General features: G+C 43.6%; 2 protein-coding genes across 5 annotated transcripts; both read left to right on the forward strand.

Moving 5' to 3' along the window:
* The first annotated feature begins 57,778 nt into the window (after positions 1-57,778).
* ETV6 (ETS variant transcription factor 6) lies at positions 57,779-296,912 on the forward strand. 4 transcript variants are annotated; one of them, XM_068560970.1, is made up of 8 exons: positions 57,779-57,970; positions 157,737-157,866; positions 249,250-249,414; positions 261,758-261,892; positions 277,717-278,262; positions 290,020-290,162; positions 292,073-292,173; positions 296,204-296,912. In XM_068560970.1, exons 1-8 carry the CDS (start codon positions 57,938-57,940, stop codon positions 296,307-296,309), a joined length of 1,359 nt encoding a protein of 452 aa, XP_068417071.1. In that variant the 5' UTR covers positions 57,779-57,937; the 3' UTR covers positions 296,310-296,912. The 4 variants fall into 4 exon arrangements, with proteins under 4 accessions (XP_068417071.1, XP_068417072.1, XP_068417075.1 ...); XM_068560971.1 differs by having other exon boundaries at positions 157,740-157,866; XM_068560973.1 differs by lacking the exon at positions 57,779-57,970 and adding an exon at positions 157,034-157,190.
* A 162,014-nt stretch (positions 296,913-458,926) lies between these two features.
* Positions 458,927-484,562, forward strand: BCL2L14 (BCL2 like 14). Its single transcript, XM_068561179.1, has 6 exons — positions 458,927-459,072; positions 469,412-469,857; positions 474,322-474,492; positions 476,495-476,565; positions 479,496-479,762; positions 483,849-484,562. Exons 2-6 carry the CDS (start codon positions 469,419-469,421, stop codon positions 483,885-483,887), a joined length of 987 nt encoding a protein of 328 aa, XP_068417280.1. The 5' UTR covers positions 458,927-459,072; positions 469,412-469,418; the 3' UTR covers positions 483,888-484,562.
* Positions 484,563-495,789: the final 11,227 nt, after the last annotated feature.

Genomic DNA, 495,789 nt, shown 5'->3' on the forward strand with positions numbered 1-495,789 from the left:
CTTAGGCTTATCCTTTGCAGCCTTGCTACTCTGCCATTCTCTGTGACGTTGGGGCTTTTTGCTGATACCTGGTTAAGTTGGCTTAACTTCCCTGTGCCTCAGTTGTTGTTTTTTTTTTTTAAACTTGATCTTGATTATTATTATTATTTTAATTAATAGCTACTTTATTTATTTATTTATTTTTGGCTGTGTTGGGTCTTCGTTTCGTGCGAGGGCTTTCTCTAGTTGCGGCAAGCGGGGGCCACTCTTCATCGCGGTGCCGGGGCCGCTCTTCATTGCGGTGCGCGGGCCTTTCACCACTGCGGCCCCTCCCGCTGCGGGGCACAGGCTCCAGGCGCGCAGGCTCAGTAGTTGTGGCTCACGGGCCCAGTTGCTCCGCGGCATGTGGGATCTTCCCGGACCAGGGCTCGAACCCGTGTCCCCTCCATTAGCAGGCGGATTCTCAAATACTGCGCCACCAGGGAAGCCCTGTGCCTCAGTTTTTACATTCAAAAATGGGGAAAATAATAATAATAGTACTTAACTCTTGAATAAACAACAAGGTCCTACTGTACAGCACAGGGAACCATATATAAGAAAAAAAAAACAGTACTTAACTCTTAGTGTTGTAAGGAATGAATCAGCTAATATAAGTTAAACATTTATTTATTTATTTTATAAATTTATTTATTTTATTTTTGGCTGCGTTGGGTCTTCATTGCTACATGCGGGCTTTCTCTAGCTGCGGCAAGCGGGGGCTACTCTTCGTTGTGGTGGCTTCTCTTGTTGCGGAGCACGGGCTCTAGGCGCCCAGGCTTCAGCAGCTGTGGCGCACGGGCTTAGTTGCTCCGTGGCATGTGGGATCTTCCCGGACCAGGGCTTGAACCCGTGTCCCCTGAGTTGGCAGGCGGATTCTTAACCACTGTACCACCAGAGAAGTCCCAAGTTAAACATTTAGAACAGGGCCTGGCACATAATTATGCCCAGACTAATGCCATGATGCTGAGTTTGATTTTCTCCTCCCTGTTCCCAACTTCTTGGATTGTCTTCTAAAACTCAAAATTCTGCCTTTCTTTTGCAATGGAATTTGCTAGTCTTTGTCCCACTGCTAGTTAATTGGGGCCATGCCTTGTGGGCTTACTTTTTTTTTTTTAATATTTTAATTTTATTGGAGTATAGTTGATTTATAATATTGTGTTAGTTTCAGGTGTACAGCAAATCTGTGGGCTCACTTTTCCCAACCAAAATGCTTAATAAAGACAGTTCTCTTCCCTAATCAGAATTTCTTCCAAAGCTCTTAAATTAAAGATTGTTTGTTCCCTCCCTGTTACAACAGAGGTGGTATTCAAATCATGTAACAGCCACTCATGCAAGGGCACTGACCCATCAGAGCTCTCTAGAAGATAAGTAATACAGCAGAAGATCAAGCTTAGCTGTAGCGATCTATGTATTTTTTTAATATAAAAATTTTAGATATTTTTCCCTTTCCTGCCTCTAAGAGGCTGACTGGCTACTAGCTAGGGAAACTTGTTGACCTCATTTGAGAGGAGGGGTATAGACAGAGAATTAAAGAAGCTTTGAGAAGGAGTGGGTCTATCTACATAAAATAGGAGCTATGTGCAGGGCTGGGGGGTGGTGCGAAAGATCCTGGAAGCAAAAGGAGGCAGATGAGAAGGAGAAGGAGGTCTGCAGGGGAAAGCAGGGAGGAGACTAGAGTTCCTGGAGGGAAGGGGCCGAGAACTTCCAGCTGCTCACAAGATGAATGAAACTTGGGGAACAGGCGGTGCCTAAAGAGGATTTTTTAAAGTTTTGACATGTGTTATGTATGCATTTCTCCGGTTCTTGTCTCTGAGAAACATTTAAATAGAAACACTATTTTTTATGTAAATTTATTTATTTATTTATTTATATTTATTTTTGGCTGCATTGGGTCTTCGTTGCTGCATGCGGGCTTTCTCTAGTTGCAGTCTTCGTTGCTGCACGCGGGCTTTCTCTAGTTGCAGAGAGCGGGGGCTCTAGGTGCGTGGGCTTCAGTACTCGTGGCTCACGGGCTCTAGAGCACAGGCTCAGTAGTTGTGGCACACGAGCTTAATTGCTCCGTGGCATGTGGGATCTTCCCGGACCAGGGCTCGAACCCATGTCCCCTGCATTGGCAGGCGGAATCTTAACCACTGCGCCACCAGGGAAGTCCCACTATGTGGGTTTTTTAAAAACTTCCCTTTACTTGTCTTTTTTCCCCACCATTCAAGGAGTGTTAGGATTTTTAAAGATGTAGATACAGAGACGATACAGAGAGAACAATTAAATCCTGAACAGTTAAGCTCTTGAAGATAATTTTGTAAAGTCTGTAGCAGACAAAAAGTTCTTAAAAGCCATGTTTTCAATTACAAGAGCTGTAATTGAGAGGGAAATGTAGTTTTTTTAATTCGCAAAGTCTGGCTTTAAATATCCAGAGCCAACGCCTGGAGGACCAAGAACATAATATTTACACCATAACCGCAGAGAGGAGTATGGGATGTCAGAGAGCCTAGAGGATTTAAGAGCTTGACCAGCAGGCAGGAAAGTGAGGATGGTAGGGGGTGTGCTGAGGGCTCACTTGTGGGGCCTAGGGCTGCTAGGCCCTCCTCCAAGGTCAAGTCTTTGCAGAAAAGCAAAATAAGCTTAGGTAGGTTTGAGGCATTCCAGAGCAAATAGAACCGTTGCCTGGCTTCACAGACAACCTAAGTGACTGTAAACCTCAGAGAGCAGCCTGAGTTTTCCTGAGCAGAAAGATCAGCAGTGATCAGGGCTGGGGCATCAGGGCCCGAGGGGTTCTCCCAGAGTCTCCTATGCCCGCTGGGCACGGTGCAGGCGCAGGAGCTGGAATCGCCAGGCTCCCTGAGAGGGCGTGGGACAGGCTGCGTGCACCAGGTGCGTCTTTGTGGTTAGGACGAGGAAGACACAGAATTTAGATGTGGTAACTGGGGGCCATGGCAGGACTCAGCAGGAAGAGAAAGCAATGCTCAAAGCCCGAAGGATGAGTTACAGATGTCAGCATGGACAGAGATACCCATGGTTCAAACTCACATGCCCACCCCTGATGCCACAATTTCACAAGCATCTCCCAAACTCAGAGGCCAGCCAGGAACAAAAGAACTAGAACAGTAGGGTTGGAGGGGTAATTTGAGTTACTCATAAGAAACTGAGTTTTAAACTGAGAGTAAATTAAGTTATCAGGATACAAGTGAAAGTAGAAGCTAAGCTGGGTTCAATTATAGAGAAATCATTAAATTTTTAATATAAGCCATCTTGTGATAATGCAAAGTTTGCACTGCCAAATTATTTGGGAAAGTTACCTGGCAGTAGCCACTAAAACTAAAAATGCACAGACCCTTTTACCCAACAATCCCAGTTTTAAGAATCTATCCTTTAAAAGCAAAAGAGCAAGGATACAAAGATATGTGTATAAAGATTTTTATTTTGACAATATTTGTAGTGCCAAAACACCGGAAATAGCTTGAATATCTATCAGTAGAGGATGGGGTGAATAAAGAACCGTATATCCATTGTCTGAAATATTATACTGAAATATTGAAATATACGCTGAAATATTAATATGTTGATATGTTATTAAATGAAAAAAGTTACAGTGTGAGTGTATATATTACCTCATCTTTTGTTAAAAAAAAGAGAGAAAGGTCCTTATATATATTATTATAAGAATGTAAAAATACATCAAACTGTTACCATTAGCTCTTTAATGGGTGGTATTGGAGGGAGGAAAGAGCACTCATCTTTTATATACTTCAGTATTGTTTGACTTGAAACAAAAAGCATGTTCTAATTTTGTAATATATTTCAAGCAGTAAAATTAAAATGTGAAAAAGATGGATATGAGGAGGGGAAAAAAATCCCTCAGTTTAGCAATGTTTCAAATGATCCTCTCGAAAACTTCTATTAAAAAATGAATATGATTTTGAAAGATTAGATTTTCACTTCTCTCTTGCCTGGAGCCAGAGAGAAGTCTTCCTGTCTTCTCTTAACTCTGCAATAAACTAAGTGAAATGACGGGGGTCAGAAGGGTGTCTGAAAATAAATCATTTACATTGTGGAATATACTGAAAATTAAGGTTTGATCTTGACCGCTTCTGAGTCCTAATTTTTAAGGACTGTTTTTTAGGGGGAGTTGATTCTCCCTTTGCCTGCTAACACCCCCTCACCTGTGAGATTCTCTCCTCCTCCACTCTATCTGGGCCCTATGCTCCATGTCTTCCTGGTTCCCATACTACCCACCTTCCATCCCCAGCTCTCCTTGCCTCTGACCAAACTTCTTTTTTTTTTTTTTTTTTAATTTTTATTGGAGTATAGTTGATTTACAATGTTGTGTTAGTTTCAGGTGTACAGAAAAACAAATCAGTTATACATATACATATATCCACTCCTTTAGATTCTTTTCCCATATAGGTTATTACAGAGTATTGAGTAGAGTTCCCTGTGCTATACAGCAGGTCCTTATTAGCTATCTATTTTATATATTGTAGTGTGTATATGTCAGTCCCAATCTCCCAGTTTATCCCTCCCCCACCATCCCCTGGTAACCATAAGTTTGTTTTCTACATCTGTAACTCTACTTCTGTTTTGTAAATAAGTTCATTTGTACCCTTTTTTAAGATTCCACATATAAGCAATATCATATGATATTTGTCTTTCTCTGTCTGACTTACTTCACTCAGTATGACAATCTCTAGGTCCATCCATGTTGCTGCAAATATCATTATTTTGTTCTTTCTTATGGCTGAGTAATAGTCCATTGTATATATGTGCCACATCTTCTTTATCTATTCCTCTGTTGATGGACATTTTGGTTACTTTCCATGTCCTGGCTACTGTAAATAGTCCTGCAATGAACATCGGGGTGCATGTATTTTTTCGAATTATGGTTTTATCCAGATATATGCCCAGTAGTGGGATTGCTGGGTCGTATGGTAGTTCTATTTTTAGTTTTTTTTTTTTTTTTTTTTTTTAGAAAGTACTTGAACTGCGCTTTTTTATTTTTTTAATTAATTTTTATTTATTTATTTATGGCTGTGTTGGGTCTTCGTTTCTGTGCGAGGGCTTTCTCTAGTTGTGGCAAGTGGGGGCCACTCTTCATTGCGGTGCGCGGGCCTCTCACTATCGTGGCCTCTACTTCTTGCGGAGCACAGGCTCCAGACGCGCAGGCTCAGTAGTTGTGGCTCACGGGCCTAGTTGCTCCGCGGCATGTGGGATCTTCCCAGACCAGGGCTCGAACCCGTGTCCCCTGCATTAGCAGGCAGATTCTCAACCACTGCGCCACCAGGGAAGCCCTATTTTTAGTTTTTTAAGGAACCTCCATACTGTTCTCCATAGTGGCTGTATCAATTTACATTCCCACCAACAGTGCAAGAGGGTTCCCTTTTCTCCACACCCTCTCCAGCATTTATTGTTTGTAGATTTTTTGATGATGGCCATTCTGACCGGTGTGAGGTGATACCTCATTGTAGTTTTGATTTGCATTTCTCTACTAATTAGCGATGTTTTCCTACCTTCTTATTGCCGCCCCCCTCCAGGCTTCCTCATCCCCCTCACTTGTGGGACACCTTGGACATCGTAACTTGGTCGTGAGAAGCACTAGTCTATTGAATGAGCACCAGTGGGGACACCTGGAATCCATGCCAAGCACCACACAAACATTTTTCATGAAAATCACTTCATCCTCAGAAATGGGATGAAGGAAGGGTCAGGGTTGGCTGGGCTGCATCCAACAACAATTCAGGTAGGAGGGTTCCAGGCTGTGTTGAAGGCAGTCCATAGCTGCCAGTAATTTTAGCAAAGGAGAGAAAGGAAAGGAGAGCATGAATTACAGCCTGAGAAAGGATCAGAACTGGGAGAAGACGTGACAGAATGGTCTGTCAAGCTAAAAGGAGGAAGAAAAAGAACCAAGAAGCAGAGTATCAGAAAAGAGATTTGGTGATTAATTTGTTCAACACTGTGTCTGCCTCTGACCCTCTTTCTCGTGGTGCAGGTCACTGAGCTCAGGAAATGTTCTTCAGTTTCAGAGTCATGAAGAATAAACTCGGGTTCCTAAATTGGAGCTTTTGGGGGCTGGGGGTCCACCAGATAGAAAAACATTTTTCACTTCATGATTTAATTTAGGATTAAAGACATAAAGTAAGCAGTGCATTTCTCAGAAAACCATATTTTATATTCCAACAGTCATTTTTACCTACTAAACCCAGAATAATTTTTGATGTGTTGACAAGTAATGGAAGAAGGGGGGTCTCCATGATTCTGTACCTAACCGAGTAGTCTAATAACCAAGTAGGTAAATATATTCTGGGTGAAATATTAGCAATTCATGGGAAGCCCTTGACTTGAAGCAGGACCAAATGAGGCAGGAGGCCTTGCAATCAATGGTGGACTCAGTATTACTACTGGGCTCCTTTTTCATGATGAAACCATCCCTGAAAGTGTTCAACTCCCTTCAAGGACTGATGATGCAAAGCCAATGACCTATTTAACACTTCATCCTTGCACCCTGACTTCTGCTCAGCAGTCTGAAGCAGCCCAGAGGACCTGAACCAGACGACTCGTTGAGGAAGTAAGTAAACTATCCCTACCCACGACACGGCCCCCCTGTACAGAAGTGAGAGTAACTTCAAAATTGGGTGGAAGGGTTTGCTGCAAAGGCCTTTGGCCTATTCCTGCCATGTTAAGCAACTCAGGCACACACTACTAGTGTCCTGGCAAGAAACTCTCTCACAAGAGCGGGAAGAAGACCAAAGAAGGCCAAAGCCTCCAAACAGAAGCTCAGTAGCAAAAGTGTTGGAGGGAGAGAAATGAGGCAATTACCCTGGGCTTACGGGCAGGTGACTCAGCACGCCTGCAAGAGAGGAGCTGGTGATTCTGGAGGAGCTGGGGTTCGTGCTACCATGGGGCTGGTGGAGAGGAAGAGGGAGGTTTACTCCTCAAGAAAAAGGGCATGGTCCGGAGTGCAAAAAAGGAAATGGCCTTCTCCACCAAGGGATTTCTGGTTTCTCCATCCACGCCTAGGGTTAAACCCTGTGAAAAAGAAAATGCCCAGCAGGTGGCAGCACCAGATAACTGGAGTAAAACAAGGCTGTAAGGCAAAGCCTTTCTCTGGCGTACGCTGCACTGTGCCTTTCTCGGTGGGATTTCATTTAGCCATCAGTGAGTAGCTCCCTACAAAGAAGTGAGCATTGAGTTCATTTTTGTGTTTCCAGCACCTAGCACCGTGCCTGGCACATTCTGCATGTATCTGTTGATTGAGTGGATCAAGTAATCAATTATTTCTTTTTCAATAAATAAAATTTTAAAATTCCCCTAAACTAGAAAAAAGTCATCATTTGAAGTGGCCCTATTTCTTTCTTCTTATCCCATCACTACTACTGTCATGTTAATTACAAATTTAATTAGTTTTAGCAATAATAATAATAAAGCCCCATACTAGATTAATTCTCTACTCACCCTTGGGCCAACCTACATCCTTATTCCCTACTTAATTAAATTTTCCCTGTCTCCAAGAGGGAGGAGAGAGGGGGATATATGTATATGTATAGCTGATTCACTTTATTATAAAGCAGAAACTAACACACCATTGTAAAGCAATTATACTCCAATAAAGACATTAAAAAAATTTTTTTTTCCTTGTCTCTTTCAGAGACTTTAAAAAAATCATGGGGTTTTAAAAAAAAACCTGAGATTTATGAGGAAGGCAATAAACAATCATTCTTTGATTAGTTGTTTTTATAAGCTATTTTTGTTGTTTTGTTTTTGTATTTATTTTTGGCTGTGTTGGGTCTTTGTTGCTGCACACAGGCTTTCTCTAGTTGCAACAAGCGGGGGCTACTCTTCATTGTGGTGCGCGGGCTTCTCATTGCCGTGGCTTCTCTTGCTGTGGAGCACGGGCTGTAGGCACGCGGGCTTCAGTAGTTGTGGCACACGGGCTCAGTAGTTGTGGCTTGCAGGCTCTAGAGCACAGGCTCAGTAGTTGTGGCACACAGGCTTAATTGCTCCACGGCACGTGGGATCCTCCCAGACCAGGGCTTAAACCCGTGTCCCCTGCATTGGCAGGCGGGTTCTTAACCACTACGCCACCAGGGAAGTCCAGTTGAATTTTTTTTTTAACCAACGACTTGTTTGCCAACTATACTTACTTTAAGTTTTACTCTTAAAAAAACTTTTCTGGGGACTTGCCTGGTGGTCCAGGGACAAACCACACTGAACAGTGATACTTGAATCAGAGCCATGTTCTCAGCTGAAGAAAAAAATACTAGAGCAGATCATGGGAGCCATCATTCAGCTGACTCGTAAGAATGGGCCCAGAACCAAAAAATTTAGATAGCATCATCTGGAAACAATGGCACCCTTGATTATCTCTCCCATCTTAGGAACTCCTATCCTCACCCTGTTCAACTTTGTTATACCTAATCATTTTGCTATTGCTTTTACACCTTTGTTATATATTAAATGCAACTTTCCTGAACTCAGAGAGCCCATTTTGAGTCCTTTCTATCCATAGGATGAAGTTCTAAGTTATCATTACTCTCCCTAATTCTAGAGGAATATTGTATCCTAAAAACAATTATCTTAAATAGTGATGGTCCCCAGTGTCAAGCTAATTCCTATTCTCTTCCCATGCTGCATGCTTTCCCTAGGCAATCTCATCCCCACCCATCATTTCTATACCAGTAACTCCTGATCTTTACCTGTAATTTAGGTTTGTCTCCTGAATTCCAAGTTCATACATACAGCTGATGGCCTACTATAAATCTCTACCTAGACATACCATAGCTACCTCAAACACATCATATCAAAGATCAAATTCAGGAGATTCTGGTTTAAGATGGTAGATTGAGCATATCCATTTATCTTTTTTTTCTTTTCCCCAAAAACTATGTTAAAATCATAGTAAAGAAATAAAAAAGATGTGGACACCCCCGACCCCATCCAACAAAGAGAATGGGAGAGAAGCAGAGGAGTAGAGATTCCAACAAAGCTCTGGAAGTCAGGAGGTGGATGAAGAGGGGTAAGTGATGCCCGGAGCAGAGTGAGCTGCAGCCTAGGACACCTGAGGATGAGACCACAGCCAATGAGGTCGTCAGTCTGCCTGCAATAAACCCGGAACCACCCTCAACTTGCAGACTCCAAACCCTACAGAAGGCAAGAGAATGAGAAACAAGCAGAAAGCAAAGAAAAGTACTTCGGTAAATTCAGAAATACTAGGAATGATGTTGCATCCATAAAACAAAGGCAGGATAAAAGATATGAGTGTCAAAACTTGACGTTTCTCCACCAACCTCCCACCTCAGTGAACGCCATCATCATCCACCCAATTTCCCAAAGCCAGAAAGTTGAAAGTGATCCTTTATTCTTCTCTTCTCCTTATGCCTCATTCCATAAACTAAGGGTTGATCCTAATGCCTAAATATCTCTCTTTCCCCACAACCATCGTCTTTAATAGACTTTTATTATGTCTTCCCTGGATTCTCTCAGTAGCTTTATTACTGGTCTTTCTAACTCTGGTTTGAAGCCTTCTCAAGTAAGTCCTTAGAATCTTGTAATTCCTAATCAGCCAGCATCTAGCATACACTGCCCTTCCACCAATGAGTGCTCAATAATTATCTTGAGTAATATCTGACCACCTGTCCAGCCCCAGATTTTCACTACTTCATGCCCTGTTCGCTATATCCCATTCATATCAACTTTTAGTTCTTCCTCAAGACTTGTCTCCTTTTCTTTTTTTAATTGATTTTTATTGGAGTATAGTTGCTTTACAATGTTGCGTTAGTTTCTGCTGTACAGCAAAGTGAATCAGCTATATGTATACATATATCCCCTCTCTTTTGGTTTTCCTTCCCCTTTAGGTCACCACAGAGCACTGAGTAGAGTTCCCTGTGCTGTACAGTAGGTTCTCATTAGTTATCTGTTTTATACATAGTAGTGTACATATGTCAATCCCAGTCTCCCAATTCATCCCACCCTTCCTCCCCCCGCCCACCGGTATCCATAAGGACATATCTCCTTTTTAAAACATGTGCAGTTCTCCCTGCCTGGAACCCCTGTTCTCTTTGCTGGCATGGGAACTCCCTTCAGGCTCAGCTCAAGTGTTACTTCCCCTAAGGAAGTTCCCTAACTTCCCTGGACTGATGTGGGACTCCTGGTCCTTCTGTGTCCTCTGTGTGTATCATCTGCCTCCACTACAGCATTTTTATGTTAAATTGTAACTGTATGTTTCCTGTTTCCCCAGACCAGACAGTAGGCACTTTGGAGGCAGCAACCTATCCTTTTAGCTTTGTATTCCTTGCACATGTGTCCCATGAATGAATGATCATAATCACAGCAGAAGGAAACTCAAGAAATCTTCCATATAGTCCCTTCCCTTGGGGTCAATGAGGTATTGTCATTTTCATTTTATTAGAGATTAAGTGACTGATGTAAGGTTGCAAACCTGGAGCATAGGGGTTTGTATGTGTGATGGAGTAGAGGTGGGGAGAGGAGAGAGTGGTAGTCATAACTAAAATCCTGGTTTCCTACTTTTTTTAAAAAATTTTATTGAAGTATAGTTGATTTACAATGTTGTGTTTAATTTCTGCTGTACATCAAAGTGACTCAGTTATACATATGTATATTCTTTTTCATATTCTTTTCCATTATGGTTTATCACAGGATATTGAATATAGTTCCCTGTGCCATACAGTAGGACCTTGCTGTTTATCCATCCTCTGTATAATAGTTTGCATCTGCTAATCCCAAACTCCCAGTCATTCCCTCCCCCCACGCCTTGGTAACCGCAAGTCTGTTCTATATATCTGTGAGTCTGTTTTTGTTTCGTAGATACATTCATTTGTGTCGTATTTTAGATTCCACATACGTGATATCATATGGTATTTGTCTTTCCTCTTTCTGACTTATTTCGCTTAATATGACAATCTCTAGGTCCATCCATGTTGCTGCAAATGGCATTATTTCATTCCTTTTAAGGGCTGAGTAATATTCCATTGTATATATGTACCACATCTTCTTTATTCTTCATCTGTTGATGGGCATTTAGGTTGTCTTACCTTCTTATACAGTGATTCTTCCACCATGTTATGACACCTCTTACTAATCTGTTACCATTTACTAAAGAAGCTCAACTGGGAAAAAGAAAATATAAAAAAAAAATGTTGCCCAAACTAAAGAGATTATTTTCTTTAAAATAATGACAATTATTATATGATATTTTTAAGCCTAGCCTTGTTTGATCCAGGAAGGTAATCACCCTTTGAAATCACACATTTATTCATTAGGTACTATGTCCCATACACAATGTTCTATTACAACCAACTAACAAGCAATGCTGCCACAGGTTATCACATTCAGTTCTTCCCCTAATTCTCTTATTGCAATGTCTGGCACATATGCCAAAGGTGGCAGATGGGCCAGATATTATCGGCATGCTGGCCAGCCAAAGCCATTCTGGTCCCTACCTGAGCACATGCTCAAAAGCCCGCCACTACCTTACCCCGTTCTTGAGAGTTTGCAAGTTTTCTTCGCTTCAGGGAAAGATCTGTCTTCTACTCTTTTCTGTCTCCCTTGGTGCCCTATCAAAGTGCAACGATCCTAATACCTACTCCAGAGAGAATTGTTGATTTGATGAAGAAGATAAAAAGGAATCTGCAACACTCTCAGTGAGTTTTGGACGCTTTCTTACGCATTTCCGTCTCTTGGATATAGTTATTTGGTAGCTCCTTCTCAGTCTACATTGTTTTATCCTTTTAGGCCTCCATTCAAATGATGGAAATTTCCTAGATTCTGCCCTCCATCCTCCTCTCTGAGTACTTCCTCCCTGAGCAATCTTCTCCATTAATTTCATGATGATCTATATGGTAATGACTCCCAAATCTATAGTTTTTAAACCTACTTCTCCCAAGAACTAAAGACCCCAATTACTTAGGGCCTCCCATTGCAATGCCACACAGATGGCCTGATACGCCTTCAAAAGTAAGATGTCTAAAATAAAATTCATCACTTTACCCAAACCCATTTCTCCATCTCTTAAAGGCGTCACCATCCTCCCAAACATAGTGGCCCAGAACTCCAGTCACAACTGATATTCTTCTGTCCTCTTTACTATGCCCCCGTTGGGAAGGCTGAGATGGCACCACAGCTCACAAAGGGTTCCCCCATGGCCATGCCTATAATACCTTCCCTTACCCCCAACCATGATTTTCTAGTGGGATGTGCCAAAAACAGGACCTCATATGTCAGGTCCAGTGACTGGCCCAAGAGATGGATGTGTGACCCAAGTTCACCCATCAGTGTCCATCTCCGGAAAAGTTCAAGGTGGCCCAGAGAGACATCCCATTCTTCTTCAGTCCCTTAGCTAGAAGAACCAGGTATGGTGATGATCCTCAAGCATGGAAGTGCTTCTCATAGTAGAAGAGAATAAAGGCTATCTTCAAAGAGAGGATGTGGATGAAGAATGACAGCCGAGACCTTGAATCAGTTGTCCCTACCTGGCTCTATGGCTGTCCTTCCTAAAGTTAGGTTAGTAATCAAGTATTGAATTTTACAAATAAATTCCCCTTTTTTACTTTTTAGGTGAATCAAGTTGGGCTTTCGTCATTTACAAAATCCCAACTTAAATCTTTGCTTTTCACCCCATGCCTCTCCTTCCCCTGAACACATAGGAAAGCATTTAATCAGTTGCCAAATCATGTGGGTTCCACCTCTTAACCATCCTTGATACGTATCCCATTTCCTTCACCTAACTCAGGTCCTAGGTTACATAATGGTTTCCTTACTACATTCCCAGACTCCAGTCTAAACATCCTCCAATTGCTGTCAAAGAACTGTCTAAAAAAAAGTTCTTGTCTTCCATAACCTTCAGTGGCTCCCTAGAACTCACAGAATAAAAACGAAACTGCTCAAACAGCCTTAAACACCCTATAATTTGTCACTTGCTTTCTTTTTTGCTTTATCTCTCCTAACATATCCTTCAACTAAACATGACCACTCACCTACCGCTAAACTTTTTCTGAACTTGCCTGCCTCTATTCTTGTCATTTTCTCTCCACTTATCACAGATACAAATCCTACCCATTCTTCAAATGTCACCTTCTTCATAAAACCTAAAACCTCTCACACAGCAGAAAACTACCTTTTCTTGGCTTCCACGGCACTTTATACCTCTACCAAAGCACGTTTGCTTTGTGCTATAGTATTTTCATACATATTCTTTTCCTTTTTAGGCAATAAAGTTCCTTGAGGACAGGAATTCTTCTGTGTTAACCATTAGTACTAAAGGGTTCCAGAAGGTGCCATTCCCAAATGTGCCTCTTTGGCATATGGATTATTTTGAGCTAAAGGCAATGGAAAATCAGCACATGCAGGAAAAGCCCTTTACTTCCTCCAACCTCCAAATTTTCCAAATTTCCATTTGTAAAAATGTCTTATACCAGGAAGAGAGTTACTCCCAGGGACAACTTATCACCCGAGAGACTCTGATCTGCTCAACATGATAACCTGTGTTTACCAGGCATTTCCTCCCCTCCCCTTTCTACAACTTGCCTCCTCCATCCAGAAGCTCAAACCCCTTTTCCTTTGTTTAGCCTAAGATGGTATATAAGCCTCAGTCATCCGGCCACTTCCTTGAGCTTTCATTTCTTTGGAAACTCTTGTGCATACATACGTAATGAAATCTGGTTTTTGTGGTTCTCTTGTTAATCTGTTTCTTATCAATTTGATTGGAGGAATGGGCAGCCAGCAAACCTAGGAGGGTAGAGAAAAAAAGTTTTTCCTCCCTTGCATTACTCAACATAGTATTTTGTATTACATACAAACACCTGTGATGCTCTAGATATGACCTGTAGATGTGGCCAGAGGGATTGTTTCTCCTCTAATTATTTAAAATTTTCATTCAGTGTTGGAATTAATGCTTCCTATGGCATCTGTGAGACAATTATTATGAAAGTCTAGATAATGACACCATTTTCTATTCTACCATTCTCATGGATGTTCTCTGCAAAAGAAGACCCAATTTAAAATAAATTTCAGGACTTCCCTGGTGGCGCAGCAGATAAGAATCCACCTGCCAATCTTCCCAGATCAATCCCTGGTCCGGGAAGATCCCACATGCCATGGAGCAACTAAGCCTGTGTGCCACAACTACTGAGCCCTCATGCCGCAACTGCTGAAGCCCGCACGCCTAGAGCCCATGCTCCACAACAAGAGAAGCCACCGCAATGAAATGCCCGCACACTACAACGAAGAGTAGTCCCCACTCACCGCAACTAGAGGAAGCCCGTGTGCAGCAACAAAGACCCAACACAGCCAAAAATTAAAATTAAATTGTCTTTAAATAAATAAATAAATAAACATAAAATAAATTCCATAAGGAAACTGAATCTCTGAGTCTATCCTATTACGAAAAAACAAAATTCATCTTCCTGGCTCCTTCCTTCTTCCTTCCTTCCTTCCTTTCTTTCTTTCTTTCTTTCTTTCTTTCTTTCTTTCTTTCTTTCTTTTCCTCTTCTTTCTTTCTAAGAGACAATCAAACTGCAAGCTATGGCTTGGGTGTAATTATAGGTGCCAAACCAAAGTCAGCTTTTATTTACAACTCCTTCGCCAAGTCAGCACTCCATCTCCCCCTCTGATGTACGCAGACTGCACCCGAACCAGTCTGAGTCATGTTATTTGTATGCCATTAAAATGGGGCATCTGATAGCATCTGCTCCCTTTCTCTGGTTCAAATCATGAATGGGGCTCCTCTCCCTTCCCTAAGCCACCAGGTTTTGAATATTTACAATCTGTGATAGTACAAAGAAATGGATTTTGAACTCTATAAACAGTCCATAGTTGAAGTAGCGAAGCCACAAGGGAAGAAAAACCAGAGTGGACCCATAATAATAATGAATTTTCTGTGAGTGGGAATGAGCTATGAAAGGTGTCGGGGAAGAAGAATGGTGATGAATGACTAAAGGCAAAGAAAGTTTACAAAGAAAGGGAAACATGTGCTTATGGATGAACAGGAAGGAAAGAGCACCGTGCCTTTCACTTATTAGGTACTCAACAGTCATTTATAGCAGGATCTGCACGGGGCTTAAAAAGAGGGCTTTCTTTCTTCAAGTTGAGAAGAAATAAGAAAATTACTCTTTTGAAAAGGCCGTGGTAATTTTAAAACTATGGAATGACATATTTAAATGGTTTGACCGGAACTTGGCTAAGCCCCTACCTGCATGCAATTCTATGTAAACTAAGTTTTACAGAGTCTTTGTTTCTGGGTGTTTAGAGCCTGAATCTTGATCTACGTTTTTGCAGATGAGCTGTATTGAGAACATTGGTTTTCAGAATCCCTAATCCTGATTGTTCAACCAGGCAGAGCCAATCAGCCATCCCTAGTTTTGCTGGGTTAGCACAGTTAGTAAAAACCGAAGCAAACCTGATTAGCTGGACTGGGAGTCCTGAGCCTGGTTTGCTGAGGAGAGTGGGCAGATGTTGCTGATACAGAGTCGAAGAATGTGCAGGCAACTGATCCAACACAGAATCAAAGAACTGAGATACTGGAGTGAAAATTGCATCTGATTTGTGGTCAAGACAACAGGAGGCCGAATCTCCATTCTCTAGTGTGGACTTGGAGCAAATCACTCAATCTCTCTATGATTCAGTTTCCTGTGACCTTGAACAAAACACTCTTTCTCAGGGTCGGCTTCCTGTGAAATAGCAGAATATAAAGTTGTTGTGAGGATTAAATGAGATCAAGTATGTGAACGTATTTTACGGTCTGCAAAGTGCTATATAAATGTAAGGTATCATGAATTTTAGGTTATGGTCTTGTAAACATTATGATTAAGCAATGGTTTCTATTAGCTTCTGAAAGCAGGTGAGTCATGTACAGCATATGTGTGGATAGGATGAGCCATTCACTAACTCAACACTAATTCAAATGTTTATTAATGGCATACTAGGTGCCAAGAGTGTTTTAAGTGCTGGAGATACACTGTGAAAAGAACAGGTAAAAACCCCTGTCCTCACAAGCAGGATAGATGATAAGCAAACTAGTGAAAACAAAGGAGGGCTGCAAAAATTCCCTTGTGTAAAATGTGGGGTCCCATTATTGTGACATTAATGTAGAATAATACTTTTCAGTTGATAATATGAAGATAATGAAACAAACTGTATACACAATTGATAGACAATGAACTGAGGAAAACCCCAATTATAAGGAGGAGGTCACTTCCAAACTCCTCCCACCTCCACTCTGCCCCTGCACACAAGAACTTTAGCTGATTAAGAACTGAGAACAGAGGCTGGGAGCCAAGTGCTTTATAGCTGGGGTTAACATACATAGTATGATAGGGTGTGTCTTAGAGAAAAGTAACACAGGGAAGGGAAATAGTGAGGGCCATGGTTGGTGGGGAGGGAGGATGGTCGGGAAGACTCACTGAGAAGGTAGCATCTGAGCAGAGGCCTGCAGGAGGGGAGGGAACCATCCATGTGGAGATCTGGGGGAATCACATGCTCATGAGACGGAACAATGAATGGAAGATCCTGAGTTGGGAGCAGGCCTGGTGTGCTTGAGAGATGGCAAGGTGGTCAGCGAGGTTGTAGTGGAGCGAATGGGGGGAGGGGAAGAGTGAGTAAAAGGGCGGATCAGAGGGAAGTGGGCCACATATTGGGGGCTGTGAAAGACACTGGATTTTACTTTGTGTGGAACGATAAGCCACTGAAAGATGCTGAGCAGAAGAGTAACATGATCTGAATGTTCTAACAGGATCACCCAGGCCACTCTATTGAGAATAGATTACAGGAAAACAAAGGCAGGAGCAGAGGGGCCCGTGGAAAACTACTGAAATAATCAAGAGGAGAGATGCGGTGACTTGGATCAGGGTGGAACCAGTGTTGGTCAGAAGTGGTTGAACTTGGAATACGTTTTGAAGGTAAGGCCAACAGGATTTGCTGACAAATTGGATGTGGTGTAAGAGGAAGGCAAGCATACAGAAAGACTCTAAAGGTTTCAGCCTGGACAGCTGGAAGGGCCAACTGACTTTCACTGCGACGAGGGTGAGTAGGGGTGAGTGGTGTTGGTTTGAGAAGTCAAGGATCATTTTTCTGCTTCTGTTCTGATTCTGTTAAGTGAGGGAGTTAGGATTTAATGAGTAAAGATGGAGAAAGAAAACAGCCAATTAAAATGAAAATGGCATTCCAAGAGTAAATTGAAGCTATAGGTAAATTGAAGCTATAGCTATAGCTATATTCAAGCTTGCTAGAAGGGGACAAAGGGGATGAATGTTGAGGAGTTGGGAGGAGTCAAGGAGTTGCAGTAGCACAAGACGGGGACTTGCATTTTGCTGTTGTAAGTTTCCATCACTGGGGCCACAGGAGGGAGTGGCAGGTGAAAACTGGGTGGTGGACAGTAACATTTTGTTAAGTCATAGATGTGTGACTGAAGAGCAAGCAAGAACTTCAGCAAAGACAGTCTAGGTAAAAAGAGAATGTTAAATCCGTGGTCTAGGGATGGGGGAGGAATTGACTTCATATCTTGAGAAAAAGGGCTGGATTTATCATGCACATGCCATGAAAAGCAATATATATTTTAGTTGATCTTCTTTTTTGCTCACTGCCCCATCCAATCTATTTTTTGAGTTCTGTAGCTATTGTTTCCAAGGCGTTTCCTGGCTCTGTCCACTTCTACTGGTTTCCACTGCTAATACTCTATTCTCTTGAATAGTTTACTAAAATCTCTCTGCATTACCATTTCAACAGCCTCCTAAATGTTTCTCCACTTTTATCTCTGTCTCTCTCTAATCTATTTCCCACATAGGTACAAGAGGGAACTTAATACTAAAATGTCAATCAGACCATGATAGTCTCCTTAAACTTCCTCAGTGACACCCCGTTGCACTTAGAATAAATTATAATAATAAAGCTAGCACATCTGTGACACATACTGGCCCTCCACTAAGAGCATTACATATAGTAATTTGCTTTATATTCAACCCTATGAGGCAGGTACTATTATTATAATTTATATTTATCAAATGAGGAAACTGAGGCACTGAGAGGTAATTTTTTCAAAAGGCCTTTCTGTTTTCCCAGAAAGCAGAGGCTGCAGTAAATGCGTATGTACCATGACTTAATTAGGGAGGGCGATCTCAGGAAGTAGGAGTGAGTCAGGTCAGGAGGGATAGTCAGTACAAAGTGACGGGGCCACTGCGTGCTATCAAGTCCAACTGATGGCTTGATCTTGCCTAACCAACTCTGAGAAGCTGTATGAATAAATGTATGTCTGGACTCCAAGCCGGTGGAAGCGGGGAAGAACACGTTCACCGGCACCTCTATCTCTTTGGTCAGAGGTTTACAATATGGAGCATTAATTAGCTCAGTTGCACTCGTGCCCACAAACTAGTCTTAGCACCAACAGGAAAGCACCTGGTCCCAAGATGACTGGTGCCTGGGGCGGGCAGAGGAAAGATGCTATCAGATTGGTCTACCTGGAGTCTTATCAATGGCCCAGGCAGAGCTGCCTGCCACATGGGTGGCTAGAGCAAAACAAGTACTTGACGGGTACCAGAATATTGCACCCCAAAATACACCTCTTTGGCAAAGGAAATTTCCACATGTAAAGGAAATTTTCATTTCTAAAGGTGTCTCTTATCAGGAAGAGAGTTACTTCCAGGGAAAACTCATCTACATAACAAGACAACCCTTATTTACCAGACATTTCTTCCCCTCATCTTCCCAGCACTTGTCTCCCCTGCCCAGAAGCCTCACACCCCTTTTCCTTTGCTTAGCCGAAGATGGTATAAAAGCCTCAGTCATAGGGCCCTCTCCTTGAGTTTTCAGTTCTTTCTGAACTCTCCTGCATATGTATGTATGTATTTAAATCTGTTTTTTTTTTTCCTTGCTAATCTATTTCTTATCAGTTTGATTCAGAGGTCCACCCGTGAACCTAGGAGAATAGAAGGAAGAACGCTTTTCCTCCTCTACAGTTTTCCTCCCTCTACCACAGAGGGATGCCTGGGAAACCCCACTTGCACGGAGGCTGCAGCTGAGGTCTGGGCCCTCTGATAAAGCTGGCAAAAGGTCAAATTTCTTACCAAAGTCACCCTCCCTGATTTCTGTCTGCACGGTCTAATTGAATGAGGGTGGTAAAGTGTCTTTGTTTTCTCTTTCCCAATCTAGAAGAAAAGCAGTTGTAAGAATTAGTTCTTTGGATTACGACTCTTATAAATTTGGTTTGGAGTACTCATTGTTTATTGATCCTTAGCCTCCCAGGAAGAGTCATTGTTTTCCTCTGTTTCTGTCTTTTGCATTGTTTGTCATGAGGAGGAAAATCATAAAAGATTGTCTTTCCATTTCGTTTTGGGTCTTGAGAGCTTGGCTTGCAACCAGTGAGGGGATACTCTTCTTGGTCTCAACAGCTTGCAGGGAGGGGGTGTGCAGGTTGTCAGATCTGCATCTGGTGGCACCTGTCAGGCTAGGAAACCCGACACACAAAAGCACATAAGTAACATTGTCCATCTGCCCATACCAGCTCTCATGGGAGTTTTTGTCAATGAGAGGTCTCAGTCCATAATTTCATTTCCTTGTTCATTCAGGGAAAAGTCTCATCCCAGTATAGCCTATTCAGTGGGACAGGTTAGCAGGTCTGTGACTGAAGGTGTCACACTTTTGTGGGGGACCAGAGTTTCCTTACTGCTTGTGACAGTGAAGGTCTTTGATTTCTTAAGCTGTCTTTGGGAGGAACTCTTGATCCTGGGGGCAGAGGGAAGGGGGCTTGTCGCTGCATCTTTTTCAGCCTCTTTGGGGATGCTTCTTGTGTTCATGTTTAAGTCATAAAAAGGAATACTGGTTTCGAGTCACATTGGAATAGGGATACCTTTGGAAATTTGGACTTTATATCTAAAAGGATTTTCTTCATTGAAATACAATTGACATATAACACTGTATTATTTTTTGTTGTAAAACATAGTAATTTGATATATGTATATAAGGCAAAGTGATTACAACAAAAAGTTTAGTTAAAATCCATTACCACACATAGTTAGAATTTTTCTTTCTTGTGATGAGAACTTTTAAGATCTATTCTTTTAGCAAGTTTCAAATATGCAATAAAGTATTGTTAACTTAGTCCCCATGCTGTACATTACATCCCAGGACTTATGTATCTTATAACTGGAAGTCTGTACCTTTTAACCACCTACACCCATTTTACCCACCCCTCCCACCTCCCACCTCTGGCAGCCACCAATCTGTTCTGTGTATCTATGAGGTCTTTTAAATATTTATAATTTTTTTTAAGATTTCCCATTTCAGTAAAATTATACAATATTTTAGTTGGCTAAAAGTCAAAAAGTCTTAGTACAGTAGGTAACCTTAACTTGTTATACCTGGCAGAAACACAATTTGGATCCAAATATTTTATATAAACTAGTAAGTTTTATATTATTTGTATCTAATTCACAGATAACATTTTTTTTTTTAAATAAATTTATTTATTTATTTTTGGCTGTGTTGGGTCTTCGTTTCTGTGCGAGGGCTTTCTCCAGTTGCGGCAAGCGGGGCCCATTCTTCATCGCGGTGCGCGGGCCTCTCACTATCGCGGCCTCTCTTGTGGCACAGCACAGGCTCCAGACGTGCAGGCTCAGTAATTGTGGCTCACGGGCCTAGTTGCTCCGCGGCATGTGGGATCTTCCCAGACCAGGGCTCGAACCCGTGTCCCCTGCATTGGCAGGCGGATTCTCAACCACTGCACCACCAGGGAAGCCCACAGATAACATTTTTAAATGAATGCTGTGTGATTTCTATTTGTGACTGTCTGAATGTTTATGTCTACATATGTATGTTTTGTATATGTGATATTTTTCTACCTCTGGAAGGTATTGCCAAAATTCATAAAAGAGCTCTGCTTTAATTGGTTTAGAAAGAAATAAACACTTATATAAGTTAAGTATTCCTAAAACTGTCAGAAAAATAGAAACTAACCCAAATTAGATTTTTTTTTAAGTCCATGTGATCTCAGATAATGTTTGGTAAATAAAACTAGTTTAATATTTTTGGTTAAAAAAGAAAGGTATGTCCTGAAAGTTGTTGGCATTAAATATAATGCAGACATACAATTTTATTCTACCTGGGTTTACTGTTCAAATGAGATTATGTTATCTCTACTTGTTATTATGTTATCTCTAGTTGTTTAGTTATAAAATTACAAATTTATTATAAGGCACATGGTGACATGTTGGTTTCTTTACTTCTGTGACTTTTAATATTTTCCTAGCATGCATGTTACAAAATTTGTTAACAAGAAAACAGCTTTAGATGATGGCTAGTTTTGTTTAATGTCTCATGAAATTTTCATGAACAATTCAAGCATAACTGTTAAGAATATGTAGGTTAAATGGAAGTGGGTAACAGTTTCTGCTTAAGAATAGTTTCCAAAATCTTTTTGGTATCTTAAAACTTTAAAGCTATACTAAGTTAAGTTAAATGATGGACATTCTTTGAATATCTAGATCATTTCCAAATAAGATAAAATACCATTAATTGCTAAACATAAGTTTAATTATATCTACTTTGGCTTCTTATTACAGACAGACTGAAGATATTCAGGTCTGTTAATAAACATATTTTATCATATTGAAAAATTTTACTGTGAAGAAAAGATGCCTCTAAAAATTATAAAATTGGTATATTCATAAATTTTCTAATTTATTACAGAATGCTGATATATATAACACACAGTTCACAATTGCTTACTTCCTCGTTTTCACTGGAAATTAAGGTTACCAAGGGTTAAGAATTCTAATCAACATATGTAAATTAGCTATTAGGAATAATAAAAATGAAGGAAAAAATTGTCTGCAAAGTATGCAAGAAAAGTAAGGCAGGATGTGAGAGATGAAGGATGCTTTTTTTTAAGAAAAAGGAGAGTAATTTTGTCCTAAAGTAGTTTAAGGTTATTTAAAAGTTGTTTCAGATGAGGAAGAGGAAAATAAAGGACAAAAACCTAGATAGATATAGGGAGTTGTAAAAGGAAAGAGAGAGAAAACCTTTTCTCCTGTGGTCAAGCTGGCTAAATGAAATGTATTCATCATCAGGTTTTAAAATGAATTTTGATATAAATAGTGTACTGATACAGAACTGGAGTTTGGATTAATGGTCTGTTCTTAATATGATATTGTAAAAAGTTTTTCTTTACCTGTTGAGTAATCTGCCTAGAAAACAAAGATTCTGTGTCTTAGAATAACTTCCTGTGCTTTGTGTTGTCTTTATTATGTTTTTGATTACTTAAGAAAACAAACTTCTTAATATTGAAAGTGCTAAGTTTCGGGGGTTTTTTATAGTCATGTGACCTTCTGTATTTGCCTTTGAAATCTTTTATTGTCACTTTGGTTAAATAGATAACCAAGTATTGTTTCATAGTGACCTGTGATCCTATTTAATTAGGTGTTCAAACCTTCTGATATTTTCGACTAATTTCCCCAAATAAAATTCTAAATGGAGTCTTCTTTTACCTCAAGATAACTTTGAGATTCCCAGAGGGCACCTGAAAAATCTCACAGAATTTGTTCTCTCACTTGGTAAAATAGAGATGTTAAACTAATTAGGTTTATTGGAAATGTTAAATTACATGGGAAACATTGTCAGATGAGAAGTGATTCTGAACCTTCTTTAGGTTATATTTGTAGGGATACATGTTCTTCATATAAATGTTTCAGAAATTGTATAAAGTTCCTAGAAATTTGTCAAGTGTGCCATAATGAACTTTCATCAGAGTTTTAACCAGGGCCATTTTGAAGTCTGTCATTCACACACAGTTAATATTTTACACTTATTCTTCCTGAAATGTTGTAGCAATCAACTACAGGGGAAAATGCTTCACATCAAGGAGATTCACAGAAAAGACTCTAACAAGTACTCTGGAGTACAGGTTTCTGACAACATAAAAATCATGCCACTGGGCTGGGAAAAAATTCCAAAAACTCAAATGGAGAATGTATGGTCAGGCCACTCAAGATGGCTGTTCTCTTGCTCTCTGTACATCCCCTGCCCGACCAGTGCCTGCTTCACTTACACCCTACACACATAACTGACCTTCCTACGTAATTGTCCCAGGCCCCAGCTAGCACTGTCCTTATCAAAGGGGCAGTGAGGGGCATGCCCCTCGGCTGGTAACTAATGAGCCAACCTGAAGTCAGTTCCTCCTATAAGTGGCAATCATTCCTTCCCCGCCAGGAGCGAAGATTGCTGCCATGTCCTGCCCGCCTTCCACCGCACACGGTAGGATGTCGCCCCAGGACCTTGCTTCAGACGTGTAAGCTCCCCCATCCATTCAACCACTGATGTCTCTGTCGCTGATGCTGGGCTCTTTCTTCGGTCTTTTATTTATTTATTTATTTATTCATTTATTTTATTCATTTATTTTTGGCTGCGTTGGGTCTTTGTTGCTGTGCATAGGCTTTCTCTAGTTGCGTCGAGCAGGGGCTACTCTTCGTTGAGGTGCCCCAGCTTCTCATTGTGGTGGCTTCTCTTGTTGTGGAGCTCAGGCTCTAGGCACGCGGGCTTCAGTAGTTGTGGCACTCGGGCTCAGTTCTTGTGGCTCGCGGGCTCTAGAGCACAGGCTCAGTAGTTGTGGTACACGGGCTTAGTTGCTCCACGACATGTGGGATCTTCCCGGACCAGGGCTCAAACCCATGTCCCCTGAATTGGCAGGCGGATTCTTAACCACTGCGCCACGAGGGAAGTCCTCTTTCTTTGGTCTTAAAGCTGGGCAAGTGCAGTTCTTGTAGGCCTGGGGGGTGCAGTCCAACAAAAAACCTGATGAATTTATAAAATTGCTAACCCTAAATCAAGCAAAACAAGAATTAATTTCCTGGGACTGAATGAACTGATAAGGATGATTATAATTTTTCTGGCCTTTTTGTTTGAAACATCACTGGTTCTTTAATGTTTCGTTTTTCAGATTTAAGGAATCCTTTTTCTCTTTTCTTTTAAGCTATCTATAACTTACAGAAATACATTAAAGTATACTTTTGTGAATAAAGATGAAATATTTACTTATTTTCCCTACCTGATCCCTCTAGAATTTGGAAGTTTTTATTGAATATTCTTGTTTTCATGGTAATATAATTATTTGCATATGTTCAATAAGAATCTGTTGTCCTGGGAATTCCCTGGCTGTCCAGTGGTTAGGACTTTGTGCTTCCACTGCGGGGGGCACAGATTTGTTCCCTGGTTGGGGCAAAAAAAAAAAAAGAATCTGTTGTCCTTGTTAACAGGACACAGTTTGAAACATTGGTTATATTACCAAGGCTTTGACTGGAATGGCGTATTTGAGAAGTAAGGTTCACTGTATAGAGCCAATGCTTATAAAGCCCTCTTGGAATACCCATCTGATACCTGCCTTACAGGCTTCCTGGTCTTACAGGTAAGAAAAATTTCTTCGTGGAAGGCCCAGGAGCCTTAAAATATATTGGGAAACTTGAGAAAGGAGGAATTCACCCAAATCTACAGGTACTGCAGATGAAGACTGATGGTAAGTTCTTGGCTTGGCTTCCTACCCTCAAGAGGCTTTTAAAGATCTAATCTGAGTTCCCTTATTTAAAATTCCAGCAAAGCAGACTTAAATGAGCCTAAATGGTCAGTTACTTACTCTTGCTGCACTTATGTAAATAATCAGGCCAAGTTCAATGAGACTCGATTTTTTTGCAAATTAGTCTTACTTTGATTATCTTTGATAGAAATTGGAGTGACTATAGAGAGAGAAGTTCTGTTTCAGTGAAAAAATACAGCACATCCTTGTGGGTTGTTTTGTACATTTTGTCAGTAATTAACATTTCTAGTTTTTCTCTCACCTTTCTGACTTGGCACCACTGAGAACTAAAACCTGACTGCCCTATCCTCATTAGGACTATCTAAAAGGGCTCTACAAACTAATGCCAGATGCTTCCTTGCTTTGCTCTGAAGAATAACCATGACTGTGACACTGATATACATGCCATCACCAAAGACATTCAAACTGCAAATCAGGAAATTGGAAGTTAGATTGTCACAGCCATCCTCTCTCCACCATCTAAAGATGCTTTGAGTCCAACATCTAGAAACCTTTTTGACTGACTTTTCCTCTGGTCCTCAAAACTGGGTTTATAATTTGCTCCACCCATGAACCTTTGGGTTTTTGTTTGTTTTGTTTTGTTTTAACAGAAATGCCTTTTCCCAGGGTGGGGGAAGAATTTTCAAAGGGCAGAATGAAGGGTACCAAAATATGCCTCTTTGGCATATGAATTATTTTGAGCTAAAGGCGATTGAGAACCAGCAGTTGCAGGAAAAGCTCTTTACTTCCCCCTAACTGCCTGAAAATAGAGTAAAATTTCCTCTTTTGTGCAGGAAATTTACATTTAAAAAGGCAATTTCTACTTGTGTCTCTTACCAGAGAAAGAGCTACACCAGAGACAACTCTTATCACCCAACAGACTTATCTGCATACTGAGACAACCCTTATTTACCTATGGTTCCTCCCTCCCCTTTCCTTAACCCACCTCCTCCACCCAGAAGCCCGAACTCTTGTCTTTTGTTTAGCCCAAGATGGTATATAAGCCTCAATCTGGCTGTCTCCTTGAGTTTTCTTTTCCTTGTAAATCTCTATGTCTATGTATATAACCATATCTGTTTGTTTGGTTCTTTTTTTCTTCTCTCTTTCTAAACTGTTTATTAGTTTAATTGGAGAGCCCAGCCAGTGAACCTAGGAAGGTAAAGGGGGAAAAAAGGGTTTTCCCCTCATAACCAAAGACCCTGGAGATGAGTGAGGCCAGGGTATCTGAAGTAGTTCACAGGAAGTGGCTGATGCATACAGATAGTAAGTAATAAACATGGGATTCAAGCTCTGGCAGCCTGGCCTCAAAATCCATCCATTTCATTGAGCTTGAAGTAATTAAACTCTTCGGTAACTTCTTTTTTGTCAGTCTCTCCAGTAAGCCTCTTGAGGAAAGGGCAGTGTCTGTCTTATCCACCATTATATCCTCAACATGGAACACAGTGCCTGACCCAAGGAGATGCTCAGTAAATATTGTAGAATGAATGAATAAAGGGTCCCTACATGAGAAATGGATTTTAAGGGGCTATTGTCCATGTCATTATTCAAAGTAAAAACACTATTGAGGTACTAAATGGACAAATGAGAAGTACTGATAAGTGAAGGTAATAGACAGGAAGGAAATGAGATGGATGATCTAGCTTGCTCAAATTTTTTTCCAGCTCTAGGAGTCTTTGAACTATGGAGAACATCATTAAGGAAACAGGAAGGAAACAAAATCAGGAATTCCTTAGGAAGTTCAAGAAAGGAAATGTAGAGAATCTGGTACATTGTATGACATAGAAGAAGTTATGTAAAGAAGGTTTTTGAAACTGTGAACCTATAAATGGGTTACAAAAATCCAGGAATCCTACACAATTTTACACAAAAACACGTTTCTCTATATTCAAGTGCAAATTTCTAGGCAATGGTTTCTCTCATATTTGGAAATGAATCTGTAACCTCCACGTGGTTAGGAAACACTAATTGATTACAGCAACTATAGATAATCTAGACACACTTCCTATTTTTCAAATGAAGAAATAAAAGCCCCCAAATGTTATGGGACCTGATGAAGTTCAAACAATCAGTTAGGTGACAAAAAGGAGTGGGCCTCGGGTCTCTCAATTCCCTACCCTGTATTCTTTGCTGTGCCTCAATGCCTCCCTGAAATTAAGTCAAATACTGTGCAAAGAAAAAAGAAAAGTTTAATTTCTTGGAAAAAAGAAGAGGAAATCCATAAAGATTGATCACAAAGGTAAAAGCAATAGAACAATAAGGCTGGAGGAGTCCCGAGGTGCACCTAATATTTCCCTGATTTCAGAAGAAACACCTCTAAATATTCTGGAATGTTTGTTTTTCAAGATGGTTAAGGACTATGAAAGAAAATACCAAAATAATCATTCGGCCATTCGCTGAAAAACAAAAAGAACTAGATTATCTTTATTCAAAACATAAGTATGAATATGTATCAAAGTCATCCACAAAAAAAATTTTTTTAAGAATAATAAAGGCACAAACTGACAGTCTGTCAAAGTCGAGTGCGCAATCTATGATGCAAAGTAAAAGAGCAACATGATGTGTTTTCTCATAAATACTAAGATAACGAAGCATTATGACATTTGATCATATCACAATGTGGTCTCAAGGATAAATCAAGTAAATGAAATCCATGCTCTCCAGTCCTTATGTTAGGCAGTTAATCAACTTTTGTTCAAAGAACATCTGACTGTTAGGAGACCTGAGTTCAGATTTCGCATTTGCCACTGATTCTTGGACTTGGACCAGTCACCTTCTATGGTTCTCAATTTTTTTGATCTTCAGAGTGGAAAAAAAAAAGTTGACCTTGGGCAGTGTTTTTCAAACTTTTTTTATGGTTTTTTATTTTTAAAATTTAATCTTTTTTGATTACCACCCATAGTAAGACATATTTTATACTATCTATATGAATAAACATGTATGCCTATAAGTGAAACAAAAGTTTCATAAAACAGTATTGACCCTTAGTATATTCAAGGCACTCTGATATTTTCTATTCTGTTAGATTAGGTCCTGTTTCTTTTTTTAAAATGCAGGTTATGACCCATTAAATTGATTTCATGACCTACACATGGGTCACAACCTACAGTTTAAAAAATATTATGAAAAACATTAAAGTCACCAGAAGCTTTCATATTCTACTAATAAACTCTCTACAAGAACCACAAGTCAATAGTAAAATCAATTTCCTTGAATTTCTGTTTCCCCTCCCCACCACCACATTGAAGGTGATGATGGATAGTGATAAAGAATTATAGGTAGCAAAGGGAAAGCAGGAGATCTGAGCATCCATGAAAGGAAATTCGGCCAGTAAGTAATTTAACATTGACCACAGAGAAAAAGACAGAAGACATTTACAACTAAATTGGAAAGTTTTCACTGATATTTTTTAAAGATGTCCCATGAACTGTTTAAGTTTTAAGAGCTTCTTAAGAGAATGTTTGAGAGAAGGAGGAGGCTGAAGGGTTAGGAAAAAGGAGAGAGAAGAGGAAGAAAAAGAAGGAAAGGAGAAAAAGGGGTAAATGTTCTGGTGTTGGTTGATAGTCCCAACCCCTCTGACCTTCACAGACGCTCGGCTCAGCTCTTGAGAGAAACACTCTCTGTACATGTGAAAGAGGATCTTCTGAGCCATGTCAGTGGCCCCCACTGCTAGAGCACTCCTTTTATTTATTTATTTTTATTTTTTTAACATCTTTATTGGAGTATAATTGCTTTACAGTGTTGTGTTAGTTTCTGCTTTGTAACAAAGTGAATCAGCTATACATATATCCCCATATCTCCTCCCTCTTGCGTCTCCCTCCCACCCTCCCTATCCCACCCCTCTAGGTGGTCACAAAGCACCGAGCTGATCTCCCTGTGCTATGCGGTAGAGCACTCCTTTTAAATTACAATTCTGATCATTGTATGTCTGTTTAAAATTTTTCAGGGACTCAGCTTCTCCAGGCTAACATGTACCCTTCAGCATGGCACACAAGCCATTCATAATCTGATCACATCTTCCCCCCCTTTCCCAATACCATCCACACCCCCAAGGCACACACACCATCACCAGTTACATCAAGTTCTTGGAGTTCCCCAGTGTCCCTTCTCATGCCTCTAAGTTTTTTTTCAGTCTTCTGAAACAGTCTTTCCCTCTGCTCACCTCTCCTCGTCCTTCAAGTCTCAGCTCACGTGTCCTCTCTGTCATTGCCCACCTGGTCTGTTCTCTAACACTGTGCTTACCCCAGTCACAGGTGCTAACACCATGTATTGCAATACGTGTTTATCTTCCCTCCTAGACCATGATGTCCTTGAGAGCAGGGGTCACGTCCATCCTATTCATGGGTGAACAGTGCCCGGCACATAGTACAAATTCCATAAATATTTGTTAACTTAATGAATATGAATATTGAAGGACTTTTGTATATTCCACCTTTTCCAGATGCTGAGAATAACTGAAAGTTCTGAAATTCAGTGATGATACTTGCCGTTCAAGGGTAATCAGATTAAGTAGATAATCCTCCAGTCCCCCCCAAAAAACTTTAGCTAAATCTTCACATAACAAGTAAAGTATGAGTGTTCTCTGGTTAAAAAAGATGATAATGATTAAGCAGAATGGGAACACAAGCCCTTGGCGGTGAATCAAGAGAATGGTATCCTCCTAAAATGGCCCCTCCAAAAAAGTTTGGAATTAAAAAAGTGGAAAGAACTCAAAACCATAGTGGAGAGTTACCAGATTTTAGAAAATTTAGCATTTCAACAATATCTCCTTTATTAGTGGAAAATAGAGATAAATTTGGCTACTGGCAAAAATCATATGTGTGAAAGAAAGCAAAACACCTCTAAAACTCTTAGCTATATTCCTACTCTGATTATTAAAAGACTAGGGTTTTACTAAGATGATAAATCCTTGGTGTGAGAAATAAGTAACATGGGATCAGGATAATTCATTTTTAAATATGGTAAATAAAACGAGAGGGTCAATTAAATCTAACAAGGGAAAACAAGAGGAGCAAAGATAATGAATGTTAGCCCAAGGAGGGAATAAAATAAAATATCTGATATTAGAAAATGAACAGAGGTGAGCCCAATGAAACCCCAAAATAAGGAGAAAAAGACAGATCATGATTCTAGAGCTGCCAGGCAGACCCTTCTGGAATTGAAGTCATTTTAGATTTGGTGTTTTAACAGGAAACACAAGTGGACAGCTAGGAAGTAAAAAACACGCTTCCATTAAATTGTTGATAAAAAGCAGGTGAAGGGCTATAAAGGCCTAGGGACATGGTTTAAATCTCCTTGCCTCTATGACACACAGGATTTCTCAATTAGATGATGATTTCTTTTCATTTCCTAAAGAACAAAGGAACTGAATAAAGTAAATGCATTTATTGTTCATCAGAAAAAATAAAGAAGTCTGATGCCAAAAGTACTTCTCAGTGATTCAAATTCTGATCCTTGGGGAACTCTGGAAAAAAAGTCTATGAACACATGAAAAAATATAACCAGTAAAATTACATGAATTCTTGAGGATAATTCAAGATACTGATATGATTACATTTTCATTTTTGTTGGGATTTCATCCTAAAAATTACTGATGGTTGTCTATTAATGGTAAAACTGTGATTTTTAGAATTTTTTGACCTATTTACAGTATCAAAAGCTTCTACAATGAAAATGTACTATTATTGTTAAGAAGAAAAATCCCCTGCCTTCCAAACATTCTGAGTAGATTAACATCTAAAAATTTGGTTTATTTGATCTGTTGTGGTAGAAATATGAAAATTTTGATCCCATCAACTCAAATCATTAGTAAGATGATCTCTAGGAAATTAGACTATTCAGAAGAGCATCAAATCTAGACCCTTAGAAGTAGAACTTGGAGGACACAGTTGTTGTAGTAGCAGTGGCTTTTATAACCCTTCCTTCTGGGCAGTGGTGAACTTTTATTGTTGTTACTTGACAATAAGTAATCAAGTATGGTTAGGAGGTTTTTAATTGATTTAGTTATTGACTGTGTTATTACCGATTTCCTTGACTGAAAGAACAGAAACCAACTCAGCTCAGATTTCTTTTAAGTGGGTTTATTTTTAAGGACAGAGAGAATTCATGTAAACACCACTCATTCCAGCTCATGGGAGCTGAGGATGAGAACTGGTAAACTGTCGGCCTGGGAGTCATGCTCTGTAAATCCTGGAGCCCCACGGCTGCTCTTCTTTGCTTTTTTCTGAATATCTGCCCCCATTCTTATCTTTGCAGACCAGATCCCTTCACTTACTCAATATTTCTGCTTTTCTGTGATATTCGCCTGCACATGGCTTTTTGTAGGTCATAAAACTAACCCCAAGCATGATGCTACATAACAGATGGGCTCCCCTCAGCTAACACAGACTCTCAGAGAGCCAATCCCACATTGGTTCCAGAGAAGCTGCTGATTGTCTCAGCTTGGGTGAGGTGTACATACAGCCCTGTTCCAATCTGCCATGGAAGAAGAGGAACCAGGACACGTTGCATCAACATGGCCACCTAGGCGCCACCTCTTCCACAGAGGCTTTTCTGGGGGGTCATTTCCAAAGAAAGGGACTTTGTGCTAAAATGTATCCAAAATATATTTATTATGTTTTACTAAGCAACTTTGGATGAATCATTATATTTAGTAATGAGATGAAAAATGTTACTGTGTAGATCTTCCTTGACTCTTCCAACCTGGTCACCAAGTAGCCCATTATTCCTTGCTTTGGCTGCCAAGAGCCTCAATCCCAGGCTTTTCCTCACAAGTAATAACCCAACTCCAAAAGCATCTGCACTCTTATTCCCCATCCACCGTCTCATTCCAATTTCAGCCTGCTCTTTCTTGGCTGAAACACAACTAATTCATACAAAAATACTTATGACTAATAAAATAACTTCAGAGCAAGCCATTCATCTTCATTTAAGAAGATCATCTTCAGTGACTTCATTTACTTATCTCTAAATTGACAGAGCTTGGATTAATTGACTCAAGTAGTTTTCTAGTACAACTTTCTAACTTCCAAAGATAAAAGTTGATCACCCCTCCAAGGCTACTTGCATTTTTAAAGAGCATTCTAAATAATAATAATAGTTGACATCCATTTAGCGCTTTTTATATGCCAGACACTCTTCTAAGAGCTTTACATATAATAATTTCTTTAATCCTTACAACAACCCAGGTAAAAGAGTGTGTTAATTAGGAGTATATTAATGGCAGTAACAAATAAAAGCAGAAAATACATACCTTAAACAAAATTGAAGCCTATTTCTCTCTCACAGCCCAAGCCGGTATGGGTGTTCCTGATCGGTGGTGGCTTTCTCCCATTTGATTCAGGAAACCAGTCTCCCCCACCCCGCCACCCACCTTTTGACTTTGCCTTCTCCTAGATCCCACTGTCATCTGCTTTCAGCTATGGAAGGGAAAAGGGTACAGATGAGGTACCTACATCTTAAAGAGTCTGGCCCTAAGTGACATACCTCACTCCCACTCATACTTTATTGGTGAGAACTAGTCTCAAGGCAACAGCAGGATGCAAAGAAGATTAGGAAATATTGTCTCAAATAAGACAGTCAGTTCTCAAAAATATTATTTTTCATCACTCCTAATCTACACATTTTTTTTCACACTTGAACATCTCTTTGATAGGAGTGCAGTGTTCAATCAAGAACAAGTATTCAGTGTAAATTCATATTTAGTTGGAAGCGTTTTTTATATCTTAGCAGTACATAAAATTGGGTATTTGACGACCAGTGAAACCTTAGGTTAGATGAGATTCGGTGTAGAATATGGAAGAGGGAGCGGATATTTTGGTCCTTCCTTGGTCTGCCATTTCCACCAAGTATTCATGCACACCCATCGTTTCTTACTCCAAGAACAAGTACAGTCCAATCCAGTCCCAGTAAACCACTCGAAGTCCAGCATCTTTGGGTGGCATGAAATCTTCCCATCTAAAGCTCTTCTCACATGGTAATAAACCTATAGAGAAGTTATCTGTACTTCTCATTATATGATGGTAAAACAGAAACAAGATAATCATAATAAAAACTCCTATTAAGAAAGAGAAGTTAACTGATTCACTTTGTTATAAAGCAGAAACTAACTCACCATTGTAAAGCAATTATATTCCAATAAAGGTGTTAAAAAAAAAAAAGAAGAATCAGCAATGTATAGCAGTCATGGGTGCCTGGCAGTAATGGATTCTGCTTTGGAAGTTATCATAGACATAGTTTTAAAAATGCTTGGCCAATGCATAACATGGGTCTCCATCTTTCCAGTACTGAACATCTGTTTCTTTGCTATCTGCTGCCCACATGTTCAGCCAAATATACTTACTTTAGGTTTTTGTTATAACACCTCCTTTAAAGTGCCAATTCCTATGTTAATTAGGGTAATGTTAGGGGCAATAAATAATAGACCCCAGAATATGTGGCATAAACATAATCGAGGTTTATTTCTCATTCATTTGACCACCTACAGTAAGTGTTCCCAGTTGGTGGGTCCCTTTCCTCCATGCTGTAATTCAAGGATCCAGTCTCCTTCAATCTTGTGGTTCAGTCTTCTCCTAAGGCCTCATCTTCAAATGAATTCATCTGGTAGAAAGAGAAAGATGATAAAGTGCACCTACTTCTTAAATCATGACCTGAAAATGCCACACATCACTTCTGCTCACATTCCACCAGTTAACATGAGAAGGAAGGCCATGCCAGGTGCAGGAGGAAAGGGGAAATACAGTCCTTGTCTGGGTAGCTGCTTCCAGTGACAACTCAAATTCTCTGAAGGGCAAGCACAAATATTGACAAACAGCTAGTTTTTTTTCTGATACAAGAAGATGAAGATTCAATTTTGAATAATAGAAGTTTGTTAGCAGGGCAGAGCTTTAAAATACTAATACTAAGGTGTTCCTCACAGGGTGCCTCAGATCATAACATATCACTAACCACCAACTCTGTCTTCTAAGTCTGTACCTGTGTGTTATTTTGAAATATTAGATAAATTAACTATGGGCACACACAGACTGAAAATGAAGAGATGGAAAAAGATATTCCATGAAAAAGGAAACCAAAAGAAAGCTGGAGTAGTGATACTTATATCAGACAAAATAGACTTTAAAACAAAGACTGTAATAAGAGACAAGTGCATTACATAATGATAAAGGGATTAATCCAACAAGAAGATATAACATTTGTAAATATTTATGCTCCCAGCATGGGAGCACCTAAATATATAAAGCAAATATTAACAGACCTAAAGGGAGAAATAGATAGTAACACAATAATAGTAGGGGACGTTAATACCCTACTTGACATCAATGGACAGATCATCCAGGAAGAAAATCAACCTGGAAATATTGGCCTTAAAGAACACATTAGACCAGATGGACTTAACAGATATTTACAGAACATTCCACCCAAAAGCAACATAATACACATTCTTCTCAAGTGTACATGAAACATTTTCCAAGATAGACCATATGTTAGGCCATGTAACAAGTCTTAATAAATTTAAGAGGATCAAGACCACATCAAGCATCTTTTCCAAACAACAGTTGTATGAAACTAGAAATCAGTTACACAATAAAAACTGGAAAATTCACAAATATGTGAAGATTAAACAACATGCTGTTGAGCAACCAATGAGTCAGAGAAAAAAATCAAAAGAAAAATCAAAATATACCTTGAGACATATGAAAATTGAAATGTAATGTACCAAAATGTATGGGCTGCAGCAAAGGCAGTTCTAAGAGGAAAGTATAGCGAAAAAATGCCTACCTCAAGAAACAAAAAAGTCTCAAATAAATAGCTGTACACCTCAAGGAACTAGAAAAAGAACAAATGAAACGTGAAGTTAATAAAGGAAGGAAATAACAAAGATTAGAGCTGAAATAAAGAAAATAGAGACTAAAAAGACAACAGAAAAGATCAGTGAAACTAAGAACTGGTTCTTTGTAAAGATAAACAAAATTAACCTTTATCTAGACCCACCAAGAAGAAAAGAGAGAGAGGATTCAAATACAATCAGAAATGAAAGAGGTGATTGCAACTAATACCACAGAAATACAAAGGATGATAAGAGACTACTATCAACAGTTATATGCCAACAAATTGGACAACCTAGAAGAAATGGATAAATTCCTGGTAGCATACAACCTACCAAGACTGAATCATGATGAAATAGAAAATCTGAACAGACTGATTATTAGTAAGGAGATTGAATCAGTAACCTAAAACCTTCCAAGAAACGAAAGTCCAGGACCAGATGGCTTCACTGTAAATTCTACCAAACATTTGAAGAAGAATTAATATCATAATTCTTCCCCAAAATAAAAGACGATGGAACTCTTCAAAACTCATTTGATGAGGCCAGCATTACCCTGATACCAAAATCAAACAAGGATGCCACCAAAAAAAAAAAAAAAAAATTACAGTCCAAAATCCCCAATGAACATAAATGCAAAAATCCTCAACAAAATATTAGCACACCAAATTCTGAATTCAACAATACATTAAAAGGATCATACACCATAATCAAGTGGGATTTATTCCAGGGATGAAAGGATGGTTCAACATCCAAAAATCAGTCAATGTGATACACCACATTAACAAAAAGAAGAATAAAAATCATACGATCATCTCAATAAATGCAGAAAAATTTGCAGAATTTGACAAAATTCAACAACCGCTTATAAAACCTCTCAGCAAAGTAGGTATAGAGGGAACATATCTCAGCATAATAAGGCCATATATAACAGACCCACAGCTAACATCATACTCAATGGTGAAAAGCTGAAAAGCTTTTCCTCTAAGATCAGGAACAAGACAAGGATGCCCACTCACCCTTTTTATTCAGCATAGTATTGGAATTCCTAGCCACAGCAATTAGGCAAGAAAAAGAAATAAAAGGCATCTAACTGGAAAGGGAGAAATAAAACTGTCATTATTTGCAGGTGACATATTGTATATAGAAAACCCTAAAGACTCCGTTAAAAGACTGTTAGAAATAATAAACAAATTCAGTAAAGTTGCAGGATACAAAAATCAATACACAAAAATCTGTTGCATTTCTATACACTAATAACAAACTATCAGAAAGAGAAATTAAGAAAAAAAATCCCATTTACAATTGCATCAAAAAGAATAAAATACTTAGGAATAAAGTTACCAAGGAGGTGAAAGACCTTATATTGAAAACTACAAGACATTAATAAAAGACTTTGAAGGAGATAAAAATTAATGAAATCTGTGTTCATGGATTGGAAGAATTAATCTTAAAATGTCCATACTACCCAAAGCAATATACAGACTCAGTGCAATCCCTATCAAAATTCCAATGGTATTTTTCACAGAAATAGATTAAATAATCCTAAAATTTGTATGGAACCAGAAAAGACCCCAAATACCCAAACAATCTTGAGAAAGAAGAACAAAGCTGGAGGCATCACATGCCCTGATTTCAAACTATATTACAAAGCTATAGTAATTCAAACAGTATGGTATTGGTATAAAAACAGACACATAGATCAATGGACCAAAATAGAGAGCCCATAAATAAACCCACACATATATGGTTAATTAATTTGAAATGAAGGAACTAAGAATATACAATGGGGAAAGGACAGTCTCTTCAATAAATATTATTGGGAAAACTGGACAGTCATATGCAAAAAATGAAACTGGACTACTATCTTAAACTATACACAAAAATTAGCTCAAAATGGATTAAAGGCTTGAATGTAAGACCTGAAACCATAAAACTCCTAGAAGAAAACATAGGTTGTAATCTCCTTAGCATAGGTGTTGGTGATAATTTTTTGACTCTGACAACAAAAGCAAAGGCAATAAAGACAAAAATGAATAAGTTGGGCTACATCAAACTAAAAATCTTCTGCACAGCAAAGGAAACCATCAACAAAATGAAAAGGCAACCTACTGAGTGGGAGAAAATATTTGCAAATCATATATTTAATAAGGGATTACTATCCAAAATATATAAAGAATTCATACAACTCAATAGCTAAAAAATAAACAATTTGATTAAAACGTGGGCAGAGGACCTGCGTAGACATTTTTCCAAAGAAGACATAGAAACAGCCAATAGGTACATGAAAAGATGCTCAACATCATTAATCTTCAGGGAAATGCAAATCAAAACCACAGTGAGATATCACCTCACACCTGTTAGAATGGCTACTATCAAAAAGACAAGAAATAACAAGTGTTGGTGAGGATCTGGACAAAAGGAACCCCTTGTGCAGTGTTGGTGGGACTGTAAATTGGTGCAGCCACTATGGAAAACAGTATGGAGGTTCCTCAAAAAATTAAAAATGGAACTGCCATATGATCCTTCTGGGTATTTATTTGAAGAAAACAAAACACTAACTCGAAAAGATATATGCACCCCCATGTTCTTTGCAGCATTATTTGTAATAGCCAAGATATGGAAATAACCTAAGGGTCCACTGATGGATAAAGAAGGTGTGGTATATGTACAATGGAATATTTTTCAGCCATAAAAAATGGAATTTTGCTATTTGCGACAATATGGATGAACCTCAAGGGCATTATGCTAAGTGAAATAAGTCAGATAGAGAAAGACAAATACCATTTGATATCTCTTACATGTGGAATATAAAAACAGAAGCAGGGACTTCCGTGGCATTCCAGTGGTTAAGACTCTGTGCTTCTACCGCAAGGGGCATGAGTTCAATCCCTGGTCGGGGAACTAAGATCCCTGCATGCTGTGTGACGCAGCCAAAAAAAAATAAAATAAATAAAAACAAACAAAGAAACCACACTAAACACATAGATCCAGATCAGTGGTTGCCAGAGGCTTGGGAGAAATGAATGAACTGTTTGGTTTGTTTGTTTCTTTAGTGTAGCTTAAATAATTGAATTTAAAAATTTAAAATTTTAAAAAGCTAGACTTTGTGGGAGGAGAGAATTGATGGAAGATTTTTTTTCACCCAGAATGAGATAGATAGATAGATAGATAGATAGATAGGTAGAAGATAATATAATTAAGGAGTTCATCAGAGGGTTCCTCAGATCATAACATATCACTATCCACAACCCTGTTTTCTAAGTCTGTGCCTGTGTGTTATTTTGAAATATTAGACGAAACATCTATGATGAAAATAAAATCAAGAGCAAGAATAGATGGTAAAAATTTTTTTAAGTAGCTAGCAATGGTAATAATAACCATATAGTAGTAGTCAGCTTTTTTTTTTTTTAATTGGTTCTATAGGCCAGGCACTGTGTTGAGTACTTTTCAAGCATATTTTAACTCAGCAGGTGTTTAACCTCCCTAAGCTTCTACACACAACATGGTAAACACCTGCTGAGTTACATAACACCTAGACGTGCCTCATTCCAAGGCCTACTTCTTACCCATACACCAATTTTTTTCCATCTTATAATTCACAAAGCCTTAAGATTTCTTGAAGAAATACCTGAGAAATACTGAATTAGAAGTTACTGATGATAGTTGGTAACAATACAATCATAAACATAAATATAAATGAATTACCTGAATCTACATGCCAGTCCTTGGTTAAAAGGTTATCAAATGATTCAAAACATACTTTTTAAACCATATTACATATGGTTTATATAATCAAAAATTTAAAAATTAAAGATACTTAGAACTTGCAGTTTGAGAAATATTTCCCTATTGTATAATGCGTGGATTCCTAACTTAAGCTGTAATACTTTCTGCTGCTGTTTCACAGAAACTCTTAACTTGCTAAGAAGGGTTTTCCTCCTTGTTAATGTCATTGGCCCTTGAGCCTTATTTTCTTTCTAATCTTGTGGGCATCTTAAAGCATCGTAGTTTGTTCCACTGAAACACCAAAAAGTGAAGATTCTCAAGGGCCAGCTACAGGGAAGGTATAATGGGTCCTACTCTTGAATGACCAAGGGTGACTAGAGAAGTAACGCCAGCCAGCCAGGATTTCACTAGAAAAAACGTGCCAGTTTTTGGATGTAAGACGGAGAGGAACTCTGACAGACGAGTCCCAGTCCAGGGAAGGCTGGCCTGCAGGGACCCACCAAAGGCTCTCCTTGCAGGAAATCTCTAAAGAAGATGTGAAATAGGATAAGGCAGGATCTCGTGAATATTCCTCAGCTTTGCCATCTTGAGGCAATGTCTCCATTTTTTACTGTTAGCTTCCATTCATTTCCTGGGCTTCTGAACCTCAAGTCTTTGATTGTTCAGCTTCCTCCTAGTCACACTGATCTGTAATAGTACGTTACATAGGATATACGGAAGGACTAAAATCTTGCCTCCAGACAAAGGGACAGAGGCACAAGCTCTGCTTCACAGAGGCCGCCTACCCCAGGACCACCCTGCGCACCATAGTCAGGCATTGTAGGAGAGCACGCGCGCTCAGCTGATTCTGATGCTAAGCATCTGGGAGCAAAACATGTGGTTACCTTAAGCTAGAGGCAGGGGAAGAAGTTGTATCTTCCTCTTACAGCGAACTCCAGAGTGTTCACTTTGGAGACTAATAGTCTTATAACCAAACACAAACGGCAAGGAAACAGTTTAGGGATCTCCCAGGGAGATCTAGTTTGTTTTAAAATGTATTACTGAAGAGTCATGAAATTTTAGACTTGCAAGGAACTTAAAGATCCCATCTCATCTGAAGGTCACAAACGGACAGCCTGGGGCCAAATCTGGCCCACAAATCGAATGTGTTTTATTTGGCTCATAGTTAGAATTAGTTGTCAACATTTAAACATTTAAAACATTTAAAATAAGGAGAGTTCACATTATTTCTTTAAAAATCTAGATTTGAAAAATCGGAAGATCTGGCAACCCTGACTAGCCAGCATTTCTCCACGGCTGTGACTAGAGCTCGCGGCCATTATGCCCTTGGGACACTGTACATACTCCCCAGCTTCCGGCAGCCCTGCTTCAATTCATCTACACATCCTGCCTGGACTCAGCTGGCAGTTTTGCATTTGCAGCCCTTGTTAGACCGACCTGTTCGTTTTTTACAGCTGAGGAAGTGAGGCCAGAGAAGCCAAGTGACTCGTCCATCCACACCACACATACGTTGGTGATTTTTTTTCTAATATAACACATATGTTGGTGATGTTTCCGTGCACTCCTTTCTCCATCCCCATGGTTTTTCCCAAAGAGATTTGGCAAGAAAGCACGCAGTCTGAGGAAGGGACAAAGATGATGTCAGCCAGAGGATAAGTTAGGAGCTCACTAACTGGAACTCAAGAGACATCGAAAGGAAATGATGGGAGGAAGTGAAGGAACAGAGGCATTCTATGTGGAATAAGAACAAACGAGAGAAGTATACCTGAAGAGGTAAGGTAATGTGGAGAGAAAGACCAAAGAAGGCAACGAATTGATCTGCGCCTTTAGAGATGTTCACGTTCCCGGAAAGCAGCAGCTGACAGAACGGAGGAGGCTGCCAAAAGCAGACTCCAAAATCCAAATGATCAGAAAAAAATCATTAGAATTTATAAGAGGTTTCTTCTTCGGATTTATTTATTTGAAAAAAAAATGTGTGACGAAAAACAGAGGTGGCTTCTCAGGGTTTCCTGAGAAATTATTAACAGAAGGAGATCAAAACAATTATCTGAAAGAATAAAGCTTTGCAAGAAAAAAAAGAAGTTGATGTTTAAGGGTTCAGCAAAAGTTTTTCTTGAAAGAAAAATGAACCAAGATTTAAAAAGAAACAATAGCATACGTGTGTAATTAGCACGCGAATTCGGTGCTGGTCCTGGCTCTGCCACTAATGGGCTGGGTCACTTTGGGCCAAACGCTGCAGTTGTCTAAGGCTCAACTCCCCCTGCTGTGAAGTGAGGGCCTTGGGCTGATTCTCAAAGTGCTCTGCCTAGATCAGCAGCAGCAGAAGCAGCAGCGTGGGAGAACTTGTTAGAAATACAAATTCTCAGGGCTCATCCCAGACTTACTGAAGCTCTGCCGTCTGTGTTGTAACAAGCCCTCTGGCTGAGAAACCTGTAAAGTTTGAGAACCACTGAGAAAGCCACCAGCCAGATGATCTCTACGTCCCTTATAGCTATAAATGCTCTAATTCTAAGCAAAAGAGGAAAAAGAGCTGGGTTACCCTAGTAGCTGGCATGAAAGGTCTTTTAAAAGATATTCAGTAGGACAGGACATGATTATTTGTTTCGAATGCTGCAAGTATTAGGTTGACCATTCAGTTTTATGAGATGTGAGAACTCGTGCACAGGCAAGGAGCTTTCCAACAATGAAATGAAGTGAGTTGAAGCAAAGTTAGAGACCACAGGTGGCAAGACGAGGACAGACACATGTGCGTCAGCAGTATTCTCCCTACGAGGGTACATACATATGCACACGCAGGCTTAGTGTTCAGACAAGGGAAGAAGGGTTCCTCCCTTTCAGTGTTGAAGTTCTACATTAAAAAAAAAAAAATTTAATGAACTACCGCATAATGAGCTTCTTTATATTAGTGGTGGTTGTGTTTACAAAAATAAAATCTTTAAGGCTCATTGGAAGTTTTAGAGGTGTCATAGGGCTTAAAGGTTTTGAGTTATAATACCAAAAAGCAAAGCAAAACAAAAGAAAACACACAAGCAAAGAAGCAAAATGAACAAGAAAAACCAACCCCATAATCAGCTTCTCTCTGTCCAGCATAGTTGAAGATGAACAAGACTGCAGAACCGGGAGAATGCAGCTCGCTTTCCGTATTTTCCTCTTTCGGTCTCTTCCCCCTTTGCCTGCAGGGACCTGCTCTTTAATTGCTTTTCCTTATCAGTCATTTATGTTGGTTCATTCACTGACTTTTTTTTTCCCCCCAACTTTTTAAAAATTTATTTATTTATTTATGGCTGTGTTGGGCCTTCGTTTCTGTGCGAGGGCTTTTCTCTAGTTGCGGCGAGTGGGGGCCACTCTTCATCGCGGTGCGCGGGCCTCCACTATCGCGGCCTCTCTTGATGCGGAGCACAGGCTCCAGACGCGCAGGCTCAGTAATTGTGGCTCACAGGCCTAGTTGCTCCGCGGCATGTGGGATCTTCCCAGACCAGGGCTCGAACCCGTGTCCCCTGCATTGGCAGGCAGATTCTCAACCACTGCGCCACCAGGGAAGCCCCATTCACTGACTCTTAACACTGAAGTATGAATAAACTTCATGATGTGCTATGTCAACCAGGCATTTCCATTGTGTTTTTCATAATGAATTCTAGAATAAAAGGTTCTGTCATCTGTGAAAGAAGCTACAGGTGTCACCTAATAGGTAGGGAAATTTTTGAATGGAGCAGAAAAGCCTCCAAGGTCAGTAAAGAGATCTCTGAAAGTCGATCTGATTTAGTGATCATCTTAGTGTAATTGGGAGTAGTGTTAGCAGGGAAGGTGGAGTAGCAGGGGAGGTGGAGTAGCAGGGGAGGTGGAGTAGCAGGGGAGGTGGAGAAGCAGGGGAGGTGGAGTAGCAGGGGAGGTGGAGAAGCAGGGGAGGTGGAGTAGCAGGGGAGGTGGAGTAGCAGGGGAGGTGGAGTAGCAGGGGAGGTGGAGAAGCAGGGGAGGTGGAGTAGCAGGGGAGGTGGAGTAGCAGGGGAGGTGGAGAAGCAGGGGAGGTGGAGTAGCAGGGGAGGTGGAGTAGCAGGGGAGGTGGAGTAGCAGGGGAGGTGGAGAAGCAGGGGAGGTGGAGTAGCAGGGGAGATTGAGTAGCAGGGGAGGTGGAGTAGCAGGAGAGGTGGAGTAGCAGGGGAGGTGGAGAAGCAGGGGAGGTGGAGTAGCAGGGGAGGTGGAGAAGCAGGGGAGGTGGAGTAGCAGGGGAGGTTGAGTAGCAGGGGAGGTGGAGTAGCAGGAGAGGTGGAGTAGCAGGGGAGGTGGAGTAGCAGGAGAGGTGGAGTAGCAGGGGAGGTGGAGAAGCAGAGGAGGCGGAGTAGCAGGAGAGGTTGAGTGGGGGAGCAGCCCAGGATCCTGTGGTAAAATGAATAGAGACTATACTGGCCTCTTTGCTAAAGAATGTTCTCCCACAGGAAGGAAATTCTGCAGGTTGGCTAGGCAAGACCGTCTGTATCAGTAATTACAAAATCTGTATGGAGTCTCTTCCAGGACTGAAGACTTCTTTCCCCACAGGTGAGACCTTTTCCATCCTACCTGCTTCTCTGCCCCATCTTTTTGTGCATGAGTAGAGATTAGCTCCTCTCCCATCCCCCTAATCATAATCCATTTTCTGTCCCAGGAGCCAGGTCCACTGTGTTGATTGTGTAGGCTGTACCCTACACAGAAGGGCTCACTTATGTGGCACCATGCAGAGGGAGTGGATGGAGGCTGAAATCTATTCCATGCTTCCCTCACCAAACGCTGTGTTAGAGGAGGCGGTGCCTTTTTGTAACTCACACGAAGGTACCCTATGAGCTAGCCACAACCATGCCAGTAACCCCTGCATCACCATCACCACCATCCATCTCTAGAACTCTTTTCATCTCATAAAATTGAAACTCTATACCTGTTAAACAGTAAGTCCCCATTCCCCCTCCCCCAGCCTCTAGCAACCACCATTCTACTTTCTGTCTCTCTGATTTTTACTGCTCTAAGTACCTCACATAAGCGGAATCCTTTTGTGATGGGCTTATTTCTCTGAGCGTAATGTCATCAAGGTTCACCCATGTTGTAGACTGTGTCATAATTTCTTCCTCCTTTAAGGCTGAATGATATTCCACTGTATGTATAGACCACTTTTTTGTTTGTTTGTTTGTTTTTGCCCATGCTGCACGGCATGTAGGATCTTAGTTCCCCCACCAGGAGTGGAACCCATGCCCTCTGCAGTGGAAGCAAGGAGTCTTACCCACTGGACCACCAGGGAAGTCCCTAAACCACATTTTTTTGGGGGGATGGGCTGTGTTGGGTCTCTGGCGCGTGGGCTTTCTCTAGTTGCAGTGAGCGGGGGCTACTCTTCATTGCGGTGTGTGGGTTTCTCATTGCGGTAGCTTCTCCTGTCGTGGAGTCTAGGCGCATAGGCTTCAGTAGTTCCTGCACGCAGGCTCAGTAGTTGTGGCTCACAGGCTCTAGAGCACAGGCTCAGTAGCTGTGGCACATGGGCTTAGTTGCTCCACGGCATGTGGGATCTTCCCATACCAGGGATTGAACCCGTGTCCCCTGCATTGGCAGGCGGATTCTTAACCACTGCGCCACCAGGGAAGCCCCCCTTCCATGAAACTTTAAGTATACTGGACTATATCTGTTTTTGCTGACAGAATTTTAAATCTTTTTTAAAAAATTTAAATTTGCTAAGTGTTTTTTGCTTCTCTCTAGTTGTGGCATGCAAGCTCCAGAGTGTGCGAGCTCAGTAGTCACCGCACACAGGCTCTCTAGTTGTGGCGCGTGGGCTCTAGAGCGTGCAGGCTTAGTTGCCCTGTGGCATGTGGGATCTTAGTTCCCTGAGCAGGGATCGAACCCGTGTCCCCTGCATTGGAAGGCGGATTCTTAACCACTGGACCACCAGGGAAGTCCCATAAATTTGCTAAGTGTTTCTGACAACACAGCAATAATGTATCACAGGAGAAAATAGTCATCCTTGGGACTTCCCTGGCGGTCCAGTGGTTAAGACTCTGCGTTCCCATTGCAGGGGGCATGGGTTCGACCCCTGGTTGGGGAACTAAGATCCCACATGCCGCATGGCACGGCCAAAAAGCAAACAAACAAAAATACGAAATGCATTGTTGCCAAAGAGCCTTGGAAAACAGTAATTGTACCTAAAATGGCCAGAATTTATCCTTAGAACTATTTAGAATGCCACTAACAAAACGATAAGTTAATTACTTTGTAACCTATTTAAAGAAATATGAATCAAGAATCTCTTATTTGTGATTCCAGAAAACCATGAAAAACAAATTTTTTAATAACTAATTTGGTGGAAGAATCTGATGTGAACTACTGGAGGCTACTTGATTATCTGGATTTATTTTATTTATTCTGAATATTCACATGTTTGGCAGCTGAATTCTTTAAATGTTTGATTCAGAGGTATACTACATTACCTTTCTAAATCCAAAAGATCTGAATTCAGAAACACATCTGGCCAAAGCATTTTGGCTTAGGGCCTATGAGCCTGTCATATGTGACAGGAGACTGGTGGTGAGCGTCTGTGTATTTGCAAGAAGGATGTGATTCCACTTGCAGGAGTGTGGTGTCCCAGACATTCTGAAGGACCCATCAATACAAATAAAAACAATTATATCCTGAATAAAACCTACTTTTACTGCCATGCTGGGCTACCAAGCAGTAATGGAAATCTCCAGCACTGCCCACCCCCATATACACACACAAATACAAAATAAATAGAAAGAGACCAAATACATTCCAAACCAAGGGGAAAAAAATTGAAAAAGGAAAAAATAAATAAACACAATCGTTGCAAAGATTTTACAATGACATATTAGCCACAATAGGCTACTTTATGCTATGATGATAAATCAACTTCACCATCTCACTGACAAAACACAAATGAAACTGACTTCTCTCTCCTACTTCCCAGCAACGCAGGTTGGTAGGAGACCCTGCTCTGCAGCTACTGAAGGGCTTGATGGATGAAGGCTTTGCCATCTGGCATGTTGTAAGTTGTTGCAACAACATAAAAGAATACATGGAAAACTCTGACCGTTTCCAGCTTTGACAAAGGGTGATACGTCACTTTCATTCCTATTGCTCAGGATTACTCACGTTGCCTCCCCTAAACTTATAGGGCATATAGGGCAGTGTTCATATAGGGCAGTGCAAGGAATGTTTGCCAATCATGACCATAAAAGGAGAAAAAAGAAACAGAGAAATAAATGGGACAAATAGGAATGTAAAATAACATGGTATAAACAAGTCCAGAGAAATCTATAAATTACAATACACAAACGAAGTATACTCACAAGTAAAAAAGCAGGTAATGTCAGAAGGGATTTTTAAAATCTACTTATATGATGTTCAGAAGAGAGCCATCAAAAATGTTGGAACAAATAAAGCTTAAAAATAAAAAGGCAAAAAAGGATAAAGAGGCAAATATCAAACAAAAGATAGCTGATATGGCTATATTTGTATTAGAAATAATAGACGTTAAGATTAAAAAAATAAGTATAAAGGAGGACACTCATAATAGTTTTTTAAAAGCCCAGTTCACCAGGAAGAGATAAAAATTCTAAACTTATGTGCACCTAATAAAATAGCATCAAATTACATACAGTAAAAATTGATAAGGTGAAGAGAGAATATGGCTCACAAAGCTTAAAGTATTTACTATCTGGCTTTTTATAGAAAAAGTTTGTGCCACTGTACATGGACATAAAGCATCTCAACAAATTTCAAAATAGCAGTATCAAGCGACAACCATCTTTGAACTGAAATGCAATTAAGTTATCAATGAAAGTAAATTAAGACAAGTTTAAAAATTCCATGCTTTTGAAAATTTGAAAGGAAACCACACTTTTAAATAATGCATGTGTGAAAGGAGAAATAATAATGGAAATTTTAGAATACTATGTAATAAATGATAATGAAACTGTTATATATTAGAACTTGATAGATGATCAAGGATGAACAATTAGGACCTCACTAAAGGCACTAATTGCAGTGCATTAAAACAGGCCAAATAAGTTTAAATCTATGAATTTAGACACTTGGGGAAAAAGCTAGTAGGCCACCTTAGGAAGATGATAGAGAACCATTCATCATTTTGAGAACAGGTAAATAAAGAGAAAAAAAATTAAATTAAGCATTTACCACGTCTTTCCTACGTGGACTATCCCGGTAGGCAGTCAATAATCAGTCAGCTGGAAACACTGGCACAGGTGGACAAGTTGAAGCTTGCAGGGAAACCCAAGAGGCCAATCATATCCAGATGACCAAATGAGCCTCTAAAAGGGAGCTAGTGGAGAAATCTGTGGGAAGCTGTTGCCTCTGTGGGCAAATCATGGAATTTAAGAGCAAGGACAAGCTGGAATCCAGTGGTGACCTCTGTATCCAGCCATCGCCATATCTGACTGCAACAAACTTTTGAAAGCAGTGGCCACTTCTTCAGTTCTGCCTTCCAGATTTCACGCAGGCTTTCCTATAGCCGACTGTAACTCAGAACCATAAGGAAAAGGGAATTCTGGAAAAGAGCAGCACAATTTAGAGTAGTCCGCTGTTTCCCAATTTGGCAGCTATACATCTTCTTTTAACCACTTCTAAATACAGATAATAGCAAAATCATGTTTCCACTTAAGATGTAACTACCCCTCATACAACTGAAAAGGCACTGATCGTCTACCCAAAACAATCCACACGTGAGATCTGTTTTTCAGTGACGTCTATTTGTCCTACAGCTGGATCTCACTCATCTTTTAATATCCTGTAACTTAAATACTAATGTATACAGTTAATGTTTTATGTTAGATGGGAGAGGAATGGGAGAGGAAAAAAAGAAAAAATGGTGTGTGTGTGTGTGTGTGTGTTGCAGACAGAGGCAGCAGCTCCCCACCTCACCCCACACACACATTCATACCAAGAAGAAAATACACTCAAAACTACTACCACCCTCGTTTCTGCAATTGGTCATCTGATCATGGTTGGTGTTTATTAACCTCCTTTTCCCATTATCCAGTTAGTATTCTCTGCTCTCAGGAAGCACCTCAGCTTTCCTGGTGGGTTACCCAAACCTTCACTCCCAAAGGATCTGTAGCATTTGCAGTCCTGCTATATTGGGGTGTTGTAGTTTTCTGTCAACTTTTTTTCATAGTACATAGGAATATGAAGAGGTGTCCCCAGAGGATCTGTTGAATTCCAGATTTACTCCACCCGGCTCCCATTGTGTAGTAGCGACCCAATTTCCCCTTGAGCATTGGGATCAGTCACACTAGCTAATATATTAAGCTGCCTTTTTTTTTTTTTTTTGGCTGGTTGGTTCAGTGGCACGAGAAGCTCAAAATGTCCAGGTTACAGTTTCAGCTTCCACTTTGGTAGAAACACTGCTGTGTCCCCAGTGAAAACACTCTTCCTTTGGGAATTAAGATCTCTAAACCAACAGAGCACACAGTTCAGAGGACAGGAAGTACCGTTTTTACTAGTGGACCATTGGAGTTCAGAATCAGAGGCGCCAATCCCATTTCCACCCCCTGATTCTTGGAAATGAGACAAGAAGCACCATATGGTGGTTGCTTGCTCAGTGCATTTATTGCATCCTGGAAGAAGTTACTCCAGCCTTGCAAAGTGTTGCCACCCATCTGGTACCACAATTGAGTCTTCAAAGGGCTATCCCACTACCCTATCAAGCCAGCTGCTTCAAAACGATGGGGAACATAATAAGCTCAGTGAATTCCATAAGCACGAGCCCATTGCTGTCTTTTACTTGGTATAAAATCAGTTTCCTGTTCACAAGTGACGCTGTATGGACTACTCTGAGGATGAATAGGGCATTTTGTAAGTCCACAAATGGTGGTCTTTCCAGAAGCATTGCACACAAAAAAGGCAAATCCATAACCAGTTCTGACTGCTAGAGGGATTTTTCGTAACCACCGTCTTTTAGAGCCACGCCCAAGTGGGGCGGTATTGCCACAGCTGTCCACTTTCAGATGGTGCCAGCGTGGTGCCTGAGAAACCATCTGCAATCAGGCCTGAACTTTTTCGTCCTTAGCATAACTTTTTCGACATAGAGAACTTCCCATGAGGCCGTAGGTGTGGGTTGAGAGAGAGGAGGCGATTTAACAGGAGTAAGAGCCGTAGGAATCTGAGCCAGTGGCTCAGGCAACTTCCTCGTGCCTTCAGTACCTGCTTGTGCCCAAACTCGTGTATATTACTTCCACTCAAGTCGGAGCGCTGCCGTGTGTGCCCAGCATAGTGGCTTCCCAGGTCAAACAACACCGCATTCAAAATGGGCAGATCGGGTTCCATGACAACGTGGCAGTCCAAAGTCTAGCATTCAGTCTCTTCTAGGGTTCAGTAGCAAACCAGAAGCTGTTTCTTAAAAGGAGAATGTTTATCTTTAGAAGATGGCATAGCTTTGCTCCAGGATCCGAAAGGTCTGCAGTGTAATTCACATAATCCTGCCAAGGGCCCCTACAACATCCCTATCTGTCCTGGGCATTTCAAATCTCAGTGGGTCTTCTGGATCAAAGGGCTCAATGGGCAGAGGAGCGGTCACACAGCTTGGGCCTGTTGCAGAGTCTTCTCCTACGTGAGGTCCCATTGAAAACTGGAGGCGCTCTAGAAATCGTGCTTCTTTCTCTGGAGTGGGAAGGCCTAGATCCAGCAACTTGTTCACCTTACTAGAGATATCTTGACCATGCACCAGATCAGAGGAGGCAGTAACTAAGGTGGAAAGCCCCTAAGCTTTTGTGAAATTTATTCTCACCCTCTGGATAGTTGCTACTTCCTGCTCATCAGGTCCAGTCAACATGCTCTCATTACTGTAATGGACCAAAACAATATTTTGTGTAATGGAGAGGCAATCAAGGTCTTTTCAGACTAGATGATGATAGAAGGCTGTCGAGTTGATATAGGCTTGAGATAGGGCAGTGAAGGGTATTGCCAGCCCTACCAGTTGAAAGCTAACTGCTTTTTGTAGTCTTTACTATGGGAATTAAGAGAAAAAGTATTCACTAGATCAAGCGCTGCATACTAGGTACCAAGGATTGTATTGATGTGCTCCAATAAGGAAATCTCATTTGGAGTAGCAGATGCATTTGGAATTATGACCCAATTAAGTTCACCATAACCCACCATCATTCTTCAAGACCTATCTCTTTTTCTTTTTTCTTAATTAATTAATTTATTTTTGGCTGCGTTGGGTCTCCGTTGCTGCGCGCAGGCTTTACCTAGTTGCAGCGAGCGAGGGCTACTCTTTGTTGCGGTGCGCAGGCTTCTCATTGCGGTGGCTTCTCCTGTTGCGAAGCACAGGCTCTAGGCGCGTGAGCTTCAATAGTTGTGGCACATGGGTTTAGTAGCTGTGGCTCGTTGGCTCTAGAGTGCAGGCTCAGTAGTTGTGGCACACAGGCTTAGTTGCTCTGCGGCATGTGGGATCTTGCTGGACCAGGGCTTGAACCTGTGTCCCCTGCATTGGCAGGCGGATTCTTAACCACTGTGCCACCAGGGAAGTCCAAGACCTATCTCTCGTTCACAGGCCAAAAGGTGAAATGAATGGGAATGTAGTAGAAATCACCACTTCTCCATCCTTTAAGAACTTTATGGTGGCACTAATCTCTGTAATTCCTCCAAGAATGCTATATCCTTTGGTTTACTATTTTAGCAAGTAAAAGCCATTCTAGGAACTTCTTTCTGGCCTTCTATCATAAACCCCTCACTTCATAATTTGGGGAACATTGTGGGGATTCTGCCATTTGATATGTAAATTCCAACTCTGCATTTCAGAACTGGGAAAATAATCATGGGGTGGGTTTGGGTATCCAGCAAGCCCACTATGAATTGGGCTCAAGTCAAAACTCCACCTATTGGGTTTCTAGGAATCAGTGTTAATTCAGAGCCAGTGTGCAGTAACTGCCCCCAATTCTCATTGTTCCCCCTGTTCCCTGATGCAAAACCATACTGGTAGGTGGCCACATGTGCCTTTGGGGAAGGGTAGGTAGAAGATTTACAGCATACATTTTTGGCAGTGTAGCAGGTTTCTTCCTCAAGGAGACCTGCCTCCCCTTAATTTAAGGGGCTCTGCATCTACATCTGGACTGAATCAAGTCTGGGATTCAGATGAGGATCCAGCACTGTCTGTTATTGGGACTCAGGTCAGAATTTTTGACTCTAGACCTAGAGCTTTTCTGTGTATACAAGTCAAGTAAGACTTTAATAGGATGTCTATTTATTTCAGTCCTAGGGAGATGCCAATAAATTAGCCAATACCAAAGATCAAACCACGGTGATTAATTATCACTTTAGCTTTGCTATCCATTATGATAACCATGTTTTCTTATCTCTGGTAGTTAAAATAGTTAAGCAATGTCACTTGACACCTGTCACTCCAGTATCCCACCATCCCCAGTGAATTCAGGGAGCCCAGTCTAATGGCAGCATTAATGGCTTAGAGAATGGCTGCTACAGAACCCTGCAAGGGTGCTGGTGTTTGCTTCAACAATGCACTACTTAAAGCCTTGTTGAAGGGAGTGTCTTCTGAACCCTCCCAGGTCATAATTAGGGGAGAGCGGTAGTTCTTACGTAATAAATCCACCCCAGCATTCCAACTCCTTATCTTTTGGATACCTTCCATTTATACAGTGTGAGATGTATTTATGAAAGTGGTGATTTTCAGGTACTACTTGACAGAAAACAAATAGTTTCATAGTTTGTGTGTGTGGGTAGAGTTTTGAGTAATATGGGACAAGGCCTGAGGATAGCAATGGGAGTAATGAAGTAAGAGATTTGAGCAGAGATAAAAGATTCAGTAGTGATTATAGATGAACTATACAAGTTCTGTGGAAAAAGGAAGTGGCCAATAATCCAAACTGGAGTTGCCACTTCTGGAAAGATAAAGGAGAATCTGTGAATGAAACAGAAAGATTTGGGAAGAGACGATATTTATGGCATAAAAGAGAGCAGCATGTCAAAAATTATTTTGAGGTTCATTAACTTGGAGGTTGATAATATGATGGCATTAGTAAGAGAGATGGGGATGCCATAGGGAGAAGGCATATGGACTACAATAGTTTGAAGGTCAGATGGGGAATGATGTGACAGAGAACTGAAAAATTCTAAAAATATAACAGCAGGAGAGGGCTATGGGAAGCTGATCATTTTGCGTAGTGACTTTGTAACGTGACAACTTAGCTAGATTGAAATACATTCTCAGAATTCCCTTCTCTGTATGTTTCCAGTTAGCGTGGGACACAGGAGAGAGTCTGGAGTGATTTGGAAGGTAGAAATGAAGCAGCAGACATTTTGTAGCTTGCACATGTTGTCACTCATCTGTTGCCTCCCTCACCGGTGTGTGGCAGTGGCTGAGCCACTGACTGCTCCGCCTTCACCATGATCCTCCTTCACCTTCTGCACCTCCTCAGCCAGGCGTGTGTGTGCGTGTGCGTGTGCGTGTGTGTGTGTGTGTGTGCGCCTGCCTTTAGTTCCATGACAAAGGGCCATGGCATGACACCCAGGGCATCAAGTTCAGAGGCAATGAGACTGACATGGGTTTCAGTCCATTCTCATGGGCTCCAGCTCATGCTTTTGAGTTCTAGCTTTTTCTTGATTTCACCCATAGTTGAGCATAGATTTCAGCCATTTCTTGATTTCTTGATTTCACCCAGTTGGAAGATCTGCTCTTCCCAACTGCCTGCTGTATATATGTATATTTCCTTTACTATATCAGTCAGCATGCCATCAGAAATACACAATCACTCTCTCTCTCTCTCTCTATATATATATATGTATATATATACACTATACACTCCCACAACACACACACGGAGGTAATTCTGCCTGAATGCACCCTGACTGATATAGTAAAGAAAATATATAGTTCAAGGCAGTGACTCTTAAGATTTAAAAACCCATGTCTTCTTTGGATAAGCAGAAACATTTCTCCTCTTCTTTCCCACCCCACCAGTTATGACAGATCCTTTTTACAGAAGCATGCGCATTAGGTTAAGGAATTCTGATTGGGCAGAGATATGTGGATGGTGTTTTTTTGTGGGTTTTTTTGCAGTTTATATTTTTTAAATGTTATTATTTTCATTGTAAAAACATAACATTATACTACAATAATGGCTATGTTTTTTAATTAAGCACATCCACTTCCACATGGTTCTTAACTTCATTCTTCCCCACTTCTCGCCACTCCTCATCACTCTTTTGGAAGATAAAGACTAGACATTCAGGTTCCTCTTCCAGTTTGTATGTAGAAAGTCACAAGAGACCATAATTCTTTCCCTAACACCTAAAACAAACCAGATAATCTACATAATTATAATTTAAAAAACCATCAGAGAGATGAGAGCACAAAGAAACCTAAGTGAATTAAGTTTCAGAAAATGACAATCCTTCAAATGAAAAAAAAGATCCACGGTGGTTCTCACCCCTGACTGAAGTATAGGACTCCACCATAGATGATGGCAAGGAGAAATCAGCCTAACTTTTAACAAATTTTAATGGCCGTGTGTGGGCTTATATGACAGATTAGAATCCAGAGGAATCACAGGCACAGAGTGAAACTATACTACCTCACTATTCTTTCCCATTGATATTCACTAACTACTGGGATAGGGCCATAAACAGAAGGGCAGTGAAGAAGAGCTGAGAGACACTCTCAGAGACACATTGGGTCTTTAGTTAAGAAAGACTTGTAGAGGGTGGGAGAGCTGAGAGAAAACCCATGGCACTCCAGGCCTTCAGCTAAGAAAAATTGAGGGTCAGGGCAGGAGAGAAGGGAGAGCCTACCTGAAGGCTTGATAGCTAATGAAGACATCAAGCAAGGCAGAACAGCTGAGATAACAGCTCTAAGACAGTATTTGCTTATAGGAAAAGTTCTGATCTTGCCTTCAAAATATTTGAAGCCCGTGGTGAATTGAATCAAACTGAAAAATTACAACAAAGCCCACATCTAGCTCAACTATAGATTATATCAACTCAGCTCCAATTCTAGTGGTTTTATAGGAGAATGTGTGTGGCCCTTTTTGGAGGAAAATATCATTTAATTCATTGTCTACTGTATTTTTACAGAAAATGTATGTAGTTTTACATAAAATGTCCAGCATACAGTAAAAAATATCAAGACACACACACAAAAGAGCAAGAAAATGTAACTCATGGTCAAGTAAGGAAACCAACTGAAGTTAACCAAGAAAACCTCATATTTGAGAATTATCACATTATAACAAAAATGCTAAAGGACTTAAAAAAAAAAGTAGAACCCATAAATAAAGGTATGAGCAACTTCAGAAAAGTGATGGTGAATATTAAAAAATGGAAATGCTAAAAATAAATACAGTATCAGAAGTAAAGAACTTGATAGGCTTAACAGTAAGTTGGACAATAACGGAGGAAAAAAACTTGGAAAAGAGATAAATAGAAAGCATCCAAATTGAAAGTCAAAGAGAAAAAAAGATAAATACAATAGAGTACTTGGGTGTATTGAACAATGTCAGTTGGTCTAACACTTGTATCTTTGGAGAAAAAAAAAAAAGGAGAGTAGAAAGAATGGGCAGAAACAATATTCAAAGAGATAACAGATCAGAATTTTCCAAAACTGACGAAAGATACCAACTTATAGGTCCAAGAACTGTAGCCAACATCAAGAAAAATAAATACAAACAAACAAACCAAAAAAACCCCACATGTAGGCACATCCTAGTCACAATTCTGAAAACCAAATTTAGAGACCAGATCTTAATGACAGCCAGAGAAAAAAAGACATCACACACAGGGAGCTAAAATATGAACTACAAATGACTCTTAAAAATAATGGAGACAGATATGGAATGAAATGTTTAAAGTGCCGAAAGGAAAAAAAGAAAATCTGTCAACCTAAAATTTTATACATAGTTGAAAATTATCCTTGAAAAATGAATGTGAAATAAAGACATTCTGACACAAAGAAAGCTGAGAGACTTTATCTCCAACAAGAGAATGCCAACAAGAAATGCCAAAGAAGTTCTTGAGGCCAAAGATAAATGATACTAGATCTGCAAAAAGGAATAAGAAAGTACCAGAAAGGATAAAAAGACAGATTAAAAAGAGACTATATTTTAGTACCTTCATTATACACACATATTTACAATATTAAAAAAAAATCAAAACTCCCTACAATGTATGGTGGGTTTCGTAACACAGGTAGAAATAAAATATAGGACAATATCATAAAGGATGGGAGAGGGATAAATGAAATTATGCTGTTGTTAGTTTCTTATATGAGATAGAATAATATTATTTGAAGATAGACTGTGGTAATTAAAGATGCAAATTGTAATTTCTAGAGCAACCACTATATTTAATGTAAAAAAGAAACACTAGAAAGACCACCTAGGAATTTAAATGGAATATGAAAAAAATACCGAATTACCCCAAAGAAGTCAGGAAACAAGGAATAGAGAAACAACTGACAAATGGGAATGAGTGAATGAAAACAACTTCCCTTAACTATTACTGAGCGGTTTTGGAAATTAGTTTTGCTACAGACTTTATCAAGTCTGTTTTTCATGAATTAAACCTAAAACTACAAGGCAAAATATAGCTATATGTGAAGCTTATACAGCAGTTAAATCATTTCGACACAATTAACATTGTTTGAATCACAAATGATATAAAGCTGCTTTATACATTTCCTATGCTGTCAAAAGTTAAAACAAGAAGCAAGATGTCCATTCTAACACAAATTTGAAGCAGTTCTATTTTTCTGAACTCAAACTACAGTTCCAACAGTGGTTTTTGGATTTTGATGCAAGTGAAAAGGATATTTTCATATTTAAAATCCACTTCACTGTGCAGTTGAGGCACTTCCACCTAACTTTCAATTGGAAGTGATTAATCTGCAATGTAATGACACGCTAAAGGGGAAATATCAAGAGAATTTATAGAATTCCAATAAAATTGTATAAATGCCTTATAAGCAATAAATATGCTCAAGTAAAACCATATGCTCATGGATTGATATATTTGGCAGTATCCTATCTGGATGAAAAGATATTTCCAAATGAAATATGTAAAATCCCATGACAGATCACCATTAACAGATAAACATTTGCAGTCAATTTTGATGATAGATAACATTTAGTTTAAACTGGGGTTTAACTAAGTGAAATGTTATCCCCCTTAAAAAAAAAAAAGAGTTCCATTCCTCTCGTTGTTAGACCTGTATTACAACTCTTATTATTACACCTTATATTTTGTCAATAAAAAAAAAAACTGTGGATATTTGTTTTCTCTATTGCTATATAAGTATCTACATATTCTCCATTTTGTCTCTTGGGGCACAAAGCCTAAAATATTTACTATTGGGCCCTTTACAGAAAGAAAGCACCAACCCCCGGCTAAATGCAATGTTTTCCACAGCTGCTACTGCGTATTTTGCTTTGGAACCACACACAGTCTCCTTTACACGCCACTTTTGTTGAGTCACCTGGAGAGGGTAACGAGGAGATAGAACGAAGTTGAGAGTTAATTCAGTCCTGAGGTTAAATAATTGTAGCTAACGTTCATTGAGCAGATAAAGTATGTAGTAAGAACTCAGATAATTCATCACTTTGTATATATTTGCTCATTTAATACTCACAGGAATCTTATGAGATAGGTAATGTTCCCCACCCCATTTTACCCAAGCTGAAAGAGTGAGTTGCCAAAGATCATGCTGATAAGTAAGGGATTTAGGGGTTTACAGGACTTAACCCAGCAATGGGACACCAGAACCAACGCCTCCAACACCAGCCGAGGGAGCAAAGACAGACATGTGTGTGTGGGTTGAGGTGGGGAGCAGCAGGTGGTCCAGGGCAGAAGAGTTGGTGTGGACATGAGCGCTCTCGGGAAGGACAGGACTAGCAGGTGACATGGACTGCTGAGGTCCTCGGAGACTCACAAAATCCCATTATTCCCACCATCCCAGCAACAGGACTCTTTTCCCATTCCAACCCCTTTAATAAATTCTGGTTCAGAGTGTTCTTCGAATGAGCGTGTGAAGAAGTCTGAACACAATTTATTATGTGGAGAGATGAAGGCAAGTGGGTAGGAAAAATCCGTAGGATGGGGAGGATCTGGGAAATCTGTCCTGGTTTATCTGTATATACTATAGACACACATTATACATATGTATTTATATATTTGTAATTTAATACACATCCATACATTAAAGCCGTACGTATTAGCAGGGTTTAGAATTTAAACATAATTCTAATGTTCTCACCCTTCTGCAGTGGACACTTCAGAGCATTTTCAGGGACTATAAATAACAATAAAAATAATAAGAGTGATCAGACTACACGTACTCAAGGCTAGAACCTTCAGCCCGACAGGCTTTAACCTTCTCTCAATTGTTTTTCCAACCAAATATTCCTCCCCCGGCAGGATCCCGGGGTCGTCCCATCCGCCAATGACGGTTTCAGAGAAGCGGTCCTGGGGAGGGGTATTATGTCCAGGAACACGTCCTGTCAACTTTGCAGTCGAGTCACCTATTTCGGTTGGTAGCGGCCGCTATTGCTTTAAAAAGACAGAGGATTTCGAAACAGGGAGGAAGGGGGGGTCAGGAAAAGGAACTCAACTGCCTTTGATAACCGCCCAACAGCCTTTCCTTTTCCAGGACGCGTGCTCGGCTGGGGCAGCGCCCGCATCGCCGGCCTGGCGGGCGTGCGCGCCTCCTCTTTTCCGGGCGCCCACCTTCGCGGGGAATCCCCCGCGGCCAGGCTGGGCTTCTGCGGGCGGCCGCTCCGCTTTGTCTCCGACGTCGCGCTCCGCGGCTCGCTCGCTCGCTCGCCCCTTTACCCCGGTGCGGGCTGTAACCCGATCTCCCATTTCCTGGTGGATTCTCTTAAAGAGGCCGCGGTCGAGAAGCAGAACAAAGGCTATTGTTTTACTTCCTCCTTTGGATTCCGCGTCCTTACCGGAATGTCCCTTCCTATATAATTATTTTCATTGCGTCTGCGCTCGGCGGGGGGTGGGGAAACCCTGTGCCTTTCAATGTATCCAAGAGACGGAGCTAGGGGAGGGGGAGGCGTTTAATAAAACCTGTTCTGAGGTTTCTGGGGCCCCGATGGAACGTTTCTCGGCGTGTCTTCCGCGAGCCAGGCGGCGGCCCAGCGGAGCCTAGGACGCCCCGCGCCAGGCCGGCGGGGGCCGCGCCGCCTGCCTAGTTAGCAGCCGCGGCCTCGCGCGGCCCCGCTCCCCGGGATCCTCCGCCCGCGCCCCCGCCGCCGCCCCTCCCCCCCACTCCCGGCCCGGCTTTTATTTCTCCGATGCGGGGCTGTAACCCGATCTTTTATTTCCTGGTGGCTCCTTTAAGAGGCAGAGCTCAGTGCTGGGAATTCACGTCAGTTTCTGCACTGAAACTCAAGATCAATGAGCAAAGAGCTTTCTCAGTTCTGCCTTTCAGTTTCTCTCTTCCAGGAAGGAAAACATTCGAGAGAGAGAGCGAGGGAGAGCGGCGGGAGGGTGGGGGGCGGGGGCGCCGGCCCGGGTGGGAGGAGAGAGCGGGAGGCCGGCCGCGCTGCGCCCCGGGTCGCCGCGCCGCGCCGCGACCTGCAGACCCCGCCGCCGCGCCGCCCGGCTCCCACGCCCCCGCCGCCCCGCGCGGCGACTCCGCCGGCGCCCGCCCCGCCCCGCGCGCTCGCGGCCCCCCGGGGCGGCCGCCGGGAGAGATGCTGCAAGAAACTTCTTAAATGACCGCGTCCGGCCGGCCGTGGAGCGTTTCTGGGTTGGGGAGAGGAAAGGAAAGTGGAAAAAAACTGAGAACTTCCTGATCTCTCTCGCTGTGAGACATGTCTGAGACTCCTGCTCAGTGTAGCATTAAGGTAAAGATCTTCTCCCCCTCCCTCTCCGGGGTGGAAAACCTTGAGCTGCACCGGCCCGGCCAGTCGTACTGGGCTCTTCAGTTGCGAGGGGACTGTTGCAGTGGCTCTGTTCGCAGGAAATTATTTGGGGCGCCGGGGAAGGAGACGCGGCTCGCGGCGGCAGCGTACCCTTTAGTGTAACCTTGCTGCTCCCCCCCTCTCGCCGAGCGCCCTGTCGGCTCCTGCGCCCTCACCTCACCCCCTTGCTTTTTGACAATGAAATGCCAGTCACCGTCGGTCTGGAGGAGCCCGAGTGGTCTCCAGGACTGTAAAACACCCCCGTAATTAGTGCGCTTTTAAAAAAACCTGGTCCCTACTCCTACTCCCAACATGTGACCGAAATGGAACTTTTGTTCCCGAGGGGTGGTCTCCTTAGAAAAAAAAGTTCTCCGGCTCCATTGGGACTGGAATCATTTCTTTTTTTTAAGGGCTCACAGAGTCGGATCAGACAGATTCCCCCCACCCCCGCATTGTAATTGCAAGCGCTTGTCGGAGAGACAGTCGTGGTGTCAGCTTTTCCTGGGCATTGCACAATGAATTTCTTTCTTTTCTTTCTTTCTTTTTTTCCCTTTAAACCAAGGTGAATAAAGTCGCTGAATGGTTATTTTACTCTGATGCATATGAACGCTGAGCAATCCCAAAGTAGAAAACTCCCGTGTTGCAGAGAGGGAGAATTATCTAAGTGACCATACAAAATGACCTTCTCAGTTTGACAGTGCAGAGAGGAGAGCTAAGAGTAGAAATCTCCCAGCTTTCTGGCCATGGTTTTCAGTATTGTAAATGCAGGATGGTGAAGGATGTTTGCAGACACAGCATTTACCTTCCAAGTAGTTGTGGGTTACATTTATATATTTGTGTGTGTCTCTAAAGGCTAGTGGTGCTGCGGTTTGTTGCTTCTAGAAAGTTGTCGTAAAGTTTGCCACCGTGAGGAGGCAGACTGATTTGTCCATCTCCCCCAATTATTTTGCCCGTCGTTGCATTTGGTGTGCACTTCCATTTCACTGTTCCATCAGTACCCAGATGGAAAAGCCTTTTGCTTCCGTGAGAGGCTGAAGCTCCTGAAGTTTGTTTGTGGCTTGGCCCATTAAATATGTTCATTGAGGGGACCCTGCAGAGACAGTGAACAAGTAACCAGTTTTCTTCATCTATGGCGAATTCGAGAAACCTTTCCAGTTTTAACACCGCTTTTCCATAGGATCTGTTTGGAGGAAACAGTATTTTATCATGTTTGCTTATTAGGGCTCATAATTATACTCAGGTGTTAGTGTTTCTTATCAGGAAAGATTCTCATGGGGTTTGAATTAGGGCTAATGTGAACTGAAAAGGTGGGTTGGGTTTCTTTGTTTTTGCCTAGCAAAAAAACGCCCAGTGGAACTTTCGGGTTTCTGTGTTTGCACATATCTGGGGATAGCAGTATGTCTGCGGTGGCAGGGAGGTGTCAGAGTAAAGATGTTAGGTAGGCTGATACTTCAAAACCAATTTCTTTTGCTGTATAAATTCGATTCCACGAGTTCAGGAAAATCCTACAGTATGCCTGATCTAATTTATCTGATACTTCATAACACAAACAGAGGTAACTAAATACTAGGGTATGAAATCAGTAAATTGTATTTAGCTCGATGGCAATAAATCTGACCTGGGGAGAACCTGGACCAACTATGAGATAGTGGTTTTAGGGTGAAAACAACAAAAAACAAGCCTTTCTGTGACTTCTTATTGTCTCTTCTAAAGAGACTGCATATGCCCGCTGTTCTGAGGGCCTTATGTTTGGGTGCTGCAGGTGTTCATCTTATTGTACCCCCGTGGGAGGCTACAGCAGCCCTTTCCTTACACACACGGATGGAATCATTCCCAAACCCAGACAGCACACTCTCTTACATGTGACATAAAAATTGCAGCCATAGTTTGTATATCATTTTTTTCCTTATCATTTACCCCTCAGTTCTTTTCGGGAGCCTCTTTTCCTCACTCTGTATTTCTCTGTAATTAGAATAGATTTAATGGTCTTCACTAGTAATGAAAGTATCACTTTTATTTTGGATTGTTGTTTATGGAACCAGAATATGACTGTTTGCTTGGACGGTGCATATGTTCAAATGCACATGTGTGAAGTGCGTTTTTCCGCGGAGTTTGTTTAGTTTGCAACGTTCCAGTAAGAAGCGCCGGAGATCAAGGTCTGGGATTATTCTAGCTTGTCTGAAAATGCTCTGGTGTTGTGTGCGGTGTTTCCCTTAGTCCTTGGGATGTGGTACAGTGACTGCATAATACAAAATGTTTGCTGGGAACCCACAAGAACTGGGATTTTTTTTCTACAGTCCTGTAAACAATAAAGTTTTCTGTGGAGCAGGGAATGAATGTCAGGAGCTTTCAAGGATGACCTGATGGCTCTGATATCCTGAGGACATGTGACACGGAAGGCTCTCTGTGTGGAGAGATTTCCTTCACTCCTCCTGTCTACTCCTGAAACCTTCCTCCCTGGCTCTCATTCCTTACAAGCAGCTGGTCAGCAGGCAGTAAATTCCTCAGCAGCTGGTGTGATGGAGCACAGAGGAGCCTGACCAGAGGCAGTCACAGAGGGAAGTACTCTGTTTACTTCTGAGCAGTGTTAGTTCTGCTAGAAAAGAGTAGTGTACGATTTCGGTGGAATTTCCAGGGTGAAAGTTTCTGAATCAGTCAGTGGCATCTTTGTATGTATCACTTTCATGGTGGTGGTTGCCAGATGAATGCCTGATAATTGGCTTTTATATTTCTTTTGCACTTTATAAGCACGTTCCCGGCACCGCAGGGAAGTTAATATCAGACGCATGTTTATAGCAGAAGACAGGTTGACCAGCCCAAGGTCACCCAAACTATGGCTGCGCCCCACTGTTTGTCTGCACTGGGCGCTCTCATCGTGAGAGATTAAATGCTTCCATTCCTGACCATTTGGGGCTGTTTAAATGTAAGGACAGGGTCACCTAACTCTGTAAAAAGTCAAATTATTTTTTTCGGAGGATCATATGGCTGACTGCTGGGTACGGGAGAAAGGAAGAGGCTATCTTTTCCATCATCAGCCTTCACCTTCAAGTCACCTGTTCAGTTTTAACTTCAGCCAAGTTGCAGCGGAAAGTAACTATGGCCCAGCAGACACAGCCCTTCGTAAGGCTCGGCCGGGCGGCCGGCGAGAACTATCCAGGATAGTACAGAAAATAGTTGCCTAACATCCCTGGCCCCTCCTTTCTCTGCCCTCCGTACTGGTTGGCTTTTTTAGCGGAATGAAATCTCTATTTTGCTGCTTTCTGGGAGTCTCTGGGTTTCCCCTCCTCGACTCTGAGCTCCTTGGGTTTAGTGGCGATTATCTTTGCGTCCTGGTGCCCACCTTGGCACCTGGCTCAGAAATGTGTGTCAGTAATGTTTGCTGATTTGCAGTGAAGCATGGAAGGAGGTCAGTACCCTTTCCGCTCTCTGTCCTGTGTGCCCGGAGTGACTTAACACTTCACCCACAGGCTTGCATAAAGTGGTTACTAGGGCCATTCTGCTGTCACAGGGAGGCCTAGAGCACTCCCTTGGGTGTCTGCCTAAAAATTATTACTGGTAGAATTTTGGCCTAATAATAATGTTTCCTTATTTTGATAACATTTTCAAAAACTGCTTTTGTGTCTCAACAAACAACAACATGGAACTGAGTAAAAGATACAAGACAGGGCCTTGAGGAATCACTGGAGAAGGTTCAGATTAGCAGGCTTCTAAGTTTTCCCCAGGGTCTTTAGTAAGTGAATCAGGGAACTTTGAGAATCTCAGAGCTGAGAGACTATAAAGATCACCTGGGCCAACGTCTGATTTTATTTTCTTTTTTTGCTGTGTTGGGTCTTTGTTGCTGCGCACGGGCTTCTCTAGTTGCGGCGAGCGGGGGCTACTCTTCCTTGTGGGGCGCGGGCTTCTTACTGCAGTGGCTTCTCTTGTTATGGAGCATGGGCTCTAGGGGCGCGGGCTTAGTTGCTTCGCGGCATGTGGGATCTTCCCGGACCAGGGCTTGAACCCATATCCCCTGTATTGGCAGGCGGATTCTTATTTATTTATTTTTGGCTGCGTTGGGTCTTTGTTGCTGCGCATGGTCTTTCTCTAGTTGCGGTGAGCGGGGGCTACTCTTCGTTGCAGTGCACGGGCTTCTCATTGCAGTGGCTTCTCTTGTGGCAGAGCACAGGCTCTAGGCGCGCAGGCTTCAGTAGTTGTGGCACGTGGGCTCCAGTAGCTGTGGCTCGGAGGCTCTAGAGCGCGGGCTCAGTAGTTGTGGCGCACGGGCTTAGTTGCTCCGTAGCATGTGGGATCTTCCCAGACCAGGGATCGAACCCGTGTCCCCTGCATTGGCAGGCGGATTCTTAACCACTGCGCCACCAGGGAAGCCCGGCAGGAGGATTCTTAACCACTGCGCCACTAGGGAAGTCCCTACAACGTCTGATTTTTATGGAGAGGAGGTCCACACAGCTAAATTGTTTGCTTCAGCTGATCGGTGACTGAGCCAGGTTTAGAGCAACGCAGACCCCCTGGTTCTCAGGCCCCTGTCCCGCACTGGCTGGGTTCACGGTGCATCCCTATAAGAGGCCAAGGAAATTTGATACAATAGGCTGCACACTCTGGCACTTCCCAGCTTGGTCCATTTTAATCGCAAGCCAGCTGGTATGAGGGCACAGAGGTACGTGCCAAGGAAGATGGTGTGTGTGGGAGCCCTGGGTCCAGAGGGTATATTGTTAGATGTGAGAAGAGGAAGGAGTAGGAGTGGGGGATGAGGGAAGAAGGGCTTCATGGACTTGTATTTGCACCACCATCTACAGCAATAAATTTTTGTATTCTTGTAAAAAGCATATAACATTAAATTTACCATCTTAACCATTTTTAAGGGTACAGTTCAGTCGTGTTAAGTCTGTTCACGTTGTTGTGCAACTGATCTCTAGAACTTTTTCATCTTGCAACACTGAAACTCTATACCCACTAAACACCCATTTCCCCTCTCCCCTTCTCCCAGCACTCCATAACCACGTTCCTATTTTCTTTCTATGATTTTTGACTACTTTAAATAGTTCATATGAGTGCAATCATACTTTCTTTATTTCACTTAGCATAATGGCCTGGAGGCTCATACATGTTACAGCATGTGACAGGATTTCCTTTTTTTCAAGGCTGCATAATATTCCATTTTATGTATATGCCATATTTTCTTTATCCATTCATCTGTTGATGGACATCTGGGTTACTCTCATCTCACAGGTGTTGTGAATAATGCTGCGGTGAACATGGGTGTACAAATGCCTCTTTGAGATCCTGCTTTGAGTTCTTTGGATTTATACCCAAAGATGGGATGTTGGGGTGCAGTGGTACCTTTTTATACCATGTGAGGGGCCGGTACTTCTGTTTTGGGCTGAGGGTGCTGGACCTGTTAGCAGGGCCTTTTCTGAGGAATCCTTGAGGGGGCCCTAGGCTCAAATATACGCCTTAATTTATACATAATAGGCTCTGCATCAGCTAAAAACATGGCAGCTGGTCCTAGGGAAGTAGCTTACCTCTTTAGCATAGGTAAGTGAAGGGAAAAAACACCCCAAATATGGGCACCAGAGGAAGGTAGAACTAAAACAAATTCTGTGCATCTGAGTTGAGCACACTGAGGCAGGTGGAGGGCAGGTGGGGAGGGGGTGTGAGGACCAACTTGAAGAGCAGGTGCGTTCTGTTACGGATGCTGAAAAGTTGCCCTGTGGTGTGGATCTCCCGGCCGAGTGAATCGGTGCCAAACGAAGCCCCCTAGGGTGTGGGGTATATAAACGACGTATTTGTCTCTGTGAAGGCTACTTTAGGAGAAGCAGTGGCGTTGGTTTTCTGGCAGAGTCCTTCACTGCCGTATTTGTTGTAGAAACCAATCTCTGTGTGGATTTGTTGAATAGCATGAGTGTAAGTTGACGCAGGGTTCCCACGCCAGAAGGGACCCAGCTTAAAGACCATTCGCTGCCAAGCCTAGTATTTGGAGAGAGAAAGAGTAAAGTTAGTGAGAAGTTAGAATAATAGCCTATTAAAAAACAAACACATTTTCATTGATTTTTGAACATACAGGAACCAGCCTAATAGAGTGTGGCTTTCCAGGGCGTCTCAGGCTAAGCCTCTGTGTGAACAGGCAGAAATGACTTGTGTCCACACCATCAGCTGGTGAGAAATGAGGGCTGCTGTGTGCCGGAGACTGTACCTTCCGCATCGAAATAGTACCATCAGTATATTACTTGCTCTGTTAATTTGCTTGATCACCATTTCTTCTTAGATAGTGAAAGTATACAGTTCAGCCTGGTCTTTGGCTAAATGACCTTGAATTTGGGGAGTATGTGGGGTGGTGACAAGGAAGGTATTAGCCTGTGTTTGTTAGGTGTGGAGCCCCAGATGAGCTAACTGCTTACTCAGGCCTGTGGACTAAGCGTATGGGAAACTGTGGAACACCTGCGTTTTGGGAGCTTTGTAAAGTCTAGGTAATTAAAGGGGTTTGTGTGCTTCCTTGGTGGTCATCCTCCTCCATCATCACCATCATCGTTTATTAGATACTGCTGTGTGCTGGTCCTTGGGCTAAGCGTTTTATCTACATTGTCTCATTTGCTCTTTACGACTCCCTCCGGGATGCAGGTTTTCCCCCTGTTTTGCAAAGGAGGAGCCTGAAGCCCATAGCTGTGAAGCGCTGTATTGGTCTAAGGTCTTCCAGGCTGTACTCTGGCCCGAGCTTCACCGAGTCTACATCTCGGGACTACAGTTCCAAAGCACTTTCTCTCCTGACCCAAGACTCAAGGACAGCCACCTTTATGAAGAAAGTTAGGAAACCAAGAGTAATGGGGCTGTGGAGGAGCTTGCCACAGGCCAAGATGAGAGGTGGGAAGAGAGCCGGCAGACATGCTCCTTCCCTCTCCGGGTGGGTGCTCCCTAACCGGCCCTCTCGTGGCAGGGTAGCCAGATGGTCACGTCGCACCACCCACCTTGGAATGGACGTCCAGATCTCCCATTTGTACACCAATCCCTGATGTTCTCTAGTGATAACTTTGTCTTTGGGTGGGTTCATTTGTGCCCTTTTCATGTTTTTCTCAGGAATCTTTTCCCTCTCTGCCTCGCTCTGCTTTCCCCCAGTGTCTCCTTACCCCGTCATCAGGTGATCAGGTGGGTGGCAGGCTGGGGCCGTGTCCTCTCATACTGCCCACCCTCGGAGCTAGACACCTTGGTCACACCCTGGTCACTCTCTCTCCTTCCACTGCTTTTTTTTTTTTTTTCAATTTCAAACTTTTTACACAATCCACGAATGCAATGCTTTTTAAAAACCATCCCTCATGTCCATCTGAAGATACTGTGTGATTTCTAGGAATCTATTTGATGTCTCTTCAGGTGTTCCCTGATTTCCCCCACCACCAAAGGAATCATCTTTTTTCTTTTTTTTTTAATAAATTTATTTATTTATTTTTGGCTGCCTTGGGTCTTTGCTGCTGCACGTGGGCTTTCTCTAGTTGCGGCGAGCAGGGGCTACTCTTCCTTGTGGTGCGCAGGCTTCTCATTGCGGTGGCTTCTCTTTGTTTCGGAGCACGGTCTCTAGGTGCGTGGGCTTCAGTAGTTGTGGCACATGGGCTCAGTAGTTGTGGCTCGCGGGCTTAGTTGCTCCGCGGCGTGTGGGATCTTCCCGGACCAGGGCTCGAACCCATGTCCCCCTCATTGGCAGGCGGATTCTTAACCCCTGCGCCACCAGGGAAGCCCTGTCTTCTTTCTTGATAGCTTGATATCTGACCCTACTGGCCTTGTTCTAATTTCCCGGAATGAAGGGAGAATTTGGGCCCTCTGACTTTATCCACTTCTGGATTTGAACAGCTTTAATGAAGCCTGTCTTCAGAGCAGACATAGGGAAGGAAGCACACAGAGACATGGCGTGGAGGGAGTTCAGAAGGGACTAAGAAAGCCTAAGCCCTAATTCTCATGAAACAGATGAGGAAACTGACTCGAGCAGCATTTAAATCGCCTGCTTGAGATCACAGTGCTCTTCGTAGCTGCGCTGGAGTCAGGATCCAGGTGTTCTGTCCCAGGACCATGTTCCACGAACACCAGGAAAGTTGGCAAAAAGCAGACAAGACCTCAGAAAGCATAGCTTCATCGTGAGGACTCATATCTAGAGAGTGAAACCCCTTTGTCTGGCACCACACAATGACCGACAGTATTAATGATCGTCATTATGACCTTGTCCAAGTTAAAGACAAACTGTAAATTATGAGATTTAGGAAGTTAGGAAATAGTGTCATGCATTTTGGAAAGCTATCCAACGAAAATGGTTGGCATAGAAATAATGTTACGTTTTTAGAAGGCCATGCTTCAGTTATCTGGATGAATGACTTATGAAAATAATTCCTTACTCCCCAGTGAAGACAGGAGAGAGCTACCCAATAAATCTGCATGCTCACTAGAGCTCGTGTGTTCCTCGGGGGTATTTTCCCTTTGTATGTGGGAGTCAGACACACGGAAAACGACCTCATTTCCTGAATGACCTGAAAAGGGCGTGCGGCCCCGCTGGTGTGAGCACCATGGGTGCGTACGCTCAGTGATCTAAGTGTTGTTCCCATGTAGTTCCAATCAGCGCTGCTTCAGAGTTTGATTTGCACTTTATTCTGCCTGATGCTACTCATTGGTTCTTCTCTGTAACACTGATTTCCCTTAAGGGGATGGTAAGTTCCCGAGAAGGGGAGACCAGTCATTGCCATACCATGAAGAGCTTCTAGGGGAAGGACGGACCCTGTAGTAGACAGACCTGAGTGTGAATCCTGCTTCTTGAACTTGTTCATCTTAAGCTTGAACCTGTTAAGTCGTCTGAAGTGGTAATAAAAATACCTGTCTTTGGGGGCTGTTGGCACTGCCTTACGTTGTTTTAAAAACACCCAAACTTAGTTCTTCTCCCTCTTTATATATCCTCCCATCACAGGGATCTAGAAGGGGCGAGAGATTTTCTAGTCCTGTGCCTGCATTATACCGTTGAGAAAATGGAGCTCAGAGATGTGATGGTCTTGCTCGAGCTCCCGTGGCTGGTTTGTGACACTGCCTGAACTAAACTCCAGGTCTTGCAGGTGGGCCAACTCCCAGGCTGGGCTCTTATCACCGCCGCCATGAGTTTCTCCCAGGGTTGGGGTCACTCAGTCAGCGCTCAGCAAAGCCTCGCTTTTGACTTTCATTGAATACAGACCCCAATAACAGGAGCGAGGAGCCAACTGCAATTACATGGTAGAAACAGATGCCCTCTTGCATCTTTAAATTGGGAGGGCAGAGCTAGTAGGGTTCTGAATAAGTTTCCAGAGATGAAAGGAAAGGAAAAAACCCGAAGAAGCCTGGAAGTACTGTACAGTGCCTCTGATGGGCATTATTACTCAGCCCTCAAGTATTCGAACCTATTCAGGGATCTGCTTGTTCATACAGTTGCTTATTATCTGCGACCGGGCTGAGGCTCGAGAGGGAGCATCTATTCTTCAGCCCGCTTTCGTGTGGCACGCAGCCCCGTGTCTGTCTGACCACAGAGCAGACACTGTTTGCCGTGGGTGGTGAATTTCCAGTTCCAAGCGTCAGGAGTGGATGGCTTTTCGTGGAGGTTTAGACGGAAGAGTTTGAAGAAGCCAAATTTGTAACTTTGGGGCATGAGGGAACCTTTGTTTTTAGTAAATGTTAAGAGGGGGGGCTGAGGTATTTGTTAGCAGTATTTTGCTGTGGACTTACAGTGCGTTCCTGCATTTTCCATTGATATCCATGTTAAATGAGAAGATGAAATGGGGCCTGGAAAATAGCCCTTTTTGAGGAATAGTGGAGAGAATGTTCGCGGCCTCCGCCGCCATCCCCAGAAGCAGGTGTGGGCACTTTTAGGACGTTGAGGAAAGAGCTTAGATCTGGAGGGCAACCGTTCCTCTCCCTTCGCCCTGGAAAACACAAGCGAACTTTGGTGATTTTTCTGCTCAGCTGTCTTGCAGCCCTCTCTGGTGGGTTATGAGGAGGCCAGGTGACTTCATCTTTCTGAAGATTTCTCTGTATCATGAGGTCACTAATCCCCGATTCTGTCACATCCCCTATACATGAGGAAGCAGCAACCAAAGATGAGATGCTGGCCCTCAAGTACCTCCTGGAAGAAATGAGCTACAGATAGAAATCAGCATTGTAATTACAAAAAAAAAAAAAAATCAACCCCCAAAGAACAGCCTTTCTGTCTCTGAAGTCACCCGTGTCCCTAACACTTCCCTGGGTCTCTGGGGAAAGTGTGGGTCTAGGTGTGCGGCGGTGGCCTCGCGTGTGCCAGCCCGGCTGTGGTGTGGCCAGGACAGTGCTGGCATCCCTGACGAAGACTCCAGGTCAAGAGACAGTTTGGGACCAGTATTGTCTGAAGCCTAATAATTAGTACTCGGATAAATAGATCTGCCACTGGTGGTATAGCCAAGAGGAACCGTACCTGAGACTTTATAAAAGGGTAGCACTTTTCTGGACTGCTTTGGGGAAGCTCAGACAAGGGAAGGCAACTTTTTTCCATGTTACTTCCTTCCTTCATTGTTCTAGACCATATATCTTTCCCAGACACTCTTCTTTGACCGTCACGTCGGCCTCCTGCCAGAGCAGACCACATGGTGGTGTCTCCTGACTCAGCCATCTGGTCCAGCGCTGTCTTTTCGTGTGTAGATTTGTGATCACGGGCCGGGCACCCAAAGGGACAGAAGTGAGTTCTCATTTCTTTGGGCCTCTGTGTGTGCTCTCGTGTCCAAATTCCTGCCCTGGAGTTGGCACGTCTGGTTTTGGGAACTGGGCAATCTGAAAGATTGGACCCCTCGTGCATTTGGTAGCTGCCGTGTCCTTTTGACCTGAGATCTGGGAGATCTGAAAAATCCGGGTCATGAGTTCACTTGACTGGTGCCTTGCTCTGTCGAGACCGTGGCTCTCCTAATGGTCTTGACAGTCGTGGCCAGTGATGGGTGAGGACAGCAGGTCAGGGTCACTGTCACTCTGCACCTCTTGATCTGGCCTGTCTCCGAAGTGAGGTGAGGTGGGTGGGAGAACTGTCATTTAAGGGGTCCCCAGTCTGGGTAAGTCTCCTCTCCTCCCGGATGTGGAGACCTGAGTGACCCAATTTGGCTGACGACATCTCAAGTCCCCTGGAAGGCTGCCAGCTCCGTGTTTGACTCTGTGCCCCCGAGTCCTGCCCTGGGTCTGCTGACTTGAACACTTTAGGGTGAGGTGGAATGGGAGACCGTACTCGTTGGGAAGGCAGGAGTCTTTGCCCTCAGACCCAGAGAAACAAAGGCTCTCTCTCTGAAGTTGGCATTCTGCTCTTTTGCGTCTCTGAGGCTCTGTGCTCCTGGCGGGGCCATGCATGAGTGGTGAGGGCACGCTTCTCGGAAGCAGAAGTCAGCTGCAGGTCAGAAGCAGTTTTTGGATACGATGGAATCCTGGGGGAATGCTGGCGAGCACAGGAAGGCTGCAGTGATGATCCTCTAATCTCTCAGCATGCTGTAAGGGGATCTTTAACTTTCACCCAGACGGGAGGGAGATGGGCACAGGGACCTAGGTGTTGGGTTACATCTCAAGTAGGGCACCTATTAGTATACCCGTCTTACATGCTCCCGCCCCTCCCTGGCACCTTGGCTCTCCTAAGCTTCCTACCCTAGAAAATGAATAAAGAACCACTGACATCAACAGCAGGAGATTTATTTCTCATTTTCTGGGTGCAAGGTCGTGGGCTCTGCTTGGAGATGTGTGGGACGAGGCCTCGGAGGGAAGAGAACCTTAAAAATGCAAGAAAAGGCAGAAAGCCACACACGCCCCACCGAAAGCCCCTGTTATTCCAGCAGAGGGACGAGCTGGGCCCCGGGGTGCAAGTCACTGTTAACCTTAGCCTGCTTTTCTGAGAATTTGTCTGTCTCGAAAAATTTGGTGAAATGGCCAAATGGAGCTTCTGTAAGGTAGGGGGAATGCCTGCGCGTGCTTTTGTGGTTAGCCGTGGTGTTGAACAGTCCCATTTAAGGGAACGATGGTTCTGGGTACGTTTCCATTTCAACTGTGGTATTTAAAGGTTTGCCATGGCGGGGGTGTGGGTGGACGGAGTATAGTCCTTTTGCCTCTTGGTTAATTTTATCTAGGTTATAGGCGAAAATGAGTTCGCAACACCTCCTGTTTCTTATTTGGGTCCATTTTAGGATGACCTGCAGAGCCTAGTTTGGGCAAATCTCGTTATCCTACCTGATGCACATGTTTGTGGACTGCCAGGCTACATGCCAAAAGGATTATTAGGAAGAATCCACTTCATAGCTCTGGCCCCCATATTGGTGCTTGTGATTCTTCTTGGGGTCTTGTATATACTTGGGGTGCTTTTCTCTCTTAATCCTTCTGGGACTCCGCGTGGGGCTGTGTTGACAAGGTTGCGCCACTTTGGGGAAGTTTTGGCCTCACGCTTCCCCAGGCGGGGTGAGGCAAACATTGGTCCAGCTGGCTGCACTTTGGGCAGTTGATGGTACTTAGAGCTTCAGGGGTTTCCATTTGCCAGAAAGGTAATCTCTCAGCTGGCCCTAGTGTCCCTAGGGCACACGTTAGGCTTTGGAGGAAATTCACAATTTCAGCTTTGCTCTTTGTTTGCATCTTGTGTACATTAATGGCCTCATAATTGAAGTGCATTGAACTATTGCTCCACAATCCAAAGCCTGGAAAGTAGCTTCTTTGGGTCAGGGAAAGGTTTCTAAGTAAAGTTATTGAAGGCTCAAGCTTAAAAACCAACACTGGAGGTTAGAAGTAGCGTGTTCTAGAGGGAACAGTGCGAGGGTAGCTGACACCAGGCCTTTTTGCACTATTTTTAGTTCTAGTCGGGACTGTATGGGGTGGCTTGTGCTTCCTTGGACATCATTCTGCTTTTATTCCAAGGGTTTGCTCTTGTGACTCTGTTTGTATATATGCAGATGTGTTGCATGCTCATAGGATTATATGTCCCAGCAATTATGGCATAATCTGTTTTCCAGCGTATAGAGTGAAAGATTGCATGAAACCCAGCCTTGTGGCAAAGAAACCCTACATGTAGATGTAAAATGTGTCTCCTTGGAGGGCTGGCTTCCTGATGGGCTATAAACGGATTGTTAAACAGCAATGCGAGGGGCTGTTAACAAGCTGTTTCTAAGAGCATCTCCCTGGTCTGGTCTGAAAAGGTAATGTGTACATATTGCAGCTATGAAACAGTTTGCCTGTGGTGCTTATATGTTGGTAGATTGTGTGTGTGTGTGTGTGTGTGTGTGTGTGTGTGTGTGTGTGTGTATTTTCAGTGGTGAATGAACTGAAAAGATAATTTTTTAAATTGAAGTATAGTTGATTTACAATATTGTGTTAGTTTCAGGTGTATAGCAAAGTGATTTAGTTATACATGTATGTGTGTATATCTATATTCTTTTTTCCAGTTCTTTTCCATTACAGTTTATTACAAGGTATTGAATATAGTTCCCTGTGCTGTACAGTAGAACCTTATTGTTTATCTATTTATATCTAGTAGTGTGTATCTATTAAATCTGTACTCCCAATTTATTCCTCACCCCCCTTCCCCTTTGGTAACCAGACGTTTGTTTTATATGTCTGTGCATCTGTTTCTGTTCTGTAAATTTTTTAGGAATTTGTATTATTTTTTAGATTCCACATATAAGTAATATCGTATAATATTTGTCTTTATCTTTCTGACTGACTTCACTTAGTAAGATAATCTCTAGGTCTGTCCATGTTGCTGCAAATGGTATTATTTCATTCTTTTTTATGGCTGAGTAATATTCCATTGTATATATGTACCACATCTTCTTTATCCATTCACCTGCCGATGGACACTTAGGTTGCTTCCATGTCTTGGCTATTGTAAATAGTGCTGCTGTGAACGCTGGGGTGCATGTATCTTGAAAAGATAATTTTAAATGTTGTCTCTTTGCTCCTATGTCAGTGTCCACTTTCTCCATTGGGCTGTGTTCTGGTTTAAATGAAGAGGTGTTTGGTCAGCACGGGGTATGGATCAACCAAACTTCGAAAAGCTTTCGTATGTTTATGATAACACCCTAAGTGCGTAATAGCTGCTTTAAGGATTTAGAATACTTGGATGAATAGGTAAATCACCTCCCCATAAGCAAACTAACATTCAGATTCCAAGTTCAGTGAAGCAGAGCTCCTCTTATGTGTCTAGTCTTATTTGAACTTCTTTTCACATTCAGGTGACATAGCTGAAAATTGGTCCATGGCAGTTTCTGCTACTCTTGGATTTTAATGAGAATGCTTTCTTGTTTCCAGGATGCCACGCTTCTACTGTGTTCGCAGCTGCTGTGTTGAAAAACAGGTGTCTCTTATAATCCCCTGCCTGGATCAGTTTGCTAGCCTGGCAAAGCCTTCTTATTATTGTTTACTTATTTATTTATTTTGTCCCATGTAGGTTAGATAACTGCCAAGAGGTGCTGATGAGCACCTTGATTAATGGGAGAGAAGATGGCAGCTTTTCTAGGTGGAGGTTTCTATTAAAAGAATCTAAGAGTCTCAGGGCATAAAGATAGAGCTAAAGAAAACTGTTCAGGATACGAATCACCAGAGAGAAGAGCCAAAAGGAGGGTAGTAATAATAGTTCTGCCAAGTCATCTCTCTCTCCTTCAAAGGCCAGTGTGGCCACAAAAGCCATCCAAGACGAGGGTGGTGAGTGAGGACCGTTCTCTGGTCCACGGGGCACTAAGGGACTCATCCATGGTTGCTTCTCCAGGCTTCTGGATCCTGTGCGGTCCACACCCCATGTCTCTCACGCTGTTCTTTCTTCTCCATCCTGACTAACACTGTCTCCCTCTGGCCCCAGACTCTTCAGCTGTCTTCCTTCCTCCACTCCCTGCTCCTTCCCAACCAACCCAGAATGATTCTTGGCAAACAAGCAATTGATCACACCAGGCCCTTTCTGACAGTGCAGTTCAGGATGAAACCCAGCTGTTGATCAGGGCATCGAGGCCCTGGACAGGCTGCCTTTCTGTCAATAGAAGCATCTCCACCCTCCTGCCCCACGTTGTCATCCAACCAATACCTGTCGTTCTCCCAAACCACATTATGAACTTTTATGCCTGGAATCTTGCCCCGATCCTTCTTCTGCCTGGTAGCCAACTTGTCATCTGAATCCCGTTTCTGAAGCCTTCCCTGGTGCTGTCAGGCACAGCATCCTACAACCTCACTGAACTTGTCTCCGTTACTGGCAGTGATCCTGTTATAGTTTACTTGTGCCTCATCCTCTAGCTAGAGTCAGAATGCACTGGGAGCAGGAGGTTGATGGATGGATTCGTTTTATATTTCCAATGTCCAGCTCAGTGCCTGGCACAGAGAAGGTCCAGTGTCCTTTAGTTGAATTGAATTTTTTAAATCAGCAATTATTTATTAATCTTCTGTTATGGGCTCGGTGGGCGCTAGGCTCTGTGCTACATAAGAGAAGTGTAAGTTGAAAACCTTGCACAGTTGAAGTCCTGAGTAAATACCCCTTGAAGGTAGAGGGAGGAAGAAAGGGAGAGACCTCATTTCTGTTGCAGTGTCAGGACCGCGTGGCAGGGCCACACCAATACCTAAGTCCCTCCATGAGACTCAATCCCTGAACTGACACATACACACACGGCACCTGCTAGATCTTTCCATCCTGATTGCCATATTCCAGAGAGGAACGTAGGCAGCTGGAGACGAAGCTTGAGAACCTTTAGGCTGGTTGTGCAGGATGAAGCACGGACAGCCCCAAATGAGTGAACGTATCCGTAATCCGTCCTCTTTCCTTGGCTCAGGATGCCCCTCGGGCCTGGGAGAGAGAGCTGGGGGCTGTTAGTTGCAGCGCGTGCGGTCCTGACACTCCGGGAACGAGGGGCCGCTGGTTGCTCTCTACCGCACCGTTCTGCTCACTGGGTGGCGGAGGTGACCCGGGAGCAGGGCAGCAGCTGAGCTTTCTGCGAAGTCTGGGATTGCCCTTCCAGGAAAAGGGAGGGATCTGACCCTTCCGTCCGTCAACTCCTCAGCCTTCTCCTCCAGATCCCTGCTCTCTTCCACACTTATCTGGGGGATGATCGCTCTGGAGCTCTAGTTCACTCCCAGTGGGTTGCCCTGGGGGCTAAAGCAGCGAGAAAACTGAAGGTACCACAGGACTAGAAAACCAGCCCCGGGCCCTGTCGTATGGATGGTATGACAGCCTCAACATTTCCATTTACAGTGGAGAACTCAGTGCTGTGTCCTTAAAGACGAGACTGTCAGGGGAGTATGTTAGAGTTAGGAACAGTCTGACGCATGTGAGATGGGCCAGTCTGGAGAAGCCAGGTATTTTCAGGTACAAGCAGACACACCTGGGCCTTCCATAGGGGCCCAGGTGGCTCCTTTTCTCCCTACGCTTGTTGCCATTGACGGACAGGTGGGATTTGGGGCATCAGGGTAGGTGAAAGCTTGCAACTTCCTGAACCCAGCCAGGGTTCTTTTACAGTTCCCCTCAAACTGTCATCTGCCAGCACATCTCTTTCCCCGAGCTGCCCTGCAGCTGCCCGCCAGCCCTCCTGGCCTCGGGCTCTTCCTGGCTGTAGGTGGGGCCATCTCCACGGTGCTTGACCCCAGGCCTTTCTGTCCTCGTAGGGTGTCCTAGGTTTCCCTTGCCTTCCAGACGGGCTCTGCAAGGGGTTGTGTGGCAGGCAGGTCGGGCGCTGTTGCCGGGACGCTCCTCTGAGCCGCGTTGGGGAGCAGCAAAGCCTAGCGCCGTGTGTGCCCAGTGAAAAGTCACATTCATGGAGCTGCTGCGGTGCGGGGAGCCACGAAGCGCGTGCCTTCCTCAGAGCCCTCAACTCATACACCTCATGCCCGGACGACGCGGTGCCGCCAGGGCTCCTCCCACTGCCACTCCCCTGGCCCAGCCTCTCCACTGCCAAGGCTGTTGATGGAGGGGCCATTTCCTCCTCGTCCCCCTCCTCTCTCTCCCTTCCGGCCTTACCAGAGCCGAGGGTAGGCTTACTCTTCCTGCAGCAGGGGAGCCTGGGCCTAGCCCTGCTGGGAGCTGGGTTCCTGAGCGTCAGGACAAACAGTCTGATCTTGGGACTCCCTCCCTCCCTTTTGGTCCTGCGAGGCAGTACAGTCCTAGTTCTAGCACCTTCCTTATGGACACATTTTCCAACCTCTGTGACTACATTAGGGCCGTCAGTCATTGGTTTCACTTGCGTTGCTTAAAAGTTGACCTGCCTACGAGGAAAGTTTCAGGACACATTCCTTAAGGAGCTGTTGAAATAGAAATAGGAATGAAGTAACAAGTGCCCATGAAATTGTGTGTAGGGGGCCATCCCCCATCCCCCAGCAGGAGTTACCGTGTTTTCCAAACCCTAAATTGTGACATGTCATCTGATAAAGGACTTCTCAGTGTTTTTCGTTTATGTGGCAAGGCTTACAAAAGGGCGCGCTGTTATATTTTAACCACTTAGCTCTTGTCAAAAATAAAATTGCGTGAGATCAGGCCTGTTGCAGAATAGCTTTCCTGCCAGGCAGCCTTCCAGCGTGGCCAAGGTGACACTCAGTGACCAAAGACACCACACTGTGGGTCTCCTCTGTACTTCCTTTTTTATGACCCTTGGCTGCTGTTGAGAAGGACGAGTGGGTCTGTTTGTCTTTCTTCTGGACAAAAGTTGCAAGGACACTTAAGCCTTCTGCTTCAGGGCAGAAGCTGATCACGCGCTGAGATCAGGAAGAAGTTTCCCCCCTGTGGTATCAGATTGCACAGTTGCCCAGCCAGGTGTGCTCCCTCTGTTAAACACACCCAGGAGCGCACGCCTCCTTACTGGCCATCTTCAGAGCAGGATGTTGGACTCCTTGGCCAGCAGCCTGATTCCTTTGGCACGTCCTGCACTCTAAGATGGCAGGCAGCTGCCCCGGGTGCTCTTGGACTTGGCTTTCCTCCAGCTGTACTGGACTGACCTCAGGGCCGTGTCTTCAGACCCCCAAAACTCTTTGCAACTCTCACTTTGCAATTGGGTCTAAGTATATACACACCCACTCACGTGTGCACGTGGACGCATGTGCGCGCGCACACACGCACATACTCCTCTTTAAAGAGTTTTGCAAAAAAATGAATTTTGCATAAATTCACTTCCCCTTTCCTGAGCTTTACTTCGGTTCCGACACCACATCAAACCCACACGCATTCCCAGAACTTCAAAATGCTGTTCACAGTTAATAGTCGAATTCTTTAAGGCTTGCAGGGGCCAATCTCAAGCTTGTGCTGTAAGTGACTTCGAAGTCTGATCTAAAAGAAGTTGGGGGGTGGGGAGAGATGGACTTTTTCTTTTTTTTTGGTCAGGCCCCGGCCGTACAGCCTCTTGTGCAATAGGGTAATTACCCGCGATTCCCAGGCTGGCCGGCCTGCGTTTTCTTCCTTTGCGTCTCTATCTCCTGGGGCGCAGTACTTCCTTCTGTCTCTATTATTAGCCGACTTAGCTTTCCCGTTCAGTTCCCGGGTCCCTCCTCATCCTCCCCCAGTCTTTCTTTTCCCTGTAAAGTTATTTTGGGGAGCACTTCCCATGTTCGGTTCAGATGCGAGCCTTCTTTTTCTCTATTTTAAGATAACATTTTCTCCTTCATTTCATCATGCATTCATTCATATTCCCAGAGTAGAAACCCTCACCCTCCAGCACATAATGTGTGGTTTGTGAACCTTTAAAACAGTGTGTGCTGACGTGAGTTCTCCAAAAACAGGTTTGCTCCATCCCAGAACTGGGCACTCTGGTACCCCTGGTGGCCTCTGGCTTATCTTCACTCTCTCTTGCCGTTCTCTTTGTTCTTTGATGATTCTGCCCGAATCATGTTCCTTCCCCAAATTACTGTTTTATTTATTTTATTATTTTTTAAAGCTGAGATACAGTTGCTATACAGTATTGTTACACGTGTACAATATAGTGATTCACAATTTTTAAAGGCTTATATTTCATTTATAGTTATTGTAAAATATTTGCTATATTCCCCATGCTGTACAATATATCCTTGTAACTTACTTTATACATAATAGGTTGTACCTCTGAGTCCCCTACCCCTATCGTGCCCCTCCCCCTTCCCTCTCCCCACTGGTCACCACTAGTTTGTTCTCTAAATTAATCTGTGAGTCTGTTGCTTTTTTGTTATATTCACTAGTTTGTTGTATTTTTTTAGATTCCATATACAAGTGATATCGTACAGTATTTATCGTTCTCTGTCTGACTTATTTCACTTAGCACGATGCCGTCTAAGTCCATCCATGTTGCTGCAAATGGCAAAATTTTACTCTTTATGACTGAGTAGTATTCCATTGTGTGTATGTGTGTGTGTGTGTATATATATACACACCACATCTTCTTTATCCATTCATCTGTTGATGGACACTTAGGCTGCTTCCATGTCTTGTCTTGGCAATTGTAAATAATGCTGCTGGGAACATTGGGGTGCACGTATCTTTACGAGTTAGTATTTCCATTTTTTTCGCATGTATATCCAGGAGCGGAATTGCTGGGTCATATGGTAGTTCTATTTTTAGTTTTTTGAGAAACCTCCATACTGTTTTCCATAGTGGCTGCATCAATTTACATTCCCACCAACAGTGTACAAGGGTTCCCTTTTCTCCACATCCTGCCAACATTTGTTATTTGTGTTCTTTTTGATGATAGGCACTTTGACAGCTGTGAGGTGATAGTCCATTGTCCCAAATTACTATTTTAGTACTTGTTCATCTTGGTTTGTTCATTTTGTAGTTTATTGTTTCCTTTTTCCCTTTAAGCTTGTCTTATTCTTTGGGGTACGCTGGTATTCCTTCCTATTAGAGATTATTATACCAGTTTTCATTACCTAAATTTGCTAAATGGACATAATAGTGAGTGTTTGGTACTTATATCAAGCAAGCCCTTTGGAAATAGGGGAAGAAAAATAGGTTTTGGGCAGCTTTTGGTATAGTGATAATTCCAAATTTATAATAATTGAGAAGTAGTTCATGTGATTCTTACAGAGGAGAAGCTTGAAAGTTACTCTTTTTGTAATTTATGTGGATCTCATTCAGTTTGGGTAAGAAACCCAGTTTAAATGTATGAGTTTTTCAATTAATGGCCTTAGAAATTATTATAATTATTGCTTTAATTTCAGCAGCTAATAATTTTTGTATGTTAAGAGTTTTAATGTTGGCGATATATTACTGTAGGGTGTTAGCCTATTGGGAATTATAATTTTCTCATTTTATAGTAGAGTTTATAGTGCACAATGTACTGCATATAAGTAGTAAAACTGCATTTCCTTAAATGGGCTTTCCTCGTCAGACTTTTACTGAAGTAGCCATATTCTTTGATGTTTTATTACTGCCCATTTGTAAGATTTTTCGGTATAAGCGTAGTTTCAACATACCGTGTTCTGGGAATAGAGGGAAAGAGTTGAGGGAATTCTGTTTGAGTCATACCCCACCAAAGAGCAACCTCATTTTAGTAATGAAAGCAGAGAAGTTCTCACTCTTCTAAAAACAGTGGGGAGAAGATTTAGGGAGGTGGCCTATAGGCTCAGTTTTAAGACCAGGCCAGCTATACATACTAATTCCCTCTTTATAAATGAGAAGTAAAGCTTGAATATGGTTTGGTGGTAGGTGAAATTTCCTTCCACTTCAAGTATGACACTGCCATAAGTATTAACGCCTTGAAACTTGCCTTGTAGGGTTTAAAAATGTTCTGACTGCTGAGCACTTGTCATTCAGAAGAGTCAGTAGAATTAGGGTTTAGACACTTAAAGCTACAGCTTTGAGGAGTTTCAGACAAGACTCAGACTAGAACCCAGGTCTTCTGACTCCCTGCCATCTTACTGATTTCTAACTCAGTAGGTGGTTTTATTTTAGGAGTATTTTCTAAATAACAGATCAGTTCAAGTCAAATCACTCTACTTAGTGGGAACACTTTTTAAAATCCACCAGGTGAACAGAGTGAATATGTCTCCTTTTCAGTTGGGTGTTTTTGGTCATGTGAAGAAAACCACAAACTCAGAAGGTCTTCATGTATGGATTAAAAAACAAAAAACAAAAAAAAGTCAAAGCGATTAAGGACGGTGGAGTGGGAAATAGACCTTACACTTAACACTCTACCTGCTCCCCTGTCCGGCTGCCTGCACTCCCGCTGGGTGTTTCCGGGCTCATTTTAAGGTGAGAGGTTGGTTCCAGCCCCCTGACCACTCTGTTTCCTTCCACTAAAAAAAACTGTGATCACGAGTTTTTAATTTTACAATGTGCTTCGACTGTGAAAAGAAACCAATTCCCGGCCCAAACTGAATGGCCTCCGAGATCCTATTAAGCACCCAATGCTCTGAACACCACTATGTGAAAATGCTTTTCTAGGATGAGCTCAAAGCATTGCATCCTCCAAATAAAATCTATCTGCTCGCACTTAGATTGTTCAAAGGCAGATGGTAGGCAATTGAAACAGAGAGGCAAGCTGGCAGAAGGAAAAATGAAACCACACATATCTGTACGTGAAGGTGATCTACGTGCTTGCCAGCCCTCCTCCTAACTTCGTTAACACAGCAGTGTAGCAATTAAATAACACGGGAACTCAGACTCATATGGCTAATACAATTGTCCTCCGTTAATGGGGTGAAACAAAGCTTGCATGTGATAGACAGTGCTACTCACCGAAAGGCAGAGCTAAAGGAGAGTTTAAGAGGGAATCAGCAGAAGAGCCCACCAACCATGCCACCCGTGGCAGACGGCCACCTTACTGAGACCTCGGCGACCCTCACCACGTGTAATTGGGGTCCCCGGTATGAAATGTTTGCTCTTCAGAGTTGCCACGTCTTCAGGAAAGGAACCAGCAGTACTGAGCTCCAGATTGGAGTGAGGGAAGGAAGGTGCTGAGCCGAGTCCCCCGGAACATCAGAAGCCCCCACTGCAGTTGCTTTGTGGGAAGCCCCAGATTCTCCCGGGATGAATGCTGTTGCCATCTCACTGCCTGGGAAGACCGCGTGGTGATGAGAAAGCCCTTTGCGAATCCCTCAGCCTTTTCCCTGTTTGGAGGGTGCTCCAGGCTCTAAAACCCGGCCTTCCTCTCTCACCTGGAACTTGAACATTCAGTGACAGACGGGAAGGGAGAGCATCTCAGCCGCTGGAGCTGGTACTTGTGAGCGGCTCCCCTGCAGCCCATTCGTGGCCCAGGCCCGAGTGTTCTGAGGGCGTGGGCCGGGCTGCGAGGGGGCAGCGCTCTGAGGCGGCGGGAGGGCTGAGCGAGGAGGGGGGTGTGTGGCTTTCTTCTGCGAGAAACGGTCTGGGGACGTCTGTGAGAACTAGATGGCTCTGGAGGGGGGGCTGAGGCCGGAGGGGAGAGGTCATAGGGCAAGCAGAATGAAAGAAGGGCTCTCGTAGCATCCCGAGGATGCAGTCAGGGCATTACACCTTTTGCTGCCTGAGGAACTGAGGGACAACTCAGAAGAGTTCTACGTGTGAAAAGGCAGCAAAGCCAGGTCTAAACCTTGAACTTCTTAGTCATACAGAGTTCGCATAGGAGGTGTCTGAGGAGCATTCCTTCACAAATCAGTCTTCTGTCCTCCCAAGCCCTCCACATTTTATAGTTGTAGTTGTTCCAAATACATCGGGTTTTTTTTTTTTTTTAACTAATTAATTAATTAATTTTTTGGCTGTGTTGGGTCTTCGTTTCTGTGCGAGGGCTTTCTCTAGTTGCGGCAAGTGGGGGCCACTCTTCATTGCGGTGCACGGGCCTCTCACTGTCGCGGCCTCTCTTGTTGCGGAGCACAGGCTCCAGACGCGCAGGCTCAGTAGTTGTGGCTCACGGGCTTAGCTGCTCCGCAGCATGTGGGATCTTCCCAGACCAGGGCTCGAACCCGTGTCCCCTGCATTAGCAGGCGGATTCCCAACCACTGAGCCACCAGGGAAGCCCCAAATACATCGGTTTTATCTCTTACATAAGAGGGCCGGTCTCATTTTTATTGCCGGATTCCATTTTCAGTTGTTTTCGTGCCTAATGGTCCCGCATTCGATCCCGACCCGAAATCGCCAGTGACTGTTGTTACAGTGATCTTTCCTCTCCCCCGACCAGCCCGGTCAGACTCTGGCCCGTGGTCTCCAAACCGGGGTTTGGCAGTGATTCACGACTGTTGTGAGTGCCGTTCAGTAATAAAGCTCAGGAATGGAGCGCTGGCTCATGGAATTTGGTTGGAGCAGGTGTCATTTTTATTCCTCTGCCAATGCAAATGTATCCCAGAGACTTTTCCTTTACTCAGAAAGAATGACCTCCGTACCCGCTTCCTCTGAAAGGTACAAGGTAACGGTAACGCACATGCGACGCGTTGGCTGGCGTTTACCTTGGGGACAGCAGACGTCCCCACCGCCCCCCAGGCAGAACAATGTGCGGAATCCAGCAAACAATAAAGGGCTTGAGCTCGCGTGGCCAGATCGTTAGCTTCCTTCCTTTTTTGCCTAGATTTTTGGGAAGTCCTTGCTTGCGAGTTGCACAGGCCCTGGGACATAGCGATGTAAAATGCCAGAGGATGTGCAAATGGGCGTGTGGAGGAAGAGGGAAAGCAGGAATTCTGGGCCAGAGAGCAGATGGCCGGCCGGTGACCCAAGAAGGGAAGCTCAGGCTTTTAAAGTGGGGGAAAAAAAAAAAAAAGTAATACTTTGTTTCACGAGTGATTTTCATTAAGTAGCACCATAGCTCCATGTTGGAAAATTCCAAAAGCTGTTGATCATAGCGTGCCTGTCCTCAAGGGTTTACCATCCGAAGAGGTGACAGTCTCTTTCGTGTCATGAAGATGTGCAGAAAACAGAAAATGGAAACACCCTTGGCTCGGCACCATCTGGGGCCCTGCTAAAATGTGTCCTGTGGCTCAGGACTTAGGGGATTTTGGGGGGTTTGTTTCTGGTGTTTTCCCCACGGTGACCGGGTTGTGCAACACTGCACTTGGGAGGCAGCTGCTTCCTGCTCCTCTTTTCCAGGAGAGCGTGAATGGCCATCTCCCGGCCTGATGATGGAGGCGAGGGGTGGGGAGGGAGACAGCTCAGCCTCTGCTCTCTCACTGCTCCCCTGTGAGCTGGGAACGGGGTGCTGGGGCTCAGGAGGCCGGGGGCTGTGTCCTTGCCTTGCCGAGGGCCATACAGAGCCTGGCGGTGGTGTGATGGAGGCCACGGCCCGACTGATGTTGGAGGGAAGCTGCAGCCCCTCGGTCAACACTCATTGAAGGAATCAAATGCATCCTGGGCTGTGTAGGCCCACCCAGTGCCCCCTCTAGCTCCTGGGGCAGGACTTGCCTCTCTGTGGGCACATATTTATTTACAGTTACAGACCTAGCAGTAGCCACAGAGGTGAGCTTAGTTCTCCAACCCGCACAAGTTTATTGCTATAAGGAACAAGAACACAGGAATGTTTTCTTAAGGTATCCCGTTGCCCCAAAGCACCTGTAGCTCCTGGGTATTTTTGGCTTGATCTCAGAAATACCCAGAAAGCATTCAGCAAGGACCTCGTAGAGATTGCCATTTGTACTTCTGCTACAAAGGGCAAAAATGAAGCAAGCGATCCAACAAAAAAAGCCCTTGGAAGTCCTTTAGTGATGCTAATATGTATTTGAAAACTATTATATGTCACCAAGCAGGGGCATCTCTACAGTCAGTCCTTTGGAAAATGCACTCTCCCAAACTTCATGATACGGCCCTTAAAGTCGGTGCATAGTGTACATTCAGAGGAAATGTCAGTTTGAAGCTCAGACATGGGCTTTCCCCTCCCCTTCCCAGAAAAACATACTTAAGGAGGAGTTAAGTGTACCTAGAAATTGGTAAATGAAACAATACTGTAAAGAAAAAGACATTGAAGGCGAGTTGAATGTTCCTATCTTGTTCCTTGCGCTGTGTTTCTGGCCACAGTCTATGGCCACTACTTGCTTGTTCATGTCACTGACTTTCCTCGTTAGTTTGGAAGGGACCCAGGCTGGGCGATGGCTCTGGAGATGATGGCAAACAGTCACTGGGACTGGGAGCTGCCAAGTGAGGCAAAGTGATGGGGCATGCAAGCTTTATGCCTTTTTCTTGGTCTACGACGCCCACCTGTGTGGTCTGTCCCCGCCCCTCACCTCTTTTCTGAGACTTGCTTTACCCACACCAGCTCCTGAGGATTCTACACAGATACCATCCTCTCCTCTCCTGGCCTTTGCACATGCCATTCATCTTCCGGAAACACTCCTCCCATCTTTCTTCTCCCAACTGACTACTCATCCTCAGGTCTCACCTCCAGGAGACTCTTCCTGGCCCCTGGAGTCTGGATGAGATGACCGGCTCAGTGCACCCATTTTGAAATTTCTATCACCTGGTCTTGGAATTGCCTGTTTATATCCATCACTTGACAATAAGCCCGTTAAGTCGGGGCCCACCCTGGTTTTGTGTCTGTGACCACAGTGTGGGACACTGAGTTGGCCCCCATAAATACTTGTCGACTGAAGGGACGTGTAGAAAACAGAATATGATCTTTGATTAGTTCTATGTGTAGCTCAGTGTCTGATGCTCTTCAGATCCAGATCCTTCCTTTCATCAGCCTCTGCAGGACTGTTCACTGAGCGGATCTGCAGTATTGTCAGATGTAGTCAGGTCGTTACACGTTTGTTTATGCAGAGGACAACATGGAGTTTTTTATTTTTAGCTGTGAATTCAGAATCTTGAGTTATACATGAGCTGTGGTGGTTTTTTTTTAAATGGACTCTCTGCTTACCGTTAAATCCAAACCAAATCATCTAAAGGAAGGTCTCCCTTATCATTTGCTCCTTCCTGCAAAGACACTGCGGTTCTCTGGATGTTCCTGTAAGACAGGAAAAGCCTTCACAGATCAATTCTAGTTGCTGCCTCTGGAAAAGGTGAGGAAGATAGATGGGTCTGGCTTTTGAGGAACCTTTCCTCTCTCTCTCTTCCCTCCTCCTCCTCCTCCTTTCCTCTCTCTCTCTCTCTCTCCCCCTCTCCCTCCCTCCCTCTCTCTCTCTCTCTCTCTCTCTCTCTCTCTCTCTCTCCCTTTCTCTCTCTCTCTCTGCCACTAATTACAAAGCTGAACTGAACTCCTGCTGAGAATCCAAGTTCTTTTCTGACTCTGAATAAGACAATATAGATAGTACATGCATATCAGGACTCTTTGGAAATATACTTACATACACACACGCATACATGCATACATGCACACACACACGCATACATGCACACACACATACATACATGCACACACACGCACAGCCTTTGGCCTGACATGATGGCCCTACGTGAAGACCTGTCCTTGTTTCCTAAGCAGTTGGCCTGCTATGTTGTGTTTATGTGAATCTTTCTTGGTTGGTTTATTGGGATATAGCTAAAATAACATGAGAGATAGGGTCCAATGACATGGATTAACTGGACAAATACGAACTGAGCACCTGTGATAGCCAGGATACTATTGGAATTGCCATGGTGAAGAAGACAGGCCTCCGATTCAACAGCCTGGGTGTGTAATGGGGTCAAGCTAGTGCCACTTTGTAACTTTAGGGGACAAATCATTTATCCTCTTTAAACTTCCCATTTCTTCACTGTAAAATGAGGGTAGTAGCACCTACCTAGGGGTGCTGTGAGGAGAGTAGCACCTGCTTTATAAGGCCGCTAAGAGCATCTGCTGTGTTAACGTGGGTCACATCCCACCTGACAAGCCCCTGTTCATCCTCGATGTCTCTCAGGCCCTCCGACCCCCCGTGGCAGAGCTTTGTGCTCCAGCTCTCCCTGGTCCCTCGAGCAGGCAGCTGTGGCACTTGACCCCTCACCGTGGCATCCTTTGCTGTGGTGCCTGCACCTGGGCCAGACTCTTCTGGAGGAAGGGCTGCATTGTACCCATCTCTATAATCCAGGGCCCTCGGGGTGTCTAGCACATGGCACTTTAAACATTTTTTTATTTTATTGATATATAGTTGATTTACAATGTCATGTTAGTTTCTGGTGTACAGCAAAGTGACTCAGTTACACATGTACATATATTCATTCTTTTTTAGATTCTTTTCTTATATAGGTTATCCCAGAATATTGAGTTGAGCTTCCTGTGCTATACAGTAGGTCCTTGTTGGTTTTCTATCTTATATATAGTGTGTGTGTATGTTTTACATATATATATATATTCTTTTTCATATTCTATTCCATTATGGTTTATCACAGGATATTGAATATAGTTCCCTGTGCTATACAGTAGGTCCTTGTTGGTTATCTATCTTATATATAGTGTGTGTGTGTATGTTTTATATATATATAAATATATATATATTCTTTTTCATATTCTTTTCCATTATGGTTTATCACAGGATATTGAATATAGTTCCCTGTGCTATACAGTAGGGCCTTGTTGTTTATCTGTTCTATATATACTAGTTTGCATCTGCTAACCCCAAACTCCCAACCATCCCTCCCTCCCCCTTGGCAACCACTGGTCTGTTTTCTATGTCTGTGAGTCTGTTTCTGTTTTGTAGGTAAGTTCATTTGTGTCCTGTTTTAGATTCCACATATAAGTGATATCATATGGTATTTGTCTTTCGCTTTCTGACTTACTTCACTTAGTATGATAATCTCTAGGTCCATCCATGTCACTGCAAATGGCAGTATTTCATTCTTTTTTTATGGCTGAGTAATATTCCATTGTATGTATATGTGTGTGTGTATATATATATATATATATATATATATATATACCACATCTTTATCTATTCACCTGTCGATGGACATTTAGGTTGTTGCCATGTCTTGACTATTGTAAATGGTAGCACATGGTACTTGATGCGTGTTTGCTGCTGAATAAATTCAAGCACAAAGCTTATGAATGACCAAGTACCACACATATCATATTATGATTATAAGAACTTTGGGCAAGAAAACAGAACAAAAAGGGAGAGTGCTTTGAGGCCCTGGAGAATTGAAAGGAGAGCCTGGCCTACCCACTGTTATTACAAGGTTGTAAATGTGTGATGCTTTCTACCATGGCTGCCGATGTTTGATCAGACATCAAGGTAAAGAAACGCCCTGAGGTCAGAGCGGAAGTGTACTGAGCGCTTAACCTGCGGGTTAGCCACATGGCTTCACTAGCTCACGAGACTCGCAGGTCTAGGTGGTTGACAAGGAGAGGCTCGTTTTGGGCTTTTTATGCCCTGTTCTCCACAGCTCACATGCCGGCACCTTCTTCCTCCAGTTTCCTCTCATCTCGCAGAAGGCAGTGTGTTTCTCTTCTCCGAGTCGCCTTTTTTCCGCTCTGACCGTACGTCTCTTTTGTTGTTGTCCATATAAGCTGGAGCATTAATATGATTATTAATAACATTTGAGTTGAAAAGAAAATGTTCTTCTCCATTGTGGGATATGTGTGTAAAATCTGCAACATAGTCTGAACGTGCGGGAAATTAAGGGGTAAGAACATTTGGGAAAAGATCGTGTCTTGAAGGATTTTTTTTTCTCTCTACCCATCTCTTCGCCTCTCAGCATTGAAATCATGGTAAGGTCAGATGGTTGTGTGAAAAGAAGAGCCAATCAGCAGTGTGTACAGTGTTCTAGGTAGAATAAGCTCTTAGCGACTGATGGATGGATGGACGGATGGACATGTTTTTAAGAACATTCCTTCCTGAGTAAAGCTTGGTAATTCTCCCCAGAGCCTCCTTCCGTCCCTTCCCTGGTTTCTGCAAACTGGGGCCATAGAGTGATCTCCTTTTACTCTTTGCAGGGCTGCTGCAGAATTCACTTAGGGGATGTTAAATGATCTTGATGTCTCTCCAGTCTATAAATAAACCTTTTTTTAAATGGGGCCATCACGGGATTTGACTGTATTTATTTTTGTCTCTCTCTCTCATTCTTCTCTCCACTCACAGGGAACTGGTACATTTAGGAAGAATTTCCCTCATTGGTAACATTCAGTGATTTGTATCTTTCATAGACCATTGTCTCTCTCCGGATATCAGAGCCAGAGGAACAGGCAGTTCCATACTCTCAAGCCTGCTAGTTCTAGGGTCTGTGAGCGGTCTAGGGGAGGAATCACGCTCCGACTGGCATCCATCATTGTGACATCCTCTGGGTCTCACCCAGCTTCTCATCATATTACTCTTCTTGAGTTTACAAATCTCTTGATTTCATTTTCATTTGCCATCACGATGTAGTGGGACTAGCACTTGGCTGGGAATTAGGACGAGCTGTGTCTTTGGATCAGACACTCAACGTTTCTGGTTGGTAGTTTCTTCCTCTGTAGAAGTTGAGACATCCAGCTTGATAGCTTCTGAACGCTGAAAGGATGCAGGCGGGACTTCAATCTTTCATATCTTATACTTTCTGGGAGCATTTTGCTCAGCCATGTGAGTGATTCAAAAAATCTGTGTTCCCATGAGAAACAAAGGGAACTATGCTGGCCCCTTCAGGTGGTAGCTGCTAAAAATAAAAACCCTACAGTTGTTGGGGGCAATCAGTGTATTCCAGCTCTATTGATAAAAAATCTAGAAACCAAATTGCAAAGTTGACCCATGCCTATTATTTAACATCCTCAATGTTTACGTTTCCCTTATTTCTAAGTGACTTCTGATGGTGGAGTATTCTGCGTCCTTTGTTTCTGATTGCAGACCCCTCTCCCCCTTAGTGCTGATGCTAAAGCTAAAGCTGACCTCATCCCAGAAGTCGTCGACCATGTCCAGCTGAGCCAGGGACTGCATCAGGGCAAGCACCTCGCATATAATTTGACTCAGCTGAACACGTTGATTTTCTTGCAGCCAGGGATTAACTCCCTCCATGGAAGACTCACATGAGGGGAAGAACAGAGAGCAAAGGATCTGTTCAAATGATGGACTGTCCTTATTTCGCCTTCCAGCAGCAAAGCAATCTACTTGGAAACTAATTAGAGCATTTCCCCAACCGTGTTGATGATCCACTTCTCCTCCTGGCTGTAATTTGAACACTTCCCGGGGTCTAATATCCTATATAGAGAGTTAGGAGATTGCGAGGTCCTCTGGTTCTGGTCCACACTTCCTGGAGGCACAGGAGCGAGCTGACCTTTCCTCTGGAAGCCCACTGGGCCAGCCTCTCTTCTCTGCATCCCACTGAGTCTAGACTTCATTGCTTTGTAATGTGGCCGGCGTGCTTTCCACATGGAAGGAGGATAAGGGTGATCTTCGTCATGCTGAGGCAGCTCTAAGTCACGTGCACCTGGGTTCATAGTAGCTGAAGCACCACCAAGTCCATTGGGTTTCTTTGTTTCTCAGGATAATTTTTGTTTGGCTCATGTATTGAGGAGCAGACACAGTCCCCCCTTTTCTTTCTGTTACAGTGTGCTAAAGATTTGGGTTCTGGGCCTTAGATAGTCATTTACATAGTTAAAGTTAGCTGTTAACACTTTTTAGCCAACTTTATGCCCCTTTCTGGGTGGGTTTCTGGTATTTTTTTGTTTTCACACATCATAAATCACAAAGTCCAGTGACTTGCATGGGATGATGCCGAAAATCAAGAGGTGAGACTGAAGTTAGGAAGGAAGTTCCTGACTATAAGTGTGGCGTTCATTCTCACCACTGGCTAAAGGCTTCAGACCATAGTTCAGTGAGCAAATCTATGCAGCATATATATGTACATTTTTTGCATTGATCGTCAAGGCTAGCACTTTTAATTTAAAGATTCTGCCTTGATTAGGTTCAGTTTACTAGACATAAGCTCGTGAAATTTGTTTGACTTTCTACCAGACCGCTCTCACTTCACATTTCACAGATAACACACAGACTTAGCCACACTTTTCGTACTAATGCCTACATTATAAATAAGATATTTAAATTATAATGCAACTAAAGTAAAATAAAAATGTAAAACGAGCACTAATAAATGAATTTACTCATCCTTTCTCGAGAAATTATTCATTTATTAATTCATTTATTGATCTATTTTTAGCCATGATGCATATACCAGTAGACTATCACTGGCTAATTTATATGTAGGTTCAGAATACTAGGAATGGAAAGAGGAAAGGGGGATCAGCTTTCCCTTCAGACTTCTTTTTAAGTCTGGCTGTTCCTTTCTGTAACTCTCATGTCTCAAAGAACTGAGGGCAAACCATGAACCTGAGTTTAAAGTTTGTTTTCCTAGAAATGTCATCAGAATGTAAACTCAGAAACAGACTGCCCACAGAGAATTCCCTCAGGAACTGTTGTTACTTTTTCCCTGATGTTACCGGTTTTCTTGTAGGATTCCATATAATAGTATGCACTTCATAAAGTTGCCTCCCAGACTTCCGTGTTTAGTTCCTCTTTTGGAAGAGGCGTTTGATTCATTACTGTGCAAACGTGGGCATAAAGAAAGCCTGACCTTCCTAAACACTGTGTTGCAAAATTAACTGATAATTAATTCCTCAGATGCATATTGCCACATGGACAGAGAATAAGGATGGTCATTTGTCACGGACATTGACAGTGGAGTCAGAGTGATTCAAGGGAGTTGGCCCTGCATGTAAGAAGTTTTAGGGACAGCATGACCAGTTAATTTCACTTACTTTCCTATTAGTATTTGCCCAAGATGAATGTAAACCTCATGTGTATATCTAAGAGTTCTTTCAATAAGTACAAAATAATTGTGATACATTCTTTTTTTCTTAGTGGTAGATAAATCAGTGCGTCATAGATGGATTCTCATCTGTGGTTTGCTTTGACTCATTGCTAATTTGATAAACTAAATGAGCATCTGATTTTATTTAGCTTTAAAAAAATTCTTTGTGTGTTTTTTTTTTCCTTTGATATTTTACTTAGGCTTTCTGTACCCTAAGATCAAATAAATGTTCAGTTAGATATACGGAAGACGACCTGTTTCGTTTTTCCATTAAACTTTAAGATTTTATTAATGAAATTTTCACACATGTTCCAAAGTTAAGAGAACAGGCTAATGAACTGTATGTGTTCATCACTCAGTTTCAACACTGATCAATGCATGACTAATCTTGTTCTTTCTGTATCCTATGGCCACCCTTCTCACCTCTTTCCCACCCTATTGTTTTGAAGTATAAATCCTCCCGTAACGTCACCTATAAATACTTAAGTGTGGGTCTTTAACAGGCTTTTTTTTTTAATAAACAAAATGTCATCATCACACCTAACAAAGCTAACGGTAATTCCTTCAAGTTGTCTAATATCTGGAGTTCAAATGTGATACCTAGTGTTCTAGGCACTGAGCATACAGCCTGTGAAGGTAAGGGCTAGAAGGTTTTAATATCCGTGAGGCAATATTCTAGTGTGAGGAAACAGACACAAAATGAGTAAAATAAAAAGATCCTTTCTGTGAATGCTGAGTGCTGGGTAATAGGACAGAAGATGGCCCAGGTGGAGGGCGGGGGGCTTCAGGTACGGTGGTCAGGGGAGCCCTGGGGAGGCGTCCTGGGAGCCAAGACCGATGGGGTGCAGGAGCTGGGAACAGCTTCCAGGGCGGAGGGCTGTGTCAGTCAGTGCGCTAAGAGTTTGGTGGGGCCTGTGGAAGCTCATCCAACCAAGCAGACTTTTTCCACCATTAATGCTGGCTTTAGTTGTCATCATCTGTAATATGTAACTTTTCAGTGTTTCCCTTCTTGGCAAGATAAATAGAAAGAACCACCCAGACTGCACTGATATTGAACTTCGTGATAATTTTTGGCTGATTTGTTTGTCAGTTATGCTTAATTGCCTCTTGACCTTCCAGAAAAAAAAAAAAGAAACTGAAAATTCAGGCTACTTAAAGACCCTTTGAAATACATAAACTCCTAAGGGCTCAAATTCTTATCTCTCTATAATAGTAGAGCTCTAATTTCTGCAGGGCAGGTTCCCTCTTGAGATTTGGGGCGCTTCCTGATTCTGGGTAAAATAAAAGTGACAACTTTTTTTTTTTTCTTGTGACTTTTTAATACTTCTCCTTCTTATCTGGGTAAAAACCAGGAAGTGGGAAATGAATGTATAGAAACCAACAATACACACACACACACACACACGTGTGTATTTTCATGTGCACGTGAATATATATGTGGGTAATACGGAGGAGGGAAAGGATGCAGAGGGAAGATGGTCTTTGTCAAATTTGGTTTAAATGTAATAGCAAATTAGGGTACCTTCTTGTCTTAATCGTTTCTGTAACAAAGATAAAATGGGGTATTATGTTCATATGATTGAACAAAAGTGGATGATTCTAGCATTTTTCTTCTCAGCCATTAAAAGAAGAGTTTGAAAGAAACATTCTTTACACACAAAGAGTTTGTCAGCCTTTCTTCAAACACAGCTAGCCACAGTCAGACTAAACATTGGTAGACCTTTCATTTAGTCCACAGAGGAGATATTTGTTGATTCACATATTTTCTTTGTACAAGTAAAGCTTCAAGGTTAGTATTCATCACTGAATGTAACCCAAAGTAAAATTCCATTGTGTTGTAAAACAACTTAAAATGTTATTTTTGATTTAATCTAGAAAATTCTATCGCCTTCACTCCTGAAAAAGGTTCTGGTTATCTTAGGTTTAACCATCAGCTACATTCACGTCTGTGGGTAGTTTTGCAATATATGAACTTGTTACTTATCCTAATTTATCTTCTGCCAAACACCAGTGCCCTTGTATTCCCTGGGGACTAACTATTGGATTTTTCTGCCCAGGACGTGGGGTACCCGTAGTGAGTTAGAGAGTTTATGGTAGATTCAGTCTGTCTTTATTTACTCAACCACTCTTGCAGGGCCTGGAGCTGTCAAAGGCAAACCAGGAAATTATTGTTTACATCTGTCAGGAATTCCTCATTCTCTCTTGTATGAGCTTTCATGCCCTTCAGAGACCATTCTGCACACCTTGATCGTCAAGAGGGGTCCAGGATGTATTGATATTTGGAGTGGTACCTAGATTGTATATCAACTTCGTCTGCTGTGATTCTCAATGCTCTGTAGTATCTGTTTTCTTAAAATTTAAGTTTGCTTGGCAGTTTTTTTTTTAAATAAGAAATTGGGTAGACACGTCTCTGGGAGTTCAACACTCAGTCAAGTTCATGGAGTATGAGAAATCAGCAAATTAAGTGAGCTGATGCATGTGAAGAACTTAGTACAGTTATAGCCAAAGTAGGGCTTAATCAGTTTGAGTGTGTTGTTGTTAAATAGCCAGCATTTATTGTGTTCCTGCATTTAAGACACTTTCAAACATTGTAGGGAAAGAAAAGCACATGAGCTTCAAGAAACTTGTAGCCTAATGGAGATAAGACATATGTATAAGAAGATAAGTAGCATCAAAAAGCAGTATGTCATCAATGCCAATTGCGAATGTGTGCTAAAGGGGTTTAAAAGAGGGAGAGAGTTCATTGCAGTAGAACTAGAATAATGATAATAATGACAGCAGGCAACATTTATTGAGTGCTTACCGTGTACTCAGTACTGTTTGAGGATTTTACAGGCATTCACTCACTTAGTCTTCATGTCAGCCATGTGAGATGGGCATTTCTATTCTCATTCCTGTTCTACAGATCAGGAAACTGAGGCACGTTTGCCAACTGGCCAGGCTCACAGGCCAAGGGGATGGTGGGACCCCCATTAAGATTCTGGGCTGCTTCACTCCACAGCTACAGTCTTATCCATACCGGGGTGGTCTAGGGATACCTGATGCAGGGGGCACCTTTTAGGCAAAGGAAGCAGACCACCTCACGGAAGCAGCCAGTGTAGGCAGGGAAAGAGTGAAAGATGAGGTTTCAGAGGCGTATTTAAAAGGCCTTCAATGCAAGTAAAAAGCATTTGGACTTGATGGGAAAAGCAGTTAGAGAACCAATGAACGAACTTATCAAGAAAATAACATGATCACCCAGCACCCTGGGAGGATGGCTCTCTCAGTGAACACTGGGTGTGTCACAGGGCAACTATTATGGTTTGAGTCTGGCTTTCTGATCATTTCTGCTCCAGTCTTGTGACTGTCCAGTAGTTTATTTGATTTTCCATGAGGCCTTTCTCCCTTGGCCTTGAGGGATCAATAACTACCAGATCTTGGTCATCAGGCGCTCTGAGCTCCGTGTCCCACTCGTCTTCCCAGCAGCTCGCACAAGGGCTAAGTGCTGGAGGGTAACCTGCCTACTTACCTGGACGAAAGGAAAGCCCCAGGTGGTGTCACTCCCCCTCTGGGATCCCTTGACTCTTTTGTGGATTTCGGGCCAAAGAATGCAAAACCACATTTCAGAGCAGCCTTAGAAACTCAGGAGGACGGTGCGGGCACACGGAGGACCTTCTGGAATAACTGCAGCCCCAGCTGCCCCTCCAAGCCTGGCTCTGGGTCCCCAAGGGCTAATTAGAGGAATCCTTTGTGATCACCTGCTCAGGACTGTGTACATTTACAGAGCAAGGTTACAGGGAGTAGCCACAATTTTCTCCGCCATGCTGATGAATCTAGGATTTAAACACAGGCTCCAAGCAAACCAGGCTCCCGTTAGATGACGTGGGGCCCCTGGAAATGTGGGAAGGATGGGGAACAAAGGTTACTTTCTCCATCTGTCATTCTTTTTAGATAAAGAAAATATGTGATTAAGAAATGTTTTGGTGGGACTTCCCTGGTGGCGCAGTGGTTAAGAATCCGCCTGCCAATGCAGGGGACACGGGTTCGAGCCCTGGGCCGGGAAGATCCCATGTACTGCAGAGCAAGTAAGCCCGTGCACCACAACTACTGAGCCTGTGCTGTAGAGCCCGAGCCACAACTACTGAGCCCGCGTGCCACAACTACTGAGCCCGCGTGCCTAGAGCCCGTACTCCGCAACAAGAGAAGCCACCGCAATGAGAAGCCTGGGCACCGCAACGAAGAGTAGCCCCCGTCGCCGCAACTAGAGAAAGCCTGCACGCAGCAACGAAGACCCAACGCAGCCAAAAATAAATGAATAAATTAATTAATTAATTTAAAAAAAATGTTTTGGCAGGATATCACTGAGATTACTTACTGGGAAGGAGGCCCAGGACTCAGGGAAATGTGGGGTGTTTGCTGGGGGTGTGGAAGAACATTCTAAAGTGTGGAAGTAGCGTGAACATCTGTGTCTGGAGGGTGAGGAGTACCCTAGTATGGTTTCGTGCTAGTGAAGGATCCCCCCCCAAAAGCCAGAATAAATAGAGGAAGGGACCTGCTTGGAATTTAGGGAATGGACTGCCGTGGTGGGGAGCGGGGGATGGTTAGCCATGCTTTGAATATTTAGAGGCACAGCACAGTACATTTACTTTCCTGGTTTATTTTTTTTTTAAACCATGGCTAGCTCTTCTCCAGTCTCCTCCAGGAAGAAAACTTTGATTGTTTGCTGTCATCCTGGCATAGAAATGTCCACAGTTATGCTAATGGGCAGGCTTAGGTGAGCAGAGAAGATTTGCCTTTCTGGTTTCAATGTTTCACAGCCTAGCTTTTTATAAAAGAACAAAATAAACTGCCAGCAACTGAAATTTCAGGTTAGGGGCGTGGTTGGAGGGAGTTCAGAGCAGCAGGCGTTCTTTGCCGTGTTTTTTTGTGGACATTGGATGCGTATCAGTGTCCTGGCTGACCACGTTTTCCCCTGGGGCGCGTCCTCCCCAGAATCATTTGTCTCCCACTGGGAGACTCTTCCCTTCCTCCTTGGTTTGTTTCTCAGACTCTGCTGCACCCTTTCTCCAGGGCATGCGGTCCAAACCATCCGAGAGCTTTGTCTGCTTAGTATAAACTTCTGGAAGAAGACAGAACTGATTGATTTTCATGCACAAATACAGTGATGTTCTCGCCAGAAGTTCCACGTACTCAGTGTCACAAACATGAATTTATGATGCAATGGGGGAAGGGTCAGAATATTCAAAGAAGAGGTTAATGCTGGTCCATGAGTGCTGTGTGGTGCCGAGGTAACCCAAGTGTATCTGGTGTTCTCCAGAGCTTGAGTTCCTCCTGCAAATGCCCAGAGGAAACAGAGGGCTCCGAGGACTGACAGTGGGACGTTTAGATGCAGATTTCTTGCCTCTTTTCAATTGATAACCTAGGCTGGGGAACACAGACTGGCTCCGGGAAGTCAGCTCGTGCAGAATGGGGCGTGAGCTGGCCTCTCTCTGCTCTCCTCACCCCCTTAACAGGACACCTGTGCATTTTGCATAGATTCAGGCACCGTGCTACGATGTTCCTGTAAATTCATTTTTTGTTCTGTTAATGGGCTTTATATGCAAAGAATTGGATTAATCATAATCCTTACTTCATGACACATTATCTTTATATTTTAACTTCTTTAAATTAAACTAATAAGTAACCATAAACCCATCTCCTGAAACAAAAGCTAAGCTCTTGAAAATAACCTACATGTGACTGGATGATGGTCCTCCCCACATCTTAGTCCCCCTTCTTTCCCTCCCCCAGGTAACCCATCACCTGAATTCTGTGTGTGTCATTTCCTTACTTTCCTTTCTGTATAGTCTCTTTCAACTGTATGAGTCCTGAAAAGGACTACATGGAACATATAAAAAGTATGTGTCGATATAGATGTGTATTTTATTTTAGTTGTCTGTTAACTTGATAAAAAGGGTACCAGATTATATATAATCTTTGGGGACTTTTTGACTTAATGTTTTTACTGCTGTTGTTCATCTGCATTGCTCCATGACAGTGTAGGTCATTGCCTTGTCTGCTCTAGAATGTTCCGTCGTGTGATGATACACCATTTAGTCATTCAGTCTCCCGTTGATGGACACACAGGTTGGTGCTGGGATTTTGGCTACCTCGAACATGTTTGCTGTAAATATTCTTATGCATGTAATCAGTTGGCCCTGTGCAAGGGATTACTTTGTATATCTGACTTCATTTTTTTGAAACCAGCAGTACTGTGAGCTGGAGGAACATTTGTGGGAAGAGAAATCCCCTGTGCTTTTTATTTCAGTTTGGCGTGAAGAAGTAGCACATAAACTTAGAGACAAGACACCGTCTTATTTCTACATTGTTCCTCCGACCATCTTCCCGGTCCCACCCCGATGCTTGGAACGACTCAGGGCACTCAGCAGGCGCTTTCTTTATACGTGGCTTCGATGCAGTCAGTGCTTGCTGACTTTGTCTTATTTTAAACTCTTTGGAGGTAAAACCGTATCCCTCTGAGACCAGTCTTTTTTGGTGCTTCCATGTGTCTACTCAGGTCAGTTCTTTGCATTGTTTTATTTAGCACCTGCCACCAAGCAGGCAGCCTCCATCTTAATAAGGCATGGTTCTTGCCCTTAAAGAACTTCTTATCTAGTGGGGAGAGGATGTTTCCAAACTGAGCATTTTAATGCATCATGACATGTGCTGTAACACTTAGGTCATAGAGGAAGGGCGCTCACCTCTCCCTGGGAGAGAAGGCTTCCGGGGGCGGGAGAGAGAGAGAGTGTTGGATCTGATATTTGGAAAATGAGCAAGAGTTCACAAGATAGACTGGGGAGGAGGGTGGGGTGGACTATTTCAGGGAAGTTAGAGGCCTGGAGGACATGGCACACTCGGGCCCTGGCAAGCGGTTGGCTTTGACTAGAACACGCCCCTCGCAGTTAAGCAGAGGCATGTGAGAAATCAAGCGTGCTTGTGTTTGGGGAGTGTCTTCAGCTTCGAGAACTGTAGATAGACCCAGGTCGTTTCCACTCACACCCAAGCTCCACCCCACCCCCGTGCCGGTCAGCTGGGTCTTTGGTACTTAGTGGTGTCCATCACCCTTCCCCTCATGGCGTATCCAGTTGGCTAAGAGGGCAGGCCTGGGCACGTGCCCAGGGGAGGGGGAAGATCCCGCTGACCTCTGGTCCCGCTCAGCCTGTTTGCTTGGACAGCAGAGTTCACCTGCGGTAGCATTCAGCACCAGTCTGGGGTTATGGAGTAGTGGTTTTCTCTCCAGGGATTAGCCCAAGATAACTCCATTGCAGGGGTAACAAAAGCACATGCCGGGGAGTCTGTCAACGACTTCCGGTATCTTTTAGCCCCAGGACTGTCTCTCTCTGCCCTATCTCTGCCCCCAGCTGCTTTCACATACTTGCTTTCTAGTGATGAAGCACTGGGCTTACTTGCGGCCATCACTGACCACCTGTTCTCGGAGACTTTGGCGAGCCAGGGGGAGCGGTGATCTGGGGGGAAGAAAGAGTCCCAGAGGGGACTGACGGACAGCAGGCGTCTCGGAGAAAACAGCTAGTCCTCTATGACCAGGTCTCCCTCTAACGAGAGATTATCCAGCCACAGTGCGCGCGCGCGCGTGCACACACACGCGCACACGCACGCGCACACGCACACGCACACACACACACACGCGCACACGCGCACACACACACTGGGGGAGGGTGGATGGAGTTGTACCAAATAAAATTTTTATTTGAATGCATGGTGCTAGAGAAACACCTTTTATTATGCCACGGCATAATGTTGTGTCATATTTTGGATGCTTTGGGGGAAGTCTTTATTTTAGGTTCGCCTTATTAGAGCTGTAATTTCTTTGTGTTTGTGTACTTACCTAGCACAGTGGTTAAGAACACAGCTTTTAAAGTTTGATGGACCTGCCTGTGTTTGAACTCCATCTCTGCCACTTTTTAGCTCTGTGACCTTTGGCGTATTATTTAACCTCCGAGGCTCAGTTTCCTCAGCTGAAAAATGGGCCACTAATACTTGGCTCCTACACTGGGTTATTGTGAGGGTTATATGAGAGGTAATGCACACAAAATATGTTACAGTGGTTTCTTTATGGAACGATTTGAATTTTGGACCCATATGTTGCTTTGGAAGCCAGCTACGCTAACCACTGTTCCACCAACGCCTCGGCCCATATGTTGCTTTAATAAGAAGATTCAGTCCATCCTTTAAGCTGTGCCGGTCAGATGCCCATCTTGAAACCAAGTGGACTGTTTTCTGTAATGTTTAATACATTTTTAATATTATTCGGTGCCGAGGTTAAAAAGGAGGTTGATTATATACAGACAGAGAGGGCACATCTACCTAAATGTGGCTCTCCCTCAATTTCAAAACAGTGCCTGAAAAATCTCCTCCCCTGAGGAACTTTTCCCAGTGAAAACTCTTTTTCCGCCTGGTCATTGCCTCTGTGTTTGTTACAGCCTTCTCTCTGCTCTCATATATTTAGCTCTTCAAAGTCATAACAATTTATCCACATGTACTTTGGTGTGTGTTTGTCCCATCTCTCTCTTTAGAAGATATATTCCTGCTGGTGCATGGAATAAAATATTCTTTTCCTTCCCCACGGAAATGCTATTTTCCCTCTCCTCAAGGAGCTAGGAGACAGTTCCGCTCGACATTCATTTTGTGTCCGTGTATCACTGTGTTTTTCTTCCCTTAGATCACCATGTGATTAAAAAAATAAAATGGGGGAACGGTCGGGTAAGGATGGTGTACCGCCCATAGCGTACGGCATGTATAACTTCTGTATACTGGATATTACTGGAATCTGCCAAAAGATGTGGAAGACAGGCCCATTTGAGACATTTTGTTTTCTGGCATTTTCCTACTTGTCAAACTGATCTGTCGTGAACTGAAGGTACACTGTCCTTTCTTTTCAGGACGTTACCAAATCTAACCCCAATTCAAAGGAAATCATTGTGATTCAAACAGATTCTAATAAATGGAAGTACGGATTTCTCGACCGTATGGGAGTTAAATATTGAAGTGGGGGATATGGACCAACAGGGCTAGAACAGGATGGAGAAAGGAGGCTGAGGAATAGTGATGAAGGGAGGGAGGGACCAGCAGTCACAGGGGCCATGCTTTTAAGCGAATGGGTCTCTTTCACGGGATGTCTTTCGCGGGATGTTAGAATTCTCCCGGCTGGATGCTGGAGTTGCCCTGGGTTCTCTCTGGTTTCAGAAGCACGTGTTGGTTAGAGGCAGAGCTAGGACCGGATCTGGGCTTTTGGAATCCTCGTCCAGGGTTGCTTCCATTAAATGATGCCCTCTCTCCCTTCCCCTTTGCATTGGCAGATGTGGAGAGCCCCTCTAAGGATTTCAGCCAAGCCTCCATGGGATAGAAGTTTCTGTGACAAGCCACTTTTTTTTAAAAAAATTGATTACAATGTTGATTTACAATGTTGATTTACAAGTTGTTTTACAATGTTGTGTTAGTTTCAGGTGTAGAGCAAAGTGATTCAGTCATATATATAATATATATAATGTATATATGCATATATATGTACATATATATTATTTTTCAGGTTCTTTTCCTTTATAGGTTATTACAAAATATAGAGTAGACTTCCCTGTGCTATATAGTAGGTTCTTGTTGGTTATCTGTTTTATATATAGTAGTGCGTATATGTTCATCCCAACCTCCTGATTTATCCTCGCCCACTTCCCCTTCGGTAACCATAAGTTTGTTTTCTATGTCTGTGGGTCTATTTCTATTTTGTATAGAAGTTCATTTGTATCAATTTTTTTTTAGATTCTACATGAAAACCCACTTTTAAATCAATTTTTTTTTTCAGTAAGGGCACATTACTTTTATAATCAGAAGAGAAAAAAAAGCTCTTTTAAGGAGATGAATAGAGGGGAAGTCAGAGCTTCTCTCCCTGGCCCTTTTCACCCTGTATATGGTGGCAGGGCTGTGAGTGTCAGGGTGCAGCACGGCCGCCTGCCCGAGTCCTCACTGCTGCTTCGGGACCCCCTCAGGTCTCTGCTGAAACCCTTCTGGGCCACCTTTTTAAAATAGCAGCTGCCCGACCCCCTCCACACACCCTTTAGTTCCCCTTCCCTGCTTTGTTTTCTCTTTAGCACCTGTCACTCTCTGACATTGATGCTACTTATTTTTTACTTAATATTTTTCTCCTTCCACTAATACGGAAACTCCACGAGAACAGGGGTTTTCATCTCTCTTGTTCGCTGCTGTCGCCCCTGCACCCAGAGCAGTGTGTATAACACAGCAGGCAAATATTTGTTAAAACAATGAGTGTGTGAACTTTGGGCAGGTAACGCAACCTTCGGTGCCTTTTTTTGTGTGTGTGTGTATGTGAGTCAATTAGGGATTAAAAATAAAGGCTACCTCGTCGAGTTGCAGTGAACATTGAGGGAGTTCATCCACCTAAAACGCTTAGAACCACCCTGGCATATAGTAAATGCTCAATAAAGGGTCTCTGTTGTTATAATAATTGCTAAATATTTGACTTCTTTGCGAGACTGCAAACTCCTTGAAGGCAGAGACTGTTTCTTACGTCATCTTTTCATTTCTGGTAGTGATGTGGTGAAACACATGATTGATATTCAGTGTTTGTTAGATAGATAAATAAATTATAGAGGAATTGTAGGCAGTACCTCTGTAAATGTTAATTTGAATGAATAAGTTTTTTTTTTGTTTTTGGGGTTTTTTTTTGCTGTCTTTTCCCCCAAGCTGCAGTGGGTGAATCTGTGTGGAAGGAGTATGATTATGACCTACCTTAGCTCCTCACTTAAGCAGTGGAGCCAGTAATTTATTTTTGTTGCTGTGACTTGGCTGGAATTTCTCAGGGATTGACAGCAATGGCAGAAACTTGGTGGGTGATGGATATCACCCCAGCCTGTTTGATCCCCAGCAGTTACTTGAGATCTCCTTTCATTCATAGTTGGTACTTCACAGAAATGCTTCCCTGGCAAGGGGGGTTGCCTAGCAGAGGCTGCAGGCATCTGAACAGACAGATGCAGGAAAGACGAAAGGGAACGTTAAGAGAGAAACTCCTCCTCTCTGTTTTCAAGAAAGAGTTTAAAGTTTGTATTGATACCAAGATTCTGCTTTTAAACTTGAGCCAGTCATTTGAATTCCATGGGCTTCACAGTTTTTCCAGTAAAATTAGAGAATAGGACTAGGTGATCTCCAGTGAACCATCTTACCTGTTGAATTTCCTGATTCTGTGCAGAATATTTCAGAAGGCTCCAGACTGGTTATGAATTTAAGGTCAGAGGCTTTAATTAATAATGATGTATCATTATTGGCTCATTAATCATAACAAATGTACCATAACAAGGTAATATGTTAACAGAAGGGGAAACTGTGCAAGAGGGTATATGGAAACTCTGTACTATCTTCTCAATTTTTCTGAAAATCTAAAACTGTTCCAAAAATAAAGTTAATTAACAAATTAAACAAAGGTCAGAGGTTTAAATGGAGATACTGATAAAATGGAAGGGGTTGTTACTGTAGGAGCATTGGGCAAGTAGCAAGTGGCAGATTGTGTCCTTTTGCGAGAGGAACTGGGAAATTTTAGTGTTTAACTAGAAAATGAATCAGAACCCACATCTTAACAGAAGGCTTTTCTGATTTCCTGGTTTGGGTCCATTTATTCAATGTGAACTAAGTTGCGTGTTGGCTGTCGGATCTGGGCATCTGACTTGTGGGCCTTTCCCATAACTAAGTCCCCAGAGATTCCAATCATGCCCATAAGGTAATGCAATTTGGCAAGAGGATTTGGACCTTGACAAAATCTCTTGCCCAATTTGGTTTCCAGAAAGGCTGACTTACCTAATTTGAAAATAAATTGAAAACAAAACCTTTTGGTTGTTACTCGTTTGGTGAAATGCCACAGAAAAGTGTAATTTTTTTTTCCATACCCCATCACTGTGGAGAAGATTGTTCCCATTCGCTCCTAAATACCTTGGTTTACTGTCCTTTCCTACCATAGTGTTCCAATAGGCTAAATCCCTGCAGCAGTGACATTAAATCATAGGAATCCTTGTGTGTGTGTGTGTGTGTGTGTGTGTGTGTGTGTGTATTTTTGTGTGTGTATGTGTTTTGTACTGTGTGTATCTGCTGGCATTCCCAATCTCCACATTAATATTAGTTTTCTATTGTTGCATAATACATCACCACAGACTTAGTGGTTTAAAACAACACACATTTACTGTCTCACAGTTTCTGTGGGGCAGGAATCTGGACACAGCTTATCTGGATTGTCTGCTTAGGGTCTCACAAGGCCACAATTCATGTGTCAACCAGGGCTGTGGTCTCATCTGAGGCTTGACTAGGGAAGAATCTGCCTCTGTTTGCAGGTTAGTACCTTGCGGTTATAGGACAGAGGGTGTCAGTTTCTTGTTGGCTGTTGGCTGGAGGTTGCCCTCAGCTCCTTACCTTGTGGGCCTCCCAACACAGGCACCCCACACATGGCAACTTGTACCTTCAAAACTAGCAAGGGAGTTACTACAGTTTTCCTACAGTTCAAATTTCATTATGGATGTAACCTCAGTTTCCCCCCTGTTTTCCTTGTAAGGGAAGGTAGGAGCAGGGAGAACTAAGAAGCTCCAAAAATTTGCAGAGCAGCCAGTGGTTGCATTAGAGTAAGAATACAATGTGATTAATAACCCAAACTAACATTTTCTATACAATTACTGCACACCAGATATGTGCTCAGAGCTTACCCCACCACAGGCTCGTTCAGTTCTCAGCATAACCTTCTGAGTTAGGTTAACTAACTATTACTAAACTATTTAACAGGTAGGGGAGTTGAGGATTAGGGGTTGTATAACCTGCCTAAGGTTTGCAGACAGAAAATACCTAGGTGGGAACATAGGCAGGAAGATTCCTGCCATAGTCCTGTGGTGGTGGTAGAAGCCACCACCATACTACTCTGAAGATCTTTCCGTTAGAACATAATGCTACTCATGTTCAGAATTCTCCCTCTCCTTTATCAGATACTTAAATCACTGCAGTATTGCAAAGGGATACTTGGAATAGGGTGTTTCTTTAAGAATGCATTAATAAAATGGAGGGACAATGTTCTTTCTTTGCTACTTGAACCAGGCTTTCTCATTTTCCTGAAGACATATGGGACAAATTGAAGGAAACCAGAATGTAGTGGGATTTGTGTGTACTAATAACACTTTTGCTGCATCATACACATCCAAAAAACCAAACTTACAAACTCCTCAAAGCTGATAGACTACAGCTTGTTCATATTAATTCATTTAAAACATTCATTTTAGTTCAGCATTTTGCATTTTATTATTCCATAAAACACCAATAATCTAGAAAAGGCAGAATAGGTCTGTTTCTTCACCCTATAAAACCATTTATGTAGATGGATCTTGTTGGGAGATGGGCAAGGTTTGCTTGGAGTATTAGAAACTGAAATGTAGGGTAAAAATATCTAGTTGTGTGTGTATTTCTTCTGTATTTCTGGAAACTAGAGAGTTATCCTGCAAGATACTGTAAAATCTATAAATACCAAGGGGAAATAAAATACAGAGAAGGTTTGTTGATTATTGAGCTTTTTTCATGAGTGGCAGAATGGAGCAGCTGCTGATAGAGGTCAAGAGGAGGGAAAAATGTCACACTGGGTCAGATCTAGCCAAACATCCAAAGTGTTGTGGCCACCCTCGTGTCATATAGCATGCATTATATATTGTTTTATATATATATATAAAACATACGTATGCTATAGAATATATATATGTTCTATATTCTATGCTATAGAATATATATATATATATATTCTACAGCATGGAGGATGGCAGAGTCCTTCAGCTGGAAGAACTGGGAGCATACCAAGTGCCCCCTCTTCACTTCCTGGTAGGGGTGCAAAGGTGTAAATGGACCAGGGTCAGCATCCAACTTCCTTCATTAAATGCTTATGAAGTTGCCTTCCCTGAACCCTTGTTGGAAACCTTCCGTGAACTGACTTTCTCCTAGACTACATTTGTATTTCTTTTTATAAACCTCAATCCAAGTCCGCCCAGTGCTGTAGTTATTTGGGTAGATGTCTCATTCTTCCTAGGATGCCCTAGGCTCTTTTTAATCAACTTGGCTATCTTTCAGCACCTACTAGCATGAGGCCTGGAACACTGGAGGTGCTCAAAATATATTGATTGAATTGAGTGAAAGGGATAAAGTACATTCCATATACTCTTACTGTGGAACTCAGGGCTTCCAATCATTATTTCTAAAACTTAACATTTTAAGGCTCTGAGGGGGATGCCCCTCATTCCTGGAATCTCAGAGTTGGTGAACAGATTCAAATCTACTGTATCTACTATCCTTCATGTGCCTGTGTTTTTTACATTTTAATTATCTTGGCTCTCAGCCATTGTCTCTGCCCACCCCCCTTAAAAGTGTGGTAAAATATACATAACATAAAATTTACCATTTTAACCATTTTTATGTGTACAATTCAGTGTCACTAGCTACATTCACATTGTTATGCAACAGTCTCCACTATCCATCTCCAGAATTTTTTCATCTTCTCCGACTGAAACTCGGTACCAGTTAAACAAGAATGCCCCTTCCTTATACACATACAATGGAATACTACACAGCCATGAAAAAGAATGAAATAATGCCATTTGCAGCAACATGGATGGACCTGGAGATTAGCATACTAAGTGAAGTAAGTCAGAGAAAGACAAAAACCATATGATATCACTTAAATGTGGAATCTAAAATATGACACAAATGAACTTATCTACGAAACAGAAACAGACTCACAGACACAGAAAACAGACTTACGGTAACCAAAGAGGAAAGGGGGTCAGGAAGGGATAAATCAAGAGTTTGGGATTAGCAGATACAAGCTACTATGTATAAAATAGATAAACAACAAGGTCCGACTCTATGGCATAAGGAACTGTATTCAATATCCTGAAATAAACCATAATGGAAAAGAATATGCAAAAGGATATATATAAATATATACATATATATATATATCACTGACTCACTTTGCTGTACAGCAGAAACTAACACAGCATTGTAAATCAACTATATTCCAATAAAAAATTTAAAAAATTAAAATAAAAAGAATGTCCCCTTCCTCCCTCCCGCGTGTCCCTGGTAACCACCATTCTACCTTCCATCTCTATGGATTTGACTATTCTAGGTGCCTCATATAAGTGGAATCGTACTGTGACTGAGTTATTTCACTTAGCGTCGTTTCAAGGTTCATCATGTTGTAGCATGTGTCAGAATTTCATTCCGTTAAGTCAGCCGTTATCTTTTTAAGACTTGAGAGTTTCAGTGTTTTTAGTTTTTGCAGCCAGAAGCGGATTTTTCTCCCAGATCTATCCTTGGCGTTTTCCTAGAATGACATTCCTAAGGGCATGCCCTGTTCTTCCTGAATGGTATTCTTCTGGGGAGCTGAGTAGCAAAACTGAGGCAGTTAATGTCAGAGCAACAAATGAGCACCTACTAGGTGTCAGAGGCTCTACTTCTGACCAGAGTTTTGTTTTTGTTTTTTTAATATATATATATTTTTGATGTGAACCGTTTTTAAAGTCTTTTATTGAATTTGATACAATCTTGCTTCTGTTTTATGTTTTGGTTTTTTGGCTGCGCATGGCATGTGGGATCCTAGCTCCCTGACCAGGGATCGAACCCGTACCCCCTGCATTGGAAGGTGAAGTCTTAACCACTGGACCACCAAGGAAGTCCCCTGACCAGAGATGGATTGCACCGTCTTTTGGAGGAGACAACTCTATACTCTGCTAACTATAGTATCATGTGCTAAGTGCTAGAAAAGGTACCACAAGGGATCTGCTGAGGGCTGTGAGTGAAATTTAAGAAAAGTTCAAAGAAGGGTGATATTCCACATGGGCCTTGAAGGATGAATAGGTGTTCAAGACAGAGAAATAAGGGATGGCATTCCACGAATAGCCTGAACCAAGGCAAGTGAAAACATGTGGTTTGTTGGAAGAATAGCAAAGGGCTGTGGATGTAGAGAGCAGAGGGGGGTGGGAGGATGGTGGGGGACTTAGAGGAGCTTGAACGCCATGCTGAGGAGTTTGGTTCGGGGGAACAGTTGGCCGCTTCATGTAGTTAGACTGACCCGATTGGATCCGTGGGTTGACAGAGTGGTAGATGGATCTGAGTAGGAGAGATGGGGATTGGAGAGCAGTGTGTGTGTTATGGGCATGGGGAGTGGGGTAGCAAGGTGGTTGCAACGTTTTAGGCAAGGGATGCTGAAGGCCTGGACCAAGGCAGCCACAGACAAGAGTTTGCTCATGGTCAATAGCGTCGGGTTTGTTGACATCAGAGTTCGTAGGACCAGCCCCACCTAGCTAGCCATTTTTAATATTCTGAAATTCTTAATCGTTTCAACGCCAATTTGGAGTTTTGTTTTTGTCAAATTTCCATTAGAGCTCTTATTGTAACCAGAGTGGCAAGAAGAGATTGATTTATAAAGGACAACTGGACAGGTTCCTACCTCCAGGCTTACTACTCAGTAATGCACTTTTGGCCTAGTTTTAATAGTTTTCCATGTGCTAAGTGATGTGGGCTCCAACGCCTAGAAAGATACAATTGTTAAGATTGTATGTAATACACGTAGAATAGTTGGAATGTAACCGTATTAGAACAGATGGGCCAAGCTACATGGGGAGTGCTCTCTGCTCACCCTGTGATCTCTTGGTAACTGAAGAACTCAAGCTTTCTTATGAGTGAATAAACTGAAACTTTGAAGAACAAAGCTCAAAAATCAGTGGCAGGGCCATCAGAGCTTCTCTAATAGTCCGCAAAAAACTCAGCTCTTCACAAAGTGCTTTGAAAGCCAGCGTAACAGGAAAAGACATAGTCCCTGCCCATATGCAGTTTATATTCTAAGTCGTAAAATGGTAGCAGTTACTCTGGAAAATTAAAGAAAATGGAATTCAGCAGTCAGTACTCTTAAAGAGTGATATGTCAGGAGGGCCCCAAACATTCACATACAGAAAGGGAAAATACCTCTTGGTACAAGTATTGAAAGAAAATACCCAGAGTCATTAGTTGACTAAAAGCTGATTGAGGAAAAAGTGCTGAAATATACTAAAAATAAAATGAGTTTCAAGGAAAATAACCCTTTTGCTAACCTTTGCATTAGTCAGTTCCTTATTAGAATATTTTTTCCTGTTTTAGTCACTGCTTTAGAAGTGTGTATAAATATAGAGGATCAAGAGGAGTGAGATTAAAACAACTTAAGATGTAGGACACGGGCTTCCCTGGTAGCACAGTGGTTGGGAATCCACCTGCCAATGCAGGGGACACAGGTTCAAGCCCTGGTCCGGGAAGATCCCACATGCCGCAGAGCAACTAAGCCCGTGCGCCACAACTACTGAGACTGCGCTCTAGGACCCGCGAGCCACAACGATTGAAGCCCACGTGCCTAGAGCCCGTGCTCCACAACAAGAGAAGCCACCGCAGTGAGAAGCCCGCGCACCGCAACGAAGAGTAGCCCCAGCTCGCCACAACTAGAGAGAGCCCGCGTGCAGCAACGAAGACCCAACGCAGACAAAAATAAAGAAATTTATAAAAATTAAAAAAAAGAGATGTAGGAGATGGATTTTAAGAGATAAGGTTAGAGAAATTTGGGGGATTAAAACGGGTTGACTTAGTTATCTTCAATGTAAAAAAAAGTGAAAGACTATTTACAGGCAAACCTGTGTGAATGATACCCAGACGTTTAAAGCACACACTCTGCCCTCCGGAGGGTTTAATCCAGTGGCCAGATTTTCACTGTGCAGTTGACTAATCAAAGAAAAATTTTTTAAGTTCCGAAGAAGCACTAAATGAAAGGAAATGCATGTTAAGTTGTGGGAGTTATGTTGAATGATCTACAGAGCCTAGCAGAATGCCTTGCAACCACCCACTGGGAGGTGAGGAGTTTCCTTCCTGGAGGCTAGGAGGGCCGAGCTGGAGAGCTTCCTGGGGGATCTGGACTGAAGGATCTCAATTATGTAATTCCTTTCCATTTTAAGATTAGAGGGAAAGTTTACGACTGCCCTGTGAGTATAAGTGTCAACACCCAAAATAAATGTGTATTTCTAAGGTTTTGAACATTAAAAAAAGAAAAGCTGTCTTGGTCATCCCAAAGGATATTCAGGTTCTCCTTCTGTAGTTTTTTTCTTTTTTTTTAATTTATTTTTTATTTTCTATTGGAAGATTTACAATGCTGTGTTAGTTTCAGGTATACAGCGAAGTGATTCAATTATGCATATACATGTATCTGTTCTTTTTCAGAGTCTTTTCCCATTTAGGTTACTACAGAATACTGAGTAGAGTTCCCTGTGCTATACAATAGGTCCTTGTTGATTATCTATTTTATATACAGTAGTGTGTATATGTCAATCCCAAACTCCTAATTTATCCTTTCCCCCCACCACCTTTCCCCTTTGGTAACCATAAATTTGTTTTCGAGGTCTAACTCTGTTTCTGTTTTGTAAGTAAGTTCATTTGTATCCTTCTGTAGTTTTTAATCTCACTCTTGTTTGTGTCCTTCTTAACAATGATTACAACTTGCAAATATTCCTTTTTTTTCCCCCCTCATTCCTTTGCCTGTCTCACCCTTACAAGGTAAGCACCAGGAGGACAGGGACCGTGTCTGTTTTGTTTTTTACTGTTTTTCTAGCATCAGGCACAGTGTTGACACATGGTAGGTACTGAAGAATAGTGGTTGACTAAATGGGAAAAGAATTTGAAAAAGAGTAGATACATGTATATGTATAACTGAATCACTTTGCTGTACACCTGAAACTAGCACAACATTGTTAATCAACTCTACTCCAATATAAAATAAAAATTAAAAAAAAAAGAATAGTGGTTGAATGAATGAACGAGTTGAGGGTGTGCCCCAGGGAGAAGAGGGGTGACAAGGGCAGAAAAGTGCTACAAAGACGGGTCAGTGGGTAATGGTCTCCTGGAAGGGTTGCTCGCCTGGGGTTAAAGAGAAGGGAGAGGGGGGTGAGAGTGGAAGGAAGGAGGAAGGAGAGTGAATTCACAAGGCCTTTTCTCCTGTTGTTGCATCTGCATTAGGTAAGAATGTGCTTAAAACTGGGAGACATATAGTGACATAAAAAAACAGGAGACAACATGGGCTGGTGCCCGGACACTAACTCTGGGAAGCAATTCACAATGACATGCCACTGATAAAAGTCTGTAAATTTTTTCTAAAACAGCCAAAGGCTCTCTAAAAACCTAGTTTTCCTGGTTTGTAAGTCATCTGGGAGTGTGTGTGTGTGTGTGTGTGTGTGTGTGTGTGTGTGTGTGTGTGTGTTTCAGGCATCTGACTCCTGTATCTATATTCTCTGCCCCTGGCCTTCAGATGTTTTCTGAGCCACTCACTCTAGATTAGATTATCTGCATTGAGCTAGTGGAGCAATTTTGTGGCAAACTGCCTCTGTGCTTTGGACTGTTCAACTCTTCTTGTCCTGAGTAGCCAAAAAAAATCTTGATTTAGTCTGGTCTGGTCTGTTGTAGTCTAACTTAAGGACACGAAGTCCCAGATCTTGGGATGCTTCACTTAAACCATTCACATATTAACAAAAGGGCAAAACAAAATAAAATTAAAACAAGGGGAAAAAAATCACCTCTTCCCAAACAAACAAATAGTCCCACCCGCATCCAAATAATTCACCTTACAAACTGTCCCGTGCTGATGGAGCTTTCCAGGGGAATTATTTTGAACCACTGGGGTTCCCTCCTAGCCAGAAGAATATTCCAAGGGGAAGAGTGGAAGGCCACAAGAGACAGTTCTAACCCCCGTCAGCCCACCACACTCTTGCTACCTCTGTACTCTCTTCACCATGAGAAGGCAGGCTGGGAATCTGTTCAGCTGCCTGCATTTCAATGCTTTAAAAAAAAATTTTTTTTTTTTAAATTTAACTATACTTGATTTACAATATTGCATTAGTTTCAGGTATACAGCTTCAAATTTCGTTATAGGTTATTAGAAGATATTGAATAGAGTTTCCTGTGCTTTACAGTAAATTCTTCTTGTTTATCTAGTTTATATATGGTGATGTGTATTTGTTAATCCCATACTCCTAATTTATCCCTCCCCCCCTTCCACTTTGGAAACCATAAGTTTGTTTTCTGTCTGTGAGTCTATTTCTGTTTCGTAAATAAGTTGATTTGTGTTCTTTTTTAAATTCCACATATCAGTGATATCATATAATATGTGTCTTTCTCTGACTTACTTCACTTAGTATGATAATCTCTAGGTCTATCCATGTTGCTGCAAATGGTAATATTTCATTCTTTTTTATGGCTGAGTAATATTCCATTGTATATATGTGCCACATCTTCTTTATCCATTCATCTGTGGATGGACACTTAGGATGCTTCCGTGTCTTGGCTATTGTGAATAGTGCTGCTGTGAACATTGGGGGTGCATGTATCTTTTTGAATTACAGTTTTGGCTAGGTATAAGCCCAGGAGTGGGATTGCTGGATCATATGGTAGCTCTCTTTTTAGTTTTTTTAAATAAATGTATTTATTTATTTATTTATTTTTGGCTGCATTGGGTCTTTGTTGCTGCGCGCAGGCTTTCTCTAGTTGTGGCGAGCGGGGGCTGCTCTTCATTGTGGTGCACGGGCTTCTCATTGCGGTGGCTTCTCATTGCGGAGCACAAGCTCTAGGTGCGCAGGCTTCAGTAGTTGTGGCATGCGGGCTCAGAGTTGTGGCTCGTGGGCTCTAGAGCACAGGCTCAGTAGTTGTGGCGCATGGGCTTAGTTGCTCTGTGGCATGTGGGATCTTCCCGGACCAGGGCTCAAACCCGTGTCCCCTGCATTGGCAGACGGATTCTTAACCACTGCGCCACCAGGGAAGTCCCTATTTTTAGTTTTTTACGGAACCTCCATACTGTTCTCCATAGTGACTGCACCAATTTACATTCCCACCAACACTGTAGGAGGGTTCCCTTTTCTCCACACCCTCTCCAGCATTTATTATTTGTAGGCTTTTGGATGATGGCCATTCTGACCAGTGTTAAGTGCTTTTAATAACCATAGAAGCACAGAGAAATGCAATGAGAGCCGTGAGCCTGTGGGTTTTTCCAGAATCATTTTGAGAGACTTATTGTAGCAGTGGGGCTCCAATGTTTTGAAGCCATCCCTGATCTCCTGTGGTTTCACACATCCTTGGACGGCCTTGGGCTGCAGTGGCTCTGAGGTCCCCTGCCAAGACCTCTTTAGAACAGGGACGGTAAGGAGCAAGTGTTCCTTCTGCCGAAGCGCCTGTGTCTGAGCCCTTGGAATGAGAATAACAGCGCCTTTCATTTGTCAAGCTGCTTCTAAAATATTTGCTCTTGTTATCTGGTTCCATCCTGATAGTAACCGTGTGAGAAAACCAGGGTGGCGTTCTTCTTGTCCTTGTGCACACGCGGGGAAGCCGACGCACAAAGAGGTGAAGTCGCCCGGTTTGGTAAAGGGCAGAGCAGGGACCAGACGCCACGTTTTTTTCACTGCAAAGGCAGACGCAGTGCAAGATGGGCTCTTGTGAAGCGGTCCCAAAGACAAATAAAAAAGCGTAGAGAACCTGATGCTGTGAACTTTATTAGCTTTTAGAGGCGAATGAGTATTCATTCTTCCTTATTAGTAACATAGGGAATCCGTGTCCTCTGGGTCTCGGTGGTAGACAGGCCTCTGTACCTTCTAGGCTGCCCAGGCCTCACCTAGACGGGCTCTGTTTTCTATTGACCTAAAGTTTAAGTGCTAGAGAAACAGCAGGGTCTTTTGAGAGCAGGCCAGACGAGAGAGTGAGTCTGAGGCGGACTGAGCCCAGAGGAGTTCTTACATTGACAGGGGGTGAAGGTGGCAGAGTGCCTGTCGGGCTTGCTTCCTGCAGCCCAGCTGCCCTTCCAGGCCCACACTGCTAGGAGCCAGGTGCTTCCAGGACGACGGCGTCCGGGGCTGTACCTCTTTGCTTTCTGATGGGGCACATGTTTTACCTTTCGAGTTCTATAGATGGAATCGGGGTGACACCTTGACCCCGTTGGACTCGGGGTCTGCAAGTTGGTTGCTCTTGTTTGGGGAGCCCTCCGCTCTCCAGCGAACACTTTGCACAGTCCGGGAGGCCTGTCCGCCAAGGGACCAACTCCTGTGTGTCTGAAAAGGAAGACAAACCTGTATTTTGTAGAAAGGGCCTATTGTTCCCAGGGAGCGCTTGTGGCTAACTTCTCGGGCTCCTTTGGCTGACTCTGAAGAGGGAACTGAGGTCAGAATGCTAATCAGCAGCTTGCGAGACATCAACAATCAAACCTCAGGGAACTAGTAAGAAAGTAAACAAGAGGGCTCAATTTCAGATTCCAGAAGAAGAGCCATGGTGTCCAAGAGGCTGGAGATGAAAAAAAAAATGTGCTGCTGAGGAAGAACAAGAATTCTCATCCCCTGCTTCTCGAAAGGGTTAGTCTTCAGCAAAAGAAAGAAATCCTGCAGTGGGGCTTAGTTCTCCATTAGGGGGTTTGCCAGCGGGCAGCTCACCCTTGAGAAGTGGCCTCCTGAGCCCAGAGCTCTGCGTCCCTGTGGGACTCACGCCGTCTCTGAACTGCAGGATTTCCCCACGGGAGCTGGACACAGACGTTTGATTCCAGTTGTGCCCTGCATTTCCAACACTCCCTTTCATGCCCTCGTTTGTTCCCTCTGGTTCCAGGCAGCAGGCTGACGTTGAGAATTCTGTCATCTTGAAGGAGGGTTTTCTTCTCCATGTCAGAAGTTCGGGGATCTTTGGAACCAATGCGTAGGTCCCAGGGGTGGGTCCACGAAATGGTCTCGGTTTGGGTTAGCCCTGATGATGTTCCTTCTCTGAGTGTCAGGCAAGAGTTCTTTTCCCCGCAATTACTGCCCTTCAGCCTCCTTCATATAGATTTGTGCGTTCTAATCTGGACCTTTTTTTGGTTCGGTGCCGGCTTACACAAACTCCAAGTCCTACTTGTGGCAGGTGGCCAAGATGATCTATCCTAGAGTCCAGCATGGTGGAAAGAGAATTGGTCATGGAGGGGAGGGACTTGGATCTAGTTCTTACCCTGCCAGTGAGCTGATGTGTCACATAGCTGGTGTGTCACCTCACAGGGCCATATTCGCCTGTTAATTGATGAGACTGGGCTAGACCACGGCTACGGGAATTTTCATCTCAGCCTTCTCGCCTTCTAAATTATAGCGTATTAAGTGACCTTTGATCAGGATCCATTTATAAGCTACTTGAAGTCTATCCATTCCTCTCTCAGCAGCTGTATTTATGGTTCTCCCCGCCTGATGCCCTAGAGTTCGGTGAGTAGAGAAGCCATCCCCATCCAGCTCTGTGGCGAGCACACACTGAAAGCTATACTTCTTCTCCAGGCTAACATTTGGTTCCCACACGGGGGAGCACTCACCACCACACGCAGCCTTGATCTCCTTTAACCCAAACTGGAATAAGCCAGAGCTGGGGTTCCTGGGACAAATGGGAGCAGCTGAAGTTCAGGGTTGCGGAGTCCTGACGAGAAAAATTAAGTGTGTGGACTAGGGATTGAAGAAAGCACTCCTGCTGCTGGCTCTCTGGGGAGTCCCGTTGCCTCCTAGCTGGACCAGGCAGGAAGCTTGCTGAAAGATCGGAAATTTGCTTGGGCACTTGGCTCTGGTGCCATAGTATGTTTCTTTTTTTTTTTTAAATTAATTAATTAATTTATTTATTTTTGGCTGTGTTGGGCCTTTGTTTCCATGCGAGGGCTTTCTCTAGTTGCGGCGAGCGGGGGCCACTCTTCATCGCGGTGCGCGGGCCTCTCACTATCGCGGCCTCTCTTGTTGCGGAGCACAGGCTCCAGACGCGCAGGCTCAGTAGTTGTGGCTCACGGGCCCAGTTGCTCCGCGGCATGTGGGATCTTCCCAGACCGGGGCTCGAACCCGTGTCCCCTGCATCGGCAGGCAGATTCTCAACCACTGCGCCACCAAGGAAGCCCCCATAGTATGTTTCTTAAGGACACTTGGAGCTGAGGTTCCACATCCCTGGGAGGTGTTTCCCACTGGCTGCTCACAATCTGGACATCTCAGAGGCCCCACCTGTCTTGTGTGTGTCCCCATCTACAAGCCTTGCTGGGTTATCCTGATTAACACAGGGACCATTTGTAGAACACCACGTGGGATGGGCATTTTACATACCTTCTAGGCATGTAAAAATCATGCATGTGACCCTGCCTGGCTTCTGGTGCCTCCAGCCAACTTCTGGAGCTGTTAACGCCTTCCACACAGCTGAAGACAAGCACCCTTCAAGCAGCTCTGCTCTTCCACTGGTTTATTTTTGTTACGCTTGCCCCACCCGCCTTGTTTTGCAGCCTTCAGTGAGTTTTTATTGAGTTACTCAGACATTTGGCTAGACTCTCTGGGGGAATAACAAGATGTTGTGAGAAACTGCCCCAGAACTTCAGGGACTTAAAATCCATTTGAGACGGAAAGGGCTAAGCACATGAAGAGTCATCTAGAATATCAGCCCATGGATGGAGGAGACAAAATGATCAGAGAAGGCGAGAGTGCTGTTCAGGAGGGGTCAGGAGGCTGGATTGAGGTGGGGTCTCACTACATGGCCTGAAGGCTTGGTTCTTCTCCCTTTCTCTTCTATGTACTATTTGATATATACACAAGAAGATATGTGAGTTACAAAGCATAGTGATAAAATGAACTCGCCTGCCTTCCCACCCGAGTTAGCCACCGTCTTTAATTTGGTCGGTTTTATTCCTGCCCTTCTTTTGAAAAAAACTTTTTTGAAAGTCTTTGTAGAACTCATATGTTTTCATTGGAGATCTCATAATTTTCTGTGAAACGGAATCTCTGAAGGCAACAAGGGCATACGTGATGGTTAATATGATGTTTCAACTTGGCTGGGCCACACTGCTCAGATATGTGGTCAAATGTTATTCTGGATGTTTTTTGTGATGGTGTTAATGGATGAGATTAACATTTAAACTGGTAGACTCAGTAAAGTAGGTTGCCCTTCATAATGTGGGTGGGCCTCATCCAATCAGTTGAAGGCCTGAACAGAACAAAAGACTAACCTCCCCCAAGGAGGAAGGGATGCAGCAGACAGCCTGTGAACTTGAACTCTAGCATAGGCTCCTGCCTGGGTCTCCAGCACCCCGCTGCAGATTTTGGACTTGCCAGCCTCTGAACATATGAACCAATTCCTTAAAATAAATCTCTTCCTATGTATATACACACATGCCATTGGTTTTGTTTCTCTGGAAAGCCCTGACTAATACAGCACATCACACTTCTCCACATGCCACGTCGGTAGCCTTACAGAATTGATGAGCAGAGTATTCTTACGTCAGGGGAGCCACAGTAGATTAGTCACGTGCTGGGAAAGCATTTGTCTGATTCCGACCTAGGCCATGGAAGAGAAACCTTGAGTTTGGAGTACTCTTTTCTCCTCTTTAGCTTTTTTTTTTTTTTTTTTTTTTGGCCATGCTGTGTGGCATGTGGGATCTTAGTTCCCAGACCAGGGATCGAACCTGTGGCCCCTGCAGTGGAAGCGTGGAGTCTTAACCACTGGAGTGCCAGGGAAGTCCCTTTTCTCCTCTTTAGTGCTCTGTCCCCTTCTGAAGTCCTCTGGCTTTCTCTGGTCACTCAGATACTCTCTTCTACCTCCCTCCCCCCAACCCCAAGTACATCCATCCCTTCCCAGCACACGTGCAAACCGTACCTGCATGTTTCCGTACCTTCTATCTTGAACAGAATCTTGTTCTGCTTGTCACCAGAAAAGACACTTAGGGTCTCTGAGCCCACCTTTTCACCTCTCCGAGGGTTGAGGGCAGTGGTCAGTCTGTATTTATGATGTGTCACCATGTACCAGATACTGAGCGAGGCGCCTGTCGACCTGTTTAACCCATGTTATCCTCCCAACAGCAATCCCAGGGGGTAGGTGCTGTCATTGTGCTCACTCTGCAGTGGGAAAATGGCAGGAAGGTCGTAGAAGTGAGATTTAGGTCCAGGCAGTCTGACCTCAGAGGTCCCGCTCCTACCACCTTTTAAACACATTATAATTGGTAAGTACTCTGAAAATATAAAATAGAGCTATTGTCAAAATACGCCCACTGCCTTGGGGCCCTGTGCTCTGCGAGTTGATAGCTTGGGCATTTGAGGAACCGATCCGCGCTAATGAGGTCATTGGTAGGGATATATTGCCCTTCCCGGAAAGCTCTGGTCCTTTGACAGCAATCTTCTTGTGGCCACAATTCCTGAGCCCCTAGGAGAAGTTCTGTAGGGGCCTTTAGGGTGATTAGAGGCGGGTGGGGTCTTGAGCCTCCCCTGTGGTCACACCAAGAAAGCCACCCCTACTTTGTGTTTAAACAGGTCCCAAGACTGTAGTGCGGCCCCTTGAAAGTAGGCAACCCCTCACTTGACTCAGGTGAGGACCCCTTAGCTTGGAGGGTCCGAGGCCGCAGCCAGGCCTAGCAAATAACTTGGCACTTCCTCTCCCTCCCAGGACCATGGCAAATGTTGCTAATGACCACAGTGCTCTTCAGGATAACCACTGCTAACTGATTGAGTTGGGCAAGTCGTATGAAAGGTTTGCCCATCCTACCGGGGATCTGGGTGTCCCTGGAGAATGGAGCCTGGCCTTGGTCTTGCCTCTCCTTTCTCTTTTTTGTTCCGAACTGTATTCCCCAGCTTTCCCGCACTGGCTCCACCTATTATTCTTGTTTCTTCAGTGTTTTTAACTCTCTTTCCTCTCTGGTAAGAAGTGAAATGGTCCAACACAACTCAGTTTCCAAAACTGGTTCTCAAAGAGTGAGTTCCACCCTTTCGTGGAGACTCATTCAGTTTTTCAGCGATAGCAGTGCCTTGAGAGAAGGACATCACCCACCAGGAGTCCTAGGGGTCTCTCTACCTGCGAGGTTCATTTCTCCATCCGAAATTGCAGAAGGAGCAGAAGTTACTCCATTTAAGGGTAGAAATATTCTTTTTATTTTTTTAACTGTATAAAATATTGTTTTATTTGGGAACTTTATTTTTTTTGCTATATATTTGCACAACTTTATTTTTTTAATTAATTTTTATTGGAGTATAATTGATTTACAATGTTGTGTTAGTTTCTGCTGTACAGCAAAGTGATTCAGTTATACACATACATATATCCACTCTTTTTTAGATTCCTTTCCCATATAGGTCATTACAGAGTATTGAGTAGACTTCCCTGTGCTATATAGTAGATCCTTATTAGTCATCTATTTTATATCTAGTAGTGTGTATATGTCAGAAATACTGTTTTTAAAATACATCCCTTCTTTTTTCTTCATATATCCTGGTTCCCTCTGTCCTGGACTCTCACCGAGACACTGGTATGTAGGGATACTGTTTCTGATCCCAAATTCCTTTTTCATAGGAGAGAGAATGTTTGTGGATGCCATTGTTTTCTGTGGGACATCCTTGCTGCACCCTTGACTTTCCAAACATTTCTCCCTAAAGTATTTTCAAAACACCGGTCATACAAGGTTAACAATGGTTTCTGGGTCCTTTTAGGGGCATGCTCATAAGTACTCAAAAATGAGTAAAAAATAGAGGAATACTCATCTGAAGTCATGATTTATATGTCATTTCCTTGTTTTCTTCAACATCATTATTTTTGAACAAGTATTTTGATCAACATTTTTTGAGGAAGAATTGTGCGGTATTTCCCAACCTTGCCCGCCGTGGGTGGAATTGCATCACTGAATCACTTTTCTCTGTTTTTTTCCGCTTTCTGTCTCCTGCTTTGTCAAGGCTCCAGCAAACCCCAGCCCCTTTTGGGTGTTTTTCAGTCCTGAAATTTTAGTGTGGCATCTGTGATTGTGTTAATTTCCCATCATTATTTTCCAGCCCATCAAGGAAGCCTCCTAAAAACAAAGCACTTTGGTTAATCCTCAGGTGAAGGTTTAAACTGTGGTAAACAGGGACCCTCCTGTCTCACTTTTTAGCAATCCCAGGAGTCAGGACAGTGATCTTACCAGCTGTAGGCAAAGTGAAGTGCTTTCCTTTCATTTGCCTTTGCCTTATTCCCTGTTTCATCTACCCAATCAGTTTTAAGGGATAAAAATGCTATTAAAAACATTCCATGTATGGTCAGAGTGGTAGCATTTTAATCTGGTCTGAGACTTAAGATGAAATGCCAGCTATACAAGTGGTCTGTGAGGGGTGTAAAGGACCTGGACCCCAGTCTCCGTCCTTCACTTCCTAGAAGTGTGACCTCGGGAAGCCTCTCAGAGATGCATCCTTTCATCCTAAATGGGAATGATGTTACTGGCTGTGCCATCTGTATCAATCAGGGTTCTCCAGAGAAACAGAACCAGTAGGGTGTGTGTGTGTAAGTATAGAGAGACAGACAGACAGACTTGAGTTATTTTAGGGAATGGGCCCACGCACTTGTGGAGGCTGCCAAGTCCAAAATCTCTATGGTCAGACCCAGGGAAGGGTTGATGTTGCAGCTCCGAAGACAGTAAGGAGGCTGAATTCCCTCCTCCTGGAGGACCTCAGTCTGTTTTTTGTTTTTTGTAGTAAGATTCTTTTTTTTTTAAAGAAATTCACGTTCTTTTTAATTAATTAATTAATTTATTTATTTATGACTGTGTTGAGTCTTCGTTTCTGTGCGAGGGCTTTCTCTAGTTGCGGCAAGTGGGGACCACCCTTCATCGCGGTGCGCGGGCCTCTCACCATCGCGGCCTCTCTTGTTGCGGAGCACAGGCTCCAGACGCGCAGGCTCAGTAGCTGTGGCTCACGGGCCCAGTTGCTCCGCGGCAAGTGGGATCTTCCCGGACCAGGGCTCGAACCCGTGTCCCCTGCATTGGCAGGCAGACTCTCAACCACTGCACCACCAGGGAAGCCCCCCTCAGTCTGTTTTTAATTAAGGGCTTCCACTGATTGGATGAGACCCACCCACATGAAAGAGGATAATCTGCCTCACTCATGGTCCACTGATTTAAATTTCATCTCATCTAAAATATTGTCTTCACAGCAACATGTAGACTGCTATTCGACCACATATCTGGGTGCCGTGGCCCAGCCATATCAACCTGTAAAATCCACCCTCACGAGCTCCCAGGGCTTTTACGAGCATCCGCTGTGAATAGTCAGGAGCTGAAGGTGTGTGGGGGGAGGCAGCTGTCCTTCCAGCTTCTCTCTCTGTGCCTCCTTTACCTCCTGAATTTTTCTCCCCTTCCCTCCTGCTTCCCCCACCCCACCCCCAACTCCCAGTCTGCCCAAGGTGGGAGCACACGTGAAGTGAGAGTAAAGGCGAGCAACCCAGTGTGGGATGAATTTATCATGGAAAGAGAGCAGACCTTGAGGTCGTTCAGACTGGAGTTAATCTCGCCCTTTTACGATCATGGGCACGTGAGCATGCCTCTCTGAGCCTCTGGTCACTTATCTCTAAAATGGGGATAATAATATTTATTGGATACAATTCTTGGGGATGAGTAAATGACCTAACAGATCCATGTGCATTTCCCTTGCTTTCAAATATTTGCCCATCTCAGAGTGTTTTTTAGCTTTAAAGCATTACTCATTTTGCACTCCTTCAGGTCTTGTGTGCCTAGGCTTCCCGTTAAGATTGACTATTTTACAATGATTGTAAATCATTGTTTCAGTGAAGCCTCCTAGTGCCTGTATTTGTATGTTAGTCTCCTTTGCTGTTTCTCAAACTCGCCAACCACACTGACCTCAGGGCCTTTACACATGCTGTCTCCTCTACCTGTAGCCCTTCCCTTAGACAATGGCATGGCTTGTTCTTGCACATTTTTCAGGTATCTGCTCAGATGTCACCTCCCCAGAAAGGTGTTTCCTGATCACCTCATATACTAATATAATCTCTCACTTTCAGTTGTGTTTACCTTACTTTTTTTTTCCATCACAGTACTGTCTGAAATAAATATTTATTTTCTATCTATACCTCTCACTAGTGGTTCTCAACCTTGGATGTTCATTATAATCACCATGGGAGGTTTTTTTTTTACAATCCTAATGCACTCCAGAACAATTAAATCAGAACTCTGGGGAAGAAGCCCAGGCGTCGGTATTTTATAAAACTTTCCAGGTGATTTCTGTGTGCAGCCAAGGTTGAGAGCCACTGCTCTAGTCTAGAACCTTTCTACAGAGAATATGAACTGGTGGCGTCAGCATCACCCAGAAGCTTATTAGGAATGCAGGTGCTTGGGCCCACCCCAGACTCCCTGAGTGCAGTTCTGCTGTTTGGCAAGATCCTCAGATAATTCAGATGACGCAAGTTGGAGATGCATTGCCCTGGAATGTAAGCTAGTGGCCTCATTTTGTGGCATTCCTAGTGCCAGAACAATGCCTTGCACATAGTAAGCACTCACTAAATACTTATTGAGTGAACAATGGATTAGAGATCAGAGGGAGATGGAGGTGATAAGGGAGAGAGGACAGAGGAAGAGAAGGAAGGGAAGGCAGAGGAGAAAGCTCTGCCTGCCCATGTTCCCTGGGCACAGGTATCAGCAGGGCTGCTCTTCCCTGCTCTCTGCTCCCAATGAAAACTTAACCAGCCTCCCGCTTACTGTCTCATGGGCTTGCCTCCAGCTTGCTGTGCTTTCCAAGGTGATGGAAAAGATGTTGTGATAATGAATTGCCTAACTACCCAGCCCTGCTGCTTCTCTTCAAGCATAGATTTGATTAGGAGCCTGCTGAAACCAATTAACCAATTAAGTAATAATTCTGTAAGACTTTATGGACTACCTATTACATGCGTGGCTTGACACGGCTCAGGAGGCTAAGAACCAAAGATGGAAAAGACACGACTTCCACTCCAGCAGTAGAGATAGGCACTGAGGTGAGTAATTATAACTTGAGGCAAAAAATGGTCAGTGCGTAAGACACATGTAGACATGTAGACAGAATGTTGTGGAAGGTCAGGAGGAAGTGATTATTTCAGATTAGGGGATCGGAGCAGACTTCCTGGTAGAGGGGAGAGGGGACATTTGCGTTGGGAAAGTGAGTGGTTGGAACACAGGGTAAGGGAGCCGTGCTCCTGAGGTTGGGCTACAGCGAAGGCATCTGGAAGGCAGTGAAGGTGTTGGAACACTGATGGCTGTGGATTTGATTGGAGGAGGGGGACCATGGCGGCATCAGAACCAATGCAGAGATGATTACAGATACGCTCCAGGTTACGTGCCAAGGCCCTGATCTTGGGCAGTGGCAGGTGGACATAAAATGTAGAGATAGTTTTGAGAGGCTTCTCAAAGGTGGAAGATGATGTCTGTCTTTGTTATTTAATGCAAGCCAGTAGGAATTCTTGGGGTGACAAAATTTGATAATTTTCTGAGCATGTACTTTGAAGACTGTACAATGTTAGATAATTATTGTAAGTCATTTCTTTCACTGGCCAAGATAGACTGGATCAGATAGAGTTGAGCATCCTTGTCTTAGAGCTTCCAGTCAAGATAGAGCCTAATGATTATTTATTTTGAAGATAAAGAGGAAGAGACCGAGCTGTCAGGTGACCATCAGAGCCAGGACCGGAGCTCAGCTCCCCATTCGTGGACATACTTTGAGTCCCAGGGGGTCTGTAGACACACTGTCTGCGTTTCCTCCTTCCATCCTCACAACAATCCTATGAAGTACGTGATGCTATTTTCATTCTATTTACGTTTTTATTTCTCAATTGAGATGAAATTGACATATCACATTGTATTGGTTCTAGGTGTACAACATAATGATTTGGTATATGTAGATACCGCAAAATGATCACCACCATAAGTTAACAGCCCTTGCCACACACAATTACAAACTTTTCTTTTTTTCTTGGCATGAGAACTTTTAGGATCTATTCTCTTAGCAACTTTCAGGACAATACGGTACTGTGAACTATAGTTACCGTGCTGTGCATTATAGCCCCAGGACTTACTTATCTCATGACAGGACATTTGTTTTTCTTACCACCTTCACGCATTTCTCCCCCTATCCTCACCCTCCCTCCCCTGCCTCTGGCAGCCATCAGTTTGTTCTCCGTACCTACGAGTTATGGTTTTTTTTTAGAGTCCACATACACGTGAGACCGTACAGTATTTGTCTTTCTCTGACTTATTTCACTTAGGTATTTTCATTTTAAAAATGAGAAAGCGGGGCTTCCCTGGTGGCGCAGTGGTTAAGAATCTGCCTGCCAACGTAGGGGACGTGGGTTCGAGCCCTGGTCCGGGAAGATCCCACATGCCGCGGAGCAACTAAGCCCGTGCGCCACAGCTACTGAGCCTGCGCTCTAGAGCCGGCAAGCCACAACTACTGAGCCCGCGTGCCTAGAGCCCGTGCTCCGCAACAAGAGAAGCCACCGCAATGAGAAGCCCGTGCACTGCAACGAAGAGTAGCCCCTGCTCGCCGCAACTAGAGAAAGCCTGCGTGCAGCAACGAAGACCCAATGCAGCCAAAAATAAATTAATTAATTAAAAAAATATATTAAAGATGAGAAAGCCAAGACTCAGAGATTACGTAACTCACCCCAGCGAGTTAAGTGACCCCGTGGTTAACTCACAGCTCATAAGAGGCACACCTGGGATTTGGAGGTCGGTCTGTCCCATCTGAGCTGTGTTCTTCACTGCTGTGCCCCGCCGGCTCCTGAGTCAGCACTCTCTCCCACTCCTGAGGATGAGTTGATCTTTTAAAGGAAGGTCAGCCATTGTTCTTATTTTTGGACAAGGGTTTGTTCTCTCTGATTATCATGAATTGGGGATTTGTGACAGCTGATTCTCTAACTTTGGTCACAGTCACACAACATGACTTTTGGAAGTAGTAAAGGCTTTGATTTCCTTAAAAAAGTTGAAGTGTAAGAGGGGAAAACGAACCTAGATCAGAGAATTTTTATCGGGTTTCTTTATTAGGTTTCTTCTAATAATAAATATTCAGCAGTTCTTTCTTCACATAAATAGGAGAGCCCAGGGAAGAACAGTGACCCTTGACCTAGCTGTATTAAGCCTGCAATCTTGGTAAAAGAGAACTTGCTGAGCACTCTGGGTCTGATACTGAAAAGTTGAAGAAAGCAACAGCTTGCTTATTACCCTTGTGTTTAAGACCATTTGGACCCGATTAGGTGGAGATCAGGGAGCTCAGGGCCGTGATCTGGTGACTGGTACTGATTTATGCCACCCAGATGAGTTGCCCTGAACAAGTAGTCTCCATCCAGACAGACTGCCTCAGTTTCTGCACTGGCATTTATATTAGTGTTGGGTGGAAGTTGGTCCATTTGGGGCTGAAATTGGTAGACGTGGGCAGAGCAGAACTGGTTTCTCTCTTTTGTGCTCTGTTCTGGGCCTGCTCTGAGGGGGCTCAGGAAGACTCATCGTGCCAGCTCACCTGCCTTCCACATCCCCTTTCTCTACCTGTGAAATAATGGACCCGGTCAGGAGGATCACTCTTCCCTTCCAGCTCTAAAGTTCTTGGATTTTCCTTTTACGCAGTTGAGTGGAAGAGCCATCAGAGCGGAATAGCCATCAGAGCGGCTGTGTTAGGTTTTGCTTATTTCTTCCTGTTGAGTAATTCAACACCTGTCCGTGCCATCCAGTTTCGAGAACACCTTGGTGGCTTTCAAGCAGTGTGGTACAAAGTCCATAAAGGGCTCAGCCCCTGAGCCCCATCTTATGTGTAGGTGCAGATTCCTTATCTCTTATATCTAGAATAATTCTGTGGGTTTTGATGAAAGGGCCGGCGTGGCCCGCAGCAGGCTCTCATCTGAGCAGGTGTTTCAGAAGGTGGTGCGGGCGCTTCCGGCCTTCAGGGTACACAGGTAAGGGCTTCCCCGGGGCCTCAGGGAAAAACCTTTATTTTGCCTGTCACTGCTCTTCCCGTCTCCTGCACGTTCACATTCTCCTGGTCCAAATACAGGAGCATCTGCTCAACGTCATTTTCTTCCTTTTGCCAAGACGCAGGCACCCAGCTCTGCTTTCCCGAAAAAGGACAGACCTGGAGCCCAGGGTACCCCATTTCCAGCCTTGATGGCGATTGCTTGGGGTCCCTTATGTCATCACCGGTTAGGACGAGTCGGCAGCGCTGAGTGACACACAGCCCGTAAAACATCTCTGCTTCCTGCTGACCTCATGGTTCAGGAGGAGAGGCCGTGTGTGAGGATTAAGACAGACTGGAGTGATAGGCAGGGGTACTCTGGAATATTTCCTTCTACTAAAGAGAGCGACTGCCCTTTTGAAAAGGACGTAGCTGCTTTCCCCTGTAGTGTAATGCTGTGATGCTCTGGGGGCGGGGGGGCAGGGCGGGTGTTGAACAAGGACCATCCATCCGTCTCCTGCTGTCGTGTCTGAGAACATTAATAAAAGGCTTAACCGCATATGGCTGCAGGTGATCACAAGACAGCTGTGGGAGCATTCAGAGAAGCAGTGTCTTTGTTTTCTGGCTCCTTTTGGAAAAACTTGGGAAAGCTTGCCCAAGGCCACTTCTTAGAGGAGACACTTGGGGACGGCTCTCCCCCTGTACTTTGATGTCGCTGATGATCATCGGGGAGTTTGCGCCCAGCCAGACCCTAGACTGTGGGTGACAGAGTCTGGACTTGCAGCGAGGATTAACAGCCTGGAAGTGGAGTTCTCTCCATCCCAGCAGCCCTCATCTCCTGCACATTTCTCTCCAGGTGAGGAGAAAAGAACAAACCAATGGAAAGCCAACTTTTAAAATGAGCTGCTTCTTTAAAACACCAGGGAGAAGTCAGACTTTGTAGAAATCAGAGAGTGAGAAGGTGAGGCCCATAATCAAAGATTTGAGGCGGATTGGGAGAGTTTCCAAAAAACAGTGCTCCAAAGGGAGCAGTACTTAGTATGTGTATTTGAGAAGCTCTTTCTGGTGCCACCGCTGCAGGTGGCGTTGTCTCCTCCCGGGCACCCTGTGCTCCCTCCTCTCTACAGGGCGGTCATCCTTCATAGCTCATCCCTGCCAGCCCGAAGCCTCACTCACACCCTGCTTGGTCGCACCCTAGTTCTACTGGCACGGCTTCTCAGACTTACTAGGGGTTTTGCAGTGCATCTTTGACTGAAGTTGAAGTGCTTGGCGGGACTGGCTACTTATCCTGTGAGGCCCAGGGCAAAAGGAACACGCAGGGTCCCTTGCTTGAAAGTTATGAAGGATTTCAGGATGGCGCGGGCAGGCCCAGACAAGCCCAGGTCCTCTGGAACTGCACATGGGAAGCCAGCCTGGTGCTCAGGATTGTAGTTTGGAATTAGGAGGCGTCGCTTTGGGGGCTACCTGACTCTCCAGCCCCGTCATGTGAGGGCCCTCGGCCGATCCCTGCCCTGTGATTCAGAAAGAGTCATTCAGACAGGAACTGCCCAGGGTCTGCGCTCCCCTCTCTTTGCTGCAGCGGTTGATGCCAGGCAGGGTGCATTTGTTCAGTGTTTCATCCAGTCTGGTAGGGCAGTCACTGTGGTTTCTCTGGCAACTCCAGACCTGGCAGCAGACCAGATGAACTCAAGGATGTTGAAGCTTCCCAAGGGCTGGCCACGCTGCTGCCCTGTAGGTGAGCCCACGGGGAGAGGAAGCTGAGCTGGGGCCACGGGGACCTACTTCCCTGGAGTCTGGGATCCATTTGCTCCAGGCAGGAGGCCTGCATCTCAAATTAGGAGGCCCTGCCTGGGTGTCCAGCGTCCTATGGATGTTCTTTGGTGAAGAAAAGAGGGTCCTTGCCCCAAATTATTTTACAACCTCTTTGGGCAATGTAATGCATATAAAAATCCAAACAAACTTGCGACCCATGGAAGATACTGATCTTCTCGGACTAGAATGTGCTGGAGACAGTGAGTGCTGTGGACAGGGGAGGGAAGAGATTTTCCTTCCTGAAGGACCAGCTTTTGTCGTATTTCCTGCGCTGAGAGTAGGTCACTCACCAGGGAAGGCCACGAAGGACCAGACGCCCAGTGATGAAGCAAGCGAGTTTACAGGATGCTGAATAAAGGTGAATTTATCTCTGGCCAACACGCAGAGGCCTCGGAGCTTCTCCCAGAGTGAGAGACTTGAGGTGCCGTGGCTCTTTGTGGGCGCTGGGGCAGAGTTGCAGGGGGCAGCCTGGCCGGCGAGGCTTGGGGAGGAGAAAGGCAAGTTCAGGCGCTAAAACCTGGGCATTGGGTTGGGAGCAGACACTGGGGCGTGGAAGGTAGGGATTGAGACTGTGAGCAGAGCCTCTTCCCCCTTTCGCCCTTCTGCCTTCACGCTGGACGGTTCCAGTCCTTCCCTCCCTGCAGTGGGAAGCGGCCAGGTGGTGACACCGAGGGCATGGCTTTGGCTGCATGGGTATCCTGGCACACTTGCCGGCCCTGAGTCATCCGGGAAGTGGAGGCGTCTTTTCCGACCTCCTCTCCCACTGTGGCCTCAGGCCTCTGCTGTGCAGGAAATGCCTGCTCTGCCACCAGCCTGAAGCTGTGAACGAGATCAGTGACTGTCTGATTCACTGATCAGTGACAGATTGGGGAAAGGGGTAGAAGTGGATTTGTTAGAGCTGATGGAAGGGGAAAGGTAGATATCTGAAGATACCGTGAGGGGCTTCTGAGGATGCTATTAGGGCATTCAGGTACGGGCTTCATCTTTTATAAATTTATTTACTTATTTATTTTTGGCTGTGTTGGGTCTTCGTTTCTGTGCGAGGGCTTTCTCCAGTTGTGGCAAGTGGGGGCCTCTCTTCATCGCGGTGCGCGGGCCTCTCACTGTCGTGGCCTCTCTTGTTGCGGAGCACAGGCTCCAGACGCGCAGGCTCAGTAATTGTGGCTCACGGGCCTAGTTGCTCCGCGGCATGTGGGATCTTCCCAGACCAGGGCTCGAACCCGTGTCCCCTGCATTGGCAGGCGGATTCTTAACCACTGCGCCACCAGGGGAGCCCCAGGGCTTCATCTTTTAAAGTCACAAAGAGCACTTGTCACAAGCATCCCTCAAATGAGCATTGAGAGCACTGTCCCAGACAGAGTTCTGTGTGGATGTAAAAAATCGTATCCGTGAGCCTGACTTGGTTTTTTTTTTTAATTGAGGTATACTTGATTTACAATGTTGTGTTAATTTCAGGTGTACAGCAAGGTGATTCAGCTACATTATATATATATATATATATATATATATATATATATATATATATATATATATATATATATATATATATATATATATATATATATATATATATATATATATATATATATATATAATTTTTCAGATTCTTTTCCATTATAGGTTATTACAAGATATTGCATAGAGTTCCCTGTGCTGTACAGTAGGTGTTTGCGATTAACAGAGGCTGACTTACGTAGTGGAAAGAGCATAGGTTTTGGGGGCGGGGAAGACAGCTCTGTGTTCAGATTTTAGCTCTGGCACTTACTGGAGCTTAAATTCTCTGGTTTTCCCTATAAAATCAGGATAAAAATTTCTTGCCAAGTCGTTTTAGAATTAAGTGATAATGTTTCTAAGGTAGCCAGCAGAAGGTCTGGCACCCTAGAATATAGTAGGTGCCTAATTCATGTTAGGTTTCTTTTTCTTATGAACATGAAGATGCATGTATTCAGTTAGGTCAGGGAAAGTTAGAAAGGTGGGAAAAGTCGACTGTTGAAAATGGCATCTATAGAGACGTGACCATGTCTCTGAACTTTTCCAGCTGTCATCAAAATTGTCCATGACCTTGGCATTTTTAAGAGCTATAATTTAAAGCAAGAAGATATCACAGGCTACCTTTGTAGAAATTCTAGAATTTGAGCGTTATGCTTCTGTTTAGTTGTCGATGGGGCTACACTATAAAGTTAGGCTAGCCTGACCGTGTCGGGGGGCGGGCCTGGAAATTCAGAGCCTGTAGATCATCCCTGTGTCTCATTTTAGCCAATAACAATTCTCCTCCCACCAAGTCTTCACCAGAACTGCTAACAAGGAGAAAAATTGACCAGCTGGAGTTTCCTCACCTTTCATTTTTCCCTGCTTATCCTCAGCAGAGGTGCTAATGAACAGTGAAATGGCCAAAAGGTGGGCTGCTCCCCGGAACGGGTGGAGAAGCTTCGCTAATCCACCCACTGGATGGTCCGTGTGAGTCACTGAATTAACTCTCAGAGAAAAGAACAGACAACTCCACCTGCAGTGCATTGTCAGAAGCTAAATTAACACATTAGAGGCAAAGCTTGCAAGTTCCCTTTTTAATCCAGTGGTAGATATTTCGGGACACCACGCTGTGAAGGAGTTAAACCATCCTAAGAATATCCAGGGATCCTCACCCCCTCCTTGCCTCTCCTCTTTATATCACAGGATGGAATCAGAGAAACCAAATCGACTTCTCTGAAAATAAGGACCACTGAGATTGTTCTCCTAAGCCCCGACCCCAGGGTACTCCCTAACCGGAGAGAAATGGATGACCCAAGTATTTTGACCTTTGCCCATTGCCAGGCGAGGCCAGTCCCAGTGAGGGAGAGGTGTTTTATTATCCGCCTTAAATTAGCCACTATACGGAGAAGCACTATACCGTAATGAGTGGCGTGGTGCTCAAACTTTGCTGTTCAGCACAGTCACCTAGAGGCCTCTTAAAAACAGTCTGCTGGGCCCTTCCCCTAGAGTTTCTGGCTTACTGGGTCTGCTTGGGACCAAGAATTTGCAAATCTGAAGAGTTCCCAGGTTCCAGGGACCACACCTTGAGAACCACAGGTGTCATGGATGAGAAGATGAACTCGGGAATCAGACACCTGGGTCTGACCCCCCCACCAACTCTCACCTGATGGTTGTGTGACTGGGTAGTTGGAGCTGACATAATCGCTTTATCTACGTTTCCTCGTGTATAAAATGGGAATACTGTTATCTCATAGGCTGGAGCATTAAATGAATTAACACAAGGTAAGCCCTTACTTAGATTATTGCCTGCCGTATCGTAGGTGTTCAGTGTAGCCTAGCACGACGCAGTTACAGGTCCCTATAACAATGAATACAATGGCCAACATTTATTGAGCACTTACTGTATGCCAGAGACTGACTAAGCACTGTAGAAGGATTATCCCATTTAATATGCACAAGCCTCTCCTTTTCTCACTTCCTGCTTCCCGCTTCCCTTCTTTCTATTATCCCTTCCCCTCTTACCTGCCTCCCATTCTCTCGTGCTCTCCATAATCAGTATGGTAACAACGTTAATAATATTCTCAAGAAAAAAAAATACACATTTGTTGTCATCAAGTGTGACCTCCAAGAGTCTGGATCTTTGAGGACCACCCCCTTCTTTGTCTCGGTGTCCCAGGGTGGTACCAGACGCACAGTAGGAGTTTGGTGAGCGTTTATTACACGAATCCTGTCATCCTTACAGATCCATCAGGGTTCCCTTCTGGTCCTTCCTCCTGTACTGCTTCTCCTTGACCAACACATTGGTGAGTTTAGCCTCTGCCCTTTCTTCCCCCAAATGCAGACCCCCATACGCCCAGGCAAGGTGGTATCACCAACCGTCTACAAAGCTCTCCTTTTACTTGGCTGCTACCTGGAGTGAAATGAAAATTTTTCAAGCAGGTCCTCCCTGGGATAAGGCAAGATGTCCTTGAGAGCCTCCAGGAAGCCTGTGGGACCCCTGGTTGGGGAAGGGGGAACCCACACTCCCGAGGGTCCCTGGAGTGAGAGCTGGCCATCTGAAGGCACCCTGAGCTCCCTGACCCAGCAGAGCCGGTGCTTCCCCACAGCAGCTCCCCGCGCCCCGCGCCCCACGCCCCGCTGCCGGTCAGCCTGACTCTTGGTCTTGTAGGGAAGTGGGTTGCCAGGTATCGCCCAGTTACAGTTGGTTTAAACTTGCCACTGCACTGGGACCGCTTCCAGATCGCAAGCAGGTCAGCCGCCCAGGTCTCCGGTTACTCATGCAGCTTGGGTTTCCCTCAGATGGGTCCTGATGGGGGCTAGTTTTGCACAGTCGACGTGGCCAGGGCTTACGGCAGGGTTTAAGGTTTCCTCATACAGCCTTCCACGCAAGGCATGTTCACGGATGTTCAGTATTTGGAGCCGATCAAGTGGGTGGATCTGTGCCAGTCAGCGCTGGGGGAAGTTACCCCCGGGGGAGAGTCGTAAACTATGCGACGTTTCAGGGGTCCATCTTCTCATTGTTTCCCTTTGCTTGACCCGTGACCGGGTGTTCCAGAAACATTGATCGAGAAGCTACTGTGTGCCGGGCCCTCTGCTACGTCCTAGTGGGGGTGGGGAGGAGGATACAGAGATAGACAAGGCCTGCCCTTCAGGACGCCTTTATTTCTGCTCTGTGTATCAGCAGAGGGTCGAGTTGGTACAAGAACAAGGAGTTGGCGGGTTCGGGGGGGGACCTGAGAAATAATGATAAGCCTTAGAGAAGTAGGAAGAAAGTCTCAACTGTTTAGACAGTTCATTAAGGCATTTGTAGTAGTTGCGTAGCTAGAAGTGGGACCTGTCTGGCTGTGTGGTCCATGCACGAGACCTTCACAGCCTTCCCACACTGCTTTTCACCAGGCACTTTGCGTTAGCATGAATCTGGGTCGGGGAGACCCTCCTTATTGTATGACACCAAGGTTTCAGGTGGGGCTACTCCAGTGTCCACACAGGTGGGCCTTGTCCTCCTGCCCTTGGGTTCTCCGACTTTCCATCTGGGAAGACTGGAGTCTTATGGCCATGCATTTCTTCCATCATAAACTGGCTGCCGTCTGCTTCCTGCCCATTTTCCCCATCAGGTTCACCTACTGTCAGGGCACATCTTTTCTCCAGGATCCATTTGCTGCCGGGAATCGGCAGAGAGTTTTTAAGACTTATGTTTCTTTTCTTTTCTTTACTCAGTACCTAGTCTGGTGCTAAATACTTAACATTCCATCCTGTGAATATGGGTGGAATGGATTGGACAGAATTCCAACTTTGAGTTGTAGGAAAATTCTTTTGTTTTGCATTGCACGTTGCCTAACATGAGAGAAGGTACTGACAAGGACCTGGCAATCCTGAGAGCTTCTCTGGAGTGACATTTGCCTTAAGTGTTGATCTGTTTTGTAATAGACCACGATGGGTTTTCCTTTTGACCTCCTATTTCAACAAGGTTACGTGTGTGAAAGGTCCATCTCAAAGGCAGTATATATTTTTAAAATTTCAGAAAAATGTTTGCAGGCTGAATTATGGCTTCCTCTTCTTTGTCCCACAAGACTCACATATACACTCTTCTCTTAGTGTCTGGTTTGCTGTGTTATTTTGAGTGTGTATTATCTATCCGTATGAGTCCCTTCGGTGGCCTCAAGGGTAGGCGGGAATCATGTCTTAACCATTTCCGAGTACCAGTGTGGATCCACAGTGCCTCTCGTTGGCACATGGTGTGTACCCAGGAAATGGTTATGGGCTCACCAAGTGTACTCGAGAGAGATGCACTCAAGAAGTGATCAAATGAATGGATAACTTGGCTTCTGAGAGTTCTTAAGGGCATTCCAGGTGGCCAAGGAGTGTGTTAGAAGAAGGGGCATGAGGTACTGATGGGTCAGAGGGGAGATCAGCTGTATCCAGCGCTCACAGTAGTTTCCTCAGGAAACATTACCAGCTATTACGAGAAGTGGGGGAAATGGTCCACGTGTTCAGTACCCTGGGCCGCAGTTGTCAGGTTGGGCACCCACTGTGCACACGGCTCGGGCAGTGGGTAGGAAAGATGGAAACGACATGATTCTTCACAATCTAAGTGGGGAGATAATGTAGGAACACAAAGTAATTGAAAAGTACGAATCAGTTCAGGCTACAGAGAGGAAGGCAAATGCCTCCTGTGTGCCAGACATTGTGTAATTCTGAGGTGGAAGCCTTTGACACACACACACACACACACACACACGCACACACACGACTTCATTTAATCTGCACAGCCTTCCAAGATCGGCATCTTTATCTCCAGTTTACAGACGAGGAAACTGAGATTCAGGGGCCGGGTCTCTTGTGCCAGGTCACACAGCTCATAATTGTCAGTGCCAAGATTTGAACTTGTTGTCGAGGAAGAGACAGACTCTGACGTGTGGAGGGTAGGCAGACCGTGCGTGGGCAGGGGGAGAAGGACACCAAGCAGAGCCCTGAGGAGGTGGCCTTCCCTGGAGAATAAATAAACACCACTGGCATGACAAGCTGTTGAACGTGGAGTTTGTCTGACTCTTCCAACAGGGAGCCTGGTACGGAAGGAACGTCGTATGACACAAACGAGCCCGCATCCCGTACACCCATCCTTTAGGGCCCTCTCCCCTTAGGGGCAGTGTAGCTGGGGGCTTCCTCTTCTATTTGTGGTGTCCGAGTTCCCTTCGATCATTTTACGTCGCTGTGTTCCTCATCCCCCTCATCCATGTCACGCATGAAGTCACTTGAAAGGAATAATAATTGTAAAGACTCAGAATAAACAAGGAATAAAAAGAGCTGAGAAAATACAGCCTCCAGCGTATGTGGAGCTGGCTTTCCAGTTACGAGACATGTTTAAAAGTGTGGGGAATACACCTGATTTACATCGTTATAAAAAGTGACGGAATCAGTGTCTTGAATGTTCTGTAGAGGCTGCATCGCACATGTGGGGGAGAAGCCCACGGGCCTGGTGGTCACAGCCGTGTGCAGGCTGCTCTGCCCAGGTGGCCCTCGATGCTCCACGGGAGCTGACCTTGGCAGGAGAAAGTGGCTCTACTTCCAGTTACGAGACGTGGTGAGCTGTAATTCAGTAAATGGGGCTTGTGTAAAGGCTTCTGTTGCCTGTTGATTCCTCCTTACTGCTGGATGTTCATGCAGGATGGATTGTACACTAGCAAGAACTGGTACGTCTCACAAGAGAACAGTCTACACCTTACAAAATCGGATTCCTATACTTTGTGGTGATAAAGGAGATGGGGCTAGTGTTGAGGCCACCTGGAGATGCCCCCAAGTTACGATTATGACACTGATTTTACTGTTGAATTGGACCATAGACATTTACAATGAAAGGAAATCATTTACACTTATTTATTGTTTATTAAACGTTTGGCCCACTTTAAAAGGTTTTTGAAATGGAGGCTTTTTACGTAGCAACCAATACCTGTACCTGACCTCTTCATCCTCAGCCCCACGCTCACCATTTGTTCCGTAGCTGTTATCGATGTTTATTTACAATTGAATATTCTACTTTTAGCATTGTTTAATATCAAAATAATTATATGTACTATTGTTATGTAGGGCTTTATAGTTTACAAAACACTGTGTGTACATTATCTCTGTGAATTTTTTGACTCTCTGACCTTCCGTGGAACTGATGGGCAGCAGTTTAAGGTTCTGTTTCTAGACTGAGTTCTGCTCAAGTGTGAGAAACCATAGCAATCAACGTGAACTAGCTTTAGCCTTATCACTGCTTCCTGCTCAGGCAGGTTAAGATCTGCTGAAGGAACAGTTGCCAGATGGCCAGGTGTGCCAGTTCGTGGCCTAGAAGGGGCAGCTGTCGGTTGAACTTTGCCCGTGTTTTCCGGATTTTATCTGATCCCTGGGTGTACTCCTGTGGGTGGGAGCATTAGGATCAAAGACCTGTTCAAAGGCTTTGTGCCTTGAACCGCAGACTCTTTCTGCCATCTTGGAACAGATGGGGGTGGGATTGCAGAGTGGTAGGTTTGGGTTCATGCCTAATAAATGGACTCACCCAGCGTCTAAGCTGGTTGCTCCATGGCAGCCTTTACTATGAATGAAAAGGAGGTTGACAGGAATAGCTAGTGTCCCATTCCTATTTGGTGAGATTGCTTGCAGTTTGAGGATTCTCTCCTTAACCTTGAGGCAATCTCAATAGGACTGACTCATACCATGGCTTAGCTAGTGGCCTCTGACCTCTGGTTCCTACAGTCTTGACCTTGGTCAGATACCATCTTGACCTCTGGAAAGAACTGTGCCCTGGGCTACTGTTTTATTGATTCTCCTCTCCACAAAATAACTGGTGTCTTTCAAGATTTTTTTTGTACCTTACACGCCTGAAGTTGAAGGTCATCTCTTTTGTAGTGAAAAAATAACCATTTTCCCTGTGGTGTGCCGGATGTGAGGGTCCAGGCTGGAAGACTAGCTGTCCTAGGTTCTATCCCTAGGTGGTTGTTTTGTTTTTTTTTTGCTGATTCACAAAGGCATTTAATTTCTCTCTCCCACCTTTTCTAGATCTGCAAAATAAAGAGGGGATTTCATGAACATATTATGTGCTGTGGGGCAGGGGGATTTTTCTGTGCAAGTGAAAATGAGTATTGATGCAAGCACAGGACTTGCTGCCAGCTTCAAGGGGTGCATCTTACTCTCTCTGGAAAGAGACCAGCAGTAACGACAGAAACGGTACATTTGACTCTGACCGTACTTGACAGCCCTTCCCTTACCATCCTGAAAAACACGCTCCACCATTTAAGGGGTCAGCAGCAGGCTTTCCGCAAAGCCTGTGGCTTACACATGCCTTTGTAGGCCTTTGGGATTGCAGTGAGAAAACCCTACCCCTCTCTTGCTTCCTGATACCTTGGCATTTGGGAGGTGTCTGGAAGGAAAAGTGGCAGAAAAGCAGCATAACCTGCTTGATGAGTCTTATATAAACAGAGGAAGTCCAATAAGGCTCCTGGTCTGGAATTGCTAAACTCAAAGAGGCCAACGTACTGTGTACAAAAGTACAAGTCACTAAGGCTCCCAGGAAGCCCACATGCAGGCAGGACCCAGGGTTCTAGGGACTGAAGGTCCGTCGCAGCACAGGGGGAGAGCTGAGTTCAATGACCGTGGACTCTTTGGTGAGGTGGCATTATTACCTGGACGGGCCGTATTGCTGGGTGGACGTCTGACAGTGTTCGGGCTCTGCTTCCCATGACCCTTCATGTCAAGTCCTCTAGACTTCATCCTACGGGTGCAGATACTGGTGTCGGCAGTTCTCTCTACTCAAGAACGTGGCGGGATTTGTGTGCTTGGTTCCATTTCCCCCTTTTGTTTTGGAGGGTATGGCAATCAGCGCATTAGAGTGGAAGTGGACGGAGAGAAAGCCTCTCCCAAGGGTCCTCTGTGGGCTACCATTTGGCCTTCCCTAGAAAATTACTTTATATTCAAATCGTGCTTCTAGGAGATTAGAGGAGGTGGAAGAGTGCCTTTCTCAAATGTGAGTAGAGGGCAGCTTTAAGCTATCCTTGTGAGTAGGGGGAACCATTGACATGCTCCCTGGTGTAACCCCTTCCTTGACTTACACCCTTTCATTCTAGGCTGAGTGCCTCCTGTGTATTGGGTGACGCAGAAAAGGAGAAAGTGAGGCTGCCTTTGGGGCACTGCTGCTCTTTGTGATTGGGAAGGACTGCCCTGGAGAAATGATTTAAATGTGAGGTTTTATGTTAGGGTGGCTTGCTTTCTCCATTACAATAAGAAGAATCAGGATTAAGTCCAAAGCCCAGCTTTTGATCTTCGGGTGACTGTGAAAACTAAAATGAAAATGTATTCTCCTTATTCAGCGTTGTATTCTCGGCACCTGTCAGAGTGTTTAATGACAACAGAAACTTTTTTATTGAAAATACAACTAGATGGCTGAGTGCGTGGGTGCTACTTAAGTGTAAGTATTTGTTTTTTCTAATCACATGGTTTTCTACTTGCCCAAAATTATATGTACAAAGAATTTAGGATGCTTATGGAGAAAAAATGAGGGCTATTTGTTTCTCCACAATATTTCTATCTGACAGCAAGAGCTGGCTAAACTTTCGAAGTCTTTGGAGGTTTAGAAATTCCCCACTGTTATTCTTATGAGAAGAAAGAACGGTTTTGTTTTTTTTTCTATCTTCTTGGCCAATAAGGAAAAGCAAATTTCAGAAAAACATGGGACGGAACAGGAAGTGTTTAGAGATTTAGTCATACTTGTTAGGTATGAAAAAGCCCCACTGCATTCTCATATTGTTTCTTTTATGGACTTAACACTTCCTACTTTGAGAATACCTTCCTCCCCCAGGGCTCAAGGCTGTTTACAGTCATTAATCTTCCTTTCGCCTCTTTTTGTAAAAATCTGAAATGTTAACTACCGCTTAGCTGGTGTCAATACCAGCTAAAACATCCAGCTAAATGCATTTTATCTACATGGGTCCATTAGCTCGGTTGAGAACGTGGCCCTACTTAAGGCAATAGGGAGACCAATTTGTCCTGGTTTCTCTGGGACTTTCCTGGTTTTAGCCTTGAAATCCCACATCCCAGGGATCACCTCCACCCCAAGGCACCCAGGACGGTGTGTCATCCAAGAGAGCAACCATGAGGGTCACCGTGCGTAAAGAGACATCCTTCGGCCTTGCAGTCCTAACCTTCAGCCTGGCCTGGGGCCTTAGAAATGACCTAGAAGGTACTGTGTGAGAAGTGCAGTGCACACCTTTAATGCCACTTGGTAGAAGATTCAAGGCACACGGCCATGGCATCAGGGAAAGTCGCGATAAGTAGGGACATCTTTGTGTCTACAAGTTAAAAATTCTGGTTTCTTGGTTGTGGTTTGTTTTTTGTTTTGTTTTTTTCCTCCCGTCTACCCTTTTTCTCTTTACAACAGAATATGGTGAAAAACGAAAACAAGAACTGATCACTACCTGATTTCTGAAACAAGAAGTGTGATTGCAGATACTTCTGTTGGTCTCAGATTTTCCATCTGAAAAATGAGGTTGCTGGTCTCGATTTCTAGGGTCCCTTTCTGCTCAAACTTGCTGTGAGGAAAGAAGCAGGAAGTAGGGAGCCAGAGAGGCCAGAAAGAAAATGGACTCCATGTCCTTCACTAAGCTCTACTCACAAGGAGGACAGTTTCCTTGCAGTATAAATCTCTCCACCCCTTCTTCTTCTTCATCTGTTGTTTGAATGTGCTGCTTTTTCAGGCATGGGCAGCTGCCCTGGTTCTCTGGCTGTACCTGACACACAGACATCCCTTCCCCTTCCTGCCTCTGGGCAATCTAAAGCAACTCTTGTTCTCCCAACACCCCGACACTGGGCCTAAATACATGATCCCAGATGTCAGCATATGCTCTCTTTTCTATTTGAATTGCTCGACTACAGGTTTGCAATCGCCTTGTGAACCACTAGGACTTTCAAAAACTTTCTAATCTATTTCTTACCATCTTATCTTCCCTGAGTCCATGGTACCACTTTTAATTTTGCCAAAGATCCTTACTCCTCATTTTGGGGGAGAAAATGTAGAATCATGGCTTTGGAATTTGACCTACCTTGATTCGGATTCTAGCCCCACTTTGTCGTGTGACATTGGAAAAACCAGGTTCTTTTAGCTCGCTGAGACTTGGTGTCTTCATTTATGAAACAGAAAGGTATCATATCTTATGTATCTGGCACATAGAAGGTGCTGAATATATTTGATTGACCTCTTCATTTTCCCTTAGCCCATGCTCCCTGACACCTCACCTTGTTTCCATTCTTTCCCTTCTGTTTAATTTCAGAGGTTACAGAACAGGTGTGTGTTACAGGTAGCGTGAGTGCGTGCTGATTGAGTAAGCACACCAGGCCCGCCTCCTGACAACTCATACTGGGCTACACTGCCCCTGAATGTTTATGCAACCAGCTGCGTAGGAGGTGGCATTAGCAAGAGCCAGTACCTCCATGCAAGGAACGAAACGTGCTCGTTATTAGAGCAACACCGGCGCTTCCCACACCACCCGCCCTGTGCTCCGTGATACTGAAGAGTTGATCCGCGAATCCAGGTGCAGCTGATGCTGAGAGGCGGCCGCCTGCCCCGACCCTCATGGCAGACGGCTGGGAAAGCTCTGCTCAGCAGACAGCTCGGCTTGACGCTCCAGCTGTAGCCACTCACATGCTCCGCCAAAGAAGCAAAGGCACGTTTTCTCTTTGGGCAGAGCGTGGGTAACAGTGTCACAGAAAGTACATTGAGTTCTCTCTCCTCGAGCATCTACCCAATCCAGAGACAGGGATTGTCTGATCGTCCTAGGACACGCAGACCTAGCAGTGGCCACTTCCACTTATTGCAGCATCTTTATTGGAATTGAGTCTTTTTTTTTTTTTTTTTTTATTTGTGGCTGTGTTGGGTCTTCGTTTCTGTGCGAGGGCTTTCTCCAGTTGTGGCGAGTGGGGGCCCCTCTTCATCGCGGTGCGCAGGCATCTCACTATCGTGGCCTCTCTTGTTGTGGAGCACAGGCTCCAGACGCGCAGGCTCAGTAGTTGTGGCTCACGGGCCCAGTTGCTCCGCGGTATGTGGGATCCTCCCAGACCAGGGCTCGAACCCGTGTCCCCTGCATTAGCAGGCGGATTCTCAACCACTGCGCCACCAGGGAAGCCCTGGAATTGAGTCTTTTGATTTCCTTTTTCCCTGTTTTTTTCCTGCTTGAAAACAGATGGTTTGCAAAGGCGCTTGATAGTGACTTAAGCTCTCTAATGGACAGTAGTTTTACATGACCATTTGTGTCTTTCATCACACAGTCCTCTGTGTAATTATGTGATATCTTGAGCCTACCGCAGATGGAGCCCCTAAGCCACCTCAAAAATGACCATCTTTGTATGTGTGCGTATCTGTATGTCCTAAAGATTTACCACCACGCTGGCACGTGTTCTTGTCATTGATGCTTGTTAAGCTTTTTATGTGCTAGGCCCTGTGCTGAGTTCTAATGTGTTTTCTCCTTTACAACCTTTTGAGATAGATGGAACCAGTGTTATCATTATCCCATTTTATAGATGAAGAAACTGAGGTTTGGGGAGCTTAAGTCACTTGTCCAGAGTCATGCAGTAAGTGCAGGAGCCAAGATTCAAAACAAGCCTGAGTATCTCCAAGCTATAGCTCTTCACCACCACCGTCTATGCTCAAAAATATTTTTAGAACTGAATGGAGAAATCTAAGGGAAAGGAAAGCACGGTCCCTAGATTTTAATGTCTTTTGTGATAACCATACGAAATCTTTCGTCTCTTTCAAATGTCGTTGAAATGAAACTTGAAAGGCTCCATTTTTCATCTTCTACTTAGTAAGAATGGGCAGGTGTCTTGGTAGTTTGTGATGTGTGTCCCGAAGCTGGCCCCTTGTAGTGACGCTGACGCTAGTTTCTGCTTCCAAGCCTCCTCCTTCCTTCCAGCTCCTTGTGTACCAGTGTTTGTCTGCTGCCTACGCCACCTGCCCCTCCGTGGGTGTTTGTAGGCCCCCCTATATTCACACGGCAACTTCTACTAAAAGAACCTTCACCCCAACATTGGCACAGATCGGGGGTCGTGGACCTCTGATTGAATAAGCCTCAGGCTTCTTGATGCCTGTGTGAGCTAGGGCTAAGGGAGATGGTCTTTGGAGTATTTCTTCTTCTTCTTTTTTTTTTTTTTAATATTTATTTATTTATTTATTTATTTGGTTGCACCAGGTCTTAGTTGTAGTAGGTGGGCTCTTTCATTGTGGCAGGTGGGCTCCTTTGTTGCAGCTCTCGGGATCCTTAGTTGTGGTTCCTGGGCTCCTTAGTTGCGGCTCTACAGCTCCTTAGTTGCGGCATGCAGACTCTTAGTTGAGGCATGTACGTGGGATCTAGTTCCCTGACCAGGGATCAAACCCGGGCCCCCTGCACTGGGAGTGTGGAGTCTCATCCAGTGCGCCACCAGGGAAGTCCCTGGCGTACTTCTTAGGGAGATCAGAGTTGCTGGGTCACCTAACGTGATTTCTAGAATAGTATGGATGGGGTAAGGCTAAAAAAGGGTAGACCCATACCAGTACCCAGATATCCATGTAAATGTGTCTCCTTCAGAGTTTCAAAAGTAGTCACTTAAAAGACAAAACATTTCCTTGAATTGTACACCCCTTGCTTGGTGCCAAGGAAGAAAGGACCTAGGTTTTGCTGTCCGTAGGCTCTGGGTTCAAAGACTGGCTTGTAACTTATTACCATTATGTAAGCTATGCAGCGTTGCTGAATCCCAATTTTTTTAAGTCTTTTTAAAATGGGGATTTAAATGTCATGCTTATTTGATTGCTGGGAAATTTCAGTGAAATGTGATACGTGTCTGTTACATAAGGGTTGACAGTAAATAATACTTTCTTTTCCTTTCCCCTTAAGTCATCTTTTCCCCTTTAGACATTAAGTTCCTTAAAGAAGACAGAGTTTTTTTTTTTCTTACTCATCTCCATATTCTCAGCATCTAGCAGTATCAGACATGTATTTGCTGAATCAAAGAAAAATCTTTCAGAAAGGTCTTCAGACCATTTGTTCATTCACCTACCAATCGTTAGTCGTGTATGTACAGTGTATCAGGCACCGTGCATGGAGGAATTCAGTCAACAGCACAGATACAGTCTGTGTCCCCACTCTTTTCTAGTCTAGCTGGGAGAGAAACATTTCACAGATAATTAGAGCAATGAACAACTTAGGGCCTTGAGGTGGGAGTTAAATTTTGGACATAGCTGTAATCATTTGGCATCAAGTCCAATGAGTAAGGCTTCCCAGCAATACTTGAAACTGTTCTTGGTCAGATCCAAGAAATAGCAATAAACTGGTACCTGTAGTTGCTTCTGAACGTCCCGAAAGAGGTGTCTTTAAAGTATTTTTGAGGAATGATGGCAGCATTGGGATGAGTATAAGCACATTATTAAGTCTCTCTCTCTCTCTCTCTCTCTCGAGGCAGCAGAGTTGATGAGATGGGATCCTTGGAGGGAAGGTGTTCCAGGAACATGGACCGACCTGGAATAAGGCCTAAGAACAAGTCACGTTAACTGGGTAATAGGGCAGTGAGCATGTCTCCTGGAGAGGAGAAGAAAAGGAGAAGGGCAGTGCTGGCAGCTTGTAGCAAGATTTTTATGTAGACAGTTGGACTTAAAACTGTGTCCAAAAGTCACTAGATGGCCCTAGGGGAAAACACGGGACAAGAGGTGAGTTTGTGTTGGCATCGAGAAATGCACTGAGTGAGATTGTCTAATAAGGCTTATTCATTCATTCAGTAAATATGTAACGAGGGCTGCTATGAGCCAACAGGCACTGCCCTGGGTGTGAGGGACATGGTGGTGAGCAGGACGGGCAAGGCCCCCTGCTCAGGCCAAGTTTTCTCTCAACGACAACCTTCCCGTCTGGGTGAGAGGGAGGGCCTGGGGCTCCAGTGTGGTTTGGGGGTCTGAGAAGCACGTGAAGGTGAGATAGACCCCCAGCCGTGGACATGGACACAGGAGAATGAAAGTCCAAGCTGCAGCAAATCATCGACCTCAAAACAAGGAACTGTGAAGGAGGAGACCTAGATCCAAAGTCAAGGGCAAGGTCTGCTGAGGACGTCAGGCAAACATGGGCTGGAGAGACTTGACCTGGCACAAGGCAGGATGGGAAGTCCCAAAGGGGGACCCACAGCTGAGTCTCTGGATGGGGAGGAAATGCTAAAAGCTCTGGGTAGGGACGGTAGAGTAAAAAACCTACAGTCAGCTATAAAAAGTTTTCTAAACACCCTTATTGAACTAGAAAGCGCGTATTGACAGTAGTTTGAACTGAGTGGGGTTTCTGTTTAGGTCTTAGGATACTCAGGACCATTCAGAGATTCCCAACTTACCAGTGTTTGTCCTGTGATCTGGATGTAACGCACTCGAGGCCAGCCTCTGGAAATTAGACTGATGTAGTTTTCTAGTCTGAACTGAGGAAAATTGTACCAGTTCTTCTCTTCCCAATGATCTAATGTCTAATGTTCGTACATAAAAGGGTATAATGTAGTGAGACAGTGCATATTAATTTTTTTCTTTTTTTTTGCTCTGGATGAAAGGAATGGGCAAGTGAATCAGCACGAGTCTTTGGACCTCGGTCTGAAAGCTCTGGAAACCATGGCATAAGAATAATAACATCATGGTTGCCATGGCCTTTTTACCTATTTTAACTGAATCAATTTACTCAGAACCTTATCAATCAGTGAGAACAATTGTCTCCATTTTGTAGCTGAGAAGACTGAGGTTCAAGTCTGCACCTCCCCCCTTTTTGTAGTTTTTGTAGTTTTAGAGGGAAGAATCAGTGTGGAGGATATGGAGGAGCGTTTGTTCAGGGTTCTAACTTATGTTGTTTTCTAGTCTTGCCAGTGGGGGAAAGCAGATATGGATGGTTAGCATTGGTGAAAGGATACGTACAAGTTTCGTTAAAACTGTAAGGTTAGTTTTAGTAAGAGGCTGAGTATTTGGGGGAAGGGGATGTGCCTTGTCAAAGGTCCTTATGGAACATTCTTCCTTTCAAGAAGGTCCTTCAGGTGCAACATCAGTCACAGCCTAGGGAGCCTGTGTTCCTTTTCAACACCTGCTGTACCTACTGCGAGGAGTCACGTCAGGCAGGTGAGGGCGGGTCTGAACCAGACTTGCTCTCAAGGGATGTTGAATCATGTCTTTTACTCCTTATGGAGCTTTCCTTCTGCTTTAATTCTGTTTTCGCCTAATTAGATACACATTTCCTATGATGAGGGCAAACTATCTTTTGAGAAGTCTAAACCTCGATTTTATGGTTCAGATTTCTAGATGGTAGAAATAATTAGTATTCAACCACGTGCCCCAGAGCTTTAGGAGTGACAGCTGGCTTATATTTCTGGGCATCTCCTAAGGATTGTGGCCGAGTTCAGGAATGACCCAAATGAGGACAGGTTGCAATGCACAGTGACTGTTCGTACTGGGGAGGAGAGCTGAAACTCTGCAGAGTGACGTCCTGCACGAACTCGTTTTTCAGCTCCCAGGGAAATTGGTTGGGTAGTTAAAGGGAGAAAGAGAGAGAGACATATTGAGAGAGAAGAAGAAAGGAAAAGACTTGACCTGATGGAGCCTAAACTCCTGTGTATTTTTGCTGAGTGCTCAGAGCTCATTGTCTCTGAGTACAGGGGCAGGAAGGACATCTAGCCCCTTCGTCCTTCTCTATAAATGGCTGTCAGTCTGGATGACTCTAATGACTGATTACTGCAATTGGAGAAATGAAGGACGAGGAACATGGGTCACCTGTAGCCCGTGTCCATCCAGAGTTTAGGATGTTCCTGAAAGGATGTGCGATCGCGTCCCACCTCATCCTCCATTCACCCCCGTGCGGTGCTCGCTGCCCCAGGATCTAACCTGCTGTGTACGATATGGTCACTAGCAGCTCCATGAGGCTGTGAGCACTAGAAGTGGCTAGTGCTGTAGAGAAACTGAATTCTTGACCTATTTAGTTTTTTTTTTTTTTAGTTAATTAATTTATTTTTTTTGGCTGTGTTGGGTCTTCGTTTCTGTGCGAGGGCTTTCTCTAGTTGCGGCAAGAGGGGGCCCCTCTTCATCGCAGTGCGCGGGCCTCTCACTATCGCGGCCTCTCTTGTTCCGGAGCACAGGCTCCAGACGCGCAGGCTCAGTAGTTGTGGCTCACGGGCCCAGCTGCTCTGCGGCACGTGGGATCTTCCCAGACCAGGGCTCGAACCCGTGTCCCCTGCACTGGCAGGCAGATTCTCAACCACTGCGCCACCAGGGAAGCCCTATTTAGTTTTAATCAATTTGAATTTTAAAATGTACTTGAGTCAGTTATTAAAAATCTTTAAAAATTTATTTGGAACAGCGTTGGGTGTGCGAATTTACCTTTTCGGCTGTAAATTCTGTGAACTATAAAGACAGATCAAGTATTTGCAGTGAAAATTTAGTGTCTGATTTGAACGGTCATGTAAACTAGACAGTAAATTTCAAGGACTTAGTATAAAAAAAGTAATACATCTCAATAGCTTTATATCTTGATTATACGTTGAAAGAATACTTTGGATATGTTGGGTTAAATGTAATATATTATTTAAACTAATTTCATCTGTCTCTTCTGCATCAACTAGAAAATGTTAAATTACACATATGGCTTGCATTATATTTCGGTCAAACGTGCTTGTCTAGATAATGCCTTAGGGCATCCATTGGAAGTGTGATTAGGACTTCCTATGGGAAGTTGCTAGACTTCAAAAGTTAGAGATACATTTTCCCCATTGTGTTACTGTGGTCTTATATATGGATGGGTTTATGACAGTTGAGGGTTGGAAAATGGGTTTTAATAGGAATAAGTTCATTGAGAAGATAGTTTTCTCTTCATCAGAATGATTTTCAAATGCTTTTCACCCACTCAGAAACCATGGATTCTCTTGAGAACAAAGAACTATATACTACATCAGTGCTTTGTCATTTGTGTCTGCCTGGTTCATTCACCTTTTCTTCAGGCAGAAGTCTTGGTGATTGTCAGCATAGATTTGATTGGCTTGTGGCAAGGAATATAAAGTAATACAACTAGAGAGGAATTCCATAGCAATAAAGGAAATATTAGCCTTTTTCTAAGCTCCTGTTTCAACCCTACAAGCTCCAAGTGATTTGTAGAGTCCGTATTTCAACTTTTGGTTAAACTTCCCAGATCTTCCTATTGATAGGTTTCAGTTGTTGGCAGCTCCGTGTCGGAACTGTTGACACCACTGGTGAGGCTTGGCTAGCGATGCTGTAGCAGGCTTTCACAGGGTAGCTTGCAAGTTGCTTCTGAAAGACGCAAAGAGAATTACAGCCCACTCGAGGACTTTCAACACCTGAGTGAATTTCAGATGATAAAGCCATCTTCATGCCACAGTTCTATCACTGTTTTAGAATTGTATTTTGCTTAAAGGAAGAAGAGATAAAATACTAATAACATCAAGATGCTTGGAAACTGTTGAAATTTTTGTTTTATTGGAAGGACTTCGGTTTCCAGTGGCTTCTTTGGAGAATGTTTTTTATCAAGGAATGAATAAATAAATCAGCTAGGTTCTTAAGTGAGCTACCCTTCCCCTTAAGGGCCACTTTTTACACAGACTTTATCATGCTGACCAAGAGTTTAAACAACACTAGAGACAGAAGGTAACTCCAGAGAAAGATGACATCTTTGGGTTTAGGACTCTGCTCCCTCCAGAGCAGTTATGGGATTCGTTCAAGAATCTTGTCAATCCTTCCACCTCAGTTCCTACATCTGTCAAGTAGGTTTTGTGCTGGTTTTGGTGACATGACTCCTAGGGGTGTTAGGAGGACATAGCAGCATGTCATGGAAGGACTTTCAACTATCTTGGTGAAGACCTTAGTGGGCTGGAGATTTCTACTCGTTTAGGGTTCCAAGATTTTATTAAGAAGTCAGCTGCTTGGAGGTCAAGGCCTTCCTCCAGGCTATAGTCAGTTGACAGTTCATGTGCAAAAATAAAGACCTAATCACTAGTAGCAAGGTTACTTTGGGGAAAAGACGCATCCCACTCGCCATTTTCGAGTGGCACACAGGCAGCCCTGACAGCCATCATGGGGATCATGCATCTCACCTGGGGAAAAGAGGCTCCCCGAACTCCAAGCTGCTGGATGCTTGAGCCAGAAAAAGGGGGTCTGGGGCCTGAACACATGAAGACAGACAGACCCTTCTGGGTGTGGGGAGGGGGAGGGAGGGCAATCCGGAAGTGGAATGGGTTTTCGTTCCCTCTAGCTTCTCCATCGTTACCCTTGTCTTGGCCCTGCTACACACGTCAAGTTCTTAGCCGGTGCTAAGAACATGAGCTCCAGGTGGAGCTCTGGAAAGTGAAGCTGAGCAGCCTCTCTGGGGGTGGGGCTGGGGGAACTCCAGAGGCAGTTGGGAGGGAAGAGGAACCACTGCAGACACACCTGTCTGGGGCACTTGTTCCTCTGTGGGTCAGGTAGTCATCAGGCAGAAACTTCCTGTATTACACCAATAATCTCTATTTTATGGTTAAAGGCAGAACAACAGCAATTTATTCAGGAGGGAAGGACAATTAGCAAATGGGTTAATAAGGTTTCTTAAAAACTACTGTGAAAGATAATCATTTAGCATGTGTCTGGATTTACTCTATTTATGTCTTGATTGAAGATACTGATTCTCAGCCTTACCTCTCTGCATATTGGAATCCGATGAAGAGCTTTAAAAATAATGATACCTGGCTGGTTGACTTGGGTACTGGGATTTTTTTTTTTTTTTTTTTTTGCAATTAAAGACAATCTTTTAATTTTTTTATATTCTTTTTCATATTCTTTTCCACTATGGTTTGTTACAGGATATTGAATATAGTTCCCTGTGCTATACAATAGGACCTTGTTGTTTATCCATCCTATATATAATATCAATAGTTTGCCTCTGCTAATTGATAACTGGGATTTTTTTTTTAAAGCTTCTCCAGATGATTCTGACGTGCAGCCAAGATTCAGAATACCTGATTTAAAAAATGTATATTTCCCAAATGATTAGATGATCCTGAGTCCCTGAAGTATGTGGAAACTCAAGCATATTTTTCATGTACTGTCAAGCACAATAGTTGTAATGAAGGCACAGGATCTTATGTAAAATAAATGATTAGTCTTAACAACAGGGCTACAAGAGTGCAGCGCGTGAGTTTCTTTATTATTTCAAGCCGCTTCATATTCTGTTAATGACTGTTGTCATCACATATACACACACGCTTCTATATTTCATTCTCATTCCTGTCATTAAGTTTTTAGAATGCTACTAATGCTGGTAGCATTTCTCATAATAATATTCACCTTGTCAGCAGAACTTGTTTTCAATCATCAGTTGTCAAAAAAAAACCCCAAACTCCCAGGTCTTTCTAACCACGACCACAGTGGAGGGAAGGATGCCTTTTCTGAGTTCCTGTAAGGAGTCATGTGTCTAAAGATCAGGGAACGTCTATGGTTTCTGACAAAGTATATAAGAAATTACTTGCCAGGATGGTTATTACTTCTGGAAAAGTTTTTCTAAAAGAGGAGATGCAGGTGCGTGACCCTCTTAATCCATGTTCAAGATTGCGTATTGGTTACTTCTGAGTTCCAGAGGCTGCAGGTTGGGCAGGCAGATAAGTTCTGCCTTGATTCTTCAGTCAGTCATATGTGAGGTCACGGTCCATCTTCAGTTGAGGTTTCAGTTAATTTCCCACTCTACACCATGAAGACGGGTTTAATTCTTACGGCACGCGTAAAAAGTAGTGCTTTATTTGGGACTTTACAAATTTCTCATTGTAATGATGCGTTGCATTTATAGAGAGCCTTTGTTTCAAGAAACGCGTAATATTTCACAAGCTTCATGTGACTTATATTTAAAATAACTTTATGTGATGGTAAAGGCTGGGTATTTTAATGCCAGTTCCTCAGACGGCATACGCTGAGGAGACGTTGACATTTGTTTTATGGTGCTTTTCAAGTATAGTGTTTTTAATAAGGTTTTGTTGAAAATTATATTGGTAGGAAACATTTTCCCAGAGACATGAATCTGTACCAGACCTCGTTTGCACTTGTTACTCTAGGTATTGTTTACAGGGCTTTTTCTATTTCTATTTCTTCGTCAGCCTGAAGCGACCCAGGGATTTTCTGATACATGTAGAGCAAGGGAATTCGTTCAACTTGACCCTGGCAGTGGTTGTCACCCAGCCTTCTCCTTTCCTGATTGAGGTGTGTCGGGGGGCCGGGTTGTCTCCTGGTTCATTGGAAATGGGCAGCATCTAGTTAGGACCTTGCGGGACTTCACGCAGACTTCAGTGGGGCTGTTATTTTAGAGACTCTCTTCAGCATTTCTCTGGATTGCCCTCATTTGAACTAGAATGCAAATCTTGCTCTGGTAGCCTGTTTTTAAAGCCTCACGTTTCTCATTCGGTGTGTGGTCCATTTCAGCTGTCGACATTTTGTAAAGATACATCACAGGACAAAAAGTCTTTTCAATTGTAAAGGGGGTCTGAGTTGCCTCCCTTCCAATCACCTCCAGCAATCAGCTGAGGGTGTGAGTTTAAAAGCTTCTCTTTCTCTCTCTTCCTTTTATAAGACTTTCATGTGCAGTCACTCACGAAAAAAATGAAGATGGACTTAAGCCCAGAGTGATGCTGTAACAGAAAGAGGAAAGCTGCTTGGGGATGGGGAGAACGTTTATGAGGCACGAGAAGACAGGTGGAGAGGGAGGGAGGAATGTACAGGTTCAAAGCATCCCTTTGGGGCTCTTCTGCTGCTTCCACCTCTGGTCTCCACAGAAGCCTGGCCCTCATCCTTTCCTCTGTCCCAATCTTAAGGTCCCGTGAGTCCCCCGGGAGCTCGTACCCAGGGGCACAGGCAGGTAGAACATGCCTGGAAGGTATCTCTCCTTTGCCGGGAGAAATTGAGAAGCTCTCTCTAATGGCGCCCTTGATACAACTAAATAGTAACACTCGCAGTTGATTACTCGTTAGCCCCAGGCAGGGACACTGCAGATTGGCTAATTGTAATAGCCAGACCATTAGAGCGAACAGCATTAATGGAGGAGAAAGCAGCTAATCAGGAGCCGAACTTGGCCTCGCTTTGTTGTGGCCAGGATATAAGCTGCTGTTCATTTGAGTACGTGTTTCTTCTGCTGTTAGAATTAGTTAGGAAGAAAGGATTCTGTGACCCTTTTTCAAAAGGTGGATCAAAACTTAGGGGCATTTGTGGATAAATCCCACAGCAAGACGGTATTTTTCCCAGAGGTGACACCAGCTGGTTCTGTATGAAGTCACACCACCTTTCTTATACTGAAGCGACCCCACTGTCAGTAGGACATGCGCTTCTGGGGTTTCCAGTAGCGGTGATGTTTGTTGCCGAGCTCACCTAATCTCCACCTTAAAAGAAGTCATCTGTATCCTGGCAGGGATTAGGGGTGTAATCTGGGCCATGGGGTGGCGTGCGTTTCATTTTCCCATCCAGGTCTGAAGCCTGTGACCTTGCCTCCGTCAGCACTGGGTTCCAGCCAAATGAGCTAAGCATCCTTCAAGCACAGACCTCCCTGTGAAACCACAACCTGGCATGAAAAGGAATCACAGCTTGAGATTCTGCTTACTACTACTCATGTCAGAAATATTTAAGAAATTCAGAAGAGAAAAAAAAAAAAAAAGATTCATAGCATCTCAGGGTTGGAAAGGATCTTAATTAAAATGTTTTAAAATTAGGACAATAAAGAAATCTATTTGAGTTTTTGTCTTTGGTGCTTGTCTTCGAAAGGGTTACTCCAAGTTGTAGATACTAGTAATTTTTCTAATTATATTGGGTAGACCCCTCGGATCGTGTGAGGGGCCTCTGGGGACCAGTTGATGGAGAAGGGGGAGAGTGGTCTTCCTGTTTTGTTTGGCTCTGTTCTGCCCACAATGTAATTAATAAGCATTGACTCGCCAGGAGATAGAAGATCACGCAGAAGCAGCATCTTGGACTTAGTTATAAGGCACCTTCAAGTTCTACTTGAGTTAATTCCCAGCGCAGGAACACCTTTAAGAGTCACCTTTCAGCCTCATCTTAAATTGGCTTTAAAGGGAGCAGTAATCAGACACAGATTCCTAGGGCACAGGTGTGTGTGGCCGGCCCTGCCCTCTGGGGGGCTAAGGGGAAGCCTTCGCTCTGCCTTATACTAGCCCTTCTGAATTTGAAGACCTCTATTTGGATCCTTTCAGTCTTTCCCCGCCGCAAGCCCCCTGAGTGCCTCCATCACCCCTTCCTCATTTGCGAGAAGGGGAGGGTGCATCTTCAGAGCCCTGGACCAGCGTCGTTGGATGGCAGCCACTGTGATTCCCAGAGGCAGACTCGCTCCTCCCGGGTTCGGAGCTCTGCCCACGAACAGGCCCCGAATAAACGTTGACGGGGCCTTTCCTCCTCACTGCTGCTGTTCGTCTCACCTGTACGTTCAGATCTGCTGCTCTTGGGTAAATGGGAAGGTGTTGAGTAAGGGAAATGGTTTTTGTGGTTGTCGAAGAAAATGTTGGAGAGAAAAGGAACATGGTTTTATTTAAAAATCCCCTAAGATGAGCTTTCAGTACGAGGTAGAGTCCTGAGAGGCGCCAGCAATCTGTAAATGCCCTGACGGCTCTGCTGACGGAGCCCTACAGGTAACACGCATCCCTGGATGGATTCTAGTGTCTACCCCCGCTCAGGGGCCACGCCAGGAGAACTCCCCTCGCGCGTTGCATTTAGTCCCCTTCCTTCAGGTGAAGGCACTGACGCCCTCCGTCTTTGTTCCCAGTAGCAGAAGCAACAGGCTTAAGACAGTCAGCACCCTGGCTCAGGGGCCTCCGTGGAGCGACCCTCGGGGACCCCACTGGAGTTCTGTGAGGAGTGAGAGCACAAAGCAATGAAATATTCCAAAGCTGCAGCTGTTCTTACAAGCTTGAACTTACCTCGTGGGAGTCACCATTAGTTGTGAAGCCATTGTTGACGGGCTGGCCCTACTTCAATGTAATTTCTTATGTCTCCTCTTTTTACCAGCCGTACCATCTCCCGAGCTGGTGACTTGAACAGATTGCTACCCCCCTGCCATCTTCAGATCAGGTTCATCATGTGGAATGGGGGTCATGATGCCTTCCTTGCAGGGTTATTGTGAGTCTGAAATAAAATAAAGGCGTTGTGGGAAGTATATTCCAAGCGCTCCCTTAATGCTAGCTTCCCTCCCTGGTTGTCGCAATGACTGTGTTTTCCAACCAAGATTGGGACATATGTTCTGAGGAGTGTATGTATTTATGTATGAGTACCCATATGTATTTATGGGTAAAGTGATGCAGAATTTTTTAAATTAATTTTTATTGGAGTATAGTTGACTTACAATGTTGTGTTAGTTTCTGCTCTACAGCAAAGTGATTCAGTTATACATATACACATATCCACTCTTTTTTAGATTCTGTTCCCATATAGGTCATTACAGAGTATTGAGTAGAGTTCCCTGTGCTATACAGTAGGTTCTTATTAGTTATCTCTTTTACATGTAGTAGTGAGTATATGTCAATCCCAGTCTCCCAATTTATCCCTCCCCCGCCCTTTCCCCCTTGGTAACCATAAGTTTGTTTTCTACATCTCTGACACTATTTCTGTTTTGTTTTCAAATAGGTTCATTTGTACCATTTTTTAAGATTCCACATGTAAGTGATATCGTATGATATTTGTCCTTCTCCGTCTCACCTAGTATGATAAGCTCTAGGTCCATCTGTGTTGCTGCAGATGGCAGTATTCCATTCTTTTTTATGGCTGAGTAATATTCCATTGTATATATGTACCACATCTTCTTTATCCATTCTTCTGTCAATGGACATTTAGGTTGCTTCCATGTCCTGGCCAGAATTTTTAATATTGGGGCCATCTTAGAAATTCTAGGACTTAATGGTGGTAGAATTCGTAATGCCTGGTACAGGCCTTGGCTCCTAGTGGATGCTTGATGAATGCTGAAAGATTTCATAACAATCATAGGGAGAACAAAACCTTAATGACCTTTTACAGCAGTGCTTGATTGCACGGCCTATTGCTAATGCTTCTTTTTATTCATCCAATTGTGCATCGATAACTTAGTTCTGGGCAAAAGAAAGACTTAAGGTGCTTTGACTTAATTATATCTGTTTGATAGACACAATACACTGTCTTCTGATTTAGGGTAGAGTAGCCTTAAGAAGGGGAGGAAAAGGACTGTCTATTTCAGTTCTAAGCATGTAGGAATCTACATAGTTCAGGTCCCAAACCATCTTCTTCAGTGCCCAAAAGCAAGAGCACTCCTTGGACAGGTGAAGCCGGGCTCGTCAGAAGATCCCCACGTCAGTGTGAAGGTAGATTGTGGGGCGTACCCTCCCCCCCAAGGGCTGAATGGGCGTCTGGGTGACCGAGGGGGATAGCTCCAGAGACCAGGAGTGTAGCTCCTGCCCATCCTATTTTCATGGGGTACTCCCATTTTTCTTGCTGGAAATGACTGCAAGCATGTTAAAAGCCAAAGACCAATTGGGGGTGTAAAAATCGGATGACTCAGCACCAACAGGGATGTTTCTCTCAGGAGAGGAGCTGGGCACTAAGAGGGGAACCGGCTCGGGTCACTTGTTTAGACATCTCCTGGAGCCTCTGTGGGAGGGAAAGACAGCATCACAACTTCACTGCTGTGATTTGATGGACCTGGTTTTCTACTTCGCAATTCTTATTTGAATCCCTCACATCCTAAGCTATACTGTTCTCACCCCAGATCCTAAAGTGTACCCTGTTTCTTTCTCGAAAGCTGCGAAAGATATCGTGGACTGTGGCTGTGTGTAAATTCAGCAAAGAAGAGTGACGTTTGCATCTTTCCGCAAGTCCTTTAAGTTGATCTTGCTAAATTTGGGGGTGAACAAAATATTCAGTGTAGTTTTTCAAGTGAAAGAACTTGGCAATCAAGAGTGTGTTAGTTTAGGTTGTTGTGTATTCTGTTTGCACCCCTGGCACCAAAAACCTAGAAAACTGTGCAGCTCAGAATTCAGTCTTGTTCAGTTTTTTGGTGATGCGTTGCTTTTGCTTATTAATGAAAGCTTATTTAATGAAAGCCAAAGCCACCGCTTTGAATTATTCTGCAGCCAGAAAGGTGTAGTTAAATAATTGTGTATTCAGACTTCAGTTGAGTGAATCTCAATAGATAGTTTCCCATAGGAGAGATTTCTTCTTTTAGTCTATAGAAGATGACTGTAGTAGAAGCATCAGCTTTCCCAGGCAGCTTTCCTAAAAATCTGCAGGGTGGAAAAGAGAAGGAAATCCTTCCCTCAAAATACTGAATATTACTAGCATGACCACTGTACCTGTGGTGCCTACTGTTTCCCATTTTGTCTGGGTTGCTGGTTTTCAGTGCAGTGAAGGGACACCTAAGTGTAGCAGGATGAAAAGTGCACCTGCAGCATTTTTACTGTATTTCCTTGGGAAATGGTCCATGGGCACCACTGTTTCCATGACACTCTTTGTCCTCAAGACTTTACACAGGCTTCAGAAACCATCACTGGGGTAATCCTGGCATTCATAACGGGGATGGGGGCTATTTCTGGAAAAAGTTCCTAAATCATGGGCATCTCAGCTCTACAGTCAAGAAATCTTTGAAATTACCTCTAAACCGTCTTTTTGCAAGTACTGTTGTCCCTCGGTATCTGCAGGGGGGTTTGGTTCCAGGACCCCGAGGATACCAAAATCCACGGATGCTTAAGTCCCTTATATAAAATAAAATGGTGTAGTATTTGCATATAATCTGTACACATCCTCCCACATACTTTAAATCATCTCTTTATTACTTATACAATGTAAATGCTCTGTAAATAGTTGCCAGCACATGGCAAATTCAAGTTTTGCATTCTGGAACTTTCTGAAGTTTGTTTTCCCCTGCATGTTTTCAATCCGTAGTTGGTGAATCCCCAGATTTGGGGTGGTGGACTGTACAACCAGACTTTATTTCTGTTTTTCTCTATTACAGAAATGCCTTATCTTTATTTCCAGAAGGTTAGTATTTAATGGTCAGTAAGCTCTAAATTTCTCAGCCTTTCAGCTTTTTCAAAGAGTTAGTGACGTAAAAACAAACGTGTAAATGCGCTGGGGGATCCCCATGATTTATAGAAGCGCTATATTAAATAATTTTGAAAAGGAAAGCCTTTTTTGGTGATAATAATATTCAGTTTTTATCTCTTGTCCGTAAAAGGCAGCCATGGGGTGGGCGTGGAGGAAGGAGAAACGCCACTCTCCTACTGAACACAAGACATATAAGCTTGGTTTACGTAGTAGTCACAGGTTCTAAGCAGTTGGTTTAAAAATGAGCAGAATTATTAAGTCTTATTAGAGAAATGCAAATCAAAACTACGGTGAGGTACCGCCTCACACCGGTCAGAATGGCCATCATTAAAAAATCTACAAATAACAAATGCTAGAGAGGGCATGGAGAAAAGGGAACCCTGCTACACTGTTGGTGGGAATGTAAATTGGTGCAGCCACTATGGAGAACAGTATGGAGGTTCCTCAGAAAACTAAAAATACAGTTGCCATATGATCCAGCAGTGCCACTCCTGGGCATATACTCCTGGACAAAACTATAATTCAAAAAGATACATGCACCCCTACGTTCATAGCAGCACTATTCGCAATAGCCAAGACATGGAAGCAACCTAAATGTCCATTGACAGATGAATGGATAAAGAAGATGTGGTACATATATACAATGGAGTATTACTCAGCCATAAAAAAGAATGAAATAATGTCATTTGCAGCAACATGGATGGATCTAGTGATTATCATACTAAGTGAAGTAAGTCAGAAAGAGAAAGACAAATACCGTATGATATCACTTATATGTGGGATCTAAAATATGACACAGATGAACTTATCTACGAAACAGAAACAGAGTCACAGACACAGAGAACAGACTTCTGGTTGCCAAGGGGAGTCGGGGAAGGATGGATTGGGAGTTTGGGGTTAGCAGTTGCAAAAACTATTATATACAGAATAGATAAACAACAGGGTCCTACTGTATAGCACAGGGAACTATATTCAATATCCTGTGATAAACCATCATGGAAAAGAATATGAACAAGAATGTATATATATGTATAACTGAATCACTTTGCTGTACAGCAGAAATTAACACTGTAAGTCAACTATACTTTAATAAAATAAATTTTTTAAAAAATGAGCAGCCTTAGATGGGCACCTTGTGACCCTTCATGGTCGGGGATAGAGCTCACTTTCAACAGTGTGCTTGTAGCAACCCTAACTCCGCATTCCATTTAACGTTTTGAAAGCTTTTCTATAATGGTTAGTAACATTTACATTTCATCCTTTGCCTAAAACTATTTTTAGCCTTATTTTCTCCTTCCAGAGCTTTGTGCTGCTCTTCCAACCCCCCCTTCTCAGAGGTATTACAATTGGCCTTAGAAATGGCAGTGTTCCCTTTTCTTCCGCCCGTTGGTTTGATAGGTTGCGTCTGCACGTTTGAGAGCAGCATGTCTCCTTTTTCATCATCTAAACAATAATGTAACCACATCACGGCATTTTTAGTCACATCATTGACCTCTGCCGGCAGTGTATCCCCCTCCAACGCTTGAATGCATTAATGTCACTGTCGGCAGCATTTTAATTTAATTAGAGCAGTGGTTATAATCCTCTTGGGGAAATCGTTATTCCCCTCTGTAATGTTGAAATAAAACACCTTTGGTTTTCATCCGACTGACAGTTTGCTCTCGAGGTGAATGCGCTGTAAGCGGGTACTCCCCTTCCCTTCCTTGGGGTTGGACCAGAGGGGCAGTTCTGAGAATAAAGAGGTTTCCGTTACTGGGGGGAATCGGATGTTAGTCTCTTTAAGCCCCTCTGCCTGGACGTCTCCATCGGAGACAGCGGTGTTTTTTTCATATTTCTAACTGCTGATAGTCTGATGATTGTGCCACGGTAGATGTTAAGTGCATGGTTAGAATAACAGATTTTAAAATGAGGACCACATGAGTCACCCCAGAGATTGACAGAGAGACAAGGGACATAAGTCTGGTGGGGGATGCCCAGGTGTGTGCTTGCTTCTCCTCGGAAAGGAGCCCACACACCGGACGGCATCCTTTCCGGGGTCCCCTGAGTGCTGTGCTGGCTGCTAAACCCAGGGTCACGGTAGTGTAACAGCCGCTAGCAAATTGCTCAAGACCCTAGAAGCACATTTTGCTTTTCCCCCTCTTGGTCAAGATACCCACCCTTTCTTTTGTTACTGACAAATCTCTTCATGGAAACCTTTGAAAAGCGCTTCCCATCCCAGGCTTAAGGTGTCGCAATGTTGCTGAGTGGAATCCATCATCAGGAGCGAGAGGCATTCAAGTTCCACAGTCACTCGGTGTCTGGCCTTCTCTTTACAGGTTTCATCGTGAAATAGCGAGGTTGTCTTCATGGGGAATTGTTTGCACGTGGGGGGGTGTGGCATAAAAATCCGAGGGCAAGCCCTGAAGTGTGGCGTTCAGTGTAGCAGGAAGGACTGGGAACCACACACAAATGTAAACACACAGGGGGCTGCCTGCAAAGAAAGCACAGTGAAAAGAAGGTGCAACACAACGATGATTTAGCAAGTCAGAATATATACATTTTAAAGGTGATACCTAGCTTGACTCTTTTTTTTGAAGTATTTACTTATTTATTTTTGGCTGTGTTGGGTCTTCGTTACTGTGCGAGGGCTTTCTCTAGTTGCGGCGAGCGGGGGCCACTCTTCATCGCGGTGCGCGGGCCTCTCACTGTCGCGGTCTCTTGTTGCGGAGCACAGGCTCCAGACGCGCAGGCTCAGTAGTTGTGGCTCACGGGCCCAGTCGCTCCGCGGCATGTGGGATCTTCCCAGACCAGGGCTCGAACCCGTGTCCTCTGCATTGGCAGGCAGATTCTCAACCACTGCGCCACCAGGGAAGCCCTAGCTTGACTCTTTTATCAGCAGGCTGGAGGTCTATTTCCCCACGAAATAAAGTAAAATCTGCCTTGAGGGCTCCATCCTTGATGGAGTTGGTGAGGGTGAGGGAGCGGGGAGAGGTGGCCTCACTCCTGTGGACTAGTTATAGGATCTTGTAAGTTTCTCCTTGCTTTAAGAGAAGGTCACCGTCTTAGGAAATGCCATCTTCTTTTTTTCTCACACTCGTGGCATGCCATTTGAAAGCTCTCTGGCTGCACCGTGTTTTCTTCATCAACAGTTTCAGTTCTGCAAAAACCCTTACAAAACAGAAAGCTATTTCTGGGAATAAAGTAACGGTAGATAAAGATATCGAGATGTATATTGGGACTTGGGTGGCAGTGGGGTGTTATTCAGGGGTTGAAGTGTATGGAGAATTTGTTAAACTAGAAAAAGACTACGTTTAAAATGTTTAAAAAAGCCTATCTCACCTTGAAAAACCCCTAAACAGATTTCATATGTTTCCCATATGTGTGTTTATGTCTTTGACTTTTTCACCTCAAAAACCCCAAGCCGAACACCAAAAATATAACTCCTCCTTAAGTTAGAGTTACTCAGAATATGTGTGATGTTTGGTAAAGTTCAAGAAAAGTGAAGTTGAAGGTTTTGCCTCTGGGTGACCTTTCACAGGACGTCTCCATTGATCCAGAAATGAAATCTAGGGTGTATGTGTCTGCCCTTAATTAAGAAATTCACCAGGAAACTTTAGGATGTGTGTTTAAACAGAAATATTCCAAAGGCCCTAGTTGCCGGTAGAGGATGCCTCAGGGAAGGTATTGTGATTCCATTCGGAAATTACAAAAATATGTATATATTCATTTAAAATCGAAACTTCCTGCCACAGCTGCCAAACTTTCCAGGTTATGAGCAGAAGAGAAGCTTCAGTTTGGTTACAGGGCTGGGGGACTCCCCTGCTTCCCTTTGCATATTTGATGGAGTATAAAATGTTAGAGAACTCCTTCCAAAATGTAAACACCCCTTTCGTTTTATTTGAATCTGTGATTTTTCTTTTGCTCGATTTTTGTTTTCACAACGGCATGTTACCGATCTCCTCCCGCCCCATCTTATTTTTGGACCATGTGTGTCCCACTTTACTTTGCCCTGTTAAACCACAGAAACTAACAGAAGTTGTGTTTATGTGTGGACTGCAAGTCAAACTAGTTGGTATTCGTCGATCTAAGATGCAAATTGCGCTCCTCTCCCCGCTGTACACCATAGTTGGTTTCTTGCCATTAGTTGCCACGTTTTTAACTTAAAACTAATCCTTCCCATCCCATCCAGTTGTTTTAATTGATCTAACAAACGCCACCTGTTTGAATTTAAACAGTGTATGTGCTGGGTCTCCCCTCCCCCTTTCCTTGTCAGTTGAGTAAGAATCTTCTATTAAACCATACTTCCTTAAATGCAGGTTATTCTTTGCATGAGCCCTGAAATGCTTCAGAAGGAAAGGAATTATTGATTCTCAGATGGAGCATGAGGGGACAAGGAGATAACTGTTGATGTGGCAGATAATTCCCTGCGATGAAGGGAAAAATGAAACACTGGAGATTTTTGGTGGTGGTAGCTGTGTCATGAGATAGGTAGGTGATAGACAAATCTTGCTCGCAGATTTATTAACTAAAATCTCGAACTTATAAGCCATCACTTTGGGCTCACCTCTCACTGGATCTGAGTGTGGAATCCTACTTTGATTAGAAGATGGGGATATTGCCAGAGAAGAGGGAAGGTGGTTTTAATGTATTGGTGACATTAATTATGTGACCGGAAGAGTAATGTTTGAGAGAAGGAGTCTTTAACGCCATTCTCTTAGACATATTGTTTCATTCCCTTGGTCTTGCCTCCCCTCTTGTTACTGGAACAAACAACTAGTACAGAGAGAAAAAAAAAAAAAAAAAAAAATGGACACCTATTTAGCCGAGTGCAAAGGAAAAGCCCGATTTTAAACCTTTCCCGCGTTTTGTTACAAATCCCTGATGCTGGCGATCTGAAAGACAGCTGCACAGTGTCTAGAGAGGGGACCAGCGCCCAGACGCCCCGAACCCGCCCCCTCGCGGATGTCAGCCCTCAGTTCCAGGCTTTCATTGTCTTTTCCCCCCCTCCCCTCTTGCTGCCCTTCTTTTTAACAGCAGGAACGGATTTCATATACACCCCCCGAGAGCCCGGTGCCCAGTTACACTTCCTCGACGCCGCTTCATGTGCCAGTGCCCCGAGCGCTCAGGATGGAGGAAGACTCGATCCGCCTGCCCGCGCACCTGCGTGAGTGTTCGCGCGCCCGGGGATGGACGGGGCGGGGTGGGGGGGGGATTGGACGGGACGGACGGACCGACAGCCGGACAGAAGGATCGACCGCTGTTGGGGGGGGGGCCGGGGAGGCGGGGCTGCAAGCCGGGCAGGGGCGTGCTCTGAGATGGTTTTCCCACGACCTCCCGAAGCTGCTTTGGCATCGTTCGCCCCCTCCCACCTGCAAATGGCTTTGAAAAGCTTGAGCTTCCTGGCTGTCATTTCTCTGCCTGTTCATTTCGTCTCTGACTATGACATACTACCCGCTGCAGCTCAGCAGGGCGTCGGGGCCTCCACACTTCTTGTGCTGCGGGGGCCAGGCTCCAAAGCACCCAGCGCCTGTCCTTTCCTTTCTGTCTTTCTTTCTTGAGCTGCCACCCAGCCCCGATGATCCGGCATGCCGAGCGCAGCCGGGGAGAATGCGTCACCTGATTGCCACCCTGGTCGTGGTGTCCAAGAAAATGCCAGGTTCTCTGGCTTGACTGCTAGCCTCAGGGCACGAGTCCAGGTTATGGAGGACATGACATGGCAGGGCGGGGGTGGGGGGGGTCACCTTGGCCCTTCCCTAGTTGATTCCTCATGACTTGAATGGTGGCCCAGTTGTACTTGCCGTCTTTTCCGGGCGTGCTTGTGCTTCCCAGGTTATTCTGCCCCTCCTGGTCCATCCCTTCTCAGAAAGCAGGAGGTTGCCTGCTGAGAGTGGGGAGAGGATGCAGGCTTCTCTTTCCTCTCTCTGTGCTAATTCGGCGGATCACATGACTGTGATGCTGGGAGGTACTCGGGGTGCATTGCTGGCGTACCCCTTCTCCCCGACAGTGAGGATGGTGGCTGGGATCCTTGCGGGGAGTTGGGGGCCATGAGAACCCTTCCCCTCCTCCAGCTTGCTGCATCCATCAGTGTTTACAAAGACCCTATATACTAGGGTCAGCACACTCCAGCTTCAGTCTACCCTCTTCTCCACACTGAACTTTTAAAGAAGAGATTGGGACTGTGAAGGTGCCATGGTCATGATCGAGGGCACAGTTGTACTCAGCAAAATGGAGTTCTGTGGCACCAGTGAGTGTTGTGAGCAGACAGCCTGGGAAAGAGACCACTAATAGCCTTTTTTACCTCCCCAAGCTGTTCTATGACCAAGCTGTTCACTTCAGGACCGTTCACTTTGGGGTGGAACATACTCAGGCCATGCAGAGAAAGCACTCCTGCTACCTAATCTCCTTCATTTATTCGTTCGAAAAATAGTTACTGATTACCTGCGCTGTGCCAGGCACTCTTCTGGATGCCAGGATACAGAAATGAACAAAGCAGACCCAACTCCTTGCCCTTATGGAGCCTGAAGTCTCCATAAAGAGAGAAAAAGAAATAATGAACTCCTGTCCCAAATAGGCTGAGGTTTCATGGCTTTTCCTTCCTGTACGTTGACACAACCCATCCCCCAGCCCCCAAAAAGACCCTAACTCTTGGTTTGTCTCTGGATGACTTCACATATGTAAGCTCTTTTACCATAGAACTGCCTCTCCATAAAAAGTTACCATGGTAAAACGAACTAACAAACACAACGAACTGACCATCAGGAGATTGTAATTCTTAACTAGTTCTGCTGTTAGACTAGCTGTTTGACTGTGAGTCAGTCCTCCTAACACTCAGTTTTCCTACCATACAAAATTGTGATTGGACAGGAGAATGTTCAACAGCCCTCTTAACTTGAAAATATTATGATCTCACCTAAGATATCATTTTCCCTACTTGGAACTGTTTCTTCCATACCAACACTTTAATTTTTTTCTTGGGTAGACAGTTTCCTCATTGAGTCACAGCGGTGCTGCTTACCACTGTTTTGTCAGGCCCTGCCATGTGCCTAGCACACAGTCAGAGTAGCTAATAGCTATTGTGGGATGCCTCTGTACCAGACACTATGTGAAGTCCTTTATGGAAATTATTTTATTTAATTCTCACAGCGATCCTTGTAGGTATTTTTGTTATATCCATGTCACACATAAGGAATTTAGGGCTTAGAGAATTTAAGTAACCTGCCAAGGTCACACAGTCAGTAGGAGATAGAGTCAGGGTTCAAACTCAGTTCTGTCTGACTCCAGAGCCTGGGCTTTTATCTATTAGGCCATGATGTAAGTGTGTTTAATGGGTACCTCTTGGATGGATGAATGAATTCAGGGTTGACAGTTAGCCGCTATTCACTGATGTGGCCAGAGGGTTGGTTTCTGGCTGGAATCTGTTCTAACTGGTGGATCGGTTGTTGAATAGTTTGCATATCTCCCTTGGATGGATGGATGGGTGGATGGATGCCCACGTAGAGAATTATCAGATATAGAACTATAGCACATTACTGCCGGCCTTAGAACATAATCAGTTGTTAGGTTAGGGATTCAGGTCATGGTGATGATTTTGCCTGAATGCTCCTGTCTGGCAGCCTGACTTTAGAGCCTTCCTTGGAATCTGCATCAGCCCTATTGTATCACCATTTGTTCCCACATCTGGAATGAATCCTCTGAAAGTGGAGGTTCCCAGGCTCTGTTTGTCCTCGGCTGGGACTTTCCACAGGAGGCTGAGCTGCCCGCCTCGCTGTCCTGTTCCAGCACTCGGCTGCCCATCGTGCTGTTTGAGAAACATCTCCTGGAGTGCCTAGGATGGTTGAGGCCGTGTCGTATACTTGAGGATGCATCCCAGCTGGGTTTCCAAACCGAAAAGAAAATAAATATTCTAACAAGGGAATTGGGTTATTGCTGTTTGAATCTGGGATTCCAGACAATTCCCGGTGGAATGCTCATGGAAAGTACGGGGAAGAATCCGAAAGCCAAGACAGCAGCAGGACATTTATGGTATTGCTGGGTTGAAAGCATTTTTAGCTGCTTGTTTTAAAGAGATACTCACCAGACTGGTATGCCTCCAAGTGGCTTCTTTTCGCCCTCTGTCCTCATTGATCTCCAGATAAACCCTTTCTCTCTTAACCCTTTCTTTTTCTCCTTTCATTCTTAAATCAACAGATAGCCTTTCCTGGTTAGGGCAGAAGGCAGGGATCATAATATTTAAGGTTCTCATACTGCAGGTTTCTCACCATTTTGTTCTGCAAACACAGGGCAAGCTGAAGACACAGTGTGACAACTTAGGAAGCTGTTGAGAAGTAGAAAGTAATGGCTTTTCTACTTGCCTCTGATAAAAAAAACAAAAACAAAAGTGATAACTGGGGCAAGCACGAAGTGGTGATTCTAGAGGACTTGAAAGGGACAGGCAGGGGCAGTCTGGGCCAAGGAGAGGAGGGGGAGCCAATGGGAGAAGGGCCAGCCCCGTACCATCCTGGTCTGGCCTCCTCCCTGCCCTCCGCACCCCCAGGAGTCCTGCGGCAGCTTCCTGGAACTTCCTTGTTGCACCAGGAGAGCAGACACAAGTTTGTTTATTGAGAAGATAGAAAGGTGTTTTTTCCCTCTTCCTTCCATGTAGGGTACTAAATTTTTTTTTTAAAGCTTGACGCTAGAAGAGCTGAAGTGTGACAATTACAGCAGGTAGGTAAAAATGAAAAGTTCCATTCTTTTAATTTATTAATTAATTTATTTTTTGGCTGCGCGCGGCATGTGGGATCTTATTTCCCCCCCACCAGTGATCGAACCTGCACTGCCTGCTTTGGAAGCATGGAGTCCTAGCTACTGGACCGCCAGGGAAGTCCAGAAAAGTTCCATTCTTTAAAGGGAACGTAAACCTTTCATAGTACCTTGAGAACATTTACAGGACCGTGGCGCCCAGAGAGTGCCTGGAGAAGATCACTCTTGATTCCCTGAACGGTGAAGGGCCTCCCTGGGCCCTCCTAGTGTGAAGGAGAGACTCCCTCTGGTTTGTCTGCCCAGGGACCACTTTTTCTAAACTCATGGCCGGTGGGTGCCGAGGGGGCAGCAAAAGGTGCCTTATGAGCTGATGCCAGCCCTGTGAAATACTCAGCCTCAAATCGCGCTGCCCCGGGCCGCCCACGTGACCACAATGCGTGTATTTCAGATGCATGGGGCAGAATTTAAATCGCTAAACGCCTCTTCCTTATTAAATTCCTTTTAACAAAATCGTCTCGCATTTAGTCGACAAAATTGCTTCTAATCACAGGCTGACGTGATGCCGCCTGCCTAAAGCCTTTGCCGTTTGCGGTGCCAGTTCGCTCTTCTAAAATTCCTGTGAATTGGTATTTAAAAATCGGAACCCAGGACTCATTCATCACATTTAATAGGGTTACGGTTTATGACGTTGCGGGTTCATAAATAGCCGTAATAGCTACTCAGAGTTTTCTAGAGTTGGAACACCAGAAATAGTCCCTTGGCTCTCCTTCCTTTCCTTGTGAATCTTTCAGAATTCTTACATTACTGCTCCTGCGCGAGTGTTTAATAATTTAATTTAATGCCTTCCTTTGGAAACGTTACCTCGTGGCTCACCCCCTTGGGCGGTTTTGCAGTCTCAGCAGAGTGACCGAGTGTAAGACAGTCACGAGACAAGCAAAGCTCGGTTAGAGCCAGGAGAGTGAAAAGAGATGCAGTGCCTCTCTTTGCTGTTGAGCGGAGCAGCCAACAATTTTATATACGTTCAAGTTCTTTCCGTTCCCAAAGAAGAGGCAAAAAAAATGGGAATTAAGTATAATCTTAGTTAGTATTCTATATTATTATAAGTAACAAAATGTGTTCATATATGTGGTTTCATTTAATCATGCAGCAGTCCTAGGTGTTACTAATCCTCTTTTATGGATGAGATGACCATGGCTCAGATAGTTGCACTGAATTGTTCACATTCACATGGCATGTGAAGAATCTAACGTGATTTCTATTGCAGAAGTCACCATTTAGCCTTCTTAGGAGAAAACGTAATGGCGGAGTCTCCCGGACTTGAAAGCAGAGGCAGTGCTGACTGTTGGCGTCTGGGTAGCCGTGGATGCGGGGAGTGGGAGCAGCTAGGGCTCCAGTAATGCGCTTGACCGTTCATTTGTGCTGAACCTCCCAACAGGCTGGCCTGTCTCCATGGATAATTATTTCAGTTTTGCTCACGCATTCCTCCTGCACCTCCCTCTTTACGCTAGTGAGCTGAGATTGAAAATCCAGTATCTCTCTGCCACCAGCAGGACAGCGCTGGCTTCGAAGGGCCCACCCAAGTCCCCACATTCCCTGGCATTTCATCAGGAATGACCTCTTGGGAACAGGGCCCACTGCTGTTTCGGAGTTTCTGGTTGAAAAAGCACAGCAATATAAAGGACTTGAGTTCCGACAGACCTGAGCGGGCTGGCATCCCAGGGCTGCCTCTCTCTATTAGAGAGATGAGTTCACCTCTCCAAGGCTCAAATTTCATAAAACACCTACTGATGATGGTTTCTTTTCTTTTCTTTTTTTTTTTTTTTACCTTTACCCATAAATATGTCTGTGTATTTTTTCTAAGAACAAGGACATTCTCTTACATAATCACAATGATTATCAAAATACGGAAAATATTTTTGAAATCTAACATATTAATTTCAGATGCACAACATAACGATTCAGTATATGTATGTATTGTGAAATGAGCCTGGAGATCATCATAGTTAAGATCTATCATCACACATAGTTACACTTCTTGCTCTTGTGATAAGAACTTTTAAGATCTACTCTCTTAGCAACTTTATTTTGGTCTGTTTTGGGTTTTTTTGTGGGTTTTTAAAAAAAATTTTATTGAAATATAGTTGATGAGGGTTTCTTATAAGTATCAGAGCTAATTTGCATGTGGCGTCTTGCACACTGGCGAACAGTGGCCAGGAACTCATGAGGGCTCTATTTCAGTTTCCACAACTGGTAAATCGTGTGTTGAGGAGGGGCGTCTTCCCTTTCAAGGGCCAAGAGAAGCATGGACGTGCTTGCTTGTTTCATTAAAGAAAGGGCCTGGAGTTCTGTCTGCACGCATTGAGACTGATTTCCCTAGGTCACAACGAAGGAAGCTTTATTTTCTGATTCTGTGATTTCTGAGAGCTTGGCTCTGCCCTGGGGCACTCCATCCCAGGGCCTTTACCTCCCTCACCGTACCTGTACCTCTGTCTGAACCTGCCACCTCCTTTTTCAACCTTCCCTGCCCACCTCCTCAGACCTGACGGATGCTCCCCATCCTCAGCCATGATCAGGGCTCCCCAAACGGCCCCCACACAGCTGCCTGTGACATGCGGTGACATCACCAGCAGGGTTGAGGCAGGGACATGGGGAAGGAGACTTCCTTCTCAGTATCTTAAATTTATTTATTTTATTTTTGGCTGTGTTGGGTCTTCGTTTCTGTGTGAGGGCTTTCTCTAGTTGCGGCAAGCGGGGGCCACTCTTCATCGCGGTGCGAGGGCCTCTCACTATCGCGGCCTCTCTTGTTGCGGAGCACAGGCTCCAGACGCGCAGGCTCAGTAGTTGTGGCTCACGGGCTTAGTTGCTCCGCGGCATGTGGGATCCTCCCAGGCCAGGGCTCGAACCCACGTCCCCTGCATTGGCAGGCAGATTCTCAACCACTGCGCCACCAGGGAAGCCCCCTTCTCAGTATCTTGACAGAGCAGTCATGACTTCTAACAACGACGGCCAGCCGCCAGCATTTTCTCTTTTGTGCCCCTCAAGCCTTCCTTAGGGGTCCTTCACTTTTTACTTTCAAGTGCTCTAAGGCTTTCTGCTTTTCCAGCCACACAGGGCCCTGGGTAGCTGCTTCAAAGAGCTCGAAGAGAAAAAACAGGCCACAACAGAACAGCCAGGATGCTTTGGAAGGGAAATTTCCTTTTTGGGTTTGCTGTCTGCAAGAATTTCCGATGCAGGCAGACGTTAATTCCTAGCTGCATGCTTCCTGATAAGGAAGCAGCTTCAATAAATGCAGCTATTTATAGATGTCTTTTTTTTTTTTTTTTTTAAGAAAAAAAAGATATAACCAGAGGTCAATCGACCTTTTCCTTCACTTCACATTTAGTGCCGTGCGCTCCGTGTACATTTAAGGCAGTTCCTCTGACAAAGTGGCTTCGGTCCTGCAGGGAGTTGGGGGGAAGGCCCTCGCTTTCCTTGGAATTCCGAAGTAGACATTCGGAAGTCACTGGCTATTGGTTGTCCCTACCTGGTGCTGTGGGATATTTACATGAGCCTGGAGATATCTGGCTCCATTCTACACCCAGTGTTGAAGTTTTATGACAGATGAAGCGAAAGATCCATTTAAGAAGAAAAGTCGATGGGGACCAGCTCATTCTATGAATAGACTTGAACAACAGGAAATAAGAAATGATATTTCCATTTCTTCCTAGTCCTCTCTCCTATCTCCCCGTGGATTTTCCCCCACCATCAGTACCCCTGTGGTCTTTCTCTTGGCATATTAGGGTTCTGCAGATTGGGGACTCCCCGTCCATCAGTTAAGCGGCCAGCCTCACGCGTATCTCTATAACACTCGCTGGCTGGTGTGATAAAGATTCAACACGATGTTGACTTGGAACTGTGCTTCCCTAGGTTCCTCCCCACGACCTCCTTATTATCACAAAGCATATTGATTGGGCTGAGTCTATACAAATGTGAGCAAGTTTCCATCTTCAAATAACAGATAGTTTCTCCCATTTTGCTTCATGCCTGAGTTCAAAGTAGCTCAGACTCCTGGAGTTTCTGACAGGCATGACTTTGCCTGCTTCATCTTTATGCGTTTCCAGAGGTCAGTGTTACCAAGGACCTTCGGGTGTTGCTGATTTCACTGTTGCCATCAGAAGATTCTGATTCAGTCGCCTGAACCATCTATGTGTGTTTTGGGGGTAGGGTGGCTGTTTTTCCTGGTCTCTTCAGAAGCGAGGTGGGGCAGGATTTGAGAGACTTAAATGGTCCCTGTCTCTGACCACACGCTGAGTGTAGATTCCTAAGAATAATTAGTCACCCCGCCCTGATATTTACTGCCTCCATCTTTGGTAGGTGGACCAAACCCCATTCTTCTGAAATTACTCTCTATTTCTGTTTCCTCTAGATCTTGGATAGAAATAGCCTCAAATGGGGTGCTAAGATTTCAGTAATAGAAATGCAGACTGCAGATGTAGACCCTAGATAAAGAGCTCTGTGTGTGGGGTGGGTGCAGATAGGATACCTGGGAGGAAAATTCTCATCCGTGCAGGGCTGTGCAGGGAACACGTTGTTTCACCAGTTCGGCTAGGGCTGAATTCTCTGTTCTGGGCTGGGGGCTTTCACTAAAGTGGTTCGCTTTAAAGAGGTGGGGGGAAGGTTTGCAAGGAGAGAGGTAACAATCACTTTTTTTAAAAAAGGTACCTAGGTGAGTGTTGAGAGGTCTATCTTAAGAAATATTACAGGGCTATTGGGCATTTATGTAGCTCCACTTTAGAAGTAGCAGTGAGTGTTAGGGTTTAATTATCCATTTGTTTTCCAAGAGTGGCTTACCTTTGCAAATCAGTTTCCTTTTTTTGTCATTATACCCCGCCTTCCAGTTTACAGAAGCTTTGCTTCTCCTAAGAGCCATCCTGAGGTCCATTGTATGTAAGGTACCACTCTAGAGAATCTCTGTTGCAATAGGGTGTGGAATAAGAAATCATTGCCATCACTGATTATTGAGCACTTTCTTGATGCCATATATGTATATGTATGTATTATGCTGAATGATCACTAACGCTACACGGTAGATATTCTATCTTGTTTATATCTGAGGCTCCGAGTGGTAAATCACATGCCAGAGGTCATACAGAGAGCAAGCGGAGGAGCCACAATTTGAATCCAGATCTAATTCCAAAACCCAGACTTGTATGCACTCCACCATGTTGCTTCTTAAAAGTATTAGGAACTGTTGAAAGCCATGTCCCTCTAGCTGTTGGTTAGAAGGAGAAAATCCAAGCTAATGTACACTAAATTATCTTTTGAACTTAGAGGAAGATACATTTTCAAATTCAGTCCTCTTTGGAGACTGATGTCTGCAACTTATTTTCAGGTATCTATAAATGCTGGTGTGTTAGGAACAAAATCAAATGAAGTGAAAAGAGGTGCCTGTTCACGATTTTCCATCTTTTTAAAGAGACAATCTACCTCCCAGGTTATTATTAAACAGTAGGAAAGGTGATGTGTTCGGATGATGGTTGTATTATTGGGTTCACAAATTAAACCGTTTCACTGCCTAATGCTTTTTGTTCATCTGACACGCTTCTTCGGAAAAATTGTCGGATGTGTTGCTGCCTTGGTTTACCCACCTGACCTGTGTCCTGGGAAACTCTACTGCAGGGTCATAGAGCAGGGGACGCTCTTGTCTGGGGTCATTCCTCGGAGAGTTGGCCCAGCGTGGTCCATGGTGGGTGGGGTAGTCTCAGACACCTCGTTCTTCCTCCCAGGGTTGTGGTTTCCTCGCCTGTGAAGCGAAGTGGCCTGAGTGTGTAAAATCACTGGCTCTTTCCCGCTCAGACATTTTCTTGTTCTCTAATTCCAGAAGAGAAATACAAGGCACAGCAGCAGTGCAGCATTATCTATAAATGCTGAGGATGGTGATCATTCACTTGATTTCGAGCACTCAGCATCACATTTTAGTGCAGATCGTGGTATTTTAATGACGCAGGCAATCGTCCCCGACTTTAGCTGTGATTGTTTTGTGAGGATGCCCTCCTGCAAGGAAATACGGCAATTCAACGCCCCGCCGCCGCCGTTGGGTGCTTCCCTACGCTGCCCGTGATGGAGATCGGTTAATGCCTTTGTGGGCTGGGAACCCGAGCCAGCTCCTCCGCCTGGCAGGTCTCCTGAAGGCTGCCTCAGCCGCTCGCATCTTCCCCTGGGTCCCAGGACCTCACAGCAGAACCGCAGGCCTGCTCCCCCGTTCTCCAAGCCCCCCTTCTGGCCTGAGAATCGTCTGTGAGTTGGGCTCTTTGCCTAGTGCATTATGCGCAGGTGTGACTTCTGGTAACTACCTCCTTGACCCCAACTGCGTGATTTGTGGGAATCCCCTCGGCAGCTGGGGGCTTGTCTGCCTTTCCTGTAACCTGGAAAAAATGACAGTCTGCATTTTGCTCCCTCTGTAGGTGGTGTCCACTGGGTTTCGGGCTTTACAGAGCCAGCTGATCTGCATGGATGGGCCACACGCCGCTCATTCCGCCAGCCCCATCGCACATGCACAATTAATACTGCATTAATTAATGACGGGGGGAGAAAAGCCCAGTTGGCAAGGGAATGAAGGCTTTCAGCTTCTAAAGTGAAAGCTTTGATGCTGCGCTTTAAAGTACATTTCCATCCGCGCAGCCAGCAGAGAGAATCCGTGACACTTATACCACCCCCTGGGCATGAAAGCTCACACCCAAGGAACGATTTCTGAATAGAGGCCCTGAGCTAGTTACTCGAATCATCCACTTATTGCCAAAAGCTGCGAAAAGGGGGTGTAGGATTAGGGAGAAAAGAATCGCCCAAAGCAGCAGTGATCTGTGAACCAAGCTGATGAGGGGTTTTATTTTACCTCCGTAAGTAGCTCTTGGGTCACCAATATCAGGAGCTCTTTGCAGGGAAACAAATATGAGCCAGTGATTTGGTGCCAAGCCTCTTGGGGAAATGAAATGACTCTTTCTCCTCAGGAGCCTGAATTCAGGAAGCAGCCCTACGGCCAGGCAGGTTCACAAACCTGTTGTTCTGATGTGTTGGAGGGTTTCTCTGTCTTGGGCATATTTTCCTATTAGATGTCAACAGAGCGGGGGAGACACTTCTTCCCTTTCTTTTTCACTCTGATTCCTTCCACACCGCTGTTCTCACAGCACTGTACTCTCACACTTACTCTTTTGATTCCTGAGCAAAGAAAAATTCTACTTCAGATAAATCCAAATGAGTGTGCATGTATGTTTGGGTGTGTGGAGGGTGGGGAATTTGGCTGGGACTGTCTCAGAGCTATTACTCCAGACATCTGCTTCATGGAGCTTCTGTGATGACTCCTGCCACCCAGAGTGATGCAGGGAACGAAGCTGAAGAAGTACAACCGGGTACCGTAGGGTTGGCATTGTACACTCAGCTATGTAGCCATCTCTCGTCTGGTGCTTCTTTGTTTGCTGAAGGAGTATTGAGGTTCAGGAAGTGGCTAGCTTCTCCGCTTGTATTGTCCAGACGTTGCTACTCTGGGTCCAGGACAGAGGGTTTATCCTTGTCCGTGAACAGGGCCCATGTTACGCTTCAGCAGAGTGTGTGGTCACTCAGCTGCGGTGATACAAGAGCGCCCTGCGCGTGAATATTTCCCATGGTGAACTACCGTGGTACCTGAAATTCTCCTCAGGTACATTCCATTTGGATCAGGCGTTGTTTCCACCTAGCTCCTCTTTTAAAAGGAAAATAGTCATGATAGCAGAGGATACCTTGGGTAGAGATAATAAATACCTTATGTCCCTAAATGTCTTAATGAAAATTAGTTTATCACATCGAATCTTCTGAAACAGAAGATCCGTGGTCAGCATGGAAGGTCAAGGGAGGGGGCTGAGTTGGAAATAAACTCCATGATTTTGCTGGGGGCTGGCTTCCCCTTGGAGGAGACAGACATAAGATTAGATGGAAAATCCAGACCCCTTGATGTAGACAAAACATTGTGAACCTGGACCTGTGAGACCAAGATGAATAATCTGATACTCACTCTGCCTGGCTGTTGGTCTCAAGACGTTGCCAGAATCCTTATTGGCCAAACAACGTTGGACCTCTCTAGCTTACTGTCAACGTGAGAATGTATAAGCCATCTGCATTTTCTTGAGAGGAGTAGTGAACTTGGGGGTGTAAATCTGAATCCTTAAGCTTTTCAACCATTCTTACCAAAATGTCTCTACCTCGGGGATGACTAGTTGTTTGATTGCACAGGTATAAGGGAGCTGTTAATCCAAGTGTCAAGTTGAAGTGGCCAGGAACATCTTGGCTTGTGTGGAAATTGAAGGGGCTGGCTGGGGTGGGTGGCTTGTATGAGGAGTTGGGTTTGTGGTCTTGGGAGAAAGATTCCTCAGAGCTCTCTGTATGGAGCAATAACTTCCATTTGTTCGGTGCTTATGGTAGGGACTTTTCACACGGATTATATCATTTAATCCTCACAACAGAGCTATGAACTGAGTTTTATTATCCTCACTTTACTGATGAAAGGTCAGGTTTAAAGAGGTTAAGGAACTTGGCCAAAGTCCCAGAGCTAGTAGGTGGCCGAGCAGGTCAGACCCTCCACTCTACACCTTTCTTCCCAGGCTGAGCCGAAGACCTAGTCCCTAGACCATTCTCTTTAAGAACCTGAAAAATAGTGTTGGATCCCCCTCTGCGATCCAACTGTGGTTAAAACCTCATAAATTTTAGAAAAACAGAATAATTCACTAAACTAAAATAATAAATCCACTCCACAAAAAAGCATCCACCACAACCCCAAACCTCAGTGTTAATATATTCAGATTTCAGTGGGCTATAGGAGTCTTGCTAGTCCCTTAAATATCTCTCTGCTTCCTGGTAAATAATATCCCTACTGAGTTCTGGCACACGAATAGTGTAATGAGATCAGACCCTATCGCTCTGCCATTCAAGTTCAGTCTTCAGTACAGGGTGAAAAATCCAGGGCTGCCTTAGTTCCTCATCTGTCTGTGTCTCTCTTTGTCTCATCGCTTGTGATACAGTTTGTGAAGTTCAGTGTCACTCCTTCGTTTTGTGCTTTAGGTTTCTGCGTCGTTTCCTTTTCACAACTTTTTTTTTTTTAATGAAGTGATTTGAAATGGATAATTAAAAACTTAACTGTGAGTCTGGCAGTTTTCTGCTAATGCCTCTGTACTAATAAGAAGCTTCATAAAATATTATATATTATTCTTCACTTCAGCACAGCTGCTCTGTGCTCTCACCCACTTAGTCATTCACAGTATGTCTGAGAGATTAATTTTTATAAGGCTGTGGTTGGGGATATTTTCTCCCTGTCCATGTTTTACTTCAAATCCTCACCAGGAAAGTTTGTGTAGAAAAAACCCACCACCCTTGATAAAAGGTCATTTGGCCATATAAGTGCTTTAGGAACTAAAACTGGCTGTTTTATTTTTGTGCACCCTCTTCGTTTGAAATTCTGCAGTCTTTCTACCAGAAATCTTAAGTGTGTGTGGGCTTGAGGACAAGAATGGGTGCTTTGTGTTGAAGTGCCCGTGTGTGATGTAGGTATGTCTTCGGAGATGCCTGTTTCTTTTTCTTCTTCTTTTTTTTTTTTTTGGAGTCTGCGCCTTTTGGAAGAAGCGGATTAATACACACAATTACCTCAAATTCTACTTTAAATAATCCTGTGCAAACAGTGCAAGCTCTGTTCCCTCTTCAGATTAGCCCCCTAACACTAATTTTAAAATTTTAAATCAAAGTTATGCATGTATAGAGCTTAAAAAGTTAAATAATTCTGCAAAACTTAACAGTTAAAAATAATCAGGGATGCCTATTTCTTGATGAAAGTGACAGGTACGGATTCCCTCTTGGAGAGTTAAAGCTCTGGGTGTGACTTGGAGAATTAAAGCTCAGGATGGTGGGAGCTGGCGGGCACAAGGGCTCAGGAGAATGAAGGAGAGGGAGGAAGAGGGGGTCAGGGACCATTTCAGTGGGGTCCCCATCCCCTGGGGGGAGAGAGCCACACTGTTTATCCCAGCCTCCCAGTCGGAGCCAGCAAGCCAGGGGTGTTTTCAGGACTCAGCTGCCAAAGTTTCTTGAAACAGCTCTGCTCAAAGGCATATGCTGGGCTCACTTCTGAGGGAAATTTCCTTTTTGGGGAAGTTGAAGCAAAGGAATTTCCTGTGTGGGCAGACAGAGCTTCCTGACTTGAAGGCTTCTTGGAAGGGAAACAGTTTCATAATGAAATGACAAATTAAAGACATACCAGCCGGGTTCACTTCAAAACAGCTATTGAGAGTGCAGGCAAAGCCCTATTATGCTCCCTCACAGAACAAAAATAAATCCCATCCTGACAGGTTTCTGAATGCTGGATTATATCCGTCCCCCCACACCTTCCCTCGCAGCCCTCCGCACCCCCTTCCTCCCACCCCTGCCATTAGAAGCCACCATCTCTATCTTTATCAGCTCTCGAAGCAGCCGGCAGGGAGGCTGGGAGCATCTCTCTCTCGCTGCCTTTCTTTGTGGCTTCACCCAATCCTGACCTACACGGAGGCCTTATAGGTTCTGTGAGAGCCCCATGCTGCCAAGACCCACAGAAATGACCTCTTTCTTTCCCCCTTTGACACAAAGCAATGATTGAAGATGTTTTCAGCAATGGGGTTAAAAAAAAAAAAATGCAGCCATTTCCTCAGGCTGGCCTTTAAAATCTTGTAGGCAGTAAATGTAAGTGCTCTTCTGGTCTTGGGAGCTGGGTCTGAAGTCCAGTTTGTCGAAGAAAATGAGGGTCTGCGCTGGGCGGATGATGTCCTTATACCTGAGCTTATAATTTTATGTAGTTTAGTCAGCCTGAATTTTTTTAACTTGACATGAAGATGCCTTATGAATTAAGTTCCTTTTTTTATGGAGCAGACCGGGAGAGGGAACGATGGAAGTGTTATTTGGGGTCAGTGTTAATTAGGCTTAAGCTAATGAAGTAGAAGAGGCACAGGTTTTGGAATCAGAGTCTCAATTCAAGTGCCAGCTCTAACAATATAAAACAAGCAGTGTCACCTTGGGCGAGTCACTTAACTTCTTGGTCTCGGTTTCCTTATCTCTAAAATGGGTGCAGCAACACCTGTTTCACATTGTCGTGAGGAAATTAGATTATGATTTCAAAAACACTTCATGCGCTCCTCTAAAGCCTTGGCCGAATAGCACTGTTTCTGTAGTCACTATTGGGATCTTTGGGGATTGAAATACCATATTAGGTTGAAACAGCAGAATTGTAGAATTTGTAGGTCAGTTTGGCAGATGTTTATTAGAGATTTTATATGTGTGCGGCATGCTTGGGTTCTGCGGGGGAACATAACAAAGTGTGAAGTTTAGAAGGGGTCACGTGGTGTGGCAGAAAGAATCTTGGACTTGGGGTCAGGAGGGCAGGGTTCAATCCTGGCTGTCATTCAAGAGCTCTGTAGATCAGGGCGAGCTATTTAACCTTTCTGAGCCTCAGTTGTTCATCTGTAAAATTGGGGGAAGTCCAACTCTTTGACTAGAATAAGTTCTGTTCAACTCTGACATTGTATAATCAGTTTTAAGAGGTCCCTGCCTTTTGCTTACAGGATTTATTCTGAAGAGTGAGGAAGAAATATTCCCTGTATAACAGCTTGTCTGATGAAGAAACTTGCATCAGAAAGCTAGATACTTTTAATTAATATATCTGACGTAAACAGGAAAATAATTGAGGCTTGCCAGATATGTCAGCAATAGCAATTTGTTTTGGGGTGTTTCTGAGTGAATGCTGACTTGAAAATTACTAGGGTCATGGGTTGAACGTGGCAGTTTCCTTAAGAGAACTTGTCCCAGGATTTTGGTTTACCTTCTTCCAGCTGCTCCAGGGGATACTCAGTTTGTTTCCAAGTGGTTGTTTATTTCAGCCGTTCCCATCGCGGGTATCCTTGTCCAAATAGGCTTCCAAGATAGAGGGCACGATGCTGACTGGTCCTGCCAGTTAGGTTTTATTACGTGCTGATATGTAATTTTAGGACTGCCACATTATTCTTCGCCTCATCTCCCTTTTGTATGAGTGAAGGACTATTACTAATTTTGCCTCAAAACAGTCTTGTCAGCACCCATTTTTGATTTGACGAAACCAAAGAGCTAGAAAAGTTAGATACCGTTTAGAAGATCACAGATGCAAAATGGTGACAAGTCTAGCCTTGAGTCAAAACAGCCGATGCTTTGTTTTCTTTTGTTTTTGATGTGGACCATTTTCAAAGTCTTTATTGAATTTGTTGCAATATTGCTTCTGTTTTATGTTTTGGTTTTTTGGCTGCGAGCCACGTGGGTGGGATCTTAGCTCCCCGACCCGTACCCCCTGCATTGGAAGGCGAAGTCTTAACCACTGGACCGCCAGGGAAGTCCCCAAACAAAACAGCTGATGTTTTTGGGGTGTGTACTGTGTGTTACTGGTGCTTTAATAAATCGTCTCATTCATGTTTTTCTCCCGACGAGTCTGAGAGGTAGGTGATACTATCTTCACTTCACACATACAGAAACTAGGGCTTTGAAACGTTAAGTAATTGGCTCCAGGACACAGAACTGGTCAGTGGTAGAGTCAGAATTTGAGCGCAGGTCTGTCTGCTCCCAAACCTGTGTTCTTCCGGGCATCTCGTCTGTGTTGTCCATTGTTATGAACTTGACCTCAGTGCGTAGAAGTGGAGTTAGACCTATACCGCGTCCCTGAAAAGAAACAAAACTAACCTCATAGTCGTCATGCTCTTGTAATGGCAGAAAAGCCTGCAGCTTTCCAGTGTGGAAAATCATATACCTGGGCATAAACTGAGCAAATATAGCCCTGCCCTTTGCCTCTGGAAGAGAACCTGTTTGGGTTCATCCTGGGGCCAAATTGGCCTAGAACCTCACTGGCCAGCTCTGGCCACACCTTGCAAAATAGGACAGAAGTCTGCTGGCCGTGTTTCAGGTGGGTAAGAACAGTGCCCGGTGCCAGACTGCATCCTTTCCTTGTGAAATTTCTTGGAAATATTGTTTGTGGCTATCTGGGCTTGGTCGGAAGAAAATTCAAATCTGGTTCTATTCGAGAAGCATTGATTTGAAGGGACACTATGCTCAGGGCTAGGAATACAAAGATGAGCAAGGTAGGAAATCAGTCTCAGAAAGAAAAAACCTGGATAATCATTCAACAAAACCAGTAATTACTGAGCTCCTACTGTGCCAGTAAATGGTAATTATAAGAGATAAATAAATATCTAAAAAACTTCCATCCAAAGCCATGTTTTAAGTCTCTACAGAAGGAACATTTTTTGTCTTGATTCTGCTTGATTTTATTAAATTTCCTCTGTACAAGTAAGCTTTCAGTGTGTGCCCTATTGTTTAAAGCCCGATGTTGTTTTATTATTTTTTACTTGTCTGACTATCATGAAAATAGCTCTGGAATTTCTCCTCCTCATTCCCATTCTTAATCTCACTTTTCTTCCCCAAAGAATATAGACTTTCAAAATTATTTTTCAATAAAGGCCACAATATTTTAAAAAATTCATTTATATATATATATATATATATATATATATATATATATATATTTTAAACATCTTTATTGGTAAAAATTCATTTATATTTAAAACACAGATAACATCCTGGAGAAAATCTGAGAGAAACGTACGATTTTGATGGTGTCTAATTATAAAAGACTCAGAGTACATTGGCAAATGTAGCAAAATACTAAGTAGGTGTCGTTTGGAGTTCACAGTAAGGGGAGAAACGGTGTCACTTCTCCTGCAGAGAAATGCAGTCTCTCACATTAATCTTTCGTTGGGCTCTTTCAAAAAAAATTCCTTTTCTTCATTACACTGTATTCCCCATTTGGGCTTAAGGTGGAAGAAAAGAAAGTACTGTTGAAATGCTGTGACCGAATCTACACTATGCTGCTTTGCTCCTCTGGTGAGGAAGTTGGGGGACGTGGAAGAGACTGATTGATTGATTATTTATTGTGTTGATTATTTATTTTGTTTGGACATGAGAAGCAGGGAGGCGGGGCAGGTTTCGAGTAAGAGCTGGTGTGCACTCTCCTGCATCCCAGTCCCTTGGATGGGATGATTCCTTGGATGTTTTTCTTACCTGGCAGCATCGCAAGGGGGCGAATCCACTGGGCTTCAGATCCCTCAGTGGACCGCCAGGCCTTGGATGTTGGGAGTTGACAGCCTCTAACCACGTGCTTAACAGTTTCACTGACCATCAAGTCCCCAGGGGACCGAGGCAGTGGCCCGGGTTCAACGTTACTTGTGCAGAGCAAGGAAGCTTCACCTCCTTTGTTCACCTCACACTGGAGCTGGAGTTGCCTCTGCCCATCATAAGTGAAACCAGAGAACTTCATGTCTGCATGTGGTCCAGGCCCAGCTTGAAGCCTGAGCTTCTGAACATGAGTCTGGCAGTCCCAGCCTCCCTTTCCCTTCTGTAACTCCTGGGAATCCTAACAGGGAGGTCGTATCTATCCACTGTCAACCTGATGCACCACAGCCCCTGCTCCCTCTGCCTGCCCGCCAATAACCTTAAGATTTAGGGGAAATTAAAATAGACCTTCTTCTGGAAAGGTACCGAGGTCTCAGGCACAAATGTAGCTTTTTTTTTTTTTTTTTTCGCTTTTTTCTACACTAGAGAAAGCAAGCCTTTTTGACTTCTGTGAATAAAGAATAAGCAATGGCTCTGTTCCACCCTCCTCGTTGGTCCAGGCCACTTGCACAAGACTCAGAGCGATTCTGACAGGCTTTAACTGATGACAGACATCAAGTCTATTTGTCTTTGCGTTAGAGACTGATGGTGACAACATTGCCATCAACCTGCACCATCTAGGAAAGAACTCCAGTTTCTGAAAAGGTAGGGATTAACTCCCAGTAATGCTTTAATAGTTCACAGCTCACAGTAATGAGTAGATACTGTATAAACAGTGCATTGCTGATGATCAATGAGTGTTAGGTGGGAATTCCAATGGTGTCCTCCCCTGACATTTTACTTCTGGTTCCTTGTCAAGTACTGTAATAACTGAGTTCATAACTGCAGCCTAGGGAGCAGTTGCTATGTGTGAACTTTGTTGTGTTAAAGTCTTGAGACATCCTTGCCTTACTTCTAGTCCCTGAGTATTTATACTTTTAATAACATTTAAAAGTCAATCTCCAAAAGTTTAGAGCTAAATCCTAGCAGAGATGAACTTTAAACTGGGGAAAGTTGGGGGTAGAATAATCCTTCTGGGAGTCAGAATGAGACACTTGTGTGTCTGGACAGTGGCAGGTTTGTTTGTTACCAGAGTGATCTCCATGGTAACAGATCAACATGGCGTCAGTGACAGCTCTACACTCAGAGCTTAAAGTTCCCATGAGAAAGTGGATCCTCACAGGAAATAGAGGGGAAGAAATCAAGAAATATGGATGTACGATCCCCTTCCTTACAGAGCTCTGATCATGCAGTTTCAATTCAAATAACCAGTGACATGTCCTATTTAACCACTTGGGTTCCTCTGAGTAAAGCAAGACTCTTCATAGAATGCATGGTGTTCTCCTGAATTTCAACTAAACTTACACAAGGTTTAAACAGGCTTTCACAGCAAAGAACTATGTTGCAGTGGAATGAGAGTATGACCTAGAGTCAGGAAGCCTGGCCTCCGGACCCAGCTCTGACTTTACCTGCAGGTCCTTACTTTCTAGATTCTTGAGTTCCCACCAGTTCTAATAGTCAATCATCCAACTATACTGAAAGCCCCTAGTATGATACATTGGCAGTCAAAAAAGATAGCCGATTAGTGTAATACAGTGTGCCATCCCCATCACCGTCAAAGCTGTGATGATGTTGGGATGATATGCATGGAAACTTTCAAACACCTGAAAGGTGGAAGGTGGGATTCATCTCTATTAAACATTCATCTCTGAAACGAACAACCAAAATCTGGAGGCTGGGCAGCCAACAGAAGAGTTTGTTTTTCTGGAGCCTTGGTTACAAAAGGTTATTAGTTTGAAGAAAGAATCAGCAATCAGTCACTTCTCTTAAACCACAAGAGAACCCTTGTGAATTTGGAAGAACAATCATATAATTCAATAATTTCTTCCCTGTGGAATCTTATGACTCAGTGATCAAAGGTGTCAGAGCAGTGAAGATAGTTCTCTATGATCAGGTCTGTGCCCATCGCTGGGCTTGGGCCTACTCTGAAGTGAGATCCTTTGTGGCCAAGACCACAGAGCAGTTGGGTGATGGGTGATTTGGGGGGATGGTTTCTGTCATACGCATTTAAAGGGGACCAATTTTTCCCCCAAAGGGAAATTTCTAAGAAATTTATTCCTAGGTCTGTGGGGGAATTAAACCCACTGTGAGTCAAGGAAGCAAGTGCATATTTCCTTTATAAGGCAACTAATGAACTTGATATTAACCAAAGCAAGCTGGCAGCTCCCTTCTACCACCAAGTCAGAATGGTTCTTTACCACACTTTGCAAGGTTAAAAAGAACAACTAATAATGGTAGTGCTCGGTTTAAACTTGTCTTGTGATTCTCTCTGGTCTATCTTTAACCAAAAAAAATCTAAAATTTTTATTTTGGATTCATCATGTTGGAAGAACTGTAGATGGTCCACATTGTAATGCTACTTCCAAGACTGGTTTTAGGAAGTGCCATGATCAGGATTTAAGTATAAAAAAATCTTGATCTTACCATTTTCCTTGTCACTTCTTTGTCTTAAGTTTACTTCGTTGACATAAAAACAATTTTTATTTAGTTCAGCAAGAGCTAAAACAGCCATATATATGTGTGTGTGTGTGTGTGTGTGTGTGTGTGTATGTATATGCATGCATGTATATATGTCTATATATATGTATATTAGTAAAGATCTTTTTGCCTGAGAATCAACTGTGCTGAGTCTGATCCGTTGAAAATGGAAAAAAAAATTTTTTACGCATATATACATTTTTTTTAATATTCTTTTCCATTATGGTTTATCCCAGGAGATTGGATATCATTCCTTGCGCCGTACAGTAGGACCTTGTTGTTTATCCATTCTAAACATAATGGTGTGCACCTACCAACCCCGAATTCCCAGTCCATCCCTCTCCATCCACCCCACCTTGGCAACCACAAGTCTGTTCTCTATGTCCATGAGTCTGTTTCTGTTTCATAGGTAGGTTCATTTGTGCCATATTTTAGATCCACATATAAGTGATATCAGATGGTATTTGTCTTTCTCTTTCTGACTCACTTCGCTTAGTATGATAATCTCCAGTTGCATCCATATTGCTGCAAATGGCATTATTTTGTTCTTTTTTATGGCTGAGTAGCATTCGAAAATGGAAAAATTCTTGAAGTGACATCAGAATGAACAGGATGGAGAGTTAGGGTTTTAGAGCACGGTTTCTTTATCATACAGTTCCTATTCTAGAACATCAGCTGTCCCTGTGCAAATGTAAATCTGCATTATTTTATTGATATGTTAGTTCATGTTTTTGATTCTGCTTAGAGATAATTGAGAGTCATGACCCCTTTTGAAGGAGACTTTCTATATGGATCCATCCCGCTAAGCCTATACTCAAAGCACCTTTCCATAAGCTCTGGCTACGTAGGGCTTTCAGAAGAAAAGGCTCTACTAGAAACAGAATGGCAGTTGAGGAGAACAGAGCATGTATTTAGAAGGAGAGCATACTTCATTCTCTCAAAAGAACAAATAAACCAACCCCCGCATCTCAAGCCCAGGTGTGGGAAGGAAATCCTATCAGGCAAGGTTTCTCTGGAGCACCCGCCCCCGTGGCTTACGGTGCAAACACCCCTGTTTCTGGGGGTGCGGTAGGATGTATTTGACCTGAAAGCTGGGAAAGGGAGCGGCCTGCTGCTGTGTTGACGTGTGTCCTCCTTCGTCTTCTGGTGCTGCCACCGAGAACGAGAGAGAAAGTGAAGAAAGCAGGGTTGGACGGCTGCCATCACGGGAAGGAGGGCAGGTCTGGAGCCCTGACAGCAGCGGGGAAGGGCTTTGGGAGCAGGACCCAACTGCATGGCCGATGGAAGGAGGATGGGAAGGATAAAGGAGAGGTGTTTTGGTTGGTTGTTTTGGTTTTGCTTTTGATGAAAGAGGGAGAGTTAAATGAGGAAGGAGGGTGAGTTGGAAAGTGCTGGGCAGGTTCGTGTCCAGGGTTGAGTGATGTTCTTCCTAGTCAGCAAACTACCTTGTTTCGTCTGGGCCTGAAGTAGAGCCCACCACCTGGGAAACTGCATGGAGAGCTTGCCTTTTAACCACCCAAGAGAGTTTACAATCAGAACACGGGGGCTCGTGCAGATGGAACTCCGAAAGTCAAGGGCTGGACTTGGGTGAAGAGATTACGGACCTGCCGAGGCCCTGTGCTGTCACCTCTCAGGCCTGGTCGCCTCTGCTCCCTGTTCTGAGCTACACACGCGGGGCCCCCTTGCTCCCCGGCCTGTCGCACTGGCTGTTCCTCTGGCTCCAACGCCACACAGCTGATTCCTCTCCCTTTAGCCTTCCCTCGGTGTCACTTCTTGAGGAGGTGACAGCACAGGGCCTCGGCAGGTCCCCCTCTTCTGAGGCTGTATCATCAGAGTGTCCTGCACACCTGTCCTAGCACTTCGGAGATAGGAAATCACAGGGTCGATCTGCATCTCAGGATGGGCGTCCCAGAACTTTATTGGTACTTGGAGCATGTCCCCTCCCCACCCCACGACAAATAAACAAATGTAAATAAATGCGGTTCAGATGTCCATTTATCTCACAAAAGCCCATATAACTCTAACCGATCTGAAATATAGTACTGGTAAGACCTGTTTCAACTAACCACCTTTTCTAGCATAATTTATCTGGCGAAATACATGCCCAGATGCCAACCACAGTACAGTGAAGATCACACCATAACCACCACCCTGCCCCTCGAAGGAACTTGGCGGGGGGGAATGAACAACTGGTAACGTGTTAAGTAGCCTCTGACTGAGGGAAGGTGCTGCTTTAGACAGCCCCTGGGAATTCTGGACTATGCATTAGAGGACAGAGGCCCCACGGGGCAGGCTAGGGACTTAGTTCTCCCTCTTCCTACGTGTAGGTCTCTACTGAGTGTCTCTGATCAGCAACTCCACGTATAAGGACATGATCTCTGCAGATTTGGGCATGGTTAGGTGCCTTCACTGTGTGCTGTGTCCCTAATTCTCTACCCATGTATGGTCGTGTCACCTTGCACCTGAGGGTCATTTGTTTCCTCGAGTCAAAACGGTGGTTTTAGAGCTCAGCTGTTACTGATTGAGAGTCAAGGAAGATGCTGGGATCTGGAAGGGTAAGGCCGATGTTCCCGGGACTATGAACCTTGGAAGGTGGTGACAGAAACGATGGCAGAGGCAGGGAGACTGGCAGTGTGCGACGGTCTCCCTCGCGCCAGTTCTAATCCCCCCGCAACGTGATTGTAGAAGAAAGCTTAGCCGTTCACAGCAAACGTTTACCAGACGTTTTTTTGCGGCAGGCCCCATGGTGAGGGCCGAGGTTATCCTGTGAATAAAACATAGACACCCCTCTCTTTATTACTTGTTAAAATGTCTTCCCGAAAGTTTGTGTTCACAAATATTAACTGAGCACCTCACGTGCCAGGCAGACGTTAGGCACTGTGGAAAACCGTGATGAACCGGATTTCCCTGTTAATTCGTGGAATTTACAGCCCAAGAGGGGAGACACCCACCCACCAGATGCGAACGGAAGACACCCTCACCGCCCTAGTTATGAGTCCTCATCAGGTCACTCCCCGTGTTGATTCTGTCTACATTTATAAACATTCCTGCTGTGGCACCTGACAAACCACCACACGAGCGTCACATCCAAGAAATGGTCAGTGAGCCGCTAGTGGAGCAGCTCCGTGCCCCAAGCGTTGTGGTCGTGTCGTGTCCACGTCGATGTGCCATCGACTGCTTGATTGTACTGATCTGTTTCTGTTTCTTGTAGTTCTTCAGGTCTGTCCCAAGCTACTATGATCTGTTTTTGACCAGAGTTTTCTGGAGTGTGGGGAACTGTTTAATCCACTTTCTGCCCCATCTGCTGCAGCGCAGGGCACCACGCCTGCTGACTGTGTTTGATGGTGATGCTGAAGGGGCTAATTATCACCAGTACTGGCTGTGCAAACCGATTTACCAGGGATGGAGTTGTCAGAGCTCAGCCTGGGAGCTCAGAGTGGTGTGAAAGAAGGAGCTTAGGACCACGCCCAGGGAGTTATGGGGTGATGGAAATTGATTTCTTATTTCAAAGTGAACCTCCAATGAGGTGGAGACGGGCATGCCAGGACTAAGTCCTTGCATCATAGTGGCATTAAAAAGTCCCAGTCAGTGGGGTCCTGACTTCTACCGTCGATTGAGCATTAAAAGAATTTTAACTGATTAAGCCCATTTTTATAAAACTTTTTTATTTAGGTATAGTTGACGTACAGTAAGTTTCAGGTTTACGACATAGTGATTCATGATTTTTAAAGGTTATACTCCATTTATAGCTATTATAAAATACTGGCTATGTTCCCTGTGCTGTGCAATATATCCTTGTAGCTTATTTATTTTATACATAGTAGTTTGTACCTCTTAATCCCCTACCCCTATCTTGCCCCTCCTCCTTCCCTCTCCCCACTGGTAACCATTAATTTGTTCTCTATATCTGTGAGTCTATTTCTTTTTTGTTACATTCACTAGTTTTGCTTTTTAGATTCCACATATAAGTGTTATCATGCAGTATTTGTCTTTGACTTATTTCACTTAGCATAATACCATCCAAGTCCATCTATGTCATTGCAAAGAGCAAAATTTCATTCTTTTTTATGGTTGAGTAGTATTCCATTGTGTGTGTGTGTGTATCACATCTTCTTAATCCGTTCATGTGTTGATGGACGCTTAGGTTACTTTCATACCTTGGCAATTGTAAATAATGCTGCTGGCAACATTGGAGTGCATGTATCTTTTCATATTAGTGTTTTCTTTTTTTTTTAATATATACCCAGGAGCAGAATTTCTGGATCATATGGTAGTTCTACTTTTAGTTTTTTTTAGAAACCTCCATACTGTTTTCCACAGTGGCTGCACCAATTTACATTCCCAACAAGAGTGCACAAGGGGAAAAAAAAAAAAACAGAGTGCAAGGGTTCCCTTTTTTCCACATCCTCACCAACATTTGTTATTCGTGTTCTTTTTGATAATAGCTATTCTGACAGGTGTGAGGTGATATCTCATTATGGTTTTAATTTGTGTTTCTCTGATGATTAACAATATTGAGCATCTTTTTATGCGATTGAGCACTAAGCTTAAATAAGTCACCAAAAAATAAATAAATACACACACACACACGCGCACACACACACACACACGCACGAAATAATAAAATACCAATTTGTATTTTTTTTAACTGGCAGCGTTTTTTTTTTTTTTTTTTTAATGTTAATTCTCAATTTAGATGGAGTTGTGGGGAGACAGAGATGTTTATTTGTACCTGACACAGCTGGTTACCCCAGACTTTCAGCAACTCACACAAGAGGCCTCCGTATACAAGTGAAACGAACAAACAAAAAACAATAGCAGCGGCATGAGAACAAAAATATAATACAGGGAGCATGACCTTTGTAGAGACACTTTGACCACATGGATAAAGAACCTTTAAACAGCTTTATACTCATTGGCTCAGTAATTCTTTTCTAAAAACCCATCACTAGGAAGCAAACTCAGATGCCGACAAAGATTCGTACGTGTGGATGAGTAGAGCAGCAGGAGCCAACAACAAGGAATCGCTTCAGTAAATTAGGCCAGGCCCTCAGGCTGGAATATTATACAGCAGTTAAAAATCAGGTTTTTGAAAAGGCAGGATACAAATCTCTCTCCCGAAAATAATCCCCCCTCCCTTTTTTAATCTATAAAAATAGACCAGAAGGAAACGCAGGGAAATAGTTACTGTGGTTACTCTAGGTGAAAGGATTGTGGGAAGAATTTTTTTCTCCTTCTTTACTATCATTTTTTCTAGCATTGTCTGGCATTATTGTCCACGGAGGCCTATGAAATAGCGGTCACTTCTGTCTCCAGCTGGCCGCTTTGCCCCTAGATTAATTGTGTTAAAATGCAAATCTGGGCTTGTGTTCTTCAGCATCCCTCTCAGGAGCTTCCTGCTACACGTGGCATGGATGCAGCAGCCCGCAAGGCCCTGCGGGCTCTGGGTCCCACTTGCCTCCTGGCTCTCTCCCCAGCCATACCAGGCCTTTTCCCGTTTCCTGTACAGATCACATTCTCCCTCCTCTTCATTCTGGTTGCCGCTCTCTTCTCTACGCTGAGCCCTTCCCCTGCACCACCACCTACCTCTAACTTAGCAAGATAAATTCAGTATCATTCTAGTAGGTCTTTAGGCCTCAGCTTAGGTCACTTACTCAGGCTGGGCTTCCCTGAGGACTTGCCAGCACCCTGACTGTGCTTCCAACACGCTCTCAGCTTCCCTGCTTAGATAGAACACGGGTGCCCGGTCTATCCTCCCCCCGAACCAGAGGGTCCATGAGGGCTGGGACTGTGCCGCCTGGGTCACCCCTTCTTTCCCCAGAATGCAGCAAGGGCTCAGCCCCCCGTAGATGCTTCTTAAGTATCAATGAGTGGCTGGATCTCCTCTGGTCGGACTGGAACTTCTGTTCTCAGGACGAGCCATGCCCAGTAGAGGCATAGGCTTTGGAGCCCTATAGACTGAATGTCACAGGGTCGTGTTTTCCTCACCACTGGGAGGATGATCTCAGCGCCTGTTGGACGCAAGGGTTGTGAGCTTCTGGGAGTCATCGTGTGGTGTGTGGCAGGTGCTCGGTAAATGAAACTGTCATCCTAGGCAGCAGGCCTGGTGCACGCCTGGTTTTGACATGACCTTGTCTCTTGTAAGTCATTTGAGGAGAGGTTTCCCCCGGAGAAACCTTTTTTTTCCCCCAGAAAATGAGGTCTGGTCAGTGCTCCTCCTGAACCCTAGGGCCGTGTTAGATTTCTGGGGTGCAGCACAGTGCCCCGTGTGTATTTGGGCTGAATTGACGGAACCGGACGTGTCCACCTTTCACCCTCTCGAGGGGGCAAATCACCCTGTCCTCAGCCTGCAGCTGCTTGATGCCTGCCTGGAAGAAGAGAGAGAGCTCCCCTCAGGGCCCCAAGAGCGCTTATTGTTTCCTTTCTGAAAATCACTCTTCTTTCAAACACCTTTCAACCAGCCGCGTTGTGTCCACTGGGTTTGAATTGCACGGTATAAAAGCCAAGTTCTTTCTCTGAGGTTGGAGCCCTATATGTGGGTCATTTCGGGTAAAAGGTCTCAGAGGCTCGGACACATCGTTCTTTTATAAAACTGACTGTTCAAGCCATACAGCCCTAGGCCTGTCGCTTATTGTAGCTTCTTGAACGTCGCCAAACTGTCAGACTGGCGCTGGTAGTTTATCTCCCAAACACCCAGAACCAGATTTACGTCGGAAGTAGATATTAGTGTGTTTTTTTTGTCCTTCCTGTAGCTGGGCCCCAAATAGTTCAGAACTAGATCCAGTACTTTGCTGTGTATTTTCACAGATTTAGGCTTCAAGCAAACCTGGAAACCGGCCTGTCGACTCCCCTCTGTGTATCTGCACACACGCGTCACTGCGTTGGTCCGTGCGCGCTTTCCTGAATAGGTCCTTCTTCAAAATTCAACTTTTTATCACTTGAGAAATGACTTGCTGTTTCGCAGCTTGTACTTTTTCTGGTTCTTGGAGGATCACTGCAACAGAAAGCTAGCACACAAACCCTTCTCCAGAACTCGGGGCCAAATCTGCTGAGTTCCCATCTTAAAACCTCAAAATTCCTTTGACCTTTCCCGTGATGTGCTCGTTTCTGATCTAAAACTGTACTTGAAAGCTAGTCTTGTTAATCATTCACGTTAAGAAAGGAACAAATTTCTCAAAAAAGAAATCAGGTGCTAAAAACAGCTCCCACAAGAAGGCCCACTTTCTTTTCTACCTAGGGAACCAAGACAGAAACATTTCCAGGATGGAAGTGGCATAGTTCAAGTGATGCAACCATTTGGCTCTCTGCTATTTTTCTCTTTTCTGCCAAAAGGAAAATATATAGTATCGTGTTGAAGAATTTCCCCAGAGCTGGTAAAATAATCATTGAGGTAACCTTGGGTGCTTACTAGCATGATACCCTGAAAACTTGGAGCTTTAGCATGGTTCATATCTCAGATTTTCCAGGGAGCCAGGTTTTTACTCAAAGCCTGGTTGCATAGCAGTTCTCACGGTTACGGTTCAGTACCTGATGAGAATCCTTCATGGAGGTAAAACGTGGTAAGGAGAATTGCAGAGAGTGACCAGTTATCCTTCTCTGTGTTTGCCTAGTGTGCTGGATAATTAAATGAGTGGATAAAGTCTGTACGAAATAGTCTTACGCAGTATCGAACAAATGGCATGACTTTTTCAAAGGTTTTGCCCGTAATATTTTTTTCTGTGTCTATAACATACAGATGTTCTACCTTCAGCCTTCTCTGCCCGTACTTACATAGATGCCCCCAAAACGAAAGGGTTCATAAGCAATCACTCCTTTTGTCTCTTCCTGGCACAGAGAAGGCTTTCAATAAATACGTGCCAGATGAGTGAACCAGTGGGTGAGTCGTCATTTATCACACAGTTGATTAATGGAAGTATAATTGTTATCTCCTATAATTTAATAAATGTAGTGATTTTTTTTTTTAAGTTGGGATTTTCTCTGTCACCAGGTTGCCAGCTTTTGAGAAGAACAAACATCTGGGTTTATGTTAGAGGTCGTTTTTAGATTTAGTAGCCTCTATCCTTTTTTTAACTACACGGGGACAAGAGTAAATATTCAGCCAAACTCATTCTGTGATAGAACACCGTTAGAAGTATTCTAACCTGCAAATAACAACAACAACAAAAATTATGTGTAACCTAATCAGAAAAATTTTTATTGGAAAGATATTAGGTAAGTCATTGGCGTGACTGAAAAAAAAAAAAAGTGGCAGAAACCAAGGTAAGCTCAGTCGCCAGGAGCTCAGACAAGATCATGCCCCAGGGACAGTCCTCTTAGAATGCCACCGCACATGGCTGCCAGTGGACACGTGAATTTATGAGATGGACGGCACTGCCATGAATACTCTCTTGCCATCCTGGGCAATTGGTCACTCCCTTCAGATTCAAACACTGGGGCAAGTGCCTCTGATTGTCCCAGGCTGTGTTCCAGAGAACAGGTAAGAAAGCCCTGCCAATCTTGGGATTCCCCGAAACAGAAGGAGTTTGTGGACGCTGAACAGATGAAAGTATAGAAGTCTAGTGTGAGATTGTAAATGAGCGCGCAGCAAAGTGAATCTGTTATACACATAAATATATCTCCACTCTTTTCAAAGTGAATCTGTTATACACATAAATATATCCACTCTTTTTTAGATTCTTTTCCAATATAGGGCATTACAGAGTATTGAGTAGAATTCCCTGTGCTATACAGTAGGTCCTTATTAGTTATCTGTTTTCTACATAGTAGTGTGTGTATGTCAATCCCAGTCTTCCAATTTATCCCTCCCGCCCCCCCCTTACAGCCTGGTAACCATAAATTTATTCTACATCTGTAACTCTATTTCTGTTTTGTAGATAAGTTCATTTGTAGCCTTTTTTAGATTCTACATATAAGCGATATCATACGATATTTGTCTTTCTCTGACTCACTTCACTCTTTGCTGTACACCTGAAACTAACACAGGATTGTAAATCAACTATACACCCCCCCCCACCAAAATTTTTTAAAATAAAAATAAAATCAGCACAGAAAGAATACACAGTCTCAGAATTTGAACAAATAAAAATAAAAATAAATGAGTGCATAGCAGTGGGCTTCGTCTTGTTTCATGTCCTGCGGGCTCTTTATTCACGGCAAAGTTAAGGCGGTCCACATTTGCATTCCCCGGGTCAGCACACAGACCGTCAGTGGATTGTCTTCCCTGTCGGCTCTCCTCCACTTTCATGTATGAGGCATTAGCAAATTAGGCAAATCCCAAGGAGCTTTTGTTTCCGCGTCCCCTGGGTGCTGAGAAGCTGGCCTCTACCAGGAAACAGTGGCAAAGCCCGACTGCAAGAAAAGGATGGGCCTGGCTTTTTAACTTGGGCAACTCTGTGGCAGTGTTTATTTACTTTTTTAAAAAATGGCTTTTAGCAATTTCTGCTACATACCAATGAACCTGAGCTGTAAAGGGCCTCAGAGATGACATTTTTTTCAACTTGTCACCAAAGTCACAAATGTCTCTCCAGCATCCTGGGTAGAGCAGGACATTCGCCTTCTGCCTGGACACGGTCAGCGAGGCGCACGTCCCTTCCCCTTTCCTATCCTGTTCTTGGAGGTCTCCAGACGGGATAAGGCTTTTCTGAAATTCCCCTCACTGTCACTTTGCTCTTTGGTGCTAGTTTCGTCGTGTGAGACCAGGTGGGACATGTTTCATCTACGTTAATTCTAGAAACAGACGAAACTTTAGAATCAGGTATGGATTTGGTTCCCCCCTTTGCCATTTACCAGCTGGATGAATTTTAGGCAGATATGTAATCTTTTTTGAAATGCTGTTTCCTCATTGGTAAAATGAGAAAAGTAATACCTACTTTGCAGGGATTAAAACGTAATAGAGAGGACCTTACCCTGTGCCTGGCCCTTAGCAGATCCCCGAGAAATGCTAACCATCCTCCTTATTATTGGTCATACATTTGAAGGTGATTCTCTTGCCCCTTCAGGCTTCTGGTTTCTGTGTTAAACCTCTTCTCACTTGAGATGATCCCTCCTGAGTAACCTACCATTCTCGTCTTCCTCCCGAGCTCCCTCAGTCCCTGCTTCCCCAATTTTATTAACGTGACGGTGCGGTCTGCATACTCACTGGGCTAAGGGAATGGGACTGTTCCTCTATCAGTATTTTTCTTCCAGTATGTGCAAACTAATCGTTGAATGAACAAATAGGCAATTATTTTATCCCTGTGACATAAAGTTATGTTAGCACTTTAGTATCTGTGTTACACTCACGTTGATCATTTTTATTTGGACTCTAGCCAAAGTCAGAGTTCTCCTCCCATATGCTTTTGTGGGTCTTCTTTTAAGTTAAATATATGCCTTTACTTTTTTTAAACATATTTATTTATTTATTTATTTATTTATGGCTGCGTTGGGTCTTCGTTGCTGCGTGCAGGCTTTCTCTAGTTGCGGCGAGTGGGGACTACTCTTCGTTGCGGTGCACGGGCTTCTCATTGCGGTGGCTTCTCTTGTTGTGGAGCACGGGCTCTAGGCGCATGGGCTTCAGTAGTTGTGGCACGTGGGCTCTAGAGTGCAGGCTCAGTAGTTGTGGCACACGGGCTTCGTTGCTTCGCAGCATGTGGGATCTTCCCGGACCAGGACTCGAACCCGTGTCCCCTGCATTGGCAGGCGGATTCTTAACCACTGTGCCACCAGGGAAGCCCTGCCTTTACGTTTAATCCTGTTAAATTTTATTTAAATTGGCTAAGGTAATTTTGATCTTATGTCTTCATCCGGCTACAGAATTGCTTCTTTTCTGCTTTATGTCATCCAGGTTAGATGAGTATTCCCTATAGTTCTTTTTTTTTAACATTTATTTATTAATTTAGGCTGCATCAGGTCTTAGTTGTGGCACCCGGGATCTTTTCGTTGCGGCATGTGGACTTCTTAGCTGTGGCATGCATGTGGGATCTTGTTCCTGACCGGGGATCGAACCCGGCCCCCTGCATTGGGAGCACGGAGTCTTACCCACTGGACCACCAGAGAAGTCCCTCCCTATAGGTCTTTAAATTAATTATTTGGAAGCAAAAAAAAATTGAATGGGACGGGATCAGTGAAAGAGCCCTGTGGCATTTCACTAGAGGCTGCCTTCTACCTAAGCACTGACAATCTTTATAAGTAACAAGTATGTTGTGGTTATGTAGTATTTTATGGCATATACATCTCTTTTTTATATGCCACGTACCATATATACTGTAAATGACACATCATCATTTTTGCAAATATGTACAACGGTACTGCATTTCAGTTTAACCCATAAGAAAATGTCAAGACAGACTGTCAGATTATTTGCTGAAGTCAAGATGTCCTCCTTGGCCCTCCTGGAAAATCTTTCTCAAGTACCCTCTTTCATTTTGCTAATCTCCTCATGGTGAACCTAAAACCTTATAGTTAGACTTAGGGAAAAGATCTTCTTGGGTCAGTGGTAATAAACAGATGGTTAATCAATTTACATACTCTCTGTGCTTTCAAGAGAGAAAAAGAAGAATTGTAGTTTTGTGTGAGAGGAGTTTTTAAACTGGCAAAACAGCTAAAACATATCTGAAATCTATTGAGTGAAAGTGTCTTTTGTTCTTTTACTCATGACTATGTGTATATTTGTGTTTTCTCCCATTGAACAATTATGAGGTTTTATATTTTATTTTTCATCTTAAAACTGACTCTGTGGAATGTTCACTAATGTTATGGAAAAACAGGGATTTGAGGATCACTGGAAAGATTTGGAAACAATCCATTTGTAGATGTTTATGGTAACAAGTTTAGGAGACAGCTTTTCTTGTTTCTGTGCTATTTCTCTCTAAATACCTTTTCAGAAAAGTCTCCAAAAATTAACTTACAACTATAATATCAAGAGAATATGCCACCTTGGTTTGTTTGTGTATAAAATGATATATAGGATAACCTCAGGTGTGTTGATGCAAGAAATTCAATTAAATTATTTCCATGTATAAGAAAAATATAGAAAGTATTGGGACTTCCCTGTTGGTCCAGTGGTTAAGAATCTGCCTTCCAATGCAGGGGACGCGGGTTCAATCCCTGGTTGGGGAACTAAGATCCCACATGCCACGGGGCAACTAAGCCCACACTCTCTAGAGCCCACATGCCACAACTAGAGAGACGCCTGCAGGCTGCAACAAAGAGCCCATGTGCCGCAACAAAAGATCCCGCATGTCACAACTAAGACCCAATGCAGCCAAATAAATAGATAGATAAATAAATAAATATTTTTTAAAAATATGAGAAGTATACATATATGTAAAACAATAACTACAGATCTATTGACTGGCTGAAGAAGGTGGTAGGAGCTAGTTGTTGAGGAGCTAAGGGTATGACATGCTAAGGAGTTTAGATTTTACCCTGAAAGTCATAAGTACCGTTCAAGGGATTTAAAGAGGAGAGAGGAGTGACCAGATTTATGTCTAAAAGCTTTCATAGGCAGTAACACAGAGGATGGGATGAGGTAAGAACCTGTGGCGGTGAACCAGGTGAGAAAAAATGCGAGTCCAAACTAAAGCAACTTCGGGAGGGAGGATGTTGTGAATGGGAAATATTCAAGTGATATTAAGTGTGTTCAGTGACCCAGGTTTAGTGACAGATCAGATGAGGAGAGTAAGGGAAGGAAGCAGAAAAGATGACTCTTTGGGGAGCCCATTATCTTGGGTGGCAAGATGTGAAGGAAAATGCTATCAAATGGGCTCCCCGAGAGGCAGGAGGGAAAGCACGGAGAGACCAAAGAAAGAGAATTTCAAGAGGGAAAGAATGATCCCCCAGAACCACATGCTGCAGAGAAGTCTGGTAAAATGAGGATTGAAGATGTCCTTGGCTTTTACAGGTAGGGAAGTCATCAGTGACCCAGGCAAGACAATTTTTGAGGTGGGGAGAGGTGGGAAGAAACCTCATTGCTGTGGTTAATGTGGAAAAAAGTAATTATAGATGTCTCTTTGATGGACCATGGATTGGAATCGATAAGAGAGAAGCTGAAAGGCAACAGTGGGTAAAGAAGTGTTTCATTTGATATTTTCCTTTTTTAAAAATTGTTATTGGAGTATAGATGATTTACACTCTTGTGTTAGTTTCGGGTGTACAGAAAAGTACATCGGTTATGCATATACATATATCCACTCTTTTTAAGATTCTTTTCCCATATAGGCCATCACAGAGTATTGAGTAGAGTTCCCTGTGCTATACAGCAGGTTCTTATTAGTTATCTATTTTATATATAGTAGTGTATATATGTCCATCCCAATCTCCCAATTTATCCCCCCATTTACCCCCTGGTAGCCGTAAGTTTGTTTTCTACATCTGTAACTCTATTTCTGTTTTGTAGATAAGTTCATTTGTAGCCTTTTTTTAGATTCCACATAAGCGATATCATATGATACTTTCTGTCTGACTTACTTCATTCAGTATGACAATCTCTAGGTCCATCCATGTTGCTGCAAATGGCATTATTTCATTCTTTTTTATGACTGAGTAATATTCCATTGTATATAGGTACCACATCTTCTTTATCCACTCCTCTGTTGATGGACATTTAGGTTGCTTCCATGACCTGGCTATTGTAAATAGTGCTGCAATGAACATTGGGGTGCATGTATCTTTTCAAATTATGGTTTTCTCCAGATATATGCACAGGAGTGGGATTTCTGGATCATATGCTAGTTCTATTTTTAGTTTTTTAAGGAACCTCCATACTGTTCTCCATAGTAGCTGTACCAGTTTACATTCCCACCAACAGTGTAGGAGGGTTCCCTTGATGTTTTCTTTTTTTGTTTAATGGAAGGTATTTGGCCGTGAAGAATTGTTGGTGAGAGTTGAAAATACAGGAGAAGTAAGGGGTAATTTATGGAACTGGGTCTTGCAGAAGTGGGAAAAAAAGATACAAAACAAAAATGGAGGTAGGGATTCTTTAGTGTTCAACAGGTGGATGGCTATTCATTCCACTGGAACTAGAAGAAAAGTGGGTATAAATATAGGATAATTGTTTGAATGAGAGCAGGCTTAATTGATGGGAATTCCCCACAAAAATTCCATTTTGTTTCCTGAGACGATTTAGGTGGAGGGGGTAGTAGTGAAGGAAACGGGAGAGTGGCTGGTGGAGCCAGGGACAGATGTCTGGGCAGGTCGGGGTCCCGGCATTGCCTCCAACTGGGTGATCGAAGCTCCGTGTTGGTACCAGTCTGTCTGTCTGTGTGGTGTTCCCTGTGCCGTTCAACACCATGGTGTCGGAGGGGAGGCCGGACATGGTGAGACCCATTCTCACAGTAAATCCTGAGTACCTGCCATAGGAGAGGCCGCAGTTAACGATACAGAGGAGTGAGGGAGCGAGCCCATGTGCTTTCCGGGGTCAATGCATTCCAGGCACAGAGAGCAGTAAAGGCCTCGAGGAAGGACTGTGCTTGGTGTATTAAAAGGAATGCAGGGAAGCAAGTGTGTCTGAAGTGATGTGTGACAGGTGAGGGACGCCTGAGTTTGGAAGGAGGGCTGGGAGCAGGACGGTGTGGGAGGACCCTCTAGGCCCTCATAATGGGTTTAGCTTTTAATATGCCAATGAGAATTTTAAGCAGAGGACTGACATAGTCTGACTTTGATTTTTAAAGGGTCATTCTAGCTGCTGTAAGGATAAGAGGAGGGAAAGTAGAAGGAGGGAGGGCTGTGAAAGCAGAGAGGCGCATTAGGAGCTGGTTAAAAATAAGTTTGGCAAGACACGATGGAAAGTCAGTCCAAGCATGTTCCTACCTCAGGGCCTTTGCACTTTCTGTTCTCTGTGTCTGGGCTGCTCTTCTCCCAGATATTCCCGTGGTCCACACACCATGCCCCCTCCTTCAGATGTCTGCTTAAACGTGAGGCCTTCATAGCAGCCCTCACTCACCCCCTCACCCCACATACCCAATACCACCTCCACCATTATCATTAGTAGGGATAATGGCAGTGCTAATATTATTTTTCCCTTACTGTGGCTCCCTTTCTGGAAAGATGTGATACATCAAGCTTCACATATCGTCCTCTGCAGAGGAGAAGAATGCCACGACACCATGGGGCCGGTTTCTTGGCTCCGCGTGTAGCAAACAGCCTTGCCTTCGGCTGGTGCCAGTCTTCGCATCCTTTTTTAGTCCCGTCGCTCACACTCTTCAGAATCCTCCAGCTTAAACTCTTGAGTAACTCTGGACATTGGAATTAGCTGGGAACTTGAGAACCAGATGAAGGTTGCTGCCAATAGCATGCCTTCTGTGCTTGGCATCTAATTCTGGCACTTGTTTTTAGCAGGTTTGATTGCATAATTCAGCCATTGGCTACAAAAAGTGACCACATATCCGGGCGGGAAAAGAGGATTTGGAAGCACAGGATGGAAGCTGTCTTGGGATTCAGAGGACAGGCAAGGGTCTTTGTTTTTAAAAATGTGCCTGCATTTCCAGTACTCGTGGGATTAGCGACCGTCGCTTCCTTTGGGGAGTATGGTGTGAGGCTGTTGTTCGTGGTCCTTTCTACCAAGTCTCCAGTTTTGTTATCGCTTTTGTGCCTGAATCCCGTGTTTTGCAATAGTTTCCTCGCCTACAAAATCTGTATCAATTAAGTACAACTTAATTTGTTTTCTCACTTTTCCCTCATTAAAGACATGCTAGATAAACTGCTATTCAGAACTTCTGATAACTATGAAATAATTGAAAATAGCACATGTAATTGACACCATTCCAAAATAAAGCAAATAATTTGTAGATTTAGTCCTTATACTCTCATTGTGCGTCAATAATAGGATTTCTGATATACATACATACATACATGCATACATTTTGGGGGGAGATGCTATTTTCACGATTTGTTTTACTTCCATTTAAATTTCACCATTAAATACTGAGCGTAACTATATGCTGGCCCTATGTTCAGATTTTTGAAGTAAGGGTAAATGGACAGCTTTAAAGGAGCACTGTATTAAACATGGTACAATATATTAAACGGTTAGATAATCTAGGGTGTGGTATAACTCTGTATACCTTTACACATTTAATGGCACAAGTAGACTATAGGGACAGACAAGCGATTGGAAAAACCCGTTCAGGACTGAACTGAGAGCCCTTGGTGGCTGACAGAATCTCCCCTTGACTTCAGACTTGAGACAAACTAAGGAGTTTGTCAGTATAGAGAAACCACTGGATTCCGGATGGCCGGACAAACGGTAGCATCGGGAGAGATGTCAAGGGATGGTCTCATGCCAGTTAGGGTTGTGAGGGCCAATCGGAAGCAAGCAGGGTGGGCAGGAGGCTGGAAATCGAGATGGATATTGCGGCTCCAGTCCAGGAGCTGTAGATCGGAACCACAGGCTGGAAAGTCAGTGTAGAGGCAGAATGGTTAGTGCACTCTTCAGAAATCCTGTTTTCCAAGCAAGTTCCTAGGATGCTTTCCTCAAACAGGGATTTCTGTATTTTTGAACGCACACATATGATACTTCTTGAGAACCCTCAGCTCATTTCTAGAGGAGAGATCTTACGGTTGTGTGTTTTGTTCTCAACGTGTGGAATTTAAGTTGTAAGTGAAAAGAGCATTGTTATCAAGAGTCAGGACAGTCGTTCTAGCCCTGAACAAATATGTGATCTTGGGCAAGTCTCTTGGAGAAGGGAGATGCACGGAGAGCATTGAACTCTGTGACTTCTAAAGACTCTTCCATCGTGAAAGTACAGAAATTCTTTGCATGCATCGTGCATGCCTCCCGTTTCCCTTTGCAGCATCTGGGGTTGATGAGAGCCGTCAGGAGCGCTGTGACCTTGGAGAACTGGCTCATATCACGAGAGCAGATGCCAGCCCCCTCCAGTGCTCTCCCTGGGCAGATGACCCGCTCCCTATTAAAACCCCTGAATATTGACGTCACTGATAAGCACCTGCATAATTGATACTGTTGCCAGTGATCAAACGCTGAAATTACCAAAGGGTCTTGCTGGAGGAGACCCTAAGGTATTCTATTATCTAGTCCAGTTATGGCCTCCAGACCCCAAAGAGTCTGAAAAGAGTAATGGGGGTGTGTCCATGAGTCAGTTTTGATATTCCACATGCCCCATGGTAATTCTATATTTGACAACAGTATTGTAAGGTTAGTCAAGCTAGGGAAGCACGAGATTGCTCTGCTTTTGGCCGGAGTTACAAACATGAGAGTAAATCAGTTATTCCTTGTAACTGCTGTTGGGTACGCAAAACCTTTCAAACACAGTGCCTGTAGCTGTGACGTGCGGTGCAGTTAGCCGCTGGCCACACATGGCCACCGAGCGCCTGAAACACGGTTCATCTTCTTGAGCTTTGCTCTAAGTGTAAATGCACTCCAGACTTCCAAAACTCAGTATAAACACCTGAAATATCTCATTACTTTTTATACTGGTTACATGTTTAAATGATAATACTTTACATAGATATATATAGGGTTAAATGAAATATTTTATTAAAAGTAATGTCAACGATTTCTTCTTACTTCTTTTTACTGTGGGGACTACAACATTGAAAATTACATCATGTGGTTTGGTTCACGTTATATTTCTGTTGGAAGCGTTGGTGAGAGACTTCTGGGTGGTGAAAAGGCTGGGACGCATTCTTCATTCTGCCCCCATGCAAAGTGAGATCAGAGAGGTTAGACCACTTGTTCAAGATCACGCAGCGAGTTGGTAGCTAAGCTAGGATTAGGTCAGTATGTTTTCCATTACCAAAAACAGTCTAAGGGATCACAGTGATTTGTTTTACCTGGAGCCTAAAATTGCTGCTTTGAATAAAAACCAAGGCTCTTATATAGATTATTAGCAGTTTTCCAAAGCACGAGCCCTCAGTTGTATCCCTCCAGTATCAAATCCAACCAAAAATGAATTAAAGAGAAAAGAAGAAATAAGAAAAGGAAAAAGAAAAGCTTTCCCTTAAAGGACCCAGTGAGAAATCCCAGTTTTCCTTCTTGAGCAGATTTCTTTCACCCGAACACCCTGGCATGGAACATTAATTGCTGAAGAAAACCGCAGTAAGAAAACATTTATAAGGAGTCCAGGCTTCATTCATCATGCTTTTCCCTTCAACACAGCAAGAATCCCTTCAACAAATACCCATTAAGAGATTAAGGCTGACCAAGAATAAATTGTTTTGGACCCCAGGCGGTTTTTTTGACATCATTTCCTCAGGATTAGGGACCCCAACGATACGTGTTTAGCATGAGGCTATGTTAATACTACATAGTGATACTCTGAAAAGTTTTAAAATAATTTTTTAAAGTATCGAACTATAAGACTTTAATGTGATTATTTCGCCCACAAATGGGGTCTTCTTTTTTCCCTCCGCGGTGTGCAACCAAACCCAGTAATTCTGTCTTTAAAAAATAAATTGTACAAAGTGGTCCATGAAGTTGTAGCAACATCATGGGCACTTGAGGAATTGTCGTTGGATGAAAAGGAAACTTAGCATCTTGTGTGGTTTGTTCTGGGTCCCTTCTCCTGGGAGCCATCATTTCTCTTCTGATAACTTTATTTGGTTTTTCTGGTTACCAATATTGTCATGTATGGAGTTTAAACAGCTAACAATTCTATAAGGTTAGTTACAAAAATCTTCCATGCCACCCACTTCACTGTTGCCACTCTTGATTTCCTGCTCACCAGAGGGAAACACTTTCAAATGTTTTAACTGCTTCTCTTGTCATTTACCTCCAATTCTTAAATCACTTGCTCATGTTGCTGTTTCTTTTTTTTTTTTAACTTTTATTTTATATTGGAGTATATTTGATTAACAATGTGATAGTTGCAGGTGGACAGCAAAGTGATTCAGTTATACATATACATGTATCTATTGTACTTCTTTATTTTTCACTTCTAGACATTATCTAATGTTATCTCATCGTGGAAGATGACAGTTTATCCTTTTTGTCCCCTACCCCAGCCCCCCACTATGTAATCATAATTTTGGATAATTTCATCCAAGTAATCATAATTTCGGATAGATCAGTATTTAGTGTTTACATTTTACGGTTATATAAATGCTATTTGCATCTGACTCATATAGTCTATAAAGATGACTTTTCCTTTCCTGTAACTTTTAGTTTTCCCTGGGGTTAATAACTATGGTGTCTTTACCATGTACCTACTACTTAGTTTTTATGTGCTTGTTGCTAATTCAGCTTGTTGCTAATTCAGACTCTCTGCCTCACCTCTCTCTCGGCTAATTCGGATGCAGTAGGTGTTACAAATCCTGAAGCAGAGCCTCTCAGAGCCTTCCACCTGCTCTGGTCTTGGCTTAGCTTGGTGCCCAGCTGCCATCTGGACCTTTCTTCACTTTACCTCTTCTTTGAGTTTGATTTCGTTTCCTGAACGCCATGCTTTTCCCTGTTTTAGTTTATTCCCTGTTTTAATGGAGGACCATTTCCAATAGCTTCTTTCTTTTTTTAAATTTATTTATTTATTTATTTATTTTTGGCTGTGTTGGGTCTTCGTTTCTGTGCGAGGGCTTTCTCTAGTTGTGGCAAGCAGGGGCCACTCTTCATCGCGGTGCGCGGGCCTCTCACTATCGCGGCCTCTCCTGTTGCGGAGCACAGGCTCCAGACGCGCAGGCTCAGTAGCTGTGGCTCACGGGCCCAGCCGCTCCGCGGCATGTGGGATCCTCCCAGACCAGGGCTCGAACCCGTGTCCCCTGCATTGGCAGGCAGACTCTCAACCACCGCGCCACCAGGGAAGCCCTCCAATAGCTTCCTGAAAGTGGAGGGTGGCCAGTAAATTTTTTGAGACCTTGCCTGTCTGAAAATATCTTTATTTTTTCCCTATCCTTGATCATTTGACTGAGTATACAGTTCCAGGCAGGAAATAATTTTCCCCCAGAATTTTGAAGGCATTGCTCCATTGTATGGCCCTTCAGTGCTGCTGTTGAGAAGAACATGCCATTCTGATTCTTAGTCCTTTGTGTGTAACTATTTGTGTTTGCCTGTTTGTCCTCTGGGAGCATTTTTATCCTCCAGGTTCTGCAATTTCCCTGTCATGTGCCTTGGTGTGGGTCTGTGTTAATCCTTTCGTGTTATTTCAGTCTGCATGTTCATTTCCTGCTCTTCTGGGAAATTTCCTTTTCTGTTTTCTTAGCCCTCTCCCTGGAACTCCCCTTATTAGGATGTTGGCCCTGTAATTTTCTCTTCTTTTCTCTTTTATTTTCCACCTGCTTATGTTTTAAGCTCCTCTTTGGGAGATCCCTCCACTTTATTTCCCACTACTTCTATTGAATTTTTATTCCTGACATCACACCTTTCATATACAACTGGGTTTTTTGTTGTTGTTGTTCTTCTGGACATGTTCCTTGTTATAGCGTGTTGTCCTTGTTTTCAGAGTTGCAATATCTTCTCTTATCGAAGCCTAATAATTATCTACTTATTTTTTCTCTTCCCTGCATTGTCTCTGTTTTCGCCATGTTGCCTTTTTCTGTTTGTTTGCTGGTTGGTTGTGTTTTGCTCTCTTTTATGCTCAAACATCTGGTGATCTCTGCTTGTCTGCTCATATTGAAGAGTTGATGGCACACTGATTGGAAATTCTACATCCATGGGTGGGCTTGTCCATGAGAAGAACCAGCCTGGGCATTTTCTTGAGATACCTTTGGTGTCAATATCTCCAGGTTTTTTGTCTTTGGCTGCTCAGATTCCCCAGAGATGGACGATGGTTCGGTAGCCATCCTAGAGAGTATAAGTCTAGCTGCCAACATCCCTGGAGTGCAGTGGGAGAAGGGGTGAGGGGAGGTCTCAGTGGTCAACATACATGCATTCTTTTAATCCTCCATATATAAACTTTCAGTTAATTCCACTTAGTCATTTTGGTGTCAGCTCTTTTGGATGTCACTGTCTATTACTGACTCTAGTGCATGAACTTGTAATCTTCTGCCAGGGTAGGGGAGGAGCAGTAACACGATGGTCCAGGATTTCAGATGTAACCGGTTCCACCAGTTCCAGGATTCTGCCCTGTACATCTGGTTATTTCACAGCTTTCCCTACTATGAGTTTAGAATTCCACTTTCTTGTCTCTTCTAAGTAAATTACCATTGGTTCATCTGCTTTCAAGTTTCTGGCTTGTTTTTCTGTTTTGTACTCCACTCCCACCCCCCTTTCCTTCTTGCTCTTATCTCCTCTTCCTGGTGTCTTTGTCCTTGTGCCTTCTTAAAAATCTCTTTGCTGTTATTTTAGAGGAGTTTGAGGAAAGAGAGCAGAGCTAAAATTAACATCTTCAAATTCAGATAAATTCTGACAATCTCTCTGCCATAGGGAGATTGTCTAAAATATATGTGTTCTTGTATATATCACACTAAACCTTCTCAGAAAGAAACTTCACTGTCAATTGAAATTATTATTACTATTGATAATTTTTTTTAAAACCTTGACATGTACAACTTGTATCACAGATGTTGCTTGTGTAGAATTTCTCTAAGGTGTTACTTAAGGGACAGGTAGTTGTCTCTCTGTATTCCTATGTCCAGTTAATGGACACAGATTGTTACGTCTCCTTTGTTATAAGAAATCAAAGGAATAATCTGGTTAAAACTCAGTTAGTTAGATTTTTGTTCTGTTTTTACACCAGCACCCTTTAATTAAATAAAGAAATCAATATACAAATTAATAATAAACTCATTAGCATATGTAAAGCTCTCAGAACCATGACTAGCACATAGCACCATGTAAGTGTTAATTTCTACTGTTATTTTGATATACTTTTATAATACTTTTACATTTTCAAATAGTCATAGCCAGTGGTCCTCAAATCTAGCTGCACAGCCGATTCACCTGATGATCTTTTTAAAAAGATTTCATTTCTCGCCTCAGACCTACTGAATTAGAATCTTCAGGTGTGGGTTCCAAGTACATAACAAAATAGAACTCCAGTTTTCTGGGGAAGAGAGAAGTGAGACATTTTAAGAACCACTCTGGGGGAAAGGAGGAATCAGCACATCATCGATGGCACTTATCATGTCGAGGGTAGTTTAAGAAGACAGCAAAGGAGCCCGTTCTGAGAGCTGAGACTAGAAACAAAGTATTGTATACACAACAAACAAATAAATTTGTACAACAAATAAATGTATGTGTGTGTGTGTGTGTGTTTATACAGTAAATACATACACACATGCACACAGAGCTTGGAAACCAAAGTCTTGGGCCTTTGGTTCTCCTTCTGTACAGAACATTTACATAGTGTGTTGGCCCCTTTCTTTATGCTGTTTCATCCCTTTGTTTAAATCAGATTATACCTGGAAAGAATTAGAAGAGGTTCTTGTGGATAGATGTGCATTTATTCCTGCTCTCCCAGTGGCAGACACTTTTGAAGTGTTGGCCAGAGTCAGCTAAGCATTTACTTTAGACAAAATCCACACTCCTGAGGGAACCCACGCGATTCTGATGGATTACATTTAAATTAATCCTTGTTCAGAGTCAGGTCTCATCTGCTAATGGGGTTCAATTTTCATTCATCTACTGTAAAACCAAATAACCCTTATGTGCAGCTGAGGGAGAGAAGGGAGGAAATTAAAAAGCCTTAGGTTTTATTTCCATCTAAGTGACTCAGAAAGCTCTAAATGGTTATTTTATTTGAGAATTAATAGTGACCCTTTGTTTAACGAAAGCAGTCAGTGTTGCAAGAATAATTTATAGAATAATAAATAGAATTATAGAACTCTATATTATATAATTAGAGAATAATTAATAGAAATCATAGTTGGGGGCTGGGATGGAGGGTGCAAAATTGCAGAATAACCAAATCCATATCCACTAAATTTTTAAGTTTATAAAATTTTTATTGTTTGACTCTAAGGAATATTCCTTTAAAATCTATCCAAAAATGTATCTTGAAATTCTATATTCTCGTGTTGGAACAGTGGAGAATAATACCAGAGCTTTGGGTGGGTAAAATAATAACAGCTACCACCTACTGCATGCTGGCTACGTGCCAGGCACTGCCCTGAGTAACATACATCTGCTCACTTGTTGGATCCTCTTTGGATACCGCTTCGCCGTACTGCTTTGGGCTGCTCACCCCAGGTGCCTGGCCCAGGGGACACTGTACTCCAGACTGGGCTGGGCAGGGCTGTAGAAGGTGTTTTAGAAAACGCCAAAGGAAGCCAACTGATGCCCGCTCTTCCTTCCACATGCCATCTCATTCACAACCAACAGTCACGCTCTTAAGGGACTATTAGGGCAGGTGACCTCAGAGAACTCAAGGACATTACTCAGGGTCCCACAGATGGACGGTGGCAGCCAAGATTCAGTCCAAGTCGCATTCCAAAGCCAGTGGCGTACCTCCCTGCCTCTGTTAATACCTTTTGCTCCAGTTTGCCTCTCAGGAGGCAGAAAAGAAAGCCAGGGATGAGTAGCTGCCTCGACTCACAGTTACCTTGTGTAGCACTGCATGATTCTTCAGCCGATTTCCCAGGTATCAACCTGGATGCACGGTAAATAAAGCACGGGAAGGCACCGTCCTTCTTTTGTGTCGAGAAGAAATAACCCTCTTTTGCAGTGGCTTCAGAGAACTGTGCCCACCACCTCTGGGTTTTTTCCCTCTCCCCTTTTCTTTTTTTTCCTTTATCAAAAAGATATGAATGCTGAGATCATCCCAGAGAAATCTAGAATAAATACCATGAGAAAATGGCCTCTCTGGAAGGCGTCTTGTTCTCCCGCTGTTTGTAATTGTGAAAAGCTCAGCAACTGGGCAGCTGGATGGCGATAAATATAGCCCGCAGCACTGACGCCCGCTGAATCCTGCTTTCTTAGAAGCACAATGGGAGCCCACGGAAGTCGGGGAAGGAGCAGTAAAGCCCAGTCAATCCGTCAGCCTCCCTCCCTTTCTCTCTTTTTCTCTCTCCATCCTGGACATCGGTGTGGGTGTGCGGATAGAAACGGCTCCAAGGTGCACTTAAAATAGCTCTTGGACCCGCACGCTGGCTAAGCTCAAAGACAGGGGAGATGCTACCTCTAAAACCGGCCCCTGTCTGACCCTTAAGCTCAGGACGATTTCAGCCATTCTGGCCCAGGGATCTCCGGAAGCACGTTCTTTTCTCCACTGCTTGGGTACAAGCAAGTTTTATAGGGTGAGCTCCGGGCATTTGGCGTCTCGCTGCTGCCTGGGTACTTAGATATCTTATTCTAACCAAACTCAGCTGTCTACAGCCTGGGGATTAAAAATAGCCTCCCAGTGCTAGCTGTGGAATTGAAGAAGATACTCAGTGAGCAGAGAGGTCAGCATTACTCAAGGCACCTGCCTCTCGTACCTGTGGGTTTCATTGCACCTCCGTGTTTAATCTCTTGAGATTGTTTTAGTTTTATGGGATACCCTTGCCCCTTTGTGGGGCCTGTGCGAGATTAAACAGTCATCTCAGATATGTGGGCATCAGTATCCTTAGGAGTCTGGATTTTGGCAGGAGAGAGCCATTGTTTTACTTGGTGGTTCCCAGAAACAAATGGTGCCTCGTTACCTTCCCATGCAGACATCAGTGGTATTTGCTATTGATGCATACATTTATTTGTTTTCTCTTTCCCATTTGGCGATGAATACTTCAAAGGAAAGAACCACGTTCCCTACGTTCGTTGTAACTGCCCACAAAACTTAATTAATCATCTCACACATCTTAATGTGTTTTGTGACCGTTGAGTTGACCAAAGCAACCTTTCTTTAATGTCCATGGCACTCCTCTGGAAAATGGCATAAATACTATGTTGTTTGCCTAACGTTCCGTTGTTTGAGGTTCTGTGTTCACAAGTCCTCTAAGAGTAAATCAGCATGTGTGTGTATGTATGTGTAAGTGTTTCACTGGATATGAGCTGCATCAATCCTTTTTTTTTTTCCTTTAATATCTGCAATTGCTTCCTTCAAATTGAACCTCAGAGTGTAATATTTGTCAAAATAAAGCAGGAGTAGTTAAGGCAGAATATATTTAAAAGGTAAATTTAAACATGGATTAAATTGGAGGCGGCCCTGAAATTGAAGAGCAGGGCCTCTGTCCGTCCGCTGGTGGCCGGCGTGCCCCAGGGCAGGACCTGCCTCACAAAACCTCTTGCCTGCAATTCCCCATCCTTGGAACCGGTGCCCTGTTAGCAGAAGAGCACCAGCTGTTCCGGCCTTGGTAGTGACTCATGGAGGAGGGGCACTCTCCAGTGAAATCAGGCCACGACGTGGGGACTTCTTAGAGCCAAAGTGAACGTCTTGAGTTACAATCGGGAGCCATTGCAGGTTATACAGAGCTGATTTCCTAAAAACCATTCACTTAGTACAGTGCCTGGCATATAGTGAGGACCCAATAAATGTTGGCGAAGATGCAAAGAGGCCCCCAGCCTTATCTGTTAGCTCAACTTTAGAAAGCCCAGGAAGATAACGTGGGGAACTTGATCTGAGCGGCCACAGCAAGTCCATGATGATCAGGTGACCTCGGCCACATTCTTCAGATTTTTTCCCTTTGCCTCCGAGTGAAGACGACTCTTTGCACAAATAAAATGCAGACACCTCAGCCTCCAGTTCAGCTGCTGTCCTGTAAAGAAGGAAAGACGTTGCGAGTGAAACTCACGTGAAAAGAACTAGTTATGATACATTTGAGACGAGAGGGTAGATTGAGTTTGAGGCTTTTCCGCACAGAGCACAAAGGAGAGGAGAAAAACACATTGACTATGTCCTCTTCTGCTCCTTGGCCGAGATTCACATTCACCTGTTATGTGCCAGCCCCGTGACATTTGTCATTTTCCTTAGCCCTCACAACTGCCCACAAGCTGGGTGGTGTTACCCACGGTCTACAGATGAGGAAACTGAGACTTGGCGAACAAGGTCGATGACTCGTCCAGGGTCATCGAGCTAGTAAATGACAGAATGAGTATTTGAACCCAGACCTTCTGATTCCCAGCCCGATGAGGTGGGAATAAAAGAGTGGAAACAACTGTCCACAGCTCCCAGAGTGATCACAGGCATTGAAGGTCCTGATCATCTTAAAGGCGGCGCCGATTCTCACCCGTCACTTACCTTTTTTTTTTCCTTCTGTGTAATCAGAAAGTAAAGTCTGACACAGTTTATTAATTTGTCTGACTCAGTAAACGCCATTTTTAGGTACATCCCCTAATGAACCCAACAGCAATCCCGTAAATCACCGTTAGATTAAGAACCACTGTGTGACCTCAGATTTGACCCCTAACCTGCTGATAACTGAGAAGTGCTGTGCGTAAGACATGCTGGAGATGCCCACAGTCAAGGCTGATGGCACTGGAGACCTGCAGTTAGACGAGGTAGGCTGACTCACAGCTTTTATCGACAAACCGTGCAATTCACCTATCGAGAGTGTGCAGTTCAGTGGCTTTTAGTATATTCACAGAGTTGCATCGCTTACCATTGAAGCAGAGCTCTTGCTGTGTATCTTCCGTGCCTGGAACCCACCAAGGACACCGAGGCTGTGCATTGACAGGCTTTCTCTCTGCAGACTTCCTTTTTCTCTTTCTTTTGTTTTAAGGAATTGAACAGCACTGAGGGATAAATCCTCGAAGTAGGGCTTTATCTCCTTCTTCTTGAGAAACATTTAGACATCCTTTCTTTAGTGAAAGATCCTCTCTCCTGTAAGAACCTAGAAATCGTTCGTTGGTCCTCCACTCTGATGTTTCCAGCAAATCCAGCTCATTGCATACATAAAGCTTAGTTTTTGATAGCCTTTTCATTCTTTCAGACACTCGTATTTTTATTCATACAAATGCCTAGCACTAGTCCACGCTCTGGGAATGTAGAAATGAAAGGATATTCTGTTTAAGAAATTCAGTTTCCAAACCTCAGCTGTGCCCACAGAGTCAGGGCAAGTGGGGAAGTTTCAGTATCAGTGGGAGGAAGGCAGGCCCGACAGTCGTTGGTGAGTGTGGTAGGCAGGCCGGCTGTTCGTAGCTGGGAGCTGGGGTCTAGCATTAACTTTGGAAAAGGGTTCCAAGAGCAGATAGCAGAAACTCAGCCATAGAAGCTGGGATTCGGTCATAGGACACTGTCCTGGAGAAGGAGTAGAATATAAAGCTGGGTGGGAAACCAAGATGAAGGACCCCATTACAGGAAAGACTTTTTTTCTGGGTGACAGCAAGCCCCAATAAAACCAGCAGTTGGGGTGCTGATTCCTTGAACCACTGGGCTCAAGCTTCCTCTTGATAAATGGCAGGTTCGGGCCTGGAGTCTGGGTGGAGCTGAACTTACAGAGAGGGGGTTAAGTAAGCCCAGCTGGAAAGGTTATAGGGCCACTGAGGCAGACCGCCAAGCGTCTCACTACAGCCAAAAGCCAAATAAAATAAATAGGGCTGATGTTATGCACAGAAGAAAATGGACATTCCGAGAGTGCATGACTTGAAGGAAAGGATTTCAGTTCTGTGCATCTCGTAGACTAAAATACGAGATTGCTTGAATGCCTGTGACACAAGATAGTTTTGTGTAGTCTGTTTATTTGTTTATTTATTTACAGTAGAAACAAAAGAACACTCCCCTAGTTTTTCTTACCACGAGAGGGTAAGATTTTAGATTATCTTTCCAACAAATACCTATCAACTATTATGTGTCAGGCACACGTCCTTTGTACTGTGACTCCAAAAACAAATAAGATAGTTCTTGCCCTCAAAGAATTTGTCTCTGCAGAAGACAGATAACTAACCAACAGATTAGAATATAGGGTGATTGGGGATGCATTTCACGTCATTGGCTCACAGAGGAGAAGCAAGTGACTTAGGAAAGGAAAAAGTGGCTAAGGTGGGGTCATGAAGGAAAGTAAAGGTAAAGACAGGTTTGGGGAAGGCAAATAGAAGTGAAGAGGCACGACTGGCTCTAGAAACTACCAGAAGCTGGTGACTGGGGGGAAGGGGAGTGGTAGAAAATAAAACTGGGAAGATAGGCCAAAGAGGCCTGCAGTGCTTAGTAGAAGAATTAAACTTTACCCCCAAAACTGTGGGCCACCATTGAAGGAGTTTAGGCAAGGAAGGGATGTGCTCCTTTGTGTTTAGAAAAAATATTTTGGGAACTATGCGAAGGATGATGGATTATAAGACAGGAGTCAGAAAGGCCAGTTAGGAGGGAAAATGATGCTGATAATTCTCAAGTACTCGCATTTTCCTCTTACCGCCCATTGGAGCTTCCAAAAGTGTGGACTCAGCTACAGAGAAGTAAGACAAATGTGAAATCCTGGCTTGTGAGCCACTCAGGAAAGGGTAGACTGGGGCCCTAGAAGTGGGGGAGATCGGAAGGCTTCTGAAATGAGGAAATAAGTTATATTAGGGCACATAGGTAAGGAGATTGCAAAAATGTTTAAAATCTAAATCACTTTGTAGCCATGCTAATTATAAGAACCCAGATTTTACCCCAGTAAAATTCTGCAAAGTGCTTTGAAGTTGGTCCCCCCTTGCCACCCCCAAAAGCCAGCTTACCTTCACTCTGAGTTACAAATTAAAATTCAAGTGGTACATAGCTGTGGAAGTCGTATTTACATTCTCACACATTTCAGATCTCTTGAGTTCATTTTGCTAGTTATTTGTTTTCCTTTGAGATAGGAGTCAATTCTGTCACACTTTCTTCTCCTGACAATAACTGCTTCCCCCCCCCGCCCCCCGGGGTAGCTTTCCCTCCAACCGTTTCTTGTTGTTCTTACCCAAGACCCAGTATCTGCCAAAACAAATGTATGTGAGTGATAAACGCTGAGAGGAATGTCTGTTGGACCACAGGAAATTTCCTGTTCAGGAAGAGATCTTGGGAACTTCCTGTGGAGAAGTGCATTGTGGGACTTCTGGCTGCAGGCCCTTGACCACAGCTGCAATTAACTAAAGGCAGGGCGGGGCGGGGGGAGAGGAAGAAGAGGAGACAGCTACCCACAGACAATTTTATCCATGTAGCCTGAGGAGGGAATGGGTGAATGCAGCTTTGAAACTTTCCAAGAGAACCCCTTCACGGCCACCCATCATTCACGCATCCCAGACGCTTCCTTAGGGTTCCCCCCAAAAAGCACTGTCCTGTTATGCACGCGTGTCCTCTGGTTCCCCCATCCCTGGTAAGCCTGCAGGCAATGTCTACCTCCTCTTGAGCCCCACCAACTAGTTGGAATCTCCTCATCAGCCTCAGGGCCCCCTCATGGCTACTGGTGTCCAAGCCTTGGAGCTGGTGATGTTTGTTCATCCCAAGTATTGGAAGAGAGAAGATGAGAAACTTGGTTCTTGGGCTCACTTCTGTTTGACTAAGAAAACGTTAAAGAAATGTTACGGAATTATAGTGAAAGACTGGATAAATAAATCCAGTTTATAAGCGCAACCAAAACCAACAGGAGAACCCTGCGTTTTGGTTGGTTCATTCAGGTATGAAGTTCCGAAGAACGCCTCGTGGCCAGACTTCTCAGCCCCCTGAGTGGGCTGCGTGGCAGAGCCGGATCCCACTGGCAGGGAAGTTTCTGTGGCCCTGCAGCGGTAGGGTAGGCCTTGGAGCTTCAAGGCTGACAGGGCTGTGACTAGCTCCCTAGTCCCTAGCTGTAGAAAAGGGCAAGACACTTGATCTCTCTGCATTGCAGCTTCTTTGTCTAACCTGGGAAATTAAAAAAAACAAAAAAAAAAACCTTTCCCCTCTCTCAGGATTGGTGTGAGAATTAAATCATGGAGAGAAAAGTGCCTAACCCGAAGCAGATGATAGCGAGAGTGTTACGCAGATTTTTCCCTCAAGTCTCTCATCGTTACAAACTGGAAATTACTCAGCTTTGGTTCTGGCTCAAGGCAGAGGAAAGGCTTGGAGGGGCCTCTCAGCCTCAGCTCCGGTGATTTGCCTTCAAGGAGGTTTCTCCTAGAGCTTCTGCTTTGCACCCAAGTGCCTGTTACATCTTTACAGCCTCCATTCACCACTGGCGTCCACCTCTGAAGGGCAGGGCTGTGTTCGAGTCTCAGAATCAAAGTCACAGCCTGGTGGTGGCTTATGTCCTCGGGGAGCTCCAGCCGGCATGGGGGAGGGGAGTGACTAGCTGAGGACTGAAAAGCAGCCCACACCGTGTTCTGGGTCACGTACAAGTATCCTGTCCTCTGTGCATCACCTGTCTCGCCGTCCATCCCTCTCACTCTGCCCTAACGGGCACAGCCCCTATTACTGTCCAGGGCTGGTCGCTGGACAGGAATTCATTATTGTATTCTACTTAGTGGTGTGTCCACATCCCCTGCCGGAGGGTGACTCCTCGAGGACAGGGGCCACGTCTGCCACAGGGTTTGTGCTTAATAAAGGCTTGTGAAGTGGAATCCATTCGATTTTAGGGGGAGGTTCCAGGGAGGCCTTAACGATGGGGCTTAAACGAAAGACACTCGTGATAATACGTCATGAAATACCATACCAACCAGGCTGAATGTCCTCTGTTATTATTAAAAATATGTGTCTGTGTGCTCTGCTGACTATCTGTATCTGTTGTCCTCTCTTGTCCTTTGACCTACAGGCTCCATTGTCACATTTTTAGTTTCTATTTTCATTGCCCCCTTCCTTCCGAAATTATGTCTTTTCTCTCTCTCTCTCTGTCTCTCTCTTTCTCTTTCTCTGTCTCTGTCTCTCTCTTTTGGGTGGGGTGGGTTCCCCTCTTTTTACTCGAGAAGCTTGAAATGCAGGCCTGTTTTTGCAGCAGGTCTGTGAACAAAAGGCAGTGGTATTGACCCTTGACAGAATGAGCCCCCAAATTATCTTGAAACACGAGGGTCAAATTTTAAAATGTTCTTCGAGAGTATGTGGCCAGATGTTCACCAGAAAGCGTTAAAAAGCCAGAATATTGCATGGCAAACATTGTCTGAGGGTTGAGTCTGCCCTCTGAAGCAGCACAAGTATGTCATGGTTTCAAAAATAAAAGCAAAAATACAGATGAAACAAAAAATGAGCTGTATTCATTGAAAAAGTTGTCCTCATCATGTGGGATGAGTGATTTTTGTTTTACGTTATTCTGAGGAGATTCCCCACATCAGAATGGCAAATATGGGAACAGAGAAACGTGAATTAACTGGAAGAGAGCAAAATAGACCTCTCAACTGACCTTTCTTTTTAAAACTCTGACCTTGGCCTTTAGAAGAAAAAGGCAAAATTTTTCTCCAGAGTTATCTGATTTAGTTCAAGAGGCCACTCTCGGGTTGTGGCCTAGAGCAATTAGGCCGATTTCCTACATTTTTAAAAACGTTCCTTACAGTTGGGAAAGTAAAAGCTTGTTTAATGACTCTTGATGTCACCCAAGCATTCAGGTATGTAATCGAATGCTCCCTTTCCACAGCTGGTGCTCTGTTTCATTTCGATGGCCTTGACGGAGACTAGGATAAAGAATGGTCATCCCAGGGAGAGACCTCGCTATTCTGCAGATAACATACTATCATCCAGGCATTTGCTGTAGTGAAGATATTGTTATGGTAAAGCTAGTACTATCTTATATTTATGTGATACCTCATAGTTGACTAATATTAACATATGGATTAAACTATCTCGTTTAATCGTCACAAGGCCCCTTGCTGTACAGATGGGGAAACAGACTCAGAGGTTAAGGATGGAGTTCGACCAGCAGAACCTTCACTCTGCTTCGGTCTTTCCTCTCCAAGTTCAGTCTGGCCAGGGATGAAGCTGCTGACCAGGAGGTGAAAGTCAACGTGTGTCCGTTAGTAAGCGATTTCCCGACAAACCCAAGGCCAAAGGAAGTAAAAGAACTTCTTTGTTCCCCTCCATTTCTTCCCATGCTGCATGCCGTCTTCTCCTCAACCCCTGCCGCCTTCTACCCCTGTTTCACACCCACCCCCGTCTGCCCACACTGCTTCAGCTGCCTCTGCAGGTTCTGGGGGGCAGGGGGGCTGAAGAACTCTTTGTTTGTGCAGTAAGGGCTTCCTCACAGGAAATTTCCTGTGATGGAAACTCTGGGGAAACTTCCTGTTGGTTAGGACACTGCAGGGGTCTGATAACACGAACCACTTAAACCTCCAAACCTCAGCTGCCCAGGAGGCTGGGAAGGTCCGTCCCCAATTTCTCTAAGTCTAAGAGGGCAAGAAAGTGCAAGTGTACAGAAGCCGCAAGAGTCTCACTTGGGCGGCATTTTCCAGAAGCTCAAACTTATGATCAGCAAGTTCTCCTAGAAGATCAGCCCTCGTAGTTAAAAGGATTGCTTAGATTTCTAAAGAGACTGGTACCTGCAGGGACCTTCTGTCTGGAAGCATTGAGAGGGTTCTGGAACGTGTCTCAAGGTTCTGGGTCTGATTCTTTCAACCCATGTTTAGATACATGCCTATGACTTCAATGTTATGGGTTCATGAGTACTACAAACATTTCTTTTCAGCCATCACACAGAGACTGGGAGTTTTAACTGTTCCTTGTCATTGGCAGACAGTTGACTAGGTATGCGGCATGGTTCTCCTAACACCAAGTGTGAATTGTCAGGGGTATAAACCACACGATAACCAACCTTGAACCGTAGCACAAAGTTCTCCGATAGGCTTTATGTTCATTTGACCTGCTCTGGACCTCTGGTGGATTATTTTGTTGTTTGCTATCATTTGGGCAAAGTTAATTATTCCTGACTCATCCCTTGGGATTGAACTGAACTTTGAATGTCTCCAGTGCTGAGAATTCTGTAGGGTTCCCTTAGCAACTCTCATAGCCCAGCTCATAGTTTAAAAGCTCGGTCTCCTAATTAGCCTGAATTTTTCCTGGTGACCTGTAGCCTCATTACTACTTGCCCTGCCCTTGTCATATAATAAAAATAATTGACCCCCGTCCTCTTTCTAGCTATTTCCATATGGTTAGACAGTTACTGGAAGGATGTCTCTTAATCACTTGTTTTGCCCCAAGCCAAGTTCACTTCTCTACAAGTTTCTTAATAGGTGTTATTTCCTGGTTCAGGGGGTATTGTGGCCTTCCTTTCTTAAATGTCCTAGATTCAGTGGAAGCTTCTATGAGTCCCACCTCCCCAAACTTCTGCCACAAGCTGGGATTCTTTCTTGCTTGCTTTATAGGAAATGATCATTCCAGCATCAGAGGAAATCAATGAACTGGACTATTTATAGGTGGGGTTTTGTGGTTATATTCGTGCAAATTAGGGAAGCATGAAAGAAATTATAATTAACCAGGAAGAAATTTGTTGGCCGATAAGAAGTCTGCTTGTTAGACTACTCGAAGACAGAGACCGTTGTTTATCTTTGTATACATGATATTTTTCATTTTTTGGCATATAGTGTCAATACATGTTTGTTGAATGAATGAATCATAAAAGTAAAAAGAGAGCAGGGTTTCGGACTTTGTTTCTAGAATGCGTAAAAGTTGTGAATTTTTTCAACTTATCTGTAAGGATAAACGGTCCTCATGAACTGAGTATTGATTTTCGAAATGGTGAATTCTCATTGGTGAGGCTGCATGTAATGTACTTACAAAGGCAAGGAAAAATATCTTTGTGAAAATGCCTTGGGATAAGCTTTAAATATGGAAATGCAAAACAGTGATTTAGTCGGGGGCACTTGGAAAAAGAAGAATAGGGCCTGTTTGCAATGTAACTTACTGTTGGTATTATGTATGATTTCATATTATAGACTGGGATTAACTGGAATATGTTATAAATAGTGACTGTCATTGTAAACACTAATTAGCACAATTTGTCTACATGAGAATAATTGTCATTTTCAACGTATTCTTACTTTAAAATAGATCACAGTGATGTCACAATAGCTGTAGACCGAACCAAGATATTATTATTATGTGATGGTCTTCACCAAAATCGTATTAAAGTACCACAGGACTGTCTGCTAGCCTTATCTTTTCTGGAAGTCTAATTAGTGTGTTAGAAGGACCACAGGCTTTGGATTCTCAGAACTAATTTTAGTTCTACTTTTGCTGTTCTATTCATTCTTTCGACAGATAATTTGTCGGGTGACTGCTGTCCACTGTGATGTGCTAGGTATATATCAGTGACCAAGACAGATGCGGCCCCTGCCTCCATGTTGCTTACAGTGTAGTGGGGGAGACTGATGCTTCCCCAGAAATTAACACCAGCCACGTAGTCCATTTCCCGCACAGCTATCAGAGTAATCCGCTGTAAAATGGAAATCAAATTGTGTCATCTCACTGCTGCAAAACCTCCACTGACTTCCAGTTACATTTAGGAACGCTGAGTATGGACTGCCGGGCCCTGTATGATCGGGCCCCGATTAGCCCTGTACACCTCTCCAGTCTCATTCTGTATCACCTTTTGTTCTGCTCATTCCTCTTCAGCCATACTGGTCTTCTTGCTCCTCTTAGAACCCTCTGCCCGTGCTCCCACCTCAGGGCCTTTGCACTTGCTATCTGTCTGCCTATAAGGCTGTTCCTCCAGTTATTCCCATGGCACAGTCTCTGCTCAAATATCACCTCCTTAGAGAAGCTTCCCTGACAGCTTTATCCATAATGGCACCCCCCTTCGCTCCCCATCCCCTTTACCCTGCACTGTTTTCCTTCATAGCACTTTTCACCACTTGATTTGTCATCTGTTTGTTTTTTTAAATTGGATGGTGACTCTTAGGTGTCTGTTCAAAAAGGCGATTGGCAGTTCTATGTGCACAGGTGAGGCTTGATGCCTGGCGGGTCCAACTGTAATGGTCCAATTGGATGGAAATCTGGCTGTCTCACGGCAGACTCCGGAAGTCTTTGGGGCAAGTGAGTTTTCCCCCAAAGAAATCCTGTGGTCTCTTGCTTGTAAGGAGCCAAGCTGGGGAGGGGCTTGAGCTTTTATCACTCATTATGCGGATTCCCACTGAATTCCCCTGTGTTCTCAGCCTTGCTCTCTCCTGGACCTTCTCATCCTCTGACTCAACCTGATTCCAGCCCGCAAACGTTTTGTCATCTACCAGGAGGAGTAGCTGCTGGGCTGGCGTGGCGGGGGAGGAGGGATGGAGTACAGATGCCCACAGTGCCTCCCCTGCTCCCTCCTGCCTTCACAGGCACTTGGCACCTCTAGTTTCTGAGGTCTGGTGGGGGGGGCTCTGTCAGGGAAACCAGCTTGTGTCTTGCTGGCATGTCCCCTCGCAGACAGGTAGGGTTCAGCTGTCCCACTCTGCTGAGTCAGACACCAATTGTCCATCTGTTTTCCATCCTCTAAAATGTTGCATACCCCTCTCAACTACCATTGTTGCTTCTCCCATTCTGTCTCTTCACGGGTTCGTACCTTTTTTATGCTTCTGCTGCAGTTTAGTGGGACCTTGGACAGGGGCAGGGATGGACACAGGTATGACTCAGATAGTTACACTGGAGGGTAAGTGTATCAGTGCAGCCCTGCAGGAGCTTTGAAAGCACAGAGCATGGGAACTTGGCCTAGTCCACAGGATACGTTTAGGAGGAGACTTAAAAGCTTAGCAGGAGTTAATCGGGTAGAGGAGGCGGGATTATTTCTGGGAAGGGGAGTAGGATGTGTGAAAGCCCTGAGCCCAGAAGAGGATTTGGTCTTCAAGGAATAGAAAGACCAGCCAACTGACATTTGGTGGATTTGCCATGGGAAACCAGATCGACACGTTACAGAACTGCGAGGGGTGAGGATGGTGAGGGAGAGTGAGGCAACGTCATGTTAAAGATTTTGGTCGGGCTTCCCTGGTGGCGCAGAGGTTGAGAATCTGCCTGCCAATGCAGGGGACACGGGTTCGAGCCCTGGTCTGGGAAGATCCCACATGCCACGGAGCAACTAGGCCCGTGCGCCACAACTACTGAGCCTGCGCGTCTGGAGCCTGTGCTCCGCAACAGGAGAGGCCGCGATAGTGAGAGGCCCGCGCACCGCGATGAAGAGTGGCCCCCGCTTGCCACAACTAGAGAAAGCCCTTGCACAGAAACGAAGACCCAACACAGCCAAAAATAAATAAATAAATTTATTAAAAAAAAAAAAAAAAAGATTCTGGTCTGTGTCCTACAAGCAATGAGTAGCCATGACTGTGTTACCTGAGTAACCTTAGACCTCACAAAATCTTGCTTCTTCTCTTGTGAACCAGACACTTTACCTCACAGAGTTATGAGCATTAAATGATATCATGTATTTACTGTTCTAGTGAGGGGCTGCAGTGATCTTTTGGGACAATGACGAGTTGCTGTAGCCCCTCAGTAGAGCAGTATAATCAAGATAGCAGGTTGACGAATAATCTTTGAAATCAAGTAAGTGAAAGGTATAAAGTAAGAAACAATTGAGAGGCATCATTCTGGGACCCAAAAGTCTAATAAAAAGGAAGTTTCTGTTGTCCATACCTCAGACGAAGGTAGACTTGGAAGATGGTGGAAAGGTTAAAGGGTAAGAATTTGATGGTATTCCAATTATACTGCAAAACAAATACTGCAGGAAGATAGATTAAGGAGCTTACCAATTAAAGAGAAAGACGGATACCATATGATGCCACCTGTATGTGGAATCTAAAATAAAATCACAAATGAAGTTATCTACGAAACATACTCACAGGGACTTCCCTGGTGGCACAGTGGTTAGGAATCCACCTGCCAATGCAGGGGACACGGGTTCGATCCCTGGTCCAGGAAGGTCCCACATGCCACGGAGCAACTAAGCCTGTGCACCACAACTACTGAGCCTGCGCTCTAGAGCCCGCGAGCCACAACTACTGAGCCCACGTCCCACAACTACTGAAGCCCGTGTGCCTAGAGCCTGTGCTCCGCAGCAAGAGAAGCCACTGCAGTGAGAAACCCACGCACCACAACAAAGAGTAGCCCCAGCTCGCCGCAACTAGAGAAAAGCCTGTGCGCAGCAATGAAGACCCAACACAGCCAAAAATAAATAAATTTATTTATTTATTTATTTATTTATTTATTAAAAAAAAAAAAAAACAGGCTCACAGACATAGAGAACAGACTTGTGGTTGCCAACGGGGAGGAGAAGTGGGGGAGGGAAGGATTGGGAGTTTGGGATTAGCAGATGTAAACTGTTATATAGAGGATGGATAAACAACAAGGTCCTACTGTATAACCCAGGGAACTATATTCAATATCCTGTGATAAACCATAATGGAAAAGAATATGAGAAAGAATATATACATATGTATAACTGAGTCACTTTGCTGTACAGCACAAATTAACTCAACATTGTAAATCACTGTACTTCAATTAAATACATTTTAAAAAAGAGAAGTTTATCAATTAGTAGTTGGGAACTATTAAGGAAGCAGACGCCAAAGAAAGATGGGTAGCTCTATACCCCTTTGTCCTGGGCAATCAGCGTAAGTTGATAATGAAGCAGTCATCCTAGGTTTTCGTGTAAAAAAAGTTTCCTAACAGTGCGCCTGGCAACATGCTAAATGCTATAGACAACAGACAGTAAAATATTAAAGTGGAGGCCCTTGTCCTCCAGGAACTTTTAAGCTTTAATATATTTTTATTTGAGTTGTAAGATAATTGCTATTTTTAAGAATTGGCCAAAGAGTTGCACTTTCAGTGCAGGGGTAAATTGGCAAGTTTCAGGCCTCTGAACTTCAGGGCACACGTACGTGGTGTTCATTCTTCCAGCACCAAAGAAGCTGATGAGCTCAACTCTAGGAGCTCTTCCTTTGAGCCCGGGAATCAGCCTTCGCTCAAGACCTGACATTTCTGAACATGCTGAATATTCCTTAAAGGAAAACAGTGACTTTTAATAGTCATTTGGTGGTGTCCCTCCCCATTCAAGTCAACAAGCAGAATTGTCACATTGACGAATGGTCTTGGTTTTGTAGAATTCTTTCTGGGTTTTAAAGATGCAGGCAGAGTCCGAGGCCCACCAGTTTCAAATCTCCAGGTAAGCTTAGGCTGTAAAGTTATCCATAAATAGGCAATCTGGTTCTCATGCAACTGCTGTAATTGTGTGGCTTTTTACAGCTCAGTAGGAATTACTTGCAGTTGTAAATTGTGGTAGAAACAGGCATCTACTCAGTTTTGATCTTAAAGAATTTCAGAGAAAATAAATGCACATTGGAGAGTAGGTAGATTTTGATAGTACATTTCAAACATCACTTTTTATGAAGCACATGCAGGAGTGTGTAGTAGTAGGGAAAATTGGTAGAGTGAAGAAAAGTACAGATTCACAGGGGCTTTCAAGGAACACGTGCGTGGCCAGGCTTCCGCTTAGGAAACAGTGGCTCTGGGCTGGGGTTGCTTAAGTTTGCAGGGCTCGTTAGTCATGAGCCAGGTGGGGCCTGAGGCTATCAGGTTGACAGCTGTGCTGTGAAACCTCAGAAATGAAAGTTTTTTCACTTCTGAGCCTGTCTGAAAGGTGGATGAGAAAGAAAAAAATAGTCTCATAATAAAATAATATGTAAAGACTAAGCAAATAATCCACTTTAGGTTTTACTCACTGCCAGGCAGGAACATATATTTAAAGAGGGGAGCTTTACCTGCATGTATCTATGTAAACTAGTCACCTTCCCAGTGAAACATGATGCATCTGGCCAGAGGTGCCTTTGATACTAGAGCAATTGCTGTTTGATTGGATTCACAGATTTTATTTCCTTTTGGGAACAGAAGAATGATAGGTGGTATCCTATCACCTTTACTCTTGCCCCAAGAAGTTTTGCAAAAATAGGAATTACTTCTTGAACCAGTTATTTGACCAAAGGTACCTTAGCACATTCTTCTTAAGTAATAGGAGCATATATTTTTCTCTTTCCTACCCTGCAGCCCCCTTCCCCAGTGATCATCAGCAATATACCCACCCATAAATCAGTGAAAGGATCATGAAAGAGAAACATAAAATTCACTTGAAAAAGAATACCTACAAGACATTCCTAGAATTTTCAGAATAAACCATTTCTTTTGTCAGCAAAGTTTTCAAACGTTGGGCAGCAAGGGCGGCGTACGTAGCTTAGTCCAAAATCTCAGCTATGGGCTTGGACCCCACAAACCATTGTTGCCATGCAAGCAACTCTAGCTTTAACGTGAATTTTGTATTTCTCTCCACAATTGTGGCCACACCACTTCCATCCATCCACCACCCATTTCCTCCATAGGATACAATAAGAAGAAAAAAGTACCTGACAAGGTATCCTAGAAAACTACGTTGAAGGGGATGGTACCAGGCAACAAAGCTCTAAGAGAAAAATAGTAAAAGGCAGTAGGTGTGATATTGTGATTTATAGTAAGAAATAAGTATTTGGTCTTCATCCCCATTTCTGGCACAGACCTAAAACCCTTGGAATTTCCTAAGTGCCCAAAGTGGCACAGTTATCTTTTGTTATGTTAATGAGGTGACTTTTGGAGGCACCTGAGGATGCAGGCAGGTTGCCAGGGGAACCAGTCATGTGATTAGAGGGTTGGAACTTTCAGTCCCACCCCCCTGACCCCCGGGGAGGGGAGAGAGGCTGGAGGTTGAATCAGTCACTGATGACCAATGATTTAATCAATCATGCCTATGTAATAAAGCCTCCATAAAAATCCAGAAGGACTGGATTCAGAGACGGTTCTGGGATGGTGACCATGTGGAGGTACTGGGAGAATCGTGAGCTGGAAGAGGGCATGGAAGATCCCACCCTTTGCCCACACCTTGCCCTCTGTACCTCTTCCATTTGGCTGTTCCTGAGTTATAATATCCTTTTATAATAAATCAGTGATCTAGTAAGTAAAATGTTTCTTGAGTTCTGTGAGCCGCTATAGCATATTAATCGAACCCAAGGAAGGAGGAAGTGGTGGGAACTTCTGATTTATTGTTTGTTGGTTAGAAGCACGGGTGTCAGTGTGGCCTTGCGTCTGGCGTCTGAAGTTGTGGGAGAGGGAGGCAGTCCTGTGAGACTGAGCACTCAACCTGTGGAATCGGATGCTTTCTCCAGGGAGATAGTGTCAGAATTGCTGAATTGTAGGACACTATGCTGGTGTCTGAGAATTGCTTGGTGTTGTGTGGGAAGTGCCCTGCCCACCCCCAAACAAACCCCACACATTGGAATTGGGTCACGGAACCCAAAAGGTGTACCTAGGAAAAATAAAGGAGTGCTTGGAAGAGGAAGGATGAGTAGACAAATGTGACTTCAGGGAATCAGGGATACCTGGACGACCTATTTATAATGATAGGAAGTGGGAGGAAGGAAAGGATAAGAAAGAGAAAAGAGTACAGTAAAGACATAGCGAAGGAAAGACACAAAATGAATATAGGAAGGAACCTGAAGAGATGTGAAGGAAAAGGAGAAAAGAAGATGTAGAGGGGAGGAATGAAAATATACAAGTAAAACAGGAGAAGTGCTTACTCAACTATTGACTTTCTGTTCTAAGTAGAGGAGAATGATACGGATAATCCAAAATAATGGGTCATTTCCAAACCATCATTATGTTTTGACTCAGTGTACATTTTTATAATTTCATTGAACTATATATTTGTCTGTGTGTGTATTTTTAAATTTTTAAATAGAACAGAGAAGCCACGAGATGCATGGTTGGTTAAGTAGCACCAGCTCCTTATCTTCAGTTTCGTGCCTTCCTGCATCCTCCTTTGGGAGGGATCAGTGTCTGCAGACGTCCCTTAGGCTATAATGAGGCCATATCCCCACCCACGCTCCGTAAAACTCATCTCAGGAATCTGGGGAAGGAATAGAGCATTTTACTTCAAGACTTCTGTGAGCTGACCCTGAGCATGGGTCATGAACCCCAACCCCCTTTTCTCCTGAGTCCTTCTGGGCTATGATGCTTCAGAGTGAGAATTCACAGAGGGGTTGAGGGGCCACAATAGCACCAAGTTTCAAACAGAAAACCCCTGAATATAAACCCATGAGGGAAAACACGTCTTTACTCCAGAAAGAGCGCAGACTAATAATTCAAATGCATTTTTGAAGACCTAGATAGAGCTGGGTGTAGGTATGGGGGGAGGGGTGAAGGGGGTGCATGCGTGAGTATCTGTGTCTTTGTCAGAGGCCCTACAGCTCAGAATCAAGCATCTGTGTGCCACAATCCATGGTTTCTTTTAAAATTTAATTGTGAATTAGTATAAGAGAAGCCATGCTAAAACAAAAATACCTGTTGTGTCTTGAGGTTCCAGTTGGCAAGAGCCAATCTAAAACATGGATGCCTGTCAACATTAGTAAGAGCCACATATCCGATTTTACTGTGTTTCTGATTAGGATTAACCTGGAAAGCTGAATTGGGTCCACCTTTAATAATAACCTACACCTTCTGGAAGATTCAAACTTACTGTTTTCTTTTTTCTTCGCCGCTGCTTTTATAGCTTTAGAGTGGGATTCCTGGGCTTAGATGGACATTCCAGGTCATCTGGTCTACCCCTGCCCGGTATGGGTATTCCACCTGTGGCTTCATTGGGTGATGACCATCCACCTTCTGCCTGGACACTTCTGAGAGTGGGACCTCAATGTCTCACAGGCAGTCTTGCCATTTTGAAGCAATGCCAACAGTCAGAAAGTTCTTTAAACTCTTAGTTGCATGACATTTATTAAAGCAAGTCTCATACCACCGCACATAGCAGTGGTACGGCAAATAATTGGTCCTCTATGTTTTTTTCTTCTCTGCTCATCACCCAGATACTGTTTATAACAGGATCTCAACCTCAACCAATCTTTTACTTCACACTCTGGTGGTATCTAGATTACGGGACTCCTTTAGAATCTTAACTAAAAATTGAGAAATCCTCTGTTTCCATAAATATAATGCTTGGCAGACGATAGGAAAAGGAAAGACGGTTTAGCAAAGGCTGGTGATAATTCCAAGAAGCAGTGTCTTTTGGAACATTCCATGGTGACCCTGCCACTGTAGTTATCTGCTTATCTGTCTGCCTTCAGAGTTTCCATAAAAGACTTGCTGCCTTCAGAATACTTCCTGGCCCTTCCTTTAGTGCCTGGATTTCTACTCTTAGCATTTTACCCCTTGAACGTGGATTTTTGTTTAAAAAAGCCCATAGACTAGGGAGATGGCTCATTAAGCACTGGGTGGTCATTTCACTAGAACATTAATCATTTTTAGATCTCTTCCTGGAAGTGTGTTTTAATGGATGGGGGGAATGTGTACATCACTAGACACAGGTTTGGGGGAGGGGGAGGATGGGAAGGGAGGAAAGAAGAAAAGAAGGGTGACATTTCTGAGTGTCTGCTGAGGACCCAGCACTTTCACACGTGTAATTTTCACAGCAATCTCTGTGAGTTGAGATCTACTTTTTACAGATGAGGAAATGAAGACAGGAGATGAAGTGTCCTGCCCAGGTCATAGGCTAGTCGGGGACAGGGCTGGAACTTAAACCAGAGCTGCCTGACGCAAAGCCTGTGCTTCTCCTTATTCCATGATACCTTGTGCTGTCATTGAAAGGAAAAAGGCAAAGAAGGGGGGAGCCGAGATGGAATTTGCCTGCTTCAGAATTTTGCATGAGGCTGACCTTGTCTAAAAGCATCACTTTGAAATCAGATGCACGTGGCAGTAAAAATGTCCTAATGCTGACTGATTCCAAGCCTTGGCTTTACCTAAAATTTATATAACACTGTAAAATGTTTTATGTGGAATGAGGTATTTGTTCATCAGGGACCTTTCTCCACTTGATCAGAGTACCGTTTATCATTTCCTTATTCATTATCATAGCTGGTGTCCCCATTTTGGAGAAATGGACAGTATTCACACCCCTCATGTGAATCTTGCACGAATCTTGCCTGATTACCAGAAGGCTGGTGACAATCAGCTCTGAGGTCCCCTCCACCTCTAATTCCTTGCAATATTTTGCTGCGTGCTCTCAGACTCAATCACAGTAAGCAGACTGCCTATTTTCTGCCCAAGTCCCTTAGGGGAGGATACGGGAATAATTCTCAGGTACCCACCGCATTAGTCACAGCCAGCAATGCAGCAAACCTCCTGTAACTCCCCTGTCACTGACACTCAGTCACCTGAGGACACTTAATGCTTGTCTGGGATTATTTCGTGCCCCTCACTCCTGCACTTTTGGGAGAGCGCTGGGGAAACACGGTCTCTGGTGAAATTCCCTGTTTCCCTGACCCAGGCCAGCATCAGGCTTTGAGAGGCAGGTCTGTTCCACCCCGCTCGGTATTCTTTCACAGCAACCACAAAACCACGCTTTCTCTATTAAGTACACATTCCTAGGACTATAACAAAAGGCTTCTGTGAGCCCTAGAGCAGCAGGGGAGGGTACCACACGAAGGGCCGAAGATTTAAAGGGATTCATTTCTTCCTTGCTGGAGACCGTATTGTGTTTGAATGCAGTTCGGAATCTGCTTCTCCACCACAAGGGGAAATAGAAATCTGCCCTAAAGCTGCACAGGGACCCCGACTGGTCTTTATCCTTATCACTTAGTGATTCCCTGCCACGCAGTTGAGCGGCGGGGCTCCCTGACATTCATGAGGCCCCAGGAAGCCCAGGGTGAATGTCCTCCCTTTGCTGAGTGGCTACCCAGCCAGGCCAGTTCTGTCCCGCCAGAGCCACAGCTAAGCTGCCCTCCCGGGATGGTGAGATTCATTGTGTTAGAAGAGATACAGGAAATCAGAAATTTCCATCCTCCCCAGGCAGGGAGAACTGAATTCTACAGAGAAAGTGGCGAGTATTGAAAAGAAAGTGTCCTCCCCTCCCCTTCTCTCTGCAGCCCACCCCCAGGGCACCCCGTCCCGCTGTCTTGCACTGGGGGGGAAACCTTCCCTGCCTGGTGGTGCCATGGGCTCGGCCATGCTGCCACGCTCTTGCTTTTTCAGTAGCAGAGTTAACGTGGCCATGACTCAGAATGATGGGACCCCAGACGCTAAGGAAGTGAACTAAGTTATTTTCGGCTCACAGCGGACTCGTAGTCAACAGAATAGGTTTCGTGTTCTAATGAAATAGCGCAGAAACTCTGTCCTTGGTGGCTAAGTGGTGTGTGGTGTGACTCTGACTCTCTCTCTCTCTCCCCCTCCCTCTCTCCTTCATTCCCTGCTCTCTCTCTCTTTCTTCAAGTCAGAGCTGAGAACTCTAATTCCAGTCCAAATTCCTTTAAGCAAAGGGTCCTTCTGAACATGACCTTAAAAGATTTCTTCTTGTGATGTGCCCATCCCGAGCTGCATGTTGTTCCTTGGATTTAGGAAAGACTGGAGAAATCTTCCACTCCATTTAAGGAGAGCCTGTATGGTTAGTGGATAGGGCCTTGGGCACAGAATGAACCAGTTACAATTATACAGCACCTTTCTTCCAGGGAGTACCAAGCACTTCCTTGTAGATCCTGTTCTATTCTCAAAGAGCATGAGTTATTTCCTAGAAGTGATTTAGGCTCTTTTGGAAAATGTATTGATTCTCTTAACCATCATGAACCCAGTTACAGTAAAACCTCTATTATCTGATCTTCTGTGACTTCGTAAAGCTATTATTAACTGGCACATTATATATTTCACCAGTACAATGACAGCTGATATTTATAATAGTGACCCTGAACATCTGTAAGATCCTGCATTACCCACTCAGGAATCAAAGAAAATGAAATTGTATTCAATAGAGTTTGTTATGTTGTATCTATTTTATTATATTCACATCTTTTTTTAAGGGAATCCAAGTCCACCATGAATTCCCAGAGTAGTACCAATTTTAAATATTTTATCCTTTCCTGGCATTATAAACCAAACCTTGTTAAAAAAAAAAAAAAAAAAAAAAGATTTCAATATTTTGGGTTCAAGCTACAGGTGATGACAGCTCAAACCTGACCAGGAAACAAAATTTCTTTTTCAGAGCAGGTATAGCAGATATGAAATATCATAAATATTGTCACCCAAGTATGGGAGAGATCATCCTAAACTGTCCCCACCATTACTATCTGATATCTTAGCCCATCTCTGCTAGGTGTTCTGAGTCGTGCCAGGGTTTGACACCATCATTCAGAGACTGACAGTAGTTTTGCCTCCACGTCACAATGGCTCAGATCCATGGCCCTCCTTCTTGAGCTCTGCACCTCTCTCTCCGGCTTTGTTGTGAGATGTGGTTTGTATCATTTTCCTTGAAGGAAACCTTATATAGAAAGGCAAGTGCGATAAACAATGAGGAGACTTTAAGAAATTAGAATTCTACAAGCATCTAGGAAAGGGGTTAATAATGACGAAAGGCACCCCAGGGGGGCTTCCCTGGTGGCACAGTGGTTAAGAATCCGCCTGCCAATGCAAGGGACACGGGTTCAAGCCCTGGTCCGGGAAGATCCCACATGCCACGGAGCAACTAGGCCCGTGCGCCACAACTACTGAGCCCGCGTGCCACAACTACTGAAGCCCGCACGCCTAGAACCCATGCTCCACAACAAGAGAAGCCACCGCAATGAGAAGCCCGTGCACCGCAACGAAGAGTAGCCCCCACTTACAACAATGAAGACCCAGTGCAGCCAAAAATAAATAAATAAAATAAATAAATTTATTTAAAAACAAAAAAAGGCACCCCAGGGGAAGAGATGTGAGCGGAGTGGCGCTCCCCCACTACCTCTGCCTTGCACCCAGCGTGATGCCGACGGCCACCAGGGTAGCCCTGGCACAGGGGCGGGGACCTGGCTGCTGCTTCTGCAGGTTCAGCTCAGAAAGCTGGGAGCTGGCACCGAACGAGAGCTAAGGGAGAAGGAAACAGAGGCCCTAAAGCAACAGGAAAGGATGTACCCCACTCACCTGTGGTCCAGCAGTTCACACACTTGGCTGGAGAAGTCAAAGCATACCGCGAATAGGGTATCTGCTTATCGTTGAATGCAGCCATATCGTAATGTCGAAGGACCTTCGTGTCCATTGCCTCGTGTGATCTCACAACAGCCCTGCGAGGTAGGCATGATAGAAAGAGTCACTCCCGTGTTACAGAGGAGAAAACATTTTCAAAGGCAGTGATGCCTTAGCTAAGTCCTATCCAAACAAGGAAGGTGACAAAGCCAGGACCAAAGCACAAGGCTTCTGATTCCTTATCCACAATTCCCTGATGCCCATAATCCCCTGATAGAATAGGGTCACCCTTTAAGGTGACTGGTTCCGCAGGGCCTGGTTGTAAACAGGTGGATGAGTGTGGAGAGTACCTTTGAGGACACTGACCCACAGGGCCGCCTCTACTTTCAGAGTTCAGTGTATGAGACGAACTCTGGACCAAGAGCCTGAGTCCTCACTTCTAATCCTGGCCCTAACCTTGAACTAGTTGGGTGACTTAGAGCAAGCCAGTAGGCCTCCTTCCCTTCTGCATGCTCAGCTGGAAATAAGAACAATAATGTCTGTACCACTGACCCACCTGGCTGTTGTGAAGGCCAAATAAGGTGTAGCCTTTGAAAGCCCTTTGTTGCCACACGTAAGCTCACGTCTCCATTTCCCATGATTTGACTCAGAGGAAAAGGGCATCCAGGTAAAGGGTGTGATGACTTAGGTTTGAGGGTATTTGTGGACAGGATGCAACAAACAGATTCATTTGACTGGGGGCAGAGAACAGTGTTCTGGGTATAGTAGAAATGCCTGGAACCAGCAATCGTTGTAGGATTTGAAACTCAAAAATTATGCAAAAGGCAGTTCCATCACAGTTTTGTTTGTTTTTTGCACTATTCACCACCTCTGAGGATGACATGAGACACGTCAAATCCTTCCTGGGGTGGTAATTTATAAAAGACTTCACCAAGAAGGTGACCCTTGAGAAATCTTAGCATATTTTGAAGCATGCATGGTTCACTCGGCCAAAAGCAGCAGCCCATCCCAGGCAGAGGGGCTGGCCCGCGCAAAGGCCAGAGAATGTGGCGTCTCTGGGAATCCACGCGACATGGTGAGTTAGGCAGGGGCTGAGGAGGCCCGGGGAAGCTTCTGAAAATGTTTAAGCAAAGCAGTAACACAACTCTGTGTTTTAAAAAGACCACTGCCTCAAAGTCAGTGCTCAGCTACCTGACCCTTTTAGTTTTATTGGATAGAGGGCAGATCGCAAGGTGTGCAGAGACTAATGGACAGGGCACCTGAAGTCTTCCTGGCTTCCCTGGCCCGTCTCTCCATGAACCCACACTCAGCCATCTTCCTCTGTCTAAGCCAAAGGATGCAGGGGTGCCAGGGAGCCCCGAGCTTGGTAAGGAAGGGTGGAAAGGAGTTGGTCAGCTGGAGGGTCCATACCACAGTGGATAATTTGCTAGCCTTAAGTCACTCAGATTAAACCATCTCCTGCTTTTCCTTGATATTTCTCTGGAGCAAATGGAAACTTTAATCAGACACCAACTTCTTTCCATCCTTCCATTGGACGCACAGCCCACGCAGAATTCAGACGTTCAAAGTCCCCAGCCATGGGTAACGTGTGCTGTTAGGGTTATACGCTCCAGGCTTTCGAACCACCTGGTGATGTGCTGTCAACTGGGGTTGTGGGGATCTGAACTCGGGAGTCAGGCAGTCTGGGCTCTGAGTCCTGGGCCCACCACTCAACTGGGCACAGGATCTTTGTAAGTCATTTAACCCCTCTGCCCGTGTCTGCATTTTCTCATCTGAAAAAAATGAGGACAGTAACATCCACCTTCCAGAGCTGCTGTAAAGATCAAACAGATAGAGTCTCCAAAGCACCAGGTATATAGTAAAATCTGTTTATGCTTTTCCTTTCCATGCCAGAAGTTTTCAGTAATTATTCTCTTAGAAGCAAACAGAGGTGTGATGCCCCCACCTCTGCCGTATTGTATTATGGAAGCCGGAAAAATAGGAGTTAATGATGAAGTACATCAGAAAGGAAAATGTCTCTAAGAAAGCAAGCGAGGAAAACTTAGGAAGCAAGAAGAGCCAATGAATAACTCAACTGATTAGGGCCCAAAATGTCCTATACACTGGCCTAATATTATAACCCCTAGGTCTAATTTCTAGCTCAATGCCTACCCAGCCAATAGTAGGATTTTCTAGCCAGAAAGACAGCACTCATAGGGTATATTCAATTTTAATACACAGATCATTATTACTTGTCAAAAAGCCTTCTCACTCTTTCCGTGGCCACAAAAGGCACACCTCAGCCTGGCACCATGCCAAGTCAAGTGCATGAACACAACCAGGGTGGGTTCCATGGTGCAGAGGGTGGTACCACATCAAACACAAGTAAGCTTGCATTCGGAGCTTATTGCCCAGTGGGGAAGAAGCATAAGCACGGATAAACCTAATTTAACACAGCTTCTGGAAGTCCTGTCTACAGCTTCAGAGTGCTCTGGAAGCAAAAAGACAGGAGAAAAGACATTTTTGGAAGAAGGCATCAGGGAAAGAATGACTTTAGTGCCAGGCCTTAAAGGAGAGGTGAGTTCCAGCAGGTAAAGCCGGAGGGAAAGCAGGGTCGGGTCAGAAGCAGCACGCCCATGAGCAGAGGGGCGCAGGGAGTGGCCGGACCAGGGCAGGGAGGAGAGAATGTCAGGTGAAAGGTCTTGGATGGGAGCCACATTAGGGTGCTGAACGCCTTTGTAAAGAGAGTGATTTTATTCTGTGTGTATTTGATGGAGAGCCTTGAAGGTGTTTAATCAAAGAAGCAATGGGGATGGTCCTTGAGGAGGATTTCTCTGGGAATACTGTATAGTCTCACGGCATATTTGTTGTAGTTTTGGTTTTATACCAATTGCAATCTGGAGCTTGATGTCTCTGAGCCTACAGTCTGCATTTCCAGAAAAGACTGGGTCGGTGTGTTTCCTCCACTGGATGCTGCTCTTTGAGCCTTAGACTGTCCCCAGTCAGTGCTCTCCCATTCCCTGCAGCTGATATGGACTCAGGCCCCACAGTTCCTAACCTACAACCCCTCCCCCTCCCCCCTCCCCTTTCCCCTCCCCCCCAGTGCCCCAGCTTGTCTGCACTCAGGCCCAGCTCACTGCTCACTCCATTCACAGCGCGAGAAGTCTCCCCTCGCTGCACGCAGGGCACTTTCCCCCGAGCTCAGCTCCTGTGCCCCAGCCTCCCCAGTTGGGGATCCTCTCCCTTCTCTGCTCTCAGCCTCTTTCTCATTTGCATCTCGTTCCCGGTCCCTTCCATCTTGAAAGAAATCTGCCTGGATTGGACATCACTCTTCGCTACCACCCCATCTCTTTTTTCCCCCTCCCAGCCAAGTTTGTGAAAGGATTATCTACCTATACACCTCATTTCCTCACCTCCCATGCCTGCCTCAACCCACCGTGAGCTGGTTTCCACCCCCATTACACCTCCGCTCTGGCTAGAATCACCTGATGCTAAATCCACTGGACATGCCTTGGCCCTCCTTATCTTGCCTCTCATCATGAGTCTAACTACCTCCTGAGACTCCCTCTGTCTTGGCCTGCAAGGTGCCACTCTCCCCTGGCTGGTCTCCTGCTGCCCCTTCAAGGGTACACCTTTTTTAAAACAGTTCGCTCCTTAAATGTTTTCCTTAAATCTCATCTACTCCAGTAGCTTCAAGAATCACCAGTATGATTATGACTCCCAAATATCTTTTATATCTCACCTAGATTTTTCTCTTAAGTACCAGATGCATGTATACAACTGTGTGGGACTGCACCTCTCCACCTCGCTAGCCCACAGTCACCTCACGTGAAACAAAATACACTTTCTCCCCATCAGTCCTCTGCAGCCTGGGATGGATGGACGCCACTGTCTGGTGGCAGGAGTCAGAAGCCTGGATTTTGTTGTTGACTGCCTCCTCCACATTGAGCTCATCTCCAAGTTCTGACAGTTCTACCTCCGTGGTATCTTGAGCCCATTCTTTCTCCATTCCTTCTGCTTTAGTTCAGGCTAACGTTATCTGTCATCTCCATTTCTGCAACAGCCTTCAGACTGATCTTGTACCAGTCTGGCCCTGTTCTAATTCATCCTCCACTCTGCAGCTGGAGTGACCATTGGAAAACAAGATCTGATTATGTTACTCCCTTGTTTAAAATCCTTCAGTGACTCCAAGCAGCCTTAGGATAAAGTCTAAACTCCTTAGTACAACAGGCCCTTTCTAAAAATGGCTAACATTTATCAAGTGCCTCATCAATGCCAGGCACTGTTCTAAGAGCGTTACACACGTCTCAACATTCTGAGTGCTCACAAGTCCCCTATGTGCGTCCTGTTACTACCCCAGTTTTACAGTTGAGGAAACTGTGTGATCTTGCCCAACATCACACAGTAAGCTGGGGAGCCAAGATTTAAACCCACACTGTGATACACCGTCTTTTCTTCACAGGGCATAGCTTCTCATTCATTCAAAAATATTGAGCACCTGCAATGTGCCAGAAACTGCTTGAAGCATCGGGGATATAGCAGTAATTAGAACAGTTCTTTCACTGCTATCTTAGATTCTTGTAACTAATTACAGTAAAGATCAAAATATGTTTAATCAGGAGTCTACCTTGGAGTCATAACAAAGGAGTTTTGCAAGCATATTCAGAGGCTGGATGTCAAGATAAAATAACTTTAATGATAGTAATATTTGCTTCATTTAGTTTTCCAGAGTATAAAATTGCATTTAAAAGATTCTTAAATGTGCATATTCTTCAATCCAGTGAACACCAAAAAGATAAATAGCAAAGCAGGTTGAAAAAAATCCGTTTACATTCTAGTGAATAAAATGAATAGTAAACAAGATAAATAGTAAAATATATAGATTTGATAGTGATAAGTGCTACGGAGAAAATAAAGCAGGAAAGATGATAAGGAAGAGCGAGAGAACAGAGATTTGTAGTTTTATATGGAATGTCTGGGGAGGACTTGAAGGAAGTGGGGATGTCTGGGAGAAGAATACTCCAGCTAAATTCACAGCAAGTACAAAGGCCCTGAGGTAGGAATGTGCCTGGTGTGTGTGAGGAAAAGCAAAGGGGTCAGGGTGGGTAGAGCAGAATGAGGGAGGGGAAAGGTGGGAGGAAGCGGGCTTAGACAGGGGTTAGATCTTGTGGAGCCCAAAGGTCATTTTAAGGATTTTGAGCGTAACTCTGCTTGAGAGGGGGGCCGCTGGGGGATTTCGAGCAGAGGAGTGACATGTTTTAAATGGATCCTTCTGGCTGGTATATTGAGAATGGACTGTAGGGGAACAAGGGTGGAAGCTGGGGGACGGTTTAGGCACCAGTAACAATAATCCAGGTGAGAGGTGATGGTGGGTAGCACTAAAGTGGCAGCAGCGGAGGTGACAAGAGTGGTCAGATTCTGGATACATTTTTTTTTATATTTATTTATTTATTAGGCTGCACCAGGTCTTAGTAGTGGCACGCGGGATCTTTGTTGCGGCACACGGGATCTTTACTTGCAGCATGCAGGATCTAGCTCCCTAACCAGGGATCGAACCCAGGCCCCCTGCATTGGGAGTGCGGAGTCCTAACCACTGGACCACCAGAGAAATCCCAGATTCTGGATACATTTTGAAGGCAGAGCCAACGGCACTTGCTGCCGGATTGGATGGCTGCAAGGTGTGGGGCGTAGGCGACAGGAAGAATAGACTTGGCATTCTCTGAGATGGGAAAGACTGGGTACAGCAGATTTAGATGGGGGACAGCAAGAGGGCAGTTTGGGACATATTAAGTCTAACATGCCTGTTAGGCATCAACGTGGAGCTGCTCTATTGCTCCCTCCCCTCATTTAAACACACATTCACGAACATCTCGTGTTTTGTCCCACTGAACTACTCAAAGTTTCCCAAACTGGCTTTGCTCTCTCACATGTCCAGGTTCTTGTATCCACCATTCCCTCTGCCAGGAAAGCTGTCACCTGATCCTTCAGTTCAGTAAGTCTTCCCCAGTCTTGCACTAATGCACAGACTTGTCAATGTCTCCTTACATTCCTTTCTTCCTACCAGCATCCGTGTGTCATTCACCTCGGTGTACCCCGCACCTGACACGAGATGCGGTGCCCCGGGGGGGGGGCCTAATTTGTTAGATGGCTGGGTGCGTGGAGGAATAGGGGGACAGATGGACAGAGGAGCCCTCAGCACAGTTAGACAAACTGTGTTTTAATGGGAATGATGGGAATTCCCCTGGAACAGTGCCAGGTGACATCGCCCCAGACTGAAATGAAAGAAACAGCAGATGTCAGGAAGTTTCTGTGTTAATCCTGACATCTGCGTTAGAACACTCCAGCGTGGGTCCCTCTTTCCCGCACTCTCCCCACCCTCCTACCCCGGTCCTGAGTCCCGATCTCATTAATCGCAAGCCTCAGTGAACATATACCCTCCACTTTACACAGCCAGGTCTGTAGGGGAGATTTTGTTATGAAACCGGAAGAGTGTTTAACCTGACGACGGGCCGCAAGCCTGCTTCCCGCGGGCCCCCGGCTCTGGCGAAACCATCAGGCCTCATTATTTAGGAAGCTGCCTCGGCCAGGCATCACTAATTTGGGCATCACTAGTTCAGATGCCTATTCATGCAAATGAGCAATGACTGCAAAGTGCTTTGGTCAGTGAATTGCAAGCAGAGACAAGAGAAGGGGGTGAAGTAAAGGGAAGGCGCTAGAACATTTGAGCTTTGTTTCCTTTCCCGAAAGGACAGTCATTGCTTCCTGGAAGCGGCATTTGGCAACAGGCACGGAGAATGGGAAAGATTTATTCCCCTTTGCCAAAGCTTGACAGTTCAGCTTGAGTATCTCAAATCGATACATTTCTTGCAAAGTTTCCAAGGGCTGCATTAAAAAAGCCATTTTTAAAAATGATCATTCTGTGGCTGCAGCCTCTGATGAGACCTGCCTGTCAGGGTTGAGTCGGGTCTTCTAAACCGACCAAACCCTAATGAGAAAGAAGGTTTTTCAAAAGCATGAAAGCTAAGTGAGAGCTGGCGGCAAACCGGCCACACCTGCAGAGCCTCTGGCATCCCACGGCTCGTTGCTTTGTGGGGCTCCTTCTGAGAGGAGCAGGTGACTTGCTCCTTCTCGGGCTTCTGTGGGAAATCTGTGACGGACACAGAACTCCATCTTTCTTTGAGCTGCAGTTTGTCACGGAGCCAGGGGAGGACTCATTTGGGGAGATCTTCACCGTTATCTAGGACTTCTGAGATGTCTGGCCTGCATGCTGAGTCACTCAGGTCTTTGTGAATTTTTTAAAATTCTGCAGTTTTTGACATCTGGCAGCCTTGACTTTTTCGTGAGAAGAAGTGTGGAAAGACAGTGAAAGGTCAGCTGTCTGTACAGTTGCCATTGTTGCTATTGTTTTAATCCCCACTAGAAATTCCTTCCCTTTGGAAGTTGTATCTTCACTGGAATAGTTCCTTAGTCCTTCCAATTAGAGAAGCCGTGTGTTCCCTGCCTTGACGTCGATGCCCACTGAGGCTCACGGACATTTTACACTGTGTCTTCCCTCTGGGTGTTGTGTCTCTGCTTCCTGCACTTGGGGCTCTTACCCCCTTTGGTGTGGTCAGAGGCCCCTCACATTTTTAAAAAAATTTTTACTGGAGTATAGTTGATTTACACTCTTGTGTTAGTTTCAGGTGTACAGCAAAGTGAATCAGTTATACATATACATATATCCACTCTTTTTTAGATTCTATTCCCATATAGGCCATTAAAGAGTACTAAGTAGAGTTCCCTGTGCTATACAGTAGGTCCTTATTAGTTATCTGTTTTATATATAGTAGTGTGTATATGTCCATCCCAATCTCCCAATCCGCCCCGCCTTATCCCTGGTAATGATAAGTTTGTTTTCTACATCTATAACTCTATTTCTGTTTTATAGATAAGTTCATTCGTAGCCTTTTTTTAGATTCCACATATAAGCGATATCATATGATATTTGTCTTTCTCTGTCTGACTTACTTCACTCAGTATGACAATCTCTTGGTCCATCCATGTTGCTGCAAATGGCATTATTTCATTTTTTTATGGCTGAGTAATATTCCATTGTATATATGTACCACACCTTCTTTATCCATTCCTCTGTTGATGGACATTTAGGTTGCTTCCATGTCCTGGCTATTGTAAATAGTGCTGCAGTGAACATTGGGGTGCATGTATCTTTTTCAATTATGGTTTTCTCCAGATATATGCCCAAGAGTGGGATTTCTGGGTCACATGGTAGTTCTGTTTTTTAGTTTTTTAAGGAACCTCCATACTGTTCTCCATAGTGGCTGTACCAATTTACATTCCCACCAGCAGTGTAGGAAGATTCTCTTTTCTCCACACCCTCTCCAGCATTTATTGTGTGTAGATTTTTTGATGATGGCCATTCTGACCGGTGTGAGGTGATACCTCATCGTAGCTTTTTTTGTTTTTTTTTTTTTAAACATAGGAGAGAAGCTTCACTTTTTTTTTTAAATTAATTAATTTATTTATTATTTATGGCTGTGTTGGGTCTTCGTTTCTGTGCGAGGGCTTTCTCTAGTTGCAGCGAGCGGGGACCACTCTTCATCGCGGTGCGCGGGCCTCTCACTATCGCGGCCTCTCTTGTTGCGGAGCACAGGCTCCAGACGCGCAGGCTCAGTAATTGTGGCTCACGGGCCTAGTTGCTCCGCGGCATGTGGGATCTTCCCAGACCAGGGCTCGAACCCGTGTCCCCTGCATTGGCAGGCAGACTCTCAACCACTGCGCCGCCAGGGAAGCCCTCATCGTAGTTTTGATTTGCATTTCCCTAATAATTAGTGATGTTGAGCATCTTTTCATGTGCTTTTTAGCCTTCTGTATGAGGTACCCCTCACATTAATTATCACATTTTTGCTTACTGCTACAAAACGCAGCAACAGTTCACCAAGAGACACAAGAAGATCGGTGCTCTTGTTTATGAGACACCAGAGGATGCTGTGCCTGCCAATAGGAAGTATTCTGGGACAGAGTCTGGGGAAACAGCACGGGCGGCAGCATAGTTTTTAATCCCTTAGGACCCCCAGGTAAGAGCAGAGTAACTCAACAGCAAAACTTCAAACCCATGAACAGTGACAAAACTAGGTGACAGGATATCCCCAAGATACAATGGGGCTTTTAGATGTTAGAACAGGAAAAGCCCCAAATAGTGAGTACAGGAAAGCATAGAGGGTCAGTCTGAGAGGAATAGCTGAAAGTGGGGGCCCTTTTACTGATTCCAAGAGGGATGAGTACAGGTAGCCTGAAGGGAGGTCTAAAGGATCTAGAGCTTTTCAGCCACTGTGAGCTCTGGAACTAACCAACCAGGTTCCCCTCCAGAACGACCCTACAGTGAGAAGCTGCCCGGAGTGGAATCAAATTGAACAGGGTAGGAACAACAGAAACTTAGGCGGAAAGGTCCCCATAAGGAAACAGAACCAGGAAATTTCAGCAGTCGTATATTTGAACATGACATGAATGTAATGGAAGAGAGAGCTTTGTAAAGTTAGAATGACACCATGTCCTAAAAGTTCAGGAAAATTAATTTTACAGGGAAACAAGCAATAGAAAAGCAGTGAGTTCAAATCCCATACAAAGATTTTATAAGATAAAAGAAAATCAGAAGCAGAATAATATTTCTAAAGAAAGCATGCCAAAAAGACATGGCTTTGGAAAAATTCAGAACTGTGACCTATGTCCACATGAGTTGAAAGACATTAAGAAAATGATATAAAACATGGGGGGGAAAAACGCAACATAAATCAGAATTAGGAAAACTTAGAAATGAGATGACGGAACTCAGGAAAGAATTTTAAATGAAAAAAAACGAAGAGTAAACTAGTAAGAATACAAAATGAACATATACAAAAGGTAATTTTTAAGAGAAACGGAAGGAGACAAACTGGAACATTTTAAAAGTAAAAAAGAGATACATTTCAAGAGAAAGGGACAGATATTGAAGAGGGGCAAAGTAATTTCAATATGTGATTAATAGGAGCCTGTGAAGAAGAAAAACTAATAAGCATGCTTGGGTCTGCACCACTCTGATCTCTGCCTCTGTCCTCACGCGGCTGTCTCCTCTTCTGTGTCTCTCCTCCGTGTTCTCTCATGAGGACCCTTGTCATTAGACTTAAGGTCCCCAAATAATCCAGGATGATCTCATCTCGAGATCCTTAATTACACCTGCAAAGGTCTTTTTTCAAGCAAGGCCACATTCGCAGGTTCTAGGGGTTAGAACACAGACACGTCTTTTGGGGGCCACCTTTCAACCCTCTATAGCTGCTGAGCTAGCAGGTGCCAGAAACAGGATTTGAATCTCATTTTATAATAAAGTTGCGAAAGGAAAATTTTAGTATTTCCAGCAAATTAGCAATTCCTGCCGAGAAACTAAAGTAGGCAGCATGCTTTATAAATAGCAGGACAGTAGGAGGTCAGCCTGCGAGCACCTGGAGACCTTGCCCTGGCCCCCGCTCTGCCCAGCCTCTCAGAAGCACGTGTGCACTTTGTGAGTGAACATTCCTGGTGTCATGAGTGAGGTGCCGCTCGTTCTGTTCACAGGAGGGACCCAGGCCTCTCCGGAGCTCGGAACGCTCATGTCTCTATTGTAGCGCTCACGCCTTGTCTAGTGCAGAACTGAAAGCTCCTTGGAGAGTCAGAAGCCGTAACCCCTGCAGGTGAAAGTGTGCAAGTCTCGTTCCTCTTGGTGCCTCTAGCCTCCTGCCGCTGGGCTGTGGCGACCCCCACTAGCCTTAAAACTTGAGAGTTGCTCACTCTTTGCTCTGACTCAGTCATCCGACTACGTAACAAAGCTAAAGTGTGAATGATGATATTGATTCCATGTGTTCCTTTGACCAGCGTTGCCTCCCACAGAGGTCTCCGTGCCTTCATCCAAAGGAGTGAATAGTATATAACTTCAGACCGGATGACAGAGCCAAAGAAAAAGACATTTTTTTGGCCAGGGAGGGTCCCTCGGTGCCCCTTTGGCCCCTGAGCCGGCCCAGTCACCCCACCTCCCAGCCTCTGGGGCCGGGGGTAAAGCGGAAGGTGTGTGTCCCTGCCTCTGCCTGTGTGTCCGCTGCTCTGTTAGGGGGCAAGGGCTTGGTTTGGTTTGGTTTTTACATTTTCCTGACTCCAAGGATCATCTTAAGCCTGGAGATCCAGGGATTAGTAACCTTCACAACTCTGATACTGGAGAATATAACTGGTGAGAAACAAAGACTGCAGCTTTTTAGGTAAATCCATCTCTGAAAGTAGATTCACATTTCCCCGTGAGTCCTCTCGGTAAAGAAGGAACGAGGGGATGAGGAGAGGAGAGTAATCTTGACACACATGCACACGCACACGCACAGTCACACACACAATTATATTGAAACAGAAGTTGCTTCTCCAGGTTTGATGTGTTTCGTTTCACGAGGCCTCCGCGACGCCGCTGAAGTGATTTCACCCCGCCTGTGCTCACAGGCCACCTGCCCTTCCTCCCGCTCGGACAGCCTCAGGGCATTCGAAAACACTGGAATCCCTCCCCAAAGAGTCAGGGAAGAAAAGAAAGAAGGAGTTGGGGGGGGGGGTGTGTGTGTGGAATTCTCCTTCAAAGAAGACGTTTTCCAGAAAAGCATTGCTTTATTGACACTAGTGTGTTCGGTTGCTTGAACCCCTGGTGCAATCTGCCTTTTGGGCCCTGGGCATGTTGCTGAGGTCTGTGGAGTTAGCATGGTGAAAGGTAAATGCTTCTTAGCGTCTCCCCTCCACCTCCAGCCTCCTGGTCTCCTCAGAGGATGCAGGGATCATAGGGACTCTCCATCCTGAGGAAAGGCAGCCTGCTTTTTAGTTTCCTTGGAATAAAGAGAATCCGGGAGGGGAGGGACCAAGCGCGGCTGAACCGCACACGGGAGAGCCCCTGCCCCGTCCAGAACGAGAATGAGTTCTGCTCTTGTTACACTTTGCAGAGGAATGTTCTGCAGACCGGCAGGCACAGGAGATGATCCTGTGCGGTTTAAAAGAGCAAAAGGGGACAGAAAGGATACTCGTTCCCGTTTATACGGACACCCATAGTAGATCATCTGTGTTCTGCGGATCGTGCAAATCCAACAAGATCTTTAGATTCTCTGTACCCCATCCATTTCTATGGAGGATTAAAAAACCTTCTTGCACCAGCTTTCCACAACCAGTTTCCATTTGCTTGCTAAATCTATTTGGGGAACACTTCAACTCTCTTCATATCTATTTTTCCTACATACTTATTTCTTCTTAAAATTGGGCTTTTTTGTGTGCATAAATATCAGTAAAGTTGAAAATAAAAACGTATCTCTCTGCCCTGCAGTTTGAGAAATTCTGCCCTTAATTGCCTCCTTCCTTTAGAAATTCGTCTTTCAAGGGTCTCTCGCTAGGTCAGCCCAGTTGCCTCACATTCATAAATTAATTTGCAGCAATTAACCTTCACCGGTATGAATAAAAACTTGCAATATGTTAGCAATGAGTTCTAAACTACCTGAAGAGGGGACATTTTGTCTTTAAGGTCAGGTGTGTGCCTTTCACAAGGAAATGACACCCAAGTTGGCTTTCATCATTTCATTGCCCATGCCACCCTTCCCCCCACCAATTTCAGAGTGAGAGGAAGGCAGCCTGCCTGCCTCTCTGTGCTCTTCTCCTCCCCAGAATATCAGAAGAGATGTGTGTGTGTTTCTCTCCTCAAACCTAATGTGGTTTTTGCATTATATCCCTAGACCATCTCATCAGACCTACTTGCATGAATGAGGCTAAAATCAGTTCTAAACTGATCCTGTAAGCGTCCGTAGGTAAATTTGAGTTAGTCCACCAACTTGAAAATGGCAGGCGAATATTGGTGTGCGTGGGTCTATGCATTTCCAAAGAGGGTTGGTAGCTCTCACTGAATTCTCAAAGGGGACCGTTACCTCCTGAACTTAAGAAGTACTGCTCTCAACTGCCCTAGTCTTCTTTATCACGACACCATCACCGTCATCTCTCCTTTCAGTGTAACTTTAGGTAAAATGTTGATATTTTGTTCATTGTGAATGTTTGCATTTATTTTGATTTTAAAATAATGCATTAAACTATCATTATTTTTTGTGATTCCTGAGTTTTCTGGCACTACCTTAAATTTTACATCCGAAGTGAGTGCCTCACTTGTCTTACCCTAATCCCAGACCTGAGTGAGCTCTTAACCCAGCCTTCCTTCCTCTGGCCTCTCACCTGCTTCCCAGCCTGCACATGGATAACACCAGCCCCCTCCTTAAAGCCCTGTGCTGGGCTCGTAGCTCCTGCTAGACCCTTCACATGGCTCCCAAGGACCCTTGCTCCAGCTTCTGAGGCCCCAGTGAGCTGCAGAAGGTATTTCAGTCTCCCAAAGACATGTGACAAAATACAACAAATCTGCCCTGCCCAACCCCCCAAAATGCACTGAGCACTTCCCGTGTACCAGGCATGGTGCAGAATCTTTATTTGGGTTATCTCACTCCATATTTAAATTTGCCCTAGGAAGTAAGTACTATCCATGGCCCCATTTGACTGCTGGGGAAGCTGAGGTTCAGAGATGTAACTTACCCAAGGCTACTGGGCAGGTGGCAGAACCAGTATTTGAACTCAGGACTGTTTGACTCCACAACCCAGGTTTTTATCTAAAATATTCCATGCCTCTCTCCACATTGGGCTTGCTGCCCAGAGGCAGAAATGAGGAGGAATGGTCCAACTCATGTTTGCGAGAATGAGTAGGAGGCCCTGGGCCAGTTTTGCTGTCAACAGGTTTGCTGATAAAAACCCCTTTGTGGCTAAAACTGAGTGAAAGCCAGAAAAGTCCACAAAATGAAGTTTATAAGGAAAAAGTTTTCCAGGGAACAGAATAGGACTTTGGATCTAAACATGAATGTGTAGTATTCTTGCTCTTGGGGTTTTAGCTGAAAAGACACCAGAATAACCTTCTAACCTCCACTTGGAAACTGAGTGCTGAGATACAGTGTAACCTTGAGGACAAAAACTAGGAAATGTTTTGGAACGTCCCCTAGTGACAGAATTTGTGTGCTGAGAGCAGTTTTGAGCAAATAACACATCCAAAGTTAGAGGCAGACCCAGAGGAACGGGAATGCCGGAGCTTGTCAGAATCTACCCAGGTCTGCAGTGTGGGCCAGGGGCGCTCAGCCTATGGGGAAGGGTAAGGAGTCAGGAAAGACCCCTGGGAAGTGCTCTGGGAAGCAGCAGCTTAACAGGCTCTGATGATACTTTGTTTTATTTTGGAGCGTTTATTTATCCTAAGAAACCCTGCCCACTGCACCCCCTTTGCGGAGGTCAGAAAGGGCCCCGCGCATTCTGGATCTGCAGCTAAACCAGACCTGCAACTCAACCTGCCACAGTTGAGTTATGATTTATGATTCCTAATTCTTTTGCATTTTTACAGTGCCTTTTATAGTGCATTAAAGTGCAAGGGGCTTTTATATCCTTTATTTCCTTTGACCCAGAGGAAGTTCACTGGACATATACAGAAGACCAGGAGCTGGAGTTCTGGTCTGAGGCCCACTGTGACCTTGGGAAAGTCCCTCAACCTCTCTGAGTTTCAGTTTCTTCTGCAAATACAGTTGTGCCAACCTAAGCTCCCTCACAGAATAGTTGCTGGGATGCCATGAATGTGGAAGTGTTACCACCAGGGTTCTTGGCCTCCTTAATCAATAGAAATTGATAAGAGACCAGACAAGAAATTCAGGCAAGGCTTTATTGGGGCCCCTGCTGCAGCAGGGGGGAGCGAGAACAAGTAACAGTCCCTTGCTAGCTCGCTTCCCTGAGAGGATGGGGCGAGCTGGTTCCTTATATGGGGTGAGGGTAGGGGTGTGTCCAGGGGGTTGGGCTGAAGGGGTGGCTTAGATCGTTTGCCCACCCCTTTGTGGTGTTGAGTGCAGGGGGCATGTGCAGGACCCCGCTTTTGCTCCGGACACCTTGCTTTTGTTCCTGGCTCTTCAGAAGTGGCAGTTGGGCTTTCTGGTCTTTTTGTATCTTATTGTCCATAATTTACCCCAACTGCCCATGCACGCAGTTATATTTAGTCCCTTATAGTTTCTTTGTATTTTGTTGCCCCCTGAGACGCTTCTCCAGGTGCAAGCACTGCAGCAGTGGGTCCCAGGTCCCAACTTGTCTGAGAAGCATCTGGTAATGGCAGTGAACTGCACAGATCAGAGGTGTCCCACCTGGTGAGAATGTTGGTAGGAGAGGGTGGCAGTGACAGGCTGCAGAGCTGGCCCAAGGTGGGGTACTAGTATTTGGGTTCTTTGGCCATACAGTCTGGCATTACCAGGGGACCGTCGTGTGCCAAGCATGATGTGAGAATCGCTGAAATCGCCTTCAGCTACACACATGCACGTTTTTTGTTTGTTTGTTTGTTTGTTTGTTTTATTTTATTTATGGCTGTGTTGGGTCTTCGTTTCTGTGCGAGGGCTTTCTCTAGTTGCGGCGAGCGGGGGCCACTCTTCATCGCGGTGCGCAGGCCTCTCACTATCGCGGCCTCTCTTGTTGCGGAGCACAGGCTCCAGACGGGCAGGCTCAGTAATTGTGGCTCACGGGCCCAGCTGCTCCGCGGCATGGGGGATCCTCCCAGACCAGGGCTCGAACCCGTGTCCCCTGCATTGGCAGGCAGACTCTCAACCACTGCGCTACCAGGGAAGCCCCACATGCACGTTTTAACTCTTAACACATGCACCTACCAGTCAGCAATTTGATCTCCCAGAAGGTAGAAGCAGCAATGAGGGGCACTGCTAATTTGCACACATGTCTGACAAATGAGGAGGAATTGGCTGGCGAAGGAGAAATGATGGAAATTTCGGTGAGAATGAAAACATCATCTTGGAATTGGGTAGGGAATGGAAAGGCATGAGCAGATGTGTTTTCTTGACTTGAAGAAGGGAAATGACTTAAATTGAGGGGAAGACTACCTATGGGCCCATGATCTGAAAGGGGCTAAAACCGAGTCTAGAGAATCAGGGTGCTCTTGCAAATGAAATTCTGACATATCAACTACACACGGCATGAGAAGGGAGGAAGACAACTAAAGAATCGGATGAGGCTGATGAGGGGACCTTCTCTGATGAGCTCAATTTTTAAATAGATCCTTTTAAATATGAAAGTAATACATGCTTAATAGAGAGAATTGGGAAATAAAAAATGAAAAGGAGATAGTAAACATCACCTGTAACTCAGTTGAGTGACAGTTGCTGTTAATATTTTTATGTTGCATTATAATATTTTTCTGTAAGTTGTTTGAGATTATACTATATATGCACACATGCTATTTTGTGATTTTCCATATGAATAGATACTCTTTATAAGTATTATGTTATTGGCTGCATAATTTTCTAACCAGAGATATTGTTTATAGTTTACTTAACTATTTCCTTATTGATGTTCCCAGTTTTTCACTATTAAAAATAACACTGCAATGAACATCTTTGTGCATGAACGATTTCTCTGTATCCTAAATTATTTTCTTAAGCTAGATTCTCAGAAGTTAACATCTACAGGGCTCTTAAACTATCACCAAGTTATTTACTAGAAAGATCATGCCAATTTATCTTCCCACTGTTTTCTGTGTGCCACTCTAATGAGGTCAGATTTTTTAAAAGATGTATATAGTGGATGAAAGAACAAGTTACTGAAAATGAAATCTTTTTAAAAACAAAAAATGAAATTCTGTCGTTTACAACAGCATGATGTACCTGGAGGGCCTTATGCTAAGTGAAACAAGTCAGACAGAGAAAGACAAACACTATATGATATCATTTATATGTGGAATCTAAAAAATACAACAAACTAGTGAATATAATTAAAAAAAGAAGCAGACTCACAGATATAGAGAACAAACCAGTGGTCGCCAGTGGGGAGAGGGGAGGGGGGAGGAGAAATGTAAGGGTATGGGAAGAAGGGATACAAACTACTATGTGTAAAATAAATAAGCTACAAGGATATATTGTACAGCACAGGGAATATAGCCAATATTTTATAACAACTGTAAGTGGAGTATAATCTTTAAAAATTGTGGATTACTATATACCTATAACGTATATAATATTATACATCAACTGTACCTCAACAACAAAACAATTTAACATATAAAGGAGAGATTTTTAGGTCTAGAATGTTAAAACTAAGTGAGCTAAAAACTATGGGAGATGCTTAAGAAAGCTGTGTTTGGAGGGGCAGTAAAAGAATAAGCACGGTATCAGCATGCAGATTGGGTTGGGTGGCAAACAGAAAACAAAACTGGGCAACTTCTCTCTTTCTTCCCTCTCTTCCATCAAGGAGGGTGATTGTCAGACTGAAACAGGTAGTGCAAACTGACATGAGGGAATTGAAGCCCAAGATGGGTGAATTGATTGTAAAAGTGAATCTAAGTTGTTCTAAATAAATTCAAGGCTCTCGGCCCAGACAAATGACATCCCAGAATAAAGAACTTACAAGGGTGAAAGGCCACTGACAGTGATCCCTAAGCATTGCGGGAAATGGAAGAGGCACTAAAAGAAAGAATATGAGCCGTTGTTTACCTGACACTCAGAGTCGAAAAAGGAAAAAAGGCAGTATGTACAGACTAAAAACAGCTAACCTGTTATAACTTTTAGATGAAACTCAGGAGAGATTTTCAAACATATATGTTATAAGCACTTAGGAAAAAGTTATCCCTTAGGAACCAAACCACCTTCTCCTTCTCTTCATCTTCTTAAATAAGGTTGCTGTAACTTTTGTAGTTATTGTATTTCTGGACATCAAGAAAGCATTTTATTTGAATTTCAGATGGTTCCATTTATGGCTGAACTGGAAAGATGTAGTCCAAATATCCGAGTATTTACATGCGTTGATAATTGAACACCTGTACCCAAATGGAGCCAGTAACTGGATCAGTCTCCACCTGCAAGGAGGTGACTGGCGTGTCACCAGAGTGCTCTCATGTCAGCCCTCACCTAATCAGCACTTTGTCAGTAAGCTGTTGAGGTGACAGGTGCTAATCAAAACCACAGACGACATGCACCTACAAAGTATTGATGATACTAGAGATAGGTCCAGATCTGGAGGGACTGCTGCAGGCTGGGATGATGATGGAAAATAGCAAGATGAAATCTAATACGGATTAATATGCATTCTTACAGTTGGGTTCCAAACAGCAGCCATATATGTGCAGGGTAGGGAGATTATAAAAATGATAATGGTAAATAACTATTAAGTGCTTTTGCTCTATGCCAAATACTGTCCTTTGTATTTTATATCATCATCATTTGTATCATCTTACTCTATCCTAGCTTTATGTCATCTGCCAATTTGACAAGCATGTCATCTATGATTCAGTGGCACTTGCTTCACAAGTTGAAAGTTGTCCCATTCTCCAGTTGAGGCAAGTGAGACACAGAGAGGTTAAGAAACTTGTCCGAGATCACACAGCTGGGAAGTAGAGTTTCCGTGCTGGTGCTCTGTGCCTACATGTTTAACCACTGTGAAAGTTCACAAAATCACTGAAACTTTTTTTTCTCTCTCTCTCTCTTTTTTTAAATCCTGAATTTAACTTGATGTCCTGCCAAAACACCAAATAACCTTAGACAGAGAGGCAAGGAGTCAATAAATATGGACTTCGGGCTAGACCAACTAGGTTCAAATGTTGGCTCTTCCACTGGGTATGTGACTTTGGCTGCATCACTTAACTTCTCAGTGCTCCAGTTTTCTCCTCTGTAAATGAGGATAGTGAATGTTTCTATCGTACAGGATTGCTGTGGGGATTAAATGAGTTGCATACAGAAGGCATTTAGAACAGTGCCTTTCACACAGTAAATGCTGGTAAGTGTTTGCTGTTACAGACATCCCTGGGTATCCGCATGGGGGGATTGGTTCCAGGACCCCCTCAGATACCAAAATCCACAGATGCTCAAGTCCCTTATATGAACTCGTGTAGTATTTGCATATACCCTACACACATCCTCCCATATACTTTAAATCATCTCTAGATTACTTATAATACCTAACACAGTGCAAATGCTATGTAATTTGTTGTGACTACAATGTAAACACTATGTAAATAGTTGCCAGCACACAGCAAATTCAAGTTTTGCTTTTGGGAACTTTCTGGAATTTTTTTTCTGAGTATTTTTGATCCGCAGTTGGTTGGATGTGGAACCTCGATACGGAGGGCAACTGGAGAATCCATATGGTGGGGTGTTAAGAGTTGGGGCCTGGTTTTCAATCCCAGCACCATCATTTCCATCTACTGTGTGTGGCAGTTTTCTCCTCTACAAACGAGAAGGAATAATCGTTGTAGTGAAGACTCATGTAAATGCTCAATAATTGTTAGCTATTATTATGAACAAAAACATTGTCCAGAGATAGAAAGGTTCTAGACCTGCTTCTGGTACTACTTTTAGGTATGGGAGCCAAATAGTATCTCCAGAGGAGGCAGGCAGGCCAGTAAGGCTCTAAAAAAGGCAGTACAGAACTTCTGTTTGGACCAATGAAGGATGTTTAATCTTAAGGCAAGATGACTAAGCAAGGAAGTGATAACCTTCCTCACTATGTCAAGGGTTACGGAACTGTTCAGTGTCATCGAGACACGGTGGGAGGTTGGAAAGAGTCAGGGAACCTGGGGCAGCTTGATCCTGGTTCAATCTCTTAACTTTTCCCAGCTTCAGCTGCCTAATGAATAAGAGGCAGTGGGAGTTGTCTTCTATGATTCTGTCCTCTAAGCCACAGAATCTGCAGCCAGTTCCTGTGTATACAGAACGTTTAGGATAAAGGGTGTTTTTGATGAATGTTTACTATAGCAAAAGAGCTTGAATTGAGTATTACGCAAACCAGCAACATCCTCTAGTGACTCTGAGCCTCTGTTTCCTCATCTGTTAAATTGAAATGAGACTACAGTGGGTTTCACAGGGCTTTTTGGAGAATTACCTGAGGTCATACACGTGAAAACACCTTCTTAAAATGTTATTATTGCCATTACCGGGTTATAACTTTTCCAAGAATTAGAATATAAAAAAATACTCGTAAGCAACCAAACTCTATTTAAAGTAACTTAATCTGTTTTCCGTGATTCAGAGGAGCCTTCAGGAAGTTACAAAATCTCAGGGTCATTGTCGTGAGCATGGAGTAGCTCTGTAGAAAAAGGGTCCCGGCTGCTTGTATTCTTTGGGTTTTAGGATTCAAGTTAAATGGGAGCGTCTTGACCGTATTAAACCCAGAAGGGAAGAGAGATCACATACTCTAAGCCCCTCGTTTTACAGATGAAGCCACTGAACCAAAGAAGAAACTGAGTGGCCGGCCCAGCATCACATGTTAATTAATGGCAGATCTGGGAATAAAATCCAGGCTCCTATCTCGCAGCATGCTTTCCGTCGTTAGTTTAAACATAACTCAAAAGGTCTGAATCGAGGCTAAGAGTGTACTGATGAATGTGGCTGCTTCTTTGAACATGGAATTGGAGAAGTATCACAAGGAAGTTTAAGGGTCCGGGTATGTCATTGAAGGGTACGGCCCCATGAACTTGACTTGACCCACTTGGGAAAAAAAGTGCGGTGGAACTCTTAGTAATTTTCTTAATCATAGCAGTTCATTTCTTCTGTGCAAAATCCTTCTCAGCTATGCTCTGAAATTAATTGGCGTTAAAAATGCGGGTCTTAGGGTGGGTTTTACAGGCTTGTTATGCGCCCAGGGAGTAGCATGATGTAGGTATGGAATAATGGTCTCTCTGTCTTTTCTTTTTACTAGTGATCATTAACATGTATATTCTCCAACTTTGTTGAGCTAACATTGCAAGACATAACTGTAAAACAAGTTACATGTGACGTGTTCCTCCCTGGTCTTGCCCGTGTTCTGTTACACTAGCAACTGTCTACACAGGATCGGTGTGTGCACAGCAAGTGCCTGTGAGCAAGTAGCTAGTGACGGTAGAGCCTTATTCCTGGATGCATTAAAAGCAGAGTCTTGCCTACACCTCCCTCATCTTCCCATGTATAAATCTATTTCTCCAGGGATCTACAGGGGGTTTTTTTGCTCTATTTTTAGTCTGTTGATAACTTGAGAAACCTCCCAGGATCAAAGTCTCGGAGGGGGAGGATTCAATTCACTCAGTCTTTTCGGAATCCCCAATAGATGTTGAAAATCAATCTGCATTCTGAATCTGGATGGGAAATACACGGGTCAGCAGAATGTGGTGGGTAAGAGCACAGACTCGGAAACCCGGTGCCCTGGGTTCGAAATCTCAGCTCCTCTTGTTTTTTTGGTCACTGTGGTCATGTGCCTTTGGGCAAATCCCTTAAATGCACTGGGCCTTAGTTTCGTCAACTGAAACCCTCTCTCATAGGTTACTGTGAGCATGCAATCAAATGAACTGATAATTATAAAGTGCTCAAAATGGTGCTGGGTGACTATTAAGTGAATTAAATGGTCCTGATTCGATGGGAGTGACCTCTCCATCCAAGGCTGTAACACCCAGGCCTTAGGGCCCTGAGGTTTGAGGAAAGGAGGCTTCTTTTTCCTCAATTAGAATGGCAGAGCGCATCCTACACCAGGACCTTTTTATTCTATTGAATTGAAAAGGGTATAGCAGTGGGACTTGACTTTGAACACCAAAGTTTATCAGACCTCTTTCCGGCTCGGTGAGTGTGTCCGCATTCTCTCTTTGGAAGAGCGGTGATTCTGATTAGTTTATTGCCTGGCCTCCAGCAGGCAGCCTAGTCTGTCGGGGTCACTTTTGTACAACTGCTAGGATTGCCACGGTGTTCCCGGGACAGACTGTGACTCGCCAGGTCCCCTTAGCCCACAAGCATTCAGTCGGTCCCTGGTGAGGGGGTTTCCACGTGATGGCTCCGCTTGCTTCGGGGGCCGGGCTGTGGGAGAGATTAATGGGAAGTGAAAAGAGAAACAGTTGTTCTTAACCGGCAGGGCTGTTTGGAGTGTGCGGCTCTTCTTGTATTTAGGGAAAAGATTACTCATGCGTATTTTCTTCCATAGAATATAAAGAACCTCAAATTACTACTTGTGTACCCACCCCCTTCTCACCCGCCTCCCTCGCTTCAGTGTCTCCTCTGCAGAAACTTCAGCATTTTACTCTCATTTCCCCTCCCGAGCGGGATTCGGTTCTGTTTTTGCTTTGGCACTCCCTCTTCCAATAAGTTACCCCGTCCTTTTTCCTGTTTCTGAGCAAGCATCTTCTGCTCTGCGGCCCTCTTGCCCCGAGGCAGTTCTTTAGGCCACGCTTGGCTGGTCCTCACATTCGTCCCCTAAGGGCCGGCTGTGCTCTTGCCCCTTGTGTGAAGGAGAAGAAGGGAAAAGTCCCTAATAACTAATCACTCTGCTGTTCCCGTTCAGAGGTGACCCCATTGACTGTAGGAAGTCAACTCTAAGGGTTTGTGTTATTTTTTTTTTAACCAGTTCAAAAGTCGAGGTCTTGCTGAACCATTTTCACACACACACACACACACACACCTCACAGTGATCCCAGATATGCACTTTCAAGGTCATTGGAAAGAGCTGGGTTACCTCCTATCTCCAAGGACCTTTTTTTTTTTAACTTTTTAAAAATGCAATTTTTTTTGTTTTTTAATGTATTATTTATTTGGTTGCACCAGGTCTTAGTTGTAGCAGGTGGGCTTCTTAGTTGCGGCTCACGGGCTCCTTAGTTGTGGCACGTGGCCTCCTCAGTTGCAGTATGCATGTGGGATCTAGTTCCCTGACCAGGGACCGAACCCGGACCCCCTGCATTGGGAGCGTGGAGTCCCATCTACCGTACCACCAGGGAAGTCCCTAAAAATGCAACTCTTAAAGGTTACAGTTATTACCAAATATTGCCTATATTCCCCATGTTGTACAATACATCCTTGAGCCTCTTACACCCAGTAGTTTGTACCTCCCACCGCCCGACCCCTATATTGCATCCCCCCACCAGTGGTAACCGCTAGTTCTCTGTATCTGTGAGTCTGCTTCTTTTTTGTTATATTCACTGGTTTGTTGTATTTTTTAGATGCCACATATAAGTGATATCATTCAGTATTTGTCTTTCTCTACCTTATTTCACTTAGCATAAGGCCCTCCAAGTCCATCCATGTCCCAAGGACCTTTTTTTTTTTTTTTTTAATGTTATTTTATTTTTGGCTGCGTTGGGTCTTCATTGCTACGGGCAGGCTTTCTCTAGTTGCGGTGAGCGGGGGCTACTCTTTGTTGCAGTGCATGGGCTTCTCATTGCGGTGGCTTCTCTTGTTGTGGAGCACGGGCTCTAGGCATGCAGGCTTCAGTAGTTGTGGCACGTGGGCTCAGTTGTGGCTCACGGGCTCAGTAGTTGTGGCTCACGGGGCTCAGTAGCTGTGGCCCGCGGGCTCTAGAGCGCAGGCTCAGTAGTTGTGGTGCACGGGCTTAGTTGCTCCGCGGCATGTGGGATCTTCCCGGACCAGGGCTCGAACCCGTGTCCCCTCCGTTGGTAGGTGGATTCTTAACCACTGCACCACCAGGGAAGCTGAGGGCCATTTTTAATAGGCATTGCTTGTTGGCCCAGTCAAGAGTCCAAAACAAAACCTTGAATTCTTTAGTGGCTGTGTTTATTCTAAAGATCATAGAGCAGTAACATACTACACGTTATTATTTTACAATGCCCCTTTTTTCACGTGAAAAAAAAATCATAAAACTTAAAAACCAAGGAAAAAACTCTCAATGCCCATCTCTAATTATTTCAGTGCCCATAGTGCTTTACTGGTACCCTACACAGTGGACCAGTTTCAAAGAGACTTCCCCAGAGTCCAAGGAAGCCAGCTGCCATTCTTTAAAACTAGACTTTGCAAAGAAACCACCTGGAAGACAGAGCCAGTTGTCATGCCCAGAGGCCCTGGATCTTCTCAAGGGCATCTGAGCCATTCCATTCCCCAGTCCACCCGGGAGGAAAAGCAGCCCATCCAAATAGACCAGACAGTTCTTTGTCATGCCTGACATAAGGATGAAAGGTGCTTCTTTTCAGGATCAAACCGAAGGACACTGTCAGAGGACACACTTGGAGTCTCCTTAGCAAGCTGAAGTAACTAAATAGAGAGACTGAAGCTCCTCTTAGCAAACACTGATTCTGTCGTATTTGAACTATTAATTCATACGATATTTTAGAGAATAAAGCACTCTTGAGCATCTAGCTTCTTCTAACCCATCAGTTCCCAAACAGCTTGGTTTCAGGATTTCTTTTGATTCTTTAAAATTATTGAAGACCCCACAGAGCTTTGCTCATGTGGCTTATATCTATCTATATTTACCATATTGGAAATTAAAACTGAAAATTTTAAATATTTGTTATAATATATGTAAAAATATTGGTTAACTCACTGAAAAAAAATAAGCCAAGTATATGTTAACATAAATATATTTATGAATATATTTTCCAAAACCAAAAAAAATTAGTGAAAGAGTGGCATTGTTTTACATTTTTTGCAAGTCTCTTTAATGTCTAGCTTCATAGAAAATGGATGGATTCTCATGTCTGCTGTAATATCACATGTTGTGTAGCCTCTAGAAAATTCCACCATATGCTCATGAAGGAATGAGAATGAAAAAGGCAGATAACCTCTTAATATTGTTATGAAAAGAGTCTTGACTTCACAGACACCCTGAAAAGGTCTTGGGAACCCTGAAGGGTCCCGGGATCATACTTTGAGAACGACTGTTCTAAACCACTTGAATGATATGTCCAAGATTTCCCACAACTGCAAAATCAAATAAAAACATAGATTCACCATCAGGCTTCCAGACAGAGACCCAGCCCAAGCCCTGCTCTCCGCCTCAGTGGCTGCCCTCCCTTTAACCCACTCCTGGTCCTACTCAGAGTTCAAGTACCACCCCTACCAGGAAGTTCTGACATCAGCAAGTACAGTAAACAGGCGAAAGACCTTTCATCCTTACCTTGCCCTCTCATTCCCAGAGGCTAGCCTGATAGCTTCCCAGAGGCGAGTGAGTTGCTCTTCCTGGAAGAAGTTTCAGGGAACACTGCATTATTTGGCATCTCTGGAAGGTCAAGCCCCGCTCTGGAACATTCTCACTTTGAAAGGACGCTGGGCTACAATCAGATCAGCTCTGATTCTGAAGTCGCCTCCAAAGCACATTGACATTTGTCATGACTCTGAGCCCCCTCAGGTGCTTCAGGCCCACTATACAGCTGCTCCTTCAGGGCAGACCAGGAATCCAGACACCCCCGGAGCTGGAGCCGGGCAAGGAAGAACAGGGCTGTGAGACCTACGGTTCCTTAAAGACATAAAAAGGGATTTTTTTTCCCCCATTTTGCCTCTAAATAAAAAGTTCATTTGATATCGCACTTTGCCACTCATGAAGCTTGAGTTTTACCTGGGATTCAGAGTGGAACCTAAGGGCTCTTCAGATATGGAGACTCAATTTCATTAACCATTCCGAAATCTTTTCCCTTTATTTCAACTGTCTAACTGACAAGACCATTTTTTTTTCTCTCTCTCTCTTTTCTTTCTGCCTTGCTGTCTCTCCAACAGGCTTGCAGCCAATGTACTGGAGCAGAGATGACGTAGCCCAGTGGCTCAAGTGGGCTGAAAATGAGTTTTCTCTAAGGCCAATTGACAGCAACACGTTTGAGATGAATGGCAAAGCTCTCCTGCTCCTGACCAAAGAGGACTTTCGCTACCGGTCTCCTCATTCAGGTGAGAGTCTGGACTCTGGACATGGGCTCAGCCTGGAAAGTCTGGTAGCCAGAGTTGGCCTTTGTCACCACTTACCCTCCCAAGAGATCTCCACATCAGGTCACCGTGAATGCAAGGACAGTGACCCAGCTTAGGAGAGGACAGATCCTGCTGACGTAGGCCAGTTTGAGGGGAGAAGAGGAAGAATTTCCAGGTCCAGGGGAAACTTCTAAGGTTAGGAGAAGTAACCCAGTTCAGACCTATAGACCCTGGAACTTAAGGGATCTCATTGTACCACCAAATAAGGAAGAAAATGCATTCTGGCCCTCTCTCTCTGCCTGGCTTCTGATTCTGAAGACTTTTACAAGAGATACTTGAGCGTGAGTGTAGATTGCAAACTGCTCAGTTAAAAACAAAGACAGGAAGACTTCCCTGGAGGTCCAGTGGTTAAGACTCCGCACTCCCAATGCAGGGGACGCGGGTTTGATCCCTGGTCAGGGAACTAAGATCCCACATGCCGCATGGTGCAGCCAAAGAAAACAAAAAACAAAACAAAAACAAAAACAAAATAACAAAAGACAGCAGAGGAAGGGGAATGAGCACTGCTGAGGTAGGAGGAGTAGAAAGGAAAGAAGAATCGAGGGAACAAGAGAGAAGGGCTGGGAAAGGTGGAGATCCTAGTAGCCCAGGCAAGTTTAGAAACAAATGCCCAGGGCTTCAAGAGATTTCCTTTAGAAGTACTGAATTCTTTGAAGTAATGCATCTTGTAGCTTGTAGAACCCCTGAAAAATATAAGCAACGCATCTAACTAGAAAGATTTGTCAAAATAAGGGCTCCTGAACCCACATGGGAAGGTTTCATTCAGTAAGGAGCTTTTGTACCTGCAAAGTGTATTCCTGACTTGGGTAAGGTTTCAAATATACTTTCCAACTTCATTTCTCACACTTGATGGATATTTTGATGTAGAGATTTGGGAACTCCATCTGTCCAAGGGGAACTTTGGTCTCAGGTTTCTGCCTCTTGAGGGCAGTTATTCAAGGACTGATGGGCCCTCCCTCTGTCAAGTCTCACCGCCAGCCCCACTTTGATGCAACTTGTCTGGCAGAGACCCTGTCTTCCTTGACTGAGGACAGGGGTCCCGGAGGAGGTCTTGCCATACTGCCCAGCTACGTTCACCCCGATTTACTCCTGGAGGCTGGCCGGGAGTTAATACACTAGCTAACCGCCACGAGGAAACAGCCCTATCACAGAGGGTAAGATAAGGGTGTGTATCGGACAGTATCGCCCCAGCTTTTCCCAATTGCAGCAGAACCGTTTATATGAGGAAATGATAAAGGGGAAGGTTCCCCCAGAAGTATAGATGTTAATGGAAACTTGAAAACTTATATTAAGGCTGAAAAACAGATCATTGCTATGGTTTTATAAGGGACACAAACCTACCTGAAACATTTGGTCTTCAATCACTGATTCTTTCTATAGCCTCAGAATAAGAAAACCATAAAACAATGATATAAATAAATAAATAAAACAAACTAACCTAAAAGGAACCTCAGTAGTTCCTTTTAATTTAATGCAAAAACACTTCCCTTTTCTGTTCCAGTGGAAACTCAAAGGGGCAAAGTTACCTATCTGGAGGAAAAGAGCTGTAACTCTTCAGGGTTCCGGAGAAATTACTCATGTCAGGCAAACAGGGGAAAACACAGTGATGTGTTTTAACTTGATTCGACTTAGACATTGGGCACGCTTTCCTCCCAGAGTCTTTGTAAATCTGCCTTCCCCCCACCGTATCTCAGGTGTTCCTTTTTGTTGCTGATTTATTTTTCTCTCCGGTGACCTCTCAACTTTCCTTGTGAAACTAGGTTCTCTCTGCTCAAAGCTGGGAGCGAAGATACACAAAACCTGTCAGTACGCCCTTGCCACTTTGTCAGGTCTTCGCCGGGTGGGCCACGTGGGAGGGTGGGCAGGAGCCTGCTGCCCAGTTGGAGCCAGGATTGCACTGAACCTGAAGGCACAGGGAGCTGGGGAAGGAGAGAGCAGAGTCGGGTGGGTCTCAGGAAAGCAGGAGTGAAGCTGATCTGGGACGTGTTGAAGGATGGAACTGAGTGGGTGGGTCACTGGAGCAGCATGAACTTAGAGTGCTTGGGTGGCGGTGAGGAAGCCCCCCTACGGATGGAAGAGGCAGCATAAGGCTGGTGCGACAGTCGGGACGTGGTGCCGTAGCCACGGTTAGGAGGGGGCAGTAGAAATTCATCCCGTGAGTGTTCCCTGGGCAGCTCCACACCAGAGGACAGAAGTTTGGGCTGAAGGACTTGAGGGCTAGAGAGACGATTTCCAGTTGGGTTGTCCCGTGGGGCTCAGTGGTGTGGCAGTGGAGCCGGCCTTTGAAAGCTTTGAAAGGTGAGCAAGAGGTAGGTAAGGAAAGGTGTTGAGGCCAGTTTGTGTGGAGGAGGAACTCAGAGAGGAGGCCACATGAGCTAGACACTGTTCATCGCCACTCATCACCGCCCCCCCTCGCTTGTCTGCTTGCCTCTTCATGTTTCAAGTTCTGCTACTTTCTCCAGGAATGCTTTCCCTGGCTCCCATCCCTGCATCCCTGATTCCACCCCACCTTCCTTTCCTCCACCTCTCCCCGCCTCAGTCTGGGTGACGTGCTGGTCCTCTTTTATCTCAGAGCATTTCCTAATTCTGTCATGGCCCCTGACACACACACACACACACACACACACACACACACACCCGAGTCACACACTGTGTTACACGTGATTGTTTTCTATTCTGTATCCTCTCCCAGAGTAGAGAGTTCAGTTTGGACAGGGCCGTGTCCTGTTAAGCTGCCTTGTCTCCAGCATCTAGCGCAGCATTCTGTCAGCACTCAATAAATATTGGTTGAATTATGACCCAACCTGAGAGTACCTTAAAGCCCAGGTTAAGGAGATTGGATGTTATTTTGCAGGTAATGGGAAACCACTGAAAGGTTTTGATCAGGAGAATGATATGATTGGAGCTCTCCCTTTGGTATAGACATTTGCCATCAGTGCATAGGGTGGATTTATCGGGTCGCTAAAAGCAGGGGAGCTAGATACAGTGCTATTGCTACGGTCCTCATGCAAGATGCTGAAGTCCAGAATAGGATCAGTGACGCCAAAATAATAATACTTCCGGCATTTTGGCCAAGCGATGCCAGGACATCCAGGAAGATGCATCCTGTTCTGAAGAATCTGAGGCAGGAACCAGGCCAAGCTGGGGATAATCATTTTGAGTATCATCCCCATGACATCAAGCTGAGAATAAAGATAAATTTACGCCATAGGTAATTTAATTAAGGCATCAACCAGAAAGCCATGGACAGAATATCAAGGTGATACCTGCCAGTAGGGGCTATAAGAAAACTTACCACAAACAGGGGAGAATTGTCAGAGGGATTGGAAGACAGAACTAAGTAGGAGTTGAGAAGACCCCTCCCATGAAGTAGCCAGCCAGCAGGGTGATGAGGGCGTGATATACCTGCTCACATTCTCCTTAGACAGAGACAAGGTATAAATAGAAAACCTTGTTTCTCTCTCAGGTATAACATTTGGTACTGCTTCTTCTGACACGGGCTTTGCTTTTGCATTTGGTGTAGATGCGTGAGGCCCAGGTTTTACACATGGCTCTTCCGCAGATCACATCACCTCATTTGCCCTTATTTTCCTCATCCATAAAATGGGATTTTCAGCAAGGGGATCCTAAACTCCCTTCAACTCTGAACAGGTCAACCCAACTTCAACCACGGAAAGTGTTAAGCTTCCAGTAAACGTTACAACTTCCCACCTACAGGCAGTAAATAAATATTCAAGACCTTGGTCTCCTTCGACCTGTGTACCTTGTAAAACCTAGACTTCACCCTGTTTTTTCCTGTCTTTCCTTGGATCTTTTTTGCTGCCTATGACAAAGCAGCAGCTTCTCACTAGTCATGGGGCTGCTAGAATGAAGCAAAAGTACCTGGTGGCCCGCCCATCACCATCAATGGATGTTTATAGCTTCCTCCCAGCCACGTTTCCTGCCTGGCCTCCCCCAGACTTCTGCTTTCTGTGTTTGGAAATAACATTCCTTGACACTACTCATTCCAAATGTAGAGAGGAGAGAACGGGAGCTCAATGAATTATAATTACTTGAACTATTGAGGTACCTTAAGTCAAATACGGTAGCCTCTCTGAACTCCGCATTCTTTGACCAATTTAACAAACTACATTTACCCTGTCCACCTCCAGGACAAAGGTCCTCCCTTTTCAACCACTAGAATAAAATAGGGAATGTACTAGAATGTACTTCAAAATATCATCTCCAAACAGAAGCTGTCAAGGTTGAGTATAAATGGGATCTATTTTTTGAAATAATCTCTCAATCAGAGGATACAACAGGATGTCATATTTATGACATTCTCAAAGTTAAGGAAAAAATGTAAAGGAATCTCAGCTTTATAAAATGTCACCCGGACAGGGTAATTTTACCTAGTCCTTTAGCGACTAGGTAGTTACCATATTAAGTGGCCTGGGATGATTTAAATTCAAAGGAATTTCATTGAATTTTATGAATTCAATGAATGTCTTACAATGAATAACTCTAATGTGTTTCTTGACCACTTTGAGACGGTGAAAACATATTAATAAGACGGAACAGACAAGTTAGCACTGATACTAACTTTTATTTAGAGTTATTCAGGTGGAACATATTTATGTATCCATTATTTAAATGAACAAAAAGTTATTAATTTAATTCATGTTAGACTTTCTGTCAATGCTAAAAAAAAAAAAAAAAAGCGAAAAGCAAAACAAACATATTTTCAAAGTTCCTTCAAGTCAATTCAGCAAAAAGTGAATTGGGGTTTTACTAAGTAAATCAGTTTTTACCGTACTGGGGTGTGATGTTACAAACCTCTCCAACCCACCAGAACCTTTGACTTTGGAAATATGCTTTGCTTGTGATCTTCAAATATAGTAAAATTTCTTTGAAATTTCTTTAAACTGAAAATACCGGTCTTTATCTACATATAGTTCCTTGGAAACCAACTTGCCTATTAATCTCTATTAAGCAATGGTGGGTGGTTGGCTGAATTGAGTAGCTGAATCAACTGGCTGTTTTAGACTCAAGTCACAGGGTCTGAGGGCGTGGGTCACAGGGGAATGTTAGCCCTGAAGTGTGGGAGTTCCAGCAGACGTGACCCTTGACTGAAGACACCCAGAGTGGCTTCTTTCTTCCCTTGCTGTGTCTTTGAGCAAAACAAGCCAAAAATATGTGTATTACCCATCAGAGAAATGCTTAGATAAGTCAATTACAGGAAAGTCACTGAATTTCTTAGCACTGAGGTTACCCCATCAGTGAAATGGTGGTGATAACTGATCTTTCTGCCGTACGGAGTCATATTTTAACATGTAAAACATACATGTCCTTTAATTAACAGTGCATACTTGTGTCACGGTATTTGTATTTTCTCACAAGCTTATTCTTTGCTTTATCTTACCTTATATTCTGTATCCAGGTAAAGGCAGTTGTCTTACTAGATTTCTTTTCTAAGTGATTTATTCTCCTCTTAAATATAATATTCAAATTTTCCCACAACCTGCTCCCTTTTTTTCCCCAGGATCTCTGTGTCCAAGACATAGATATCAACTGAATTTCACATATTTGTTCCTAAGTAAAAGAGTAAGTTTATTTTTACGGTCACAGAAGGCACTCCGCATTAAATTAAAATGTTTGTAATTCAAGCAGCCTACAAAAATGGATTGAATGGAATGCTTGGAAACTAAGATAGAGCAGAGTTGGAAACCCAAGCCATCCCATGATGGGGAATGTTTGTTAGGCCACCAGTGGGATCCCCCAGGCCTGTGTCTGCGTTGGTGTTTTCACTGTGGAATTTATGATGAAACTGAAGGAACCGAGGCCTCGGGCTTCATTTTGAAACTATCACAGGCAGAGAGGACCAGCAGAGAGAGTTTTCTGACAAATCTGAAAAGTATCCCTCCCACACTGTGCATGCTTTCATTTATTTATTTATTTTTTAAAGAATTGGTCAGAAGGAAACTAAAATCTCTGAATAAAAACGGAAGAGAGAGAAAGAGAAAAGAGAACAGTTTGCAAATGTAAGAATGTGTTACTTTAGATCATCTTCGTAGGAGGAGGTGTACATAGTAAATCATCACCAGAAAAATGCAAATTTTCAATAATGTGACGATTCTGCTTTAAACCTACTGAACCCAAGAAGTTAAACGATGTGAAACGCCTGGGGGAGAGGCTCTGGGTAGTCTTGAAGATGACACTCTGCACTGGTCCCAGCCTTCTGCAGAACAAGCAGTGTATAATAAGAACTTGAAAACTAATCATACGCTTTCACTGATAACACCGTTTTAGGAAAATATTTGAAGGAAACAATCCAATAGAGGGACAAAAAAGATGCCCTTAGCAATTCTATTTATAATGGTAAAAACTGGAAATGCCCAAGCCGCCCCCAGTAGGAGACTTGCTAAAAAAAATGTGGAGAATATAAATATAGAGGAATACACTGTAGCTTTACGGCCATTCATTGAGTCACTTATTATTTCTTGAGTAGATCATACAGGGCCTTGCAGATCATGTTCAGCACTTTACATGTTATTTTAAAGACAGGTAGAAGCCATTCAGGGTCTGAAGCAGAGATTGGCATAATGAAGTACAGAGGTGAGAAGTAGGATGTAGGGCCGTCGACTTGGCTGGCAGGTAAGCGCAACGGCGGTGACTTAAACTAAGATGGGCCAGCAGAGAAAAGCGGGTGATTCAAGCAGTATTTAGAAGGCAAAGTCTATAAGCCTTGGTGACCAATTAGATGCTGTATAAGAGGGAGAGAAGCGTTAAGGATGAGTGCCGAGTTTCTGGCCCAATCAGCTGGGCGTTTACTGCACTAGGAAACACCACATGGGTTGTAAAGGCCTTTATGTTGAACACATAAGATGCGCGGTGCCCGGGTGACATGCAAGAGGACATGTGTAGGGGGTAAGTGAAGGTTCTGGAGTTGAGATAGGTCTGGCTGGAGTAGATTTAGCGTAGACAAGCTGATTGCAGCCATGGGAGGGGATGAGATGACCCAGGGAGAAAGACGATGAGAGATCTGGGAGCCTTTAAGGTTGGGGAAGGAGGGAGAGCAGAAAACCAGGAGACGGAGGAATGTCTGAAGCCGAGGGGTGTTCTAAGGGGGGGGGGGGCAGTGGCTAGTGGTGGTGATGTTGCCAAGAGGCAGCAAGTCCCCAGGTACCATTGCCCTTTGGATTTGATGACAGGGAGGTGACCTCAGCAAGAGCGCTTTGGAGAGAGGGTTGGAGTGGAGACTGAAGGGCCCTGAGGGGTGGACGGAGAGGGTGTGGTGATAACGGAGTTGGGCAGCCCCTCAGGGAGTTTGGCTGCGATGGGAGGAGAGAATCAGGAGCAGCACCTGGAGGGGAAGATGGGTGTGTGTGTGTGTGCACACGCGCGTGTGTGCGTGTGTGTGCGTGTGTAGAAGACAGGAAACGCTTGAAGCTGCTTAAAGGCTGAAGGAAAGAACCCTATAGAAAGAAGTTGAAGGTAAACTGTGAACTAGAAGGAAAGAGAAAGAAACCATGAACTAGAAATATCTGTATGAAATGATGTCAACTGGAAAAAAATTCCATTCTTGTGAATGTGACTTTATGAAACTTACGCATGTCCTTTAAAGACAAAAGTGTTGAAGCAGAGCAAATAGTTTCCAGATTTTTTGGAGACACGTCTGTTAATAATCATCATAATCACAAGGGGTACCATCTCCTGAGCGCACAGGAGGGCAGACGTGTGGCTGGCGCTTGTTCACATTATCTCATTTAATCCTCTTAACAGCCCTGCTGAGTCTGGGCATTTTTCTCATTTGAGACAAAAGAATATTTAACTAAGCCTTGAACTAAGGCTCAAAGAGAAAAGTAGTTTGCCTGAGGGCACGCAGCTGTTGAATAGAGGAACCAGGATTCAAACCTGGGACTTCCCTGCTCCAGAGCCCAAGCTCTTTCTTCTGAAAGTAAAGAAACTTTGTTATAAAGCAGAAACTAACACACCATTGTAAAGCAATTATACCCCAATAAAGATGTTTTTAAAAAAAAAAAAAAAAAGTAAAGAAACTTAGATACGTTTAACCCCCTAAACAGCATCCTTACTTTCTTGGTCTTCAGATACTAGTCTTTGCTAAGGCAACTTGCAGCAGTTTTATTCACTCTCGCTACTGTTCGTTTTAAACAAATTGCAAATAAAATAATAGAATTTAGGATTCTCGAAGTAGTTGCCTGGCTTTTAACATCAGGATCACTGATACAAAATTGTATGTGTGTTTAGTTTGTGGGTTTCTCTTGTGTGTGTGTGTGTGCGTGCGTGTACCTAGGAGTATATCTAGGGTTTTTGGTACCTGAAATTTATAATTTGAGGGCACATAGTTCTAGGTTTCCTTTCATGGGACCATACAAATGAAGGCCCCTGAAATTCACTAGCTTCGAGGCAAATCCACTTGTGCACGTGCCTATGGGTGCATGAACCATGTGTGTATGCCTGAAGATATATGGAGAAACCAACAAAAGCTGTTATCCCTTAAACAATAGCCTTGGTTTCATTGCTTAGTACAATAGGAGCATCTTTTATGGTTAGTACTAGTTATTTCTTTTCTGGGAAGACAGAAGATTTATCAAGAGTCGAACAGGCCAAGAGTTTTTTGAACCGTGCCTTTGAATTCAGGCCGGTGGTCATTAGCTTAGTTAGATATATAGTGCTATGGCTCATGCTGTTTATACAGCAGGCAAATAAATGTAACTTCTTTTTAAATCTGTTCTTTATTCCAGAGATCTTTTTGTTAAGATCACTTTTGAGATGTGATCTCCTGTGTATAAGAAGATTTTAAGAATGTAGCAAGAAAACTGACTGGGTATTGGAGGAATCGGGGGCCAGTGGTGTTGGAAGAGGATGGAGGGGGCGCATCTTTATTTATTTAGGAAACTGTTGTAGATGGGACACATGTTCTGTGCTGCTCCAGAAACCAAAACTAAGAACCGAGGTACATGAGATTGCAGAGGAGGCCAGATTCCAACTCAACAGAAGAACTTTCTGTCGACTAGTGCTGTCCAGAAATGGTTTGCTTATGTTGTGGCCGGCTACCCATCACAGAAGTACTCAGCCAGAGCTACTTCTTGGCAGGGGAAGAGGAGGCAGGGGACTTTTACTGATCACAAGTTTGAGTCCATCTAGGAAACCTATAGAATCCTCTCTATGTCTAAGATTCCAAGCCGTTACCAGGCACACACTATTCCTGCCAATCATACACACATGGCACGCACGGTGGGTTGGTTTTTCCCCCAGAGTTGCGACGCGTTTGTGCTAAGCCAGCCACATTCCCCAACTGAGCTCCCAGTTGCCGCGGAAACATGTCTGTGGATGGACTGGTCCAATTGTGGCCATACTCTGCAGTCTTAGAATTAAGTTTTTTCTTGGCCCAGGACCTTGGGCCCAGGCTCCCACCCATTAGCCAGCTATCACAGGTGGCACTTACGAGCGTTACCTTACTAGTTCTCGTGGTTGAGTTAAGGAACTGGCAGAGCTCTGCCTGGCCGGCCCCTCTCCAGCTCTCTCCTGCTCGCTCAGACAGGAGCCTTCTCCGCTGGGCTCCCTTTGCCCGCTTTGGGACGAGAGGCTGGGGGGAGGCAGTGCAGAAGGCCTGGGCGCGTATGGGGCAGAGCACACATCAGCCCCGCTGCAGGCTTAGCCCAGAGGGGGAATGGCCTCACTTCACCGTGCCCTTGCTGAAGGGGGAACGTAACACTGACCATGACCCAGACGCTCTTCCTTTGTTCTCCTGACACCTCCCTCGGGGTCTACCGGTCTGTCCTAAACCACTTGAATGATGTCCATAATAATAGCAGGAACAGCGGTGGTCACACAACAGCTGGTGTCTGCTGAGTTCTCACTGCCCGATGCTGTGATGAGCTTGTCACACGCTTACCTCCTCCGGTCCGCACAGGCACCCTGGGAGGTAGATACTGCTAATATCGCCATTTTCCAGATGAGGAGCTGAGGCCTGGAGAAGGCAGAGGGCATCCACTTAGTCGCCTCGCTTTCTCTGTGCACCTAGAGAAATGGAAACGGAAAAGAAAGTGGCCTGCCGGCTCTCCAGCCACCATACCCAGAGCTCCTCCAGCCCCCAGAGTGACCTCCAGGGAGGGACCACGTGTGACGTGCACCAGGCCCTGCTTCACGACGTCCTCTTCTGAGGGAGATGTTTGCATTTCGCAGAGAAGTTCAGGGACCTGCTCAAGGTCGCCTGATGCAGAGGAGCTGGTGCTCGAGCCCTGGCTGCCGGGGCCCTCCCCTCACACCAGCCCGCGTCCAAACCAGCAGAGTCCAACACCCTCACACACGCTACGTCTGTATTTCCTGGCCTCCCCTTCCAAAGTGGGTACGCTGATAACTGACCGTTTTTTGTTAGTATCATCAGGAACACATTTTTTTTCAGTGTTTTCGTTTTCCTCTTCAGCTACTACCGGTATAAGGCATTTGCTCAAACCCACAGGATAGAACCCAGCGTTGTGAGGCCGTGTAAATTCGGAAAAGTTCAGGAAGACATTTACACTAAACCAAGACACAAAATGCTGATTAGGGACTTATTTTTGTAAGCGATTAAAATATGAATCATTAAAATAGGGCTGTATTTCAGGCTCTGTATCCTCGTCTTGTCAGAGACAGCGTCACCATGACTACTGGATCTGAATCAGATGAGCTCCAAAGCCTTCCCAGCTCCACAGGCAGTCGTGTGTCACGGGTCTGCCTTACACAGGACGTTTTTAAGTCTGGTTCAGAGCACCTCTGAGGCTCCCCGCCCGTTTCACTAAAAGGAGATACCCAAGTGACATGGGGTCTTCAGTTCTCAGAAGTCTTTTGCTCTATTTGATCACAGTAGTAAACAGTGGCAGTAAGTTATATTAATAACGACCAAAATTCAAAGGTAGAGGAGGGAACAGAATCAAAGGAAAGACACCAGGGCATCTCAGGAATCACTTAGGACGGGGTATCGTGGAACTTTATTTGGTACCAATAGAAAAGGCGCAGAAGTTTGCAGAAACAAAGGAATTCATTTGGAGTGTTTCTCAGATCCAGGCAGAGTTGAAGAGGAAAAAAAAATAATTTAGCAATAGCCCAAAATATGCAGTTAAATTAAGTTGTTAATTAAAGGATCTGTTAAAAGTGGCTAAAATTAGAGACAAAAGCCCACTCTTTGGTACAATTGTTGACTGCATATCTGTATGTGGAAGGGCGTGGGGGACAGTTAGAAAAGCCTGTGGTATTTTAAAGATTAATCACCCACCCCTAAGGAGTTTTGAGGCGCCCACCTGCATTTTTTTAACTTGGATCTAAGTCAGAGGGGAGGGGCAAGACCATGACAGCTTTTTTTTTGCTAATTAACAACTCAGTGGACACTTCAAATACCAAATAGAACAGAAGGCCCCCAGTTCAGACCAGCCCCTACCATCCTCTGCGAGGTGCTGACATCTAAAGATGATTTTCTAGAGATTGTGGAACCTTGGAGCAATGCCTGTGTGTATTTTTAGAGGGAAGCATCCCAGAACATGCCAGTTCCTTATAGGGTATCTTTAATAGTTAGCACCTCTGACCGGACTTGTGAATTTCTTTTTCACGTTTATTCTTTTCCTGCCTGGGATTGGGGTAGATCAGAAAGGCATGTTTTTCTCTATTGGAAAGATTTCTATGAAGAATCCATGAGTTGTCATTGAAACATTAAAACTTTTCATCCTTAATGACTTTGTAATTCTTCTTTGAATAATCTGAAATGCAAATAAAGACAGATGTGAAAAGGATGTTTTTTATAAAAATAGTAGCAATAAATTGGGACAATTTAAGTTTCTAATGAAGTCTGGTACATCCCTGTGACAGGCTGTTATAATGCAGCTACTAAAGCAGTTAAATAATGTGGAGGGAAAAAGAGATACTAAACTATGATAAGCCTGATTCTAATTCTATAACCATATAATACCGTAGATAGTATTAACAGGCTTGTGTCTCTTAGGGATAGGATTATAGGTGAGTTTTGTTTCTTTCTATCTTCTTGCATTTTTTATACTTTTTTTTGTATATGACTTTCATGTTCAAAAAAGTTCAAAAAAACCTGCATGGCTCTGACCTGAGTTTCAGTGCCACATCCTGTCCCCTATAAGCTGCACGTGGATAGGTGGCAGACCTGTCTTCCTCACCATTGTGTCCTTAGGACAGTGCCAGGCGCAAAGTCAAAGCTCAGCAAATAGTTGTTGAACAAAACACTCCCATTTCCCTATTTTTCTTTCCTTTTTCTATCCAGGTGATGTGCTCTATGAACTCCTTCAGCATATTCTGAAGCAGAGGAAACCTCGGATTCTTTTCTCACCGTTCTTCCACCCCGGAAACTCGATACACACGCAGCCGGAAGTCATCCTGCATCAGAACCACGAAGAAGGTACCCAGGAGGCTTCTCTCTCCTTGCCTGAGACATAGCCAAATCCCAGAGGTTCCACTGTTCCTTTGATAAGTCGTTCTTATTCATGTGATTCATTTTTCATTCAACAAGCATTTGTTGGGTACTGATTTTGTTTGAGACCCTGGGGGAAATGCTGAGATGAATAAGACTGTGCAACTCACAATCTAGGAGAGGAAATGGGATAGATACACGTGTAAGTATCAAAGAGTAATTATAACTGTAAAGAGACAGTGAAAGGGGAGATTACAGCCAGTACAGGCAGCAGGCTCAGCTTCAGGAAGGATGTGGGTCTGTAGGATTCTGTGAAGGTCTGATAAGCAGGAATGAAGTGGAGAACGTCCCAGGAGGACCCAGGATGGAGGGAGTCCTTGGAATAGAGAGCAACCCATGACTTGGGTTATAGAGCTTACCTTTCTTTTCCCCCTACCTTTGATTATGAAAAATTTCAAACAGACCCCAAATAGAATAAACTAACTAAAGCCCTGTGATCCATCCCCTCCCCCTACTTCAACAGTGATCAACAGGGACTTCCCCGGTGGTCCAGTGGTTAAGACTCCACCTTCCAATGCAGGGGGCGTGGGTTCGAGCCCTGGTCGGGGAACTAAGGTCCCACATGCCATGGGGTGCAACCAAAAATTCAAAACCAAACAAACAAAAAACCACACAAACAATGATCCACATTTTGCTGTTGCAGAACTAGTCCAAGGAGATAAGATTAGAATCAGGACGTGGAGGACTTTGATTTCCAGGCTGTGGAGGAAAACAGTGGGGAGTGAAGATTTTTGAGCAGAGGGTAACCGAAGCTGGAGGAAGAAAAGAGACCCAAACCCTGTGAACTCTGCGGGGCACCAAGGAGGTCTAGTATTCGTGCACCGGAGGCAGTGTCTTGCAATGTGCTCACTGTGAGTGCTTAGTTCAGGTGTGCCAAGCACTGGTGAGTTACGGTGGTCCTAATCAAAGCGGTGGTAGAAAGCACAACAGAAGACCAGAATCGAATTGTGGCCCCGGGCAGAGTTCCACAGCAGGTGTTTGGGTACAGAAATAGGGTATAAGAACCTGACTTTGGGCTTCCCTGGTGGCGCAGTGGTTGAGAATCCGCCTGCCAATGCAGGGGACACGGGTTCGAGCCCTGGTCTGGGAAGATCCCACATGCCACGGAGCAACTGGGCCCGTGAGCCACAATTACTGAGCCTGCGCGTCTGGAGCCTGTGCTCCGCAACAAGAGAGGCCGCGATAAGTGAGAGGCCCGCGCACCGCGATGAAGAGTGGCCCCCGCTTGCCACAACTAGAGAAAGCCCTCGCACAGAAACGAAGACCCAACACAGCCATAAATAAATAAATAAATAATTTAAAAAAAAAAAAAAAAAAGACCTGCTGTATGCTAGGCACTGCTTGGTGCTTCTCACAGGTTAATTTATTTAAAAAAAAAAACAAAAAACAAAAAGAACCTGACTTTGCTCCCTGTTCTGTTGAACAGCGATGCACCGTGCCTCTGGGGAGCGTTTCGTCCACGTCCTCCTGCCCAGATTGGGGACACAACGTAATTCTTTCAAACTTGTCCTTCAGACCAGATTATGAGGGGCCTACACCCCTGGGGGTTTTTTCAGGGGCATTTCCTTCAACTGATTGAACGTCCCCCAGAGCAGGACTATTTTTGTTTTGTTGTTGGCAGATTTTAAAATGAGACGTTATGTGTTTCCCTAATCAACACATCACAGAACAGAGCCTGGCTTCAGGCACCTGACGACGGGCATCTCCTCCCGGTGCCCAGCATCTCACAGCAGGTCCCCTTGCCTCCGTGATGAAGAGTAAGCGAGCGCTTCTTGCAGTCTCCCCGCCTGTGCCTCTCATCCCGTCTTCCTCTAGCTTTACCTCTGCTGAATTTAGCAGCTGCCCCCCACCCCAGTTCGGTTTCTCCGTTCTTTTACCCTTCCTGCCCTGTGCGTTTCCTGTTTGCGTAATAGCCAACAGCTACTCCAGAGAAGAGGAGGTGGGTTTACTGAAGCTTTAGGATTAGGGCAGGAATTAGATTGCCTAGCCTGCCTCTTCACATACAAAAGGTGTGTGATGGACTGTTTTTGTTTTGTTTTGTTTTTCACCCTCTCTCTTTTTCTCATTATTTAAAAAAAAAAAAATCCCATTTGGAATTTCTATCTCCCCGTTTATCCTCAGCTGTGATGGGAGGCTGATGGTCTCATCTCATGACAACTCCTTCCTTCTCTCCCCTTGGCCTGATCTGACTCCTAAGTAGATCTGTCTGTGGTTGTCCTTGTGGGGCCGGAGCGACTCAGCAGAATACGCAGGCCGCTCTCAGAGACCCCGCCCACCGAGGAAATACGCACGCACCACCACAAACCCCCTAAAGAGCTGCGCTCTCAAGTGCAGTGTTTTGGCCGTGGTGAGCTCAGTAGGTAAAAGGATGGAGCGAATGAGGCCAAGGTCAAGGGCTGCATCACCCTGTGGATCAGGTAGCTCTGCTTCAGACCTGCTCTTAAAAGTAGCGCGTTCTCAGAGATAGTTCCTTCAAGCTGTCTGCCAGAAAGCACCATCCTTCTACGTGCCCTTGCTCCTCTGCCTGCTCTCACGTGAGCAGGTGGGCACACAGAAGGGAGCATGGGTCTTTGTCAGGTGGGATCACGTGAGGAGAGCTGTGCCGGGCACGGAGGTGATATGAAGAGGCTGCTGGCCCCCGGACCTCCAGATACATGAGTGCCTTTGGTGACTAAGGGACCAACTAGAGAGGTGGATGGATCAGTATGAGGTCCCCACCTCCAACCACCTTTCCCTTCTCCTCCATCAAAAAGAATACATTTACAGCTTAACATGAATTATCTCTAGGATCAATACGGTTATATCGTGAATGGTAACACATTAATATGGGCATTTGTTAATATACAGAGAGCTCTGATCCTGGGGGGAAAAAAAAAGCTTGTTAAGTGAAATCATAAACATCCAGTATTACATCCCCAGTGATTTATGCTACCTAATTGGGGATACAGTACAATGTAAGAGTATATCGCTCTTGACTCGGCCCAGAGCTCAGAATGGAAGGAGAATGGGCCATTCCAGGGAGGGCCCACTCAGCCCCCCAACAGGCTGGCACAGGGAGGCATGCAGAGTGACGTACAAACACAAAGCTTCATTCAGCGCCCCGAGACTTCACCTCATCACTGCCACCGACTTGACCAATTCAGACATTCATAATTTCACAATGGGAATTTATATCACAGGACAAACATATCTTGTGTAATCCAGCAACAGTTGCCTGCAAATATCCCCTATGAGTGCATTACATTGAAACCTCACCTTCCGTACTGGCAGCCAAGTGGCAGTGCCAGCAGCTTGGAGGTCATTGTTAGCTCAGAGGCTCCCTTCCAGGCTCTGATGGGAGAGAAGGGTGATCATACTAATTCAAACCCTTTATTTTGTAAACATTCATTATCTCTAAAAGTGTGTCATGCCTTGGGTGAAACAGTACTCAGATTACCACCTAGGTCTAGGAGAACCAGTATTTCTACTCTTCCCTTACTTAGTTATGGGAGGGGAAGGCAATATTATATAATTACAATAACCTTATAACTTTTCATCCATACCCAGACACTTATGCTAGCGAAATGGGACTCTAGTAAGTGAGCTAGGACAATAGGCATCAACCAGGACCATCCCTGACAAACGGGGACACATGGTCAGCTTAGATTAAATGTCTTAAAGAGTGGGATCTGGACATCAGGAAACCAGCTTCTAATCCTCTCTTCTGCCAGAACAGTCATAAGGGCTCAGTTTCTCATTTCTCTGGGCCTTAGTAACCCCAGTTATAAGACAGGAAATACCACCAAATGGTATCAGATCCTGGAGCTCTTAAATCCTAAGGACTGAGTCTCCCTGGGTGATATGAAGATGAATAAGACACATCCTCTGCTTTCAGGGTCGTAGGCAACTAAAATCCACAAAAGTACAGCAGTGTCCTGTCTGGTGATGCTCAGGAAAGTTGAACATCTCTTCTCGTTGATCTCACCTTATCAAGAACTGCTGATAACATTACCCCTCTTAGTAGTCAAACCAAGAGTAGCATCATTCACTTGTTTCACAGTGAAAAATCTCATTTTAAATAGATTCCTTTTCTTTGATTATTGATTACCCATCTTATCTGCATGTTATGAATTAGTTAGGTATAACGTAGATAGCTATGTAGGAAGGAGACTACTTCTTTCACCAAAACCAGGAGGCAAAACATCTTTAGAAATTTCAGACCAGCAGATGGTTATAAAATAAATTTATTTTGTCACACGCAGTTGTGATATCAACTTCTTTTGATACTTTGGGTTCCGAAGTCAATGACTTTTGGCCCCCATGGAATATTTAAGAAGAAAAGCTTGGTGCCAAAGTATATATTCAATTGCCACTGGTCCTTTGGTGTTGGAACTACTTGAATGAGTGATTCCCTAAAAGTTCATTGAGCAATTAAAATATGCTTCTAGTCTAGGCTGGTCTCCGAATGGGGTCAGCTTTGCAGAGTCACCCCTGTCGGACTGGACATGCACAAGTCTCCAGGGAGGAGGAACAGGATCTGTGTTTCTCAAATGTCCTTATCCCATGATCTCTTTGGGGGACCCGCCTATAATTTCGACCCTTCAGTCCACCTTCTCTTATGCCCCCATCTAAGAGACCGGGAGGTGATTTTTTTTTTTTTTTTTTTTTTTTTGGCCATGCCACGTGGCTTGCAGGATCTTAGTTCCCTGACCAGGGACCGAACCCGGGCCCCAGCAGTGAAAGTGCCGAGTCCTAACCACTGGACCACCAGGGAATTGGGAGGTGATTTTTAATCACTTGAATTTGAAACTATTCCCACATGCTGTGCTGTGATTGTTTCTGTAGCAGTAGCCACAGTTCTAAGGTGAAAGTTCTGCTCTGGGGCAGCTCTCTGTCACCAGGTGGATATGGAAATTGCAAGTGAGGACGAGAAATTTCAGGTGTCGAAATGCTGTCGTTCTCAGTCCTCCTTACAACTAGCCCATGGTCATGGCCCAGATAGTAGAGGGAAATCATTTCTTCATGGAGGGTGGGGAGGGTGGCCTGTATTCTGGGATGGCCCACAGAAATTTTATTTATATGATTGCTTTACTGGGGGAAATATTTCCCCTTCTCCCTCCCCCTGCCCACCAAATCCAAGTGCCAGAGACTGCTTTGGAGGAAGGAAATCTTATACAATTTTAATGAGATAATTCAACGAGATGAGGTACATGAATCTACCTCATAATAACAAAATAAGAGCAAAGGGGTCCTTTATGGGGTCCTCGTCGTGTGCCAGGCCCTGTTCTAAGCTTTTACATGTTTAAATCATTTAATCTTCACAACCACCCCATAAAGAAGGTAATATTATTTCCACTTTGTAGATGAGGAAATTGAGGCTAAGAGCAGTAAAGTACCCTGCCTCCAAATCACATAACTATGTAGTGGCAAAGCTAAGACCTAACCCCAGGTCCACTTGGTTCCAATGCCGGTGTTCATTCCACTGCAGCATGAATGAGCTGACCGAAATAACGTTTTTATTAATTTTGTGTGTTTGCAAACGCCCTGAAAATAGGGCAAATGATTAAACGATGAGTAGAAGAACCATGGAGATTAGGATGCCGAGACAGGTCCAATATACTGTATATTGTACTAGGGTACGATATACTGGCAGGTCCCCGCACTCCTGCTTGTAATGTTTCTGCTTCATAGTACAGATCTTCCCAGACTTAGGATGGGGATACAGCCAGATAAACCCATCTTAAGTTGAAAATATCCTAAGTTGAAAATGCATTTAATACCCCTAACCTACCAAACGGCACAGCTTAGCCTACCTACCTTAAACATGCTCAGAACACTTACATTAGCCTGCAGTTGGGCAAAATCATCTAACGCAAAGCCGATTTTATAATTAAGTGTTGACTATCTCATGTAATTTATTGAACACCGTACGGCAAGTGAAAGACAGAATGGTTGTCTGGGTACAGGATGGTACCCGTTGTTCACCCTCGTGATCGCGTGGCAGACTGGGAGCTCTACTCACTGCCGCTGCCCAGCGTCACGAGGAGTACCGTCCTGCATATCACTAGCTCCAGAAAGAGATCGAAATTCAAAATCTGAAGTACCGTTTCTACCTAACGCGTATCACTTTGCCACCACTGTAAAGTCGAAAAATCGCTAAGTCGAACCATCATAAGTCGGGGACCATCTGTACTTGAAACTGTCAAATGAAAACCAAAAAATGTCAGAGGTAACTTTTGAGACCCCAGTGTATGTCTTCAGTTAATGATATTAAAAACTCATACTAAATTGGACTGAATTCACCTGTTTGGATCGTTGACTGCCCCAGGATGAATGGACTTATTAGCAGGACAGAGATCTCCCGGCCTGGGAGAAATGTGGGTTCTGAGTCAGGCAGTGGCCTCTGAGAACAGAAGCCCTGGCTCTTGTACCCCTGGGCCAGCCCCTCGTGCGGCGGTTCCTTGAGAGCCGGCCCCACAGGACAGCTGCCGAGCAGGCACCAGGGTAGATGAGGCTTCCAGCTGCTCGGGCCACATCCTATTACCCGTTGTTGTAAAAACCACCCCAATTTTCTAGTCTTGCTGGAATCGTGTTCGTGACTGAAGTGTCAAGGAGGCCACTGGCCCGGGTTTGACATCTTTGTTATACATGTTAACCGTGTAGCACGTGGTAGAGCCAGAGAGCGTGATGGTGCGTGTGTGTGGATCCAGACCACCTGGGTTCAAATCCCAGCTCCCAGTTCACCAGCTGTGTGACCTGAGGCAAGTTCCTTAGCTTCCTTGTGTCTCTGTTTTCATCTGTAAGAGAAGGAGAATAGCAGTACCTATCTAATAGATTGATGTAAGAAACGGTCAAGTTCATATGGGAAATGCCCTCAGAGCATTGTCTGTCTGTCACATAGCAAGCGCTTGATAAATGCTATTCATTATTACTATTTGCTGTTTCTGAGCACTATGTGGTTCAGGTTTTTTCTTCTTTTCTTTAAACTTAAAAAAAGCTGAATTGTGATAAAATACACATAACATTTATCATCTTAACCATTTGTAGGTGTACGATTCTGTAGTGTTAGGTATGTTCACATTGTTGTGCAATGTTTTTTTTTTTCTTACCTCCAATTCCAATTTTCTGTTTTTTAATTATTTTTTTATTGAAGTATAGTTGATATACAATATTGTGTTAGCTTCAGGTGTACAGCAAAGTGATTCAGTTATATATCAATACACACATATATATATTCTTTTTCAGATTCTTTTCCCATATAGGTTATTACAAAATATTGAATATCGTTCCCTGTGCTATTCCAATTCCAATTTTCTTAAGCAGTCCTGTTACTGCAATGGCATGTGCTTTGTGCAAACACCAGGTTTCTGCATCCGGACATAGGAAAGGCCTGTTGTCCACCCATGCCATTATCCTAGGACTTCTTCATGGGTTAACGGGGCACCATCTGTTGCATGATTTCTATGGGAAAATACATTTAAAGGGCAAACCTGAATTCAGGATACAGCCTGTTTGAAAAATAAGCAGTGCCTACACTTTGTGTTACCTGCAGTACCTGTCACATGATAGGTCCTCCACAGCCCTTTGGAACCTTTCTATTAATCTGGCCGTCTCCTCTCACTCTTAAGAACTCTAAGATTAACCTTTCTTGTGCCCCTTTCATCCCTGTGACTCTTGAATCTGGCAGGAGGTAACGAGGTCCCACCAGAACTTCCTGTTGTCCCCAGTGTCAGAGCCCCCGAGCACCAGCTGACACTTTCCCCCGCACTCGGCCTCGTTCCCCTCTTCTTTACCCTCCTCTCCTCTCCAGGGCCTCCTCTTCCTGCTTTGCCTCCTATATGTCGTGGTCTAGGGCAGCATGACCTTTCACCCTCTGACCTGGTCCCCGGTGGAGCATTTGGTTGTGATGGGAGCGCACGGAGGCCCAGGGTGGTGCATGGAGCCACTTTTCATCCGGGTCATCAGCCTCCTTCTGGGGGGACCCGTGCACCTTCCTGGCCTCCTCTGGCTTCCTCCAGGGGTGTGGAGGCTGCCCTTAGACCAGGGGCTAGCTTGCTCCATTGAGCTAAAAGTTTTAGGGGCAAGAGGTCCCTAGTAGACATGAATAATTCTCCCAAGGTAACCAGGAAGTCTTCAAGAGATTTCCTCTTAGCCCTCAGGAAATGCCACCTGATTCCTTTGAAATAAGAGGGCTGGGGGTGGTGGGTTCAACTCCAGAGAAGGAAGCCCTCCACTCTCCCCTCTCCTACCTTCCTCTGCCTGACCTTTGTGCCGCCCTGGCCCCCTCCCTATAAATGATTCACAGCGTTTACCTCCAAAGGGCAAATTGGCTCTTCTGCAACCTCTTCCCTTGATTTCTCCGTTCACTTCTTTTGTGGGCCTTTCCTGAGACTGAGGGAGACCCCTCTACACCACCTGGGAAGAGCAGAGCCAGCGTCCGGCCGGGAGCACAAAGCCTCGTCCACGGCTGGTGTAGACGCCCATACCATCTGCGCTAAACCACCGGCAGAGGTGGCCTCTTGAAGGCTCCCGCCCACAGTGATGAAGATTAAGCCTCAGAGTCCTGAAAGTCACCTGTTGTGTTTCTTTCAGCCCCTCTCACCCAAATGCTTATAAAATTCTAGATGCTTCCTTAGGATTTATTGTGTATGACCTCAGACGTCTGTGAGTCCTACACTCCAAGCTAGGGCAGTTTTCTTCTCAGGCCCTGCAAGGGAATTCAGTGACAACTGAATGTGACAAGGGAGTTGAGTGAGATGGAAACACTGAAATGGGCAGGCAAAGGGTCAGTGGAAAGTCTTGACTGAAAGTCTTGGCTGAACCTCTTGGAAAGGCGGTAGTAGGGATAGTTTTCTAGGGCTGCCGCACACTGGGTGGCGTAAACAACAGAAATGTATTGTCTCACAGTTCTGGAGGCTGGAAGTCCAAGATCAAGGTCTGGGCAGGATGGGTTCCTTCTGAGGCTGTGAGGGAAAATCTGTGCTAGGTTTCTCTCCCAGCTTCTGGTGGTTTGCTGGCAATCTTTGGAGATCCTCGGCTTGTAGATCTTGCGTGGCCTACCCCTGCGTGCCTTGACTCTTAATTCAGCACCTATAGCCTTTTGTCGTTTTTTGATATGTCTGCCTTCTCCATTAGACTATGGTACCCTTGAGAGCAAGGACCGCGTTTCCTTACTCTGCATATCCTGCATCTGAGACACTACTTCACACGTGGTTGGCATCGCTGAAAGTTCTTTGCTTCAATTCATATTGTAATGACTGTGTGACAAAACACTCCTCTCCAGTTGTGCAGCGTGTGCATGTCTGTGTGTCCAAATTCCCCTGTTCACAAGGGCACCAGTCATATTGGAATAGAGGCCCATGCTACTCCAGTATGACCTTACCTTACCTAATTACATCTGCAATGACCCTTTTCCCGAATAAGATCATATTCTGAGGTACTGGGGGTTGGGACTTCAACATATGAATTTTGGGGTGGGGGGGCACACAAGTCAACTCGTAACAGGGAGTGAGAGAACCTGAGTATGTATATGAAATCTATTTTGAATTCCATCTCAAGATCTAGAGCCTTTAATTTTTGTATAGATCTTTATATCATTCCTGGTTCCTACTAATCTTTTACAAAATTGTGCTGGGAAATGGTGTTTTCATGGGGAAAAATGTGGATCACAGTGTACTGAGGATGATGAGTGAGAGTTATCTGCTGGGCCTGTTGAATTGCATCTCCGTCTCTTATTGTCATCCATGGCCTTAGGGGAAGCATGATGGGGAAGTGTGATCCTGGTGTGTGAGACGTAAACTTGATCTTAGCCTTTGCTCTACCCTGGAAATTTCCTAGTCAAAAACCAAGACTTTAACCAAAGGCACAGTTTTGCTTTGTTTTTTAGGTCTACTAGTTATTCATTATATAATATGATTAAATTGGGTTGAATTCTAATGAATTCTAAATAGAGAAACTTTCCTAATAAGTAAAAGGAAAGAGGATGAGAAAAGAAATCAGACCTTTTTTTGTGATCATCACATTTAAAGTCCTAATTTATTGGGGGCTGTTTGGTAGTGAGAAGAAGGGATGATTTGTGTCTAAAGGAGATCTACAAAGAGAAAGGTTTGGGATCAGAAAGTACTTTCAACCAGAATGAGGTCCCTACCACTCCTGGGTACCTTCCCCGTCCCCCCTCCTTCTAAGCCCACACTGACCAATTACATGTGGCTTTTCCTCTCTCTTCCTTGTGCGTTTCCCTCCCATAGCAAGACCTTCAGACCAAGGGCAATGTGGATAATTTCCCAGTTTTCCAGCTGGGCAGTTCACCAAGAACAAACCCAGACATCAAGGCCAGACCAAAAAAACATCTTCTTGTTTTAGACAGAAGACTCCTACATCTGGGGGATTTAATGCACCCACTGTCCGCTTAGTGCATTTCCTGTGTCCGGAGCTTCTCTGCCTGCCGGCTCTGGTCTCGTAAGTTTCCATACCCTGCTGCCAACTTCTAATAACAGAGGCAGCAGGCAGCAGGGTAGCAGCGTCAGAGCCCACTCCATACGTGGGCACATGCTTCGCAAACTGAAACAAAGCTTGGAAGGGCGCGTTGCAGACCTTTCAGCCTTGACAGTGGTGTGCCCAGACCACCAGGAGCCTGGAATTAAATACCCTCAGTTCCAGTTCTCCACCATTAACGTTATCAACTTCATCAAGTACTTCCTCCTTCAGTGGTGTCTGCAGAGAAATAAATAAATCAAGCCCATCCGAGTCCTGTTCCTGCCCAGATCCGGAGTCAAAAGTAAAATCTGAGTTGGATTATCCAGAGCACTGTCTCCCTCCTTCATTGTTCCCCAAATCTGGGCAGGAACAGAGAGTGAAATCTCTCCAGGACATTACATCAGTTCCTCTTTTACCCTTGGCACAGAAGTTCTTCCTCTCATAGTTCTCCCAGACTTCCTAAGGCTTGCCCTGAGTGCACACCCATCCACTGAGCCTTGACGCCCAGGACATCAAAGAAAACCTGCAGGTAACCAGGCTACTGGCCAACGCCTGTGTCTGTTTTAAAGTTTGTAAGACGGGAAATGGATTCAGGAAATAGGATTTCTCAGTACATGGTCTTCATCATCCTGAAGTATTTTTAATCCTTAATAAGCTTTTAAGGAAAGGGAGGCATTCTGTAAATGGCATTTAGAAGAAAATAAGTGAAACTTCAGAATGCAACTGTCTTAAATATCGCTTACAGTGATCATGTTCTGTGACATAAAAAGTGAACCATGGACAAAAGATAAATTCATTTTTGTGGATGACAGAATTGAGATCTGTATTAGCTATGAAAAGAAAACTTGCCTCATCCCCAGAAGATTGTAGATCATTTCTATCATACTAATAATTTCGGCCATTAAAGTTAACCCCATGGGCCTAATCAGTATCCTGTAAGCATTATTTGCATTGAGGTTAAAGTGAGAACGTTGACTTGTCATCCCAACCTGTATCTTTGCAAGGTTGATTAAGCACTTTAATTCCGATTATAAAATCATAATCACAGAGCCATCACATCACCTGAAAACTAATAGTTCCTCAATATTATCAGATATTTTATTAGTGTTTACATTTTTCCAGCTATCTCATAAATTTTTTTTAAATTTGTATTTATTTATTTATTTATTTATTTATTTATTTATTTATGGCTGTGTTGGGTCTTTGTTGCTGCACGTGGACTTTCTCTAGTTGTGGCAAGCGGGGGCTACTCTTTGTTGCGGTGTGCGGGCTTCTCATTGCGGTGGCTTCTCTTGTTGCGGAGCATGGGCTCTAGGCGTGCGGGCTTCAGTAGTTGTGGCTCACGGGCTCTAGAGTGCAGGCTCAGTAGTTGTGGTGCACAGGCTTAGTTGCTCCGCGGCATGTGGGATCTTCCCGGACCAGGGCTCGAACCCGTGTCCCCTGCATTGGCAGGCAGATTCTTAACCACTGCGCCACCAGGGAAGCCCTCATAAATGTGTTTGCAGTTTGTTCGAATCATAATCCAAGCAAGGGTCTGTCTCTACTTCACAAATGGCTGATGTGTCTCTTAAGTCTCTTTCAATGTACAGGTCTTCATTCATATCTTTTTTGTGTACATGCTTGCACACTCCCTAGGTGTTTAAAAAAGAAGTTAGCCATAATTAGTATAACTTTCCCCCTGTATGTGGTGTAACTTTTCTTTCCCTTTTGGTTGCTTTCAAAATTTTCTGTTTATTCTTGGTTTTCAGCAGTTCGACTCTGTGCCTGAATGTAGCTTTCATTGTATTTATCCTGCTTGGAATTTGCCGAGCTTCTTGGATCTTTAAGTTTGTATATTGTTGTTGCTGTTGTTGTTAACAAATTTGAGGACAATTTGGCCGTTATTTCTTCGATTTTTTTGTTTGTTTGTTTTGGCCCCATTCTTTCTGTTTTCTCCTCTTTTACAGTGTTATAGTGACTGTGCAGGAAAATCATCTTATTTTCTTAGATGACCAAACAAGTACTTAGGATAGGGTATCACAATCTCTAATTTGCTTTAAAATAATTCAGTTTTTAAAAATGTGTGTTGAGAGTGGGGGGGGTGGATACCAGCCCTCCTCCATAAAAAAAAAAAAAAGAAAAGTTGTCACCTTCTCAAACTCCAATTACATTTCTTTTAGACCATTTAATATTGTTCCACAGGTCACTGAAGATCTATTTCATGGTTTTTAATTTTTATTGATCTGTTTTCAAACTTACTAACCCTTTCTTCTATTATCTCCCATCTGCTATTAAGTCTCTCCAGTCCAATATTTCAAGTACTGTATTTTTCAGTTCAAAACCCTTTTTGATCATTTCCATTTCTTTTCTGATAGTCTCCATCTGTTATCACTCATTATGACCATCATTTTCTTTAAGTGCTTGAACTGATTTATAATAGCTACTTTAAAGTTCTTTTTTGCTCATTCCAACATCTAGATTATCTCAAGAGTCTACTTCTATTGACTGCCATCCCTCTTGAATATGGGTCACACTTTTCTGTTCCTTCACATGTCTAGAAAATCTTTATCGGACACTGAATATTACATATAACATATTGTAGAGACTCTGGATTATGTTATAGTCCTCTGAAGAGTGTTGATTTTTCTGCTAGCAAGCAGTTAAATAACTAGCCAGTCACTCTGAATTTGTGGAGGCTTGGTCTTATATTTGGTTAGGGAAGATTTATTTCAGTTTTGCCTTTAGCCCTCAGGCAAATCCCTTTGTCCTAGAGCATAGTCCTTACTCCTAAGGTGTGGCCATTCTGGGGTAATAAGCAGCCTGAGGTGTTTTCAGAGCCTTCCTTGACAGAGCCCCAACTCTGAACTCTTGTCTCCAATACCATGGCCAGCAGCTGAGATTTCTGCTCGTATCTTCTAACTGTACAGCTGTTACCTTTCACTGAGCTCCTTGGAGCTCCCCCTGCACATTGCGGTTCAGGGGCACATGTTAAGGATTTGAGGGAATTTTATGTGCCAGTTAGTGGCTACTCCCTCTGAGGGTCCCTCCTTTATGGAATTTGTTTTCTCAATTTTTTTGCCCTTCTGGCAGCTTCGTACTCTACTCCCTGGCATCTCAAGCAACTTTCTGTTCTTTTTCTAGCTGCCTCACACTCCATGGACTGGGAAGGACCCTCAGAGTGACAGCTGTATAAATTTGGATCTTACTCTGGGCAGTTCCTTTCTTGCAAGAGTAAAATCCCCTTCAGTTTCCTGTACCCTCAATAACTTTTATAAATATATTTTATCCAGATTCTATCATTGCTATATGTAGGAAAGTTAGTCTGATACAAGCCACTCTGCCATTACTGAAACTGGAATCCCCTTCTCCTTTGAGAAAAATGGTAGCATACCGTAAATACTTCACCTTGCTTTGCTCATCTAGCCATAGAGCCTAGAGACCAGTCCTTAGCAAAATATTTAGTTATTCCTCATTCCATTTTATAGCTGCGTAGTCCTCCATCATTTAGAGATATACCATCATTTGTTAAACCAGTCTCCTATTGATAGGTGTTCCAATGTTTAAGCACTTTTACATTCGTGGCAGCATGTTATATAGTGGTTACAAAATAAGCCCTTTGCCTTCAGGCAGATGATCTTTTAATTATCATGAACAGTATTTCTTTTGTTCACTGTCTCATATGATTTGTCAGATCTAGTGGAGTCCCCATTTTCCTGTTAACCCTGTATAAAACTTTAAGAAACCACCACCTTTGTCTCTGTGTACTAGCCCTATCAGATTCCCAGATCCCCTTTATATGTTCTTCATATAGATATTGTCGTAATGGATAAAGGAGATATCTTTGACTTGCTTTGCTTAGAACCATGGACAAGTCTTTGACCAGAACAGGGACCTGCAAGTATGCACATCCTTTTGGTGAGACAGCTCTGGGAACAGATGTGGCCAGAGAAACCTCATTAAGATGCAAACTCCATTTTTGTAGGCACATTTTTGTTCTTCCAACCCTTAGCAGGACTCCTAAGGCCACGTACGTGCTGGTCCCTCCCTCAACCCAGCCCATGGAGCTACTTCTGCTGCTGAGCTGTGTACACTTTTTTTTTATATATATAAATTTATTTATTTTATTTATTTTTGGCTTGCACAGGCTTTCTCTAGTTGCAGAGAGCAGGGGCTACTCTTCATTGCGGTGCGCGTGCTTCTCATTGCTGTGGCTTCTCTTGTTGCGGAGCACGGGCTCTAGGTGTGCAGGCTTCAGTAGTTGTGGCACACGGGCTCAGTAGTTGTGGCTTGCGGGCTGTAGAGCGCAGGCTCAGTAGTTGTGGCGCACAGGCTTAGTTGTTCCGCAGCATGTGGGATCTTCCCCGATCAGGGATTGAACCCATGTCCCCTGCATTGGCAGGCGGATTCTTAACCACTGTGCCACCAGGGAAGTCCCTGAGCTGTGTACACTTCTGATGTCGTCCTTCCTCAGATGTCTCCAGCTTGAAAGTTCAGGTGGTATGGGGTGGAGGTATTGTCAGGGGTCCATCCCTCCTTCTTCTTACTTAACTCTGTCTGACTGTGCACTCAGAAACAAAATGATCCTCAATGTTCTCTCAAGTACAAGATTGTGATTATGTAAATTAGGCCCACTGTGCATGCTTAGAGCAGGTTTTGATGTGACTTTCCCCCCTCGTTTCTACATAGAGAAGTAGATATTCTAATGGGTACATAAGGTTCTAGAATCTTACTGGAATCTAACTGGCTGGGTGGCCTTGGGTAAGTTGCTTAACTTCTTTATGCCTCCATGTTCTCTCCTGTTAAATAGGAGTAATAGTAGTTAGTATCTTCTGCTTAGGCGTGTTATAAATTTTAAACAATATAATCCAGTACGTAGGATATATAGTAATTGCTTTATTATTATCATCATCATTATCATTAGTACCAACAACTCCTGGAGGTAGAGAATATGAAAGTTGGGTTATGAAAAGTCAGTGAAAGCATTTAGAGAAAAACCCTTAAGGACCCCAAAAGCCATGTCGAAGAGTCAAGTAACAAAAAGATAAAGAATGAACGTGTGGCTTCCTTGTGTTTATAAGCCACTAGTAGGTGATTAATGGAATGTTTGTAGACATTTTTTGCTTGTCCATTGGCAGAAAAATAATTTCGAGTACGTGCACTTTAGTTTTTTTAAAGCGGAGAAAAAGACCCTGCATCCCGGGAAGAAGGGCGCTCCGGCACGCTCATGTGCTCCACGGTTGCCACCTTTAGGACCGCAGCGAGGTCCCTCCCCTGACCATGCATCAGGGTCTCTGATTGTCCTTCCCTCTGCTCCACAGATAACTGTGTCCAGAGGACCCCGAGGCCGTCGGTGGAGAATGTACACCACAACCCTCCCACCATTGAACTGTTGCACCGTTCCAGGTCACCCATCACGACAAACCACCGGCCTTCTCCCGACCCCGAGCAGCGGCCCCTCCGGTCCCCCCTGGACAACATGATCCGCCGCCTCTCCCCGGCCGAGAGGGCCCAGGGACCGAGGCTCCACCAGGAGAACAACCACCAGGAGTCCTACCCCCTGTCAGTGTCTCCCATGGAGAATAATCACTGCCCGCCATCCTCCGAGCCCCACCAGAAGCCCGCCAGCCCCCGGCAGGAGAGCACGCGGGTGATCCAGCTGATGCCCAGTCCCATCATGCACCCTCTGATTCTGAACCCCCGGCACTCCGTGGATTTCAAGCAGTCCCGGCTCTCCGAGGACGGGCTGCACCGGGAAGGGAAACCCATCAACCTCTCCCATCGGGAAGACCTGGCGTACATGAACCACATCATGGTCTCCGTCTCCCCGCCCGAGGAGCACGCCATGCCCATCGGGAGGATAGCAGGTACGTGGGCGCCGCCCTGGCGGCACTCCAGCCTCGGGCTTGCTCGGAACCTCACACTGTCCCGATTAGGCGCCCTCCGAGGCTCTGGGAGGCCGAGTGGAGGCTTCTGCCTGCGGGAGGCGAAATCCTTAAGGGGCTAGTTAATGAGCCACGGGGCTGGAGGAGTTAGGAGCCCCGGAAGGGTTAAGGAACAAATGTCCTCCGTCCAGCTTACAAGGAGAGTCACATCAGAATCGCGGCTGACCGAAAAAACATTTGAAATCAGAGGTTTATGAGCACGTTAATGGCCCTGTCCCGACGTTTCCAGCGGCTAATTAACAAGCAGGCACAGCACAAAGAACCTTTGTCTCAGATTCAGGCTTGTAATTTCCATCCTCTGGGCAGCAACTCCACGTAGCCTTCACCTTGGGAGGGGGTAGGAGAGAAAAGCAGGATTAGGGTGTTGGAGTCTGGTGCTGCTGTGTCATTTGGACAGAGGAAACCACTCCCGAATTCTTTCCCTTCTATGCTGACAAGCCCAAATGTACTCCCCTAAGACGAGAAACCAGTGGAAACCAGTGAAAAAAATCACCACATTGTATATTTGCTAGCTCGCCCATAATTTACGTGAAGTCATTCTCCAGGAGCTTATAATCCTCTAACCTCTTGGCAAAGTTAACTCTTTTCCTAGAGCTTCTCTCCGTTCACGAGACACTTGTGGAGCACGGGCTGTGCACAGATAAATGCACTGGGAAGTAGGGGACACGGAGCTGATATAACACTTATTATTTCCTCAAGGGATTTAAATTTTACTAGGAGAGACAGATGTGAAAACCACTAAGCTCCAAGGCAGAAGGAAATAAGCCCTCTGCCCCGTCCAGTCAGTGCACAAGCATTTATTGAGTACTTACTGTATGCGAGGATAATTCAGTGCCGTGGAAGCAGCGCAGAGAGAAGGGGTATTTTGCCTGGAGGAACTGAGGAAGGGCGGTAGCTCGATGCTGAAGGTGATTATGGGTCCAGTAATGGGAGGGAGACACGGAGACAGGAGAGAGGTCAGAACCGTTCAGGGAAAGGTGAGACGTGCCCCTTCCTCCTTGGGCTGATGCCGCAGGAGTGAGGTCCAGCTGAAGCTCGGGATGGAGCAGTGCTCGTGACACCATGACGACACGGGTCCTAAGGCTGCTTTACTTCTGCCTTGACTCGTCCCTTTTTTATTTAAGTCACTTGTTTCTAAATTCTTCTCTGGTCCCAAGGGCACCTCCAATGTCACCTCAATTTTATCGGTATAAATAATTTACATAAGGAATGTTGAATCAAGACAATCAGATGGCCAAGTACTATGACGTGTTTCAAAAACGCTATGAAAGATGAAATGATGTGTGCTTGGAATGTGATCCAAAAGCATCCCACAGGGTTGGGAGCGAGGAACGGGTGAGGTGTACATAAAATAGGGTTAGTCACAAGCTGATGGCTGTATGGCTGGGTGTTGGGTGCACCGGGGTTTACATTGTTGTTCCGTCTACTTTTACAGAAAGATTTTTTAATAATGGAAAAAAGAGAAACTATGAAAAGAAAGGACGGGGATAAGGTAGCAAAGAGCTTATTTGTCAAAGCATGTGAATTTCCCCAGATAATTGGAGAAAGAGGAAGGGGTCAGTATATTCCTGTGAATGATATAAATGACCTGTCTTGGCCTTTCTAGGCTTTCCTTCTTGTCTGTATACGCCCTGCTTGTCTTGTTTCTCGCATGGTCTGTGCAACAGTTCTGGACATTTTGTGGGTACTTTCTACTTGTTTATAATCCTCAGGATAGCTCTTCGAGGTAGCCTATCATTGCTCTATTCATTTTATATGGAAGGGTCGTTTACAGGGGAAACCACAGAGGAAACTGAACGGCAGAGCAGCAGAGGTCACACAGGGGCTGACAGATGAGGCTGCAGGACAGCCCTTGCCGCGCCGTTGGCTACTGTCTCCTGGGCTGCCCTTGCTACCCCTGCGTTCCTAATCATGACCTGTCTCGTCCACCTCCTCTGTGACGCTGTCTTTGCCACAGACTTCTTAGGAATCCAAGATAAGCCCCATGTATCAAGTTAAATTGTTTAGGCTTAGAGCTGTTTTTCCCTTGTTTAGGAGGTCTGGAAATTTTTTAATATGGCTCTCTTAAAAATTGTGCTCCTCTATTGGTATATTCAAAAGTTCCATAATCTCCATATGTCTGTATTCACTAGTTTAACCAGATCCAGGATTAGCTAATGTAACCAGAAGGCACTGTTTTTCTCAAGGGTGAAACGAGAGGGAAGTCTGTGATCTAACATGTGGTCTTGATCCTGTGACCCTCTGAGCAGTGCTCACGACAGTTCCAGGCTTCTTTGTTTCTCATCTGGGGCGTCCCTGTCTCTCCACTCCAGCCCTTTGGAGTCTTTTTGGACTACTCAGATCCTCGTGGAATTGATTCTTCATTTACTGGAAGTCGAATTCATTGGGTGACTCATATGTACAATGTAAAGTTCTGTCATTACTGAACAGCCATAAAAGTCCTTCAGATCTCTATAAAGCAGCTTTTAGATGGGAAAACGTAGCTTTTCAAATGAGCCCAGAGGGCACTGAAGGTGCTGCTGTGTGTCACACTGACAAACACCATCGTTGGAGGATGTGGATAAGAACACTACTTATGCGTGTGGATAAGAACACTACTTATGCGTGTGGATCAAAAAGTAAATCACGTATCATTTGCTCCGGTACTCCTGGGTGTGTGCCTTTGGACACCTTCTGTGTTTGCAGCACTGGTCTGCATTCATGGGGGTGGAGTGTTCCAGGAGATGTAAGACACAGTCTTTGTCGTGAAAGAGCTGACGACAGTGGGCTGGAAGTGCAGCTTGTGGTGTCTTCCAGGGGCTCCGGTTAAGTGCTGTAGGAGGCTGCAGTAGAGGTGTCAGGAAGGCTTCCTGGAGGGGCTGGCTTTTAGCTGGGCTTAGATGAATGCTTAGAATATGCACAAGTGGAGGTTAAAGAAAAAGAGGTCATTCCAGATGGAGAAAACCCCAAAACAACGTGAGGCCTAGTATATTTGTTCTATTTCAGATAGAAAGGTAAACTCAAGAATCCAGGTTCATTAAAAAAAATCCACCATATTTTAGCAATTCTTTCTTTTTTTCACACTTTAATACCTATGAAATTGGGAGGCATCCTACAATTAAGAGATCCCATGCAAAGTTACGATAGTTCACTTAGGTATTTACCTGGTGGAAAAACTAAACTATTCAATAAAAGAAATCCAGGAGGTAGTTGACAGTTTAAATACAAACCACAAACTAGATCAATTGAAATGGAAACATATAGCTTATTTTGAAAGGTGTTGCTTGTGTTTCAAAGAATAAGAAGGACCGTTAACTGAGTTTAACAAGTTGGAATGGCTGGCATTTGTGGGAGAGAGTTTTAACATACGACAGAGTGAGAGAAGATTCCTGGGTTCTGTTTTTTTATTGAACAGCCAGTGGTTATGTGCAACACTGAGCAAGTTGCTTCTTTCTGTGCTGTTTTCTATTTATTGTCCTCCGGAAAGAATTGCTTTTGGTGGCAGGGGGGATGGGGGAGCATCTGTCACCTCCTAACATTTTCTCAGCCCACAAACGTTTTTTACTGGCCTGTGTCTCGCCAACCTGTTTCATAGCCAACGAGTGGTACTGGCAGTGAGCGCCGTAGATTGAAGAAGCGTAGCCCAGGGTGATGCTGTGTTTTCAGTATATATTGAAAATCATTCTTAGAACTTGGTGATTTCAAAGCTAGAAGGGTCTTTTACAGACGAAGACACGTCTGGTGTTCAGCCTCCAGCTTCAACCACTGTTCTTTCCAGCACACTCGTTTCCTTGGGACCGGGGACTGGAAATGCAGGCCTGTGGGCCAAATCAGCCACCGCCTGTTTTTGTAAATCAAATTTCACTGGCACACGGCCACACCCACTTACTCAGTATTGTCTGTGGCTGCTTTGGCGGGGTTGAGGAGTTGCAGCAGAGATTGGACTAAAATATTTACTGATTGGCCTTTTACAGAAAAAGTCCGCTGCTCCCTGTTCTACGCAACTGTCTGCTTGTATGTTCAGGATGCTTTGGAATCACAGGTGTAGAAAACGCCATCCCTGCTCTCAAGGAATGACTCGCACCTCAGAGAATGAGGCATGCCTAAGACATGTGGAGGGAACAGTGGCAAGTGATGTAGGGAAGGAGCTAAGTTCTAGATGGCAGGCTGATGGCTGAGTAGCCCAGAGTAGCTACAATAACATCATTAACATAAGTAAAATATAGCTGAGGAAAATAAAGTGTAGCTCTGCATACTTGAACTAGGTAAAGATTATTCATTCAAAAATTAACACGTATCTCTATGTGCCAGGCATTTTTCTAGGTGATAGGGTGCAGCCTCTCTAAATGCCAAATGTTGTGTCTTTGCTGGCATAAGGCAACAATCCCTCTTACTTTATGCCATCAGACAAACTAAGCTCCCTGCTTTGGCTTTAACTATAGACAGCTCAGTTTTAAAAGAAAAAAACTGAAGTCATTTTGGCTTTCTCTTAAACTTCTTCAATTCCATTAAAACCTGAGTTACCAGACTTCCTATCTGCGTGTCCCTTCCTTGGACTTAATCCAAAACTCTGCTAAAGGGAGCAAGGTTCATTGGGAACCTGGTTTACAATCCATTTGCAGCCGTTCATCTGCTCCGCAGAAGTGGGGACTTTAAGAGGGCTGTACAGATTTGGTTGTTCAAAGTCCATGCACCATCCAAAAAGAGAGTATTTCTTTTCTTGTGCTCATCTCACAACTTTTGCCGAAGTCTCTCTCTTGATTTTCTTTGCAAACGTGAACTACTTCACGGTCTGTGAGGCTATCATTGGTGAGTTGCTCTTAAAGCAGATAAAACAGAGAGTCCCACACCCCACCCCCCAGACCCTGTACCCTTCACTTGCAACCCTCTGGTGACACTTGGCCTGGCAATCTTTCAGATCCTTAAAGAGACTTAAAAAAAATATGTGTATTCTCTCTCAGGGTTACATTTTTAATAGAAACAAAAGGATTCTCATCAAGGAGACACTGAGTCTCCTGTATCACTTATCTGTCACCTGGCTAGTGCACTGTACTCTCCTGATTTGGCTTTATTGACTGGATGAGTTCTGTGTGCACAGAAATTCAATCCTGGGAGCCTCTGATCTGACATCAGACGAAGGCACCTAAGCCTGAGACTCCAGGGCCAGCAGCTAGGGGCTCATCCGCAGGGCTCCCAGGCCGGGGGAAGTCACACTGCACCCTGCCCTCTTGTTTCCATCTCTGCGTCTTCCCCAGTGGTATCTGGTGGTGACATTGTTTCCAATGAGGCACGTGGCCTTTTATTTTCTTGTATAAATGAGCCTTGGGAGCAGCCCTGAAGGGAAGAAGACATCATAAAAGAGAAGCCTAAATGGACTGTGTGAAAGTGATGGAGGGCAGTGTCATCCCCAGGCCTTTGCAGTAAGGTGTGGTGGTGTGCATGCGTGTGTGTGCCTCTGCACACACACACGCGTGTAAATATTGTGTTTGGAAAAAAGGACAGGATCGTGGGATGTCTCCATAAGCCCATGGGGCTCGGGGTTTTAGTTCCAGCTGGCAGAGCTGTGTCCTCCCGTGCTATCTCAGGCAGAGAACCCTCTATGGCTCCCGGCCCAGGGCCTTCATCCACAGCCGGTGGGAGGGTTCCTGGGGTAGCACTGTGGGCCTGTGGGAAAGCATGGGCTCTGGAGTCAACAGGATTAGAATCTAGCCCTTGTCTCCCAAGCAGAGGTATTTAAGGTCCCTGAAGCCTGGTTTCCTTATCCATAATAATGATAATACTAATACTCATTTCTGGGCACTTTTGAGCACTAAAGAGACAACATGCAAACATTAGCACAAGCAGGTTAATGTCTAAGGGTTAGTTCGTGTCCCTCCTCTGCGCCCTTTCTCTGTGCTCTGCTCCAGGGCTGCAGAGAGGAGAGAGCAGCGGTTACGGCCAGCACCACTGCCCACCGGAGCGGGTGCAGGGCCTTAACCCAGAAGGCCTGTGTCTGGGTATTTGTGCTAAGTGATGTTGGCCTGAAAAGTGCACCCCTTCAGGGAACCCTAGTTTCCTTATTTCCCTGGAGATGAACTTCTTCACTCCCTCTCACCTCCTGTGAGGCTTTGCCCGCTGCCTGTATTTGGAGGAGATGGAGGAGACCCTTGGAGAGGGCAGAGTCCTTCACCCCGACGGGAATATCCCAAGGTGCCAGACTTCTCACACTCTGGCTGAGTCACTGCACTTTATTTTTCACTGTGAGCCACTGAGAAATCGAGAAGAGAAGGAAAGTTTCAGGACAGCTTTTTTAAAAGATAAAACAGTCCCAGCACGGTAACTGGGTAGAAAATAATAATAGAAGGGGATTGAGGAGACTGGAAATTCCAGTTTGTTTAAGGGCGTGCATTTCTGTAACAGCGTCCCTATGTCCCAGCAGTCCCTGGCTGCAAATTCCCAGGCTGCCTCCACGCCTGAGGGAGGAGGGGTACGTCTTACTGGGTTTTAGCTGGGGGCTTGATCTCTGCGTTTCCCAGCCTCACTCCACACCTCCTGCAACCAAAGGTGAGAAGGTTCAGCGGTGTTTGCTTGCAGCTGCGGTCCCTCTGCCCCGATGAAGCCAGGAGGCGTAGACCTGTATGCTCTGCCTCAGCTTCTCCCTCTCCCAGCTTGCTGCTGTGCACATATGGCTTCTGTTTTCCTAAGCCACAGCAAAGCACAAGCAAGCACCCATTGTAAACACACACACCTCTGCGTATCAACACAGGGTTGGCTGCACTGGATTTATCAGCTTTCTGCTTCTAGGTAATGGCTGATCTAGAATTGAGGAGGAAAACAAAAAAAACAAAAAAAAAACTGCAGATAGCCCCCCTGCGTGTTGTAAAACCCGTGCTTCCATAAGCAGGGTTTCTCAAGCTGGGCGCTCTTGATATTTGGGCCAAATAATTCTTCGTTGCCGGGAAGGAGTTCTTTTGTGCATTATAAGATTTTTAGCAGCGTCCCTGGCCTCTACTCACTGGATGCTAATAGCATCCTGCACCCCAGCTGTGACAAGCAAAATTGTCACAAACAAACACTGTAGAATACCACCTAGGAGGCAAGATTGCCCCTAGTTTAGAACCACTGCTATAAAGCAGAGAAGCAACTTTTTATTTTGGGTGTTACTGACCCATTTTGTTGCTGAACCTGAAATAAATTTATTAGTTTTTCGTAATAAATTTAAAGCAATGAAACAGGAATGCTAGGCCTCTCCTTGTTGGTGATTATATCCACGGAACTCCAGTTTACAGACCTTCATTTAAAATTCCATTTGGGCAGTTAAAACAACATAAAATTACTTTCTTAGATGGCTTTCCCGAAATTTGAATTTCGGGAAATTCAAATAACTTGTCAATAACTCGACTCGCCCACTCAGATCTTTTAAACATCAGTTTTGTCCAGCATGGTTTTCTAGGTTTTGTTTTTTTCCTTTAGAAACCATGTTGGTTATGTGTGAATTGCCCATCTTTTTACAGTCTCTGCTCAATAAGCTTGTACAATGAGTGAGTCTCTGGTAAGAGACTGGCGTGGGAGGGAAAATATGTCTCCCTAACCACAGGAAGGGATATATATTTTTTTTTTTAACAATGCCTTTTAACTGTGGATGCCCAGGGTACCTCACCCAGCAGGAAAGAGAGAGAACTCTCTTTCTGCAATTGGAAAATAGCACTTCACTCGAGCTAAACCCTTTCATGAGCTTCCTCTCATGGAAGAGACAATCCAAATCATGAACATTTGTTTAAAATTCCCACATGCCTTGACAGAGAAGGCCCTTTAGTTTAAGAGACATGCATCTAAAAATCAGTGAAGACCTTGTGATATAAGATATTTTTCACACGCATGTTCAAGTGTTTTGTAATGGGATGAACTTTTGGTGCATTTTATTATATAGTATTAAGCATTTTTATCAATGATCAGAAAACATTGTATCTGTGCAGACACGGATGGATTTTGACAAAGCTGAAAATCTGCTGGTGGGTCATGGCAACAGCCTCCAGAGGACCTAGGAACTAAAAAGGATCCGCCTTTTATTTAACTAAAATCTTAAAAAACAAAAATAACTCAGATGGCTTGAACTTCGATTGTAAAAAAAAAAAAAAAAAAAGAAAAAAAAAGTTGCGTGGTCAGGCAGCTTTTTTTTTTTTTTTATCATCTGGCATAATTTTTAACTAAAGAAACAAAAGAATCAATAGTGTTATAAAAAGCCACTTATACTCTGAGCTTGAAACAACTACTTTATGCCACAAAATTCCTGTTGCTACCTCTGTTAGTGACTGAGTAATTCAATACGTCTTGAATGTCAGTATATTTTTATTACTCAGCTAAAGTTGGCTTCGCTGGATTAAATGTCATTTAAAATGATCAATTGGCCCCTTGTTTGGGGTTATTTTCACATTGATGAAAGGGAAAAGTTTGCAAGATACAAGTGTTCCGGCAACTCATAGGTAAAGCCTGTTCTTTGGTAAGCCCTGCCCTTCATTTACCAACCAAACAAACACAGATCACATTCTAGATTTTTTTCAGTAAATGATTTACGACATAAAGGTCTCAGTTCGATGCCTCTGAAGAACCAGCATGGTAGGTACCCAGCGCTGGTTAAGCCCTTACTTTGAGAAACGGTAAAATGGTTTTAAATGGAAACCATTTTTTAAGTGCGAACCAACGGAAAATGGTTCGCACTTCACCATTTTATGAGACACAGAATGTCCAAAGCAGTAAAAGAGAAGCCACAGAAACAATGAAAGTGAAAATCCCTCAGCAGGTGGTGTTAAGACAACATTCACTTTACATTTTAGCTCCAGGAAGTCTCAGAGGTGAGGGACTGCCAATATATTGCTCACCTTCCGGTGGGCAGAAGTTCCTTCTATCAAACTGCGAAAGACAACCAGATCAGTTTTTTAAATTATTAAATTGTGTTCAAATGATTCACTCTAGAGAATCACACTTGCAATCCAGATGCATCCAAAAGGTGTCATGAAGCCTCTGGGTGGTAAAAATGATTGTAACCCTGTCAGGAAACATGGAGAAGCTGTTACACCTTTGTTCCTCCTAGTAGACTGGCATTTTGTGTGATAATATTTGGTTTTGCCAGATGGTTTCTACTTGGAAGAGCTTGTGGGAAATTAAAATGCATCTGCCATTTGATAGTAAGACAAAAACTGGACAATTAAACCGCATCTCAGTTCTCTATTTTTCCACCTGTACTAAAAACGATGTAAGACAAGGAGGTGGCAGAGAGGGAGAAAGACACTGCCTACTTCACTGCTTTGCCTACAGTCGCCCTCTTACAAGTGCCTTAAAAATGAGCTCGATTATTCTCAGTCTGCGTTGGTGTGTGGCACTCACCTCTCAAGGTACTTCCTGATGCTGGGATTGGGCCCCTTGCTGTCTCCCTGCTCCTCAGTGCCCCCTCCTGGCAACCAAGAGGGCAGCGGCAGGCAGGGGTGGTAACAGAATCTCTGGTCAGCTTCTCTTAGCGTAGGGTTGAAACTCCAGGAGTCATCCTTGTAAGAAGGACACCACGGGTCCTTTTCTGAAACAGAAGAAACCACACATCACATTAATTTCTAGACACAGATCAATCGGGGGAAAAAAGGATACAGTAAGGGGTACTGAAGATGTATGGTCATTTTAAGTTTCATGGTAGTTCCTTAAAAGATTAAGCCTCCTGGAAAATGCCACATTTTATGCCAGTTCCTTCTGCTGTTCAGAGAGAAAGCTGGATTGCACGAAGGACACACTCAGAGTTAAAGCTTGCTTGGAAAAGTCCTTGACCAATAGATACCTGTTAACCCGCTTCTCTGAGAATAGAATAGACGTCTCAGCGGGACGTGCGGCACAGCACGGGCTCCAGACTCCGACATGTGTCACTCGCGAGCTGTGCCTTGGAGCCAATGACCAAGCCCGCTAAGCCCCAGCTTCCTTGGCCATAAAATAGGAATAGCAACAGCGCTGGCCTCCATCAGGTGCCCTAAGGGTCAGAGGCAAGCCGGCTGGTAGAACGCACAGCCCGGTGCCTGCAAATAGCACCCAGTAATCGCTGTTGTTATTGTTTTCCTTACTTTCTCTTCACTCACATCATCACGCGTACAGTAATCCCGGAGAGAGTCGACGTTGTCATTCCCCTTTCGTAAAGGAGGAAACGGAACCTCAGGGAGATTTAAGAAACTTGCCCAAGGTGACCTGACTCGATTGCTCTTGTAAATATGTGCCAGAGGAGGGTGTGTTGCTTTCTCTGGGAGGTGAATGTTTGGCTCGCTCTGAAATAGTCCAGGTTGGGATTGGACGTTCCCCACCCAGGCGTGCCAGGCCTCACCCAACATAAGGAAGTAAGGAAATCGGCACCTTGCGGTGCTGGAGCCCCAGAGTTCAAATCCCAGTGACCTCGGGCATGAGAGGATTAGAAAGGATGCAGTGTGTAAAGTGAGGATTAGAAATAATGCTTGCAAGGCGCAGAACACGTACATACACGGTGTTCAACAAAATTAATCGTTTACGACCAGCCATGTTGGCTCGTGCTCATCAAAGCTCCCAGAAGCAACAGTGCACACCCGGGGGTCTCTTATTCTCATCTGGAGGCCAGTCCTGCATCAACTAGACTTCGAGAGTCCGCATCTGCTCCCATCCACCTGTCAAGGCTGTGCTAGGGGCCACGCCACACCCGGTTCTGGCACTAATCCAGAAAGCACTAGAACAGGGCAAAGGTGTGCAGCCTGCATCTTCTCTTTCAATCCGCCAACCCACAGCCTAAAGTCAAGACCTAGCCCAGCGCCTGGCCTGTACAAAGAAAGATCTGTTGCCTGACCAAGTGATCCAACATCAGTTTTGCACATGGAGAAAGGGATTTTCTGCACTGGGTTCCTTTCTACACTGATTGATTCCATTATAATAAAACAATTTTTAAAACCTCCAAAGTAGCTATAACGAGACTATCTGTATTCTTTCTGAAGACCATGCTGGCCATGGTTCCCACAGTCACAGTGGGAAAGAGGAACGTGGGTTTTCTTCTCCCACAGCTTTTCACGCATCGTGCTGCTTTCTCTGCCATTTTTCAGCCGACCTGAATCGTCACGTCTTCATCCGTCGAGTGTCACCCTCCAAAGTAACCTTAGCCCACCATGGACACCACATCGCTCTCTCTGAACCCGAGCGCTCTCTCTGCCCTTTCACCTGCCAGCCTGTCTTCAGCCCCTTTTCAGAACCAATTCATCTGCAGTTAGAGCTTGTTCTGTCCCTCGTGTGGGCTCTGCTCAAGTTCAGGTCACTGGTCATGACCGTGGACCAGTCCCTTCCTCTCTCTGGGTCTCGGTGTCCTCATCTGAGGGGGGAAGTTCTGGGCCCGGACCGTCCTGAAGGCCTCCACGGGTCAAAGGTCGCCATCTCGCAGGTCTCTCCGTGCCTTGCTCTCCTCGCTATAAGACGAGGATGCGTCTTTGTTTTAGTTTTGGCCGCGTGGCTTGCGGGACCTTATTTCCCCAACCAGGGATCAAACCCAGGCCCTCAGCAGTGAAAGTAAGTGCGGCATCCTAACCCCTGGACCACCAGGGAATTCCCAAAACGAGGAAGTTAGACAGTCCATCCAAAGTAGGCAAAAGCGGTGACTCGATTATTTTCTGATTCTTGCTCTTAGTACTTCAACAAGCAACCTTGTCAATGGTGTTTTCTTGCCCTTTTCCTCTGTAGACTGTAGACTGCTTTGGGATTACGTCTATCAGTTGCTTTCTGACAGCCGGTACGAAAACTTCATCCGATGGGAGGACAAAGAATCCAAAATATTCCGGATAGTGGATCCCAATGGACTGGCTCGACTGTGGGGAAACCATAAGGTAAAAGGGCATCAGATATTCGTTCTATAAAGTAGGGCCAAAATCTAGTCTTCATCCCTGGGTTGGAGGATAATTGTCTGTCTTCTGCTTCCTGTCTGCCCGTAATTATTTAGTTTATTCCTCACTGGACAAACAATTAGTTGCAAAGGGGAGGAAATAATTAAAGATGCCCCTTTCCATTTGTTCCTTGTGCCAGGTGCCAGTTAAGTCTCCCGGTCTGATAGGCCTCATTACGAGTAACCGTCACTCCCCCCTGCCTCGGCCTGGTCCTGCCACCCACGCCATCGTTAGGTTCTGGGTACCAGGGATGTGCTGTGGCACTCTGTGACTCACAAGGGGGCTTTGGGAAGTGTCGCCTCTGTTCCGCTGGGTTAGAAACTTCCATGGTCGCAAAAGGCCAGTTCTACATGGAAAATGCTTATCCTCTGACTTTAAAGCATCTCCTTGAAAAGCAAACAGTGCAAGAAGTCTGATTGCCCCTGCAGTTTTCCACCTTGTGAAGAGGGAATAGAATTTAAAAGATAAAGTATTTTATAGTTAGGAAAACCATTAAAGTGCATAGATGTAAAAAGTGGGTAAAACAACCTTGACGTCCACTGATGGATGAATGGATAAAGAAACCACGCTATGTACACACAATGGAATATTCTTCAGCCTTAAAAAAAAAAAAAAAAAAAAGGAGATTCTGCAGCGCGTGGCAACATGGATGAACCTTGAAGACGTGATGCTGAGCGAAATAAGCCAGTCACAGAAAGACGAATACTGCCTGATTCCACTTACTCAAAGTTAGATCTAAAATAAGCAAATTCGTCGAGTCCAGGAGTGGACTGGTGTTGCCAGGGGTAGGGGAGGGCGGGGGGAGATGGGGAGTTACTAATCAAGGGGCATAAAGTTTCCATTAAACAAGATGAGTAAGTTCTAGAGACCTGCTGCGGGACACTGTACCTGTAGTTAACCCTGTATTAAGTGCTGTACTATGCACTTAAAAATTTAAGAGGGTAGATCTCATGGTCAGTGTTCTTATCACAGTAAAATAAAGTAAAATAAACAGAGCAAAGAGTTCCCCTGCCAAAAAAAAAAAAGAAAAGAAAAGAAAATTAAGATAAATCTGTATTCCTACTTAAAAAAAAAAAAAGAGTCAGCAAGGTCCAGGCCTGACCACAGACAGGTAGCCGTGGGGCAGAGGTGGCAAGGCACCAGGAAGGCCCAACTCCAGATCCCCCGAAGGAGAGGCAGGCCACAGGGGAGACGCCGCTGGGCTCTGCCCTGGCTGCAGCCCGTGCTCTGGCCCCGCTGAGGAGGGCCTGCCAGAGGCTGTCGTGACCAAATATGGCCAGACCCCACTGACACCCTCCACCCTGTGAGTCACTGAGAAAAATCGCTCTGCAGCTCGCACAGGGTGCCCTCACCCCAGGGCTCGGAACCACTGTACTCTTGCTTCCAGGACAGGAATTTAAACAAAAAAAATCTCTTCCTTCAAAATGACAAACCAGAAACACAAGCTTGAGAAAGGTCACTGTCAAAATAAAAAAATTTTTTTAAAAAAAGGAAAAAAGGAAGAGAAATTCTCTGTGGGTCAGAAGGTGAAGGATGCCCCCCAGAGAGGGGGACGCGCAGGAAATTCCTCGGGCGCAGCAGAGCGCAGGCCTGGGAGAGGAAGTCGGGGAGGCCGCTGCGGGACGCGCTTTGTTAGCTAGACTCACCTTAGGAGAGACCTCAGCGAGGACGTCTGTGAAAAAGCCCAGGGGTGGGCGTGGCAGGGAGCAGATTAGCAGGTGGCTTTCCCGACTGGCGGGGCCACAGAAGCAGCTGAAGAGCTGGATCTGAATAGCTCCTGCGGCGTCTTTTCTGAGGTTCATTTCATTGTGTCTTTGTGCTTTTTTTTCTCTCTTCCACCTTTGAACAAACAGAACAGAACAAACATGACCTATGAGAAAATGTCCAGAGCCCTGCGCCACTACTACAAACTAAACATTATCAGGAAGGAGCCAGGACAAAGGCTTTTGTTCAGGTAGCACTTCCTTTTTCTCCTTTCCTTCTTCTGGGAGGATATTGTTTTCTTCAAATAAGAGGGAGGAGGGAGGCTGTTAAGATCTCTACCTGCCTGTCTGATCCTCAAAGCCGTCACGTGCTACACATGCTACACATTCGATACCAGGTGGTGGTTTGTTAGAATTTAAGGGGGAAAAAAAAATTTTTTTTTCCACTTATGTCTAACCTAAAGCCAAAACTAAATAAACACAATCTGAGTCACCTTTCAAATAATGCAATGATCAAACAGTATTATCTGGCATTTATATCTATGGTAGTTAAAGGGAGCAATCAGAGGAACCAATGGCAAAGGAACTAAACAAACCTAGACCTCCAGGTTGCCAAGCCTGGACCAGTGTTTGTCCTGGCCTGTTAGTGAATCATGACATAGATGTAATGAGTCTAATTTTTTTAAATGAAATAGAACAGAATTGAATAGGAAAGGATAGAGTTGAAAATATCAGACTGTATCACATGAATTAAGAGTGACTGTTGATTCATGAAAACTGATTCGGGGGTGGGGTGTGTATGTGTGTGTGTGTCATGATGTAAAATATATTTATGACAATGCATTGAAAAAGTCTGAAAGCTGCTGCAGTAGACATTCCTCTTTCCAGAATTCCTCCCAGCTAATGAGTTCCAACCATTTAACCTACCACATAGATTGTGATTCCTAGGCAAGAGAGGAGAAACAATTAGAAGAGGAAAAAGAAGGGATCTAAAGGACCAATCAGGAGAGGTAGACATAGCCCTCTGACACTGGTGGTAATTGACGTGGTGAGACCAAGTGAAGCTTGGGAGAAGGTGGGATTGACAAACACGACCTCAGATTCTGTGTTTTGGCAGGTGGGACAGAGGAGAGTTACAGATGGGGCTAGAGATGTGGATTTGGGTAGAAAATGACAAAATGACACTGTGTATGAGCAGACGAGCTCACTGGGATAAGTACTTATTGGAAAGAGCACAGAACCTGGGCCTTAGCATTGGGAAGGGGTGGTAACGTAGGAGCAGTAAAAAAAACAATTGCGATCTTCAAAAGAAACAGAGAAGGCTTTTCAAGAGCTGGAAACAGAGTAGAACAAAGTGGAAAAAGAACCTCCTTTCTCCGGCTCTGCTGATGCCTTCTTTTCATCCTTCACCCTAAACTTAGTCCTTGGCTTCTGTTCTTCCCACTCTATACTTTTTCCCTGGATGGATGGATCCCATTACACAGCTTCAGTTATCAAGTCTGTGAATGGGCTCTGAAATCTCTACATGCAGCTCTAAAATCTCCCTGAAATTCCAAATCTTAATTTCCAAGAGCTTCTTATAGGACATGTCCACTGAAATATCACATTAGTATCTCAGACGTGAAATGTTCAAGACAGGCCTTCTTCCCACACTGGAAATCTACCCACCCCCAGATTTCATGTTACATCAGCAGTGGTATCACCGTTGTTTAAGGAACCAAACTTGACACTAGCGTTATCTTTGACTCTTCTTACATCTGAGTCATCACTGTGCTGGACAGTCCATTGGCCCTTCAGCACCATTCCCACTCCAGTCTATGTTGCAGGGGCTAGAAGCCTGGGAACCACATTTCCCAAGATTTCTTACCAGCAGGCTCCAGGTTGGAATCTACCAATGGCAAGTACTCTCACGAGACCTGAAAGCAAGGCAGAAGCATTATTATGGCTTCCCTGGCAGCGGAGGCTGATGTCTATCTAGACTTCATGACTGATACCTAGATTAATTCAGCAATCTCTGCCTCTGGTCCATTCTCCTGCCTCCCAAATTCATAATACACACTGCCAGCTGCCCTCCAACACTAATAGGGTTCCCTATGCCAGAAATGTGTATCACTTTAACTTTTGCTTTTTTAACATATATAATACCCCGCAGGTCCACCTCAAGTCTACTACCCTTTATGAGACCTTCTTCAACTGCTCAGACACGCACAGATACCTTCTTCCATCATCTGTTGGGTTTCCTTGGCCCTAAACCACATCATGATTTACATTTTTTTTTTCTCTTTTTTTTTTTATCATAAGATATCACTTATAGAGGGAATGTAAAAACCGTTACACTTGAACTGAATTACAAAACAGAAGAGAGTCACACATTTAGAAAACACACTATGGCTGCTTAACGGGAAAGGTGAGGTGGGGTGATGCATAAAACAAGGGTTTCAAATTAGCTCAGATACCGTTCCATAAACCCAATATGTAATAGACAAGACCTACTCCTTGCTCAGCATGATTTACATTTTTAATAGTTGTATATATGAAGTCCTTCTCCCCAACAAGTAGGTCATAAGCTCCTAGAAGGTAGAGGGTTATATTTTATATACATAGTTCTGCTTTATACCTTATGGAGGCTTTTGATAAATGTTTCTGGGCAAGCCTGGTGTGGAATATCAGAAACTTAATATGGAAAAGCCGTCAAAAGAGGATAGGGGTAGTTCGGAGGGCCAAATATAGCACATCTGTGGACTCGGCCTGGAGGGGATTATTAGTGACTTCAGATGTTGAGGGAGAAGTGTTAGCTCCAGGATAAAAGTGGAAGACAGGCTGCAGATGCAACGGAACAGACTGCTTGAAAAAAATCAGCAATAATGGGCAGAAAAGAAAAGTAGTCGTAGGGGGAAGGTTCACAGGCTTCCAACAGTGATTGCAACAAGATAAAAGGAAAGAAGAGTGCTATTTGTGAGGAGAGGTTAGTCATTTTTGAGGAAATGAATGTCGGAAGCCAAACTCGCCCCAAAATGAAGGCTTCTCGGTATACAACCCAGTGTGTAATCAAGTGAAGTGTTAAACTGGAGGGACTCTTGGAGATTTCGGTATGGATGATGAGACAGAGCTCAGACAGTAAGTAGGGCTCAGATAGTGGAAGGAGTCAAGAGGGTTCCAGATAAGGGCAAAGCTAAAGGTTTGGAGGATGGCATGAGCTGTGATTTATGTAAAAGGAAGTGGCGAGACTGGAGTGAAGGGTTCATGCTAGTAAACAGTGGAAAACAAGAGTTTCCGGGTTGAGATGACAGAGGGGCCCAAGGGGCAGGCCAAAGAGTGGATCCTTGACTTGATAAGTGGTCGTCACAGGATTTTTTTTTTGGCCATGCCACAAGGCATGTGGGATCTTAGTTCCCCAACCAGGGATCAAACCCATGCCCCCTGCATTGGAAGTGCGGAGTCTTAACCACTGGACCGCCAGGGAAGTCCCTCATCATAGGCTTTTGAACATGAAGTGATGAGAGAAAATGTATGTTTTAAAGACAGGTCATGTGGTACCGAGCAGAGGGAGGGAACGGTGTGTAGGCTGTGGAAAGGGCCCTCCCACCATAAGGACAGAACGTTTGCAGGCAGGCACCCTTCCTGAACCATGTAAATCATGGTCACAACATGGCACTGATGTAATTTCCAAATGAACCCAGCGACCAAGAAGATGAGGCTTGCTGTATGCACCTAGCTGCAAAGGAAGACAGAATAAAGGGGATGAATGGCTAGCATTTGGGGTGGAGCAGTGCTAACATTGAAAAAGATTCTTTCTTTTGGCCTTTCTAACTTCCAGAAGCTCCACCATCTTGCCCTATTCCCCAGATTTTCCATCTAGCATTTCATTGTATCCTTCGCATTAGATTCAAGTTTTGACTACCACCATTCCTTGGGCTCACAGTCTGGGATGGAAACGGATATACAGCGCTCACGGGTCTTTGTAAAATCTAACCCTCTGAGAATCAGAAATGCAGGTACGTGCGCTGTCCCAGGGCCCCCTCGCACGGTCATGCAGGAGTGCATTACACAGCTCCATCTTCTTCAGAGTCATCCTAGACTTCTGTTTATCGTTATTTTGCTAACTTTCAGGCAGTCAGAGGAAGGGGTAACTTTTCCTATATTGTGCTAAGTTAGCATTATGACCAGGTTCAGTAGCTCTCCAGCTATGTGAAGGCGATGGGAAGTCTCTTTTTAGAGTTCAAGGTGAAGACAACTTTAGGAAATTGTAACCTCTTCACGCCACCGTTTCCTCTTCCAAAGGTTTATGAAAACCCCGGATGAAATCATGAGTGGCCGAACAGACCGTCTGGAGCATCTTGAGTCCCAGGAGCTGGATGAACAAATATACCAAGAAGATGAGTGTTGAAGGAACCAGCCCCCGGGGCTCAGCGGGCCGGTAGCCAAGGGCGCCCTGCCCGCCAGGATGGCTGGGGCGTGATGGAGCGGAAGGGAAGAGACCCGGATGTGGCAGTGACACTTCTCTCACCCAGCGTGAGGGACCCCGGAGCACCTTAGACAAACCACTCAGCAAAAGCGGCGCTGGAATTCTGGCCAAGGGCACCAGCCTGGGACTCATGTTCACGGTTCCTTCTCGTTTGGAATCTCTGTCTGTAATTCCTCCCCCACCCCGTTCCACCTATTGTTAAGTTTCATGGTGTTTTTGTTTTTGTTCTTTTTTAAGACCATGCAGTTTGACTTTTCATCATTCATATAGGGGAAGACATCGAGGTTGTTTTCCTATGGAAATATATATCTATTATATATATATATATATTTTTTGCAAATCTCACAAAGTGCAGAAGCCCAACTGGTCAGGAGAGAGAACACTTGCAAAAGGGTTCAGGTTCCTCTTGATCCTGCCACGTGGATCAAGTTTGTTCCTGTTGCTGTTGGGTCTTGGCTGGGAAAAAAAAAAGAAAAAGAAAAAAAAAAGATGCTTTTAAAAAAGATAAAGTGAAAAGGAGAGCTCTCTTCTTCTCTCTCTGGCTCTCTTTCCTTCCCTGCCCCGTCCCGTCCTCCCTCCTCGCCTGCTGTTGAACTTCAGGTGCCTTTCAGCAGAGTTCAGCCTCTTTGGAGAGTCTTGGGAATTGTTGGCACCTAAACGGAATCAGTGGTCTGGGTGCTTGATAGCCGGCACCACAGAAATCAAACCCGCATCCCAGCATTTGGCTACCTATCGGAGGGAGGCCAAAACATCACGGAGGCTGCTGCCTTCCGGAAAGGTGAATGCTAGTCCGGCAGGCTTCCCCTGACACAGCTGTGAGAACCGCGGGGGCTTGGTGGTTCCACAGAAAGTAAGATAAGCCTGGAAGGCTGTCCAGGTTATTTGGAAGCCCCAGCATCTTGGGATTAGTTTGCAAGTGCTGCGAAGCGGGAAAAAAATGAAGAAAAACCACACAGGCCTGATGGTCCAGGTGACAGATCTTCTGCAGCGGGGTATGAATTATTCCAAAGTAGGTTGCGGAGGGTCATCTCTGCTCCATCCCAAAGGCCATCGTGCCGTCAGTTTCATACCCTCACCTAAATTTTTTTCAATTCCCAGCCTTTTTTTTTTTTTTAAAGCTTCCTGGTCCCCGCAGGACACAGGGCATTTGAGAGGGAGGATCCCGGAGTGCGTAGTCTCAGTTGTTACTGGTGTTTGCCACGCCTGGGCAGACGGGAAATTCCTCAGATACCTTACTTTTCCCCTCTTCTTTCCTAGCTGTGTTTCCGAATGGACCCATGTGTGGCTCTTTTTCACCTCAAAATAAGGTCAATAGCATCTTATAAAATGAGGAAGGTGCCACCCCTTAGTACTTTTGATGATAACATATTTTTAGAAAGCTGTTGCAGTTTTGGGGGGGGGGGGAGTTTTTTTCCTTTTCAATAGCCGTCTAAATCAACTCTTCCAATACAGGCTCGGAATCCAATATTAGGAGTACAGTCTTCTTTTACTCACGAAGATTAGGCTCCCCTTGCAGGGCACCCCGTCCTCGTTTCTCTCCGCTTCCTCCGCTCAGTTGGGTGAGCGTCTCGTGGTCCCCCGGGTACGTGTCTGCACTGTCGCCAGAACTTCCATGTGAAGCCACCAGATGCCCAGGGGTGTCCTCAGGCCATTTCCGAGTGAGGCAGGCAGGTGGGGGGGGGGGGGTTGTGGTCACATGGGCAGCAGGCATTCTCCACCCCTCCCCCAGCCCCAGCCTCACTGACGAGGACACCAGCCTGCGGGGAGGGAGGGACAAATAGGCTGACCATCGCTCAAGGACACTGGAAACGCTCCTGCCTCTCATCCGACCACAGATAGATGCGCAGGGGTGGCCGGCCTCCTCCCACCCTCACACACGCCCCCCACTCTACCTTCCAGAAGGTCGGGTTTGCAGTGAGGTCAGGGACCTTCTATGTGTCCCCTGATGAAGGGTTTGGGTTCAGTCTGCTCGAACGGGGATGAAATCCAGCTGGATTCCAGCATGCTACAGATGTCTTTCAAGAGCGTTCTATAGCACACAGTGATAATCTTCCAGCCTCTGAGATGACTGATGTGGGCTCTCAAATGGAGAGATTAAGCCAAATACCTGGTGTGTTGTTGTGAAGCCACTGAGTTGCAGGGCTGGAGAGAAAGGGTGGATCTTCACTGAGGCTCTCTGTGTGTGACGTAAAACCAGAGACCCGGGCGTGATGTCGCTCTTCCCTAAGATTAGAGTATCTCATTCCGTTCACCCAGGTTTAAGGACTCCGGCTCTTATTGTCCAAAGAATCTTACAGTTGAATCACGGAGGGGAAATTCCCCTTTGCCCCCCGGATTTCTGTATTTAAAGCAATATCCTGTAAGAGTCTGTAAGACTTAGGCTGACACCTTCAGCCACTTGAAGAAACAGAAGGTGTCAATTCCAATGTAGTCTCTACGGTCCATCCAGATATTACTGTTACTGGTTTTCTGTTCACTCCCTTAATGGCAAAGGTTCTTCTCATTGGTTCTTTGAGAGCATACCTGAGCGATGCTGATACCAGGGATACAGCATTTACACACTGCAGACCTGAAAGATTTCAGGTTCAATTTAGGCAACTTTGATGGAGCACCTGCTAGACACCCCGAGAGATTCCCAAGAATCGGGCACAATCCTTGCCCTTCGAGAGCGTATCTCCTACCTGCAGAATCTATCTAGCATGAAATTTCTCACTTCCAACACTAAGCACTAGGGGTGACGAAAATTTCACCTGGGACCAAACTAAAAGTACGTCCATGATCTGAATAGTTGGCCTTTCCCTGCTGCCATCGTGGGAGATCTTGGCTTGCAAAATGAGAAACTGGGAAAGGAAAACGCAGAAGAATGCTGCAGGGGAGCAGACTTGCCTCCAGCTGGGTCCGAGGCAGACAGACTCGCTTGTACCTTGAAATTCTCTAGCATCTACTCTTCCCTGCACCTTGAGGTAACCAGGGTGCTTCCTCTCCATCAGAAGAAAGCAGTGGCAATTGGCTGGACGGGCTACGTGGAAGTAATGTTATCTCTAAGATCTTTCTGTCCCGAGGCAGCTTTGTCTTGCCTAAGGTAGCATCACCGATGTTCCAGATCCTTTGGTGGGGTGGGGGGAGGGGGGCGGGGGTATCCCCACTGGAAAAGAGGAGTGACAACTGATGGATTTTTTCTCTTTTCAGCAGTATGTTTGGAACCCCCCCGCTCCATCATCTTCTTACACTAACACCTTGTCCAAGTGCGAATGTAGATTTAGCGGAAACTTAAATGGCTTTGACGGGATGTACCTAAATGCCTAAGTAACCACACCTCCTCCGCCATTCACTGCCTAGGATCCAGCTCTGAATACATGTCTGAAACATTAGCTCCCCTTTTGAAGAAGGGAAATCTGAGTATCACAGAGGTCCTGTGACTTGTCCTAGGAGCAGACAGCATGCCAGGGACAGAATTAGGATTGGGATCCAGCGCGGCCATACCCCCATCTGACCCATTCCCACCCAGGAAGCTGAAGATAAAAATTGGGGGAAATACACAAAGAACAAAAGGCAGTTTCTTTGCCCAAGCATTCGGTGCTAGTTAGTTTTCACCCACTCAGCCTGTTCCTCTTCTGAGCAGTAATGAAGGGAGTGATCCAAGGAGCCAGGGGGGTGACAGTGGTCCCTGCCTGCCTAAAAACCACAGAAGACTAACCTGATACTCTTAGGGCCCCATCTGCATCAACACTAAACAACGACAAACTCCCTGAATCTTTCACACATGCCAAGTGAACATTCTTGAAGATTTCTCTTTGTGACTGCAACCACCTGCAAACCAGGACGAATCTAGAATTTTTTTTTTAATTTCTAATCTCTTGTTGTTTATGAGGTGTGGGGTTTATAAGGGACTGAATCAAATGAATGTAACAAAAAAGAAAAACAAAAAAAAGCCTTTTCTCAGGGCCAGTGAATTGCAAATAATTTTTAAAGAAAAGCCTATAATTGCATCATCTCAATAAATTTTTTATAAAAAAAAAAAATCCGAGTCTCTGTTTTTAATAATATGAAATGGAGTCAGACAGGCAAGGTGGTCCAATGAGGTAAATCCTGTCTCCACTCAATTACGGTGTAAAGTGCAGTCATGGTTCTTCACTGGCAGGAAGCCTCTGTCACAGAGCAGTTTGCAGGCAATCTTTAGACAAGTGGCACCAGAAAGGTCAGAGCAAACAGTTCAAGTCTGAGCAGCTGCCGCAAGTGGAGAAATTTGCCAGCAGGAACCTCAGTCAGAGACGGCTTGGGTCGTGCGCTGGGCCGAAGATTATCAGTTTGCTGCAGACTCACCTGACTCCAAGAGTTAAAGAGCCCTAGGTCTTCCCACAATAGAACTCCTCAACTGTGCTGAAATCATGGGTGTGCGCGTATAGGTGATGAGGGCATGAATGTGACTACACCCAGGGCTACGGTGACCTGGAAGGTCATCCATCACACAGCTCAGAGCCTGCCCCGCACTCAGAATGTCTCAGCCACGCTAGCCAGTGGAGTCACCCGCCCACCAGTAGGCACTTATGATCCCAACATCAAACATCCTGCAGTCGACCAGAACTATCTACCTGCCATCAGTGGTGGGTAGAAACTAAGAGAAGAATGGAAAAGGAAGCAATTTATTTTGCTTGTAAGCAACTCCGATATAGGTTTGGGAAGCAGAAGTTTGGAATCCATGGTCTCCGAAAGTGTTGTGAGATTATTTCTATATTTAAATTGTCCCAGCTATTCTGTTGCCCATGACCTTGACTTACTGAAACTTGGCCCCATAGTCTGTTATCGTCAGAGCACAGTATCAAGTAATAGGGGTCTAGGTATTTCCTAAGGTGCTAATAATGCATCTGAAGCTACTATTTCTATAACCAGCATCAGTATCCCCTGGGAACTGCTAGAAATGCAAATAAAAGTTCCCGCCCCATCAACTGAATCAAAAACTTTGGGATGGGGCTTAGTAATCTCGTCTGCCAAGCTCTCTGGGTGATTCTGATGCATGCTAAAGTCTGGGAGCCACTGCTAGCATCGATTTGTTCATCACAGTATGAAAAAGAGTGTGTGGTGATTTAAAGTAAATACACAAAATAATCGATGACAACTAATTTGCATTAATGTTACTCATAATATGCTGCATTTCCCCTAACACTAGACATACTGTGGAAGGAGGCTAAATGGACAGAATCACATAACAAAGTCCTCTTCTTGCTTCCTCCAAACCTTTTAAGCCATCTGTTTGCTATAAAGATGAGCTATTTTAAAGGTAACTCTAACAGCTGACCTGCCCTTGTAAATCAGAGCACGGCAATTCATTCCCTTCTATCCACTTATCTGCCTAACTAGCCTAATCGAAAAAGAAAAGGATCATTCTCACTGCCCTTGGCTGGCTGTCCCTGGAATTATTAAGCAGAGCCCAGGTGACCACTTAGCCAGGGTTTTTGCAAGAGACTTCAGAACCACCGGATCAGACCGGCGCTTCTCAAACCTGAAAGTGCTTCGAATCACCTGGGGGTTCTGGGTAAAAAGCAGATTTTGCCAGTAAGGTCACTACCTTAGGAAACAGGGGCAGAAGATCTTCTCTTCTTCTCTCCTCTCCGGGCGAGGCTTGAGGTTCGGCATTTTCCCCAAAAGCTCCCCAGGGATGCTCATGCTGGTCCTCAGACCACACTTTGAGTAGCAAGAGACCAGTCATCTCCCGTCAGCCCTGAGATTCTGAACCTGAGGTGACACTGAGCTAGCCTCTCTCTTTGGTGTACTCCTTTGCCAATTCCTCCCCTAGAATCGTCCCCAGGGCCAATCCTGCTCTGCAAGAAAGTCTGCTTTTTCTCCTTTTAGGGCAGCAACAACAGGAAACACCATGAGCAAAAGTCTCTGCTGAGTGAAGGAATAACTATTCACATACTGGACCTTAACACACAGGTGCACATAACCAGATGCTTCATGGTCACCATCATTATGGGAGGGAAGACTTCCTGGCATCACTGCCTCTGTTAGCCTCTGGAAAGACCAATCTTGAGTAGTGTGAGCAGACAGAAAGCTGACGATGCCATTCTTGTTCCAAAAGATGCTCTGTTCAAACTGCCCAAGACACTGACATTAAAAGCAGACAATCTTGGGGCAGTGTCCTCACTGTCGGTACTTACAGATTCACCTTTTTAATAAGGACCTCATTCCTGCTAGATTGATGAGGTAGATCTAGTAAAAGCCACCGCATAAATTCTGCCAAATCTCTTTGAAGGCGGTAGAAGACTACTCTCTCTCTCTCCCCAGACCCTCTTAGCAACACTCTTCTGGAGTCTTCTGAGGGTCCCTGTGCCTGTCCCCTCAACCAGTTTTGGTCATGAGATCCCATGTCAGACCACCTGAGTTGGCCTTTGCCTCCTTCCACGGCCTGGGAGCACTACACACTCCCTCCTCGGTGTCCCGACGGCAAGCACTCTGTAAATCCAACTAGATGCCTGTCCGCCATGGATTGCTCACCGCCCCCATTCCTACTGGAGCTCTCAGAGGGGAAGAGAGTGTTTTATGTGCTTTTATATGACCAGCCCCTCGCGTGGTGCCTGGTACATGTGTATCTGAAAAAGTGTTTTGAATGAGGGAGTAGAGTCAAAGAGTTCACTTGAGTTAGACAAAGATTTCTTAGATATGACCCCAAAAACACAATTCAAAAAAGAAAAAAATTGTTGACAAATTGGACTTTATCAAAATTAAAACTTGCTCTTCAAAGGTCACCATTAAGGGACTTCCCTGGTGGCGCAGTGGTTAAGAATCCACCTGCCAATGCAGGGGACATGGGTTCAAGCCCTGGACCGGGAAGATCCCACATGCCGCGGAGTAACTAAGCCCGTGCACCACAACTACTGAGCCTGCGCTCTAGAGCCCGCGAGCCACAACTACTGAGCCCACACGCCTAGAGCCCGGTGCTCCACAACAAGAGAAGCCACCGCAATGAGAAGCCCGCCCACCGCAACGAAGAGCAGCCCCCACTCGCTGCAACTAGAGAAAGCCTGCACGCAGCAACGAAGACCCAACGCAGCCAAAAATTAATTAATTTTTAAAAAAAATCACCGTTAAGTAAAAAGAAAATGAAAAGACAAGCTACAGACTGGGAGAAAACACGACTCTTGCATACAAAACAAATTCACTGCATGCATTGAACATATCGACATTTTTACTTTATCTAAAGCTACCTTAAAAGACAGTTATCTTTCCATTCATAACCAGGTAGTGTTAGTCACTCACACATAAAAGACAGAGATATATTACATGTCTACTGAAATGAAACCATCTTCCAAACGTGTTTTAAAATTATTTCTTCTGTCTGTCACGTTGGCAAAACACTTTTCACTGTTCTGTAATTCATATTCCCTCTTCGCTTTCCTTTTGCAAATCTCTGAAATAGGCAGCCTCTTGGGAGGCATATTAAAGGGCTTTAAAATGAGTTAATAAAATTAATTCCTCATTCCTGGTAAACAGCATTACGTGCTGAATCTTTGGTCTCAGAACTTGAGCCTATTGCAATTATAGGCAAAGAGATATTTCTAGACAGTGGGCCTCAGGGCTGCAGGAACAGCCTGCAAAATCATCAAGGAGTTGACCAGCCGTGCCAGGAGCAAAACAGCATCAGAGATAGGGCATTACCAGCAAGGATGTTGGTTTTGTCCACCTGAGGATCCTGTCTACTTGGGCGTCAATGCCCAACCTTCATCTTGCCAGTCACATCAGGAATTCTAGATAGAGACCTGGTTTCACTGGTACCAAGTTTCTGATTGAGTCCGTTCTTATTTTGTATCCCTTACGTAGACTGGTCCCCAGCACAGCTGGCTGGAGAAAGCCACAGAGCAGAGTGTTGAAACAAGTGCAGTCAGAACACCTGCCTTTAATCCCACGCTTCCTCTCACTTGCTGTCTGACCTCGGGCAACTGGCTTAACCTCGCTGTGCCTCTGTGTCCTCACATGTGAAATGGGGATGAAGATCACAGCAGCACCCACTTCAGAAGGATGGCTGTGAGGAGTAGGTGAGTTATCACGGGAAGGGCTTAGAAAAGTACCATACGTGGCACGTTAAATATTACCTGTTATTATTTTTGTACTTCGCTCTGGATCTACTGAGCCACCAACAGCAGCCCACCCCGAGCACCTCTGCTTTCATCAGTTCTACACATCGGGATTCCCCAAAAAGACACCTTCTGAAAAGGTTTCCACCGCTCTTGTTTCATTTGAGTTTGGAGACCGTGGAACAAGTACAACCCCGACGCTTATACAGATGAGGGGTCCAAGCCCAGCCAGGTGACGGGCTGCCCGAGCCCCTCACACCCCGGGGGTGTCTGAACCAGGGTCCCCAGCCCAGCATCCTCTGTGGACCATGTTCTCAGCCTCACAGAGCCCCTGAGCACTCGGTGAAATTTATTTGTGGCATTGGACTCGACTCAAGGGAAATACTGCCTCAGTTCCGGTTTACTGAGGGTATTTTGATCTGGTTTTGTTCCAGTTCAATAGCTTTAGGATATGTGTAGGTTTTGTTCTATCTTAAATTACTTTGTGAGGTTCCTTGATTTTGTTTTCTCCTTCTTGTTAAGGAAGTCTCTACTCAGCCCACATGTGCACAAAACAATGCTATGTGGGTTCAGTCTGGGGACTGGGAAATTAGAACAGTACTTTTGAGGAGAGCCCTGAACACGGGGAAAGCCACATCACAAAGCCCTGGATGTCTGGGTGTTCCGGAGATCCAGCTGTGAGACACCCGGACTATCTGGCTCACGGCTGGACTCCTGCTTTTCTGTTAGAAAGGGGAAACATGCACATGACCAGGTGAGAATCTCCTCTTTCCAGAGACGTGTGGAAAAATAGGAGGAACAGCAGCTGTACTGGATTCTAAACCCATCTAACCACTGTCTCAAGCAATTCACTGAAGGTCTGAGCCTTTGTTTCCTGGAGAGTTATTTTCCTCAATGCACCACTGCAACGATTCAATGAAGAAAATGTGTAACGATCCTGGCACGTCCATTTTAGTTCCCTTCTCTCTTTCCTGCCTGCCAAACCCTCCCCACGACCCATGTCCACACTGCCCTGCCAGCACTAAATGTCTGTAATTCTGGTTCTATAGAATTCCAAGTGGGAAAATCACCCAGTGACGACCGCTGAGGGATGTTAGACCTTTAGTTTCTAGTCAACTGAATTACCATGTCCCCCTTTCGAGACACACATGGCCCTAAGTCAAGACCTTCACCAAAATGAGGTAGATTACCTTGCAACACAAGCTGGGAAGTCAGACATCCTTCCTCAGCCAGCCTCCTAAAGGAGAAGCCTCCCCCAGGGTTAGAAATCTGCAAGCTCCTCCGCTCCCCCAGCCTCTTCCTCCTAGTAAAATCCTGCAGAGACCATTTGCATCCGCTTGGAGCAGGTTAGTCAAATCAGCAGATGAATACAAACTCTCCGAGGAATTTGAAATCTGCTTTGGGCAATTCAGTTTGGAGCTCTTTCCTTTCCTTTCTCTAATAGCCCCCAATCCAGTTCCCTGCCTGAGAAAAACCCAGGAGAAGATGGAAAACTCCAGTGATGGCTTTCCCCAAGTCCATCCCCCCAGACAGAAAGATTTTCTATTGAAAGGGAAATTTGGATTTTGGTTTAGCCTACTTAGGTGTAATCAGGGTTTTAGACACTCAAATATAGCTCCCTTGTTGGGGGATGCTTCATTCTCTCCTTCTGCTGCCAGCGTTCAACACCATGGTCATCTTCAAATATTGCCCCAGTGCCCATGATGACATGGCACCTGGCCACGTGCAAGGGAAAGCCACCCTTGAGGACCACTGAGTCCCTTCCCATGAAGGGTATGGACTGACTCATTCAACATGAATGTAGGAAGAGGTGCAACTTTAGGGACTCCTGCACCTTGTCCTGCCACTTGGCTGAGAAGTTGGCCATGAAGAATACCTGATTCAATGAAACAACCTAAATGTCCATCGATAGATGAATGGATAAAGAAGATGTGGTGTGTGTGTGTGCGTGTGTGTGTGTGTGTGTGTGTGTATACACACATATACATACAATGGACTACTACTCAGCTATAAAAAAGAATGAAATAATGCCATTTGCAGCAACATGGATGGACCTAGAGATTATCATACTAAATGAAGTACGTCAGAAAAAGACAGATACCATATGATATCACTTATATGTGGAATCTAAAATATGACACAAATGAACTTATCCATGAAACAGAAACAGACTCACAGACACAGAGAACAACTTGTGGTTGCCAAGGGGGAGGGGGCAGGGGAGGGATGGATTGGGAGTTTGGGATTAGCAGGTGCAAACTATTATATAGAGAATGGATAAACAACAAGGTCTTACTGTATAGCACAGGGAAGTATATTCAATATCCTGTAATAAACCATAATGGAAAAGAAAAAAAATAAATTTTTTTTTTTAAAAGGGGAAAAAAAAAGAATACCCAGTTCAGTTCTATGCTTACCTACAAAGGCTTCTTCCATTTCAGACACGTAAGGTGGCTTAACCAGCAGTCAAGTAGGAATTACACCAATGTAAAATAATGATATGGTATCATGATGTAGCAGCTCCTTGAGTGTCCCTCCCTTTATAATTTTGGATGCCAACCTTTGGATGGGCTCGGACTTGCCAAAGCACACCCCCTACTGGGTGCTCCACAGAGGAACCCTGTTCTTGGGAGACTGCTCAGGCATAGTTCTAACAGTTCCAGCCCAACAGCCTCAGGCCAGTCAACTTCAAATTATTTTGAAAAATGCCTGCTCTTTGTTTTTGGAACATTTTTTGAAGGAGCTACAGCTTCCTCGGGTGGTATGTAGCTTCTGAGATGGATCAGTAAGCTTCTTCAAAAAAGTAAGATCAGGGTGGTCTCCTCAAAAGAGCACAGGCTTTGGTATCAGACAGAGCCGAGTTTGGAACCCGGCTCTACCCCCTGCAGCAATGTGACCCTGTAAAAATTACTCATTTTGAGTAGCCATTTCCTTTTCTACAGCTCTGAAGGGTTTCTTTGAAATGTAGAGAAAATGCATGTAAAAAGTGCCTGGTACATTGCAGGTGTTCAATAAATGATACAATTATTCAACTGGATAGGTCCTTTCTCCAGAAAGTGAATGGATAGGTAGATAGATATGCAGTCTTCTGTCCGGAAGTCTTATCTTCCACTCATCAAATCATACCTACCTTTTCTCTTCATATTTTACTCTTTTTTCCACTCATTAGTCAAGGGAAAAAAATTTATAAGAAACAACTTCAGTATGGAGGCTGTTCTAGATCTATCTTTTTCCAAATGAACTGACCTCTTTCCCCATTAACAATGTATATGGTGAGGCTGAGAAGCATTTTGATTCCCAAGTAAAAATCTTTATACTTACCCTAGAACTTACAAGGACTGTTTGCATGTGCTATATCTATAAATCCTTATTACAAACCCATGAAAAAGATTTTCTCTCTCACTTTAAGGAAAAGGAAACAAGCTCAAGAGATGGTGGGTTACTTGGTGAAGTTCACATAGATTGGAAGCAGGAGAGCTTGGTTTCAAATCAAGATCTTCCGATTTGTTTTTTCATGTTCTATGTTATCCAGGAAAGGAAACTCTTCAAACCACTATCAGCCTTTGACATAGATCCCTCTTGAGTTGGCTATTAGAGAACTCTTAAGGAGTGAACACAGGACAAGTAAGTCTAGCTGGAGGGAAGAGTTGGACATGGCCATGACGTAGAATTTGGAGTCCTGAGAACTCAGTGAAGGTGCCTCTGGTGTCTGTTGAGGCAGCAAGGAATAGTATGAGAACACTGGATGTGGGGCACCAAAGAAAGGAAATGGATCTGAAGGACTTATGGAAGAATACTGAAAATAAACTTCCTCTAAGTCGTCATTTCACCTTGGGCCAGCCTCAGCTCTCTTTTTCACTATCCTGACTTCACAAACTTCCCCAACTTTTTCCATGGCCTTTTCTCAGGAAGGAGAGGGTGTGGTGAAGGGATTAAGGAGGAAAACCCTGGTGAACTCAACAGGCAGAGGTGGAGTACAAGGCCAGGATCAGAGCTGGTGCATCAGCCAGGTAGCTGAAAGGGGTAAAAGCCCAATTCAAGAATATAAGCACTGAGGGCATTTGAAGAGCAAGGAGCAGGTAGCTGGATATGGGGTGAGAATCAGGAGATATACAGAAGCAGCTTCTAAAGGTAAGGATGCTCAAAACCGTAAGTGTCAGAGGATAATAAGAGAGGAGGGTTGTATGTGTGTTTATATGTACTTGCATGTGCTTATGTGTGTGTGCATGTGTGTGTGAACAACTGATAATATTGCTATAGCAGTTCCAAACCCCCCTCCCACTAGTGTTTATATGTCACTAAAAGTACAGTTTGAGTCATAGGGACATATCAATAGAATATTAGAACTAGAAGGAATCTTACATAATTTTACGTAAATTGGAGCTCAAAGGAATTAATGACTGACCTGAAGTCACACAGCTACCCAGTGGCATAGCTGGCATGCTTCTGTATGGTTCACTGGCTTTGGCACAAAGAGTCAGGAAAACACCTAGGCAAGGAATTTAAAAAAAAAAACAAAAAAAAACAGTCCTCAAAAGCTACCAACCAACAGCATAAACATGAAGGCAAGAGAAGAGAGGAAAATTTTCTGGAAAGCACACATTCAGATATGAAAAGTCCCATACTTGAGAAGACAATTTAGTCTTAGGTAAAACAGATTCTGAAAGCAGAAAAAGCATAAGATATTGCTTCAGAAGGAAATGCAAAAAAAAACCATAAAAAATATTAATTTTATGGACAGCTTGGTGCCAAAGTGTTATAATAGAGTGCATGGCAGAAGTATTTGATTTTGCATGAAGAAATACAAGGAACTGGTTTGTGTGGGAGGAAAGAGGCTTGGATGCTCACTGCAATTTAAGTTTAAAAAGAGGATGAATAAACCTAGTTTATTAGCTGAAAGTTTGCAATTGGGTGTTCCAATAAAGTGGCTTCCTGTAGGCTTCTCAGCAATTTATAAATACACCTGGACAGTTTCAGAAACAAGGAGTCCACTGAGGCTATAAACTAGGCCTTGGTTTTCATTCTTGTTCCAGAAACTGTTAGGTAGACTAGTGGCCAAAATGGCAAAACTTTGAATGAATTGAGGTTAGAGCAAAAGTTTTAGCATCATAGTGTGGGGTAACATACAGAAATGTAATATATATGACAACTAAAGAAAGAATGATAGCAGGGAAGGTGATAAATGTACCTATATGGTTACCAGGTTCTTACATTTTACATGAAGCAATACAGTAGTAACTCTAGGACTCTAAAAAAGTTAGGGATAAATATTGTAATGTTTAAGCCATCACTTTAAAATGCTAATAGGCTAATAGATGAATTAAAATGGAATTGTTAAAAATATTCATTTAACCCAAAAGAAACCAGGGACGGAGTAATAGAACAGATGTGACAAATAGAAAACAAAGAATAGAATGTAGACAATCAAACTGATAACTACACTAAATGTGAAAGGACTAAACACTCCAAATAAAAGACAGATTGTCAGAATGGCTAAAAAGGCAAGACTCAAGTATATGCTGTCTATAAGAAACACACTTGAAATATAAGGACATAGGCAGGTTAAAAATAAATGGATAGAAAAATATGCCATGCAAACAGCAAGCATAAGAAGGCTGAAGTGGCTATGTTAATATTAGACAAAGTAGACTTTAAGGCAAATATCAATAGTATTACTGGAGATAAACAAAATGGGAACTTCTGAAAATAGGCATTAGTTTGCTGACTATAGAACTAAAGAGTCAAAAAGGTCAAAGTACAAGATGTACTCAAAAGACTAACATAACCTTGATACTAAAACCATATAAGGATGATACAAAAATGGAAATTATGGAACAATCTCACTCATCAGATAGATATAAAAATCCCAAATCCAGCAAATAATAATAATAACACTTATATAGGCTCTGGAAGGTATTATGAAGTAGCCCAAACCATCACACTTTGAAAAAGAGCAAAACAATTCACTGTTGCTCTTCATAATACTAAAATATTTACACCTGACTGAGATGCAAACAAATTTATGATGGGCAGCACTTATGGTCCTGGAGACACCCAGCTTTCAGATTTTATACTGCAGGAGAGAATTGGCCCTATGCAAATTTGTAAATAGGTAAATTTTGCCTTTGGAACCTACTCTGCTCCTTTCCCCACCCTTAGCGGATGATCTCACCTTGAATGGCCCTACTACCTTTCCCTCTGGGGAAAGGCTTTGGGGTTGGGGTAAGCTATTCACTAGCTGTATAAACTCTCTATAAAATAATGGTAATACCCAGTTCCTTTAGTTGTTGTGATATGACTAAATGAAATAATGAATGGTAGATGTCTACTATAGCACTTGGAAAATAGTAGGAATTCAATCTTTTTTTTTTTTTTTTTTTGTAGAATGAAGGTTTTGCTCTGTGTTCTGGGATGGCTGATTTTTTCAGGAGCACAGAGAGGGATGATGGGAAATATTGCCCCTGATATAAAATCTCAACAAGTTACACAAAGAGCAATAAATCAACCAGATTATGAACCATACTTTGAGGGTAAAGTATTAATTAAGGGCTTAATTTTATTTATTCCCAAACAGTATGAATTGCCTTTGGTCAGTCCTTTTTCTCACCTATAAACAACCTCTTTTACAAATCTTAGCTACTTATATCCAACAAATGATCTCATTAAATCCCTTCTCTTAATGACTCAATAAAATTTATTAGATTAAATGAATCAAATGTAAACATATTGCTTTTAAAGGATATCTCTGCCATTCCTTGGTCCATCTAAGTGAGTATCATTAAGTCCACACCAAAGCCATCTAACACTTGACATCTTAGTTCAAAGTTCAGAGTCGGACAGGTAGTATCCAAAAGCAGAACCAGATTTCTCTACTCAAAAGGAGGAGCTCTGTCCTATTTCATAACTAAATAAAGTACACTGACACTTTGTGAACCCTCCATGCCTAGCTCTCTATGTTCAATTCTGTAGTGAGGGGGAAATAATAGAGTGACTTGGAAGCATCTGGAATAGCTAAGGCATTCATCATGAGAGTCCATTACCGGGAAAAGGTGTATATCACCTCACAGAAAGCTATCGCCCCATCTCTTCTTATAGCTCTTTCCACTATATTGGGCACTGCATAAAAGTGCATCAGGCAGAAAGAAGACTATCTTTTTTTTTTTTTTTTTTAAACACATCCAGAAACTAGATTCCAAACCACAACTAGCCCAAAATTAGCTCTGATAAATAGTGACTGATTGACTAACTACGTGAATATACTGGTTTCCAATAATGATTTTTTGGATTCTGACTTGATGTGTAATTATCTATGCATGTCTTTGCTGCTGCCCATCCCACCGCAAATTTCTTAAGCTCCAGGAAGGCAGAAACATAATTGACTCACGTTATCTATGCTTTATTACTCTTGTAGCTGGGAAATATTTTCAGGGAAGAAGGATCAAGACCAAGCAGTCCCTGTGGGAGCTCTGGAGAGTGAACTGGGGCAGAAAGGCTGATCTGGTCATCCAAAGCCAAGAACTGGGGTGGAGGGGGTTGAGTAGAGGGGAAGCGCCTCAAGATGGGAAAGCTGAGTGGGGCTCTCAAAAGATTCAGGCTCTTCCAACCACCACAGGATTCCTGCTGTAGTCCTATTTTTAAGGCAGTCCTGCCTGGTTGGAAGAAGGGAACAGCCAGCAGTTTGAGGAAATGGAAAAACAAAATCATCCCCAACAAAGTAAAGAGATCCCATTAGACCCAAGACCATCTCTTAGTGGAACAATAAATATTCAAAAGATTGAAGAGATCAAATGTAAACACATCGCTTTTAAAGATACTTTTGTCATTCCTTGATCCATCTAAGAGTTCCTTGGCCTTTCCATTGGCAATATTCACCTGTGTGGTACCTAAAAAAAGGCAAAGAGTTGACAATGCATTCTAAACAATTTTGACCTTTTCCTGGTTGTACCCCGTCCAGTCAAGTTGCCCAGACACTCGTTAGACTGACTGGCTTAGTAATGACTAGAGTCAGTCCTACTAGCTTGGTAGAACCTATAACCCCACAGCCATCTTTGTTTCTCCCTGTCATAAACTACATCCTTTTATCCCCCTTTAAAAACAGAGATAGAGTAACAGGTATAAATGCTATGATGGAATCCAGCTCAAGTGGCAATAATCTATCCAGTTTTGAGGAAACATCTGTGCATGGTTTGGCCAGTCTCTGCCTCTGAAACTAACCTAGGGCTTTTACTATGAGTCACCTACTGGAATCTCCTTTCAGACTCCACCTTGCTTCTCTACTTGCTCCTGGGGTCTGACTCCTTGCAACCAGTCTTCCTTTGGGGTAACCCCCAGCCTCTGCCAAGCTTTACCCTTGCCAATGGGGCAAAATTCCTAGCCCCAACTACACACAGACTCAGCCCAGCTTCCACCCAAGCCCTCAGCTGAGACACTCCCCAGGCAATAAAAATAAAAAATAAAAAAGAGGGACTTCCCTGGAGGCACAGTGGTTAAGAATCCGCCTGCTAATGCAGGGGACACGGGTTCGATTCCTAGTCCTGGAAGATCCCACATGCCACGGAGCAGCTAAGCCAGTGCGCCACAACTACTGAGTCTGTGCTCTAGAGCCCGCGAGCCACAACTACTGAAGCCAGCGCGCCTAGAGCCCGTGCTCTGCAACAAGAGAAGCCACCACAATGAGAAGCCCGTGCACCGCAACAAAGAGTAGCCCCCGCTCGCTGCAACTAGAGAAAGCCCACGTACAGCAACAAAGACCCAACACAGCCAAAAATAAATGAATAAAATAAATAAAATTTTTAAAATAAATAAAAATAAAAAAGATATAATGAGCTGTATCTAAATGCAGCCCCTATGAAGTTCTTTGTGGTAATTTCATCTTCCAACAGGCAGGCAAGGGCTTTGCTCCTTCACGCAAATCACCAATTAAAGTTTAGCTGTCAGGGTAGCCAGCCCATTCTCACCTTTGCCAAAATATAAGTCTGTGACAGAGGGATTTCTAGGAAGTAGAAGATCAGAGAATGTGCTTCTTTCTTCTAGACACATATATTCCCTAGGTCAAATAGGGAAATAACTCAAGGAGAATATTCTTACTCTCTTCCCCAACTCATATTTGTAAAATTCTCTACTGGATTCTCTGTAGCCCTAGTGAAACCCAAAACTAGAATATTTAACAAAATCCCCAACCTTATCCAATTTTCAATATTTTTAGAATTCAAAATTTTGTTTAATCAAGAAATAATTCATTTGTCAGGCATATTGGTGATATGAAATGTAAATACAAGTTTCAGAAAACTGAAATTACTATTTTAAGGCCTGAATAACCTATTTTTGTCTTTGTTTTAATATACTTTATTTTTTAAGAGCCATTTTAGGTTCACAGCAAAACTGAGCAGAAGATACAGAGATTTCCCGCACACCCCCGCCTCTACACATCCACAGCCTCCCCATTATCCACATGCCCCACAAGAGTGGTACATTTGCCACAACTGATGAATTAATACTGATACTTCATTATCACCCAAAGTCCCTAGTTTACATTATGATCCACTCTTGGTGTTGCACATTCTGTGATATTTTGGGCAAATATATCAGGACATGTAGCCACCGTTATAACATCACACAGAATAGTTTCACTGCCCTAAAAAATCTCTGTGCTCTGTCTATTCATCCCTTCCTCCCTATAACCCCTGGCAACCACTGATCTTTTTACTGTCTCCATAGTTTTGTCTTTCCCAGAATGTTATGTAGTTGGAATCATACAGTACATAGCCTTTTCACTTGGCAATATTTAAGGTTTCACCACGTCTTTTCATGGCTTGATAAATCATTTTCAGTGCTGAATAATATTCCATTGTCTGGATGAAACAGTTTATCCATTCACCTACTGGAGAACATCTTGGTTGCTTCCAAGTTTTGGCAACTATGAATAAAGCTGCTATAAACATCTGTATGCAAGTTTTTGTGTGGACGTGAGTTTTCAATTCATTTGGGTAAATATCGTGAAGCATGACCGCTGGATCATATGGTAAGACTATGTTTAGTTTTGTAAGACACTGCCAATCTGTTGTGCAAAGTAGCTGTTGTACCATTTTGTATGCCCATGTTCCTCAGCAATGAATGAGAGTTCCTATTGCTCCATATCCTTGTCAGCATTCTGTTGTTAGTGGTCTGGATTTTGGCTATTGTAATGGATGTGTAGTGATAGTTCATTATTGTTTTAATTTGCACGTCCCTAATGACGTATGCTGTGGAGCATCTTTTCATGTGCTTGTCATCTGCATATCCTTTTTTTTTTTTTTTTTTGGCTGCACCATGCAGCTTGTGGAATCTTAGTTCCCCGACCAGGGATTGAACCCAGGCCCTCGGCAGGGATTGTGTGGTGTCCTAACCACTGGATTTGACTCATTTTTCAATTGAGCTGTTTTCTTATTGTTGAGTTTTAAGAGTTATTTGCATATTTTGGAGAACAGTCCTTGATCAGATATAACTTTTGCAAATGTTTTCTCCTACTCTGTGGATTGTCTTTTTGTTCTGTTGACAGTGTCTTTCATAGGATGGAATTTAATTTTAAGTAGTCCAACTTATCAATTCCTCCTTTCATGGACTGTGCTTTTGGTACTGTATCTAAAAAGTCATCACCAAACCCAAGGTCATCCTGTGTTAGATTTTCTCCTGTGTCATCTTCTAGAAGTTTTATAGTTTTGCATCTTACATTTAGGTATATGATCCATTTTGAGTTAATTTTTGTGAAGCATGTAAGGTCTGTTTAGATGCATTTTTTTCTTTTTGCATGTGGATGTCCAGTTGTTTCAGCACCATTTGTTCAAAAGCTTATCTTTTGCTCCATTATATTGCCTTTGCTCCTCTGTAAAGATCAGTTGACTATATTATGTGGGTCTATTTCTGGGCTCTCTATTCTGTTCCACTGACCTGTTTGTTCTTTTGCCAATAACACACTACCTTTTTTTTTTTTAATAAATTTATTTGTTTATTTATATTTGGCTGCAGTGGGTCTTCGTTACTGCCTGCAGGCTCTCTCTAGTTGCGATGAGCGGGGGCTACTCTTCGTTGCGGTGCGTGGACCTCTCATTGCAGTGGCTTCTCTTGTTGTGGAGCACGGGCTCTAGAGCGCAGGCTCAGTAGTTGTGGCGCACGGGCTTAGTTGCTCTGCGGCATGTGGGATCTTCCCAGACCAGGGCTCGAACACGTGTTCCCTCCATTGGCAGGCATATTCTTAACCACTGCGCCACCAGGGAAGTCCTAACACACTATCATGATTATTGTAGCTTTATAGTAAGTCTTGAAGTCAGGTAGTATCAGTCCTCCAACTTTCTTCTTCAATATTGCGTTGGCTGAATGACTTTAATAAATGTTGTCTTTATTTTTTTGGATAGAAGTTTTATCACTGTTATAGCTCCTTGGTTTATTAAATATTTAGACAATTTAATTTTTTGCTGACTCAAGAACTTGTGTGTCATTGTTTGCCCACATACAAAATGACTCCAGATTACATTATACTTTGGTGATTCTGCTATTTCCATAACCTCTACTCTGTTTCTCATCCCTTCAGTTCCCATCCATACTTTCTCCTTCATATTCAATACCACCTATTATGTGGGCATAAATTGAGGTTTCCACAGGAACTATGTTTTACACTCAATTTTATGACGAATGGTCTGAGAGGTGCTGGGAGGAACTTTGTGTTCCTTCTGTGGAGTGAATTACTCTCCCGCAGAAGCCGTAGATTCAGAAGCCTGATCTGGGCTGCCACAGTGCCCTGAATCCTTATCTCAAGATGTGAGTCACTATTCTGATACAACTATAATAATGACAACTATAATTTGCAGGTAAATACTAAGTTCATCTTTCTTTTTCAAAAACTCAATTCTGGGAATTTTTCCTTATCCCTTCCCCTTTCCCTCACTTCACTTTTTCAAAAATAAGCAACGTGAGTGCTCTCAGAAACTTTAAAATTATATAATAGATGCCACTATTAACAGTCACCAAAACCTGCATCTGTCAGTGATACATTCCTCCCCAAATCCCCCATCCAGACACCTGCAGGTTACTTTTCAATGTTTCTTTGCATCTAGAGATATGGGAAGGACTGTAGCTTGGGAAGAATTACACAGTTCAGGGATTAGAATTGATCTAATGAAAGTTGATAAGACTTGTTTGCCTGGGGTCATTGAGTTGTAGCCAAGCCAGCTCAATGAATCCAGTTTCTAGCTTATCACTTTTCACCCTTCATCAAGAGTAGGCACTGGAGAGACAGCTGAATCCACAAAGCCAGTATTGTCAATTGTGATTAAAAGTAGTGTGGCATTCACTTTCTCTAACACAAGGGGGAAACCAAAGCTGACTCAACTAAGAGGAGGGCAAGAGGAGTCCTGGCCAGTGTCACCTCACCTGGAGAGGGGATCCAGAGAAGACTGGGGTTTCCATTGTACAGTGTTTGGGGAATGCTAGAGGAACAGGGCTCTCATTGTTCCAATTCCAGCATTTAACTACCAAAGATGAGAGCTTCCTTTCTACTTATTACCTATGGTCCAGAGTTGCTGGGAGAGGTAATCAGACCATACTGTAACATCCTTTGAACTCCCTGGAGAGCTTAAGCAACAGTAAAGCATGTGGGATCCTTATCAACATTAACTCTCTTGGGTCCTCCTCTCCCATCTTTGTTACCTGGGCACAGTCACTCAACTTGGTTCAGTCATTCATTCTTTGCTGCAGCTGTTTGTATCAAGTCCATTAAAAAAGCTCATTCCAGGAAGTAGAAAATAATGTAAAAACCTGTGTCAGCCTCCAAAGTGCCAAAGCACAACTTAGGGGCTTTAACATGAGCTCGATCTCTTTCCAAATACCAGATCAAAGACAGTACACATTGATTCTGCAAACTTAAAACTATCAAAAGAGGCCTTGGTCTTCAGGTAGCATTACTGCATCTACTTTAACCTTCCCCAGAAAGAAAAACACTAATATTTTCTCTAGATTCTCCACATTCTTTTCCTTCACTAATTTCAAATCAGGAGTTTTATTATTTTTCACATCAAAAAGGAGGCTTTACAAAAGTGTCTACAGTTAAGGATGTTAACAAAAAAAGCAAACATGAATGGAAACGTTACTTTTTTTTTTTTTTAAACAAAATGTATTCCTTTCCAGGAAGATCTGAACAGTGCAGGTATGTGGAAGAATATGGAGTTATTTCAAAATGCACCATGTTGGATTTAACCTTTAATTATGAGCAGCAATTCAGTGTGACGATTAAGTACCAGAGCAATACAACAATACATCCCATTTGCCAGTAAATAAAACATGTTTTACTGCAACATGCTCCATTCTGAAAACATTCCCCTGACCCTCTTATAAACTTAATAGTCACACTACTGTCTGGATAAGATTTTTTGTCTTACTAATTTTTCCCCCATACTGCTTGGAATATCTCCCATCTGGTCAATAGATCTAAAATTCAGGGACTTATCTTAATTTTCTAAAATAAGGTTTCTAAAAAGGCATCCATCAAAAACTCTTATAATAGGAATAGATGGATACTTCCTTGACATTACATATGAATATATACACACACACATTACATATATATAGAACAAGTGTAAACACATTACATACATATATATATATGTTTATATATGGTCTCTGATAAATTCATAAATAAGACAAGGCTGTCTATCACTATTTCTATTTCTGTTTAACAGTACTCTGTAAGTATTATTCAAATGAATTAGACAAGAAGAAAAAAATGACAAGTGTAACCTTTGGTGATACTACGATGTTTTCTTGGAGAACACACAAAAATTCACTGAAAATTATTATAAACAATAAGAAATTGGTCAAGATGGCGGTGTGGGAAGACATAGAGTTAGCGTCTCCCAACAACTAGGGTGCCTGCCAGCCACTGGTGCAGGACTATGACCCCCAAGGAGATGGGAGGAACCCCAAAGTGAACCGGCAGCTTGCAGGATCCTGGTTCATGAGCCCAGGGTCAGGCCGAAGCTCCCGCAGTGGGAGCTCCGAGTCCAAACCACTGGACTAACAGAGAACCTCAGATCCCAGGGAATATTCATCGGAGTGAGGTCTCACAGAGTTCCTCATCTCAGCACCAAGACCCAGCTCTACCCAATAGCCTACAAACTCCAGTGTTGGAAGCCTCAGGCCAAACAACCAGTAAGACAGGAACACAATCCCACTCAAAAAAAAAAAAAAAATGAGACAGCAAAAAAATATGTCACAGATGAAGGAGCAAGGTAAAAACCTGTTGGTTTTTACCTTCTTGTAAGACCAAATAAATGAAGAGGAAACAGGCAATCTACCCAAAAAAGAGTTCAGAGTAATGATAGTAAAAGATGATCCAGAATCTCAGAAATACAATGGAGGCACAGATTGAGTAAATACAAGAAATGTTTAACAAAGATCTAGAAGAACTAAAGAACAAACAAACAGAGATGAACAACACAATAACTGAAATGAAAAATACACTAGAAGGAATCAATAACAGAGTAACTGAGGCAGAAGAATGAATAAGTGAGCTGGAAGACAAAATCGTGGAAATAACTGCTGAGGAGCAGAATAAAGAAAAAAGAATGAAAAGAATTGAAGACATCTCATAGACCTCTGGAACAACACTAAATGCACCAACATTCGAATTATAGGGGTCCCAGAAGAAGGAGAGAAAAAGAAAGGGTCTGAGAAAATACTTGAAGAGATTATAGTTGAAAACTTCCCTAACATGGGAAAGGAAATAGTCACCCAGGTCCAGGAAGCACAGAGAGTCCCATACAGGATAAACCCTAGGAAAAACACACCAAGACACATATTAATCCAACAAACAAAAATTAAATTCAAAGAAAAAATATTAAAAGCAGCAAGGGAAAAACAAAAAATAACATACAAAGGAATCCCCATAAGGTTATCAGCTGATTTTTCAGTGGATCTGCAGGCCAGAGGGAGTGGCAGGATATACTTAAAGTGATGAAGGAGAAAACCTACAACCAAGATTACTCTACCCAGCAAGGATCTCATTCAGATTTGATGGAGAAGTCAAAACTTTTCAGACAAGCAAAAGCTAAGAGAATTCAAGCACCACCAAACCAGCTTTACAACAAATGCTAAAGAAACTTCTCTAAGCAGGAAACACAAGAGAAGAGAAGACCCACGAAAACAAACCCAAAACAATTTAGAAAATGGTAATAGGAACATGCACATCGAATAATAACCTTGAATGTAAATGGATTAAATGCCCCAACCAAATGATACAGACTGGCTGAATGGATACAAAAACAAGACCCATATATATGCTGTCTACAAGAGACCCACTTCAGACCTAGGGACACATACAGACTGAAAGTGAAGGGATGGAAAAAGATATTCCATGCAAACGGAAATCAAAAGAAAGCTGGAGTAGCAATCCTCGTATCAGATAAGATAGACTTTAAAATAAAGACTGTTACAAGAGATAAGGAGGGACACTACATAATGATCAAGGGATCAATCCAAGAAGAAGATATAACAATTATAAATGTTATGCACCCAAAAAAGGAGCACCTCAATACATAAGGCAAATGCTAACAACCATGAAAGGAAAAATCGACAGTAACACAAAAATAGTAGGAGACTTTAAGAGCCCACTTACACCAATGGACAGATCATCCAAACAGAAAATAAATAAGGAAACACAAGCTTTAAATGACACAATAGACCAGATAGATCTAACTGATATTTATAGAACCTTCCACCCAAAAGTGGCAGAATACACTTTCTTCTCAAGTGCACATGGAATACTTTCCAGGATAGATCACATCTTGGGTCACAAATCAAGCCTCGGAAAATTTAAGAAAACTGAAATCGTATCAAGCAACTTTTCTGACCACAACACTATGAGATTGGAAATCAATTACATGGAAAAAAAACTGTAAAAAACACAAATACATGGAGGCTAAACAGTGTGCTACTAAATAACCAAGAGATCACTGAAAAAATCAAAGAAGAAATTAAAAAATACATAGAAACAAATGACAATGAAAACACGATAACCCAAAACCTATGGGATGCACCAAAAGCAATTCTAAGAGGGAAGTTTATAGCAATACAATCTCACCTCAACAAACAAGAAAAATCTCAAATAAACAATATAACCCTACACTTAAAACAACTAGAGAAAGAAGAACAAAGAAAACCCAAAGTCAATAGAAGGAAAGAAATCATAAAGACCAGAGCAGAAATAAATGAAATAGAAACGAAGAAAACAATAGCAAAGATCAATAAAACTAAAAGCTGGTTCTTTGAGAAGATAAACAAAATTGATAAACCCTTGGCCAGACTCATCAAGCAAAAAAGGGAGAGGATGCAAATCAATAAAATCAGAAATGAAAAAGTAGAAATCACAACTGACACTGCAGAAATACAAAGGATTATAAGAGACTACTACAAACAACTATATGCCAATAAAATGGATAACCACGAAAAAATGGACAAATTCTTGGAAAGACACAATTTTCCAAGACTGAACCAGGAAGAATTAAAAATACATACAGACCTATCACAAGTAATGAAATTGAAACCATAATTAAAAATCTTCCAACAAACAAAAGTCCAGGACCACATGGCTTCACAGGCGAATTCTATCAAACATTTAGAGAAGAGCTAACACCTATCCTTCTCCAACTCTTGCAAAAAATTGCAGAGGTAGAAACACTCCCAAATTCATTCTACAAAGCCACCATCACCCTGATACCAAAACCAGAAAAAGATGTCACAAAAAAAGAAAATTATAGACGAATATCACTGATAAACATAGATGCAAAAATGCTGAACAAAATAATAGCAAACAGAATCCAACAGCACATTAAAAGGATCATACACCATGATCAAGTGGGACTTATCCCAGGGAAGCAAAGATTCTTCAATATAAGCAAATCAATCAATGTGATACACCACATTAACAAATCAAGGAATAAAAACCATATGATCATCTCAATAGATGCAAAAAAAGCTTTTGACAAAATTCAACACCCATTTATGATAAAAAGTCTCCAGAAAATGGGCATAGAGGGAACCTACCTCAACATAATAAAGGTCATATATGACAAACCCACAGCAAGCATCACACTCAATGGTGAAAAACTGAAAGCATTTCCACTAAGATCAGGAACAAGACAAGGATGTCCACTCTTGCCACTCTTATTCAACATAGCTTTGGAAGTCCTAGCCACAGCAATCAGAGAAGAAAAAGAAATAAAAGAAATACAAAAGGAAATTGGAAAAGAAGAAGTAAAACTGTCACTGTTTGCAGATGACATGATACTTTACATAGAAAATCCTAAAGATGCCACTAGAAAACTACTAGAACTCATCAATGAATTTGGTAAGGTTGCAGGATACAAAATTAATGGACAGAAATCTCTGGCATTCCTATAAACCAACAACAAAAAATCAGAGCAATTAAGGAAACACTCCCATTTACCACTGCAACAAAAAGAATAAAATACCTGGGAATAAACCTGCCTAAGGAGGCAAAAGACTTGTACTCAGAAAACTATAAAACACTGATGAAAGAAATCAAAGATGACATAAACAGATGGAGAAACATACCATGTTCTTGGATTGGAAGAGTCAATATTGTGAAAATGACTAAACTACCCAAAGCAATCTACAGATTCAATGCAATCTATATCAAACTACCAATGGCACTCTTCACAGAATTAGAACAAAAAATTTTACAATTCATATGGAAACACAAAAGACCCCAAATAGCCAAAGCAATCTTGAGAAAGAAAAATGGAGTGGGAGGAATCAGGCTCCCTGACTTCAAACTATACCGCAAAGCTACAGTAATCAAGACAGTATGGTACTGGCACAAAAACAGAAATATAGATCAATGGTACAGGATAGAATGCCCAGAGATAAACCAACACACATATGGGCACCTAACTTATGACAAAGGAGGCAAGAACATACAATGGAGAAAAGACAGCCTCTTCAATAAGTGGTGCTGGGAAAACTGGACAGTTACACGTAAAAGAATGAAATTAGAACACTACCTAACACCATACACAAAAATAAACTCCAAATGGATTAAAGACTTAAATGTAAGACCAGATACTATAAAAACTCTTAGAGGAAAACATAGGGAAAACACTCTTTGACATAAACCACAGCAAGATCTTTTTTGACTCACCTCCTAGAGTAACAGAAATAAAACCAAAAATGAACAAATGGGACTTAATTAAACTTAAAAGCTTTTGCACAGCAAAGGAAACCATAAACAAGACAAAAAGACAACCCTCAGAATGGGAGAAAATATTTGCAAATGAAACAACAGACAAAGGATTAATCTCCAAAATATACAAACAGCTCATGGAGCTCAATATCAAAAAAACCCAAACAATCCAGTTAAAAAATGGGCAGAAGGGCTTCCCTGGTGGCACAGCGGTTGGGAATCTGCCTGCCGATGCGGGGGATACGGGTTCGAGCCCTGGTCTGGGGGGATCCCACGTGCCGTGGAGCGACTAGGACCGTGGGCCGCAACTGCTGAGCCTGTGCGTCTGGAGCCTGTGCTCCGCAACGGGAGGGGCCGCAATGGTGAGAGGCCCGCGCACCGCGATGAGGAGTGGCCCCCGCTTGCCGCAACTAGAGAAAGCCCTCACACAGAAACGAAGACCCAACACAGCCAAAAATAAAATAAATAAATAATTAATTAATTAATTTAAAAAAAAAAAAAAAAGGGCAGAAGACCTAAATAGACATTTCGCCAAGGAAGACATACAGATGGCCAAGAGGCACATGAAAAGATGCTCAACATCACTAATTATTAGAGAAATGCAAATCAAAACTACCATGAGGTATCACCTCACGCTGGTCAGAATGTCCATTATCAAAAAATCTAGAAACAATAAATGCTGGAAAGGGTGTGGTGAAAGGAACCCTCCTGCACTGTTGGTGGGAATGTAAATTGATACAACCACTATGGAAAACAGTATGGAAGTTCCTTAAAAAACTAAAAATAGAACTACCATATGACCCAGCAATCCCACTACTGGGCATATATCTGAGAAAACCATAATTCAAAAAGAGACATGTACCACAATGTTCATTGCAGCACTATTTACAATAGCCAGGACATGGAACCAACCTAAATGTCCATCGACAGATGAATGGATAAAGATGTGGCACATATATACAATGGAATATTACTCAGCCATAAAAAAGAAAGGAAATTGAGTTATTTGCAGTGAGGTGGATGGACCTAGAGTCTGTCATACAGAGTGAAGTAAGTCAGAAAGAGAAAAACAAATACCATAAGCTAATGCATGTATGTGGAATCTAAAAAAAAAAAAAAATGGTACTGATGAACCTAGTTGCAGCGCAGGAATAAAGAGGTAGACATAGAAAATGGACTTGAGGACATGGAGTGGTAGGGCGAAGCTGGGGCGAAGTGAAAGTAGCATCGACATATATACACTACCGAATGTAAAATAGTTGGCTGGTGGGAAGCAGCAGCATAGCACAGGGAGATCGGCTCGGTGCTTTGCGATGACCTAGAGGTGTGGGATAGGGAGGATGGCAGGGAGGCTCAAGAGGCAGGGGATATGGGGACATGTGTATGCATATGGCTGATTAGCTTTGTTGTGCAACAGAAACTAACTCAGTATTGTGAAGCAATTATACTCCAATAAAGATCTATTAAAAAATGAGAAATTAAAGCTGTCTACATACAAAATTAAAATTTTAAAAGCAAAGTCTGTATATAAACAACATCTGCTTAGAATTTATAATGGAAGAAATGATTCCACTCACAATGGAAGCAAAAGATAACACACCTAGGAATAACTCTAAAAAAATTAGCAAGAAAATTTTAAAATGCTACTGAGGGAATCCCCCAAATCTTACATAAATAAAAAGTGATGTGTTCTTAGACAGGAAGACTCAACATCATAAAGATATCAATTCTTCCTAAATTAATCTAAACTGTATGTCATCCTCGTAAAATCAACAGAATTTTTTTTGAACTATACAAATTGATTCTAATGTTCATTTGGAGAATAAACACACAAGAACTGCCAGGATAACTCTGGAGGGAAAAATAGTGAAAGAAATCTACTCTCCCAAATTTTAGCTAATTAAAATATTATGGTACTGGTACATAAATACATCAATAGAACAGACTAGAAAATCAAGAACCTGACTCAAATTCATATAGGAATTTTGTATAAGATAAAGGTAGAACTTTAAACCAGTGAAAGCAAAATGATTATTCAGTAAATAGTGTTAAGATAACCGAGTTGTCATCTCACGAAAAAATTATACATGTATTCCAAAATTAGTAAAATAAAAACCAAATGAATCAAAGATCGAAAGGCTGTTAAGCCCTAAAAGCATTAGAAGAAAACACGGGGAAAAAGTTTTTTATTATCTTGAAGTGAGGAAAGCCTTTTCTAACGTGCCAAATGGTGTGAATCATTTGTCCATCATATCCATTATCCACTCCCCCACTTCTTCCCAGGTAAATAAAACCCCAGTTCTTTTCAGGGTGGCAATAGTCTCAACTCCCAAAGACAGGTCATGATGGCAGTCTTGTTCTCCACTCTCCCAGACTCCCTTACAGGTGTAGGGGTTGTGTGACTTGGTTTTGGTCATTGAGACTTAAATGAAAATCTGCTGGGAAATGTTCTCGTTTTCCCAATAAAAATAAAACATGCTGGCACCCTAAAGAGATCATCTTGGGACCAGAAGGGAAAGACCAAGAAAGTAAAATAAGAGACATTGGCCCTGAAAAGGTTGAACAGCTGAACCAATGCTAACAAACCATCTATATCTCTAGACTTCTCACCATGAGACAGACACACACACACACATACACACACACACACACATACACACACACACACACCCTATTTACTTGAGCCACTGTATTTAGATTTTGGTTTCCTGAAGTTGTGCGATACTTGCAATCCTAACTGACATGCTAAGAATGCCATGAAACTCAGAAACCCTAAAGTAAAGCCTGAGCAATTTGACAACATGCAAATATTAAAATTCTTTGAAAAAATAATACCAAAAGAAAAAAAATACTGTGATGAGGTTTTAACTTTACAGTCAAAGGGTTAATATCTTTACTACGTAAAGGGGTCAACAAATAAAAACACCATTTCCCAGTAGGAAAATGGGCAAGAGATAGAAACAGTGTTCATCAAAAAAGGAATACACATGGTCTTAATCATATGAAAAGATCTTCAATTTCACTCGTAATAAAATAATAGAAATTTAATAATAGGAAAAAGAATTCTACCTCAAGACTGTAACATGGAAACCCTGCATGAGTTTCCAGACTGTTCGCCTGCTTTGTGGACTTAGAATTTGCCACAGCTGTGGCTCCACAGTCGTGAGGACGTGGCCAAGATGGTGGAGTAGGAAGATGCTGAGCTCACCTCCTCCCGTGGGCACACCAAAATTACAACTATTTACAGAGCAACTATTGATGAGAAAGACCAGAAGACTGGCAGAAAAGATCTTCTACAACAAAAGATATAAAGAAGGATCCACAACGAGACTGGTAGGAGGGGTGGAGACACAGTAAAGTCAAATCCCATAACCCTGGGTGGTTGACCCACAAACAGTAGGATAATTACAATTGCAGAGATTCTCTCCAAGGAGAGAGAGGTCCCAGCCCCACATTGGGCTCCTGCACCAGGAAGACAAGCCCCAGAATGCTCAGTTTTAAGGACAATGAGGTTTACTTTCAGGAGAGTCAGAGGGAAATAGAGACTCCACTCTTAAAGGACATCCACACACACAAAACTTCACACACTTTGGGACCCAGGGCAGAAGGAGTAATATGAAAGGAGCCTGGGTCAGATGTACCTGCTGACCTTGGAAAGCCTCCCAGAGAGGCAGGAGGCAACTGGAACTCACCTTGGGTACACAGACTCTGGCAGCAGCCATTTCTGGGAGCTCATGCTACCACATGGACACCAGTGCTGTCAAGTGTCATTTTGGAATCCTCCTAGGACCCAGCCCTGAACAACAGCCTGTCAGCACCAGTACTGAGATACCTCAGGCCAAGCAACTAGCCAAGCAGAGACACAGCCCTATCCACCAGCAGGCCTGCTACCTTGAGGCCCCCTGAGCCCACAGCTGCTCTGGGACCCAGCCCTGTCCATGAGAGGGTCCAAGACCCGGCCCCTCACACCAGTGCATTGGCACTAACCCCGGGACCTCCTGGGCTTCAGCCCCACCCACCAGCAGACAGACACCAGCTCTGGGACTCCCAGGCCCTTTAGCCAGTGACCCCAGGACCTGATTATTTCCACCAGTAGACTGGCACTAGCCCCAGAACCTGGCTTCATCCACCAGCAGGCAGGCACCAGCCTCAGGCCACCACAGCCCTGCAGCCTGCCTTGTCAGGACACAGCCAACCCACCAGCAGGCTGGCACCAGCCCCAGGATCCCCTAGGCCCTAGCCCTACCAACCAGCAGGCCAACACCCAGCTCAGGGAAACCTTGGGCCCCTCAGCCAGCAGCCCTGGGATCCAAACCCACCACCCACCAGTGGACCAATATGAGCTTTGGGATACCCTAAACTCTGCAGCAAGCCATGTCAGGAACTAGCCTGTATACAAGAGGGCTGACACCATTCCTGGGATCTGCAGGGCCTTGTAGCCAGGACACAGCTCTGCCCACCAGTGGGTAAGCACTAACCCCAGGAACACCTGTGCCCTGACCTAGCCCACCAGCAGGTTGCCAGCAGCCATGGGACACCCTGGGCCCTGGCCTCACCAACAAGGAGGTCGACACCAGTCCCACTCACCAATGGGCCAGCATCAGCTTTGGGATACCTCAAACCCCCCAGCCAGTCATGTCAGGAACCAGTCCCACAACCACCAGCAGGGCAGCATTAGCCCCAGGTCTTCCCTGGGCTCCACAGCTAGCCACCTCATGACCCAGCCCCACCATCCAGTGTCTGACAGCTTCTGTACAAGGCAGGGCCTGGCAACCAGCTAGACTGGGGACCACCCATGCCTACCAGACCACCCACAGTAGTCAGCCCGTCACAACAGAAAGACCCATGCAGCTCTCATAGAAGGCACCAATAGAGCACATAGCTCTGGTGACCAGAGGGGAGTGTGCTGCTGGGATGCACAGGACATCTAATACAAAAGGCCACTTCTCCAAGGTCAGGAAATGTAACCAACCAACCAACCAAATACATAGAAATAAAAACAGAAAATTAGGCAAAATGAGGCAAAAGAGGAATATGTTCCAAATGAAAGAACAAGATAAAATCCCAGAAGAACTAGCTCAAGTGGAGATAAGTAATCTACCCAATAAAGAATTCAAGGTAATGATCATAACGATGCTCAAAGAACTTGGGAGGAGAATGGATGAACACAGTGAGAAGTTTACCAAAGAGTTAAGAAAAATCGAACAGAGCTAAAGAATACAATAACTGAAATAAACATATGCTAGAAGGAATCAACAGTAAATTCGATGATACAGAGGAATGAATCAGTGAGCTAGAAGACAGAGTAGTGGAAATCATTGAAGCTGAATGGAGAGAAAAAATAAAAAGAAATGAGGATAGTTTAAGAGACCTCGGGGACAACATCAAGCATACTAAAATTCTCATGATAGGGGTACCAGAAGGAGAAGAGAGAGAGAAAGCGGCAGAGAAGACTTAATAGCTGAAAACTTCTCTAACCTGGGACAGGAAACAACATCCAGGTACAGGAAGCACAGAGAGTCCCAAACAGAATCAACCCAGAGAGGATCACACCAAGACACACTGTAATTAAAACGGCAAAAATTAAAGATAGAGAATATTAAAAGCAACAATGGAAAAGCAACAAGTTACATACAAGGGAACTCCCATAAGGCTATTAGCTGACTTTTCAGCAGAAATTCTGCAGGCCAAAAGGGAGTGGTACAATATATTAAAGTGATGAATGGGAAAAGCTTACTACCAAGAATGCTCTACCCAGTGAGGCTCTCGTTCAGATTTGATGGAGAAATCAAAAGCTTTACAGACAAGCAAAAGCTAAGAGAATTCAGCACTACCAGACCAGCTTTGCAACAAATGCTAAAAGAACTCCTCTAGGTGGGAAAGAGACCAGCAACTTAAAACAACCTTGTACATATATAGATTGCTATATCAAAACCTCATGGGAACATCAAACCCAAAAATGACAATAGATACACAAAAAGGAAAAAGCAAAGCAACCCAAACACAACACTAAAGATGGTCATCAAACAAGACAAGAGAACAAAAGAGGAAGGAAAGAAAAAAGACCTACAAAAACAAACCCAAAACAATTAAGAAAATGGCAACAGAAACATACATATTGATAATTACCTTCAATGTAAATGGTTTAAATGCCCCAACCAAAAGACACAGACTGGCTGAATGGATACAAAAACAAGACCCATATATATGCAGTCTACAAGAGACCCACTTCAGATCTAGGAACACATACAGACTGAAAGTGAGAGGATGGAAGAAGGTATTCCATGCAAATGGAAATCAAAAGAAAGCTGGAGTAGCGATACTCCTATCAGACAAAATAGACTTTAAAATAAAGACTGTTATAAGAGACAAAGAAGGACACTGCATAATGATCAAGGGATCAATCCAAGAAGAAGATATAACAATTGTAAATATATATACACCCAACATAAGAGCACCTCAATATATAAGGCAAATACTAACAGCCATAAAGGGAGAAACCAACAGTAACACAATAATAGTAGGGGACTTTAACACCCCACTTTCATCAATGGACAGATCATCCAAACAGAAAATCAATAAGGAAACACAGGCCTTAAATGACACATTAAACCAGATGGATTTAATTGACATTTATAGAGCATTCCATCCCAAAACAGCAGAGTACACGTTCTTCTCAGTGCACATGGAACATTCTCCAGGATTGACCACTTGCTGGGATACAAAGAAAGCCTTGGTAAATTTAAGAAATTTGAAATCATATCAGGCATCTTTTCCGACCACAACTCTGTAAGATTAGAAATAAACTACAAGAAAAAAACTGTAAAAAAACACAAACACGTGGGGGCTAAATAATATGCTACTAAACAACCAATGGATCACTGAAGAAATCAAAGAGGAAATCAAAAAATGCCTAGAGACAAATGAAAATGAAAGTACAACGATCCAAAACCTATGAGATGCAGCAAAAGCAGTTCTAAGAGGGAAGTTTATAGCAATAAAATCTTACCTCAGGAAACAAGAAAAATCTCAAATAAACAACCTAACCTTACACCTAAAGCAACAAGAGAAAGGAGAACAAATAAAACCTAAAGTTAGTAGAAGGAAAGAAATCATAAAGATCAGAGCAGAAATAAATGAAATAGAGACAAAGAAGACAATAGCAAAGATCAATGAAAGTAAAAGCTGGTTCTTTGAAAAGATAAATAAAATTGATAAACCTTTAGCAAGACTCATCAAGAAAAAAAGGGACAGGACTCAAGTCAATAAAATTAGAAATGCAAATGGAGAACTTACAACTGACACCACAGAAATACAAAGGATTATAAGAGACTACTACAAGCAACTGTATGCCAATAAAATGGACAACCTGGAAGAAATGGACAAATTCTTAGAAAGGTATAATCTCCCAAGACGGAACCAGGAAGAAATAGAAAATATGAATAAACCAATCATAAGCACTGAAATTGAAACTGTGATTAAAAAACTCCCAACAAACAAAAGTCCAGGACCTGTTGGCTTCACAGGTGAATTCGATCAAATATTTAGAGAAGGGCTAACACCAATCCTTCTGAAACTGTTCCCAAAAAAATGCAGAGGAAGGAAAACTCCCAAACTCATTCTATGAGGCCACCATCACCCTGATACCAAAACCAGACAAAGATGTCACAAAAAAAGAAAATTACAGGCCAATATCACTGATGAACACAGACGCAAAAATCCTCCACAAAATACTATCAATCCGAATCCAACAATACATTAAAAGGATCATACACCATGATCAAGTGGGATTTATCCCAGAGATGCAAGGATATTTCAATATCCACAAATCAAACAGTGTGATACACCACATCAACAAATTGAAGAATAAGAATCATGATTATCTCAATAGATGCAGAAAAAGATTTTGACAAAATTCAACACCGATTTATGATAAAAACTCTCCAGAAAGTGGGCATAGAGGGAACCTACCTCAACATAATAAAGGCCATATACGACAAACCCACAGCTAACATCATTCTCAACGGTGAAAAACTGAAAGCATTTTCTCTAAGATCAGGAACGAGACAAGGATGTCCACTCTCACCACTTTTATTCAACATAGTTTTGGAAGTCCTAGCTACAGCAATCAGAGAAGAAAAAGAAATAAAAGGAATCCAAGTTGGAAAAGAAGTTAAACTGTCACTGTTTGCAGATGACATGATACTATACATAGAAAATCCTAAAGATGCTACTAGGAAACTAGAGCTCATCCATGAATTTGGTAAAGCTGCGGCTTACAAAATTAATACATAAAAATCTGTTGCGTTTCTATACACTAACAACAAAGGATCAGAAAGAAAAATTCAAGAAACAATCCCATTTACCATCGCATCAAAAAGAATAAAATACCTAGGAATAAACCTACCTAAGGAGACAAAAGACCCGTACTCCAAAAACTATAAGATGCTGATGAAAGAAATCGGAGATGACACAAAGAGATGGGATGATATACCATGTTCTTGGATTGGAAGAATCAATGACTATACTACCCAAGGCAATCTACAGATTCAATGCAATCCCTATCAAATTACCAATGGCATTTTTCACAGAACTAGAACAAAAAAATCTTAAAATTTGTATGGAGACACAAAAGACCCTGAATAGCCAAAGCAATCTTGAGAAAGAAAAATGGAGCTGGAGGAATCAGGATCCCTGACTTCAGACTATACTACAAAGCTATAGTCATCAAAACAGTATGATACTGGCAAAAAACAGACATATAGATCAATGGAACAGGATAGAAAGCCCAGAAATAAACCCACACACCTATGGTAGATTAATCTCTGACAAAGGAGGCAAGACTATACAATGAAAGAAAGACAGTCTCTTCAATGAATGGTGCTGGGAAAACTGGACAGCGACATGTTAAAAAATGAAATTAGAACATCCTTTAACACCATACACAAAAACAAACTCAAAATGGATTAAAGACCTAAATGTGAGACTGGACACCTTATAACTCTTAGAGGAGAACATAAGCAGAACACTCTCTGACATAAATCACGGCAATATCTTTTTCGATCCATCTCCCATAGTAATGGAAATAAAAACAAAAAATTAACAAAGAGGACCTAATTAAACTCAAAAGCTTCTGCACCACAAAGGAAACCATAAACAAAACGACAACCAGACAACCCACAGATGGGGAGAAAATATTTGCAAATGTGACCAACATGAGATTAATCTCCAAAATTTACAAACAGCTCATGTGGCTTAATATCATTAAAACAAACAACCCAATCAAAAAATAGGCAGAAGACCTAAATAGACATTTCTCTAAAGAAGACATACAGATGGCCAAGAAGCACATGAAAAGATGTTCAACATTGCTAATTATTAGACAAATGCAAATCAAAACTACAATGAGATATCACCTCACACCAGTCAGAATGGCTATCATCAAAAAATTCACAAACAACAAATGCTGGAGAGGGTGTGGAGAGAAGGGAACCCTCCTACACTGTTGGTGTGAATGTAAATTGGTACAGGCACTATGGAGAACAGTATGGAGGTTCCTTAAAAAACTAAAAATAGAGCTGCCATATGAAACAGCAATCCCATTCCTGGGCAGGTATCCAGAGAAAAGTGTGGTTCGAAAGGATACTTGTGCCCCAATGTTCACTGTAGTGCTATTTACAATAGCCAAGACATGGAAGCAACCTAAATGTCCATCAACAGACAAATGGATAAAGAAGATTTGGTATATATACACAATGGAATATTACTCAGCCATTAAAAGGAATGAAATAATGCCATTTGCAGCAACATGGATGGACCTGGAGATTATCAGCCTAAGTGAAGTAAGTCAGACAAAGACAAATATCATATGATATTGCGTATATGTGGAATCTAAAAATAAAAAATGATACAAATGAAATTATTTACAAAACAGAAACAGACTCACAGATTTAGAGATTGAATTTATGGTTATGGGGGGGGGAGGGATAGATTCGGAGTTTGGGACTGACATGTACACACTGCTATATTTAAAATGGATAACCAACAAGGATCTACTGTATAACACAGGGAACTCTGCTCAATATTATGTAACAACCTAAATGGGAAAGGAATTTGAAAAAGAATAGATACATGTATAACTGATTCACTTTGCTGTACACCTGAAACTATCACAACATTGTTAATCAACTATACTCCAATACAAAATAAAAAGTTTTTAAAAAAAGCAGAAGAATACACATTCAAGTGCACATGGAACATTCTCCAAGATAAAGAACATGCTAGACCACAAAAGAAGTCTCAGTAAGTTTAAGATAACTGAAATCATATCAAGCATCTTCTCCAACCACAACACTATGAGACTAGAAATGAATTACATGGAAAATACTGCAAAAAAAATACAAACACATGGAGGCTAAATACGCTACTAAACAACCAATGAATTACTGAAGAAATCAAAGAAGGAATTTAAAAACAGCTAGAAACAAATGAAAATGTAAACAGAATGATCCAAAAATCAATAGGACGTAGCAAAAGCATTTCTAAGAGGGAAGTTTATAGCAATACAAACCTACCTCAGGAAACAAGAAAGATCTCAAATAAACAACCTAACCTTAAACCTAAAGGTACTAGGAAAAAGAAGAACAAGCAATACCCAAAATTAGTAGAAGGAAAGAAATCAAAGATTAGAGCAGAAATAAATGAAATAGAGTACAACAAATAATAGAAAAGATCAACAAAACTAAGAGTTGGTTCTTTGAAAAGATAAACAAAATTGATAAACCTTTAGCCAGACTCATGTTTTTTTAAAAAAGAGGACCCAAATAAATATAATCAGAAACTTAAAAAAGTTACAACCAACACTACAGAAAGACAAAGGATAATAAGCGACTACTACAAACAATTATATGCCAATAAAATGGACAACCTAGAAGAAACGGGTAAATTCCTAGAAGTGTACAATCTCCAAAGACTGAACCAGGAAGAAGAATATGAACAGGGAAATTTCAGGAATGTAATCAAATCAGCAATTTTTTAAAACTCCCAACAAACCAACCCCAGGACAAGATGGCTTTGCAGGTGAATTCTACCAAACATTTAGAGGACAGTTAACACCTATCCTTCTGAAACTATTCCCAAAAATGGCAGAGGAAGGAACACCTCTGATCTCATTCTATGAGACCAGCGTCACCCTTATACCAAAACCAGACAAAGATATCACAAAAAAGAGTATTAAAGGCCAATATTACTGATGAACATAGATACAGAAATCCTCTATAAAATATTAGCAAACTTAGTCCAACAGTACATTAAAAGGATCATACACCATGAGCAAGTCTCCCAGGGAGACAGGATGGTTCAATATCCACAACTCAATGTGATACACCCTATTAACAAACTGAAGAACAAAAACCATATGATCCTCTCAATATATGCAGAAAAAGCTTGACAAAATTCAACATCCATTTATGATAAAAAGAAAAACCTCTCCACAAAGTGGGTATAGAGGGACCATACCTCAACATAATAAAGGTCATACATGATAAGACCACAGTTAACAGCATACTTGCCACTTTTATTCAACATAGTATTGGAAATCCTAGCCAAAGCAATCAAGAAATAAAAGGAATCCAATTTGGAAGAGAGGAAGTAAAACTGTCACTGTTTACAGGTGACATGATACTGCACATAGAAAATCCTCAAGATGCCAGCAAAAAACTACTAGAGCTCATCAATGAATTTGAAAAAGTTGCAGGATACAAAGTTAATATACAGAAATCTGCAATTCTATACACTAACAATAAGCTATCAGAGAAATTAAGAAAACAATCCCATTTACAATTGCATTGAAAAGAATAAAATACCTAGGAATAAATCTAACTAAGGAGGTAAAAGACCTGTACTTGGAAAACTATAAGACACTGATGAAAGAAACTGAAGATGACACAAATAGATGGAAATATTTACCATGCTCATGGATTGGAAGGATTGGTATTGTTAAAATTACCATACTACCCAAGGCAATCTACAGATTCAGTGCAATCCCTATCAAAATTCCAATGGCGGGGCTTCCCTGGCCATTGAGACCCTGTGCTTCCACTGCAGGGGGTGCAAGTTCAATCCCTGGTCAAGGAACTAAGATCCTGCATGTCACATGGTGTGACCAAAAAAAAAAAAAACCAATGGCATTTTTCACAGAACTAGAACAAAATATTCTAAAATTTGTATGGAAACATAAAAGATCCCAAATAGCCCAAACAATCTTGAGAAAGAAGAATAAAGCTGGAGGTATCATGCTCCCTAACTTCAGACTATACTACAAAGCTACAGTCATCAAAACCAGCATGGTCCTGACACAAAAGCAGACACATATATCAGTGGAACAGAACAGACAGCCCAGAAATGAACCATGCTTATATGGACACAATCTATGACAAAGGAGGCAAGAATATATAATGGGGGTAAAAATAACCTCTTCTATGAATGCTGTTGGGAAAATCAGAGAACTGCATGCAAAAGAATCCAACTGGACTACTCTATCAAATCATGCACAAAAATAAATTCAAAATGGGTTAAAGACATAAATGTAAGACCAGAAACCATAAAACTTCTCCAAGAAAACATAGGCAGTACACTCTTTGATATTGTTCTTAATTTTGGGACATGTCTCCTCAGGCAAGGGAAATAAAAGCAAAGACAAATGGGACCACGTCAAACTAAGAAGCTTGTGCACTACGAAGGAAACTACCAACAAAACGAAAAGGCCACCTACTGAATGAGAGAAGATATTTGCAAATGGATCTATCCGATAAAGGGTTAATATTCAAAATACACAAATAACTCATACAACTCAACATCCAAAAAAAAAAAAGAAGAAAAACTCAGTGAAAACATGGGCAGAGGATCTGAAGAGACAGTTTTCCAAAGAACACATAAAGATGGCCAATGGGCACATGAAAAGATGTTCAACATCATTAATCATCAGGGAAATGCAAATCAAAACTACAATGAGAATATCACCTTACACCTGTCAGAATAGCTATTATCAAGAAGACAGTAAACGACAAGTGTTGGTGAGGATGTGGAGAAAAAGGAACCCTCACGCACTCTCAGTGAGAATGTAAATTGGTACAGTCACTGTGAAAAACAGTATGAAAGGTCTTCAAAAAATTTAAAATAGAACTATCACATGATCCAGCAATTCTACTCCTGGGTTTTATCTAAAGAAAACAAAACACTAATTAGAAAAGTTATATGCACCCCTATGTTCATTGTAGCATTATTTACAATAGCCACAATATGAAAGCAACCCAAGTGCCCATCAAGAGACGAATAGATAAAGAAGATGTACGTATGTGTACACACACACACACACACAACACTGGAATATTACTCAGCCATAAAAATGAAATCTTGCCATTTATGACAACATGTATGGACTTAGAGTGTATCATGCTAAGTGAAATAAATCAGACAGAGAAAGACAAATATTGTAAGAGTTCACTTATATGTGGAATCTAAAAACAGAACAATTGAAGAAGCATAACAAACAGAGTTGTAGTTCCAGAGAACAAACAGGTGGTTGCCAGAGGGGAGGTAGGGGGTGGGGAAACAGGTGAGAGAGGCTGAGATACAAACTTCCAGCAGCAAAATAAATGAGTCATGGGTATGAAATGTACAGTGTGGGAAATATAGTCAATAATTATGTAATATCTTTGCATGGTGACATATTGTAGCTAGACCTATCCCAAGACTTATTGTGGTGATCATTTTGACAAGTATAGAAATACCACATCACCATGCTGTGTAACAGGAACTAACATAGTGTTATAGATCAATTATACTTCAAAAACAATAAAACAAACCAACTCATAGAAACAGATATCAGATTTGCGGTTACCAGAGGCGTAAGGTGGGGTAGGGGGAACTGGATGAAGGCAGTCAAAATGTACAAATTTCCAGTTACAAGAGAAATAAATACTAGGGATGTAATGAACAACATGATAAATATACTTAACACCACTGTATGTTATATGTGAAAGTTGTTGAGAGTAAATTCTAAAAGTTCTCTCATCACAAGAAAAAAAATGTTCAATTTCTTTAATTTTGCATCTATGTAAGATGATGGATGTTCCCTAAATTACATCATTTCATGATGTAAGTCAAATCTTTATGCTGTACAGCTTAAATTTATCACAGTGCTGTATGTCAATTCTCTCTCAAAACTGGAAGAAGAAATAAAAATAAAAACCAAAATAAATAATAAAATAATTTAAACTGCAGTAACATGTCATTCTTATCAATTTATTTGGCAGAGATTTAAAACAAAGTTTGACAAAACAAGGTATTTTTGAGGAAACTAAATTTCTATTAGGAGAGGAAAACAGAATAACCCCCATGGAGAGCAATGAGTCAATGTCACAAAAATTACAAATGTCACTCCAGCAATTGCTACCTGTTTATAAAACTAGAGGATTGAAAACAATTTAAATGTTCATCAATAGAGAACTCGTTAAATTATGAAATATTTATATAATAAAATAGTATGCATCCTTATAAAGGAATGAAGAAACTCTGTGTAGTTGAAGAATCTTCAAGATATGCCGTTAAATGACAAAAATCAAAGTGCAGAACAAGTGTGTGGTGTACAACCATTTATACTACAAATATATTTTAAATATGTGATTTTATATTCATAAAAATACCTTTGATAGAACACACAAGAAACTGGTAATGGTGGTTGTCTCTGAGAAGGGGAACAGAATAGCTGGGTGTTCCAGTTATCTATAACCTAAAGCTTAGCAGCCCAAAACCACATCTATTTTATCACACTCACAGATTCTGTGGGTCAAGAATTTGGCTAGGGCACAGTGCAGGGGATGGGGGTGACTTATCTCTGGTCATTGATGTCTGGAGCTCCAGCTGTGAAGAACTGATTGGCAGCATGTGACTCAAATGGCCAGAGCCTGACACACCTGAAGACTCTTCACTCCCCTGTCTGGCACTCAGGCTGCCGTGACTCATCTGTCATTGTTAACCAGGGTGCCTACAAGTAATCTCTCCAAGTGACGGGAGCTTCCTCACAGAATGGCGGCCTCAGAGTAATTAGACCTCCTATGTGGCAACTCAGGGCTCCAGGAGCAAGTGTTCCAACAAGCAAGGCACATGCTGCATGGCCTTTATGACTAGCCTCCAAAATCATATCCACTGTCCTCTACTGGTTGAAGCAGTTACAAACCTGCTCAGATTCAAGAAGCAGGGATACAGAAATTGAAGAACACCAACTGATAATAGTAGTTATCTCTAGGGAGCAGAATTTAGGGGAGTTTTTAATTTTCTTCTTGTTGTCTACCTTTATTTCCTAATTTCTTTAAATAAGCAAGTACTACCTGTGTTATAAGTGTTTTAGAAAAATCATGGATGTATTTTAAGACGCTCTTGTGTGTGGTACAGCAAAACCTTATTTCCCATGCATTTTCCTTGTGAGCTTGAAGTAGTGACAAAGTACAGGGATATCTCCATACATATTTTCCATAACCTCTCTCTACACCAGGATGCATCACCTAAGAAGCATTATAGTTACATACGACCACATGAGCGAATATACATTTTATTCATTTGTAGCATGTTCACTTTGCAGAATCAAGTTCCGCAGGCACAGAAAGACAGTTTCAATGGACTTTATCTGGACCTTATCCAGCTGTGTGGCATGGCTCTGCGGGACCTACATCCCAAGTCCTTGTCACATGGGTGTGAAGCAAGCCGAGAACAACAAAGGGCTGGCCTGCCTTTGTCCTCTTGCCTGGCTGTCACACCTTTAGAAGCAGCTTTTCTCCCTCCGCCTCTCCTTCTATATTTCTTCTTCCTTCCCTCCCCATACATGCACCTCCCCTAGATGTTGTTTTTTTTTTTTTCTTTAATCTATTCCCTCTCCAGCCCTCTCTACCCTCTCCTTTTCTCCCCACACCACACCCACCTTCATAAGGACTAGACAAAAACCCCATGTAACGGCAGGCAAGGCAGTGGAGGGGAAAGGGGAAAACAGCCTCAATCAACAAAACAGGTTTCCAGGGCTCTGTCACCTTCTCTCAGCTACCTGTTTTGGGTGGGGTTTTTTTTTTCCCCCATATCACTCTGTTTTATTTCATCAGTGGGCTTACCTGATACTTTCTAATTTCCTTTGTTTTTTTATTGTGGTGAAATATATATACCATGAAACGTACCATTTTAACCATTTTGAAGTGTACAGTTCAGTGGCATTTTAGTGCATTCACATGGTTGTACAACCATCACCAACATCCATATCTGGAACTTTTTCATCATCCAAAACAAACTCTGTGCCCATTAAACACGAACTCCCCATACCTCACTCCCTGCCCCTGGCAACTACCCTTTCTACTTTCGGTATCTACGAATTGGACTATGCTAGGTATTTCACTTAAGTGGAATTATACGGTAATTGTCCTATTTGTGTCTGGCTTGTTTCACTTAACATAATGTCTTCAAAGTTGATCCATGTTGTAGCATGTGTCAGAATCTCTTTCCTTCTCAAGGCCAAATAATATTCCATTGTTGGTACATACTGTGTTTGGTTTATCCATTCATCTCTCGGTGGACACTTGGGTTCTCAGCAATCAGTTTTTTCCAAGCAAAGTGAGGATACCCTCCCTCCGCAGATCCTTCATTCCTGGTCTGCAGGCTCCCTGCACCCCTGCTGGGGCACCTCAGAATTGGGTCCTGTGCCCTCCTCTCACCTCTTTCTATACTCTCCCGAATGACAGCATCTATTTCCACGGTCTGAAATACCCTCTAGTGCTGATGACTTCAGGCATATCTGTCCAAATGAAACTTCTCTCAGAGCCCCAAACCTTCGACCCGCCTCCCTACCTCACAGCTCTACTTATGCATATCTCATCATTTATGCATATCTCATCATGTGTTCCAAACTGGATTTCTTGATTTTTCCTCACCCCTCCATCCTCAGCACAAAAGTGACCAGAACGCTTCCATAAATCAGCCAGGAGACTAGAGGTTTAGCCTTCAGAGAAACTAAAGCTTGCCACCTCTGGACACCAGCCACAGAGGAGAGCGAGAGTAAGATTCAGATCTGAAAATAAGGTAATTACGAGAAAGTCTGTATGTGCTATGGTAGGAAGCAGACCCAGCCCCCTTCCCCCTGCCATGCTCCCAGAACAATAAGAGTCAAAGGGACTGGAATCTTCTTCCCTAGAGAAACTGAGAGGCCCCACAGAAACAATCTTCAGACACTGACACTGGGCCAGTTCACTGTCTGTTTCCTCTCCTGAGAGGCCTCCTGGTCACCAAGAACAAAGCAGCCATGCACACGAAGCTTTAATCCATGCACTGAGGTCTGTCTCTTGAATGTCAATAAATAGCCAAGGATCAACAGGCATTTAAAGAAAATAGCAATGCACCAATATTATCTAGAAATTTAGAGAGAACACCAAGAAAATAGCTAAGAGAGTTAAAGATGGTTTCCTCTGGGGAGCAAACCTGAAATAGGAGGAGACTGGCACTTTCAGTTGTACTTATTTTTCTTTTTTTAGTATTGTTTGATTTTTAAATGTGTATATTTTAATAAAAATAATTTAAAAAAAGAAAACAGGAGTACCACCACCTACCTAGCTGCTCAAGACTGGAGAAGTCTAGAAATTATCTCTGATTCCTGTCTTTATCTCCTCCCATAATATTTATTCTATCACTAAGACCCAACTACTTCACATCCTAAGTAGTTCTTGATCCATTTGTTTCTTTCCATCTTTGTCACCACCATCCTCAAACAAGCCACCACTACCTGTCCCCAGTTACACACAGTTCTTTACTGGTCTTTTTTCCAACCCTGCCCCCCTCCAACTTATTCTCCTCAGGGGACTAAAAGTGATCTTCTTAAAAGGTCACAGGTCACATAAAACCCAACAATGTCTTCCCATTACCCTCAGAATGCAATACAAACTCCAACAGTAACCCCCCAAAGGCTGCTTGATCTGACCCCTGCCTTCCTCTTCATCTACAGTTTGCTTTGTTCCACTCTCTTCCTTGTTCATTAAGCTCCAGCCTCACTATTTTCCTTTCCTTCAATTTCTTTTATTTTTTAATTTTTTTTTAAGATTTTTTTTTTGATGTGGACCATTTTTTTTTAAGTCTTTATTGAATTTGTTACAATGCTGCTTCTGCTTTATGTTTTTTGGTTTTTTGGCCATGAGGCATGCGGGATCTTAGCTCCCCGACCAGGGATTGAAGCCACACCCCCTGCATTGGAAAGCGAAGTCTTAACCACTGACTGCCAGGCAAGTCCCTCCTTCAATTTCTTTTAAAAAGCCAACATCTTTGCTCTTGCAGGCCTTTGCATCTTCTCTTCCATATCCATGGAGAGCTTTCATCCTACTCTTCATTTGGTTGGTCCCTTCCTGTCCTTCAGGTCTCAGTAGAAACATCACCTCCCCAGGGAGGTCTTCCCTGGCCAACCTGGCAAAAATGAGTCATGCATACCATTCTCCAATTCATCCTCTTATTGCTTCCTTCGCAACATTTTTAAACTATTTTTATTTGTATCTACTGATTTGCTTTATTGTTCTGCTCCCTCCATGAAGGCAAGAACCATGCCCTACCTCTAGTACCTGGCAGTACAGTAGCTGTTTGAATAAATTACACTCTAAACTGAATGTAAATCTCAATGTGCATCTCTCCAGGCAGTTTTCCAGGTTGTGCTATTCTTCAGAGTGAGCACAACCAACTTGATTAAAGGTGAAAGGAGTATGACAACACGTGCTCCCTACCGTGTGACACAGCACCAGCGCCACTCCAAACTGCTAAGACAGCTCCCTATTTATACTGGAGGAAGCAGAGAATAGGAAAAACACACATACAAATTGATTCAGGGGGTGGGGAGAGTACTATTTTTTTTTAATGGCTCAATAAATCTTTCTTAGATAATAGGGAGGAGCCCCTATCTTGAGGGGCTTTGGGGAGTGGGAGTCAAATGCCGATTTTCATTCAAGTCGCATCACTATGGGTGACATGACAGCTTAGTACTTAATCGTTATGATGACTATTAAAATTGTAATAATGTGATTTTATTATTTATTAGGAGACCAGGAACTCAGAGGATGAAAAGGGATAGATAGGTGAATTACCCTCAACTGTGCTCTTCAGACATTTTTAGTTATATCTAAACCATATCTTCATCAAAAAGATCTGCAGTTAGGATAGTGCTGGTGACAAGACGTTTGTACTTTGTCTAACTTGGAAAGAAATATCTACTTTTTTACCTTAAAATAAAAACCATGTCACCCCTATACGCCATCCTATGCAAAATCATGGTGACTTATTTCAGGCACTATTGGACACATACTTGAAAAGAGAGATGTATACTCTGCTGATGTTGAAATCTGAAATCACACAATCTTCTCTCCTACTTACCATGGGGCAGCAGCTCAAGTGCTACCTTAAGGGGAAAAGAAGGATCAAATGATTCCTCAACATCCCTCCCAGCTCTAAGATTCAATAATTGTATGATTCATGATTTGCTGAAGGAAATTAGCTTAGGAGACTGGATGGTGGTAAGCCGTGAAACTCTCATAAGCCTGGTCATAACTACCGAGCTGCTAAATCTATACATTAGCATCCTAGAAAAAGGAAAAGCCAGAGGAGAAAACATCAAATTTTCTATCAGCAGAAACCAGGAGGAATGAAATTCTACTTATCATTTATTTTGCTCATTAAGCAAAACTTCTTTTAGCACTCACTATATAATGGGCACAGTGCATGAAATGAGGGTCAGATACATTTTTTTTTAAGTCCATATGCTCTAAGAGTAGTGGAGTTAGACTCAAAAGTAAACAATTGTAGCACAATCTGGTGAATGCTAATTGTTGGCATCAGAGCTGCAAAATGCTATAGGAACCCAGAGGGATGAGTAGCTCTACTGAGAAAGAGAAGAAAGACTTTATTAAGGAGATGATATTTGAACTGGGCTTTGAAGGATGAGTAGAAGTTTTCTCATGAAGAAGGTAAAGGGGATTCCAAAAAGAAGGAATTGAAAACAAAAATGTAGACATGAAAGAGCATGATAGGAAAAGAAAAAGAAAATATTTGGAGTGAGTAGAGCAGGGGTACCTAGGGATACGAGACTAAAATCAATGTAAACAGGGAACCTGATCATTAAGGATTTTGTATGACATGCTAAAATCTTACATTTTTCCTACAAAGAGTGTATATGATTGAATGACTTTTACCAGGAGTGCTTCAAGATCAGATTGCTCTTGTTAAAAGAAATCCCTAGTGGGACTGTAGAAGATTAAAAGAGAACAAAGTCGAGGAAAGCAGTCAGGAGGCCACTGTAATAATCTAGTCAAGAAATAAGGGCCTACCAGGCCAGAGGGAGTAGCATGATATATTTAAAGTGCTGAAAGGGAAAAACCTCTTAACTCAATATTCCACCCAGCAACATTATCATTTAGAATTGAAGGAGAGATAAAGAACTTCTCAGACAAGCAAACACTAAAAGAATTCATCAATGCTAAACTCACCCTAAAAAAAGTGTTAAAGAGCCTTCTGCAAGTGGAAGAGAAAGGCTATAACAAGAAGTAAAAATTTATAGAAAAGGAAAAATTCCCACTAGTAAAGGCAAATATATGGTAAAGGCTAGGGATCAACCACTTAACAAGCTAGATCAAAAATTAAAGGACAAAAATTGTAAAATTAACTATACTAGACAGTTGAGGGACAAACATGATGTAAAATATGTCATAAAAACACAAAACGTGGGGGAGGGGAGTAAAAATGGAGCTCATTTAGAATGTGTTTGGACTTAAATGACTATCAGTTTAAAACAAGTGGATATAGAAGTCAACAGATATGAACCCCATGGTAAGCACAAATCAAAAACCTACAACAGATACACAAAAAATAGAAAGGAACACAAGCACATCACTAAAGAAAATCATCAAACCACCAGGGAGGAAACTAGAAAGAAGAATAGAGAAGAACTACAAAAACAACCAGAAAACAAGTAACAAAATGGCAATGAATACATACCCATCAATGATCACATTAAATGTCAATGGACTAAATGCTCCAATCAAAAGACATAGGGTGACTGATTGGATTAAAAAAAACAAAGCCAATCTATATGCTGCGTATAAGAAACTTACTTCAGAGCTAAACATACACAGGCTGAAATTGAATGAGGGGATGGAAAAAGATAGTTCATGCAAATGGAAGTAAGGAAACAGGGGTAGCAATACTCAGATAAAGTAGACTTTAAAACAAAGCCTATAACAAAAGACAAATAAGGGTATTATATAATAATAAAGGGGTCAGTACAAGAGAATATAACATTTTTAACATATATGCACCTAATATAGGAGGTCCTAAATACATAAAGCAAAGGGAGAAATTGACAACAATATGATAATAGTAGGGGACTTTAACACCCCACTTGCATCAATGGACAGATCATCCAGACAGAAAATCAATAAGGAAACAGTGGTCTTAAATGACACATTAAGCAAGTTGGACTTAATAGATGTCTATAGAACATTCCATCCAAAAACAGCAGAATACATATTTCTTTTCAAGTTCACATGGAACATTCTTCAGGATAGATTATATGCTAGGCCACAAAACAAGTCTCAACAAATAAGAGAAGAGAAATTATATCAAGCACTTTTTCCAACCACAACAGTATGAAACTAGAAATCAACTACAGAAAAAACAGGAAAAGAACACACACTTGCAGACTAAACAACATGATACTTAAAAAACAAAAAACAAAAAAACCCACAATGGGTCAATGAAGAAATCAAAGAGTAAAACAGAAAACACGTTGAGACAAATGAAAATAAAAACACAGCTTTCCAAAAACTGTGGGATGCCACAAAAGCAGTTCTAAGAGGGAAGTATATAGCAATACAGGCTTTCCTCAAGAAAAAAGAAAAACCTCAAGTAAGCAACCTAACCTACCACCTAAAGGAATTAAAAAAAAGAAGAACAAATAAACCCAACATCAGCAGAAGGAAGGAAATAATAATAATCAGAGAGGAAAATAAAATAGAGACCAAGAAAACAATAGAAAAGATCAATGAAACCAAGAGCCAGTTTTTTGAAAAAATAAATGAAATTGATGTCTTTAGCCAGGCTCATTAAGAAAAAAACAAGAGAGGACCCGAACAAAGTAAGAACTGAAAGAGGAGAAATTACAACGATACAAAAAAATCATAATACTATGAACAGTTATATTTCAACAAATTGGAAAACCCAGAAGAAATGGATAAATTTCTAGAAACATACTATCTTCCAAGACTAAATCAGGAAGAAGTAGGCAGTTTGAATAGACCAATTACTAGTAGTGAAATTGAATTAGTAATAAAAAAAACTCCCAGCAAACAAAAGTCCAGGACTGGATGCTTTCATGGAGGAATTCTACCAAACATAAAAAGAAAAGCTATTTTTGGAACCAAGATGGTGGAGGAGAAGGACGTGCTCTCACTCCCTCTTGCGAGAACACCAGAATCACAACTAGCTGCTGGACAATCATCGACAGGAAGACACTGGAACTCACCAAAAAAGATACCCCACATCCAAAGACAAAGGAGAAGCCACAATGAGACGGTAGGAGAGGCGCAATCAGAGTAAAATCAAATCCCATAACTGGTGGGTGGGTGACTCACAGACTGGTGAACATTTATACCACAGAAGTCCACCCACTGGAGTGAAGGTTCTGAGCCCCACATCAGGCTTCCCAACCTGGGGGTCAGGCAACAGGAGGAGGAATTCATAGAGAATCAGACTTTGAAGCCTAGTGGGAATTGACTGCAGGACTTCGACAGGACTGGGGGAAACAGAGACCCCACTCTTGGAGGGCACACACAAAATAGTGTGCGTATCGGGACCCAGGGGAAGGAGCAGTGACCCTGGGAGAGACTGAACCAGACCTACCTGCTAGTGTTGGGGGGTCTCCTGCAGAGGCGGGGGCTGGCTCTGTTTCACCGTGGGGACAAGGACACTGGCAGCAGAAGTTCTGGGAAGTACTCCTTGGTGTGAGCCCTCCCAGAGTCTGTCATTAGCCCCAGCAAAGAGCCCAGGTAGGCTCCAGTGTTGGGTTGCCTCAGGCAAAACGAACAACAGGGAGGGAACCCAGCCCCACCCATCAACAGTCAAGTGGATTAAAGTTTTACTGAGCTCTGACCACCACAGCAACAGTCAGCTCTACCCACCACCAGAGCCTCCCATCAAGCCTCTTAGATAGCCTCAACCACCAGAGGGCAGACAGCAGAAGCAAGAAAAACTACAATCCTGCAGCCTTTGGAAGAAAAACCACATTCACAGAAAGATAGACAAGATGAAAAGGCAGAGGGCTATATACCAGATGAAGGAACAAGATAAAACCTCAGAAAAACAACTAAATGAAGTGGAGATAGGCAACCTTCCAGAAAAAGAATTCAGAATAATGATAGTGAAGATGATCCAGGACCTTGGAATAAGAATGGAGGCAAAGATCGAGAAGATGCAAGAAATGTTTAACAAAGACCTGGAAGAATTAAAGAACAAACAAACAGACATGAACAATACAATAACTGAATGAAAACTACACTCGAAGAAATGAATACCAGAATAACTGAGGCAGAAGAACAGATAAGTGACCTGGAAGACAGAATGGTGGAATTCACGGCTGTGGAACAGACTAAAGAAAAAAGAATGAAAAGAAATGAAGACAGCCTAAGAGACCTCTGAGACAACATTAAACGCAACAACATTCACATTATAGGGGTCCCAGAAGGAGAAGAGAGAGAGAAAGGACCAGAGAAAATATTTGAAGAGATTATAGTGTAAGACTTCCCTAACATGGGAAAGGAAATAGCCACCCAAGTCCAGGAAGCACAGAGAGTCCCATACAGGATAAACCCAAGGAGAAACACGCTGAGACACATAGTAATCAAAGTGGCAAAAATTAAAGACAAAGAAAAATTATTGAAAGCAGCAAGGGAAAAACGACAAATAACATACAAGGGAACTCTCATAAGGTTAACAGCTGATTTCTCAGCAGAAACTCTACAAGCCAGAAGGGAGTGGCATGATATACTTAAAGTGATGAAAGGGAAGAACCTACAACCAAGATTACTCTACCCAGCAAGGATCTTATTCAAATTCGATGGAGAAATCAAAAGCTTTACAGACAAGCAAAAGCCAAGAGAATTCAGCACCACCAAACCAGCTCTACAACAAATGCTAAAGGAACTTCTCTAAGTAGGAAACACAAGAGAAGAAAAGGACCTACAAAAACAAACCCAAAACAATTAAGAAAATGGCCATAGGAACATACATATCGATAATTACCTTAAACGTGAATGGATTAAATGCTCCAACCAAAAGACACAGTCTTGCTGAATGGATACAAAAACAAGACCCATATATATATGCTGTCTACAAGAGACCCACTTCAGACCTAGGGACACATACAGACTGAAAGTGAGGGGATGGAAAAAGATAGTCCATGCAAATGGAAATCAAAAGAAAGCTGGAGTAGCTATACTCATATCAGATAAAATAGACTTTAAAGAATGTTACAAGAGACAAGGAAGGGCACTACATAATGATCAAGGGATCAATCCAAGAAGAAGATATAACAATTATAAATATATATGCACCCAACATAGGAGCACCTCAATACATAAGGCAACTGCTAACAGCTATAAAAGTGGAAATTGACAGTAACACAATAACAGTGGGGGACTTTAACACCTCACTTACACCAATGGACAGATCATCCGAAATGAAAATAAATAAGGAAACAGAAGCTTTTAATGACACAATAGACCAGATTGATTTAATTGATATTGATAGGACATTCCATCCCCAAACAGCAGATTACACTTTCTTCTCAAGTGCGCATGGAACATTCTCCAGGATAGATCACATCTTGGGTCACAAATCAAGCCTCAGTAAATTTAAGAAAACTGAAATCATATCAAGCATCTTTTCTGACCACAACGCTATGGAATCAGAAATGAATTACAGGGAAAGAAACGTAAAAAACACAAACACATGGAGGCTAAACAATACGTTACTAAATAACCAAGAGATCACTGAAGAAATACAAAGAGGAAATCAAAAAATACCTAGAGATAAATGACAATGAAAACACGATGATCCAAAACCTATGGGATGCAGCAAAAGCAGTTCTAAGAGGGAAGTTAATAGCTATACAAGCCTACCTAAGGAAACAAGAAAAATCTCAAGTAAACAATCTAACCTTACACCTAAAGAAACTAGAGAAAGAAGAACAAACAAAACCCAAAGTTAGCAGAAGGAAAGAAATCATAAAGATCAGAGCAGAAATAAATGAAATAGAGACAAAGAAAACAATAGCAAAGATCAATAAAACTAAAAGCTGGTTCTTTGAGAAGATAAACAAAATTGATAAGCCATTAGCCAGACTCATCAAGAAAAAGAGGGAGAGGACTCAAATCAATAAAATTAGAAATGAAAAAGGAGAAGTTACAACAGACACCACAGAAATACAAAGCATCCTAAGAGACTACTACAAGCAACTCTATGCCAATAAAATGGACAACCTGGAAGAAATGGACAAATTCTTAGAAAGGTATAACCTTCCAAGACTGAACCAGGAAGAAACAGAAAATATGAACAGACCAATCACAAGTAATGAAATTGAAACTGTGATTATAAATCTTCCAACAAACAAAAGTCCAGGACCAGATGGCTTCACAGGTAAATTCTATCAAACATTTAGAGAAGAGCTAACACCCATCCTTCTCAAACTCTTCCAAAAAATTGCAGAGGAAGGAACATTCCCAAGCTCATTCTATGAGGCCACCATCACCCTGATACCAAAACCAGACAAAGATACTACAAAAAAAGAAAATTACAGACCAATATCACTGATGAATATAGATGCAAAAATCCTCAAGAAAATACTAGCAAACAGAATCCAACAACACATTAAAAGGATCATACATCACGATCAAGTGAGATTTATCCCAGGGATGCAAGGATTCTTCAATATATGCAAATCAATCAATGTGATACACAATATTAACAAACTGAAGAATAAAAACCATATGATCATCTCAATAGATGCAGAAAAAGCTCTTGACAAAATTCAGCACCGATTTATGATAAAAACTCTCTAGAAAGTGGGCATAGAGGGAAACTACCTCAACATAATAAAGGCCATATATGACAAACCCACAGCAAACATCATTCTCAATGGTGAAAAACTGAAAGCATTTCCTCTAAGATCAGGAATGAGACAAGGATGTCCACTCTCACCACTATTATTCAACATAGTTTTGGAAGTCCTAGCCACGGCAATCAGAGAAGAAAAAGAAATAAAAGGAATACAAATTGGAAAAGAAGAAGTAAAACTGTCACTGTTTGCAGATGACATGATACTATACATAGAGAATCCTAAAAATGCCACCAGAAAACTACTAGAGCTAATCAATGAATTTGGTAAAGTTGCAGGATACAAAATTAATGCACAGAAATCTCTTGCATTCCTATACACTAATGATGAAAAATCTGAAAGAGAAATTATGGAAACACTCCCATTTACCATTGCAACAAAAAGAATAAAATACCAAGGAATAAACCTACCTAGGGAGACAAAAGACATGTATGCAGAAAACTATAAGACACTGATGAAAGAAATTAAAGATGATACCAACAGATGGAGAGATATACCATGTTCTTGGATTGGAAGAATCAATAGTGTGAAAATGACTATACTACCCAAAGCAATCTACAGATTCAATGCAATCCCTATCAAATTACCAATGGCATTTTTTACGGAACTAGAACTAATCATCTTAAAATCTGTATGGAGACACAAAAGACCCCGAATAGTCTTGAGGGAAAAAAATCAAGACAATATGGTACTGGCACAAAAACAGAAACATAGATCAATGGAACAAGATAGAAAGCCCAGAGATAAACCCACGCACCTATGGTCAACTAATCTATGACAAAGGAGGCAAAGATATACAATGGAGAAAAGACAGTCTCTTCAATAAGTGGTGCTGGGAAAACTGGACAGCTACATGTCAAAGAACGAAATTAGAATACTCCCTAACACCATACACAAAAATAAACTCAAAATGGATTAGAGACCTAAATGTAAGACCGGACACTATAAAACTCTTAGAGGAAAACATAGGAAGAACACTCTCTGACATAAATCACAGCAAGATCTTTTTTGATCCACCTCCTAGAGTAATGGAAATAAAAACAAAAATAAACAAATGGGACCTAATGAAACTTCAAAGCTTTTGCACAGCAAAGGAAACCATAAACAAGACGAAAAGACAACCCTCAGAATGGTAGAAAATATTTGCAAATGAATCAACGGACAAAGGATTAATCTCCAAAATATATAAACAGCTCATTCAGCTCAATATTAAAGAAACAAACAACCCAATCCAAAAATGGACAGAAGATCTAAATAGACATTTCTCTAAAGAAGACATACAGATGGCCAAGAAGCACATGAAAAGCTGCTCAACATCACTAATTATTAGAGAAATGCAAATCAAAACTACAATGAGGTATCACCTCACACCAATTAGAATGGGCATCATCAGAAAATCTACAAACAACAAATGCTGGAGAGGGTGTGGAGAAAAGGGAACCCTCTTGCACTGTTGGTGGGAATGTAAATTGATACAGCCACTATGGAGAACAATATGGAGGTTCCCTAAAAAACCAAAAATAGAATTACCATATGATCCAGCAATCCCACTACTGGGCATATACTCAGAGAAAACCGTAATTCAAAAAGACACATGCACCCCAATGTTCATTGCAGCACTATTTACAATAGCCAGGTCATGGAAGCAACCTAAATGCCCATCGACAGATGAATGGATAAAGAAGTTGTGGTACATATATACAATGGAATATTACTCAGCCACAAAAAGGAACAAAATTGAGTCATTTGTTGAGACGTGGATGGATCTAGAGACTGTCATACAGAGTGAAGTAAGTCAGAAAGCGAAAAACAAATATCGTATAATAACGCATGTATGTGGAACCTAGAAAAATGGTACAGGTGAACCGGTTTGCAGGGCAGAAGTTGAGACACAGATGTAGAGAACAAACGTATGGACACCAAGGGGGGAAAACCACGGTGGGGTGGGGATGGTGGTGTGCTGAATTGGGCGATTGGGATTGACATGTATACACTGATGTGTATAAAACTGATGACTGATTTAAAAAAAAAAAAAAAAAAAGAAGAGCTATTATGTATCCTTCTCAAACTATCCCGAAAAATTGAAGAGGAGGGAACACTCCCATATTCATTCTACAAGGCAACCTTTACCCTTTGTCTGGATACTAAAACCAGATAAAGACACTCCAAAAAAAAAAAAAAAAAGGAAATATACAGGCCAATATCACTGATGAATATAGATAAAAAATTTCTCAACCAAATATTAGCAAACCAAATTCACGAATATATAAAAAGGATCATATACCACGATCAAGTGGGATTTATCCCAGGGATGCAAGGATGGTTCAATATCCTCAAAATCAATGTGATATACATTAAGAGAAGAAGTATAGAAGTCACATATCATCAATAGACACAGAAAAAGCATTTGACAAAATTCAAGATTAATACAGGGCTACTGGCGCCCGAGGTAGAGGCAGTGGCACTGGAGTTGGTCAGGGGCAGCAGATTTATGGCTTAAACAACTTCCAGGGAAGAAGGCCAGTGCAGCTACTGTTGCAACCCAAGATTTTGATCCACATCCATAGATTGGAATATTGGTGGGCCAGCCATTGTCAGACATCTCACTGAGGACAGATGAGGAAACTGAGGCTTGGTGAAGTTATGAAACTTGTCCAAAGTCACACAGCTTGTAAAGGGCACAGTGAAGATTCAGAGCCAGGCTCTTGGTGCTTCAGCCAGGCGTCAGGGCTGTGCTTCTGAGGTGGGAGAGCCAAGTTCAGGACACTGGTCCACAAGAGACCTCCCAGCTCCACGTGATATCAAATGGCGAAAATCTCCCAGAGATCTCCATCTCAACACCAAGACCCAGCTCCACTCAACGACCAGCAAGCTACAGTGCTGGACACCCTATGCCAAACAACTAGCAAGACAGGAACACAACCCCAACCATTAGCAGAGAGGCTGCCTAAAATCATAATAAGGCCACAGACACCCCAAAACACACCACCAGACGTGGACCTGCCCACCAGAAAGACAAGATCCAGCCTCATCCACCAGGACACAAGCACTAGTCCCCTCCACCTGGAAGCCTACACAACCCACTGAACCAACCTTAGCCACTGGGGACAGACACCAAAAACAACAGGAACTACAAACCTGCAGCCTGCAAAAAGGAGACCCCAAACACAGTAAGTTAAGCAAAATGAGAAGACAGAGAAACACACAGCAGATGAAGGAGCAAGGCAAAAACCCACCAGACCTAACAAATGAAGAGGAAATAGGCAGTCTACCTGAAAAAGAATTCAGAATAATGATAGTAAAGATGATCCAAAATCTTGGAAATAGAATGGAGAAAATACAAGAAACGTTTAACAAGGACCTAGAAGAACTAAAAGGTAAACAAACAATCATGAACAACACAATAAATGAAATTAAAAATTCTCTAGAAGGGATCAACAGCAGAATAACTGGGGCAGAAGAACGGATAAGTGACCTGGAAGATAAAATAGTGGAAATAACTACTGCAGAGCAGAATAAAGAAAAAAGAATGAAAAGAACTGAGGACAGTCTCAAGAGACCTCTGGGACAACATTCAATGCACCAATAATCAAATTATAGAGGTCCCAGAAGAAGAAGAGAAAAAGAAAGGGACTGAGAAAATATTTGAAGAGATTATAGTCGAAAACTTCCCTAATATGGGAAAGGAAATAGTTAATCAAGTCCTGGAAGCACAGAGAGTCCCATACAGGATAAATCCAAGGAGAAACACGCCAAGACACATATTAATCAAACTATCAAAAAATTAAATACAAAGAAAAAATATTAAAAGCAGCAAGGGAAAAACAACAAATAACACATAAGGGAGTCCCCATAAGGTTAACAGCTGATCTTTCAGCAGAAATTCTGCAAGCCAGAAGGGAGTGGCAGGACATATTTAAAGTGATGAAGGAGAAAAACCTACAACCAAGACTAATCTACCCAGCAAGGATCTCATTCAGATTTGATGGAGAAATTAAAACCTTTACAGACAAGCAAAAGCTAAGAGAATTCAGCACCACCAAATGAGCTTTACAACAAATGCTAAAGGTACTTCTCTAGGCAGGAAACACAAGAGAAGGAAAAGACCTACAATACCAAAACCCAAAACAATTAAGAAAATGGTAATAGGAACATACATGTCGATAATTACCTTAAATGTAAATGGATTAAATGCTTCATCCAAAAGACATAGACTGACTGAACGGATACAAAAACAAGACCTGTATATATGCTGTCTACAAGAGACCCACATCAGACTTAGGGACACATACAGACTGAAAGTGAGGGGATGGAAAAAGATATTCCAGGCAAATGGAAATCAAAAGAAAGCTGGAGTAGCAATTCTCATATCAGACAAAATAGACTTTAAAACAAAGACTATTATAAGAGACAAAGCAATCCCACTCCTGCGCATATACCCTGAGAAAACCATAATTCAAAAAGAGTCATGTACCACAATGTTCATTGCAGCTCTATTTACAATAGCCAGGACATGGAAGCAACCTAAGTGTCCATCGACAGATGAATGAATAAAGAAGATGTGGCACATATATACAATGGAATATTACTCAGCCATAAAACGAAACGAAGTTGAGTTATTTGTAGTGAGGTGGATAGACCCAGAATCTGTCATACAGAGTGAAGTAAGTAAGAAAGAGAAAAACAAATACCGTATGCTAACACATATATATGGAATCTAAAAAAAAAAAAATGGTCATGAAGAACCTAGGGGCAAGATGGAATAAAGACACAGACCTACTAGAGAATGGACTTGAGGATACGAGGAGGGGGAAGAGTAAGCTGGGACAAAGTGAGAGAGTGGCATGGACATATATACACTACCAAATGTAAAATAGATAGCTAGTGGGAAGCAGTCGCATAGCACAGGGAGATCAGCTTGGTGCTTTGTGACCACCTAGAGGGGTGGGATAGGGAGGGTGGGAGGGACGGAGATGTAAGAGGGAAGAGATATGGGGACATATGTATATGTATAACTGATTCACTTTGTTATAAAGCAGAAACTAACACACCATTGTAAAGCAATTATACTCCAATAAAGACGTTTAAAAATATATATATAAAGAAATATGTTGCTTTTCTATACACTAATAATGAACTATCAGAAAGAGAAAGCAAGAAAACAACCTCATTTAAAATCACATCAAAAAGAATAAAATACCTAGGAATAAACTTAACCAAGGAGGTGAGAGACCTATACTCTGAAAACTATAAGACACTGATGAAAGAAACTGATTACAATATAAAGAAATGGAAAGATACCCCACGTTTTTGTACTTAAAAATACTGTAAAAGTGGCCATACTACCCAAAGTAACCTACAGATTTAATGCAATCTCTATCAAAATACCCATGACATATTTTTCTAGAACTAGAACAGATAATCCTAAAATTCATATGGAACCACAAAAGACTCTGAATTGCCAAAGCAATCTTGAGAAAAAAGAACAAAGCTGGAGGTATCACCCTCCCAAGTCTTCCCACTATACTACAAAGCTACAGTAATAAAAACAGTATGGTACTGGCAAAAAACAGACGCATATCAATGGAACAGAATAGACAGTCCACAAATAAGCCCACGCACCTATGGTCAATTAATCTACAACAAAAGAGGCAGAAATACACAATGGAAAAAACAGTATCTTCAATAAGTAGTGCTGGGAAAACTCAACAGTCACCTGTAAAAGAATGAATTAGAACATTTTCTCACACCATATCTAAAAATAAACTAAAAATGGATTAAAGACCTAAATGTAAGACCAGAAACCATAAAACTCCCAGAAGAAAACATAAGCTGTATGCTGTTTGACATAAATAATAGCAATATTTCTTTAGATCAGTCTCCTCAGGCAAAGGAAACAAAATAAACAAATGGGACCTAATTTAAAGCTTTTGCACAGCAAAGGAAAGCATCAACAAAATGAAAAGACACCTATTATACAGGAGAAAATATTTGCAAATGATATGACCAACAAGGGGTTAATATCCAAAATATATGAACATCTCATATAATTCAATATCAAAGAAAAAAACAACCCAATTTAAAAATGGGAAGAAGACTTGAATAGACATTTTTCCAAAGAAGACAACAGCCAGCCAGCAGTCACATGAAAAGATGCTCAACATCACTAATCAGAGAAATGAAAATCAAAACCACAATGAGATATCACCTTATACCTGTCAGAATGGCTATCATCAAAAAGAACAGAAATAACAAATGTTGGCAAGGATGCGAAGCAAAGGGAAACTTAGTACACTGTTGGTTCAAATGCAAATTGGTGTAGCCACTATGGAAAACAGTATGGAGGTTTCTCAAAAAACTAAAAATAGAACTAGTATACAATCCAGCAATTCCACTCCAGGGTATATATATCCAAAGAAAATGAAAACACTAATTTGAAAAGATACATGCACCCCAATGTTCATAGCAGCATTACTTACAATAGCCAAGATATGGAAGCAACCTAAGCGTCCATCAACAGATGAGAGGATAAAGAAGATGCAAGATACACACATACAAAACAGAATATTACTCAGTCATTAAAAAGAATGAAATTTTGCCATTTGCAACAACATGGATGGACCTGGAGGGTATTATGCTCAGTGAAATAAGTCAGAGAAAGACAAATGCTGTATGTTATCACTTACATGTGGAATCTAAAAAATAAAACAAATGAATGAATATAACAAAACAGAAACAGACTCACAGATACAGAGAAAAAACTAGTGGTTACCAGTGGGGAGAGGGAAGGTGGAGAGGCAAGAAAGGGGGAGGGGATTAAGAGATACAAACTACTATGTGTAAAATAAATAAGCTACAAGAATATATTGTATAGCACAGGGAATATAGCCAATATTTTATAATAACTTTAAATGGAGTATAATCTATAAAAATACTGAATCACTTTTTTACATCTGAAATTAATATACACTGTAAATCAACTATACTTCAATTTTTTAAAAAAAGAAAAGAAGGGCCTGCCTTAGCACATGAAAATATGATCAACTTCACTATAATGAGGGAAATTCAAACTTCTATAACTTCAAACTAAACTCACAATGAGTACCATTTCTCATGGCAAAAATTCAAATTCCTGAGAACACACTCAGTTGGTGAAGCCATGGGAAAGCAGACCTAGTATGCCACATATTGTTTAAGAATGAAGGGAAAATAAAAATGAGTATACATATTTGCTTATTTTTACAAAAAAGAAACACAAAAATATAAATCAGAAATAAATGCAAATGGCTACCAAGAAAGAGTGGAAGAGAATGAAGTATAAGGTATAAGAATAAGAGTGATAGGCATAGAGATTTTTTTAAAGTAGAGCCTAAAATTGAATGCAAATATCAAAAAGTAACCTTAGGAACAAGGAAAGGATGTCCCTCTCACCATTGTTTTTCAACACCATTCTGGAAGTTTAGCTAATGCAATAAGACAAGGACAGAAAAGATAGACATATTTGAAAGGAAGAAATTAAACTGTCTTTGCTCACAGATAACAAGATCACCTATGCAGAAAATCCAAAAGAATCAACAAAAAACTTCTGGAACTAACAAGTGATTAGAGCAAGGTTGCAGGATACAGGGTTAACATTAAAAAGTCAATCAATTTTCTATATAAAAACAATGAACAAGTAGAATTTGATATTAAAAATGCATTACCATTTATATTAGCACCCTCCAAAAAAGAAATCTCAGTTAGATCAATGGAATAGAATAGAGAGCCTAGAAACTGACCCACATAATTAGGCAATTGATCTTTAAAAGAAGCAAAGGTAATACAATGGAGCAATGATAGTTTTTTCAACAGATGGTGCTGGAACAATTAAACATCCTCATGGGAGAAAAAAGAAAAAGAAAAAAGAATCTAGACATAAACCTTACACCCTTCATGAAAACTAACTCAATATAGATCACAGATGTAAATGTAAAACACAAAACTATAAAACTCTTAGAAGATAACATAGGAGAAAACCTGGAGGACCTTAGGTACAATGATGACTTTTTAGACACAGCACCAAAGGCATGACCCGTGAAAGAAAGAATAAGTTGGACTTCGTTAATATTAAAAAATTCTTCTCTGTGAAAAAAAGTCAAGAGGACGAGAAGACAAGTCAGACTGGGAGAAAATGTTTGCAAAAGACACCTCTAAAAAAAGACTGTTACCCAAAATATACAAAGAACTTTAAAAATTCAACAATAGGAAAACAACTTGATTTTAAAATGGGCAAAAGACTTGAACAGACACCTCACCGAAGAAGATATATAGATGACAAATAAGCATACGAAAACAGAAATATAGATCAATGGAACAGGATAGAAAGCCCAGAAATAAAGCCATGTACCTACGGTCAATCACTCTATGACAAAGGAGAAGACTTAAATAGACATTTCTCCAAAGAAGACATACAGATGGTGAAGAGGCACATGAAAAGATGTTCAACATCCCTAATTATTAGAGAAATGCAAATCAAAACTACAATGAGGTATCACCTCACAGCAGTCAGAATGACTATCATCAAAAAATCTACAAACAATAAATGCTGGAGAGGGTGTGGAGAAAAGGGAACCCTCCCACATTGTTGGTGGGAATGTAAATTGGTACAGCCACTATGGAGGACAGTATGGAGGTTCCTTTAAAAACTAAAAATAGAGCTACCATATGATCCAGCAATCCCACTCCTGGGCATATATCTGGAGAAAAACATGGTTCAAAAGGATAAATGCACCCCAGTGTTCATTGCAGCACTGTTTACAATAGCAAGACATGGAAGCAACCTAAACGTCCATCGACAGATGACTGGATAAAGAAGATTTGATACATATATACAATGGAATATTACTCAGCCATAAAAAATGAAATAATGTCATTTGCAGCAGCATGGATGGACGTGGAAACTATCATACAAAGTGACATAAGCCAGACAGAGAAAGACAAATATATGATACCGCTTATATGCGGAATCTAAAAAAAAAGGAATGATACAAATGAACTTATTTACAAAACAGAAACAGACTCACAGACTTAGAGAAGGAACTTATGGTTACCAGGGGGACAGGTGGTAGGGAGGGATAGATTGGGAGTTGGGGATTGACATGTACACACTGCTATATTTAAAACAGATAACCAACAAGGACCTACTGTATAGCACAGGGAACTCTGCTCAATATTCTGTAATAACCTAAATGGGAAAGCAATTTGAAAAAGAATAGGTATATGTATATGTATAACTGAATCACTTATACTGTACACCTGAAACTAACACTACATTGTTAATCCACTATACTCCAATATAACATAAAAAAATTTTTAAAAAGATGTTCAGCATCATATATCATGAGAGAATTGCATATTAAAACAACAAGACACCCGTACACACTTACTAGAAGAGACAAAATCCAAAACACTGATAACACCAAACACTGGCAAGGATGCAGGGCAGTAGGAGCTCCCATTCACTGGTGGTGGGAATGCAAAATGGTATGATCACTTTGGAAGATAATTGGGCAGTTTCTTACAAAGCTAAACACAGTCTTGCCATAAGGACAGGGGTTATCAGTAGATGCTGAAACCACCAGGATATCCATATCATCTCAAAGTATTACCCACAGATTGCTTAATAATTACAAAGAGGGGGTACTTTTGCAATTGAAAGATATGACTGATATTTTCTTTCTACCCTCTAGGGTTTTCTTTCTCTAGGCTGCTAACCAAACTTACTATCTGTGGCGGCTTTGTGCTGTGTCAGTTTAGCTAAGCTGGAGCCACGTCCCCCAGAATTCCCTTCCTATATGTTCTGGAGTAGAGCTGGTCACAAGAGAAATCTCTGAGTGCTTTAGAAGGTGGACATGAAGCGGCACAGTCAATGAAATGTTGGGGTTTTTTTAGGGTTGGAATACTACTGGGTTAAGGGCCATTCAACCCACGTGCTCCTCCATCTAATCCTCACCGCTTCCGTTTCTAGGATGTGAGGCCAAGGGTCTGGCTCAGGGAGAAGCAGAGGATTCGTTTGGTTTTTTAATTTTCCTCCTTAACTTCTCTCATCATACTATAGACTGTCCTGGAAACCATAAAAAGAAAAAAAAATCCACCACTACTGGATACCTCAACCTCACCCACATGTGGAATCTGGGGATTACATAAAGCCCCTGTGTGTTTTGGCATGAAGAAAGCAGCTCATTTGAATATCTGTGACATCAATGGAACAGACACTAATTAGACAGATGGACGGTGGCATTTTTAGTATAACATGCCCTATAAGCCTGCAGAAAAATCACTCGGCCCACCATGATGTTAGTGACTCATGGGTGTTAATAGTGACAGTTCATAACTCTACTGAGAATACAGCCAATTTCTGCTTATCCACAAATAGATTATTACTTTGCCAAGTATTTGCACAGCAATCTGTTCCAGCCTAGGCTACCAGAGTCGGCCCCAGTTTGGGTGGAGCGAGGGCCGTATAAGGGAACGTGGAGAGCACGGGCAGGAGAAGAACATAGAGTGAAGGGTAAGGGAGCATTTTTTTACCCCAACATGTGTCTGACTATAGTCTAAGGTGAAATGTTAGTCATCTGTGTCACCAGATATTTACTGAGTATTTAATATGGTTGGAACACTGTGGAAGCCAGTAGGGATTCAAAGCTATAAAATAAGATCGTTACTTCAGGAATCTTACACTAGGGTTTATGATACAAACCATAAACAGAAAAAACGTATGCATCAATGTTCATCAAGATGCTCAAGTGTGTGATGCAACCAGTAGAGAGCAGAGGAGATATTCACTATGCAGATCTGAAAGATGAGTCACAGGGCTGAGGGAATTCTCCAGGGAGAAAGAAGAAAGAAAGAGAAGCACGAAATATTTATTAAGTGTCTATCTACTAATGATGCTACTAATAGCTACCATTTGGGGGCATTTAATAAATGCCAACTGCTTCATCTGTGCTCCCTCATTTAACTTTGCCAACATTGTGTGATCAAGTGAATTGTTATTCCTCTATGACAGTTAACCAAGTGCGGTCTCAGATAAATAATTACCCCCAAGGTCACACAATCTGTAAACAACCAAGAAGAGCTCACATACAGGTTGGTCTGACTCAGAATTCATGCTTTTTCTGTTTCGTGGTCTGGACTCACTCTTCCGTGCCTTTCCACAGCAGCAATGTGTCATATATGTCATGTGTGACTCCCATGGCCTCTGCCTTCAAGGAGAAAGTCATGAGCACAAGATGGTGGGGGACAAGAAAATGCCAAACCAAGGGGTGATTGATGCCCAAATTATAGGAGAGATCATCTGTGCTGGGAGAGGAGAGCTTGAGGGGGGTGATGGTGCCATGGGGAGGGGAGGCCCTTCTTAAAGCATCAGGTCCCTCTAGCTGTCTCCATGGAGCCCTGCCGGTGCTCCCAGACAAATTCTGGTGTAAAAAAAATCATAAACTGCAACAACAGCCCCTCAAGAGTCTCTTTATCTGATGCTGCACAATGGGGCACCCTGATTATGCTTCAGCAGACACATGGCCCATGGGTGGCCTGACTGGGCCAGTAGATTATGGACATAAGACACAGCTGCCATTCCCAAGGCCTAGCCTCCCATCTGAGTGATGGCAGCTCTCCAGGGACACAGGACATTCCTCATGACTATAATGGGCCTCACGAGTGTCAATATTTGCAGAGTAACTCAAGGGACAACACATGGATGGATTGAACCAGAAAGTGGCCACTTTGGACTTCCCTGGTGGCACAGTGGTTAAGAATCTGCCTGCCAATGCAGGGGACATGGGTTCGAGCCCTGGTCCGGGAAGATCCCACATGTCGTGGAGCAACTAAGCCCGTGTGCCACAACTACTGAGCCTGAGCTCTACAGCCCGCGAGCCACAACTACTGGGCCACGTGCCACAACTACTGAAGCCCGCGCGCCTAGAGCCCGTGCTCCACAACGAGAAGCCACTGCAATGAGAAGCCCGCGCACCACAATGAAGAGTAGTCCCCGCTCGCTGCAACTAGAGAAAGCCCGCACGCAGCAACGAAGACCCAACGCAGCTGAAAATAAATAAATAAAATAAATAAATTTATTTTAAAAAAAACCAACTGGCCACTTCTCAGCCTTCACTTTGAAGTCTCTGCCTCAGGAAAGGAGGAGCCATTCAGGGAAAGTGGTGTAACTCCCCAGTGAAAGGTGAGTAATAAACAGCAGGAGTTCAGTAAAGTTTAGCATTTCTGTCTCAGGATAAAACAAATCCACTCCCTTACCCCTAGACTGTAATTTTCCTCTGTATAATTTTCCAGCAGTACTCGGCAGGTTTGTGAGTCACCAGCACATAGTCATCAGCTGTGAAAACGACAGCAGGTGGTACTTAGAATCCAGAGGGAAGAGAACTGGCCAAGAAAAACCCTGGGGATACTGACACGTAAGGGTGTGATGTGAAGAGGAACCCATGAACTCGACATGATCATGGGCCTACATAAAGAACCAGGACTTCAGTATCCAGGTATCCTGGGAGTCCCAAAGGGTCAGAGGTAGCAGGAAAATCCAGGAAGAAGACAAAAAAAAAAAAAAATGGCCCTTAAGGAATCCTTCTACACTGTAGATGGGAATATAAATTGGTGCAGCCACTATGGAAAACAGTATGGAGGATCCTTAAACTAAACATGGAGCTACCACGTGATCCAGCAAACTGCCATATGATCCAGCAATCCCACTCCTAGGCATATATCTGGAGAAAAACATGGTTCAAAAGGATAAATGCACCCCAGTGTTCACTGCAGCACTGTTTACAATAGCCAAGGCATGGAAGCAACCTAAATGTCCATTGACAGATGAATGGAGAAGTGTGGTGTATATCAGAGGTCCCCAACCCCTGGGCCACAGACAGGTACTGGTCCACGGCCTGTTAGGAACTGGGCCACACAGCAGGAGGTGAGTGGCGGGCGAGCGGGCTAAGCTTCATCTGCCGCTCCCCATCGCTCACATTACCGCCTGAAGCGTTCCCCTCTCCCCATCCATGGAAGAACTGTCTTCCACGAAACTGGTCCCTGGTGCCAAAAAGGTTGGGGACCGCTGGTATGTGTATGTGTGTGTGTATATATATATATATATATATATATATATATATATATATATATATATATATATATATACACACACACACAAACATACATACACACACATACACATATCTATATACACACACACATACACACATACACATGATGGACTATTACTCAGCCATATAAAAGAACGAAATATTGCCTTTGCAGCAACATGGATGGACCTAGAGATTATCATACTAAGTCAGACAAAGACAGACAAACATCATATGATATCACTTATATGTGGAAACTAAAAAATAATACAAATGAATTTATTTACAAAAACAGAAACAGACTCACAGACAGAAAACAAAATTATGGATAAATCAGTGGGGGGATAAATTAGGAGTATGGGATTAACAGATACACACCACTACATATAAAACAAACAGCAAGGAGTCACTGTATAGCCCAGGGAACTATATTCAATATCTTGTAAAAACCTATAATGAAAAAGAATCTGAAAAAAGTATATAAATATATATAACTGAATCACTTTGCTGTATACTTGACACTAACACATTGTAAATCAACTATCCTTCAATAAAAAAATATTGGTCCTTATGTTTGATACGTAGGGCATGATTGATCTTAGCACGAGAGTTTTGGTAGCTTGATGGGGTTTGGAAGACAGACTGAGGTGGAATAAAGGGCAAAAGGAGGTGAGGAAGCAGAGACCGAGAGGTGAGTTTTCAGAGGACTTTGAATATGCTAGCAGGGGAGGGTGAAGGGAGGATATATTTTTCCTCCCAATGGAAATATTAGAGTATTATGAGCGGGTTCAGGGGAAGGATCCAGTGGGGAATGAGAAGTGATAACGGGGTGGAGGAGCTGATGGACGGACACTAGTAGACATTATAGAGAAAGGGTCTAGAACTGTGCTCTTTGTCCAGACTCAAGGTTTTCTCAAGAATCCATAATCAACTGAAACTGTTTTCTTTGATTTCCCTTTTTGACCTGTTCAAGGACGAGAGGGCCAGACTGGCCATCTTTGCTGGCTGCCTGCTAATGCGTTTACCCCCAACAAAAGTGCAGACAAGATTTACTGTGTAGAGACAGTCCATAGTGTTTCCTCACCCCCCTACTCACATCTAAATCCTTACATCAGCTTGAGAACACATGAGCAACCAAGTCACATACGAAATAATTAATCAACATGCAAACTAACTAAATGTTTTTGAGCTATTTTTTAAGAAGGGAAAGAAAGGCAGAAGATGCAGGAGTAAATGATGATGATGAAGCAAGATCCAGAGAAGGCGGGAGGAGATTGGGTCAGAGGTACCACGTGAGGTTGCCTGTAAGTAGAAGGGGTGCCCTACATGCTGACCCTTAAGGAACTGTAGGGAGGGTGCATAAGGTTGGCAGGGGGTGTGGAGGGGGTGAGGGGTGAATAGAACAGAAAGTTAAAGGGCTGTCTGCTAAGAGCGAAGAGGCCACGTATGTAGGGGATGGTGAAAGTTTTAAATTGCTATTGAAGAGAATGGGAGATGGACATGACAGGAGAAAGAAAAGGACTGCTGGATATCCACAGTGACCCAGTTGAGGTTGAGACACAAATGACAGTTTGCACAGCTCTGTGATTTCCTCCCACAAAGTGCTGAGCTGCCCAGGTGTAGAGAGAAAGGAGAGTGGGGCAGGTACTTTGTTGGGTAGGTGCAGAGGAAAGATGGTGGGGGGAGGCAAGGACATCAGGAAGAGAGAAGCTCAGATGAGCACAGGACTTGGGAAGGGAGGGGCGAGAGGCAAAGAGGATACCTAGGGTGGGCAGCGTTCTAGTTAGAAGAGAATCCGCTTCAGCTGCTTAAACAGAGAGCGATATAGACAGCTCAAGAAATCACTTGAGTGGTGCGCAGAAACAGCCTCTGGCTGGGCGCCCAGGAATGAGTCCAACACACCCCAGGACTGGTCCATCAGAGGGGCCGAGCCTCTGCCGTAATCACAAAGCTTCAGCTCCGAGGCCGCCACCACAGCTGCCAGCTATACAACTAAACGCCCTCAGCTGTCCTGCTCCCAGGAAGACAGGGGCTCCTGCTTGACCATCTCTGTTTAACTCAGTTTTGAGTCAAAGTCTCTTGTAGGTGCATTAAGTTGGTGGAACTAAACCATGTATCTGCCCCTGGAAACCAGGGAGGCTGAGAACTTAACTCTGTGTGTGTGCGTGTGTGGTTTTTCTCCCTCCGCATCCCCCCGTTGCAGAGTTGGTATTTGCACCGTGGAGAAAGCGTGCAAGAAATATAGGAAGAGTAGTAGCCATCCACCGTAGGGTGTGTCAAGGCTGCTGCAGCCTACAGGGTGCCTCTGTGAACATTTTTTTCAATGCCCTGCTGGGCCCATGCGACCCTGTGGGCATATGACTGGCAAGGTCTGTCCTTTATAAGAAGACAAAGGTGCTCCTTCTCCCGGGGGACACCGCCCTGAGCCCGGGCGTGGCTTCCAGAGCAAAGTAGAGGCTGGGCTTCAGCCCCCCTCCCCCACCCCCCTCCATCGCCACCCCGGCCTCCTCAGGTGGCAGATTCTGTGCAGAATACAAGGACACAACTGTCTGTGACAACCCTGGGGCTTACTGACTCGGGAGAAATCTTACAGGAGCCAGGGAGTCTCCACAAAGTCAAAGTGCGTGTGTAGTGGGAAGGAGGTTACAGGGGGCCAGAGGGATGGACGTTATGGTCACAGCATGAAACACAGGAGTCAGGGAGTTCTCAGTGTAGGAATAACAAGTTCCTGAGGGAGGTGAAGTGCAGGGGAGTTAAGGAGACCTTGACACTGAGGAAGCTGTTTGACAGAGCATCTTTGTGGACGTTAAAAAACGGGTTGGAGGAAGAAGAGGGAAATCGGACTCCACGGTCTCTGTGAGAGAGTTACAGGGAGACAGTGGGTGACAGCATCCAGCAGTAGCCTCAACAGGAAGGACTTCACGCAAGGGCAGAAGCTGCAGCAGGGAGCAAACAAACCAACACAAAAATCCCAGCTTTCCTCTCCTCGCCCCCTACGCATTCATTTAAGCAAATACTTAGTGAATTCCCATGTCTTAGTCAGCTCCGGCCGCCATAACACAATACCACAGACTGGGTGGCTTAAACAACAGAAATGTACTACTTACAGTTCTGGAGGTCCAGCTGCAAGTCCAAGATCAAGGAGCCAGCATGGTCAGGTTCCGGAGAGAGCCCCACTCCTGGCTTGCAGACGCCTGCCTTCTCACTGCTTCCTTTCATGGTGGAGGGACAGGGGAGAGGTTCTCAGGTGTCTCTTCTTATAAGGACGCTAATCCCCTGACGAGGGCCTCACCTTCATGACCTCATCTAACCCTGATCACCTCCGAAAGATCCCACCTCCTAATACCATTATACTGGGGGTTAGGGCTTCAGTATATCAATTTGTGGGGGGACACAACTCAGTCCACAGCACTCCACTATTTGTGAACAAAGTCCCTATCCTCATGGAGTTTACATACTTCCATGGAGGAAGGCAGGCAGTAAACAAAAAAATAAATAAATATATATTATGTTAGGGTAATAGTGCTATAAAACAGTTAGTTCAGTGGGGAGAGGGAGAGCCAGGGCGTTACAGTGTATAGAGCAGATATGGAAGAAAAAGGGGGTGAGACATCGAGTATCTGGCGGAAGAGCATTATAACCCGTGGGAGCAGCAAGTGCAAAGGTCCTGAGGCAGGACCAGGTTTGACTCAAGAAAATGGAGAGGAGAGAGGGAGAAAGAGGACAGTGATAGGGTTTGTTGTCGTTGGGGTATAATGGGGGCAGATCACATAGGGACACAGTAAGGACTTCAGCTTTTGCTCTGAGTGAGCTGCAAAGCCACCACAGGTTAATGAGGAGAAAAGTGACACGATCCAGAAACGGGAGAATGGAAAACCTACAGTGGGGAAAGTTACATGTGTAGTGTTCCTTAGAGGAAAGGCAGGTTGCAAGGAAGAGAGGGGGTGGAGGAAGAGTGGTCTGAGGGAGCTGAGCACCCAGAGGTGAGGGTTCACACGGTCCAGTGGACTCAGAGGTGGGGAGGGACGGGTGAGGGAGCACAGGGCAGCAGAGACATGAGAGAGAGGGCAGAGGTGGACAGATGCCTGGGATATCCAGGATTAAAGGAGTGAGAGGCAGCACCAGACCGAGATGCTTTGAGGCAGGATGGAGCCAGCAGGAGCCCCAGGGAGATACCTGGGGTCTGCGGAGGGCAGAAAGGACTGCCCTATGGAAATGGGTTCTGGGCAAGGGCTGTGGTAGAACATGGAAGCCACCAGGAGCAGTTCGCACAAGGCTTCAGGATGTTTGGGGGGACATGGGGAGGGGGGAGGCCTCCCAAAGGTGCAGAATGGTGCCCTCGGTCGCAGGAGGAGTGCGAGAGACTGGCCAAGATCTATCTCGTGGTAAATTTGGGGAGGTGGGAAGTAGGAAAAAAGGAAACCTGGAAAGCTGTTCAGCCCAGGAAACCACCCCCCCCCCAACCCCGTGATGACTGGCGAGCAGGGAGGAAGAGCTCGGGGGAGAGAGATGCTGAGCCAGGAAGGGAGAGGGGGAAGCGAAAGGCTGCAACCTGGGACACTTCCTCCTCGCCCGCTTCGCCCTCCCGCTGGCCTGGGCCAGCCGGGGATGCGCAGGGAGGAGGCCACAGATTGTGGAGGAGAAAAGCCAGAGTCGATCTAATCAAGGACCACTCTCCAGAGCTTCATTTGCAATTCAGTTGTTCCTCTGGCCAAAGGCCCCGTGCAGCTGTTCCACCCAGAGAGCCTCTGCCAGGTGACCTCGGGGCGCGGCATGCCTCCCCGCTGCCGGCCTGATGGCCGCAGAACGAAGCTCCCCCCAGCAGCTTTCCCAACTCCAGGTTCTCGGGCCGAGTTGCACTGGGCAGCAGGTGAGGGAGGAGGCCCAGGTCAAGCAGGGAGCTCTGGCTCACCTTTCCTTTCCTGGTTGAAACAAGACACAGAGCGCTCTCTGATCTGAGCCCTCTGCCAGTTCTGGAAGGGCTGGGTTTGCAACAACTCCAAAAAAGAGCAGGAGGTTACTTAGCTACGGATGAGTAATAATTGGGCACTTGTCTAACAGCTACTGTACTGATGAATAATTAAATTTTTTATTACAATTGAGAGAGAAGCACTCTGCCCACATGGATGTTCTGTCAGCTGCCAGGGGAAATGCAGGTAATGAAAGAGTACCTTCCGGGTCCTGAAATCATAGTCATTGTTGTGTTTAAGATGGTTGGGATCTTAGGAAAAGTCATAAGTGAAGCAGACCCAAGCACTCTCTTCCTTTATACTCCTTTTCAGGATCTAATAAGATAAATCAGCTGGAGCAGGACTTGGGCATGCAAATGGCTGAAATAGCTGGAAGTGAAAACCAGGAGGCAACAGAGATAAAGGGAAATAGGTAATAACTCAGCTATACAGATACTGTTATATCATAGCCAATGATGAAGACTTTGATGATGGTGGAGAGGGCACAGCTGGAGTATAATGGGAGACATACTGAACTCTGGAGTCAGAACACCCCCGTTCTGACTTGGTTACTTCTTGCCTGTGACCTTGGGCAAACTCACTTAATCACCACAAACCTCCCTTTCTGTATCTATAAAATGGGGATAATACTACTTACTCCTTGTGTTATCCTGAGGGTTTAACAAGGTAGTGTTAATGGGAGTATTTGGTGATTATAAAGACAGCAAATGCAAGTAATTAGCTTAAAAACCAGAATTAAAGGCAGCTGAGTCCAATCAGCGTAAGAGTTGGGATCGGTTGAGTGAATCAGGATTCAGAAATAATGGAAAAGAAAATCTAGTATTTGGATCGGATATGAAATTACCAATGGAATTCTACAGAGTTCAACTTAAATGCATTAAAAAAGGTAAATAAATTCCTCTAGTTGTTAAATGGCATATCTTTCTCTAGTTTGTCAACAGGACAGAACACTTAAAGGGGGACCACTAAATGTTCATTATATTTATGAGAGAGTGCCTATAGAATTCACACATCCACCAATATAGTCACACAGTGGGAAGTGACCATGGGCAGAAGGGACTATTTTTGTTAAACGTAGAAAAGCTGAACACTGACTATACGTGATCTCCTTTAATCCTCACAACACAGAATGAAACTAAGGCTCGGAGGGGCTTAGGTAACAAGACCAAGGCTACCAATGCATAGAGCCACGATAAGAAGCTTATTTATCTCTTAAAAGCCATCAAAACATTCACTACACTATTCTCCTTCTTCGTAGTTCACGTGCAGATGCACCATCTACATTTAACATGGTCCCTTTCCCTTATAATCTACTAGGAGAGTTGAGAGCGCAACAGATTAATGCAGCAAGTATTTGTTGCGTTCCTTTGTTCAAAGCGCTGGGGATCCGTAAAGGAGAGAGACGAAGCCCTGTCCTTGGGACCAGCTATGAGGTGAGGGCCACGTGTGTGGCGGAGACCCAGTGCTGGAGACCTTGCCGGCCCCTCACTAGCTCTTGGTGGTGAACCCTTATTGCTAATAAGTGTCCATGGATGCAGTGACCACCCAAGCAGCCCTCACCAGACTTGAGCATCCAGAAACTGGCAGACAGCAGGCAGGCCAGCATGGAAATGGACAGAACAGGGAGGTGAAGTCCAGTTCTGGCTTCACCATTACTAGGCCTGTGACCTCCTGTCCGTCCCTCACCCGCTAAAATCAGTTGCCGTGTTTGTAAATGGGGATATTGTTGAGTAGAGAGAGGCTGATGAGACATGGTCCAAAAGGGCCTGGGAAATAATACTAAATAATAGTTCACTTTTATTACCACTTTATGTTTCTGCTCATCAAACCCAGGACAGTTTGTGTTCTCAGCCACCTGTGGGGCTTCATCGAATACAACCTTCAAATATTCCAAACTGCTCCCCTGTAGCCGGAGGGAGTGTCTACTTCACGGGGAGTGGTTGCAGAAGGGCCAGAAATATGAGGCATCTTTCCAGGCCAGCTCCTTCCTTCCACCTCTTCTTGGGCATAGATCCATGTAACACATGCTGGAAGCTTGGGTGGTTGCAAGTAACAAAGAGTCAGGTGGGAAGAGGAGGAATTTCTAAAAGTTTTGTCAGCAATGCTGAAGTATATACAATGAAATACTACTCAGCCATAAAAAAGAATTAAATAATGCCATTTACAGCAACATGGATGCAACTAGAGATTATCATACTAAGTGAAGTAAGTCAGAAAGAGAAAGACAAATACCATATATCACTTGTATGCGGAATCTAAAATATGACACAAATGATCTGATCTACAAAACAGAAAGAGACTCATGGACGTAGAGAACAGACTAGTGGTTGCCAAGGGGGAGGGGGTTGGGGGAGGGATGGAGTGGGAGGCTGGAGTTAGCAGATGTAAGCTATTACATATAGAATGGATAAACAACAAGGTCCTACTGTATAGCACAGAGAGCTATATTCAGTATGCTACAATAAACCATAATAGAAAAGAAAAAGAATATAAAGAATAAGATACACTACCAAATGTAAAATAGATAGCTAGTGGGAAGCAGCCGCATAGCACAGAGAGGTCAGCTCGGTGCTCTGTGACCACCTAGAGGGGTGGGATAGGGAAGGTGGGAGGGAGACGCAAGAGGGAGGAGATATGGGGATATGTGTATACGTATAGCTGATTCACTTTGTTATACAGCAGAAACTAACACACCATTGTAAAGCAATTACACTCCAATAAAGATGTTAAAATATATATATAATGTAAAGAATATAAAAAAAGAATGTATATATGTATAACTGAGTCACTTTGCCGTACAGCAGAAATTAACACAACATTATAAATCAACTACACTTCAATTTAAAAAAAGAAAGAAGTATTTAGCTACACTCCTCTGACGCCCAGGAGCTGCCATCCTCCTGTGACTCTGCCCTGACTCTGTGTCTGAACGACTGTGTTTGACCACTGAGCTCCATGGCTCGGGAATGATGCCTCATCTCACAGAACAACAAAGCAGCTGCCGTCCCACCATCTGAATGGGCCTGGACATCTGGCTCCGAAGGGCTCCATCCTGAGCAATCCTCAAGCAAAATACTCCAACCTTCCATGTGGACTCAGGCCAGCTTTCCTACAGCTTCCATTGGTCCAGTAGATATACCACATTTATATCAGACCTTCAGAAAATACAAGCGGCCCAAAGAGAGGAACAGGTACCTCTACTCTCCCTTGCAGATCCTCCTCCTAATCTACCCCACAGAGATGTTCTAGTCTGTTTCCTGACTTGTTTTGAAAAGTCAGGTCCTCTGACTCACATCTTGATCGATTATAAAAGCCTTTCCCCAGGGCACTGCTTTTCCTGGGCCCCCTCATGTGATCCCCTGGGAGTCACAAAATCCTCCTATCATTGCAGTATCCAGCCCATGGACACTACAGAAAACTCGAGGCAAAGGCCAACAAAAGTGACTGCGAACATTGAAGAAAGACAGCTGTGGCTGCTTCTCAATGCTTATTAGGGACAAAATAAAACCCACAATGATAAACTTTCCATTTCCCAGTGGTGGGTTCATGTGGCTCAATCCAGGCAACAGCTTATAGCTTTAGCTTCTCTCCAAAATTATTTGTGCAAACGTGTCAATGTTGCTCTAAAGGTAGAGGTATACTCTATGGATGTGAACTGGCATCAGAAAATCACCCCCTCCTCTCATGATCACCTCCATCTGCCAGAACACTCCCCCACGGTGGGAAGGGAGATGGTAGAGAGCCGAACAGTAACTAGTTAATAATCCTTTCACTCCACACATTTGCATGGAATGAACTTTTTGTTTTGATTAAGAGACTGGGGTGAAAAAAGACCTTAAGAAATCATAACCTATCCCCCATATATTCTGGTAGCTCTATATTTAATATCTTCCAAGTGGGAGAGAATTCTTTATTGTTGTTGATGATGATGATATTTTTGTGTTGGCTCATTTTACATTATCTAGTATTTCAATGTAAAGAGCAAAGTACAGACTATAATAAATCAAATATCTGTGTATCCACCACCTAGCTTTCACATTATTAACAATTTACCACATTTTGTTCAGTTTTTTTTATAAAGGAAGAAAGCATTTAGGGACTTCCCTGGTGGTCCAGTGGTAAAGAATCCACCTTCCAATGCAGGGGACACAGGTTCGATCCCTGGTCAGTGAACTAAGATCCCACATGCCGCAGGGCAACTAAGCCCGCGCACCACAACTACTGAGCTTGCGCGCCTCAACGAGAGAGCCCACATGCCACAAACTACAGAGCCCACGCACCCTGGAGCCTGCATGCCACAACTAGAGAGAGAAAAAAACCCTGCACGCCACAACTAGAGAGAAACCCAAGTGCCGCAATGAAGAACCCAGGCGGCACAACTAAGACCCAACGCAGCCAAAAAAATAAGGAAAATAAATAAATAAAAAATTTAAACATCGTTTAAAAACAGAAAGCATTTAGATACACATAATGCTCTGCTAATGTTCTTCCCTGATCCCACGTACTTCCTTCCACTCTAGCAGGTAACCCTTGGCCTGAGGTGAATGGTATCAGTCCCATGAAGACTTTTAAAAAATATTTACTGCATTTATACTCATAAAGCAATGATAGGATTTGGGGGGATATTTTACATTTTTTAAAAAATTACATCATGGACTTCCCTGGTGGCGCAGTGGTTAAGAATCCGCCTGCCAATGCAGGGGACACAGGTTCAAGCCCTGGTCCGGGAAGATCCCACGTGCCGCGGAGCAACTAAACCCCAGAGCCACAACTACTGAGCCCGCACGCCTAGAGCCCGTGCTCCGCAACAAGAGAAGCCACCGCAATGAGAAGCCTGCACACCACAACGAAGAGGAGCCCCCGCTCGCCGCAACTAGAGAAAGCCCGTGTGCAGCAATGAAGACCCAACGCAGCCAAAAATAAATAAATTTATTTTAAAAAAGACATTTCTTTAAAAAATAAAAATAAAATTATATCATACTGTATGTTCTATTCTGTACTTTTTTCACTGCTCATTATGCTTTTGAGATACATGCATAACAGTCCCTGCAACTCTGAATCATACATCCCAACTGCTACTACTTCTATCTTTAAAAAAGAAAACTTTCATTGACTTTGCCAGCCACTTGCTTCCCCGTTTTTTGCTCTCCTCACCCTTTTGGCAATAAAATTCCCTGAAAGCGTTGTCTACACTCGCTGACTCTTAAGTTTTCTCTCAAACTCTCTCAACCCACTGCAGTCAGGCCCCCTCGACTCCACTAGCAAAAGACCTGGGTGTGACAGCTAAAAATCCTTCCTCTCTAGGGTGGCTGCATTGCTTCATGAACGGCCAACGAGAAGCCTCACGTCTCAGCTCCTGGCGGTGGCTTCTGTAGCGGCCCCACGGCTTCAGAGAACCTTCTTCAGCTTCTCTGTCTGGAACTTTAGGACCTGGGGCCAAGCACCCTCACAGACTGGCTCACCTCAAGAGGTGACGGCAATTCTGCTGCCTCTGCCACTGTGTGACAGACAGTCTTCGGAACACGGCACACGTGAAGATGTTGCATCTAGAAGTCCGTTCCGACAGCTTCTAAGGACGTGCAGAAACATTGAGTTGTTTCCTCCCTTGTGGACACCGTCACGTGAGAGATGGACAAAGAGCCTCTCTCCAGGACCCCCTACCTTCCACGGCTCTTGACTTCCACTCAGGCAACCAGCGAAGGCCCCTAGTGGCTAGTAGGATAGAGGCCCACAGGTGAGCCAAGAAGCATTTTCAGCCCATCTCTTCCGTTCCTGAAAACATACTTTGTTGCAGTTTGCAGTAAGGGTCTATGAATGCAGGCTTAGATCCCCATCAGGAAGAGGACTTGGAGCTCATGAAGGAGCAAGGGTGCACTGTTCTCAGAGCACCTCACCTGTGAAAGGACACCTTTATCATCCATGCACATGCTACCACGACCTTCTCTGCCCACCCCGCTTGTGGAGAAAGGTGGGCTCAGACACCAAGAAGCCTAACTGATAAATTGCCTAGAGGCACTAGTCAGATTCACGGTGCTGACAAGGCAATTTCATTCTTTTTCTTTTTTTTTTGTCCTGTTCAATCACTTTGCATCTCAATTTGTACTGAGATATGGGTGGATATGCATGAGTTCCCGAAGTCCCAGTGTCCTGCTCAGGAAATGCTGTAGAAAAACAAAACGGACATTATAAATATTCTCACCAAACCCCAGCTCTAAGAAACAAATCACCTGTGCAGAGAAAACCGCAAATAGATGCTGCTTCTCCTGCCAATATATTTCATAGACTAATTTTTGTTTTGCATTATGCTTCTCATACAATGCACCCTAAAAAGATTTTGACCATGAACTGTGTAAGTGTGGTAAGGATTGCGGAGAGAGGAAAATAACAAGAGGTACAGAGACAAAGAACAATTTGAACCAAAGATTTTGGAAAGAAGGGTTATTGGGGACAAATAAAACATTTTAAAAGTGGGTGTTGCATAATTAAATAATCAGAGAAATAATTCAAGACAAGTAAATTGGCTTTCTTCTCCTTTCTTGACATTTCTTGTCTTGAGTTATTTCTCCCTTGGGTAAGACAGCCAGGGTTTGACTCTTGGCTCTCTCACTATCTGTGACCTTGGGCAATTTATTTTACCTCCATAAGACTCAGCCTTGTTATCTGTAAAATAAAAGATAATTACAGCACCCATCTTTTTGGGTAGCTATGAGTATTAGATTGAATGAAGCACAGTGCCTGGCACATAGAACATATTCAGTACATGTCAGCTGGTAATATTATTAATACTCCCTTCATAAATTTCTCAGTATTCATTTCCTCCCATTTTAACCCCCCTTGACCCCTCATCCACTCCGTCTGCCTTCAGCCTCCCACCTCGTCCCTGCTTTCATTCCCACTTCTTTGAACCAGGCTGACAAGTCCCTTCACAGTCTTTCTCAATCTATCCTTCCAGCCCCAGATACTTCCCTCGCTCTATAAACATCCTCCGTGCTGACCACACAGAACTCTTCCCAGGTCCCAGTGATGGCAGCTCTTTCGTGTTTCTCTGTCCTTACTTCTTTTGTGCTCTTTTCCTGGAATGCCCTTCTCCTCTCGTTGTCTGACTCAAGACAATCAGTCCTCTCTCCATGGCTCTTTGAACCCACCTCTGATACTGCACTTGTCTCTTTGTATTGCCAAGTTTGTTTATGAAATACACTTCTTACCCATATTGTGAGCAGTATATCTATATATAGATCAAGATAGACAGATCTCAATAGATAGATAGATAGGCAGGCACAGATTGATAGAGAGAGAGAGAGAGAGATAGGTAGGTAGGTAGATAACTACATATATTAATCTATGCATCTCCACCTAGTAGGTACTTAGACACGCTTACGGGATGATTGAGTGAGCAGGCTATTTCTTCTGAGCTGTTCTGGTCTTGCTAGGTCACTTGGAAGAACTTCCAGGGACACCAGATCAATGCTGTTTTCGCTTGCCACCTACAAAACCCAAAGTATGTAAGACCCTCAGGTCACTGAGGCAAATTTTCCAGTTCGAAAACACCAAGCCTGCATTTGACTCTCATGTGAAGGCGAGTCTCTTCTGAAGATAAAATGGAGATGAGGGGTGAGATTCTTCCAAGGACCCAATTTCCCTGTGAGATCCTCTGGTGACTTAAAAAGCATCCTGGAAAGAATTACGTGGCACTTGCCTCACCCATCCCAGGCTGTGATAAGATCAAGCTCTTGGTGGCCCATACTGTGAGTCTCTTCTGTCCCCACTGTTTTGGGAGGGGGAACATTAGAGCAGAGATTCCCTGGGAGACCTGGAAGATTCCTCATCATCTCACTATAGCTGATGGGAACCCAGAAATGATTCACAGCTGAAGCCACTGTCCCAGATCAATACATTTCATGGCCATTTAAACTGGAAACCAGACAGCCATCTGGATACAACCCATCCATATTTTTGTGAAGTTGTAAATACACTGTAAGAGGAGTCCAGTAAAATCCTACTATAATGTTGGTGCTGGGAGCCATGAAGAGTACCCCCTTGATAGACATTCCCTGATCTAGAGAAAGACACACTGTCTACAGAGTCCAGCATCCTGGGGGAAAGGAAGCCACCGGCTAGAAAAGTAAACCCAAGGGAGAGAGAGAGGCGCTTCCCAGTAGATTTTTTGCCTTTTTTTTTTTTTCGGTTGTTTGCTTTGTTCTATTTTGTTTTACTATAATTCAGTTCTACTGGTAGCTGAGTAGGACTTTTACGTGATGGGGCACAATTTCCCTGAGTTTTAGTAAAAGACGTGTTAAAAACGATGGCCTCCACGGCAGGCTCAGAAATAATGGGTCAGTATGTGAAAAAAACAGAAATGGTAAGTGACCCTCCCAAGGTCTGGTTAGTGGTGGAGTGTGGACCAGAGCCCAGGTGTCCTGACCGCTCACCACCAGTCCTCCTTCCCCTGGACAAAATCCCTTCTAGGTCAGAGCAGGGAACCCAGGAATGGCATCGCAGGTTGGGGGACAGGCAGAAAGGGCAGGGAGGGCACCAAGATAGCCAGTTCCAGCCCAAACTCCAACAGTCTGCGTTCAAAAATCCAGCTCCGCTTCTCAGCAGCTGTGAGACGTTGGGTCCATTTACTTAATTTCCCTGTGCCACTATTTCCCTATCTGGAAAGTGGGCCGATGATAATATGGGTCACTCTAAGGACAGAACGACACATTAAAGCTTTGGGAAGAGGGCCTGGCACGCAGTGAGGAGGATGTTAGCTATTATTACTCTGATAGTGGCTTCTCTCCAAGCCTTCTTCGACTGGGGAGAGCCTGGCTCTCACCTACTCCTTTGATCGTGGCCGTAAATTTGCTCTGGCACCAGCACTCCCAAAGTGGAATCCTCTATTAACTTCCCCAGGCCCGTGACCCACCTTTGCTTGGAAACTTTTCAGGGGCTGCTTACTTACTACTTCTTTAGAGGGTCCCTTCCACTGCTGGATAACTGCACTACTTAGAAAGATCCCTCTGGCATTGGGATAACATCTGATCTGCCTCTCCGTAGCCTCTCCTTGTTGGTCCTTTTTTTTTTTTTAGCCAGGGATTGAACCTGGGCCCTCAGCAGTGAAAGCGCCGAGTCCTAACTACTGGACCGCCAGGGAGTTCCCCTCCTGTTGGTCTTAACGCTACTACCTTGCTTCTCATACGAAGATAAATGTTCCCCCATGACACTTGGTGATGGGTTGGGGATGTGTAAACCCATACAGTAAATATGGCATGTTTTCCTGATGAACCAAATTGAAATGAAGACTTATCGGGGGGGGGGGGTGGATTTTAAACTTTACCTTGAATGTCTTTGCATTTTAAAAGATTTTCTAATCTAAAATACTTTTCATTCAAACCAATAAGCATATTTTTGTGGATAAATATAAAGTTCAAATAATTTCTTTTTCAGATCTGACACAAAATTTTGCTTCTGGCAGCTCTGCCCCAGACCCCTCAGGAGTATCTATTCACTTGTCTTTGACATTGGGAATTTCTAGATGGAAGAGCCTGAGACACGCTGCTCTATTGAGCAGAGCTACAAAGAACCAGTCTAATTCCTCTCCCACAGGACCGCCCGGTGAAGTTTTCATAAGATCTTACAGTTGGAAAGAGACTCAGAAGTAGTCTAAATGCATCTCCCTTCTGCAGCAGGCCTAACAGATGGTCACCCAGCCTCTCCTGGATCAGGCTCAGAGCAGAGACCACATGGTGATCGTTGCCATCCCGTCACTGGCCAGCTCGAATTGTTAGAATGTTCTTTTCTTAAGCTGAGAGACATGCACAAAGGCCCTGGGATGAGCCAGACCTCAGCTGGACTTCAGGATGAGTCACTTAACCTCATTGGGCCTCAGCTTCCTCAGCTATCAAATGGGATAAATGGTGTTAGCTACACCACAGGGATACTTAGAAGTGAAAACGCACATTAATCACTTAGCATTCTATCTGACACATTAAAGGATTCAATAAATGTACACCGGGACTTCCCTGGTGGTGCAGTGGTTAAGAATCCGCCTGCCAATGCAGGGGACACGTGTTCGAGCCCTGGTCCAGGAAGATCCCACATGCCGCAGAGCAACTAAGCCTGCGAGCCACAGCTACTGAGCCCGCGTGCCACAACTGCTGAAGCCTGCTTGACCTAGAGCCCGTGCTCCTCAACAAGAGAAGCCACCACAATGAGAAGCCCGCGCACCGCAACAAAGAGTAGCCCCCGCTCGCCACAACTAGAGAAAGCCCGCGCGCAGCAACGGAGACCCAATGCAGCCAAAAAAAGAAAAAATAATTATATATATATATAAATGTGCACCATCACCTCCATCCCCATTTCCCTAAGAGCTTCCACCAGCTAAAGTTCCAGAGCTTGCTTGTGATGCCTCTGTTCCAAAACCATGTTTTAGATATTTGATAACAGTTCATGTACTCTCCCCCAGCTGTGCCTAAAAAAGCATTTTCCCTCGGTTAAATATAACGCCACCTTCCTCAACAGAATAACATTCAGATGCTTCAGTTAATGTCTCTTTTTTCAGAAAGCCACTTAAAGTGTATTAAAAGATTCTTATGGATAGACTGGAGAAATGGTAGAAGACAAAAAGTGCCGTGGAGAAAAAAATAAAAGAGCAGAGTAAAGGAGGTGGAAGAAGCTAGGATGGGGGGCGAGGGGAGGTGCAATTTAAAATATGTGGTCAGGTAGCTCAAAAGCTCAAAGGACTGGGCTTCCTCATAAAGTCTGATTGGAGAACAGGGCTTGGATCAAAGTTCAGGGGGGCATCTCACTCCTTCTCTGAGTTGCAAACAGACATCTGAGCACAGCGCTGGCCCTATTTACCCACCGCGCAGCAGCTGAAAACAGGAAGGGACCGAGCAGGGGTCCAGCTGGGGCAGCCTAAGGCCCCTTGCTGTCCTGCTCACTGCGTGTGGCTGCATGATGCCAGCCTCTGAGCCCTGGAGGAGAGGGCCAGGAAAGCGGGAGGTGGGGCACAAGGCGCTCATCTTTACATCATGCCTTGGCCCCTACGAATCAGCTCAACGGGTGTGTCAGGCTCGCAGCCATTCATTCAGTTAACTCATCCTCTGGAAGAGAGGTGCAACCAAGGTGTTATGGACTGAATTGTGTCCCCCTAATAGTCATGTTGAAGCCCCTACCGCCAGCGTGACTGTATTTGGAGATGGAGGTGGTTAAATGAGGTCATGGGGGAAGGGGGGTTATCCGATAGAAATGATGCTCTTATAAGAAGAGGAAAAGACACAAGAGTTCTCTGCCCCCTCTCATACACCGCAGAGAAAAGGCCACAACAAGAGGGCAGCCGTCTACAAGCCAGGAAGAGAGTTCTCCCCAGGAACCGAATCAGCCAACACCTGGATCAAGGACTTCCAGCCTCCAGAACCATGAGAAAATGAATCTCTGTTGTTTAAGCTGCACAGTCTGTAGTATTTTGTTATGGTAGCCCGAGCTGACAGATACACAAGGCAGAGCAGATCCCCGGCAGTGTGATATTGTTAGTGGGAGTTTCTTCCTTTACGGGTAGAGAAAGAACATGGGGAGAGAAGAGATCCCCACCAGAGGCAGAGTCTTAAAATAATTCAGTGGTGTAATTATGAAACATAAGAATGGAAAATAAGGCAAAATTTAAATAGAAAGTTATTATGCCCTAGCTATGTGTTCAATATGTTAATTTATTCTTGGAGAAGGAGAAAGTGAAAGAAAGCCTTGAACAGGTGAAAGAGTGAAGAAAGAAAACATTCACAGAGGGAAAGGAAAAAACTCGAAGAAGTTAGAAGTACTCTTTAAACCCACACTCAGATGGTGCAAATCCTAACTGAAAGTTTTTGAAAAGTATTAACTGAATGCCTGATGTATTCAGGGTGCTGAGCTAAGTGTGGAAGATGCTATTAAAGAGTAGGATACCCATCCTGCCTTCTAGAAACTTAAGTTTTACAATGCAAATCCCTTCCTTCCTTCCTTCCTTCCTCCCTCCCTCCCTCCCTTCCTCTCTTCCCTTCTTCCTTTCTTCCTGTCTTCCTTCATAATTTACCAAACATTGAGCCGGACCTTTGCTAGAGAGCGCAAAAGGTTTATAAAGATAAGTTATAGGTCATACTTTTGAGGTATTCAAAGTCTCAAAACAAAAACAAAAACAAGCTAAAAATAGAATCAGCCTGTGGAAGGGCCACAAGCTTCACAGAGATGAAGAAATTTAAAAGATAACTTCCACTTGCTGAGATGGGGCCAGAGGAGAAGAATATTCTGAGCAGAGGAGATGGCCTGAGCCCCAGCCCAGAGAGGCCTGGACACACAGTGATCTTCTGAGAAGCCAAGTCCCGTCCTCAGACTGGGTGGAAGGAGATGACACCTCAGTGAAAGTTTCCTCTCTGCCTTCAAAACGCTTCTGAGATACGATTTTTGCCTTGAATTACTAACCTGATAAAACATCCAAAAATAGCTATTTGGCTAAAAATAGCCAAGTCCCCCTCCCTCCCCCTCCACCAGCTTCTCCAAAGCTGCCTGTGGTGCCTCTGCCCTACACGAACTCCCATCCCTTCCCAAGTTCATGACTGATGGCATAAGCAGAGAGGAGCCAGAGGGAAATCAGCTTAGTTTCTCTGCTCTGCTTTTTAGTACCTTTTTTAATTACAGTTTTTCCAGATCTTTAAGCCTCCTATTCCTGCTATATCCCTAACGTCTACTCCTTAAGTTACTCCTTTTAAGTGCTGAGCACCTGTCATATATTTTTTAAACCGATATTCAAAACAAGTCCAAGAAGTGTTATTATTCTATTTACAGACGAGAAAACTGAAGCTCACAGAGGTTGTATCACTTGCCTAAGGTTATAAAAGTAGCTAACGGTGGAAATTTAAAACCAAGGCCATCCGACTGTATAGCTGTGGTTCTCAAAGTGTGGGCCCTGGACCAGCAGCACCTCCTGGGAACTCATCACAGACCCACTGAATCGGAAATGGTGTACGGGTGAGGGGGTCAGGCCCAGCAATCTGTGTTCTAGCAAAGCCCATGAGGTGACGCTAATAACACTAACGACGGAGAACCTTCGCTTAAAGCGTGTAACCTTAACCTATTGCTCATCCCCTCGTTCCCGCTACCCATGCGCAAAAAATCACCTTGGGGGAATCATCCAGAAAAATAGATTGTTTTCACTTCTCCACCTAGATGCTTCCAAGGGATGAAAGGTTACACTTCACTCTAGACTCTAAACTTGACCGCCATCTCAGTTGGCTACCCCAGATTCGTTATCAGACCAATCGGTTAATTGTTTAGTGTGGAAATGTGTATTCCCATCCTGCAAGGAATTCCAGGACGCTAGCTACTCAGGAAGAGGGAAATCGCAGCTTAGCTACTGAATCCAACTTGGTATCAAGTTTCCTTTGTCAGCACAACCCAACCCTCAGGAGGCGAACAGCTCATTCTAGGCCCTACCCCAGAGACGCAGCTCCGACTGCTGCCAGGGGTCAGTGTTTATTGATTGAGTACTCCTCCATGTCAGGTGCCCCGCTAAGCACTTGAGATGCTTTATCTCAATTCATTCTTTTTTAAAAAATTTTTTATTGGAGTATAGTCGATTTCCAATGTTGTGTTAGTTGCAGGGGTACAGCAAAGTGAATCAGTCACACATATACATATAGCCACTCTTTTTTAGATTCCTTTCCCATATAGGCCATTACAGAGCACTTAGTAGAGTTCCCTGTGCTATACAGCAGGTTCTTATTAGCTATCTATTTTATATATAGTAGTGTGTAACTGTCAGTCCCAATCTACCAACCTATCCCTCCCCCGCCTTACCCCCTGGTAACCGTAAGCCTGTTTTCTACATCCGTGACTCTGCTTCTGTTTTGTAAATCAGTTCACTTGCCACAGCCTAAGATACAGGAACTATTATCAGCCCCATTTCAAAGTCGAAGAAACCAAGACACAGAAAGATTAAGTAATTTGACTAAGGCCACCAGCTAATAAATTGTTGAGCTGAGACTCCAACTCAATTTCTGTCCCCCATGCTCTACTGCCCTTCTTGAACAAGTCCTCGTTCTTGGTATGCTTCAGGCATAACCTCTGCATTTCCACTCGAGAGTCCTCTTTGCAACCAGGGGATCCAGTTTCCTGCTCTACCAGATTCTTCTCTGGCACCACTTTCCCAGCTGTCTTCCATCCCCCTCCCCACCTGGGTGCCACTCCATCTGGACCTGCTTCCTGCCTGCTAGCCTTTCACCCCCTGGTCACTTCACCCTCCTTCAGACCAGTTTAATCGCCTCTATGTGCTGCTCAGCAGGGCATACATTCTAGCTTCTGCCAGTTCCCAGTTTCTAAGGCAATTTTTTCTTATCTTACCATCTCTGCTTTGACCAGACACTTGGTACAACTTCAAACATTGTCGCCTGTTGTCTGGCTGCCTAACGAGAACTCTTGGCCCACTTTGAAGCCAGCTTTCTTGAAGCCACTGTCATATTTAGCACCCTTAATATAGACTTTGTCTACCACAGAGTGGGGTGTACTGAGAAGATAGATAAGCCTCTGTGAGGAGGTTATTTCTCTGCTTGTGATTTCTAGCCTGGTGGTGGAACCAATACTGAGTCTGGTGATATAAGCTGAAATGCAAAAAAAAAAAAAAATGGGGCCTGCAGCTCCTCAGACTTGGCCACTGAGAGTTTACCAGAAGCATTGCTAACAAAGTTGGGGGGAGGCCCCCTGGAGGGTCCTTTCCTCCCAGAATGATTGGGGGATAGGCCAGCTCAACCTTACAGGCAAACAGGAAACTCTACCCACAAACAGAAGGAAAAAGGAAGCTTCCAGATTCCTGTTCCAAGTAGCCTCCTGAGAAGGACTTTATCTTTGGGGAAAATTTTGCTGAAGGAAATTTGAACCGAAGTTGAGAGTTTCCTTTGTTAAGAAAAGCAAATAACATGAAAAGGGAGAGAAGCAATGAGACAAAAGATTGGTCATCACAGATATAGATCTAATCTCTGGGATAAAATATGCTGGAAAGAACCTAGTCTTAAATACACAGAGAGGGGAGGCGGGGGTGAAAGGCGGTGGGTAGGCATGAGCCAAGGCTCAATATGGGATGAGCCTGACCTCCGAGAGGAGTAGTGAGGACACCTGACCAACCAGAGAGAACAGTATAGAATCAGGACTGCAGGGGCAGATCACCGCCCTGTAGTGCCAGGATGGAGTGTTTACTAAACCCATGGGCCATAGAGAGTTCTGGCTCCAAGCATCTAGGAAATGAGATCATCATAGCATATTAATAATAACAGTCAACGTTTTAAAACATGCACTAGAATCTTCTTGAGCCTTTTGTATGTATTAACTCATTTAAACCTCCCAATAATGGTATGAAATAGATACCATTATTATCACTCCCCTTTATAGAACACAGAAAGTTTGGCTATCTTTCTCAAGGTCACAGTGTGCAAGGCTCAGGGCAGGATTTGAATGCAGGCCATCTGCTTCAAGGTCCCTACTCTTGACCACCATACTTGACTGCTAAGCAGTCCACAAAATTAGTAAAGTATATTTTCTTCTCTCTGTTAAGAAGAATATAGGCAACTCCTGGAATGGCAGCAAGCTATAGCAGAAAGAAACCTGGGTTGGAATCTGAACTCTACAACTAGACCTTAGATCTTGAACTTTATAGGGTTGTTTTAAGTATAAATGAGATCACGCATGACTCTGGCACATAGTAGATGCTAAGTAAATCATTACACTAGCTGGTATTCCTTGATGATTCTCAGGTGCCAGGAATTTCTTTTTCAGGGGCTTAATAAAATATGTATTTATTGTTCATAACAAAACCCAATGCGGATGTTTCTGGATGGGTAGCTTTCTTGATCACTCTCTTCCAATTAGTGACACAGGGATCCATATTCTTTCCATTTTGCAATGGAATGGTCTTCTGCAAAAAGTCTCCATGGTTTCACATTCTAGAAGGGAGTTGACTCAATTCTCATTTCTGTTTAAGGAAGGAACAGAAACCTCTTCTTCCTGATGAATCCAGGAGCCACAGAGCCTGTTAGTTTCTTGCATGTTGGTGGGTCAGGAATGTGGGAAGGGCTTGGCTGCATTCCTCTCTGATGGAACCCTAGATACACGACTTCTGAATTGAATTCAACGGGAGCAGATGAGTTTTATACCTGTTACACTTCAGGGCATGAAAAATGGTTCTGTGCAGCATCTTGGGGAACTTCTCAAAACCCCACACCAGTAATACTTGCTTGAGCCCCATATAGATGAAATTCTCAGGTCCTCTTTTAGTCATATCTTAATGAATGAGATAGATTCAAAAGGTTACAGTCATAAAGCAACTTTCTTCTTTCTCCCACTGTCCCTCTGTAAGTGGGTTCTTTCTCTGGCACTAGTTGAGATTTCAGACAGATCTAGGAGCTCTTCTGGTCCTTCCTAGGCATATGGGTCATTTCCAGTCACAAAACAGCCTCACTTCAGTACTTAAATATCCAGGCCACGGTAATAATCAAGATATCGAACTTTTATCTATATTAGAGTCTCTCCCCTTCCAGCAGGGCAGTACTTCAGGGCACTGAGTGCTTGCCTACAGGCAGGGGGGGCTGCATGGACATCTTCCTCCCTGTCTCCCCCCTGGACCCGCTGCTGCTTTGACCCCTTCCGGTCAGATTCAGGGAAGGCAGAGATTGGAGGAAAAGAGCATCTGTCTTATATGGCTGGGACTAGCACAACCTGGGGTCAGGGCCACGGGGCCTGGCACACATGCAAAGCTGACCCCTGTGTGGGCGGCCATTGCAGGTGGCTAAGGGAACCTCCCACTCAGTTACCTTAACACCACGGTGGCCATATGTCCTGTTTGCAGGGATAGTTCCAGTTCAAGCCTGTTGCCCCAGGATCTTGGGTAATAGCACCCCCTTTTCCTTCTCAAAAAGTGGCCCCGTTTTGATAAAAAGTTAAATAATCATCCTACTTAACACAAATGGGCACGTTTCAACTCCCCCCCTGACCTGTAGGCTCCCAGCAGTCCACTCTACTGGTCACTGCATCCTTCCAGGGAGAACTGTGGACAAAGCCCTTTCAAGAAATCTCCAGGCTGGCTCGCCACACACATGGCTCACATCTGGTGTCCACAGAAATGGACCTCCTTCCTCACGTGGTCTAAGAAATGCAGCTCACAACTACTGCAGCTCCCTTTCCCTGTTGTCATTTCTCTCCCACCTCAGGACTGACTATCCCTTCCCCCACATGTCCTCACACTCCTCCCACTCCAGAGGCTATACAGAAGCTGCCCTGAAGCCCCTCTCACTTGCCTAAAGTGAAAAGGAAGGCCCCCATTCCTCACCCCTGTGGTGGGAGGGGGCATAGCACTCTAACAGCTGCCTCCAGAGGAATCCTCACTCCAGGCTCTCCATTTCTACTCTTTTTAAAGGTTGCAGGTGGGTGACTATTAATGCTAGCGGATCTGGCTTTACCATTTCTCAGCATGTCTTGAAAAGGGATACAACTTCATATTCTTTTACAACATGGAGTTACTTAGCACCTATTGTAATATTCTCAGACTTTAGGGACTCTGCCCATCTCCTAAGCAACAAGAGAGTTGAATTTAACATCTAGTTATGTCTGATTTAATAAAGAAGTAAGGAAAAAAAAACATCACCCAGCTGTACTGAACTCTACCAAAAAAGGTGATTCTTGTAGCAGGCTGTGGCCCAAAGCCACAGCAGCTGCCAGAAATGCAATGTGGACAGCGCAGGGAAGGAGAACAGCAACTGCAGGATCCCCACCACCGAGAAGAGGAGACAGAACTTACCAGGGTGGCCTTAGTCACTTTCCTTACTTACTTTTTTTTTTTTAATTTAACATCTTTATTGGAGTATAATTGCTTTACAATGGTGTGTTAGTTTCTGCTTTATAACATAGTGAATCAGTTATACATAGACATATATCTCCATATCTCCTCCCTCTTGTATCTCCCTCCCACCCTCCCTATCCCACCCCTCTAGGTGGTCACAAAGCACCGAGCTGATCTCCCTGTGCTATGCGCTGCTTCCCACTAGCTATCTATTTTACATTTTCCTTACTTACTTCTTGAAGATGCTAGTGCATGTAATAGAATCTGAAAACATGAAACATGCCCATGGCGTTCCATACCTGGAAAAAAGGGTCTGTGCAAACTTTAGCTCAGCTTTGAACATGTGAACAGAAAATCCACCCTAGACCTTCCCCTCTAACTGGGGACAGCTGGCCGCATTGCTAACTGAGGCATGCACGGAGGTGTCAGCGTCGCTGGTTTGGTTTTCAGTCCTCTGTCCAATCCAAAGAATAGAGAAGGGAGTAGAGGGAAGATTCCTCCTCTTTGTGTCTACAGTGGGGGTCACAGTGGTCCCCTTGAAAGCTGAAGATGGAAATCTAAGAGCACGGCCTTACGGAGGAATCACTGTGCTGTCTCCATTTTTCCTGTGAGGAACCTGAGAGGCCTTGCAGGTATGCCCAAGCCATGGGCTGTATCAGTGGCTTAGCCAGGAATGATCTCCATGTCCTGATCGCTACACAACTCAAGCTCTGTAGAATAGAGTGTCTTCAGAAACAAAGAAAAGCTTTTTAGGGTAATCCCACCTTTTCCCACAAACCATGTTTTTATAGGAGGTTTTTGTTTTTTCCCAGCAGCAAGGTAAAGCAAGCAATGGAACTAACTTGTTCTCAGATCAATGAGTCCGCTGTGTGCTTCAGAGAGTAACAGCGTTTCTGTTGTTGTTGCTTTTTTTTCTCTTCCGATGCTGGTTTGGAGCAGGAATTAAACTTGGCCATGGGCTATGAGGAAAAAGAAATGGAGAGACAAAGCTTCTCTTTCTTTGGTTGAGATTTAGATTTCCATAAAAATCTATAGGTTTATAACTAAAATGGTTACTAAATATGTATTCACTTATACACGCGTACTCTTTCAATCCTCCTTCCTGCTTCCCTCCCCTAACTCCTCACAGTAGCACCAGCCAAGCTCCAGGACACTAGAATAGCCTTTATTAATAAGGTGCTAAAGTATTACGTGCCTAACCTAGCTTGATTATCTTGCCAATAGAAACAGATGCAAGGTTATTGAGGTGCTATCAAATGCTGGCAAAGAAAGGGAGATTCAAAAGTTCACACATAACATGAACAAAGCTTCACATCAAAATTCTAGAATGCCCTGATCCACTTACGAATTGAGGAAGGAAGCGGAGTTGTTTATTTCACTATTTCTTCTCTGTTCACAGACAATTTGGGTAGATTCTACTCTCAACCCTGAGCTAGTTTAAGAGTAACTGGAGCTGAGACAATTCAATGTGAAAGAATAGTCCTTTCACCAAATGGCACTGGGACAACTGGATATCCGCATGCAAAAGAATGAAGTTGGACCCCTATATTAGTCAACTCAGGCCACCATGACAAAATACCAAGACTGGGTGGCTCGAACCACAGAAATATATTTTCTGTTTTGGAGGCTATAAGTCCAAGATCAGGATGCCATCATGGTTGAATTCTGGTGAGAGCTCTTTTCCTGGCTTGCAGAAGGCTGCCTTCTCACTGTGTCCTCACATAGTGAGTAAAGAGGAGAGAGAGAGAGAGAGATGTCTCTCCCTCTTCTTATAAGGCCACAGTCCTACTGGACTAGGGCCCCACCCTTATAACTTCATTTAACCTTAATTACCTCCTAAAGACCCTATCTCCAGATTGGGGGTTAGGGCAACATATGAATTGGGGGTGGGGAGGACACAATTCAGTCCATTACAACCCCTTCCTCACACTGTACACAAAAATGAATTCAAAATAGATCAGAGACCTAAATGTAAGAGCAAAACTATAAAACTTTCAGAAGAAAATATAGGGATAAATCTTTATGACCTCAAGTTAGGAAAAAACCTTCTTAGAAATGACACCAAAAGGACAAGTGACAAAAGAAAAAAATAGATACATGGGACTACATCAAAATTTAAAACTTTTGTGCAATGGACACCATCAAAACAGTGAAAAGACAGCCCACAAAATGAGAGAGACATTTGCAAATCATATACCTGATAAGAGACTTGTATCTAGAACATATAAAGAACTCTCATAACTCAATAATAAAAAGGCAAATAACCCAATTAAAACATAGGCAAAGAATCTAAATAGACATTTCTCCAAAGAAGATACATGTATAAAGAACTCTCACAACTCAATAATAAAAAGGCAAATAATCCAATTAAAATATAGACAAAGGATCTAAACAGACATTTCTCCAAAGAAGATACAAAAATGGCCAAGAAGCCGGTGAAAAAAACGTTCCTCATCACTAAACAGGAAAATGTAAATGAAAACCACTATGAGATACCATCTCACATCCACTAGGATGGCTACAGTGAGAAAGACGGATAATAACAAGTGTTGGCTACAATGTGGAGCAATCAGAACCTTCACACATGACTGACAGGGATATAGAATGGTGCAGTTACTTTCGAAAACAGTCCAGCAGTTCCTCAAAAAGTTAAACACAGAGTTATCATATGAACCAGCAATTTCATTCCTAGGTACATACCCAAGAGAAATGAAAACATAAATTCACACAAAAACTTGTACACAATGTTCATAGCAGTATTATTTATAATAGCCAAAAAGTGGAAACAATCCAAATGTCCATCAACTGATGAATAGATAAATAAAATGTGGTAAATCTACACAATAGAATATTATATGGCAATGAAAAGACTGAAGTAATGATACCTGCTACCACATGGATGAAACTTGAAAACACACTGACTCAGGACTTCCCTGGTGGCGCAGTGGTTAAGAATCCACCTGCCAATGCAGGGGACACAGCTTCGAGCCCTGGTCCAGGAAGATCCCACATGCCACAGAGCAACAAAGCCCGTGCACCACGACTACGAGCCTATGCTCTAGAGCCTGCGAGTCACAACTACTGAGCCCATGTGCCACAACCACCGAGGCCCGCGCACCTAGAGCCCATCCTCTGCAACAAGAAAAGCCACCACAATGAGAAGCCCACGCACCGCAACAAAGAGTAGCCCCGCTCGTCCCAACTAGAGAAAGCCGGCACACAGCAACGAAGACCCAACGCAGCCAAAAAATAATTAATTAATTAATTAAAAAAAAATACACTGACTTAAAGAAGCCAGTCACAAAAGCTACACACTGAATGAGTTAATTTATATGAAATATCCAGAGTAGACCAATCTACAGAGACAGAAAGTAGATTAATGGGTTACCTAGGGCAGGGTGAGGTGTACATAAACATATACACCCAACTTGAAGAACTACTTTAACCTAAGATTTGAAACAAAGAAATTTAAGAGAAAAATAGAGGGGTGTGACCCAACATATGGGATTTTATTCATTCTTGAAAAAGCATCAAAATGTCTGAAAGCTAGAAAATTGAATTTGGGAACAATATACTCAGGAAAATGAAACCAGAGTTCAGATTATGTTAAGCCGAGCAAAGGAAAGCACTGATCTTGTTTAAAGGGGTGAGAGCACAGGGATATGGCTTTGACCGTGCTCTGAATAACTCGTTAGGAAGGAAATGGAACCCACACAGTCATGCCTTCCTTCCCTGGAAGTGACCTCACCTCTAATATGTGACTATAAAGAACAACAACACACTCTTTTTCCTGATGGTAAAAGTAATATATTTAAGATAGTAGAAAAAGTACAGAGAGAGGAAAAAGATCACTCGATCTTGTACTGATATCTGGTAGATTCTCTCCTATGCATGTTGCTTCACAGAGTCAAACTGATACAATACATAGAATTTTGTATCCTTATTTCACATTTACAATCAACATTCCCATAATTTAAAACTCCCATAAGTATCACTTTCAATCAGAAGAATGAACCGTCATTTATGTAACTAATTTCCTAATACGAGAAATTTATCTTTTCAATCTTATACTATTATTAAAAACAAAATGAAGCAAAGGAAATTTTGAGCATAGATTTTTGGCCATATTTCAAATTATTTCCCTGGAATATAAACAATTTTATAGTCAAAAGGTGTGAAACTGTTTAATGACTCTCACAGTACTTATCAAAAGTGTAACATAAACTAATCTATAAACAACAGTGTGTTAACAAGCCCATCTCACTACACAGTATGAGGACTTCTAAAAGTAACTCACATTCCCTCTCTAGGAAAGAATTCTCATCACAGCGTTATTGATGACAGCGAAAATTGGAGGAAAAACAAATATCCAACAACAGTGGAAAAGTTAAATAGATCATGGTGGATCATTTTTCAGTAATTAAAATCCAGTGTTTTCAAAGAATATGAAATGGCAAAGAAAAGTGATTTCTACAAAAATTTTTAAACGAAATGACATGTATGCCAAATACCAAATTGTTGGTGAGGTAAGGTAACACAAAAGCACACCAGCAGTGACTATGTCTGGTTCGTGGGATCACAGGTGATTTTGTTTGTTTGTACATTTCTACAGTTTCCTAACTACCTAAAACTGACAATGCATTATTTTTATAATTTTTTAAAGTTCATTGATTTAAAACATTAGCCCCATAAGTAAATTCACGTTCAGTGTGTCTCCTGCAGAGAAAAGGTAGAAAAGGCAAAAATCCTATGTGTACCATTGAAAGCCAGTGGGGAGAGGTCTCGCTGCTCTGGTTTCTAGCTCCAGCCCTACTGCTTCCTGGTGTGTGCTTTGTGCTGAGACCTCATTTCCTCCTTATTACAGGGAGCAGTCTGATGACTTCCACGTGCTCTTTCCGAGTCTGCATCCTCGAGAGCACCCCCTGGGACCGTGTTCCGGCCATCTAACGGGCATTAACAACTGATTGCACACGAGGCAAGCATCCAAGCAAGTTCTGCGTTTCTTGCCAAGCACAGAAGGAGAAGGTGAATCTGGATAACGCTTGCACTTCGGAATCTAAACACAATCCTGTCTTCAGTGAAATCCGCCAGATTGCAAAACTCTCGGACAGAAAGCGAAGTACATCCAATATCCCTGCCACCATGTCTGTGAGTTTTCCAGTATCTTTTCCTCCCATGACCTCTGACTTGTCCAGCAGCCTGCTGGATGTTAGAGCAAAGTTAAAATGAAAGGAACAAAGTCCTCCAAAAAACAGTAGGGTTGACAAAAAGTCCAGAGTCAATGGTATAGTCTGGGCTTCCTGGCTTGTAAGCTGTTCATAATGACTCACTCACCGGTCAGGCGTTGACAGCAAACTGAATTTCTCTGGGCCTTGGGCTAGAATGTTAGTAACATATTCCTTAATTTAAGGAGCTCAAATGATGCTGGAATGCATTTATAATCAGGTAGGGAAAGTTATATTTGCCCTGGATGGGAAGTCAGATTACCCATATTCTCTTCTTTCCAGGTTATCACCACAACATCTGTGGATGGTTTGGGCATACTTACCATGTGCAAGCAGCCAGAAATCCCTTTTCAGCCAGCAGGGACTCAGGTGGGTCTGTTTAGCAGACTTAGACCAGTGTAACAACCAAAAATAGTCTCAATAAAGCTACATAATAAACCACCCCCAAACTCAGTGGCTTCAGACAACTAGGGTTTAGTCTCCTACTCACGAGCCTGCAAGATTGATTGTGCTTTGGCTAGTCCAGGCTGGGGAGCTCTGCTGCGGATGGCAGTTCAGCTGCACTTGGCTCCAGACTGTAGGCTGGGCTGTAGGCATGTATGTTTATTCTGGGGCCCAGGCTGATGGGGCAACAGCCGTCTGGAGGAAGCTCTTCTCATGGGGGGTCACGGATGTACCAAAATTGCAGCCCGAATGCACGGGCTCTTTTCAAGCCTCTGTCATCCCCCATCCACTAATATTCTCTTTGGCCAAACCCAAAGTTGAGGGGCAGGACGTATATTCCACCCACCATGAGGCCATAACAAGGGCGTTGATGAATAACTCTCTTTGAGTGCTGTGAAGAATTGAGAATAGTAATTTGATTTTCCACAGCGGTGATTAAATCTCCACATATCAATCAGCTCTTCCTCCTCTGGCTACTGCTGGTTTTCTCCTCTAGTTTCCCAGGCAATGTCTGCACCCCTACAGGTGAGCCAAATTTCCAAGGGGTCAGGATTATCCACCCAAATGGAGAAGAGCCAACTTGCCTTTTGGAAGGTTCTGCCCAACCTGCCATGTATCAAGATAGCTTCGTGATTGGAAAGGGACACGAATATGCAAAATAACAGAGTAGAAAGAACTTAGAGCCAAAAAAGAGTAAGGGGAAGAAATAGATTCAGCAATTTGAACTAGAAATGAAGTGCAAATTAATTTCAACCAAAACATCCCAAGAAACAGAGGTTCTCCTGAATCCCTTCTTCCTATTTTTGCTATTTTATCACAGAGGCAATAAATGTTCATTGTGGGAAAAAAATCTGTTTGCTGACCAGAAAACACAATCATCCATATTTCTATCACCCATAGTTGGCCACTGTTCAAATTTTTTATACATGGACAAGTACAGAGCATCGGAAACCAAGGTGACAATACCGAAAAAATGTGGTGAAAATATTAAGGCCCTGGGTCCAGGCCACATGGACACCAGAAATTCTTCTTATTCCCCCAACTACACATGCCTAGGTGAATCCTCTCTTAATTTTTTCTTTGCAAAAACGGGGTCATCTAACATATAGTTTTAACCTGTTTCACATATCAGAATAGTTTTTCATATCAACAAAGATGTATCTACATCATCATTTTATGTTTTTTTATTGAAGTATAGTTGATTTACAATGTTGTGTTAGTTTCTGCTGTACAGCAAAGTGATTCAGTTATACATATGTGTACATTCTTTTTTGTATTCTTTTCCATTATGGTTTTAAATGCTGCCTTATATTTCATTTGTGAATTACTATAAATTATCAAATCTCCATTGAAGGAAATTTAGGTTATTTCCAATTTTTCAGAATTACTTTCTGCATGCATAATAACCCACATCACTTCATATACAAATTAAGGCATTTATTTTCATTTTCAGATCTAAGCAATCTAAGAGGTGCCTTTATTGACAATAAATAGAAACCACCCTTGGGGGTGTTAGAATGTGGGCAGTAAGAAAGGAAATAGCGTGGTTGAGTGCAGATTAGTCATTTTTGAAAGAGCACATATGTATATTTCACATATTGATGGCAATCCACTCAAAAGTTTAGAGGGCGGCTTAAGTTCTGAATCAGCGTTAAGCACTCCTAAATTCAGATGTTCATCTCAGCCTCTTGGGTCTGCCCACCAGTTTGGAGACAAAACAAGGCCAAGCTTTCTGGCGGCCTCTTGGCAATCCTGCCCTTGGGGTCATTTCTGGAAGGGCAAAGGAGCCCCATGGACTCTTGGGCCACGAGGACAGAAACGTCACCCAGCTCCTCAGCCCGTCTCCATCACAACAGCAGGGCAGAGTAGCCTGGTCATTATTACATTGGTCAGGAATAGCTCAAAGCCAGGATAAAGATGGCTGATTACAAGCAAAGTCAGGCATTCAAGGGAAGATTTTGGAAGGAAATAAGCCAACAGAACAGCATCAGAAACTGAGGGAACATTTCTTCTCCAACTCTACTCCCCAAGAGCTATCAAGGTGACACAGTCTAAAGTAGGCGTTGAAATTATTACTGCCATGGCAAAGCGTTTTGGGGCACCAGGAGGATTTATTCTTTTCCCTCAACCCTGCTTTCCCCCAGAGTTATTTTCACCCTTCCCATGGTAAACCAAGATTGTCCAGCATGTTTACGTGAATACACATGTTTATTCAAAAGATTGCAGTTGCCATTCAGAGACAAGAAAGCACCACTCTCCCATTAGTGTATTTTATAACCTTAGATCAATGCTGTGACCTTCTTATTTTGAAATGTGGGCTCAAACTAATAGATTTATAGAATGTTAGAGCTTATGAGGACCACAGAGGTTTTGTCCAATACCCTCATCCTTTGGTAAGCAAATGAAGGCCTCAGAGAGGGGGAGGGACCTTCCTATGACCCCACAGAGTTGGTGGCAGCGCCCAAGAGTCTTGGCCCCCAAACACTCTGTCCAGACGCCAAGATGATTCTCTCGCCAATGCCTCACAGCGGTAACAGCCTTTTTGCCTGAATGCCTCCCGGGTGTGTCATGAAGACGAATTACCCTCTGGCTGTATGGTTCTTGAGTCCTTTGGATAAACTTGCTGCATGTCAGTGTGCCTGGCAGGCCCCCATGGAAAGTAAAGCTGGGAAGAAATGAAGCAGCCCACCTTGGCAAAAACCACTGACAGAACACTTATCCCCAATCCTTAGCTCTCTAGACACCCTAGCAGGTAAACTACAGAGAGTTAAATCTCATCTATCAGTAAGGATAAAAGAACAATTTAATTTCAACCCATCAACTTTACAGGAATAGAACACAAGCTACAAGGCAGCAAGAACAAAAGGAACAGACCAGATACATAGATTTTTCAGAAATGTTAAGCCACGGAAGAACAAAAAAATTTTTTCTTCAAAGAAAATTTGGGGGCAGGGGATTGAAATACATGCAAAGCTTATTTTTAGGGCCCTTTACAGATATAAAGTCATGCTGTTCGTTTAGGAACATAAAAATGCATTATGTATAACTTGTTTCACTCATAAAATTACCATGTTTTGTATATTGATATATTTAGACATCGAGAGGACTGAAAAAAGAGTTTTTATCATTTCTTTCCTGGTTGTTTTCTTGGGCAAAAGGGAGTTATGGGTTTTTTTAAGTCCTCAGTGGGAAAACTTTTCAGAATTTTCAGAAACTTTTCAGAAAATTTATAGATTTTAGAGGGTCTTTACTTCTCCTAAATCGACTAGCTCAAGCCTTTTAAGTTCTCAAGTTGTTGAAATCACATGTGTTCAACCAACTTCCTCTATCCAGGCAAGAGATTAGCACAACCTGGTTTAGTGATGGTGAACTATCGTGGAACTTCAGAAAGTCCATTTTAGAAGTCCCACAAATTTGGAATTCGCTTTGCCCTCCAAGGCAAATCTCCTCTCTTCTTTCTACTGCAGCACTACCCAGAGCACATTTCTAGAAATGAGCAGGAGAGACCATAAGTCATTTAGTTGAGACCTGACATGAGCACACATCCTCTCTATATGAGGTCTACAAACGGCTGACTGTCCCTTGCTTCTCCCATTGTCAACGGTCCAAGACCTAGTTGTTATACTTTATGATCTGCATTTACATGTGGGTGATTATCTGATCAACTTCTGTCTTCCTCACTAGAAGGAGGTGTCATCCTGGCAGGAACCAAAAGTTCTTGCTGACTATTCTGTCCTCAACACCTATCAGAGATAGGAAGATAGCAGTAAATGTGTGCCATCTCTTGAGACAGCTCTTACTATTAGAGTTTCCCTCTTTATATTGAACTTGTATTACTCTCCCTGTATCTTTAACTCACTGGCTGGATTCTGCCCTTCTGGTCCATCCAGACTTCACAAGATAGAACTTCAAATGTGTGAAAACACTATGTCATCATCAACTCTTCTTTCCTCTAATCTAAACATCCTCAGTTTCTTCAGCTGTTCCATATGATTTTTTTAGTTCCTTTGTTATCTTGGATGTTATCATATCACTGCTCTGGTTCTAAAGACCCACACAGCTAACAGGGAAGGAAGGGGAGCAGTTATTGGAATGGAGGCGACTGACATATTAAATGCTCCCCCTTCAAAAACAGTTTCAAGGTCCAGGACTAGACTGGAACTCTGTAATATTCTTCCCCAGAAAGCTGATTGGTGACCAAGACTGCTGGTTGACCCTCAATATACATTCTTGTCTTCCTCTATGGCAATAGAACCCCTGATTTTCAGCTGGACAAACAGCTGCCTACAATAAAGGCTATGTTCCTCAGCCTCTCATGCAGCTAAGTGTTGCCATGTGAAAAAGTTCTTGTCAGTGGAACGAGTAGGAATGTATTGGACAGGCTTTAAGAACCTTCCCTAAGAGGTAGCATACCTGCACCCTTTGTCCAGCTTCTTTATATTTCTTTTATTCCTTTTTCTAGAATCTGAATGCAACCATCTTAGACTATGAGCCCAAGGACACACATGGCTGAGAAACAAGGTAGAGAGATTCTGGATCCCTGACATCTAGGAATGTCCTGAACTGAGATGATTATGTCTAAAAGAGAAATAAACAGCTATTGTGTTTACTGTTACTCCGGGTTTTCTGTCACACACAGCCAAAGCTAATCCTAACGGATAGTCTGTTGCTCTGTCTTCAACCTTATTCAAGTAGTTTTGTTACTGAAGCAGAACATAGTGTAATTAGACATGACCTTGCAAGCTGAGAACTCTCCCAGCACTTGCTACTTCCATGGGCAATGGTGGAGAGGGACACATAGGGTATGACATGCTCTCTCAGAGGGTGTCTATGGCTTGACTGGAAAGAGCTTCCAAGAGCTGACTCTCTGCCCAGTAAAAAAAAAAAAAAAAAAAAAAAAAAAATTACAAAGAAAAATAAAGGAAGAGGAGCCAGCGTACACGAGGAAGTGTAGACGATGATTCGCAACAGAGGATATACTATTTTTCTTCTTCCCCTTCCATCAAAGTTTTCAGATCTAATGGTTGATTTCAAAGTTACTTAATGAGTCAACAACACAGCCTGCAGACAGAGATGCTCACATGGCAGTCACTGGGAAGATGGGGGGCAGCAGTGCCACACTGCTGGGTGTGCCACTGAGGCCAGGGCCAATGTCAGCTTAGAAGATGCCCCACCTTTGTGGGTAGAGGTGATGGGCCCCCCGAAGACTGGAATTTCAGCTTCCATGTGCCATTTCCTGACTTAATGGCAGTTGTTTGGTATTTCTTGTTAAAATTATACTTCTATTACAAAACCATAAAAATGGTAAAAGTATTAGCAAGACACAGATTACGGCAGCTCCATATTTTAAAATATTCCCAGCTATTATGCTTCCATTCAGGATGTAGAAATTCACGAGATCATTGTTCCCCACTAATGCTGAGAACAAGCTAGAGAAGCTACTAATCATCATTTTAAAACTCATCTGAATGCTGAGGACACGAAGAAATCTAAACAAAGTAAATTCCAGAAAGTGATAAACACCTCGTAGGAGAGAAGAGACTACGGCTGCTTTCATCCCTGGCAGAGTGAAAAGGAGGAATAGACAGATAGGGAGAAACCAGCCAAACTTTTCATAAACTCCTAGTTCTGTGTGGCCGAGCATGACAGATTAGAATATCAATGAGCTCCAGCCACAGGGCAAGTTGACACCCTGTTCTCCACAGGTCTTCCGCTGAGTGTGTGGCCATAGGCAAAAAGCTGGAGGCAATGGGACTTCCCTGGCAGTCCAGTGGTTAAGACTCGGTTCTTTCACTGCCGGGGGCCGGGGTTCAATCCCTGGCTGGGAAACTAAGATCCCACGTGCCATGCAGTGCGGAAAAAAAAAAAAAAATTGCTGGAGGCAAGACACCAGACCGGAGAGAGATCCACACACCAGCCCGACCTCCTTCCCCAGCAAGACGCACAGCGCCTTCTCCTAGTGCAAGGCAGCACCTGCTAAAGGCCGAGAGCAGAGCTGGAGAGCTGAAGGAAGGTACCCAATCCACTTCACCAAGAGCTCTGAGGGCAGCAACTCTCTCAAGGCTGAAGGTGAGGCTAGAGAGTGGGAGGAGACCCCTCCTGAGTTCTCCAGGCCTTCGCTGATTGTAAGGCAGAGTCTCTCAAAGGCTGGGACAGCAGGACAGCAGAAAGCAATACTTCAGAGGCACCTGAGTCTTACCAACTATATACCTCAGTAGCCTTCCAGAGGCCGGGTAAGCACAGGAGAGCTGAGAGGAATCCCTGCAAAATACTCTGAGTCTCCACTGCTTGCACTGCCATGGGGAGGGGAGCCGGGTAGAGACAGAGCTCCTGAGAAACTGAAAGCCAGAGGAATAGAGAGCAAAGAAAACTCCCAGACATGCAAAAAGTTGGTAGCTGACTATAAAATATGAGAAGAACAGGAATCTACCAGTATTTACAGCCCAAGCATCTCTGAAAGGAAAGTCCTGTTTCTGCCCTGATCCTGAAGGTAATGGTGAATTGAGCCTAACTAAACTACAACAAAGCCTAGCCCCAGTTCAGCCACAGAGCAGATCCACTCAGCCCCTCTAGTGGTGTAACCAAAAAAAAAAAAAAAGGAGTGTACCTTTTTCTGGAGGTAAATATCATTTATTTTCATCTACTGCTCTTTGGCACACAAAGTCCAGCATACGATTAAAATTCGTAAGACTTGTGAAGAAACAAGAAAATGTGACCCATGGTCAAGAGAGGAAATAGTCAAAAGAAACAGACCCAGAGATGGATTCCCAGATGTTGGAATGGTCAGATATGGACATCAAAAGAATTATGACAATATATTAAGGGATGCTGCAGGAAAGTTGGGCAACAAGAGTGAACAGTTGGGGAATTTCAGCAGAGAGATGAAATTTTTTTTTAAAAGAACCAAGTGGAAAGGCTGGAAATGAGTAAATAAATATTAATATCTGAAATTAAGAATTCATTCAGTGGGCTTAAAAATAATCCCAGGGTTGCTCAAATGAAAAGAATATGCTGCTAGGGCAACAATGCATGAAACTAACTTGGGTCTACCAGAAAGGAGATGTATCTAAATGCTTTGCCTCCATTCTTTTTTGTGGCAAGTTGAAGCCGTGAAAAGTGCTAAAGTGTATCCCTAACTCAATCAGCCACTTTAGAAAAATTTGTTCTAGCAAGTTCCTGGTATAGCCAGAAAAAAACAAGAGTCAATATAAACTATAGACAGAGATGAAAATTATTGGAATGATTTTTATGTTAGGATATTCATGCTTATGTCCTGTTTTTCTTAAGGAAAGTTTCAAATCCCATTAGATGGCCAGGAACCATATTGTTAGATGCTAGGGTAGGTTATGAAGGAGGGTTGTGTACAGGAACTCCTTATTCTACTTCTCTTCCCACTACCTAACCACCCACATCCAATCTGGGCGGGTTTGCTCCTCTTTGGTTGAATTAAGGGGCAGGAAGAGCAAGCAAAGCAACAGGCTTCCACACACGAAAGCTAGTGACTGAGCAAAACCACCAGAAAAGTGACTACTACCATCTCCTAGTCCAGGATTGCTTCCAAGCTGCCATGCTGACAGGCAGGACAGATGGAGCGACATGGCTTTCTGGATTATTTGTGCTGCTTCACCCGCACCAACAGGAGAAATAACCACATACACCACATCCAAGAAGCTGCTGAGTTTGCAAGATCAGTGCAACACTTCCTTTCAGCCATGACTTGAACACTGTCCCACACAATCTACATCACTGGCTCCGACACAAAACTCCCCCCAAAGTCCACCCCATGCTCACATTTCTCTAGGGTCGCAAGCAATCTTTACGCAAATTGCAATCTTTACCTTTTTTATCACTCTGTTTCTCCAAGCATCTTGAATGTTATTATTGATCAGGTCATATTCCCCTAATTTCACTCATTTTATCTTATTTGTACCAAAAGCATAATATGTGAAGTATTCCCAAATGGGCAGAGCCATATTATAGAACCTCTTGAAAAACACATTTTCCATATATATTATTTAACCAAACAATTTAATACCACATACATCAAATTTAAGACACCGTCAATTATAAGATGCACCATTATTTTAGTACCATAACATACACATAATGTATTAAGAACAGTCATGTTCACACAGCCTCTAGTTATCTCAAAATCTGGGATTTGCCTATTCCTCCTGCCTTAGGCTGCATTGTTTAGTGTGCAATAATGTAGTCACAGTGTAAATCTTTCTGAAGACATTTTAAATAGCAATTAAATTCAACATCTGTACTCCTAAGAGTGAGCATAACCCAAGTGAAGCGGGGGCATTGTGAAGAGTTATGAACAAGCTCACACATGTGCAGACAACAACATTCTGGCTGCTGCCTGGCAGGCAGTGTTTGTGAGACACCATTGCTTACGAAACCCTTGCTGACGTCAGGGAGGTTAAGGGGAGCCCCACAATGTGCATTTTAGAATCACGACAATATGAACATTAAATTTCCCTCCTGATGAGTACTACCCATCACTCCTTCATCTGATATATGCATCTTTCTATATGCCTTTCATAGCTAGGAAAAGGATCCCACATTTTAATTTCCCTTTCTCTTCTGATCAGTATACCCATTTAGAGTTCTCTCCTTTAGTGGTGATATTTTAAAACAAGGAGTAAAATATGTGTAGAAGACAGTCGGGAAGCATATCCCCCAAAATATAAATAGTTATCTGTGGGTGGTTGTCTATGAGTGGTGTGAAAATGGGTGACTTGTATAGTCTTCTTTTGGTTTACTGTATTTAATAATGGTCTATAAAAAACTAATATTACCTGGGTAATTTTTAAATTATCTGGAACATAATTTTTTTAAACTATCTTTTGACAAAAGATAAAGGTAAACAAAATCAAAATCAAATGATAGTTGGGAATGAATATTTGCAACACATAACAACTAATATCCAACTCAATACAACAGAATGGACAATTCACACAAGAGGAAATCCAAATGGCCAATGAACATATGAAAAGATGCTCATCCTCATTGGTAGGTAAGGAAATGCAAATTAAAGCAGTAAGGAGATGCCATTTTTTCCTACCCCTCAGATTGACAAAAAAAATTTTTAACATTTTTAAATTCAAAACCTATAGCATTCTGTGCTAGCAAGCACTCTCACACCTTGCTATTAGAACAGGAATTGCTACACTTTCTTGGACAGCAGGCTGGGCATAGATACTAAAAATTCAAATACAAATAACCTTTGACCCAGTAACCCCATTTCAAGGAATAGGTCCTATGGGGGAAAAAAGCACTAGTTCATAATGATACACTTAAAGAGTATTTATTGCAGCATTATTCCTAAAGGTGAAAACCTGGAAACTTTCTGAATATCCATCAAATGGACATTAAATAGATTTTGGTACATCTATACCATGGATTACTGTGAAGCTATTAAAAAGAATGACTTAGCTATTTTGATCTGGAGGGATATCCATAGAAAATTGTTATGCGAGAAAAACAGGTTGCATAAAACTGTATACAGTGTGAGTCCAATTTTAAAAAGTCAAAGTAATATCTATTTGCATCAACTTGGGAAAGATGTGAAAAGATACACAACAGGTCATTATCCTTGGTTACCCTAGAGGAACAAGACATAGGGATGCAGAAATCATGAGAAAGATGTCTAATTTTTCTTCCTCCTTTCTTCGTATTATTTTACTTGTTACAGAGAACATATGTGAATTCTCTATTTTTAGAAATGGAATTTAATGAGAGATTTTAAAAATTGAAGAATATGCACCACGCATTCTTATCTCTCTGGAACGACAGACTCAGGATTAGGTCTCCCTCCAAGTGACAGAATGAATTCATCCTCCGCTGGAATGATTATAGCCCATATGTCTCCTCAGGTAGCCTGATTCTCTGGTTGATCTTTTGATGTATGAATAGTTTTACACTTTTATTTATTGAAAAAAGTGATAGTGTAGTCACTCCATCGTGAGGCTAACTGGACATAGCATCTCTGCCTAAATCATACTATGGCAGCATATGCATCCCAATAATTCCAGGAACGGTGTTTTATGGTTCCGTGAGAAGGAATCCGTGGCAAGAAGTAGGGGATGTTCCTGAAAGTGAACATGGGGCCAAGATCTGAGACCCATTCAAATAGGATCTCTTTGGTTCCCCTCATTCCAGCCCCACTTTCCTTGTTTACATTAGCCGCCACTGTAGTTCAGTTGAATCAGACAGCTGTACAATTGATAAGGATTTAAAGTGTTACCCATGTTTGTCGGCTGTGCTTCCGCATAGCTCTTCTGAAGATGCCAACCGCCACCTTGTGCCCATTAGTGGGAAAGGCCCTGACAGTTGTCATAACCATCCAGTGGAACTTGGCATCAAGAACCTAATTAAGACATAATCAATCAATCCAGCAATCCCACTCCTGGGCATATATCCAGACAAAACTATAATTCAAAAAGACACACGCACCCCTATGTTCATAGCAGCACTATTCACAATAGCCAAGACATGGAAACAACCTAAATGTCCATCGACAGATGAATGGATAAAGAAGATGTGGGGTGTATATATATATATATATATATATATATATATATATATACATACATATATATATATATATACACACACACACACACACACACACACACACACACACAATGGAATACTACTCAGCCATAAAAAAGAACAAAATAATGCCATTTGCAGCAACATGGATGCAACTAGAGATTATCATACTAAGTGAAGTAAGTCAGAAAGAGAAAGACAAATACCATATGATATAACTTATACGTGGAATCTAATATATTACACAAATGAACTTATCTACAAAACAGACTCATGGACATAGAGAACAGACTGGTGGTTGCCAAGGGGTAGGGGGCTGGCGGAGGGATGGAGTGTGAGGTTGGGGTTAGCAGATGTAAGCTTTTATATATAGAATGGATAAGCAACGAGGTCCTACTGTTTAGCACAGGGAACTATAGTCAATATCCTGTGATAAGCCGTAATGGAAAATAATATAAAAAAAGAATGTATATATGTGTATAACTGAATCACTTTGCTGTACAGCAGATATTAACACAACATTGTTAATCAACTATACTTCAATTAAAAAAAAAAAAAAGATTCGGGACTTCCCTGGTGGCGCAGTGGTTAAGAATCCGCCTGCTAATGGAGGGGACACGGGTTCGAGCCCTGGTCCGGGAAAATCCCACATGCCTCGGAGCAACTAAGCCCGTGTGCCAGAACTACTGAGCTTGTGCTCTAGGGCCTGCGCTCTAGAGCCCACGAGCCACAACTACTGAAGCCCGCACGCCTAGAGCCGGTGCTCCACAACAAGAGAAGCCACCGCAATGAGAAGCCCGTGCACCTCAACAAAGGGTAGCCCCGCTCGCCGCAACTAGAGAAAGCCCGCACGCAGCGACGAAGACCCAATGCAGCCAAAGTAAATAAGTTTATTAAAAAAAAAAAAAATTCAAAAAAAAAAAGATAATCAATGAAGAGAAACTCTAATTGCAGTCTGCCCAGTCTTTATGTGAAAAAAACATGTGGGTCAAACCTCTCTCAAAACTATGGTATCTTGGGAAAAAACAGTGACGTTCTTCTACTTGTTCCTTTCTTGGGAGTAAGGAACAAAAATTACTTTCCTCTGCTTTTCAGCAATAACCAAATCAAATGGCCTGAGGCATTCTGATAGCCGACCAGGAAGGGGACCATTGCCAGATTTCTAGTCGATAAAGTCAACTGTGTTTTGGCTCCCATGCCTTTCCTCTGGGGACAGAGACAGAGAAAAGAACAGGCACTGACCTTTACTGGTCTGGGAATGGTCAGATGCTAAAATAGGGGCCTCTAATGGGCCACCAAGCCCTTCTGGGAGGCGAAGATCATTTGAACACTAATTTTTCTTATATGCCTGATAGTTCGGGAAGATCCTGGGGCCCATACTTTCCCCAAGCTTCGGCAATGCATATAAAATTGCTGTTTATACCAACTCTCTCTTCTGGGCAGTGTCTCCTGAAGAGAGGAGGGGGAGGGTGGAGTCAGCCCGGGTGCCAAGCAGCCTTCGGGAGGGACCCCATACACCCCCTTCTACCCCAGGTGCTCTGAACTTAGACAAGAAACTCAGAGGGCCCAGAGAACAGCAGGGGCCTAGAATGCGTTCACATGCAAAGTGGACAGCTGTGGTTTGCGTCCCTAACATTCATTTCCCCTTCTGCAACAGCCCCGAGTTTTTGTCTGGGGACCCACCTCTCCTTCACTCTTAGTCCATCAAAGCATTGCATTCTCTGGCCGCAATGAATATAAAATCCAACAGCACCCGTGAGATGAAATGGGACTTTTGCTGGGACTCTAGAAAAGGGGCCTGATGTCTTTTCCCCTGAGATTTGAAGGTGAGAAGAGGTGAGGTCTGGAGCTACACAGCCATCATGTCCCTGAAGGGAGAGCCTCTGAGCACGAGGCCTGATGAAGGTGGGCAGATTCAGAGTGTACACAGGGAGAAAGGGGGTGTGACGACAGCAGTGCGACAACAAGATGCCCCTTAAGCCTGGGACTATCACATCCGTAATAAATTCCCTTTTTGCTTAAGCCATTTGGGGTATGACTGTCTCTGTCACTTGCAACAGAAGCCTCCTGGCTCACAAGACATGAGGTGGCAAAAAGCCCGGGTCAATATAAGGACAGCCACATGATCCCTTTGTTGCATTTTAAATTCCCACTCATTGTGCTTACGATTCACACACCTGCGGAAGGTGTGACATTCTCACCTGGCCAAGGGGTTCCTTCCATTTTGGTTAAACCTGCTGTAGGAGACATTTATTTTCCTGAACAAGAAATGCTGGTGGGAAGTCAAAAGTGTGGCTTACTGTCACTTTAATTTTATCCTTATTAATAGTAATTACAACGTATCTCTCAATATTCAGCTATCATTCTGTTGATCCAACACTGGCAGGAAGTAGAGCGTTTTGGTGAGTCATCCACATTCTCCTATGGCCCCACGGTGACAATGACACACTCTTGCACAATAGTTTATCCAAATCCTCCCCAGTCCTCCTATGTGGTTTAATTAAATTGGCCACTCTAGGACTTCCCTGGTGGTGCAGTGGTTAAGAATCTGCCTGCAAATGCAGGGGACACGGGTTCAAGCCCTGGTCCGGGAGGATCCCACATGCCGCGGAGCAACTAAGCCCGTGTGCCACAACTACTGAGCCCGCGTGCCACAACTACTGAAGCCTGCATGCCTAGAGCCTGTGCTCCGCAACAAGAGAGGCCACGGCAATGAGAAGCCCATGCAAGGGAGAGTAGCCCCCTCTCGCCACAACTAGAGAAAGCTGGCACACAGCAACAAAGACCCAACGCAGCCAAAAATAAATAAATAAAATGAATAAATTTATTAAAAAAAAAAAATTGGCCACTCTACACTAGCCACATTTGAAAGATAGGATATTGAGTATTATGAACAAAAAGGGGAAATAGAGAAAAAGTATCACTCTATTCTCTCATTCCAGGTTCCCAAGGCAGGATATTCTTCCAAACTAGTGTTCCTCGCTCAGGATAAATGAGGCATGAAGTTGTTAATGACACCTCTCAAATTATGACTTGGCTATTGACAGGCCTCTATTTTTATTTCTTTATTTTTTTGCTTGCCTGCCTTTTTTTATGGAGGAAGTTATAAACATCAAGTTGGGTCTTAAAGTATCATCCAACCAAAACACGATGTGCACCTAAGCACTCACCTGACCAGGGCTCACAGGGAGCTCCCACCCCATCCTAGCAGCTAAGAGATGGCCAGCTTCTGGAGGGTCCCTCTCTCCATGACCATGCTATCAGAATGGGGGCTGGCCTTTCATTGGCTGGTTTCTTCTTAACATTCAATCAGAGGAATTGAGAACTAACTGTGATTGGCTGCACTGGTTTACTGTACCAAGGTTCCTATATCTTCAGGAAGAAGATTTTTGGAGGAGTGGGGTCTCAGTAAGTAGGACAAATTAACTGCTAAATGAGCCACCATTAATGTCAAAACCAGATCTTACTTCCTATCAACATCAAACATGATCAAGGTGGCTTTCCCCTCACCTTTCTCCAAGGGCAGAAGTCTAATAACAATATTTTGTAGGAAATTCCAGGTCTGACATATCTAAACCCTCCCAAACTGATACTTGTGTTCCTTCCTGCTTACTTCTCAAGGTGAGACAATCACAAACAGAGCTTAAAGAGATCTCATGGGCACCGGCAGGATGGAAGGTGAAGGTGCGCAACGCGACGATGCAAAGAGACACCAGGTTCTTTCCCACCTGGTCCCAGTGCATCCCACCAGCTTTAACTGCAGAAGAGTGTGCTCTGACGGGTCCAGCTCGCCTCTTCCTGTGAGGAGAGGACGGCTTGCAGTTGAACCTGTGATCACCCTCCAGGACAGCACATCAAAAGAATGAATCCAAAAAAGTGACATAAAGGAAAATAATCAAAGAAACACTAACAAAACAATCCAAGAAATTAGAGCCAGTGAGCATCATACACAGAGAACTAAAACAGACTCCTTTCCAAAATCAGGACCCACTGCATCAGTAAAATATATCTTCTTGTTAAAAAAAAATTTGAGGGGATCAGAACTAAGATATTCTCTTTAAACTCTATAATCAGTTCAAGGACTCTGGCTCTATTTCTTGGTGATGTCCGTTAATGTGTGTGTGTGTGTGTGTGTGTGTGTGTGTGTGTGTGTGTGTGTGTGTGTGTGTGTGTGTGTGTGTGTGTGTGTGTGACACATACAGCATTGGCAATACAAGCAAACAGGCCGAGGTGGAAATTGAGAATTCTGAGATCAGTCTGAGATAAGTGAATCTTACATCATTTTTTTTCATTTGGAAAATAATGATCAAATTAAAAAAACACAGCAAAAGTATGAAAATATATCTGATGTGTTTTAAAACCAAAACATTTTTAACAACCACAAATATTCTGGATTACACAAATACGGAATTTATTATGCTCTTCATCATATTATTTTATAAGATTTATGTAATATTTATCCAAAAAAACATGTACTACTATCCCCATTTTTTTGTTGAGAGGGAAATTAGTGATAAGAAGTTGCATGGCCAATTCAAACCCAGGCCTTTCTGACTCCAAAATTCATGGTCAGCAATACAATGCTGCCTCTTTTCAAAATGTTTCAATCTGCTTGAGAAAAACCCAGCCCCATTACTGATGGTCCCTTGAAGAAGGAAGGAGTCTTCTCTTAGCTTGGGCTCCCCACCAACCATCAACGAGACAGCACTAGGGGCTTCCCTGGTGGCGCAGTGGTTAAGAATCCGTCTGCCAATGCAGGGGACACGGGTTCGAGCCCTGCTCCGGGAAGATCCCACATGCCACATAGCAACTAAGCCCGTGTGTCACATCTACTGAGCTTGCGCTCTAGAGCCCGAGAGCCACAACTACTGAGCTTGCGCTCTAGAGCCCGAGAGCCACAACTATTGAGCCCACGTGCCACAACTACTGAGCCCACGTGCCTAGAGCCCGTGCTCCGCAACAAGAGGAGCCACCACAACGAGAAGCCCTCATGCTGCATCAGAGAGTAGCCCCCGCTCGCCACAACTAGAGAAAGCTCGCACACAGTAAGGAAGACCCAGCACAGCCAATCAATCAATCAATCAATCAAGACCACACTGACTGCAATGCTGTCAGCCCCACGTGCAGCTGCAGGAGGAACCCCGGTCCTGCCCCCACCTTGAATATACTCCAGCCTAACCAGCCTCTTGTGGTTCCTGCATTCCTCCATGACTTCCTGACCAGCCGGTCTTTTCCATGGTATCTGCCTCTTCTCCAAAGCATCTTTATTACTCTCTAAGGAGAATCCACCTTGTTCCTGTCGTGGCTCGGTCTTCCTCATGTTGGGTTTCCCATCCTGATACTCCCTGTCCTTGGGCTGGTTTGACAAGGTAGTAGCAACTACAACCCAAATTGGCTGCCCCCGCCTCCATTAAATCTTCACATTCATCAGCAATACCCACCAAATCCCACCTGCCCTCGACTGACCCTCCCAAGGTACATGCTGGCTCAATCTGGGAGCTTGGTTAAAGTCATAATTCAACAAGTTTCCTCCCGCCCTCCAACAGTCAAAGATGTTTTGGAATGTTTTAATAAAACAAATGAGAAATTACAGCCTTCTGATGAAAGTTTAATAAATTTTTAGAGAACTATGAGAACATTCAGATTAAAACAATAATGAAATGTAAAATGAAAACAGTCACGATGAGTAATAAAATCAATAGGTATCATCCTACCACCAAGAAGCAAATTGTAATGAAAAAATAAAATAAAATTAGATCACACCAAAGGCAGTAATTAATTCATTAAGAGGAAGAGAAGGGATACATTTCAAATAGAAGTAATGATAAGTAATAAGCTTTTAGATCATTTGATAATCCAATTAATGAGGAGAAGTGAATCATAGGAATGCATTGAGAAAAGATGTAAATTTCTTGCTGATCTGACAGAAAATACTGCTATGGATGAAGGTAGCATCAAATTCATAACATGCCAGGAAAACAAGGACATGGGTGTCATCAATTCAAAGAGTATTTAAGACAGAAATTCACAAGAAAATCTCAAACCTCCTGAAATCTTAGAGCTCCTCTATGAAACAAACATGATAGTGGTTTGATTAGATTTGACAATTCTAAACATTTTCTTGGCATTACCAATTATGAAGCTGGAAAAAATTTTCCTAAATTCTCTGTAACAAAAATAAATATTTCATCAACTATGCTAGGTAAATAACTGAATAATCTATTCTTTCTATAGAAAATATCACAAAACTGCTGTCAGATAAAACCACAATCAAACAGTATGTTGCCAAAATAACTTTTAAAATAATGTCGGGACTTCCCTGGTGGTCCAGTGGTTAAGAACCCCCACTTCCACTGCAGGGGACACAGGTTCGATCCCTGGTCGGGGAACTAAGATCCCACATGCTGCACGTGGCCAAAAAATAAATAAAAATAAAATAAAACTTTGCCTTAAAAAAAATAAAATAATGTTATAAAGGTGTGCTCAGTAGTTAGCTAATAAATATAATATATCATGATTTCTATTCTCATTATAAATAAATATTCACTTTTCATACCTAATTTTGCATTCTTTTACTTAAAGAGGGCTCCAAAAATTGTCAAAGTTTCAGCCCTACAAACCCTGGATCCATCCTCACAATGAGATCTTAGATTTGCCCCTCTCTCCTCACTGTAACTCAGGGCTGGCCCTCTTCCAGACAGCCAGTGGCCAGGACAGAACCAGAGCAGGATGAATAGAAATTCTACCAGCTGTGTTCTTCTCCTTAAAAGTCAGACAAATTCATTCACTAATAAGCATAAAGCCCCATGAAAATGCAGAGCACTGTACTCAAGATTCCAGAGACTGCTGTTTTCACCAAATCACCTATGAACGCCACACAGATATAACAGCTAGATAGGAAAAAAAAAGCTATTTTTTAAACTATTCAGTTTTTTCAAAAGCAAATATTTCGCTGGCATAAGTAAGCAGAGTAAACACATTCCTGCCTGATGAAAACACAGGTGACTGAATGGATTTACATACTTGAGGAAGGCCTGGCAATCTTCTCACTCTAATTTGAAAGATGTTATTTGGACTGTGGTCTCCTTTCTAAGAAAAAGCTCTTTGTGTCTTGAACAAGCATATGTTGATACATTAGACAATCCAAAACAAACTAAAACTAAGACTGTTTCACTACAAAAGAGTTATCCTTTAATTTCATTGTTTCCTTGATTCTCCTCTGCCTATGGTTACATCTCAGGAATTGTCTATTTCATTAAAATAAAAATACGAAGCTTTACCCCAAAAATGTAATTTTATAATTATTTCATTGACGTGTTTTTCGCATCAATTCAAGTCAGCAAACACTGCTTGCGAGCCTTCCAGTGGGTCAGGTACTATCTGGGCCCTGGGACATACAGAGATGAAGATTAAGGATGCTTTCTGCAAACATGCCTCAAGGTGATAAATGCTGCTCTGGTGATAAGATCAAAATGTTGAGAGAACAGAGAGGAAGGAGCAATTAATGCTGCCTGGGCCAACTGGGAAAAGAGAAGTGGATTCAAAGTGAGGTTTGTGGCTTCCAAGAGCTCTGGGTGTCTACTTGGGACAGTGAGGAGCTGAGGGGCAGGGCTGGGGCTCCCATTGTCGCTTCAACCCGCGTATATCTCCTTCCATCTGATTTCTCCGCTGGAAGTCTGCATTAGACTTCTTTGACAAAATGCTTCTCTTTCGAAAAATAATTTTTTTAAATTACGAAAACAAGATGGCCTTTGATCTGAGCTTGAAGGTTACAGAATTTATCCAGCTAGAGATCAAATGCAGTGGTTTCAGCTCTGTTCAGATGTTAAAATTCCCAAACCTACATATTTAACCCTAACCTTTCTCCTAGCTCTATTTTTGTCCTTCTCCAATCTATCCTCTATCCTCTACAGCACATCTTAGAACTATCGATGGCTCCCCACTGCCTACTAGATAAAGTCCAGTCTCCCTGACATGGCCTACAAAATCCTCCCTAATCGGGCTCCAAATGCCATCCATCACCCATTTTCTCCACTTACCCAAAGATATTGCTGGAGACAGCTCTCCATGGGTCTCTGACATTTCTGTACTTCTTGCAAACAGAGGCACTCACAAATTTTGTCCCAGAGTACCTTTCCAAGAATGTCTGTACGGTGAGCAGCTTTGGAAAATAGAGAGAGTGACTCTCTCCAGAATGCAGGGAAAGTCTGTTTGCTCTCCAGTAAAGATATTATCTACCTCCAGGACAAATTCTGGGCAGGTTGGCTTACAGCCCACTATAAAAGACTGGGGTTTCCTAAGCTTGAGGTTACTCAGCTGTGACACACACCCACTGGGTGCAGCATCCATCTGGGCCTGGTGGAAGTGCAAAGCTACCACATGCCCAGAAGGAACGAGAGTTGGGCTACTGCTAAGGATACCTGGTGACTACCAGAGAACATTGGTCTCCATCCGCATGAAATGACCGGTCTTCATTCAAACCTGCTAAGCTCTCTCAGGCCTGTGTGTTTGGATTTGCAATTTCTTCTTCTCAGAATGAGCTGCTTCTCCTTATTTCTTCACCGCTTCTCACACTTCTTATTATCTGGAAAATTCCTACTATTTTTCAGCACCCAGCCTAAATACTTCCTCTTTTTTGATGCTTTTCCTGACCACCCCTCACCCAGAAAAACCTCTCTCTTCCTTACGCTTCCCTAGCAGTCTGTATATAGTTCTATCAGGGTAATGAACTCACTGCTTCATACTGGCTCACGAATTTGATGTCTTCCATAAACCAAGATCTCCTGAGGAGAGAGGATGGAGATGGGCCCGTGATTTTTTTTTTACGTTTATTCAAATCTAATGCTATTTTGATTAAAATATTTCCAAGAACTTCTACTCCTTAAGATTAAAAACAAAAACAAAATCCTTAACACACCTACAAAGCCCACAAAATCTGGCCACCTCCAGCCTTCAAACCCCACATCTTTGCCTCTGCCTGAAACCCCCTCATTCCCCACCCCCCGCCTCATCCCTCAGATCTGAGCAGAAGCATCGCTTCCTCGGGGAAGTCTTCCTGCCACCCACCCCCAGCCTAGGTCGAATCCCCCCATTATAAGGCATTCAGCATAGCTGGTATTCAGCATTCAGCATAGCTGGTATTTTACAGTTATTTGTCTGACCATTTTACTGTGTTTCACCCACACTTGACCTGAAGATGTAAGTTAATGAGGGCATGAATCTTACCTATTTTTGCCCACCATTTGATCACTAGAACTTTTGGTATATTGTCTGTCACATTGTAGGACTCAATAAATGTAAGGTAAATGCATAAGTGAACGAATGAATATAATGACTCAACGTATGTGCGCTGGACTGAAAAATTCTATGTAGGGGGGACAAGAGTAGAGAAAAAAAAAGAGGCACATGGCCTGCAGGACAAACTTTTCTGAACAACAAGAAGAGCAAGGGAGGCAAACCAAACTTTCTATAAACCTTCCAGTGTTTCATCTCAGTTTAGAATCTGAATTCTGAAAAATCAGCTTAGCAGACGCTGGATTTCCAAGAGAGTTTAAGGATATAATCTCATCATTTTGCAACCTCTGTCTCTAGGTGTAATTTACACCTAATTCTTTAAACAAAAAGAGACCTTTGAAGCCTGTTACTAACATTATCTAACATTTATTTGATGATTTACCACTTACAAAGCATTTTCCCTTACACTGTTATATTTTACACTAAACAACCCTAATGATCAAGATTAAAGTTGTAGATGACTTTGACATCTTTACAGAATAATTTCTGGATATATCTGTGGAATAACTATATGACAAGTAAGGCAGAAGAGAGACCCCCAAAAGGCAAGAAAAGTAGATGGCAGGGGTACAGAGAGGGAGATCAGAAGACAAAGAATCGAAAGGAGTGGTAACAGGAGAAAGGCTATAACCTACGAGTCATGCAGGAACGGCCCATGCAGTGGACTGAATGTTCGTGTCCCCCTGAAATTCTTAGGTTGAACTCCTAACCTCCAGTGTGATAGTAAGTGGAGTCTTTGGGAGAGAGTTAGGTCATGAGGGTGGACCCTCATGAATGAGGTTAGTGCACTTATAAAAGGGACCCCAGAGAGCTCTCTCTCCCTCTTTCTGCCCTTTGAGAACACAGAGGGAAGGCTACAATCTGGAATCCAGAATCAGGCTCTCACCAGAACCCGATCAAGCTGGCACCCTGATCTTGGACTTCCAGCCTCCAGAACTGTGAGAAATAAATGTTCATTGTTTAAGCCACCTAGTCTATGGTATAATTTGTTATAGCAGCCTGAACTAAGACAGCCCACAAAGCAGGGAAGAGAGGGCGGTGATCTTTGAAGTTGGCATCAATGAGTTGTAGCGGGTGGAGACACCTGTGCGGGATAAGAAATGAGTGGGCGTCTTTAGAGGGGGCAAGTCCCTGGGGCAGGAAAGATAAAGAGCCTGTAGGGTGCCTACAGGGACACGAACTTGTCAACAGGAACGTAAAAGATATTTTTAGGTGTGCATGCCATTAAAAGACTTCTTATATGGGTAGATGGGGGTTGCAAGGTTTTACTTAAGAGTTCTAAAATGGAGATTAGGTAATAGGTCACAGAAAATGGGAATTACTTATTATTGTTTGTCTTAGGGATTCCGCCAGTATCTGGGGTTGGGCTAGTTGGGGAAATGAGCACCCTGAGTGTGTGTGGGCAGGGAGGGAGGTGGGGGGCAGAGGATACAACAGAATCTGAACAGGCTGGCAAGCTGCAAAGTAGACAATAAATGCCCGACTCATTTCACTGAGATACGCGCCCTCCCCTGATGGTCCCAGGAGCTCTGAACCACTTGTGGAAGACTTGAGCAGACTCCAGAGCCCAGGCTGCCAGCAGAGGCCCACCCAGTCCTGGCTGGCATGGAGGCACCCCTACTCACTCGGTGGAGAGCCTCCTGCACGGCTGGCCCAGAGAACAGCACGACTTTACAGCCCAAGGCCCATGGCAAACACCAGGACTTCATCCTTGACTTTTCTCTCATTTTCCCCCCACGTCAGATTGATTCTACGCTCTTACGTCCCTCAAATCCACTCACCTCTCACCATGCCCCGAACCTCTAACATAGTTCAGGAAACTGGCGCTGAAGCGCGTTCAAACATCCTCCCGCCATCCACCCCGTTCCCTTCCCATCCGTTTCTCATATTGCAAAACTGATCCGAGTCTCTCCTCTGACTATTACTCTTCGGGAGCTCCTCTGACCCTCAGGACAAAGTCCAAACTTCCCAATGTTGCCTTCCATACCCTTGGTGAGCTGCCCTCTGGCCCCACCTCCAGCTCCAGGACTGGGCCCCGCACCCGCCTTTTGCAGCCGTACTGAACTGCTTGAATCCCACCTGAGTGCCTTGCTCTTTTTCACTTGAAAAACGCTTCTTGCTTTCCTCTTAACCACACTGCCACTCAGTCCTGATTTCACCTGGTTGATTCCTACTCTTGACATCTCAGCTGTGATGTTTCCCACTTCACAAAATCTCCCCAACTCTTTCTGGGCTGCTTAAGTTGTCCTATCTGTGTGCTCCCATAACTACTTGTATTTGCCCAAATCAGAGCATATAAATGCTCTGTGTTGTCGAGGTTTTTTTAGCTCATGTGTATCTCCATCTAGATCAGTGGCTCTCTGCTCGGACTGCATGTTAAAATCACCTAGGGACCTTATTAAAAAAAAAAAATCACGAATGCCAATTAAACAAGAAGCTCTTAAGGTGGATCTGGACATAGGTGTTTCGTAAGTTTCCCCCAAATAGTTCTAGCGGGTAGCACCCACCAGAGCAGACATTACTAGGTAAGCACCACTGAGAAGACTGCAATCCCCTGAGCTCAGAGAACATGACAGATCCGCCTCTGCTCGCCAGCGTCCAGCAGAGGAGACAGCTCTCAGTATTTGTCACCTAAACGAATCTCTGATCACTCCACTTTGGTCTGCAGGGTGAGAGCTCTGCTGAGAGGGCATGGAGAAGAAGAGATGGGTCTTGGAGGAGAACCTTCCCCCGGGGAAGATCGGAGGGAGTCTCACCCTCAAGTGAGCCCGGGTGGAAAGCAGTCTCTTCGGCTCGTTCTGGTACAAAATCACCCAGCTGGAGTTGCGGCTATGGCTCCTGGGGGTGTAACACTCATATGCAAGTCTGTCCCATGAGGAAGGCTTTGAGATCAAAAGGCAACTTATGGGAGATGCAAGAGGGAAGAGAAATGGGAACATATTGTATATGTATAACTGATTCACTTTGTTATAAAGCAGAAGCTAACACACCATTGTAAGGCAATTATACTTCAATAAAGATGTTTAAAAAAAAAAGGCAACTTATTTCCCTGCACGGAGGGAAGTGTGCATTTGTAGGGACAGATTTACTTTTCAGAGCTCTTTAGATTTCATTACCTCTTCAGAGCAAGTACACAGATGGGTGAACTGAAGCTCCGAGGCTGAGGGGCCCTCACCGCCATCCTCTCTAGAACAACGCAGAGCAGAAATCAACAGGTGACTTGCCAAGAGCCCTCAGTTCCATGGCGGGGGCACAGAGCCCGACCTTCCTGTCTGCCAAAGCAGGGCCGTCCACTGTGCTGCCCGGCCCCCTGGTGGTGATGGAGACACATCTGCAGGGCAGGAATCTACGCGGAAGGCGGCAGAGAGCCGGAGGGAGAGGGGCTTGCACCTGAGTGACTCTTCATAAAAACGCCATGCTGTTGCTTCCTCCTAAGAGAAGGGAGGCACCCGGAGGTTGTATCAGAGACCCTGGGGCCCTAATTAATACGGAAGACAGGCGTCCTGGCCAACAACACACTGACTCGTCTCCTCCACCCTACTCCACGGGGGCGGGGCACAGCTAGGATCCTGGGGCACCTGATTCCCTGCTCAACGGGTACGGCAGAGGCTGGGCAAGCAGGTGGCACCAGGGCCGTGCTTACGACTAGATGACTAGCCATCCTAGGGCAGGATGGCTTTGGCAACGACACACCTGGGTTCAGATCCGGCCTGGCTATGGCCCTGACCAGCTCCAGATGTTGAGCCAGTAAAGATCATGAATCTGGACTATTTACCACGCAACAATGTCAGCGTTTATTACTGTTGTTGTTGCTGTTATTTCTGTTTTCACAGGGAATCCACTTTGCAGCGGCACTGAAAACCCCTCGTATCAAAAGGGCAACACCACCAATAAAAATGGAGAAGAACCCAGTGACTTAGGGAAACTGCAAGTGAAACCAAACGCAACGTCTCCCTGTGGTTTGTGGTGTGGAACGCTCTTGCTTCGCTGATCGTCTGGGCGGAGGTCAATGACCCTCTGAGGACCATCCTCCACTCAGCAACAGGCGGGGCTCCATTCAAAGTCTCACCCTGCCCAGGTGGCCCCAGGCTCGGCCAAGCCCGGCTGCCGCTGTGGCTCAGAGCGCCTGGGACCGCGGGCATCCACACTCATTTCCTGCCTGCCTGTCCCCACACGCAATGGCTCCTGAAAAAGGGGAACCAAGGGCTGTCCAGAATCCTTTCCACACTTGACAACAGTTGGGTTCCCATCCTGAGCAGCAAGACGCTGAACGTTCTCCTGCCATTCCTGTTCACGGTCGGGCGGCAGGGAAGCAAGCAGACCGAGGGGGACGTGAGCTTCCCACAACTGAGGCGATCAGGAAGAGAGACCGTGCGCCTTTAAGACGAAGGTGGTGGGCAGCCATCCATCTTCCCTAAATACAGACTTGCCTTGTTCTTCCATTTCTGGCTGAGTGATAAAAACGTTAAATGTCATTTCCTGTATCAGTGGTTAACCACTAGATGCTGGATCAGAGATTTACCAGAAGTGCTGAAGTTAAGGAAAAAAACAGAAACCTGCTGTTTTCAATAACCCTTTCTTGTACCCTGTGGGAACTATTTAACCTTTGCGGGGGGGGGGGGGGCAGCAGAGGGTGGTGGTACAAGCGGGGGACAGGAGGGGTTGCTGGATTTGGCCTGAGCAATAAATTTCGGATTAGATTTGCCAACGACTTCCTTGTGCTACATACAGGAAGTGAAGCAAGGCATGATTTCACCATCCTACATCCCTCCCCAGGGAGTGAGCGAGTGTGCAGGGAAAATGGGAGAAGACAGAAGTAAAAATCTTCCATGTGCCTTCAGTGCCCACCTCCCTCTCAGGAGATCCGCGGTTGTTTGGTTTTTCTCACCCGATGTTTTTGTGGAGGACTGTGGCTCTGGCTATTTGCTTCCCCAGCTTCCTGCAGCATCATCTGGTGACAAGGAAGCATCCCAGCATCCCAGGGAAAAGCAGTGCCCCAGGATACTTCTGCATATGAGCAGCTGTGGTCTTAGGGGTGGAGAGCCCAGCTTGATCCTTTGTTGTATCTTCTTGGATTTCTCCATCAGCTTCTGCATTCAGTGAATTAAGTGCACGGAAAGTAAAGCGGGGGAGGCCCGGCTCAGCCCCACAAAGACGTGGCTGGACAACCCACAGCTTTGCTCGAAGCCACTCTACTCTGCTGGGCACTTTCTGCCCTGGGGTGACCTCCATGGGGACAACACACAAAGCTGCCCTGGGCTCCTCCCTGCTGCCCTCCAGGCCACAGGCACCCCTCTCGGTCTGGGCAGAAAAGACTGAAGAGTTACACTTTGTTCCAGCAAATGCATTTCCTACCCAATGCCACCTAGAATGTTCTGTGCGCACACCCAGCACTCCCAGCACGTCATGTCCATCCTGGGACTAAAGGGATTCAGAGGAGGAGGACTTTCGTTATTAAAACTGGGAAAGTCCCTGGGGACCCCGAATGAGTTGGCCACCCCAAGAGACAAGTGTGTGACAGGCAAACAGACCTTCTGCTTCCAAGCTGAAGCTAAACATTTAAAAAGGGATCCAGCCAGGTCAAATGGTAGAGGGGCGTCACAGTGCAGGAGTTCCTTGGGGAAAATGACATGGGCACTGCTCCCCCACTACTCCCACCCAGCACATCCTAGAAGACGCCCTCCTAATTCAGCAGTTATCAGTGGAAATCTGAAATCAAAGTCAGAATTGGAAGGGAAAAGATGGTGAGGCAAAATATATTCCACCATAGTTCTTGCAAGTCTGGGAAACTCAAACCTATCTTCCTTCTCATAATCTTGGGTAACAGCACCCTCACTCCCAGGTGCTCAAGATGCAAAACTTAGAGTTGCTGACTGTCTCCTCACTCTATCTCAGTCCCACTCTCCGTGTTTTCAACAAGCCCTGATTTTCCTCCCACCTATTTTCTCGCCTCTCTACTCCCACCGCTGCTGCCCGAGCTCAGCTTCCCACATCCCTCAGCTACCCACTCCGTCCCCACAACCTCGATTTCATCTGCTCCCTGACCTGTCCGATGCTGCCTCCCCTTTTTTTAAAAAATTAAATTCAAGGAGCATTTACTGAGTACCTAGATCAGGAGGATGCCATCGATGTCACTTATCTGGATTTCATATGACTTTGGACAACATTTCTCACGGGCACTTTTTTAAACAAGATCACCCGCGATGTCGTCTTGACAGAAAATCTCCCTGATGTTTCCAGGCAAAGCTGAGCCCTTCCTCCCAGCATCGTGGTTCGTTCATATCGCCCTTGAGCCCTCATCACATTGCTGCAATTACTGGTTTATATTTCCATCTTGTCTACTAGCTATGAACCCCTGGTGTCTTATTTATCTTGTTTCCCCAGGGTCGATCCCAGACCTTGATAGATAGTAGCCATTAAATAAGTATAGAAGGGGGCTTCCCTGGTAGCGCAGTAGTTAAGAATCCGCCTGCCAATGCAGGAGTCACAGGTTCGAGCCCTGGTCCAGGAAGATGCCACAGGGCAACAAAGCCCGTGTGCCACAACTACTGAGCCCACATGCCACAATTACTGAAGCCCACGCGCCTAGAGCCCGTGCTCCCAACAAGAGAAGCCACCACGATGAGAAGCCCGCGCACCGCAACGAAGAGTAGCCCCTGCTCACCGCAACCAGAGAAAAGCCCACGTGCAGCAACGAAGACCCAACGCAGCCAAAAATAAAATAAATAAAATTTAAAAATAATAATAATAATAAGTATAGAAGATGAGATGGTCGGAGTTAAGAAGGGAAAATATTGTCTGGGTGTTCTTATTATACTTAGGTGGATGTATAGCCATTTGAACGTATAAAATTCAAAGGCTCCTGATCATGGTTAAGATCAACCTGGTAGTCTCTATTAGAGACCCAAAGATCTCACTCTACCCTGAGCCCCATCCTAACCAACGTTTTTATAAACATCCTGGATGAAGATATAAAAGGATTTAAAACAGATTAGCAGAGAAACCAACGCTGGGAGGTACCACTAATATGCAGGATGTTAGAATTAATGTTGCAAAATTATCTCGGCTTACTAGATCAATAGACCAAAACTAAGAAGATAAAAATTCACACGAATAAATGTACATGCTACCTTGGTAGTGACCCTATGCACCAGTCGATGATGGGGATCTGCTTTAGCAGCAGCTCAGATGGAAAACTTCCAGCCATTCTCACAGGCTTTTGAGCCAGAAGAGAACCCAGCGACGATCCAATATGGAGGCTCTCAAGGTTTTTTTTTTTAAATAATAGGACGTTGTCATCAGTTAGAATGTCACACAGAGGCCAAGGAACGAAATGTTTCAAAGGTGCCTCTCTCAGGAGGAGTAGATAAGTTAGGCAGTCACCTCTCGCCCTCACCTTATCAAGGCCCTGAGGCATCTGCCCAAGATTCTGAGCTCTGCTGAGCACTGTTTGGAACAACTGATCCGAACCGGTCTCTTTGCTCAGAGGTAGAGACTTGGTAAATTGTGCACGGCTAGTTAGTGTCTGAACTCCTTCAATCCCTCAGCCAGCTTTATTTTTGTTTTATTTTTAATCTACTGTTTGTGTCCCTCCCTGGCACTGTGTTATCCATTTGCCTGTTTGTTCATCCCCTGCCCCCTTGCTGGCGGGCCGTTGTCTGTTTTGCTCACCGTGACCCCTGTGCATGGTACACAGTGGGAGTGAACACTTGCTGGGAAAGCGAAGGAAAGAGCTGGAGAAGAGCCCGCCGTGTCTTGACTCCCAACCTAGTATTGCTCTCCCAGTAGTGTGACTGTCCCAAACAGCAACAACACCAGGCAGGGTCACGTTAGGCTGCATTAGAAGATGCTTGTCCTAAATAAGGATGAAAGGGCCCCACTGCACTCTTCATTGTTCAAGCCATGTCTGCAATCCGGTGATAAGTTCTGGAAGCGCCATCAAAGAAAAGCAGAAAGGAAAGCCCATGTGGCGGGGTGACATATAAATAATATTTGGGAGGCTAACTTTGTGCCAGGCATAGTACACATTCACGTCATTTAATCATCACAATTGTGCTATAAAGTAATTATTACATTCCCTTTACATCCAAGGAAACAGAGACTCAGCAAGCTTAAGTAATTTCTCCCCAGTCACACAGCTAAAGGCCCAGGATTCAAACCACTGGCAGAGCTTGTGTTCCTTCTATTTCACCAAGATGCCTTTTGGAGGAGGTCCCCAAAAGGGAAAGCTGAGTGTGGAGGGTCTAGAAATCTTGAAAATTGGATGCTCAGCCTGGAGAAACCCAGGCATGCGGGCCGGGCCGGTGGGGCATGAGGGGAAGATGGCAGCAGTCACCAAAGACAGGAGGGAAGTACTGAGACTCAATGTCACCTGTCAGGGGAGGTGGAGAGGAGATTCCTGGATGGGTAGAAAGCTGGTCCAAATAGTTCTAAAATCTGTGTGTTTTGGACTGGCTGCTCCTTGTGGGGTAGAAACAGTGCCCTGTGCCCATTACACACACTCGCACCATCCCTCTATCCCCGTACCTTACATGCTGTCGGTCCTCAAAAGCTATCTGGGGGGTTTATCTTCCTTCAAGAGTGAATACTGAGCAGAAGCCGTGTGCCCACAGGTTATAGTTGGAATCGTGTTCACAGCTGCTTGGCTTCTGTGGTTAAAGAAACGGCCCCAGGTGGAGAGGCTTGTCCTGGACTAAACAGGCACCAGGCACAGATCATAGTCACAGGATAGTGGGAACCAAGGGGCAAGGCTGGGGTCCAAGTCAGAGACCTGAGCACCAGGGCTGGGAGGAGTTCGGTGACAGGACCCCTCTCCCCACGGGGCCAGCACCTAATCCAGCGCTCTGTTCCAGGCTGCGGGCCTAAACTCCTGAATCTGGTCTAACACATGAAGGCCAAGAGCAGAAGAGGGGACTCGGGGGATCATGGCCTTTCCCCCGCTAAAGTCTACTAAGACCCTTCCCAGAGGTTGGTCCTTGTCCCAAACCCACAGGAAAATCTGCCGCGAGCCTGAGCTTTTAGAGACTCAAAGGTGACTACACTAATGTGCTGGCTCAACTCTTGGTCGATCAAAATGTAATCACGAAGACTAAGGAAAGGTTTTCTGCTCTAATTCAAAAAGATACATGCACCCCAATGTTCATAGCAGCAGTATTTACAATAGCCAAGACATGGAAGCAACCTGAGTGTCCACTGACAGAGGAATGGATAAAGAAGATGTGGTACATATATACAATGGAATATTACTCAGCCATAAAAAAGAATGAAATAATGCCATTTGCAGCAACATGGATAGACCTAGAGATATCATACTAAGTGAAGTAAGTCAGAAAGAGAAAGACAAAATATTGTATGCTATCACTTATATGTGGAATCTAAAATATGATCCAAGGGACTTCTCTGGTGGTCCAGTGGTTAAGACTCTGAGCGCCAATGCAGGGGGCCAGGGTTCAATCCCGGGTTGGGGAACTAGGTCCCACACACCGCAACTAAGAGCCCGCATGCCGCAACTAAAGATCCTGCACGCGACAACGAAGATCCCTCGTGCCACAACTAAGACCTGGCTCAGCCAAATAAATAAATAAATAAAATATTAAATATGATAAAAATGAACTTATTTACAAAATAGAAACGACTCACAGACAAAGAAAACAAACTTATGGTTACCAAAGGAGAAAGGGGGTAGGAGAGGGATGAATTTGGAGCTTGGGATTAGCAGACACAAACTATCCTATACAAAACAGATAAACAACGAGGACCTACTGTATAACACAGGGAACTATATTCAATATCCTGTCATAAGCCATAATGGAAAAGAATATGAAAAGGAATGTATATACGTGTAACTGAATCACTTTTCCGTGTACCGGAAACTAACACATCATCGTAAATCAACTATACTTAATTTTTTTAAAAAGATAGCTAACAGAAATGGTTTTCTGTTCCATGTCCGGTGTCACCTTCCTCCCACTTTCCCTGCCCTCTACTGAGGCGCCTTTCCTGAGAGCCCGGGGTTTCGAGCCACACCCTCCCTGAATACACTTCCCTGTGGCTGAACCCACCCAGACAGCAAGGGGAAGGACCAGACGGAGAATTCGCATGGCGAACTGATGCGGAGGGGGAGGTGGGAAGACCCCGTAGGCAAAGGCATTGCCGTGTCTAGAATGTGAGAGCCACAAGGACCTTCCAGAGTCATCTGGTCCGGGGACTAGCAAACTCTTCTATAAGAGGCCAGAGAGTAGACACTCTGGACCTTGCGGGCCACGTGTGGCTCTGCCACAACTGCTCACTCCACCATGAAACACCAAAGCAGCCACAGACAATACGTAAAGGAATGGACACGGCTGTGTTCTGTGTTTATTTAGGGATACCGAATTTTGAATTTCAGATAATTTTCACATGTCATGAAACTGTTTGTCTTTAAAAAGTTTTTTTTCAATTATTTAAAAACGTAAAAGCCATTCTTAGTTCACAAAAACAAGCAGTGAGCTGGATTTAGCCTTTGAGCCACAGTTTGGCAATCCCTGCCCTAGTCCAAGCCCTCCTGAGACATGACTGCAGGGCAGCGTAAGATGAGAATCCACATATGTGACTCTCCTGCTGTGCTCCGTCCCTGCAGAACGATGGTTCATCTGCCTCCCTTCCCTTGAACACCAAGTGCCTCTACTGCAAGGGTGGCAGCCTGGTCCCACCCTGCTCGCTGTCACATCTGGTGAGAACTTCTGGACATGACAGGCTCCATCTCTGTCCCGTTTCTATACTCCTTCACGGGATAACCTGGGGCAGGTCAAGCCCCCTCCCTGGACCCTAACGGAAAGTGCAAACACGGGAACTCAACGCGGTCATGTCTGAGAGCGTGTTCCCTGCCAGCCGTCCTCCGTCCCACATCCCAGCCCGGCTCTCAGCCTCTCCCTGTCCTGGGACGTTTCAGTGCCGGGACACCTGGCGCCCTACCAGTTGGCCCTGCCTGCCGCCCTCACCAGCAACCGCTGGAGCCATGGGTTCTATGTCACCAGAGGATGACTGCTGGGCAGGAAAACTCGAAATGGAAGCAGATGAAGTGTCTATTTTCATGCAGATGAAGCCACGGGAGGCTACGTGATTCATGTGTGGAGTGCTTACGGAAGAGCATGTTTCTTTCATTTTCTGGAAGACAGAAAGTTGGCTTCCCTGGGGTGGCTGGTGAGAACGACATGTGGGGTTTCCTCTTTTAAAGGGGGATTTGGTTTGGTTTTTGTTGACATTGTTTGGTTGGTTTCTTAGCTTTTGTTGTGTTGTGATTTGTTTTCATGAGGAGTTGGAGATGGAGGATCAAGAGAGAATGTCTTCTTGGGGGAGAAAAAGCAGAGCCCATGTACAGTACCTCCAGGGTCACACAGAGAAGGTCAAGGTGGCTCCAAGTCATAGAGTCACATGCCTCGGGACCTGCCAAACACCAGAAGCCTCAGATAGGAAATCAGCAACAGTTTGCCATCTGGGTCTTGTGCAATTGCCATCTAAAGATTCGGAAGGGAAAGGCGGGAGTCCTGGTATGGAGCCCTGGGCCTGTCCCTGCCATCACATTAAAGAATGTGGCCATTCTGCTGAAGCAGTTCCCTCCAGTCACGCCAGGGAACAATGGCCCAGGGCCTGGGCACTATCCGGCCCAGAGCAGCGCTCAGCATTGGCTCCCTCTGCTACTCTCTCCCAGGGCATCCAACAGTGAAAGTGGGTGGAGACCTTGAATTAGGTATTAGGTCACTAGATCTTCTCAGGAAGCTCTAGGGGCCTCTAGGAACTTGAACAGAAGCCCCTCCAAAGAATTCCACTGAATCCTGCATTCCCCTTAGCTAGCAGTGTGCTGGTAAGAGTTTAACCACCAGCTACCCAGGGAAAAAAAGGCCCTGATTTACAACAGTTGTCAATTCCCATGGTGTAAATACTCCCATCTTGGCCAATTTCAAAATTGCCAGCGTGATGTCCACTGGCTCACAAAAGTTCTGAAGATAAACGTTCAGCCCCTGCACGCTGGAATGAACCAGCTCCAGCCCACCACTGCCCCTAGCCCGTCGGAATCCAAGGAAAGAGCAAGAATCAGAATAGTCTGCCCAGGTATCAAAATGAACGGGGAATCCGTGGTGAAGCCCAGGCTTTCTGAGCCTGAAGCACATCACAGTGGAGGGACTCTGGTGGGGGCAGGAGGGGCTGGCTAAGTAGAGGCCCCCAAACGCCCACAGGTAGGAGGGAGTGAGGGAGCTGCGATAAACGCTAGAAGCCGCAGAGGCACCAACCTCTGTGTGGTCCACACACACAAATATAGAAAACGGGGAGGGATTTAGCCACCTCCTCTTCCTGTTTCCTGAGTATGTCTCTGTCTCAGTCCATCACTTTCCAGGGAAAGTCTTACTAAAGGATGTGAGGAAGCAGCCATCCTAGATCCCTTCAGGGAAGACAGGCGCCCTGCCTTTAGAAGGTACTAAGAAGAGATGGTGGTTGACATCGCCGCATCTGTCCCCTGAACACAGAGGCCGCTCTGTCTCCCCGGCCAGGCCCAGGTTCCACGACAGAGGGAATCATGCTGCCCGGCCCCGTGCCCCGACTGCTGCAACCCCCTCATCCTGCCCCCAGCCTCCCTGCCTACAAGTCCCGCCCAATACACTTCTTCTGGGTTGGCGGAGGAAAACCTGACCTCCTCCAGCTCCTTAGGTTTCCCTACAGTCCACACAAACTCACTTGTTAAAAGAGTATCCAAGGATTTGTGGATAAATGGAGGCCCCTTCCCTTGGGCAGCTTCAGTTTAACGGGAATTCTGGGATTAGGACCGAACAGTAACTCACTTATGAAAGATCCTATTCTGTGCTCCTCTCTCCTCACCCAGCGTCTGACACCCACAAAGAAGCCCTCCCGGCCAGCTTCCCTGCCCCTCGCTTTCAGAACCTACTCAACAGTCCAGAGACGCTCACACACTCCTCCGAGCCCCCCCTGCTCCTTGCCTGGGAGGCGGGAGCCCCGGGTTCCCTTCCTACCTCTGCTGCTAATCGCCTTCAAGCCCCATTTAACCTCTCTCGACTAGCTTCCTTATCTGTTACATATCTATGGCTGGACTTTAAAACGGTACAGTTCCATACAAATTTTATAGAAAAATAAGGTTTATGTGGAACTTTAAAAATGACCACATACCTTTCACTTAATCATCACATGAAAAAAACATAAGTAGTAACATTAGACATGATGTTGTAATAAGTGACAGAAGTAGTAAAATTAGGTAATATTGGAAAACTGAGGCGCAGAGAGAGGTTGGGAAACATACCCAAGGTTATGTGGATAGGAGGTACCCCAACCAGAGTCAAGCTCATTCCTCCAAGCAGACCCCTGAGAGCGAGGGGCTACAACTAGGGCCTCACATCAGAGCCCCACAGCTTATCCTCTGAGTATTACACAGCCCGTGGTTAACATTCATGTCCCTTTAGCTCACGCCCATCAAATTGCATTCAGACTGATTCCATCCCCAGGCTGGGTGACTAATGTGAATACGCTCAACATCAACTCTGGAAAACTAGGTCCGTCCTAAGCAAAGCTGGTGTGTGGGTGCCGCCACCTTCAGTGCGTCTGCCTACCTCTTGTCCACAATTTCACGTCTATTCCTAACACTCTTCATTGTCTTAACACTGGGCTCTCCCTTCCAAAAGAAAACAGTTCCATCAAAAAGCTTTAAATTATATCCCCTCCCTACCTCCTGTCATAAAACAAGGGCTGACATGCATCGCTCCACAAAAGGGTCAAGAAACAGGTACCCCTCCCACTTGAAATATATATTTCCTTTACTTCTTTAGACATAGTTCTCACCCTTCTGTCCTGTGCTGCCCTGTCTACCGCAGGGTAGAATTTTTCCACCTGCCCTGAGTCCTTTATTGCTATAATCATTCTTTATCATTGTCTATGGAATGTCCTGGATGCCATTCATTCCCCCCCACCGCCCCCCAACCAAGTCAGCTAAGGCAAGAGGAAGAAACAAAAAGGAGCTTCAATTACTACCATTTACACGGCACTCTGTCATAACAATAGCTTCCCAAAGCCCTCACTGAGTTATGAGAACAATCCAATGCAGTAGGCATTGTTATACTCATTTTTACAGATGAGGACACAGAGGTTCAAAGACTTTATGGATCATTCAGCTACTAAGTAGAAGAGCCAGAATGAGAATCCGCGTTCATCGGACTCCAAAGGCAATGGCATAACCGGGGTACTCCCTAAGAAATGATCTAATAAGCAGTTTCAGGAATATTTGCCTTTTAACAGCAGTGTCTTAAAACCAGAGCCTAACAACCCAGCCAGCAATGCTCTGAGGGGCGGGCCGTAGCCAGCAGTGGCTGATGCAATCATACAAAGAACCCAGTGGGTCTGAAACGTGGGAGCCTCTCACTACACCAATTAGACAGTCACCAGTCCTGCTGACCATAAAACCAACTATAAATGTAAACGATAAGTCCCAATCCCATGGGTCTGGAGACCGAAAAGATGAGGCCCCCAAACTTAAAGAAATTCTGAATCAGAAATGGGGGCACATATCCATATGCCAAAGTCTCAGCTTTCATCCAGACAACATAGGGAATTGGACATAATAAGAGGTTCACCAAGGCTGCCCAGACTCTGGCAACAGCAGTCAGGTTGTGCTTTCTAAAGTCTCCTGTGGTCTGAGACCTGTGGTAGAGAAACTGATTTTCAATTTGTTTTGGATGAACCCAAAGTACAGACTTGCAGACCGTCCTAGAAATGAATAGTAAGAAGTGTGAAGTAAGTTCAGATCACCAGAGAACTCTTGATTTATTTTAGAGACTTTTTCAGTAAAAAGGGGTCAAGGTACTATAGGAACTTTCTGGTGCTTCCACTGGGCAGGTCCCATCTATAGGCCTTGTTCACAAATACATTATGACTCAGTTAATGAGACTTGGTGAGTTATTAACCATCTTGTAGAGCTAATAATGGTTGACCATTATAGGGCTTAGACTGGGGAAGTATGAAATTGAGCTGCTATCAGAAAAGCGTGAGATATTTTCCTAGGCTTTTTGTATAGGATAAAGACCCGCAAAAGAAGAAGCTCAAGAAGTCATCTGAGCGTAATGTGAAGGTGTATTCTCAAGGTGTTGAGAATACAACTATCGCTACCTAATGTGTGGCCTTTGTTGAAGAATGGCTAGGCAGACTGTCCGGGAGCAGGCCATAAAAACATGGAGGCTGGACCAGCTGGGCTGGGTTCAAAGATGCAAAATGAAAGGTGAGCCGGGAACACCTGCTCAAATGGATTCAAGGAAGCTACCTGGGACTGGGAGGGAAGGGAAGGGGGTTAGTAGAGCTTCCGGAAGAAAGGGGGGAAGTGAAGAGGACTGATTTCAGCTGGTGATGCAGGAAAATGGGGGGGAAGGAAAACCAAGAAAAGAAGCCAGGGTGTGGTGATCGGCGCCCTGAGAAGACATCTAGGAAAAGACAGCTTCTAATGAGAAAAGGTGCCTAAGTGGATAAGCCTAACTCCAGGGGAAAAGTTCTATGAAGTGCATGAAAGAGGAAAATAGAGGAGGAGAAATAGCTATTGAAAGAGACAGAGAAGCCTGGCCAACTCACTGTGGATGGATCCCAAGTCCTGGAGGAATGGGCAGGAAAAAAAAGGAGACAAAGGAAAAGAAATTTAGAAGGAGGCTTTGCAGGCTAATTAAATTTTCACCAAAAGAGGACAGTAAATGATTCAATGTAAAAGCATAAAATTACCACTAAAAAGAAGGCAAGAGTTACCACTCAGCAGGCTCTAGGGAAAGATAAACTGGGCATAAATTTGTGCAGGAAGGAGTCTGGATATTACCTGTTTGGAGCAGATTATTCTCCAGGAATATGGAGAAGACCCGGATCTGTGAGTTTCCTTACCAGACAGTTGAAGAGAGTGAGATTTTTATTTATAGTTTATAATGGGAACTTTCCAAAGATTTGTAGGATCTGGATCTGATGAGACATAATGATGCTTTTTAATTAAAGAAGCATTCAATTTGCTTCACGGATATGCGTATCTCCCCCAAAAGAAATCCTTATAACCACCCCCCCAAAGAAATTTGAAAAAGAAAAGCCATACATAAAACATCACTCATTTTCTAAACACCACAAGAAGAGTATGGTGGCGGGAGGGAGGAAAGGAAGATTTCTACCAATTCTTGAGAAAAGAATGAAATGAGAGGGCTAAGAAAAGTGCCCCAACAAACCAAATAACCCAGGTTGTTAAGTCATAGAATTGAAAGATGTTTGTTTAAACACACTCTCCCACAGTTGGCCACATGATTACCAAAACAGAAACTGAGCCAGGTGGGTTGACATTATTTATGCACAAGAAAGAATAGAGGTGGTGACATGTAACGTGACTAATGCCCCCATTTTTATTTTGTGAAGGTAATAGCCAAACTCTGCTTCTCAAAAACTAGAAGTTTGGCAGAGGCATAAAGAAGGGGGTAAATTCCTGATGGAACAAGGAGAGATTAAAAACAAACAAGGAGTGATCAAGGAGAGGGCAGGCCTCTGAGCTTCCCAGGCTGGCAGGGGTGGGTGTGTTAAAAAATGATATGATACGAGGAACTGCTCAAGGACAATGGCCATGAAACCAAGGGTTTTAAAGAGAAAACCAGACTCCCTCAAATAGAAGCAATAAACAGAGAGGCCAGGATGAAGCAACTGAAATCGAAATGATGACATTTAAAGTACCACAGAGAGGTTTCTAGAGGAGTTTGTACCAAGAAGGAAATGAGGAAAAACAGAGAAAGATACAGCAAAAAGTAAAGAAACTGCATACAAAATTCTAGAGTGTGCTAGAAACGTAAGGGAAAAAAGAGTAATGGCAAAATGAAGAGAGAGAATTGGATAGATTTTAGTGGCATGATTGAAATGGGTAATAAGGGGATCTTTATGAAATTGTTTCTAGGAGAAGAAAGAAAAGACAGCGGGCTTATTCCAGTATGCCAAGAATAATAAAGAAATGTATGAACCATCAGCCAACAACCCATATCCAACAAGAACCATGTTCAAGCCGTGCCTGGAGAGGCAGCCAGGCTCTGTGGCCTCCCTCAGACTTGGGCTTCTCCCTCTGACTCCTGAGGACTTGGGCTCCTCACCTGGACCTCCTTGAGCACCTGTTTGCAATGGCATGTGGGGAGAGGGTGAAAAGATGAATGAAAAGAAACTCATTTCTCCTTTGTTTCAGTCAAAATTTGTAAAGAGATGTCTATATAGTGCTTGATACAGAGAAACTACAAGAATAAATAAGAACCATGACTAGATATTCTGACATCAATAGAAGCAGAAAGGGGAGGATGGATATTTAAGATATAGAATTTGCTAGATAAGGTGGAGCAAAGTTGAAAGCCATGAAAATGAAAGACAGTGTGAAATGACAGAACTGAAGATGTAAAGGTAGACAAGAGACTGCTGTATAGTCTCTTTAAAGAGGAAAAAGACGGAAAAGGAAAAGTGATACAAAAAGGGGAAGTGATGTGGAGAGCCCTGCTCTAGAACCAGGCAAGCATGGGCTCTGATCTGAGTCCCAGCCCTTACCCAGCTAGCTCTGGTGTGACCTTAAGCAAGGTCAGCTATGGACTCTAAGCCTCTGGTTGCTTGACTCTAAAAGAGACTAATTATGTCTAACTACAGAGTAACTTCTGCTGTCACCATGACAGAGTAAGGGTATTGGGCTCACCCTCCCACCATAAACAACAATAAAACTAGACAAAATATATGAAACAACTGTTTTCAGGTGCAAAACTACAGATGGTGGAGGGATGGGAACCTTGAGAGAAGAAAAACAGAAGAGGTGAAATCCACATTTACTCTGGCCTTCTGCCTGGGGGCTTTCCAAACCACAGCACAGGGAAGTAGAACCCAAACCAAGGCGGGAGGAAAAGGAGACCAAGTGTTAGGGCTACAAAGGGGCTGAAATTAGCAAGGATGGTACTAGACGAGGGAGCTGCACAGAGAAGAAATCCTGAGTCTTCCGCTGCAAACAAAGCTGCACATGTGCAGGGTGAAATGCCAGGGCCTAGGAGAGAACAGGTCCTGAACAGAGACTCCAGAGATCACATGGTCAGGGAGACACTGATGTTCTCAGTGGCCATAAGGGAGAGAGTTTGATGAACACTTTGGACATTCAACTGAGATCCAGGAAAGGCCACTAGGACTTGGGCCACCTGGCCCTGGAGAGGGGGGGGCACCAGACCCACCATAACAAAGCCAAACGCTGACACTCAGCAGTATCAAGCTGACCCACCAGTGAATCAGCCGCCACCAAAATAAAGTCAATACTCTTGAAAGGACGATAATAAAATCCAATAGAAAATTATGACATGTCACAAAGAGGAAAGAAAGCAGTCAATAGAAGGAGTCCTGGAGGTGATACAGATGGAATTAGCAGACAAGGACTTTAAAATGAATAGGATAAATACGTTCAAGAATTTCAGGGGGGAAAATAGACATAAGGAATGAATAGACGGATAATCTTATCAGAAATTAGAAACTATGAAAAAGAACCAAATGGGAACTATAAAATTCAAAAATATACAATAACTGCAACACCTCACAGGATGGGCTTAACAGCAGATTGGACACTACAAAAGAAAAGATCAGTAAACTTGAAGACAGAATAATAGGAAGTATCCAGTTTGAAGCACACAGAGAAGAAAGAACTGAAAAAAGAACAGAGCTTCAGTTATATGTGCGACAATATTAATCAGTTTATATATGCATGTGTATATATATATATATATATATACACACACACACACACACACACACGTACACACACACACACACACACACACACACACACATGAAGTCTCAGAAGGAAAGCAAAGAAGAAATGAGGAATTGGGGCAGAATAAATATTTCACAAAAGGAATGACTTCCAAATGTGATGAAAAACACCAATCCACAGATCCAAGAATCTCAATGTATCTTCAGTGAGACAAACTAAGAAAACCACATCTAAGCACGTCATAGTCAAATTGCTGGAAAACAAAGATAAAGAGCAAATCTTAAAAGCATCCTGGGGCTTCCCTGGTGGCGCAGTGGTTGAGAATCTGCCTGCCAATGCAGGGGACACGGGTTCGAGCCCTGGTCTGGGAAGATCCCACATGCCACGAAGCAGCTGGGCCTGTGAGCCACAATTACTGAGCTTGCGCGTCTGGAGCCTGTGCTCCGCAACAAGAGAGGCCGCGATAGTGAGAGGCCTGCGCACCGCGATGAAGAGTGGCCCCCGCTTGCCACAACTAGAGAAAGCCCTCGCACAGAGACGAAGACCCAACACAGCCATAAATAAATAAATAAATAAATAAATAAAAATTTAAAAAAAAAAAAAAAAAAAAAAGCATCCTGGGGACAGAAAAAAAAAAACACCTTACTACAGGGGAACAATAATAAGAATTATTACCAACTTCTCATCAGCATCAGTGCAAGCCAGAAGACAGTGGGAGGATATCTTAAAGCTCTGAGAGGGTAAAAACTGTTAATCTGGAATTCTATATCCAGTGAAAATATCTTCCAAAAATGAAGGCAAAATAAAGACATGTTCAGATAAACAAAAACTAAAAGAATTTATCACCAGAAGAACTGTACAATAAAAAATGTTAAAGGGAGAGAATTCTCTGGTGGTCCAGTGATTAGGACTTGGTGCTTTCACTGCTGTGGGCTGGTTCAATCCCTGGTCAGGGAACTAAGATCCCACAAGCCGTGCAGCAAGGGCAAAACAAAAAAAGAACAAAAAAACAAACATTAAAAAAAAAAATGTTACAGGGAATCCTTCGGGCCAAAGAGAAATGATACCAGGTAGAAATGCACATCTACAATACACAATCTACAAAAAACACAATCTACAAAAAAAAGAGTGTTGAAAATGGCAAATACACAGGGTAGATGTAAAATGCTTTTTTTTGATTTATTTAAAATACATTGACTGTTTAAAGCAAAAATAATGACAAAGTGTTTCTGGGTTTATAATATATGTGGAAGTAAAAGGTATAATAACAATATCACAGAGGACAGGAGAGGGACAAATGGAAGCATACTGTTGGAAGGTTCTTATATTTCATGTGACGTCTCATTAATCCAAGTCAGACTACGACAAACTAACGACGCATATTTTCAGCAATCACTTAAGTCAACAAAACAGTCATCACTAAAAAGCCAATAGAGGCGGGCTTCCCTGGTGGCACAGTGGTTGAGAATCTGCCTGCCAATGCAGGGCACATGGGTTCAAGCCCTGGTCTGGGAAGATCCCACATGCCGCAGAGCAACTAGCCCCGTGAGCCACAACTACTGAGCCCGCGCGTCTGGAGCCTGTGCTCCGCAACAAGAGAGGCCGCGATAGTGAGAGGCCCGCGCACCGCGATGAAGAGTGGACCCCGCTTGCCACAACTAGAGAAAGCCCTTGCATGGAAACGAAGACCCAACACAGCCAAAAATTAATTAATTAATTAATTAATTTTAAAAAAATCAGCTATACTTCAATTTTAAAAAGTAAATTAAAAAAAAAAAAAAGCCAATAGAGGCGATAAAACGGAATACTAACAAATACTTCATTAATCCAAAAGGAGGCAGGAGAGAGGGGGAAAGGAACAAAAAATAGATGGATACAATCAACAACAAACGGCAACATGGTAGAATTAGACTGAACCTAATTTACAGATCTGTTGTGAAAATAAAATGGAAGCATGAAAGTGGAACTCGGCACCAAGCTGCCCTCATAACAAATATGAGGTTTCAACAGTGGGCTTTGGGATGGAGGGGAGGAGGGTAACAATAAAGGAAGTGGAAAAGTAGGCCTGGGGAATGTGAAAACTCTAAAAGAAGAAGAAGCAGGCCCTAAGTGGCCGTGCTACTTCTCACACTGATTTTTCTGGACACACACGGCCATGAACCACTCGCACGGATGGGGCACGGAGCTGGCTGACTGGGTGTCATTTTCATGGCTTTATGGGACAATGGCATGAACTTGGCTTGGGATCTACCCCCGTGGGAGGGGAAGCTGAGCTGGTCTGCAGGGCCCTTGTTGGAGGGGTACAGAAAGCAGGAGACAAGGGTCTAAATCTACCTGCTCGAACGAACAGCTAGTGGGATGAGAGCGCCCTGCTGGAGAGAAAAGGAAAAGGCTCTGTCCACTGAAAAGACTGTGTAAAAAGATGGCAGAAGAGAACAAAGGCAGCAGATCTAGGGAGAAAAATGATATGCAAACACATGACATAGGAAGCGTGTAGCTGTAAAATTAGAATTTGACAAGGTGTTTAATAGGCAAAAGAGCAATTAAAACAGGGCTCATGTGTGGACAAACTGTGGGTTATTTAACTCATGAAGGCTCTGGAAATGGAGACACAACAACATCTCAACTAAATGTGTCATCTCAGTGCTTGTAGGGAATCAGCAAAGAGATGTGGCCAAGTGTGATTCAGCATAGTTCACGCATTTACTGAGGACTTTCCGACACCAGGCTGTTGTGTGTCAGGAGCTGGGGGACAAAGATTACTAAAGACCGTGTCCCTGCCTTCAAGAAATACCCAGCTCTCAGGGGGGAAAGATGCATAGAAACCAATCGAACGGTAGGGTGGCTTTGGTCCTTGTAACCCTCTGCCACTTAACAGCTGTGTGGCTGTGGCCAAATCACTTAACCTCAGTTTTCTCATCCATAAAATGGGGATGATAATAACTACCAGGCCAGAATGTTGTGAAGATCATTGTGTCCATGAGTTAGAAAGTGCCTATCGCACTGCCTGGCCTATAGTAATTCAACGACTCAACTTGAGAGCATTCTAACACATGTTAGAATGTGGGTGGCAAGGAGAGGCCTCATCCCCCTCAGTATCCTGATTCCCCCCAGGAGAAGATGTCCACCTATTCCTGAGAAGGAATGAGAAGGGTGCATGGGTAAAATAAACTTTGAGAATCACTGTGTAAAAGCATCTAATTCAATTCAATACTTACAAAGATCCGACTGTGTGCCAGGTTCATCAAAAAACTAGTTAGCATTATTTCAACACAGTGATAGAGGGATGCATAAAACGCTAAGAGAGTACAAAGAGACGGCCCCCAGCCTGGGGTCGGGTAAGACCCACAGACCTTGGCTGTTAGCCAGGCAAACAAGGGTGAGAACTGAAATGCGGAAGCATGATTGTGTTGCAGGGAACTACAATCCAAGCTTTAAATGGTCAGCAAACTGCACGTCTGGAGAGGTAGACAAGGGCAAGTTCATGAAAGACATGCCGAGACACTCACCTTATCCTGGGGAAGGTGAGTGCCGTGGACGGTGTGAAAGGGAGGCCCAGGGTTCGAGCCGTACTCCAGGAAAGCAGGTCCCAAGCTGAATGTAATGAGAGCACAGCTAGCCTCAGAGAGCCCGGCTTCAAGAGAAATTCCTCAAGGGTAGGGTCATACCTCACTCAGCTTTGCTTCCCAGGCACCCACCAGAGTCTGACCCAGAGAAGACACTCAGCTGAACAGAATCAAAATTAATAAACTGCCTTATCCAGACCTTTTGCATTTTAAACCTTACCTCCAACTATGGGATTCAGTCCATCACAGTTTTATTAAGCCCCCTGAGGGGTACACCCACCAGTGGGGAGGGAAGATATGAAAGCAAATAATTACAATACAGTGAAATAAAGGTTAAAATTCAAGTGCGTGCAAAGTACTTTAGGAGATAGAGAAAGGATCAATTCACTGTCAGGGGAAGCCAAGAAGTTTCCACCATGGAAGGAATATTTGAACTGGGTTTTGAGGGGAACACAGGAGTTCAGTAGTCAGTGACATGCAAGAGTGTTCCAGCCTGAAGATGGGCAGAGGGAGGGAGTTGTGAGAGAGAGCTAGAAGTGTTCTAGGATGGGTGATCGGTACTTCCACTCACTGCGGATTAGGTATAAGAACACAATGAGAGGAGAGCCTAGAACAATGGGTTTCCAACCTGGGCTGCTCATCAGAAACACCTGGGGAGCATATAACCCTCCAATGCCCTAACCACCTTCCAAACCAATTAAATCAAGATCTCAGGCTGGCAGCCAGTCATGGGGATTTTTTCAAAGCTCCCAACGTGATTCAACGCGCCGCCAAGTTTCAGAATCACTAGTCTAGAAAGAAGACAGAGAGATTTGCAGCATCCCTGGAGGTCAGGCCCTCCTGGTGCCACCCGCCCCCAGCCCTGGCACATACCCTCCCCCCGGCCCCCACGAAAAAAGACCGGCCAAACCACAGCCACGGGCTTCCTCCTGCTACTCCTTTCCCCCCCCACCAGCTCTTTGCTCTGAAAAAGAGGTTCTCGAAGTGTGGTCCCCAGACCAGCATCAGCCTCCCAGGGGAACCCGGTAAAAATGCCGCGTTTCCGACTGCCCCTGAGACTGACTAAACCAGAAAGGGGGGGCCCAGCAATCTGGCTTCATAAGCCCCCTAGGTGGTTCTGATGCGTGCTAAGTGTGAGAACCACTGCTCTGGAACACTGATCCTTCCAAAGCTGGAGCCAAGCAGCACCTAGGTGTGGCTCTGCAGGTGTCGGGGCTATGCCCCCAGAACCTGGTGGAGGCTCCGCTTAATCAGCAGAGATGCTGGGAGCTGACCTGGGTGCCAACCCAGAGGCCTGGAGTCGAAGGGGCCAGAGGGCGGAGAGCCAGTTGTTTTCTGCGGTACCAGGAAAAGGCTTTAGGGTAGGGAGGCATGGGGTTTTGCTTATTTTCGCCTTTTAATACAAAGTGGCCCCGTGTATGCAAACTTTCAAGATATTTTAAATCAGGAAAACCCATGATGGCGACGGGCATGGATTTACCATATGCATTTTTCCTTTGGAGGAAAGCGGTAGGTGAAGGTGCTGCAAGCTCTTATGAGGCGGAGGGGTGAGAAGGAAGAAAGGACACGGCTGGTTCTCTGCTTCGTCTTTGCCCTCCTCCCAACCCCTAACCCGGCTGAGAATTCACAATTCCTGGGAGGAAAATAAAACAAAGGAAGCAACAAAGGAAATGAGTTTTCCGTATAGAAATGGAAATTGCCTTTCCCCTTAAGGTCAGACAGTCAGACGTAAAGGAGTACACCTTGCAGAACAACCCCAGGCTTTCTTGCTGCTGGAGCCTTGAGAAGCCGGCCAGCTTCTCATTTACTCAGTGAATTCAAAGAATACTAGTGGATTCTCTGCCACACAATTAAAGACGGCAAGTGCTTTAGGGTTTTTTACCATCTCCCTTCAGCTCCTCTGCCCCAAGCTGCAGTACTGGAACTACCTGTACTTTTTTTTTTCCTGCTTGGGTAAATCAAATTCCCCAGACTGGGGGAAAAAAGAAAATTGTTAAGTTTGACAGCGAGTGTGTAGCGCCACCTGGTGACCACTACTTATCAAAACAGCTTTCTTCCTGGTTCTGTTGTTTCTATCAAAGGCTACATCTTCCAGACAGGTACACATTCAGATCTCATGCCTGGCCTACTTTCCCGTGGGAATTTCAACGTTGGCGGAAAATCTCCTGTCTTTTCACAGACACAAAACAACATAAGCAAGCAACAGAGTTTTCTTCCTCAAGTATTTTAAGTCTTCTAAGGTACAAATTAACTGACAAATGAAACCAAGAAGGAAATTTCTGGCTGTACCTATAAATCATGACAGGTTTTCAGGGATACTTTCTCCCTCATGGTGATTAATGGGGTCCCAGCAAAAAGGAAAGCTGAAGTACCCTTGACACTACACTATCTGGATTTCAAGTTTCTGAAGCAATATGTTTTTTTTTTTTAATTGAGGTATAATTTACATATAACATTATACTAGTTTCAGGTGTACAACATAATGCTTCGATATTTGTATACACAGCAAAATGATCACAATAAGCCTAGTTAATATCCGGCACCGCATATAGTATGGTGTTTGGTGACTGAAGCACTGTTTGGGGCTGGGAGGGAAAGATGGTCTGCAGAGCTATTGTAGGTAGTGGAACTTGCAGACAAATAGGCATCAGGAGAAATCAGTCCTAGTCTTGGCACTGCTGCTAATCCACTGTGTGACTCTGCACAGGATACTTAATCTATTTGGAAACTTAGTGTCCTAGACGTGTTACCCTCCTCACTATTTCCACATGATTTTAAAAGATGTTGCCTTCCAAAATGCATCTCTAAAAAAGTAACTAGTAACTTTTCTATCTTTAGTAATCAGATGTATAAATGTCGACCGGAGCTTCTGATCATCATAAAGCAACCAGAGTTACCGTAATAACTTTACAGCCCAGACAGAAGTGAAGACACTAGATCCCTCCTTATCCTGATACCTGGTACGTGTATGATTTCTTTTAGGCTTTTAGAATATTGAAACTAACTCACAGACCTTAGTTATAACTTTCCCAGGCCCTAAAGGCTGAGGAATCCCAATTTGGGAACCAACACTGGATAATCTTGAAGGTAACTTGAGTTCTTATGAACTAACACAAGGGAAGAATGGAAGGCTGTGGTGTGTGTGTACAGGTAGCATCCTGATTTAAGAAACATCATTACAAGGAGTTGACATTTAATAAATACCAGCTCTGTGCCATTTTTCAATACAGAATGCCCATTGGTCCCCAAAATAACCTCTAAAGTAGCCATGCAGATGAGGAAATAAGCACAGAGAAGTCAAATTGCCTGCACCATACAACTGGGATCAGAACCAGGTCTGTATGATTTCAGAGCACACAACCTCTTGAAATAGCCAACTTTTAAAATAAAACATGGCAATTCTCAAGTACGAACCAACAGCCCCAACTTAAACCACTTTGTTGAGTGGATACCCTATAGGTATTACTGTGTTTCCACAAGTTCCCATCTTCTTAAAATGGAACATTTCTGGTTTAGCATTTATTGACAAACCTCTTGAATATCTACACAATGTTAATTCTTTTTACTATACAATTGTTTATTATAGTAAAGCCAATTTCCTGACCTCCAGTCCATTTATCTGAAAACAAACTGTGAAGTACTTCCATTCTACATCCTGCTGATTTTTAGTTACTTGGGCTCATGTGTTATTTCAAGATATGAAAGCTCAGTTCTGGAATATTTTCTTCTATTATTCCTTTGATAATTTTTTGGACTGTTATCTCTGTTTTCTCTTTCTGAAATTCCAAACAGTTGAATATTGGACCACTTGAATAGATACTCTAGTTTTTTAACTTTTCTCTTTGTATTAGGGACTATGGTTCAGCTAGGAATAGAAGAATATCCAATTAAACGGTAACTTAAACAAACTGTGTTTGTTTGGGTTTTCCCCACACAAGAAGTCAAGAGGTAGCTGGACTGGTATTATTTCAGAGGCTCAAGAATGTCAGAGCAGCAAAGATCTCTGGAACTCTCTTGACCTCTCACCCCCGGCCACAAGATAACTGCTGCAGCTCCAGCCATCACATCCATATTTATAAGGAATAAGGAGGAAGTGGAAAGAAGCAGGAAGTGTTGCATCTGTAGCAAGGAACTAAAGGCTTCCCAGAAATCCATCCCCTGCAGACTTCAACTTTTGACTCATTGAGCAGGAATGCGTCAAAAGCCAAATCTAATTATAGGGCAGTCTAGAAAGGGAAGTTTAGTATCCCACCCCCAACAGCGAGGGTAGAAAAAAGAAAGGGGGGTTGTAAAGGAAAAAGGTACCAACCTGGTATCCCATTTTCCAGTCTTTTCTTTTTTACTACTTTATACAAGAATTCCTCAATTTCATCTTCCATACTCTGTTAAATTTTTTATTTCTACTCTAATCATTCTAGTTTCCAGAAGCTCTTTCTTGTTTTCTGACATTCCTTTATTTTGTTGTTTTAATGGCATCCATTCTCATTTCATGGCTGCAATATCTTCTCATCTCTCTCAAGATACTTACACTTTTTCTTTAAATGCTTTTCCTCTTCCTTACGATATTTTCTTTCTCTTTAAACTGATAGTTTCCACACAAACACACTTTGATCTCTGTCTTTTATTTTGGTGGTATCTCCCAAGAGTCTGATGTTCCATGGCTATTGATTTATGCTCAAAAATCAGACACAAAGAAGTTGTTTGGAGAGCCTGTGTGATTAGTCAAAATTGTCACCTGGCAGCCTGCAGAGCGATCAGGTGTTGAGCCACTCTGTCATTAGGGGGACACACCCCCTCCCAACTGTCATTATGTATGAGTATTTCCCTTAGGGCAATGGAATTGTTCCATAGACTTCACTCTGGTCTTCTCCAGTTTGACGGAGTTGGGGAACTGGGTCTGAGTAATAAGCCTGGCGCCATAGTCAGAGCAGGGAGGCTGATGGGAGCACACCAGCTAGCATGTCCCAGAGCCAGAGACGCTGGTCAGTTTCTCCTGAAAAGGAACTCTGTGCTCTACACAGATTAGGGAGAGGTTATCCCATACTGGTGTGGATCAGAGGTATAACAGGTCCTTAGAGAAACTTTAAAACCATCTCCCTCTCCTCAGCCCCATGACTCACCGTTGTCCCCTCCACTGTCATAGTGTCTCCAATTCCTCAAGTTTTCAGGGGTTCTGGTGAACAAATTTGCTGTTCATCAGTCTTCCTTTCCACAGGCACTTGGGTTTTAGCCACCTCTGCTCTAAGTCAGTTACCATCCTTCAAAACACTTTTCATCTCTCAGATGTGATCACATCTCTTCCCTACTCTTATCTCCCCTCCAATTCTCTTTGTCCGTATGCATTTATGCCTTTTATTCCTTCACTGTAATTTTGGATGGGGTAAGGGGAGGGAAGGTAGAGCTCAGATACATGCACGTGTTTAATCTGCCATGCTTAACTGGAAGTCTGAATATATATATATTTTTTAATTTCTCCAATTTCATAGCACATTTTTAAAAAACCACATAACTATTTACTATGAATGTGGCACCTGCCTCCAGTCTAATATGCCTTAGCATGTTTACAGGTTTATACGAGACTGAAAAAGTTTGACCAACACTATTCTGAAAACTACATTTGGTTAGTAATCTCTCTGGATTCTCCAAAGTAAATAATTTGTTAAAGAGGAAGAAGAGGAGGGACTTCCCTGGTGGCGCATTGGTTAAGAATCCGCCTGCCAATTCACGGGTTCAATCCCTGGTCCAGGAAGATCCCACATGCCACGGAGCAGCTAAGCCCATGCGCCACAACTACTGAGCCTGCGCTCTAGAGCCCACAAGCCACAACTACTGAGCCCATGTGCTGCAACTACTGAAGCCCGCATTCTCTAGGGCCCGTGTGCTGCAATAGCTGAGCCCACGTGCTGCAACTACTGAAGCACATGTGCCTAGAGCCCGTGCTCTGCAACAAGAGAAGCCACCACAATGAGAAGCCCACGTACTGCAATGAAGAGTAGCCCCCGCTCACCACAACTAGAGAAAGCCCGTGCTCAGCAACGAAGACCCAACCAGCCAAAAATAAAATATAATAAATTTTTTTTTAAATAAAAAAATTTAATTTAATTTTTAAAAAAAGAAGAGGAGGAAACAAATCCAGATTGTGTTTCTGTTTTATAAGTCAAAGGTAGAGTGGGTTTTGAGAAGCAAACTCAGATCTTCCAATATTACAAGATCTGGAGGGTCAGGATAAAGTGAGCTAGGCTTGTACATCACAGAAATAGCTGAACACCTATTAAAAATGTGATTTCGGGCTTCCGTGCTGGCGCAGTGGTTGAGAATCTGCCTGCCAATGCAGGGGACACGGGTTCGAGCCCTGGTCTGGGAAGATCCCACGTGCCGTGGAGCGACTAGGCCCGTGAGCCACAACTACTGAGCCTGCGCGTCTGGAGCCTGTGCTCCGCAACAAGAGAGGTCGCGATAGTGAGAGGCCCGCGCACCGCGATGAAGAGTGGCCCCCGCTTGCCGCAACTAGAGAAAGCCCTCGCACAGAAACGAAGACCCAACACAGCCATAAATAAATAATAAATTAATTAATTTTTTAAAAAAAGTATTAAAAATGTGATTTCCAAACTGTGAAAACCAAACTGTGCAATTTTATGAACAACTTCAAGATAATTAAACAAAAGAAAATGCATTTTCAGAAGCTAAGATACACGGAGGAAAAAAGAGCTAGGTGAACTATATGGAGAATATTAATGCACCTAGGGCTTACCTCCTAAGAATGGCTTGTGAAACATACCTTTTGATCCAACAAATCTAATTCTGGGGATTTGTTTTACAGAGACGGTTGACCAAGTGTTCAATTATAGTCATTCAAGGATGTTTATTTTGGAGTATTTTAAATAATAACACAAAATGGAAACATCCTATAGATCCTTCAATAAGGCCCATGAGACCCAGAGGTCCGGTGGCCCCAGGAATGATACCTGAATCATGAGTATAAACCAAAGGACAATAAACCTGGGCAGCCAAGGGAGGGCCAGAGTTCAGCACCAGCAGGGTTTATGGTACAGCAATGAGTGAGGTCTCACTGGGCTGTGCAAGACCCATTGAACAGCAGTGCTTCAGGGCTGCGGGTGCTCAGTCTCTCCAACTCTCTGCCTGGTGTTTGGAAACCACACTGACCTCTTTAGACTGAATAACTCCCTGGTACAGACCATGTGAGGAGCTGGGACTTCCTCCTGCACCTGGCAATATGAGGAGCCTCTCCCTTCCCTGCTCATATCAGAGGAGGCCTAGTGAAGAGTCAGGAATTTCACCATTGCCCAAAGGTTATGAGACCACGTCCACCATGGTGTCTGTGGAGGCTACAGAGAATGTCAAGGACCCATGGGACGATAATAAAAGACCTAATATTCACGTCATTGGAGTCCCAGAAGGAGAGAAGAAAGAAGGCAAAGCTAAAATAGCATTATCACAGAAATAATGGTTGAAAACTTTCCAAATTTGCCAAAAGACATAAAGCTAGCTTTCAAAAAGCTGAGTGAAACTCAAACAGAATAAACCCAAAGAAATCCACACCAAGATATAGCACAGTTAAATTTCCAAAAACTGAAGACAAAGAAAATCTTGAAATCGGTCAGAGAAAAACAGGGACAAAACAATTAGAATGGAGTAGATTTCTCATAGAAACCATGGATGCTGAAAGGAAGTGGCAAAATATCTTTCAAGTGCTGGAAAAAAAGTACTGTCAACCCAGAATCTTATACCCGGAAAAAAATACTTCCAAAAATAAGGGGAAATCAAGATATTCTCAGATGAAGAAAAACTAAAAGAATCTGTTACCAGAAAACTAAGAGAATTTGTTAGCCTAAAAGAATGGCTAAAGGAAGTTCTCCAAATGGTAAGGAAATGGTAAGAGAAAGAACCCTGGAATATCATGAAGCAAGGAAGAGCATACACAGTAAGCAAAAATATGGGCAAATACAATAGATTTTCCTTCTCTTTTTGAGTTTTCAAAATTATGTTTGATGATTGAAGCAAAATTTATTTATAACACTTAACACTATCTGATGTAGTTCTCAATGTGCTTGAGGAAACATTGAAAACAATTATACTATAAATAGGGAAGATAAAGAGATATAAAGGGGGGAAAGATTTCTATGCTTCACAGAAACTGATAAAATAATGATACCAGTTGACTATGATAAGTTACATATACATAATGTAATACCTAGAGCAACCACTAAAAAAGCTATACAAAGAGATACATTTAAAAACACTATAGGTAAATCAAATTGTAAAAATGTTTAACCCAAAGGAAGGCAGGAAAAAGTAAACAGAGAAACAAAAAGCAGGAAACAAACAGAAAACAAAACCAAAATGTCAAACCAAAATTGACAAACCTCTAGCAAAGCTAACAAAGAAAAAGAGGGAGAAGACACAAATTACCAATGAATGAGACAGAGGATATCACCACAGATCCTGCAGACATCAAGAATAATGAAGGAATTCTACAAGCAACTCTACACCCATAAATTTGAAAACACTGATGAAATGGAACAAATCCTATAAACAAACAAACAGACAAATAAATAAACAACTGCAATTCACCCAATATGAAATAGGTCATTTGAATAGCTTTATGACTATTAAGAAAATTAAATTCATAATTTTAAAACTCCCAAAGAAGAAATCTCCAGGCCCAAATGTTTTCACTAGACAATCTACCAAGTGTTTAAAGAATTAATAATACCAATTCTACACAATCTCTTCTAGAACAAAGAGGAGGGAACACGTCCCAATTCATTTGATTTATACCAAACCAGACAAAGGCAGAAAACTACAGACCAATACCCCTCTTGAGCACAGATACAAAAATCCTTAACAAAATATCAGCAAACAGAATTCAGCAATACACAAAATGAATTATACACCATGACCAAGTAGGGTTTATTCTAGGGATGCAAGGCTGTTTTAATATTCAAAATCAATCAATTTGATCAATCATATTAACAGGCTACAGAAGAAAAATCACATGATCATATTAACTGATTGTATCAGTGTTAATATCCTGGTAATGATACTGTACTACAGTTTTGCATGATGTTACCATAGAGGAAAACTGCATAAAGGGTGTACGAGATCTCTTTTTATTATTTCTTACAAGTGTATGTGAATCTACAATTACCTCCAAATAAAAAGTTTAATTTTTAAAAACTCATGACATACCAAAAAAACCACAACACCTTATTTCTCACAAATATGCAACGTTCAGCTGACGTAGGCCAGGTGGCTCTGTTGATCTTGGCTGGCCTCACTCATGTGCATGGGGTTCAAATGACCTAGGCTGGGTCCCTCTGAGTCAACTGGGGAACTTGGCTCTGATCCATGTAGCTCTCATCCTTAGCAGGCAGGCCTGGGCAAGTTCTCCTGGCTACTGCAGAGGTGCACAAGAAAGCAAGCTCTAATGCATACACCTCTCTGAAGCCTGGGCTTCAGTCATGGCTTCTGCATCATGACTGAAGCAAGTCCCATGACTGAGTCCAGACTCCAGGGACAGAGCAGATCATTCTACTACTCATGGGAGGGTGCTGCTGAGTTATAGGCATGCACACAGGGAGCAGTGAAAAGCTGGGGCTGTGACGGACTCGACCTCACCATCCTTGATCACCTCGAGGATTAAAAACACCTACTGCTACTCTTCCTTCTCAGAGGGAGGCTGTGGTTACTCTCCACTGTTTCAAGGATCACACAACAGGATCTAAGTGTTCCTTTGCCAAAGATGAGTCACAAGGGAAGAAATACATGATGTCTAACAATTTCCTACACTGAGCCAAGCTGCCTCTGGGCTGTCCTACTGCTCCTTATCACTACCTTCCCCAGCCCTGACCCAATCTTTATTCCACTGCTGCCCCATCTCTGATTCTCTTCTCACCCCTTCAATCTTCTAGATTGAAGTTTCTTTCCTGGCACTCACCAGACTTTATTTTTTTAGATCTCTGTCCAAAGTCACTGAGATCAGTTCTTTTGGTCTCCATGTTCTCATCTGTAAAGGGTGGATAATAGCAGTACCTACACTGTTCCATCACAGTGTCCACATGAGGATGAAACAATTTAACTCACGTAATGAGTTTACACTGCCTGGTGCACAGTAATCCCTCAATAAATTGTACTGTGTTTTTGTGGTTTTTTTTTTTAATGTGGAGGTGGGAGGTATGCTCAGTCTAACTGCAGACAGTTAAAGGAAACCAAGCATTCCAAGTTGGAACTCTGAGAATATTTTCCCATAGAAACACTGTTCTATACTGTGATCGTATTCTACATCACAATTATCACTCCTAAGGATTCCATGGTGCCAGTGCTTCAGCTTAATCCTATAAGTTAAATGGGCTCTCCTGGACTGGCCTGGCAAAACTAACCGCCATGAAGAACATTACTGTAAGAGAAAAATGTGAGTTCTAAATCCCTTACAAATGAACTCTTGAAATAGAAACCACTCTTAAGTTTGGTGTTGTCTAGAATTGAATGTTGTGAAGGAAGATACTTTGGAGACTGTAAATGTGTCAGGCTGAGGAAGGGTAGACAGCCTGCTGACCTGATCTCTCTGAGCAAGATCCTTAGGAGTGGGACCAGATGGCAGAGATGCTCAGGGCCAAGGGTGAGAAGCAAAACTGTGTTGTGAAGAAAACTAGGTAGACCCTGGGGGTGGGGTCGGATAATGGGAGGTCACAATCTATACCTGGATATACAGAGGCTGTGGAGATGTCTTGGAAAGGAGCCTCAAAAAACAGAAAACAGGGTCTTGAGAGCAATGCCCGAGGGGTAGGTATATACTTGCTGGTGGGGAGACTGTGAAAAAAGAAAGGTTTTAACCAGAAACTTATAGGAATATATCTAGGATCCAAACAGAAAAAGAACAGCTAGACCCATCATCTGAAAATGAAATGCAGGGAATTCCCTGGCAGTCCAGTGGTTAGGACTCTGCACTTCCACTGCCAGGGGCCCAGGTTCGATCACTGGTTGGGGAACTAAGATCCTGCAAGCCGCGTGCAGCCAAAAGGGAAAAAGATGAAAGAAAAAAAAAAAAAGAAAATGAAATGGAACCGGCAAAACAAATATAAGAACTATAGCTCCAAGGCTATACATCACACAACCTTATAGCTACTTTTATTTTTATTTATTTATTTATTATTGGCTGTGCTGGGTCTTCGGTGCGTGCGAGGGCTTTCTCTAGCTGCGGCAAGTGGGGGCCACTCTTCATCGCGGTGCGGGGACCGCTCTTCATCGCGGTGCGCGGGCCTTTCACTATCGCGGCCCCTCCCGTTGCGGGGCACAGGCTCCAGACGCGCAGGCTCAGTAGTTGTGGCTCACGGGCCCAGCCGCTCCGCGGCATGTGGGATCTTCCCAGACCAGGGCTCGAACCCGTGTCCCCTGCATTGGCAGGCGGATTCTCAACCACCGCGCCACCAGGGAAGCCCCTAGACAACCTTAATAACCAAGTCAGAGATCATTTCAGGATGGCCTAATGTATGCAAAGCACCACGTGTGCTAAGTGGGATCCTAAAGTGAATAAACATCTCTTTGTTCTTCAGGCAAACAGGGTGAAGACAGAGGCATGGACAATGGACTCTAATACAAGAAGAGTGATAAGTACTATAATCAATGCTCAAAACTTGCTATGGTGTAGCTAAGGGGAGAGAGGAGACTAATTCAGTTTGGGGGGGATCTGGAAAGGCTTCTAAGAAGAGGTGGGATTTGAGTTGGAGTTTGAAAGACTTTGACAGCAGAGGTGGGGAAGGAGGCAGATGGTGAGTGGACAGAGCACAGGACATGGACTTGAGGGGCTTGGTTCTTAACTTCCTATTTGACCTTGAGCATATTTAAAATGAGGGCACTGAAGGCATTGGTCTCTGAAGTGTAGCAGCAGAGACCCAAAAGGGTATGAGTTTGAGCATTCCAGTTTAGGCAAGAGTCCAGAAGTGTCCTGAAGCCCCTCCTGTATCAAGGGAGTGGAACTTGTGTTTGGGGCAGGGGTGGGGGGAGAGGAGGAGGATCATTCATTCAATATTCTGCCCAGTGCACTGATGCAGCACCCAGCACCATTCTGCTCACGTCACTCTGGGAAACTGACAATGCCCTTCGTAGAATGGTGATCATGCCACCACCACTGCCATCACCACCACCACCACCACCACCACCACCGCCACCACCACCACCACTTCTTTGGCGATTACTATGAGCCGGACTTTTTTAGAATCGCTTTACATATTTACATTGACATCCCACTGAATCCTCATACCAGCCCTAAGAGATAGGTACAAACTTCATTATTCCTATTTTACAGGTGAGAAAGCAGAGGCACGGAGAGGTTAGACAACTTACCCAAGTTCACAGAGCTGGTCTTAATGGCAGAGCTGGGATTTGAACTCTTGCACTCTGGCTTCCCGCTTTACTTCTTCAATAGAAACACAGGGGCAGAACTGACCCCAGCTCTGCAGGCCTGTTCTGACTCCCTGGAATCCTTTGTTCTTGCAGCTGCCCTTAGAGGTCTGCTCTCAATGTTCCTATAGACCTCCAACAAGACAAACGTTATTCTCTGCTCTGCAACTTTCTCTCTCTGTGTGGACGGGAAAGTGTTATAGCTTTAAAGGTCAGAGCCTTGAGAACAGGGCTATTATGTGTGTTGCAGGCTCTAGGCAACATTCTTTCGCAAGGGTGCAGAGCCAGCGTGACTAAGCACAGGCAACAGCGCACAAGGCTTAGAACGAAAGGAATGGATCCAATATGGAGTCAGATCTGTTCTTCTCGGTTACAAGGGTGGCCCTGGGTCTCCCTACCCAGAACCTGAGATTTACTTAAAGCTGTTCAACACACCTCTGTCGCCTCTTTATCTAAAGCTCCAACTTCTCGCTGTCACTTCCAACTGAGACTGTTTTCCCTGGTACAGAAGAGAGGACTCAAATTGAATCAAAGTGGTTCTGTTTTCTTTCTGCCTTCTGTTGGTGTAACTGAATCTGAAAAACCCCTCCTTTTGTCATTTACATTTCCAAGAACCTCAGCTCAGTCTGACATTTACCCCAGACCTATTCTATTTTTGTGTGTTTGCTTTTTGTCACAGTCCTCGACAAAGACTCTCCTTGACCAAACTTTAGTCAGGCCCCTCTGAGCCCAGCTAGGCTCCCATCCTTGGGCATATTGTCCAAGAGCCCAGTTTTAGCAACAATCCTGCTAAGTTCGTTTAGACAGACTCTCCCACCCTGATGTCTGATCAGATTCTTCACCCCCAGTAATTCCTCAGGTAATATCTGGTCACCTGGCTTGCCTTCAGCAAGAATCCTATCAGGCCAGTTTTGCAGAATCCCCACTTACCCCTAAAGCTTCCTTAGTAATCTTCCATCCGCTCCCCTCCCCTGCTCCTTGGCTATGCATTCCCACTTTTCCGTATTGTATTCACAGCTAAGCCAAGTCTCTCTCCCCTACTGCAAAGCCCCACTGAAGTAGTCCCTATACCTACCGCAATAGCCCTAATCACAATAGTGCCTTAGCGTTTTAACAAGTGACAAAATAAGTTTTTCTTTTACACCTCCTCAGGACATCTTTTGTACCTGTACTTTTAAGCCCAAGAACTTCCTTTTAGCCTCAAAATCAAGTGCTTTTTTTGCTTCCTTCTTCAGATCCCTCTCTCCTACCCTTCATTCAGTATGAGGCAGAATCAGTATTCAACTCCAAACTGCCTTTGGAGCCTAAGCCTTTAACTACTGTGCTACATTATACCTATATTATCTGCAAATGTGTTAATAACTAAGCCATTGATTAAAACACAACCACTAGGACTTCCCTGGTGGTGCAGTGGTTAAGAATCTGCCTGCCAACGCAGGGGACATGGGTTCGGGCCCTGGTCTGGGAAGATCCCACATGCCACGGAGCAACTAAGCCCGTGCGCCACAACCACTGAGCCTGCGCTCTAGAGCCCACGAGCCACAACTACTGAAGCCTGCACGCCTAGAGCCCGTGCTCCGCAACAAGTGAAGCCACCACAGTGAGAAGCCCGCACAACTAGAGAAAGTCTGCACAGAGCAACGAAGACCCAACGCAGCCAAAAATGAATAAATAAATAAAATAAAATTAAAAAAAAAAAAAAACAAACCCACAACCACTAACAGAACCTTGCGATCTCTACCCACCTGCCTCTCAATTAAGCAGACAATCAAAGAAGAGCCTGAAGGGAACATGAAGTCCAGAGATTTTAGGTAATTTAATCAGTGTTAGGAGATAATTTCTTTAAAGGTAAAATCATGACTCTGTCAAAGATAAACAAAGTTAGTTAAAGTAGTAAGGACAGATTTTAATCAGTAATATACTACTGCAATAAAGAAAAGTGTCCGGCATGAACTGAATTTGGATTTGTGCACTTTGCAGGGAGAATGAGGGAATAAGGAAGGAGTGACTGGGGACTCAGTAGAGTCAGGGGAGGGATAAATTACAAAAAGCAGGAAGGGGAGGTTGGTCTGCCTGAAACCATCTGGGTTTGTTGGGCTTCTCTCCTCCTACACAGACTGGGAACAGGGACCCTATATTCAGGTGTTGGCTGGAAAAAAACAGTAAATTATGTTGGCAGTCTTGAGTTTTCTCAGGCAGGCACTTTAAGGTGTATGTGTGGGGGCCGGGCGTTGGGTTGGGTCGGCCTAGGGAGGTAGCTGCGGGCTGTTAGTGTTTTGCTCAAGTCTTTAAAGGACAAGCTTGCGCCTAGTCAAGAAAGGGCTCAGAGGCGCAGAGCTAGAATTTGATCAAGGAGAGAATCTTTGCCAACTCCCAGATAACAAAAAGGAACACGTGTCAAACATTTTACCTAACTCATTAATTAATAGTAGAACCAGTATAATATTACAACTGCTCAAAGGAGAACTCAAATTACTGAGGCAGATAAGAAATGCTGAAATCATTTTACAAATAGAGGCAAAACTGGAAAAACTAGTCCATACCCACAGGACAATAAACAGTTGCATTCACAAGAGACAATTTGCATTTTTATGAAAGGAATTATTTGCATTACTATCCGTTTCTTATAATCCAGTTTCTGCCTGTATAGACTTGTAAAAGAGCCCAATCAAAAGCTGACAAAGGTGCACATTTCTATAAAATCAAGTAATCCCCAAGGGTTCCAGGATTTCATTGAAAGGATATCCAGTAATCCCTTTTGCCCATTTCCAAACATTCCGGTTTTTCCCCACGTCAAGGTCAAATAGCAGTAAAAGTAAGCTCAGAAAATCAAAAGTTGTTACCAGATTAATACAGACTGTTATAACTATAAGATGTTTTATAAAACCTCATGGTAACCACAAATCAAAAACCTATAGTAGATACACAAAAGATAAAGAGAAAGGAATCAAAGCATACCACTACAGGAAACCATCAAATCACAATGGAAGAGACAAAGCGAGAAATAAATGAACAAAGAACTACAAAACAGAAAACAATGAACAAAATGGTAATAATAAGTCCATACCTATCAATAATTAAATGGACTAAATTCTTGAATCAAAAGACACAGAGTGGCCGAATGGATTAAATAAACAAGACCTAACTATATTCTGCCTACAAGACTCACTTTAGCTAAAGGGCACACACAGATTGAAAGTAAAGGAATAGGAAAAGCAAATAGAAACCAAAAGAAAGCAGGGGTAACTATACCTATATCAGACAAAATAGACTTTAAGCCAAAAACTGTAGCTAGAGATAAAAAGGTCATTATATAATGATAAAGGGGTCAATTCATCAAGAGGATATAGCAATTGTGAATATTTATGAACCCAATATCGGAGGGCCTAATACATAAAGTAAATATTAACAGATCTGAAGGGAGAAATAGACAGCAATACAGTAATGGTAGAGGACTTCAATACCCCACTTTCAACAATGACTAGATTATCCTGAAAGAAAATCAGTAAGAAAAGTTTGGACTTCAACTTTATGCATTAGATCAGGTGAACTTAACAGACATATATATAACGTTCCATCCAAAAGCAGCAAAATATACATTCTTCTCAAGAGCACATGGAACATTCTCCAGGATAGATCATATATTAGGTCACAAAACAGTCTTAATAAATTTAAGAAGACTGAAATCATATCCAGCATCTTTTTCCAACCACAATTACATGAAACTAGAAATCAATTACAAGAAGAAAACTGGAAAATTCACAAATATGTGGAGATTAAACAACATGCTCCTGAACAACCAATGAGTCAAAGAAGATATCAAAAGGGAAATCAAAAAATGTCTTGTGTGGTTACAGATGGCCAACAGGCACATGAAAAGATGCTCAACATTGCTAATTATTAGAGAAATGCAAATCAAAACTACAATGAGGTACCACCTCACACCAGTCAGAATGGCCATTATTAAAAAGTCTACAAATAACACACGTTGGAGAGGGTGTGCAGAAAAGGGAACCCTCCTACACTGTTCGTGGGAATGTAAGTTGGTACAGCCACTGTGGAAAACAGTACAAAGGTTCCTCAGAAAACTAAAAGTAGAATTACCATATGACCCAGCAATCCCACTCACTCCTGGGCATACACCCAGGCAAAACTATAATTCAAAAAGATATATGCACCGCTATGTTCCTAGCAGCACTATTCACAATAGCCAAGACATGGAAATAACCTAAACGTCCACTGACAGATGAATTGATAAAGGAGATGAGATACAGATATACAATGGAATACTACTCAGCCATAAAAAGGATGAAATAATACCATTTGCAGCAACACGGATACAACTAGAGATTTAGTAAGTGAGGTAAGTCAGAAAGAGAAAGATAAATACCATATGATATCACTTATATGTGGAATCTAAAATATGACACAAATGAACCTATCTGCGAAACAGAAACAGAATCACGGACGTAGAGAACAGACTGGTGGTTGCCGAGGGGGAGGGGGTTGGGGGAGGGATGGAGTGGGAGGTTGGGATTAGCAGACGTAAGCTTTTATATATAGAATGGATAAACAACAAGGTCCTACTGTATAGCGCACAGGGAACTATATTCAGTATCCCATGATAAACCATAATGGAAAAGAATATAAAAAAAGAATGTATAAATATGTATAACTGAATCACTTTGCTGTATAGCAGAAATTAACACAACATTGTAAATAAACTATACTTCAATAAAAAAATTTTTAAAAAGCTTGTGTGGAAACACAACATACCAAAACTTAAGAAATGCAGCAAAAGCAGTGCTTGGAAGGAATATTATAGTGATAACTGCCTATATTAAGAAATAAGAAAGACTTCAAATAAACAACCTAACTTTACACCTCAAGGAACTAGAAAAGGAACAAACTAAGCCCAAAGTTAGAAGAAGGAAGGAAATAACAAAGTTTGAGCAGAAAGAAATGAAACAGAGTCCAGAAATACAATAGAAAGGATCGTAGGAACTAAGAGCTGGTTTTTTGAAAAGATAAAAACAAAATTGACAAACCTTCAGCTAGACTAACTAAAAAAAAAGAGAGAAGACTCAAATAAATAAAATCAGAAATGAAAGAGGAGGCATTACAACTGAAAATGCAGAAATACTAAGAATCATAAGAAACTACTATGAACAATTATACACCAACAGATTAGATAACCTAGAAGAAACAGATATATTCCTAGAAACATACAACCTACCAATGCTGAATCATGAAGAAATAGAAAATCTGAATAGCATAATCACTAGTACAGAGATTGAATCAGTACTAGAAAACCTCCCAACAAACAAAAGTCCAGGACTGGATGGCTTTACTGGTAAATTCTACCAAACATTTAAAGAAAAATTAACACCAACACTTCTCAAATTCTTCCCAAGAAATGAAGAGGAAGGAACATTTCCAAAATCATTTTACAAGGTTAGCACTACCCTGATATCAAAGCCAGATAAAGAACCTACAAGAAAAGAAAATTATAGGCCAATATTCCTGATGAACATAGATGTAAAGTACTAAAGAAAATACTAGAAAACTGAATTAAACAGTACATTAAAAGGATCATACCATGATCACATGAGATTTAGCCCTGGAATACAAGATGGTTCAACATACACAAGTCAATCCATGTGATATACCATATTAACAAAATGAAGAGTAGAAATTGTATGATCATCTCAATAAATGCGTCTGAAGCATTTGACAAATTCAACATCCTTTTATGATAAAAACTCTCAACAAACTGGGTATTAAAAAACATGTATTATCTAAAGCCATATATGACAAGCCCACAGCTAACATACGCAACAGTAAAAAGCTGAACTATCAAGAGCAAGACAAGGATGCCCACGCTTACCACTTTGATCCAACATAATACTCCAAGTCCTAGTCAGAGTGATTAGGCCAGAAAAAGAATTAACGTCATCCAAAAAAGAAAACCTTTATTAGATAGATACATAGATAGATAGGAATAGATATAGATATATATAGAGAGAGAGAGAGAAAGGGAGAGAATAGAATATTTTCAGACTCAAAAATGAAAAAAAAAAAGAGAAAATCTTGCCATTTGCAACAACATGGATGAAACTAAAGGGCACTATATTAACTGAAATAAGCCAGACAAAGACAAATACTGCATGGTATCACTTTTTTTTTTTTTTTTAATAAATTTATTTTGGGCTTCCCTGGTGGCACAGTGGTTGAGAGTCTGCCTGCCAGTGCAGGGGACACGGGTTCGAGCCTTGGTCTGGGAGGATCCCACATGTCGCGGAGCAACTAGGCCCGTGAGCCACAACTACTGAGCCTGCGCGTCTGGAGCCTGTGCTCCGCAGCAAGAGAGGCCACGATGGTGAGAGGCCCGCGCACCGCGATGAAGAGTGGCCCCCGCTTGCCACAACTAGAGAAAGCCCTCACACAGAAACGAAGACCCAACACAGCCAAAAATAATAAATAAATAAATAAATAAATAAATAAATAAATAAAGGAGTTCCTTTAAAAAAAAAAAAAAACTCCACTAGAAAAAAATTTTTTTTTAAATAAATAAGTAAATAAATTTATTTTATTTAATTTATTTTTGGCTGCATTGGGCCTTCGTTGCTGCACGCGGGCTTTTCTCTAGTTGCGGTGCATGGGCTTCTCATTGCGGTGGTTCTCTTGTTGGGAGCACGGACTCTAGGCGCACGGGCTTCAGTAGTTGTGGCACGCGGGCTCAGTAGTTGTGGCTCACGGGCTCTAGAGCGCAGGCTCAGTAGTTGTGGCACACGGGCTTAGTTGCTCTGCGGGATGTGGGATGTGGGATCTTCCCGGACCAGGGCTCGAACCCGTGTCCCCTGCATTGGCAGGCGGATTCTTAACCACTGCGCCAGCAGGGAAGCCCTGCACAGTATCACTTATATATGGAATCTAAAAAAAATTTTTTTAAGTCAAACTCATAGAAACAGAGATTATAATGGTGGTTGTCAGGGGTGGGAGAAGCAGGGAAAGGCTAGTAAAAGGGTACAAACTTTCAATTATAAGATGAGTAAGTTCTGAGGCTCTAATGTATAACATGATAACTACAGATGATAATATTGTGTTGTATAATCAAAATTTGCTGAGAGAGTAAGACTTGAGTGTTCTCACCCATAAGTAAATAAACAAACATTATAAATATAATATTATAAATAAATATTACAAATTATTTAAATAGTATAAATAAAAATTATTAATAAACAAATATAAAATAAATGAGGTGATAAATGTGTTCATTAACTCAATGGTGGAAACCCTTTCATAATGCATACCTATATCAAATCATCGTGTACACTTTAAGTATATTACCATTTCATTTGTCAGTTTACCTCAATAAGGCTGAGGGGGGCACAATAAATTTGTAGAGAAGTGACAAGATAAAGGAAAAGAGCTTTAGGCTTTTGGGGTGACAAACTGTGGGAAGGTAAATATACGAGGGAAAGTAATGGAAGATCTGCATTGTTTTATTAAGGTTTGTTGTATAGATTCCTCTAGTGGCAGCTCTAGGCTAAGAAGACTCTATAGAGTTGTCTCCAGTGATTAAGAATCCTCCTCCCTTTTTGGTAAAGAAGCAGAAGGCAGAGTTTTTCTTGTGTATGCTTCTTCTTAATTGCCTTCAGCTCAAAATATCCCTATGCCAAAGCTGCATGTTTGGGGGTAGCATACTCTGAACCCCTCCACAGGTATACTTCGTACCGAATGGTGCTCCTTTCCTCAAGTGTTTCATTTCAACCAGCCTCATTCTTTTGTTGTGGGAGGTTTCCCCTTTCAGGTAGTTGATAATGAGTAGTAACAGCATGACCAGCTTGGAAATTCCCTTTTTCACTTTCACAAGATGATCCAGCAACAAACAAAATTAGATCAGGATTAGTCAAAGGAGTGTCTCATAAATGGGGACGCAGTGTCACAAAATGGGACCTTAATGCCTCACAGTCATGGGGCTCACCTTCGTCGGGCAGGGGTCGTAATGTGGCAGGATTGAGAATGTTGCAATCTGAGCAACATGGATGCAACTAGAGATTATCATACTAAGTGCAGAAAGAGAAAGACAAATACCATATGATATCACTTATATGTAGAATCTAAAATACGACACAAATGAACTTATCTACAAAATAGACTCACAGACATAAAGAACAGACATGTGGTTGCCAAGGGGGAGGGGGGTGAGGAAGAGATGGATTGGGAGTTTGGGGTTAGTAGACGCAAACTCTTATATATAGAATGGATAAACAACAAGGTCCTACTGTATAGCACAGGGAACTATATTCAATATCCTGTGATAAACCACAGTGGAAAAGAATATGAAAAAGAATGTATATATGTGTGTAAGTGAATCACTTTGCTGTACAGCAGAAATTAACACAACACTGTAAATCAACCACACTTCAATAAAATAAAATTTTAAATAAATAAATAAATAAAACATACATCACACACACAAAAACACTGCAATGTTTGAGATGTAGATTAGGTGGTGAAAGCAGAAAGCTCTCTGCTTGCAGAGAAATGCTGAGTTAATTCAGAGTTAAGAAGACTTCAGACAGCGTGTGGAGTTTGTAGATGTTATTTCCTAGGGTTAGATCTGCTGAGGTTCTACTGTCTTTGCCGCTGTGGCCATAGCCTTAATGCAGTTGGGATAGGTATAAGCAACTGAAGCAATTTGCCTGCTGTAATAGGCAATAGGCCTGTGTTTATTGCTCTGTTCTTGTGTGACCATTCCCAGGGCTTGTTTATCTTTTTCATGTACAAATAAGGTGAAAGTTTTTGAATCATTAGGTAGCCCTAGGGCAGGTGGCTCTTGTGGTGCTATTTTTAGTCTTATGCAGGCCTGTTCCAGTTTATCTTCCCAGGAAAAGGGCTCGGGAACTGATATTTTAGTAAGTTCATAAAGTAGGGACGCGAATAGAGAAAAATTAGGAACCCAAAGTCTGTATAACCAGCTACGCCTAGAAATCCACGAAGCTCTTTCTCAGTTGTAGGCCTAGGAAATTCTTCAATTAACTTAAGTCTTTCTGGAGATACCTGGATGCCTTCAGCGCTTAGGTTCTGACCTATGTCATGAACAGTGTCCAAAAATAATTGGAATTCTGTTTAGAGACTTTATGTCCTTTTTCAGCTAAGTGTTGCAGCAAATGAATGGAATCTTTTACAGGTGCCTCTTTGGTAACTGAGCGCGGCAAGAGGTCACCCACATATCGTAAAAGGGTCGATTTCCCGGGGGAACTGGAGGGTGCTTAGACCTTGACAGAGCACTTGGGAGAAATAAGAAGGGGCCTCAGTGAACCTCTGGGGCATGACTGTCCAGGTATATTGTTGATTATTCCAAGTAAAGGTGAATAAATATTGACTGCAGGGTCTCCAGGGATGCTGACAAAGGCTGAACAGAAGTCTATAGCACTGAACCATCTTAAATCTGGCAGAGCTTGTGTCAAAAGGGTTCGGAACAACTGGGAAACAGGGAATGACTGTCTTGTTACTAGCTCTTAAGTCTTTGATAAATCACCATGCCCTCCCATCAGGTTTCTGGACTGGCGAGATCAGTGCGTTACAGGGTACAGGGAAGGACTAATTCCTGGGCAATTAGGTCTTTTGTTATTGATGTGGGGCCTTGTATGGCTTCAGGCTTTAATGGATATTGAGGCCATTTACGAAGAGGTTTAGTCACATCTATCTGAATTTTTATAGGCTCTGCATTTTTTATTTTCCCAGTGTCAGTATTAGTAGTAGCCTACTGATTTTCAGGCACCTCGGTTCCATTAGCGGATCTTTGCTGGAATCCTTCTATATCAAAGACAGATTGTAAAAACCATCAGAGATCAGGTTCAGGTTGATCAGGAAATTCTAAGGTGAGCAAAACGTATTAGCTCTTTTAATTTAGAAAGGAGATCTCTGCCTAATAGATTCACTGGGGCTGGGTCACATAGCAAAAAAGAATGCTTTTCAGTAAAAGGTCCCAGAGCCATTTGTACTGGTTGAGATAGAAATTCTTCCTGAACTTTATTAGATACCCCCTCTATGGAAAACTTTTTTTCATTCTAAGAGACTTCTGAGAGTGGGATTTACAGTAGAAAGTATAGCCCTGGTATCTACCAGAATTTGGTAAGATTTTCCATTAATTTTCATTTTAATTTCCTCTTGGCTATTTAAGAGTAGCAGTTTACCTGAGGGTCCCTCAGAGCTGCATCAGTCCTGGGAGCCGCCATATGGGGGCCCTCCCTTGGGGGCATTTGAGTGGATATTGAGGAATCTGCATAGGATCTTTGAGGACAATCTTTTTTCCAGTGCCCCAGTTGATTACAAAGGAAACATCAATCCTTGGGCCATGTTTTGATGGTGGACCCCTAGGAAGGTGCAGTGTGGGGCAACCAGGTATTATTTTAGGTCTCTGACCTTGGAGCTATTGTAGCTGTAAGGCCATAGATTGAAGGACCTTTATGATGTTGGTCCAAAGTCCTTTCAAAGTGTTCAGCAGGAAAAGATGAGTTTTCACATAACGAAGGACAGAGGGGAGAAGTGGGAGGCATGCATCAGTCTTACAGCCTATTGTTTGGGGTACCTCGTAGCTCTTGTGTCGTTTATTTTTCCTTAGCCTTCCATAACAAGTTTTCTAATGAAGCTATTTTGGAATCTTGAAGCCTTTGGGGAGCTCTGCAGACCAATTAAAGCAAGTATCCTGTTCTGCTGAATTCAGAAAACCATAGTTTCAAGCGCACTTCTTAAATGAAGGACCATGTCTAATTGGAACATTCCCCAGACTGGCCATTGTAATCCTAGGTTGTTTTTAGTAAGATTTTGCCATTTTTGTAGATAGCTTCGGGGACCATAGTTTTTAAACATAAAATAAGCAGATGTGCCAGAAGGTGGCGTGCTTGACTCTTTAGAATTTAAGAATCCCCTAAACTAAGCCTTTGGGTTCTTTAAACCTAAAGGGATGCGCCGCTGGGCTGGGGATGGTGCGTGTTTTGCAGTGCACCTTGTTGCACGGAAGTTTTCTTGAGGTTGGCGGGTTATCTACTGTCGATCTACCCTGTTCCATGGTCAACTTGTCTCAACACTGCAGTCTTTGATTTAGCTGTCGATCACTCTAACAGCCTTTATATGCTTAACCTGCACCCACCAATTTTTGCAGCTTTTTGGCCTCTGAGATCCCCGCTAGCAATAGCCTTTATTTACATAAAACGAGACAAAGGTGCACTTTGACACGCCAGCAGTGACCAAGAGATGCTACTGTGACCTGGCCAAGAGAAGGTCTGTGCATCCCAACAATTTCTGTGGAACCTTGGCCTGGGGAAAGGATTGAACCAACAGTGGGGACTCAACGAGTGCAGGCTGTGGCCTGGGGGCTCTATATGAACAGAATCAAGGGGTGGGGTTTTTCTATTTAAAACCTGGAAATTGTCTGAAAGGCTAAGGGCTTAGCTCAGTTGGCTCTGAGCAGATCTACCAGCATAAGCTGACCTGCCCTGTAAGCCAAATAGATCGGGAGCTCGATGCAAAGAAAGTTCAGAAGCAAGAGGGAACTTATTACCCACAGCCCTCAGAAAGGGCAAGAAAGACAGTGAATTCCAAAAGGGGCTCATGGGTACATCACCTGTGTTTTTCATTGTCCCCGAAGCCATCACAAGTCTCCTTCAGTCCCTCTGCTGCCACCAAACCTGTTGAATAACAAAAACTCAACTGAGTAAATCTTAAAAGATCTAATTGGCTTTATTGAATGATTCATGAATCGGACAGCATCCCATCTAGCAAGTGAAGAGGAACTTTGTTGAGCTGCAGAAAAGGAAACGTTTTTAAAGGCAGAGAGGGAGCAGAAAAAAAAGGAAATTATTAGCAAAGATGCATTGTTTTAGGCAAGGCCACCCTCCTGAACGGAACGGAAGGGTCTGTCTACAGATTTCCCAGGACTGACCAGGAAATTCCAGGTTAGCTGGAATCACATTCCTGGGGGAAGGTTGAAACTGTAATTAGCTTAGGCATCAAGTCTTGGTCTGCTGCCACGGGACCACAAGTGACTCCATTCGGGGCCTGTTGTTTCCTTTTTAACAAGGGGCAGAGGTCGTTTGGTCCACCTGATTGCAGGGGTGCATCCTGGTACATGCATGATTGGGGACAGCGTGAAGAGAAAGGGCAGTGGGCCGGGCAGACACCTGAAGGGTAGCAAGGTATTATTGTCATGGAAGGAAGGAAATACACCAAATTTTTAACAATATTTATCACTGGATGACTGGATCATGGTGGTCTTTATTTTATGTATGCTATTTTATGTTTTACAAATTTTCTACAACACAATGTGTATTTTTATTTTTTTAATTTTTATTTATTTTTTGGCTGCACCACGTGGCTTGTGGGATCTTAGTTCCCCGACCAGGGATTGAACCCATGCCCTTGGCAGTGAAAACGCAGAGTCCCAACCACTGGACCGCCAGGGAATTCCCACAATGTGTATTCTTAGGATCAGCAGAAAAGTGGGTTTTGTTTCGTCTTTTAATATATAACACGTATTGAGTCCTGTCTCTGTTATGTGCCAGCTTGTTGGGTGTGGGAGATGCAAAGCTGAATGATTAATGGACATTCTCTGTCTTCAATGAGCCTGACTACTTGTGCCGACTGCCCCTTTCTTGTGTTTATACTTACCTGCCAAGACCTCGCAAGATTCTAAATGGTTTCTGCCCCCAGTGTCATTAAGTTATGTAGCTCTGAACTCCAGTAACAACTGTAGTCCAAACTATGCGATTTAGTTGTGATTATATGTATTTGTTGGTTCTTAAATTGTTTCGAATGAATGTATCTCTTCTTCCGAAAAAAGACTAAGTTTTTTTTTAAGACCAAACAGTCTTAATATTTCTTTAATATCCCTCAAGTTGACTAGAACGGTATTTGTTATGAGCAATAAATATGAGTTTGCTGGTTAAAATTCACTTCGAGTCACCAAAGAACTAACTTTCCCATAACTGCCGTTATTTGTCTCTCATGGATCTGTTTACCTAATATTTAAATGGCCAGTTCTTCCCCACGTTTATGAAATTAGCCTTAATTCCCCTTTCACCATGCACACTTCCTTCATCTTCACATCTTGACTAGCCAGCGCTCATGGTTTTATGAGCATAAGTGTCTATTTCAGTTAAGAATCTGGATAGACCGCAAAATCATATGTTTCTTCTTTCCTATACATAGGGAATTCTATCCCTAAAATTGTGACATATGGTCTTTAAATGAGTTTTTGTGGCTTTTACTATGGCTGGGGTTACATTCGTTTTGAAAGCTTTTCCCGTGGTTGCATCTGAATACAATCTTTGAATCTCATGGGAGAGGTAACATTGATATAGTGTGAAGCCAGAAAGACTAAGATTTGGATCTCAGCTCAACTGACGGGGGGGGGGCGGCACGCACCGATACCTTACCTCTCTGAGCCTCAGTTTCCTTGTATGGAAAATGGGAATCATAACACCTGCCTCTTGATGTGAAGATTAAACATGTGTGCCATACCTGTCACAGAGGTGATCAGTCAACATTCGCTAAACTGATGAAAGGGAAAGAAAGTAAAGTACTATCAGGAAAACACCCTCATAATTGTCCGTGTCCCAAAGGGCAGTGAGAGTCCTTGGTAAAGGATGCAGAACTCCTTTTAGAGTCAAATTACTCGGGCAAATGTCAGCCCCTCCTTCTGTTAAAAAGCTGGGGGCAGGGCTTAACAAGGAAGTGATTTCCTTCCCTAAGCCTCCTTTCAGCCTTAGTCCCAACCTGAAGAGGCTACACCCGGGTGGAGTCTTACATCACAAGAGCCTTCCAAAATGAGGAGCCAAGAAGACTTGGCCAAAGTTTCCTCTTAAGTTTCGTGGAGAGAGACTCAGGTATAGAAATATCCCTACTGCCACCTGACCTGAAGCAGGAGAAACTGCTGACAGCTTGGAGACCAGGTAACACTAGGAGACACCAGTCTTCATGTTCAGCCTTCCCAGCAGGGCACAGGGGACTTCAGTCCTGGTTTTGCTCATGAGGCAATCTAACCGGGGGTTAGTAAACCTAACGTTTATTGCATTTATTTACAAGTTCTGATCATGTAAGTCTCAGGAAGCAAAACTAAGAATCTAAAACTGAAAGCTTAGCATCTAGTTTATTAGGGGTTTCCAGAAAACGGAGAAGTATTTAGGTTTCCCTTTCATTTCTCCTTTGCTCCAGAAGGTTCGGGAGAGTTCAGTTAAGAATACATAACTGGCCGAATCATTGTTAATATTATGCAGGTCTGTCTCATTGAATATGTAGCAAGGTACGTGATAGTGTGACAGAAGCCCATGGAAATGCCAGCTCCCTCCCCCAGAGCAGAAATGGGCTGAGGACAAGAGTCCCTGGCTTTGAGCCCTGAGTACCTGTGGGCACTTGGGCACAAGATCTAGTCCCGGCAGACCCCCCAGAGACTTCCTTGAGCACAGGGCGCAGGTGAAATGGGGAATCCCCCCCCCAGGAGGCTCCCTCCTGCGTTCCCTGCCTGCTCTGTTCTGTAATCATCAGAGTCTGAGTCTTTGTGTTTAATTAATAAGACCTGAGGCTCTCTCTGTTTAGCTTCTATTGCAGGAATTTAAGACATTTTACCTCATTCCTCATTTCACCCTTAGGATTAAAGACCGCAGGGGAGGAGGGATGAAGACACCATAAGGTGAAGTTCAGGGAAGGAAAGGGAAGGGTGGACCGCCTCTGAAGGGCGTAAGGGGGCAGAGGGTGCAGAAGGAGAGGCCCAGGGCAACCAGACAAAACTCAGCTCATAATCTGGCCTGGGAACATCCCTCTGGGATGGGTGTCCTCACCCATGTCTTACACTCGGGCCTTGTCTGTGTGTCCAGAGTGATGGAAGTCAGCTCTCTGGCAGAGCCTGTTGCCAAGGGGTCCTCCACGCCCCTCACCCCTGGGACAGACCGGAGCAGAGTTCCGTCCAGGGCAGAGTTCCGTCCAACTTCCTGGGGCCCTGGTGGCCACAGCCTCTGTGCATGCATGAGGGCTGTTTGCTCCGTGACCTGCCACAGGAAGGGAAGGAAAATCTACCCTCGACCAATGAATCCAGAACTAGAAAAATCCCTAAAGTGTGTCCTGTGATCTTGGAGGTCAGATGCAGCTGCGCAGGCCAAGCAGCGCTGCTCTGCGGTGCTCCCCGGAGACTAGCCGCCGGGGTCTCGGAGGACTTCGGCCATTTAGGGGGTTGGGGGGAAGGAACCCTTGGAGAGGGAAGAGAGGCCAACAAAAGACACCGTGTAACCTTGCTTTCGGGGAGTAGGTCTGTGAGAGTTTGCTGTAGATACGCAAGAGGGTATGTAAATACTGGATCCAAAGGGTAGGGCTGTGTGCACTGAGTCACTGGATTACAACGAGCCTCACAGGGCTTATTCTGGAGCTAATTTTCCACTCCAGGCTCTGAACCTACATTCTGGGGCCTCACCCAGGGCTTCATTTCCATCAACATAGGCAAAAAACTTACCTGTACGTTTCCATTAACCCAGAAGTTGGGCTGCTTCTACTTTGAACCCGAACAGCCGAGAGCAGAAGGGCTGCAGTGGTAATAAAGTAACTCACTGCTGCTTTCAAATAAGACTTCGTTATCAATTTAACAGCTCTCCCGTCATTCCCAGTGAGGATGAGTAGGAAAAACACCACCCTACGCTTGTTAAGTGCCTTGAAAGTGTCTGAACTCATCCTTTGACGCAGCTGCAAGCGCTCGCCGGGGCTGGTCAAGGTCCCCTCGGTCCCGGGGGCTGCCTGAGCACTGCCCTGCCCTCTGCTTCTCTCTCGCCCTTGGCCTTGCCTCCTGGTTGGGCCCTCAGCTCCTTTTTAGCCTGGGAGACGGCAAAAACGTCTTCGTTCCCGAGGTGGACGGGCTCTGTGCTCCATCTTGACCTCTGCTTTCCCCCCTTTTCGGATGTTGCTCCTGAATCAGCAATTAGCAAACTCGTTTCTTAAAAAAGTCGGACCCTTCCTCTCTCTCCAAGAGCAGCGCCTCACACACACACACACACACACACACACACACGCACGTCCATACACACACAATTTTAAAGTCTTCACACTGCATCAGAAAGGTTTGGGTTGGTTGCGTTGGCTTTAACTGACACGGTTTCTCCGGAGCGTAGTCCTGTGGCTCGGAGAGGGCTCCCCCGCTACCAAGGGCACAGCTCCTGGAGGACCCGCGGGTACCTCCTGCCTACCGGGCGCCCTGAGCTGCCCAACTCCAAAGGAGGCTCGGAATTAAAACCCGCCTAAACGCCCTCCCGGTGCCTTCCATCTCAGCCTGGGCTCGGCCACTTCCGCGCCGAGTCGGCGGCGCCCGAGTCCCGGCCGCGTGTCCCGCTCTTTCTCTCGCGTGACCCGCTCTTTCTCTCGCGTGACCCGCTCTTTCTCTCGCGTGACCCGCTCTTTCTCTCGCGTGACTCAGGTCGCTCAGGCTCCACCCTAGGTCCACTTCCCTCGCTTCCGGGAACGTGAGGTCTCAGTTTTTCTAAGCAGCACCTTTTATTCACCGAGTTGCCAGATATGCATAGAAATACAAGAGGCCCTGTTCGGTATGAATTTCAGATAAACAACAGATACTGTGTTTTAGTGTAAGCATGTCCCATACAATACTTGGGACACACTTATACTAAAAAGTTATTTGTTATTTACCTGACATTCAAATTGACTAGCTGTCCCATATTTTATCTGGCAGCTCTATATCATGTTTCTTTCATTCATCAAATATTTCCCGAGAGCTTATCAGGTGTCAGGCATTATACGAGGTGCTGGGAAAGCCAGCCAAGTCCCAGGCTTCATATCTTACAAGTATGTATACTTTATGCACACACACCCATACACACATACTCTCTCTCTATATATATATAGTTTCCTGTAGTCATATATATATTTGACATATATATATGTTTACTATAGTCGTATATATATATGACTATAGGAAACTACAGGAAACAAGTGTGAATTTTGTGCTAAACCAAATATTTGCATGTCATTAGTTTTCTCAATTGCTGCTTTTGATGAATTTTCTTTTATAAACATATTAAAGCTTACAAAAAAGGCAACCTATTAAAATAGTTGTTTTTTTTTTTTTTTTTTTTTTTGGCTGTGCCGCAGGATGGCATGCGGGATCTTAGTTCCCCAACCCGGGATCAACCCAAGGCCCCTGCAGTGGAGGCGCGCAGTATTAACCACTGGAATACCAGAGAAGTCCCCAATTTTAATGAATAAAGACGCTAATATTTATTGAGCATTTAACATCTACCATGCACTATTTTAAATGATTTACACGTGCTAATTTTTTTTTTTTTTTGCCCACATACCTATGTGATGGGGGGATTGTTTTATGGGGGTTTTTTTAATGCTTTTTTTTTAAAATTAATTAATTTATTTATTTATTTTTGGCTGTGTTGGGTCTTCGTTTCTGTGCGAGGGCTTTCTCTAGTTGCGGCGAGCGGGGGCCACTCTTCATCGCGGTGCGCGGGCCTCTCACTGTCGTGGCCTCTCTTGTTGTGGAGCACACGCTCCAGACGCGCAGGCTCAGTAGTTGTGGCTCACGGGCCGAGTTGCTCCGCGGCATGTGGGATCTTCCCAGACCAGGGCTCGAACCCATGTCCCCTGCATTGGCAGGCAGATTCTCAACCACTGCACCACCAGGGAAGCCCTGTTTTATGGGTTTTTAAAAAAATTTTTATTGAGGTATAGTTGATGTATAATATTACATAAGCTTCAGATATATAACATAGTTATTCACAATTTTTAAAGGTTATACTCCAGTTATAGTTATTATAAAATACTGGCTATATTCCTTGTGCTGTACAATATATCCTTGTAGCTTATTTATTTTATATCTAATAGTTTGTACCTCTAAATCCCCTACCCCAATCTTGCCCCTTCCCCTTTTCCCCTCCCCACTGGTAGCCACTAGTTTCTTCTCTATATTTGTGAGTCTGTTCCTTTTTTGTTATATTCATTAGTTTGTTGCATTTTTAAGATTCCACATATAAGCAGTATCATACAGTATTTGTCTTTCTCTGTCTGACTTATTTCAATTAGTATAATATCCTCCATGCTGTTGCAAATGGCCAAATTTCATCCTTTTTTGTGACTGAGTAGTATTCCATTTGTGTGTGTGTGTGTGTGTGTGTGTGTGTGTGTGTGTGTGTGTGTGTGGACTACACATACCACATCTTCTTTATCCACTCATCTGTTGATGGACACTTAGTTTGCTTCCATATCTTGGCAATTGTAAATAATGCTGCTATGAACATTGTGGTGCATGTATCTTTTTGAATTAGCGTTTTTGGTTTTTTCAGATATATACCCAGCAAGGCAATTGCTGGGTCATATGGTAGATCTATTTTTAGTTTTTTGAGAAACCTCCATACTGTTTTCCACAGTGGTTGCACCAATTTACATTCACACCAACAGTGTATGAGAGTTCCCTTTTCTTGACATCCTTGCCAACTTATGTTATTTGTAGACTTTTTGAAGATAGCCACTCTGACAGGTAAGAGGTCACGTCTCATTGTGGTTTTGATTTGCATTTCTCTGATGGTAACGATGTTGAGCATCTTTTCCTGTGCCTGTTGGCCATCTGTATTTCTTCTTTAGAAAAATGTCTATTCGGGTCTTCTGTCCACTTTTTAATTGGGTTGTTTGTTTTTTTGATATTGAGTTGAAATGAGCTGTTAATCCTGTATGGGACTCTCTGCACTTCCTGGACTAGGATGTCTGTTTCCTTTCCCAGAGTAGGGAAGTTTTCAGCTGTTATGCCTTCAAATACGTTCTCAGCCCCTTTCTCTCTCTCTTCTCCATCTGGGACCCCTATAATGAAAATATTTGTGTGCTTGATGCTATCCCAGAGGTCTCTTAAACTGTGCTCATTTCTTTTCATTCTTTTTTCTTTTCTTCTGTTCAGCATCAGTGATTTCCACTACTCTGTCTTCCAGCTCGCTGATCCATTCCTCTGTATCATCTAGTCTACTGTTGGTTCCTTCTAGTGTATTTTTCATTTCAATTATCGTATTCTTCATCTCTGTTTGGGTCTTTATATTTTCTAACTCTTTGTTAAAAACTTCTGACTTCTCACTCTCCATTCATTCTTCTCCCGAGTTCTTTAATCATCTTCATGATCACTACCCTGAACTCTTTCTTGGGTAGATTGCCTATCTCCACGTCACTCGGTTCTTCTGGGACTTTGTCATTCCTTTGTTTGGAACATGTTCCTCTGTTGCCTCAGTTTGCCTGACCTGCTGTTTTTATTTCTCTGTATCTGGTGGGTTGGTTACATTTACTGATCTTGGAGAAGTGACCTTGTGAAGGAGACGTCCTCTGCATCCCATCAGTGCACTCCCTTTTCATCACTAGAGCTATATGCTCCAGGGGTGCCCCCTGTGTGGGTTGCATGGGCCCTGCTGTTGTGTGGGCTGACTACTGTGGGTGGTCTTGTAGGCTTGGTTGGCCCCTGCTCCGGCTGGATGCCAGGCCCTGCCTTATGTGGAGGCTGCCAGCTGCTGGTTGGCGGGGCCAGGTCACAGGGTGGCTGACCGCAGAACCCCGGGGTGGGGAGGGGGCAGGGCTAAGGCTGAATTACTGGAGGATGGAGTCAGGGTCCAGGAGACCCTGGGGCTATTGCCTTCCCGTTGGTGGGTGAAACAATGTCCTAGGGCTAGTGCTGGCCTACTGGTGGGCAGAGTCAAGTCCTGGGGTCTGGTTGTAGGGCCCAGGGGTCCTAGACCTGGTGGATGGGCCCAGTTCCTGACACAGTTGGCTGCAGGGTCTGGGGTGTCCCAAAGCTTGCATTGGCCTGTTAGTGGGTAGGGCCAGGGCCCAGCTAGTTCCAGGGCTGGTGCTGGCCTGCTAGTGGGTGGGCTGTGTCCACAGGCTGCAGGGCTGTGGTTGTGTTGTGGCTGGTCCTGAGCTTAGAGCAGGCTCGCTGGAGGGTGGGGTCAGGGCCCAGGGGGTTGTGGGGTCTCTGGCTGGAGAGCCCTGGGTGTCCTGGGTCTAGTGCCTGCCCACTGGTGTATGGGGCGGGGTCCTGGGCCCTCTGGTGGGCAGGGCTGTGTCCAGGGGCAGCTGTGGACTCAGGGGGTCTTAAGGCAGCCGGTCTGCTGATGGGTGGGGCTGGGTGTATGCCCACTTAGTTGCCCGGCCTGAGGTGTCCCAGCCCTGGGGCCTACAGGGTGCTGGGCTGCTGCGAGGCTAATCCCCGAGGCTAATAAGCTAGAGGGAGGATTCCAGAATGGGGCGGGCCAGCACCAGCATCCAGATAGTAGAAGGAACTCCCAAGAATGGCTGCCACCAGTGTCCATGTCCCCAGGGTGAGCGGCAGGTGCCTCCTGCCTCTCCAGGAGACTCTCCAAAGTCAGTAGGTACGTCTGACCCAGGCTCCTTTCAAATGACAGCTTCTGCTCTGGGTCCCAGAGCGTGTGAGACTTTGTGCGTGCCCTTTAAGAGCAAAATCTCTGTTTGCCCCAGACCTCTCCCTCCTTTGAAGAACCTCTGCAGCTGTAATTATTCTCCTGTTTGTGGGTCACCCACCCAGGGGTATGGGACTTGGCTTCATCGCAACTTTGCTCCTCCGGCTCGTTTTGCTGTGGTTCCTTCTTTCTATCTTTGGTTGTAGAAGATCTTTTCTGGTAGGTTCTGGTCTTTTTTATCGATGGTTGTTTGGCAAATAGTTGTGATTTTGGTGTGCCCTTGAGAGGAGGTGACCTCAGGGTCTTTCTACTCCACCATCTTGGCTGATCTCCTGCCAGGGTCATTGTTTTGTTTTGTTTTGTTTTACCCCATTTTACAGATGAAAAAAATGAAGGCAGAAATAAATTAAGGTATGTAGCCAGTCACACAGCTAGTAAGCCGATGACCCAGGATTTGAACTAGGTTAGCTGTCTCAAGAGACCAGCCCATTAACCACTATTCTGTACAGACCAACACTTGGAGTATAGTTTGCAAGGGATTTTCACAGCTTGTAATTTAATCCTTCTATGGTTAGCGAGTTCAAACAATACGAATCGCATCTTGTAAATGGAAAAACTACACCTCGCTGGAGGCTACATGATCTGCCTCAGCGCCCTTGCCAATAAGTATGAAAAGCAGCTCTTCCACTGCCTTTTCACCCCACATGCTACACTCTCCCCGTTCCGCCACCCGAAAACCCCTTGCAGCTTCTCTAGAACAGTGTGGCCCTAAGTGGGTTTCATAAATATTTTTTTAAATCAAATACTTGTTCAAACACTTAAATGCTATTCTAAATGCTTTACAAATATTAACTCATTTAATCTTTGTAACAGAAGGAAACAGGTGCTATTCTCATCCCCATTTTATTATTTTTTTTTTAAAGATTTTTTTTGATGTGGACCATTTTCAAAGTCTTTATTGAATTTGCTACACTATTGCTTCTGTTGTTTCTATGTTTTGGTTTTTTTGGCCACGAGGCATGTGGGATCTTAGCTCCTTGACCAGGGATCGAACCTGTACCCCCTGCATTGGAAGGCGAAATCTTAACCACTGGACTGCCAGGGAGTCCCTTTGTCCCTGTTTTAAACATGAGGAAACTGAAGCCTGGAGAGTATGTCACATAACTGCTAACGGCAGAGCCAGGATTGGAACCCAGACAGTCTGTCTCAGAATAGGAAAAAGTCCACAGTTCATTGCCAAGTGCCTTTCTGCCCCAGGCATTACTGTAGGAGCTGGGCACCCAGCAGAGAAAAAACAGCACGCGAACATGCCTGTCCTCGCGGCACTTACATTCCATTGTGGAAAAGAGAATGAAGTCTAGATAAACTGGAAGACCTGGGAAGGATCGTCATGGGTGTGACTGAAACTGGGCACCAAGAGGGGAAGAATGGTTGACCTGTGAGGATGGGGCGAGGAGGGGGGCGCAGGCAGAGCGAGGTGAGGGCGGAGATGCTGAAGTGATTCCAGACAGCAGAAGGTTCCCTGCAGTGCATAATGGGCGCGTGACATCGGGAGTAGGTGAGGGAAGGAAGGTAGTCCAAGCCCCGGAATAGGACAGGCGTGTGACGAAAGGGAGGGAGGAGGACCCAGTGGTGGTGACCCCCAGTCTACACCACGCCCCTCAAGCACTGCTCACGCTCAGTTACCCGAGGCAGGTCTGTGGGGCTTTGGAGTCGTGCAGGTACATCTGTGTGTGCAGTACGTGTCCCAGGTTTTGCAGCCCTGCCCTTGGCCACCCTGGCAGATCACTTCTGCCCCCTCCATCTGCACCTGATGTTCTGGCACAGCCCCTGCATCTCCCTCCTGGCATCACTTCCATCAGAACTGCTTTCTCGAGGCCTGGCCACAGAGCGCTTCCTGGATGAACAGCTTCCTATCATCCAGTGTGAGGCTCTTCCAAAAAAAGATAGGAGACAACAATGGAAACAGGAAGCATCGGCAGGCCTGCAGGGGAGATGTCTCAGCCCTCACACCTCCTTCAAATAGTAATAGAATCAGAGGGGAAAGTTAGAGAACGTTCTCTGTGAAATCACAGGACCAAAAGAATTGAGAGACTTGCCCAAGCACTTTGCACGTTATAAACTGAGCCAACCCTGGACCATCGGCCTCCAGACACACAGTCGAATTGATCTGAACCACGTCACACTGCCTCAAACCCCATCTGCGGTCATGTCCCAATTCTTTATCAGTTGGTCCTGGTGTGAGAGGAGACAGTGGAAAGAAAAGGAGAGACATGCCAGCAGATCCCATTAATATCACTACAGCTATTTATTATCACACCAGCTCACATGCCAAAAGACACTCTTAAAGTTGGACCATTAAGGGAAGGGTCCATGATTAAGAGCCACATCAAGGACAGAGTCAGAGGGCCTGGGATGACAGTTGTACTAAAAATAAAAATAGCTACCGTTTTTGAGTCAGGTTCTGTGTTGGGGCTTCTCATGCATTACATTGTACCCTCACAATACCCCTGCAAGATGACTATTATTATTTTCAATTTACCTAAAGGAAGCTCAGGTTCAGAGAGGTGAAGTAACTTGCCCCAGGTCACACAGCTAGTCGGTGGTATGGTCAGGATTTGAACTCAGGACTGTTCAACTGAGAAGCCCAAGCTGGTTTCCAGCACACGCACTGTCTGTGAAATTTTAATCCAATGACAGTTGGTAGATCTGGGCTCTCTGGCATCTGGGACAAAAAGGAAACCATAGTCCTTAAGATACAACCAAAGAAAGCAAAGTAGATCAGAAAGAAATGATTTCCTAGCAGACAACCATTTAAGGAATTATTTCATGAACGTTTAAATTGAACACAATCAGTTAATTACATCTATCTGGTTATTCATATGGAAATAAAGATGTAACTTTCATCCCCGTCATTTTAGTGCTTGTATTGATCTTTCTAAAACATGTCTGTGGTCACATCACTCTCCCGCTCCAGACTTTGAAAAGCTCTCCATTGCCTCCATCAGTGCACTTCAAACTTGTAAAAAAAAAAAAAAAAAAAAAAAAGCAGGATATTTTTTCTTCAGATAAAATCTTACATGGAATGCTAAATATGGCAAGGAATAGAAGCAAACCTTTCCAAGCTAAAGCAGTGAGTAAAGGAAGAATGGAGAGAGGCCGGGGAGGGCCAGGGACCCCAGACAGTTCCCTCCCCTGAGCTCGCCTCTCCCCTTGCCCAGCTACTCTCTCCCGAGAAGACTTTTAACTGCCCTCCACAGTCTAGGGCCCCTTCTGAAATGTACTGATCTACCGACATGAGAAAATGCAAAGCTTTCAGCCTGACCTTCCAAGGCCCCCATCGCCTGGCCCTGACTGCCACTTCACCGTGTTCCCTCCACATCCTTAGCCCCAGCTCTCCACAAAGCACAGGCTTATGCCACCAGATCTCTCTCCACTCTTCAAACGCATCCTAAATTCACCCAGAGCCTGCTCTCTGCCCAGCCTGTTCTAAGGCCCGGTAGCCAGTCACCCATCCAAACACCTTCTTTCCTTCAAGGAGCCTGCTCTCGCCCTCTGTTCGCGGCTGTCTTTCCTCCCCACCTCCCGCGATGGCTCCTGCATCTCTGTTCGAGCTCCTACCTTGCCCTCTTTGTCTGGAGTTATCTACGTACAAGTCTCATCTCTGTAAGACGGAACTTTCAGAACCAACCCTGGCTTTTCCATCTCGGATGACCCCCTGCCCCCCAGCACAAAGAGAATAGGTGCTGAATAAATGCTTATTGAGTTTCACCCCGTCTCTCCCAACCTACAAAGAGTAGGTGGCCCCCAGGTAGATGGACGCGTGTGGACTTTGTCGTTGCAGCCCTGCCATGTGCACCACTAGCGCCTGCGACCTGGAGGAGATCCCCCTGGATGATGATGACCCAGACAGCATGGAATCCAAAATCCTGGAGTTCTACGTCAAACACCACGTCTTCAAGAACACCTCTGCTGTCTTCTCACGAAAGCTCCCGAGAACAAGAAGTTTGTCCCAGAAAGGACCGGAGAGTTGGCCGGCAAACGAAGCATGGACACAGGGGCCGTGCACTTGCAGAAATTCCCAATCCAGGGAGAAGGTCATAAACGTTGCCAAGAAAAAGTCGTCTTGGAGAACACTCTTTGGAGTAGCAGAGAAGGAGGAAGGCTCTCAGAGCTCGCCTCCGGAGTTCCGTTTGGAGGGGCGAAGTACGGTGGGACCTCAGAAGGGTCCTCATGGTCCGCAATGGCCGAGGTCCCTCTCCAACGTGGAACAGCGCTTAGAGCGTGAAGGTAGGCTTTTGGGGATTCTTTCTCTTCCGCAGCCATGTCTTTCCCTTCTTTGTGCGCCTGGGGGCTCACCTCCTCCCAGCTGGTAATGGGGCCTTAGGCAGGGCACTCTTTGAACCTCAGCTTCCCAACCTATTAATACTCAATTCTAATTGCCCTGCTTTTCTCAAGACTGAGAAGAAAGGAAGAGGATGGCCGTGAAGGGTGACGGGACTGGTTTTCTGGCTCCACCGTCTATAATTAAACTTGCTGCCCAAATTCCTAATCCTCAGTGCCAGAGACCAATATAAGATAAATAGCCCCAGCTGGGCTCAGGCTGCTCTTCTTCCTGAGGGAAGTCGACTCCCCTCTCTGGGCCTCTGTGTTTCCATCTGTACACTGGCCTCTGAAGGTGGATGGAAAGATCAGATAGCTGTACACAAAAATACTTTTCAAAGTACAAGCCACTCAAAAAACAACCAAGAAGCATTTTGACAAAATCTTTCAGTGGTACAAAACACACTGTATTGAACAAACATTTTCATGAAAGGCCTTATCAGAATTGCCCTTCATCCACAAACCCTGGCATAACCATCTTCTTCCCCTCCAACAATACCTTGTGCCCAATGCCCAGATTTTAAAAGAAACCCCCCTCCTGCTGGGCTGATTGGCCTGTGTAACTTGTCACTAATTAGTCAACAGGTGGCAGTAATGTCTCAATTTTTAAACATTGTGATGGCTGGCTTACTTAGAGAATCAGCCCGCACAATGACAGCTTTAGATCATTCACTGTGATCAAGGAAACTTCCATTTCCTATTAGACTTATAGAATTTTAGGAGAGAGGAAGTTAGGGTCGGGATTACCTGGGGAACTCCTCCTTCCCCCAGGGGTACAGCAGGCTTCTTCTACTGGGGGTGGTATCTGAGCTCTGGAGCAAACAGAACAGTTTGGGGGCACCTCAATAGGCTTTTCTGCTTGTCCTGTTCTTTGGAGTTTGCCAGGAAACAGAAGATTTTACAGACTTTAACCTTCTGGCTTCCCTGAGAAAAATGACGTTCTGTATTTCAATATTACTGAAGTGTCATTTGACCTTTTTTATTTTCTAAAATTTCCAGATCTCTGTGTAGATATATAGATATCCCTACAAAAGTAGAAATGGTTACCTCCTAAGGAAGCTTAGCTTTAAGGATTTAAGTACCGTTGTTCCTCCCTTCTCACCTTCCTCTCTCCTTGCTTTCTTGTTTAGTTAGTTATGTGGGTAGTTAGTTGGTTTTATGTTGGGTGTGACCCAAGAGGGACTCACGTTCTATTTCTATTTTGCCACATGTAAATCAGAGCTCAGCAGCTGGCGTCCCCTGGGTTCTTTTAACTAAAGGTCGCAATTTAGCCTGAGCTGCCATTTCCAGGACTCAGACACCAGGCTGGAGTGAGAACTATGAGGTTATGTTCCAAGACCAAAGTCTCATAGTGAGAGGCCTTGGAATGTAGAAAAATGAATGTCCATACCAATTTTAGTAACACCAACCCGGGTTTTTTTGTGAATCTTTTTTTCTCCACAGCTATGATTCGCTACAACTTCAATAACATAGAGATTATTTTTCTCTCCCATAAAAGAAAACCACAGTTTGGCAGCCCAGGCTTGATCTACCAGTTCCACAGTCTTTAAGGATTCCTATTCTGCCATCCCTCAGCTAGTTGCTTCCAACCTCAAAGTCACCTTAAAACCCAAGGTGGCTGTTGGGATTCCAGCCATCATGTCTACATTCCAAGCAGGAAGAAAGAGGAAGCAAGGGAAGGACAAAAGGGTATCTCCTTCCTAGATAATTCAGCTCCCTTTCAGAGAGCTTTCTTAAAACTGTACCCAACTTCTTACATCTCAGTGGCTACTCCTTACTGCAGACGAGGCTGGGAAATGTAGTGTTGTCAGCTTCCCCTGGCATTTCAGGGATCTGTTACTAAGGAAGAAAAAGAAAATGGATACTGGGTAGGAAATAGCAGTCTCGACCATATGGAATTCTCTCCCAAACGCCCTGCCTCTTCTCTTTAAAACGAATGCCTCAAGCCCAATGCCTTCCCAACCCCGCTCTCTCCTGCTCTCCTTAATCCCACAACGAGCCCCCAGAATAAACTCAAAAGGATGGGCAGCCTTTCTGTTCTCTCTCCACGCCCATCCAATGTTCCCTTGCCTATCAGATGGGACCAACTCTGATGAGAAGGGAATTTTTTTTTTTCCGGTTTTTAAAATTAAGGTATTAGAATGGGAATCTTGACTAGAGCTAATTCATCTGAGTCAAAATGAGGTTGACTTATAGTTTTTCCTGCACATATTTCACCTGCATCCCTCCAATCCGCAGAAACAGATACACATACACAGGTTAGTCAGCTTGGGTACCTCCACGTCTGCTGGGGGTCTTGTGATTGCCCTGCCCCATGGTGGGGGCTGGGGGATGGGGAGGGGCAACCTCGGGGGCCCTCATCTGCCTCCTTTGAGGGCAAGGTGGGCGCAGTGTGACTTCCGTGGAAGAGAGCGTGTTAATCACCCTGCAGGCTGCACGAGGTTGCAGAGAGGAAAGCACGTGGAAGCTTTCCTCTACCGTCTCCGGCGGACACAAGGGAAGGCTCCCACTGGTTTTGGGATCCAGCCTCTTGCCACCTCCTTCCGTGGGTGGCCAGTATTCACGAGGAAGCCGGTTGGGCTGCAGTAAGGTGATTTAAAAGTGGAAAGTACTATCGGTTGGGTTATGAAAACGGGAAGGAAAAGCACTGATCCTTCTCTCCTTGACGTCTCCAATTCTTCTCTCTCTAATCCACTCCTGATCTGTTTTTGAACCCTATGGATGGAGCATCATGAAAAATGTGGCTTTTTAAGGAAGCCATTATGCCTTTTTTTTTTTTTTTAACTTAAACGCGGGCCCTACCTGATCTTTTTTTTTTTTTTTTAAGATTGATTGATTGATTGATTAATTGATTAATTGATTGCTATGTTGGGTCTTCATCCCTGTGCGAGGGCTCTCCCCAGTCGTGGCAAAGCGGGGGCCACTCTTCATCGCGGTGCGCGGGCCTCTCACTATCGCGGCCTCTCTTGTTGCGGAGCACAAGCTCCAGACGCGCAGGCTCAGCAGTTGTGTGGCTCACGGGCCCAGCCGCCCCGCGGCACGCGGGATCCTCCCAGACCAGGGCTCGAACCCGCGTCCCCCGCACCGGCAGGCGGACTCCCAACCACTGCGCCACCAGGGAAGCCCTATGCCTTTTGTTAAAGGAAGGCATTGTGGACAGAGCGTCAGTTCCTATGGCCTTTCAGTGAATGCCCAGGGGGGTGAAGGGAAAGCACCAGAGGCTCCACGTGATGCGCGAATCCAGGGAGAGAGGATCAGGAATCACCTTGGCAGCTCCTTAGGAGGTCAAACCCTGCTTTTCATGTGACACAATCCCTCCCCGGACCCAGGCCTTGCCTCTCCTATCTATCCTGATTGACAAGGTCCGGGCGTTCCCCTGGGCACACCAACCTTCTGGCCAAAACCCCATTCTGTTACTTTCGTCGTCTTATGAATTAAATACTGTTGTTCTTAAACATTGCACGATATGACTGCTCCGTATCAAAGGCAGAACTTGTACAAGCTTCTAAAAGTTAAGAACTTAGTGATGGATTAACAATATAAATTTTACTCCCAAATAACTCAGCAGTACTGCCTGCCCTCCCAACCCGACCCCATCCCCTACCAGGGGCAAAGTCGACTTGTCCTTCACAGGCTATGACATTCAGGGGGCCAGTGCCATTTAAACCTTCATGTCCCCAAATGCTTTATCCTCTAGTTTCGTGTGCAAATTCATGACATAAGGCTTTTCCTGGATTATAAACTGTTGAAGGTCATGGGTTAGACTTTATGCATCCTTGTTTACCTATCAGCATTTTTCGCATGTTTCCCACTAGACGTGGAGGAGAGAGAAGACACGTGACCATGCAAGCAAGGGGAGTTCAGTGTTCACTTGATAATGAGTCATGAATATGGCCTGAGAGCAGGGATATTTCTCTTTCCTCCGTGACAACCCCCAAAGGCTTGTCACACTGCTGAATGCCCTCCTATGTACATAGGGGCCAGCTCTCCAAGATATAAAGGATGTCCAAAAAAAAAGAATAAAAATAAAAGCATAATGAGCATTCCCTCAAGCAAAGAACTAAGCACTCCCTTTTGTGTTTCCTCCCTTGCAAAGGGGCAAGGGGACCCTAATTTTGCAAGACTTCAAAAAGAGGGTGCAGAGGGGCAATTGTTTCGAGGTGGCAATCATTCCTGTTTGCGCTCCTCCTCCATCCCAGCCTCTGCCAGGCAACTGCCAGCGCTTTCGGAAGAATGGACTCCCCTCCACGCACACTCCCGGCCGTTTCCTTTCGCTCCAGGCTGGTGTTTTCATTTCGGGCAACTGTGCATACCAATGAGCTAGACGAAGTTCTGGGAAGGGCCTGTCAGCACCATTTTGTCTTGTTTCAGCCGTGGACCCCAAAGTTGTTTCCATTGCCAACCGAGTTGCTGAAATCGTTTATTCCTGGCCGCCGCCAGAGCTCCACAGCCCGGGAGGAAGCTTCAAGTCCAGAAGGATTGTGACACGCCAGGGTCTCCAGAACCAGGGCTTCCAGCCTAGAGCTGCAAGTGGGAAGAGAGGTAAACTTCCCTTCTGAGTGTTTGCACTGGGCTGCCTGTGTGCCAGGCAGAGGTCTACAGCATTTATGTACTTATTCAGCTCAGGGCTCTGCAACTTAGGAATCTCTGCTAACCTGGCCTCAGGGCACGACAGCAACATGCTGGAGGCACTGACCTTTAGCTTGAGAGACCAGCCCAAGCCAAGGGTGTGCCAGCAGCTGGAAGCAACAGGCCAAACTCACTGCTAAGTCCAAAGAAAAGTCTCCTACTGAGGGGCAGGAGGAAGTACAAAGCGTGCACTCAACCTTGTCCACAGGGGGAGATGCACGTTAGATTTCATCACGTTAGCGATGGCCAAGGACCAGTGTACTCGAGCAAGAGCACAGGGTATATAGGCGGAGCATCGCCCGGGCATTTATGATACTGCCTTGGGCTCCTGTGAAAAAGCAGGGGGTTGTCAGGTGCCAGGCCTGGGGCAAAACGTGAAGCAGAACTGAGAAGTAGTGATCAGACTGGGTCAGTTGTCACCAAACTATAGCAATAGCTAGGACTGTGGATCGCATCCCACTTGCAGGAATTCTAGAGTTGAGGGAAGCAGGACCACGTGCCACAGGAAGAGAAGTTCAGTCCGGCCGTTCCCTCGTTAATGACTGTCCTGCCCGTGGTTCTCTTTCCCAAACTCCAGTGGATGATGAGGGGCCGAGCTGGCTCCTGAGTTTGCAGTACGCCAAAACAGAAGGCAAAGGATTTATCCGCCTAGGTGGTGGTGTCTCCCAACCCCAGAAGCAAAGCGGTGAGTCTGTCCACCCCGTGCTGTGCTGCTGGGACCACAAGCTACCAAAGGGGCTTAGAGAGCGAGGCGCTGGGGAAGGAGGACCCCTCTGATAGCAAAAAACAAAGTGTTCCCACTTTATTGCTATCTCATGTGTGTCTGGGCCTCGTAAAGCAATACCCCTAAACCAGGCAAAAGCTCAGGCTCTCATCCTTTGTGCGCGTGAGAAATTCAGGCAGCTGTTCTAGCAACTTTCCTGGAGAGAGGCGGCAGCGTCAGATAAAAACTACACATGGGCAGTGGAAGCATGCAGTCCTTCTTTTCCCAGGTGACTTGGGTCTCAGACTTCCTACCACCTTGCCCTTCACTCGACCTTGTGGGATGAACTTCCTGGCCTCTCCTCCCCTCTCCCTCTGGGACAAACATGAGGACTCCATGACTTCAGAGACTGTGCCATAAGGAAAAAGTGCCGTCTCTGTTTGGATTCCACTCTATAGCAATGACCGTTTTCCTACTGTTTCATGTTAGCACATTTTGAGACAAGAAAAATCAGACTCCACCTTCCCTGTTTCAACACACACACCAACTGGAGCCACCTCTCTCTCCGTCTGCCATGTTAGCCTTTGGGGTGGGAGACCTTATTCATTTTATTTACTTACACTCCACCTTGTTGTAAAGGCACAGCACACAAAGTACACATTTTAGTAAGATCAATCAAATTTGAAAGATACTGTAAAAAGAAAACGGTAGGAAAATAGGTGGGTTTAGGAATGAGTTTAATTCCCCCAATGCAGGAAGGCTATACCCACCTCTTAGGAGGCCACAGTTTGGCTCTACACTTTCTAGCAGCTAACACAAAGGGGTAAGACAATCCAGTAGGGATTTATGGTGTCTACATGGAAAAAGCACCATCTGTCAGGACAAACCCAAAGACCGAGAGAAACTGCTCCTAAATATCTTTAGAGATAAGCTCATGTATCTTCAACAACATTTTTACAGTAAATAAAGTGATGAGTTTCATGGTGAGAACTGTGGGAGTGCTGGGGGAAGAAAGAGAGGAAAGGAGGGGACCGTGGGAGAGGGTACTGGAATGGTTTGGGCCTGATCAGAAGAGGCAAGGTAAGATTTACTTTGCTGAGAATTATGAAGGGCATGTCTTCCTCAATCCCTAATCAGGCTACAAGCAGTGTCCCTGGAAACATTTAAGATTGTTTTTTCTTAAAAGAAATAACTGGAATTTTCCCCTGGCAGATGGAGAAGACCAAATAATAGCCAGAATCGTTGAGCTGCTGAAATATTCGGGGGATCAGTTGGAAAAAGAGGTAGGGAGCTTCTTGAACTAACGAGTTTTCTTTCTGTGCCCGCGTGCTGGTACCCAGGAATGGAACTGTACTGCTGTTTGTACTCCTTTGCAAAGTTCTGGTTTCCACTTAGTCCTAAATTTTATTTCCCTTGGACTCAAAACTCTTCATGCTGGCAGCATCTCAAAAATGAATCACTTTGGAAAACATAAGTAAACCTTCTGGAGCCTCCTTGGAATTTTTGGAAATGAAAAAAGTAACTTTGTTTTTGCAGGAAAAAGACACCAATAAATTAAAATTTGCTGAATAGAATTATGAATTTAGCTCCCCATGTAACTGATCCTCAGGGAAGTTTAGACTCTTGCATTTGCCCTGCAGCCTGGATATCTGTGTCCCACAGCCGCTCCAAGTCTGGAGCCCTGTCTGAAATCTACCCCCTAGAAAGGCCGGACTGTTCTCTCTCAGCAATTCGGCCAGGGGGCAGGTTAGTGTTAACTCGGAGAACTCTGAGTTTCCTGCCATTTAGAAGTTGGGACCAGTCATTCCCATCAGGAACGTGTAGGAGTTGCCTTCAGGTAAAGAGGTAGTGAGCAGGCCCCCCTGTAGTCAGGGCTTCTCAAGGGATCTTGTCCGTGTCTGCCACCCACTGACGGCTGCGTAGTCTCCAGCGTCTGTCCATCAGGGGCTGGCCTGTGGACCCATTCCCCTGTTTGGCCAGGATCCATGGGGAGGAAGTCAGGTCTGTGAGGGCTCTGCAGGAGCGGGAAACAGCACTCACTGGCCAGCCAGCCACCCCAGTCTCAGCATGCTCCGTGGCTCCTCGACGCCTTTGTCACAGGTGTGCCCAGAGGATGGTGACCAGGACGGGGAAGGGCAGATGAGGTGGTGCAGAACGAGAAACACTGAGAAAACCAGGGTTATCCGACCAAAGAGAAGGGGGTATGGGAGCTTCAGGGCCACACTACGGGGCGGACAGGGGTGCAGAGGAAGCGGAAAACAGAAGAGGGCACATGGTTTAAGGACACGCCTGTGTTTCTCCAGAACTAATGTCAATAGATAGGAGTTACAGGGCAATTGATTTCTCCCCACTTTAAGAATGAACTTTCTGGCACTCATGGCTGTCCATCGAAGCCAAGGGCTGCCTTGTGAAGAAAAGATCTTCCTGTCTCTAGAAGAATTCCAAGTAGATGCCAGTAACCAGCCCACAGTTCAGTACTTGAACTAGGAAGGATCTCACAGGTGTGCTCAAGGATTCCTTACAGCTCAAAGTGGCCGTGGCTCTCACGGCAGTCTCCTTCCCGGCCTCCCCCCGGGCAGGGACTTGAAGTAGGTCAGGGAGGCCAGGGACGGGGGTGTGGCATGAAGGTTGACCCTTCTGGTTATGAAGAGAGATGCTTTCCTTTTCACCCCACAAATTACCACTTTAAAAACCTCACTTTGCCTGACGCACTCTCTTGATGATTTGGGGGCAATCATTTACATTATTTCTGTAGAAAACATGGTGGTGGTTCTCTTTATGTGGTCCCCCAGTAGCGGACTCTGGTGGGAGCACACAGAAGCTCTACTCGTGCTCTGTGGGTGTAAGTTCCCCACAGAGTGGCACAGTGAGGTGAGGAGGGGACCTGCCATGTCTGCAGAGTGTCTGCCAAGCCACTCATCCCCGAGGGCACCTGTGGGCTCCTCCTGCACCTCCCTGAGATGCCAGAAAGCCAGGTGCAGCCCCAAGGGGCAGGGGGGCAGAGTGGGGTACCCTGTGGAAGGGCTTTCTTTCCGGCGTTTGATTCTTTCACTGTTCTGGCATGGTCCTGGATTCCAGCCGCCCACTGGAGGTTTCGAATCTACCTTCTTCCACTGAGTCATGACTAAGAGGAATCCATTCTTGGTGTCGAGGATGTTCCTGCTTCAGACTTATAATTCAAATAGGCCCCCGTGTCTCCTGGAAGTTGGGAGGAGGTGGGCTGGGCTCAGATAAAGGACACGGCTCCACTAAAAATCTTTAAGTCGCATCTGACTCATCCCCAGAGTGCCCCTTTTAGAAACAATCTTGGTTGAAAACCTGCTCAGCTTATCATTCCTCAAGGACAGAACTAGTTGATTTTCAAATAAACATATAGCCCCTGATTACTGAGAAATTTGTTTTCACACGACAACCATCACTTTACAGACATTGCAAGGAGGGCCTTAGATGAGGATGATGTATGCTTTATGACACAAGCCCTGATTTTTCACAAGCAGAGGCAGGGACTTCCCTGGTGGTCCAGTGGTTAGGACTCTGCGTTTCCACTGCAGGGGGCACGGGCTCGATCCCTGGTCGGGGAACCAAGATCCCGCATGCCTTGCGGCATGGCCAAAAAAAAAAGCGTCTTGCATCTTGAAGCATCCTGGACAAATGCTAACACTTTGAGAGCACTTTCCGCCACGTTGAGCACAACACAGTGTTTTACTCAATTACCCTGTAGTACAGGTACTGTCATCCAAGTTTAGAGATGACAAAACTGAAACCGAGAGGTTAAGTAAGTTCTCCAAGATTGCACAGCTAGTAAGAGGTGGAGCAGGAGAGTTTGAGCCAAGACAGTGATTTCCAGGCTTCAGATTCTGCCCACTACACAACCTCTAACAAAGCACTTTGCACTGGGTTACAACCGTCAGTAGACTGTGAGCCCTTTGAGGGGCTGAGTCTTAATCGTCCACAGTACCACCTGTCAGGTACTCAGCGCTCAGGAAACATTTGTTGAATGTCGAATGAATGGGCTGTTCAGTTTGTATTTGTCCCCATGAAAGGAATTCACAGAGAAGGTCCATGCCCAATCCGGTCCTGCAGGACATGGTACCACCATTGAGACCAGAATTGAGGGTTTTCCATTGGGTGTTTCAGTTGCCCAGTGTTGAGTGGGAGAGCTTGCCTGCCCGGGCTAGGCTGCTGTACTGAGTGCTTCTCCTCTTGCACACAGTTGAAGAGAGACAAGGCTTTGATGAACAGCTTCCAGGACGGGCTGTCCTACCCTGTTTTCAAGACCATCACAGACCAGTTCCTAAGCGGTGTGGACACCAGGGGAGAATCAGAGGTGAAAGCTCAGGGTTTTAAGGCTGCTCTTGCAATAGATGTCATGGCCAAGCTCACAGGTATTGACAACCACCCCATGAACAGGGTGCTGGGCTTTGGAACCAAGTACCTGAAGGAGAACTTCTCGCCCTGGATCCAGCAGCACGGTGGCTGGGTAAGTGCATCCTATTTAAAAATAAATCTTCCCAGAACTCAGAGGAGATGGGATGGAAAGGGGTTTTTTTGGTTTGTTTTTTGTTTTTTTAAGTGAAGGGAACACATCTTTGAAGCAGTTCTCATGGGTTTCGGACACTTGAGTGGCAAGAGATTTATCCCATTGATGGGAACATATTTTTTAGTGATTATCTTCATTATCAATAAATATTTACTGAGCTCCCAAAGGGTATGTGGGGGGAGAGGGACTGGTCGGATGTAACAGGAAATGAAGAGATGTTGATATAAAATGTTTGGATAGACAGAATTTCTGTTTTCACAAATTTTGCAGGCAACGGAAATCTAGCAGTGAGAGGAGGAGAGGCAGATAGTTCCTTATTCTCTCAGATGCTGATGGGGTGTGGGTGTAATTCTCACGCAGAGGTTCAGGGCTTATGACATTTTGTCATTGCTGCTTGGACCCAGCCATTGTGACAGGGACATTTTGATAACTGAAGAGCAGTTAAATTTTCATCTATTTTTAATTACCTGCTATCAGGCAAAACAGACCTCTCTACCCCGATTCCTCACCTCAGCCCCTCTCCCATCCTTTTCCCTTGAGATTTCCTTAAAACTGCCATGTTCGAATGGCCTCATAACAGTAACCTTTTCAAAATGCTTTATCCCATCCAGAACTCTAAATCTCACTACAGTTAAGTCCCCTACGTACGAACGAGTTCTGAGAGCGTGTTCGTAAGTCCGATTTGTTCGTAAGTCCAACAAAGTTAGCCTAGATACCCAGCTAACACAATCAGCTGTATAGTACTGTACTGTAAAAGGTTTATAATACTTTTCACACAAATAATACATGACACAAAAAACCAAGAAAGCATTTTGAGTCTTACAGTACAGTACCTTGAGAAGTACAGTAATACAGTATAACAGCTGGCACACAGGGGCTGCCATCGAGTGAAAAGGCAAGAAGAGTTACTGACTGGAGGAGGGAGAGGAGGTAGAGCTGAAGGATGGTCAGCAATAGGAGATGAAGGGCAAGCTGCACTTTCACTCATGCCCGACATTGATGGCACAGGTTCTGGTTCCTTGCTGGAACCAGATGCACGTTTGCATCTTTTAAAGTTCGCAACTTGAAGGTTCATATGTAGGGGACTTACTGTAGGCCTAGGGCATGTTTGTCTGTTCAAGCCCTTCCTAGGAGGCCATACACTATCATTAGTCCTCTTTCCACTAGAGTGGTCCAGGGGCCAGGAGGAGGTTTGAGTCTGCTCTGGGCATGGCCCTGGGGCCTCCAAACAGGCTTAGTGTCTTGGCTACCAGACAGAAAGTACAGCTGATCATGCCTAAGGGGATGAAGTGCCCGCCATGGTCTCCAGTGGCTACCCATTAAGCTACCCAGACTTCTTTCCTATTTTCCACTTTTGCACCAGATATGATAGCCCTTAAGAGTGGCTAATCTGAACAAGGCTCTTAGGTATTCTAAATTCAAGCTGCCTTAACTCATGCTAAGAGGAGGACAGAATCCTCGACATCACTTCAGCTTTAACTGCTCTTTCTTCCAGGACCCCCTCAAGTCCCTCTTCTGCCCCAGAGCCCTTCCTGACTACTCCTCTCAAGACTCTTACCAGCCTCTGACCTTTTACAACACTTCACGTTTGCATTATGATTATATACAGGAAATTACCATCATTGTTGGTCTTGTTAATGTATTTTTCCAGCGAGATTAGAAGTATCAATTGGGCTTACAGGCCTGTTCTCAAAAAAGTCTATTTAGTTAATTAATGTAGCTGAAATGCCAAAAGTGTTCTATGAAAAACTGTGTTTCTACACCAAAAGCACAAGCGACAAAAGAAAAAATAAACTGGACTACATCAAAATTAAAAATATTTCTGCTTCAAAGGATACCATCAAGAAGGTAAAGAGACAACCCAGAGAATGGGAAAAAATATTTGCAAATTATATATCTGATAAGGGACTTGTATTCAGAATACGTAATAAATTCTTACAAGTCAACAATAAAAGACAAAAACCCCCACAATTTTTAAAATGGGCAATCGATTTGAATAGACATTTCTTCAAAGAAGATATATAAATGGCCAATGAGCACATGAAAAGGTCCTTGCTTGCCATCTTCATTTCAACATTAGGGAAACGCAAATCAAAACCACAATGAGATACCCACTAGCATGGCTAAAATAAAAAAGACAAGTGTCAGTGAGGATGTGGAGAAATTTGAATCCTTATACATTGCTGGTTGCACTCTAAAATGGTCCGGCCCCTTTGGAAAACAATTCGGCAGTTCCCCAAAAGGTCTATACCCAAGAAAACTGAAAACAAGTGTTCACATAAAAACTTGTACATGAATGTTCACAGCAGCATCATTAGTCATAATGGCCCAAAAGTGGAAACAACAAAGAAGTTTATCCATGATGAATAATGAATGGAAAAACCCAATGTGGAATATCCATACAGTAGAATAATATTTAGCCATAAAAAGGAATGAAGTATGGACAGGTGGATGAACCCTGAAAACATTAGGCACAGTGAAAGAAGTCAGACAGAAGGGCCATATATTGTATGATTCCATTTATATGAAATGTCCAGAATAGACAAATTCATAGAGACAGTGGTTTCCTAGGGCTTTGGGGAGAGAGAATGGGGTGTGACTGCTAACGGACACAGAGGTTCTTTTTGTGGTGATGAAAATGTTCTAAAATCACATAGAAGTGATGGTTGCACAACTTCGTGAATGTACTAAAAGCCACTGAATTATGTACTTTAAGAGGTGAGTTTTATGGTATATTTCAAAAAAAAAATCCGTTATGAAAAACAGTGGTTCTAATTCTAGTAAGCAAATAAAAAGAGGAAAGAAAAAAGAATACAAAAAGTTTTATTAGTTTTTAATTTGGCTGCTAGTGCTAGAGAGAAAAACAGTTCCAATCAGAGAAAACAGATGTATTTTTTTGGGGTAGAAATAATAAAGGGAATTTTCAAAGGCTTTAGAATTTTGTGGCACTAGTTCTTTAGCACTTGTACTTTCAATTCAAAATTTATTAGTTTACTTTTCCAGGTCATCATAAATCTTAATCTTAAGTCTTGGCCACAGTTAGGTTTAATTTGGAGCACGTAGCTAGAAATTAGGAGGGAAGAAAAAGAATAAGAGGGAAAGGACTAATTTTTTCCAAAGTTGCAGAGACAGAGTTGCAAAAAATAAAGGATGCTGCTGAAAGAATATTTATGAGTTGATACGAACTATGAAAGTGTGGAGGAGATGTGGATTGAGACGGGTGCTCAGTATCCCTGAACAGGAAAGAGATGAATCTGGGTGGCAAGCCTTCCATTGCTCCAGGGATTTTAGTGGCTCTCCGGAGGGTCCTTGTAGTGTGGTGTGGAAGGAAAAAAACTATTCCTAGGCACACGTTTTCCAGGAGCTCAGGGTTCCTAATTATCTTAGTCGTCCACATTTCATAGGAGTGCATCTTATCTTCCCAACGGGAACTGCAAATCTGTGAGGGCAGAATTATGTATTTCACGCCCCTTTTTCTCTCTCATAGCTTCTATTACTTTTACATACGTCATAGATGTTCAGCCAATACTTGTAGAATAATGAGTCGATCAAATGAATGAATAGCGACTCTATCCACAAAGCATGCCAAACAAGCCACCATTTGATTTTAATTTATTCCTTGGCCTTTCTGCTTCACTTGAAGCGCCATTCACATCGTTACCCTGTGGTCCTGCAACCTCACCCCTTCTACAGCACTTTGAAAGGAGAGGTTTGCAACCTCCATAGTCATCAACCTTTCAGTATCTACTCTTCGAATTTAACCATAGAATCAAAGACGTTTCCCATCTAGTCGGTTAGCCCTGGGTGTGTAACATAAGTCCTTAGCTGATAAAAGTTTTCCTTTCCTTTCAGGCATACTGAGGATGCCAGTCACCTTTCCAAACCCTCCCCCAATCTTAACATGGTCTCCAAGCCTTGGGTCATGCCTGGGATAAGAAAGCAGAGTTAACAGGCATATGTTTTCACTTCAACAGTGAATCAAACTTGGAATTTTAAGAATCTATTTCTCTTTTTCCCCCCCTCTAGGAAAAAGTACTTGGGATATCACATGAAGAAGTAGACTGAAACATCAGAGGATTTGTAATCTGGAATACTCATGGTCCAACTCTGGTCTTGTGTACATCAGTCTTAGCACAGACTACGGGAGAAAACAAAAATGGACAAGGCAGATGGACCATCAAAATCTGCAAAACCATTATTCCTGCAAATCAAGAGGCATCAGGAGAGGCCTTGAAATCTCTGGCACATAGAATCTAGTAGCATGGCCCTCGGCATCCATGTTTTCAGGTCTCCATTGAGTGTGTAAGGAAGTCTAGAAAGACGAGTGGTAATTATATTCAAATGCTTAGAACAGAAGTCATCACCCTGCCTCTGCCGGCCACTTGAGTGAAAGTGTGTGACAGATGTTTGTTGACCTCCTGAGGGTGAAATGAGAAATGGGGCATGTGCTTACTCTTTGGTTTCCAGTACTATTTATTTTTCAAACTTCACTTGAGATGGCCTGACAATGACATTGTTTCAAGCCTACCTTTAGGCCAATGCGGCTGTTTGTGTTGGTAGACAGAGCTCAAAGAGACTCCTGAGTTTACTGCTGTATCCACTAGCCTGGGGAGAGACGGCCGTATCTGCTTTTTGACTCACTTCTCTTGGAGAATTCTTTGGCAGTTTGAAAAACTTGCATTTGGCAGAAAACGACTATTCCTGTCACCCTCAACTATCTCAGTGACCCCACCTCTACTTCTCGAGGTTTCTAGGCCTTTGTTATTTTTTGCGGTAATGATTAGTGGTTGGTAAAATAAATATGCGGAAAGATAACTGTCAAAAGAGTATGTTTATGGTTAAAATAAACAGTAAGTAAGAGTATAAGATTTCTGTGAGGATCATATAAGTTAATTTATATCAAGCGCTTAGAAGAGTGCTTGGTATTTAGTGCTGTATTCACTTATGTCCACTATTATGTGCTGCCCGCCCTCAGCTAAGCTGAAAACTTGCTCTGCTTTCAAAGCAGCCACTGATAGTTTTTCTGAAATTGATACTGTTCAGAGTGAGGCTTTTTAGTAAGTGAAGTATGTTCCATAGTAGGTGTTTAAGACACAAAACAATTTTTAAAAATACTATCAAATTAGAGTCTTACAAATTTCTGGCTCCCGAGCACCCAGCACGTAGCCTGATGTAAAGTAGGGGTTTAATAGACCTTTGATGAACAAATAAATGAATGAGTTTATCAGACATATTTTCAGCTTCAAGGGAAAACTGGAGCTATCTATTATCACATGCTTCACTACTCTACTCTGGATTAAAATGAGTTATTCTCTTTTACCTTCTTCCCCCTACGTTGAAACTCACAAATTTTAGGGCTAAAGGAGTTTCCTCTTACAGATGGAGACACTAGAGACCACCTCCTCTCCATTCCAAACTATTTGCAGTTCCCCAAATGTATTATGTAACCTTGTACTTCTGAGCCTCATAACATTTTCTCCACTTGGACTATTCTTATCTGTCGGTCCTCTTTCCCCCGTTTCCCCTGATCCAACTAATTCTAGCCCATTTTTGCAAATCCATTCCTTCATTTTCTCCAGGAAGCATTTGCTAACCCTCCCTGGGCCACCATGAGACTATATTTGGATGCCTTTCCTCATAAGGATGTTCCATATCACCCTGTATAGAGACATTATACCTAATACATTGTATCATAAAAATGAGTCTTTTGCACTGGATTATAAATTATTTTGTAAACAACTATTATGTCTAATTTAACTTTGTATACCTAATGCCTGGCATATTTTTAGTGCACATTTGCAGAGTCACACCCTAGCCTCACTGCTATAACCTGTAAATCAGTAAGGCTGGAGCATGGCCCAAGATATGTGTAGTTTTAACAAGCTCTCCAAGTGTTCCAATATCATCTGCAGCTTCTAGACAAGATGAAGTACTAGTAACTGAATTTAATCTCCTGCTAAAAACAACTGAAAAACAGATGAAATATATATACAAAAAAACCAGTTATCAACACATTGTGCATCAGGTAATGAAGGACTGGTCCCTGAGATGAGAAAAAAAGTGAGCCCAATGATTGCTGTAGATTACTGCAGGTAGAGTTTCCAGGCCACGCTGCAAGGAAGGGAGCCCACACAGGGCTCAGTACTCTCCCTGAAGAGAGGAGATACAGCCTGGGAGTCCAGGAAGGCCAAGGCAGCTGAAGTTTGTAGGGCAAATGGAGAGAAGAAAATGGCACATCAAGCTCCAGAGATCTGCAGACAGTTCCCCTCAAGTTTTCAGATGAATACTCATCAACGTGTGTGTATCAAGAAGTTACCCAAGGCTTGGGAAAGAAACGCTTGAAAATATTAAGTGGCATACTCTTCCAGGCTCACACAGGGCTGGGAGCAGTGCCTATTTCCACTAACCAGAATGGGAAAACCTCAAAATCCACATGGCAATAGGCAGAGTACACAGAAGAATTTTGCCTCAGTAGTGGGAAAAAAATTAGCCCTAGACTAAACATACTTCTGTGGTTCTCTCCAACAAAAGCAAAAAGCAAGTACCAAAAGGATTAAGCTGTTATCAAGTAATTTAGCTGTGTTCCAGAACAAAGCTCAAGAATCTTTAAAGGATCACAAGACTATCCAACACCCAACAGGTAACATTCACAGTCAGCATCCAATAAAAAAAATTACAAGGTGTGTAAAGAAGCAGGAAAATTAGACCCATAATGAGAAAATTAAAAAATAAACACAAAAACAGAGATGATACAGCTGATATACTTATTCTACAAGGACACTGAAACCATCTTTATTGTATTCCATATGTTCAATGAGCCAGAGGAAAGACTGAACATGTGAAGTACACAGAACCTCACATAGAAATTACAAATATGACTCAAATCAAACTCCTAGAGAAGAAGTCTATAACTCTGAGATGAAAAATATACTGGATCGGATTAACAGCAGACTAGACATTGTAGAAGAATAGATAAGTAAACCTGAAGACATACCAATAGATTCAAAATAAAACACAGAGAAATAAGACTGGGGGAAAAAACAACAGAACAACAGTGACTTGGGAAATGACTTCTACCAGCCTAATATATGTGTAATTGGAGTGAGAATTTTCCAAATTTGATGAAAACTATAAATCTACAGAACCAAGAAACTCAATGAATGCCGAACACAAAAACACGTAGAAAACTAAGGCACATCACAAATTGCTCAAAAGCAGTGATGATGAAAAAAAATCTTAAAAGTAGCCAGAGAGGGCTTCCCTGGTGGCGCAGTGGTTGAGAATCTGCCTGCCAATGCAGGGGATGCAGGTTCGAGACCTGGTCTGGGAAGATCCCACATGCCGCGGAGCAACCGGGCCCGTGAGCCACAACTACTGAGCCTGCGCGTCTGGAGCCTGTGCTCTGCAACAAGAGAGGCCGCGATAGTGAGAGGCCCGTGCACTGCGATGAAGAGTGGCCTCCGCTTGCCGCAACTAGAGAAAGCCCTTGCACAGAAATGAAGACCCAACACAGCTAAAAATAAATAAATAAATAAATAATAAAAATAAAGGAATTCCTTTAAAAAAAAAAAAAAAGTAGCCAGAGAAAAAGGCACATTACATACAGAGAAACAAAAATAAAAATGACAGCAAACTTTTCTTGGGAAACAATACAAGACAGAAGAAGAGTATTAACTTTAAAGTATGAAAAGAAAACCTGTCAGCACAGAATTCTATACTCAACAAAAAGATGATTTTAAAAAGGTGAAATAAAGATTTTTTTGATAAGTACAAAAAAAAAGAATTCCTCACCAGCAGAACTGAACTATAAAAACTGTTAAAGGAAGTCCTTTAGGCAGAAGGAAAATTATATCAAATAGACATCTATATCTACAGAAAAGAGTGAGCACTGGAAATGATAAATACAATAAAATACTCTTATTTGAATCTCTTCAAAAGATAATGGACCATTTAAAGGAAAAATAATTGTAGGGTTTATAATATGTAGAATAAAATGTGTGACAATAAGTACAGGGCTGGGAAGAGAGAGACGGAAATATAATTGTAAGATTCCATACTATATGTGAAGTGTATAATTTCACTTGAAAGTAGACTGTGGTAATTTTAAAATACATACTATACAACTAAAAAAAAAATCACTAAAACATATACACACATATACACTTACACAAGACTCACAGCTAATAAGCTGACAAAGGTGATAATATGTAATCATAAAAAATAATCCAAAAATAAAGCAGAAAACGAGGAAAAAGGGAACGAAGGACAAATAAGACAAAAAGAAAACAAACAGCAGGTGTTGGAATATTAAACCAAACCATATCAATAATCACAATAAATGAAAATGGTCTAAACATCCCAATTAAAAGGCAGAGATTACTAGATTAGATAAAAAATCCAGACCTAGCTATATGCAGCCTACATAAAACAGCTTTAAATACAAAGACATGATTATGTTAAAAGTAAAAGAAGGTAAAAAGAAATACCGTGATAACCCTCCCTAATCAAAAGAAAGATGGAATGACTATATTAATATCAGTCAAAGTGGATTTCAGAACAAAGAATGTTAATATTAGTGTTAATTAGTATTAATGCAATTTAATAATAATAAAGGGGTCAATTCATCAAGAGGACCTAACAATTGTAATGTTTATGTATCTTCTAGTGTGTGTGTTTTTTTCCCACACCACCAAGAATTCTCCAACACCAGCTGGGTATCCTACAATTCAACTCAATTCTGACACTATCTACCCGCGTCAGATCCCACAGGTTAAGGGCTCAGCTCCAGGAGACTGGCTCCCCAACAACACACACTTCAGATGCCAATCGCAAGTCCAGACTGTCACCTGGGCTTCTGACCAACAGGCTATAATCAGAAGTTTCTATGACCCCCTCCTTGGGTTCAATTAACTTGCTAGAACAGCTCACAGAGCTCTGAGAAACATTCTACTTACTAGATTACTAGCTTATTATAAAAGGATATAACTTAGGATATAAGCCAGATGGAAAGATGCATAGGGCTAGGTACGGCTGCAGAGCTTCCATGCCCTCTCCAGGAGCACCACTCTCTCAGCACTTTCATATGTTCATCAACCAGAAGCTCTCTCAACCCTGTCCTTTTGGGTTTTTATGGAGGCTTCATTACAGAGTCAAGATTGATTGAATCACTGGTCATTAGCAACTGATTCAACCTCCAGCCCCCCTCCTCTTCCTGGAGGTCAAGGGTTGGAACTTTCAGTCCCACCCCTCTAAGCAGATAGATGGTTCCGCGGAACGCCAGCGCCCATCCAAGGTTACCTAGGGGCTTTCCAAAATTAACCATATTAACAAAAAGATACCTTTATAGCTCTCACCACTAAGAAAATTCCAAAGATTTTAGAAGCTCTGTACCAGGAGCAGGGACAAAGATCAAATATATATTTATTATTATAAAACATAGCATCACAGCTTCAAATACACAAAGCAAATCACAGTATTAAACAACTTCAAAATACACAAAGCAAAAACTGATAGAATTCCAAGGAGCTATAGACAAATTCACAATTATAGTTGGGGATTTCAATCTCTCTCAATAGTTAATAAAACAAGTAAACAGAAAAGCAGTAAGGATATGGTAGACTTCAACACTACCAACCCACTTGATCTAACTGACATCACAGGGCTTCCCTGGTGGCACAGTGGTTAAGAATCCGCCTGCCAATGCAAGGGACACAGGTTCGAGCCCTGGTCTGGGAAGATCCCACATGCCACGGAGCAACTAAGCCCATGTGCCACAACTACTGAGCCTGAGCTCTAGAGCCTGTGAGCCACAACTACTGAAGCCCATGAGCCTAGAGCCTGTGCTCCTCAACAAAAGGAGCCATCGCAATGAGAAGCCCTTGCACCACAACTAAGAGTAGCCCCTGCTAGCTGCAACTAGAGAAAGCCTGAGCACAGCAACGAAGACCCAACACAGCCATAAATAAATAGATAAATAGATAGATAAATAGATTAAAAAATAAATAAATAAATAAAATCTAACTGACATCACAGCCATCACACCCAGCAACAGTAGAAAGCACATTCTTTTCAGCTGCACATGGAACATTTACAAAGTAAAACTATATTCTGGGTCATAAAACAAATCTTAATACATTTAAAAGGATTCAGATCATACAAAATATGTTTGCTGATCACAATGAAATTAAATTATAAATCAGTAACAGAAAGATATCTAGAAAACCCCTCAAATGTTTGGAAACTAAATAAGCCATGTCTAAATCACCCTTGGGTCAAAGAAAAAATCTAAACTTAAAGAAAATAAAAGCACAACATACCAGAATTTATGAGAGCCACTAATGTACTACTTAGGGGGAAATTTATAGCACTAAACACCTATATTCAAAGGAATGGTCATTAACTGATGACTTCAGCCTGTACCTTAAATTACAAAAAGCAAATGCAGAGTAGGCATAAGTGGGGAGGGGAATCAAATAGAAAACAGAAAAAGAGTGGAAAATCTATGAAACCAAAAAGTGGTTTGTTGAGCAGTACAATAAAACCTCTAATCTGACTGATCAGGAGAAGAGGCACAAATTACCAATATCAGGAACAAGAGAGGTGACATCATTATAGGTTCTACAGATATTAAAAGGAAAATAAGAATATGATACAAAACTTTATGCCAAGAATCTGACAACTTACATGAAATGGACAACTTTCTTGAAAGACAGAAACTACCAAAGTTCACTCAAGAAAAACAGAATGTAAAATTTTACATTTCCAAAATGGAAAACATTTTGGCAGTTTCTTAAAAAGCTAAACAAACATCTATGAGATGGCCCAACCATTTCACTCTTAGGAATTTACTCAAAGCAAATGAATTTGGTCCAAAACTTGCACCAAATGAAGTAACTATTTGTGAAAGCTCTAAAGAGAAAACAACCCAAATGTTCATCAACAAATGGATAAGCAAATTGTGGTGTATCCATACAATGGAATACTATTCAATTAAAAACATAATGAACTATTGGTATATCCTGTAACATGGATGAATCTCTAAGTGAAAGATGTCAGACCAAAGCCGGGAGGTGGGGAGCCCACCACATAGTGTATAGGCTTATTCATAAAAAATTCTACAAAATGCAAACTAATCTATTGTGACAGAAAGCAGATCACTGGTTGCTTGGAAACAGGGAGGGATGGAAAAAAGGAATTACAAAGAGACGTGAGTGTTTGGGGGTGATGGAACTATTCATTACCTTGTTACTGTATACTTTAAATACATGCAGTTTATTGTATGCCAATTATACCTCAATAAAGCTGTTATAATTTTTTTAAATGAAGGCAAAATGAAAACATTTTCAATCAAAAGTAGGATTTGTTATGAGCAGACAAACAGTATAAGATATACCAAAAGAAATTCTTCAGCTTGCAGGAAAATTATACCAAACAGAAACTCAGACACATACAAAGGAATAAAGAGCACCAATAAACAATAAATATGTGGGTAAGTTAAAATATTTTTCTCATCTTTAAATTTTTTAAAAAGGTAACTGTTTAAAGCAAACAAGCAAAGAAACAAGACAAAAAAACCTTGGCGTATCATGACATAACATTCAGAAGCAATATATGTGATAATAAAAACACAAAGGACTGGAAGGGGAGAAGGAAATAGACTGTTGTAAGGTTCTTACATGCAAAGTGGTGTGTAATTTCAAGCTAGACTTAACAAGGTAAAGAGGCATGCTGTAAATCATACAGCAATGACCATATATGAGCAAAGTTAACAAGTCAATAGTGGAAATAAAATGGAATACTAAAAGATACTCAAGAGAAGAGAATAAAGAACAGTTGCAACAAAAAGAAAATAGTAAGATGGTAGATGAACCAAATCACAGCAATGATTACATTTATGGAAATAGCTAAACACTCCAAATCAAAGGCAAAAATAGAATCAATAAAAATGAAGACCCAAATGTACTGTTTTATATCTAAACATGAAAGAGAAGTTAAAAGTAAAAGAACAGAAAAATATATACAAAACTAATACGAAAGCTGGAATGGGTATATTAATATCAGTCAATGTAGACTTCAGATCAAGGAATATAGGGACAAAGAGGGACATTATGTAATAATAAAATTATTTTAAAATTTTTTATTAAGATTAAGAAGATATAATATAATAATCCTAAATTATACAGAACTCATAATAAAGTAAAAACTGACAAAACAATTATAGTTGTAGATTTCAACACTCTTCTCTTGGTAACTGAAATAGAAAATCAGTAAAGACATAAAAAGACTTGAACAACAATATAAACCAAACTGACCTAATTGACCTTTATAGAAAACTGCATCCAACAACTGAAGACTACTACTTAAGCATCCATAAAACATTCAATATTATAGATAATCTGGCCTACTGACTATGTCTCAATAAATTTAGAAGGATTAAAATCATACAGAGTATCTATGACCACTATGGAATTAAATCTAAAAAAAAAAAATCTGGAAAATCCCCAAATATTTATAAATTAAACACACTTTTATGTAATCCATGGTTCAAAGAAGAAATCACAAGCAAAACTGTAAAATGTTTTGAAATGAATGATAATTAATGTATCAAAATTTGTGGGGTGCAGTTAACGCATGCTTAGAGGGAAATATATAGCTTTCAATACTTGTATCAGAAAAGAAAGGTCTAAAATCAGTGATTTAGGTTTCCAGCTTAAGCAGCTAGCAAGCTTCACCCAAGTAAGTAAAAGGAAAGAAATAATGAATAAAAAACAATAAAATAGAAAATGGACATACAATAGAGAAAAATAAATTAGAACAAGAGCTGATTTTTTGAAATCTTCACTTTGACCAAGATAGGATACAAATATCAATGTCAGAAGTGAAAACAGACATGAAAAGGATAAGGAATGCACTTTATGCCGATAAATTGAAAACAATTAAAAAAGACAAATTCCTTTGAAAGACATAGTTTTATCACTGAACTATTGTTTACGCTATCATTACTTTTCTTGTTTGACTGCTTTTCCTTTGTTTCTGCATTCCTTCATTTCCTTAATTAGTTTACTAGTTGAGTCTGCTCTTTGGAACTCAGGGAAGCCCTAGGTGACCACAGCCTTTTTCTACAAACAAGAAACAAGGGACACTGAGGGGCTTTTGTTAATACCTGGGAAGGCCCCACAGGGTCCTGCTTGGTTTCAACCCCCCCTTTTCTTTGATACTCCTTAATCCTGAGGAGAAAAGGGGCAGGACAAGAACGGGGATAAAGTTTTGGATAGAGAGGTTAATCATAAACTCAGCAGGGGAACTTGGTTTTAGGGGAACCTGGTTTTAATCTCCACTCTTTTTTTTTTTTAATACTTTATTTATTTATTTAATTTATTTATTTATGACTGTGTTGGGTCTCTTAGTTTTCGTGTGAGGGCTTTCTCTAGTTGCGGCAAGTGGGGGCCACTCTTCATCGCGGTGCGCGGGCCTTTCACTATCGCGGCCCCTCCCGTTGCGGGGCACAGGCTCCAGACGCGCAGGCTCAGTAGTTGTGGCTCACGGGCCCAGTTGCTCCGCGGCATGTGGGATCTTCCCAGACCAGGGCTCGAACCCGTGTCCCCTGCATTAGCAGGCAGATTCTCAACCACTGCGCCACCAGGGAAGCCCTAATCTCCACTCTTGTTCTAACTTTCCTCAAAGCTTTGAGGGAATGGTGTGACGACTCCTCTGGCTACTTCCTGATGAAACAGGGTTTGGTCCTGCCTCAATTTGGGGAATGGACAGCAAATTGGAAATATTCCCAAGTCCCAGGTTTTGGATTTAAATCTTGCATGATTAACGTCTTAGTCCCTTGGTCCACCATTCTGGTGCAACAGACACAATTAGAAGTAGGAGGAGGAGTAACAATTCAAATTTTAATAAACCTTGGAAAATAGATTGCATTCCCTGAAGAATTCAGGAGAATAACTCCAAAAACCTGGACCTGGCACTTCTGGGGAGACTTACAGCCAGGTAGCCAGTTGCCTAGTTTTATCTAAGTAAGTTTTAACTTCTGACTGGCATTTATACATCTCCCCTTTCTGCTAAAATCCAATCTAAAGCAATTTTATTGTCCAGTACTATTCTGGCTGAAGAATCTAGTGCTTTCTGATGGGAGGCTATGGCTTGAGCTGTCTCATTTGTTACTATTCCAAAAGTAAGAAAAATTTTATTATAAGAGAACTTTTGAGATCATAAGGTTGCAAGTGGAAGCTTCCAGCAGACACTGTTTTGAGAATGGTTAGTGGCATCCCCAAATCCGACACAGTTCAGAAAATTCAAGTTCTCATCAATACAGGAACCTGTCTTCAATCACATCCAAAATGGCCACCCAGCTCTACCTTGGATGCCTGAACCACAACCACACCATTTTGACTTTCAAATGAATTCCCCTTCTCGATGGCCCAAAGCAGATGTACAATGCATGCTTGACAGGCCATAAAACAGGCCACTCTGGTCAGCATAAAGTTCAAGTTGAATCATGTATAAGCCAGAATGACTTTCCTATACCTCAATATGTGAAGATTTCTTCCATCGTTTCCCCTTTTGTTTGCAAATCTTTTGATAGATCCAAATATTTGTCCCTCAGTGCCAGGGTGGTTGCTGCCTGCCCTGGGTTCATAATGTCCCTCAGGGCTAGGCCTCCTCTATAAATATATATATATATATATATATATATATATACATACATACATACATACATACATACATACATACATACACACACACACACACATGCCTAGTTATCCACGCTGGGGGAAAATTAATCACACATAGTGAAACAGCAAAACATGGAAAAACAGTTTATAGGCTATATTTTTTTTCAATTATAATGAATTATAACACAAACATTGTACGTGTGCTTTTAGCAGACTTGCAGTGAAACAAGTCTTGAGTAGTTATACTCTGTGACAACTTCACTAGATAATTTTCTTACCATTCTAAACATTGAGAGCAACAGTATGGTTAGAAGTAAAACAGTAACTGTCAATGTTGATAGAGAGACACACACCTGGTAAACAGTTCAATTAAATTAGTGGAATTGGTCTCACAGGCCTGGTCCAGATTGTTGGGTCAGCTGCCTACCATTGCCATTGTCTTCTTCTCATCCTGGTGTGGGTCTGGGTTTTGGGGTCAGCAGTCCTTTCTATAGACAAGTCCAATGCAGAGGCCCTTCTTAAATGGGAAAAACATGAATTCAAGAGACATCCTCTTTAGTTTTGCTGTGCATGAGCTAGTTAAGAGTACCTGGTAATGAATGGTACCAGGTACTTTTATCTAGGAGACAGTCCTTTAAATGATGCCTTTTTCAGTATTTATAATCTCCTTGTTGCAGGTCATGGGGCATCTGATCTTCATCCAAAGACAGAATGTTGTGATAAGCTTCAGAAACAAAGCGTCCTTTAAATAATTCAGTTAAACTTTATAATTATGTAACATAACAACAAGAAACTATTTGGGAGGTGAGTCTTAGACAGTGAATACAGACCTCAATGAACAAAACCAGAATTTAATATCTACAGAAACATAATCTTTTTCTCACTAAAAAAAAATTTGTCTGCAAAATAAGTCTGGTTTCAATAAACTTGGTCTGATTATTTACATAGCTATAATTGATCACATTGGTTTTTTTTAACTGGCTGTGCTGGAACTTTAAAAGGTCTCTTAAGGCCAGAAAACCTGTGCCGAGGGCTTGTCAGATTCCATCTATGATATCTATAGATTTGGGTGAATCCCTCTCTTCTTGAAGTTCCCAAAATATCTTGAGATTCCTGCATCAGTCAGGAGGTGGCTTTCCTTATTCATCTGATAAGGCTGCTGGGAAACTACAAGTTTCCAATTTCTGAATGATTCAGGTAGAGAGGAAAGATAAAATCAGGTAGAAAAGAAAAGAAAAAAGATAAATGTTTCAATCCTACTTACAAAGGTATAATTTACCAAGTTA

The sequence above is a fragment of the Eschrichtius robustus genome, chromosome 13, assembly GCF_028021215.1.
Source record: "Eschrichtius robustus isolate mEscRob2 chromosome 13, mEscRob2.pri, whole genome shotgun sequence".
NCBI lineage: Eukaryota > Metazoa > Chordata > Mammalia > Artiodactyla > Eschrichtiidae > Eschrichtius > Eschrichtius robustus.

What these genes read in the sequence shown, in the direction of transcription:
- BCL2L14 (XM_068561179.1), top strand. Translation starts at nt 469,419, where the DNA reads ATGTGCACCACTAGCGCCTGCGACCTGGAGGAGATCCCCCTGGATGAT. An exon ending in ACAGCGCTTAGAGCGTGAAG is followed by an intron (nt 469,858 to 474,321) that starts GTAGGCTTTTGG and finishes GTCTTGTTTCAG; the next exon opens with CCGTGGACCCCAAAGTTGTT. An exon ending in TCCAGCAGCACGGTGGCTGG is followed by an intron (nt 479,763 to 483,848) that starts GTAAGTGCATCC and finishes CCCCCCCTCTAG; the next exon opens with GAAAAAGTACTTGGGATATC.
- ETV6 (XM_068560970.1), top strand. Translation starts at nt 57,938, where the DNA reads ATGTCTGAGACTCCTGCTCAGTGTAGCATTAAG. An exon ending in CCGCCTGCCCGCGCACCTGC is followed by an intron (nt 157,867 to 249,249) that starts GTGAGTGTTCGC and finishes TCTCTCCAACAG; the next exon opens with GCTTGCAGCCAATGTACTGG. An exon ending in GCATCAGAACCACGAAGAAG is followed by an intron (nt 261,893 to 277,716) that starts GTACCCAGGAGG and finishes TCTGCTCCACAG; the next exon opens with ATAACTGTGTCCAGAGGACC.